General features: G+C 41.5%; 2 protein-coding genes and 1 long non-coding RNA gene across 6 annotated transcripts; 1 reads left to right on the top strand and 2 right to left on the bottom strand.

Moving 5' to 3' along the window:
- The first annotated feature begins 52637 nt into the window (after positions 1-52637).
- On the top strand, positions 52638-57873 carry LOC125255955. 3 transcript variants are annotated; one of them, XM_048171562.1, is made up of 5 exons: positions 52639-52818; positions 52898-53126; positions 53210-53356; positions 53764-54665; positions 57819-57873. In XM_048171562.1, the coding sequence occupies exons 2-4, from the start codon at positions 53000-53002 to the stop codon at positions 54660-54662; spliced, it is 1173 nt and encodes a 390-aa protein (XP_048027519.1). In that variant the 5' UTR covers positions 52639-52818; positions 52898-52999; the 3' UTR covers positions 54663-54665; positions 57819-57873. The 3 variants fall into 3 exon arrangements, with proteins under 3 accessions (XP_048027520.1, XP_048027519.1, XP_048027518.1); XM_048171563.1 differs by lacking the exon at positions 57819-57873 and having other exon boundaries at positions 52638-52809; positions 53764-55201; XM_048171561.1 differs by lacking the exon at positions 57819-57873 and having other exon boundaries at positions 53764-55201.
- A 4621-nt stretch (positions 57874-62494) lies between these two features.
- plxdc1 (plexin domain containing 1) lies at positions 62495-511136 on the bottom strand. 2 transcript variants are annotated; one of them, XM_048171697.1, is made up of 14 exons: positions 510985-511136; positions 396965-397131; positions 357333-357476; positions 357108-357177; positions 323163-323285; positions 224392-224510; positions 224142-224241; positions 169215-169310; positions 168478-168559; positions 168316-168376; positions 135773-135896; positions 135475-135510; positions 63077-63216; positions 62495-62965 (listed from the first exon to the last, which is right to left on the bottom strand). In XM_048171697.1, exons 1-14 carry the CDS (start codon positions 511058-511060, stop codon positions 62843-62845), a joined length of 1461 nt encoding a protein of 486 aa, XP_048027654.1. In that variant the 5' UTR covers positions 511061-511136; the 3' UTR covers positions 62495-62842. The 2 variants fall into 2 exon arrangements, with proteins under 2 accessions (XP_048027654.1, XP_048027655.1); XM_048171698.1 differs by lacking the exon at positions 323163-323285.
- On the bottom strand, positions 164257-164878 carry LOC125256048. The gene is made up of 2 exons (XR_007182041.1): positions 164520-164878; positions 164257-164378 (listed from the first exon to the last, which is right to left on the bottom strand). It is a non-coding gene; the product is annotated as an uncharacterized LOC125256048 (long non-coding RNA).
- Positions 511137-532621: the final 21485 nt, after the last annotated feature.

Genomic DNA, 532621 nt, shown 5'->3' with positions numbered 1-532621 from the left:
TCTTATTCTTCTGCATACTTATTATTAATGGTGCTTGCCAAAGGCAAAGCTCCATTCTTATTCTTCCGCATACTTATTATTCTTCTTCTTCTTCCACTTTTTTTCTGCGCGTAACTCGTCCCGCAGTTTTTGTCGTAGACCCACGAATGAGGTGTCAAATCGACCGGCCTATTGAGGAGTGGTGTGCTATGACTTTTATAAGCGATCGGGTGTACGATGTTCGTCCGGCGGGCGAAAAATCGGGGGAAAAATCCCATAGACTTAACATTGCGACGAACTTTGACGAGTCATAGCTCCTAACGAGAATTTCGTAGAAACATGTGAGTTACCACGTTTGAAGAGGCTGACAGGCTCTGTCAGACCATACCTCAAAATGGGGTGTAAGTTGTACCCCTGGGGCGTAAGAGCTGCCCAAATTTGCCCCATAGACATACTATGGTGAAGCCGTGCCCATGAACCAGGAAGTACTGTGTTTTTCCTACTATGGGAAATTACATAGGGATTTTGTATTGAACATAACTCTGGATCACAATGACATAGAGACAAGGGGGTGGGCTCATTTTACTCAAACAACCAATCAGTCTCTCAGGAACATTGTGAAACTATCAAGCCACGCCCTAGCAACCATATAGAGCACCTTAGTAACAAACTCCATAGACTTCCATTGAAAAAGATCAAAGGAATATCTTTGGATAGAAGTGTCATAGAAACATGAGGGTGGGCTCATTTGACTCGGGGCAGCAAACGGCCAATCACGAATCACCTTCAAGACCTCCTAGCCACGCCCTAGCAACCATTAAGAGCACCCTAGCAACACAAAGCAAAGAGGGATATCTTCAAATCTAAATATCATGCAAGCATGGGGGTTGGTTTAAATCGTTCATACTGGCAAGCAGCCTTTGGTGTATCATCATTGGCAGCTGCCAAGCCACTCCCTAGCAACCAAACAGAGTACCCTAGCAACCGTTTTTCAAGATGTATATCTCTGCATCAGAACATCGTAGAGAAATGAGGGTTGGCTTATATTGTCAAGCAGCCTTTGGAGTATCATCATTGGCAGCTGACAGCCACTCCATAGCAACCAAACAGAGTACCCTAGCAACCGTTTAGCAAGACCTATATCTCTGCATCATAGCATCGTAGAGACATGGGGGTTGGCTTTTTTGACTCATGCTAGCAAACTGTACTTGCAACATGCTACGCATGCTAGCAGTGAATAGCTACATGCTAATAGTGATTAGCTAAGAGCTAAAGTGGGCTGAGAACATGCTAAGAACTCTATAGAAACTCCATAGTAACTATCTGTGACAACTACCAACCACCTAGTAACACCATAGCAACCACCCAAGTTACCATAGCAACCGCCTAGCAACCATCCAGAACACCCTAGCAGCCACCTAGCAACACCGTAGTGACCACCCCAAGTACCTTAGCAACTGCCTAGCAACACCCTAGCAACCACCCAGGTTACCATAGCAACCGCCTAGCAACCACCCTAAACACCCTAGCAACCGCCTAGCAACACCATAGTGACCACCCCAGGTACCTTAGCAACTGCCTAGCAACACCCTAGCAACCACCCAGGTTACCATAGCAACCGCCTAGCAACCACCCAGAACACCCTAGCAACCGCCTAGCAACACCGTAGTGACCACCCCAAGTACCTTAACAGTTGCCTAGCAACACCCTAGCAACCACCCAGAACACCCTAGCAACCGCCTAGCAACACCATAGTGACCACCCCAGGTACCTTACCAACTGCCTAGCAACACCCTAGCAACCACCCAGGTTACCATAGCAACTGCCTAGCAACCACCCCAAGTACCTTAGCAACTGCCTAGCAACACCCTAGCAACCACCCAGGTTACCCTAGCAACCGCCTAGCAACCACCCATAACACCCTAGCAACCGCCTAGCAACACCTTAGCAACCACCCAAGTACCTTAGCAACCGCCTAGCAACCGAGTGCCGATTTTGCCACTACAAGCACCATTCACATTTTCTTCAGGAAATGTACATTCTAGTTAATGGTGCTTGCCAAAGGCAAAGCTCCATTCTTAATCTTCTGCATACTTATTATTATTCTTCTTCTTCTGGACACTTTCGTCTGCGCGTAACTCGTCCCGCAGTTTTTGTCATAGACCCACGAATGAGGTGTCAAATCGACCGGCCTATTGAGGAGTGGTGTGCTATGACTTTTATAAGCGATCGGGTGTACGATGTTCGTCCGGCGGGCGAAAAATCGGGCGAAAAATCCCATAGACTTAACATTGCGACGAACTTTGACGAGTCATAGCTCCTAACGAGAATTTCGTAGAATCATGTGAGTTACCACGTTTGAAGAGGCTGACAGGCTCTCTCAGACCATACCTCAAAATGGGGTGTAAGTTGTACCCCTGGGGCGCAAGAGCTGCCCAAATTTGCCCCATAGACATACTATGGTGAAGCCGTGCCCATGAACCAGGAAGTACTGTGTTTTTCCTACTATGGGAAATTACATAGGGATTTTGTATTTAACATAACTCTGGATCACAATGACATAGAGACAAGGGGGTGGGCTCATTTCACTCAGGTGACCAATCAGTCTCCCAGGATCATTGTGAAGCTATCAAGCCACGCCCTAGCAACCATATAGAGCACCATAGCAACAAGTTCCATAGACTTCCATTGAAAAAGATCAAAGGAATATCTTTGGATAGAAGTGTCATAGAAACATGAGGGTGGGCTCATTTGTCTCGGGGCAGCAAACGGCCAATCACGAATCACCTTCAAGACCTCCTAGCCACGCCCTAGCAACCATTAAGAGCACCCTAGCAACCCAAAGAATAGAGGGATATCTTCAAATCTGAATATCATAGAGGCATGGGGGTTGGTTTATATCATTCATACTGGCAAGCAGCCTTTGGTTTATCATTACTGGCAGCTGCCAAGCCACTCCCTAGCAACCAAACAGAGTACCCTAGCAACCGTTTAGCAAGATCTATATCTCTGCATCAGAACATCGTAAAGACATGGGGGTTGGTTTATATTGTCAAGCAGCCTTTGGAGTATCATCATTGGTAGCTGCCAGGCCACTCCCTAGCAACCAACCAGATTACCCTAGCAACCGTTTTTCAAGATCCATATCTCTGCATCAGAACATCATAAAGACATGGGGGTTGGTTTATATTGTCAAGCAGCCTTTGGAGTATCATCATTGGCAACTGTCAAGCCACTCCCTAGCAACCAAACAGAGTACCCTAGCAACCATTTAGCGATGCCTATATCTCTGCATCAGAACATCGTAGACACATGGGGGTTGGCTTTTTTGACTCATGCTAGCAAACTGTACTTGCAACATGCTACACATGCTAGCAGTTAATAGCTACATGCTAATAGTGATTAGCTAAGTGCTAAAGTGGGCTGAGAACATGCTAAGAACTCTATAGAAACTCCATAGTAACTATCTGTGCCAACTACCAACCACCTAGTAACACCATAGCAACCACCCAGGTTACCATAGCAACTGCCCAGAACACCCTAGCAACCGCCTAGCAACACCATAGTGACCACTCCAGGTACCTTAACAACTGCCTAGCAACACCTTAGCAACCACCCAGGTTACCATAGCAACCGCCTAGCAACCACCTAGAACACCCTAGCAACCAAACAGAGTACCCTAGCAACCGTTTTACAAGATCTATATCTCTGCATCAGAACATAGTACAGACATGGGGTTGGTTTATATTGTCAAGCAGCCTTTGGAGTATCATCATTGGTAGCTGCCAAGCTACTCCTAGCAACCAAAGAGAGTACCCTAGCAACCGTTTTGCAAGATCAATATCTCTGCATCAGAACATCGTAAGACATGGGGTTGGTTTATATTCTCAAGCAGCCTTTGGAGTATCATCACTGGTAGCTGCCAAGCCACTCCCTAGCAACCAAACAGAGTACCCTAGCAACTGTTTTGTAAAATCTATATCTCTACATCAGAACATCGTAGAGACATGGCGGTTGGCTCTTTTGACTCATGCTAGGAATCTGGACTTCCAACAGGCTAGCAGTGAATAGCTACATGCTAATAGTGATTAGCTAAGTGCTAAAGTGGGCTAAGAACATGCTAATAACTCTATAAAAACTCTATAAACTCTAATAACTCTATAAACTCTCTATAGTATCCATCTGTGACAACTACCAATCTATCTATCTATCTACAATCTATCAATCTATCTATCTATCTATCTATCTAACTACTTTACTAAAACTTAAACTTTCAAACTGAAAACTTTTAAATCTACTTCAAACTTTCTGGACCGGCTTTTTCAAGCCAACTTAAAGTTTGTCCTCAAACTTTTTTATCTAGTTATTATTATTATTATTATTCTTCTGAGACTAAAATTTCTGACTCTAACTCCTCCTAGAGCTTTAACTCTACAAACTCCAAACTCGGGTCAGACCTTCAAACTGTTCTGACTTAGTGTGCTGTATCTTTTCTAACTGATCCGACATACGGTTTTCCTAAAAACGACTGTTAAAGCTCGGAAAAATCCCATTGACTTTCATTGACGGAATGTTCAAATGAGCCAAGACTTTCAAACTCCAACTGTCAAAATTCAAATTTAAACTACGGAAGCCCATTAGACTCAAAAACTCAATTAGACTCAAGTACCATTTTATGTACTGTTTCTAATCCAATAAACTCATCTATCTATCTATCTATCTATCTATCTATCTATCTAAACTAATCTATCTATCTATCTATCTATCAGTCAAACTAAATCTATCTATCTATCTATCTATCTATAAACTCATCTATCATCTATCTATCTATCTATCTATCTATCAAACTAAATCTATTTCTCTATCTATCTATCTATCTAAATATCTATCTATCTATCACTTCTCATCTATCTATCTCTCGCTCTATCTAATTATCTATTTATCTATCTATCTATCTATCCTCATAAACTCATCTATCTATCTATCTATCTATCAAACTAAATCTATTTCTCTATCTATCTACCTATCTTAATATCTATCTATCTATCTATCTATCTATCACTTCTCATCTATCTATCTATCTATCTATCTATATAGAATATCCTAGCAACCTCATAGCAATACCCTAGCAACCCAAAGCATAGAGGGATAGCTTCAAATCTGAATATCATACAGACATGGGGTTGGTTTATATTGTCAAGCAGCCTTTGGAGTATCATCATTGGTAGCTCCCAAGCCACTCCCTAGCAACCAAACAGAGTACCCTAGCAACCGTTTTGCAAAATCTATATCTCTGCATCAGAACATTGTACAGACATGGGGGTTGGTTTATATTGTCAAGCAGCCGTTGGAGTATCATCACTGGTAGCTGCCAAGCCACTCCCTAGCAACCAAACAGAGTACCCTAGCAACCGTTTTGCAAAATCTACATCTCTGCATCAGAACATCGTACAGACATGGGGGTTGGTTTATATTGTCAAGCAGCCTTTGGAGTATCATCACTGGTATCTGCCTAGCCACTCCCTAGCAACCAAACAGAGTACCCTAGCAACCGTTTTGCAAAATCTATATCTCTGCATCAGAACATCGTACAGACATGGGGGTTGGTTTATATTGTCAAGCAGCCTTTGGAGTATCATCACTGGTAGGTGCCAAGCCACTCCCTAGCAACCAAACAGAGTACCCTAGCAACCGTTTTGCAAAATCTATATCTCTGCATAAGAACATCGTAGAGACATGGGGGTTGGTTTATATGGTCAAGCAGCCTTTGGAGTATCATCACTGGTAGCTGCCAAGCCACTCCCTAGCAACCAAACAGAGTACCCTAGCAACCGTTTTGCAAGATCTATATCTCTGCATAAGAACATCGTAGAGACATGGCGGTTGGCTCTTTTGACTCATGCTAGCAATCTGGACTTCCAACATGCTACACATGCTAACAGTGAATAGCTACATGCTAATAGTGATTAGTCTAATGTTAAATCTAACTACTAAACTAAAACTTAAACTGAAAACTGAAAACTTTTAAACTGTAAACTTTTAAAACTACTATAAACTTTCTGGACCGGCTTTTTCAAGCCAACTTAAAGTTTGTCTCGACGAACTTTTTTATCTAGTTATTCTTCTTCTAGTTATTCTTCTTCTTCAGTATAAATCGCTGCTGCCTGCCTGCTGTCTGACCTACGCTCGGAGCTTCGTGGAGTTTATCCTAAATCCTTCTCTTTATTCCTATTCACATAATATAACTTTCTTATTTTTCACTAGATTACTTAACCTATTGCATAGTATTACTAAACGGAATGATTTATTACTAGCAATCCACCAGCGTAATCACCTAGTGTTAGCCATAGCCTGCTAGCTACCGTCTATTTTCTTTTTTCCTCTAAACCAACCTTCCTTGTCGATTTAATGGCGGATTTATCAGATGTATGTTATTCTGATCTGTCCTCGCCAGATCGGGAAGCTGTGGAGACGATGCTGCCCGGCATTCATCGATCCACCGCAAGGTACAGCGTCCCGCACATCACCCTTGCCCCAGGCACCGGCAAGCGACCGAGACATCCAGCCAGCGAGTCCCGTGTGCGTTGCAGTTTTTCGGACGGCGTTCATCAAACACACGGTCAGTCATGTCCGACGATTATCATGTGTATTAAATGCAACATGTACAGCTTAGCTCTTTCTGTCAGCAGTGAGCCTTACACATGTGATAAATGCAGGGATATTGTCAGGCTGACAGAGAGAATCTCAGAATTAGAGACACGCATCCAAACTTTAATTGAGGATAGTGAGAATGAAAGGGCCTTAGATACTGCTTTGGATGCGACTAGCCTAGTAAACACTGCACATTCGGTTCTGGTTGTAGAAGCCACGCAGCAGGCTAACTGGGTGACTGTGAGGCGGCATAATGGCAAGAACAAACACCACTCTTCCGTTCCGATTAGAACATCAAACAGGTTCCCCACTCAGTGACGCACCCACTGAGAATCCTGTTGAAAGTGCCCTAGTTATTGGCGATTCTATTACACGGAACGTGAAAATAGAGACACCAGCCACCATAGTCACATGTTTGCCGGGGGCCAGAGCACCTGACATCAAAGCAAATTTAAAAGTGCTGGCTAATGCTAAACGTAAATATTCTAAAATCATTATCCACGTCGGCACAAATGATGTTCGACTTCGCCAGTCGGAGATCACTAAAATTAACATTAAAGAGGTGTGTGAACTCGCAAATTCAATGTCAGCAGAAGTAATTTGTTCTGGCCCTCTTCCTGTTCGTCGGAGTGATGAGATAGTTAGCAGGTTATCATCACTCAATGGCTGGCTGTCTAAGTGGTGTCCGCAGAATAATATAGGTTTCATAGACAATTGGAAAAGCTTTTGGGGCAGACCTGACCTGTTGAAAAGAGATGGTATTCATCCCTCCCGGGATGGTGCTGCTCTTCTATCTAGAAATTTGGCAAATAGTCTTAGAGCTGAAACATGACAAACCAGGGCCCAGATCAGGACGCAGACAAACTGGCTAAACCGACCGTCTGCTAGCCGCCTCACGTCACAGAACTCAAATAATTCACAGCACATAGAAACTCTTTCACCTAGATATTATCACATAGAGACTGTGTCTGTACCTCGAACTAGTAAATACAAAAAACTTCCGAAACCTTTTAAGGGTAAAAATTTAATTGATGTTCAAAAAATGAAAATCACAGATAAATCAGATAAACAAATGATAAAGCTTGGGTTACTGAATATTAGATCTATTTCTTCAAAAGCACTTATTGTAAATGAAATTATCACAGACAATAAACTAGACTTGCTGTGTTTGACAGAAACCTGGCTAAAACCAGACGATTACATTACTTTAAATGAATCTAGTCCTCAAGGTTATGATTATCGACACAATCCTCGACAGAAAGGCAAAGGGGGAGGTGTTGCTGTAATTTATAGTAATATATTCAGAATCATTCAAAAGAATTTCAAATATAATTCCTTTGAAGTGATGGTGCTTTATGTAACATTATGTAAGTTGACATTTGTGCTGGCTACTGTATACAGGCCACCAGGGCACCATAATGACTTTATCAAAGAATTTGCTGATTTTATATCAGAGTTAGTACTGGCTGCGGATAAAGTCCTTGTTGTTGGTGATTTTAATATCCATGTAGATAATAATAAAGACGCATTTGGATTGGCATTTGCAGACATTTTAAACTCTATTGGAGTTAGACAACACGTGTCAGGACCCACTCATTGTCGTAATCATACCCTAGATCTAATACTGTCGCATGGAATTGATATTGATGCTGTTGAAATTCTACAGCAGAGTGATGATATATCAGATCATTATTTAGTCTCGTGTATAATACAATTAGCCAAGGCTACAAAACCACCACCCAGCCATAAATATTGTAGAACCATCACGTCTACCACTAAAGATTGCTTTATAAATAATCTCCCGAGCAGTTTCATCGCCTTAGTATACCTGACAACTTAGAAGAACTCGATGCTGCAACAGAAACTATTGGCTCTCTCTTTTCCAGCACATTAGATGCAGTCGCTCCTTTACGTCTAAAGAAGATTAAGGAAACTAATCCAACGCCGTGGTATGATGAGCACACTCGGGCTCTAAAACGAGCTGTGAGAAAAGCTGAACGTAGTTGGAAGAAAACAAAACTAGAAGTTTTTCGCCTTTCGTGGAAAGAAAAAATGATTGAGTACAGAACGGCTATAAGAAATGCTAGATCTACTTATTTTTCAAATCTCTTAATAGAAAACAAACATAATCCTAGGTATTATTTGACACAGTGGCTAAATTAACTAGAAACAGAGATTCAACTGCTGACGTTTCCATAGAGCACAGCAGTAATGACTTTATGAACTTCTTTACTTGCAAGATTGATAATATTAGAGAGAAAATTAAAAACATGCAACCGTCTACAGTTTCGCTTCAGACAGTGCACTGTAGTGTCCCTGAGGTAAAAGTAGAATCATTCGCCGCTATAGGAGAGAAGAATTATCTAAACTTATCAAATCATCAAAATCAACGACATGTATGTTAGACCCAATGCCGACTAAACTACTGAAAGAAATGCTTCCAGAGTCATAGGTCCACTTCTTGATATATTAATTCATCCTTAACACTAGGATACGTGCCAAAAACCTTTAAGCAGGCTATTATTAAACCTCTTATTAAAAAACCTCAACTAGATCAGAGAGATTTAGTAAATTACAGGCCAATCTCGAATCTACCTTTTTCTGTCAAAGATACTAGAAAAGGCAGTTTCAACACAATTGTGCTCCTTTTTAGAAAGAAATGGAATCTGTGAGGATTTCCAGTCAGGATTTAGACCATACCATAGTACTGAGACTGCTCTCGTTAGAGTTACAAACGATCTACTCCTATCATCCGATCGTGGCTGTATTTCTCTATTAGTGTTATTAGATCTCAGTGCTGCTTTTGACACTATCGATCACAACATTCTTTTAAAAAGACTTGAAAACTATATTGGCATTAGTGGAATTGCTTTGGCATGGTTCAAATCGTATTTATCTGACCGTTATCAGTCTGTAGTAGTTAATGAAGAGATGTCATATCGATCACAGGTTCAATATGGAGTACCACAAGGCTCAGTACTAGGACCGTTGCTTTTCACTCTGTACATGCTGCCCTTAGGAGAGATAATTAGGAAGCATGGTGTTAGTTTTCACTGCTACGCTGACGATACTCAGCTCTATATTTCCTCGCGCCCTGACGAAACCTACAAATTCACAAAACTAACAGAATGCATAGCTGACATTAAAAACTGGATGACAAGAAATTTCTTATTATTAAATTCAGAAAAAAACTTATATCCTAATCTTTGGACAAAAAACTTCCTCACGAAAAAACCTTGAATACTCTCTAACACTTGACGGGTGCTCCATTAAACCTTCGTCCTCAGTTAAGAACTTGGGTGTGCTCTTCGATACCAATCTTTCATTTGAAAGTCATGTTTCTAGTATCTGTAAAACCGCCTTCTTCCATCTAAAAAATATATCTAAATTACGACATATGCTCTCAATGACAAATGCGGAACAGTTGGTTCATGCATTCATGACCTCAAGACTAGATTATTGTAACGCTCTACTCGGTGGTTGTTCTGCTCGGCTTTTAAACAGACTACAGTTGGTCCAAAATGCGGCAGCTAGAGTTCTTACTAGAACCAGAAAGTATGACCATATTAGCCCAGTTCTGTCAACATTACATTGGCTCCCTATTAAACATCGTATAGATTTTAAAATCTTGCTACTTACTTATAAAGCTCTAAATGGTTTAGCTCCCCAGTACCTAAGTGAGCTCTTAATGCATTATAGTCCTTCACGTTTATTGCGATCTCAGAATTCAGGCCAGTTGATAATACCCAGAATATCAAAATCAACTGAAGGCGGCAGATCCTTTTCCTATTTAGCACCTAAACTCTGGAACAATCTTCCTAGCATTGTTCGGGAAGCAGACACACTCTGTCAGTTTAAATCTAGACTAAAAACACATCTCTTTGCTCTTGCATACACATAACACATTATCAATACATTGACATTTTTCAAATCCGTTAAAGGATTGTTACGCTGCAATAATTAGGTCGGCCGGAACCGAGAACATTTCCTATAACACTAGATATACCTGTACATCAGAATAAGAATGGCATCTACGCTAATATCTGTCTCTCTGCTTATCCTGAGGTTTTCCGGGTGCTGGATCCAGGCCGTATCCAGATCAGATGGAGAACCTGTGTCTGGACCTGACTACAACGTAGCCCAGGAGACAATGGGCCTACAGATCCAGTTCTGGCTGCATCTATAATTTAGATTTTTAATCCCCGTATCCGCTTACATATATTTATATATAATCTATTTTTAATCTCTATAATAAAATGTATAATTCAGATTTTGATCTCCATATCCATTTACATATATTATATATATCTTCCAAGGGGTTTTTTCCCTCCTAGGACTTTTTTCCCAGTGTTAGCATGCTGGGTTTTTTCTCCTAGGGGGTTTTTCCACCCCTGGGAGTCAGCCGACATTGGCTTAATGTAGCACCATCTTGTATATGTTACATATTACCACGCTTGTTTGTACAGCTTATTTTTAACCACTTCCCTTTTTTCTGTGCTTCTAATATGTAAAGCTGCTTTGAAACAATTACCAATTGTAAAAGCGCTATATAAATAAATTTGACTTGACTTGACTTGACTTTTTTATCTAGTTATTCTTCTTCTTCTGAGCCAAATTTTAGACTGCATCTCCTCCTAGAGCTTTAAAGCTACAACCACCAAACTCGGCCCAGACCTTCAGACTGTTCTGACTCGAGTTGCTATATCTTTTCAGACTGATCCGACTTACGGTTTTCCTAAAAATGCTGATTAAAACTGGAAAAAACTCCCATTGACTTACATTGAAAATCTGAACATTCCATCAACCTCCAACAGTCACAAATTCAAATCAAAACAAACTGAAGCCCATTAAACTCAATGAAGCTTTCATTCTATGTACTATTACTAAGCCATTCAAACTCATTCAAACTCATAAACTAACTAACTAACTTTCTAACTAACTATATAACTATCTATCTAACTCAAATTCAAATCAAAACAAACTGAAGCCCATTAAACTCAATGAAGCTTCCATTCTATGTACTATTACTGAGCCATTCAAACTCATTCAAACTCATAAACTAACTAACTTTCTAACTAACTATATAACTATCTATCTAACTCAAATTCAAATCTAAACAAACTGAAGCCCATTAAACTCAATGAAGCTTCCATTCTATGTACTATTACTGAGCCATTCAAACTCATTCAAACTCATAAACTAACTAACTAACTAACATTCTAACTAACTATATAACTATCTATCTAACTCAAATTCAAATCTAAACAAACTGAAGCCCATTAAACTCAATGAAGCTTCCATTCTATGTACTATTACTGAGCCATTCAAACTCATTCAAACTCATAAACTAACTAACTAACTTTCTAACTAACTATATAACTATCTAACTCAAATTCAAATCTAAACAAACTGAAGCCCATTAAACTCAATGAAGCTTCCATTCTATGTACTGTTACTGAGCCATTCAAACTCATTCAAACTCATTCAAACTCATAAACTAACTAACTAACTTTCTAACTAACTATATAACTATCTATCTAACTCAAATTCAAATCAAAACAAACTGAAGCCCATTAAAGGTGCTAAAGAGGATGTTTTGTTTTATACATTTTTGCAATATTACTTGAAACTGTCTTTACTAACTGATAAAAGACTATTTATTAGGTGCACTGAAAGGAATAATATTAATATACATCATCTGTGCACGAGGTAGGGCCTTAAAAACATCAGCCATTCGTTTACGCGATCATCGCGTAAACAATTGGCCCTCTGGCTTGTCAATCACTGCCGTGACGTTCCTTGTGAGAGATGTGCGCGGATTGGCCCTCTGGCTTGTCAATCACTGCCATGACGTTCCTTGTGAGAGACGAGCGCGGCTGCGCGCTCCAGTAACTTTCCACACTCCACAGGCGCCGCATGAAATGTTTTTGTCAGGAGTAACAAATGCAGATTATGAGTTACCTGCGGTGAGTCCGACATAATGAATCCACTAACACAACACAGCGAATGCCGGTGATAAACACTCGTGTTCCAATACGAGTGTTTACGAGTTTTGGGAGGCGTTCCTTCAAAGGAGGGGGGGTTGTTCTTACGCATGCGTTCATTTCAAAAACTCAGTAACAGTCTTTGGTTTCTCAGTTGACGAAAAGATCCTCTTTAGCACCTTTAAACTCAATGAAGTTTCCATTCTATGTACTATTACTGAGTCATTCAAACTCATTCAAACTCATAAACTAACTAACTAACTTTCTAACTAACTATATAACTATCTATCTAACTATCTATCTAACTAACTATCTAACTAACTATATCTACACACACTCACTCACACTTACTTACTCACACATTATCTAGCTTTTAAACTACTAAACTAAAACTTAAACTATTTAAAACTAAAAAGCTTCAAACTTCAAGCTTTTAAAACTACTCCAAACCTTCTGGCTAGGCTTTTTCAAGCCAACTTAAAGTTTGTCTACGAACTTTACTCATCTAGTTTAAACTGCTGTATGATATCACTTACAGGAAGTCAGAAAATCAAATGAAATGAAATGAAATGATCTTTCATGGTAAACAAATTACCTTGATTACATTTAATGTTTAATAATTTAATACCAATCACATTGAAGAAAAAATGTTCTGTGATTTCAGGAGTGAACAAATAATTCTACAACACCGGAGGGGGAAGAGCTGCTGACAGGAGTAACTAGGAAACTCAGGTGAACTGAGAAAGCTCATTAAATAACTTCATACACATTTTTTCCACAAAGGGTAACACTTTAGTATGGGAACAATTCTCACTTTAAACTAGTTACTTATTAGCTTGCATATTGGCTGTTTATTATTACTTATAAAGCAGATATGCCTTATTCTGCATGACCATATTCTACAACATCCCTAAATCCTACCTGATATCCACCCTTAAACGCTATAACTACCTTACTGTCTATTAATAAGCAGTATATTAAGAGTTGGAGGCAAAAGTTAATAGTAAATATGTTTTCCATACCAAAGTGTTACCCCACAAAATATTTTACCTATATCACCATGCATGTTATTTTCTTTTGCAAAATTATTTTTTAATATTACAGTTTGTAAGGTTCTGACATCCAAACATAAGTAACACAGAGCAATATAAAATGAAGTAAGCTTAACACAAATGTATTCTATATATTCTACTTTCTCTTACCTGCATTTCACCTCTGCTGTAGCTGGTTTGATTCTAATAAACCTGACATTACATAGGCTTTGTGATAAACTGTTTGTTATGTTCCTAGATTCTTCCATGCTGATGGCCTGCACTCCTGTCGAAGAAAATCTCAGGCTAAAAACCATATAACCAGTAAGCAAATCCTTAACCCTTTAACACGTACGATCACACCGGTGTGATCAGTCTTGGCTGGCCCCAGGAGCGTACGATCACACCGGTGTGATTAGAACGTTCAGTGCATTACGTGATCAACTGCCAAATTCAAATGTGCGTGCGCGCTTTAACTGGCGCTAAACCAGAGACGGACACGCGCAGCGCTTTTCATATATCACATATATGCAGTGTTTTCAACCAAATAATGTTCATTTCAGGTTTCAGACATTTAAATACACATGAGTACTAACAAAACAATATATTTAGAGTTTGTAAAATACACAATGATGTCTATAGAAGCGGAAATAACAACCCTTTCCATTATAACTTGACAACACGTTTAATTCATATCAGATACACATTGTGAAAGTAACTTAAAAGCTTACTCCATTCTTCCCCAGTTCACCGGCACACTTACTTTCATGTATTTCGGGAGAAGTGGATAAATTCACGGGTTGTAAATCCAACAGATCCGATTCTCTGCGCGGTGCAAACTAACATGGCGGCGCCCATCGCTCATATTGCTCAACTAACGCGATCGTTATAAAGGTGTTTAAACAGCAAAACACATTCACTTGCACATATTTGGCAATCGGAATATTAGATATTTAATGCTATAGTTAACAAATTTGTGAATATTTTGAATAAAAAAGGAAAAATTAAATGAAAGCAGATCATCAGTCATACAGCGCTGCGGTGTGTCACATAACAAGCAATGACGCGTCACCATGGAAACCATAAAGTGCTACGTTCTAAATAACGGTCGCCTTAAAAAACTCACGCTGGGGGGTCAGCCAGAATATTTGAAACTTACGTGCGAAAGGGTTAAATATACACTACTGTTCAAAAGTTTGGGGTCTAAGATTTTTTATGTTTTTGAGAAAAAAAAAAAGAAAAGAAAATCACATTTTAAAATGAAAATGAAAATTCTGTCATTTATTACTCACCCTCATGTTGTTCCACACCCATAAGACCTTCGTTCATCTTCAGAACGCAAGTTAAGATATTTTAGTTGAAATCCGATGGCGCAGTGAGGCCTCCATAGGGAGCAATGACTTTTCCTCTCTCAAGATCCATTAATGTACTAAACATATTTAAATCAGTTCATGTGAGTACAGCGGTTCAATATTAATATTATAAAGTGATGAGAATATTTTTGGTGCGCCAAAAAAACAAAGTAACGACTTATATGGTCATAGTCGATTTTAAAACACTGCTTCAGGAAGCTTCGGAGCATTATGAATCAGTGTATCGAATCATGATTCGGATCACCAAACAGCTGAAATCATGTGACTTTGGCTCTCTGAACCGCTGATTCATAATGCTCCGAGGCTTCTTGAAGCAGTGTTTTGAAATCGGCCATCACTTTATAAGTCGTTATTTATTTATTTTTATTTTTTTTGGCACACCAAAAATATTCTCGTCACTTTATAATATTAATATTGAACCACTGTACTCACATGAACTGATTTAAATATGTTTATAGTATATTAATGGATCTTGAGAGAGGAAATGTCATTGCTCCCTATGGAGGCCTCACTAAGCCATTGGATTTCAACAAAAATATCTTAATTTGTGTTCCGAAGATTAAAGAAGGTCTTACGGGTGTGGAACGGCATGAGGGTAAGTAATAAATGGCAGAATTTTCATTTTTGGGTGAACTAACATTTTAACCCCTGGTTGTTTCAGTGAGAGTGTCTGTGAAGAGCCTTTAGGGTAAAATAATCAGCAAAATGAGATGAGGTGACAAATAATGTTATATTGTTTGTATTTATGATAAACTATTATGATAACAGGATGTTATGGTCATTAATATATTTTCTCTAGGTCTTTTTTGAGTTATTTATGTGTATGTATTTTTTTTACTGATACATTCTTAAATACCTTTTACTAAATATTTGGTAACACTTTACAATAAGGTTCATTAGTTAAACATTAGTTAATGTATTAACTAACATGAACTAACCATGAGCAATACATTTGTTGCTGTATTTACTAATCTTCGTTAACATTAGTTAATGAAAATAGAGTTGTTCATTATTTGTTCATGTTAGTTCACAGTGCATTAAGTCAAGTCAAGTCAAGTCACCTTTATTTATATAGCGCTTTTTACAATGCAGATTGTGTCAAAGCAGCTTTACATTGATAGCTGGTACATAATTTGGCTGCACAGCAGCTCTTAAATAATAGTGTCAATGCAGGCAGATCAGAAGCACTGTTGAATAAATGTCAAGAATACTATTGAATATCAAATGTCAAGTGTCCCCAACTAAGCAAGCCAAAGGCGACAGCGGCAAGGAACCCAAACTCCATCAGGTGACATCAGGTGGCAAACAAGTGGCAAATGTTAAAATGGAGAAAAAAAAAAAAAACCTTGGGAGAAACCAGGCTTAGTCGGGGGGCCAGTTCTCCTCTGGCGAACAGTGCTTTGTTACAATCAGGTTGCTATCATAAATCTGATAGGATCGCAACAATCAAAGTATTTATTTCAGTTCCATCCAGTTGAGGATCGTATTCATCACGCCGGTATGGACGGTCTGTTGAGGAACTGTGCTACTGGCTGTCGTGTCGATGAGGCCTTCACAATGGATGATCCAGTTGACTCGATCTCTGCTGATACTTCAGGGCTGCGTTGTGGTCGAGTCCAGTTGAGGATCGTATTCATCACGCCGGTATGGACGGTCTGTTGAGGAACTGTGGCACTGGCTGTCGTGTTGATGATGTCTTCACAATGGATGATCTAGTTGACTCGATCTCTGCTGATACTTCAGGGCTGCGTTGTGGTCGTGTCAAGGCGGAGATCCTTGGTCTCAGCTGGATACGGCCCAGATCCGGTTGACTACGGTAAACCTCGGGATAAACAGAAAGACTAATATTAGCGTAGATGCCATTCTTTTTCTGATGTAACGAGTACATCTGGTGTTATAGGAAGTGTTCCCATTAACTAATGTTAACAATATTTTAATAATGTATTAGTATCTAATGTTAACTAATGGACCTTATTGCAAAGTGTTACCAAATACTTAAATACTTTAAATGCTGACTGGTTCAGGGGGTCGACAACTTTAGGCATTAAAGTTATTTTTCACATAAATCTGGTCAGCTTACACACTGCTCATACTCAGCCTCTAAAATGTTTGAATTGAATCACCAATACAATATCAGGGGGTAAAGATGTCATTAGAGTTCTTACAATTATGACTGTGCTCTTGTTACCAGATGAGATGTGATCCCCAACATTTGGCGCTGAGATTCTTCAGAACAAGGACTAGATGCCATGAAGATGGTGAGTTTCCCCAATAGCTGCCACTACCCAGATCAAGAGATTGAACACAACTTTACTCTGTATTCGTCTATTTTGATAGGTATATATGTAATGCTGGGTGGTATACCGGTTCATACGGAATACTGGTATTTATTTTTGTTATGATATGAATTTTGATGATACCGCAATACTGGTATGTGTCGCTTAAGCCGCGCACACACTTAACGACTGTAAGGCCGATTATGAATGTAAATTGATACTTATGACTGATCGTGCTCAAACGTGTCCAGTCGCGTTCCGTCTGCGATTACAGTCGTTGTTCAAATTCCATGGGTAAGTATATAAATCTGCTTCAGTCGCAGGAAACAATCGGTATGTGTGTTCAGTTCAGTCTTAGAATGTTTCAGCTAATCGTTAGGTGTGTCCCCGGCTTTAACCAACGTTTGGAACGCGGCGCAGCCCGTCACTGTTTGAGAGCGTCCCGTTGCACTGTAGTGAGAGCACAGCTGAGATCGCATCACAGCCTATGGTAAGTCCGAAATCACCCCCTAAAGCCTCATTCACTATTCCCTACGTTATCCACTTATATTGTTCACTTGAAAGAGTGAATGAAAACGAGTGAGTGAATTTGGACAGCCGTTGTGTGTGCATCGGCTGTACACTCGTTATTGCGGTGCAATGTGGGATTGAATGAGTGCACTCAATAACGTCCACTGTGGTTTCAGACACCACTACAAATGACTGTCACCTCAAATAATGCCCTATTCGAGGTTATAGGGGGCGATTTTGGATTCAGCCCTTGATTACAGTGGAGAAATCATACTACATGCGACGCGTGAGCGCTGCGATGAGATTAACTACGTTCTCCACATGGATCATATATATCAGATATAGACCGGAGCAAGCGTGTTTAAGTTTTTTATGGACCTATTTTATATACTCTAGTGCTCTAAACATGAACCAGCAGCGTGTATGCGCTCATATTTCATCACGTCTTCTTCAAATGAAATGTAATGTTATGCAAAGGACACTGAACTGTACGTCTGATCATGACCGCGATGACACGATGGGTTATTCTGCTACACAGAAGACGATGTAAGTTAATAAATAGACTGAAAATTCAAAGAAGAATGGGCAAAAAATTAACTGCTTTATTCTTTCTGTGTTAAACTTACGTGTGTCATTTGTTCAGAGACTGTAGTGCTCTTAAATGTACTGAAAATATCCTTAGACAGTTTAAATGTTCTTCCACGTTTCTCCCTCGTTTTGGCAGTTTGTTGTTATATAGGGTTAGATTTTTAAATTGCTTAAGGTGCCCTCAACTCTTTTTTTTATTCTATCTCCATTGTCATATTTTAATATATGTGTCTGTAATGAGTTTCACGAGTTCACATATACATATGATTAGATAGAGAGAGTAATGCGTATTTGGCGTGCTGTCCAGGGGGAGGGCTCCGAGCTCGGAATTTTGGCCCGAACCCAGAGTACTCCCCCCGGATGTGGTTATGAGAGATGGAATTTAGAAGTGAGGAGATGGGGTGGTGGAGCGATGCTGATAAACTGTCAAACGAACGGAGGTAAGTGTGCCGTATATATACCTCCATTGGTTGATTAGCTGAATGCTTTCCACCTGTGATAATTAGTCTAATAATCCGCACCTGCTCCTCCCGAATTTTGTTAATAAAACATCATTTCACGAGTTCACATATACATATGATTAGATAGAGAGAGTAATGCGTATTTGGCGTGCTGTCCAGGGGGAGGGCTCCGAGCTCGGAATTTTGGCCCGAACCCAGAGTACTCCCCCCAAAAGCAAGAGAGCAAAAGGACAGCCGCCAGACTAAAGACCCCAAAAGACGCCGAGAATTGGCGGACTGGCATTTCAAGAAGCCTGGTCGTTTGACCAGGAGGGCCCGTGTTGCCACTGACGGGAGCGTATCACTGTACCGGGCGGACGGGCCCTACTAGCCTGACAAACGATGAGTAGCTGAAATTTGGAACGACCGATCGGGAGGGCTCTCGCAACATCTGATAGGAGACCAAGGCTCCAGAAGACCGATGCTTGTTGTATCAGATGTGTAAAGCCCTACCGGCCGGTAAATGAGGAGCAGTATGATTTAAACCGTCCAACCGGGGGGGGTCCGTGTAGCCTCTGACGGGATCGTGCATCGCCAGGTGGACGGGCCCTACCGGCCGATTGACAGGGAGCGCGTGATTTGGAGCGCCCGATCAGGAGGGCTCTGGTTACGTCCGACGGGAGACCGAGGCTCACGGCGTTGAACGGGTGAGCCCTACCGACCGAAGTTTCGGACTGACCGACCAATCGAAAAATGTTGGTCGATAGTGTGGTGGACGGAAAGAATGCCCAGCCAGGAGAGCTCTCGCAGCGTCTGATGGGAGACCAAGGCTCCAGGAGACCAATGCTCATGGCATCAGACGGGTAAGCTTCGCTAGCAGACAGGCGGAAAATAAAGTGCAGAGGTTCAATCGGGAGGCTCTCGCGGCGTCCGACGGGAGACCAATGCTCCAGGAGACCAATGCTCAGGGCCTCGGACGGGTAAGCCTCGCCGGACGAGGAGAGAATGAGCACTGACCGGGAGGCTCTCGCGGCGTCCGATGGGAGACCAAGGCTCCAGGAGACCAATGCTCATAACATCGGACGGGTAAGCCTCGCTAACAGACAGGCAGAAGTTAAGCATTGAAGATCGACCGGGAGGCTCTCGCTGCGTCCGAAGGGAGACCAAGGCTCCAGGAGACCAATGCTCGTGGCGACAGACGGGTAAGCCTCGCCGGACGAAGAAGGATATCGACAAGGAAGCTGATCGGGAGGGCTCTCGCTGCGTCGGACGGGAGATCAAGACTCACTGTGTCAGACGGGTAAGCCTTGCCCGTCAGAGAAAGGATAAAAGGATAAAAGCTGACTGGGAGGGCTCTTGCTGCGACCGATGGGAAATCAATACTCATAGCATCAGACGGGTAAGCCTCGCCAGACAGAGGAAGGGAAGAGTTGGAAACTTAGCAGGAGGGCTCTTGCAGCATCCGATGGGAGATCAAGACTCGCAGCATCTGCGTTTTTTTTTTTTTTTTTTTTAAATCAACCGATAAGGGTTTGGTGGGCTTTTCTGATATGGAAACGGTTGGTCCTGATGTAGCTATGGAAAGCATCTGAGGACCATCTTCCTAGAGCTTGGATTTGCTGCTGGGAGAGGCCTTTTTGGGCTGCTGATGTTGCTGCCCCAATGCGGAATGAATGACTGGAAAAATTGTGTGCTGAGATGCCGGATTGCTGGAGAACTGATTTGAGGTGTTTTTGAAACCAGAAGTGTGTAGCAGGTTTGTTGGAAGCATCGATGAAAAGAGGTTCGAGAGGAGATTTAGCCTGGGCGTTTCTGATCTTCAGATATGCTAAGACGGTTTGGTATGGTTGGATTGGAGATGAGAGGTTGAAAATGTATATATAATGGCCTTTTTTAGCTTGGTCCGTTTTGCTTTGCTTAATCAAGTAGGAGATTGTTTCGCTGTCGATTGCTGAAAGGTCTGAAATGGTGGGGTGGACTTTCGGATCGAACTTTGAGGTGATTGCAATTTCGGAGCATCTGAGAAAGCCAAAAAAGGCGAGAATGAACATGGCGTCGAGGGTGCGGGCGGTATTAAGGGGCTGATAACTTGTGCGAAGGGTATGGATACATTTGGTGAGGATGTCCAGCGTTATAGGTTGTCTGGAATCAGGGCGGGAGGGCTGGGATCGTTGGATCCCTTTGATTAAGAGAGAGGTTTGAGAGTTATTTATTTCTGCGGAGGGGGCGCCATAAATCAGTTTATGGAAAAATTGGACGCCGCTCAGATAGCCTTTGATGGACCCGACTTGGAGGCCCTTAACGCTTTTGAGATAGGAGATGAATGAGGTTATTGAAAGGAGAGAAAAATCAGGGAACTGCAAGTTATATGCACAGTGGAAAGCTTTGAAACATCTCCATGCTGTCACATAGGATTGGATGGTTCTGGGGGAAACAGCCTGCAGGATGGCGTCGAGTGATGCATCGAGAAGGGGTTTTAATGGGTGGTTTACGGGAATATCAGATATGAATAAGGAGGTACGGGAGTTGGGAATTGGTCTGCTTCTGGAGCCAGCGTCCTGAATTTCTGAAAAAGAAAACGAGACAGAGAGTCAGCGATCTGGTTTTGAGACCCGGGAACGTGTTTAGCACGTATGATAAATTGGTCACATGCTGAAATCCAGGTCAGACGTCTCAGCATGGGCATCAGAGCGGGTGAATGGGAACGGCCTTTATTAATGCACTGTTAAAAAACAGTTTGAACTGTATGGATATGCGCGGCTGGAATGGCGTTGGGTGGCGAAATGACTAGAAAATCATCTAGCAAGTGAATGAGGTGAGGAATCGCGTAATTGTTGGACAAAATCCAGCAAACGGCTTCTGAAAGCATATCAAAAATCTTGGGGCTGCTTTTGCAACCGAATGTTAAACGAACGGCAAAGTAGAATTTCCCGTGCCAGCGTACCCCGAACAGGTGCCAAAAATCAGGGTGAATAGGCATCACTTTGAAAGCAGAGGTGATGTCGATTTTTGCAAGCCAAGAGCCTCGACCTGCGATTTTAATCATCTCGATTGCTTGATCTATGTCATGGTATTTTAGAGAGAATTCGTCGAGAGGGATCAAGCTATTGATGCTTGGTAACGAGGAATTGTGCGGGGCTGATAGATCGATTATAAGACGCTTTTTTCCGGAGAATTTCCTCGTAGCCACTCCAATGGGGCTGATTCGAAATATTTCGAAAGGGGGGTTGTCGAACGGGCCGATCATGAAACCTGACTCGACTTCTTTTTTGATCAGATCATTTACTACTTCTGGTTCTGCGAGTGCGGATTGAAGATTATTACAAATGATAGACTGAGTGAGCGGGCATTCCACGCCGGGTTTAAAGCCGTGTTCGAGACCAGACAGCAGATAATTAGTAAATTCGGCATCCGGGTGGTGAGCCAATTCGATAGAAAGACGAGAAATGTTCACAGGAGTCGATAAATAATTTTTCTGTTTTTTATTAAGTGATTTAGACACCGGACATACGTGACGGGCATGAGCACCGCCGCAAAAGTTGCAGATATGTAAATATCTGCAGCGTTGTCTGAAGCAGCCTGCAGTGTTGAAACTGTTACAGGGCTGCCTGTTGTCTGTGAGAGGTGGCGGGGCTCTTCTCACATTTTCAGTTGCGAAGGTTGCTGGTCTTGGCACATAGCTGGTGGATTTGACTTGGGTGTCCGGGCAGGGGGGAATGGAAGGGTTAATCTGTGGGCACGTCATGGTAGAATGTGCCACTGACCTGCATATGGCACACGAAATGTTTCTGCAGCCTAGAAACACCCTGCTGTGGAGATCGGCATCGAGTGCACCCCAGTAAGGGCACTGATTCCACTGGGCGACTCGCACGGCACATTTTGCAGAAAACAGTTTGTGGTAGGTGTAGAAGTGCCCGCCCCCATAGGACAGCGCCAGCTCAGCTATGATTGCCAGATAATCATTTAGTTCGCGCCGCCTATGGGGGAAAGCTGAACAGATTATTTCAGTAAAACGGGAAAAAGCAATAGAAAACTCAGAAAAAGAAAGCAGACGAGATGAATGTGGATTTGAGTTTTTTAGGGTGACTGAGAAATTGCCGCAGTCTATTTGACGGTTAGAATCTGGAGCCGGTATTAGAGAGAGAAGAGATGATAAATCTACGTCCGCACCTGCCAGGATCTGCGCTCGGATGTTTTGAGCCACTGGGGGGGGCTCCGAGGCGACCGCATTCGGTGGGACGGGCATCGCTGATGCTGTGAAGAGAGAGTAAGGTGATTTGTTTTGCAGGAGTGGATTGCAAGAAGCAGTGGCTGCAGCTGTGTTTGTCAGCAGCGGTGGCCTCATGCTTAGATCAGCCTCTGGGGCTTGAAAAGGAAGATTGAAAGGAGCATGGAGGTGAGCTCTAAAATCTTGAGCTGAAGGCGTAGGCGCCCTCGCTTGCGCTGCCTGCCACTGAGAAGGGGCGGGGTTAGAGATGTTCGGAGGGAACTGGTGAAAGCCCTGAGCCTGAGTTGCCAGCATCCTCGCGCTAGTGTCTGCGAAGGGAGCTGGAGGCCACTGATAATAGGTAGGGTTGTGGACAGCGAGAAAAGGCTGAGAAGCTGAGGGAAGGCCTGTTGGCCCGGCCGCATGAGGTGTTGCGGCAAGAGGAGCCGAGTAGAAATGCTGGGCTTCAGCGAGAGGCGGACTAGGTCTTACGGCGGAGGCATCTGGGGCACGGCCCAGGCTCGCCGAAGGCCTTTTGTTGCAGCCCGACAGTTGAGTCGAGCTAGATCTTGTGCGGGAGGAAGGAGGAGTTGAGCGAGGCGAATGTTGACCTTTGCGGGCTTTGCTCTGCCTGTTGGCCGTCTTGGGAGCTGGAGTGGACTTCGGAGTGAGGTAGGTTGGCTGTAAACTCACGTATAGATCGTACAGTTCCGCTTTGTTCATTTTCCGCGAGAACTGTACATCCGAATTTGCCAGCGCTTGCCTCAATCCTACTACTGTCCACTTGCCAATAGGTGGAATCGTTGGGACGGCTGAACGATAGGAAGACGCCGGGGAGGTATTTTGAGGTCTCGCCGGTGGAGGCGAGGGCTGAGCTCGGCGTCTAGGCGAGCTTGTAGCTGCACGGGCAGGTGGTCGGCCGCGCCTGGGAGCCTGGGGCTCAGGTGCAGTGTCGGGCAGAGGAGAAGTTGTCGAGGGGTCGGCAGGTGGAGACGCAGGATCCTCGGAAAAGTTAGCTTCGTCGTTAGACGGGGAGACGTTAACTTGAGACATAGTAGCAGAAGGGCGAACCGAAATGCTGATAAACTGTCAAATGAACGGAGGTAAGTGTGCCGTATATATACCTCCATTGGTTGATTAGCTGAATGCTTTCCACCTGTGATAATTAGTCTAATAATCCGCACCTGCTCCTCCCGAATTTTGTTAATAAAACATCATGTGTTGCAGGTCTGTGTTTTATTGGTTGTTGTCTCCCCACAGCATCATTTTGTGGGGCTATGTAAACCTGTATTAACTCTAGTGTGGAATTTTTCTACAATATTCACTCATCGTGACAGTAAAACAGGGCATTCTAGTCAATCTCCTGCAGTATTTCCTCCTCTCAATCAGTAGAAAACGTGTTTAACGCCCCGGTCATGCATAGGGGAAAAAATACTGTCATATACTGTGAAACCGATACAATTTTGAAAAATACCGTGATATAAATTTTTGGTCATACCGCCCAGCACTAGTTAAGAGTTTATGTAATGTAATGTTAAGAGTTTACCTCCAAATAGAATGTATGTAGGACCCTAACAAACTTAAAACATTACAAAACCACACTGATTTATCCAATTACAATATGTGCTCTGATCAAGGAACCATTTAATACCACTGACATTGTTTGAACATTTTGGATGTCTATTTTTAAACATCCGATAGCAAAAGGCGCAGCACACCTTACCCTGATCATGAATTTTCTGTTTTAATTTAATCTCCTTAATGCCTATCTCATATATTGTATTGCGTCAGCATACTTGGCTTTGGATGCTACATACCATAAACATAAAAATATCTGTCTGTTTGATTACAGGTGCTGTGAGGAAAAACACGGTGACACAATCAGCCACGGACGCGGAGGTCGCCAAGCACGCAATCAGGTGATTCAACCTGGCGGCAGGGCAGCAAGGAGACGTCTCCATCCACACAAACGGAAAAATAACAACCTTTTTATTGAACTTCTTGTCGTTCGCCAGTTATTCATTTTCTGATATTTTAGCTGTGCATAGTGCAGCATTTCATTGAAGTTGTAACCTAATGGATAAAATATTTTATGTTTGCACTGACCTAGGCCTATAAAGCACTAAACGTAGGCTAGTTAACAAAAACAGAATAGGCTATAACCTTTAACTTAACATAAATATCAATTTTATATTTCCATTGAGTAGTGATTACTTTTGTACAGTAAATTGATGTCTTGACTTGAACCTTTTCTGTTAGGCCTATTTACAGTATTGTTAGGTTAAAAATACAAGGCAATGCAGATTTAAGCTTAGGCCTATTGCTGTAGTAGCCTAGGCCTAGTGATAATTTTAGTTTTATCCTATTTTATCCTACAGCAAGAACAGAAGGGATTTTGAAAATGAGATAAACGGGTCCAAAATGGACCCGGGCCAGATGAGCCAGGATTTTTATGAGTCCGTTGTGGGTCCGCGGCGGATGTATGTATCAAGGTAAGGTTTTACGCCTGTTTCACACATAATCCGTCTGCAGTGCGTATGTGTTGCGTATTTTTTTACGCACCCATGTTAACAGATTAGAGCGTTCACACTGCACGCGGTTGCGGTCCGTCATTGCGTTCCAGGAGCGGTGCGTCTGCAGCAGTGCAGCGATCGTTTACATACCGAGTCTATTTTTGATGTGCTGCAAGTGCACATTTAAACTACTTTGTACATTTAGTACATTACATAAAGATTTTTTTTTAATGATTTAACGCCATGCCAGCAACAAGCTACATTCATGCCAAAAGGAAACATTTCAATTTCACAGTTCAGTTGTATCATTTTAAAACAAAAACAAAAAAATGAACAGTGTTTACTTGCATAATGCGATCAGATATGTTTTTCCCCATCGTTGGAGGGAAACTCGCATCCCAGCAGGCAATGACGTGACAAGCGGACCTAAACCAACCTATTCAAAAACAAGGTGACATGGATGACACTCGTCTCATCGTTGAGGTGGAAAAACATAAAATTCTGTATGACCCGCAGAATGTATTGTACAAAGATTTGAATACGAAGGAAAAGGCATGGGAAGCAGTTTCGTCGGCTGTTGGTGTCGACAGTAAGTTTTCAAATCTTGTCATGTTTACGTGTACTAAACTACTCCAGCAACTGTCAATATATAAGCGTAATGAATATAACATTACGTTATTTATGTTTATGGTTTTTCAAAATGATTACAAACATATTATTGCTGTAAAGCCTATATGTTGTTCGTGAATACAGTAGTGTTGCTATCTTTTTTGGGTGGGGGGGTCCGTATGCAGTGCGTATGTGTTGCTGAAGCAAGAAGCGGCCATTGTGCTTTCACACAGCACACGTTTGCAGTGCGCTACGAGACTGTTCGAGTTTAATATTTACTAAAATGAAAATTCATCAAAATTGTAACGTGTACTCCAGATTTATATTTATACATTATGTACACTTTCAACATACTTATTTAGATATACATTGATACATTAAGACGTTTTATAACTACTTCATGGTCTGCCCTATATAAATGACATGTAGCATACTAATTAGACATACAAATGTATGCACAACGAGCTATTTAATGCGTAAACTTAAATGTATACACCTACATGCTAATGACATTTAGCTGCAAAGTGACGACCCCCCCCCCCCCCCCCCCAAAAAAAGATAGCAACACTACTGTATTCACGAACAACATATAGGCTTTACAGCAATAATATGTTTGTAATCATTTTGAAAAACCATAAACATAAATAATGTAATGTTATATTCATTACGCTTATATATTGACAGTTGCTGGAGTAGTTTAGTACACGTAAACATGACACAAAGATTTGAAAACTTATTGTCGACACCAACAGCCAACGAAACTGCTTCCCATGCCTTTTCCTTCGCATTCAAATCTTTGTACAATACATTCTGCGGGTCATACAGAATTTTATGTTTTTCCACCTCAACGATGAGACAAGTATCATCCATGTCACCTTGTTTTTGAATAGGTTGGTTTAGGTCCGCCTGTCACGTCATTACCTGCTGGGATGCGAGTTTCCCTCCAACGATGGGGAAAAACATATCTGATCGCATTATGCAAGTAAACACTGTTCATTTTTTTAAAATAAAATAATTGTTTTGAAATGATACAACTGAACTGTGAAATTGAAATGTTTCCTTTTGGCATGAATATAGCTTGTTGCTGGCATGGCGTTAAATCATTATAAAAAAAAAAAAAAAAAAATCTTTATGTAATGTACTAAATGTACAAAGTAGTTTAAATGTGCATAATTTCGTTTTTTTTTTTTTTTTTTACAATTTCAGGTCAATCCATGTTCATTTTGCCCACACACAATCTGCTGTGCTGCACTTGCAGCACATCAAAAATAGACTCGGTATGTAAACGATCGCTGCACTGCTGCAGACGCACCGCTCCTGGAACGCAATGACGGACCGCAACCGCGTGCAGTGTGAACGCTCTAATCCGTTAACATGGGTGCGTAAAAAAATACGCAACGCATACGCACTGCAGACGGATTATGTGTGAAACAGGCGATAGGCTTAAGTCATCTCATCAAATTGCTGGGGAATATTTGTGTCCAGGCAGCTGGTAGGTTAGTTAACAGTTTGACCAGAGTACACTAGCCTAGCTAGTAGGGATGGGCATTTTTCCAAAATATTGTATTCGAATATTTGGGCTAATAAAAAAACGAATATTCGTGTATTTAAATTACGTTATTTTGAGAAAATGAGAGAGACGTTTTTTTTTATTTTCTTTTATTCAAATTGTCGTCACCATTTCTGAAAAAACTTATGATTAGGTAATATACACAACAAGCTTACGTTTTATAGTAAGGTTTTCATTCAGTTTAAAACATTAAACAATATGTGTAAACAAAAAATATAGGCCTAAAGAACAAAAGCATTATAAGCTCAAGCAGCGAGCGGGAAAAAACACGAGTAAAGCAGAGCGAGCCAGTTATTGTGCAGAACGTAACGTACGTACACTAGAGTCGGAATATGGTTACAATGTTTATATTGTTTCACATTATAATGTTGAGGAAAAACAACAATATAATGTGTATGATTATATTACCATTATCTCTCTCTCTCTCACTCACTCACTCACTCACTCACCCACTCACTCACTCACATACACACTAAAATGCTGAATTAAATAAATATTTTTTTATTTGTACGAATTTGTCATTTTTCATATCAGACCCCCGTCCCCACCCAAACCCCCGTCGCTGCCGTCGCCGCCGAAATCTCACTCTGAACTCAGTTCAAAACTTGAGAGCCCTGTGGAGGTAAGTTGTAGTCTATCAGTTAACAAACTTTATTTATTTATTTTTAACAAACGGAGGGCGATATTTCGGCTTGATATCTCCTTTTTGAGTTTGTGTGTGGTGGTTTATGGCACATGTTTCTATGATTGGTCAAATCGGCCCGTATTCTGTACGATATTAATTCATAAAGTGTTGTATGCTTGACTATGTACCGAAAACAATATCGACATGCCATACTGATACAGTTCCCTGCTGCTAATCCTCATTTACTGTTCAAAAACAGTATTGGTTCAATGTAGGATTTAGACTATTGTAAAAGTTGAACATGTTGTCTGACCTTCCATCTATTTTTGGTGTATTCTGTTAACAGATGCTGTTCTTCATGAGTTTCTGCGGTCACTGTGTAAGCGGCCATCAGACACAATAATGAGAAGCTCATCAGAAAATTGAATGTAATTTGTATTTGTGTGTAGAGGGTCATCACTGGTCCAATATTTTTTTTTCTTTAATAAAAAACATGGTAAGTTTTGCTGAATCTATGTTAAGTTTAAATAAAAACTATTGGATTTGTCAATGAAATATGTCTCTTCATTAGTGATGTTGTTAAATTTATTTATTTTAATGGCCTTGAAAACAAATACATTCAACTTTGGGAAAATGTGTTAAACTGTATTTAAATAGTAGCACAATTATAATACTGTATTGTGTGAGATTATAATTCAAAGTACAGTAGTCAACATTTGAAGTGGATCAAAAAAGTTCAGCAAAGTTGTCCTAAGAAGAAGGTTTTAGGATAACTTTGATTAAAGGTTTTGATCCGCTTCAAATGTTGACTATATTATACAAAGTATAACAAAGTATATTGTTATTGGCTGCAAAGTGTGTAATTTTTAGTATTTGGAATAAGCCAAAGGTACTGAGCATACAGTATATACTATTACCTGTAAAATAATATATTCATTGTATATTGCTTGTGAGTTCTGAAGACACTCGTAATTATTTTGTAATGTACTTAAATCACAAATAAAGTGTACTTATAACACAAAGTATACTTATAACACAAATAAAGTATTCTTATAACACAAATAAAGTGTACTTATAACACAAATTAAGTACACTTTAATATCACTAATCAAGCATGTAATTAGTCCCTACACAGGCATATACTTAAAGTGTACTAAGTATACTTGAAGTTGTTCCAATTTAGCACACAAAAGTACACTAAATATACTTAAAGTTGTATTTTAATACAACTTAATTACAACTAAAATATACTTAGTACAAAATTAGTTGTTTCAAAATAGCACACTTTAAGTTAACTAATCATTAACACACTTAAAATATACTAATAATTAGTCTTGCTGCAAGTATACTTAGCATACTTTTTTTCACTAGGGTGGGGTTCCCTTCAAGAGGTCTGTGATGCTGCTGGCTGGGCCTCACCTTCATAAGATATTACAGCTTGGTTCTGCCTTCCATGCCAGGTTCTCAAGTCCTTAAGTCCTGAGTTGTGCCTGACAAGCTTCACACCAGGGCAGGCTCTAGTCGGTGTGGTGCAGTGGGTATTTCGTTCAAAATGTTCTGACGCAGCGCGAGTTCCCTCGTAAGGGCACGTCTCGGGTTACAAATGTAACCCTTGTTCCCCGAGAAGGGAACGAGACGCAACAATCAAGTAACCCAAGATGATCTATTGACATACAAGAGGTTATTATACTATAAAAGTATTGTGTAAGTTTCAGAACAAAAAATTTCCTTAATCCAAAAACAGCTTTTATTGAAACCAAACACAGAAAACGAATTGTTTCGGATTTTGTCATAGTTACATCATAGTGCAACAAAAAACTGCCTCTGCAGAAGATCAGCGCCTACTTCTACATCGTTGCCTCTTCAGCTCACCGATTTGTGCATGTCATGTAGTAGTAAATACAAAAGAGATTCAAACACAGGATTACTTCAGCAAGAAAATGATAGAGATGCCTTTGAAGATTACAAGATGTTTTGCAGTGTCAACTTGTGGAAAAACAGTCTTTGTATTGCTTTCCTTGTGATCCTAACATTAAGAATATGTGTGGATGAACTTTATTTTTAACAAAGTTCCAGTCAGATTGCATCAGTAAGACACTGTTCCTTTTTTTTCCCCACTTCATTTTACTGTGAATTTGTTTTTAAAAATAAGACGCAGGTTTTTTAGAGAGACTGAAAATAAAAGATGGGTGGCATGTGCCAGGGAGGCTCAGGCAGATCTAGAGTCTGGCCAATCAGGAACCCCAGCAGAAAACCAGGGCAGAATCAGAGGAACAGACCAGGGGGCCTCCAGTAGATCTGAAGTCCTGGCCACAGGCCAGGGTGGTGTCAACAGGTCAGAGAGCTTGACTGGGGCCAACTGAGCAGGAAGCTTGAGTGGAACTGGCAGCACAGGAAACTTGAGCGAGGCCAGCAGAGTAGGAAACTTGAGTGGGGTTGGCAGGGAAAGGAGCTTGGGCAGAACAGGCAGATCAGACTCTGACAGGACTGGAATCAGTGTGTGGAATGGAAATCCCACAAATATGACTGCTCCAAGAGAGACTCATCTGACGTAGTGGGCACAGGACAGTACAGAGAGCTTGGATGAACCCAGCTTGGCAGATGGCTTGGGCTGAGCAGACAGGGTCAAGTGCTTAGGAAGAGCTAGCAGGGCAAGCAGTATGGGTGGAACCGGGAGGGCAACCCGCTTGAGCGAAGCCAGCAGGACAGGGAGGTTGGGGAGCGCTGGCAGGACAGAGCACATGGAGATGGCCTCCATGGCCATATTAGGGAGAGCAGTTTCTTTAGGTAAACTAATAAGAGATCAAACAAGGCAGGTAATGAGGGAGCTTGTTTATGCTGGTCCTTAGCTGGTCATGAGCTGATTTAAGCTGGTCCAAAGCAACTAGCTCCAGCTCAGGACCAGCTTAGGACCAGCTTAGGACCATCTTAGGACCAGCTTAGGACCAGCTTAGGACCAGCACTTGACCAGCTCAATCCAGCTAAGGACCAGCATTAACCAGCTCAAACCAGCTTCCATGCTTCAAAACATCATATGCTGTTTTTTTCAACAGGGACAGGTGGGGCAAATGAACCAATAATCAGGTAACAAGATGGGTGGGGTCAAGACAATTGACAGGAGAGCACATGGCACAAAGAAACACATGACAAGCCATGCACTCACACAAAATGAGACATGAACACACAACTATGAGAAACTCATAAGCTGCATGTTATGTGTTGTTTTGTGTGAACATGCAGCTTATAAGCACACTCACAGGCTGCGTGTTCACAAAAATCACGGCATGAAAGCACACAGCAGGTGTAACCGTGTGCTACACAGGACACGAAAACATGAGCGCCTGGCCAATAAGAACAAACCAGTTGCTCACAAAATACACAAGAGTCCGTACTATGAAAGTAAATTAATGCCAAATGTTTTTGAAATAAAAAGCTTGTTTAATTGCACTAATTGGAAAAGAAAAAAAATATCCATTACATTAACTGTTCTTGCATTTTGATGCATTGTATTTTTAAGGCTTGAATTTTTATGGGCTGAAATTCAAGCTATGAATGGTCGTATATTTAAGCTATGAATATTTCAATTCAAAACATTTCACATTTTCATTATTAAAAATTCAATAATTTATATTCACCTTTCAGATTTCACTTCCAAAATATCCATTCTGTTTAAAAACACAACCTATAATATTTGACTGGCAATTTTATTTCCATTTTATTTCGCTTTACAAATTCGCTTCCACAAATACAGTGGTTAAAATTCTGCAGAAAATTCAACATTTCACATCCGGGAACTGCAGGAAAAGCAGTAGAGTACCGATGCATGATCTCCATCTGCTGTTAGTCATCCTCACCAACAGGTGCCGCCCAGATAGCAAGCACGTTTGAGCCAATTCTGGCAGAAAAGCGGCACTGTCGGCTCACTGTCAACATCGATGAAAAGATAATGGGCCATAACTCTGCCAACTGTACACAACGCATCTGGCTGACAGACAGCGTTTTCTTTATGGTCTCGTCTCAGCTGAAATAGTTGTACTCGTGGTAGGTCCATATAACTCAGTATAGATCTATCGGTCCAAGTTCGTTTCGTAATAGGCGGGCCCCCAAATAGCAAGCACTTTTGGGCCGATTCAGGTTTAAATGCGCCAACATCGACTCATTATCAGAATCAGTGAAAAGATAATGGGCCAGAGCTGTGTCTACTGTATGGCTGACAGATGGATTTTTCTGTATGGGCCAGTCACGACTGAAAGCTTGTTATCTGTTTTCGGCCCGAGTTTGTTTGTCACTGGCGGGCCAGAGTTTTGGCGGTTAAATCCTGAGGAGAATCCTACAGTCAACATTTCATGTTCAAGAGAAAGGATCTCTCTGCAAAACGGTAAGTAATTTAATTTATTTAATGTTCAGTTTAGTGTTTTTAAATAAATTAATTAAAGGGATAGTTCATTCAAAAATGAAAATTTGATTAAATGCTTACTCCCAGGGCATCCAAGATGTAGGTGACTTTGTTTCTTCAGTAGAACACAAATGACGATTTTTAACTCCAACCGTTGCGGTATTTCGCCATCTTAAGTGAGATTCATTCCGAAGGGAGCGAACATGTTCAGTTCGAAGGGCACTGCGAACGGCATAGAGAATAAAAGAACATCGATACATCACTTCACAGGAAGTAGAGAGGTAAAATCATTGCGCACCGAGTCACCAGTCAGAACTACGATGGAGCAGAGCCATTGAAAGAGTTTTTTAACGGCTCTCCGATGGAGGAATTTACATTTGAATTTTGAGTATTCATAAGTTTTGTTATTATTATATGAACGAAAGTATGAATAGTTATGGCAATGAGTGTATTTGCATATTTTATTGTATGAATAGGCATGACAAAGTAAAAGTGTTGAAAAGCAGCTGAGGCTCTGTCATTTTTTTATTTTACTTTATTTACCTCAGAAGTGTTTACTATGTGGCTCCTGCGAAAAGAAAGCGCACAAGATGAGACCCAGACGGTGAATTAAGAATACATTTATAAAGTTAACCAAAATGAGAATTTATTTTCATATGGCATGCGAGGCTACAGCTTCAAATCTGTTAAGAGTCCATTTTAAATTTGAAAGTAAATTATAATATCTATTTATTTGTTATATCATAATCTGTGCGACACCGTTGTTGACTTTCTTTGATGACGTTTGTAGTGTGTTCCAAATGAGTGATTATTGTCAGTGAAGTCCACTTCAATGGATATAACGTGCTCAGGGAGTAGGGACCAGTGAACACTGCATAGGGACCCTGTAGAATGGAACGCAGCTTAAACCTGTCTGGAGTTTTTGCGTCGCTTTGCAAAGTACGTCACCCGGATCGTTGATCTGATTGGTTGAAGGACTATCCAATTGCGTGAATAATGCTCGTTGATCACGCCTCTTGTGCAGTAGAAAATACATACAGACTCTCCAGACCAATGTTCAATTTTAAATTGAGCTTGGTCTGGTGATATCCAGACAACCTTTGCAGTGTAAAGATGGCTTTTCTTTATGTAAAAAAAACAAAAATGCCTCTCAAATAATGCCTCTTACAAGAACCGTTAATTTCTGACCCTGGTATATATCCCATACAATATGTTTAAAATCATAGTACTTAATATATTTCACTGCAATGGGGATTTCTATGATTTTGAGCGATCATAAATTAAAGTTTAACCTGAACACACTGCTTGGAGTCTGATACCAAATCGTTTTTTACAGATATTTTAAACTCATGCATTTAACTCTGGATGCATATCATATGTATAGGTGTTAAAGAAACTGTAATGCTTAAGATTTAGTAATGACCTAACAGTATGTATTCCTTTATTTCAAAGCTGCAGTTCAGAGAAACCCTGCTGAAATGGAGGATGAGGGGGCCATGGTAAGTAAGAGGAAGATGCACAGTAAGTCTTCTTAGTGTTGTTCGGGGGCCTCATGTGAAAACTTTCTGTAGATTTCATCCTAAAAGTGTACGCACAAACGTTTTCAGGTTTATAATTCAATGTGTACGGCAGAACCTGCGCAAAATTATCTTTATAAAACCCAGTCAGCAGAAGATTGTGCATACATGAATCTCCACCCTGTCTCCTCCCAGAAATCACCATATATGGAGGTTATAACACCTAGTTTTATTATGCATTACGTTATCTGCATATCATTTCCATGCATATTCCCATCCACGTGACACCGTGTTTAACTGTACAAGACATTAGGAAATATGACAATAAATGCTGTCACATTACATTGGTAAAAATAATTCACTCTCCTTGTCTTGTTTTGAAAAAAATAAATCATATAAAATACTCAGAAAATGTTCAGAATGTTTTCAATGAAGAGTTATTTTATTTCTTTTCCACTGGACAAATTTTATTTTTTTAAACAAATCAAATTTATGCAATTTTGCCTATAAAGTAAACATAGCCTATATTTTAGGATGTTTATATATTTTTAATTGAAACAGATATGTAGCCTTATTTTTGCATTGTAAATTATTGTACGATTCAGCGTGTCACTGACAAACATTTTAAAAATAAAATGTGCGTATCTTACCGTTTCCTTCTAAATCTAGCCTTCAAATACAATGGCGTTTTTCATAATATTGGGAAGACCATGAAATTGGTTCTTTAGGCTACTGTCTGTCTGTGCAGGACACCAGCAGCACACCTGCATTCAGCAGCAGTTGTACAGTACTGTTATCTACTCGTCGGACGATCACTGAGCGACTCCTTCAGTGTCTGTCATTATGCCATTATGTTGCTAAGCTATCTGCTTAGATGAAGTGCACATCATTGATCATTATTCGTGCAAAAATATTTTCTCAGAACACGAGTTCTGCTATTTAGAACACAATTTAAAGCGTAAATATTATGCACCAAGCAATCCTCGCTGTAGTTAAAACATTAAAACACAGCATGCCATAGGAAAAGTGTTCAAAAGCAGCACATCCACTACAGATATTTCGGTTTCAATTAATATAAAATGTTGTAACTTTTGGATAATGATTTCATGTAATTTTGGTGCTTAACTCCATTAAGGAGAGTGAGATATTTAATCTAAATGTGGAAATTGAAATGTTTAAATGGTAAACAGAGTTTCAGATCATTCTGTTTACTTCATTACTTCTCTCACTTCAGTAAAAGAGTGCATACACATGGTCTAGAGCTCCTGGCTCGTGCTGGCTGCCAGCTTTCCACCAATTTTTTTGCAGAAATTGCTATAATTTTTAACAGTTTATGTTAAGATTTGGTGTTTGTTTTAGTAGCCCAAGCTAAATAGTTTACCAATTTACATAATGTTCTTGAAAACTGTTATACCGACAGCATACCCCTATATTTATAATTAACAATCAAATGATTAATTAGTTAGAAACTTGTTGCTATGAATACAGGCACCATCAGTTCTCTTCTTATAAATTACTTGTTTGTCATTGAGCCAGTGTTTCTGATGCAAAGTAGGCCCTTTTTTACCAAACACCAAGTAAATAAATTAGGATACGATTATATGAGTCATTCGCAACTGTTAAACATTAAAATGTTGGTTACTTTAAAACTAACCTTCATTTGGGAGATCACAGGGATATGTGAATATTTGATCTGTTAAAGCCACAATGTCAAGTCAAGTCATCTTCATTTATATAGCGCTTTTCACAATACACATTGTCTCAAAGCAGTGACAATAGGAAAATTATTATCGAGCTAAAGTTGGTTTTTGATTGAATCACATATGTACATTTTGTGTGTACATTTTTGCCACTAGAAGTTGCTTATTCAGTCGCTTATCCTTGATTTTGTGGAATCATAGGATGTGTTGTCTTCACGTCTACAGCCAGTGGAAAAGAATCAGGATGGGACTCGGTCAGAAATCATGTTCATGGATCAGATTAATGTTACTGTAATATAAAGCAGGGATAGATCAAATAGACCAACTGATGGAAGGTTTGCAAACAAATTTCATGCTTCCTTGTAAAAGTTTTTTTTAGTACTTTTAAAATACAAAAATACAGTAGTTTATTTTGATACATGGTGTGACTGCTGTATTTTGTAGTTTATTTTGATACACCTAAAATTAGAATATTTAATAATTTATATATTATATTTCAATATTTTGATGTATTTTTGCCCAACCCTGATGTGCGCACATATTTACGCTAAGTTTATTTTTTATAAATCCCAATATGTGCGTGAAAAATTGAATACGCACATTTCAGTGCCTTTTTTGTGCATATGCAATGTTTATACATCAGGCCCCAGGTGACAGACACAATTTGTCTGTTTAAATCTGTATTAAAGACCCATCTCTTGTTGGTTGTTAGGATTGTCAGGCTGCATAAATAAGGTAAACTACAACCAGAAACACTACCTACAACGTCCGATATACTTGTTTCATCGTAAGAAGAATGACATTTATGCTAAAATTAGGCTGTCAGTCTCATTCCATATCCAGAACAGATGGTAGAGATGACCACAATAGACCTGAATGTCAGCAGAGAACAAGAAATTCCATTTTTAGCCTTTACAGTCTAAGTACACTTGAACTAATGCCAAGCGGTAGTCGGAGCTCTAAAATCACAGTTAGTGTGCCCTATGCTCCACTCAACTGGACTTTAGTCCGTTACTAACCTGACACAGATTTGCGGTAACAATGGATACATCGTAATCTACTAAAGTCAATCATTTCAGAGTAAGTCAGAATAAATAAAATGTGACAATTTATTAGTCAGGTAAATGTATCATGCCAATTACATAATCAATTCAAAGATGATCAATACAAAACATCAAATGCTCAGAAATAGAGTAAGATGAATACCTGACATTAGGAAAATACACATTGTCCTAGACACTCAGCAATGAGGGCACGTCTGAATACAGAAGCGCCCTGAGCCTTTTGCAACATTTCTTTAAATACTCAGACCAAGACAAAACATACTCCAATGTGAGGCATGAACTTACAATCAGAATTTGCATTGACTAGGGTCACAGACCTCAGGGGTTCACACCTTGCTGTGGAACAGGAGGTAATTTAGATGAAAGACCCTGGGAAAGAGGCACACCCATGGTTGCAACCAAAGTATCCCTAAACTCTTAAAACCTTTAATACCTTTGGTTTACTTTCATGTAGACAAGACCATTGTACCAGTTGCACTGAGACATTTCAAATGATACCAAACATTGTATAGCATTCTTTGATGATTGTTCACATTAAACCAGATAGATTTGGGTGAACTTTAGGTCATCTCTGCATGTAGAGAGAAGAGATGGGGGAAGAGGGTGAAGGAAGTGAAATGTAGATTAAGGCAAATGCTGAGGTGTGATTGATTCAGTGTGATTGCGTTTCGGGTGGGGATGCTATTTTCCAAGAGAGAGTTCAAATGTTAATTTCCTTTGTTTTCTCAAAGAGTAGCCCTTTCTTGGTCCAGGCACTCTGGCATCAGTCTTACAATGCCATTGTGCTGTGTTCGATCTTCAAGAGAAGAAATTGGATGAAAAATTTCTGAATGATATCAGTCCACAATCTAACTTCTGATGCAGCTGAATCATCATAATCACACAGTATTTGTTTGGCCAGAGGAAAACTGGCCCTTGACTGAGCCTGGTTTCTCCCAGGGGTTTTTTCTTCATTCTGTCATCTGATTGAGTTTGGGTTCTTGTCACTGTCGCCTCTGGCTTGCTTAGTTGGACACCTACTATTCAATAATATTGATCTGACTGCATTGACACCATTGGATGAGAACTCAACAGAGCTGGATTATGACGTTACTGTTTTCTGCATTTAGCAGTTTCTGGACCACATCTGACCTGAGGACCCGGAGACCCAGCCAGAACTGGGCCAGACAAATTTTGCTATCTGGGTGCTAGCGGCTGTTTACGAAGTCCAGAGCAATGGCTAGTAAGTCATCATTCATTCATAAAAATGGATTTGCAGAAATAGAGCAAGCAGTAAGTGAATGTGTGATGACAGGGAAAGTATAAATGCAGAAAAGCTGATAAAGACACAAAAGCTGCATTTATGTTTAATTCAGTGTCTTTACGGTTACTTTCCTTATGTCAGCTACATGTAAGCAGCTTTCTCTCCAGTGAACGAGATTATAATGTAACGATCAGCGGAATAGGTTGAGTCACATGATTTAAAATGGGGTCAGATTTTACTGTGTGAGTTTGTCCAAAGTACCATACCCTAAAACAGTCCAAGAATCCTAGTGTGCTGATAAAGTCCCAATGTGAGTGTCCACCGGTGTATATACATATGTAGTGATAGTCCAAAATTTATATGTCCAGATTACCAGCCTGGGTAATCCTGGATAGGTTGCGCGGTTCCTCCCTGGTGCTTCCTATACCCAGCTTTGCCGGCACGCCACTCCCCTCGAGTATTCCTCCTTCCTGGCTTGATGGTTGGGGTTGGTGATGATGCAGGGTGACGAGATGGTTTTTTGTTTTTTCTGATGATGTTACACAATTTGCAGTGTCCCACATACCGCCAGACATCCTTACGGACCGTTGGCCACCAGGCGACCTCCTGGACGCTGAGAAGAGTTTTCAGATGTCTCTCCGTTGTCCTTTCGTAGAGGCTCTGTAGCGTTCGTTTGATCAAGGCCTTTGGGACGACAAGCTGCAGTCGGTACTGGCCGCCCTTGCGCTGGATCTGTCGGTACAGCAAGCCCTGGTGGTTGATCACTGTGATCCCGTGGGTCTGGGGTGTGGAAGAGATGATGGGAAGTGTGTGTCGCCATACGGTTGTGTGCTGTTGACTTCCTCACTGGAGAAGGGTAGAACAGAGAAGATGTAGCTGACATCTGGCCCTGATGATGTCTTGGTACAGCTAACTCCTTGCTCTGTTGTGCTGTCCGTCTGTGAAGGTGTTGAGATGTTGGAACAGTCAGTGGGAGGAGAAGAGTTGTAGATGGTGGAAGGCACAGGGTTGGATGTCTCTGCAGGATTTGGGACAGTGGCTTCCGGAAGTTTCTTTTCCTTAAGTTGTTTAGCCCATTGTAGCCCAACCTCATGCGTGCCAGGAAGGCTGGATGCTACAGGACCTTGGGAGGAATGGCGTCACCGACCCAAGGACATCCAGGCTGGTATCTGAACACACCTCTCTCTAGTGTTCCCATAGATTCCTCTGGCAGACTAGTGCCTCTGTGGGAGGGCCTAGTTTTATCTAATTTATTACAAAGACATTTTAAGACACACATTTTAGAGGAGTGGGGGGGGACTATGTGACACTGTCACATAAGACACGTGTTTTATCCGCTCAATATAATCTCTGCTGATACTTCAGGGCTGCGTTGTGGTCATGTCCAATTGAGGATCGTATTCATCACGCCGGTAAGGTCGGTTTGTTGAGGAACTGTGGCACTGGCTGTCGTGTTGATGATGTTTTCACAATGGATGATCTAGTCGACTCGATCTCTGCTGATACTTCAGGACTGCGTTGTGGTCGTGTCAAGGCGCAGGTCCTTGGTCTCAGCTGGAGCAACTGAGTCTAATGTGCTGGAAAATACAGAGTCAATAGTTTCTGTTGCAACATTGAGGTCTTCTAAGCTGTCTGGTATGCTAAGGTGATGAAACTGATTAGGAAGATTATTTATAAAGCGATCTTTAGTGGTAGAAGTGATGGTTCTACCAAATTTATGGCAGAGAGGCAGTTTAGCCTCTTTGACTAAATGTAGTATACACAAGACTAGATGATGATCTGAGATGTTGTCACTCTGCTGCAGAATTTCAATGGCATCAATATCGATTCCATGTGACAATATTAGATCTAAAGTATGATTACGACAATGAGTGGGTCCTGACACGTGTTGTCTAACACCAATAGAGTTTAGAATGTCTGTAAATGCCAATCCTAATGAGTCTTTTTTATTATCTACATGGATATTAAAATCACCAACAACAAGGACTTTATCTGCAGCTAGTACTAATTCTGATAGAAAATCGGCAAATTCTTTGATAAAGTCTGTATGGTGTCCTGGTGGCCTGTATACAGTAGCCAGCACAAATGTCAACTTACATAATGTTACGTAAAGCACCATCACTTCGAAGGAATTATAGACTTGAAAGACTTCTGGCTGATACTGTAAATATTACTATAAATTACAGCAACACCTCCCCCTTTGCCTTTCTGACGAGGATTGTGTCGATAATCATAACCTTGAGGACTAGACTAATTTAAAGTAATGTAATCGTCCGGTTTTAGCCAGGTTTCTATCAAACACAGCACATCTAGATTATTGTCTGTGATAATATCGTTTACAATAAGTGCTTTTGAAGAAAGTGATCTAATATTTAACAATCCAAGCTTTATCATTTGTTTAACATTATTATCTCTATTTTTTATTTGTTGAACATCAAATAAATTTTTACCATTGAATGGGTTTGGAAGTTTTTTGTTTTTACTAATTCGGGGTACAGACACAGTCTCTATGTGATAATATCTAGGTGTAAGAGTTTCTATGTGTTGGGATTTATCTGACTTCTGTAACGTGAGGCAGCTAGCAGACGGTCGGTTTAGCCAGTCTGTCTGCTTCCTGTCCTGGGCCCCAGTTTGTCATGTTTCAGCTCTAAGACTATGTGCCATATTACTAGAGAGAAGAGCAGCAACATCCCGGGACGGATGAATACCATCTCTTTTCAACAGGTCAGGTCTGCCCCAAAAACTTTTCCAATTGTCTATGAAACCTATATTATTCTGCGGACTCCACTTAGACAGCCAGCCATTGAGTGATGATAATCTGCTAACTATCTCATCATATAAGCAACAATGAATAAAAGTAAGAGATTCAATAAAAGAGAAAACAAAGCTATACGGAGACGCAAACCACCAGCAGCAAGGCAGCGAGGCAGACAGGAGCAATCAAGCAGCAATGATCCAAATCGAGCAGCAATGACCAACTTTATGCCTGTATCTGCTTTCTATGTAGTATAACTTACATCACAAAAGGTGCGAGTTTGATTCTTTATATCACTGTACTTGTCCATTAAGCTGTGTTGCAGGGGAATCCTATGACGTATGAGGAAAACCCTAGTATTACAACACAGCGCTGCAATATAAAGTTCAGGAAACTAAACAACAGAGAGAAATAAATGTCTACCTCAGATTTAACTTTGATCTGTACATCAGCATCGGGCAATAACATTATAATCTTGTTCACTGGAGAGAAAACTGCTTACGTGTAGCCTACACAGGGATAGTAACCGTAAAGACACTGAATTAAACATAAATGCAGCTTTTGTGTCTTTATCAGCTTTTCGGCATTTATACCGGCCCTGATAATCATCACACATTCACTTACCGCTTGCTCTATTTCTGCAAATCCACTTTTATCAATGAATGATGACTTACTAGCCTTTGCTCTGGTCTTCTTAAACAGCTGCTAGTGGCACCAGCTGGTGAGGATGACTAACAGCAGATGGAGATCATGCATCTGTACTCTACTGATTTTCCTGCAGTTCCCAGATGTGAAATGTTGAATTTTCTGCCGAATTTGAACCACTGAATTTGTGGAAGCAAATATGTAAAGCGAAATAAAATGGACCGAAAATTGCCAGTCGAATATTATAGGTTGTGTTTTTAAACAGAATGAATATTTTGGAAATGAAATCTGAAAGGTGAATAAAACTTATTGAATTTTTAATAGTGAAAATGTGTGTGAAATGTTTTGAATTGAAATATTCATTCATTCATAGCTTAAATAAACAACCATGTTGAATTTCAGCCCATAAAAATTCAAGCCTTAAAAATACAATGCATCTAAATGCAAGCACACCCACATAGCAAATGTTTTCTGGCCCAGCTCCGGGCCACACGATCACGTTTCCCTCGGCCCAAGTACCGCAAAGAATGACGGCCCTGAAGTGGCCCAGAACTGGATTAAAGACAGGGGTCACACATGGGCCATAACCGGCCCGAATCTCAGCCAGTTAATAACCCTTAACTGGCCCTGAAGTGGGCCAATACAGGTTTTATTATTGGTACCAATTCTCAGCCATATGTTAACCATATCACCACCACCCTTTAACCAGAAACCCCAAAAATGAGCCATAACCCAGCCTAATCTTACCCAAACCATGTGAACAAATGAGTCACAAGAAAATTCAATTCTCAAAATTAGTTTATTTAACAATATTGCACAAGCCAATAATAATAATAATAATAACCACATTCAGAATTGTGTAACTGTGTGAAGGCTATTTTATTTAGTACAATCAAAGCATATCTTATTACCATCTCATGAATATATGAATGAATCTAGCACTGAAATGTAAAGATATTATAATGTAATTTTACTCTCAACAAATATAGAGCAAATTAAAAAAAAAAAAAAACTTAAAACAAATTTACACATCAGAATGTTTGTATGTGTGAGGGAGAACGTGATCCTATTTAGGACTGTCCTCAGGAAGTGAAGTACAGCTCTGCAGCCCCTCATTTCTCCACAAGTGCTCTCTCCTTATTCCAGCAGACTATTAGTCTTGTCCCTGACAGCAACATAGTGTCGGGCCAGATCCGGCCCACATCTGGTCCGCGTGTAAACCACATGGATCTGGGCCACACTATGTTGCTGTCTGGGTGTCAGACAATTTTTTCCTCACAGCAGCTAAAAGACAAAATAATAATACAAAATTAATAAATACATATACAAACATTCATCCATCTACTGTAAATAAATGTAGGTAACAAATGAAAAATAAGGTTGCTTTGGTGTTTTTTACAGGAAATGATTGCCAATAATATGGCACTATTGAATGACTAACTGGCTTGTCAGAGTTTGACAACAGTATTTTGACAAATAAGACCATTTTAGCAAACAAAAACCTTAAAAATGTTGAGATATGGAAACTGTGGTGTAAACAGAGTAACCAATGCACTGTTGAAGTACTGATAATGTAACGCATTCAAAGCATAACATCTTATTTCCACCTCAAAAAAAGTGCATTTAATTTCAAAATGTACTGGTCTGTCTTAAACAGTTACTTATTGCATAGGTTAATGTAAACTAACAATGACCTCCTACAAATACCAAAAACATGTCTTTGTTTATGTGACACAATGATTATTCCAGATTTGATTCTACATGACTGATGCAAAATGCTTACGAAATAACAAATTGCTTTCTTATTGTTTTAAGAATGTCTACTAGCTAAAACAAAAATATCAGACATAGACCTATCCTGATTATCAAAGTCAGAGATTAGATTTAGATATAATTAAATCTGATTGTACAACCTTTGAATCACTTTCAGTTAAAAAAGTCAATTACTGTTGCTGATTTTGCTGTGATTTTTTTAACAACAGTGGGCTACATTGTTCCGCACACTGGACAGGAAGCACCGCGCCTCGGACATCCCGCAGGCCGGTCTATCTCACCCCGGTCGCGTCAATCCTCATATCTGGATTCTCAAGTTCAAGGGGCAGTGAATCAGCTACCTTATAGGCAAAATTCACTTCAATAAAGAACTAAGTGGCATCCGAGTTTCATGTATTTCAAAAAGCGCCAAAAATGGGTTGTTATTCTATTTTTAAAGATAGCTGTTACGAGTGATGGAATTCATTAATCATAATAACCAAAATAATCTGCGAGTTTTAACCGCATTTGGCGGCATTTTTGTAAAAATTTTAAGTTCAATTCTTTCCAAAAGGCCAAATATTGATTCAAAACATCTAACATAACATAACATCTAATGTTAGGTCGTACACAACATAACTTCACTTACTTAGAACAGCGGTTGTCCGACAGACGTCTTCACCCTTCAGTGGGAGAAATTTCAACCGACGCATCACGTGAACCTCATCCACCAACCAGAAAAGCTGCTGTTACCGTGGAGATCGCGCCAAAATAAACAATAGTTGACCGCCCAGTTGTAACTATAACTTTACATATATTTTTAAATAAACTGTTATGTAGGGGAAATATATATATATATATATGTGTGTGTGTGTGTGTGTATATATATATATATATATATATATATATATAATAACTATCTTGTTAGGAAAATATATTTTTTTGTTATCATATTTTGTTTGTATCATTTTTAAATCTGGACATTTTTTTTCAAATGACTCATATATATAAGTCAATTAATATTATTAATTATTAAAATCATTACATCTGTTTCAGAGAGAGGAGAGAGAGGAGAGGGGGGGGTAAATCTTGCCTTGAATATAGCAGGCCTAAATACTTACAATTGTCCAGTACACAGAGTATGGCACATAATCGCTACACTGATCTGGGCCACACACCTCACATCCACAATCGGCCCAAATGTTGTCTGCCGTCATGCATGCAGTGCCATCATTGCCACACATGGCCCACGGTTGGCTGACATGATGCATGCCAGTGCCGGCAACACGCCAGCAGTGCCATTATATTTGGGCCAAGTCTGTTTGCTATGTGGGCAGTTAATGTAATGCATATATTTTTTCAAAAACATTTGGCATTAATCTGCTTCCATATCGTGCGCTCACACAAAGATAGGACAAAACGGGAGTGTCAGAGCTCTGTCACAAAACTGTGATACAGTGTGAGTAAAATTTGAGCTCATTGTGAGTTCAAAATGTTGAGCAGTGATATCACACCATTCTCATACTGTAATACAGTGTGAATAATATGTGAGCTCATTTTGAGTTCAAAATATCGAGCAGGTTGAGAGGAGGCAGTTCAAATGTCGGTCACTGGGGGTACATTATACTTACTGTTTCTCAACACTGGAAAAACATGGATATGGCAGGATTTGTTATCAAACTGTTTGTGCTGTACAGTTGTGTTCCGGACTCAGCTTGGAATTGTTACACTGGAGAAATGGTAAGTGGTCTCTTTAATTGCTATTCACATACACTGCGTTTCAAATTATTATGCAAGTGACATATCAGTAAGATTTCAGTAGAATAAACATTCAGATTTTACTTTTTCTAAGAAAATGTTTGTTTGTTTATTTATCCATGTCTTTTTAGATAACTGGTATCAATCTCAGACAAAATAATTTGCCAGGTCTATGGAAACCCTACTTAGAGGTTGTTCCACATTATTAAGCAAATCACAGTTCTAATGCAATATGGGGAGGAAGAAAGATCTTTCTGAAGAAGAAAAGCATGAAATGGTGCAATGTTGTGCAAAAGGCATGAAAACAATTAATATTGTGTGAAAACTGAATGGAGATTATCAAATTATCATGAGATTTGTGAGTGATTTAGAGCACAGCAGAACTCGGTCAGATAAAGGCTTATTAATGAAAGTTCCTGTCAAAAAAATTAATTGTATTAAAAGGGCAGCTATAAAAAAAGCCAGTGTTGAGCAGCAAACAGGTATTTGAAGCTGCTGGTGTCTCTGGAGTCTCAAGAAGCTCTCCATGCAGGCTGGCAGTTGTGCGTAAAGATGCATTTTAGCCACCACTAACCAAGCCTCACTGATATGTCACTTGCATAATAATTTGGAACGTGGTGTATGCTCATACTATTTTATAGTAATCTTGCTAGCTCAGGTGTAGAATCACCTGGCTTCAGTAATCAAACTGATTGCATTGACATATTGCTCTCTATGTTTCAGGATGTGTTAAGTCTTTTCAAGGGGAAAAAGAAATAGAGGTTAAGAAGTGAAAAGGAGTCACCAAAACAACACCATAATCTGAATGCATCAATCAAATAGAAATATTTGTGTCAAATGCCAACACCAGGCTGAAAATAATGCAGCCTATGACGTCATATGGCACGGCCCTGAAGTATAAAAGGAGCGCCTGGAGAAACAGTCAGAATCTATCGTCTTGAGGGACTGTTCAGCAAGCAGCCCAAAGCATAGCAAGGCAATGCAGAGTCTTGTTCCCTGGTTCTCAGGGAACCATGGTTACATATGTAACCTGAGACGTTCCCTTTCGAAAGGGAACTCGCTCTGCGTTGAACATGCTATGGGGAACGATATACCCACGCCGCCATGCTTAAGGAGAGTGCATGCCAAATAATATGGCTGAGACAAATGAAGAGCAGTTTCGAAGGAAACGCTTAGCAACTCACACTTGGGTCACACCAGGCTGTCAGTGACAGCATTCCCTATGGCCAACAAAGAGGCCTTCCGTAGAAAGCCTACTAAGGCCGCTCAAGGCATCTGGGACCAACTTTTCAGAGGAAAAAGTGGTCCCTTAAAGGGAATGTGGCCAGGGAACCGGAAGGAGCGCCGGCCAGTAACTAGAGGGGAATGAAGTCACCCCCAATGCCACCAGGGAGGTTTGATAAAGGACAAACTTAGTCTTGGCCAACGCTGTCTGAATACAGAATCTCTATAACGCATTCTTCAGAGAAGAGAGCAGGTAAGAGCGACTGCAAGAAGGGCAGTAAGCAACTCAAACCCACGCATAGAGACGGGCATCCTGGAGAGCAGAACTCAGCTGAGTGCTATAAACCCTCATATTCAGGGGAGTATAATCCGCTCATCCTAGGATCTACTCAGCGCTCGATTATTTGCACTGAGGATGCTGTGCGCTAGGGAACCCTGATACAGGGGAGCACAAACCAGCCTAGGGCATACAACCCATGATCAGCTTAGGGAGCTAAGCACTATTACACAGACAACCATTGCAGGGAAGTACAAAGCTCAACCTAACAGGTAGACCATACTGTGGGCACACAATCATGGAGGCCAGAAAGGGGCCTACAGCATGATAGTAGCTTTATATGGAGCATGACTCACATACAAAAAGCATTTCATCATATTAGAAGGACATTCAATGGTGGCCTGGGAAGGGACATACAGTAGGAGCAGGACATACAGTATAACTTAGTAACAGTAGTTAACCCCCAGGGGTCTGAGGATTTTTGGGGCCCTGGAGAAGTTTTGACATGCCCTGACATTTGTGCTTTTTTCAGTTGTTCATAAACATATTAATGACAAAAGTGTCATTACACTGTATTCAGCACAAACTAGGCTACAATAATATGTGAGGAACATGTATGTATTTTTGAAGGAATAATGTTTATGCGTGGTTATTGAAAAAACAAAAAACTTAAGTCACTGAAATAAGGCCAAAAAAATATATTAAATCTGTGTTCAAAAGACTTCTGGGTATTGGAGGTTGTAGACTAGAGTTATCCTACCTGAATTATCCTTCCTACTCCTTCATAAAAACAATAGAGAGATTTAAATTTTCTAAGACACTTTTTGTCAAGAAACACAGTATGCGTGGAGGCGTGAATCATCATGAATAATGGGTGATTCTCACCTGAGAAGACAAAAGAATCTCATAATAATGACCTGAAATTACTTGCATATTAATGAGCTCTTTCAGTCAGGTAGGCTGTGAAAAAACCCTCTGTGATCATGCTGATAACAGGATTAAAGTCCACTCAGGACAAAAAAAAACAACATGATTTTTGTGATCTCATGCATGCATGTATTATTGCACATGATATGAAGAAAAATGCGTCTGAAAAAAGAAAAATGCGTGATGCAAAGCGTCTGAACATTCCTACCTCTAGGGCATTTCATATAGGCTACTATATTTGTTATATTACAGAGCCTAAACGTTAATGTGCAGTTGACAAACTATACATCATTAAAAAGATCTAAGACTCAAGCTTCACATTTTGACTCTTAAAATCTTATATTGACCATCATTTCTTAATATGCTTAAAAGCATGCACATTTGGAGAAATATTGATGGATTCTCATATGTTTATATCAATTTTCTATACAGAGGAGTAATATTTATTCTATATTTATTGTCATCATTATGAGCGCTGGATACTGTGTTTTCAATTCATACAGCCGGAGGGCGCTCTGCCCCTTTTGTCCACAAATGCCTCAGTAAAAGAAGAGGCATATCATGTGACAATCAAGGAACTAACAGAGGCAAGAGATAGCTAACTATGGCTATTCAAAACACTTTTCAATACAATAAATACACGATTGAGACGATGAATGCATGTATTGCCTCAGAATTTGCGTATGAATAGCGCTGGCTCCGTGGGCATGGCTGCATTAGCGGATAATGAGCTGAATCACAGACTTCTGACATGGCTCTCTTTTCATACAGATTACATAAACACAAAAGGTTTGTTTTTGATTTGACTTACATGATTTAAAACCTGACATCTTAACGTTTATTTATACAAAAGTGTAATTTTTTTGTGATTAGTATTCACTAAGTTACAGTTCATTTTCTGAGAACTATCAGATTGGAGTTCGTTCAGAGGGAGACGAGAGATCACGCATCATGTTTGTTTTCTTTATTTTACAAAAAGCACAACATTTTGTTTTTACTCTGAGTGTACACAAATAAAAGAAGATATTCCACAGATTAAAATGGTGTATAACTCTTAATTGTATGTGCAACATTGTCGGAGTATTTTGAGTCTCTTTCACACTGATAAGAAAAAAACCACGGTGGTATCGCCGGCGATACCTCAGACTTCAGAGTGTTAAACTGTAAAGTGCTTACATGTCAATCCACCTAAAATAACCAAATGAGCAATGTACTCAGTAAAAGAACCTTTTTTCTCTTTAAAGCAAGAGGAGTACAACATACGCCAACACGCACTAAGGAAGGCCTTTGACAGGCCTATTACCCCAGCAGACACGTGGCATCAGCTCGTGGCAGTGTTTAAAGCACCAGGAAGGATAAATAACCGAACCATAAAGGAGGTTAAATTATCACCTGGAGCCCTGGCCAACCAGAAGTATATTCAGTAGGATACTGATAGCTCTTTAGTAAAGGGATTACACTACAACATACGCTAGTATGTTCAAAAAAGGCGGCCCAGAGGACCTAAAACCTTTAAGACATACAGCGTTAGTCTAGTGGCCATTAAGGTTCTAGAAGCAAAAATAGAACCAACCTAGATACTAGGTAGTTATTTAGCTCAACTAGAGTAGAAACCAAGACTCAAGGAGGCTGATGTAGTTGTACCAAACCTCAGTAAGGTTTTACCACAAAAACTCACCCCTGAGAGATCAGCCACTCAGAAGAGCACTTGGTAAAAGCACCTTTTTACTCTCAAAGTGAGAGGAGTACATAACTGAACTCCAACATGCATCAGCTAGTGGCTACCATAACCATACCAACCATCAGGCCATGCATTCAGCGATTTAGTTTCTAAAAAGGAATGCATATTACGCCACCATACTCCACGAGAGGCCTGCTTAAGGCCTACTCAACAGAGGTGGGGTGTGGCCAATGATGGTATTGGATTCACAAGCATCCTGCCAGCATGTCAGCTAAAAAGGAGGCCTTACTGGGCATTCAAGTTCAGCAACAAGTGGCCTTCAGCCCGTTTGAAACATATAAACACAAACTGTGCCAACATGAAAACTAAAAAGGAGGCCTATTAGGGCCTACCATTTCAGTGACACGTGGCGCCAGCTCGTGAATATAAGGGAACCAAGCTTACAGGGAACCAGCTCTAACCCAGCAACAGCTGTGGGAAGCTACATACAACCTGAGCTATGGCTACACATTCCAACAGGCAATGTACCCTACACCAGTGACTAAAGGGAACCAATAAATGCCTACATGGTCTAAGGGAGGCCTACCAAGGCCTACTACCCTAAAAAGACACGTAGCAAAAGCCTGTGGCAGTGTAAAATCTATGTGAGCAAACTATGATCACCTAACAACAGCACTTGAAAAACACAAGCTGCTAACTAGAAAGAGGCTAAAGACATAAGAGCCTACATTCCAAGTTATATGCAATATAGCTGTTATCAAGATCACCAAAGGGAGCTAATAGAAACCAGACTGCAAAGGTGGTTCTAACACTACCCTGAGTATGCAATTCAACAGGTGATGCACTCAGTGACACAAATAAACCCTAACTGGGGAATATGAGAATAGTCACCATACTCTCTAAAAAGAGGCTAATATCAAAAGGGCCTGCTATTATGAGAACAGGTGCTAACCTGTGGCAGCATAAGTAAGCTCACATACTCAAAAGCAAACAAACAACTCAAAGCAAACAAAATGCTTTGAAATACATGCTCTCTCAATAGGATAAATGTTCTCTCCAAACAGATTCACAAATCTGTACTAAGCCCTAGAGCAGGGGTAGGCAAGTTCGGTCCTAGAGAGCCTCTGTCCTGCTGATTTTAGCTCCAACCTTAATCAAACACACCTGAACAAGCTAATCAAGATCTTCAGGATTACTAAGGCTATAGGCAGCTGAAGGTTTTTTTTCAGGGTTGGAGCTAAACTCTGCAGGACAGCGGCTCTCTAGGACCGATCTTGCCTACCCCTGCCCTAGAGGATGGAGGCTAAAAAGCTAGCACCGTCAACTCAAACTTGAATGGAAAATCAAGTGGCTCAGGGGAAAACATTTTTCATAGCATGAAAAAGTTCTAGAAAGTGGGGCCTAGCATACACTGCACAACTTATCTACACAAAGATAAGGGCCTACCACCTGAGAAAACCAGCACCAGGGAGTCTAAAAACAGTCTAGAACCTTAGCTGTTAATCTCACCAATTGCACCTACATTAACAAAGGGGACAATGGGCATACGGCCTAACAACTCCCTCGGGAGGAGGCCAGAACTACGAACTATACAACCTGACAAGGGATAGTATATAGGGTTAATTTTATATAACACACCCAACCTAGCTCTAGCCTGGCCGCTAAGCTACGGGCCTACACAACAGGGCCACAAGACTAATGAAGCCTGGTCTTCACCTCCAAATCTCATAGAAAGAGAAAGAAAGTGAAGTTCACAAGCAACAATGTCAGGCGGCCGGTTAGGGCCATCCTAGACATATAAACTGAAGTAATGAGTGCTAACTCAAACTATACTGAAATGCTAGCTGAGAAGCTACTCCATAGAAAAAAAAAGAGACTAATATCTAATATTAGAGACTAATATCTTCCTATTACTATAGACGTGTTTAAATGTTTTTTTTTTCTTTTGTTTTTTTCTCCTAAGTATCCGTCTCGTGGAAATCTAGAATCCCTAGCAAAAGACAATAGCGCTGAACTGGAGGTCCAGGAAGCAGGAGTGTTTTTGGCTAATGTTCCACAGTCAACACCAGTAAGGCAACAGGACTCTGATCCAGGAACTACCACGAGACAGTTTGCAGATGCTCAGTCTAAACTTTGTTTAGTGCTTACAAGTCCTGAAAGTGTGGGAAACTGTAACGAAGGGGGACTCAGGCAGGGGATCCAAATGCAGCGTTTTATTAAAAGTGAGCGTGGTCGTACAGGTAGGGTCAAACAGGGGCAGACAGGTACAGCAAGGGACAGGCAGAATTGTGGTCAGGGTACAGGCAGTAGATCGAGGCAGGCAGATATCTTACACAGTCCAGGAAACAATACACAGTCCAAAGGTATGCAGCAGAGAATCGTAAACGGGTAAACGGACAGGGTCGGTAACAAACAAACAGACAGGATATAAATGCTCTGAATTGCAACAATAGTTAAACAAGACTTCGTCGTGAGGTGGTGTGAGTGAAAGTCCTTTATAGTCCAGATGAAGTGCTAAGCTGTATGTGGTGACAGGTGATTGGTGTGGAGTGTGTGCATGTGACTGACAGAGAGGATAATGGGAAATGTAGTCCGGGAACTGACAGGAACTGATGGTGATCGTGACAGAAACAGGAAAACACCCTCATCATCTGGGATATATTTTGTCCTCCCTACACTCCCACCAGTCTGTAAGTAAAACAAACAAAGTGAAATTATGGTCAATTATGCTTTTGTGTTAGACATTGGGAAAAAATGAATTTCTAAAAATGTAGTATTTAATAATTTGGTGATGTATCATTAAAAATGCACAGATATACTGTAATAAATGTATTAAATATACTATTTATATTACTAATTTATATTCAGTTATATTATAAACCAACTTTAATCCATGTAATTTCACAGCCCCCTGTGTATAATCAAGCAGAACATATGGAAGAGCAATTAGAAGAAAGTTTGGAGCTTGATGTTAGCCTGCTTTCCATAGATCCTCCATCGGACAAGAAAGATGTTAGTTTTCAGCCACTGAGTTCAACATCAACGTCTACCCCAAGCACAGAAGAAGAGGAATGTGAAATGCATTGGAAACAGAAAAAATGGATTGTCAACGAGCCCAATGTCATGGAGCTGTTCAAAAGATGTCAAGAATGTGGATCAGTAATAACAAAGACCACAAAAGCAACTGTGGGAAGTGTTCTCCGTGTTCACTTGGAATGTGAAAAAAACACAAGTGAAAGTAGAGTTCATGCAGTGATGTTAGGGGAATGCCAGCTAATAATCTTCTTGTTTCTGCATGCACACTATTCACTATAGCAACATATACAGACATTGCTGATTGGGCCACTTTGCTCAACCTTCAAATACCCCATAAAAGCATTTACTTTGACATTCAGTCTTCCTACCTTATTCCAGTCATTGATGAAGAATATCAAGAACAACAGAAAGCAGCAATTAATGACATACATTTGCAAACTGAACTCTGTAATCCAGTTCATTTGTCTGGAGATGGGAGGTCAGACAGGCAAGTAAATGTAGTAATTATTTTTATTTTTTATTTTTATTTCTAAATTACTTTTTTGTATATTCATGTATTTATACAGGAACTGATCGAGAATTGGAAGTCCATACTTTATCACATTACAGGTGTGCACAGTTGGTTTGAAGAAGGAAAGCCGAAAAAATATGGACACGATGATCTCAGTATGGAACAGCAATGCAGAAAAAAATGGCTTGGAAAAGACTCACGTGCCTTCCACACACTGCAGAGTCTTGTTCTGGACAAAGGACTTCAAAAGGATTTGAGGCAAATGGCTCTTTTCAAACACACTGGTAAGTTATTTATATACATATAGTAATGTACATACACATGTACATGTATGTACACCGGATACAAATTTTTCTTTTATCTTTAGGACAACTGACGGTGTTACATTCTGTCCTGCTGAAATACTGCTCAAAGAACCTACATTTTCATTATGCGTCCATGGTTGCAAGAACACAACTAGCTATCCTTGACCACAATGAAAATGTAGGTCGTCAGCAAGCATCAACCACTACTGGTAAGTGGAAAACAACATATTGTGAGTAACTACTAAAGATTTTTCAATATGTAGGGTGATGTAGAAGATATTTATTGTTCCATGGTTTGTTGCTGCCGCACTGTTTGAGCTAGAGCTCCGTCGAGCTGATTCCTAATTGCTTGTTTTTGTCTCTTAAAATCAAACTTATAACATATCACTCTTTCTTTTTCGGCGGGGGAACACATCCCCAACAATATTTTACATAAAAACACTCGGATTACCTTGATATCGCTAGTTTTATCCGACTTTCCGAACATTCGCTATTAGCTTTAGCCCGTTAGCAATAGCGGCGTGGCACACTAGCGTTTGTACTCTTCTCTCACTATATTATTGTTCATCTATTCTAATGGCGAGTGTATCGGATGCTTCTCTACCTTTGTGTGCAGGTGAGGACACGTTTGAGCTGCATGCGGTGCAATTGGAACTGGAGGACGTGGAGCGACAGATCCGGACCCTTCTCGAGAAGCAGGCCGAGCTACGTGAGCGGCAGACAGCGCTGGAAACTTCCCGTGCTGACGCTCACCGCTCCTCGGTAAGTTTACAGCGCGATATTAACACTCCTGCTTCCTCTACGCCGTGTGTTTCTCTGCACAGGGCCCGAGCTCCCAGAACGCGTTCATCCCAGCCCTCGTTCACTCCGGCGCCGTCTCACCAGGGACCTTGGGTGCTTCAGCAGCGGAAGACGCGAGCCAGGCCTCGGACCAGGACCTCTCCTCCTCCGCCGCCCCCGATCTTCGAGGTCTCGACACGGAACCGCTTCTCCCCTCTTCGCGAGGCGGAACGCGACGCCGTGGTCATCGGAGACTCCATCGTCCGCCACGTCCACGCCACCACAGCCAAAGGTAAGGTGCGCAGTCACTGTTTTCCTGGTGCTCGTGTTCTCGATGTCGCTGCGCAGGTTCCCGCGATCCTCAACGGTGCTGAGACCATCGGAGCTGTAGTGCTGCACGCGGGGGTGAACGACACCAGGCTGCGGCAGACGGAGGTGCTGAAGCAGGACTTCAGGAGCCTGATCGAGACGGTACGAGCCACATCACCCGCGACGAGGATCATCGTGTCCGGACCGCTTCCGATGTACCGACGAGGACATGAAAGGTTCAGTAGATTATTTGCTTTAAATGAATGGTTGATGTCTTGGTGTAATGAACAGAAGCTGCTCTTTATAAATAATTGGAATCTTTTCTGGGAGCGTCCTAGGCTCTTCCGTGCTGATGGCCTGCACCCCAGCAGAATCGGAGCTGATCTTCTGTCGGAGAACATCTCCAAGATGCTTCGCACCGTATGACTAGTAAGTCAAACCTCAAATCACAGTCTGTGTTCTGCCCACTTAATTGATAGAAATGTGAGTGTAGTACAGTCTATAGAAACTGTGTCTATTCCCCGAATAGTGAGGTCTAACAATAAAAATAAAGGATCTAGAAAAAATGTGATCGTGATCAAACCAGAAATTCGCAAAATTACTGAACAAAAACAATTTCTAAAGCTAGGGCTACTAAACATTACATCACTGACAACTAAGGCGGTTATTATAAATGAAATGATCACAGATAATAGTCTTGATTTAATTTGCCTTACTGAAACATGGCTTAAACCAAATGATTATTTCGGTCTTAATGAGTCTTGTCCACCTGGCTACTGTTATAAAAATAAATGCCGTCTGATTGGCCGTGGCGGTGGTGTTGCAACAATCTATAGAGGTAATCTTAATGTTACTCAGAGAACAAACTATAGGTTTAATTCATTTGAAATTCTTATGCTAAATATTACACTCTCAGATATAAGTAAAAAGTCGCTACTATCTCTTGCTTTAGCTACCGTTTATAGACCTCCCTTATACTGATTTCCTAAAAGAGTTTTCAGACTTTCTCTCAGACCTATTGGTCAACGTCGATAAAGCGCTGATTGTTGGAGATTTTAACATTCATGTTGACAATACAAATGATACGTTAGGGGCTGCGTTTACTGATTTACTAAACTCATTTGGGGTCAAACAAAACGTCACTGGACCCACTCACCGTTTTAATCATACACTAGATTTAATTATATCACATGGAATCAATCCAACCGATATAGAAATTCTACCGCAAAGTGATGACGTCTCTGATCACTACCTTGTAACATGCGTACTGCATACTGATGATATTTGTCAAATTGCTCCGCAATATCGACTAGGCAGAACAATTCTCCCGACAACTATAGATAAATTCACAAATAACCTGCCTGATCTGTCTCAGCTGCTCATCGTACCTAAACACACAAATGATCTCAAGAAAATGACTAGCAGCATGTGCACCATTTTCACTAGTACATTAGATACTGTTGCACCGATGAGATTAAAAAAGGTTAGAGAGAAAAATACTGTACCTTGGTACAACAGTATTACTCGCGCTATCAAAAAAGAAACTCGCAATCTAGAACGCAAATGGAGACAAACTCGTTTAGAGGTCTTCAGAATCGTGTGGAAAGACAGCTCGTCCCGTTATAGAAAGACTCTAAAAGCAGCCAGAGCTGAGCATCTCCGCAAACTCATAGAAAATAACCAAAACAATCCACGGTTCTTGTTTAGTACAGTGGCTAGATTAACAAATAAACAGACATCACCAGAACAAAACATTTCATTACAATTTAGTAGTGATGACTTTATGAATTTCTTTACTGAGAAAATCGAAAGTATCAGAAATACAATTGTAAATGTACAACCTTTAACAGATTTTTATGATTCAGCCTCAATTATCGCCCCTCAAGAACAGTTGCAGTGCTTTACAACTATAGGACAGGGAGAGCTAAATAAACTTATCACTGCGTCTAAACCTACAACATGTTTACTAGATCCAATGCCCACTAAACTACTGAAAGAATTGTTACCTGTAGCAGAAGAGCCTCTTCTCAATATTATCAACTCGTCTTTATCTCTAGGTCATGTCCCACGACCGTTCAAGCTAGCAGTTATTAAGCCTCTCATTAAGAAACCACAATTAGATCCAAACGTATTAGCAAATTACAGACCCATCTCAAATCTTCCATTTATGTCTAAAATACTAGAAAAAGTAGTGTCGGTCCAATTATGCTCCTTCTTGCAAAAAAACGCTATCTAAGAAAAATTTCAGTCAGGATTCAGATCTCATCATAGCACAGAAACTGCGCTCGTTAAAATTACAAACGACTTACTTCTAGCTTCTGACCAGGGCTGTGTCTCAATACTAGTGTTACTTGATCTCAGTGCTGCGTTCGACACTATAGATCATAAAATACTCCTAGATCGACTACAAAATTACACTGGTATTCAGGGCCAGGCATTACGGTGGTTTAGGTCGTACCTATCAGACCGTCACAATTTTGTTTATATAAACGGGGAAAAATCTAAGATCACGATAGTAAACTATGGAGTGCCGCAAGGATCAGTGTTAGGCCCTCTGCTATTTTCAATCTACATGCTGCCACTCGGCAATATTATAAGAAAACATGGAATTAGTTTCCACTGCTATGCCGATGATACTCAGTTATATATTTCAACACAACCAGATGAAATCTCTAAATTATCCAATCTGACAGAATGTATTAAAGAAGTAAAACATTGGATGACTAGTAATTTTCTTCTATTAAATTCAGATAAGACTGAAGTATTACTTATTGGGCCAAAAACCTGTACACAGAATCTCTCAGACTACAATCTGCATTTAGAAGGATGTACTGTTACTCCATCCTCGACAGTTAAAGACCTGGGTGTTATATTAGACAGCAACTTGTCCTTTGAAAATCATATTTCTTATGTTACAAAAACAGCCTTCTTCCACCTCAGAAACATTGCTAAGATTCGGAATATGTTATCTATTTCTGATGCAGAAAAGTTAGTTCATGCTTTCATGACGTCTCGACTAGATTACTGTAATGCATTATTAGCTGGTTGTCCTGCTTCCTCAATAAATAAGCTACAATTAGTACAAAATGCAGCTGCTAGAGTTCTTACCAGGTCAAGATAATATGATCATATAACACCAATTTTATCATCTCTACACTGGTTACCTATTAAGTTCCGTATTGATTATAAAGTATTGCTAATGACCTATAAGGCTCTAAATGGTTTAGCTCCTGTGTACTTAACCGATCTTCTATCACCCTACAATCCTTCACGCTCTTTAAGATCACAAAACTCCGGACTTCTGGTTGTACCTAGGATAGCTAAGTCCACTAAAGGAGGGAGAGCATTTTCACATTTGGCTCCGAAACTCTGGAATAGCCTTCCTGATAATGTTCGGGGCTCAGACTCGCTCACCCAGTTTAAATCTAGATTAAAGACACATCTCTTTAGCCAATCATTCACATAATGCATCTCATATCAGATCAATTGCACATGACTATCTTTGCTTAATGTTATGAACAGCAGCTACGCTAATTATTCTCCATTTGCTTTTCTGTTTTGCCTCGGGACACCCGTCCCGAGGTGACTAGAGAGGACTTCAGCTTCAGTTTGGATCCAGCCTCTTAAGAAGACCTCAGATGACCAACACCTATGAAGAGACGGCGCCAACTCCTGCGAGGACTTCAGAAGACGCAATCATCTGGATCAACATGCACATTCCCAAATTTCTATATCCTAATTATTGTTAATGTAATTCATTTTTCAGGAGCTCATTGCTTCTATGTTCAGTTAAACTGCTAACAGTGATTGTAAATTAATTGCCTAAATTATTACATTATTTGCTATCTGCATTCTTTAAATTGTAATGTTGACATGCATTCTCTGTAAAGCTGCTTTGAAATGATATGTATCGTGAAAAGCGCTATACAAATAAATGTGAATTGAATTGAATTGAAATTGATGACAATAGATTTAAGTTCATCAGGTTGAGAATCAAATGTGAATATTCTATTATAGTAATGTAATCAATAAAAATGGTATAATTTATTGTTATGTTTAATCTTTTTTCTTTTATTATAGGTGTACCTCAGTACAACATGGTTTTCCCCAAACATACCAAAGAATGGGTAGCCAAAGCGATTTTTGAACAAACCACTCAAAAATTCAGGGAGACTCTGGTTGAGAAAGTTGTACAGTGGCAGCTGGACACCAACGTTGTTTACAAGGACAGTTCTTCTCATTTGACTCATTGCCCATTGCTGCAGAACATAGCCCTAACACCAAGGCCTGACAAGCAAGAAATAATTGCAAAGCACTTATCACGATTTGGACACTAATTTACTTTAAAATTGTTACAGTCTAATGTACAATTATTATTATTACTCAAGTTATTTTATAGTTTTTCTAATTTTTTCTTAATGAGGTAAAAACAGAATACAGTGTTGGTGGAAAAAAAAATATTTCTTGTGTTAGTGTGAATATATGGTCCTTACTGATGGTACCCTACATCAGTTGTAATTAAACATCAACGACTGTAGTTCTCAAATTTGTTTCATTCTTCCAAAATAAACATTTGTGTGAGACATCAATAAGTATGTAGTGTTGATGTATATACAATAACAAATAACATTGACTATGAAAATAACAAAACTACAGCAATTACAGTAAGTAACAAATACTACCAAAGCCACAACAAATTATAATGTTCATCAAAAATGTAACATTGTAATTCAAATTCAAACTATTATTCCTACAAAAGACCAAAAGCCTCTTCTGCTTCTCTGAAGCCTACATACTGTCCTGATGGAGAAGGGTATGACAGTCTGATGGCACTGACAACACAGGATGGAAGAACCCTCCTGGAAGAACGTCTTCCCAATCTCTCCCCTTTCAGCATCCATTCCAGAACTATCCTGTATGCCACCAGCCTGTATTGACTGTAAAATAAAAGAGATGTGTGCAGTCAATCACTTTTAAATATATAACGTTATATAAAATATGTATAATATGTAATCATACTACACAATACTTACTCTACTGTTAGGGTGCCACCAGGTCCTTGGGGCCTCGGACAGCATTTCCAGTTAATTTTGGGCAAACTAAAAAAACACCTCTAAAACGCTGTTGCTCAGTAACTGTCATGAATATGGCTCCCGTGGCTCTTCCTCCCGGCCACTGGAGGGAGCCGTCACCCAAATATTGACATGCTCCCATCTGGACTACACTACCCATAGGCCCTCATTCCTGGGACTGATTGCGCACACACCTGCACTGCATCACACACACACACACACCATAAAACACTCACACACACATCCATACACCGCGAAGTCTTGATTTGCCTAGGTGATCATTTCTGAGCGTTTTCCTGTGGACTGTTATTCTGTTACCGATTGGACTGCCTTATCTCTGTGAACCTTTGCCGCCGACCCTGATCCTTGCCTGCTTTCTGGACTGTGTTTGTTTGCCGCCAGCCATGACCTCTGCCTGTTGTAAGACCTTGATTCTAGCCGCCTGTCTCGACCCAAGCCTGTCCCTGTTTATGATACTGCCTTGTCCCTGTTTATACTGTACTGTGTTGTCTTAATAAAGACGCTGCAAATGGATCCTCACGCCGTTGACCCATCATTACAGTAACGGTGGAAATCCATTTTGTTCGGTAATGCAGCGAGATGGAAACAGGGTCTCACCAGCTGACTCACTGACTGATTCTAATGGTGGGATTGAAATAGTCCAGTCGTGGCAGCATTGAGATTCTTCCTCTGTTGGCAATGGTTGGCATTTGCCACATGTGCACCACCACGTCTCGTTAGATCTTCGTCTGCCCGATGCTTGAGAGGTGTGTGTCGCCGCAGCAGTCTCTTCCATCTGCCTAATTTCTTATGAGATGGAGTACACAGGAATACTTCTGTGTATTCCTGTGTACTCCATCTCCTCTTCTCGAAGTTCAAAATCGTCCAACATCGTTGTTTTACCTTTTAACTCCCTTTTTTTGTATACGGTGTTTGACTTAGTATTTGTATGTTCAACTTGTAAACACTGACTCGGTACTTCCACCTACGTCAAGCGTGACCTTTTCAACATAACTGCATATTACGTGATGTCACGATCGCGCATCGCAGAACAGAGCAAGGCAAGCATTTGTGCTTATAAAACTTAAACTTTTTTTTTTTTTTTAAATGACCGATCGTTTCGCTAGATAAGACCCTTATTCATCGTCTGGTATCGTCTGGTATCGTTTAAAACCCTTTGAAGCTGCAATGAAACTGTCATTTGGACCTTGAACGTTTGGTGAATGTTTTCATCAAAAACCTTAATTTCTTTTTGACTGAAGAAAGAAAGACATGGACATCTTGGATGACATGGGGGTGAGTAAATTATCAGCAAAAGTTTATTTAAAAGTAGACTAATCCTTTAAGTCTTGCTTCTTCTTCCTCGTATCCTGCCACTTTTGCGTCTTACTCCGTGGAGGAGGAGGCCACCATGGCCACCATAGCCGCCATCGATCTGCCAATCGAGATCTGTGGTGCGGCGCAGCTCAGCCACCGCCTCAGGGGACAAACCCAGCCCCTGATCCAGATCCTTCAGCATGTCTGCCTGGTAGTCTTGCAACACTGCCATTGTGTGCAAATCCGTGCCAGCCTGACCCGCTGCAGCGTACTCCCTGCCGTTTAGACATGATGTCACTTTAAGGGGTCTGGACGGCAGGACCGGAGCTTTCAGTGTTGGCGCACTGCCCGTGAAGAGATAGTTCGCGAACATCTCATCAATGGCCGGCATCGACACATACCCATGCTGGCTCAATCCCTCAACATCAGCGAAATTCCCTCACTGATGTAAATGAATTCTAGCCGAGTACGGGTTCTTCCATGCCTTCTCAACCTCTACTTGGAGATCTGGAAGGAATGGAAGGCTCACTGGAGTTACCGGGTTATGGCTGGAAAGAAACCGTTCGTCAAGCCTTTCACGTACGGTATCTTTCCTCATGCGCTCCCAAGGCAGCTGTAGCCTGCCCAAGGCACGTTCCATAACCTCCAATAACTCAGCGTATGCGGGGCAATGAGAATGTTACTTCTCGGCAATTCGATACGAGAGACCTGGATAAGCGCGGGAAATCCATCGACTGCGAACACCGTTTCAACAGACGTGCTGAAAAGTTCAGAGGGCGAGACCAGGGCTCTCTGACCTGGGCTCTCTGATGTCCACCATATTCAGCCACAGGCGCCTCTCAGTTACTACCATCGGTGCCATCAAGCAATCAAAGGCAGCAGCTGTTTGCTTGGTAGCTCAGAGGGCTTAATCTGTGGTGCAGTGCAGTTCAGGGACCGCATCAGGAGACTAACCAGGAAACAGTTTTCAGCTCCTCCACTGTCTCCAAGCGGCACATCTTGCAGATCAGATAAATCCAGCGGCAGCTGAAGTCAAACACATAAAAGGGGTTCACATTCAGGTACAGTCAGAAAAAAAACAAAAAAACAACAACAAAAAACACTTTTTTATGTACTGTATCTTATTAAAAGAATATATAGAACCAGGATCATAATGTAGTAACTTGTATTTGGGTTACATATATGCATATATATTTATAATACTATTGGCCCTATAAACTTCATTGGCCACCCATCAACCGTCACTAACTTCAGAATTTAACAATGGCTGCTGGTGTCACTGTTTACCATCTTAGTGATGCAGATCCAATTACATTTTTGAACAGATGAGCTAATTATCCTGTGCTAATCAAAGAAAACATCAAATTTATTTTTTCAAAACATAATTTTTTATTGTTTTATAATAAGCATACTGTATGTTTAAAATGCAACAATGCAATGGTATTTAACACACTGAAAATCAACTAACCTTTGCTTTGTGTTTGGTCACAAGGATTTCTAATGTCTGACCATTTGTTCAGCAGGAAACATGTTTTACTTTACATCTCCACCAATAGCTTTGGCAAACAGCATAATGAAACATTTAAACTTTTTAAAATTTGCTTTTAAAATGTAGTAATTGCATTTTCTGTTAATTTGCGTGTTCCATCAATATTTTATGTGCAAATTGATTTCATGTTTTATGATTGAATGACAGGGCAAAACCCCAAAAAAGTGTGTGGTATGACATATCACTAATAATAGAATAAGTTATTTCAATTAAAGTGTTGTCAAGTCCATGTGGCTTACTGAGTATTATGCATATTTTATTTTTACACTCAACAATTGTAAATCACAAAATATCTTTTCAAATAATAATAATAATAATAATAATAATAATAAAAATCTTTAAAGATATGCTGCACATTAACTTTCAATAATTTTAGCTAACACACCTTCCAACCTCACAGAGTGAAGTTAGCAGATTTGCTGGTCACAATCACATTTTCTTTACAATTACTACTTCTTAGAACAAATTAAACTTCTTTTACCATAAACAAACAGCATAAAAGATGCTGCAGTGTGGCTGACAACTGTAGGGAGACAGAATAGCTCACAAAACTTTAATTACAGTCTCAAGTGATCCATTAACAATGATAGCCTTTCATTGCACCTTTGTCTTGTTCCTAAAATCACTCAAGAAAAAAAAAAATCTCTTTTTTTTTAGCCCATGCCTCCTCAGCACTGTTCTGCCTCAATGAAGCCCTCTTTCTCATAACCCCCAAGATCAACCTCAGCATAGCTGGAATGGCATCCTTGATTCCGAAACTTCATGGAAGGCCAATAGTTATTGGTGCGACGCTGTGAAAAGACACCACAACAGAATAACAATAATCAATTTTATTTCATTTTTAAAGGATGAGTTGATCAAGATAGTAAAGGAAAATGATGGATGGATGGATATGTGCTTACCTGCATGAGGTAAAAAGGAGGAGCAACAGTTGGATGTGTGTTAATGTAGTAAACAGCCAAGAGGGTCAAGAACACCAGTAGAACCAGAGCTGTGATTACACCTGCAATGATGGCTGTGTGTTCTGGTGCCTCTTCCTCACCTGAAAGTGTGAATGAAAGTGAAGCAATGATAAACAGGAACACAGTGTGGTTATTTTCCATTCGAAAAATATAAAAATCTTCCAGTTCATAGATGTGGATGTGCAAAAGGACAAGGTAAAATGAACACAAAGAGCACATAAGACAGACGGATGATTCAGCTCAGCATAGATATGGTGAATCACAAGCAAAACTATGAAGTCTATATCAGTGTAACACTAAGCAGCCTTTTAATCTGACGCAGATGCTATTTTCAAATTGAACTCATGAAAACAGCTGCAAATCAAGTCAAGTCACCTTTATTTATATAGCGCTTTTTACAAAGCAGCTTTACAGTGATAACAGTTTCACAGAAGACAGATAAATCCCAACACATAGAAACTCTTTCACCTAGATATTATCACATATAGACTGTCTGTACCCCAAATTAGTATTCTGCAAAATACAAAAAACTTCCAAACCCATTTAAGGGTAAAATTAAATTGATGTTCAACAAATAAAAAACAGAGATAATACTGATAAACAAATGATAAAGCTTGGGTTACTGAATATTAGACCCCTTTCTTCAAAAGCACTTATTGTAAATGATATTATCACAAACAATAATCTAGATTTGCTGTGTTTGACAGAAACCTGGCTAAAACCAGATGATTACATTACTTTAAATGAGTCTAGCCCTCAAGGTTACTATTGTAAGGAAAGGAACAAAATTAGCTCAAATTAAATAATTAATTCATAGGGAATTATAAAGAGTCATTTAGTTTACGACCGAGCAACTGAATCGTCCAGCGTTCATCTGCTCGAGCCGTAATAAGCTCTTGTAGCGGATGTGAATATCCACTATCGTGAAAACACTGATTAGAGCCCGGTAACTTTAAGATCGACAGTTTAAGACATTACATTTTACAAGCACATAATACAAGACACTTTCTTTTAAAATCTACAAGAGAGCATTTTAACACAAACTAATCTAACACACACACACACACACACACACACACACACACAAACACGTACGCATTGCAGAAAGGAAATGAGAGAGAAAGAGTTTTAAGAGAGAGAATGATATGATGAGCATTTCTAGCCAAATATGCACTTCAAAAGACCTGACCTGAACGAACCATGAATCATTAATTTAAATGCACCAGTTCAGCTTTAGAATCTGGAGGTACTTGCTTGAGTCGACTTTAAATGTGAATCTTTTCTCCACCCCAATCATACATAAAATTTATGCAGATAAAAGATGTTTGATAAGTCCATTTCAAATTGTTTGGAGTGATTTGATGCAGTTTTAGTTGTAGGAATAGTCTCTGTGAGTTTTCCTGTAAAGTTAGGTCACAGGCCTGCATTGTCTCTGTCTCTTTTGATCTGGAGATCAAAGACTCTTTATCTTCTTGGTGACCATTTGGTTTGTGACAAATAGCTTAAGTTTGTCACCTCTCCTTCTGTCAGGAAACATGGGTGTCATAAAAGTACCTAGCAGGGTTTTTTCTGTAGATGGACTGGAGCCGAAAATTAGATTCTCTGAGTTTGGGTTTCTGGAATTATGTTTTGAAAGAATCATCTGAATGATTTATTTGTCTGGTTCGTCCACGGTTCCTACACTATTATCGACACAATCCTTGTCAGAAAGGCAAAGGGGGAGGTGTTGCTGTAATTTATAGTAATATCTTCAGTATTAATCAAAAGTCTTTCAGATATTATTCCTTCGAAGTGATGGTGCTTTATGTAACATTATGTAAGACATTTGTGCTGGCTAATGTATACAGACCACCAGGGCACCATACAGACTTTATCAAAGAATTTACTATAAAGACCTTGTTGTTGGTGATTTTAATATCCATGTAGAAAATGATAAAGACGCATTGGGATTGGCATTTACAGACATTCTAAACTCTATTGGAGTTAGACAACACATGTCAGGACCTACTTATTGTCGTAATCATACTTTATATCTAATATTGTCACATGGAATCGATATTGATGCTGTTGAAATTCTGCAGCAGAGCGATGACATCTCAGATCATTATTTAGTCTTGTGTATACTACGTTTTTCCAAGGCTGCAAAACCGCCACCCTGCCATAAATATGATAGAACCGTCACTTCTACCACTAAAGATCGCTTTATAAATAATCTTCCTGATCAGTTTCATCGCCTTAGCATACCAGACAGCTTAGAAGACCTCGATGTTGCAACAGAAACTATTGCCTCTGTCTTTTCCAGCACATTAGACTCAGTTGCTCCTTTGCGCTTAAAGAAGATTAAGGAAACTAATCCAACGCCGTGGTACAATGAGCACACTCGGGCCCTTAAGAAAACAGCCAGAAAAAATGGAGCGCAGCTGGAAGAAAACAAAACTAGTTTTCGCATTTGAATTTTTTTCGCATTTTGTGGAGAGAGTGATTGATTACAGAAAGGCCTTAAAAAATGCTAGATCTATTTATTTTTCAAATCTCTTAGAAAAAAAAAACACAACCCTAGGTATTTATTTGATACAGTGGCTAAATTAACGAGAAAAAGAGCTTCAACTTCTGATGTTTCCAAACAGCAAAGCAGTAATGACTTTATGAACTCATTTACTTGCAAGATTGACAATATTAGAGTAAATTATAACCATGCAACCGTCTACTACAGTATCGCGTCAGACAGTGCACTGTAGTGTCCCTGAGGAAAAATTCCATTCATTCGTTGCTATTGGAGAGGAAGAATTGTCTAAACTTGTTAAATAATCAAAATCAACAACATGTATGTTAGACCCTATATCGACTAAGCTACTGAAATAAATGCTTCCAGAGGTCATAGATCCTCTTCTTAATATTGTCAATTCATCTTTATCACTAGGATATGTTCTGAAAAGCTTTAAGGTGGCTATTATTTAACCTCTTATTAAAAGTCAATTACAGGCCGATCTCGAATCTACCTTTTCTGTCCAAAATACTAGAACAGGCAGTATCATCACAACTACGTTCCTTCTTGGAAAGAAATGGTATCTCTGAAGATTTCCAGTCAGGATTTAGACCGTACCATAGTACTGAGACTGCTCTCATTACAGTTACAAATGATTTGCTCTTATCATCCGATTGTGGTTGTATCTCTCCATTAGTGTTACTAGATCTCAGTGCTGCTTTTGACACTATCAACCACAATATTCTTTTGAATAGACTTGAAAATTATGTTGGCATTAGTGGAATTGCATTGGCATGGTTCAAATCATACCTATCTGACCGTTACCAGTTTGTAGTAGTAAACAAAGAGATGTCATATCGATCACAAGTTCAATATGAGTTCCTTGAGTACCCCAAGGCTCAGTACTAGGATCATTGCTTTTCACTCTGTACATGCTACCCTTGTGAGATATCATTAGGAAGCAAGGCATTAGTTTTCACTGTTACGCTGATGATACTCAGCTCTATATTTCTTCGAGCCCTGACAAAACTTACCAATTCACAAAATTATCGGAATGCATAGCTGACATAAAAAACTGGATGACCAGTAATTTCTTAATTTCATAATTTGTGATGGACATTTGCATATATAAACATTATATTTTCGTGATTGTTTAATATTCTTTATAAGTTTTGTTTTATCTGCCACTATTATGCATGTTCCTATGTGAGTACTTTTATTTTGACATGTTTCCATAAGCACTGCACGTTGGGTAACAGGAAATAGCAAGCTCATGGGCAGCAAACGCTTAACATATGTTTTTGTCGCATCTGATTCGATCCTCCTTCTAAACCAGGGGTCTCAAACTCAAATTGGCTGGGGGCCGTTGCTCTGATTGACACCTCATAGGAGGGCCATTTTAATATTCAAGCACAAGAACGTACAAAATTTCTGAAAATTTACTTTCCTTTGCATTATTTTTCATTTACTTTCATTACTAAAATATTTTTTGTCATACTTAAAAAAAATGTAAACAGCAGTGTCTCTATCATTGTTACATACAGTATTAGTTTTTAACAGTTAGTGCAAATATTTTCTCTTAATTTATTTTAGCTTAAATAACATCAAAATCTTGCACTGAACAACACTGTACTGAACAAATGCAATCCCTGAATACATTTGTACACTATTCTATTTCTTGCCAGACACCCGGCTGCGCTTCTGCTCACATTTGTCCAAGATGCCGTTTGAGCATCCGTAACGTTTATTGGTAACATCGGACGTATTTTGGTGGTTTAAATCGACGCTCGCGACTTGCATGAGTACTTTTACTGTAATTTAGGCACGCGTGCTCATAATAGAAGCGTCGCTATCGCGATGCACATGCGGTGCGGCGTGCTCTTTTTCCAGGCGCGCATATGCCGCGGAGAGATGAAAACATCTCAACTTTTCAGAATGCCGCAAGCACACCGCAGGTCATGTGACAAGGACCAACCGATGAGCTTCGGCCTTTCCTTAACAACACTGAAATCTCAGCCGAACAGCAGATCATAGCTGTACAGGGTGGGTTTTTATTTCTCATCTCCATAAATATATCTAGTAGTAGAGCTAATGCAAGGACTAGAAATCAAGTTTTCTTTTGTTGAAATTTCCTCATTATCATCGAAAGCGCAGCTCATGGTTGCATAGCAACGACAGATGCCACGGAGTGAAAGTGATTTGGAGAGAAGGAGAAAGCAGCGCACCCGCTTATGTGACGCGATCGGACGTGATATGTGAATGGCCCCTTAGAACGGCAACTTTTTCTTTGCATATGGAATATGGTATGAGACAATTAGAGAACAATAATAATAATAATAATTTAGCGGGCTAGATTATGTTTTATTTTTGAGATCAGTTGCAGGCCGGGTGGAGGGGGAAGGGGTCCGTAAATGGCCCGCGGGCCGGCAGTTTGACACCACTGTGCTAAACCCTGTCGAATGCGATGGCTGTAAGTTTATTTGAATCATCCATCTGTTTAATATATGTTGCAAGAGTTTAATGTAATATAATCAAAGATGTTTTGTTTTGACAATCGGCGCTAACGTGGTGTATTGAAAATGCGTCTAACCTGCGTTAGCAATCGTATCTATATACATTTCACTCGTTGCACTGTTAATAAGCATGATGTCATTTAATTTATTTAATTGACAGTTTTACTCGGTTCAATGGCCACTGAGTTTGCCTGTGTAAACCACACATTGGTCTATTAAAGGAGCAAGGCGCTCATATCCTGGCTCTTGAACAGAGTTTGGCTTGCTGTTTATTTATATTACACGCTTGGAAAGCAAAACATATGAAGAGAACAGTACACTGGGTGTGCTTTTTACCAATCTTTCATTTGAAAGCCATGTTCATGACCTCAAGGCTAGATTACTGTAACGCTCTTCTGGGTGGTTGTTCCGCTCACCTGTTAAACAAACTACAGCTGGTCCAAAATGCAGCAACTAGTTGTAACACCTGCTCGTTAGGAGTATGCATGAACAGTGTTAGCTGAATGTTTGACTCAGTGCCAACAAGTAGTAGCTAAATTTTTTCAATGCACTGAGCTGGATCAATGGGCCGATCAGAAGATACGAAGCTCGAAGGAGGCAAAGCATACACAACACAAATTTGGAGTTTCAGATTTTTGTTCTATTTGCTATTATGTATTTTCTTTTTTTTTTCTTTCTGATTGAAATGTTGATGCGATGAACAGTAAATGATAATTGACAAAGGCAAACCCGATGAAATGTCAACTTTTAACAAAAAGGGGAAACAAAAAAATACAATATGATCAACTATAATCAAGTTCTTACTTGAAAGAAATTAATAAACCAAAAAAAAAAAAAAAAAAACACAAATAAAATGAATTCAACAAAACCTTTCCTTTGTTGACTCTTTGATTGATAATTTCCCTCTTTTCTTTCTCCTGGCTTAGGTTTGAAAATTATTGGTTTTCTAATTTAAATCTTTTTTTTATAGATTAATATGTTTAGTTTCAATTTTAAGATTTCTAATTCTCCTGCCTTTACTGTAGTTTGACTCTCTTGCTTCAAATGCAAACTCAAATCAATACTGTAACCAAGATGATTCAATTAGAGTAACCATTCACATGAATGGTTACCGCAAAATTTACAATGTGTATATAACCAAATAACACTTTTCAGAAATATATACATAAACAAAACAAATTGTAAATAGTGTTCACCTCAGTTCAGAAAGATATATACCTCAGTACATTCAATATTAGAAAAATATACGTGAGTCCATTCGATAAATTCAGTTCAGAAAATATACCTGAGTCCATCAGAGTTCAGAAGGGGAAAAAAACGATACCACGAAGTGGATAATCTTTTTTTCCAGATTGCACCACGAACTACGGTGACGACGGTGACCAACTTTGGCTCGAGGCTCCGGATCAACAAGGCCACAACAAGCTCTTTTTCACAAAACTACTCAATTTGGTAAGCAATTTAACTCTAAATAACTTTTATATACTTTGTTTAGTAGTTGTTCACTAATTATTTCTCAAAATTAGATCGTTTCAACACAGAATTCTTAAGCTTTGTTTTCATGCGTTTCTGTTCCTTCTCTGTCTCGTCTGCGTCTCTCAGTGGGCGGAGTCAGCATCACTGCTGATCATACTCAATTTGACAATCTACACCTGCAGTGCAGATTCTAACTCTGATTGGATAAATGTTACTGCAGTAATTTGCATGTTACTGATTTAATTAATAAAGCATTTTATTATTTTATCAATTTTCTTTTATCACTGTTTTTTTTTTTCACACAAACAGTTTTACTGGAAGGGTAAATATGCCAAAAATAGATTTAGTTTTTGTTTTTTTGGACTGCAAATGGAATAATTTCAGTCAGGGTTACACCCTCCCCTCCTAGAAGTATGCAAGTCCCTTTGCATATCACCAACAGGTGTATAACCCCGAGTTACAGGGGATCCTACTTGAGAGAAATCCTGCAGGGACTCAGAGAGAGCAACATTTAGACCTTGAAGAAGGGATTGAACTATGGTCACCAGAGGATTCCCCAGTTCAGGGTAAGTCAAGATTTTAGGTTTCTCTCTATGTCGGACAGACCTTCTCAATTCAGTTTCATCCTTTTCTACATTGTTTGCTTCTTTGGCTTCAATTATCTCCTTTTCAGCTGAACTGGGTTCTGGAATGAATAATTTTCCATGATGATTCGGATCCTGCACCTCCAGGGTAGGTGAACGACTCATTTCAGCATCTTTTTCTCTTTCAGGATGGACCTCAGGATTCACAGGTAAGTTGGTTCCAGGATTCACAGGTAAGTTGCTTATGGGGTTTACAGGTTCAATCACAGATAATTCATCAATGTCCTGAAATTCCCTTTCAGGTATGTCATGTTGAACTCCATGGTCGATCTCCAAGCTTGCTTCAGGTGAAGGAACAGTACTTTTCCTGTTTGGGTGAGCTACTTCAGAAGTGTGAACTGTAAAAGACTCCTTCACAATATCAAATTGAGGTGTTACACAATAACTTTCCTCTTCATCAGAGTCAGGGATTTCCTCAGTTTCCTCAGAATGTTTACAGGCTGTCTCACTGCGAGTTTTGCGCTTGGGAACTGGACTCTGGGTCTCACATTCATGCATTTCAGATGGAAGAGTTCCACATGGGAGTAACAAATCCCGATGTAACGTCCGAATGGGTCCTGTTTCAGTTTCAGGGCATACTTTGTACACTGGCAAATCACCATGTTGGTCAATGACTACATAAACTACTCCTTCCCATTTGTCAGCGAGTTTGTTCTTTCCCCTGAGTCGAACACTTCTGACTAAAACACGATCTCCCTTGTGCAATGTTGATGCTTTCACACATCTGTCATAACGGGTTTTATTCCGTTCCGCCATCTTCTTTGAATTTTCGCTCGCAATACGGAAACTTTCTTCAAGATGTGACTTGAGATTCTTCACATACTGTGAATGTGTCATGTCTCCCTCATTTTTTAAAGGTAATCCAAAAGCCAGATCTACAGGAAGCCTAGGCTGACGCCCGAACATCAACTCATAAGGGCTGAACCCCGTGGTCTCATTGCGAGTACAATTGTAAGCATGTACAAGAGGTTTTACATACTCTTTCCAGCAGCTTTTCTTTTTATTCTCTAGAGTCCCAAGCATGCTTAACAACATCCTATTGAATCTTTCAACAGGATTTCCCCTTGGATGGTATGGGGTTGTCCTGACCTTTCGCACTCCAGCTACTTCACACAACTCCTTTATTAAATGGGATTCAAAATCAGGGCCTTGGTCACTGTGAAGGCGCTCTGGGTAACCATAATGGCAAATGAAATGCTCCCACAGGCACTTCGCAACAGTTTTGGCCTTCTGGTTAGGGGTTGGGATCGCAAGTGCATATTTAGTAAAGTGGTCAGTAATTACTAACACATCTTTGGTGTTACTACAGTCAGGCTCTAGAGATAGAAAATCCATGCACACAAGTTGCAAGGGACGAGTAGTTGAAACATTCACAAGAGGTGCAGCCTTTTCAGGTGAGGTCTTCCTTCATATGCACCGTCCACAAGTCTTGACTTTGTGCTCAACATCTGATGCCATCTTGGGCCAATAGAATCTGTTTCGAACTAGATCTAGTGTACGATCAACACCCATATGTCCGAGGTCATCATGCAGGGACCTAAGAACATCTAGATGGAACTTTTCAGGTAAGACCAGTTGGTAGGTAGTTTTCTCAGCAAAATTCCTTCTTCTGTATAGGATTCCATCGCGAAACACCAGGCGGTCTTTCTCTCTGAGGAGGTAAGGTAATCTGGGAAGAGCAGCCCGTAAGGTACTAGAAGGAGTTTCCCCGGTTCGAAGTTGTTCAATAACCTCTCGGATACAAGGATCGGCTAACTGTGCACTTTGAATTTCAGAAAGGGAGAGGTGAGAAATGGTCGGTAGTCCTCCGCATTGATCTTCCTGTGCATAAGCATCAGGTACAGCAGTTTCGTGCATCGCCAAGGAACTGACGAAGGAAGCAGGTAAGTCGTTTGGACACTCCGGCCATTGAATGAGACGACTGTCACAGATGGCTTTTACCACATCATCACTAATTTCACCAGAATTCATAGTAAGCTGTTCAGTGAAATCAAGAATGCGGGTTTGTTCTTTCAGAGAGACATCATCAGCTGGGAGCTTTGCGTGAGGTCGACGAGACAGCCCATCTGCATCAACATTCTGCTTCCCCGACCTGTACTGTAATTTGAAATTGTAGGTCGAGAGTGCAGCTAACCACCTATACCCAGTTGCGTCAAGTTTAGCGGTGGAAAGAACATAGGTAAGGGGGTTACTGTCTGTCACCACTGTAAATATGCCTCCATAGAGGTAATCATGGAACTTTTCGACCACTGCCTACTTAAGTGCCAGAAATTCTAATTTATGGGCAGGGTACTTGGACTCGCTACTCGAAAGCCCCCCGGCTTGCATAGGCGATAACTCTAACTTGTCCATCCTGCTCCTGATACAAAGCAGCGCCCAGACCTGATGTGCTTGCATCAGTATGCAGAATGTATGGTAACCTGGGGTTAGCGAAGGCCAATACTGGCGCAGTTGTGAGCTCCTTAATGATCAATTCAAATGCGTCTGCACAGGAGGTCGTCCATCTGCCATTGAAAAGCTCTTTGGGGTTCCTGTACTGGGCATTGCTCTTTAACTTAAGGCACCGACGGGTAGGGGGATACCCTGAAGTTAACTCATTTAAAGGCTTCACCTTCTTGGAGAAATCTTTGATGAAACGTCGGTAATATCCAACAAACCCAAGAAAGGAGCGGAGTTCTTTCAGATTTTTAGGAATCGGCCAGGTTTTGACAGCGGCTACTTTATCGGGATCAGTTTTCACTCCCTGGTCTGACACTATATGGCCGAGGTACTTGACTGAGGTTTGTGCAAAAACGCATTTCTCTGGCGCAAGTTTAAGACCATATTCTTTAAGCCTGTTTAGGACTCTGACCAGCCTTTCCTCGTGTTCCTCCAAATCATTGGAAAAGACAATTATGTCATCTATAAAGACAAGGACCTCGCGAAGATTGATGTCTGCCATACACTTTTCCATTATTCTTTGAAATGTGCTTGGGGCGTTAGTAACCCCTTGTGGCATACGGTTGAATTCATAAAATCCTAACGGACATACAAAAGCCGTTTTTGCTTTGTCAGTTTCTTCAACCTCAATTTGGTAATAACCAGATTTTAGGTCAAGTACCGAAAACCACTTGGACCCCGTTAAGGCCATGAACGTGTCTTCAAGTTTGGGGAGTGCATACGCATCCTTGATGGTCTTTTGATTTAATTTCCGATAGTCAATGCATAATCGAATGTCACCACTCTTTTTTCTGACCACAACAATGGGAGAGGAGAAGGGAGACTGAGATTCTCGTATAACTCCCGCATCAAGTAACTCCTGAAGGTGCTGCTTCACAGCTTCCAGATCTTCTGGATGTATGGGTCTTGCCCAATGTTTAAAGGGTGTTTCATCCACAAGATTTATCCGATGTTTGACCTTATCAGTGCACCCAAAGTCCTGGGAATGTAAGGAAAATACTTCTGGCATTCCTTGAAGCCGTTTGGCAAGCCTACTCTTCCATTCTGGTGAGATGGGGGAATCACCAAAATTAAACTCAAGAGTGGACTTTGGAATGAAGCTTGGTTTGCTATCATGGTCATTACGCTCCTCTGAACATATGGACTGAACTGCCTTTAATTCAGCTAAAACACATCTAGGAGGGATTTTGATGTCATGTGTGGTAGGGTTGGCGACTACAACAGGTAAGTGGCAATGTCTCTTGTCTTCAAGCGTGACCATGCATGTCTTAACTATCAAGCCACAGGCAGAGGGGAAAAAGATGGATGTTCGACAACTACCCATTTATCTAAATGGGATACAGCAACAGAAGCCTTTCCACAAAGAACTGCACTTTGTCCAGCAGGTATCACCTGAGAATGGTTTTCAGATAGTCGCACTAGTCCAACATTTCCTTCTACATTCTGCCTCTGGCGCAATTCCAGAATCTTTAGCACTTGCTTATATCCATAAATAGGAGAAAAGTATCTAATTTCTTGCCGTGAAAAGTCTTTGTACAGGTTATCCAAGGTGTTTGTGCCAATCAACACTGAAGGCTGAGAAGTAGAAGAAAGATCAGGGACAATCAAAGCTAAAGTAAGTACCTCTGTGTCAACTCCCACAAAGTCCTTGGGAAAAGTGATGGTCAGCTTGACATAGCCAAGGTAGGGGACATTTTGACCATTTTCCCCCTCAACTTCCAAAAGATCATTTAAAGAATGAATTGGCTGATCGAACAGGTTCTCATTGTAAAAGGATTTTGTGATGGTTGTGACCTGTGAACCAGTGTCAAGCAAGCAGTCACAAATTACTCCTGCAACATCCACTTGCGCAGTGCATTTTGCTCCAATTAACCCCTTAGGTAAAACAGATTGTCGTGACCTCGCTTGTGCGCGGGCTGACAGTGCCCTAAAAGACTTGGGACACCTTGATTCAATCCCAGTTCCCATTCGTCCCGCAACAGGAACTGCTGTCAGTTTAAATGTGGCTTAGTACTGCCATTCCGCAAGTCCCATTCACGTTGTCTCTTTGCAAGCTCATCCCGCTTCTCTGACACCAAGGCTGGATTTGGGTCATTGGAACAAGAACTGGCAATGTGCCCATCCTCCCCACACCGAAAGCAATAGCCTGGTTTTGGTCTAACTGGTTGGGACTTGTCTTGGACTTTGGGTTTTCCTTTAGGACTGATGGCACTCTGCTTACTTGAGGACTTGCAAGTGTTCAACTTGGGGTTTGGTTTGTCTTTAGACTGCTTCGAAGTTAACAATGCAAGCTGATTTTGGAGTTCTGCTATCTGACTGGCCAACTGAGCAGTGACAGAATTAAATTGAGTCATATCATCTCTAGCGGCTGTTTGAGACTGCATTATGGCACGCTGCTTAACACCTCCCAGGTGTTGCTTCATTCGTGCACTTTTGGAAGCATGCTTGCTCTCCTCGGTTCGTAATAAAGTCATTAGCTCTGCAAAGGATGGGGGAGCATGCCTTTTCTGCTCTAACTGCAACTCTAGAATCAGAGAATTTTCCCAACATCCTCTGCAAAACTGCTTCAGCAGATGCTTGTCAACTTCTGAGCCAAGGACTCCACCACGGCGCATGGTGGTCTGTAACGCAACATGCAATCGTTGCAAGCAGATGGGGTTTCTCCCGGGTTCTGGAATATGTTCAGGAACTTGGTGAATAACTCATCGCCATCCTCAATGGGTGCGAAAGCAGAATCAAGAAGCTGAATATAAGTTGAAGGAGATGCCGCCGGGCCAACAGATTTTACTATGTCTGCTGCCGGGGAAAGAAGGCTCTGACAGATCCTGCGCACTCTGTGGAAATCAGAGACTGTTGGGTCTTGGAAAAGTAGTTCAGCGCTAGTGCGCCAAGTCTCATAATCAACCTCGTTGGGTGGATGGGGAGTTCGCCCAGAGAAAACACGGAGCCGTAATGGTGAATTTCCAGGTATGGCTAAGTCACTGGTGCGTACAAGATGTTCCACCACAACTTTCTGCACTCCAGGTGGATTTAAATCACTGACGGTGATTGACGGGGAGCCTGGGCTTGTGGCTGACACTAGTGGAACAGAGTGATGTTGTGCAGCATTTGCTGTTACCTGGGACTGCTTAAGGGGGGACTCAGTCAAGGATGGGTCTGCTGAATGAGCAGGTGAGGTTCATTCATTCATTCTTTATTTAAAGAGACAGGGACAGCGTACAATAAACATTAACCTCAAAAGGAGAGATGCATTGTGCAGGGTTTTAGCTCAAGAGCTAATTTTCACCCGTAGTCCCTGTCATCAACTTCAGCAAGGACAGGTAAAGGACATGGCTTTGGCACCACTGTCTCATGAATATGAGCTAACATGCCCTTCAAGACATCCTCAAAATTCTCTCCACTGCGACTGGCCAATTCTTTCAGCTCGTTAAGGTAAGTTTGGGTTGTGTTTCGTCCAAACCTCTTGACGTAGACACTTGATAAAGCTGTCACATGGAAAGAGACATCAGGATTATTCTTTGCATGCTGGACATATGGAAACACTGTCTGAAGGGTTTGGACTGCTAGTCCAGAGCTGAACTCAACTACCAAGGACTTCTGTGATTCTAGGCAAGGATCACTGATTGGGATGATTCTGTTAATTGACCCATACTGCTTTACAAAGTCCAATATTTCCTCATCCACTTCAGTTTCAGTTATGCCGCTAATTATGATTGCATTAGGGACTTTTACACCCTTTTCCTCTATAACTTCCATTTTGTTTTACTTATACACTTATTTTTCTTGAGAGGGAATTTATAAAATCAAAAATAAAAGTTAATGTGTGCGTTTCTCTTTGCCTCCTGGCTGCTGGCTCGCCACTATTTATGTAACACCTGCTCGTTAGGAGTATGCACGAACAGTGTTAGCTGAATGTTTGACTCAATGCCAACAAGTAGTAGCTAAATTTTTTCAATGCACTGAGCTGGATCAATGGGCCGATCAGAAGATACGAAGCTCAAAGGAGGCAAAGCATACACAACACAAGTTTGGAGTTTCAGATTTTTGTTCTATTTGCTATTATGTATTTTCTTTTTTTTTTTTTTTTTTTCTGATTGAAATGTTGATGCGATGAACAGTAAATAATAATTGACAAAGGCAAACCCGATGAAATGTCAACTTTTAACAAAAAGTGGAAACAAAAAAATACAATATGATCAACTATAATCAAGTTCTTACTTGAAAGAAATTAAACAAAAAAAAAAAAAAACACAAATAAAATGAATTCAACAAAACCTTTCCTTTGTTGACTCTTTGATTGATAATTTCCCTCTTTTCTTTCTCCTGGCTTAGGTTTGAAAATTATTGGTTCCCTTTCGTGGGAACTATCGACGCTACGTCAGTGACGTGATGGGAATCCTCTGCATTTTTGTGTTCGTGAAGCACTATTGTATCCAACCAATGAGAGAACGTGACGTCAGAGGCGGGCGACGTCGCGGACCGGAACCTATAAAGCATGCCCGGAAACAAAGAACGCTAGCTTCTGTTGTCTTCAGTAAGCGCTATTTGTATCTTGTCTGTCTTATTTACTGTTGTTTGTCTACCATCTCGCCAGAAAGTGATCTCTTCGTCTGAGGACAAGAGTTTCTAAACAAGTGAAATAAGACACATACATACATATATAAAGAAAATGACGGAAAAAAGCCAGCGTTTCACTAAGTGTGCACCTCCTTGCCCGCGATTCATCGTGGAGGGAGATACACACGAGATGTGTGTGAAGTGCCTGGGAGTTGAGCACGCACAGGCAGCTCTTGAGGGGGCTGTCTGTGTGCACTGTGAGCGGCTCACTCTCAGGGCGCTGCGCTCACGCCGGGCGCTCTTTGAGGAGGGCGCCGCGGCGAGTGTTCCCCGCGGGTCTGGTCCCGCTGCTGCCGAGGCACAGCGAAGGCTGCACTCGTGGGGTTCACAAATGGATCTAGCAGAGGGGGGAGAGACGGGCTTTGCCTTATCGCTCCCCTTACCTACTAGATCTAGTGTCTCTCCTTTGGTGGTGGAAGCACGCGCTGCGGTTTCTTCCCCTCAAAGGGAGGCACCGGCACTGAATATATCTTCCTCCGAGGAGGTTGATGTTGAAGGTGTCGAGGGTGGTGATGAGGGACCGTCATCCTCATCTCCAGCCCATGAGGAGCTTATGGAGGTAGTGACCCGGGCAGTAGAAAAACTAAATATAAGCTGGCCCGCGGAGGAGAGCGTTCCTAAAGTTAAAAGCAAGTTGGATGAACGCTTCCTCCCAGCTAGGTCACTACCCCAGCGTCGGGGACTGCCGTTCTTTCCTGACCTCCACACCGAGGTGTCGAGGTCGTGGAATAGACCTGTGCAGTACCGTGTCTTCAGCCCACAGACATCAATGTACAGCAATATTACTGGGCTGAAGCAACACGGTTATGGGGCGATGCCTCGGGTTGAAGAGACGCTTGCGAGCTATCTCTTGCCCGAGTCTGCATCGTCCCTGAAATCCCCGACGTTGCCCACCAGACCTCTAAAGCAAACATCAAATCTGGTGGGCAAGGCTTATTCGGCAGCGGGTCAGGCTGCGGCATGTCTGCACACAATGTCAATACTGCAGGCATACCAAGCTGATCTGCTGGGGGAGATTGACGAAAGTGGGGAGGTAACTTTTGACACTATTCAGGAGTTGAGGAAGGCCACAGATTTAGCTCTCCGTGCCACCAAGGAGACGGCCAAGTCAGTAGGCCGCTCTATGGCAGCCCTGGTGGCCACGGAGAGACATCTGTGGCTCAATCTCGCTGATATCAAGGATAAAGACAAACATATCCTTATGGATGCGCCGCTTTCCTCCGAGGGCCTGTTCGGTGACGCAGTTAACACTGTCGTCGACAGGTTCGAGGAGGCAAAAAAGCAGAAAGCGGCGTTCCAGAGATTCCTCCCCCGAAAATCACATCCCCCTGAGGCTGCTGGGCGGGGGCAGCCTCAGCCGACAGCCGGCTCCTCGGGACACAGGTCCCAGCAAAAGGCTAGTGTGGCCGCCCGTGCCCCCCGCGGAAAGCTTGGGGACCGGAGCGTGCTGCACAGCCGAAGCCTTCCGGGGGTAGGGCGGATCTGAGGACCGTCATCATTTCCCGGAAGGCTTCCCAAAAGAAGTCCTGACGCTTATGGGTCAGGGCTTCTGAGGGCAGTCCCCTCCGAAGGGGTTCGACGATTAATTTCTATCGTTCCCCATCGGTGCCCTCAGGGGGCTGTTCTGCCAACCCTGCCACCCAGTGTGCGACAGGGCGCAGCAGTTCCCGTCGATCCTTCGAGGAGGATCGGCCAGCACGTGATTCGTTTATCTGCCGGTGCGCCGCATCAGATAAACGAGCCAAGTGCTCAAAAAACACCAGAGACCAGTCTCGAGAGGCTGGTTCCCTTAGTAGAATTTTTGGGGGAATGGAAACTTCTTCCGAATATTTCGAAATGGGTGCTGCTCATGGTGGAACAGGGCTACAGAATTCAGTTCGGTTCTCGTCCGCCCAGGTTCAGTGGAGTGATTCACACTGTGGTAGCTCCAGAGCAGTCTCTGGTAATGGAACAAGAGGTTACGACGCTTTTGCAAAAAGGGGCTATAGAACGGGTTCCCTCTCCCAGCAAAATGTCGGGCTTTTACAGCCGCTACTTCATTGTTCCAAAGAAGGATGGGGGGTTGCGTCCGATCTTAGATCTACGTATACTAAATCGTTCTGTAAAGAGATTAAAGTTCAAGATGCTTACACTCAGACAGATTATTCCACAGATCAGATCCGAGGACTGGTTTGTGGCGATAGATCTGAAGGACGCATATTTTCACATATCCATCCATCCTTCTCACAGGAAGTTCCTCAGGTTTGCTTTCGGGGGCGAAGCATACCAATACAAGGTTCTTCCCTTCGGCCTATCATTATCACCCCGCACGTTCGCGAAGTGCGTGGATGCAGCCTTGGCTCCTCTGAGACTCCGGGGCATCCGCATGCTGAACTATATCGACGATTGGTTGATTTTAGCTCAAACAGAACGTCTGGCAGCTCAACATCGAGATGTTGTGCTGTCGCACATGAAGAAGCTTGGGCTGAGGCTCAATGCCAAGAAAAGTGTGCTGGTTCCGAGTCAGGTTGCCAACTATCTTGGGGTAATCTGGGATTCGATCACGATGCGGGCACAATTGTCTCCCGCTCGTGTGACGTCCATTCTCGGGGCAGTGAACGGGGTGAAGTTAGGCCGGTCACTCACTGTAAAACAGTTTCAGAGACTGTTGGGTCTGATGGCAGCTGCGTCCAACGTTGTTACTTTTGGCCTTCTGCACATGAGACCCTTACAGTGGTGGCTCAGGACCAAGGGGTTTTCCCCGAGGGGAAATCCTTTTCGCATGATCAAAGTCACGCGGCGATGCCTTCGTGCTCTGGTCATGTGGAAAAAGCCTTGGTTCCTGTCCCAGGGACCCGTGTTGGGAACTTCATGTCGTCGCGTAATGCTTACGACAGATGCGTCCCTCACGGGCTGGGGAGCGATCATGAGTGGTCGCTCAGCTCAAGGTCGTTGGGAGGTACACCAGCTCTCTTGGCACATAAATCGGCTAGAGATGCTGGCAGTGTTTCAGGCTCTGAAGCACTTCCTCCCCGACCTCAGGGGCCATCATGTGTTGATTCAGACAGACAACACTACGGTGGTCTCCTACATAAATCACCAAGGGGGATTGCGGTCTCGTCCACTATGCAAATTAGTCAGTCGCATCCTCCTGTGGACCCAAGGGAAATTACTCTCACTGAGGGCAGCTTATATTCCGGGGTATCTGAATATGGGGGCGGACGCTCTGTCGAGGCAGAGCGCGAGTCCAGGGGAATGGAAGCTTCACTCCGAGGTAGTGGAGCTTATATGGAAAACATTCGGTCGAGCGGAAGTCGATCTCTTTGCCACAGAGGAGTCAACTCAATGCCCTCTGTGGTACTCTCTGAGGCACCCAGCTCCTTTGGGGTTGGATGCCATGATACAGACGTGGCCGAGGCGACGTCTGTATGCTTTTCCCCCAGTCTCTCTGCTCCCGGGAGTTCTGGACAAAGTCCGTCAGGAAGGGGTAGACCTGATATTGGTGGCTCCTTTCTGGCCAACAAGAATATGGTTTGCGGACCTAGTATCGCTTCTTCACGGCTCTCCTCTGGAGCTTCCAGTCAGACAGGATCTCCTGTCCCAAGCGGGTGGCATGATTTTACATCCCCGTCCAGAAATGTGGAAACTGTGGGCCTGGCCCCTGAGGGGGCAAGGCTCATAGAATCTGGTCTCCCAACCGAAGTTGTGGAGACCATCCTTCAGTCCAGAGCTCCGTCTACAAGGAAGCTTTATATGTATAAGTGGAAGGTGTTCTCTACATGGTGTAGTCTTCTTAAGGTGGACCCGGTCCATTCTTCTATCAGCTGTGTGCTTCAATTCCTTTCAAGAAAAGCTTTCAGAAGGCTTAACTCATTCCACACTAAAAGTGTATGTGGCTGCTATTTCAGCCTATCACATTCCTATGGGTGGTGTCTCGGTAGGTCGAGACCCCTTAGTTGTTCGCTTCCTTCGTAATGCACTGAGGTTGAGGCCTTCAGTACGCCCGAAATCTCCGACCTGGGACTTAGCCATTGTGTTACAAGGGCTGGCTAAGGCGCCCTTTGAACCTTTGAAAGATGTGTCAGATAAAATGCTCACATTGAAGACTACGTTTTTATTGGCCATCTCATCCTTGAAAAGGATAGGTGACCTTCAAGCTCTTTCGGTTCTACCATCATGTTTAGAGTTTGCACCAGGCATGGTTAAGGCCTTTCTTCATACAAGGCCTGGTTACATACCTAAGGTCCCCACTAGGGTCCCAGGTCCTATTGTTCTGGAGGCTTTTTATCCCCCTCCGTTCACTAATCCGGAACAGGAAAAACTTAATTTGTTGTGCCCTGTGAGGGCGTTGGATGCATATGTCCACAGAGCTGCCCTGTGGAGGAAATCAGATCAACTGTTCGTATGTTATGGGTCCCCGAGTCGAGGGGGCCCAGCGTCCAAGCAAAGGATGAGTAAGTGGGTGGTTGAGGCCATCACTTTGTCTTATAATGCCCTAGGGCACCCGTGTCCTTTGGATGTCAGGGCACACTCAACTCGAGGTATGGCTGCTTCAAGAGCTCACATGTCAGGAGTTTCCTTGGCGGATATTTGTGGTGCTGCTGGATGGTCATCCCAGCACACCTTCATCAGATTTTATAATCTTAATGTGAGTAGTACCCCGGGTGCTTTGGTGTTACAAGATAGCAGCCAGGCACTCGGAGGCACGGCGTAGTGGGGACAGCGTTCCCATCATGTCACTGACGTAGCGTCGATAGTTCCCACGAAAGGGAACGTCTTGGGTTACGAGTGTAACCCTTGTTCCCTGAGTAAGGGAACGAGACGCTACGTCACGTTGCCGTACCTCCAGCATGCCTGGAGCGCTTACTTCAGACATATCACAGAAGCTAGCGTTCTTTGTTTCCGGGCATGCTTTACAGGTTCCGGTCCGCGACGTCGCCCGCCTCTGACGTCACGTTCTCTCATTGGTTGGATACAATAGTGCTTCACGAACACAAAAATGCAGAGGATTCCCATCACGTCACTGACGTAGCGTCTCGTTCCCTTACTCAGGGAACAAGGGTTACACTCGTAACCCAAGACGTTTTCTAATTTAAATCTTTTTTTTATAGATTAATATGTTTAGTTTCAATTTTAAGATTTCTAATTCTCCTGCCTTTACTGTAGTTTGACTCTCTTGCTTCAAATGCAAACTCAAATCAATACTGTAACCAAGATGATTCAATTAGAGTAACCATTCACATGAATGGTTACCGCAAAATTTACAATGTGTATATAACCAAATAACACTTTTCAGAAATATATACATAAACAAAACAAATTGTAAATAGTGTTCACCTCAGTTCAGAAAGATATATACCTCAGTCCATTCAATATTAGAAAAATATACGTCCATTTGATAAATTCAGTTCAGAAAATATACCTGAGTCCATCAGAGTTCAGAAGGGAAAAAAAAACGATACCACGAAGTGGATAAGATGATAGGAAATCAGAGATCCAAATTCAGTCTGGGGGGGCTCGTCATCTTTCTTTTCTCTCAATGCGGCTTGATGAATCCTCACCATGCGCGTGAATCACAGCGGAAAATCCAAACTTCTACACATACAACAAAAACTGGCCGATTCCTTTGAATTAAGTGTTTTGTTAATCTTTTTTTCCAGATTGCACCACGAACTACGGTGACGACGGTGACCAACTTTGGCTCGAGGCTCCGGATCAACAAGGCCACAACAAGCTCTTTTTCACAAAACTACTCAATTTGGTAAGCAATTTAACTCTAAATAACTTTTATATACTTTGTTTAGTAGTTGTTCACTAATTATTTCTCAAAATTAGATCGTTTCAACACAGAATTCTTAAGCTTTGTTTTCATGCGTTTCTGTTCCTTCTCTGTCTCGTCTGCGTCTCTCAGTGGGCGGAGTCAGCATCACTGCTGATCATACTCAATTTGACAATCTACACCTGCAGTGCAGATTCTAACTCTGATTGGATAAATGTTACTGCAGTAATTTGCATGTTACTGATTTAATTAATAAAGCATTTTATTATTTTATCAATTTTCTTTTATCACTGTTTTTTTTTTTTCACACAGTTTTACTGGAAGGGTAAATATGCCAAAAATAGATTTTGTTTTTGTTTTTTTGGACTGCAAATGGAATAATTTCAGTCAGGGTTACATAGTGTTCTTACTAGAACCAGGAAGTATAACCATATTAGCGCGGTTCTGTCAACACTGCATTGGCTGCCTATTAAACATCATATAGATTTTAAAATCTTGCTACTTACTTACAAAGCACTAAATGGTTTAGCTCCCCAGTACCTGAGCGGGCTCTTAATGTATTATAGTCCTTCACATCTATTGCGATCTCAGAATTCTGGACAGTTGATAATACCAAGAAAACTGCAATCAACCAACTATCAATCAACTGCAGGCGGTAGATCCTTTTCCTATTTAGCACCTAAACTTTGGAACAGTCTTCCTATCACTGTCCGGGAAGCAGACACACTCTGTTGTTTAAATCAGTTTAAATCTAGACTAAAAACACATCTGTTTAAACTTGCATACACATAACTCATTATCTACTTCTATAATTCAAATCATGTAAATTGTTAGGCTGCATTGATTAGGTCAGCCGGAACCGGGAACACTTCCCATAACACCTGATGTACTCGTTACATCATAAAAAGAATGGCGTCTTGCTAAAATGAGTCTCTCTCTCTTTATCCCGAGGTTTGCCGCAGCCTTCCAGATCCAGGTCGTATCCAGATGAGATGAAGGACCTGCATCTAGATATAATACTAACGCAGTCCTGACATTTCAACTAAACTATCCCCTGCGAAGGCCTCCTTCCCTTTCCTTTCCCTATGTATACTGTAGATAAAACGTTATCAAAATTATTCTAATTCACATAGACTAATTTTTCTGTATTATGCGGACCAGACAAGTAATTTGGCAATATCACTTTTTAAAAAAGACCAAGCTTCTGTGCACATACACACTCAAACACGCAAACCTATAGACTAAGCACGTAAATAAACGGCAAAAATGCATTAAAGGTATTCGGTTTTCAGTAGGAAAGGTGTCATTTAAGCGGCCCCTAAAGTAAGAATTAACAATTTTTACAAAGGAAGTGATTCAATCAAAAACCAACTTTAAGCTTAATAATATTTTTTTTCTTAGCACTTGTCACTGTGAAGCTGCTTTGAAACAATATGTATTGTGAAAAGCGCTATATAAATAAAGATGTCTTGAGTTGAGTTGAGTTGACTTGATAACTGGTAAATAATTTTGGCTACACAGCAGCTTTTAAAGAAAATGGTGTCATTGACCATCTTAAATTCAGTATTGATTCATTCCGTTGTAAAAATCATTAGTTATTATTTATTTATATCAGCTCCAAACAGTATACCTTAATCATGAACTAAGATTTTTTTTTTTTTTTTTTTTTTTTTTTGGTCTTGGGTTTTATACAGACACCTATCAGCAAGATACTGACACCTATCAGATTTTACATTTTTTTCTTCATCTCATACTGCATATTTAGTTTTCAGGTTGTCACTGTTGCTGACTTCTGCTGGTGAAATGTAGCATTGAAATGCATTGTGTACTTTGTTACTTCAATATATATATATATATATATATATATATATATATATATATATATATATATATAAAATATATATATATATAGAGAGAGAGAGAGAATTTGTTAAAATTTTGAGTTTTAGCAATTTTGGTTACAATTTATTTTAAAGGGTCCTTAAGTTTGATCTGTGTTTGCTTGAGTTGGACTTTTAGTTTTTAGTGTCTGTTTGGACTTTAGTGTTTAGTGCCTTTAGTGCCTAGTGCCTGTTTGTCATGTTTTATCTGTGTTTTGGTTTCAGTTTCAAGGACTCACAAGCTCCACCTCAGCCCGTCCACCAGTCAGCTCCAACTTGGCTTCTCTCTCCCTCTGCTCCACCTGGAACCATCATCCTTCCAGCTCCACCAGGCTCCCTCGTCCCTCCATCCACCTTGGTCAGTCATTGCTCTACCTCCTCCATGGACTTCTGGGCCTTTGGATGCGCCTCGTTCCTCAACCCCTATGGCTCTATTGGGCTCCTCCTTTCCTCCACCTCAGTCCGCAGTCACACCAGCTTCACCTCGGTTCTCCAGCACCCTGGCTCCACCTTGGCCATTTGTCACCAAGGCTCTGCCTTGGTCTCCTAATCTATCTGTGTCACCTGGTCTCTCGGTCCATCGGACTCTGCCCAGATCTTCAACAATCATGCCATCACCTTGGTCAATCGGGCTCAGGACTCTACTATGGTTCCTCCCTCCAATCGTCATAGGTTACCATCATCCTGTCTGGCTTCTGGGAGTCTCTCCATCTGTTCTGCCCTGGTAAGCTCCTGCACCATCTGCTCCACCCTGGTGGTCTTCTGCTCCATATGCTCTGCCCTGGTGGGCTCGTGCTCTGCTTTGTGGTCTTCTGCTCCATCTGCTCTACCCTAGTTGTCTCTTCTACTGCCAGTCCTGACACTCCCTCAAATGGATTTTCACTGCTTCCTCATATGTTGGACTGGTTTTTGGTATCAGGAGCCGCTTAGTTGCTTAGTTGGGGGACAATTGATATTCAACAATGTTTTTGATCTGCCTGCACTGACACCATTGTATGCGAACAGAGCTGAGCTGGATGATGACATCACTTTTCTCAATACTGAATTTATTTAAGCTGAACAATGACACCATTTTCTTTAAGAGCTGCTGTGCAGCCAAAATTATTTGCCAGTTATTACTGCAAAGCTTTGACCCAGTCTGCATTGTAAAAAGTGCTATATAAATAAAGGTGACTTGACTTGACAAACACACATTCATATACAATTAATCAACATAATGTAAAACGATATATACACATATTTACACCCACAAATACACACACACATAAAAAACAACATTAAATAAATAAAATAGAATTAAGGCCTCCTATTACAATACACATACAACAATAATTTTCTTACATATCTTCTAACATCTCATCAGATATATGACTGTTTTCATTTCCTAAGAAAATCATAAAGCGGTTCCAAGCATCTTCAAATCCTTATATCTGTCTTTAATAATATATGTTATTTTCTACAGCGACATATTCATTGCCATTTCTTTGCCCCCAATTTTTTCCAGTTAAGTGCTATAAGACGTCTAGCTTGTCGAGTACACATATAGACAAATATTCTCTTCTTCTCAATTTAAGATTACTAGGATATATTTTTTTGGTTCAAGGGAAATAGTGACATTGATTATTTTGTCATAATCTATACTAATCATAATCATAATCTGCACTCCCTTCCAGAATTTCAAAATCTTTTCACACTTCCATACACAATGAAAGAAAGTGCCTTTACATGAATTGCATTTAGGACAGATGTCTGTAATATTTTCAGTTTATTTAATAATACGGTGGTTACATAGACTCACATTAGCTAATTATACTGTAACATTTTCAATCTTGTATTAACAGTTTGCATCTGAGCATCTCTACAGTCTCTACCTCTCTCCAGTTAGTCATTGATATTTCCTCATTGAGGTCCTTCCTCTAATCGAGAGTTTGCAGACTCATTAGATCCTTCTACAAACATATTATATAAAAGTGAAATCAGACCTGTACTATAACAATTTTTGGTGACTTCCTTTTCCAAGATGGATAAAGGTAGTACATTTTTAAAACACGTCTGAAATGGCAAAATAAAACTCCTTATTTGCAAATGATTTTTAGATATACCAAATGTAGTAATCACTTCTTGAAAGGATATTAGTCTATCTTCTATATGTAATTTTTTTATATATGTTTAACCCCTTACTAGTCACCCCCACATTTTGAAAAATGACATACCCAAAATAAAATGGTTGCTGCTAACAAGTCCTCCGGACTACACACAAAACCAAGGTATCATTTGAAAGCTGACACTTGACAGTTTACTATGAAAGACTCAGAATTACTCTAGCAATTACTAATAGAGAGATAAACAGAGATAAAGCTCAAACACAATGGATATATATATATATATATATATATATATATATATATATATATATATTATATATTTTTTTTCATAATAATTGTTTATGAAAATGAAAAATGCAAAAGGCAGATACATAGGGGCCTGGAAACATAAGCAAACTAAAGCAATATGTCTAATCAATATATGTTTAAAATTTGAAGGTGATACAAGCAAAAATGAAATTTTTACAACCATTTATTTCAGTGCATGTCTAGGCACCTTTCCAAAAAGGCCACTTGGAGATGCCAAAGGGACACTTGGTAACCACCTTTTACTGTGAAGTATAAGAAGTCTATTTGATCATTTCCATACATTTTATCATTCCAATATGACAAAGCACAATTTATATACTATATCTGGTATATTTTTTTTTTCCTCTTAAAAGTTTAGAAAAATGCAATCCAAGGATCATTTACATACAGCATATACAGCCATAGCCACCCTGTTGTTGCCCTGATGGCACATTTACACAATCGTAAATTTTATATTCAAATTCCAAGGATCATTTACATACAGCAACATACAGCCATAGCCACCCTGTTGTTGCCCTGATGGCAGATTTACATCAGTTTACAATTTTTCTATTCAAACTCAAAGGATCATTTACACAAAGCAATTTACCATCATACCAACTCTATTGTTACCCTTATTGAACATTTACACCAGCAGCTAATGATCAAGACTGCAATCAAGATGCTAGATACAGCACTCTCCTCCGAATAATCCACATTTTCTTCATCACTGTGTCACGATCACCGTCAGTTCCTGTCACTTCCCGGACTCCAATTCCCATCATTCCCCTCAGCCAATCACATGCACACACTCCACTCCAATCATCATCTGCCACATACACCTGAAGCTTGTTATCTGGACTATAAAGGACTCACACCCACACCACCTTATCGCGAAGTCTTGATTCACCCTGTGACAATTCTAAGCGTTATTTCCCTGTCTGCCTGTTTGTTACTGTTTCTGCCTGATTCCTGTTTTACGACCCATTGCTGCCTGCCTCGATCCTTTGCCTGTACCCTGACTACGATTCTGCCTGTTCTTTATTGCTCCTGTTTGTTCCTGTTTGACCCTGCTTGTACGACCACGCTAACTTTTAATAAAACGCTGCATTTGGAACCCCTGCCTGAGTCTCGATCCGTTACACACTGCTTCGCAAAAGTTCTTCCAATGCAGCAGCAGGAGAAAACAACTTCTGTGCACGACGCTGATTCATGGCTGGCGAATGCTAGCAGTGCGAGTGCTAGTGGCCAGCAGGCGTGTCCCTTATATTTGCGTCACGCCAGCGGGTGCGCGCTATTTTTCCTGGAAGCAAATTGTTACGCACACTAAACAACAACGTATTACACGCGAGATGATGCAAATCAACACATTGGCGTAATCGTTATTGCATAGGCTAACGTTACATGACAACACAATAGTTTGCCATTGCTGTCTTTTTACTTTTTTTCCCACTTATGTTTGCCTGTGCGTAATCACACGTCACTAAAAGCGCCTGTCCACTTTTTTTTATATGTGTCCAGTTTTCATCGGACATCTTCTGGGCTGTTCTCATTCATTTACAGACACTCTACTAAATACAGTGATAAGTTATATTTCACTGAATAAAGCGCTAGATGTGGACAGTTCGTCGAATAAACATGACAGCGCACCCGTGAATAGCGCATTTCAGGATGTAAACAATAGAAGTTATACCGATTTTTATACCAGTTTGCATGCTTTTGGACAAATATTTACTATGGAAATCGTGTACTGGACTCTTCCCATGGAAAAACCGTCGATGTCACCATTATACTGCCAAACATTACAGTTCCACGACACAAAAAGGTAAGGACGCCCCCTCCCTTTTGTTGTCTTAGGAAATTGTTTACGGTCATACAGAATAACAAAAAACTACTATAAAGTTATCTTGATTGTATAATGCTTGTACAGGTTGAATCAGAATTCTTGTATCTTTCACACAACTTGATAAATTTCACTCAACTTGATCATTTTACTTGATAAAATGTATTGTAAACAAGCGATCAATGTAACAATGTCACACGTGGGGCCGTCGCCAATCTTTGAACGCAAAGGGGTTAATACCTTAATACGAGATATTCATGTCATGAACCGGGTTTGATTTTCTCCTTATTTCCTTTTCTTCCTCTGTCTTTTTTTTTTCTTCACTTTATTTATAGGATTTTCCACAGATTACAAAATATTAACCCCCCCCCTAAAAAAAGGGACTTGCGCCAACCAAAACAATTGCTTAAACAACAAACAAAACTCTTATTACATAAGCAGTCACACAGTACAGAAAAATGCAACAATTAGCTATCTACCAGTATGCAGGGAGTATACGTTTCCATATATTTGAGAAGAAAACCCCAAATTTTAAAAAAGTTCTGGATAGAATCCCTCAGTGAATATCTAATTCTTTCCAGTTTAACAAAGTGAAAAACATCATTAATCCACAAGGAATGAGTAGGTGGAGCAGATGACTTCCCATGCAATAAAATACGGCGTCTGGCCAGGAGAGACACAAAAGACACAAAGGGCCCTATTTTAATGATCTAAACGCAAAGTGTAAAGCGCACGGCGCAGGTGCACTCAGGGCGTGTCCAAATCCACTTTTGCTATTTTAACGACGGAAAAATGGTCCGTGCGCGGGGGCGCATTTTTAAAATGGGGTGTCCCTATTCTCTTAATGAGTAATGGGCGTAACGTTCAATAAACCAATCAGAGTGTCATCTCCCATTCCCTTTAAGAGTGAGATGCGCTCGCGCCATGGCGGATTGCTATTTACATGGCGTACATGCGATGAGTCAGTTAATATATATGTGTGTGTATTGGCACGATTGTTCAATTAATTAGCCAATTTCGTTCATCATTATAAGTAGTAATAGGTTGAATTGAAATTAGGTAGCCTAATTCTAATACATGCAATGACTATTCATCATTACATTTTTATATTTATGTAGTCACACAATAATATTCTTTTACACTGTAATCCTTTTGTTTTTAATATTTGGCATGTTTGTGTGATGCGCATCCCTGTGTGTAATAAACAAAGTCAACGCGCACTGTGGACGCGCCCAGAGGCGCAGTTTCTACCAACGCGCTCTAACAAAAAAATATTGCGCCATTGACTTTAGACTTTAGACCAGGTTTGAGTTGGTCTATGGCGCAGTCTATTTTCAGCTCCTTAAAATAGCAATGCGCCGGCAATGCGCCTGAACACACCTCTTTTTTAGACCAGCACGCCCATGGGCGCACTAACTGGCGCAAATGCATTTACTAATTTAAGGACGTGGCGCTGAACGGGAAAACGCGAACGGTGCCGGACGCAAACTAGCAAACACACTTGCGCTGCGCCTTGCGTCGCATTGCGCCGGGTGTATTATAGGGCCCCAAATCTGCCTTGTACCTTGAACAGTGTACCGACAAGGGAAGTGTACCAAACAATGCTGTTACAGACACAGGTTTAATTGCTGTACCAACTACTTGAGACTTTGTCGCAAATATTTCAGACCAATATCCATATAGATTATATTAGTCCAATGAATACGATGAAGTATTTTACATTGGATCCAACCGTGTTTAGCACACACAGATGAGGAATGCACCCTGTATAAGATGCTTTCCCACAGTTCGTCTGAGATGTCCTCTAATAAGTCTTCCTCCCACTGAGTTTTTATGGATGTCAGTGAACTTCTATGCAGAGAACATATTTTGTCATAGAAAATAGAAAATCGATATCATCCCTTTACCAATATACACTGGTTCGAGTATTGAATCTATAGGAGTAGTAGAGGGGAGACTAGGGAACTGAGGATACAAATGATGGACAAAACTGCGAACCTGCAAATATTGGAAGAAATTATTTTTGGGCAGTGAAAACTTATCTGAGAGCTGTTGAAAAGATGCAAAAACATCATCTATATATAACTCTTTAAACGCTGAAAAACCATATATTGCCCACTGAGAAAATGTCATGTCCATCATTGATGGTGGAAAAGCAAAGTTTGATGCTATGGGGGCAGATATAGAAAATGTCTGTAATCCATAGTACAGCCTAAATTGTTTCCAGATTCGTACAGATGTTTTTACAATTAATTTTTTTGTATAGGGAGAGTGTGAACTATTAACCCTCTGGGGTCTGAGGATTTTTGGGGCCCTGGAGAAGTTTTGACATGCCCTGACATTTGTGCTTTTTTCAGTTGTTCATAAACATATTAATGGAAAAGGTGTCATTACACTGTATTCGGCACAAACTAGGCTACAATAATATGTGAGGAACATGTATGTACATGTTTGTGTTTTTGAAGGAATAACGGTTATGCATGGTTATTGAAAAAACAAAAAACTTAAGTCACTGAAATACAGCCAAAAAATATATATATTAAATCTGTGTTCACAAGACTTCTGGGTATTGGAGGTTGTAGACTAGAGTTTTTGCTTCAGAATGATGTAAAAATTATGCTACCTACTCGTTCATGTAAAACAATATAGAGATTTAAATTTTGTAAGACACTTTTTGCCAAGAAACACAGTATGCGTGGAGGCATGAATCATCATGAATAATGGGTCATTTACACCTGAGAAGACAAAAGAATCGCATAATGAGTTGTAATGACCTGAATAAATAATGAGCTCTTTCAGTCAGGTAGGCTGTGAAAAAACCCTCTGTGATCATGTCTAAAGCTCATCATGGTGTATATCAAACATACAGAAAAAAACAGCAATACTGTGAAATATTGCAATATAAAATAATGGTATTCTATTATATATGTTAAAATATATTGTATTTCTGTGATGCAAAGTGTCGGAACAATTATGCTACCTCTATGGCATTTCATATAGCCTTTTAGCTTAAAAGCATGCACATTTTGAGAAATATTGATGGATTCTCATATGTTTATGTCAATTTTCTATACAGAGGAGTAATATTTATTCAATATTTATTGTCATCATTATGAGCGCTGGATACTGTGTTTTCAATTCATACTTGCAGCCGGAGGGCGCTCTGTGCACCTTTAGTCCACAAATAAATCTAAAGAAGAACAGACACCATGTGACATTCCAGGAACTAAAAGAGGCCAGAGATCACTATAACATCCAGATAAACACTTTTAAAGACAATAAATACACGATTGAGACGATGTATGCATGTATTGCCTCAGAATTTATGTCTGAATAGCGCTCGTTCCTTGGGCCGCATTAGCGGATAATGAGCTGAATCACGAGCGTCTGACATGGCTCTTTTTTATACAGATTACATAAACAGAGAATTTTTGTTTTCGATTTGACTTACAGGATTTAAAACCTGACATTTAAACGTTTCTTTAGACACAAGTCTAATTTTTTTGTGATTAGTATTCACTAAGTTACACTTCATTTTCTGAGAACTATCAGATTGGACTTCGTTCAGAGGGAGACGAGAGATCACGCATCATGTTAGTTTTCTTTATTTTGCAAAAAGCACAAGATTTTGTTATTACTCTGAGTGTACACAAATAAAATAAGATATTCCACAGATTAAAATGGTGTATATTCCACAGATTAAAATGGTGTATAACATTGACAGAGTATTTTGAGTCTCTTTCACACTGGTAAGAAAAAAACCGAGGTGGTATCGCCGGTGTGACCGCCGACCCGAGGGAGTTAATAGGGGAGTATAAAAGGGTAGTCAATGTGGTAGGGATACATGAGGTTTCTTCTATAGCAAGCCACATAGGTATGCATTGCAACTGGGACTGGTTTAACCAGTACAGAAAAACCCTGAAATTGACAGCCCAGTAGTAGTGTCTAAAGTTGGGTAAGCCCATACCCCCCAAAGATTTTGGCCGCTGAAGAAGCGTTTTACTAATCCTAGCAGTCTTTTTATTCCAAATAAACTCTGAAACTAACCTATCCAGTTTTTGTAAAAAGGATTGGGAAAGAAAAATTTTTACAGAATTAATTCTGCCAGCTAGGGACATGGGGAGCACAGACCATCGTTCAAAATCCTTCTGAACCGGAAACAGTAAATTATCAAAATTGAATTTTAAAAGGTCTTGAAATCTATTGGTTATACAAACCCCAAGATATTTAAAACTATTCTGTGCAATTTTAAATGGTAAAATATGCAAAGGGTATTTTTTGGCCACTGCATTCAGTGGAAAGAATTCACTTTTACTTAAATTAAGCTTATAACCAGAAATAAAACCAAATAATTTTACAACATTAAGGACTGCAGGAACTGAAACAGAAAAATCTGAAATATAAAGAAGAATATCATCTGCATATAATGATACCTTGGTAACACTTTAGAATACTGATCCTTCATTAATGAATAACTACACAGGAACAAATGAATAATGCATTGTTAACACTCTAGTAACTACTATTAACCCTCTGGAGTCTGAGGCTGATTTGGGGCCTGGAGAAGTTTTGACATGCTCTGACATTTGTGCTTTTTTCAGTTGTTCATAAACATATAAATGACAAAAGTGTCATTACACTGTATTCAGCACAAACTAGGCTACAATAATATGTGAGGAACATGTATGTACATGTTTGTGTTTTTGAAGGAATAATGTTTATGTGTGGTTACTGAAAAAACAAAAAACTTAAGTCACTGAAATAAGGCCAAAATAAGTATATTAAATCTGTGTTCACAAGACTTTTGGGTATTGGAGGTTGTAGACTAGAGTTTTTGGGTAACACTTTACAATAAGGTTGTATTAGTTAACATTAGTTAATGCATTAGTTAACGTTAACTAACCATGAACAACACCTCTGTTCAGCATTAGTTAATGTTTGTTAACGTTAACTCATGCATGTATTAATGCATCTATTCATGTTAACAGTGCAATTAGTTAACATTAGTTAATGCATTAGTTAACATTAACTAACCATGAACAACACCTCTGTTCAGCATTAGTTAAACTTTGTTAACGTTAACTCATGCATATATTAACGCATGTATTCACGTTGACAGTGCAAGTCGTTAACATTAGTTAATGCATTAATTAACATTAACAACACCTCTGTTCAGCATTAGTTAATGTTTATTAACGTTAACTCACGGATATATTAATGCATGTATTCATGTTAACTGCACAATTAGTTAACATTAGTTAATTCAATTAGTTAACATTACCTAACCAACAACACCTAGCTGTTCAACATTAGTTAATCATTGTTAACGTTAACTCACACATATATTAATGCATCTATTCATGTTAACAGTGTTAAGTAGTTAACATTAGGTAATGCATTAGATAATATGAAATAATGGGCAATGCCTGTAAATAGCCTTAATGTTTTAAGGTTAACTTACTGTGCATATTTACATTAGTTTATGTAGCGGTTGACACACTAAGAGTGATCATTTTTAACTCATCTACGCTAAAGGTAAAAATGCCATTGTGTCTATTCATATTAACAGCACAAGTAGTTAACATTAGTTAATGCATTAGATAACATGAACTAATCATGAACAATGCCTCTTATTTAGCCTTAATGTTTTAAGGTTAACTTACTGTACTTACATTAGTTTATGTAGCAGTTGACACATTTCTAACTCTCCACTCACTCACACTAAATTAAGGTAAAAAAATACCATTGTGTACCTTATCAGCATTATTTATTAACAAGGCATTGATTTGGGCTGTAAATATAATTCTGAAGTGCAAACCATCTGAACATTAACAGATATGTTGTTCATGTTTATATGCATTTTACTATCATTACTTACATTCAACAAAGCATTTATTAATGGAATATGTGAACCTTATTGTAAAGTGTACACTATTTCAACATTAACTGATGTGTTACTAACATTTGTTGACCCTTTATTAACATGACTTACCATTAACAAAGCATTTATTAATGGAATTTGTGAACCTTATTGTAAAGTGTACACTATTTCAACATTAACTGATGTGTTACTAACATTTGTTGACCCTTTATTAACATGAATTACCATTAACAAAGCATTCATTAATGGAATTTGTGAACCTTATTGTAAAGTGTACACTATTTCATCATTAACTGATGAGTTACTAACATTTGTTGACTCTTTATTAACATGACTTACCATTAACAAAGCATTTATTAATGGAATTTGTGAACCTTATTGTAAAGTGTACACTATTTCATCATTAACTGATGAGTTACTAACATTTGTTGACTCTTTATTAAAATGACTTACCATTAACAAAGCATTTATTAATGGAATTTGTGAACCTTATTGTAAAGTGTACACTATTTCATCATTAACTGATGTGTTACTAACATTTGTAGATCCTTTATTAACATGACTTACCATTAACAAAGCATTTAAATGAAAAATAAAATGTCTGTAATTGTTTACCCATTTTGTAATATTTAGTTTGTTTGCTGTGAGGTGTTTTCTCCTATGCAGTGACTGACAATGCATAAGACACACCAAAGCACAACATAAATTCACAAATCACATCAACTTTATTTGTTCGCTGTACTCCAAATCTTTATAATCCATATGTTTGTAAGGAACATATCCAAATTCTGCGTTTTTTCCGTCGTTCTTCATCTTCATTCTCAGCAGCGACCGTCATAGTCAAAGCCCGCGCTCGCTATGATTCAAATTTTAAAAAGTCGCGCGCGCCCACGAGATCCGTTAAGGCATGGTTTACGGCACTGATATCAAACGCTCATTGGTTCTCACCTGCTTCGTCACAGATTGCGACATGCCGTGTTTCAGTGGATTGACATTTGAGTGCGCGCCTTCACGGAGAGAAGCCGGATTCATCATATTTTCATGGATTATTATCTTAAATTCTGCTCTGTACCCTATTAAAATTACCGCCAGAGAGGACTGCGACTGCAACTCATCATCATTTGAACTAACGTAGCCTACTTTCGGTACAACTTTTGACATTTTTGCAAAAAAATAAATTATTGTGATTACGCTTGTCTCTTATTCTTTTATTTATAACTGTACGGAGATTTAAGAAATGGTTATGGGTAGGTTTATGGGTAGGTGTGGATTATTGGCTCAAAATATCGTTTAATTTCATTAATGAATGCTTTGTTAAGGGTAAGTCATGTTAATAAAGGATCTACAAATGTTAGTAACACATCAGTTAATGATGAAATAGTGTACACTTTACAATAAGGTTCACAAATTCCATTAATAAATGCTTTGTTAATGGTAAGTCATGTTAATAAAGGGTCTACAAATGTTGGTAACTCATCAGTTAATGATGAAATAGTGTACACTTTACAATAAGGTTCACAAATTCCATTAATAAATGCTTTGTTGAATGTAAGTAATGATAGTAAAATGCATATAAACATGAACAACATATCTGTTAATGTTCAGATGGTTTGCACTTCGTAATTATATTTACAGCCCAAATCAATGCCTTGTTAATAAATAATGCTGATAAGGTACACAATGGTATTTTTTACCTTATTTTAGTGTAAGTGAGTGGAGAGTTAGAAATGTGTCAACTGCTACATAAACTAATGTAAGTACAGTAAGTTAACCTTAAAACATTAAGGCTAAATAAGAGGCATTGTTCATGATTAGTTCATGTTATCTAATGCATTAACTAATGTTAACTACTTGCGCTGTTAATATGAATAGATTCATTAATATATGCATGATTTAATGTTAACAATGATTAACTAATGCATTAACTAATGTTAACTACTTGCGCTGTTAATATGAATAGATTCATTAATATATGCATGATTTAATGTTAACAATGATTAACTAATGCATTAACTAATGTTAACTACTTGTGCTGTTAACATGAATAGATGCATTAATACATGCGTGAGTTAACGTTAACAAACATTAACTAATGCTGAACTGTTGTTCATGGTTAGTTAACGTTAACTAATGCATTAACTAATGTTAACTAATACAACCTTATTGTAAAGTGTTACCCACAAATCTATATTAAACAACACACCAGCAGCACAAGTAATGCGAAAAAATATGTCGAGTGGTTAAACTTATCGGAATTCAAATGTCTCTTCAACTTGGTCTGTGACCAATCAGATTTTGTTGCTCACTGCCTTCAGCCAATCAGAGCTGCTGACGTCACGGTCGTCGTCTGAATCCCCTCGTTCAGTCACTCAGGTGAAGTATAATGTCGCAATGTATAATTTATTTAATAAAACACTGAAAGCGCAATACATCGCTCAATCTTGGGGATTCTGACCAGTTCAATCAAGTGACATCGCAGCCTGACCGTGATGGCGACGACAACCGGCTAATCTAATGGCCTACGCGATCCTGAAAGAACCGGAGAAAAGTGCTGCTATTGGGAGGTGAGTTGTAGTCTACCAGTTAACAAACTTTATTTTCTTTTCTTTAACAAACGGAGAGCGACATTTCGGCTTGATATCTCCTTTTTGAGTTTGTGTGTGGTGGTTTATGGCACATGTTTGTATGCAGCACCAAAACATTCATATGATTGGTCAAATCGGCCCGTATTCTGTACGATATTAATTCATAAAGTGTTGTATGCTTGACTATGTACCGAAAACAATATCGACATGCCATTCTGATACAGTTCCCTGCTGCTAATCCTCATTTACTGTTCAAAAATAGTATTGGTTCAATGTAGGATTTAGACAGACGATTGTAAACGTGAATAAAGAGTTGAACATGCTGTCTTATATCTTTGGTATATTCTGTCAACAGATGCTGTTCTTCACGAGTCTCTGCGGTCATCATTGTGCCATCAGACACAATGAGAAGCTCATCAGAAAATGGAATATAATGTGTAATTTTTATTTGTGTATAGAGGGTTAGGGTTAGGGTTCTTTAATGAAAAACATGGTAAGTTTTGCTGAATCTAAGTTTAAATAAAAACTATTGGATTTGTCAATGAAATATGTCTCTTCATTAGTGATGTTGTTACATTTTATTTATTTTAATGGCCTTGAAAACAAATGCATTCAACTTTGGGAAAATGTGTTAAACTGTATTTAAATAGTAGCACAACTGTATTGTGTGAGATTATGTAATTCAAAGTATAGTAGTCAACATTTGAAGTGGATCAAAAAAGTTAGGACAACTTTGATTAAAGGTTTTGATCCGCTTCAAATGTTGACTATATTATACAAAGTATAAGTAATAACAAAGTGTATTGTTATTGACTGCAAAGTGTGTAATGTTTAATATTTGGAATAAGCCAAAGGTACTGCGCATACAGTATATACTATTACCTGTAAAATAATATATTCATTGTATATTGCTTGTGTTTTCTGAAGACACTCGTAATTATTTTGTAATGTACTTAAATCACAAATAAAGTGTACTTATAACACAAAGTGTACTCATAACAGAAATAAAGTATACTTATAACACAAATAAAAGTATACTTATAACACAAATAAAGTATACTTATAATACAATGTATATTATAACAAAAAATTATACTTTTAACACAAATAAAGTATACTTATAACACAAATTAAGTACACTTTAATATCACTAATCAAGCATGTAATTAGTCCCTACACAGACATATACTTAAAGTGTACTAAGTATACTTGAAGTTGTTCCAATTTAGTACACATAAGTATACTAAATATACTTAAAGTTGTATTTTAATACTACTTAATTTCAACTTAAATATACTTAGTACAAAATTAGTTGTTTCAAAATAGCACACTTTAAATGAACTAATCATTAACACACTTGAAATATACTAATAATTAGTCTTGCTGCAAGTATACTTAGTATACTTTTTTTTCACTAGGGAAGGATTAAACAGCTTGAATCTACTATAGTATTCCTTCAGGAGACTCATTTGCTTAAAGAGGAGCTCCAAAAGATACAAAGAAGATGGCCAGGCCAGGTCTTGGCTTCTTGTTTTTCTTCTCATTCTAGGGGAGTTATGGTGTTGATTTATAAGTCCGTACCCTTCCAAGTAAATAAGAAAACTGCGGACAGGGCTGGTAGATATCTGATAATACAAGGAACTTATATGAGTAAAATTATAAATTTGGTTAATATTTATGCCCCAAATGAGGATAATCCTGCATTTTTTGGAGATCTTTTTTTATTGATTGCCTCACTACCTGGTACAGTTATAATAGCAGGTGATTTTAACTGCACGCTTGACCCTGAGCTTGACCGCTCTTCAGGACTAGATAGCTCTCACTCGCAAGATAGGAAGAAAATCCGACAAGCTATGAAAGATTTGAATCTATGTGACCCTTGGAGAAAAATAATCTTTTAAAAAGGGAATACTCATGTTTCTCTTCTTTATCTAAAACCTCATCTCGTATAGATTATTTCTTAATTTCGGTTTCTTTACTATCTAATATTGAAAGTTGTATATATGATAGTGCGGTTCTGTCTGATCATTCTCCCGTCTCATTACTTTATATAGAATCTCAAACAAATAAAAGTCCCCCTAGATGGCGCTTACAGCCTAGATGAAGAAACCCAGTAAATTACTGGCCTGGCAACTTAAGAAATGAACTTCAGAAAGAGCTATTAATGAAATTAGGAATGGATGTTGTGAATTAATTTAGAGTAATAATAGCAATTACAGAATGTTTAATTAATTGTCATTGATTATAACAGATAAAGTTTAAATTGTCATATATTGGGTTGTTCAGCTTTAAGAAAAGTCTACCCATAATGCATAATGAGCAAGTGAGAGCACGCAGAAAAAGAACATGTGACTGATTCAATGTGTGTTCGCTGCATATGTTATCCAGTTCAAAGAAACTTCAGTAAAACCGTTCATTTATTTTATTTCAAGTCGTCAGTGGTCATTATTGCTTACTAAGAAGAAAAGACACGACAATTTTTGGTGCCGAAACTCGGGATAATTAGCAAGCAATGTCCGAAATGGCGGAGCGACTTGAAAGACTACTTAGAAAACGGAGAGCTGTGCATGGTTCTACCACGAGATTGGAAGATCCGATCATCGACAGATTAAGTGAACTGTTAGCCCTGTTATCTGCAAAAGAGGGAACGCTGCTGGAGTTAGACCACGAAATAGAGGAAAGGATAGACACTGATGATCTGGAGAATGAAGTCGCGGATGTCGAGGAATATGGAGAGCGAATCATCAGCTCGAAGGCTCGCGTGAAGCTCTCCAGTACAGTCGTCAAAGCGGAACCAGTGATAAATGGAAGGTCTCGGAAGTTATGGAATTTCTGCAGAAAGAGATTCTGAGCAGAGAAAGAGCCATGCATTCCAAAGACAGTCAGAGCTATCACAAACCATTTAAAAGGCCAGACACATCAATTGAAATGAAGCAGAAAAAGCATCACATGCCGTCAGCTGCAGTACTGCAAACAACCAGTCAAAGAATACCGAACTGCCTTTTCTGTAACAGTGCAGCACACAAAACAGAACTGTGTCCAGAAACTGACATTGCTGCACGGAAAGAAAAATTAATGAAAATGGGACGATGCTTTGTTTGTCTTGGGCCAAAGCACATTGCAAGATTCTGTAAGGCCAAAGTGTGCTGTAATGCTTGTGGAGGCAGACATCATAGTGCTGTGCGTGAGAAAAGAGAAACGCACACTTCAGATGCTGACGACAAAGATGATGTAGTTTCTTCTTTTGCTTCACATTCTGTTAAGATACAGCCCACTAAACAGAACAACACCGTGCTGCTTCAGACTGTAAGAACATGGGCAGATGGACCTGGTGGACGTAAAAGCATTCGTTGCTTACTGGATGGTGGCAGTCAGAGAAGCTTCATCAGTGAAAACACAGTAAGAGCTTTGAAATTACCTGTGATTAAACAAGAAATGTTCACTCTGCATACTTTTGGCTCAGCAGCACCAATAACATCAAGGCACAACACAGTGAAAGTAATTCTGCAGAGCATCTGGGACAAAGAGCAGAAAGTTGAAGTAGAAGCGCTCGAGACCCCCCAAGTATGCACCGCTGTGATGAAAATTCCAGGTGAGAACATCCAAGCAGAGTTGAAACGAAAGGGCTTGCAGTTGACAGACTACCCAGACCCCAGCACTTGTGATACAGAGTTGTCAATGCTGATTGGTGCATACTATTATTGGAGTATCTACTGGACCTGAAATCTGCGCATTCCTGTTAAAGATAGGTGAAATAGTTCTCATCGGAGATGCCAACATGCCAAGACAAAGCTGGAAGTTAGGAAGAATTGAAGAGCTGTTTCAAGGCAGAGATGGAAAAGTTAGATCCTGTGCTGTTCGCACATCCACAAGGACTGTGTTAAAGAGACCCATTCAACTGCTTTATGCATTAGGGATTTAAGTTGATGAACAGTTGTTCATGGGGGGGAGGATGTTGTGAATTAATTTAGAGTAATAATAGCAATTACAGAATGTTTAATTAATTGTCATTGATTATAACAGATAAAGTTTAAATTGTTATATATTGGGTTGTTCAGCTTTAAGAAAAGTCTACCCATAATGCATAATGAGCAAGTGAGTGCATGCAGAAAAAGAACATTTGACTGATTCAATGTGTGTTCGCTACATATGTGTTATCCAGTTCAAAGAAACTTCAGTAAAACAGTTCGTTTATTTTATTTCAAGTCGTCAGTGGTCATTATTGCTTACTAAGAAGAAAAGACACGACAATGGAAGGGGAGAAATCACAACAGATCCGGCTGAGATTAATGCTACATTTGTATCATTTTATAAATCTCTTTATCAAACTGAATTTCCAACGAACACCTCCACTCAAAATGAATTTTTGGATGGACTGGATATTCCTTCTATTTCTGTAGAGGACAGACTTGAGCTAGATCGGATGTTGGAGTTAGAAGAGGTTTCTAATGCTATTCTTAAAATGAGGGGCGGTAAAGCGGCAGGTCCAGATGGACTCCCAATTGATATTTATAAAGAATTTAAAGATAAGTTAATAGGTCCCTTACTAGATGTGTATGTAGAAGCTTTTCAGCGAGGATGTCTCCCTCCGTCACTGAAAAGTGCTCTGATCACTCTTATTTTGAAACCGGGAAAGTCACCGTTAGAATCTGGCTCATATAGGCCAATATCACTTTTAAATACGGATGCAAAAATTATTGCTAAAGCTTTGGGAACAAGACTTGAAAAGGTCCTGCCTTTGTTGGTACATTCAGATCAGAACGGCTTTGTTAAGAACCGTCAAGGGTTCCACAATGTTAGGAGGGTTCTCAATCTGGTACATGCTGGGGATGACACCCCTGATATGGCCATCTTGTCGCTCGATGCCAAAAAGGCATTCGACAGACTTGAATGGCCGTATTTTAAATATTACTTCTCAGTATAGAAAATTGACATAAATATATAAGAATCCATCAATATTTCTCCAAATGTGCATGCTTTTAAGCTAAAAGCCTATATGAAATGCCATAGAGGTAACATAATTGTTCAGACACTTTGCATCACAGAAATACATTATATTTTAAAGAATATAATAGAATACCATTATTTTAAATTGTAATAATATTTCACAGTATTGCTGTTTATGATGAGCTGAGACATTATTACAGAGGGTTTTTTTCACAGCCTACCTGACTGAAAGGCCTCATTAATATGCAAGTCATTTCAGGTCATTATTATGTGATTCTTTTGTCTTCTCAGGTGTAAATGGCCCATTATTCATGCAGATTCACGCCTCCACGCATACTGTGTTTCTTGACAAAAAGTGTCTTACAAAAACTAAATCAATATATTGTTTTATATGAAGGAGTAGGCAGCATAATTTTTACATAATTCTGAAGCAAAAACTCTAGTCTACAACCTCCAATACCCAGACGTCTTGTGAACACAGATTTAATATACTTTTTTTGGCCTTATTTCAGTGACTTAAGTTTTTTGTTTTTTCAATAACCACGCATAAACATTATTCCTTCAAAAATACAAACATGTACATACATGTTCCTTACATATTATTGTAGCCTAGTTTGTGCTGAATACAGTGTAATGACACTTTTGTTATTTATATGTTTATGAACAACTGAAAAAAGCACAAATGTCAGGGCAAAACTTCTCTAAGCCCCAAATCAGCCTCAGACTCCAGAGGGTTAAGGTAAATAAGGATAAGTCATCAATTATGTTTCTAAATGAGCAAGAGAGAATAAATCCAAGAGTAGTACACCCATTTGTTAACGCTGTTAATGGCTTTGATTACTTAGGAATTAAAATAACAACCAAAATAAGTTCCCTCAGTTCAGCTAACTTTGAACCTTTATTGTTGAAGGTGTCTGAGGAGACGACTAGATGGATGACACTGCCCCTGTCTTTAATGGGAAGAATAAATGTAATTAAGATGAACATATTACAGAGATTTTTAAATATCTTTCAGTTGTTACCACTTGCTCCTCCTCCCGCTTTTTTCCAAAAAGTGAGTAAGCTGCTTTCTAATTTTATTTGGAGTAATAGGAAGCCTAGACTTTGACTTTCTCTTCTGTACCTGCCTTATGATAGCGGAGGGTTACAATTACCAAACTTATTATGGTTTTATTGGGCTGCTCAAATGAGGGCTGCAATGTTCTGGTTCACAAAAGATACGAATATACCTTGGTTACAGGTTGAAAAGTTGGCCGCAAAAGTCTTGACACTTGACATCTTTTTGTATTCAGCACCCATTAAGGAACTAAGAAGGAAAACAGACAATCCATTTGTGAAAAATACCATTGTGGTATGGTACGAAGTTCATAAATTTCTTGGAGAGGCCCCATTTGTCACAGACACGTCAGGCTCCACCTCCCTGCAATACCCGCGCACTCAATCACCGGAGTTCTAATCACCGCCACCTGCACGTCATTATCCCCGCAATCACCAGCACTATATCTGCCACACTCACACACACAGTCTTTGTCCGGTCTCGTACGTTATACAGACTCATGTATACTTACCTCAAGGACTCCAACCTGCTACTTACTTGCTATCAGCGTTTCCAGTTTCTCCAGTGTCTCCAGTCTTCCTCCTGTGTGCCTCTCTCTGTGTGTGTGAGTGTTCCCCGTCTGCCGTCTTCAATATCGTCTACCACGAACTCCATCTACAAGCAACAAAGGACAGTATCATTTCCCTATCATCACATCGAACTCTCTATCTACCAGTTACTCACCTGCTCATTGCTGTTATCAAATAAACAACCTTACTTGCTTTTACTTCTGCCTCCGTGCCGTCTGTACTGTAACAGAAGACCGGACCCGCAAAAGAACGACAGGATATCAGCATGAGCCAACCAGACCCTTTCCAGGAGCTCGTGAGCGCGCTGCGCCGAGCACTCACTCCACCACAACCACCGTCACCGTCACCAACACCTGTCGCCTCTTCCTCGTTCACTTCTTCGCTTCACACTCCAACCATGCATGCCAGTCCCATGGCCAGGCCGGCGCCCTACGCAGGATCGGCGGAGGATTGCAGCGGATTCCTCCTGCAATGTGAGCTGGTCCTGGAGATGCAATCGCAACTTTACCCCACTGACACCGCTAAGATCGCCTTCATAATCTCACAGCTACAAGGAAAAGCTCTCCGTTGGGCAGACGCACTCTGGATTCAGAAAAGCTCCGTGGTGAAATCATATCCTGCCTTCGTCTCTCATTTCCGCGAAGTCTTTGGAAAGCCCCTCTCGGATTCATCAGTCAGTGAGAAACTCTATAATTTGAGACAAGGATCTAACTCTGTGAGTGATTATGCATTGCAGTTCCGTACTTTGGCTTCCAGCAGCGGATGGAATGAACAAGCCCTCATCACTTCTTTCCGCCAGGGGTTGGAACCGAAGTTGCGATTGCATCTCGCTGCATACGAGGACAACATCGGCCTCGAACGCTTCATTCAACTCGCCATCCGTGTAGGCACTCGTATGCAGTCGTCTCTCGAAGAGCACCAGGGCCAGCCACTTCCTCACCATCTCCTCCGTCGGTCCGAACCAGTCAGCTCCCCAGAACCAGCCAGCGAACCCATGCAAATAGAGAATTCTCGGCTCTCCCCCACTGAACGACAACGACGGCTGACCCTGAATTTGTGCCTCTACTGTGCTTCTCCTGGGCATGTGCTCTCTGCATGCCCAACTCGCCCTCCAAGACCTCTGGTGAGTGCCATCCTTCCCTCCTTACTCAAGATGAAACCACTCACCACTGTTGTAAACCTTACTGCTGCAAATGTGTCTGTTCCAGTTGTCGCGCTCCTCGATTCAGGGTCAGCCGGGAACTTCATCTCCGGGGCCTTCTGTCGTCAACTCAAGCTCAAAACCTCGCCTTTGCCTAGTATCTATCAAGCCCACTCCATCACCAGAAAGCCCCTAGGCCGCAAGAAGATCAGCCGTTGTGCTGGACCACTGCAGCTCTGCGTTGGAATTCTCCATGTCGAGGACATCCACCTGCTGGTTCTGGAGGAATCCACCGCTGACGTGGTTCTAGGGCGCCCGTGGCTCGAACAACACAGCCCAACCATCTCCTGGCACACGGGCGAGATCCTGAAGTGGGGCAAACACTGTTTCTCAAACTGCTTCTCCGGGTTTCCTGTTCCTCCATCTCCACGTCCAAAAGAAATCACTATCTGCGCTACCTCCATCGAGAGCCCCATCGAGAAACGATCCATCGACATTCCATCCTGTTATGCCCCCTTCAACGACGTCTTCTGCCCGCAACGAGCCTCCAAATTACCTCCACACCGGCCATGGGACTGTGCCATCGATCTGCTACCGGGTGAGCCAGTGCCACGGGGAAGGATCTACCCCCTTTCTGTGCCGGAGGAGAAGGCCATGGAGGACTATATTGAAGAGGCCCTCAAGCAAGGATACATCCGTCCGTCTACTTCCCCTGCTGCTTCCAGCTTCTTCTTCGTGGCCAAAAAGGACGGAGGCTTGCGGCCCTGTATTGATTACCGCTCACTCAACAAGATAACCATCAAATTCCGTTACCCACTTCCCCTCGTCCCAGCGGCCCTGGAACATCTCCGTGGTGCCACTGTGTTCACCAAGCTGGACCTCCGCAGCGCGTACAACCTCATCCGGATACGCGAGGGGGACGAGTGGAAGACCGCCTTTGTCACGCCCACCAGCCATTACGAATATTTGGTCATGCCCTATGGACTAGTCAACACCCCCTCCGTATTCCAGGATTTTATTCATGAGGTGCTCCGGGAGTTTCTCCATAAGTTCGTGTTGGTGTATATCGACGACATCCTCATCTACTCCCGGAGCATGGCCGAACATCGCCACCACGTTGCGGAGGTCCTCAAACGCTTACGGCAATTCCAACTGTTTCTCAAGGCGGAAAAATGCTCCTTCCACCAGTCATCCGTCCACTTCTTGGGATACTTCATTGATCACAGTGGCATCCGGATGGACGAGGGGAAGGTGGATGCCATCCAGTCCTGGCCCACTCCTACAACCATAAAAGAACTCCAACGCTTCCTAGGCTTCGCCAATTTCTACCGTCGTTTCATCAAAGGCTACAGTTCCATCGTCTATCCACTAACCAACCTCCTTCGCCATCAGCCCAAGTCTCTGTCCTGGTCCGAAGATGCCACAAGAGCCTTTGAAGCCCTCAAGAACGCCTTCACCACCGCTCCCCTCCTCGTCCACCCTGACCCTAACCTGCCTTTCGTCGTGGAGGTAGACGCATCCACCACAGGAGTGGGAGCGGTTCTCTCACAGCAGCAGGGGCAACCAAGTAGACTCCATCCATGCGCCTTCTTCTCCCGCAAGCTCAACCCGGCGGAGGTCAACTATGACATCGGTGACCGTGAGCTCCTGGCCGTCAAGCTCGTATTGGAGGAATGGAGGCATTGGCTGGAGGGAGCCAAACACCCCTTTCAAGTGCTGACCGACCATAAAAACTTGGAGTATCTCAAAACTGCAAAAAGATTAAACCCTCGTCAAGCTCGCTGGGCTATGTTCTTTTCAAGATTTGACATCACTATCTCCTATCGTCCTGGCTCCAAGAATCTCAAGGCTGACGCCTTATCCCGTCTCCATGCTCCCGATGAGAAAATTGAAACTCCAGAAACCGTCCTTCCAGAATCCATCTTCGTGAATCCCATCCAGTGGTCTGAAGAAACTCTGCCCTCCTCCAATGCCTCCACCCACACTCCACCGGGTTGCCCGCAGGGTCTTCAGTACATCACCAGAGCACGACGCACTCAACTTATCCACGCAGCTCACTCATCACTTGGCACTGGTCACCCGGGGGTCAATGAGACCCTCTCGCTGCTGAAAGCACGCTTCTGGTGGCCCAACTTGGCCATGGGATGTCAGAAGGTACGTGCAGGGCTGCAGGGAGTGCGCCATCTCTAAGAGCCCTCGTCATCTGCCGGCCGGCAAGCTCAATCCTCTGCCCGTTCCTGAGCAACCATGGTCACACCTGGGAGTGGACTTCATAACGGATCTCCCACCTTCTGACGGTCACACCTGCATCCTCGTGGTAGTGGATCGATTCTCCAAGGCCTGCCGACTGATTCCTCTCCAAGGTCTACCTACCGCTCTTACCACTGCAGAACTAATGTTCAACCACATCTTCCGCTACTATGGAATCCCCGAGGACATTGTATCTGACAGGGGCCTCCAGTTCATCTCCCGGGTCTGGAAGGCCTTCTTGTTCCTCCTGGGTGTGACCGTAAGTCTGTCGTCCGGATACCACCCTCAGACGAACGGGCAGACGGAACGGAAGATCCAAGAGATCGGCCGCTTCCTGCGTACCTTCTGCCACGGCCACCAGGACTCCTGGAACCAGTACCTGGGTTGGGCCGAGTATGCCCAGAACTCCCTCCGCCAACCTTCCACCGGATTAACACCTTTTCAATGCGTACTCGGTTACCAACCCCCACTGTTCCCCTGGGACGGGGAACCCTCCAACGTTCCTGCTGTCGACTACTGGTTCCGGGAGAGCGAGAGGGTGTGGGACTCAGCCCACCATCAGCTGCAGAGGGCCCTGCGCAGACGCAGGATGACAGTCGACCTTCGTCGCTCCAACGCTCCAAACTACAAACCAGGGCAGAAGGTCTGGCTGTCGACCAGGGACATCAGACTGCGTCTGCCATGCAAGAAGCTGAGTCCCCGCTTCATTGGCCCGTTCACCAACATTCAGCAGATCAACCCCATCACGTATCGTCTTCAGCTCCCTCCACAATACAAGATTCATCCCACTTTCCATGTGTCTTTGTTGAAACCTCACCACCCTTCTCTCTGGATGGAGCTGCATACGAGGTTCGTGAAATTCTGGACTCCCGGCGCCGTGGTGGTCTCCTGGAATACCTCGTAGACTGGGAGGGCTACGGGCCAGAGGAGCGGTCGTGGGTCCCGCGGAACGACATCCTTGATCCCAACCTGCTACAAGCCTTCCACACCAGTCACCCGGACAGACCTGCCCCACGCCCTCAAGGTCGGCCACCACAACGTCGGGGTCCTCGGCCCTCAGGAGCGGGCCGTGGGAGGGGGGGTACTGTCACAGACACGTCAGGTTCCACTGTCCACCAATACCAGCGCATTCAATCCCCTGAGTACTAATCACCGCCACCTGCACATCATCAGCACTGCAATCGCTCGCACTATAAGAGACTCACATTCACACACACTCACTGTCCGGTCTCGTTTGCACTTCAGTCACTTGAATGCTTACCTCAAGGACTCCAACCTGCTACTTACCTGCTATCAGCGTTTCCAGTTTCTCCAGTGTCTCCAGTCTTCCTCCTGTGTGCCTCTCTCCGTGTGTGTGAGTGTTCCCCGTCTGCCGTCTTCAATATCGTCTACCACGAACTCCATCTACAAGCAACAAAGGACAGTATCATTTCCCTATCATCACATCGAACTCTCTATGTACCAGTTACTCACCTGCTCATTGCTGTTATCAAATAAACAACCTTACTTGCTTTTACTTCTGCCTCCGTGCTGTCTGTACTGTAACACCATTGTTGTCTTGTTTTTCTCCGATTTGGGGTAATGAATATTTCAGCCCAGCTAAAAATGATATGGGTTTTAAATTATGGTTAAATAAGGGTATTGTTAGATTGATGGATTTATATGAAGACAATATTTTAATGTCATTTGACAATCTGGTGTCGAAGTTCCATATACCCCGGAAACATTTTTTTTAAATACTTGCAGCTCAGAAGTTTTATTTTTTCGAAATTAAAAAATTCTGTACAACTTCCTTCATTATCCACATTGGAAACCTTTTCCACACATGACTGTTTAAGTAAATGGCGAATTACCCAGTTATACAATATACTGGTACAGAATCATAAAGAAAGTTCTGAAAATAAAAGACAAGCATGGATGCAAGATTTAAATAAAGACATTTAATTGGATGAATGGGGCACAATATGTTTGAAAGCACAAACCCAAACTATAAACACTCGTTTGAGACTCTTACAATACAACTGGATAATGAGATCCTATATCACTCCCGTGCGACTAAATAAATTTAACCCTAGTATTCCGGATTTATGTTTTAAGTGTAATAAGTTCCAGGGTACATTCTTTCATTGTGTGTGGGAATGTGAGGAGATGCAAATGTTTTGGAGTAAGGTGACTCAGTATTTATCTCAATTTACTTCGTCTCCTATTCCTCTAAGCCCTATAATATGTGTGTTGGGTGTGTATGTGGACAATTGCTCTCTGCCCATCAAAGAAAAAAAACTGGTAAACTTGTGCTTACTACAGGCAAGACATTCAATTGCTCTTTGCTGGAAGAATGTCGGCTGTCCTTCCCTTGGGCTTTGGCTGAAAAATTTGATATCTAGTTTGGCCCTTGAAAAGCTTACATATGTAATAAAGGGGAAGTCTTCTGAATTTTATGATATTTGGGCGATATTTTTGGAATTTGTTAAAAGAGGTGATATTGAAGAGGCTATCGATGTGTGAAGTTATTATATATATATATATATATATATATATATATATATATATACTGTTTAATAGGAGTGTGTGATGTTTTTTTTTTAATAATTCTTTTAATTAAAAGACTGCCAGGGTTATTGTGGATGGGGGGGGGGGGGGGGTATTGAAGTGTATGTTATGTTTGTTTGTTAAATGTGCTGTAAAATTCAATAAAAATATGTAAAAAAAAAATTGTTTTTGAACAAATAAAGCAGTAATTGATTTCATTAAAAAAAATATTCTAAGACACAGTATGCGTGGAGGCATGAATCATCATGAATAATGGGTGATTTACACCTGAGAAGACAGAAGAATCGCATAATGAGATGTAATGACCTGCATAAATAATGAGCTCTTTCAGTCAGGTAGGCTGTGAAAAAACCCTCTGTGATCATGCTGATAACAGGATTAATGTCCACTCTGGACAAAAAAAAACATGATTTTTGTGATCTCATGCATGCACATATCATTGCACATGTTTTGAAGAAAATTTTGTATAGGCTTATGTTAAATTACAGTACCAGTCAAAAGATTGGACACATTTTTTTTTTTTTTTTTTTTTTTTTTTAATTCTTAAGTTTCTAGCCAAATAATGGTTTTCTATTTTAATATACTTTAAAATATAATGTATTTATGTTAGGCAAAGCGTCTGAACATTCCTATCTCTATGGCATTTCATATAGGCTACTATATTTGTTATATTATATAGCCTAAATGTTAATGTGCAGTTGACAAACTATACATCATTAAAAAGATCTAAGACTCAAGCTTCACATTTTGACTCTTAATATCTTATATTGACCGTAATTTCTTAATATGCATAAAAGCATGCACATTTGGAGAAATATTGATGGATTCTCATATGTTTATATCAATTTTCTATACAGAGGAGTAATATTTATTCAATATTTATTGTCATCACTGTGAGCACTGGATACTTGTGTTTTCAATTCATACTTGCAGCCAGAGGGCGCTCGGTGCACATTTAGTCCACAAATTAATCTAAAGAAGAACAACCATGTGACTCTCCAGGAACTAACAGAGGCCAGAGATTGCTAACTATGGCTATTCAAAACACTTTTAAAGACAATAAATACACGATTGAGACAATGTATGCATGCATTGGCTCAGAATTTGCGTCTAAATAGCGCTCGCTCCGTGGGCGTGGCCTCATTAGTGGATAATGAGCTGAATCACGGACTTCTGACATGGCTCTATTTTCATACAGATTACATAAACAGAGAATTTTTGTCTTCGATTTGACTTACACGATTTAAACCTGACATTTCAATGTTTCTTTAGACATAAGTCTAATTTTTTTGTGATTAGTATTCACTAAGTTACAGTTCATTTTCTGAGAACTATCAGATTGGACTTCGTTCAGAGCGAGACGAGAGATCACGCATCATGTTAGTTCCCTTTCAGTCGGTCACGTTCGACGTACGTCAGTAGTGACCGACGAATTGGGATATCGCTAGAGAGCCCTATCAACTTCGAGTGAACTAAAACAAGCCAATGGAATTGGCGTGTGATATTTGCATAATGCGCACCGCCTCCGACAGGTGTATATAAATAGGAAGCAGATGCATCGCACACTTGTCTTTCACTTCGGAGCCAACCAGTGTGTTCCTGCTATTAGACTGAGAGTGACTTCTCAAGCCTTTGAAGAGCTTTCGTTTTACAGTGCTGGCATTAGGGCACCGTACAGCGAGGCTGCGAGCTTTCCCAGAGTGAGCCTTCCGAGCTGTTATATAGCTCTCAACTGCTGTTTTCACAGCATTATTTGCCCCGTTTGGTTTGCGATTTGGGCTGGTTCCTCTGTGTATGTGACTCAGGGAGTGAAGAGTGTACCTGCAGTCACATCGCGGCTGTTCCCTGTGTCGGCACAAAGAACAGAAAGCTTCTAAAAGAGCACAAAGAACTGCGTCTTTTTCAGAATGTCTGTGCGTTTCTGGAGGCGGTCGCTTCTGACGGCCACAAACTTTCTCTCAGAGCTTCTGTGTTTGTGGGTGGTTTATACAGAATATACACGTCGGCGCGCTGTTTGTCTCGCCTCTTTCGACACTCAGCGCGCGTCTCGAGCTTGACAGCGCGCGTTCATGGCAACCCAGCGCGTTGTCTGGCGCTCCAGATGCACGGTCGAGACTCGAGTGCCTTTTAATGAGGTGGAGTCCCCTCACTTATTCCCCGATCTAGTTATTTTTCTGATAAAGAAAAATACTACTTTGGTTAATAAGCCTGGGTGACCAGAGGATCACAGTGGGGCAATACCCGCCGAGCCATTCTCCGTGGGCCCCCCACTCCTCTAGTGCATCACAAACATGTTGTGACTATGTTCGTGGGTGGTACAACATGGCCACGTGGAGTGCGTCGTGTGTCGTCCAGTTGGATGGCCACGTTCACTGTCCAACATGGCTGGTAAGCTTCTGCATGGATTGCTGGTCCTTCTCATGGGGACCTAGCGTCTTAGTCAGGGCTCCAGCAGAGGATCAGATGTCGACTGCTACATTGGAGAGAGTATTGTTGGGCTTTGAACATGAAGATGAGGCTGAGCGTCCCACGGTTGTGAGGTGCTCATGCTGAATCAGATTCATACTTGACAACCATGCTTTCCCAGGCCCCTGGGGGCGTCGTGCGACGCGTACTCGCCTTGCCCGCCCCCTGTCTTAGCCTGGATGTTCATGGAAAAACTTGGCAGTTTGTAGCCTTTTTTGGTGTCAAATATGGAACGCCAAAAGGGCCATAATCTGCACTACAAGTTTTTTCTCTCTCACTACCCTCTAGGGTGGGGTGGCAGTGCTACGGGCACACCACCTCTGCCCTGCATAAGTCTTGGCCCCCGGCAAGTCTGTGGTAGGCCAAAGCACTCATTGCATGTGGGTAGTTCTGAGTCGGGGTTGAGCTACGCATGATGCAAGTCATAGCGCAGGCCCCTGGCCAGACAATGTCCACCATGGTGGTCCGGAAACACCCCTGGCTAGTCTTGCTGGGATGTGTCGTCATCAAAGTATGCTTTCTCGATGCGCTCATCCCACAAGCTGGCCTAAAAACCCAGCCCGCCCAGCCTGCAGTCAACCAAGTTGGTTAGCGGGAAGCGGTCCTGGAGATATGGTGACCTGGAGCTGAGGTAAACAGTTCCCCCGGAGGAGGGCCGGGTGGAGAATGTTGGTCTGTTCCGCCGCTGGCTCTCCGGAGTCCAGCGGTACCCACGAGTAGAACTGTTATCTGATCCTCCAGGTCCCAAGAAGGTGTGGCTGGCAGTGTGTAGGCCCTGCCTCACCACTCTCAGCCTCCTCTCACTTCCAGCAGGTTCCAGTGTGAGGGTTCAGGCCGCACCCCATGTGCTGTCTCCCATTCACACTGCTACCTCGCAGAGTCTGACCACACTCTGGGCCGCAACCATGCCGTCCAAGTCGGGTCCCTGTACTCTGCTTGTGGCTGTTAGCGTACTAGGCCCCGCCTTGCCACGCACAGCCCCCTCTCATATCGCCAGCAGGTGGCAGTGTGATGGTGCAGGCCGCGTCCCGTGCGCCGTCTCCCATACGCACTGCTGCCTCGCAGAGTACGAGGACCTCACTCCGGGCCGCCTCCGTGCCTTCCGGGTCGGGTTCCCGCACTCTGCTTCGCTGCCCCACCCCCGGTACGTCTGTGGTGCCTTTGGTCCCGCTGGCTCGGTGTCTGGAAGCGTGAACCGCGCTTTCCAGCCCGTCCCGCTGGCTCATTCGTACTATCAGACTCGGCTATGCGATTCAGTTCGCCCGGCGTCCCCCGGTCTACAGGGGTGTCTACTACACTCAGGTGTCACTGGACAAACCTGTTCTCCGGGTGGAGATTGCTGTCCTCCTGGCGAAGGATGCAATCGAGCCGGTCCCTCCAGCCGATATGAAGTCAGGGTCTTACAGCCCTTACTTCATTGTACCGAACAAGGGCGGTGGGCTACGGCCGATCCTGGCCCGTCCCCAGGATTGGTTTGCAGCGATCCACCTGAAGGACGCGTACTTTCATGTCTCGATTCTGCCTCGACACAGACCCTTCCTGTGGTTTGCGTTCGAGGGTCGGGCATGTCAGTGCAAAGTCCTACCCTTCGGGCTGGCCCTGTCGCCCCGCGTCTTTACGAAGGTTGCGGAGGCGGCCATTGTTCCCCTCAAGGAACAGGGCGTTCGCACCCTCAACTACCTCGACGACTGGTTGATCCTGGCCAGCTTGCGAGAGCAGTTGTGCGAACACAGGGACATGGTTTTAGCTCACCTCAGCCGGTTGGGGCTTCGGGTCAACTGGGACAAGAGCAAACTCTCCTCCGGGCAGATGATCTCTTGTCTCGGTCTCGAGCTAGACTCGGTCGCACGGACTGCGCTTCTCTCCGAGGAGCACGTCCAGTCGGTGTTGAACTGCCTGAGCACGCTCAAGCGCAGCACAGCGGTCCCACTGAAACTTTTTCAGAGGCTCCTGGGGCATATGGCATCTGCAGCCGCGTTGACGCCGCTCGGATTGCTTCATATGAGACCGCTTCAACACTGGCTGCGCGGCCGGGTCCCGAGATGGCCGTGGCAGCGCGGTACGCTCCGTGTTCCTGTGACACCGAGCTGCCGTCGCACCCTCATCCGGTGGTCGGATCCTTCGTTCCTGCGGGCCGGAGTACCCCTCGAACAAGTGTCCAGGCACGCTGTGGTCTCCACAGATGCCTCTGCCACCGGATGGGGGGCCATGTACAACGGGCATGCAGTGTCGGGTCTTTGGACGGGGCCTCAACTGCATTGGCATATCAATTGCCTCGAGTTGCTAGCAGTACGTCTTGCACTGGGCCGCCTCAAGAAGCCGCTGTCAGACAAGCACGTACTGACGCAACTCGCCCGCCATCTCTTGTTATGGAGTCAGAAGCATCTGAGGTTGCTTCGTGCCATTCACGTCCCAGGTGTGCTCAACCGTGCAGCCGACGAGCTCTCACGGCAGCCTCCACTTGCGGGCGAGTGGCGGCTCCATCCCCGGACGGTCCAGCTGATATGGCAGTATTTCGGCGACGCCCAGATAGATCTGTTTGCCTCCCCAGAAGCTGCCCACTGCCAGGGGTTCTATTCCCTGACCGGTGGCACGCTCGGCACGGATGCCCTGGCACACAGCTGGCCCCGGGGCCTACGCAAGTATGCGTTCCCCCCAGTGAGCCTTCTCGCACAGCTACTGTGCAAGGTCAGGAAGGACGAGGAGCAGGTCTTGTTAGTGGCGCCGTACTGGCCCACTCGGACCTGGTTTTCGGACCTAGTGCTCCTCGCGACAGCCCCTCCCTGGCCGATTCCTCTGAGGAAGGACCTCCTGACTCAGAGACGGGGCACCCTATGGCACCCGCGTCCCGATCTATGGAACCTCCACGTGTGGTCCCTGGACGGGATGCGGAGGTTCTGAGTGATCTCCCGCAGGCGGTCGTAGACACCATCACTTCCGCTAGAGCTCCTTCCACGAGGAGCCTCTATGCGCTGAAGTGGAACCTGTTCGTCGAATGGTGCTCTTCTCACGGAGAGGACCCCCGATCATGCTCGGTCAGATCCGTGCTCTCCTTTCTGCAAGAGGGCCTGGAGAGAAGGCTGTCTCCCTCCACCCTCAAGGTGTATGTTGCTGCTATCGCCGCGCATCACCATGCAGTTGAAGCCAAGTCCTTGGGGAGACACGATCTGATCGTCAGGTTCTTGAGGGGGGCGAGGAGACTGAATCCTCCCCGCCCTCTCTCTATACCCTCTTGGGATCTCTCCCTGGTCCTTACGGGTCTCAGGGGTCATCCCTTCGAGCCTTTGCAATCAGCTGAGTTAAAAGCACTGTCCCTTTAGGCCGTCCTCCTGGTTGCATTGGCTTCGCTCAAGAGGGTAGGGGATCTGCTCGCATTTTCGGTCGACGAATCGTGCCTAGAATTCGGGCCCGGTGACTCTCACATCATCCTGAGACCCCGGCCTGGATATGTGCCCAAGGTTCCTACCACTCCCTTCAGAGACCAGGTAGTGAACCTGCAAGCGCTGCCTTCGGAGGAGGCAGACCCAGCCCTAGCTTTGCTCTGTCCCGTCCGCGCTCTGCGTGTGTACGTGGATAGAACGCGAAGCTTCAGGACCTCAGATCAGCTCTTTGTCTGTTACGGAGGCCAGCAGAAGGGAAAGGCTGTCTCCAAGCAGAGGATGGCCCACTGGATAGTGGATGCCATCGCCTTGGTGTATGTTTCCCAGGGCGTGCCTTACCCGCTTGGGTTGAGAGCCCACTCCACCAGAGTGGCCTCTTCCTGGGTGCTGGCTCAGGGCACCTCGCTGACAGATATATGTAGAGCTGTGGGCTGGGCGACACCTAACACGTTCGCTAGGTTTTATAGCCTACGTGTAGAACCGGTTTCTTCCCGTGTACTCGCCACGAGCCGGTAGACGCGTTGAGCCCGTTCTAAGTGTCGGCTTGCAATGCCATTCCCGCCCCCTGGGCCGGATACGTGCATTTTTTGACTCCAGTCGTGTTCCCCGCATGGCGAACCCTGTCGAGTTCCTCCGCCTCCCCCTTCGGCTCGGACATTGCGGAGTGTCTGATGCCAGGCCTACATCCGTCGCTGACGCTGTCTGTTGGCTGGGGTCCATATGCCGTGACTCCTCTACGTGAGCGGTCCCATATGTGTATTATCCACGGTTTAAAACTCCCTACGGTGAGTCCGTGTCTTTCCCTTAGCAGAGCCAGCTCTGCTGTCACCTGTCAGATGAGTCTCTCCCTACCCAGGCGGAGCCATCCCAGGGACTCCATATGCATACTGCCCCCCGGGCAAGTCCATATGTGTACTCTCCACGTAAACTCCTCCCCCATAGGGTAGGTAGTGGCCTCCGCAGCGTCCCCTACGGGCTCGCTTTCCCAGTGTAGTCTTGTTTACTTAGTGGGTATGTTGGAACAGCAGTAAACTCTCTCGGCGTAAAGCTCGCCCCCTTCACCGTCCCAGTGGTGCGACGGGTGGCTAGAGCTTGCGCTGGGCACTGGAAGGGGTTTCGTAACTGTGGCGCTTTATTTGGGATCCCAATTCGTCGGTCACTACTGACGTACGTCGAACGTGACCGACTGAAAGGGAACGTCTCGGTTACGTATGTAACCCTCGTTCCCTGAAGGAGGGAACGGAGACGTACGTCCCGTCGCCACAGTTTCTGTACCCTCGCTGCTGCGCGGACACCAGTTTGTCTCCTCAGCGAAAAACAAGTGTGCGATGCATCTGCTTCCTATTTATATACACCTGTCGGAGGCGGTGCGCATTATGCAAATATCGCACGCCAATTCCATTGGCTTGTTTTAGTTCACTCGAAGTTGATAGGGCTCTCTAGCGATATCCCAATTCGTCGGTCACTACTGACGTACGTCTCCGTTCCCTCCTTCAGGGAACGAGGGTTACATACGTAACCGAGACGTTTTCTTTATTTTACAAAAAGCTACAGTCTCAAACACATTCCAATTGAAAAAAAAACCCCTTACATTTAGAAACAGACAAGCCCCCATTTTTGTTACAGTTCGGCTCATAACTGCAACAAAGAAATGGGCGATCACAAAGGAATACGTTATAAAAGTATATTTTATTATAAATCTCTAGGGGAAGACATAACAGGGGAAAAAATAGAAGAAACATTCATCCATGGCCACTAAGCGAAAGGAATAGCGAGGACCTGCTGGTGTAGAATTCTTAAGCCCAGGACACCTGCCACCTGTGCCCAATCCTGCAAGAGCAAAAACAAAAACAGAACTCCACACACAACCCTCCCGTTAGCAAACAGACAGCCATTTTTATCCCCGCAGCCAGGTGTTCTTAATTACAAGTGACGAATAAAACAATAACAAAACCGTTAGCATCGCCTGAGGGGAGCGGGGCTTTACTGCGGCCTCCTTTACCGTCAGTTTTGGACCAAGACGACGCCATGTTTACAGCTTATGATAAGTACAAAAGTAGTCCCCGTGTTTATGAGGTTAGTTTTAAGTCATGGAACAACTAAAAAGTGGTTGTGCTGTTCAATATATGAGTAAATCTGCTACTGTTACAACAGAGACGGCTCGGAGGCAGATGTAAAAGGAAGTATAGTATATTTATTGATAACAGCAGAGAAATGGGTGAGTATATGGCAATTACTGAAGCAGAGGTGATGGTAGGATAATAATACTGTCCTTTTCGTTGATCGTAGAATGAAGTTGGATGAACACGCTGGAGACTGGAGACAGGGAACACTCACACACAGTTGGAGAAGCACACGAGGAATACTGGAGACACTGGAGACGTTGGAGACGTTGGAGACGTTGGAGACGTTGGAGACGTTGGAGACGTTGGAGACAGGTAAGTAGCAAGTAGGAGTCCTTGAGGTAAGTACACATGTAGTTGCAGTACAAACGAGACCGGACAGTGACTGTGTGTGAGTGTGGGGTTTTTGAGGTGGTGGTGATTGCAGTGCTGATGATGTGCAGGTGGCGGTGATTAGTAGTCCGGTGATTGAGTGCGTGGGTATTGGAGGGAGGTGGAACCTGACGTGTCTGTGACAGCTACCTTCTCCAGGAGTGGTCGAAAACACATCTTACATTCTCAATGTGCGACAGCTCCCCCCCTCTGTCTTTTTTTTGCCACTTAGACTCAGCTGTTTGTTATTGCCTTCACACCTGTTTCTCTTCTGCTCTGATTTTCTTTGCTATTTCTCCCTGATTCTTTGTCAGATGATTATTTACCGCATAGTGGCGTTTAACTCTACTCTGCTCGCATCCAGATATCTTTCTATGCTTGATTGTGTGTTCATCTCAATCTTAGTCTTGGTAGCCATCCAGACACCTGACTAGTGTTGCTTTCGTCAACGAAAATTATGACTAAATATAGTCGTCAACGAACCTTTATCACGTGACGAAAACGAGACGAGATGCACCGTAAATGCTGGTCATGTGACGATGACTATAATTAAACGTATAGTGCAATATTTTTGACGAATAAAAATGAGACTAAATGTGGTTTACAAAATAAAAACTATGCTAAAATTTCTCTTAATTTTCGTTGACCAAAACGAGATGAGATGAAATGTTATAACGTTATTTCGTCTCGTTTGGTTGCGTTATTATTGTTATTTTGCAGTATTTCTGTTTCCTGTGTCTCACTTCAGGAGCTGCATCAGGTCACACTGCACAGACGCAGGCGACGTCACTTTCTCAAGCCCCACTCGCGGCATTATTTAGAAGATGCAGCTGCGGTGAGTTAGCAGAAACAACAACAAACAAAGTTATGTCTGACATAGAGAAAGGGACCGATATGTAGGGAAATATGTAGATTTCATGTGCTCATAACTTCATGAAAAACGCACAGATCATAGAAAATGCATTTAAAGCAGATTCTTACGATTTTTACGAAATTAATCCAAAATCAAAATAATATATTGCGTTGTTCACAAGATATTACACAGGAAATGATTAACATACTTGGCTAAAAACGTGTCTCTTTCCGGGATGCAGTGTGTATCCAATGATCCCGAACCCATCCATGTTCGTTTTCCAACGTGGAATAACACAAAATAGATATTATATTAAAGCTTAGAAACTCAGCTTTTTAATGCATGCGCCATCTAGCGGCAAAAAAATTAATAACACTTTATTTAACTATACTTTATGCCACAACATTTGAACCAGATGCAGCTCACATGTAGGAGAGCATCACCAAAAAATAAATTTTCTCTGATCTTATTGCCTTCCTGAGTTGTCAAACAAAAAAAAAATTAAAAATTATAAAAATATATATATAATATTTTTTGTCTTTTATCAGCAGTTTTTCAGCATGAAAATGTCCAAATGTAATGTAATTTATATTTTCTAAAAAATTAAAAAGTGTTTTATCAAATGATACCTACCTTTTGACTCTCCTTGCTAGAGTTTTGGAGTTATGAGACTTTAATTTTTTGTGTGTCGCTCAGAAAAAAAAAAAAAAACTCTAAAAAAGCCTTCAGGTTTTAAAGGGTTAAGAGACATCTCAAGGCATCATAAGGTATTATCTATAAGGTAACAATAATATAATAAGATAACCTTGTTTGAAATGGGTTTGGCTAAAAGAAAATTTTGGTTTCGTCTATACTAGTACTAGGTACTTGACTGGGTTAAATAGAATTGCACTACTAAAAAGAGACTAAAATACAATTTTCATTGACTAAAATTAGACTAAATGTCATCAGTTTTCATTGACTAAAACTAGACGAAAATAGTCATGGATAATTCTGACTAAAATAAGACTAAAATGCTCAGAGTTTTAGTCGACTGAAACTTGACTAGACTAAAAAAAATATGAACGTGACTAAAACTAATAAAAACTAAAATTACCGCTTGACACAAAGACTAGACTAAAACTAAAATTAAAACCAAAAACAAAAACCTGGTTTCTGCCAACTGCCAGGCATAGAGCAAGCCATCGTCACCCTGCGGTGCTTCCAGGTCCAGGACAGAGCTACTGAGTTCAGCGAGCCTTTGCCAGATCCGTATTCCTTTTGTTTCTGTGTGAGAACCAGCTGCAAGCGCCCAAGAGGACGCCGCTTGGCAGTCTGCCTATGGTGGACTTTATCTGAACTGTTAATAAATTCTGTTTAAATCGCTCCTTCGCTTCTGGATCATCTGCTTCACACAACAGAATCATCTGACCAACATGGACCCAGCGATGGAAGGACCCATATGTTCTGCTGTCGAGATGCAGGGAGCCATGCTGGGCAGACACGAGGAGGAGCTTACAGTGGCCAGACACGCAGTAGAGAATCTCGCGGTTCAGGTGATGGACTTCAATCATTGTTTCCAGTTTCTCCGCCACGAGCAGCCTGACCCTCCGACTCCCAGCACTTCTTCCAAACCAAGAGTCAACAATCCACCATGATATTCGGGTGAGCCTACCGAATGCAGAGCATTTCTAACCCAGTGTGAGGTTGTCTTTTCCCTTCAGCCTTCAATGTATGCTGCTGACCATGCCAGGGTCACTTTTGTCATCTCTCTATTGTCTGGAAGTGCGCATGACTGGGCCACGGCCATCTGGGAGTCGGAGGCTGCCTGTTGTCAGAATTTCATCACTTTTAAGGAGGAGATGACCAAGGTTTTCGAACGATCCGTCTTTGGACGCGAGGCCTCACGTCTACTTGCTGTGCTGCGCCAGGGGAACGTTCTGTTCCTGACTACGCCATCAAATTTCGAACTCTATCTGCGACTTGTGAGTGGAATGAACTGGCCCTGACAGCTCGTTTCCTGGAAGGATTGATCCCCGATCTCAAGGATCAGATTTATGCGCGTAAAGTCCCCGCTGCAATTTGATCAGCTGGTGGAATTAGATATCAGACTGGACAAGGGATCTGACCTACGGCGCCATGCCTGCGGTGTGCCATCTAAACCACCCACTCCTCCTCCTGCCGCTGAGATTCCATTCGAAGCTGCTCAGTTCCCAGAACCCATGCAGGAGGCGGAAATTCGGATTTCTCCTGCTGAACGCCTGTGGCAAGACTTGCACAGGCTCTGTATGTATTGCGGCTGTTCAGGCCATCTTGTCGCTGTCTGCCTGTTAAAAGGAAGCACTCGTCAGTAGAACGGGGAGTACTGTCGAGCGCAACATCGCTTCCCCCGCCTGAAAAGGCTCGCACCACTTTCCCTGTCACCCTCCGCTGGCCTGGTTCTGCTGCTTCTTGTTTGGCCTTCATCGATTCTGGAGGGGAGGGTAACTTCATGGACGAAGCATGGGCCCTAGAGAGAGACATTCCCTTATGCGAGGTAGAAGATCCTACTCCTGTGTTCGCGCTAGATGGCAGTGAGCTGTCAAAGATCTGTCAAGCCACCGTTCTGGTGAGTTTCACCATCTCTGGCAATCATCAAGAGACTATTTGTTTTTTAATTTTTCATTCCTCTGTTTCGCCTGTAGTCATCCTTGGCTCGTTCAGCATAATCCACAGATAAACTGGGCTGAGGGGACCATTTTGTCTTGGAAATTATCTTGTCATGTTCAGTGCTTAGTGTTTGCTGTTCCTGCTGTCTCTTCTGTTTCTTTGTTTCAGGAGGAGCCCGGTGATTTGTCAGGAGTGCCGGAGGAATACCAAGATCTGCGGGCTGTGTTCAGTCATTCCCGGGCTGCTTATCTTCGTCCCCATCGTCCATACGACTGTAGCATTGAGCTGCTTTCTGGTACAACCCCTCCTCGCGGACGGCTGTACTCATTATCCGCAACTGAGTGCAAGGCTCTTGAGAAGTATCTTACCGAGAGTCTCGCTGCTGGAACTATTGTTCCGTCTTCCTCGCCCGCCGGTGCTGGGTTCTTCTTCATGAAAAACAAAGGACAGGTCCTTGTGTCCCTGCATAGATTATCGGGGGCTGAACGACATAACAGTTAAGAACTGGTATCCCTTGCCTCTTATGTCGTCGGCTTTTGAGGTCTTGCAGGGAGCTAAGGTTTTCACGAAACTTGACCTCCGTAACGCTTACCATTTAGTATGAATAAAGGAGAGCGACGAATGGAAGACCGCATTTAATACTCCTTTAGGGCACTTTGAATATCGGGTTCTTCCGTTCTGCCTGGTCAATGCACCGGCTGTTTTTCAGGCGCTTGTAAATGACGTTCTGAGACACATGCTCTTACAGCGTCTCTTATAGAACCGCCTCTTTTCACGTCCAGTCAGTAACGTTTCTTGGCTCGGTTGTTGAATTCAAATATTTAATTGAATTTTTTTTTCCAATTCTAGCCATGTAGGTGGATCATGAGAAGGAGAGAAAAAAAAAACAAAAACATAATAGATCTTAATTGAGCTGCCAAATAATACCATTGGAAATTAGCCCACCCCAATCATAAGGCAGATATAAAAGAGATAGATAGTCTAGAACGTCTATTATTCCATATGAATTTAGTAACAATCCTCTTCAGTCTAGAAAATAAGGTGCTTGGAGGTCCTTTTTATATCTATTTCTGATATTCAGAAATAGATATAAAAAATTTGGCAATATATTCATTTGTAATATATGTATCCTTCCTATTAAAGAGATGGGTAATGAGGTCCATCGTTCAGTTGACTTTGCTGCATTATCAAAAACAGAGTCATAATTTATTACAACAACATTTTCCACCTTTGGGGTTATTTTAATACCCAAATATGTGAAGACTCTGGAAGTTTTAATCATGTTAACATTACTGTTAGGATTTCCCCTTCTTCCTCACTCCACATCATAATAGAGGACTTTGAATTATTAATCCAATACAAAAATCTCAATAAGGTGAAGTAGAGCAAGAATAGATTTATCTAACTTCTTTAAAAACAATATAACATTGTCTGCAAAAAGAGAAATTTTATCTCTATTTGTTCTAATTGCGATTGTAAATGGTTCAATGGCTAAAAGAAAAAAGTAGAGGGGAAAGAGGAGAGCCCTGTCTACATCCTCTAGAACAGTGTTTCCCAACCACATTCCTGGAGGCCCACTAACACTGCACATTTTGCATGTCTCCTTTGTCTGACACACCCATTTTAGATCTTTGTGTCACTACTAATGAGCTGATAACCCTAATCGGGTGTGTTTAATTGAGGAGACACGCAAAATGTGCAGTGTTGGTGGGCCTGCAGGAATGTGGTTGGGAAACACTGCTCTAGAAATATTAAATGGCTTTGATACCAAATTATTAGTCAGGACCTCATCTATGGGATTCTTGTATAACAATCCGACCCATTTACAATAATTATCTCTGATTCCATAATGTTTCAACATGTCAAACAGAAAATCCCATTCGACCTTGTTGAATGCTTTCTCTGCGTCTAGTGACAGAAGAGCAGTATCTTTTCTTCCCCTCTGGTCATGCAAAATTTTCAGTACTCTTCTTACGTTATGGCATCCTTGTCTATGCAACACAAATCCATTTTGATCATTCTCTAGTAAGTATGGTAATATATTTTCTAATCTTCTTGCCAAAATTTTACAAAGAGTTTTTGTATCTGAATTTAGTAGACATATAGGGTGCATATTTTCACATTAATTATAAGGCTTTCCTGGTTTAGGCAGCAAAGTAATGAAAGCCTTGCTCATAGAGACTGTCACAGTCTCACCTTCCATTTCCCATCATCCCTCCTGTCACTCATCTGCTCACACTCAGTAATCACCCGCACATGTAAGCCATCCACTCTTCACCACAGCAGTACTTACTTGTCCGGTCTCGTTTATACTAAGAGGACTGTTCCCTGTTGTTTCCATGGACTATTATTCCACTCCAGCGTGTTTCCCCTATCTCTGTGTGTTATCTTCTGTGTGTGAGTTCACCTACCATCTCCGTGTGTCCCTCCAGCCTACCAACCTTCAACCATCCACAACCCACGTACCTGTATTCCTGTGTTTACCCTGCTGCTAGTCAATAAACTTCCATCTGCCTGTTGCCTCCTACCCTTCTGTCCGTAACAGAAGACCGGACCAACACCGAAAGACTACAGCAGCACTATGGACCTCTTCCTCCTCCCTACCCATCCAGCCGACCCCAATATCACCATCTCGGCGGTGGACCACTTGTGGAGTCTTCTGCAGAATGGTCGTCCGCTGGAGAGGTATGTGGAGGAGTTTTCTGAGCTCTTTTGTTTGGTGGGCTGGCCAGATGCCATGTTTTCTGATGGGTCTGGATAAGGATGTGATTCGCTATAGCGAATCTGCCTCTTATTTCTCCCTAGTCGAGTCTATTAACCTTATTCTCTATTTAAATGGTTCTAATTTTGAAGTAGAAGAAGTTAAAGAGAAGGAGTATCCTCCTTGTCCAGCCCTATCAGAAACACACATGGCCTGGTCAGCTCACCTTCCGCCATTTCCCTTCACATACCCCTTCAACAAATCTGTCCATTCCTGCCTGCCTGTATATCCCCGAAGTCACAAGATGGCCGCCGTCCCAGATCCTCGATGCAAGATGGCCGCCCCCCACTTCAGAGCCTTGACGAAAAATGGCCGCCGCCACTACAGAGCCTCGTCGCAAGATGGCCACCGCCACGCCTGAGCCCTCGTTCAAGTTGGCCACCGCCACGCCTGAGCCCTCAGACAAGATGGCTGCTGCCGAAAATGAGCCCTCAGCCAAAACAGCTGCCATGCCTAAGTCCTCACCAGATCTGATGGAGGAATTATGGCTAATTGACTTCTGGTCAGAACCAGTGTCTGCTCCAGTCCCAGAGTCAGTTCCAGACTCCGGTCCAGTCCCCGAGTCAGCTCCAGACTCAGCACCAGAGCCTGCTCCAGCCCACGAGTCAGCTCCAGACTCAGCACCAGAGCCCGCTCCAGCCCACAAGTCAGCTCCAGACTCAGCACCAGAGCACACTCCAGCCCCGAGTCAGCTCCAGACTCAGCACCAGCTCCAGACTTAGCAAATAGTGAACTACTACCTTCAACTGAACACTATTACTTACTAATTCATTAATCATAGTTTATTGTTAGTTAATAGTCCAATGTCTCCCTTTCAGTACATGCTCTCCTCAACTCTGGGTCAGCTGGAAACTTCATCTCCGAATCCCTCTGCCGCCAGCTCAACCTCTAGAAAGAGGCCCATTGAGACTCATTACCAGGTCCAGTCGATCATCAGCAAACCCTTGAACAAGAGGAATGTACGCCATGCTGTAGGACCCATCCAGTTGAAAATTGGACAGTTGCACACGGAATCCATCATCTTCCTGGTTCTGGAGAATTCCACCGCTGGTATTATTCTAGGGCGCCCATGGCTAGTGCAACACAGCCCCATTCTCTCCTGGAACACTGGCGAAGTCCTGAAGTGGGGCAATAGCCGTTTTCCCGGATGCTTTCCAAGTCTTCCTCATCCAGTGAAACCTCTCTCAGTCAACACCACCTCTATCGAGAGCTCATTTGAACAGCAATCCACGGAGATTCCAGCATGCTACGCCCCCTTCAGTGACGTATTCTGCCCCAAACGGGTGTCGTCGTTGCCTCCACACTGGCCATGGGACTGTGCCATCAACCTCCTTCCGGATGAGCCAGTGCCCCACGGAAAGATTTATCCTCTCTCTCTCCCTGAACAGAAGGCCATGGCGGTGTATGTAGAAGAGGCTCTTCATCAGGGTTACATCCGCCCTTGCATTTCCCCTGCTGCTTCAAGCTTTTTCTTCATGGCAAAGAAGGATGGAGGTTTGCGGCCCTGTATTGACTACAGAGCACTCAACAAAATCACTGTGAAATTCCAGTACCCTCATCCCACCAGCCCTGGAACAACTTTGTGGAGCAGCCGTGTTCACTAAGTTGGAACTCCGCAGCGCGTACAACCTCGTCCGGATACATGAGGGGGACGAGTGGAAGACCGCTTTCGTGACCCCTACTGGACACTATGAATACTTCGTTATGCCGTATGGACTGGTCAACGAGGGGAAGGTAGATGCGGTACGCAACTGGCCAATACCTTCCACCATCAAAGAGCTTCAACGTTTCTTGGGATTCTCAAACTTCTACCGTCGCTTCATACAGAACTACAGCTCCATCACAGCTCCACTCACAAACCTTCTCTGAAATAACCCAAGTCTCTGTTCTGGACTCCAGCCGCCACCCAGGCTTTCCAATGCCTCAAAGACTCCTTCACTAAAGCACCGCTCCTCATCCATCCTGACCCCAACAAGCCCTTCATCGTCGAGGTTGATGCATCCACCACTGAGGTAGTAGTGGTGCTTTCTCAGCAGCAGGGGAATCCAGCATGACTCCATCCATGCGCCTTCTTTTCGAAGAAGCTCTCCTTGGCAGAGATGAATTATGGCATCGGAAACAGAGAGTTACTGGCAGAGATTGGCTAGGCTCCATCACCACCCAATCACAGAGGTCACAATCACCAGAGTACTAATCACCTGCACCAGATCGTCATCACCTCATCATCACTGCAGTATTTAAGCACACACTTCACCACAGCACTTTATCTGGTCTCAACTTCGAGTAGGACTCACTTACCTGATCTACTTCCCTCCATGCTCCATCGTTCTGCATCTCTCCCAATCCCCTGTCTCCAGCCTCTTCCCGGCTGTCTGTCTCTCCAGCGTCTCCCATTCCCGGACTCCTTCCAGACACCAATATACTCACCGAAGTGTGTGCTTGACTGCTCAGGTCCACGATCTCCTCCAACCTTCTACAAAACAAAGAACTGTCAGTATTCTCATTCAATATTACCATCCTGCTTTGACTATATTACTCACCTGCCTGTTTGCATTCCCTGCTACGATCAATAAAGCCTCATATTCATTTATACGTCATTGTGAGTCTGTGTTCCATAACACATGACTGGTTTCACTTTCATTTCGAGGATCAACTAGATCAAGCTGATGATTGTGAATGGTAATTTTTTTTTATTCTTAAGTTCTTTATTCTAATCATGATACAGTGTTTGTGAATATTAAACCACAAAAAGACTGTTTAAATATGAATCCTGCAAGTTTTGTGTGTCTCAGTGTGAATTAATGGTACATGTCAATGTGCAGTTTAGTTTACTACACACAACTTACATTAGTAAATTGCCATATTGGCTATTCACAAACTATATTTCTATACTGAGATGAGTGAAATCAAATCAAATAAGTAATAAATACTGAAATAAACTGTGTTAGCAATATGTTAAACTGCACATTAACATTTAGGCTCTATAAATAATATATAAAATACCATAGAGGTAATATGAATGTTTAGACACGTTGTATCACAGAAATATATTATTTTTTAAAGTATATTAAAATAGAAAAACATTATTTTAAATTGTAATGCATGTTGCTATGCAACTATGAACTGCACTCTCCACGACGTTGAGGAAGTTTCAACAAAGGATAACCCCACAATGATGACAATTGTTATTGTTCTTTCAAACATTTAATAAAAAAATAAAAATAAAAAAAGCAAAGGATAATCCCAATTTCTAGCCCTTGCATTATAGCTCTACTACTAGATATATTTATGGAGATGAAAAATTAAAACCTGCCTTTACAGCTATGATAAGCTGTACAATGTTTTGATACATAAATAATGTATAGATTACAGATTAAAACGTGTGATTAAATTGTGTTTAATCATGAGCTAACTCATGACAATCAAGCGATTAATCGCGATTAAATATTTTAATCGATTGACAGCACTAAAAAAAATCCTTGCACTTTGCTGGAATAACTGGGACTTGACACAGCACTTGCATACTGTTCAACTCATGTTGATTTGATTGCTTCTTTCGTTCTCATTTGTAAGTCGCTTTGAAGAATGACTTAATGTAAATATATATAAATAATAAGAAATTTATATCTAATTCAAAATTGGATTGGATTGGTTTGCGGTCCAGAGTAGATTCATTTGATCTGTGAGTGTAGGAAAGTAGGAAATTTCTGATAGCAACTTGAAAGCAGTATCAGTCTATTTATATTAACTTTTACGTCATCTATTCTCCATGTATACTTTAAAGTCACAGTAAAAATTAAGAAAGACAGAAAGATTGATAAATTGACTGAATACGATAGAGTGTGTGATACTATTATTAAATAAACCAGAGAATGAACATTACAGTGTTTCCACCATGTTTTAGAATGCTGATCGCATGATTAACCCTCAGGGGTCTGAGGATTTTTGGGACCCTGGAGAAGTTTTGACATGCCCTGACATTTGTGCTTTTTTCAGTTGTTCATAAACATATTAATGGAAAAAGTGTCATTACACTGTATTCAGCACAAACTAGGCTACAATAATATGTGAGGAACATGTATGTACATGTACATGTACATGCATTTTTGAAGGAATAACTTTTATGCGTGGTTATTGAAAAAACAAAAAACTTAAGTCACTGAAATAAAGCCAAAAATATATATTAAATCTTTGTTCACAAGACTTCTGGGTATTTGAGGTTGTAGACTAGAGTTTTTGCTTCAAAATGAGGTAAAAATTATGCTGCCTGCTTGTTCATATAAAACAATAGAGAGATTTAAATTTTCTAAAACATCTTTGGTCAAGAAACACAGTATGCGTGAAGGCGTGAATCCTCATGTATAATGGGTGATTCTCACCTGAGACAAAAGAATCACATAATAATGACCTGAAATGACTTGCATATTAATGAGGCCTTTCAGTCAGGTAGGCTGTGAAAAAACCCTTTGTGATCATGATTCAAATCGCATCATAGTGTAAATCAAACATACAGAAAAAACAGCAATACTGTGAAATATTATTACAATTTAAAATAATGGTATTCTATTATATTCTTTAAAATATAATGTATTTCTGTGATGCAAAGTGTCTGAACAATTATGTTACCTCTATGGCATTTCATATAGGCTTTTAGCTTAAAAGCATGCACATTTGTAGAAATATTGATGGATTCTCATATGTTTGTCAATTTTCTATACAGAAGAGTAATATTTATCAGGATTTATTGTCATTACTATGACCGCTGGATACTGTTTTTTCAGTATCCAGTATCTGCTACTACCGGTTCAACGCTGCTCAACGCTGCTGCCTGCCTGCTGTCTGACCTACGCTCGGAGCTTCGTGGAGTTTATCCTAAATCCATCTCTTTATTACTATTCACATAATATAACTTTCTTATTTTTCACTAGATTACTTAACCTATTGCATAGTATTAATAAACGGAACGATTTATTACTAGCAATCCACCAGCGTAATCACCTAGTGTTAGCCATAGCCTGCTAGCTACCGTCTACTTTCTTTTTTCCTCTAAACCAACCTTCCTTGTCGATTTAATGGCGGATTTATCAGATGTATGTTATTCTGATCTGTCCTCGCCAGATCGGGAAGCTGTGGAGACGTTGCTGCCCGGCATTCATCGATCCACCGTGAGGTACAGCGTCCCGCACATCACCCTTGCCCCAGGCACCGGCAAGCGACCGAGACATCCAGCCAGCGAGTCCCGTGTGCGATGCAGTTTTTCGGACGGCGTTCATCAAACACACGGTCAGTCATGTCCGACAATTATCATGTGTATTAAATGCAACATGTACAGCTTAGCTCTTTCTGTCAGCAGTGAGCCTTACACATGTGATAAATGCAGGGATATTGTCAGGCTGACAGAGAGAATCTCAGAATTAGAGACACGCATCCAAACTTTAATTGAGGATAGTGAGAATGAAAGGGCCTTAGATACTGCTTTGGATGCGACTAGCCTAGTAAACACTGCACATTCGGTTCCGGTTGTAGAAGCCACGCAGCAGGCTAACTGGGTGACTGTGAGGCGGCATAATGGCAAGAACAAACACCACTCTTCTGTTCCGATTAGAACATCAAACAGGTTCTCCCCACTCAGTGACGCACCCACTGAGAATCCTGTTGAAAGTGCCCTAGTTATTGGCGATTCTATTACACGGAACGTGAAAATAGAGACACCAGCCACCATAGTCACATGTTTGCCGGGGGCCAGAGCACCTGACATCAAAGCAAATTTAAAAGTGCTGGCTAATGCTAAACGTAAATATTCTAAAATCATTATCCACGTCGGCACAAATGATGTTCGACTTCGCCAGTCGGAGATCACTAAAATTAACATTAAAGAGGTGTGTGAACTCGCAAATTCAATGTCAGCAGAAGTAATTTGTTCTGGCCCTCTTCCTGTTCGTCGGAGTGATAAGATAGTTAGCAGGTTATCATCACTCAATGGCTGGCTGTCTAAGTGGTGTCCGCAGAATAATATAGGTTTCATAGACAATTGGAAAAGCTTTTGGGGCAGACCTGATCTGTTGAAAAGAGATGGTATTCATCCCCCCGGGATGGTGCTGCTCTTCTATCTAGAAATTTGGCAAATAGTCTTAGAGCTGAAACATGACAAACCAGGGCCCAGATCAGGATGCAGACAAACTGGCTAAACCGACCGTCTGCTAGCCGCCTCACGTCACAGAACTCAAATAATTCACAGCACATAGAAACTCTTTCACCTAGATATTATCACATAGAGACTGTGTCTGTACCTCGAACTAGTAAATACAAAAAACTTCCGAAACCTTTTAAGGGTAAAAATTTAATTGATGTTCAAAAAATGAAAATCACAGATAAATCAGATAAACAAATGATAAAGCTTGGGTTACTGAATATTAGATCTATTTCTTCAAAAACACTTATTGTAAATGAAATTATCACAGACAATAAACTAGACTTGCTGTGTTTGACAGAAACTCATTTTAAACTCTATTGGAGTTAGACAACACGTGTCAGGACCCACTCATTGTCGTAATCATACCCTAGATCTAATACTGTCGCATGGAATTGATATTGATGCTGTTGAAATTCTACAGCAGAGCGATGATATATCAGATCATTATTTAGTCTCGTGTATAATACAATTAGCCAAGGCTACAAAACCACCACCCAGCCATAAATATTGTAGAACCATCACGTCTACCACTAAAGATTGCTTTATAAATAATCTCCCCGAGCAGTTTCATCGCCTCAGTATACCTGACAACTTAGAAGAACTCGATGCTGCAACAGAAACTATTGGCTCTCTCTTTTCCAGCACATTAGATGCAGTCGCTCCTTTACGTCTAAAGAAGATTAAGGAAACTAATCCAACGCCGTGGTATGATGAGCACACTCGGGCTCTAAAACGAGCTGTTAGAAAAGCTGAACGTAGTTGGAAGAAAACAAAACTAGAAGTTTTTCGCCTTTCGTGGAGAGAAAAAATGATTGAGTACAGAACGGCTATAAGAAATGCTAGATCTACTTATTTTTCAAATCACTTAATAGAAAACAAACATAATCCTAGGTATTTATTTGACACAGTGGCTAAATTAACTAGAAACAGAGATTCAACTGCTGACGTTTCCATAGAGCACAGCAGTAATTACTTTATGAACTTCTTTACTTGCAAGATTGACAATATTAGAGAGAAAATTATAAACATGCAACCGTCTACAGTTTCGCTTCAGACAGTGCACTGTAGTGTCCCTGAGGTAAAACTAGAATCATTCGCCGCTATAGGAGAGGAAGAATTATCTAAACTTATCAAATCATCAAAATCAACAACATGTATGTTAGACCCAATGCCGACTAAACTACTGAAAGAAATGCTTCCAGAGGTCGTAGGTCCACTTCTTGATATAATTAATTCATCGTTAACACTAGGATACGTGCCAAAAACTTTTAAGCAGGCTATTATTAAACCTCTTATTAAAAAACCTCAACTAGATCCGAGAGATTTAGTAAATTACAGGCCAATCTCGAATCTACCTTTTCTGTCAAAGATACTAGAAAAGGCAGTTTCAACACAACTGTGCTCCTTTTTAGAAAGAAATGGAATCTGTGAGGATTTCCAGTCAGGATTTAGACCATACCATAGTACTGAGACTGCTCTCGTTAGAGTTACAAACGATCTACTCTTATCATCCGATCGTGGCTGTATTTCTCTATTAGTGTTATTAGATCTCAGTGCTGCTTTTGACACTATCGATCACAACATTCTTTTAAAAAGACTTGAAAACTATATTGGCATTAGTGGAATTGCTTTGGCATGGTTCAAATCGTACTTATCTGACCGTTATCAGTCTGTAGTAGTTAATGAAGAGATGTCGTATCGATCACAGGTTGAATATGGAGTACCACAAGGCTCAGTACTAGGACCATTGCTTTTCACTCTGTACATGCTGCCCTTAGGAGAGATAATTAGGAAGCATGGTGTTAGTTTTCATTGCTACGCTGACGATACTCAGCTCTATATTTCCTCGCGCCCTGACGAAACCTACAAATTCACAAAACTAACAGAATGCATAGCTGACATTAAAAACTGGATGACAAGAAATTTCTTATTATTAAATTCAGAAAAAACTGATATCCTAATCTTTGGACCAAAAACTTCCTCACGAAAAAACCTTGAATACTCTCTAACACTTGACGGGTGCTCCATTAAACCTTCGTCCTCAGTTAAGAACTTGGGTGTGCTCTTCGATACCAATCTTTCATTTGAAAGTCATGTTTCTAGTATCTGTAAAACAACCTTCTTCCATCTAAAAAATATATCTAAATTACGACATATGCTCTCAATGACAAATGCGGAACAGTTGGTTCATGCATTCATGACCTCAAGACTAGATTATTGTAACGCTCTACTGGGTGGTTGTTCTGCTCGGCTTTTAAACAGACTACAGTTGGTCCAAAATGCGGCAGCTAGAGTTCTTACTAGAACCAGAAAGTATGACCATATTAGCCCGGTTCTGTCAACATTACATTGGCTCCCTATTAAACATCGTATAGATTTTAAAATCTTGCTACTTACTTATAAAGCTCTAAATGGTTTAGCTCCCCAGTACCTAAGTGAGCTCTTAATGCATTATAGTCCTTCACGTTTATTGCGATCTCAGAATTCAGGCCAGTTGATAATACCCAGAATATCAAAATCAACTGAAGGCGGCAGATCCTTTTCCTATTTAGCACCTAAACTCTGGAACAATCTTCCTAGCATTGTTCGGGAAGCAGACACACTCTGTCAGTTTAAATCTAGACTAAAAACACATCTCTTTGCTCTTGCATACACATAACACATTATCAATACATTAACATTTTTCAAATCCGTTAAAGGATTGTTACGCTGCAATAATTAGGTCGGCCGGAACCGAGAACATTTCCTATAACACTAGATATACCTGTACATCAGAATAAGAATGGCATCTACGCTAATATCTGTCTCTCTGCTTATCCTGAGGTTTTCCGGGTGCTGGATCCAGGCCGTATCCAGATCAGATGGAGAACCTGTGTCTGGACCTGACTACAACGTAGCCCAGGAGACAATGGGCCTACAGATCCAGTTCTGGCTGCATCTATAATTCAGATTTTTAATCCCCGTATCCGCTTACATATATTTATATATAATCTATTTTTAATCTCTATAATAAATATGTATAATTCAGATTTTGATCTCCATATCCATTTACATATATTATATATATCTTCCAAGGGGTTTTTTCCCTCCTAGGACTTTTTTCCCCAGTGTTAGCACACTGGGTTTTTCTCCTAGGGATTTTTTCCACCCCTGGGAGTCAGCTGACATTGGCTTAATGTAGCACCATCTTGTATATGTTACATATTACCACGCTTGTTTGTACAGCTTATTTTTAACCACTTCTCTTTTTTCTGTGCTTCTAATATGTAAAGCTGCTTTGAAACAATTACCAATTGTAAAAGCGCTATATAAATAAATTTGACTTGACTTGACTTGACTTTCAATTCATACTTGCAGCCGGAGGGCGCTCTGTACACCTTTAGTCCACAAATGCCTGAGCACTAAAGAAGAATAGGCAATCCAGGAACTAACCGAACTAACAGAGGACAGAGATCGCTAACTATGGCTATTCAAAACACTTTTCAAGACAATAAATACACGATTGAGACGATGAATGCATGTATTGACTCAGAATTTGCGTCTGAATAGCGCTCCCTCTGTGGGCTTGGCCGCATTAGCGGATAATGAGCTGAATCACGGATTTCTGACATGGCTCTCTTTTCATACAGATTATATAAACACAGAATGTTTGTTTTCGATTTGACTTACATGATTTAAAACCTGACATTTCAACGTTTTTTTAGACACAAGTCTAATTTTTTTGTGATTAGTATTCACTAAGTTACAGTTCATTTTCTGAGAACTATCAGATTGGACTTCCTTCAGAGGGAGACGAGAGATCATGCATCATGTTAGTTTTCTTTATTTTACAAAAAGCACAACATTTTGTTTTTACTCTGAGTGTAAACAAATAAAAGAAGATATTCCACAGATTAAAATGGTGTATAACTCTTAATTGTATGTGCAACATTAACAGAGTATTTTGAGTCTCTTTCACACTGGTAAGAAAAAAACCGCGGTGGTATCGCCGGCGATACCCTCAGACCTCAGAGTGTTAAACATGTTGTTTTCATGTCTTAGTGAATGGCTAGCCCATTTTTAGCAACCCTCTAGGGGGTCATTCCTATGTTCCCAGGGTCCTACGCTTCCATGGCAACTTTACATGGCAACTTTACATAACAAATAAGGAACACATGAAATAGGGACCTATATTCCTAGGGTCCTATTTTTTCTTTTATCCTATGTTCATATAACAAATAATACACTGTAAAAGAAATTTTGTAATTTTATTGGCCAGTGGGGTAAGAAAAGTATATCTAATTCAAAATTGGATTGAATTGAACTGAACTGAATTGGATTGGATTGCGGTCCACAGTAGAGTCAGTTGAGCTGTGAATTATCTGTCACTATTATAATATGTAATTTAAAAGAACTAAAGGTGTTGGACTGCAAACTCAATGCAAAATATGAAAATGCCAAACTCTTTACAATTGATTCCAGACTTAAAAAAGTGCTGAAATTTTCTCATCTTGAACGACTAACAGCCAAGAAACACAAAGCCACACTGACTCACCATTGCCATGATGGTGAAAGAGAAGTTTGGTGTCATCTGTGGAGGAAAAAGACTGTCGTTGTACAGAGCAATGCAAGCACAAGACGATGAAGAACAACAAAAGAGTATTTTAGCTTAAGCTCCGCATGCAAAATGCACACAAAACAATGACATACATTACTATTCTAGCTGTAAGACATTAAAGATCATGCAAATTAATCATTGGTCATCAGAAAATTGCTGCAGTTATGAGTGTGATGAGTTTAAAGGGTCATTTCTTATGTAGCCTATCATGGGGGCTTGTCTTGGATATACTCGCCTTCAGTCACAGGACTGGCGGGTTGAGCTGCAGGGGAAGGAGTCGTCGATGGCAGTGGAGAACTAAAAGGGCTGATTGAACTCTCTGGGCCTCCCTGAGAATAATCGTCACATGTGCCTTTTGCCTTAGACAAGAACATACAAACTCAAATTATTCTTTAAATACAAGCACATGTAAGTAAACAAAACAAAACAAAACAAAACAAAAAACAAACAAACAAAAAAACAGCATTCACTTTGTTAATGGCATATTCACTCTTATGATTCTAACATTGCCCATGTTGCCACCATAATTGCCACATGAAGTAAATCAATAAGTATCATTATTAAATAGAAATCTTTGTGACTATTATGCTGCCTTCATGTATGCATTGGAATTATCATAAATACAAGTTTCCTAGTTACAAATTGGACATAAAATAAGGTATTTACCACTGGGAAGTTCAGGGATAATTTTGATACCCAAGTTCCCAGATGGCCAGGCCACAAACTTTAAACATGGCGGAGGGGAGAACGATTGCTGCTGTGACTGGTATTCTTTATTCGTTTTTCCACAACCGCTGCATTGCCTTCTCTTGTCATTAAAGTAGTGTATATTTACATATATGAATAATCATTTGAAGCGTATTGTATATTATACACAGTGAAAATACTCAAAATAGCCTGTATTTCACAGAAATTCCAGAATTGCCAGCAAGCTGACTATAGATAGCATAGGGAAGGTTTATATGGTTGTCAATGAATGGGACACTTGTTTTTGGCTTTAATAAGATTTTCCCAATTAATAGGCAAGAATAAACCTGGTGTCCTCCATGGTTACTGTTATTTCTGACAACAAAGCACTTGAATGTGACAAGATCATAATCACGACTTCAGAAGTGGGAAGGAGGAAATTCATAATAGCATGTGAAAGCAGTATTAGTCTATTTATATTAACTTTTATGTCATCTATTGTCCATGTATACTTTATCCCTCTGGGGTCTGAGGATTTTCGGCGCCCTGGAGAAGTTTTGACATGCCCTGACATTTGTACTTTTTTCAGTTGTTCATAAACATATTAATGGAAAAAGTGTCATTACACTGTATTCAGCACAAACTAGGCTATAATAATATGTGAGGAACATGAATGTACATGTTTGTGTTTTTGAAGGAATAACGTTTATGCATGGTTATTGAAAAAACAAAAAACTTAAGTCACTGAAATAAAGCCAAAAAATATATATATTAAATCTGTGTTCACAAGACTTCTGGGTATTGGAGGATGTAGACTAGAGTTTTTGCTTCAAAATGATGTAAAAATTATCCTACCTACTCGTTCATTTATAACAATATATTGATTTAGTTTTTGTAAGACACTTTTTGTCAAGAAACACAGTATGCGTGGAGGCGTGAATCATCATGAATAATGGGTGATTTACACCTGAGAAGACAAAAGAATCGCATAAAAAAAACTCTAATGACCTGCATATTAATGAGGCCTTTCAGTCAGGTAGGCTGTGAAAAAACCCTCTGTGATCATGTCTCAAGCTCATCATGGTGTATATCAAACATACAGAAAAATATTATTACAATTTAAAATAATGGTATTCTATTATATACTTTAAAATATAATGTATTTCTGTGATGCAAAATGTCTGAACAATTATGTTACCTCTATGGCATTTCATATAGGCTTTTAGCTTAAAAGCATGCACATTTGGAGAAATATTGATGGATTCTCATATGTTTATGTCAATTTTCTATACAGAGGATTAATATTTATTTAATATTTATTGTCATCACTATGAGCGCTGGATACTATATTTTCAATTCATACTTGCAGCCAGAGGACGCTCTGTGCACATTTAGTCCACAAATTAATCTAAAGAAGAACAGGATATTCCAGGAACTAAGGCTTCCAGAGGTCGCTAACCATGTCTTTAACATCCAGATAAACACTTTTTAAGACAATAATACACAGTTGAGACGATGTATACATGCATTGCCTCAACATTGACGGAGTATTTTAAGTCTCTTTCACACTGGTAAGAAAAAAAACGAAGTGGTATCACTGGCGTGACCGCCGACCCGAGGGAGTTAAACAGTAAAAGCTAAGAAGAAAGAAAGACAGGTAAATTGACTAAATATGATAGAGTGTGTGGTAATTATGTAAGGGGGTGATTTCAAATCACTTTTTGAAATCACCCCCTTACACAATTACCATACATTTTTACCCTTATTTTTTACCCAATTTGCTTTAAATTTCATCAGTATAATGTCAAAACATTGCAGATGTAGCCCTGCAAAAAACTTTGCTGACCCTTTGCTGTGACACTCATATATTTAAATCAGGTGCTGTCCATTTCTTCTGATCATCCTTGAGATGGTTCTACACCTTCATTTGAGTCCAGCTGTGTTTGATTATACTGATTGGACTTGATTAGGAAAGCCACATACCTGTCTATATAAGACCTTACAGCTCACAGTGCATGTCAGAGCAAATGAGAATCATGAGGTCAAAGGAACTGCCTGAAGAGCTCAGAGACAGAATTGTGGCAAGGCACAGATCTGGCCAAGGTTACAAAAAAAAATCTGCTGCACTTAAGGTTCCTAAGAGCACAGTGGCCTCCATAATCCTTAAATGGAAGACGTTTGGGACGACCAGAACCCTTCCTAGAGCTGGCCGTCCGGCCAAACTGAGCTATCGGAGGAGAAGAGCCTTGGTGAGAGAGGTAAAGAAGAACCCAAAGATCACTGTGGCTGAGCTCCAGAGATGCAGTCGGGAGATGGGAGAAAGTTGTAGAAAGTCAACCATCACTGCAGCCCTCCACCAGTCGGGGCTTTATGGCAGAGTGGCCCGACGGAAGCCTCTCCTCAGTGCAAGACACATAAAAGCCTGCATGGAGTTTGCTAAAAAAAACACCTGAAGGACTCCAAGATGGTGAGAAATAAGATTCTCTGGTCTGATGAGACCAAGATAGAACTTTTTGGCCTTAATTCTAAGCAGTATGTGTGGAGAAAACCAGGCACTGCTCATCACCTGTCCAATACAGTACCAACAATGAAGCATGGTGGTGGCAGCATCATGCTGTGGGGGTGTTTTTCAGCTGCAGGGACAGGACGACATGTTGCAATCGAGGGAAAGATGAATGCGGCCAAGTACAGGGATATCCTGGACGAAAACCTTCTCCAGAGTGCTCAGGACCTCAGACTGGGCCGAAGGTTTACCTTCCAACAAGACAATGACCAACCCGAAGTGAAGGTCAAAAAACTGCTCAACCTGAGCCACAATGGTGAAGGGCAGACAAAAACCAGAGCTATAAGAGAAGAACTCATATAAACCCTTGTATTAAACAGGGGAGTACAGTTTGCATGACCCCGAGAATGCTGTAGGGTAAAGGCATACCATAACAACTCCAAACGCAACAGAAACATTATCGGTGCTCAGCCCTAGGGGAATGGGGGCCTGTTTCCTAGAAACAGCCACCCTTGAAAGTTAGTTCAGCAGGCTTAGGGGAGTCAAGCTAGGGCCTAAACAGTACCTCTGAAATGCGGGGCCACAGCAAAAAGCATTTTTACTATTCGCAAAGAAATGGGGCCTGACCGCTTAATCTGCCTCTACACCAGCCTGCATTAAAATCCCAATGCAGGAGGGGGCGGACCTTGGCCGAACAACTTTATAATTAGAGGAGGCCAGCACTAGGGATACAAAAAGGGGATCTACACTTACTGAAGAGGGACCAAAGGCAGAAATGTGTAGCAGATTGCTTCAATCCCTAGCTCAAGACTAGGCCAGGTATCAAAGCGGCCCTGATGAGGGCCAGCCCAAAGCATAGATCTACCTGGCACTCTACAGAGCAGCAACCTCACAGAACAACTCTCACAAGTGAGAGGAGTCACAATCACTAACTGAAACTGCTAAGGTGGCAGAAATCTCCATTAAAGCATTAGCTACCCAAAATAATATGGAAAGTGATGATAACCAAGTAACAATGTCAGGCGGCCCAGAGGGCCGACACTAGACATTTAATCTATCTGAAGTCAAAGCGCCTTGTCTCTGTATTTTTTTTTTTTTTTTTTTTGCAATCAACAAAGACCAGCAAACTCATTTCTTAAAAAGACACAATAGTACTTCCTTTTCTCTCTAAAAATATTGTTCTAGCCAACCTACAGGGACTTAAGGGCCCTAAATATTTTATTTTTAGAAATTGAGATAGCAATTTTTATTAGATAAAACAGCAAAGCCCAATCACAGCCTACAAAGGAAACAGAGATCTAAACAACAGTATTTCTTAAAATAAACAACCTGAATAACAGTTCAACCTGCGGCCACAGGGTGGCGACCTAACACCATGACATGTGTGGTTACCATCCTTTAACCCTGAAAGGATCAAAGCACCCTGCAGACCATCAGAATCATAATACTCATCATCGGCCCAGCCACAGGCCTGATGTAAGAAGCTCCAGACTGAAGAAGAAGGAGAGGGTAGATTTTATAACCCTCAGAGAGAGGAGATTCATCAGCGATGCTGACCGTATTTCTGATGAATCACCTCCCTCAAATCCTTCTTCTTTCTCGAGGCAACACTCACCTTCTGGCACTGTCTATGGCCCTCAGGCAGGGACAGGCCAGTGAACTGTTTGGGTGAGGACTCAGACCTTTGTGGGATACACGTTTTAAAAGCAGCAGAGTGCACCCTCGCCTCTCTAAACTTTCTGACCACCGCCTCGACGGAGGTCCCGAAAAGTTCAGAAGGCGAGACTGGTGCATCAAGGAGAAAAGTTATTTCTTTCTCCCCGATGTCAGCCAAGTTCACCCACAGATAACACTCCGTGGCCACCAATGCTGCCATCGATCGGCCAATTGCGGCAGCAGTCTGTTTGGTGGCACGGAGCGTGAGATCAGTGGTGTGGCACAGCTCTACAACCACCTCAGGAGAGAGACCCTGTACCTGGTCCATGTCCTTCAGCAGGTCAGCCTGGTACGCCTGCAGCACAGCCATCATGTGCAGAGCAGCACCAGCCTGACCTGCCGCCACATATGACCTGCCATTTTAACGCGACGTAAGTTTAAGAGGTTTAGATGGCAGGGTTGAAGTCTTCAGTGTCGATGTCCTACCAGATACGAGATAGTTCGCAAATGTCTCGCCAATCGGAGGCATCGACACATACCCGTGTTCTGCCAATCCCTCGACATCAGTGAAATTAGCACGCTGATTCGATAGATTCACCCTGAATACAGGCTTTTCCATGCCTTCTCAACCTCAGTATGCAGGTCAAGAAGGAATGAAAGGTTCACCAGAACTTGAGGTTTATGGCCAGAGGGAAACTGATAGTCAAGCCTGCCGCACGCGGTCTCTCTCCTAACACGCTGCCATGGCTGTAATCTGCCGCCGGTGCATTCCATAACCTCCAAAAGCTCTGCATACGTGGGGCAGGGTGATTGAGAAGATTCAGCTATGTCACTTTCTCTACCCTCCTCAGCCATCTCCTTCTCTGCAGGAAGAGCACCAGCTGATGGACCCGAGGATGCAGATGAAAGCACATCCTCTTCCAGCAGTACTGTCTCGCAAGCTGCTGAACCACCCGAGAGGTCCACGCCCCTCTCAAATTGTTCGGCAAGCTCCATCTGAGAACCCCATGATCTGAGTCTCCACTCTGCCTCAGCACAAGCGGGACCAGAACCACCAGGCACAGATGCTGCACTCTCTTCCCTCGAGAAGAGAGCTAGACGAGACCTGAGCATTCTCATGCTCACAATTTGCATAGGAATCTCCCTCAAGAACCTCCCGTGCATGCTCTTTGTCCAGACAAAAAAAACGCACCGCTCGTATGTGTCATCTGGTGTTAGATGCGGACACGGATCCACACACTTAAAAAAATCTCCTATATTTTAGAGAAAATGTAAGTTTAATTTTAATTGCCAGATAGTGCTTCAAACATGACAGTCCCTGAAGACGAAAAGAGGATGACACGTTATCTGGGCACCCCTTTTATACTATCGGGCCGCATCACTATGACGTCAAGTCAAGTCAAGTCAAATTTATTTATATAGCGCTTTTTACAATTGGTAATTGTTTCAAAGCAGCTTTACATATTAGAAGCACAGAAAAAAGAGAAGTGGTTAAAAATAAGCTGTACAAGCAAGCATGGTAATATGTAACATATACAAGATGGTGCTACATTAAGCAATGTCGGCTGACTCCCGGGGTGGAAAAAACCCCCTAGGAGAAAAACCCAGCATGCTAACACTGGGAAAAAAGTCCTAGGAGGGAAAAAACCCCTTGGAAGATATATATAATATATGTAAATGGATATGGAGATCAAAATCTGAATTATACATTTTTATTATAGAGATTAAAAATAGATTATATATAAATATATGTAAGCGGATACGGAGATTAAAAATCTGAATTATAGATGCAGCCAGAACTGGATCTGTAGGCCCATTGTCTCCTGGGCTACGTTGTAGTCAGGTCCAGACACAGGTTCTCCATCTGATCTGGATACGGCCTGGATCCAGCACCCGGCAAACCTCAGGATAAGCAGAGAGACTGATATTAGCGTAGATGCCATTCTTATTCTGATGTACAGGTATATCTAGTGTTATAGGAAATGTTCTCGGTTCCGGCCGACCTAATTATGGCAGCGTAACAATCCTTTAACGGATTTGAAAAATGTTAATGTATTGATAATGTGTTATGTGTATGCAAGAGCAAAGAGATGTGTTTTTAGTCTAGATTTAAACTGACAGAGTGTGTCTGCTTCCCGAACAATGCTAGGAAGATTGTTCCAGAGTTTAGGTGCTAAATAGGAAAAGGATCTGCCGCCTTCAGTTGATTTTGATATTCTGGGTATTATCAACTGGCCTGAATTCTGAGATCGCAATAGACGTGAAGGACTATAATGCACCAAGAGCTCGCTTAGATACTGGCTGTCGCCAGTCATTTGGATATGACCGGCGACATTTTGGTCATTTGATTTGGTCATTTGGATATGTGATTTAGACATTCCCGCAGAGGCGGTTCCCCTAGCACTTGACAGTGCAAGTTCCCTTTCGAAAGGAAATTTAAATGCTTTTGTGTTGGCCTAGACCCTAACACCATAGATGGCATAAAGGTCTTAATACGCTTGAACACTGATAAATGTTGCTTGCAGTGTGAATTATTATTATTTTTATTTTTTCCCTAATTCTCAGACACTTTGAGGTGCTTACCATGCTAGAATATTCTTGAAACTTTGCACAACCGTCAGAATCATCGGCCATCAGGGCCAGGCCGAAGCTGGTATCCAGGCGTAGCAGCGGGGCTCAACAGCACGCCCTTGAACAGGATCCGAAAACTTGGTCCATTTATCAAACACACTTGAAACTCGGTACACATATAGACCTCATCAGGCCTAACAACTTTCATGCCAAGTTATATGACAGCCCAACAGGAAGTCAGCTATTATGAGTAGTTTGGTAAACGCATGCTCTGGAATTCGATATACTTCTTAGGCAATACATCCGATCACCACCAAACTCACATTTACATTTACATTTAGTCATTTAGCAGACGCTTTTATCCAAAGCGACTTACAAATGAGAACAGTAGAATCAATCAAATCAACATGAGAACAACAGTATGTAAGTGCTGTGTGAAGTCACAGTTATGACAGTAATGTGCTCGTAGCAAGGATTTTTTTTTTTTTTTAATTAATACACAAATAGATGGAATGAAAATAGAAATCAAGGTAAGTGCTACTATTACTGGGTCAAGTGCTGCCGAAAAAGATACGTCTTTAGCATTTTTTTGAAAGTGGCTAAAGATTCAGCTGCTTGGATAGAGCGTGGCAGGTCATTCCACCAGCCAGGAACAGACCCGGAGAAGGTTCGTGAGAGTGATTTTGTGCCCCTTTGTGATGGCACCACAAGCCGCCGTTCACTTGCAGAACGCAAGTTTCTGGAGGGCGCATAAGTCTGAAGTAGTGAGTTAAGGTATGGCGGTGCAGAGCCAGCAGTCGTTCTGTAGGCAAACATCAGAGCCTTGAATTGGATGCGAGCAGCTACTGGCAGCCAATGCAGACTGATGAAGAGAGGAGTGACGTGCGCTCTCTTCGGCTCGTTGAAGACCAGTCTTGCTGCAGCATTCTGGATCAGTTGAAGAGGCTTGACAGTGCATGCTGGAAGTCCAGCCAAAAGAGCATTACAATAGTCCAGTCTGGATAGAACAAGAGCTTGGACAAGAATTTGTGTGGAATGCTTCGATAGGAAGGGTCTAATCTTCCTGATGTTGTACAAGGCAAATCTGCAGGACCGGGTCGTTGTAGCAACATGATCTGTGAAGCTTAAACAATCATCCATCACCACTCCAAGGTTCCTGGCTGTCCTGGAAGGAGAGGTAGAGTTGTGTGTCATCAGCATAACACTGATAGGAGAAACCATGATCCTGAATGACAGATCCTAGTGATGACATGTAGATGGAGAAGAGAAGTGGTCCAAGCACTGAGCCCTGAGGTACCCCAGTAGCAAGATGATGTGACTTGGACACCTCACCTCTCCAAGATACCCTGAAGGACCTACCTGAGAGGTAAGACTTGAATCACTGGAGTGCAGTTCCCGAGATGCCCTTCGACTTGAGTGTTGACAGGAGGATCTGGTGGTTAACGGTGTCAAAAGCAGCAGACAGATCCAGCAAGATGAGTACTGATGATTTTGAAGTCGCTCGTGCCAGTCTCAGGGCTTCAGTGACGGAGAGCAAGGCAGTCTCAGTTGAGTGGCCACTCTTGAAACCAGACTGGTGGTCATCAAGGAGGTTGTTAATTTTAGTGTGATAGTATGTGGTTTTAGCATTGGAGACATCAGTAGAGAAAGAAGAAAGGAGTGACTGATATAAGCTAAGGTCAGTAGGATCTTTAGATTTGCACCACTTCCTCTCTGCAGCCCTGAGTCTCGACCGATGCTCACGGAGAGCATCAGAGAGCCAGGGGGCAGAGGGGGTGGCACGGGCTGGTCTGGTTAAAAGGGGGCAGAAGTCATCTAAGCAAGATGTTAGAGTGGTGCAAAGAGTGTCAGTAGCATTGTTAGTGTCCAGTGATGAGAACTGGTTAGGGGGAGGAAGTGTGGATGAGACTAAAGAGGATAGTTGAGATGGTGAGAGAGAGCGTAGGTTTCGCCGAAAAGTAACGTGATGGAGTGTGTGTTGAGTTAGGGGTCAGGTTGAGATTAAAAGTGATGAGAAAGTGGTCTGAGGTGTGTAGTGGAGTAACCAGTGCATTGTCGGTGGAGCCACAGCGTGTGTAGATGAGGTCCAATTGGTTACCTGATTTGTGGGTAGCTGAAGTGGCCACTCGCTTGAGATCGAATGAGGCAAGTAGAGTGTGGAAGTCAGCAGCCTGAGGTTTGTCTAGATGGATGTTGAAATCTCCAAGTACTAGCAGAGGAGTTCCATCCTCAGGGAAGAATGAGAGTAACACATCTAACTCCTCCAAGAAGTTACCTAGCTGACCTGGGGGACGATAAACAACTACAACATGGATTTTAGCAGGGTAGGTGATGGTAATTGCATGCGATTCAAATGAGCCATTGTCACAGAGAGATGGTAAAGGATTGAACTTCCATTCACTGGACATAAGCAAAGCAGTATCACCACCCCTCCCAATGTGGCGTGAGGTGTGAGAGAAAGTGAAATTGGAGGAGTGGGCTGCTGGTGTAGCAGTGTCCTCTGTTTTGATCCATGTCTCAGTCAGAGCCATGAGATGGAGATCTGAATAAGTAGCAATAGCATTAATGAAGTCTGCTTTGTTTACAGCAGATTGACAATTCCAGAGCCCAATAGAAATAGAAAATAATGTACCAGATGACATGGGTAAACTACGCAAGTTGTTATGGTTACACTGCCTCCAACGTGTAGCACGCGATTTACGAGTGTTAGTAATAGTGGGAATTTGAAAGCACATATCGAAGACAGGACAAAAGACAGACAGACAAGAACACACTGTATAAAGAGGAAAGGAAAAAGAAGTGCAATACTCAAGTGCCTTGCCGGTGTCATTGCTCGGTGGAGTTGCACAGGTAGAGTCAATCGTCTTTACACACTTCGGTCTTCACACGAGGAGGGCTTCACAAGAGGGCTGCCGCGTTCGCTGCCACGGTAGACTTACAGTTATACCAACTGTTACAATGCTAATTAGTTCAGCAGGCCACGCCTTGCTGACTCAAAGTGAAACGAGAACAAACGCGATTTGCAACGCGACCACACTGTAAACACACTTCCTAGCAACTACACAGAACTAAAATCAAACTAGAAACAGCACAAAACACTTACAGTACGCAGATCTCCTTGTAGCTTGAATGATTCTCTCTAATGAATGCTAAATTACAATGGTTTAAATACTAAACTGGCTTTGGCCATGCCTTGCTGACTCAGAGTGAAACGAGAACAAACGCGATTTGCAACGCGACCACACTGTAAACACACTTCCTAGCAACTACACAGAACTAAAAATCAAACTAGAAACAACACAAAACACTTACAGTACGCAGATCTCCTTGTAGCTTGAATGATTCAAACTCAGTAAGCATGAAGTCAAGACATTGAGGATGCTAAATTGCAAGCAGATTTTTGATATCTCAAACGGTTTGGCCGTGGTGATGCAATGAATTTATGGTGAAAAAGGGAAACAGGAAGTGTGCTATAACTTTTGCATACATTAAAGGGATAGTTCACCAAAAATGAAAATTTGATCTTTATCTGCTAACCCCCAGGGCATCTAAGATGTAGGTGACTTTGTTTCTTCAGTAGAACACAAATGATGATTTTTAACTCCAACTGTTGCAGTCTAATCAATGTTATTTACTTGCACTTATCCGGATTGTTCAAACCGACTTAAAACTAAAAGATTACGTTCTCTCGTGCGAACTCATTCGGGAGTGGTGACTTTCCACGTATTTCCCACTTCTGAGCCTGCTTTCCTGAAGTTATGGTTGATTGCTCTTCAGCTGGATATCAACACACCCATTAATGTATTAAAGTTATTGAGGGTATGCAGCGATCATTTTTCCCGATTATTTTACATACCCAAGAGAGGATCAGGTACGACTTAACCATCAGCTGTGCCTATGGTTTTTCCACATCCAACTGAGGTATGTGAACAAGATCTTTGTATGTGTCCTTTTTATTTATAAAGCTGCCTTCACGAAAAGTAACTAAATAAAATTAAGTTTTGATGTAATAAAACCATTTTTTTTACTGGTTTACTTCCATTTGTTTAACAACTGTTATACTACAGGCACCATGTTTAAACTACACCAGAGCGCGTACACACCTCACGCACTGGATGCCGTGCGCGCACTTAAGGCAGTTGGACATAGTGGCGTATTAGAGGTAAAAATTATGTAAATACTGTTGAGTTTCTTGCACAAACTGATTGTTTTGTGTCCAGTTTTTTACTAAGCTACCTGCTATAGCTCAATAAACTCCCCACTGGAAGGGTTTCAGGACAAGCATGACGGATACAACTCGAGCCACTTTTTGAGCTTTTTTTGTGTAGACATGCACAATAATCATACACAAGCTAGTTATATGTGACATTTTAGCTTGTCAGTTAACTAATCAGTTAGATTGCTAGGTTGTAAACCTGCAATGAAAACACACAAAAAAACATCAGAATTAACTAATGAAATTACACAAACATGAGATATTAATTCTTAATCTGAATTACTAGCAATGCCAGTTTACAGACACTCACCGGCAAGCGTACCAGTCCTGATCAACAACAGAATGAAAAATGAACCTAGGTGGCGCTTGTGCACTGACTAACTACGCATATACAGATACACAATCTAGTGACTATGAACAATAATAAAACATATCTGTAACCTAGTAAGATTATAACATATATGAAATATAACATAAATATGCCCGCATTTAGAATAAGATGGTAAATATACACACTTATTTCTTCAAATAACCCTGAACATAATAATAACATTTATCACTCGTAATATACATACGCAAAATAATAGTGACACCTGCTGGAAAGTTCTACACCTCCCACTTGGTCTTCTGGTTTTAGAATCCAATTAGGCCACCATAACCAAAAAATTTACTTCTAGATATGAAATTCTCTCCATGACCATGCAAATAACATTGCATACTTGGATATGAACGTATTATGTTACAACATGAATAATTATATCTTCAAGGTAGTTTTAATGTCCAAAACAACACACATTGTCCTTGATGATATTACGATGATTATTACCGAAACACACTACCAGCCTCGGGGAGGATGGTAGTGGGGAAAGTTTTGATCCTTCACTGGAACACACCATGGTGGGGATCCTCTATTAACCAAAATGCACCATGGTGGGTATTCTTTACTGCTCCTCCAATGGAAGCAGAACCACCAACCTCCTAACATTCCTGTGGAGGATGGTGGAGGGATAGTTCTCCTCACTTCGGTTTCTCTTGGACTGTTCGTCAGAAACTGGACAACTTCGACATGTTGCCACTCTCACATCTCGTACTGCACCCCTCGCATCAGGACACACCTCCACGACTCGACCCAGCCTGAACTGGTCCCTCAGTGCGTTCTGATCAGCTAACCATAACAGATCACCCACTGCAACATTTCTAGCAGGCGCGTGCCACTTCTGGCGGATGTAGAGGTTTGGACCTGCCAGCTGGCTCCACCGCTTCCAGAACTTATCAACCTCAATCTGGATTGTTCTCAGATGCACGACGGGGTAACTTGGATACTCAAACCCTCGTGAGTCCCCATTGGGTCCTGCGCGACCGAGCAGAAGTGAGTTGGGAGTGATTACTTCCACGGTCTCATCTTGCACCTGAGCTCTGGCACCGATAGGTCTCTCATTTGACAGATTAACAGCCAGGTACAGAAGGGTCTGGAACTCCAGCGCTGTCAGATTACATTCCTTGCCAACACTACTTAAAGCTGTCTTGAGTACACAAACTGCTGTCTCAGCTGCTCCATTCCGATGGGGAGAGTCTGCCGGGTGAAACACACATGTCCAGTCGGTTCCCCTAACTACCGCTGTCTTCTGGACCTGATCCTTGTTGATGTTACTTAGGAACTCATAAAGCTCCTGTAATACTGGTCTGGCGCCCACAAAGTTGGTCCCTTGGTCCGACCAGAGCCTTCTTGGGAGCTGGGAGCTGTGAAGCACTGGTATGCTTTCAGGAATCCTTCCATCGACAGATCTTCCACAATGTCAGCATGTACTGCTCTTGAAGCCATACAGCTGAACACCACACCCCAGATTTTCATCTTCGTTCTTTGTTTTACAGTATCTTTAACAACATAGGGACCGAAAAGGTCTAACGTCGTAAACTCAAATGGTGCAGCTGGTTTAGTTCGTTCAAGGGGAAGTTCACTCATCACCTGTTTGCACATTCTTGCTTTGATCTTCCGACAATGCATACAAGAATCAACAACATTTCTGGCAATCTTTGAACCCATCACCACCCATGCTTTAGATCTCACACGGAGGTGTGTGCCAGCAACCCCTTCATGGTTAGCTTCATTGGCCTCTCTCGTGAGAAGAGTGCTGATCCACGCCTTGTAGGGAACCAAGTGTACACCAATCTCTCCCTGGGTCAAAGCCTGGACTCTACCATGACATCTCAGGAGCCCTGAAGCCTCATCCCTGCTGACAACAAGTCTGTTTAGCGTCATCACAGGAAACCTAACTCCATTCTGGGCAGCTAAGCACAGGTCTTGGAATGCAGCTTTGCATTCCTTTATGGTCAATACTGCCTCCCACTTTGTTGGCTTGGAGGCCCTGCCTACACGGGCCAACCACTTCTTTAAAGCTCTGCGGACATGACCAACTACTCCACAAAGTCTAGTAAGAGAACTGCACCTTGTTGGATCCACTTGGTCTATGAGCGCGGCTCCCCACAGAGTCTCCTTCTCCTTAGTCTCAGTTAAGGTCAATTTCATCCCATTTTCTGAGGACACTGAAGCCCCGCTAACTCCATCTGTGACTATTGTACCTTCACCACCAGGACTGCCAGGATTTAACAATTTCTTGGCTTGAACTATGGTAAGGACTGCTGAAAAGGCCTTTTTCTGGAGTCTACTCACTACCTCTCTAGCATCAGCTGCCACTTCTGAGGCGGACTTTATGGGCCAATCCTCGACTGGACTAGACAGAAACTCGGGATCTTTCTGCCACACAGAATTCTCACCCAGCAGTTCAGAAGAGCACCCTCTCGTGACTAGATCAGTGACATTGACCTAGCCTGGTATCCACCACCAGTCAGTTACAGCTCCAGCCTTCTGAATCTCCCCGATTTGGTTCACAAAGAATGTATGGAATCCGTAGCTCTCTCTCTGGATGGCTCCAAGCACCGTCTGACTTTCAATGAACTGATACCACTTCTCCACTTCCAGTCGTCCATGCTTCAACACGTATCCCTTCAGACAGCTCCACATACATCAGCCTTGACTGCGTCACCTTTCTGGTTGAGAGGAGTTAACTTGGCCTAGCCGAGTGACCACACCATCTGACGTCTCCCATCGCAAGTACAGCACTGCACCATAAGACTCACAGCTCCCGTCAGAAAATGTGATTCCCCAGGGTCTACCCTTCCAGCCAGAAGGCATGAGGCTTCTGTAGAACTTGATGCTACTCAGACGAGCGTACTCCTTGAACAGCTCAATTGCCTTTCTTCTGAGCTCGTCAGACAGAGGTTCATTCCAGGTATCTTTAGTAAGCTTGCCAGCTTCCTGGAAGGCTCTTCTCACAAGAATTACTCCTTTCTGTTTCACACGAGTTACCAAACCGATCGGGTCATACATTCCAGCGATTTGGCTCAGTAGAACACGACGAGTAAGTGGGTTTGGTGTTTTTACTTCCACTTCTTCTTCAGTGAGGTCAATCTCAGTTCTCATCTTCTTCTTCCTACTGGAGAAGTTGATAGAGACCATCACAAAGAGTTTGTCCTCTTGCACGAGGTAACCAACCCTCAGGGCTTTGTTATCTTCCTCCCTTAACTGGTTGAGCAATGTCAGAGTCTCTGGCTTGGACTCTGTCCCTTCTCTCCTCCCACTTTGACTAGACCGGATCCAAGGCTTGAGGTAGAAGCCTCCTGATCTCAGTATCTTCTCCACTCCCTCTTGAATCTTGTTTAGATGGTTTGGGTCATTGTGGGACGTGAGGAGATAATCGACGTAGGAGTCTTCCTCGATGACCCTTCTTTCCTCCTTCATATCAGAGAACTGGGGTAACTTTGCGGTCTCTCGCATGGCAACTTGCACAATACACCCCGCAGGTTTTTCCCCCATGTTCACCCTCACAACAGCGTAATCCTCAATCTCATCCTCTGGTGAGTCTCTCCATAGGAAACGATGCACATGGACTTCTTGTTCCTCCAGCCAGATTGAATTATACATCTTGGTGATGTCTCCAATGGCTGCATGTTCTCCTTCCCGGAAACTGAGGAGTACTGCTCTGATTGGATTTAAGACGTCTGGGCCTTTGAGCAGAATGCTATTCATGCTAACCCCTCCGAACTCCTGGCTGCTATTCCAGACAAGTCATACTGGCTTAGTTACTGAAGGAGGGTTTGGGGCGGTTAGGTGACTCACTCACCACACAGCACCTTTCCAGCTGTCCATAACATCCTTAGTGAGCTTAACAGCAGCTCCCCTCTCTACCATCTCATGGACTTGCCTCATGTAAGCTTCTTTCCACAGAGGGTCTCTCGTGAGCCGCTTCTCAGTCCTCAGGAACGTTGCTTCCACAGCCTTTCGGTTGTTAGGAAGAGAGACTGGGTTTTCCTTGCAGGGGTACTTAGCATCCCAGTGGGGCTGGTCGCTGTGAGCGTCTCTCTCTCTGAAGGTTAGACCTGCCTTTATTATCTCCAGCTTTTTCTCATCAGCCAGGGACATCTCCTTTCGTCCGGGCGAGCACTTTCTACAGCGACATCCTCCACAGATAGGGTCACAGGCAGCACCAATGCTGTCCCACTTTAGCCACTCAAGGACCTCTTTATTGCACGCTGCCATTGTTCGAACTTCTACTCTGTTTCCTTGCTCCAAACGGCCTCCTGGCCTTCCCACAAAGTGTTCTTCAACTTTGATGGCTACCGTTCTCATTGAATGAGCAAAATGCGTCTTCGACCGCCATGCAGCCACCTCCACTTCTTCGAAAAGGTCTGGATGCACACCACTCACGATCTTGCCCAGAGGACCATCCCACAACACCAGATCGCTGACCCTTTGCAGTCTTTGTGGAGCTAATTGGCGTTCACGAGTGCTGATTAATAGATCAATCTTCTTTGGGCAGGCCAGTTCTCCCGGCTCCACTTCAGGGATAAACTGCTCTAGCCGCTCCGATTTCACCACTCGATCCACTTTGGCGATGTCTTCCATCCCATAGCAAATCATCTCGTGAAGTTTCAGGGTTCCTCAGGAGGTCCAAACTTTTATTTTCATGAGATACCTTTTTGTATCAACTTTCACCTTCATCGTACCAACACCATACACGACAAGGCAGATCGGTTCACCGGTCAGTCCGAGCCTTTCCGCAGCTTGGTGTGTAATGTAATTCGTGTCAGAAGCGAGATCGACCAAAGCTCCAAGGCTGTCTCCTCTCTTTGTCGTGACAGGTACGAGCATCATGAGGACTGGATGTTCTTTCAAGCCACTCTGTTCTATCAGACTCTTGCCAGAACATACTGTCGATGTTGCCTTGTTTGTACAGGCTCTGCGGACAGCCTCTAACTGGTGGGGAGTCAGTCCTAACTCGGTGAACACAGCTTCTTGCTCCTCTGTCGGACCTCGAGTTCCCCTCTTTTCCTCTGCTTTGTTTTCCCTCTTAGCAGCGTCCTTCTTTATTGATGCTTTAGGGCAAAGGAAATAGTGGTGGTCCACTGGAATGTCGCCTTTCTTACACTCTTCTTTACGACAGAGAAACTTTGGAGTGCAGTCACTCTCGACTCTGTGAACATCCAAGCACTTTGTATGTGCTTTTACCTTTTCACTTGAGCTTTCTTATCTGACAGATTGGCTTTTCTAAAAGTTTTACAACTAAACAGTTTACCACCATGATCTCCATCACCACACACAGCACATGGTAACTGCTTGGAGTCCCTTTTGACTTCACTTGCTGAAGTCTTAGTGAATGACTTCTTCTCTCTCTATCTGTCACCTGGTTTCTCCCGGTGGCTTGATCTCTCAGGAGCATTAGCAGGCCATGGTTTGCTGGGTAGCAACTGCTCCAACCTCACAAGCAACGACTTTTGGTCTTCCAGGAACATCAAGAGCCTGTCGAAACGGTTTCCAGGATGGACGTCATTCACAGGGTTTCTCACACACATGAGCCACTCTCTTTTCATAACATCAGGGAGTTTACTCTCCAAAGACCGAATCACCAGCTGATTCCGTACAGCGTCTTCACATCCCAGGTCTGTGAGGTCCAATACTGCCCTCTCCACTGCTAGAATCAACTCTAACGTCTCTCGTGGCTGATGGTTCTTTACAGCAGGTCATGATTGAAGCTCCAACACGATCTCTTCGGCCGTTTGTGCTTTGTCACCATAACGGTTCTCCAATTCCCTGAAGATATCGTTTGCATCTCTGCAGCGCAACAGCCTGAGTTCACTTTTCACAGACTCACTTATACTGTCTAGGTTCCGCTTGTGCCTGGATACTTTCCTATTCAGCCTTCCAATGCCGATAATCTCTCCTGTCCCCGGAGAATTTAGGTAAGCGGGTGTGTATGGGTGTGAGCCTTATTTTTGGTCGGGCCCACTGAGAGCTGTTATCCCCACCGGCGTACGAACCAGGGCTACTATATGGCATGCTACTACTTTGTCCCATGCTGAGATCGACAGGCGGAGTAGCACGATCACTTAACAGTTGTGGCATGCTGGCAAGAGTTGGAGGTAGGGCGAAACTGACACCAAGCCCACTATCAGACCTTCTTGACTGCAGAATGGGCTGTAACTTTTGTTGGGGGGTATTGTGTGCGGTAGCTGCGACATACCTGCTCTGAGGTTGACTAGTGACTGAAGAACCTCGAGCAGCAGAGGTAGAGATGCCTGTAGACATGTAGACTGTAGACATGCCTGTCTGTAGACATGAATGAAGGAGAGCTCATAACATATACAGTTCCCTGCCCCTCAATGGGCGGATTGACAACAGCAGGCTGACTGTTAACAGGTGGAGTAGCAATAGCAAGGGTTACTGGTTGGGTAAAGGTGATGCTATTTGCAGCTGTAAGGCTGTCTGTATCTGTTATGACATGCCCACCGACCGCGTCATCGCCTCTCTCATCTTCATCCTCTGCCTCCTCAACTCTGCCACCGTCGCCTTTTAGTTCTGTACTGTACCTCTTCATAACTTCATTCTCATGTCTGTATGCCCACCCATCCATCAGTTGCTCTTTATCCTCTCTCAATGATAAAAAGAGCATCCATTTGTCTCTTCCATGTGGCCGATAATCTCTCCAAGTGTACACAGCCTCCCTGAGTTCATGGAGTTTCCTATCCAGTTTACCACTTTCGACCCTTTGCTGCATCCATGGCACTTTACTTGTGCCGAGTGCCTCAGCTTGATCAAAGGCTGACTTGAACTGTGTTACAAGAGCATCTATGTCTGGCTCTGCATACTTAGACCACAGCATTTCCATGATCTTGCTGTCAGTTTCAAGGAATTTTTGCTTACTGGCATCTCTCCTTGCCAGAGCATCCTGCGACTGTCATCACCTGTAGGGTCTATCTGGCTCAGTGCATCAACATACTCTTTACTGACATCAAGGAGTTTGTCATAATTATCCTTCAATCTCGCAAACTCTTCTGACAACTCAACTTCACGTAAAAGGCCAGCACTAACTTCAAGGCGGTTTATTCTTGTTGTAAAGACTCGTTGCGCATTTGAGCATTTCAGCTTTAAACTCTCTAGATCTGGTTTGTCATCTGCCATTTCTGTCTCTTTTTCCTCTTCCCGGTGATCAGAATCACTAAAATCACTTTTTAGCGAAAAGAATTGTTCAGAAGAATCGATTCAAAAGACTTGTTCAAAAAGATTCGGTTCAAAAGATTTGACTCAGCCGTTACGTCTGGTAGCTGCGTTGTTAGCCCTGCAGCTATTATTATCCACACAGTCTTACTCACGGTTGTAGAAGTTATTCAGCACTTTAATGGCCCTGTTAGCTCTTGGCTTCGGCTCCTCCGTTGCAGTGGTGTTGTTAACGGCCGCTTCCTTCTCAGAATACGGGTCTCCGATCCCGACGTCGGTCATCAATGATGGCTACTCCTCCACTCGGTGTGCGTGAATTCTCTAGCACGGCTCCGACGCCAGTTTACAACTGTCCAGTTTTTTACTAAGCTACATTCTATAGCTCAATAAACTCCCCACTGGAAGGGTTTCAGGACAAGCACAGCGGATACAACTCGAGCCACTTTTTGAGCTTTTATTGTATACACATGCACAATAATCATACACAAGCTAGTTATATGTGACATTTTAGCTCGTCAGTTAATCAGTTAGATTGCTAGGTTGTAAACCTGCAATGAAAACACAAAAACAAACATCAGAATTAACTAATAAAATTACATAATCATGAGATATTAATTCTTAATCTGAATTACTAGCAATGCCAGTTTACAGACACTCACCGGCAAGCGTACCAGTCCTGATCAACAACAGAATGAAAAATGAACCTAGGTGGCGCTTGCTCACTGACTAACTACGCATATACAGATACACAATCTGGTGACTAGGAACGATAATAAAACATATCTGTAACCTAGTAAGATTATAACATATATGAAATATAACATAAATGTGCCCGCATTTAGAATAAGATAGTAAATATACACACTTATTTCTTCAAATACCCCAGAACATAATAACATCTATCACTCGTAATATACATACGAAAAATAATAGTGACACCTGCTGGAAAGTTATACATTTTGTTTCTTAGGACATCAATGTGTTGTCACGAGCCACAAGGTTTAATTTGGATTTGTCTGTGCATGTTTTGTTTTTTTTACTCTCATAGATTTTGTTACCATTGACATGCATTATAAGACTGACAGACTGCAACGGTTGGAGTTAAAAATCATCATTTGTGTTCTACTGAAAAAACAAAGTCACCTACATCTTGGATGCCCTGGGGGAAAGCAGATAAACATCAAATTTTCATTTTTGGGTGAACTATCCCTTTAACTGATTTGGATTGAATTGATTTGATTTTCACCTGTGTGTTGTAGGAGGCCGCCATCAACTGGCAGCAGGAAGTGTGTCTTATTATTCATTTTTTAACTTTCTTTTGAATATTTTGCCCTTTTTCTAACTCAATCAGATTTTTCTCTTATTCAAGCATGCAAGAATCACTCATATAAACTTGAATGAAGAGTTTGGCTCTCTGTTAGGGAGGCATCCCTCACCTGACAGAACACTTAAGATGGGTTTGGTGCACACAGGGGTAAAAAGTACCCCATGTGTACAATGAAATATACTGCAGTATCTTTAATGTTGTGGGCTTATTTTTCTGCTGGAGGTCCTGGACATCTTGTTCAGATACATGGCATCATGGATTCTATCAAATACCAACAGATAAAAAATCAAAACCTGACTGTCCCTGTTAGAAGTCATATAATGGGCCGTGGTTGGATCTTCCATCAGGACAATGATCCAAAACAAACATCAAAACCAACACAGAAATGTGTCACTGAGTACAAAATGAAGCTTCTGCCATGGCCATCCCAGTCCTCTGACCTGAACCCTAAAGAAAATGAGTGGAGTGAACTGAAGAGAAGAAGCACCAACATGGAGCTGGGAATCTGAAGGATCTGGAGAGATTCTGCATGAAGTAATGGTCTCTGATCTCTTGTCAGGTGATCTCCAAACTCATCAGGCATTATAGGTGAAGACTCAGAGCTGTTATCTTGGGAAAAGGAGGTTGCAAAAAGTATTGAATAAAAGGGTATGATTAATTGTGAGCTATGTGTATTAGAGAAAAACATTTATCTTATAATGAGATCCAATAAAAGGTTGGATTATTGTAGATTTTTTAAATAAAAGATAAAAAGTATTAACGATGCAGATTTATTTTCACAGCCTTCTTTGGTCATATTTACCAAGGGTATGAATAATTTTGAGCAAAACTGTATACATATAAATTATCATTTAAAAAAAAATGTTATAACTGAGAACTGGACTTTGCATTGCTGCAGCACACACAACTATATACATTCTTCTGGTTACTATTATTTCTGTACCTCATACACTATATTCTTTGTCTGCTACATGTCATTTTGCCTTGTTTTTACACTGTGCTATTTATTAACAATGTATAATATTAATGTATATTTTGTATAATAATAATCTATACAGCTACATTTGAAAGAAAAAAGAGAGAAAACTCTTTATGTGCTCGCACTCATAACCGCTAAACATCTGAACACAAACAATGCTCAAATGCATGTTGACGGATCTTCTTCTGTCTGTTCTCCAAAATGTAATCAAATGTATGTTCCTGCAGGCGCGTGTAAACTGGTTAACTGTGTTTACGCGAAGGCGTTAATTTTCAAGACAAACAGGTCGCTGGCGCCACCACTGCGCATTAAGTAATTACCTTGGGACGGCAGGTGTTCATTGCATACTCTCTGAACGATGGTAGCTTATTTAATGTATAAATTAAGATATATGTGCAAAAAAAACGGTAAAGAAATCCTACATACTTTGTAGTGTTGTTATTGTGGTATAGTAGCTTAATCTGTTTGGTTGTAAAATGTAGGCTATTGGCTGTATGAATTGAAATCAAATGAAATCAATAGCCAAATTGTTCATAGACAGCATATGCAGTTCAACTAATACAATATTCTTTGCTGGCAAACAAGCAGATTTGTTTTTAATTGACAGTAGATCCTCTGCCACTTCATCCAACGCTCCAAGTGAGAACCGCTTCAGACGAGTGTGTGCAGGGAACTGAACAAATCATTCAAACTGATTCATGAACCAATTAAGACAGTTTTGCCAACTTGTTTGATCAAGTCTTTGAACAAAATCGACTCAAAAGAGTGATTAATTTGTGAATGGGGCATTGTTCATGAAAAAAAAGTGCGCTTTGCATAAAATACGCATTTCTTAACGTACAGTATTGCATTAAAATAAAGTAAAGAGAGGAACGTCGCCCAGCGTAGCGAAGTAAAAGTAGGCTAAATCTACTCTAAAAAGTACAATTTTTTCAAAAAAATACTCAAGTAAATGTAAAAGTAAATATATTTTGTTACTACCCACCTCTGCTCCAGGGTCACATATCTTATTTAATGGCCACATATCTGATTAAATGATTTATTTTATTTGACAATAACCAAATAAAATAAATCAATACATGGTTCTATTTTATGCATTTAGGAATTTCTTCAAACCCATTCACTTTTTTTTTTTTTTTTTACATTTCTATTAAAAGACAAAATTTTGTTACTGGCCTTGTTATGACACTCAATTTTGTTTGGATTTTTGCAGACCTAACTAAACCTTTCTGATCTGGGAAAGTTTCTAGAACATCCAAGCATCCAAGAATTGCGAGGGGCTGCAGTGTCTGCAACAAGAACAATATCACCTGGTTGTAAATTTCATCTTTCTCTGATCCATTTTTGTCTCTCTTGTAGCAGAGGCAAGTACTCTTTTATCCACCTCTTCCAAAAGAGGTCTGAGAGTACTGCACCTGCCTCCACCTTCTTCTTACATACTGGTCCTTTTCATCAAACAGTCCAGGAGGCAGGATTGATTTTTTCCTTCTGCATCCCTTAATCCAAACCAACACCTAAACTTAACAACTAACTAAATATTAAGAAGAGTAATTAAGAGTTTATTGAGGCAAAAGTCATATTTAGTAGTGAGAATTGGACCCTATTCTAAAGTGTACCATATGTAACACTCTGTGGGCACACCTGTTGGCAGATTTTCCCCAGTGTACTGAGTGATGGTGACAATAAATGGGTTATTCCCAACTCTAACCGGATGGGAAGGGTCTGTTATCAAATTCACATCAAGGGAGAAGAGCTACAAGTAGCCACTCATTTTTACATGGTCCTTCGAGTCGCAGTATCCGGGTTTACTATGGAAAGATGTTACAGCAGTTGTAACAGCCAAAACTGTGTGTTTACATGCATCACATTATGGTGTGCTGTGCCCTTTAAGAGACTGATCACTTCACTTAACGCGCGCTATGCGGTGATGACGTAGAAGAACTACGTGACTGTGTAATGAGAACCACGATAGATGTATGTGCTCTCCAATTTTTGTTATAGTATTGCTTTATTTTTATTTGTAACGCTAAGAAAGAGTCAATCTCTCATGCATGTGAGGAGCGCGTTCCTGTGTACCTGCCATTAAACGAGTAGAATACTGACTTTTTCGCCTGCAAGCTCTTTCATTCTTTTGACTTAACTGGCGTTATCTGGGCCAAAAGCGTTACAATTGGCGCCCGAACAACTTGAAGCTGGATCCGTCATCTACGTGGAGTCTGCACTTATCAAAACTCTAAAATCACGGAGCTGAGGAGAATTGTGAGTGTGTTCAACCTGCATTGCTGAGACTGGTGAGATTAACTTGCTAACGCTGGGTCGCACATGAGCGAAAACCGCATGTATTGCTGTGTGAGAAGTTATCACAGTGTGCTGCTGTGAGTCTGGAGACCCAGGTTGAAATTCTACAAGCTGAAGTATCAGTGCTGCAACAGTGCCTTAGTGATTCTCTGAAGTTGCAGCAGAGCATCCTAAAACGCTTTGGACCCCCTGGTGACGACATTCCTTCAGCACCACATACACAGCTACCTCCTATGGCCAGCTCAACGCCATACAGCCGTGTTTCACCAGGCCAGGTGCCATTACAAGGTATGACCACTGATAATGTTTCCCTTAGAAATGTGACTTGCTCACCACAGGCCAATTCTGCTGATGTGAGTAATACTAGCAGAATCCTTGCATCTGTACTGTACCAGTCGAGGCTTGAGCCACCTGTGTTTGCGGGAGATGGACGTGTAAGCCCTGAGGATTGGCTCCAATCAGTCAATGTTTACAGAACATCCCTTGACTTGACCGATGCCCAAATTCTTCTTGAGCTGCCACGTTTTTTGGCAAAGGAACCAAAGAAATGGTTCACCGTTCTTGATACACACGTTGTTACATGGGCCCAATTCTGTGATTTCTTCAGGAAAGTCTTTCTTCCTTCCGACAGCCAAGAACAAATAATGAGAGGTATCTTGGACCGTATACAAAGCCCTGAAGAGCCCCTCCCTACTTTTGTGGCCCACATGTTAAGTGAGTTCAGGAAGCTGAAAACTCCCCCACCAGAGCAAGAACAAATTGACCTTATTTCTAAACATGCTCTCGAAAAGTACAGAGTTGCACTCTATGGAACCTCTGTTTCCTCAGTCATGGATCTTCTTCTGAGAGCTCACGAGCTCCATGTGGTTCTTGGACCAAGTAACCGTTTCCCATCGTCAGTGCAGAGTAAGGCTAAACTTAGCAAAGAAACCTACTTTTACAAGTGCTCACGGCCTGGCTTTACTTCTCGTTCATGTCCAGATTGCAACTCACTTTCTAGCTCACAACAAACTGAGTCCTCTGATGCACATTCGGGACCTACTGTTGATATCAGGGATACAAACAAACCTGAGAGCGGTATTGGAGTGGAAAGAAATCCATTTACCAGGCAGAAGGGAAACTTCAAGGGGGGAGGATGATTCACAGAGGCAATCCTCCCTCCAGAAGATGAATTCGCCTCAACCGACTAATGCTGCTGTTCTAGAATCACCTGTTCTTTGTCATGTGGAAGATCCCACTTCACCCTCCTTTTGGAACACTCCATTTAGAGTGAAGATTAACTTGCATGGCCAGGTGTTGGATGCTACACTTGACACTGGCGCATCACTTTCTGCAGTGCAAGCAGACATCATTCAAAATCAAGCCAAAATGAAGGCTAAATTTAAACCATGGACTGCTCCTCCAATCCAACTAGCAGACGGTGGGTCATGTCAACCCTTAGGGCTTACATGGCTGGCTTTTGGCTTTATGGGACAGCGTTTTTATCACCGTTTTGCTGTTGTCCCACGCCTACCCTCCACATTGGTCTTGGGAATGGACTTTATGTTGCGTGCTTCCATTACCATTCACATCCCATCCAGAACGGTTGTTATAGGCAATGATCCTTTAGTCATGGAGGAGATGGAAGGAGGAGAAGTGCAAGAGTCGGAAGGCAGTTTGTTGTTTATGGAAGTCCCATCTTCAGCACTTCAGGAAAAAGTTGAGGAAGCATGTCTGAGTAATGCTGAAAAGGAACAGCTAACTGAGCTACTTGACAGTTTTTCTGACCTTTTCGACGGTCACCTGGGCCGCACATCACTAATAGAACACTCCATAGACACGGGGGATGCCAAGCCAGTCCATCTGCCCCCTTATCGAACCTCCCCAACTAAAAAGCAATTGATCGAGGACCAAATAGGAAAAATGTTAAACGAAGGCATCATTGAACCAGCGACGGGTCCTTGGGCTGCCCCCGTTGTGATAGTTCAGAAACCATGTGGTGAACCACGATTTTGCGTGGACTATCGCGGGCTAAACCAGCTCACCGTAAAGGACTCTTATCCATTACCAAGAGTCGATGAGTCCCTTGACTTCCTTTCCCGGGGAAAGTTCCTGACCACAATTGACCTTGCTCAGGGATACTGGCAAGTCTCCATGGCAGAGGACTCGAGACCAAAGACTGCTTTTGTCTCACACTGTGGGCTGTTTCAGTTTCGTGTGCTTCCATTTGGTCTGTGTAATGCACCAGCGACCTTTCAAAGACTTATGAACAGTGTCTTGGCTGGTCTTATCTATAGGTCCTGTGCAGTCTATCTGGATGACATCGTTGTGGCTTCGCCCACTTTCAAGCAACATCTTGATGACCTCAGGGAAGTACTTTCAAGGCTCAAGTCCGCCGGTTTGACCATCAAACTCGCCAAATGCCAGTTTTGTCGCAGTGAGCTTACCTTCTTGGGGTACCGCGTTTGTCCAAGTGGCATTCTGCCGGAACATGACAAAATAAAAGCTGTCATGGACTTTAAAACCCCTGTCAATGTGAAGCAAGTGAGGCAGTTCCTGGGCCTTACAGGCTATTATCGCCGATTTATACAGGACTACGCCCGCCATGCCGAACCACTCTTCGCGCTCACAAAAAATGATGTTCCTTTTGTCTGGGACAGTGCCTGTCAGGATGCCATGGACCTTTTGAAAGGAAAATTAACTTCGGCACCTGTACTAAGCTTTCCTGACTTCACTCTCCCTTTCTTTATTCATTGCGATGCCTGTGACATGGGGCTTGGAGCTGCATTGATGCAGAGAGATCAGCATGGAAGAGATGTAGCTGTGGCGTATGCTAGTTGGGCCCTGCATAAATCGGAAAAGCCTTACTCCACACCCGAGAAAGAGTGTCTGGCCATCATCTGGGCCCTTGAGCACTTTCGGCCGTACGTGGAGGGTCTCCATGTCATAATTTTCACTGACCACAGTGGGCTTAAGTGGTTGATGTCCCGTCCCAACCCTACAGGCCGCCTTGCTCGGTGGTCTCTCCGCCTTCAGGACTTCGATTTTCACATTGTCCATAAGCCTGGATCTCGAAACAAAGATCCTGATGCTTTGTCAAGAAATCCTCTAACAGGTAATGAGTCACCAATGGACCTCCTTCCTGACTATGCTGTGATTGGTGGTCTTGATCTCCGCACACTATCTTCAGTGGCTCTTACGGATCGCTCTCATGTCAGACAATTACAGCTTAATGACCCGATCACAGGTGATCTACTCCGTAAAATGGAGGCCGCATTCCAACAGGACAGCGAGATTGATGATTGCTCTCAGTATTGCATTCAGGATGGCCTGTTGTACTTCCATGATCCCAAGACTGCTTGCGGCATCCACCCCTTAAAATCTTTAAAGCTGTATGCTCCCACATCTCTCAGAAGTACCTTGCTGAGATACTACCACGATCACCCAATTGCAGGACACCTGGGGATAACCAAGACCTTGGCCCGACTGAAACTTAGGTTTTTTTGGCCTAAAATGGCATCTGAGGTGAAAAAGTATGTTGTCTCTTGCACAGTTTGCCAACTGACAAAACCAAGTCAAAGAAAGCCTGCCGGCCTAATGGTCCCAATACGGCCCCAGAAACCTTGGGAGTATGTTGGTGTTGATTTTGTCGGCCCTCTACCACGTACCTCAAGTGGAAATGCTTACATCTTAGTATTTGTCGATTATTTTTCAAAGTGGGTTGAGATCGTGGCAGTGAGAGAAGCTACAGCTCAAGTGGCTGCCAGCAAACTGCTAAGCGAAGTGTTTTTCCGTCACGGAGCCCCCACTTACCTCATTTCAGACAGAGGTTCCCCTTTTGTGAGTGACCTATTTGAACGGGTGCTCGCTGCCCTGGGTAGTGAACATCGCCTCACAACAGCATATCACCCACAGACTAATGCCACAGAGAGGGTGAACCGGACTCTGAAGACGGCAATTCGAGCATATGTGGATGATAAACACACCACCTGGGACCGATATATCCCACAAATCTGCTTTGCGCTGAGAACAGCGCCACATGAGAGCACAGGTCAAACCCCGTCCATGATGTTGTATGGGAGAGAGTTGGACACTACATTGGACCTGGTCACTCAGCCTGTCTGGGATGGGATGGAGGAGCCTGAAGTCCCCTACTCAGAGCACTTAAGGTTGTCATTGCGAGAAGCGCATGATCATGCAAGGGCAGCCCTGGACACTAGTCATGAGAGACGAAAACTGCACTATGACAAAAGGCGCCGCTCTGTTTCTTATGCCATTGGTGACCTTGTCAGAGTGAAAACCCACCCTAAATCAGATGCTCTGGCCAATTTTACAGCTAAACTGGCTCCTCTGTACTCTGGCCCATACCGTGTCACTCGAGTTTTGTCTGATGTAAACTATAGACTTGCAAAGTTAGACACTGGAGAGGATGCTGGAGTCTTTCATGTGGTGAATATGCAGCCTTTCCACACTTGGGACTCATGCAGCAGCCATGTGCAAGGTGTGCAGGATGAGACTGAAACACCCTATGAGGTGTTGGAGGACTGTCAGCTAGGGCCACAGATGAGTGGGGATCAATCTCAAGACCCATGCGTTTCTCCGCCTAGTGAGGCTGTTTATTCTGAAGACTTCACTGACAATGCTCATGACGTGACCAGAGATAACACAAGTTGTTCTCACATCACTGACACTGACGTTAACAGATCTACACAACATACACAACTTCCTGACTTTGACATTGACCTACAGGGCCATCGCTTCAATCTCAGACCTAGATTGGTCCCTAGAATCACCTCAGGGTGGTCAGATATGAAATGGACTAACAAGTATCATACTGACAGATTGGACCTAAAGTAGTAACATGTTTAAAGGTCTGACTGTCTTTTGTGTTTAAATGTTACAACTGAGATGTTCTTTTCTGGCAAAGGAATAGGACCTGTAAAGTATGGTCTAAGTTCATGTGTTTTCATGTTATCTTGTTGAAAAAAAAACGAAAAGGAAACTGTTATTTTACACGTATGGTTTGGTTACACAAGCTTTTGTTTTCTATGTGATGTGTCTTTGCAGAGTGTGCTGTAATGTGTAGCTCATACTGACATGTATGCCAGTTATTGCCTTCTGTGTGTAAAGCATAATATGGGTTGATGGATTTCCGAGTTTCCATGTATGGGGCTGGATTTCAATGTTGTCCTTATGTTGTGTACGGCTGGGGACAGCCTTTTTCTTTCCAGTGGGGAATCTGTAACAGCCAAAACTGTGTGTTTACATGCATCACATTATGGTGTGCTGTGCCCTTTAAGAGACTGATCACTTCACTTAACGTGCGCTATGCGGTGATGACGTAGAAGAACTACGTGACTGTGTAATGAGAACCACGATAGATGTATGTGCTCTCCAATTTTTGTTATAGTATTGCTTTATTTTTATTTGTAACGCTAAGAAAGAGTCAATCTCTCATGCATGTGAGGAGCGCGTTCCTGTGTACCTGCCATTAAACGAGTGGAATACAGACTTTTTCGCCTGCAAGCTCTTTCATTCTTTTGACTTAACTGGCGTTATCTGGGCCAAAAGCGTTACACAGTATGAGCCAATCATGTGTGTCAGGAGGAAGATGTGAAGAGTTTGATCTTAGTGGAGTGATCTCAAACTCAGCTTCTGGAGGGCCACTGTCCTGCAGAGTTTAGCTCCAACCAGCTCCAGCTTACCTGCCTGGAAAGATTCTAGAAATCCTGAAGACCTTGATTAGTTGGATCAGGTACAGTATGTTTAATTAGGGTTGGAGCTGAGTTTGAGACCATTGCATTAGTGGCTTCCCCAAACTGATTCCCATGTCACAACACTCTAAGTTAGCTTCTTCACTGGCTCCTGGCACAGACCAAGAGGAGGACACAGCTGGCATCACTCAACTATTGCTACTTCACAAAGGGCTGACAGTCCTCTGGTCTGACAATGAAGACTGCATCCTCAAGAACTGGGATCTAAACCACGGCCATAACGATCTGTTACAGATAATGCAGGACACATTTCAACAAACTATGGATCAGTATTCTCAAGAACTCTCTCAGCTCAAATGACAAATGCAGCACCTAAAGAACCAGCTAGTCTCCTCCTCCTACACCCCCTATGGAACTGATACCCACACAGTTTCTTCAGAACACGGCAGATTGATAAGAGTTTTGATTAGAGTTTTATGCCGGTATGAGCCCCATGATTCAGGTCTAATGAATCAGATCAGTACGATCGCAATTCTGAGGTCTCTCCAGCTTCAATAGCTATCCCCAGTGCAAAGTAGCACTCATAGTAACAAATTTCACATTCAGAAACCAGCCAGGTGGGCTGCTTTAAGGAAAGAAAAGCCTACTCCAGAACTGACGTACATCACAATGATATTTATGCTTTATGCACATTTTATGAGTGAACTATTAGTTTAGATAACCCTTGGTATACCGTGTCTCCTATCAAATTAATGCTAATTTCATGCTAAAATGTTAACTTATATTTTTATGTATGTGACTTCCTCATCAGGTGCAGTGTGTGTTTGTTGCATTAATTGGAGTATAAATGGACACAAATCCACATGGCCCAGTAATCATGCTCAGTCGTAAAAGCTCTCACAGGAAGAATTTTGCCTCTCGGAAATCCTACCCATCTCATTGGTTAGGTCAACCCTCAGGGGTGTGACTTCTCCCGGATATTAAAAGCCAGCGTGTAGCTGGTTCAAATATTACAATATATATATATAAAAAGAATAATGTTAATGAACTTCATCAAAACTTATCTTATTTTCTTATATTCTCATGATTGTGTTCAGAGTTATAATGAGACATAACATGAATAATTAATTCTAGTAGGAACCGTTAATGCAGAATATTTTATGGGGCACATATTGGTGATGCACACAATACCTCATGCAAGGTGTGAACAGCGCCATCTTTAGAAGCACATTTGCTATTGACGAGGTCGGTTGTGCTTTCTCTCGCTCTTCAAACAAGAGTGCTGGTAAGGAGATTTCTCTAAGTGTAAACAATATCATCGATTAATTTCATGAGATAAATAATGTTTAAGTGTAATGTAAGACGGTGATGTCATGAAATGTAACGCAGTGAATTGTATTTTGAATATTTTACCGAGATTGGTTTTGCTTACTAGCTTTCCCCATGCTGTATGGACCACTGAAGGGGAGAGATGTGTATCCCAAAAAACATAAATTGTGCTCTGTGTATTTCTGCAGGTATGTTCGTTGTTTATTGTGTTATATATTGAGAAATTTTTGAATTGTTAGAAATGTGTTTACTATCGAGTTTATACGAGGTTGATAGATACAAAAAAGAGTGAGGTCTGTATGCAAACATGATTTTTTTTTTTTCAATTTTAATTGTGCAAAATCTGTAACTTTTTACATTTTTCCCCATTTAATTCATTCACTGATGCGAGTAAGCGGTGAGGAAACTATATTTTCTTTTTTCTTTTCTGCCATATAATGGTGACGTATTTTGTGACTTACTTTATTTATTTGTTTTATCTTAATTCAATTTATTTGATTTATCCTATTTGTTTTATGTTTTGTAACTGTTAAGTAAGTAAATTGTGATCTTGAGAAGCACATTTGCTATTGACGAGGTCGGTTGTGCTTTCTCTCGCTCTTCAAACAAGAGTGCTGCTTTCTCCATGCTGTATGGACCACTGAAGGGGAGAGACGTGTATCCCAAAAAACATTAATTGTGCTCTGTGTATTTCTGCAGACCTGCTTCTTCAGAATAAATCATCCTGAGACCTGCTCCACCCGTATTGTCTTCTTTGAGAGCAACAAAACACAACCAGAGTAAAACTGCTACAAGCGCACAATGCTCCTCCCTCTCTCTCTGGCTGATCCGACTGAAACTGCATCTGTGGGGGTGCTGCCTGTGGGCCGCAAGGCCTGTAGGCCTGCCCTGCACCCCAGCCATGTGCTTAACTAGGAGAGAAAAGGACTCTTTCCCACTAAGATTCAAATGCAAGTTTGTTATCGGTTCTTCATTCAATGCAGAAGACATCTATTGCAACTTCAGCACCATCGGACTGAATTCTCAGGAGTTCCGGCAACAGTGTATCCAGACGCTCTTCAAAAAGGCATACGATATACTAAATTGCTGCTAGTTAGTTAAAGTTGTGAACCGCCTTTTTTAACAAAGGGGCTTTGTAATGAATACTTATGATTCTTTACGGGTTTTTGACTCTTCCCCATAGCTCCTCATGTTTCCCACTTCTGGTTTCACTCTATCATTTATCATTTTACCCATGTATGTGTGAATTATGTGTTCGTGATTTATTTAATAAAACTTGTGCACAATATTTGGTTCTGACTCATTGTCTGCAATAAATTGCCTCTTAAATGATTTAGATTTTGCTACCAGCTCTAAGTGCTGTAAATGCTAATAAATAATTATTTTTCTATGGCCATGAAAAATACACTTTTTTTAGAATTAATTAATAATCAGTACTGAGTGTTCACAGAAAGAAACTGATTAATTGATTGTAATTGTAATGTAGCTACATCAAGTTAATCTGATTCAAATATCCATAATATCCAAATATTCATAATTTATCATAATTAATAAATAATAATACGTTATGAATAATTAATATTTCCCATTTGAGCTAATTTGCTACAGTCATTGTTATTTTGTATAATGTATTTTGTATTATATTTTTATCTTACAGAAAACCACACACACAAAGAAGAATTAAAGTGTACTGAGTTGTGGTGACAATGTTATTCCCATCTATAACCGGATGCTCTGTAGTGAGTATATTAACAACCGATTCACATCAAGTGAGAAGATCTTCAAGTAACCACTTTTTTTATTTTTTTTTTTTTACAGTAAATAATGACAGAAAATCCATTTAAATAAAATTTTCACTATCCTGAACTAGCACAACATCCAAATTATGTTTCTACCTCTGTGGAAAGACTAAAATGACTAAATCTTTGTTTTATGGCAATACATATTTGGTAACTTTTTGTCCATACCTCCTGCGAGCACCTGTAGTCCAGCCATTCTTGCCTGTATCGGTCTATTCCATCTGAACATCTGAGAGATTATAAACACATACATTCAGCTGTCAGAAGAAAACACATGCCTTGCTTGAATTAATGAAGTAAAACACATCAGACACTATCTAATGCTAATACCTTTTTAGAATATTGCACCACCCACAGCCTGATGTTAGGTTGGACTGGAGACATTGTTCGCAGGTAGTGTGCTGGAGGCAGGCTAGAGACAGATATGCCAACATAAAACAGGATATAACGTCTAATGTAAGAGCACAAATTTTCATCTATATGTAATCAAATTCATTATGTTTGAAAGGGGACCTATTATGCCCCTTTTTACAAGGTGTAATTTAAGTCTCAGGTGTCCCCAGAATGTGTCTGTGAAGTTTCAGCTTAAAATACCTCACAGATCATTTATTTTACCATGTTGTAAATACCCATTTTTGAGTGCTAGCAAAAAAGTGCTAGTGTGTCTTTAAATGCAAATGAGATGCTGCTTCTGCCTCCTATCCAGAATAGCGCTTCCTTCATTCACAGCTCCTGCATGCATCGCAATCACACTCAGGGACATTGCAGTTCTTCTTCATCATAAAAGTTTATTATCTGCATGCGTTTTAAAGCTATATCAGTTTAAATTTCTAATTTATCTTTTTCTTAGTGTGCTCATTTGAAGCACGCACAGAAAGCTGGCTGTCAGATGGCATGTCTCAATATTATTATACCAACTTCTCTTTCACATTTTATTGTACGTAAACTGTGAAATACTCACAAGGTTGTCAAAACCACACAAAGTTCACATAAACACAGTCGGTTGTGTCTGTGCAATTGTGATTGTTGCAGAGGACAAATGGGCAAGCAGTGATTGATTTACTCACTTGGTAAAGGACTGAACTCAAATGCAGAGTTATTGACAATCTTTGTTGTGTCAACCTCAACCCGGTGATATTCATAAATAGTCTGTCGTTTAGCATCTGTTGATGATACACCAATAAAGTATTGGTCAACATGATAACAGTGTAAATGTACCATAAGTAGTCATTATGATGTACCATATGACAAAATGATTGATGGTGACCTTTGACCTGCCACGGCCACACACATCGAGCCCCCCTGTGTCACGTTGACCTTTGACATTGTGTTATCCTCCGTGGATTCGTTATGGCTATGACTTTATATTTGGAATAATGATGTTGGCCTTTGGCCCTTGGGTATTTTCTGGGTGATCAAATTGAAGATGGATTTTGAACTTTGACACTGCATATTTGAAGAGTTGAGGGTCATTTTTGAAATCTGATTTTCGGTTGCATCTGCAGAGCCATATGTGCAGGCATCTGCATTCCATCTGCATTCCATCCATAAGTGACAAAAATAAGTTTCTAATGAAGAAACGGTCACATCAAAATAACAAAAGAATAAACATAGTTTATTTTGTGAACCACAATATGAGCTCTCTCACTGTCATACACACACCATTTCAAAAGTGTGGGGAAAAAAAATCATTAGTTGCGTCCCAAATGACGCACTATACACTATGCACTTACGCACTATGCACTTGTACACTATGCACTCAACCGTCTAGTGTATGAATTTAGTATAGTCCCAAATGGAACACTTAACGTTTTTTTACTAACCGGAAATTCAAACCTCTCAGTCGATGGCAAATGACGTTTAACCGATGTAATAACAAAGCCAATAATACAAAACAAAATCAACAAAAAAATGAACTTATTTTAATTTTTTATAATAGTAGTAGTACCTGTCATAAACAATAGAACACCAGTCATCTTTATATGGAAGTAAATCAGTAGCAAAACATGAGAGGTTGCTGATTTGAATGTGAGAACTTGTCGTATTAATATTTGTATTTGTAAACTGAAATTTACACTCACAGCCCTGATGTAAAACGCTGAATGTTTCGATTTGCACACACAGACAACAATCAAAACACCCGTGTTACGAAGTTGTAGTTGCAGATTAATAGTTACAAATATGTGTAAAATGGCATTCACATAAACAAAATGACAGACACAAATGTGTGAGACATATTTACTTTTACACTTTACTTCAGTTTCGCTGTACAGCTTCAAGTCGCCGCTTACAACCTCTCAGATCTGGCAGTACAAGTTCAATTCCTGGCGCTTTGACTTTTGCTACTCTTTTTGCGATATTCCTGTAGCAAAACTGACTTGAGCACTTGAAAGCAGAAGTGAGAGAGCAGAACGGGGGTGGGGGGTGAAGGCGTTTTATTGGTCGATGCCTGACCAATGGACAACGCCATCCAGTGCGACTTAGCATGCGGAAAGAAATAATTGCATATGTATGAGACAATATTTTCATTAAAATATCATTAGTTTTAGCAGGTTTTTAATGTTACAGTAAAAGAGTAGTAAAGTTTTGCACCACCAAAACAGCGTGATCTGCTCTATGTAGTGACGTCATTGCATACAAAAATGTCCCATTTCATTGGCTGATGATATTTGTGATTAATGATATTTTAATTATATTTTAATTTGAATGAAAACAGGGATTTTATCCCCCCCCCCCCCCAAAGAAACATGTGATTAATGAAAAACGAAGCCTCACATTGTTTCCAGTCATGTGAATACTTCACTTTGCCTGTTTGAACCCAGACCACTACTATATGAAAGTTCAAGTCCATTTACTAAACATTTTAAATATATAAGCCTGTAGCCTATATTACATCATATGTTCTGTCATATAGGCTACAATAAACACACAACAGCACAATTTACTTGCATCAAACTACTCAGTAGGCTATGTATTATTAGTAATTATTATAATAATTTCATTTATTGCCATTTCATTTATTGCCAAACTTTAAGATGTGAATTATATTATTGAAATAAACACATTTACTGTCGTCAGGCTTTCATTTGTGTTTAATGGATAAAAAAACGGAGCTGCGATCTCATGTTTATGGCTGCTGTAAATTTTACCTGCCACAAGATGGCACTGTTTTCGACACTTTTGATGCTTTGAAACCTTTCCCGAAACATTAAGAGAAAAGCTTCAAATATTTAACAATCTTCATTTTTCCATCCCTACTCAATGGTTTTAGGCCTTTTTCAGTCGAATTTAGCTGTTTTATTGAGCGTTTACTCATTTTGAGCCTGTTTTTTTTAAACATTAACCATCTGTAACGTCATATCCAATCAGATTTCTTTTCACCCATATCCCCCACGCCCACCATGCACGCACATACACACATTTGACTTTACAACACACAAACGCACACCTTTATTTATCCTCATTCTCTCTTGCTCTCTTAATATGTAGTGAGTTTACGCAGATAGATTTTAATAATCAATCTAAAAATTTTGTAAAAAAATAAATTAAATTAAAATAGCGCCCTCTCAGTAAAGTCGTTTATTGGTTGGACGTTTTTGTGCGCAATGACGTCACTATATAGAGCAGATCGTGCTGTTTTGTTGGTCCAAAACTTTACTACTCTTTTACTGTAACATTAAAAACCTGCTAAAACTAATGATATTTTAATGAAAATATTGTCTCATACATATGCAATTATTTCTTTCCGCATGCCAAGTCGCACTGGATGGCGTTGTTCATTGGTCAGGCACCGACCAATAAAACGCCTTCACCCCCCACCCCGTTCTGCTCTCTCACTTCTGCTTTCAAGTGCTCAAGTCAGTTTTGCTACAGGAATATCGCAAAAAGAGTAGCAAAAGTCAAAGCGCCAGGAATTGAACTTGTACTGCCAGATCTGAGAGGTTGTAAGCGGCGACTTGAAGCTGTACAGCGAAACTGAAGTAAAGTGTAAAAGTAAATATGTCTCACACATTTGTGTCTGTCATTTTGTTTATGTGAATGCCATTTTACACATTTGTAACTATTAATCTGCAACTACAACTTCGTAACACGGGTGTTTTGATTGTTGTCTGCGTGTGCAAATCGAAACATTCAGCGTTTCACATCAGGGCTGTGAGTGTAAATTTCAGTTTACAAATACAAATATTAATATGACAAGTTCTCACATTCAAATCAGCAACCTCTCGTGTTTTGCTACTGATTTACTTCCATATCTTTAGGAGGCGACGTAATCGTCTCCGCAGGAGATTGATATTTGCTCAAATCAATCTCAATACGGTAAGTTAAGATTGCGGCTGTGGTTGCTGGAAATGTAAACATGAGCATAGTGCCCCACAGAGGCAAAATGTAGTATTAGCCTTAATTTAATGTTATTGAATGTACTTGTTTTCCCACTTCCTTTTTGATGTTGAGCAAATATGAGATGGCAATTTACATTTGCAAGGCAGCATATTAATTTAAATGTTTAAAATAATGCAAGAAAAACATTGTAAAGACCATTTTTATTCCTTATGTAAAAATATGTATTCTTGCAAACAAACCAAATAACTAAATAACTTAAACATTAGTAATAAATAACATTATTAATTAAAATATATTTTAAATATATTCTTTGTCATTCAATTTTAGAATGAGAGACCAAACCACTACTGCCAGCTGAACAACACTGTGCCCATTCTGGCAGTATATTTTGATGGCATTAGTGATCTTCGCCCTAACTTTTGCCTGTCTAGACGGTCATTCAATTGTTTAATAACAGCCCTCGGGGATGAGTGTGACCATGGCTGGGGTCCTGTGGTGGAGACACTTATGTTCCTGTTTTGGTTGGCTTTTTAGATGTCTTTATAGGGTTCCCTGGATCTGTACACGATGCCAGGGTGCTAAAACACAGCCCCATCTTCCACCAGAGGCTCTATCCACCCCCTGGCTGGTGCATAGTGGGTAATGGTGGATACCCCTGTCTCTCCCAGCCAATTAGACTGATGACCCCCTACAGACACCCTCTACACACACCAGTTCAGCAGACGTTTATCCACCACCTGTCAAAAGCACACAGTGTTGTTGAGCAGGCTTTTGAGGTTCTGAAAACCAGTTGGCGCTTCATCTTCCTGAAAGCCCTTAAGGTTCACCCCCTTTATGCACCAGAGGTTGTGGCCTGCTGTACAGTTCTGCAGAACATCTGTTTGACAAATGGAGACATCATGGATGTAGACGAGACAAATTACAACATTGATGAGGATGAACTAGTAGTAGAGGCAGTGGATGCTGTATGGGGGGGCAGAAGAAAGAGACAGAATGGCAGCTATGTGTTATGCACCAGCACTGGCAGACCATCTGTATTTCAGAATACAGTAAATTGGAACAATGTCAAACATTATCTGTATATAAAAATTGCTGATATACGTCACATAAATTAATTTGATAATACTTGATAATTACCTTAGTCGCACCTTCAGTACCATCAAAATGGCAACATTAATGGTTCAATTATTTTTTTTTCATTTATTTCTTCATTACTTCATATTTGTTTGCAAACTTCTTATATTTTCTTCTTTTTATTTATTTTTACAATCTTTTTATTTTTATTAAAACTTTTTTTTTTATCTGATTATTTAACCCTTTAAGACCTGAAGGCTTTTTTAGAGTTTTTTTTTTCCTGAGCGACACACACAAAAGTAAAGACTCATAACTTCAAAACTCTAGCAAGGAGAGTCAAAAGGTAGGTATCATTTGATAGAAAACATTTTAGATTTTAAGAAAATATAAATTACATTACATTTAGACATTTTTTTGCTGAGAAACAGCTGATAAAAGACAAAAAAAATATATAATTTTTTAAAAATAATTTTTCTTTTTTTTTATTTGACATGGAATAACTCAGGAACCCAATAAGATTGCTAAAAAATTCTTTTTTGGTGATGCTGTCCTATATGTGAGCTGCATCTGGTTCAAATTTCGTGGTGATAGCATAAAGAATAGTTTGAAAAATTGTTGTTAATTTTTTCCGCAGCCAGGTGGCGCCAACGGGCGGTAAACTCCGGTTTAGAGGTGCTTCTCAGCACTCGTTAGGAGTTTTTCAAAATGGTTAGATGCATTAAAAAGATGAGATTCTAAGCTTTAAAATGATATCTATTTTATTTTATTCCACGTTGGAAAACGAACATGGATGGGTCCGGGAACATTGGATACACACTGCATCCCGGAGAGATGAGAGACATGTTTTTAGCCAAGTATGTTAAATCATTCAGTGAGTAATATCTTGTGATCACCGCACTGATTTTGGATTCATTTTAATCCTGAGAATCTGCTTTAAATATTGATGTGCCATTTTTTATGATCTGTGCATTTTTCTTGAAGTTATGAGCATGTGAAATATACATACTTGTATTCAGTTAGCGACTGTGCTATTTTTGTTGTAAACGCATATTACTCAGACTCATTAGAGGGTGAAAACAATGCAACAGAAGCATGTTGGAGGCTTCATATGAAAGTTTAAAGTCTCTGGTTTTGTATGCAAAAAGAATTTTTGTGCTACCTATATGGATTCAATTTTTATTGGCTTTTAAAGAGAGACGCTCGCTCCATCCGGTCTTAAGGGGTTAATGACAATGACAAGTAATTCACTCCTCACTCCTTTCAGGAATCACCACGGAGGGAGGTGAACACACTGCTGCATCCTGGGAGGATGAGGCAGTGAGGACAGGTGGAGTCACAGACGGCCTGCCCCTAATTGCCTCATCCATCAAACTGTACCACTTCCAGGATGCAGCAGTGTGTTCACCGTCCTCAGTGCTGACACCTGTTCTGGGGCACTTTAGGGCCTGCATAAACAAATGGACAGTTCACAACATAACTACACAAATATTTTATTTTTAATAATCCCTGCCTTTAGTGCTTGTTTTTATAATTAACTGTAGTTTAATAATAACATGTCTGTAATTTCATCTAAACCACTAGTCTCAAACTCAGTTATTGGTACACAGTTCTGCACAGTTTTGCTCCAAACCTAATTAAACACCTTATGTTTGGTTCAGTAATTTCACATTTATGGCAATGAATATGTCCTTTTCATTAACATTAAAGTGAAATAACTGGACAAACAAGTCTGATAAAAATGCTCATTTTATAAGAAAAATAGACAGGATTTAGAGGCTTTTGCATCTGAAGTGCTGTACTGCTAAAAAATATCTAATAATAATTTTTGGTTTGACTGTATATATATATATATTATGGGCCTTTCCGTAGACATTATTATATTTGCAGTGTAACTGTATATTCTAGCCCGTACACAAAAACCCAATACTCACAGAAAACTTTCTGAATTTTACATTTTAAAAAATAAATAAGTAAATAAATAATTTCATATAATTTATAAGCTGCTTTGATCATGGGACAAATTTTGCTCAGGGGCAAACATTTGTGGTATTACTACACTTTTGTCCACACAACGTTAGGGAATACCTGAGCCACACACACACACGGTTCTATAAAATCTTTATCTGTTTTAAATTAAATGATTATAAATAAAATAATATAAGACAACGAATAATAAATATGTTACTAACATTTATTTAAACGTTATAGCTAAATTAATATATAAAATAAATAAATGAAAACACCTTACATTTTCAGAAAGCTGAATAAGTAGTTCTTTTTGCAAAGATAAAACAAAATAAAAAGCAAATAGTTTAAGTTGCATCATAAACAAAACACTCCCAGTGTCAGACACAGACGGGAACAAGAGGGTGAGTCAACAACAGGTAGTTTATTAGAACAGAGGCATGAACACAGGATCAGCACTGGCAGGTAAGTAGCAGTTATGGGCACGCTGATAAAGTCACTTAGCTGAGGAGTTAACACAGTTCTCTTTTGCAGGTGTGGATTGGATGAAGGAGCACAGGACACAGACGAAGGAGTGGAAACATGGGAACATCAGGTAAGCAAACGGGTAAGGAGTCCAGGTAAGTGAAAACAAGACCAGACACTGAAGTGCAGGGAGTGTGAGTCTATATAGTGCTGGTGTGATGAGGTGCAGGTGCAGATGATCAGTATTCCGGTGATTGTGAACGAGTGGGCGGAGCGTGGAGATCCGGTTGACAATGTGATGTTGTTAGTCGTTGGAACTGACTCTGTGACAGTACCCCCTCCTCCACGGGCAGCTCCTGACGACCGGATAGGGCGACGACGACGGGGTCTACCTCGACCCCGAGGAGCAGGACGGTCGGTATGGAACTGGGTTAGGAACGTTCCTTGATCCAGGAACGTTCCCCTGGGCCGTAGTCCTCCCAGTCGACGAGGTATTCCAGCATTGGACCCCGTCGTCGAGAGTCGAGAATCGCCCGCACCCGGTAGATGTTTTCCTCCTCATCGATGTCGGGAAGAGGAGGTACCGCATCGTCACCGGGATCTGTGGAGGGAGGAGACAAGGGTTCAGCGTGAAGCTTTAAGAGTGAGACATGAAATAAAGGTGAGATGCCATTGGTCTGTGGATGGTATCCAGAGGACAGGCTGAAGGACACTCCTAGGAGTTTGAAGAAGACTTGCCAGACTTGGGATATAAACTGAGGACCACGATCCGAGACAATGTCTTCTGGAATGCCAAAATGGCGAAACACATTATGGAACAAAGCTTCTGCTGCTTCTAGAGATGTGGGTAGACCCTTGAGGGGAATTAGCTTACATGACTTGGAGAGCTGATCTACAATCATGAAGACACAAGTGTAGTTGTTTGAAGGTGGGAGGACGGTAATAAAGTCGATCCCGAGGTGAGTCCATGGTCTCTGTGGTATGGGCAGTGGAAGGAGTTTACCCTCTGGGAGCCTCCTAGGAGTGTCAGCATCGGCACAGACTGAGCATCCTTTGATGTGACAGGAGACATCCTGGGTCATGGATGGCCACCAGTATTGTTGCCGCAGAAGCTAGAGGGTACGTGTACTGCCTGGGTGTCCAGAGCCCGGAGAGCAGTGAGCTAAGTCCATGAGGTGCTGACGATGGGCCGGTGGAACATAGAGGAGCCCCGCAGGACCTCCTGGCGGAGCAGGCTCAGAGGAATTAGCCTTGGAGATTTGTTGGTTGATGGTCCATTGAATGGGACTCACGATCATGGCTGGAGGGAGGATGGTCTTGGGGTCTGAGTTCTCAGGTTCAGGCTGGAACAGACGAGAGAGAGCATCAGCTTTGCAGTTCTTACTTCCCAGATGGTAGGTGACTGAGCAATTAAACCTTCTGAAGAATAAGGCCCAGCGAGCTTGGAGAGGATTGAGTCTCCTTGCTTCTCTGAGGTATTCTAGGTTACAATGGTCGGTGATGACTTCAAAAGGATGATGTGCTTCCTCCAGCCAGTGTCTCCATTCCTACTTCCCGGATGGCAGGTGACTGAGAAATTAAACCTTCTGAAGAATAAGGCCCAGCGAGCTTGGAGAGGATTGAGTCTCCTTGCTTCTCTGAGGTATTCTAGGTTACAATGGTCGGTGATGACTTCAAAAGGATGATGAGCTTCCTCCAGCCAATGTCTCCATTCCTCCAAGGCTAACTTAATGGCAAGCAGCTCTCTGTTCCAGATGTCATAATTTTGCTCCGCCGGGGATATCTTCTTAGAGTAAAAGGCACATGGATGGAGTCGTGGTGGATCACCCTGCCGCTGGGACAACATCGCTCCGACCCCGGAGGAGGAAGCGTCCACCTCGACAATGAAAGGGAGTTCAGGATTGGGGTGGACCAGAATCGGAGCGGTGAGGAAAGCTTCCTGGAGCTGGTGGAAGGCTTCTCGGGCAGATGGAGTCCAGGACGGAGACTTGGGCCAGCCTTTGAGAAGTGAAGTGAGGGGTGCACTGAGGAGGCTGAAGTTGTGGATGAAACGTCCATAGAATTTGGCAAATCCTAGGAAGCTTTGTAACTCCTTGACTGTAGATGGAAGGGGCCAGTTGGGGTCCTCTGGTCCATTTGGATGCCATGTTGATCTATGATGTAACCAAGGAAGTGAATGGAGGTGGTATGGAACTCGCACTACTCCAGCTTGAGGTACAGGTGTTGACGTAGAAAAAAGCACAAATGTCAGGGCATGTCAAAACTTCTCCAGGCCCCAAATCAGCCTCAGACTCCAGAGGGTTAACTCCCTCGAGTCAGAGGTATCGCCGGCGATACCACCTCAGTTTTTTTCGTACCAGTGTGAAGGAGACTCAAAATACTCTGTCAATGTTGCACATAAAATTAAGAGTTATACACCATTTTAATCTGTGGAATATCTTCTTTTATTTGTGTACACTCAGAGTAAAAACAAAATGTTATGCTTTTTGCAAAATAAAGAAAACTAACATGATGCGTGATCTCTCATCTCCCTCTGAAGGAAGTCCAATCTGATAGTTCTCAGAAAATGAAGTGTAACTTAGTGAATACTAATCACAAAAAAATTAGACTTATGTCTAAAGAAACGTTGAAATGTCAGGTTTTAAATCGTGTAAGTCAAATCGAAAACAAAAAATCTCTGTTTATGTAATCTGTATGAAAAGAGACACATGTCAGACGCCCTTGATTCAGCTCATTATCCGCTAATGCGGCCACGCCCACGAGCACTATTCAGACGCAAATTCTGAGGCAATACATGTATACATCGTCTCAATCATGTATTTATTGTCTTGAAAAGTGCTTATCTGTATGTTAAAGCCATGGTTAGCGATCTCTGGAAGCCTTTGTTAGTTCCTGGAATGTCACATGGTATATGCCTGTTCTTTTACTGAGATATTTGTGGACTAAAGGTGCATAGAGCGCCCTCCAGCTGCAAGTATGAATTGAAAACACAGTATCCAGCATTCATAATGATGACAATAAATATAGAATAAATATTACTCTGTATAGAACATTGAAATAAACATATGATAATCCATTAATATTTCTCCAAATGTGCATGCTTTTAAGCATATTAAGAAATTACAGTCAATATAAGATTTTAAGAGTAAAACAAAGGTCAAAATGTGAAGCTTGAGTCTTAGATCTTTTTAATGATGTATAGTTTGTCAACTGCACATTAACATTTAGGCTATATATAACAAATATAGTAGCCTATATGAAATCCCATAGAGGTAGGAATGTTCAGACACTTTGCATCACAGAAATACATTATATTTTAATGTATATTAAAATAGAAAACCATTATTTGGTTAGAGACTTGAGACTTCTTTTAAAAACTTTAGTAATGCGTCCAATCTTTTGACTGGTAATGTAATTTAAAATAGGCCTATACAAAATTTTCTTCACATGATGTGCAATAATACGTGCCTCCACACATACTGTGTTTCTTGACAAAAAGTGAATCAATATATTACAAAATGTAAATCAATATATTGTTTTATATGAACGAGTAGGCAGGATAATTTTTACATACTTTTGAAGCAAAAACTCTAGTCTACAACCTCCAATACCCAGAAAGCTTGTAAACACAGATTTAATATATATTTTTTGTCCTTATTTCAGTGACTTAAGTTTTTTGTTTTTTCAATAACCACGCATAAACGTTATTCCTTCAAAAAAAAAAAACAATTACATACATGTTCCTCACATATTATTGTAGCCTAGTTTATGCTGAATACAGTGTAATGACACTTTTGTCATTAATATGTTTATGAACAACTGAAAAACACACAAATGTAAGGGCATGTCAAAACTTCCCAGGGCCCCAAAAATCCTAAAAACCCCAGAGGGTTAATTGTTTTTACACGAGGATTGAGTCCCTGGTGGAATGCCGTGATAAGCACTTGCAGCCGCAAAAGTGTGGAATCGGAGAGCATACATACTCACGGTCTCTTCGCACTGGGCAGATTGAACAGTTGGTTGTGCACGGAAAGGTTAGTGGTATTCCACTCCTTCGTTAGTGGTACACAGGACACAGACGAAGGAGTGGAAACACGGGAACATCAGGTAAGCAAACGGGTAAGGATTCCAGTGTGACACTGTCAAATAAAATACATGTTTTACCGCTCTATTTATTACAATGATTTTATATATAATAGAGTTTTAATTGGTTTACATGTTGTCTTAGCCATTTTATTCCTCTTACGTATTTTAATGTGTGTATGGGTCTGCCTGTCATGTGACTGATCACATGACAGGAACCAGGAAGTAAACCACTATAAAGGAGGCAGCATGACAAACAATCACCCCCTCATTGCAAACACAATAGCTGGACTGTGGAGTTACTTTTATGGACTTGCCTTTCCAGCCAATCACATCACTTTCCGTGGACTTTGTATATACCAGTGATGGCAAAATGAAGCTTTGTGAAGCACCGATGCTTTCCTCTCAAGTGTATCGTAAAAAGGTTCATTACTCGAAGCTTTTCAACATGGTGCACACTAATGACATCTTGTGGTAAAAAGGTTGAAAAAACTGCGTCCCAGTTGCGTCCCAGTTGACACAGCTATTATTGGAGTTTCATGTAATAAATCAGTTTGTGCTATGAAAAGCGCATAAAACAATGTGAATTATTATTTTACGTTAGAAAAAAAGTCTTTCACGTTTCATTTCACTTACACGATTTGAATAAATAAGTCTGAATAAAATTTGGGGGAGAAATAGGCAAGCTTTGGCATATATTATCAAAATAAATGATTGTCATAGAATTAAGTATGAACTGGGAATAAATACAAACTGAACACATGTAAATATTTATTCGTATTATGGCATATAGTTTTGCTAAAAAGCAAATGACACTTCACATCTGGGCAAGGGTTCACGTTATGTGAATCAGAATACGAAGCAGTCACGTGGTTAAGTGCCAAAACGAAGCTTCGGACGTCACCGATCACATGGTTATGGCAAAACGAATCAAGCTCCGATACAGTGCTTCACTGTGAGATGTTTCGTTTTTTTGATACAAGCTTCGAAGCCTCGGTGTCAAACATCACATCACTAGTATATACACCGGTGGACATTTCTCACTTGCACATTGGGACTTATCAGCACACTAGGATTCTTATGGACTGTTTTATGGTATGGTGCAAATGGACTCCCTGCTTTTAAACAGCCTAAGTTATTCTATTTTTATTGTGTTAAGTTCTTTGTGAATATTGTAAATACACTTTATTTATTCATTTCTGTTGTCTGTCTCATCTTTTAAAATGCTCATAACCTCTCACACAGTTTAATCTGACCCCATTTTAATCCATGTAAAATCGACCTATTGGGCCGATCGTTACACCAGGTAAGTGAAAACAAGACCAGACACTGAAGTGCAGGGAGTGTGAGTCTATATAGCGCTGGTGTGATGAGGTGCAGGTGCAGATGATCAGTATTCCAGTGATTGTGAACGTGTGGGCGGAGCGTGGAGCTCTGGTGACGATGTGTTGTTGTTAGTCGTTGGAACCAGAGGTCGTGTTAACCGAAAATTGTCCGTCATTGACAGAATTTTTTTTATCAATGACGGAAAAATCTGAAGGCCGTCCATCACATTGACAGATTACACTGAGGGTGATCTATTGTAAATTGTAACTGTAATGCCCACCCCTGTCCAGTTGGTGGCGAGTGCGCTCCAATGTAGCAGCAGAGCACTGGATCCAGAACAAAAATTAAACTGGCACAAATCTTTTGCTATGCGTTTGATAATGCACAGGCGAGTACCTAGAAGCTAAAGAGCGCCAAAACGGTATGTATTGCTTGAATTTCTTAATGAAATGGACAGAATTTGAAATATGAGACTTTGTTCCATATCAAAAGCAACACAAAGCTTTAATCCTATTGTGATTTATTGGATGGGAGGCGCACTATGTACTGTTTATTCATCAACTGAAAACAGCATATACCAAAAGATCGACTGGGATTTACGAATCGATATTGGTCTCATGAATGTGACCAAAACAGCAAGGAGAAACTTTAATTGTTTATTGATAACGTAATGTTTTCTGAATCAGTGTCGGCTGCAAAGAAGAAGTTGACATACTGACTCTCGTCATCTCCTCATAGTGGACGCGCCTAGAGAGAGAATGCACATTTCATTCGGTTTAGGCTACATAATCAGAGTAGCCTATTTCTTTTCGTTTTGAATGATTTAGTTTTCATTAAAGTAGATATTTAAAGCTTTCTATAGATATATTTCTCATGTCTGTGAGTCAAGCAGCCGCAGTCGCACCCGCGCCTCCATGTCATGCTTATATTTTCTACTATATTTGTTTCTTATTTATTACATCCAGGTAACTGGTAGATGAAACATTGATTAAAATTGAGATACAATTTTTACAAAATGAAATTCACTTTAAAGAAAGGCTTTCTACAAAACAAAACCTAATGAAGTGGTCAAAATCATGTCTGACCCACTCCATGTCTCCCGATATATTGACCATCTTATGATGTATCCTATCTTACTCATGCTGTTCACTTTTCATAATCAAATAGATGAATTCAAAACATAACATAGGACTATTTAAACATAAATATGAAACTACGGTTTCTTTAATTGCTACCAACACGTACAGTACAGAGAAATTTCATGTCGTGAGCAAGAGCGGATCATGAGTCACAAGTCGGATCAAGAATAATTTATTTTTAGACTTATATTTAATATTAGGGTCATCCAAGTTATTTTACATATTTTAAATGTTTTTTTTTTTTTTTTATGTAATGCAATAGTTACTTTCTCTGGTAATTAGTTACTTTTATAATGATGTAACTCAGTTACTGTGCTACTATTTGTGAGAAGTAGTAACTAATTACTTTTTTAAAGTAAAGTGCCCAACACTGGTGCAGGGTGTGGTATTGAACATGAAAAGTTACGCAGTCTAATCTGTTAATCTTTTCTTCAGAATAAATGGATAAGCCTATATCAGGGGTAGGCAAGTTCAGTCCTAGAGAGCCGCTGTCCTGCTGAGTTTAGCTCCAACCTTAAATCAAACACACCTGAACAAGCTAATCAAGCTCTTCAGGATTACTAAGGCTACAGGCAGCTGAAGGTTTTTTTCAGGGTTGGAGCTAAACTCTGCAGGACAGCGGCTCTCTAGGACCGAACTTGCCTACCCCTGGCCTATATCATCCTGTAGGTTCATAATTAAAAATGAAAATGTGAACAAAAATAAAAGCAATTAAATGTGTATTATAATTAAAATATGAAAATTAAAATGACGGGTAATAATAGATTATGACAGAATTTTTACGACCCTGTCCGTAAAAACGACGGACAATGTTAAAGTCTAATGCAACCTCTTGTTGGAACTGACTCTGTGACACCCAGATCCTCCCAGGGATAAACTCCAGTGTGAAAGGAATGCTTCAGAACCTCACAGAGATGGTATAATGGTAGCTGTTTCTAGTGATGTGACATTTGAACCGAGGCTTCGGAGCTTGTGCAGAGCATAAATGAGCGTGCCAGATGAAGCCCCGATTCGAGGCTTTTGTTGGTAATGTAGAAATCATGTGACCAATGACAAACGAAGCCTCACTTTCTGTCCAATCACATGCGTGATTCCCTTTGAGTGTCAGAAAGTTCGAACCCCAAGATCTTACTTTATGAGGTTTTCATAGGGGCCCCATTTAGACTCATTCAATTACATTTTTAAATACCCAGCCATACAAATAATATGAAGAATATAAATTATTTCAGGAAAATAATATATTTGCTATATACGTCTACATTTATTCTTCTGTTACATCATATTGATATTCATACTGGCATTAAATGCCACAGTTTAATGGGTAAATTAAATTTAAATTAATTTATCACGTAGATAAATTCAGCACACACACATAATATTTGAGCACGTAACATGAAACTGTGTGGTGGCTGCTTCGTCCAATGAAGCTTCTTTCACAGGGTTTTGGCTGCTTTATTTTTTAATAAACACCAGATGGCACTGTTTTCGACACTCTCAAAGCTTTGAATCTTTTTCTTTGAAAGTCCACAAGACAGGGGAACACAGGCTGGGATCATGATAGATGGGAGGAATTACAGACCAGATGAGCCTTTGTGCACAATGTCACAGCATATGTAAAGTTAGTCTGCTTTCCAGAGCGAATGATTTTTTTTTTTTTTCATACTAAATTTATTTCAAAGCATAATCTTAAAAGTTTAAATTAGATCTTTTAAAATTAAAAAGTTGATTAAATCCAATCTTTAAAGTTTTATTAAAATCAAATATTCTTCCAAGAAGTCTACTCTATCAAGATAACATCTGATGCCCAGAGTTAGAAATGATTTTACTTAAATTTAACCTGAAGTATTATTTTTTTATTAAACAGCATATGTTCAAAAACTTTAAAATGTTAAATCAAAAACTGTGCTTAGTCATCTTAGATCTCATTTATACAGAAAGAATCAAGCGGCATTTTTGTCCATGCAACACACATTTTAAAGTCCCCCAATAGTCAATTTTATCCCTTAAAACTCCTCTTTGATCACAAAGATGACACATTTAAACATTTTTCCTGTGAAAAAAAAAAAAAAAAAAAAAAAAAAAATCTTCATGCCTTAAAATAGCTTGAATGTAACTCTACACCCTTGCTTCATTTTTTTTTTTTATTATGCAAACAGACAATTACAATATTTACAGATGAGAAATTAAATGCAAAATACAAATACAAAGACCATCAAAACATACATAACAGCCAATAATATTTGTGTATGTGTGTGTGTAACTGTAAGTGTAACTGGGTGTGGAAGTGGAAATATATGAATAAAGGAGCATGTAGGGAAGTAGAACAGACATAACCAGAGTAAAAAAAAAAATGAATAAAAAAAATAAATACATGAAATAAAGAAAAAAATTTAATGGCAATAATAATGTTACAGACAGAAGGGTAGGAGACAACAGGATGTATGGAGAAGGTGATTTATTAACAAACAGCAGTGAAGCACAGAAAAACAGTTACGTGGATGATATAATGGCTAGAAGCTGAGTGGTGAAGCAGACTCACAGGGACGGTAGGATGACACACACACAGAAACAAAGCACGAAGACTGGGAAGTACGCTGGAGTGGAATAGGTAGGTATCAACGAGGAACAGTCCAATACTTATCAACGAGAACGGACAACTAAGTGAAGTGAGTGGTGTGCTCATGTAGGGCTGTGGTGATGAGTGGATGATGCTATGTGACAGGTGTGTGTGATCTCAGAGTGGAGGAGTGAGTGCAGGTGTGGGCCAGGGAGGATTATGGGAAACTGTGACATAATAATAATAATAGTATCACACAAAAAAAATGGAGAATGGATGATGAGGAGGGTGACAAAAGCAATAGTAATAGCAATAATAATAATAATAGTAATAATAATAACAATAATAATAATGATTAATTCAATTAATAAGAAATGACAAATAGTAATAATAGTATTTATAATAGTAAAGGATCAGGTTAAAGGTTAGTTAAAGGATCAGGAAGAGGACAAATAAAAAATAATAGTAGTAATAGCAATGATGATGATGATAATAATAATAATAATAATAATGGTAATATTGATACAGCTATTATTAATAATATAATAGTAGTAGTTGTAATAGCAATAATAATAATAATAATAATATTGATACAGCTATTAATGATAAGGCATTATAAAGCTGCCTCTGATCCCCCCATGACCACAGCATAGGTTAGACCCCCGCCAGCGTCATGTTGCAATGGGCCATCAAGGTGAGGTGCTGCGGGGCCTAGGGTCCTAAAATCCACACCCATCTCCGGCCACCCCACACACGCTTACCCTGTCTTTGCATTTTTTTTTTGTTTGTTTGTTTGTTTGTTTGTTTGTTTGTTTTTTGTTTTTTAATATGGCTGCATTCATTGTTATACTCATGATAGGCATATGTGTATGTCAACTAGTGTATAATGCATTAAAAAAGCATGGCGTGCAGCGTGGAACCAGCCCAGTGCAAAGCCCAGGCCGCCATGCCCACGTCACACTTACCCAATGTTTTTTTTTTTTTTTTTTTTGCTTTAAACTTGTTTAAGCTCTAAATCAATGTGTATGCACCTCATCTAATATGTGAAGCATTAAAACAGCAAGACATGTTGTGCTGAACCAGCCAAAGACAAGAAATCCCAGGCGAAGGTACAAGCTGGAGGGCGAAAGTCCAAGGCCCCGGCCCCACATCACACCCACCCACCCACCCACCCAATTGGAACCGCACATGGCAGGGACTGGTATGCCATGGCCAACCAGGGTCCAGAAGCAGCGAAAAAGAGAGAGAGAGAGAGAGAGAGAGAGAGTGAGGGAGAGGGAAAGAGAGAGAAAGAAAGAGAGAGAGAAAGAAAGAGAGAGATTTAAATATAATCTTATAAATATTTTATTTAAATTTGATATTAGTCTGTGTTGCTACCTCTTCCTGACCCCCTCCCCCCAATCATGTGTGAATATTGATAGTGTATCATTGAAGATGGCTTCAGACAAAGAAGGTCAGAGGATTCATGACTGCTGGAAGTTAATGAGAGATGACCAAGAAGGATGTAATTCTGATGTATTATTTTGAGTGGAAGTAGACAATTTTTCCATGGAGATGTACTCTATTAGTAAATTTTTCCAAGTTGTAAAGTGTATGGTGTTCCTTGATTTCCAGTTCATGAGGATAGTTATCTTGGCGATAGTTAGAGCCACTAGGAGTAATTGACTGTTTGTACTGTTTAAATTGATTATGGATATGTCATCTAATATACAGAGGGAGGGAGACAGCGGGATGTGACATCCCATAAGGTTGGATAGTGATTCAGTAACGTTTTCACAGAATTTTTTAACTGTGGTGCAATTCCAAATAGCGTGTAAATAGGTGTCTGCAGTGTTTTGTGTGCAATGTGAGCATGTTTCTGAAGTAAAACCCATTTTAAATCATTTCCGTCCAGTTAAGTGAAATATATGAAGTACTTTATACTGTATAAGTTGTTAGTTGCCGTTTTTTGTCATGAAGTAGATATTTTTGCAGATTTGTGTCCAGAAAGTGGCATTGGGAGCAATGGATAAGTCTGACTCCCATTTAGCATTGGGTAGGCTTAATGTGTTGTCTGATTTGGATGTTATTTTATATATTTTGGAGAGTAATTTTTGTTTGGGGAGGTTATATTTAATAGCTCTGAGATTGGAGGGGAAAGGTCTAGATTAATTGTCTGAGTGTCGATTTTTGATTGAATAGATGAATTGATTTGTAAGTATTCCAAAAAACAATTACTCCCAATGCTGTATTTCTGGACCAAGTGGGAAAATGGTGCCAGGTTGTTATTAAGGAGGATGTGTTGAAGTTGTGTGATGCCCTTATCTGCCCATGTGCGTAAGTTGAGTGGCTACTTGTTAACTATAAAATCTGTGTTATTCCAGATCGGGTTGTATTTAGATGGTGCAAGAGGAGTGTTTGTGATTTGATGAAATTTCCACCAGGCTGTCAGAGCTGCGGCTATTGTCTGTGTTTTAAAACAGTGATGCTTTTTGATTGTCTGATTAGAGAAAAGTAATTCTGAAATGTTAATGTCCTTACAGATTGACTGTTCAACATCTAGTCATGTGCTTTCTGATGGGTTAGGATGAATCCATTTGTATATATTTTGGAGCTGATTGGACAAAAAGTAGTGGTAGAGTGTGGTGCTCCCAGTCCTCCTTGTGTTTTTGGTTTCTGTAGTGTAGTCAATTTAATTCTTGGGGTCTTATTTTTTCCAGGAGAATTTAGTGATGATTGAATCTAGTGATTTAAACCAGGTGAGGATGGGTAGTGCTGGAGTCATTGTAAATAAAAAGTTTAATTTAGGGAGTATAGTCATTTTAATTACAGATATCCTGCCCATAATGGATAGTGGTAAGTTCATCCAGCGATGAAGGTCATCATTTATTGTTTTAAGTAATGGAGTAAAGTTGATTCCAAACAGCTCTGACAGCCTGGGGGAACCTTAATGCCTAAGTATGTGATATAATTGGAGCACAAAGGAATAGGTGGTGTCTGGGATGTCACATCCAAGCTGTTGGAATGTAATGAAAGTATGGCAGATTTACTCCAGTTTATTGAGTACTCAGAGATATTTGAGAATGAATCGATGAGCTTAATCGTTTCTTGTAATGATGATGGGGGGTCTTGTAAATATAGTAATATATCATCAGCGTAAAGACTAATTTTGTGGTGCATGTTTAGTGATTGAATTCCTTTAATGTAGCTGTTTTGACGGATGGCTGCTGCTAATGGCTCAATGAAAATGGTGAATAATGAAGGGGAGAGTGGGCATCCTTGTCTAGTCCCCCGTTGCAGTGTGAAGATATGCGATGTTTGTCCATTGGTGATGACAGTGGCTGAAGGTGATGTATACAGAATTTTGATCCAATTAATGAATGACTCCCCAAAACCAAACCTCTCTAATGTGGAAACAGGAATTTCCAGTTGACCCTATCAAAAGCTTTTTCTGCAGAGTAACTATATGTTACATACAGAAGGGGACAGAGACACAGGTAAAGTGCAAGTAATGTTTATTGAACAACCAGAGATGGCAAGCTGAGTGCAGGTGAGTGAAGACAGGTATAATTCGTGGCAGATGATGATCGTGGAACTGATACTTGTCTTGTATTTACAGGGATCGTGGATGGCTGGCAGACGTGGAGCAGACAAGACACAGAGACACTCACAGGAGACACGGAGAACACTAGGAGTCATGGAGAATGCTGGAGACAGGTAAGTAGTCATTAGAGGAGTCCTTAAGGTAAGCATAGCAGGTAGGTATGCGTTAACGAGACCGGACAGTGACTGTGTGTGTGAGAGTGCCTCTTGTAGTGCTTGTGATGATGATACTGATGCGTGACAGGTGCGGATGATTAGTATTCTGGTGAGGGAGTGCGCTGTGATTGGGTGACTGTGGAGCCTGGCGTGTCTGTGACACTATGATGGTTTTGGTTTTTTGAGTTGATGAGTAATGCATTAAGTTAAAAAGTCTGTGTTGTTGGATGAAAGTCTACCTTTGTCTACATTGATTAGGGAAATCGGACGATAACTTGATGGTATTGTTGGGTCTTTATTTGGTTTAAGAAGGAGTGGAATTATGGCTGTGTTCATATTATCTGGGAGTTTTGATTTTTGTTTTGATTCATTAATCATACGGATGAAGAGTGGTGATAAAATGGACCAAAAGTGTTTGTAGAACTCAGCAGGGAATCCATCAGGGCCTGGTGCTTTATTGTTTGGCATGAGTTTGAGGGCATTAAAAAGTTCATGTTCTGTTAAGGGAGATTCAAGAGTATTTATTTGATGTTTACTGAGTTGAGGAAGGTTGATATTGTTGAGAAATGAGTCAATGTCTTTCTGATTTTCTTTCTTTCTTTTACTTTCTGAACCCTTTTAATTTTCATTGTTACGCTGATGATACTCAGCTATATATTTCTTCACGCCCTGACGAAACTTACCAATTTGCTAAATTGCTAAATGTATAGCTGATATAAAAAACTGGATGACCAGTAATTTCCTACTACTAAATTCAGAAAAAACAGAGATTCTAATTTTTGGACCGAAAACTACTTCACGCAATAACCTAGAATACTGTCTAACACTTGATGGCTGCTCTGTTAAGTCTTCTTCGCCAGTTAGGAACCTGGGTGTGCTCTTTGATACCAATCTTTCATTTGAAAGCCATGTTACTAGCATCTGTAAAACCGCATTCTTCCATCTTAAAAATATATCTAAACTACAACATATGCTCTCAATGAAAAATGCAGAACAGTTAGTTCATGCGTTCTTGATCTCAAGGCTAGATTACTGTAATGCTCTACTGGGTGGTTGTTCCTCCCGCTTGATAAATAAACTACAGCTCATACAAAATGCAGCAGCTAGAGTTCTTACTAGAACTAGGAAGTATGACCACATTAGCCCAGTTCTGTCATCACTGCATTGGCTTCCTGTTAAACATCGTATAGATTTTAAAATCTTGCTAATTACTTACAAAGCACTAAATGGTTTAGCTCCCCAGTACCTAAGCGAGCTCTTAAATCATTATAATCCTTCACGTTTATTGCGATCTCAGAATTCAGGCCAGCTGATAATACCTAGAATATCAAAATCAACCGCAGGCGGTAGATCCTTCTCCTATTTGGCACCCAAACTCTGGAACAATCTTCCTAGCATTGTTCGGGATGCAGACACACTATGTCAGTTTAAATCTAGACTAAAAACACATCTATTTAACCTGGCATACACATAACACATTATCAACTTATATTTTCAAATCCGTTAAAGGATTATTAACCCTCTGGAGTCTGAGGCTGATTTGGGGCCTGGAGAAGTTTTGACATGCCCTGACATTTGTGCTTTTTTCAGTTGTTCATAACATATTAATGGAAAAGTGTCATTACACTGTATTGACTAGGCTACAATAATATAACATATGTACATGTGTTTTTGAAGGTTTTATGCGTGGTTATTGAAAAAGAAAACAAAGTAAATCTGTGTTTACTACTTTAAGGTAAACTGTTCTAAATTATGTAAATTACTAAAACGTACTCGGTTACTAACGTAACCTCGGTTCCCTGAGATACGGAACGAGTACTGCGTATGGGGAAAGGTCTCCCTTTTTCCCCGCTGCTGAAGCCTTTTTCAATAACGCAGTGTAACTGCACCGTCATTGGTTCACTCATAGACAAGTTGTTGAACCAATGACGGCGCGGCATAGCTGCGCGGCCTATGGCGACAAAGCGCGCGAATATTCCCGCCGAAATGGGCGGGGTTAAGGGCTATATAAGCCGGCGTTTCGCCATAGGATTTCAGTGTCATTCGACTGAAGCGACGACCCTGAAGCCGCAGCCTCGTGGCACGGCAAGTATCGCAGTACTCGTTCCGTATCTCAGGGAACCGAGGTTACGTTAGTAACCGAGTACGTTCCCTTTCGATACTTCACTCGTACTGCGTATGGGGAACGAATTCAACCACGCCGTGCCACGGCTGGGAACGATATAGCTTGAAGTTTGGACACCTGAGAGGGGGCCAAAAAGACAAGCGAGAGGGCAAGCCCTTACCGAACCCTTGCGTTACACTTAGAGGAAATTTATTTCCATGATAGCGTGAAGCGGAGCTCATCTGAGGCCGCTAATCACACTGAAAGGACTCGAGCCTGTAAGGTCGGGACATCGAGATGATAAAACCTGACAAAGGTGGACGGCGAAGACCAGCCGGCCGCCTTACAGATGTCTTGGATGGAAACTCCGTTGGACCAAGCCCATGAGGAGGCCATCCCTCTAGTGGAGTGGGCTCTGACTCCTATGGGGCATTTGGCTCCCAGTGAGGAGTAGCACAGCGTAATAGCGTCCACTATCCAACGAGAAATGCGCTGTTTTGAGACCGGAGATCCCTTGGTGCGGCCTCCAAAACAGACAAAGAGCTGATCTGACTGTCTGAAAGACTGCGATCGCTCTATGTAGGTCCTCAATGCCCTGACAGGGCAGAGTAACTCCAGCCCTTGCTCTTCCGTCGAAGGGGGCAGAGCAGAGAGCGAGATGACCTGAGCTCTAAACGGAGTTGAGAGCACTTTAGGGACGTAGCCATGCCTGGGTTTCAGAACGACCTTAGAGTCTCCAGGCCCGAATTCGAGGCATGCAGGGCTCACAGAGAGGGCCTGCAAATCGCCAACACGCTTAACCGAGGCCAGTGCTAACAGCAAGGCAGTTTTTAGCGTCAATGGCCTGAGGTCGGCTGAGCCCATTGGTTCAAATGGGGCTCCTTTTAAGGCCCTGAGGACCAAAGACAGGTCCCAGGAGGGAACGGTGAGGGGGCGAGGAGGATTCAATCGCCTAGCGCCCCTCAGGAAACGGATGACAAGTCCGTTTCGTCCCACTGATTGGCCAGCAATAGGAGCATGGAACGCTGCAATGGCTGCTACGTAAACCTTGAGCGTGGAAGGGGTGCGCCCCATTTCCAAGCGTTCTTGGAGGAAAGACAGTATAGAAGATACGTCACTCTCCATTGGGTCTATGTTGCGTGACGAACACCAGTCAGCAAAGACCGACCATTTCTGGTCGTAGAGGCGTCTCGTGGACGGCGCTCTAGCCTGAGAAATGGTATTTAGGACGTCCCTGGGGAGGTTAGTAGGCTCCCATCGAGGGACCAGAGGTGCAGAGCCCAGAGCTCCGGCTGTGGGTGCCAGATTGTCCTGTTCGCCTGAGAGAGGAGGTCCCGTCTCAGGGGGATCGGCCACGGGGCTCTCAGAGAGAGCTTGAACAGCTCCGAGGACCAAATCTGGTTCCTCCAGAGCGGGGCCACTAGAAGGACTCTGTGCTGGTCTTCTCTGATGCGCCTGATGACCTGAGGGATCAGGGCGATCGGAGGAAAAGCGTAAAGGAGCGTGCTGGGCCATGAATGGGCCAGAGCGTCGACCTCCTTCGAGAAAAATGTTGGGCAATGAGAGTTGTCTTCTGAGGCGAAGAGGTCTATCTTTGCCTTCCCGAAGAGCTCCCAAATCCTGAGGACAACCTGGGGATGGAGCGTCCACTCGTCGGAGGGGACGTTGCTCCGTGACAGCATGTCTGCACCCAGATTGTTCCTGCCAGGGACATGAGTCGCTCTGAGCGACTGAAGCCTTGGAAGAGCCCATTCCAGTAGACGTTTCGCCAGAGCGCATAAGCGGCTGGACGAGAGACCGCCCTGGCGGTTTAAATATGACACCACTGTCATACTGTCCGATTGGACTAGAACGTGACGCCCTGTCAAATGAGCCTGAAAGAACTGAAGGGCCTTCATCACTGCTAGCATCTCTAGACAGTTGATGTGCAGATGGCTTTCCTCTTGGCTCCATGAGCCGAAGGCCGGTCTGCCGTCGCACACAGCGCCCCAACCCGAGTTGGAGGCGTCTGTTGCTAGCACCGTCCTTCGTGAGACCGCCTGTAAGGGCACTCCGCGCTTGAACCATACAGGGTTCGTCCAAGGTTTCAGGGCTAGAAGACAGGCCTGATTGACCTTGAGGCGAAGGCGGCCGTGCCGCCAAGCGCTGGGAGGAACCCGGAACTTCAACCAGTACTGAAGAGGCCGCATCCGAAGAAGGCCGAGCTGTAGTACCGGAGAGGCGGAAGCCATTAGCCCTAGCAGCCTCTGAAAAAACTTCAGAGGGAGGCAGGCTCTGTTCTTGACTGAGGCTGTGAGCTGCTGAATCGTCAGAGCGCGCTCTGGCGAGACTACTGCCGTCATATGGACTGAGTCGAAAACTGCTCCCAGAAACGAGATTCGTTGAGTGGGGCACAGCAAGCTCTTGGTTGCGTTGACCCTGAGACCCAGGCATTGTAAATGGCTGAGGAGCACGGATCTGTGGTGTTCCAACTCGACTCGCGAACGGGCTAGAATGAGCCAGTCGTCGAGATAATTCAGGACTCGGATTCCCGCCTGTCTGAGAGGGGAAAGTGCCGCGTCCATGCACTTGGTGAAAGTGCGAGGAGCCAGAGACAGCCCGAAGGGCAGGACCGTATATTGGTATGCCACTCCCTCGTATGCGAATCTCAAGAATCGTCTGTGACGAGGGGCTATCTGGATGTGAAAATACGCATCCTTCAGGTCCAGCGAGCAGAACCAGTCCTCGGGGCAGATGTGCGCGAGGATCTGTTTCAGCGTCAGCATTTTGAACTTCCGTCTCATGAGGGAATGATTCAAAAGTCTGAGATCCAGGATGGGTCTGAGACCACCATCTTTCTTGGGGACCAGAAAATAGCGGCTGTAGAAGCCTGACTCGCTTTCCGCGGGGGGAACTATTTCCACAGCCCCTTTTCTTAGCAACGTCATGACTTCGGCTCGGAGGACATGGGCGTCGTCCGGATTGACCAAAGTTTGAAGCACCCCGCCGAAGCGAGGGGGCCGGCGTGCAAACTGGAGCGAGTAACCCTGAGTTACGATCCCCATGACCCAATTTGACACATCGGGGATGGCCTGCCAAGCCTCGGCCCGAGTGGCAAGGGGTTGAATGATATCGTGTGACAGACCGCCGCTGAGGGGGTTGTACACCGAGAGTAGCGGAAGAGGAAATTTGCTCTCTTTTTGATGATATAAAAATTTGTTCGCCGTGAAAACGGCGTTTGGAGTGGGCGCAACAGTTGTGGGCCCAGCTGTCACTTGAAACATGTTTCCCACGCCCGGATTTAAACGAGGCGGAGGGGAAAATGTTCGTGGGAGCTTTTGGGGTGGTCCGGTCGCGACGGGACGATTCCCCATCCTCTTCCTTCCTGGCAGATCAGGATGACTTCGGAGGCACCGGGTCCAGCACAATCCTGGGCCGGGGTCCCTGGCGTCTCGGGAAGGGATAGCGCTTGGCAGAGCGCGAGCGCTGGCGTTGCTCCTTGGGTGGCGCTGACTGTTTCGGTGCTGCGGGTGGAGCGGGCTTGTGCTGCTGAGCCGGCGCAGTCCTGGGGCGGCTGGAAGCAGAGCTGGAGCGCTTTGGCAGGAAATGTCTCATGGCCTGAGACGATTTCTGTGCCGCTGTGAAGCGCTCAGTGAAGCCATCCACTGCAGGGCCGAAGAGACCAGAGGGAGAGACCGGGGCGTCTAAGAAGGCCGTCTTGTCATTGTCCTTGATCTCCGTCAAGTTAAGCCACAGGTGGCGCTCCAACACTACCAGGCTGGCCATGGAACGGCCGATGGCCTGAGCCGTAGCCTTCGTGGCTCGCAGGGCAAGGTCAGTGGCGCTGCGAAGGTCCTTGAAAGCCGGCGCGTCAATCCCAGACTCGTCCAGAGAGCGGAGGAGTTTGGCCTGGAAGACTTGGAATATGGCCATGGAGTGTAGCGCAGAGGCGGCCTGTCCTGCCGAAGTGTAAGCTCGACCAGCTAAGGTGGAAGTAGTCCGGCAGGGCTTGGAAGGGAGTGACCTCTTAGTTTTCCATCCCACAGCCGCGGGAGGGCAGAGGTGAGCGGCCACTGCTTCATCAAGGGGTGGCAGGTGCTCATATCCCTTTTCCTCGGCGCCGTCGACGGCAGTGAGGGCGGAGCGGTGCGTGGTATGAAGGCGGGCGGAGTACGGGGCGCGCCACGACTTCGTCAGCTCCTCGTGGACCTCGGGAAAAAAGGGCGCTGCTCGCTGGCGAGGGGCTTGGCGGCGGCCAGGCAGGAACCACTCGTCGAGGCGACTGCGCGACGGCTCCTCTGGTGGGGCCCAGTCGAGGTCCAGCTCTTCTACGGCTCTGGATAGGATGCGGAAGAGCTCGGCATCCATGCCCTGGCCATGTTCAATGGGCTCCAAGGGAGGCGGGGGGGCGGGATCGTCCGATTCGCCAGCCCACACTTCTGCTTCGGAAGCCGCAAGAGACATGGAGTCGTCCTGCTCGTCGTCTGTTCCACCGAATGAGACGAGGTCACTCGCTTCCGCAGAGGGACGCTGCTCAGGCCGAGAGAACAGGACAGGAGAGGGTTCCCTCGGAGGAGAGGGCGAGGCACGCGGGAGCTGGGCCGGCGTGAGCTCGCCTATCTCCTGGCGCTGAGTCGCTCTGCCCCGCTGTCTCTTCCTAGCCGGCTCGCGGGAGGAAGTAGACGGGAGGGCGCGAGCGGCGAGATCACCCTCCGTGAAGAAGGCGACCCGCGAGCGCAGGGAACTGAGACTCATGCACTCGCAGTGCGGGCATGAGTCCCCAGCGAGCGCGCCGTCTGCATGGGGCTTGCCCAGGCAAGCGACGCACTCGCTGTGACCATCACCGTCGTGCAGGGGGGCCCTGCACGTGCCACACGAGTGGCGGGGCATCTGAGAAGACGCCGTTGCCGTGAAAACGGCACTTGGGTGGCTCTTTTAGAGCGGCGAGGGCCGCGGAAGCTCTAGAAGCGGTGAAAACCGCTGAAATACGCTCTTTTAGAGCGGCGTTAAGCCGCGGTGAAGCTCTCAAGACGGCGCGCCGGATGGCGGCAGGGGACACACAGGAAGCGGCCGGGAGCGGGAAGCGGGAGGCGGCGACTCGGCGACGGCGCTGACGCTGCAGTCGGAGAGGGCGCCGGCGCTGTCCTCAGTCCGGCGAGTCCAGGCGAGTCCGCTGCGGGAGCCTCTTCAGACGGCGGCGAGAGCAGTCAGGAAGGCGGCGAGCTTCTCGGCTTCAGGCGGAGATCAGCGAGGAGATGATGAGGTCGTCGCTGAAGGAGAAAAACACTGAAATCCTATGGCGAAACGCCGGCTTATATAGCCCTTAACCCCGCCCATTTCGGCGGGAATATTCGCGCGCTTTGTCGCCATAGGCCGCGCAGCTATGCCGCGCCGTCATTGGTTCAACAACTTGTCTATGAGTGAACCAATGACGGTGCAGTTACACTGCGTTATTGAAAAAGGCTTCAGCAGCGGGGAAAAAGGGAGACCTTTCCCCATACGCAGTACGAGTGAAGTATCGAAAGGGAACAATATATTGATTTAGTTTTTGTAAGACACTTTTTGCCAAGAAACGCAGTATGCGTGAATCACCACCGAATAATGGGCCATTCTCACCTGAGAAGACAAAAGAATTGGATAGTAATGAGCTGAAATGACTTGCATATTAATGAGGCATTTCAGTCAGGTAGGCTGTGAAAAAAACCTTCTGTGATGTCTCAAGCTCATCATGATATATGAAACATACAGAAAAATATTATTACAATATAAAGTAATGGTTTTATATTATACTTTAAAATATAATGTATTTCTGTGATGCAAAGAGTCTGAATATAGGCTTTTAGTTTAAAAGCATGCACATTTGGAGAAATATTGGATTCTCATATGCTTATGTCAATTTTCTATACAGAGGAGTTATATTTATTTAATATTCATTGTCATTACTATGAGCGCTGGTGTTTTCAATTCATCCTTGAAGTCGGAGGGCGCTCTCTGTGCATTTTTAGTCCACAAATTCATCTAAAAGAAGAAGAGGCTATTCCATGAATGGAGTTTCCAATTCATACTGCAGCCGGAGGGCGCTAAAGAAACAAAAACTCATCTAAACTTCATCTATAGAAGAAAATAAAACAGGAACTAACTGCATGTCTTCTAGAGCTCCCTAACCATGACTTTTACATCCAGATAAACACTTTTCAAGACAATAAATACACGATTGAGACAATGAATGCATGTATTGCCTCTGAATTTGCGTCTGAATAGCGCTGGCTCCGTGGGCGTGGCCGCATTAGCGGATAATGAGCTGAATCACGGACTTCTGACATGGCTCTCTTTTCATAAAGATTACATAAACACAGAAGGTTTGTTTTCGATTTGACTTACATGATTTAAAACCTGACATCTTAACGTTTTTTTAGACATAAGTTTAATTTTTCTGTGATTAGTATTCACTAAGTTACAGTTCATTTTCTGAGAACTATCAGATTGGACTTCGTTCAGAGGGAGAGGAGAAATCACGCATCATGTTAGTTTTCTTTATTTTACAAAAAGCACAACATTGTGTTTTTACTCTGAGTGTATACAAATAAAAGAAGATATTCTATAGTTTCAATTGATATATTACTTATGTCTCTATGACAAAAAATGACGGAGTATTTTAAGTCTGTTTTGCTGCAATGTGAAAAAAAACCTGCAAAACGCGCCGGCGCGTTTTCAGACCTCAGAGTGTTAAGCTGCATAAATTAGGTCAGCCGGAACCGGGAACACTTCCTATAACACTAGATGTACTCGCTACATCAGAAAAAGAAAGGCATCTACGCTAATATTAGTCTTTCTGTTTATCCCGAGGTTTACCGTAGTCAACCGGATCCGGGCCGTATCCAGCTGAGACCAAGGACCTGTGCCTTGACATGACCACAACGCAGCCCTGAAGTATCAGCAGAGATCGAGTCGACTAGATCATCCATTGTGAAGACATCATCAACACGACAGCCAGTGCCACAGTTCCTCAACAGACTGACCATACCGGCGTGATGAATACGATCCTCAACTGGACACGACCACAACGCAGCCCTGAAGTATCAGCAGAGATCGAGTCAACTAGATCATCCATTGTTAAGGCCTCATTGACACGACAGCCAGTGCCACAGTTCCTCAACAAACTGTCCATACCGGCGTGATGAATACGATCAGTATCAGTATCAGTATTACCCTTATTTATATGGCGCTTTTTACAATGCAGATTGTGTCAAAGCAGCTTTACATTGATAATTGGTATATAATTTTCCTTTTAAAGAATAGTGTCAATGCAGGCAGATCAAAAGCACTGTTGAATAAATGTCAAGAATACTGTTGAATATCAAATGTCAAGTCAAATTAAATTAAATTAGGGCTGCACGATTAATCGTATTTTAATCACGATAACGATATCTCCTTCTCCCGGTTGATTTTAAATAATCGTCACGATATTGGCCCACTCTATGAAAATGAACATAATTTGGAAATATTGGAAGTAATATTAGGAGTTTCGCTGTTTTATCTTTTGAAGTTCCTAAAGGTTTCACCAGTTTTCATAATGTTGATCAGCTAGAAATAATTGTTCTTTGCTTTACAAATTTGCCGGGCAATTTGAATCTGGTTTGTCTTATTGCAAACGAATTTTGTTGCTTTAAAATCTAATGTGAATACATATTACAAAGCGCTCACCAAAACCATGTTTTGTATTGATTTACCATATAACGAAGTTATCATGGTTGGTTAAATTAAGTCGTTGTGCCACCTACAGGCCTTTTGGGTGAATTGTAGGTTGGTAAAGAACTTGCAAAATAGCCATAATTACATTACTCTTTTTGATAGAATAAATGTAATTAATAATCGTGATTATAATTTTGAGGAAACTGTGGCACTGGCTGTCGTGTCGATGAGGCCTTCACAATGGATGATCTAGTCGACTCGATCTCTGCTGATACTTCAGGGCTGCGTTGTGGTCGTATCAAGGCGCCGGTCCTCGGTCTCATCTGGATACGGCCCGAATCCGGTTGACTACGGTAAACCTCGGGATAAACAGAAAGACTAATATTAGCGTAGATACCATTCTTTTTCTGATGTAACGAGTACATCTGGTGTTATAGGAAGTGTTCCCGGTTCCGGCTGAACTAATTTATGCAGCCTAATAATCCTTTAACGGATTTGAAAATATAAATTTATAATGTGTTATGTGTATGCCAGGTTAAAGAGATGCGTTTTTAGTCTAGATTTAAACTGACAGAGTGTGTCTGCATCCCGAACAATGCTAGGAAGATTGTTCCAGAGTTTAGGTGCCAAATAGGAGAAGGATCTACCACCTGCGGTTGATTTTGATATTCTAGGTATTATCAGCTGGCCTGAATTCTGAGATCGCAATAAACGTGAAGGACTATAATGCATTAAGAGCTCGCTTAGGTACTGGGGGGCTAAACCATTTAGTGCTTTGTAAGTAATTAACAAGATTTTAAAATCTATACGATGTTTAACAGGAAGCCAATGCAGTGATGACAGAACTGGGCTAATATGGTCATACTTCCTAGTTCTAGTAAGAACTCTAGCTGCTGCATTTTGTACAAGCTGTAGTTTATTTATCAAGCGAGCGGAACAACCACCCAGTAGAGCGTTACGGTAATCTAACCTCGAGGTCATTCTTCATTGAGAGCATATGTTGTAGTTTAGATATATTTTTAAGATGGAAGAATGCGTTTTTACAGATGCTACTAACATGGCCTTCAAATGAAAGATTGGTATCAAAGAGCACACCCAGGTTTCTAGCTGACGACGAAGACTTAACAGAGCAGCCATCAAGTGTTCTAGGTTATTACGTGAAGAAGTTTTCGGTCCAAAAATTAGAATCTCTGTTTTTTCTGAATTTAGTAGTAGGAAATTACTGGTCATCCAGTTTTTTATATCAGCTATACATTCTGTTAATTTTGTGAATTGGTAAGTTTCGTCAGGGCGCGAAGAAATATAGAGCTGAGTATCATCAGCGTAACAGTGAAAACTAACGCCATGCTTCCTAATGATATCTCCCAAGGGTAGCATGTACAGAGTGAAAAGCAACGGTCCTAGTACTGAGCCTTGCGGTACTCCATATTTAACTTGTGATCGATATGACATCTCATCATTTACTACTACAAACTGATAACGGTCAGATAAGTATGATTTGAACCATGCCAATGCAATTCCACTAATGCCAACATAGTTTTCAAGTCTATTTAAGAGAATATTGTGATCAATAGTGTCAAATGCAGCACTAAGATCCAGTAACACTAATAGAGAGATACAACCACGATCTGATGATAAGAGCAAATCATTAGTAACTCTGACGAGAGCAGTCTCAGTACTATGGTACGGTCTAAATCCTGACTGGAAATCCTCACAGATATTATTTCTTTCTAAAAAGAAACATAGTTGCGATGAAACTGCCTTTTCTAGTATTTTTGACAGAAAAGTAAGATTTGAGATTGGCCTATAATTGACTAATTCTTTAGGATCTAGTTGTGGTTTTTTAATAATAGGTTTAATAATAGCCAGCTTAAAAGTTTTTGGTACGTATCCTAATGACAAAGATGAATTAACAATATTAAGAAGGGGATCTATGACTTCTGGAAGCATCTCTTTCAATAGCTTAGTTGGTATAGGGTCTAACATACATGTTGTTGATTTTGATGATTTAACAAGTTTAGACAATTCTTCCTCTCCTAAAGCAGTAAATGAAATGAATTTTTCCTCAGGGACACTACAATGCAAGGTCTGACACGATACTGTAGTAGACGGTTGCATGGTTATAATTTTCTCTCTAATATTATCAATCTTGCAAGTAAAGAAGTTCATAAAGTCATTACTGCTGTGCTCTTTGGAAACATCAGAACTTGAAGCTTTATTTCTTGTTAATTTAGCCACTGTATCAAACAAATACCTAGGGTTGTGTTTATTTTCTTCTAAGAGTTTTGAAAAATCTAGCAAAAATCAGATCTAGCAGTTTTTAAGGCCTTTCTGTACTCAATCATTTTCTCTCTCCACGAAATGCGAAATACTTCTAGTTTTGTTTTCTTCCAGCTACGCTCCATTTTCTGGCTGCAGTTTTTAGGGCCCGAGTGTGCTCATTGTACCATGGCGTTGGATTAAATTCCTTAATCTTTTTTAAACGCAAAGGAGCAACTGAATCTAATGTGCCGGAAAAGACAGAGGCAATAGTTTCTGTTGCAACATCGAGGTCTTCTAAGCTGTCTGGTATGCTAAGGCGATGAAACTGATCAGGAAGATTATTTATAAAGCGATCTTTAGTGGTAGAAGTGATGGTTCTACCATATTTATGGCGGGGAGGCAGTTTAGCCGCTTTCACCAAATGTAATATACACGAGACTAGATAATGATCTGAGATGTCGTCACTCTGCTGCAGAATTTCAACGGCATCAATATCGATTCCATGTGACAATATTAGATCTAAAGTATGATTACAACAATGAGTGGGTCCCGACACGTGTTGTCTAACACCAATAGAGTTTAGAATGTCTGTAAATGCCAATCCCATTGAGTCTTTTTTATTATCTACATGGATATTAAAATCACCAACAACAAGGACTTTATCTGCAGCTAGTACTAACTCTGATAGAAAATCAGCAAATTCTTTAATAAAGTCTGTATGGTGTCCTGGTGGCCTGTATACAGTAGCCAGCACAAATGTCAGCTTACATAATGTTACGTAAAGCACCATCACTTCGAAGGAATTATATTTGAAAGACTTTTGACTAATACTGTAAATATTACTATAAATTACAGCAACACCTCCCCCTTTGCCTTTCTGTCGAGGATTGTGTCGATAATCATAACCTTGAGGGCTGGACTCATTTAAAGTAGTGTAATCATCCGGTTTTAGCCAGGTTTCTGTCAAACACAGCACATCTAGATTATTGTCTGTGATGATATCATTTACAATAAGTGCTTTTGAAGAAAGTGATCTAATATTTAACAATCCAAGCTTTATCATTTGTTTATCATTATTATCTCGATTTTTTATTTGTTGAACATCAATTAAATTTTTTCCATTAAATGGGTTTGGAAGTTTTTTGTTTTTATTAATTCGGGGTACAGACACAGTCTCTATGTGATAATATCTAGGTGTAAGAGTTTCTATGTGTTGGGATTTATCTGACTTCTGTAACGTGAGGCAGCTAGCAGACGGTCGGTTTAGCCAGTCTGTCTGCTTCCTGACCTGGGCCGTAGTTTGTCATGTTTCAGCTCTAAGACTATGTGCCATATTACTAGAGAGAAGAGCAGCACCATCCCGGGAAGGATGAATACCATCTCTTTTCAACAGGTCAGGTCTGCCCCAAAAACTTTTCCAATTATCTATGAAACCTATATTATTCTGCGGACACCACTTAGACAGCCAGCCATTGAGTGATGATAATCTACTAACTATCTCATCACTGCGACGAACAGGAAGGGGACCAGAGCAAATTACTTCTCCTGACATTGTACTTGCGAGTTCACACACCTCTTTAATGTTAATTTTAGTGATCTCCGACTGGCGAAGTCGAACATCATTTGTGCCGACGTGAATAATAATTTTAGAGTATTTACGATTAGCATTAGCCAGCACTTTTAAATTTACTTTGATGTCAGGTGCTCTGGCTCCCAGCAAACATGTGACTATGGTGGCTGGTGTCTCTATTTTCACGTTCCGTGTAATAGAATCGCCAATTACTAGGGCACTTTCAACAGGATTCTCAGTGGGTGCGTCACTGAGTGGGGAGAACCTGTTTGATGTTCTTAATGGAACGGAAGAGTGGTGTTTTCCGCGACTAGGCCGCCTCACCGTTACCCAAGTGCCCTGCTGCGCGGGCTCTACAGCTGGAACCGAACAATGTACAGAGTTCACTAAGCTAGTCGCATCCAAAACAGTATCTGAAGCCCCTTATTGGAGGACACGACCACAACGCAGCCCTGAAGTATCAGCAGAGATCGAGTCAACTAGATCATGCATTGTGAAGGCCTCATCGACACGACAGCCAGTAGCACAGTTCCTCAACAAACCGTCCATATCGGTGTGATGAATATGAGCCTCAACTGGATGGAACTGAAATAAATACTTTGAATGTTGCGATCCTATCAGACTTATGATAGCAACCTGATTCGTAACAAAGCACTGTTCGCCAGAGGAGAACTGGCCCCCCGACTAAGCCTGGTTTCTCCCAAGGTTTTTTTCTCCATTTTAACACCTATTTGCCACTTGTTTGCCACCTGATGTCACCTGTTGGAGTTTGGGTTCCTTGCCGCTGTCGCCTTTGGCTTGCTTAGTTGGGGACACTTGACATTTGACTTGACATTTGATATTCAACAGTATTCTTGAAATTTATTCAACAGTGCTTTGATCTGCCTGCATTGACACTATTCTTTAAGAGCTGCTGTGCAGCAAAAATTATGTACCAGTTATCAATGTAAAGTTGCTTTGACACAATCTGCATTGTAAAAAGCGCTATATAAATAAAGGTGACTTGACTTGACTATGCACTACTTTAACCCTCAGGGGTCTGAGGCTGATTTGGGGCCTGGAGAAGTTTTGACATGCCCTGACATTTGTGCTTTTTTCAGTTGTTCATAAACATATTAATGAAAAAAGTGTCATTACACTGTATTCAGCACAAACTAGGCTACAATAATATGTAAGGAATGTGTATGTACATGTTTGTATTTTTGAAGGAATAACGTTTATGCGTGGTTATTGAAAAAATAAAAAACTTAAGTCACTGAAATAAAGCCAAAAATTATATATTAAATCTGTGTTCACAAGCCCTCTGGGTATTGGAGGTTGTAGACTAGAGTTTTTGCTTCAAAATTATGTAAAAATTATCATTCCTACTCCTTCATATAAAACAATAGAGAGATTTAAATTTTCTGAAACATCTTTGGTCAAGAAACACAGTATGCGTGGAGGCGTGAATAATCATGAATAATGGGTGATTCTCACCTGAGAAGACAAAAGATCTGCATAAAAGAGCTCTAATGACCTGCATAAATAATGAGCTCTTTCAGACAGGTAAGCTGTGAAAAAACCCTCTGTTGATCATGTCTTAAGCTCATCATAATGTAAATCAAACATACAGAAAAAACAGCAATACTGTGAAATATTATTACAATTTAAAATAATGGTATTCTATTATTAAAATATAATGCATTTCTATGATACAAAGTGTCTGAACAGTTATGTTACCTCTATGGAATTTCATATAGGCTTTTAGCTTAAAAGCATGCACATTTGGAGAAATATTGATGGATTCTCATGTTTATGTCAATTTTCTATACAGAGGAGTATTTATTCATTATTTATTGTCATCACTGCTGGATACTGTTTACAATTCATACTTGCAGCCGGAGGGCGCTCTGTGCACTTTTAGTCCACAAATGCCAATGCTAAAGAAGAATAGGCAATCCAGGAAATAACTGAACTAACAGAGGCCAGAGATCGCTAAGCTAACTATGGCTATTCAAAACACTTTTCAAGACAATAAATACACGATTGAGACAATGAATGCATGTATTGACTGAATTTGCGTCTGAATAGCGCTCCCTCCGTGGGCGTGGCCGCATTACCGGATAATGAGCTGAATCAAGGACTTCTGACATGGCTCTCTTTTCATACAGATTACATAAACACAGAAGGTTTGTTTTCGATTTGACTTACACGATTTAAAACCTGACATTTCAACGTTTTTTTTTAGACACAAGTCTATTTTTTTTGCGATGAGTATTCACTAAGTTACAGTTCATTTTCTGAGAACTATCAGATTGCACTTCGTTCAGAGGGAGACGATAGATCATGCATCATGTTAGTTTTCTTTATTTTACAAAAAGCACAACATTTTGTTTTTACTCTGAGTGTACACAAATAAAAGAAGATATTCCACAGATTAAAATGGTGTATAGCTCTTAATTGTATGTGCAACATTGACGGAGTATTTTGAGTCTCTTTCACACTGGTTAGAAAAAAACGCGGTGATCACGCCGGCGTGACTGCCGACCCGAGGGAGTTAAACGGAATGAGCCCCAAGCGTGCACAGGATGAGGATGAGTTAATCCTTTGTAGTGCATCCTCCCAGTGTCTGTCTGACAACTCAACCATCAACTCGCCTTCCCAACCGTTCTTAATTTTTGAAAGGTCATGATTTTCAAGAGACATTAATGGAATATAACCGTGATATCAGACCTTTTTTCGGACAGAGGAGGGTCATTTCCTCCCATGCTGCCTCAATAGGGAGGACCGGGAAAGAAGGGAACAGTACTTTAACACAGTGGCGTATTTGGAGATATCTAAAAAAGTTACTGCGTGAAAGATCATATTTCTGGCATATATTATCAAAACTATCAAACCCTTCTTTACAGTACAAGCTTTTAAAACAGAAAAGCTGCTTCCTGTCCCACTGAATGAATGTTAAGTCAAGAGAGGAGGCTGGAAATAAATGATTCTTACAAATAGGGCCTAGGGGGGAGAGAGAGGTGAATTTGTAATGGTTTCGGAACTGGGCCCAGATTTTAAGGGTGGACAGTACTATGGGATTAGAGGTAAACCTGGACCACTTTGTGGGCAGGGAGGAATACACCAGTGCAGGGAGGGATGATGAGTGGCAGGAGTGTGCCTCAATCGTACACCAGTCGGTGTCTGGCACATGAAGCCAGAATAAAATTTTCTGTAGGTTAGCTGCCCAATAGTAGTGAATAAAACTGGGGAGGGCTAGTCCCCCCACATCGCGTCCCCTCTGAAGTAAGCCTTTCTTAACTCGTGAAATTTTATTCTTCCGGGTGAAGGAGGTAATGGATGTATTAACTGATTGGAAAAAGGATTTTGTCAGGAATAACGGTAGACATTGAAACAAATACAGATACTTTGGGAGTACCTTCATCTTCACCGATTGTACCCTCCCTGCAATAGTCAGAGGCAGACTGCTCCACCTTTGAAAGTCAGCTTTCATTTGGTTAACTAGAGGTGTAAAATAAGCCCCCAGAAGAGAGGTGAAGGAACACGTAATGTTTATTCCAAGATATTTCAAACCAGAGTGTGTTAAGTGGAAGTGGACTGCTTCTTGTTTAATTTGCATTGCCGAGTCATTAATGGGGAAGCATTCACTTTTCTGATAATTAAGTTTGTAGCCAGAAAAAGACCCAAAATTGTTCAATAGTGATACAATTACTGGGACGCTGGTTTCTGGATTGCTTATATAGATCAAGAGATCGTCTGCATACAGAGAGACGCGATGTTCCTTAGTCCCACGCCTAACCCCCCGTAACACCAACGACGATTTCAATGCAAGTGAAAGAGGCTCAATTGCCACTGCAAATAGGAGCGGGGATAATGGACATCCTTGACGTGTCCCACGTGATAAGGGAAAAAATTTGGAATGGGATTGATTAGTTTGAATACAAGCTTGTGGGGACGAATAGAGCAGACGAATCCATGCTAGAAACGTGTCACTGAATCCAAACCCTTCCAATACGGAAAACAAGTATTTCCACTCCACCCAGTCAAAAGTCTTCTCCGCGTCCAGAGAAATTACAGCTTCTGCAGTCAAAGAGGGACCGGGGGAGTAGATCACGTTACCAAACCGGCGAATATTTGAAAAAGAGTGACGACCCTTTATAAAACCAGTCTGGTCCTCTGAAATTACTTTAGGGAGAATGGATTTTAAATGTTGTGCCATCACCTTGGCCAAATTTTTTTATATCAACATTTAGGAGGGAAATAGGACAGTAAGAGCCACAGTTGGTAGAGTCCTTATTCTTTTTGAGAAGTAGTGTAATCTTAGCTTGTGTGAGGGTTGGGGGCAAGTAACCGTTTCTCAATGATTCATTAAATACTTCTAGCATAATAGGTGCAAGTTTATCTTTAAATTTCTTTAAAAATTCGGGGGGATAACCGTCAGGTCCTGGAGATTTCCCAGTTCGCATGTCTCTGATGACCGCAGTGATCTCTAATTGTGTAAGAGGTCGGTCTAACTCTTCCCTGTTTCCAGGCTCAGTAGTAGGTAATTCTAAATTATCTAAGAAACTGTTCATATTCGTAACATCTGATGGGAATTCAGACGTGTAAAGTGTAGAATAGAATGTAGCAAAAATATTATTGATTTCCTTTGGGTTGGTGACTATATTTTGATCCTGATCTCTCACTTGGGGTATAAGCCATGACACAGCCTGACGCTTCAGCTGATGAGCTAGCAATCGACTAGCTTTTTCACCGTACTCATAGTAAGTACTCCGGGTCCGCAATAATAAGTATTCAGCCTGGTTGGTAGATAGAAGATTAAGCTTAGACTGTAAAGCTATCCATTCTTTATATAATTCTGGGAGGGGCTTTCAGAATATTTGCGGTCTAGCTTAAAAACTGAATCCGTCAGGTCTTCTATTTGTTTGCAGTGCTCCTTATTGACATGTGCTACATAAGAGATAATTTGTCCTCTTAAGTACGCTTTTAAGGTTTCCCAAAATAGGGAATATGATATACCTTCCTTCTTGTTTACTTCCAGAAAAGTATCTATATTAGTAGACACATGTTCGCAAAATTTCTCATTTGAGAGCAGCAGGGAATTAAGTCTCCAGAAGGATTGTTCTCTAACGTTCAAAGTGAAAGACATGTCTAAGATGAGTGGTGCATGATCTGAAATGATGATGGCGAAATATTCAACCGATTCACTGCAGGGATGAAAGAGCTGTCTATAAAAAAGTAGTCTATACTAGAGAAAGAATGGTGGACATGAGAAAAGAAAGAGAATTGTTTGGAGGTCAGATTTTGAAACCTCCATGGGTCTAGGCAGCCATTTCGTCTCATGAAGTCTGAGAAGACTCTTGACATTACAGATGGTGAGGTAGATTTAGGGCTAGATTTATCAAGCAATGGGTCAATTGTACAATTAAGATCCCCTGCAAGGATCAGTCTATGTGTATCTAAATTAGGGAGAGATGACAGAAGCTTATTGGCAAATTCAGTATCGTCCCAGTTAGGGGCATACACATTTACCAAAAGAACAGGTGTTTGAAATAGGAGGCCCGAGACAATGATATATCGACCATTGGGGTCTGCAATTATTGCATTTAGTGAGAATTGAATTCGTTTATTAATCAAAATTCTAACCGTAAATGTGTCTCCTGCAAAAACAAAACATCAGTTTTCAATTGTTTAAGATGGGAAAAAATCCTAGTACGTTTCACGGGACCATTTAACCCCTTAACATTCCAGGACAGAAACCTAACTGCATCTCCCCCTACTGGGCTTGTACCGCCTGTATTATTTATCATAAAAGACATCTAAAATGTATATGATTAGCCTAAACCACATTATGGATTTGTGGTCATAAGTGATGTCAGCACACACTGTGTGAAGTTGTGTAGGGGAAAAATAAAACAGTAATAATAACAAACTAAAAATACAATTTAACATAGCTATGTGCATCCTTAAAAGATAAAGTGTTGTCATGTAAATAAAATGTTCCCCAGTTCTCATTAAACTTAAGTTGGAATGGGAAAAAACAAAAAAAAACAAAAAAAAACACCCCAAACCTAGATTTTCTTCCCCAAACGAAGAAAACCGCAGGAATTCCCAATTGAAAAACTTCCAAGACATCCGACGTTGTCTATAACTCCTATTCTAGCCTGAGGATGACTCCTCTCTCAGTAAGTGATTTGTGTTCTACCTATATACGATTATCTGTTTGGCTCGCAAACAGGGACCAAACTAAGTCAACAAATAAACTTGAAAGTATAAAATATCCCTGATTTGCATCTGAAAACTACATTAACGCAAGTATTACTGTGTAGGTTTGAAGTTTACTTGAAAAAGAAAAAAAAATGTTCTTGTTATTTTCCTCTATATATTAGTCAAGCAAACAAATAGTCCTAAAATCAAAGTGTCTAAGCCAAAAGCTAGGCTTACATTCTCTTTCTCATAGATGGTCTGTGATCCAGCATACCGGTAATTTATTCTCCCCAATGAAGATCGTAAAACTCTCTGGCCTTCTCCGGAGTCTCGAAAAACAGCGTCTGTCCGTCGTGAAGGATGTGGAGCGGGGCGGGATAGATAAGAGCGAACCTGATGTTCTTCTTGTACAGGAGGGATTTCACTTCTTTAAAGGCGGCTTGTTTCTTGCCAAGTTCTGTGCTGACATCCTCATGGACAAAATACCTTATGGCCCCTGAAGAACAGCTGCTCTCGTTTCCTCGTTATTATGCTGTGTTTGTTTTGGAAGTCATGGAAGAGAACGAGGAATATCCTCGGCCGTTTGGAGCTAGCGCCGGAGTCAGCAGTCGGCTTGGGTCCCACTCGGTGCACGCGAGAGATAATGAGGGGGTGCGGAAAGAAATCTTTACCCAGGACTTCCTCGAAAAATTCAGTCATGAACTTGACTGTGTCCGGCCCTTCCATATGTTCCGGGATACCGACGACTCGCAGATTGGACCTACGGGAGCGATTTTCCAAATCCTCCACTTTGTTTTTCAGCCTCTCGTTCTCAGCTAGAAGTGCAGTGCATGTTGTTTCGATAGTCTCGATCCTGTCGCTGTGGTCATTTAGCCCTTCCTCCATGTCATGGATACGTTCTTTGTGGGAGTCAAGAGACGATTTTACCAGCTCTAGGGATGCCGAAATTGGTGCCAGTGCCTCGCCGAGTGCTTTTTTCAGGAGGGAGTCCGTTTGCTGTGCGAGGTCGGACAGAAGCACCATGTGTAGCTTAGCAAGATCAGCAGGTAACTCCGAGCTTGGGCTAGCTTGAGTAAAGTTAACGTTAGCCATGTTGTCTTCACTTGTGGTATCTTCATCCATTTCAGTCGTTTTTTGCCCTTGGTCACGTCTCTTTGGTCTCATTTAGTTGTGCAAAGTTAAGACTTAATGTATATGTAATAAACTCACGGGATGACAAACTTTATGCCGAAAGAAATGAGGTAGAAAATAAAAAGTAATTTGGGAGCCACTTCTCACACGTCTACTCGCTACATGCTCAAACTGGAAGTCCATTTCAATAACATTTTAATAGGTCTTAATTTCAAAGTTTTGGAAATGATGCAAACATGTGATACAAGTATCTGGCTAAAGCCTCATACTAAACAAAGAAAGGCATATGCATCAACATGTATTATACAATATTTTTTACGCAAATATCATGGTTATACACCATTTTTAAAAGGTTTTTTGTAATGTTTTAGAACAGAATCCAGATTTTAGCATCCAACGTGACATTAAAGAATTGTATCAGCTAAGTTTGTTTCAAATTTGTGGGAATAATGTGAGCAGAAATCTTGCATGCAAATTCAAGGCCCTGTCTGCCTCAAACGACCTTGGTGAGTTGGATCAGTCAACAAACACTATAATTCATGTCATGTTATTGTCATTTGCACTGCCTGCCACATGTATATTATAGCATTCTCTGTCAGCTGTGAAATTTACACATGTGATAAATGCAGGGACATAGGCTGACTGTTACAGTACAGAAGGGACAGAGACCGACTTTCACAGATAATGGAGTTTTATTGAGTACCAGTAAGAGCAAGTGCTGATGTGCAGGTGAGTGAACGGTGAAGTTGTGCAGGTTCTTGAGGTGGAGAGTGATGACTGAGTTCTTTTGTTGTTTCAGATGCAGATGACCTTGGAACTGGAGACGATGGAGACGCTGGAGACACTGGAGACAAGGAGCACTCACACAGAGAGCAGAGAACACACAAGGAGATTCCTGGAGACAGGTAAGTAGATCACGGGGAGTCCTTAAGGTAAGCATACAGGTAAGTTAATGCAAACGAGACCGGACATGGAATGGTGTGAGTGCTCTTTATGCTGGAGGTGATGAAGTGCTTGATGAGGTGCAGGTGCCGGTAATCAGTGCTCTGGTGATTGGGTGCGCTGTGATTGGTGAGCGGTGGAGCCTGACGTGTCTGTGACACTGACGGAGAAGATTTCAGAATTAGAGACACGCATCCAAACTTTAATTGAGGATAGTAAGAATGCAAGGGCTTTAGATACTGCTTTGGATGTGACTAGCTTAGTGAACTCTGTACATTGTTCAGTTCCGGCTGTAGAGCCCATGCAGCAGGGCAACTGGGTGACTGTGGGACGGCATAGTCGCGGGAAAAAACAGTCGCTCTTTCATTCCAATTAGAACTTCAAACAGGTTCTTCCCACTTTGTAACGCACCCACTGAGAATCCTGTTGAAAGTGCCCTAGTTATTGGCGATTCTATGGAACGTGAAAATAGACACACCAGCCACCATAGTCACATGTTTGCATGGAGCCAGAGTGCCTGACATCAAAGAAAATTTAAAAGTGCTGGCTAATGCTAATCGTAAATTCTCTAAGATTATTATTAACGTCAGCACTAATGATGTTCGACTTCGCCAGTCGGATATCACTAAAATTAACATTAAAGACGTGTGTGAACTCGCAAGTACAATGTCAGACACTGTAATTTGCTCTGGCCCCCTTCCTTTTCATCAGAGTGATGAGATATTAGCAGATTATCATCACTCAATGGCTGGCAATGGTGTCCACAGAATAATATAGGGTTCATAGACAATTGGACGTTTTTGGGGCAGACCTGACCTGTTGAAAAGAGATGGTATTCATCCCTCCTGGTGTGATGCTGCTCTTATTAGATTAGATTAGATTAGATTAGATTAGATTAGATTAACTTTATTAATCCCCGAAGGGAAATTCACATGCCACAGCAAGCTCAACACACAGAATAATAAATAGAATAGAAATACAAAAAAATAAAATTACAAACAATTACAACAGATTGTGCACAATAACCTGAGCAACTACATTATACACTGCACCACATTGGTTTAGTTTTGAGCATATAAAGTACACATTCCACATCAATACACAATCAGATTTCTAACAATTATCTTGTATAGCACTGGTTGTAAAATCTAATGGCTGTTGGTAAAAAGGACCTTCTGTAACGTTCCTTATAACACCTAGGTTGAATTAATCTTGAACTAAAAGAACTCTCGCAAGCATGAACTAAATCATAAAGAGGATGGCATTCATGATTCATCATGTTAATCAGTTTGTCAGTCATTCTAACCTGAGCTATGTCATCTATAGTGGGAAACACACACCCCACAACCGAACCTGCTTTCTTAATTAGCTTATTAAGTTTGTTTTTCTCCCTCTCCACAAGTCCTCCTCCCCAGCAGGTAACGCCATACAAAATCACAGATGACACAACAGAGGCATAGAAAGTCTTCAACAATGCTTGACATACACCAAAGGATCTAAGTCTCCTTAATAAATGAATACGACTCTGACCTTTTTTATAGATTTGTGTTGTGTTGTCAGTCAAGCTTATTGTTCAGATATACACCCAAGTACTTATATGATGTGACAATCTCAATATCTGACTCATATAAATTCACTGGCATAGCGTGATACGGATGTCTGCCAAAGTCAACCACAATTTCCTTGGTCTTGCTAACATTTAGCCTAAGAGAATTTATCTCACACCAATCTGCAAAGTTCTTTAGGAGTTCCCTGTATTCACTCTCATCATTATCTTTTATACAACCCACAATTACAGAATCATCAGAAAATTTTTGAAGACGGCAATTATCTCTAGTAATATGGCACATAGTCTTAGAGATGAACCTTGACTAACTGGGGACCAGGTCAGGATGCAGACAGATTGGCTAAACAGACCATCTGCTAGCTGCCTCATGTCACAGAAGTCAGATAAATCCCAACACATAGAGACTCTTTCTCCTAGATATCATCACAGAGACTGTGTCTGTTCCCCAAATAAATACAAAAAACTCCCAAACCCATTAAAGGGTAAAAATTTACTTGATGTTCAACAAATAAAAAACAGATATAATACAGATAAACAAATGACAAAGCTCAGTTTGCTTAATATTAGATCCCTTTCTACAAAATCACTGTTTGTAAATGATATGATTACAGATCAAAACCTAGATGTGCTGTGTTTGACTGAAACCTCGCTAAAACCAGACAATTACGATTATCACTTTAAATGAGTCCACCCCTCAAGGTTATTGTAATTAACATGAGTCTTATCTGAAAGGCAAAGGGGGAGGTGTTGCTGTAATTTATAGCAATATCTTCAGTATTACTCAGAGGTCTAGTTTCAAATATAATTCTTTTAAAGTGATGGTGCTTTATGTAACATTATCTAGGGTACATGATGAATCCCAATTGACATTTGTGCTAGCTACTGTATACAGGCCACCAGAGCACCATACATACTTTATAAGATAATAAGATAATAAGAATTTGCTTATTTTCTCTGTGCTGATCCCATGATGCATACTTTCATGTCTCGATTCTGACTCGACACACACCCTTTCTATGGTTTGCGTTCGAGGGTCAGGCATATCAGTACAAAGTCCTACCCTTCGGGCTGGCCCTGTCACCCCGCATTTTTGCAAAGGTTGCGGAGGCGACCATTGTTCCGCTCAAGGAACAGGGCGTTCGCATTCTCAACTACCTCAACGACTGGCTCATTCTGGCCAGCTCGTGGGAGCAGTTGTGCGAACACAGGGACATGGTGTTAGCTCACCTCAGCCGGTTAGGTCTTCTGGTCAACTGGGACAAGAGCAAACTCGCCCCTGGACAGAGGATCTCTTTTCTCGGTATGGAACTGGACTCAGTCCAGTCAGTGTTGAACTGTCTGAGTACGCTCAAGCGCAGGACATCAGCCCCTGTGCTGTTAGTTATGTGTGGTGTATGTTTCTTTTCTGCCTCCTACTGGAGTTTTAAGGTACTGCACTATATTTTGCTGTTTGCTTTCGGTTTCTCTCAGTGAACGCAGTCGAGAAGAACGTGCACGCAGTTCCTATCAGCTATTGATTCTATCGTTTAGACTTTGGAGATATATGTCTGTAAGTGCAAAAAATTATACTAAATAGTGCATTTAAGTGTTAAGTAAAGTAAATTGTAGATTAAGATTATTGCTATATTTTTGTTAGAAACAGACATGATTCACGTTATTGGTAGCATGCCTTGTTTTAGCATACTAGCCTGCTAATTTCTCTTCATAAGTGTATGTACATAATCTCATTAGAATATAATTTTGAATGTAATGTACATTACTTAAAATAATGTTAAAAAGGAACTATGTACAGAATCAAACTGTAATGTTAAGCTGAATGTGTACATAATGTTCATACATATTTTTTCTTCTTGTTTGTAGTTTTACATAAAAGAATTGAGAAGAACAATCACCAGTAAAGTCACTAAAGTTATGAAGACTGCTTTCTGGAGTTCTTTTCTGAAAGTGTACACTATCTGTTAAGCCTTTGCTCAAGCTACGCAACTGGTCAGAACAGAATAGCCCCACTGAAACTTTTTCAGAGACTCCTGGGGCATATGGCATCCGCAGCCACAGTCATGCCGCTCGGATTGCTTCATATGAGGCCGCTACAACACTGGCTTCACAGCCGGGTCCATAGATGGGCGTAGCAGCGCGGTACATTCCGTATCCCTGTGACACTGAACTGCCATCACACCCTGACCCAGTGGTCGGACCCTTCGTTCCTGCAGGCAGGAGTTCCCCTCGAACAAGCGTCCAGGCATGCTGTGGTCTGGCATGCTGTGGTCTACACAGATGCTTCTGCCACGGGGTGGGGAGCCACGTCCAACGGGCATGCCGTATCAGGTATGTGGACGAGGCCTCAACTGCATTGGTATATCAATTGCCTTAAGTTGCTAGCAGTACGTCTTGCACTGGGCCGTTTCAAGGAGCTGTTGACAGACAAGCACGTACTGGTCCCCTCGGACAGCACTGCGACTTGTAGTGATTTCGTACAGTTATTAATTAATTTATGAGTTAGATATATGAATATAATAAAGCTTTATGATTTATTATTATGCATATATCGACCCAAGGGGGAATTAAACATATATTGTGAATTAATTACAACGAATTATAATCAATTACATATATGATTAGTTCTGGTTTAATAATTATTTGGAGAAACTGTCGGTTTGTCCAGCAAACCTTTAGCTCCTCACAGAATTATCGAAAGGAAGATTTTTCTCTGGCCACGTGAAAGACTTCCTATTCTAGCATCCAAACGTAAAGCAAGGATGTAGGATCGAAACATTTCAGTGACCTGGTTTTTGTTGAAAGAGCAAAAGAACAATCGAGCATGAATAATGTGTTTAATATATGAAAACTACTAGTACAGAGATTATGCGTCTAAATATATATACAAGAATATACACATATATACAAGGATGGAAGGAAAGACAGGAAAAGAGAGATGGTCAAAGAATGGTAAATTACAACAGTTAACCCTTTGAAGAGCCAGCACAGAAATCAGTTTAAACAAATTTCAGAGAAATTAATACTTGCATATGGTTCAAGTCGGTGTGCAGCAGAGTTTCAGTATGCTTGGCTTGGTTGGTCCTTTCCGAGAGGGTTTCTCCGGCGGGGTTTTCAAACGAGGTTTAACTGACGCGTAAGATGACAGAGAAGAAAGAAGAGAGAGAGAGTCCAAGGAAATGGTCATCCCGAGGGGAGCTGAGCGCGTGATGGCAGCGCTGTCGCCTGAGGCAGTTCAGGGGCAATCGAGAGACGATCGGGAGACAAAGGAAAAGCTGCGTGTCATTGCTTTTATGGAAAACCAAGCTAACACACCTCCTGAGTTGGAACGGCCAATAGATGCGTAGCATTATTTGGCGGGCAAAGTTTCTTTGTCTTGTCTCCTGGCTGAATTTGCATAATATGAGTATCAGATCGGATTTCGAGATGGAGTACTTTCTTCACAGTATCATTAAACAAATAGAACAATGCATTTGACAGCCATGTGATATACATAGGTGAATGAGGCGTGGAAATCGCTTTAAAACGAATCCAAACTTGACAGATAAAAAAAAGCATATAAAAGAAGTTATGGTTTACAGACAAATTTATCATTAAAACTAAAACTAACTCAACTATAGTTATTTAAACTAAGTCTAAACACTAGGAAACATGCATGCCCTTGACATACATGACGGGTACATTTTGGCATGGTTATATTTTACACATACAGTCTTCAATGCATGTTTGTGTGTGTGTGTGTGTGTGTGTGTGTGTGTGTCTGTGTGTCTGTGTGTGCATGGTGTGTGTGGTGTGTGTTGGAATGTGATCTGGCACTTAGTCCACATGAGGGGCCCTTTGATGTCCCAAGAGCTAGGAAATGGGGCCCTCTGTTTTACCTCGGAGGGTAACAAAAGGTGTCAGAGTGTCTGTTTTTTCTGGACCGGTCAGAGCCGAAGTCAGATTACAACACAGTCCAGCATGCAGTCAGATTACAACACAGTCCAGCATACAGTCCAGAGAAGCATTCTGAAGATTCCATATTTTATTGACGGTCCTAATAAGTGTGCATATGCTACAGACTGTTGCGTACATCAACCATCAGGGTGGTCTACGCTCCTGTCGCATGTCGCAACTCGCCCTGCTATCTCTTGTTATGGAGTCAGAAGCATCTGAGGTCGCTTCATGCCATTCATGTCCCAGGTGTGTTCAACCGTGCAGCCGACGAGCTCTCACGGCAGCCTCCGCTTCCGGGCAAATGGAGACTCCATCCCCAGGTGGTCCAGCTGATTTGGCAGCGCTTCGGGGCCGCACAGATAGATCTGTTTGCCTCCCCGGACACTGCCCACTGCCAGTTGTTCTATTCCCTGACTGAGGGCACGCTCGGCACGGATGCTCTGGCACACAGCTGGCCCCAGGGCCTACGCAAATATGTGTTTACCCAGTGAGCCTTCTCGCACAGCTTCTGTGCAAAATCAGGGAGGACGAGGAGCAGGTCTTGCTATTGGCTCTGTATTGGCCCACTCGGACCTGGTTTTCAGATCTGATGCTCCTCGCGACAGCACCTCCTTGGCCCATTCCTCTGAGGAAGGACCTTCTGACTCAGGGGCACCCTCTGGCACCCGCGTCCTGTGGAAACTCCATGTGTGGTCCCTGGATGGGACGCAGAGGTTCTAAGTGATCTCCCCCAGTCGGTTGTAGACGCTATCACTTCTGCTAGAGCTCCTTCCACAACGAACCTCTATGCGTTCAGGTGGAACCTGTTCATTGAATGGTGTTCCTCTCACCGAGAGGACCCCTGATCATGTTCGATCAGATCTGTGCTCTTCTTCTTGCAAGAGGGCTTGGAGCGAAGGTTGTCTCCCTCCACCCTCAAGGTGTATGTTGCTGCTATTGCAGCACATCACGATGCAGTTGATGGTAAATCTTTAGGGAAGTTCTATTCTGGCGTAGATGTGCCAGAGGGGGTTAGTGCTCCCCTCAAACACACCACTACAAGTCAATTAACCATCGTAAGGACTTAGAAAACTATTTATGAAGGTAAAAAAAAGTTACTTAGTTCTGCTTTAAGCACATTATTGTTGATTTTACTACAGCTCATTGACAGCAAACTGATTAATTCTTCCATTCTTCTTACCTTCGCTGCCGATGCTACGACTCTTCTTGTTTGCAATGTGTTCCTTCATTGGTATGTTCCTCATTTAGTTTTTCTCCTATACTAACAAATGTGTCCATTTTGATCTCTAAATTTACAAAAATAATGGCAACTATTGGAATTCTGCTAAAGCGCGCGCTTGTAAGTTTTCGTGAACTGAGTGCTCAGTATATAGTAGGTCTGCGCATGTCTGAAAATAATACATATTCACCAAAATGATTTTATATGACAAAAAAAAACATTATAGTTCAAACTTATTATCAGTTAATTTACACTGTAAAAAGAATGACCGTGATTTTAAACGGTAAACACTGTAAAAACTTTATGTTGAAAAAGTTAATTGGTTTACAGAAAGTTTCTGTAATATATACGGTGAAGAACTGTAATAGATTTAACGGTACATTTAATGTAATTTTACGGTAAATAAGTCATTGTATAATTTACAGTGAAAAAATGTAAATTAACATTCCAACAATTCCCTGTGTGACACTTCATTTGATGTATTTCCTTGGAAATAACTCTGTTTCTTCTTAGATTTTCTTAGTTTTTTTTCAAATCAGTTCTGTACATTAGGGTTTTATATTACATCTAATGTTGTTAAATTTAATGTTTATTGCATTTAAAAATTTCATGTGTTAACCGTGATGGTGTTTAATGTTTGTTTGAATGATACTGTCTGCACCTTCTACATATTAGTATTGTTCTTCTCAGCTTGTGGAAAAGCTGCTTGTGATGAACTTTGTTTTATCATGTGACTCTCATCACCACAATGTTTTGTGGTTGTTAGTCTATTACAAAGGTACAAAACAGATATTAGTACTTCAGTAGGTTGGTAAATTAGCATTATATCAGTTAATGAAATATGTTTGTTTTTTTACCGTAAATTTAACAGACTTTTTTTCTTTTACATTCCTACTGTATTTTTTACGGTAAAGTTCTGGCAACCACAGCTGCTGTTTTTTTACTTTTAATTTTACGGGAATGTTTTTACAGTGTATTTCAATTTAATTTAAAAACAAAATAAATTGTAAAACTGGAATTTATTTTTTAAAAATACTTAATCTGAACGGTACAAGACTTGGCTACTTTTCCTAAGTTTACCACCTGAACACACACACAAAAATTGGACTCGATTCAACAATGTTAAGTGGTTGGGGGAAAAAAAATATCCTTAATCTTGCCTTCATGGAGAAAAATGGGCACCCATAGGAATGAATGGGAAAAACTGTAATTTAGAGTTTTTTTGTTTTTTTTTTGTCCAATAAAAACCAATAAATCCAACACAATGCAATGCACATACGTAACCTGAGACGTTCCTTTTCATGGGAACTCGAGCTGCGTCGAGATGCGGTGGGAACACCATACCCACTATGCCATAATACCAAATGCCTGTATGTATCAAGTCAAAAGAACAGAAGACCCTGGAGTGGATTCAAGATCCAGGTTATAGAACCTGACAAAAGTGTGAGGAGAAGACCACCCTGTTGCATTACACACATCATGCAGGGAGACTCCCAAGATCAAAGCTTTTGTTTTTGCTTTTGTTTTTCCTGACCCGGTGTAGAGAAGGGAGGAGGACAGAATGCCCACAGCACAATAGGGCCTATAATATTAGTAGGTACCTTAGGCACATAGTCTTGGCTGGAGAAAAGTTTTAACCATGCTTGGAGCAAATTCCAGGCATGATGGAGCAGCCGACAGGGCCTGCAAGTTTCCAATTCTTTTAAGAGATGAAATGGCCAGAAGAAAGATGGTTTTTAGGGTGAGGAACTTTTCTGGAACCTCTTCCAATGGTTCAAAGGGAGCCAGAGTAAGACCCTCCAAAACAATGGCTAAGTCCCAAGCCGGTGTTCTAGTGTGCTGAACAGGGCCTCAGTCTCAGAGTGCCACAAAGAAACCCTATCCCAGTGAACCTTCTCCAGAACTCCTGGGAGCAGAGTGATCAGGGGAAATTCTTACAGATGCCGCCTCGGCCACGTCTGTACCATAGCATCCAGCCCCAGCGGAGCTGGATGAGTGAGGGAGAACCATAACTGACAATGAGTCGTTTCCCGAGATGCAAACAGGTCTACTTCTGCACGACCAAAATTTTTGTCCGTATGGACCAACACGTGATGGCCCCTCAGGTCTGGGAGGAAGTCTCCCTTGGGACAGGAACCAAGGCTTCTTCCACATGACTAAGGCACGAAGGCATCGCCGCGTGACCTTGAGCATGCTAAAAGGACTCACTGTTTTACAGTGAGTGACTGGCCTAGTTTTACCACATTCACAGCTGAGAGAACTTAAGCAATACAGGCAGGCAAGAGCTGAGCCCGCATGACCTTTGAGTCCCACACCACACCTAGAAAAGTGGTCGTCTGAGATGGAACGAGTACACTCTTTTTGCCGTTGAGCCTGAACCCCAACCTTCTCATATGGGTGAGAATGACATCTGATGTTGAACCGCCATGCTCTCGGATTGAGCTAGAATCAACCATTCGTCTATATAATTTAGTACGCAAATGCCCTGGAGTCTCAGAGGAGGCAGAGCTGCATCCATGAACTTCGTGAAGGTGCGGGGTGATAAACCTAGGCCGAACGGAAGAACCCGATATTGCTATGCTTCGCCCCTGAAAGCAAACCTCTTGGAACTTCCTGTGTTGAGAATGGATGGATACATGTAAGTACGTGTCCTTGAGATCGATCATCACAAACCAATCCTCGGACTTTATTTGTGACACAATCTGTTTGAGTGTAAGCATCTTGAACTTCAATTTCTGCACTGTGCAATACAGAACACCCAGATCTAAAATGTGACGCAACCCTCCATCCTTCTTCGGAACGACGAAGTATCGGCTGTAAAACCCTGACAGCTTTAGCCCCTTTTTTCAAGAGAGTCAGAACTTCTTGTTTCATAACCAGAGACTGCTCTGGGTTTATTACAGTAGACAGAACCCAGTTGAATCTGGGTGGGCGGAGCCCAAACTGTATTCTGTAACCCTTCTCTATAATTTGCAGCACCCACTGAGATGTATTGGGCAGACATTTCCATTCTGCCAGAAAATATACTAAGGAAACCAGTCTCTCGAGACTGGCCTCTAGTGTTGGTTGTGCGATCAGACCAGTGCCCTGAAACGATGAACTGGCAGGAAGCGACTGAACTGACTGCTCCATGACCCTCCTCAGAGGATTGCTGGAGGCCTCTGCGCCCTGAAGCACACGAGGTGGCAGGGTTGGCAGAACGGCCCCCTGTGGGTGCCGAAGAGAAGCGGGCACCGTATAATGAGGTGAACTCTGTTTCTCCCCAGAGGGGACCACCCTCAGAAGCCTGACACCACTGGCGTCAGGACTTCTTCACGGAAGACTTCCTAGAGATAATGACAATCCTCAGATCTGCCTTTTTCTCAGGAGCCTTCGGCTGCGACCACCACCCAGAACCCCAACCACCTTCTGTGGAGGAGCCCTAGTGGCGATGCTGACCTTCTGTTGTGCTCAGCTGAGGCTGCTGGGTGACGAGAGACTGGAGGGGAAGTATTGTCTGAAACGTCGTCGCCTGCTTCTTCACTTTTTGAAACCTATCGACAATAGATGTAACTGCGTCACTGAATAGGCCAGCAGGCGATAGCGGGGTGTTCAGAAGAAAGCTTTTGTCTTTCTCTTTAACACCAGACAAATTGAGCCATAAGTGCCTCTCAGTGGCCACCAGGGCTGCCATAGAACGGCCAACTGATATGGCCGTCGCCCTAAGAGACAGATCTGTAGCCCGAAGCAGTTCTCGAATCGTGTCTGCTGATACTTCCCCACCCTCATCAATCTCTTTTAACAAGTCAGCTTGGTATGCCTGCATGATGGCCATAGTGTGCAGACATGCCACGGCTTGACCTGAAGCCGAGTACGCTTTGCCCACCAGCCTGAGGTGGTCTTTAATGGCTTGGTGGGCAACGTCGGGGATTTAAGTAAAGACGCCGCCTCAGGGGAGAGATAGCTCGCAAGCGTCTCTTCAACCCTGGGCATTGCCGCATAGTCGTAGTGTTTCATCCTTATTAGAATAATTCGACATGTGGGGGCTGAAAACATGATATGATGCCAGCTTATTATGGAGGTCGGGAAAAAATGGCAATCCCCGACGTGGAGGCTGTGATCTGGACAGGAGAAATCTTTTGTCCAGCAAACTTTTTGTCTTTTCTTCCTGTTTCTCGGCTGGCCATTCGATATTCAGTTTAGCAACAGCAAGAGTCACAACCTCCATAAGCTCCTCATAAGCAGGTGTGTGAGGTGGCGAGTCCTCAGGATCAATACTCACAATATCCACCTTCTCAGAGCTGGACATGTGAAGTACCGATGCCTCAACCCGGGGGGAAGAAACCGCAGAGCGTGCTTCCACCTGGAAAAGGCACTGGACCTGGCAGGTGAGGGCAGAAAAAGGGCGATGCCCGTCTCTAACCCCTCTGCCAGATCCATCTGCGAGCCCCATGATCTGAGCCACCATTCTGCTTCGACAGAAGTGGGACCCGAACCAGTTAATGCGAGCCGCAGCGCCCTCCTCAAAGAGCACCCGGCGGTAGCGGAGAGTTTTCATGTTAAACTTATCACAATGCTCACAAGCAAGCCCCTCGAGGGCTGCCTGAGCATGGTCTGCTCCCAAACAAACAACACAGAGCTCATGTGTGTCCCCACCTGTGATGTAACGAGGGCAGGGAGAAGCACACAGTCTAAACTGCTGTTTGCTCGCCATTTCTGCTATTTAAATAATATATATTGTGTTTGGACAGACAACAATGAATATGACAGAGACAGATACACAGAGTGCTTGCTGAAGACACAGAAGCTAGTGTTCTTTGTTTTTGGTATGTTTTATCGTTTCCTGGTCTGTGACATCACCCGCCTATGACATTCCGTCACACTATTGGACAGTTTACACATGTGCTTCACGACGCAATCATGCAGAGGCGTTCCCACCGCGTCTTGATGCAGTTCGAGTTCCCATTAAAGGGAAGCAGACTAACTTTGCACATGCTGTGACATTGTGCACAGAGGCTCATCTGGTCTGTAACTCCTGTGAGGGTCTGAAGCATTCATTTCACACTGGAGGTCATCCCTGGGAGGATCTGGGAGTGTTTTGTTTATGATACAACTTAAACTATTTGCTTTTTATTTTTTTTTTTTTTTTTCTCATTGCATAAAAAACTATTCAGCTCTCTGAAAATGAAGGTGTTTTCATATTTATATTTATTTAATTATTTTTATTTATATATAAATTTTGCTAAAACTATAACTAGTTTATAGTAACATATTTGTTATTATTCATTGTCATACACATCTTTTATTTATGATCATTTCATTTAAAATAGAGATAAATTCCTTATATAGAACCTTTTTGTGTGTGTGTGTGTGTGTGTGTGTGTGTGTGTGTGTGTGGTTCAGGTATTCCCTAACGCTGTGTGAACAAAATGTATTTATTTATTTATTATGTAAAAAATGCAGAAAGTTTTCTGTGAGGGTTGTGTTTTTTGTGTACGGGCTAGAATATACAGTTACACTACAAAAATAATAATGTCTACGGAAAGCCCACATAAAAACCCACACGTGGAAGTGTCCACTGATTGTTCCCTGCCCCAGACCTTGGTGTGAGAAGCTCTCTTGGAGAGACAGAGAGCCAGAGATTATATATTTCAGCATAATAGCATTTGTAAACTAATTCATGTTATGGACATCAATAAGTAAGACACTCTTTCCTGCTCTCTGAAAATGTGAGTTGTTTTGATTGATAGCTAAACTTTAATAAACACTTAACAGTGCTTTAGTAGCACACTTAATTTTATACCACATGTTATATACAATTATACATTTTATTTATAAATTTCATTTATAATCTTTTAAAAGAAGAGAATGATTTTTTCACATATTTGAAATGTGTGTGTGTGTGTGTGTGTGTGTGTTTTGTGATTTATGAGGACACAAATTTGTGGGTATTACACTGCATTATGACGTAAACATGAAATATAAAGACATTTCATGAGTCCTCATATTTAAAATTTCTTTAAAAACATACTATACAATGTTTTATTAAAAATGTAAATGCAGAATGTTTTCTGTGATGGGTAGGTTTAGGGGTAGGGGTAGTATAGGGAGATAGAATGTACAGTTTGTACAGTATAAAAACCATTACGCCTATGGAATGTCCTCACTAATATAGCAAAACAAACCTGTGTGTGTGTGTGTGTGTGTGTGTGTGTGTGTGTGTGTGTGTGTGTGTGAGAGAGTGAGTGAGTGAGTGAGTGAGAGAAAGAGAGAGAGAGAGATCATTTTGTGGTTCACAAATTAAACCGTGCTTATTTTTTGTTATTTTGATGTGACTGTTTCTTCATTAGAAACTTATTTTTGTCACTTCCTCTTAGAGATGGAATGCAGATTCTTGCAAATGTAGCTCTGCAGACGCGACCCGAAATGAGACTTCAAAAATGACCCTCAACCCTTCAAATATGCGGTGTCAAAGTTAAAAAACAATCCATCTTCAATTTGATCACCCAGAAAACACCCAAAGGCCAACATCGCTATTCTAAATATGATAAGGTCATAGGCCATATTGAATCCCTGGAGGATAACCCAATGTCAAAGGTCAACGCGACATAGGTGGATGCGATGTAGGGGGTTCGACGTGTGTGGGCATGGCAGGTCAAAGGTTACCATCAATCATTTTGTCATATGGTGCATCATAATGACTACTACCATAAATTAAATTAATTAACAGTTTTAAACTGACCTGGAGACTGTAAAGAAGACAGAAGAGCCATGAAGGCATCAGACAGTCCCACTTTTACTGGATGCTCAGTGGAGTTGATTTTCTCCACAGGCAAAGGAACCTATTATGAAAAGCCAAAAGAAGGAAACTGGACACTATCAAAACCATGTTTGTTCTTTTTCTGTAAATTTGATATGCAGTAGTGTTGTTTGTGTGTGTTTAATTTATCTTGGTTGAACTGAGTCAAATGAAACAGCTGAGGGTGACTCACGTCTTTGTAGCTGAAGACAATGGTCCCGTTACCATAGAGAACCGTCTGGAAGGTGAAAGCTCCTTCAGTCTCTCGATCCTTCAGCCTCACTTTGTCCCACTGTACCACAAATATGTCACCTGGGGCACCAAAGTCAGATTAAATCTCCACTGAACACTGCCTGCAATTTTCTAATACATTTTCTAATATGCATTTTCATTAATGGTAAGAAAGCATATACTTGTTTTTTTAGGATTTAATCAGACAGTGTTGAGATATACACTACCGTTCAAAAGTATGCAGTCAGTATTTTTATTTTTTTTATTTTTTTTATTTTTTTTTTTTTTAAAGAAGTCTCTTATGCTCACCAAGTCTACATTTTTTTTATACAAAATGTAGTAAAAACAGTAATATTGAGAAATATTATTACAATGACTGATAATAAAAATAAAAATAACTGTTTTCTATTTGGATATATTTTAAAATGTTATTTAGTTCAGTGATGTATAGCTTTTTAAAGGGTTAGTTCATCTAAAAATGGAAATTATCCCATAATTTACTCACCCTCAAGCCATCCTAGGTGTATATGACTTTCTTCTTTTTCTTTTTTCTTTTTTTTTTTTCTATGAGTTATATTAAAAATATTCTGGCTCTTCCAAGCTTTATAATGGGAGTGAACAGTAACCAAGATTTAGAAGCCCCAAAAAGCACATCCATCCATCATAAAAGTAATCCATACGGTTCCAGGAAGGTTAATAAAGGCCTTCTAAAGCAAAACAATGTGTTTTGTAAGAAAATATCCATATTTATAACCTTATAAACTAGAATCACATGATGTATTGATGAACGTGGAAGCGCAGAGGGTAGAGACAAATTAGTCTAAAATGAGAATTTTTAAAGAGAAATGTTAGAGAAGCTTGAGTTTGTTGTCCAGCCCTATTTGCTTGAACCGTGAGAGGCGTCTACTCTCACCTAAGCTTACGCTACTCTTACATTCTACACCAGAATTTGACGCTCTCATGGAAGTTACCGGAAGTTAGTGATTATAGTCTATAAAGTTATAAATATGGATATTTCTTCTTACCAACATGCATCTCATCACTTCAGAAGGCCTTTATTAACCCTATGGAGCCATATGGATTACTTTTATGATTGATTGATGTGCTTTGCTGGGCTTCAAAGTCTCAGTTACTATTCACTCCCATTATAAAGTTTGGAAGAGCCCGAATATTTTTAATATAGCTTCGATTGTGTTTGACTGAAATAAAAAAGTCATATACACCCAGAGGTGGGTAGTAATGAAGTACATTTACTTTGTTACATTTACTTGAGTATTTTTTTGAAAATTTTGTACTTTTAAGAGTAGATTTAAATGTGGGTACTTTTACTTTAACTACATTACTTTATTTTAATGAAATACTGTACATGTTAAGAAATACGTAGTTTATTCCAAGCGCGCTGTCTCTTTTTTCATTAATGATTCCCCATTCACAAATTAATCACTCTTTTGAGTAGATTCTGTTCATAGACTTGATCAAACAAGTTGGAAAACTGTCCAAACTGGTTTACGAATCAGTTTGAATGATTTGTTCAGTTCCCTGCACGCACTGAATCGTCTGAAGCGGTTTCTCACTTCGGTTGGATGAAGTGGCAGTGGACCTACAGTCAATTAAAAGCAAATCTGCAAATGCATCCTATTGTTTGCCAGCGATGAAGATCTTTATTAGTTGAACTGTGTATGCTGTCTGTGAACGATTCCACAGGTATTGATATCATTTGATTTCAATTCATACAGCCAGCCTACGTTTTACAACCAAACAGATTATTATGCCACAATAACACCACTACAATGTATGTAGCATTTCTTTACCCTTTTTTTGGACATATATCTTAATTTATACATAAACAAATAAGCTACCATTGTTCAGAGAGTATGAAATTAATACCTGCCATCCTGCGGTAATTTGTGGGTAGCCTACCTATTTGCAGTGGCAGCGCCCATGACTTGTTCGTCTTGAAAATTAACGCCTTTGCGTAAACACAGTTAACCAGTTTACACACGCCTGCATAAATATACACTATATTGTCAAAACTATTGGGACACCCCTCCAAATCAATGAATTCAGGTGTTCCAATCACTTCCATGGCCAGAGGTGTATAAAATCAAGCACCTAGGCATGCATTTCTACAAACATTTGTGAAAGAACGGGTTGCTCTCAGAAGCTCAGTGAATTCAAGCATGGTACTGTGATAGGCTGCCACCTGTGCAATAAGTGCATTCATGAAATTTCCTCACTACTAAATATTCCACGGTCAACTGTTAGTGGTATCATAACAAAGTAGAAGCAATTGGGAACAACAGCAACTGTAAAATGGCCATGTAAAATCACAGAATGGGGTCAGCGCATGCTGAGGCGCAGAGTGCGCAGAAGTCACCAACTTTCTGAAGAGTCAGTAGCTACAGACATCCAAACTTCTTGTGGCCTTCAGATTAGCTCAAGAACAGTGCATAGAGAGCTTCATGAAATGGGTTTCCATGGCCTAGCAGCTGCATCCAAGCCTTACATCACCAATGCATGCGTCGGATGCAATGGTGTAATGCATGCCGTCACTGGACTCTATAGCAGTGGAGATGTGTTCTCTGGAGTGATGAATCATGCTTCTCTGTATGGCAATCCGATGGACGAGTCTGGGTTTGGCGGTTGCCAGGAGAATGGTACTTGCCTGACTGAATTGTGCCAAGTGTAAAGTTTGGTGGAGGGGGGATTATGGTGTGGGGCTGTTTTTCAGGGGTTGGGCTTGGCCCCTTAGTTTTTAGTTTCAGCATACCAAGACATTTTGGACAATTTAATGCTCCCAAATTTGTGGGAACAGTTTGGGGATGGCTCCTTCCTGTTCCAACATGACTGCGCACCAGAGCACAAAGCAAGGTCCACAAAAGCAAAGTCCATAAAGACATGGAAGAGCAAGTTTGGTGTGGAGGACTGATATGCACAGAACTTTACTGACCTGCACAGAGTCCTGACCTCAACCCGATATAACACCTTTGGGATGAATTAGAGTGGAGACTGCAAGCCAGGCCTTCTCGCCAACATCACTGCCTGACCTCATAAATGCGCTTCTAGAAGAATGCTCAAAAATTCCCATAAACACACTCCGAAACCTTGTGGAAAGCCTTCCCAGAAGAGTTGAGGCTGTTATAGCTGCAAAGGGTGGGCCAACTCCATATTAGACCCTACAGACTAAGAAATGGATGTCATTAAAGTTTATGTGGACGTAAAGGCAGACGTCCCAAAACTTTTGGAAATATAGTGTACATTTGATTACGTTTTGGAGAACAGACGGAAAAATATCCGTCAATGTGAATTTGAACATTGTTTGTGTTCAGATGTTCAGCGGTTATGAGCGCGAGCACATGTAAAGACTTTTCTCTCTTTCTTCTTTCAAATGTAGCTGTATACATTATTATTAAACAAAGCAAAGTACATGCAACAATATTTGGGTTACAGATGGCAGAAAAAAATATGCTCATCTCTCCTGTGTTTGTTTCAAAGATATCTAATTATTGTTGTGTATGTGTGTGTGTGTGTATGTATATATATATATATATATATATATATATATATACACACAAAGCTGTGGTTGAAATCTTGTTGAATTAGACATTTGTAGTCTAAAATGTAACTTTGCTCCAGAGACTTTCAGTGGGGTGTACTTATTTTTGCATCACCCTAATTTGAGTAAAACTGAAAAAATGTGTAATCTAAGTTATATTATTAACCTTTCTTTTTTCTTTCATGTAATAAGTTAAACAGATGTTATATTAAACAGTCTTGTCAACATCTTGGTTTTTGTGTTCATGGAGATATTGTTTAAAATGTTACTTTTCAAAGTGGCTATACTCATTTACGCTGAGCACTGTACTTGTACTTTTAACTTGAGTACAGTTTTTGGATACTCTACCCACCTCTGTATACACCTAAGATTGCTTGAGGGTGAGTAAATTATGGAATAATTCAAATTTTTGCAAGAACTAACCCTTTAAGAGATTGAATCATGCCAAAGAGTCAAAAAGAATCAGAACCCCCTAAAGGCACAAAGATGTCTCTAGTCAACTTTGCTTTCCTTTGCTGATGCTAACAAGGTGAGTTTTGACACTCTCCCCAAGCATTAAAGGAATTCTATGAGGAAGGGTTGTCAAGATGACCCCTGTTCACACGGATCCGCGATCAGTAGTTGGCAATGCCACTTTGTATAGAATGGCTATGTGCCTGCACACATTCTTTTACAGAGCACTCGTGCCAAACACGCCTAGAGACTAAACACATAATATGCATGTGCATGCTGTCACTGTTTTTACAGATCCGTGTTTTTGTTGTTTAAAAGAAGATGATGATAATGGTATCATTTTCAACTTGCACTTTGAAACCCCTTTTTTAAAAGTTTGCATTTTCAGGCCCCCAAAATGCTATTGTTGTATATATGAACAACCAAAACGACTAAAAAGTTTTCCATTTTTAGTTTGGTTATCCCTGTGCCGGTTTGCCTGAGTTTTAGTTCCTTGTTTGTTTGCATGGCTGTTAATTAGTTCTACACCTGTTCTGTTTTCCATCAATTGCTCACTTGTGTATTTAAGACTTTATTTCAGTCTGTTCCATTTTCTGTATTGCTTCCCTTTGCTCCCGTCTCAATTTTGAGAGACACAGGACCGACCCTGTCATTTATATTGGAGGAGGTTTTACCTTTTTAAAGCAATAGTTATACTGGTGCCAGTGTTTTGGTGCGTGGAATAAAAATAGGATGTGCTCATGTTCCACTGCATAAAGTTAATTTACAATATGACTTAGAATCAGGGTTGGTGGAATTGGTGGTATGTGCCCAGCTGCTAGTGATGGGTGTACAGGTTATTTTAGGGAACAATAGTGCAGGTGGCAAAGTTTTTCCCTGTCCAGTGGTGTCTTGTAATCCTGTTGAGGATTACAAGTTTATTTCTCTTGTATAATTTGTTACAGAACCACACATGTATACTCAAACAACTCTTCAGTAAACAGAGTGAGAACTTAGACCCTGCTTGGTGTATCTCTTCAACTAAGAGTCAACTCACACAGTTCTAACCGACTGCCTGCTGCATTTCGCACAGATCTAAATTAGCCAAACTTTGAACCTCTTCAGTACACCACGAGTGGTACAGACTGATCAAGGCACTAATTTTACCTTGAAAACCTTTGCTCAGGTTTTATAGGTGATCTAGGGATAAAACATAAACTTCCAGTGCGTTTCATCCAGAGTCACAGGGTTGCCTTGAAAGTATCCATCAAACCTTGAAGTCAATGATTAGGGCTTATTGTGTACAAACAGGAAAAGACTAGGTCGAAGGATTACATTTTCTTGTATTTGCTGCCCGTGATTCTGTTCAGGAATCGTTAGGGTTCAGTCCCGCCAAGTTGGTGTTTTGCCACACAGTGAGGTGTCCATTGAAATTGCTACAAGAGCAACTGTTAGCAAAAGAAACGCTGAATACGCCTCTTTTGGATTATGTAAGTTTGTTTTGGGACCGATTACATACTGCGTGTGAAGTTGCTCGTGCTCACTTGTCGGCCACCAATCGAAAATGAAACATCATTTTGACAAACAAAGTGTTAAGTGAGATTTTTAGGTTGGGGAATCTGTTTTGGTATTGTTGCCTGTGCCCAGTTCCATTTTTGCTGCTAAATTTTCAGGATCCTATATTGTAGAAAGAAAAATCAATGACACTGATTATGTTATTAAAACTCCTGATCGCCACAGAAAAATAAGGGTTTGCCATGTAAATATGCTCAAACGATACGAGATGCTCAGCCTAGAAAACAGCACCCTTACTGTGTGAAACCATATAAACGCGAAGTTATGAAGGCTGAGCTGGAGTATTTGCTACAAAATGGTTTAGCGGTGCCAAGTCAAAGCCTGTGGAGTTCTCTGTGTTTGTTAGTGCCTAAACCTGATTACACCTCTCGTTTTGTACCGATTACCGACGTGTTAATAGCGTAACAAAGGCTGATTCTTTTCCCCTTCCTCGTATAGAGGATTGTGTGGATAGGGTGGGGTCTGCTGCTTTTGTTTTTTGCTTTTGTTAGATCTTCTAAAAGGTTATTGGCAGGTGCCATTATTGAGAAGATAATGGCACCAATTCCATTATTGGAATTGAGAAGATTCTTAGGAATGTGTGGATACTATCAAGGGTTTTGTGGAAATGTTTCTACTATTGTTACTCCCTTAACGAACCTTCTAAGCAATAAGAGACTTTTTGAATGGAGTTCAATTCATTTTAAATGGAGCAAGGGATTTTCATAAAAGGGAGATGCTCTTTCATTTGATTAAAAAAAAAAAATTGTTATGAAGATACAGGAAACTCATAGTGACTGTGCCAATGAAGTTGAATGGAAAAAGAAATGGGAAGGTGAAATTATATTGAGCCATAAAAGTGCAATTAGTGGTGGGTGGTTGTTCTTTTTCAGAAGAATTGTATGCCAATATCCTTTGAAGTCCAAAATGTGGTGGATGGGCATCTAATGATTGTAAACGCAAAGTTTGATCATTTAAATTGGTCTTTATTAATGTTTATGCTCCTACTTTAGGGGTAAATAGAGTGGCTCTTTTAAATGAATTTGATACTATACTGTCAAATTGTCATACTGAAGATTATATGTTTATTGGTGGGGATTTTAATTGTACCGAAAATTACAATTTAAACAGGAATCATTCAGAGCCACATATGGCATCACCAGTAATGGTTAGGATTAGTACTGCTCATGACTTGTGATATTTGGAGAGTTTTTAATGGGAATGAGAGAAAATATACTTGTTCCCTTTTGAAAGGGAACTCTACTCTACGTTTGAAATGCTATGGGGAACGTCACATGTGAACCAATATCTGAAAGCCAAGAATCAAACCACTCCAATACCATTGGCCGGCGACAGCCTATGACGTCATCATAGCGTGACCCGGAAGTATATACGAAGCGCCTAGAGAACCAGTCAGTATCTTTTCATCTTTTGGGACTGTTTTGTCTGATCATGATTGCATCAAATCCGGTAAGGGAATCTATATTATGCCTTACAAACGTTTCAGGAGAGTGTTTTCATCCATGTCCCAGGTTTTGACACTTGATATACACATTTCTGGGCGTTTTTTGTCTGGGAGAGGAGCACGCATAGACAGTGCTTAAGGGCGCTGTCTGTGTTTTTCTGTTATTTACTGTAAGCGTATCCCTATCAGGACGCTCTGTTCTCATTATGCACTCTTCTCGAGGGAAGAGGTGTCCGTATCTGCGCCTAGTGATTCTGGCCCCGTTTATGCTGAGGCAAAACGGCTGCTGCAAACATGGGATATGCGGGTGAGCTCATTGGGAAGTTTGAGAGAGGTGTATTGTCTTTCAGCCCCCCGGGGCTGACGAGGATGAGTTGTTGGATGACGGTGACATCCGTGTTTGACGACATCCTCTTCTGGCTGCCCGTATATGCGGAGCTGCTGGTGTTTGTGGGATGTGCAGCTCCCGTAAGCTTTCCATTCCTTCCTGCTATCTTTGTTTGAGATTGGGAGGGCATGGAAAAACCCTAGAAAACCCTAGCCATTCAGATTTGTATCTGGGCCCAGACAGACGGGAGGGGGAAGAAGTGAGATTGAGATGGATGATTGATTGCAAACACAGAGCCATTTGTAATCGATCCCCCAGCTGCAAGGGCGATTCACATCTACCCTGTCCTCTTCTTCTTCCACCTCCTATATATATATATATATATATATATATATATATATATATATATATATCTATATATATATATAGATATAGATATAGATAGATAGCTGAGGCTCAGAGACAGGGCCAGAGATCCAGTATGGCCCCTCGGGTGCCTCCTCCTTTTCGGAACAAGTCACAGAGATGGCTGGACTCGGGGAGTAAGGGAGGTGATCGATCACATATGCCAGTAGCGTCGGTAATCGATTCCCTCTCGTTGTGAGGGCAACTTTACATCTGCCCTCACCACTTCTTCCTCCGCCTCCTGGGTTTTGGATTCATTTAACATACTCAGGCACTTCTTTAACAGTCAGGCTGACGGCTGGGCCTTTGATGAATATTTTTCTAAAGGCCCGCCTTCTGGCTTGATAGTGGAAGAGGCTCTTTTAGGCTTTAAAGAACCATAGATTCCATCCTTCCTTGTTAAAGAAAATGGAAAGAGGAGTCTTTGGTATTCGAGCAGCAGGAAGGTGAGCTGGGTCTATATTTATGTTTATAAATATGTTGACCTTGTGTTCCTGTATATTTTTTCCTGAGTATGTAATCGGAAAAAGTAAGAGGGGTTTTTGGGCAAACTGAAGTTGATAGGTTGGCTAGAACGATATATTGTGCAGGCCACAAAATGGCCGCCTCTTAGCCATGTGTTGTCTAGAGTAGCTTCTCATCTGCTGTTTGCTAGAGTAAGTTTGAGTTAAATACTAACTGAAGTGACGAGTGCTATGTTTAGGTCAGCCTTTATCGGCCGCCTGACATTGTTTGCTTGTTGTGCTTCGCTTTATTTCCTCTTATCTATGGAGATTCAGAGGTGAAGCCCAGACGTTGCTATGAGTGTGGCCCCGCAGGCCCGCAGCTTAGCGGCCCAGGCAAGGACTAGGTTTAGGTGTTTATTGTTATAAACCACCGTTTGTGTTACTATCTCTTGTTAGGTTGTATAGTTCCTAGTTCTGGCCTCCTCCTGAGGGAGTTGTTAGGCCGTATGCCCATTTCCCCTTGTTTATGTAGGTGCAATGGCTGAGGTTAACAGCTAAGGTAGCAAGCTGTTATTAGCCTTTCTGGTGCTGTTTTCTCAGGTGGTAGGCCCTTATCTTTGTGTAGATAAGTGTATGCTAGGCCCCACTATCTAGAACTTTATTCATGCTATGAATTGGTCTTTCCCCTGATCCCCTTGAATTTACATTCAAGTTTGAGTTATGGTGCTAGCTTTTTAGCTTCCGTCCTCTAGGGTTCAGTACAGATCTATAATTCTGTTTGGTGAGAGCATTTATCCTCTTTATGATTACATGTATTTACAAAGCATTCTTTTTGCTTTGAGTTCTAGCTGTTGCCTTACATGTATGTGAGCTTTACTCTAGTGCTGCCACAAGTTAGCACCTGTTCTCATAATAGTAGGCTTGTGTTAGCCTCTATTTAAGAGCATGGTGACTACTGTACTCCCCGGTTAGGGTTTGTGTGTTTCACTGAGTGTATCACCTGTTGGATTGCATACTCAGGTTGAGTGTAGAGATTCTTACTTTCAGTTTGATCTCTGTTAGCTCCCGCTAATTGATTGTTGCCACTATATTGCATATAACTGTAGGAGTTGTAGGCTCTATTGGATTTAGCCTCCTTCTAGTTTGCAGCTTGTGTTTACAAGCGTTGCTGGTACATGATAATGAGTTTTGCTCACATAGTTTAGCACTGCCATAGGTTTATGCTTGTGTCTGTTTGAGGTTGTAGGCCTCCCTTAGACCATGTTAGCATTTCATTGTACCCTGTGATTATGTGACTTATGGTACATTGCCTTTTGGAATGTGTAGACTTAGCTCAGGTTGTGTTAAGCTAGTTACCCACAACTGTTTGTTGGGTTTAGAGCTGGTGCCTTTTGAGCATGGTCCCCTTTAAAAGACCACTAGCTGGCGCTACGTGTTGCTGAAGTTGTAGGCCCCGCTAGGCCTCCTTTCAGATTACATGTTGGCACAGTTTTGTGTTGGTCTTGTATGATGCATTACCGCCATCGGCCACGCCCATCTCTGTTTTTTTTTCTGTGTTTATTTTTCAAGAACAAAGACAAAGAAAAAAAAGAGATACATAAATAACAGTTGTCTTCAGAGGGGTCATAGTATAACAATCATTCTGTCACATATGAGTAAGCAGTTCGAAGCACCCAGTAATATGTGTTCAACTCCCTATATGCATCCCTATAATACCACACAGGCCGTCCTTCAGCGTCTGACACAAACTGTCTCCCAAGTGGAAGAGAAAAGGATCCCAGATTTTGTGAAACTGAAATGGCTTGTTTTTGAGGAAAGAACTCAGAGCTTCCAATGGCATAATGTCCAATATACTGTTTGTGTCTCAGAAATCCACTGCAGCAGTATGCAGCATCTGGCAGTAAACAATAAGATTTTAAGCAGTTGAATCTTGGAAGAGTTCCAGGTGTTATGTGGAAGAATCCCTAAAATACAGACCAGTGGGTCCATGTCCAGAGAAATTCTTAATATATTATTAATTTCTTGAACAACATCTGACCAGAATACCTTAATATAAGAACACTCATAAATACAAAGAAAATATGTTCCATCCTCCATTTTACATTTAACACAGGTCTTTGAAAATGCATTATTCATCTTATGACGTTTAACTGGGGAGATCTGAAGCCTGTGTATCACTTTAAATTGCATTTCAAGTGCCTTATTAGTAACTAAATACCCAGACAACCCCAACCACATATTATCCCAGTCACACTCTTCAATCGGGGAGCCCAGGTCCCTTTCCCACAGCTCCTTGGACCCACGTGTGCTTTCTCTTGAAGATTCTAACAGTGCTTTGTAAAATCTTGTTATCATTTTAGTACTACCCTGCTTATCGTGTAAGGATTCCTCCAGAGGAGATATACATATTCCAAGCGAATTTGCTCTTAGTATATTTGAAATTAAGCTTTTTGCCTGGAGGTACCTAAAAAGATGGGAATTTGGCAAGTTACATTTTTCTTTAAATTTGTCAAAAGTCATAATCTGACCATTTATTAGTAGGTCTCCAATAACAGAGATTCCTTTTTTCACCCAAGTCAAAAAAGGTCCCGGTTCAAAGCCTGGAGGGAAATCAGGATTCAAAAACAAAAGAGTGAGAGGAGAGTGCTTATTACTGTGGCCTTCCCATCTCCTTGTCCATTTCCACACTCTCAGCGTGGACTGCAGCAAAAAATTCCCTCTGACAGCTGCTTTAACCTTATTTTTTGACATGTACAACAAATGACTTAAAGGGATGGGAGATATAGAATTCCTTTCAATATCCAGCCACAAACTGTCAGGGTCTTCTCTAATCCATTCCCAAATATAGCGGCATAAACAAGCTACTTGGTATAATTTAATATTTGGCACACCCAGATCCCCTTGCTCAATGGGTAACTGAAGGCGTAATAACTCCATTCTCGATCCTCTGTTTCTCCGAAGAAATGAAATAAGAGAGCTATTTAATTCAGATACAGATGACTTTTTAAGAAGTATAGGGATCATTTGAAAAGGATACAACAAATGAGGAAGAATATTCATTTTTATTAAGTGCACTCTGCCTAGCAGGGATAACAGAAGGCTAGTCCAATGTGCTAGATCCTAATGAGCTTTATCAATGGGACAAAGTTTAACTGATATAGGCCTGTTAGAGAAGGTGAGATACGAATACCAAGATATATGAATCCTTTTGGAGACCATCGAAAAGGTTGAAAGCTAGTGGGTGTCCAGTTACTCTGACTGTTGAGAGCCATTACCTCAGACTTTGTGTAGTTTATTCTGTAACCTGAGAAGCTGCCAAATTTATTAATTATTTGAATAATTCTATCAATAGAAAACTCAGGATTACTTAAATATAGTAGTATATCATCAGCATATAATGATATCTTGTGATTCTTTGAACCCACATGTGGCGAGGGGGGCGTGGTTCAGCGAGGTCTGCAGCGGGAGAGAGCATCGGGAGATCTTTGGTGAGTGAGCGGGTTAAATGTAAATCATGAACACCTGTTTCTCATTTCAGTAATTGGCGCGGAGACAGGTTAAAACGCTGTGAGAAGCAGGAGTCGGTGAGAGAGAGGGGAACTGCTGACTGAGCCGCTGGTGCACGACAACACTGCTGGAGTGAAGCCCATTGTGGATTGTATATGCCGAGACTGGAGTGAAGCCCTTTGTGGATTATTTTGTTTTACTGTTGTGCGTTGCACAGTTTTTGTTGGACGTTTGAATTTATTGAAATAAAAGCTCAGTCAGCAACTGAACGCCGACCCTGTCCCCTTCCTTCCTACACCTAAGAACACTGTCAATACTACACTGGTGCCGAAACCCGGGAAGGAAGCTGGGTGGCCGCTGCCATGCAATCTTCGTCCTCCACCCCATTTGCGGAACTCATTGCGTCCCTCGCGGTCCTGCATCAGGAACAACACCAGGCCCTGCTGGACCTGCGGACCGACAAAGAACGGCAGTTCCAAGCCATCGTGCAGGCCCAGCAGGAGGACCGTGAGAGGTTCCGGAGCTGGATTGACCGGGAGGTTCAGCAGGAGACCATCGCGCAGCCGGCTGCGCCTACCCACCTGCCGTTGAATAAAATGGGGCCATGTGACGACCCCGAGGCCTTCCTCGATTTGTTTGAGCGGTCAGCCGAGGCAAGTGGCTGGCCGCAGGACCAGTGGTCCATGAGGTTGGTCCCGCTCCTCTCGGGGGAGTCGCAGGTGGCGGCACAGCAGCTGCCAGCAGAGAACCTCCTGGTCTTCGACGACCTTCGGCGGGCCATCGTCCAGCGGGTCGGCCGGACCCCAGAGCAGCATCGTCAACGCTTCCGCTCCCTGGACCTGGGCGAGTCCGGCCGGCCCTTCGTGTTGGCCCAACAGCTCCGGGACTCGTGCCGCAAATGGCTACTGGCTGAGGGAAGCGACGTGGACCTGGTTGTCGATCGCGTGGTACTGGAACAGTTCATCACTCGGCTCCCAAAGAAAACCGCCGAGTGGGTCCAGTGCCACCGCCCCACGTCGCTGGACTCAGCCATCCAACTGGCGGAGGACCACATGGTGGCGTGCCAAGGGGTCGGCGAACCCTTACCATCTGCAGGGGGGCGGGACTCCCTGCTGCCGGGCCGGACTCCGCTCCTGCTTCTCCCCTCTCTCCGCGTCAACCATTTAACCCGCTCTCTGCCACAAGAGCGGCGGGCAGGTCTGGGCCGGCCTGTTGGCGTTGCGGGGACCCGGAGCACTTTTTGGACAGGTGTCCAGTGATGGAGGTTGGGACGTTGATCCGGGTCCCGGACGACCCGCAGGTTGCCCCCGGTCAAGCTGGCGAGTACCAAATACCTGTGAGTGTCAAGGGGGGTACCTATCAGGCTTTGGTGGACTCAGGATGTAACCAAACCTCTGTGCATCAAAGCCTGATTTCGTCCGGGGCATTGGATGCAGGCCGCTTGGTTAAGGTGAGGTGTGTGCACGGGGATGTGGTGAGATATCCGTTAGTGCCCGTCATTATTCAATTTAGGGGTCAAAAGCATAGTGTGGAGGTGGCAGTTAATCCGCACCTCCGGCATCCGATAATTTTGGGTACGAATTGGCCTGCATTTAATAAATTATTGGTGTGCTTATGCTCGGATGCCTCTTGGGGGGAAAAATCGCGGGATAAGGAGGTGCGAGTGCAGGTGGGAGAGACTGATCAGAGACCAGTGAGTTCAGCTTCAGGGGAACAGAGCGAGATTGGAAGACTTATTCTTTCGGATCGCGATGACTTTCCCCTGGAGCAGTCTCACGATGAGACGCTAAAACACACGTTTGAAAAGGTCAGTACCATCGATGGTCAGCCTCTCCAGCCTGGATGTCCACTTTCTTATCCGTATTTTGCAATCATAAAAGATAGGTTGTATCGAGTGACCCAAGACACTCAGACAAAAGAAGATACGACCCAATTATTAGTTCCAAAGAGCCGCAGGGAAATGCTTTTCCACGCGTCTCATTCTAATCCGATGGCTGGGCATCTAGGACAAACGGCAACACTAAATCGCCTCATGACCCGATTCTTTTGGCCGGGCATTCACGAGAATGTGCGCAGGTGGTGCGCGTCTTGTCGGGAATGTCAGTTGGTTAACCCACCGGCCACCCCAAAAGCACCGTTGCGCCCCCTCCCATTAATGCAGGTCCCCTTGTCCCCTATGCTTGAAATGGGAGTAATAGAAGAGTCCAGCAGTAACTGGGCGAGCCCGATAGTTTTGGTCCCTAAAACGGACGGCTCAGTTCGGTTCTGTGTGGACTATCGCAAGGTGAACGCAGTGTCGAAATTCGACGCATATCCAATGCCGTGGGTGGATGAATTGCTTGACCGGCTCGGTACGGCTCGATTTTATTCGACACTGGACTTAACAAAGGGATATTGGCAGATCCCCTTGTCGCCATTATCCAAAGAAAAGACAGCTTTCACGACGCCGTTTGGATTACACCAATTTGTTACACTTCCGTTCGGGCTGTTCGGGGCACCGGCTACCTTTCAGCGTCTCATGGATAAAATTTTGCGGCCCCATGGTGCATATGCTGCTGCCTATCTGGATGATATTATTATCTTCAGTAATGATTGGCAGCGGCATATGCAGCATTTGAGGGCCGTCCTGAGATCGCTGAGAGGGGCCGGGCTCACGGCCAACCCGAAGAAGTGTGCGATTGGGCGCGTGGAAGTAAGGTATCTGGGCTTCCACTTGGCTTCCACTCAGCAGCGATTGCGACCTGTCCACGCCCCAAGACCAAAAAGGAGGTTAGACAGTTCCTCGGGCTGGCGGGATATTATAGAAGGTTTGTTCCTAATTATTCGGACCTCACCAGCTCGTTGACTGATCTAACTAAAAAGGATGCACCAGATACGGTCCAGTGGACGGAGCTGTGTCAGCAGGCCTTTACCCAGGTGAAGGCTGCTCTATGTGGCGGGCCATTGCTTCACTCTCCTGATTTTTCTCTCCCCTTTGTGTTGCAGACTGACGTGTCGGACAGGGGGCTGGGTGCTGTGCTGTCCCAGGAGATAGAGGGGGAGGAACGGCCGGTGCTGTGCATTAGCCGTAAGCTCTCTAAGTGAGAAGCTAAGTACAGCACCGTGGAAAAGGAGTGTTTGGCCATCAGGTGGGCCATCCTCACCCTCCGCTATTATCTCCTGGGACGGGAATTCACTCTCTGTTCGGACCACGCTCCCCTGCAGTGGCTCCACTGCATGAAAGATACTGTCTTTCTGTTGAACAGTTTTGAGTTGTTGAATAAAGCTCAGTCAGCAGACAATCACCGACTCCGTCCTCTTCCTTCCAGACGAACTTTGATCTTACTACAACAGCATTTTAAGTAAAGGGGGAACTAGAAGATCTTCAAATTCTTTATAAAACTCTGACATGAACCCATCAGGCCCAGGTGCCTTATTGTTACGCAAAGCTTTAATAGCAGATTTAATTTCTTCCTCAGTTAAAGGCTTATTTAGCATCTCTTTCTGTTCATCTGAGACTCTAGATATGTTCAGGCCATTCAAAAAACTCTCCATATCAGATTCAAATAAAGAGTCTACCTCCGAACTGTACAGCTTCTCATAGAACAACTGGAAAGTTTTATTAATCTCATTATTACTGTATACTATTTTTCTGTAAGAGTTTTTCACATGTGGAATGCCCTGAGAATTTGCTTTATGCCTCATCAGGTTAGCTAAGTATCTGCTTGGCTTATTGCCGAATTCATAAAGACGATGTTTAGCATACATGAGGGATTTCTCTGCATTGCCCAAAAGAATTGACTCAAGGGCTCCTTTGACAGTGGCAATTCTAAACTGTAAAGCCTCAGATGGTTGGGCATCATGCTCTTGTTTTAGTTTATTCAGTTCCTTTTCTAAATTTAATTGGACTTTCCTTTCCTTTGTTTTTTTGTTTGTTTTTTTGCAGCTACATATGAAATGATAATACCATGGGTATAAGCCTTAGCTGTATCCCAGAGGAGACCTGGAGACACATCTGTTTTATCATTATTTAGAAACAGTCTGAACTGTTCTTTAAAATAATTTTTGAAATGAGGGTCCTTAATCAAATAGTTATTAAATCGCCAATATCTTGGCTGTTGACTCTCACTACTAAGAAATTCAAGATATACAGGAGCATGGTCTGAGATTACTATGCTGCCAATAGAGCAGGTCAAAACATTTTGTAGGGAGAAAGTTGGAATAAAAAAATAATCTATCCTGGAAGAACTTTTATGGACTTTTGAGAAAAATGTGTATTCCCTGTCATTGGGATGAAGAGCTCTCCATACATCACTAAGACCAATCTCATTACAGTATTTCAAAAGCGAGTTACCTAGATTTGAGTTAGAGTGGGCCACTACATGTGATTTGTCTAATTGAGGTACAGTGCAGCAGTTAAAGTCACCTGCGATTACAGAGGAAGTATAGAGCCAATTGGAAAATAAAGAAAAAAATGTGTGTGAAAAGAGAGGTTCCACTACCAGGAGGGGCATAGACATTCAAATAGGAAACTTGTTCTCCATATAGAACACCCTTAATCATTACATACCTCCCTGCATTATCACTTTTAATTTCGACCTGCGATAAAGGTAACTGCTTATGAACTAAAATTGCCACTACTCTGCTTCTTCTACTAAAGGACGCATGAAAAACTTGACCTACCCAGTCCCGTTGTAGCTTCAGATGTTCTAATTCTGTTAAGTGTGTCTCTTGGAGGAAAGCTAAATGAACTTTTTCTTTTGTTAAAAATGATAAAAAATTGTTTTCACTTTATGGGACTATGGATCCCATGCACATTCCATGAACACATTTTTATAGATGCTTTACCTGACATTAATCAAAAAAAAAAAAATCGTTCTCATCAAGATGGTGACAGAATGAAAATGTATTTATATATCGAAAATAAACATAATACGACCCCCACATTAGTGAGTAACCACAGAACAAAATAAGAAGAACTAACAACTCCCAAATAAACAGTGCGCCTACCAACACAACCCCACCCAACCCACCTACCACTTTGTATGCAACATGTCCATTAACCCTGTACTATTCACATAGTCAGACCACCTTGCTCCATATGTAGATACATTATTAACTAAAATAGATAAATGAAATAATAATAATATAGCCAGAAATATATACTCCTAGCATACATGTAGGCTACATACATAATATACATGTTAACTCTGCACATACAAACAAATAGTGCAAAGACAGAACCATAAAGGGGAAGGAAAAAATAATTTAATTAATTAATTAATTAATTAATTAAAATAAATAAATAAATAAATAAATAAATATAATTATGCAAAGTTATGCAATACAAACCTTGAACACACAAACCATCTCATGGCTAACCTTAGGTATAATTACATGGAAGAGAGTTACTGCCCAGTAATCTACTAAACCGCAATTATCAGCCTACACAGGTTACATAACTAACATCTTACAAAGTAACCTTGCCATCTCCCAACCTTCAGACTTCATCGCGAGTCAGAGTTGGTGAGATATTTTCATGGTAGAACCCCATCGCTTCTCCCAGAGAGTCAAAAGTAAAGCGCTGGTCTTGAAACGTCACCTGCAGTCGTTCCGGAAACAGCAGCCCGTACTTGATAGCTGCATTACGAAGCAGCTTCTTCACATCAGCAAAAGCCATCCTTCTTTTGACAACCTCTTGAGTGAAGTCCGGGAAAATGTAAACTTTGTTTCCACAAAAGAGAAGGGATTTATCTCTGGCGAGCTGAAGAATCTGTTGTTTAATCTGGAAATGGTGTACTCAAACTATCATTGGCCTCGGACGTGACGAAGCCGGGGGCTTCAGCTCGGGTATGCGATGAGCTCTATCCAGCAGAGGTGAGTTCTCCGATGCTGTAATACCGACCGTTTCGCGGCAGAAATCCTCCATGAATTTTGTGATTTGTGCCCCCTCTAGCCCCTCTGGAATTCCGATGACTCGTAAAATCTGACGGCAACTTCGGACTTCGAGATCATCCAACTTCGTCATTAGGGACTTGTTCTCTTTTGACAGTCGAGTGCAAATACTCTCCAGCGTCTGCACTCTGTTATCCACATCTTGCAGCGAAGTTTTTATTCGAGAGGTAAATGAGTAAATTCAAATAAATTTGACAAACTATTCAGGTAAATTCAAGAGTAGTGCTCAGCCTGTCAATTGAAGTCCGCGTCTCCTCTCTGAATTTCTCGATCAAGTCAACTACAGATGACAGTGAAGGGCCGTTGCCATGTTGCATAGTGTTCGCAGAGCGTTCGAGATCTGTCTCTACCAATTTGTGCATGTGAGTGCGCCGATTGGCTTGCCTTGCCTTGACATGCTAGAAAGCACTATAAACTTATATTTACAACAAAAATATGCGCATAAAGCAGATTGTGCAGTAATTTATGAATTAACTGCAGGAGCAGGTGAGGAACGCGTCTATTCACTATCCATGCTCCACAGCGCCCCCCGCCCATCTCTGTTAAGAGTAGGCCCTAGGTCAGGCCTCTTGTAGAGTACTGTGGTGGAGTGTGTACTCCTCTTGTTTTAAGAGTAAAGGGTGTTTTTACTGAGTACATGGCTTTCTGGCTGGTTGGGTCAGGATGTCCACTCACTGATGCCACGTGTTGTTGAAGTTGAATGCCCGCTAGGCCTCCTTTCATATTACATGGCACAGTTCTATGTGGTTACTGTTCACTGCCATTGGCCACGCCCATCTCTAACTAGAAGTAGGCCCTTGGTCAGGCCTCTTGTAGAGTATGATGGCGGAATATGCACTCCTCTTGCTTTAACCTGTTAGCCAGCATTTGGAAACCGCTTTTGGAAAATCCAAAGAAATTACATACCCAAACTAAAACAGATACTGTTCATGAACCCTTTGCACTAAAAGCATAAGTAAGGTCTCATTTGAAAGCAGACACTTTGCAATTTATTGTAAAGTCATAATTAATTATTGTCACAATGAAGAAAACGTTTTCAAAGTTTTGAAAATTTATTAGAAATGTATTTTTATGAAATATCTTTATGGAAATAAAAGTGAAGTTGGCCTTGTGGCAATCTAGAAATGCACTGCAGCTAAAGCCACATTTCTGACCATGTTATATTTCAAATCTAAAGATTATAAGTTTAAAACTCTGAGTTTTATTAAATGTTTTTCAAGACCATGTCATGTGATTTTATTTTGAGAAGACTCTAAAATGTTAACTGATGTTTATTGTCATCTTCTAAGCATCTATTCAAGTGTATTCTCTATATCATTTTGTGGTGCTAACTGCCCCATTCAGTTTCAGTCTCCCCTGAACACATTCACACCTCTCCAGCCTGCTTATGGCTCTAATTATTCTTTTCTTTTGTCTCTATTATAATTACTGACAATGTTCTATTCGAGAAGATTTAATCCCTCATTTCTTTCACCAAACTTCTCACTTCACCTTCTTTGAAACTCTATCTAATGCCTTTCTTGGAAAAAAAAGAAAAGAAAAAAATCATTCAAAATTATTTATTTGCATTACATTTGCTCAGAACAGGTGCATCTCTGGGCTTGTTAGCATGTTAGCTTAGCACACCAACAAAACACGACAATTTATAAGATTAAAACCACGTTTTTGCTCCAAAATTACAAGTCAAGTGTTTTAAATTACCTTCTGTGATGTGATGTGGCTTTGGGTCAAAAATCTGACAGAAAATATATAATTTTATGCTATTCTGCACAATGAGAAAAGCTATCTCGATTAGCATTGCATTATAAATATAATCTATCATTATGAATACCCGACATGGCGTAAAGAACACAGATAAACCACATATCGTCACAATCGTTGTAGTGAACAACAGATGTGATGGCACCAGAGCTTCACAACAGACATTCTTTTGTCCCACTTTGATTAATCAAAAGAATGTGAAAGGACCCTCAACGACAAGTAAACGACTATTGTAATCAGGACTGCCAAAGGTGGAAGACAGGAAAGATGACATCAACGGCCCATTGATGATAGGCTAATCTCATCACGAGTTGCCTTTGTTCACCTCAGGCTTCCATGCCTAAGTTCAAGGTGTGAATGACCATGGACTCCTAGGGCTGCCAAACCGGTTCTGGCTAGAGCACAGCAAGAACAAAGAAATGCTCAGAAAGGAAGACATTTTCTAAACATATTGGCTTGAAATCACCAAAAATGGACAGGAATACTGTAAGGAACATGTCCTATGTGTCCTTGTACTCATCCTGGAAACTGTGCACACACAGTAGAAACCACACCTGGAATAAAAGCCAATGCAACTACACCCACTGAGACAGAAGTGTGATACCTCAACCAATACACATCAAGTTTGGACTCTACGAGTTCAGAACACTGCCACAAGGACTTTGAGAAAGGTTTGAAAAAGAAATAAAGCATTTCCAAGGTCCTAAAGACATTGTCTTATTTAACTGTGTATTTTAGAACAATACAACAAGTTTCACAGGATGAAAGATGGGCATGTTAAGGGACGGACACCTGGAATGCTGTGACCCAATCACATCACCACATCAGGAAAGGGGGTTGGATTAGTAATCCCCACCCCAACGAGAAGGAATAAATTTTTCCCAAGTGAAGAGACCCTTGTTCTCTAGGCACTCCTTATATTCTTCCGGGTTGTGCTAAGATTACGTCATAGACTGTCACCAGCCAATGGTATCGGAGTGGTTTGATTCTTGGCTTTCAGACATTGGTTCACGTGTGACGTTCCCCATAGCGTTTCAAACACAGAGTCTCGTTCCCTGTTCTCAGGGAACCATGGTTACATACGTAACCTGAGACGGTCACAGACAAGAGAAATTTTATTTCAATGGCCAGGCTTGACCGATTTTATTGTTTTAAACATCAACTGAATATTGTTAAAAGTTGTGAAATAAAACTAGTTGGTTCATTGCTAATATAAAGTCTAGAAGTGCGTATTGACTTTTTAAGGTTTCTCTTCTGAAAGACAATGTTTTTTTTTGTTTTTTTTACAGTTAGGAAAAAATGTTATTCCTCACTTTAACAATGGTGGGACTGTGGGAAAAATCAAATACAGCAACTTTGCCAACAAAACACATTCAGTGTGTCCCAGGATATTGCAAAATCATTGGAAGAATTAAAGATTGAAATTGGAAAACTGCAGAATTGAGTAGAATCTACAAGAAATCAAAGATGGGTTGATGTTCTTAAATACAAAAGTAGAGCAATGAATCTGTTAGGTATTCAAGTGCAAGGAGCGTTGATTCGTTCACGCTTTTAAAGTGTAGTACAAATGGATTCTCCTAAGTATTTTTTTAGTTTCGAGAAAAAAAGTGGCCAAAGCCGGTATGTTCATACTCTTCTTGGACAAGAACTCACAGATTTGAGTGAGATTAAAAAAAGGGCTAGGTTGTTTATACTGGTCTGTATCAAAGAGAAACCAAGGAAGTGGATGATTTGAACAAAGTCTTCCTTGAAGATTTGCCTAAAGTTTCAAAAGGTGCTAACACTAAATTAAAGTGGCCTTTATCTAAAGGAGAACTTCATGCAGCTTTAATAGAAGATAAAAGACTATGGCTAATAGAGTTAGAGAAGTGATTGGGGATGTTGTCCATATTGATCAGACATGCGGTATACCTAACGGATCTATATTTGATCATGTTTATTTGATTAAGAATATGTTTCTAGTTTCTTAAATGTAGATACTCTCTTTAGATCAGGAAAAAGCATTTGACATCTTTACCTTTGGAATATGTTGGAAGGATTTGGTTTTGATAAAAGTTATATTGACATGATTAACCCTCAGGGGTCTGAGGCTGATTTGGGGCTTGGAGAAGTTTTGACATGCCCTGACATTTGTGCTTTTTTCAGTTGTTCATAAACATATTAATGGAAAAAGTGTCATTACACTGTATTCAGCACAAACTAGGCTACAATAATATGTAAGGAACATGTATGTACGTGTTTGTATTTTTGAAGGAATAACGTTTATGCGTGGTTATTGAAAAAATAAAAAAACTTAAGTCACTGAAATAAAGCCAAAAAATATATATTAAATCTGTGTTCACAAGACTTCTGGGTATTGGAGGTTGTAGACTAGAGTTTTTGCTTCAAAATTATGTAAAAATTATCATTCCTACTCCTTCATATAAAACAATAGAGAGATTTAAATTTTCTAAAACATCTTTGGTCAAGAAACACAGTATGCGTGGAGGCGTGAATAATCATGAATAATGGGTGATTCTCACCTGAGAAGACAAAAGAATCACATAATAATGACCTGAAATGACTTGCATATTAATGAGGCCTTTCAGTCAGATAGGCTGTGAAAAAACCCTCTGTTGATCATGTCTCAAGCTCATCATAATGTAAATCAAACATACAGAAAAAAAACAGCAATATTTAAAATAATGGTATTCTATTATTAAAATATAATGCATTTCTATGATACAAAGTGTCTGAACAGTTATGTTACCTCTATGGCATTTCATATAGGCTTTTAGCTTAAAAGCTTGCACATTTGGAGAAATATTGATGGATTCTCATGTTTATGTCAATTTTCTATACAGAGGAGTATTTATTCATTATTTATTGTCGTCACTGTGAACGCTGGATACTGTGTTTATAATTCATACTTGCAGCCGGAGGGCGCTCTGTGCACTTTTAGTCCACAAATGCCAATGCTAAAGAAGAATAGGCAATCCAGGAAATAACTGAACTAACAGAGGCCAGAGATCGCTAACTATGGCTATTCAAAACACTTTTCAAGACAATAAATACACGATTGAGACAATGAATGCATGTATTGACTGAATTTGCCTCTGAATAGCGCTGGCTCCGTGGGCGTGGCCGCATTAGCGGATAATGAGCTGAATCAAGGACTTCTGACATGGCTCTCTTTTCATACAGATTACATAAACACAGAAGGTTTGTTTTCGATTTGACTTACACGATTTAAAACCTGACATTTCAACGTTTCTTTAGACACAAGTCTAATTTTTTTGTGATTAGTATTCACTAAGTTACAGTTCATTTTCTGAGAACTATCAGATTGGACTTCGTTCAGAGGGAGACGAGAGATCACGCATCATGTTAGTTTTCTTTATTTTACAAAAAGCACAACATTTTGTTTTTACTCTGAGTGTACACAAATAAAAGAAGATATTCCACAGATTAAAATGGTGTATAGCTTTTAATTGTATGTGCAACATTGACGGAGTATTTTGAGTCTCTTTCACACTGGTTAGAAAAAAAATGCGGTGATCACGCCGGCGTGACCGCCAACCCGAGGGAGTTAAAGTTTGGTAATGGGACGTTGAGTGCACCTTTTAAAATTTCACGTGGAATTAGATGTTGTGCTTTGTCAGGCATGTTATATGCTCTGTCTATTGAACCTCTATTAGTCAGAATCAGAAATGTAATTGAGAGGTGGGAATTGCCTTTTTCTGGAATGTCTTTTAAATTGTCTGCTTATGCAGATGATATTGTTATTTTAATAAGGGGTCAAAAGGATTTGTTACAGGTTGCTTGCACAGGAAACACACAAAGGAGATAGGAGATAAGATAAGTCTTTTCTTGATAAATCCAACAGGTACAGGAATGAACGCAACACAACTCATGGAAAACGAGACTGGACAATGAACATAGGTAAAATAGGAACTACACAGAGCAATAAACCAAGATGACAAACAGCTGTGACAATCGAGTTAGTGTCCATGGTGACTAATGGTGGTGGGAAAACAGAACAAAGGAGATCATGTGACATAACAACAAACAGAACGTGACTGAGTCCGTAACACTACGCGTCCGCGCGCCGTAACAAAAACAAAAACACCCAAAGAGGGAGGGAGGGTGTTGGGAGACGAGGAGGTGCCGGGATGGCAACAGCCGGCAGATTGGATCGTGGCGAAGAACCACGGTTAAGGAGGGGGATGGCCAACCCGGAGGGGGCAGAACCTAAGAGTCCAGGGTGGTGCAGGATGTGTAAACCAAAGGGTGGCCTTGAACAGGGACGGGCAGATGGTACCCCAGTGCACAACCAGGGCTGCGCTCCACGGCGGCATCGCTGGATGGAGGAGACATGGTGGAAGACAGCTGGATGACATCATAGCGATGGCAGGAGGCAATGTCGACGTGGGATGTGGAGCCCACCGCATAGCCAGAGAGCCAATGCTGCGACAGGACACTGAAGACCTCGACGACTGTGACGGAGCCGCACTGACGACCTCCCGAGGTGGAAGCAGGGATCCGGAGGGCTGAGGTTGAGCTGGGGCGACAGAGGGCGGAGGTGGAGCCTGAGGGAGGGCGGAGCTAGCCGTAGCCGAAGGGGTGGAGGGCCGGAGGGCAGCGAACGGCCCGTAAGTCCGTGGCGTAGGTATAGCGGAGTCTGACTGAAGCGGAGCCGACGTACTGAGGGAGTCCAGCGAAGCCGAAAGTCCGATGGTCACTGCCGACACAGAGGGTGGAAGTAGCGCAGGCGTGGGAGTCAGGGCGTTGGGTCGAAGTGGAGTGGAGTATGCAGAGGTTGGAGGCGGAGCCACGGACTCCCAAAGCCCTGGAGGAGATGACTCCCAGCAGTCCAGCGGTGTAACCGCGCCCCAGTTCGGCTCGGTCGCTCCAACAGGCGCTGGCTCAAACATCGCGGCGGAGTCACTCACATGGCCTGCGGTGGGCTCAAGCTGTAGATCCTCGCAGTCTGGGTGGTCTTGGTTGTGCACTGGGTTGTGAGTGGGGCTGGCGTCATTGTCAACAGGTCCGACGGTGAGCGGCGATCCACAGGACACCAGCACCAACTCCACGAATTCCTGGAAGCTCCCCCGAGGACCCCTCCCGGATAACTGTGCTTTAGTAGAGCTGTTGAGTCCGGCGAGCACAGAATGTCATCCGGGAAGGTGGTGAGAGGGACTAGGAGCAAATAATCCATTAAATGTTCCTTGAGGGAGCGAGTTCCCTGTTCAAGGCACATCAGTCGAACTGGTGCAACTGCCATGGTGCCAACAGGGTGAAAACAAAACGGAAAACAAAACACTGAACACGAAACAGAAAAAAAAAAAAAAACTTTTATAAGCGCGATGCTTACAATCACTTTTGTTTGGTCCGGTCTTCTGTTACAAGTTGCTTGCGCAGGAAACACACGACAAAGGAGATAGGAGATAAGATAAGTCTTTACTTGATAAATCCAACAGGTACAGGAATGAATGCAGCACAACTAATGGAAAACGAGACTGGACAATGAACATAGGTAAAACAGGAACTCAAATACACAGAGCAATAAACCAAGATGACAAACAGCTGTGACAATCGAGTTAGTGTCCATGGTGACTAATGATGGCAGGAAAACAGAACAAAGGAGATCATGTGACATAACAACAAACAGAACGTGACTGAGTCCGTAACAGGATTTAGAAGTTTTACAGTCAATCATTAAAGATTTTAGTTTGATTTCATCTGCTAAAGTAAATTGAACAAAAAGTGAGGCAGTTGTATTTGGAAATTGGGAAAAAGTACTCCCTATATTACCTTCTGAGTTATCATGGAATAAGAAAGGTTTTAAATATCTTGGGGTTTATTTGGGTAACAATGAAATGTTACAGAAAAATTGGGAAGGTTTTTTGGAAAAAGTGCAAGGACGACTTGAAAACTGGAGGTGGCTCCTTCCAAAATTATCTTACAGAGGAAGAACTTTAATAATAAATAACCTAGTAGCTTCTGCTTTGTGGCATCGCCCGCCTTGTGTAGATCCCCCTGCTGTTTTTTTTTTTTTTTTTTTGGAAAATTGCTGTCCATTCTGTTTAATTTCTTTTGGGATAAACTGCACTGGATTCCTCAAGGTGTGCTATATCAACAAAAGGAAGAAGGAGGACAAGGACTAGTACACCTGGCAAGTAGAGGTGCAACGTTTCGTCTTCAGTATATTCAAAGACCAATGGAAAATTTCAAAATTCAAATTTCTGGACCAAAAAACTGTAGGGAAAACACCCTACGAAGTAAAATTAGCTCAAATGAAATGATTAATTTATAGGGAATTATAAAGAGTTGTTTAGTTTACGACCGAGCAACTGAGTCGTCCAGCGTTCATTTGCTCGAGCCGTAAAAAGCTCTTGTAGCAGATATGAATATCCAACAATCGTGAAATCACTGATTAGAGCACGGTAACTTTAAGATCGACAGTTTAAGACATTAAATTTTACAAGCACATAATACAAGACACTTTCTTTTAAAGATCTACAAGAGACTTTATTTATTCTAACACAAACTAATCTAAAACAAACACACATATACGCACACACATTCATTCATACGTGTTGCAGTAAGAAAGGAAATGAGAGAGAAAGAGTTTTAAGAGAGAGAGTGATATGATGAACAGAATTCCTAGCAAAATATGCACTTCAAAGTTCTGACCTGAACAAACCATGAATCACTAATTGCGCCAGTTCAGTTTTTTAGAACCTGGAGGCACTTGCTTGAGTCAACTTAAATGTGCATCTTCTCGTCGGAGTGCAGGGAAGGGTTTTCCAAGTCGATGATTTGTCTTTTCAGGTCCAGATGGTAGTTAGATAAAACCCAATCACGTTTGAGCTTGCTAGAAAGATGAATGGAAGTCTCTTTGTTGCTGGTGTTAAAGTTGATGCGGCAAAAGTCATTGGTTGAACTTTGCAGAAAAACTTAGAACACAAGACTTTCAGCGGAGAAGAAAATTAAGTAAAAAAAAGCAAAGTGAGTGAAAGTTGGATGGCTTGAATGAGCTGTTTGTTTGTTCTCCTTGTTACTCCATGGTTCTTGGTACTTGTCTGCTTACTCTGGTCTTTGCTGACCGTTTCTTTCTTCAAGTTTTCTTGACTTTGTCTTGGTTCTCTTGTCTAGTTCACTATCTTGCGATATGACTATTTGAACTTAGGTGTTTGTCACACCTCTGAAAGGAGTTTTGGCCAATCAGATATCATCCTGTTTCAAAAGGGCTTTTCTCTGCCCCCAATCATAAATACAGCAGGTGGCCATCCAAAACGGTGGTTCTACCGACGCGTGTGCCGCCGCCGCCACTGCTTCGCAAAGTGCATTTGCAGCTTTTGACCGCTGAGTGGCGCCTTAACCAAATGTTATCCAAAAATGCATCAAAGCACATTTATCTTTATGCAAAATGTCATTTTTCTAACATATTAGGCCTATATTTATCACAAACACATTTTTTTATTTATATTTTAAACTCCTTTAATAAAACAGCATGGATTTTTGACTCGCACATACTTTGTTATTCGTTACCTGTCCTTAAATATATCTGTTTGGACACTGATTAAGAAATTGTTGCGTGTTTCATGAATTATATCCTTTATTTCAGTAAAACGTGAGTCACTGAATAATTTCGCTCCCATTATTAAGGCACGATTGAGCTAAATCATTGAAACTAAAAAGAATGGACGGATTAATAAAACGTCATAAAAAAACTGCAACTCCTGCAACTAAATGCAGGAGTGTATTATATTCCTTAAAATATCAAATATTAAATTCAGAAAAAACACATTCCAGTGGATAGATCGCCTCTTATTTAACACAGACCTACGAATTTATTATCGAATTGAGATATTTCTTTCTTTTTAGGTACAATTATTCGCTGAGTTTAAGTTCATTTTGAGACGTTTCAGTTTCTCACAGAGAGACAGCTAAAAGCTCACCCTGTCTTTTATTTATTTTATTTTACTAAACCAAAAGGTTTTGTTGTTATTGTGAGCATACACAAATAAAAGTAGACCATTTGTAGTCTTGCATCAATCTGTAGGCTATCGCCAAAAATGACGAAAGGCCTGTTTTAAGTTGTTTCAGCTGTCATGAGGAGAAAATCCATCAGAACACGCCGGCGCTTTCGTCGGCCAGAGGGATAAAAATGTAACCAATTTAGTTTCATATTTATATTTAAATATTGGGCTATAGCCTAATATATATTTTTTTAAGATGTCACCAATGTTGATTATGAAAAGTGAATAGCATGACGGATGCGCAATGTCGGGAGACATGCAGTGGGTCAGACATGAGTTCGACCACTTCATTAAGTTTTGTTTTATAGTAAGTCTTTCTTTAAAGTGAATTTCATTTTGTAGAAATTGTATCTTAATTTCAATCAGTGTTTCATCAACCAATTTCCTATATTTAATAATTAGGAAGAAAACCATGCACGTCGGATGTGGAATGGATTGCGTAACAAACAAACTCATGTTTCCGCGGCCTTTGAATAAAGCTGAAGCAATAGACGTCTTTCTGTTTTTATTAAATTTCTTAAATATATGTCTTTATTATTTAATTAATTCATAAGATGTTTTGGTCTAATAATATATTTTAGCTGGTCTAAATTCTAAGTTAGACACAAATTTGCGTATAGGCTAGGCTATATAAGGTTCCCTTCTAGACAAGTGCGTAAATTGCTGTTTCGGCCGCAAATTTTCAGTAATTTCGATCGGTGCATCAAATGATATAGGCCTAAACTAAATTCATGTATTTACAGTAAAAGAATAAAGAAATAGCCTAACTCTAGACTTATTGGCTAGGATATTTATGTTTGGGCAATATATAATAATAATAATATTTCAGCAAAGACCGAACATATTTATTTGTCTCGGCACACGACCGCTAACAGTAACACAGTAACATAGCACATCAAAGCTTGCTGTTGTCTTGGCTACCTTACAAACGGCGATGGAAACAACAGTGAATTTTTCCCCCTTTTGTGGTAATTTCTATGGTACTCTGCTTGCATTTTTGGGCTTCAGTTGGATGCTTTATTTTTATCTTTAGTAAATTGAGTTTAGTTCTAAAAAAAAGCAAAGGCTAAATAGTAGACGGGGCCCATCATAGGGTGGGGACTGTGGGGGTGTCCCGTAGGCCAATGATGTAATGGTAATACATCGCTTACAAAGGGTTCATGTTAACTACTATATGATTATCAGACGATTTTAATGTGTTAATGTTTCAACTATATCGTGCAATTATAGCTATGTAACAATCTGATAAACTGCAATTGTGCAGTTTGTATCCATTAACATGCTCATAAACATTACAAAAAGAAATGTCATGCCATAAGCTACACAATTACGAACAAAAAAAAACGTTGATATCCCAATAATCAACATTTTGTTATTCAACAAGTGCTAGGCTATTAAGATAAAATTTTCTGCTATAGATAGTTTGCGCCTAATCTGACTCTCCACAATGGGCTACACAATGCATATGAATATTTTATAGGCCTATTTGTAATTTGAATGCAGTTAAGAGCAAAATGACGAGAACATGTTTAACATTGGAAGTTTAAGATTCTTTATTAAATATTCTTACTTTATGCAAAACATATAGGCATATGTACATTGTACCGCTACAACATAATAACATAAATCATTAAATTACAGTTCAAATGAACCGTACAAACCCAATCTTGTTTTTTGCTATTTATTTAGGCCTATTTATTTATATCAGCAGATCTGTGTTGATTCATTTCATTTCAATAACTGCTGATGTTGCAAACTGTGGTTAAGCTGTAAAGCAGCTTGAAAGAATTGACCAAGATATGTAACATTATGGCTCCTTATTATTAGAACAATAACTGTACAGAATCTTTACTGCCATCAATGTTCCTTAAAGACAAAGAAATAAAATGAAAATGTTAAAGAAAAACAAACAAAAACAACAAACCGATTGTGTTCCATTTATATATCAATGTATAATGTTTACATTATCTTGTGTGTATAAAAAGCACTCACCCAACCTAACAGTGCTTGCTCTGCAACACTTGACAAGTTTGAGATAGGGGGAAGGGCGCTTTGTTTAAAATGTTTGTCACCAAAGCCATTAATCCAGAGGGCGGGAGACTCAAAATATTAGCTTAAGCTATGCGTGACAGACCTTTTTGCAATCTTAGTGCTTTTTGTTAATTTTAACATCCTGATCTGATCATATGATCAGATGATTTTTTTTGCATATTATTAACAAAAATATGCTGACGAAATACACAATTGTTAGACTCTGTTATGAGTATTTGCAGTAAGTTTCTTTATTTGTTTGTGTTATGGGGATTTGCAGTGTTTTGCAGTGTTTTGCAGTGTTTCACACTCCACTCTAGAAGTTCCGAATGGGATCAACCCTCCCCCCCGCGCTTTTGCCAGCGTCTGCTGCTGCCGAGCAGAGTATGTGCGATGTTTTGACTGGAGCGAGGAGGGATTTTTTAAAAGTCGGAGCATCGTGTTTTTTTTTTTTTTTTTTTTATAAATCTGCAAGAAATGTTATCAGTTTGGTAGGGAAAAACGTTTGCACAATAAGCCACTACGCAAATTTGTGTCTAACTAGACCAGCAAAATATATTGTTCGACCAAAAACATCTTATCGATTATTTAAGTAATAAAGACATGTAATAAAGTAATAAATAAATTTAATAAAAACAGAAATACGTATATTGCTTCAGCCTTATTTAACACTCTGAGGTCTGAAGGTATCGCCGGCGATACCACCGTGGTTTTTTTCTTATCAGTGTGAAAGAGACTCAAAATACTCCGTCAATGTTGCACATACAATTAAGAGTTATACACCATTTTAATCTGTGGAATATCTTCTTTCATTTGTGTACACTCAGAGTAAAAACAAAATGTTGTGCTTTTTGTAAAATAAAGAAAACTAACATGATGCGTGATCTCTCGTCTCCCTCTGAACGAAGTCCAATCTGATAGTTCTTAGAAAATGAACTGTAACTTAGTGAATACTAATGACAAAAAAATTACACTTATGTCTAAAAAAACGTTAAGATGTCAGGTTTTAAATCATGTAAGTCAAACTGAAAACAAACCTTCTGTGTTTATGTAATCTGTATGAAAAGAGAGCCATGTCAGAATTCCTTGATTCAGCTCATTATCCGCTAATGCGTCCACGCCCACGGAGCCAGCGCTATTCAGACGCAAATTCAGAGGCAATACATGCATACATCGTCTCAATCGTGTATTTATTGTCTTCAAAAGTGTTTTGAATAGCCATATTTAGCGATCTCTTGCCTCTGTTAGTTCCTTGATTGTCACATGATTTGCCTCTTCTTTTACTGAGGCATTTGTGGACAAAAGGGGCAGAGCGCCCTCTGGCTCAAGTATGAATTAAAAACACAGCATCCAGCGCTCATAATAATGACAATAAATATAGAATAATAAATATTACTCCTCTGTATAGAAAATTGATATAAACATATGAGAATCCATCAATATTTCTCCAAATGTGTATGCTTTTAAGCATATTAAGAAATTATGGTCAATATAAGATTTTAAGAGTCAAAATGTGAAGCTTGAGTCTTAGATCTTTTTAATGATGTATAGTTTGTCAACTGCACATCAACATTTAGGCTCTATAATATAACAAATATAGTAGCCTATATGAAATTCCCTAGAGGTAGGAATGTTCAGACGCTTTGCATCACAGAAATACATTATATTTTAAAGTATATTAAAATAGAAAACCATTATTTGGTTAGAGACTTGAGACTTCTTTTAAAAACATTATAATGGCAATGTGTTCAATCTTTTGACTGGTAGTGTAATTTCACATAGGCCTATAAAAAATTTTCTTCATATCATGTGCAATAATACGTGCATGCATGAGATCACAAAAATCATGTTTTTTTTGTCCTGAGTGGACTTTAATCCTGTTATCAGCATGATCACAGAGGGTTTTTTCACAGCCTACCTGACTGAAAGGCCTCATTAATATGCAAGTCATTTCAGGTCATTATTATTCAATTCTTTTGTCTTCTCAGGTGAGAATCACCCATTATACATGAGGATTCACGCCTCCATGCATACTGTGTTTCTTGACCAAAAGTGTCTTAGAAAATTTAAATCTCTCTATTGTTTTATATGAAGGAGTAGGAAGGATAATTTTTACTTCATTCTGAAGCAAAAACTCTAGTCTACAACCTCCAATACCCAGAAGTCTTATGAACACAGATTTAATATACTTTTTTTGGCCTTATTTCAGTGACTTAAGTTTTTTGTTTTTTCAATAACCACGCATAAACGTTATTCCTTCAAAAACACAAACATGTATATACATGTTCCTCACATATTATTGTAGCCTAGTTTGTGCTGAATACAGTGTAATGACACTTTTGTCATTAATATGTTTATGAACAACTGAAAAAAGCACAAATGTCAGGGCATGTCAAAACTTCTCCAGGGTCCCAAAAATCCTCAGACCCCTGAGGGTTAAAGGCTGCGGAAACATGGTTTAGTTTGTTACGCACTTCAATCCATACCCCACCCGACGTTCTTGGTTTTCTTCCTATTTATTAAATATAGGCAATTGGTTGATGAAACATTGATTGAAATTAAGATACAATTTCTACAAAATGAAATTCACTTTAAAGAAAGACTTACTATAAAACAAAACTTAATGAAGTGGTCAAACTTATGTCTCTCCCGACATTGCGCATCCGTCATGCTATTCACTTTTCATAATCAACATGACATTTGTGTTGGCTACTGTATACAGGCCACCAGGGCACAATACAGACTTTATCAAAGAGATTGCCGATTTTCTATCAGAATTAGTACTAGCTGCAGATAAAGTCCTTGTTGTTGGTGATTTTAATATCCATGTAGATAATAAAAAAGACTTATTAGGATTGGCATTTACAGACATTCTAAACTCTATTGGTGTTAGACAACACATGTCGGGACCCACTCATTGGCGTAATCATACTTTAGATCTAATATTGTCACATGGAATCGATATTGATACCGTTGAAATTCTGCAGCAGAGTGACGACATCTCAGATCATTATCTAGTCTCGTGTATATTACATTTAGTGAAAGCGGCTAAACTGCCTCCCTGCCATAAATATGGTAGAACCATCACTTCTACCACTAAAGATTGCTTTATAAATAATCTTCCTGATCAGTTTCATCGCCTTAGCATACCAGACAGCTTAGAAGACCTCGATATTGCAACAGAAACTATTGACTCCAGCGCAGCTGGAAGAAAACAAAACTAGAAGTATTTCGCATTTCGTGGAGAGAGAAAATGACTGAGTACAGAAAGGCCTTAAAAACTGCTAGATCTGCCTATTTTTCAAAACTTTTAGAAGAAAATAAACACAACCCTAGGTATTTATTTGATACAGTGGCTAAATTAACAAGAAATAAAGCTTCAACTTCTGATGTTTCCAAAGAGCACAGCAGTAATGACTTTATGAACTTCTTTACTTGCAAGATTGATAATATTAGAGAAAAAATTATAACCATGCAACCGTCTACTACAGTCTTGTGTCAGACAGTGCATTGCAGTGTCCCTAAAGAAAAATTCAATTCATTTACTGCTTTAGGAGAGGAAGAATTGTCTAAACTTGTTAAATCATCAAAATCATCCACATGTATGTTAGACCCTATACCGACTAAGCTATTGAAAGAGATGCTTCCAGAGGTCATAGATCCTCTTCTTAATATTGTTAATTCATCTTTATCACTAGGATACGTACCAAAAATGTTTAAGCTGGCTGTTATTAAACCTCTTATTAAAAAACCACAACTTGATCCTAGAGAATTAGTCAATTACAGGCCGATCTCAAATCTCACTTTTCTGTCAAAAATACTAGAAAAGGCAGTTTCATCACAACTATGTTCCTTTTTAGAAAGAAATAGTATCTGTGAAGATTTCCAGTCAGGATTTAGACCATACCATAGTACTGAGACTGCTCTCATTAGAGTTATTAATGATTTGCTCTTATCATCAGATCGTGGTTGTATCTCTCTATTAGTGTTACTGGATCTTAGTGCTGCATTTGACACTATTGATCACAATATTCTTCTAAACAGACTCGAAAATTATGTTGGCATTAGTGGAATTGCATTGGCATGGTTCAAATCATACTTATCTGACCGTTATCAGTTTGTAGTAGTAAACGATGAGATGTCATATCAATCACAAGTTAAATATGGAGTACCGCAAGGCTCAGTACTAGGACCGTTGCTTTTTACTCTGTACATGCTACCCTTGGGAGATATCATTAGGAAGCATGGCATTAGTTTTCATTGTTACGCTGATTATACTCAGCTCTATATTTCTGCGCGCCCTGACGAAAATCACCAATTCGCTAAATTAACAGAATGTATAGCTGATATAAAAAACTGGATGACCAGTAATTTCCTACTACTAAATTCAGGAAAAAACAGAGATTCTAATTTTTGGACCAAAAACTTCTTCACGCAATAATCTAGAATACTGTCTAACACTTGATGGCTGCTCTGTTAAGTCTTCGTCGTCAGCTAGGAACCTGGGTGTGCTCTTTGATACCAATCTTTCATTTGAAAGCCATGTTACTAGCATCTGTAAAACTGCATTCTTCCATCTGAAAAATATATCTAAACTACGACATATGCTCTCAATGAAAAATGCAGAACAGTTAGTTCATGCGTTTATGACCTCAAGGCTAGACTACTGTAACGCTCTACTGGGTGGTTGTTCTGCTCGCTTGATAAATAAACTACAGCTCGTACAAAATGCAGCAGCTAGAGTTCTTACTAGAACTAGGAAGTATGACCATATTAGCCCAGTTCCCATTCAGTCGGTCACGTTCGACGTACGTCGGACAGAGCGACGAATAGGAATCTCGCCAGAGAGGCCAATCTACTTCGAGTGTAACTAAAACGAGCCAATGCACATTGGCATGCAATCATATGCATCAGCTGCTCGCCTCGCAGCGCGGGTATATAATGAGCAGCAGGTGCGTTGCATCTTCAGCTTTTTGCTTCGGAGCCGAACTACTGACTTCGTCCGTGTTTTGAAGACGGACTTCAACGAGCCAGCTCTCTCTCTGACTGCTCTTCTCGTCCGGTGCAGGAGGAACAGCACAGCAGCGGGGCCGATTTCGTTTTTCTCTTCTTTGCTTTTTTCATTTTTGCCTTTTATTTGAGCAAAAGCTGTGTTTCAGCTGTGAAAGCCGTTTTGACAGCTGGTAACGGTGCGCTTTAGAGCGCTAAAAGGCTGTTCTGACAGCTGGTAAGAGCAGCGCCTGCAAAGAGAGTGCACACGACAGGCTGCACATTCCCTGTCTGTGTTGCAGCGGCTTTCCCCTGCGTGCTTCGGCACTGAGAGAGTTAGTCCCTGAAAGAGCTTACACGAGTAGTTCGCGTCTTTTTAAAGATGTCGTTCTACTTGTGTGCTGCTGGATGCGGTCGTTGCCTGGCACCTCAGGATGGTCACCAACGCTGTATCGCGTGCTTGGGCTTAAGGCACGCTGAGGCGGCGTTTGTGGACGAGTCATGTACCCATTGTGGGAAGATGACCGTCGCGGAGTTGCGGTCTAGACTCCAGTTCCTGCAAAGGGGCGGAGTCCCGGTGCCGCTGCCTCGTTCCAATCCTCCCCAGAGGGTTGCATCGGGTGGCGGCACTGGTGACCTGAGGATTACGGTGAGCGCGTTTCCTTCGGGGAACCAACCCCCTAGGAACCCTCACCCCTCCTGCACTCCGCAGCCAGTAGAGCTGCCGGGGGAGCGCGGTGGACCGCCCCAGAGGTGTGTACCATCCGTATCCTTCGGAGCTCCCCAAGACAACCGGATGTCGATCGCTGCATCGGAGGGTGAGCCTGACGCTTCTGGGGATGACGATTCGGCGCAGCTGCCTCCTTCGGGAGTGACAACTGTGCCCGATTCAGACCCAGAAATGATGGCTATGCTTTCCCGGGCCGCCAACAGGGTCGGGCTCGTGTGGAATCCTCCACCGTGTCCCGAACCCTCGAGGTTGGACGATTGGTATCTCGGGGTGGCAAGGGCTGGTTCTCAGCCCCCCACCCCAGTGCCTTTCTTCCCGGAGGTGCATGAAGAGCTCACTGGCACGTGAACGGCACCTTTTACTGCCCGAAACCATGTCGGTGGGTCCTCCTCCCTCACCACCCTTGACGGCGGGGCGGCTAAGGGTTATACGCGCATACCCCCTGTGGAGCGGGCCGTTGCTATGCAACTGTGCCCTAACTCCACCTGGCGGAGGGAGCAGTCTCTCCCTTCCCGGGCCAGTAAGTACTCGTCGGATCTTACCGGCAAGGCTTACCAGGCCTGTGGGGAAGCCGCCTCTGCCCTACACGCTATGGCGTTGTTGCAGGTCCATCAGGCCAAGGCACTGAAGGATCTGCACGAGGGTGGCCATGACCCACAGGTTCTTCAGGAACTTCGTGCCGCGACGGACCTCGCGCTTCGTGCGACGAAAGTCACGGCGCGGTCAGTGGGTCGTGCGATGTCCACACTTGTGGTCCAGGAGCGCCATCTCTGGCTGTGTCTTGCAGACATGAGGGATACCGACAAAGTCAGGTTCCTTAATTCCCCCGTGTCCCAGACCGGCCTCTTCGGCGACGCGGTCGAGAACTTCGCCCAACAGTTCTCGGCTGTACAGAAGCAGTCTGAGGCCATCAGCCACATCCTGCCGAGGCGGTCAGCTGCTGCTCCACCACCACCCGCAGAACCTCAGACTGCCCGTCGCCGAGGGCGCCCCCCTGCGGCCGCCCCCGCTCCCACGCCCCAGCAGCAGCAGCCTCCAGCTAAGCGGCGCCGTGGAGGGTGGCAAGGCCAAGTCCAAGCGGCCCTAGGACGGGCGACCCGGAGATGGATGGGACTGCTCTACAGGAGGTGGTGACCGCACCGCTCCTTCCCCCGGAGGAGGACTGGGTGGAGAATCTTATGTTTCCTTCTGTACCCAAATTCTCAATAAAAGAGCAGTTTCCTCTATCTCCGGGTCCGAAGAGGGCTCGGAGAGCAGTGGGAGGGCAAGAACCTCACCACTCTCATCCCCCTCTTCTGTCGACAGCAGACAGCAGCGAGCAGCAGGCAGTCAAAGCCTCGACTGCTCCCTCTGTCCACCAGTGGAAGCAGGTAAGTGTTGCACAGCACACTGTGACGCCGCTTCGGGCTGCCTCGCAGAGAGAGCCTCCCGGGCCGCGTCCCTGCGTTCTACCTCGCTGCCCCGCTGCGGGTGCGCCTGTGGTCCCTCTGGTCCCGCTGGTACGGTCTCTGGGAGCCTGGTTAGCGCTCACCAGTCCATCTCGCTGGCTCGTTCGGACCATCAGGCTCGGCTACGCGATTCAGTTCGCCCAGCGTCCCCCCCAGGTTCAGGGGTGTCCACTTCACTGTAGCGAAAGATGTCGATGCCCCTGTCTTGCGTGCGGAGATCGCAGTCCTACTGGCGAAGGATGCGATAGAGCAGGTCCCTCCAGCCGATATGAGGTCAGGGTTCTACAGTCCCTACTTCATTGTACCCAAGAAAAGCGGCGGGTTATGACCGATCCTGGATCTGCGAGTCTTGAATCGGAGCCTTCACAAGCTAACGTTCAAGATGCTCACACAAAAACGCATCTTCGAATGCGTCCGTCCCTGGGATTGGTTTGCAGCGATCGACCTGAAGGACGCGTACTTTCATGTCTCGATCCTTCCGCGACACAGGCCATTCCTGCGGTTCGCGTTCGAAGGTCAAGCATATCAGTACAGAGTCCTACCCTTCGGGCTGGCCCTGTCTCCCCACGTCTTTACGAAGGTCGTGGAGGGAGCCCTTGTTCTCATGAGAGAACAGGGTGTTCGCATTCTCAACTATCTCGACGACTGGCTCATTCTAGCACAGTCTCGGGGTCAGTTGTGCGAACACAGGGATTTGGTGCTCAGACACCTCAGCCAGTTGGGGCTTCAGGTCAACTGGGAAAAGAGCAAACTCGCCCCGGTGCAGAGGATCTCTTTTCTCGGTATGGAGTTGAATTCGGTCGAACAGATAGCACGCCTCACAGAGGAACGTGCTTGGTCGGTGTTGAACTGCCTGAATACGTTCAACGGCAGGACAGCGGTCCCACTGAAATTCTTTCAGAGGCTCCTGGGGCATATGGCGGCTGCTGCGGCTGTAACACTGCTCGGTCTGCTTCATATGAGACCGCTTCAACACGCTTCACGGCCGAGTCCCGAGATGGGCGTGGCAACGTGGCACGTTCCGGGTGCCAATCACTCAGGAGTGCCGCCAAACCTTCAGTCCGTGGTCGGACCCTTTGTGTCCCGGCATGCTGTGGTATTCACAGATGCTTCTGTCACCGGCTGGGGTGCCACGTACAACGGGCATGCAGTGTCAGGGGTTTGGACGGGACCCCATCTGCATTGGCACATCAATTGCCTCAAGTTGCTGGCAGTACGTCTTGCTCTGAGCCGCCTCAAAGGCCCTCTACGGGGCAAGCATGTACTGGTCCGTACGGACAACACTGCGACCGTTGCGTACATCAACCGTCAAGGTGGTCTACGCTCCCGTCGCATGTCGCAACTCGCCCGCCATCTCTTCCTGTGGAGTCGGAAGCATCTGAGGTCGCTTCGCGCCATTCATGTTCCCGGTGTGCTCAACCGTGTGGCCGACAAGCTATCACGAGCTGCGCTGCCAGGAGAGTGGCGACTCCACCCCCAGGTGGTTCAGCTGATCTGGAGAGAGTTCGGAGAGGCTCAGGTAGACCTGTTTGCCTCACCAGAAACCTCCCACTGCCAGTTGTTTTACTCTCTGACCGGGGGAACACTCGGGACAGACGCACTGGCACACAGCTGGCCCCGGGGCCTGCGCAAATATGCGTTTCCCCCAGTGAGCCTACTTGCACAGACTCTGTGCAAAGTCAGGGAGGACGAGGAGCAAGTCTTGCTAATTGCGCCTTACTGGCCCAACCGGACCTGGTTCCCAGAACTCTCACTCCTCGCGACAGCCCCTCCCTGGCCCATTCCTCTGAGGAAAGACCTTCTTTCTCAGAGACGGGGCACTCTTTGGCACCCGCGTCCAGACCTCTGGAAACTCCATGTCTGGTCCCTGGACGGGACGCGGAGGTTCTAGGTGACTTACCCTCCGAGGTACTTAACACCATCACTTCGGCTCGTGCACTGTCTACGAGACGTGCTTACGCCTCAAAGTGGAACCTGTTCGTCGAGTGGTGCTCTTCTCGCCGAGAAGACCCCCGAAGATGCTCGATCGGAGTCGTGCTTTCCTTCTTGCAGCAAGGGTTGGAGCGTAGGCTGTCCCCCTCCACCCTCAAAGTCCATTCTGCTGCTATCTCCGCTTACCACGACCACATAGATGGCAAATCTGTTGGTCAGCACGACCTGGTTGTCAGGTTCCTTAGGGGGGCGAGACAGTTAAATCCTCCTCGTCCCCCCTCCATACCCTCTTGGGACCTCGCTCTGGTGCTAAGAGCACTTCAGATTGCTCCCTTTGAGCCTTTGCAATCGGCAGACCTAAATATTCTGTCTATGAAGACTTTGCTGCTGGTTGCATTGGCCTCCATCAAGAGGGTAGGGGACCTGCAGTCATTTTCGGTCGATGAATCGTGCCTGGAGTTCGGGCCAGGTGACAGCCACGTGGTACCCGGCCTGGCTATGTGCCCAAGGTTCCTACCACTCCCTTCAGGGACCAGGTGGTGAGCCTGCAAGCGCTGCCCTCAGAGGAGGCAGACCCAGCCCTGGCTTTGCTCTGTCCAGTCCGCACCTTGCGACTGTACATAGACAGAACTCGAAGCTTCAGGACCTCAGACCAGCTCTTTGTCTGTCTCCAAGAAGAGGATGGCCCACTGGATAGTGGATGCCATCGCCCTGGCTTACCAAGCTCAGGGCGTGCCCTGCCCGCTCAGGTTGCATGCTCACTCCACGAGAGGTGTTGCATCCTCCTGGGCGCTGGCTCGTGGCGCCTCACTGACAGACATTTGTAGAGCTGTGGGCTGGGCGACACCTAACACGTTCGCTAGATACTATAGCCTTCGTGTCGAGCCGGTCTCCTCCCGTGTTCTCGCCACAGGTCAGAGGCACGGAGAGGCCCCGGCTTAGTGTCGGCTTGCTGCGCTGCATGCGCTTCCTTGCTCCAGAGAGTCCCTACGGGCAGACCCTGTTGAGTCCTCCGGTTACCCTTCGGCAGCCAACGTGGCGGAGCATCCGGCGCCAGGCCTATACTCCGTTGCATCCCTGAGAACCGGATTTAGGCTGGGTTCCATATGTGTGACCCTACGGGGATCCCATATGGCTTTCTCCACGGCTGCTCCTAAACGAAGCCCGTGTCTTTCCCTCTGGGAGAACCCATCTCTAACCGAGTTGGAGTCACCCCAGTTCTTCCATATGTAGCACAGCCCTACAGGGTTAGTCCATATGTACTTCTCCACATAACTCCGTCGGGGAAGGATGTGGCTTCCCCAGCGTTCCTTTCAAACGAAAGGTTATGCTTTCCCAGCGTTATCCAATAGTCTCACTGAATGGGTTTGGGAACAACAGTGATCGACCCTCTCTGTGTGTCAGCCCTGTCCCACCGTCCACAGGCTAGGGGGTTCAGGTGGCTTACAACAGAGCGCTGGAGGAGGGCAGCTCCTGTGGCGCTTTGGTAGGGATTCCTATTCGTCGGTCTGTCCGACGTACATCGAACGTGACCGACTGAATGGGAATGTCTCGGTTACAAAGGTAACCCTCGTTCCCTGAAGGAGGGAACGGAGACGTACGTCGGACAGACCGACGAATAGGAATCTCGCCAGAGAGGCCAATCTACTTCGAGTGTAACTAAAACGAGCCAATGCACATTGGCATGCAATCATATGCATCAGCTGCTCGCCTCGCAGCGCGGGTATATAATGAGCAGCAGGTGCGTTGCATCTTCAGGTTTTCGCTGAGGAGCCGAACTAAGCAGGCAGCAGCACAGCAGGACAACGACTGTGGCGACGGGATGTACGTCTCCGTTCCCTCCTTCAGGGAACGAGGGTTACCTTTGTAACCGAGACGTTCTGTCATCACTGCATTGGCTGATAATACCTAGAATATCAAAATCAACTGCAGGCGGTAGATCCTTCTCCTATTTGGCACCTAAACTCTGGAACAATCTTCCTAGCATTGTTCGGGATGCAGACACACTCTGTCAGTTTAAATCTAGACTAAAAACACATCTCTTTAACCTGGCATACACATAACACATTATCAATTTATATTTTCAAATCCGTTGAAGGATTATTAGGCTGCATAAATTAGGTCAGCCGGAACCGGGAACACTTCCTATAACACCAGATGTACTCGTTACATCAGAAAAAGAATGGCATCTACGCTAATATTAGTCTTTCTGTTTATCCCGAGGTTTACCGTAGTCAACCGGATCTGGGCCGTATCCAGCTGAGACCAAGGATCTGCGCCTTGACACGACCACAACGCAGCCCTGAAGTATCAGCAGAGATCGAGTCAACTGGATCATCCATTGTGAAGACATCATCAACACGACAGCCAGTGCCACAGTTCCTCAACAGACCGTCCATACCGGCGTGATGAATACGATCCTCAACTGGACACGACCACAACGCAGCCCTGAAGAATCAGCAGAGATTGAGTCAACTAGATCATCCATTGTGAAGGCCTCATCGACACGACAGCCAGTAGCACAGTTCCTCAACAGACCGTCCATACCGGTGTGATGAATACGATCCTCTACTGGATGGAACTGAAATAAATACTTTGATTGTTGCGATCCTATCAGATTTATGATAGCAACCTGATTGTAACAAAGCACTGTTCACCAGAGGAGAACTGCCCCCCCGACTAAGCCTGGTTTCTCACAAGGTTTTTTTTTTTTTCTCCATTTTAACACCTATTTGCCACTTGTTTGCCACCTGATGTCACCTGATGGAGTTTGGGTTCCTTGCCGCTGTCGCCTTTGGCTTGCTTAGTTGGGGACACTTGACATTTGATATTCAATAGTATTCTTGACATTTATTCAACAGTGCTTCTGATCTGCCTGCATTGACCCTATTATTTAAGAGCTGCTGTGCAGCCAAATTATGTACCAGCTATCAATGTAAAGCTGCTTTGACACAATCTGCATTGTAAAAAGCGCTATATAAATAAAGGTGACTTGACTTGACTTCTGAGAGACACTGCCACACTGAGAGGCTCTTTTTATACCCAATCATTTTGCCAACTGACCTAATAAGTTGCAAATTAGTCCTCCAGCTGTTCCTTATATGTACATTTAACTTTTCTGGCCTCTTATTGCTACCTGTCCCAACTTTTTTTGAATGTGTAGCTCTCAAAAAATCCAAAATGAGCCAATATTTGGCATGATATTTCAAAATGTCTCACTTTCAACATTTGATATGTTATCTATATTCTATTGTGAATAAAATATAAGTTTATGAGATTTGTAAATTATTGCATTCCTTTTTTTATTCACAATTTGTACAGTGTCCCAACTTTTTTGGAATCGGGTTTGTATGTGTACATGTGAAATTATCGACATTAATTATATCTGCATATATTGGTTCTGTTCTGTTTACCCTAGGGGGTTATTGCTGCTCTCCCTGCTCTTATCCATGCTAGGCTGCATAGATGCGCAGGGAGTTCTTGCCTAGAACGGAACCATACCACCAATACAAACTCTATGCAATTATCAATCATATTTGTCAGTGGTCCTGACAGAACTGAAAGTAAAACAGGACAAGAAGTACTTTTATTGTTTAAAGAGTTTGTAAAGGCCAGCATTTTGGTTGATTATAAATTTTATAAAGCTATGAATAATTTTTTTTTTTTTTTTATTGGTGTTTTAATGAAGCTCTTTGCACATTATTTGAGGATAATTTAATCTTTACACCAATATTGGAGTAAAGTTTTTGGAAATGTTTTCTTGGAAAACATTTTTTTTTTTTCTTGGATAATGATTGTGTGAACAAATAAAGTCCTTTTGAAATCTCAATCTATCTCAATCTATCTCTCTCTCTTATGGACTTGCCACCCATCCAACTGCTCTGCCTAGAGCAAAAAGAACAAAATCTAGAGGACCACATCAAGGACTTCTTAGTTCTGGCATGCCTCACATACTATCCAGATCACTCGCTTTGTGCGTTCTACTTTACCAGCCTCAGCCCTGCCCTGTCTCAATCCTCGGGGAGACTTTGCCGACTATTTGGAGTGGGTTCAGGTGAATAACAGATCTCTGTTTACCATCTACCCTGCTGAGGAGCACATCACCAGTCCCACTCCGGGCCCAGAACCCAACCAGCCACCTCCCACAAACTGCACGGAGCATATGCCAGAGCCCACTGCAGACACGGGCCAGAGCTTGCCACGATGTCAGCTCCAGATGGAACAAAGACTGAGCCAATCATCACCCTGGATTGTCTAACCAGGTGCATGAGCCGGCTACACCATCTGTTACTGTGGGTGTCCTCATAGAGTTTGAGGGCATGGAGTAGAGCCAAGTCCCACACTCCCATTGTTGAGTGTGACCTACAGCTGGCATCGGTTATCTATTATGAGAGAATAGAACAGGAAATTTTCCTGTGTCTCCTATCCCCGATCGTCCCACTCACCTCCAAGTCTCCTTAGTCTTCACTGCTGCTGCCCAGCTTCAAGTCTCCTGTATCTCTGCTGGTCCCGTCCAGCTCCAAGTTTCCTGTTTTTCCAAGGACCACGCCCAACCTCCCTCTCCCACCTCCTCTGCCTATAACAGCCAGTTCCTCAGCCCCACCTTCGCTGGTTCCCTTTAGTCCCAAGGCTCCTCTTCTGACTCGACTCTCCAGTCTGCCTTGGGACTTCCGGCCTTGGGTTTCCACCTCCAGCCACCAAGCCTGTCCATTCCACTTTGGTTTGTTGACCTGTCAGCTCAAACTTGGGACCATCATCCTATGGCTCCACTGGGCTTCCCCATCCCAGTGGCTCCACTTTAGTCAGTTGCAGCTCTGCCTGCACCACGGTTTTTCTGGGCCTTCAGTTGCACTTCTTCCCTCCACCCCTTCAGCTTTCGTCAGGCTCTGCCTTCTCTCCACTTTCACCTTGGTCCTCAGTCCCACTGACACTGGGGGTTAATGTTACAGATATGTTTAGTTCTTTCAGTTCATTGCAGTGGCTGCACTAGGCCGGGGCTTGCAGGGGCTATAGCCGCATCAGAAATGTGCTTTGTGTTTTTTTACTCTGTGTCACTTTCATTAAAAAAGTCATTAAAGGATTAGTTCACTTTTAAATAAACTTTTCCTGATAATTTACTCACCCCCATGTCATCCAAGATGTCCATGTCTTTCTTTCTTCAGTCGAAAAGAAATTAAAGTTTTTGATGAAAACATTCCAGGATTTTTCTCCTTATAGTAGACTTGAATGGGCACCAAACAGTTGAGGGTCAAAATTAGTTTCACTGCAGCTTCAAATTGTTCAACACGATCCCAGATGAGAAATAAGGGTCTTATATAGTGAAACCATCGCTCATTTTCTGAAAAAAATTGAAAATTATATAAGTTTTAACCAGAAATGCTCATCTTGAACTAGCTCTCTTCTTCTTCTTCTTCTCTATTTGAATTCCAGCAGTGTAGACACTGCTAAGCGTATTACTGCCCTCCACAGGCCAAAGTTTGAACTAATTTTTATATGCAATATGCTAGTTCAATAGTATATAACAATTAGTTCAAACTTTTGGCGGGGCCCCAAAATCCATGTGATCAGGCTCCTACAACAAACACACAGCTGAAGTTTCATAAAAATCAATGTGTGCAGAAATTATAACACACTTCCTGTTTCCCTTTTCTCGCCATAAATGTGTTGCCTCGCCACAGCCAAATCATTTGAAATATCAAAAATCTGCTCACAATTTAGCATCTTCAATGTCTTGACTTCATGTTGACTGAGTTTGGTGGTGATCGGATTAATCGCCTAGGAGGAGTATATCAAATTCCAGAGCATGCATTTTTTAATCAACCCATAATAGTTGACTTCCTGTTGGGATGGCGCATAACTTAGAGCACGAAAGTTGTTAGGCCCGATGAGGTCTATATGTGTACCGAGTTTCATATTAATACATGCAAGCGTGTTTGATATACAGACCAAGTTTTCAGACCCCATTCACGGGGGTGCTGTAGAGCCCCTGTGCCATGCCTGGGTCTCAGCTTCTGCAGCATCCTAATGGCCCCCCCCCCCCAAAAAGCCCTATATTATGGGAAAAACATGGGCCCTAATAATCCTAAGGAAAAACATATAGCTGCAAGCAGTGATGGTGGGCCCAAGCACGGTGCCGTCATTTCGGTGGTTTTAGGGCAACTGTGCATGGTGGGCAATATGAATTTAAACTGGGATAAATGGAAAAGATCTATGTCAAAGTCATTTGAATATGCCACATTTACTACAGCCAGCTGGTGCCACTATGACCGTGAAACAGCTACATCATGAGAACATTTAAAATTAGATTAATTTTATGTCATAGGATGTCATAGGTCACTTTGAAATGAGTGCAAAGTTAACTTTTGCACCACAAAATTTTCTAAGTATATGTCCAGTGTAAATCTAAGTACAGTATTTGTCTTGAGGATTTTTATATATTTTTCTAAACCATTAAAAGTGTCACTGACACCCACCCACCCACCCACTCACCCACACACACACACAGAGGCAGAGTGAGATTTAAGAACCAGTTGGAGACTGACCAGCATGGGCGAGGCTAGCCCCTTTTTAGGCACGACCGTCATCCAGCGCGAAACACATGCAGAGTGAGAACCCATTATGTAGTGTTGTGAATCAACTAAGTTGCTCCAAAGCTGTGTCTCACACTTCTTTCCTTTTACCTAGAGTTGTTCCGATTCTGAAACCATATCGGTGAGTACTGGAGTCAGTATCCTGAATCACCATGGTACACCTATAATAAGTGTTTATTTTCTGACTATTTTAGTCCAGCGGGTCGCCGCCGCTGTGGAGTAGCACAGGACCTGGGTGACTCGTCCATAGTCATAAACAGAGAGAAGTAGCGCCGGTTACAATGTTCTTCCGCAAGACGCATTCAGTTCTGTTTATTAACTGCTAGAGCGTGAAACAAAAATAGCAGCACGACAAATAAACTGCGTACCTGTGTAGTGCGTACGTGTGTCTCTGTTGTTAAAGTTTATCGTTAATTTGATACTCATTTTAACAATCGGGAGCCATGTAAACATGACGTCACATGGGTCTTTTCTGGTCAGTCGTCATGGAAACATGAAGCCCTGGAGTTTGGACCAGATTGAAAACAAACGACATATCACTGTATACCACCAGTATGTGTGAAAACACTCACTGTGGCTTTTTAAATGAATTGTTATTCATTCCTAGATTTATATCTGTTATTTTTCAGTTGTGGCTGACTATCAAACTAGACAATAAAGGAAAGTTTAATGTTTTTCTTTTGCTGTATTTATTCATTCCTCACATACAGAGGATTTAACCTGAACCAGGCTTAACTCCTGAACTCCTAGCATTACTCTCTCTGTGTGTGTGTGTGTGTGTGTGTGTGTGGCCTGCCAGTGAGCAATGGACATACGATAGTTCTTTAAAAGAAAAAAGACAGATTCAGGCGAGAGACTAGGGACAGTCCATAATGACCGCTGTCTTGTTGTTGTTTTTTTTTTTTTTTTGTTCTTCTGAAAAGTGTTAAGCTAAAGTAACAGATAATGCAAACCAGCTGTTGTTGTATCAAATTACTTATCTAGGCAATGGTCCCCTGCTTTTATTTATTTTTTCATTTCAAACCCACAATGGAGAATACAGCTTCTCTTGTGAAAGGAATTTGTCATTTAAAAAAGTTTCTAAGCCCAATAATAATAATAATAAAGACATTTAAAATGACACGCCTCTGTGTCCCTTTTGATCATATCCTTAGAATCTGTAAATGGTCTCCATAAAATTTCTGTGACATGACAAACTGACCTCAACTCTCCTGCCTCAATATATTTGTGCATGATTGTCAGTGCCAAGGGAAAGAGAGGGAGATGGAGAAGGAGAAAGGGAAAGCGAAAGGGAGAGCATGCAGGAAGAACCAGGTGAGGAAACAACAACAATAAATTGACATATAGTGAATAGTGGCAAGCAAAACAGTAACTACTCATACTCCTAAACTAACTTATTGGCATTAAGTAGCATATATTACATTTACTTTTTGTAACATTATTTTACACCACATTTTTTCATAATAAAGGAGGAGGAAAACAACAGGGAGAGTCCATAAGGGATGAGAGGGAATTGACTAGTGAAAGAAATGAAGAGACAGAGGGAGTGCAACATAGAGACCACCAAGCCAAAGCAGCAGAGACAAAAGAGAACTGTTCAGACTTAGGGGATAAGGACACTGGTCCTAAACAGTTAAAAGCTGTCTCAATACCCTCATACTCAGTTTGGCACACAAAAAAAGAGCCTTTCAAGAACAGTGGTTCAGAAGTTTCAGATGTCTGAATACTCAGCTAGACAAAATGCTGCTTTCTGCTTTCCTTGTAGGGTATTTGGCAAAAATGTCAGAAAGAATGCACTTGTTAACTCTCTGAGGTCTGAAAACGCGCCGGCGCGTTTTGCAGGATTTTTTTCACATTGCAGCAAAACAGACTTAAAATACTCCGTCATTTCTTGTCATAGAGACATAAGTAATATATCAATTGAAACTATAGAATGTCTTCTTTTGTTTGTGTACACTCAGAGTAAAAACACAATGTTGTGCTTTTTGTAAAATAAAGAAAACTAACATGATGCGTGATCTCTCCTATCCCTCTGAACGAACGCCAATCTGATAGTTCTCAGAAAATGAACTGTAACTTATGAATACTAATGACAAAAAAAATGACACTTACGTCTAAAGAAACGTTGAAATGTCAGGTTTTAAATCGTGTAAGTCAAATCAAAAACAAACATTCTGTGTTTATGTAATCTGTATGAAAAGAGAGCCATGTCAGAAGTCTGTGATTCAGCTCATTACCCGCTAATGCGGCCACGCCCACGGAGCCAGCGCTATTCAGAGGCAAATTCAGAGGCAATACATGCATACATCGTCTCAATTGTGTATTTATTGTCTTGAAAAGTGTTTATTTGGATGGTAAAGCCATGGTTAGCGATCTCTAGAAGACATGCCGTTAGTTCCTGGTTCCTTTTCTTCTTTATATGAATTTGTGGCCTAAAGGTGTACAGAGAGCACCCTCCGGCTGCAAGTATGAATTAAAAACACCATTCCTGAAATGTTCTCTTCTTCTTTAGAATAATTTGTGGACTAAATGTGCAAGTATGAATTAAAAACACAGTATCCAGCACTCATAGTGATGACAATAAATATTACTTCTCAGTATAGAAAACTGACATAAATATATAAGAATCCATCAATATTTCTCCAAATGTGCATGCTTTTAAGCTAAAAGCCTATATGAAATACCATAGAGGTAACATAATTGTTCAGACACTTTGCATCACAGAAATAAATTATATTTTAAAGAATATAATAGAATACCATTATTTTAAATTGTAATAATATTTCACAGTATTGCTGTTTATGATGAGCTGAGACATGATTACAGAGGGTTTTTTTCACAGCCTACCTGACTGAAAGGCCTCATTAATATGCAAGTCATTTCAGGTCATTATTATGCAATTCTTTTGTGTTCTCAGGTGTAAATGGCCCATTATGCATGCAGATTCACACCTCCACGCATACTGTGTTTCTTGACAAAAAGTGTCTTACAAAAACTAAATCAATATATTGTTTTATATGAAGGAGTAGGCAGCATAATTTTTACATAATTCTGAAGCAAAAACTCTAGTCTACAACCTCCAATAACCAGAAGTCTTGTGAACACAGATTTAATATACTTATTTTGGCCTTATTTCAGTGACTTAAGTTTTTTGTTTTTTCAATAACCACGCATAAACATTATTCCTTCAAAAATACAAACATGTACATATATGTTCCTCACATATTATTGTAGCCTAGTTTGTGCTGAATACAGTGTAATGACACTTTTGTCATTTATATGTTTATGAACAACTGAAAAAAGCACAAATGTCAGGGCATGTCAAAACTTCTCCAATCCCCAAATCAGTCTCAGACTCCAGAGGGTTAATGATGGAGTTAATAACTGGCAAAAGGCACTTAGCAAGTTTCAAAAACATGAAACAACACAGTCACATAAGGACATTGTGGTTTGTTGGAACAGCTACAAAGCAAGTCTGTAAAAAGGGAATGTTGTAGAGCAGATAGAGGAAGCAAGGCATAGCATTCAGAGGTCATGATGAAACGGATGAGAGTCACAACAAAGGCAATTTCCTAGAGTGCAAGTGACTTTTGACCAAATTTGATCCCTTCTTGCAGAGATACACAGCCCCTTCAAACACCACGTACCTCTCATCTGATAGCCAAAATGAGATAGAGTGCTGTTCACAAGAACTAACAGAAAATATCATCAGTGAGATAAAGGGAGCAAATATGTATGCCATTGTGGCTGATGAGGCCAGGGATGGAAAGACAGAACAGTTGGCACTTGTGTTAGATACATGTCTGTTGAGGGTGCTGTCAAAGAAAGGTTCCTAGCCCTTACAGAGGTGTCACAGTTTGATGCTACTTCGATAACAGCTGCAATTGAAAATCAGTTGGTAAAGAAGGGAATTGATCAGTTGAAATGTGTGGCACAGACCTACGATGGGGCAGCTGTCATGACTGGGGATGTTGGGGGTGTACAAGCCCATTTAAAAAAAAAAGCACCCTGAGGCAATTTATGTGCATTGCTATGCACATGAGTTAAATCTTGTTTTATGTCACACATGCAAAGCTGTCTCTGAAGCCACAGAGTTCTTCAACATGCTGGAAAGTCTCTATTCTTTCTTTAGTGTCTCCCTTGTAAATCACCATAAGTTTGTGGACACTCATAAAAGGTAGGGTTGCAGCCAAGAGAACTTGTGCAGTTGTCAACTACACGCTGGGCATGCCAGATTCATTCAGTGACTGCAGTGATTGATAATTTCCCTGTTATCATTGAGTGGCTCTCCACAATCAAGACACCTACAGCAGTTGGATTGAGGGCAAAACTCAGTAAATTCTCCTCAGTGTATTTGCTGATGGTTTTCCACACTCTCCTGTCTGCAACAGCAGGTTTATACAGATACCTACAGAAGGAGACCATTGACATTGCCCAAGCAGTGACATACAAAAATGCAATGACTGACACCATGAAGCAGAAACGCAGTGATACCACTGCTGCAGATCTGTACTCCAGAACAATGGCTATGTGTGAGGCAAACCAGATAGCAGTAGAATCATCCTCAGGACAGAGGCAGAAGACAAAGAGAATGGATGAATATGTTGTTGAATAAGTCAACTTGTGGGGCAGGCAGTGAAACCTGTGGCTCTTCAGAGTCTGAAGATCTCAAGAGGAAACTTTTGTTTCCTTGTCTGGACTGAATGATCTGTGAACTTGAGAGGCGTTTTTCTGGTGTGAATGAGGATGTGCTCAATGGAATTCAGGCATGCAGTCCAACCTCAGGCCATTTCTTGTCTGAGCCTCATCTGACAGCACTGGCTCTGCATTACCATATTGAACTTAAGTCAGAGGAAGTGATAGTTGCAAAAAACTTCCTGAAGTGCAAGAGTCAAGCTTATTTGTTAATGTGCACAATTTCCCCGCTTGAAGGGGAGGGAAACATCATCAACGGAGCCTTAACTGGATTCCACTCTTCTTTTTATTGAAAGCATCAAATATGCCAGCAAGAAAGGTGAAAAACCTTTAACAGAAACAAAAATACAGAAAATATAAATGAATAGTAAGTAAAACTTATTAAACATCTGTATCTGCAATATTCACATTCCAAAAAAATGAACCCAAACACTCACAATTACAATATGCGCATGTAAAACTAGAACCATCACATCATTTTAATGATCTATTCCAATCACATTGGGACTGAAGAAACAATCGTCAATCCCTCCCGTGATCAAAGCGAAACACAAACGCGGACATTCAAATCAATGCACCAGCACCTCAATACCATCAAAATCCACAACAAAGAACTACAATCAGCTTAAAACAAAATTAGGTCATGAAACCTTCAGCGACGAGCGCAGACATAGTTGCTGCATCATGAACCGGGTCGACATCTGTCGCCACACCAACATCATCCCGCTTCACCCACAGACGCAAAAGTGAATTATTAAGGGTGCTCACCGGCTTCCATTCCAGGATTCGATGATGTTGGATGTCTGTGCACTTTTCTTTATTGCGTTCAGCCCGGGAATTTCCGCAGAGCTCGCCAGCCGAAAATCCGACTGACAGGACTCTGAGAACTGCAACACAAACTAAGATGGCGGCACCCATCTCGCATTATAGATCAAGATAAAGATCATTAATAAAGGTTTTTAAATGACAAAACACACTCACTTATACATATTTGAGAATCTGAATATCATATAGTTGATAACATGGTAAGCAAGTTTGTGAATATTTTAAATTAAAAAAAGTAAAACAAAGTAATAGCAATCCATCTGTCATACAGTGTTATTGTGGCTGCATTCAGCGCACGTGACACACATGACGCGTCACCGTGGAAACAATAAGGGCAAACGTTCTAAAATAATGGTCGCCTTAAAAAAACTCACTCTGGGGGGTCAGTTAGAATATTTTAAACTCACACTTAAAAGGGTTAATATATACATTCAAATGTAATACTAACTAAAAGCATTTATAGCAAAGTTATCATTAGCAGTTAAAAATGTTATACGTTCAGATGAATTTATCTTTAGGACTTTTATTAACCAAATTATTAAACTAATTATATAAAACTATAAAGTCAGTGAACTACAAATTAATTGGTTCTATGCCTTTATTTTGGTATACAAATTTAAAGTATAAAAGTAACTAATTTAAAGTATAAACGTAACTAATTACTAGGGAAAGTAACTATTGCATTAAAAAAATAAAATAAAATATGCCAAATAACTTGAATGCCCCCATTATTAAATGTAAGTCTAAGAATAAATAATTCTTGATCCGACTCGTGACTCATGATGCGCTCTTGCTTATGAAAATTCTCTGTACTGTACAATACGTGTTGGTAGCCATTAAAGAAAATGTAGTTTCATATATATGTTTAAATAGTCCTATGTTATGTTTTAAATTCATTTACTTGATTATGAAAAGTGAACACCATGAGTAAGATGCATCATAAGATGCGCAATATATGGGGAGTCATGGAGTGGGTTAGACATGATTTTGACCACTTCATTAAGTTTTGTTTTATAGAAAGCCTCTCTTTAAAGTGAATTTCGTTTTGTAAAAATTGTATCTTAATTTTAATCAATGTTTCATCAACCAATTGCCTGGATTTAATAAATACGAAGCAAATATAGCTGACAATATAATCATGGCAGGGGCGGGTGCGATCACTGGCGTGTGAACTGGAGCGCGACTTATAGGCTAAAAGAACCGAAACTCTCAGCATATAGGTTGCTTGCCTAGCAGACATGAGAAATATATCTATAGAAAGCTTGAAATAGCTAAAAACGAAAAAGAAATAGGCTACTCTGATTATGTAGCCTAATCCGAATGAAATGTACATTCTCTCTCTAGGCGTGTCCAGTATATGCGGAGATGATGAGAGTCAGCAATGTCAACTTCATCTTTGCAGCTGACACTGATTCAGAAAACATTACTTTATTAATAAACAATTAAAATGTCTCCTTGCTGTGTTTTTGTCATATTCATAATCATTACTTTTGCCGGTTCTTTATGGCAAGCGTTATGCATGCGCTTGAGTGCATAGCCTATATTACATAAACGCTCATTATTAGTTTATTCTCTCTAGTATTTAAGAAATTAAATTTATATAAATGTGATTATTCAATTAATGGCTGAAATGAACAACTACTAGTCGACTAGAAAAACTTATTTCACATATTTTCGGCAGCATGTCACAAAGCGTATTCTGTAAAGCGAAATTGCAAACGAGCAAAAATGTCAATGATTGGAGCTATCACTGCATTTGATAATAATTCTGAGGATTGGGGAACTTATGTGGAAAGAGTGGAGCTATACTGTGTAGCTAATGCCATTGAAAATGATAAGAAAGTGGCTGTTTTGCTGAGCGTGATGGGAGCGAAGACGTATGGACTGCTTTGTAGTCTATTAACCCCTGAAAAGCCAGCTGATAAATCGTTCCAGCAAATTGTGGACATTTTAAATGAACATTTGAACCCCAAACCCTTAGTAATTGCAGAAAGATTCAGATTCCACAAGCGGAACCAAGCTAAAGGAGAAAGCATTTCCGAATACATAGCAGAGTTACGCCGATTGTCAGAGCATTGTCAATTCGGAGCTGGACTGGCAGATGCATTAAGAGACAGGCTTGTGTGCGGAATGCATAATGAAAGTACACAAAAAAGACTGCTGACAGAAAAAGATTTGACACTCGATTGTGCACTGAACATAGCAATATCCATGGAGACCGCAGCAAAAGATGCATTAGAATTGCAACAAAAATCAATGAAATGTGCGACAAATAAACTGTCACTGAAATCGGAAAGAAAACAGAAATGTTATCGTTGTGGAAAAATGTCTCATGATGTGAATGACTGCTGGTTCAAGGATAAAGAGTGTAGAAGGTAAAAAGTCATAAAAAGGGGCACATCGAGAGAGTATGCAAAACGTCTCGGGTTACGGATGTAACCCTGGTTCCCTGAGTAAGGGAACGAGATGCTGCGTGAAACGCATTGGGAACCTTCTGCGTGATATCGTCATTGAAGCACTCCTGTATCCAACCAATCGTGTAACGAGACGTCAGAGGCGGGTGACGTCACGGACCAGGAAACTATAAAGCATGCCCGGATGCAGAGAACGCTAGCTTCTGTGGAAAATCTGAAGCAAGCACTCGCAAGCATGCAGGGGTACGGCGAGAGACGCAGCGTCTCGTTCCCTTACTCAGGGAACCAGGGTTACATCCGTAACCCGAGACGTTCCCTTTCGTGGGAACTATCGACGCTGCGTGAAACGCATTGGGAACGCAATCCCAACTGTGCCGTACTTCAAATGCTTGCTATGTTAGCTCGACAGTACGGAGGACCCCGGAGTGGAGCCCACATCAAGGTTATAATATTTGATAAATGTGTGCTAGTTTGACCATCCAGCTGCATCACAAACGTCACTCATAGAGACGCCAGACATCAAAGCTTTCGATGCTGCCATACCCCTTGTGGAATGAGCGCGGACGTTAAAAGGAGAGGACTGTCCGACTGCTTTATATGCAAGTGAGATGGCCTCAACCACCCACTTGCTCATCCTCTGCTTGGACGCCGGTCCACCTTTATTAGGAGAACCGTAACAGACGAACAATTGCTCTGTTTTACGCCACAGGGCAGCTCTGTGGACATAAGCGTCCAAAGCCCTCACTGGGCAAAGCAGATTTAGTTTTTCCTGATCCGAAGATATAAATGGAGGATGCTCTCACCATTCCAGGAGCGAACTCCAGATATGAGGGGGCCACTGAAAGGGCCTGAAGATCTCCAATTTTTTTTAGAGAAGTAATAGCAAGTAAAAATATCGTCTTTAAAGTCAGAAACTTTACAGACACCTCCTCCAGTGGTTCAAAGGGTGCCTCAGCTAACCCACGTAGAACCACTGATAAGTCCCAGACCGGGGTCCTTGTGCGCACTGGAGGCCTCAGCCTCAGTGTACCACGGAGGAAGCGTGACACGAGGGGGTCTCGACCAACCGAGGAATCCCCCCAACATGATAGGCTGATATAGCCGCAACATAAACCTTCAAGGTTGAATAAGATAAGCCCTCCGAGAATTTTTCTTGGAGAAAAGATAGCACAAAGCTGATAGGAGCACGGACAGGGTCCATTTCATGTTGTCTACACCAGGTAGAGAATAAATTCCACTTATAAGAGTAAAGCTTCCTCGTGGAGGGAGCCCTGGAGCTAAGTATGGTCTCAACAACCTCAGATGAGAGACCAGCCTCTATGAACCTGTCCCCCTCAGAGGCCAGGCCCATAGTTTCCATAGTTCTGGGCGGGGATGTATTATCGCGCCGCCCGCCTGAGATAGAAGATCCCGTCTCAAGGGGAGCTCCATCGGAGTGCCGTCTATCATGGACACCAAGTCCGAGAACCATATTCGGGTCGGCCAGTATGGGGCCACCAGTATCAGGCTGACTACTTCCTGGCGTACTTTCTCCAGGACTCGTGGGAGCAGAGTAAATGCGTACAGATGTAGCCTCGGCCACGTCTATACCATGGCATCCAGACCCAGGGGTGCTGGATGCGTGAGGGAGTACCAGAGCGGACACTGGGTTGACTCTCCCGAAGCAAACAGGTCTACTTGTGCCTGACCAAAGTTTTTCCAAATGAGATCCACCACTTCTGGATGGAGTCTCCACTCCCCGGGCCTCGGCCCCTGCCTCGACAGGGCGTCTGCCCCCACATTCTGACTCCCGGGGATATAGGCTGCCTTCAACGAAAGCAGCTTCCCCTGAGACCACAGGAGGATCCGACGGGCCAAGTAATTTAGTTGGCGAGACCGTAGACCCCCCTGATGGTTTATATAAGAGACCACTGACATATTGTCTGTGCGGACCAGCACATGATGGTCTCTCAGGTCTGGGAGAAAGTGTTTTAGTGCTAGAAACACCGCCATCATCTCCAGCCGATTTATATGCCAGGAGAGTTGATGGTCCTCCCAAAGACCCTGAGCTGAGCGACCGCTCATGATCGCTCCCCAGCCCGTGAGGGAAGCGTCTGTCGTAAGCATTGCGCGACGACCAGAGGCTCCCAACGCGGGACCCTGGGACAGGAACCAGGGGTCTTTCCACACGGCTAGAGCACGAAGGCATCGCCGTGTGACTTTGATCATTCGAAAAGGGTTCCCCCTCTGGGAAAACCCCCTGGTCCTGAGCCACCACTGTAGGGGTCTCATATGCAGGAGGCCAAAAGGAATTATGTTGGACGCAGCTGCCATTAGACCCAACAGTTTCTGAAACTGTTTCACAGTGAGAGACTGGCCTAACTTCACCCCTTTTACGGCTGACAGAACAGAGCTCACACGGGCAGGAGTCAGACGTGCCCGCATTGTTGTGGATTCCCATATAACACCTAGATAATTGGTGGTCTGAGCCGGTATCAGCACACTCTTCTTGGCATTGAGCCTCAGCCCAAGCCTTTTCATGTGAGACAGAACAACATCTCGATGTTGAACTGCTTGTTGCTCTGAGCGAGCTAGAATCAACCAATCGTCGATATAATTCAGTATGCGAATGCCCTGGAGTCTCAAAGGAGCCAGGGCTGCATCCACACACTTCGTGAATGTGCGGGGTGATAATGATAGGCCAAACGGAAGAACCTTGTACTGGTAAGCTTCGCCCCCGAAAGCAAACCTGAGGAACTTCCAATGAGAAGGATGGATGGACACATGAAAGTATGCATCTTTCAAGTCTATCGTCACAAACCAGTCCTCGGACCTGATTTGGGGAATGATCTATTTGAGTGTAAGCATCTTGAATTTCAGTTTTTGTACAGACCGATTTAACACCCGTAAATCTATGATAGGACGAAGTCTCCCATCCTTCTTTGGAACTATGAAGTAGCGGCTGTAAAAACCTGACAGCTTGCTGGGAGGAGGAACCCTTTCTATAGCTCCTTTTTGCAAAAGTGTCATAACTTCCTGTTCCATAACCAGAGACTGCTCGGGGGTCACCACTGTGGGAAGGACCCCATTGAATCTGGGCGGGCGAGACCCGAACTGAATTCTGTACCCCTTTTCTATCATGAGCAGCACCCAATTTGATATATTCGGTAGAGTTTTCCATTCTTCCAGAAAATCTACTAAGGGAACCAGTCTCTCGAGACTGGCCTCTGGTGTTTTTTGAGCACTTGGCTCGGCGCTCTGAAACGGCGTGCCGGCAGAAGTCAGCCGAATCAAGTGCAGGCCAACCCTCCTCGGAGGATTGGTGGGGACCCGACGCACACTGGATAGTAAAGATAGCATGGTCCCCGGAGGGCGCTGGATGGAAGCGGGGGCCAGGTGTTTCAACACCACGCTTCCTCCAGACGGGGGCCGCCCTCCTGGGTCCTGATCCACAGACATCAGGATCGCTTTTTAGAAGCCTTCCGCGCCACAATAACAGCCCGCAGGTCTGTCTTGGGCTGAGAAGGCTTCTGTGCAGCTTCGCCCCTGTCCCCAGAATCTACGTGGGGGAGCACGGGCGGCCACACTGATTTTTTGTTGCGCTCTGTGGTGCGCTGAGGAGCTCGTTGCGGGCCGAGACTGCTCCCGCTCAACAGTCTCGGCGGGGATTTTAGACCGGCGGGGGAGGAACCTCTGAAACGCCGCAGATTGTTTCTTGGTCTCCTGGAACCTCTCGACAACAGTTGTGACTGCGTCACCGAAGAGGCCCGCAGGAGACAGCGGCACGTCCATAAGGGCAGACTTATCTCTGTCCCTTATGTCGGAGAGGTTCAGCCACAAGTGCCTCTCCGTGGCCACCAGGGCTGCCATAGAACGGCCCACTTCTTTAACCGTCTCCTTGGTGGCACGGAGAGCCAGGTCTGTCGCCATGCGCAGTTCCTGGATGCACTCAAAAGTGGCCTCCCCGCTGGTATCAATTTCCCCCAGCACTTCAGCTTGATAAGCTTGCAGCAGCGCCATGGTGTGAAGACACGCTGCTGCCTGCCCTGCTGCCGCATAAGCTTTGCCCACCAAGGAAGATGTAGTCTTAAGGGGCTTGGTGGGCAACGTCGGTGCTTTTAAGGACGATGCCGACTCGGGTGAGAGATAGCCCGCGAGCGTCTCTTCAACCCGGGGCATCGCCGCATAACCACACTGTTTCAGCCCCACGATATTGCTATAGACCGAGGTCTGGGGGCTGAACACTCTGTGTTGGACCGGTCTATTCCAAGATCTAGACACCTCAGTGTGTAGATCCGGAAAGAACGGTAAGCACCGACGTGGAGGTAATGACCGCGCGGGGAGAAAGCGCTCATCGAGTTTGCTTTTGGGTTTTACATCTCCCCGCTCTGCTTCTGGCCAGCTAATATTTAATTTGGCAACAGCTCTGGCCACTACCTCCATGAGCTCCTCATCTGCAGAGGAAGAGGATGGCGGTTCCTCATCCGCTGCTTCGACACTCATCACATCAACATCCTCAGATGAAGACAGATGAAGTGCCGATGTCTCTCCCCGAGGGGAAGAAACCGCTGGGCGTGCTTCCACCACGGCAGGAGAGACAGTGGGTCTGGCAGCTAAAGGGAGAGATAGGGCGGGGCCCGTCTCAACCCCCGCTGCCAGATCCATTTGTGAACCACACAAATGGAGCCTTCGCTCTGCCTCGGCAGCAGCGGGACCCGATCCGCGGGGAACACCAACCGAGGCACCCTCCGCTCTGTCAAAGAGTGCCCGGCGAGATCGCAGCACTCTGAGGGTGAGCCTTTCGCAATGCACGCAGACAGCTCCCTCGAGAGCTGCCTGCGCGTGCTCAACCCCCAGGCAAATAACACACATATCGTGTGTATCCCCGTCAGGGATAAAGCGAGTGCAGGGATGGACACACTTCCTGAATCGCTTGCTGCTTTCATCCGTCATTTCTTTATATATATTCGTGTCTTATGAGGTGTATGTATGTATGTATGTTGAAACTCTTGTCCTCAGACAAAGAGAGATAAATCACAAACAATAAGACGCACAACATCTTAGACACACACACACTTGTTGCTGCAGCTCTTGTCCTCAGACGAAGAGTGAGACCAATAATATATATATGGACAGACAACAATAAATAAGACACACGGGATAACATAGAGTGCTTGCTGAAGATAACAGAAGCTAGCGTTCTCTGCATCCGGGCATGCTTTATAGTTTCCTGGTCCGTGACGTCACCCGCCTCTGACGTCTCGTTACACGATGGTTGGATACTGGAGTGCTTCAATGACGATATCACGCAGAAGGTTCCCAATGCGTTTCACGCAGCGTCGATAGTTCCCACGAAAGGGAACGGAAAAACAGAAGATACACAAAGACAGAACGCACAAAGTGAAACGTAAATCCACCACTGTACATCAAGTAACTGAAAATGAAGCGATACTGATGATTCAGATACTGATGATCTCTCATGTCTGGAACTGTACAATATTAAGGAGACAGATCGAAGAGTTATTTGGCTCACACCAGAAGTGTCAGGAGTTAAACTCAAAATGGAGTTAGACACAGGATCTGCCTTATCGGTCATCTCAGCTGCTGATTACAAACGACTGTTTTCAAAAATACCACTGCAAAAGACATCAGTGATATTAACCCTCAGGGGTCTGAGGATTTTTGGGGCCCTGGAGAAGTTTTGACATGCCCTGACATTTGTGCTTTTTTCAGTTGTTCATAAACATATTAATGGAAAAAGTGTCATTACACTGTATTCAGCACAAACTAGGCTACCATAATATATGTCACAGACACGTCAGGTTCCACCTCACTCCCTTACCCACGCACTCAATCACCGGAATACTGATCACCGCCACCTGAAGCTCATCATCACAATCATCAGCCACGCTACTTAAACCCCACACTCACACACACACATTGTCCGGTCTCGTTCGTTGTACAACCTGTTGTATGCTTACCTCAAGGACTCCCAAAGTGATACTTACCAGTCTTCATCATCTCCTTCGTCTCCATCGTCTCCTGCTCTCCTCGTGTTCCTACCTGCCTGTGTGTGTGAGTGTTCCGGTCTGCCAGCTCCAGCATCTCCTCCTGCAGCACAAAGAAAAGGACAGTATTACCTCTCATTCATCTCCAAGATCATCATTACCACCATTCTACTTACCTGTTGCTCTGCTGATTGTATCAATAAACATCCAAACTGCTTTTATCTCTGCTTCCGGTGTCTCTGTTGTAACAGAAGACCGGACCATAACAGCTATCCATCAGCATGAGCCATAATGACCCATTTCAAGAGCTCGTGGACGCATTGCGCCGAGCACTCACTCCTCAACCACCGTCACCGTCACCAGCACCCACTGCCGCTGCTGCCTCTGCACCCACCATCACCGCTGCTTCACCTGTGTTCACCGCCAGTCCCATGGCCAAACCAGCACCCTACTCAGGATCGGCGGAGGACTGCAGCGGATTTCTCCTGCAGTGTGAGTTGGTCCTGGAGATGCAGCCGCACCTCTACCCCACCGACACGGCGAAAATACCGTTCATAATTTCCAAACTGCAAGGTAAGGCCCTTCAATGGGCGGATTCCCTCTGGACTCAAAAAGGCTCAGTCGTGAAATCCTATGCTGCTTTTGTTTCCCACTTCAGAGAAGTCTTCGGAAAACCCTTGGCTGATTCTTCAACTGGTGAGAAATTGTATAATTTAAAACAAGGAAATAAGACTGTTAACGATTATGCCTTGCAGTTCAGAACGCTCGCCGCAACCAGCGGATGGAATGAACAAGCCCTCATCACCACCTTTCGACAAGGTTTGGAGCCTAATGTGCGGTTGCATCTCGCTGCATACGAGGACTCCCTAGGACTCGAATGATTCATCCAGCTCGCCATCCGTGTGGGTTCTCGTATGCAGTCGTGTCTCTTAGAGCACCAGGGCCAGCCACTGACCACCACTCTCCTCCGTCGGTCCGAACCCGTCAGCTCCCCAGAACCAGCCACCGAGCCCATGCAAGTGGATAACTCCCGTTTGTCTCCAGCAGAAAGACAGAGAAGGCTGACCCTGAATCTTTGCTTATATTGTGGATCTCCTGGGCATGTCATCTCCACATGCCCAACCCGTCCTCCTCGGCCCGTGGTGAGTGCTATCATTCCCTCTATCCAAAAAATGAAACCACTCACTACTATAGTAAACCTTACTGCTGCTAATGCTTCCGTTCCAGTGGTGGCGCTCCTCGATTCAGGGTCATTAGGAAACTTCATCTCCGGCTCCCTCTGTCGACACCTCGGGCTCAAGACTTCGCCTTCTCCGACTAACTACCAGGTCCACTCCATTACGGGCAAACCCCTGAGCCGTAAACTTATTCGGCGTGTTACTGGACCCCTTCAACTGCAAGTGGGGATCTTCCATACCGAGTACATCCATCTGCTGGTTCTGGAGGAGTCCACCGCTGACGTGGTTCTAGGGCGCCCGTGGTTGAAACTCCACAATCCTACCATCTCCTGGCGCACGGGCGAAGTCCTGAAGTGGGGCGACCACTGCTTCTCCGGCTGTTTCCCTGAACTTCCTGTTCCAAGATCTCCTCTCTCCAAGAACCTCTCCATCAATGCTACCTCCATCAAAAGTCCTGTGGAAAAGCGCTCCGTTGATGTTCCACCCGACTACGTCCCCTTCAGTGACGTCTTCTGCCCGCAACGCGCCTCCAAGCTTCCTCCACACCGGCCATGGGACTGTGCCATCAATCTGTTACCGGGTGAGCCAGTGCCTAGGGGACGCATCTACCCCCTATCAGTACCGGAGGAGAAGGCCATGGAGGAATACATCAAAGAGGCCCTTAACCAAGGATACATCCGCCCGTCTACTTCCCCTGCTGCTTCAAGCTTCTTCTTCGTGGCCAAGAAGGACGGAGGCTTGCGGCCTTGCATCGATTACCGCTCATTAAACAAGATAACTGTGAAATTCCGGTACCCACTTCCCCTCGTCCCAGCGGCCCTGGAACATCTCCGCGGTGCCACTGTGTTCACCAAGCTGGACCTCCGCAGCGCGTATAACCTCATCCGGATACGCGAGGGGGACGAGTGGAAGACCGCCTTCGTCACGCCCACCGGCCACTATGAATATCTGGTTATGCCGTATGGCCTGGTCAACGCCCCGCTCAACCCGGCGGAGGTGAACTATGATATCGGGGACCGTGAACTCCTGGCTGTCAAACTCGCCCTTGAGGAGTGGAGGCATTGGTTGGAGGGAGCAAACCACCCATTCCAAGTTCTAACTGACCATAAAAACCTTGAGTATCTGAAAGCTGCCAAACGACTCAACCCTCGCCAAGCCCGGTGGGCAATGTTCTTTTCAAGATTTAACTTCTCCATTTCATACCGCCCTGGTTCCAAGAATCTCAAAGCCGATGCTCTCTCACGTCTCCACGCTCCCGAGGAAAAGAATGATGATCCCGAAACTATCCTGCCTGAGTCAATCTTCATGAGCCCCATCGAATGGTCAGAAGAGACCTTACCCTCCTCCAATGCCTCCTCACGCACTCCGCCGGGTTGTCCCCAGGGCTTGCGTTACATCACCAGGACACGACGCACTCCACTTCTGCACTCCGTTCACTCATCACTTGGCACTGGTCACCCGGGGGTCAATGAGACCCTCTCGCTGCTCAAACAGCGCTTCTGGTGGCCAAACATGGCCAGCGACGTCAGAAGGTACGTGCAGGGCTGCAGGGAGTGCGCCATCTCCAAGAGCCCACGCCATCTTCCAGCCGGCAAGCTCAATCCTCTGCCCATTCCTGAGAGACCCTGGTCACACCTGGGAGTGGACTTCGTCACTGATCTCCCCGAGTCTGATGGTCACACCTGTATTCTGGTCGTCGTAGACCGTTTCTCCAAAGCCTGCCGTCTGATCCCCCTGGAAGGTCTACCTACTGCCATGGCCACAGCTGAATTAATGTTCAACCATGTCTTCCGTCATTATGGAATCCCCGAGGACATAGTCTCTGACAGAGGACCTCAATTTGTCTCTCGAGTCTGGAAGGCATTCTTCTCCCTCCTGGGTGTGACCGTCAGCCTATCGTCTGGATACCATCCTCAGTCGAACGGGCAGATGGAACGGAAGATCCAGGAGATCGGCCGCTTCCTGCGTACCTTCTGTCACGGCCACCAGACTCCTGGAACCAGTACCTGGGTTGGGCCGAGTACGCCCAGAACTCCCTCCATCAAGCCACAACTGGATTAACACCCTTCCAATGCGTACTCAGCTTCCAACCCCCACTGTTCCCCTGGGACGGGGAACCCTCCAACGTTCCAGCAGTCGACTACTGGTTCCGGGAGAGCGAGAGGGTATGGGACTCAGCTCACCACCAGCTGCAGAGAGCCCTGCGCAGGCGCAAGATGACAGCTGACCTTCGGCGCTCCCACGCTCCAACCTACCAACCGGGGCAGAAGGTCTGGCTGTCCACCAGAGACATCAGGATGCACCTGCCCTGCAAGAAGCTGAGTCCCCGCTTCATTGGCCCGTTCACCATCCTTCGACAGATCAACCCCGTCACCTACCGGTTACAACTTCCTGCACAGTACAAAAGAATTCATCCCACCTTCCATGTGTCACTATTAAAACCTCACCACCCTTCTGTTCTTCCTTCCACAGAACCTGACGTGGCAGCCGCCGAGCCCCCCCTTCCACTCATCCTGGACGATGGAACTGCCTACATGGTGCGAGAGATCCTGGACTCCCGGCGCCGTGGTGGTCTCTTAGAATATCTGGTGGATTGGGAAGGCCATGGCCCCGAAGAACGCTCATGGGTCCCCAAGAATGATATCCTTGATCCTACTCTGTTACAGACTTTCCACACCAACCACCCAGACAGACCTGCCCCACGACCTCGAGGACGACCACCACGACGTCGGGGTCCTCGGCCCTCAGGAGCGGGCCGTGGGAGGGGGGGTACTGTCACAGACACGTCAGGTTCCACCTCACTCCCTTACCCACGCACTCAATCACCGGAATACTGATCACCGCCACCTGAAGCTCATCATCACAATCATCAGCCACGTTACTTAAACCCCACACTCACACACACACATTGTCCGGTCTCGTTCGTTGTACCATGTATGCTTACCTCAAGGACTCCCAAAGTGATACTTACCAGTCTTCATCATCTCCTTCGTCTCCATCGTCTCCTGCTCTCCTCGTGTTCCTACCTGCCTGTGTGTGTGAGTGTTCCGGTCTGCCAGCTCCAGCATCTCCTCCTGCAGCACAAAGAAAAGGACAGTATTACCTCTCATTCATCTCCAAGATCATCATTACCACCATTCTACTTACCTGTTGCTCTGCTGATTGTATCAATAAACATCCAAACTGCTTTTATCTCTGCTTCTGGTGTCTCTGTTGTAACAATATATGAGGAACATGTATGTACATGTTTGTATTTTTGAAGGAATAATGTTTATGCGTGGTTATTGAAAAAACAAAAAACTTAAGTCACTGAAATAAGGCCAAAAAATATATATTAAATCTGTGTTCATAAGACTTCTGGGTATTGGAGGTTGTAGACTAGAGTTTTTGCTTCAGAATGAAGTCAAAATTATCCTTCCTACTCCTTCATATAAAACAATAGAGAGATTTAAATTTTCTAAGACACTTTTGGTCAAGAAACACAGTATGCATGGAGGCGTGAATCCTCATGTATAATGGATGATTCTCACCTGAGAAGACAAAAGAATTGAATAATAATGACCTGAAATGACTTGCATATTAATGAGGCCTTTCAGTCAGGTAGGCTGTGAAAAAACCCTCTGTGATCATGCTGATAACAGGATTAAAGTCCACTCAGGACAAAAAAAACATGATTTTTGTGATCTCATGCATGCACGTATTATTGCACATGATATGAAGAAAATTTTGTATAGGCCTATGTTAAATTACACTACCAGTCAAAAGATTGAACACATTGCCATTATAATGTTTTTAAAAGAAGTCTCAAGTCTCTAACCAAATAATGGTTTTCTATTTTAATATACTTTAAAATATAATGTATTTCTGTGATGCAAAGCGTCTGAACATTCCTACCTCTAGGGCATTTCATATAGGCTACTATATTTGTTATATTATAGAGCCTAAATGTTGATGTGCAGTTGACAAACTATAAATCATTAAAAAGATCTAAGACTCAAGCTCCACATTTTGACTCTTAAAATCTTATATTGACCATAATTTTTTAATATGCTTAAAAGCATACACATTTGGAGAAATATTGATGGATTCTCATATGTTTATATCAATTTTCTATACAGAGGAGTAATATTTATTATTCTATATTTATTGTCATCATTATGAGCGCTGGATGCTGTGTTTTTAATTCATACTTCAGCCGGAGGGCGCTCTGCCCCTTTTGTCCACAAATGCCTCAGTAAAAGAAGAGGCATATCATGTGACAATCAAGGAACTAACAGAGGCAAGAGATCGCTAAATATGGCTATTCAAAACACTTTTAAAGACAATAAATACACGATTGAGACGATGAATGCATGTATTGACTGAATTTCCGTCTGAATAGCGCTCGCTCCGTGGGCGTGGCCGCATTAGCGGATAATGAGCTGAATCACAGACTTCTGACATGGCTCTCTTTTCATACAGATTACATAAACACAGAAGGTTTGTTTTCGATTTGACTTATATGTTTTAAAACCTGACATCTTAACGTTTTTTTAGACATAAGTGTAATTTTTTTGTGATTAGTATTCACTAAGTTACAGTTCATTTTCTGAGAACTATCAGATTGGACTTCATTCAGAGAGAGACGAGAGATCACGCATCATGTTAGTTTTCTTTATTTTACAAAAAGCACAACATTTTGTTTTTACTCTGAGTGTACACAAATGAAAGAAGATATTCCACAGATTAAAATGGTGTATAACTCTTAATTGTATGTGCAACATTGACAGAGTATTTTGAGTCTCTTTCACACTGATAAGAAAAAAACCACGGTGGTATCGCCGGCGATACCCTCAGACCTCAGAGTGTTAAAGACTTAAACTGGTGAAAAAGTGTCTCCGAAAGGAAAATTACCAGTAACTGTGAAGTACAAAGAAAATCAGCAACAGCTCAACCTGTACGTTTTGGAAAATGGAGGGCCTGCATTGTTTGGACGTGAGTGGCTGAGGAAAATACCTCTGGACTGGCACACAATAAAAAACTTGAGTGTGTCCCAGCAAATTACAAACAAAGAGACACAAATGACTTTAACGCAAATTGTACAAAATGCAGAACCTGTGTTTCAGAAAGGAATAGGAACACTTAAAGGGATAAAAGGGAATCTGGAGCTGAAAGAAGACACTTCTCCAAAATTCTTTAAAGCCCGCCCAGTCCCCTATGCAATTTGTCCTAAGGTGGAGGTGGAGCTGGATCATTTGGAAAAAACAGGAATCCTGACTAAAATCGAACGGAGTGAATGGGCAACGCCCATAGTACCAGTGATCAAAAAGGGGAAAACAGGGGATGTGCGTATTTGTGGGGACTTTAAAGTGACTATTAATCCAGCTCTTCATGCAGTACAGTATCCCCTGCCACGCATTGAAGATATTTTCGCATCCTTGTCTGGTGGTGAACACTTTTCAAAAATTGACTTGGCCCAAGCTTACCTCCAAATGGAGATGGACGAGCAATCCAAGAAATTCTTGACCATCAACACACATTAAGGGCTCTATCAGTACAACCGTCTTGTCTGTGGAATCGCATCAGCCCCTGCCTTGTGGCAAAGAGCAATGGACCAGGTGCTACAGGGCATCCCGAGAACGCAGTGTTACCTGGACGATATCATTGTGACAGGGAAGGATGATGCAGATCACCTCCAGAACTTACAATGGGTGCTGACTCAACTGCTTGAGTATGGACTAAGAGCTAACCAAGAAAAATGTGAGTTTTTCAAGTCTCGGATTTCTTATTGTGGTCATGTGATAGACAAAGATGGTCTACACAAGTCACAGGACAAAATTGAAGCTGTGTTAAATGCACCACACCCACAGAATGTCTCTACTTCGATCATATCTCGGACTTGTGAACTACTACCACAAATTTCTTCCAAACCTCTCGACTGTGCTACATCCATTGAATGCACTATTGCAAACAAGAACACAGTGGAAATGGTCAGACAGTTGCAAACAAGCTTTCCAAAAGACCAAGATGCTCATAACTTCTGATGTAGTGCTGACACATTTTAACCCATCCATACCTATCAGGCTGGCATGCGATGCGTCGCCGTATGGAATTGGTGCTGTGCTGTCACACAAGTTTCCAGAAGGCACAGAAAAACCGATAGCCTTCGCATCGAGATCACTAACGGCAACAGAACGTAACTATGCATAAATAGACCGAGAAGCACTTAGTCTGGTGTGGGGTGTAAAAAAGTTTCACCATTATCTATATGGTCAAAGGTTTACCCTGATCACAGACCATCAGCCTTTGGTCTCGATCTTCAACGTGCAGAAGGGTGTCTCAGTTATGGCCTCGGCTAGGCTGCAGCATTGGTCACTCTTCTTGGGTGCTCACCAATATGATATTGAGTACAAAGGCACCAAACTACACGGTAACGCGGATGGCTTGTCACGTCTTCCACTAAAGTCGACAGAAGAGTCACATAGTAAAGATCCAGCTGATGTGTTTCACACCACAATTGTGAGTCAGTTACCTGTAACAAATGCCACTATTCAGAGAGAAACCCGTAACGACCCGACATTGTCCAAAGTCTATGACATTAAAGTACTTGGATGGCCAGCACATGGTAATTCACTGTATGCAGCATTCTCAGCGAGGAGAGAACAGCTTTCCGTGTGTCAAGGAACACTGATGTGTGGATTAAGAGTTGTCATTCCCTCCAAATTGCGCAGTAAGATGTTGGACACCTTGCACAAAGGACATTTGGACACTGTAAAAATGAAGAATCTTGCACGTAGTTATATGTGGTGGCCAGGAATCGATAAGCAGATTGAGGATCTGGCAAAGGCTTGTCCTGGATGTCAAAGGACCCAGAACTCTCCACCATTAGCTCCTTTGCATCCCTGGGAATGGCTGTCAACACCATAGCAACGAGTGCATGTTGACTTTGCTGGACAATTCAAGGACTCCATGTTCTTGATCGCCGTGGACGCGCATTCTAAATGGCCTGAAGTTGTCCCGATGAAGACAACCACATCTGAAAAGACTGTTTCAGTGTTGAGAACAATATTCTCCAGGAACGGGTTGCCAGAGCAGATATGCACGGATAATGGACGACAGTTCATCTCAAATGAGTTTCAGAAATTCATGAAGCTGAACGGAGTCAAACACATCACTTCCACACCATACCATCCTGCCACTAATGGCTTGGTGGAAAGGTTTGTACAGACTTTCAAGAAAGCAATAAAAGCAATGGACAACGACAACATTTCATTACAACACAAAATAGACAACTTCCTTTTCATGTACAGAAATGCAACACACGCCACGACTGGTCAAACACCAGCGATGATGTTTCTTAAGAGAAACTTAAGATCTCGCTTGGATCTCATCAAACCCAATGTTCGAAGTCACGTGGAAAACAAACAATTTGTGCATATGAAGGACAGACCCGCAAGAAAGTTCCAAATTGGACAAGAGGTCTTAGCACGTGACTACAGACTGGAAAAGTGGCAACCAGGTACCATCGCCACCAGAACTGGACCCTTGACGTACACAGTGAAGGTTGGAGAAAACACATGGAGACGCCATGTAGATCAGTTGGTGGATCGCCAGACAAAATCCTCACCTTTACCTGTAACTGATTCAAATGACAAGGACAATGATGCTGTCGAAACTGCCCCTCCTACATCAGTTAATGTGAATGAATCTGAGCCACACAAAGATGAACCAGTTGTGACAATTCCAGTTGCACCTGTACCTGAAACTTAGGCTTACAGAGACGTTATCCTGAGAGATGTAGAAAACCGCCCCAAAGGCTTGATTTGTAGATATGTTGTAATTAGCAACATTGTGTTAGATTAACTGTAAATGTTATACAGTAAGTTATAGTTTGTATTTCATTTTCTCAGTATGATTAATCTAGTGGGGGAGGAAAGTGTAATGTATGTACTATCGGGTATCATAGTTTTGTGAAAATCCTGCCCTCTAGTGGTGACCTATATAGTGATGTATTGAGAATTGAGTTCCAGTTCAGTAAAAAGAATAGTTAAACCGAAGACGATGGTGTCGCGTTATTATTAATCTGCCAGCAGACACCACAATTACCTTCAGATTACCATCTCACAACGTCGTCAGTACGACCCCCTAACGTTATAAGATTACCAAGAACGTTCCAGATACGTACTGTATTCGTAATTTATTGGTAATTCCATTACTAGTAACGTAACTACAACGTTGTATGCCCGTAATAATATTACCATCAAATTACCCTATCACAACGTCGTCAGTACGTTCTCCTAACGTTATAAGAAAACCAAGGACGTTCCAGATACGTACTCTATTCATAATATAATGGTCATTCCATGACTTACTGGCAACGTTACAGCAACGTCACATGCTCGTAATTTCATTATCATCATTTACACATTCTTTATATGTTATTATTACCAGAATTTGCAATTTAAAATGTGTAATTAAACGTCAGACACAAGACTGAAATGTCCCTTAAAAAAAAAAAGTCAGAGTATGGATGACTGCTTTTTATATATAGTGACGTGACATACAGCGCGCGCCTCCACAAATGGAGTGCGCGCGCGCCCACAGTATGTTGATAAGAGTGTAAAGTTAATTTTTCTGAGAGAAGAATTTATTTTTCTGAGGTGACAACGAATAAATGGCTTTTATAAAAATGTATAAAGTTAACTTCGGAAAGACGCAAAACCTTTTTTTATTGTTATGTTTACGTTAGTGCTGGTGGCCGTTAGAGTTGCCATGGAAACCAGAAACATTCAAGCTGCTGGAGAGGACAGCGACGGTTTTATAGCAATAAAGTTCAACAACTGCGTCAGATTGAAGTAACATTACTCACAGTCTACTTTAAGTAATTTTGTTCATATTTTTACCTCTGTGATTATATGGTATCTTTCCTTGATCGTCTGAAATATATGTTAGCAAAATGTTACGCTAGCATTGCATATGTTTTTAATGATACTGAGTGCAAAACGTCTTGAATGCTTTTATTTTATGTTTCGCTGTAGGCTATATGTTTTTATTTATAGTTTGAGTGTATTTTATTATTTTTATTTGGAGTTTTGTTCATGTTCTGTGTGTTTATCAAAATAAATGAATTGAATTTATTTTGAGTCTGCATTCATCGTTCACAGCTGTTGGAATAGCCTTTAAATTAGTTTGGGCAAATGAGGACTTAAAATTAGGTTAAATTACTGCATGTCTGCCCATAGAAAAATAAAATAAATATAAAAATTACCAACGGATTACCGACACACAACTATAATACAAAACGTTGCCACGACGTCTCAGTTACTAACTGGCAACGTCACAAAGTTACGTTGTGGCGACGTATAGGCACCTTTCACTTTTCCGGTTGCCACGACATAACTAGTTATGTCGCCACGACGAAAGTTTGGTCACCATATTACGTTGCAGTTACGTAACAGTCACGTATTTTGGTTAGCTGGGTTATTATCAATTTTAAATTATATTTGTGTATGACTAACCGCAGCACACACCAGAGAAAAATCTTTTCAGGTCCTATGAGAGAGAGCTTACTCCGATGAAAACCGCTTCAATGAGCTCAATTATAGTAACGCGGCTTTTCTTTTGCCAGTAATGGTAACGGCATTGTAACGGGAGAAAAAGTAATTAGTTTGATTACTTGTTACTGAAAAAAGTAACGGCATTAGTAACGCCTTTTATTTATAACGCCATTAATCCCGTCACTGATAATTCATCAGCTGGTAAATATGAGACTTTTCCTGTTTCCCTTTTTGTTTTTAGTTTAAGCCCTTGCCATGGCAACACCATTCAAGATATCCAATAATCATTGGCAATTTAGCATCTTCAGTGTAAGTGAAAGTTCCCTTTCGATAAGGAACTCAACTCTGCATTTGATCACGCAATGGGGAACCGTCACTCGTGACAGGTGTTCGAAATGCCAAGAATCACAAAACTCCAATCCTATTGGCCGGCGACAGCCTATGACGTCATATGGCCATGACGTATAAAGGGAGAGCCTGAGGAAGCAGTCAACACCTTCTCGTCTTTTCGGGACTGTTTTGTTCGTGCCATTGTTTCACAAACTCCGGTAGGAAATTACTCCATTTATGTCTGCAAACGTTCAGGGGAATGTGTTCATCCGTGTCCCAGGGGTTTGACACTTGATTTACATGTTTCTGGCATTTTTCTGTCTGGAGAGGAGCGAACACATGCTTGAGGGCACCGTCTATGTGTGTTTGTCTATGGTTCACTGTGAGCGTCTCTCCTATCGGGACGCTCCGTTCTCGTTTGACACTCTTCCCGAGGGAGGAGGTGTCTGCATCTGTGCCTGGTGATTGTAGCCCCGTGTGTGCTGAGGCAATATGGCGGCTGCAGTCATAGGGCTCGCAGGTGAGCTCGCTGGAAGTTTGAGAGAATTATATTTTCTCTCGGCTTCCCTGAGGGCTGGTGAGGATTAGTGGCTTGATGATGGTGACGTCCGTGTTTGATGTCGCTGCGTCCGATAGCAAGCGCTCCTCTGGCGGCTGGGTATGTGGAGTTGCTGTGTTTTTGGGATGCGCTTTTCGGCAGGCTGTAGCTGCTGTGAGAACGCGTTAAGAAAGGGGCCGCACGCGGACGGTTCAGCGAACGGTTCCTTTCTGTCCATGAATGTTGCGGTTCCCATAGACTTTCCATTCTCTCCTGATCTCCGCGTTTGAGATCGGGAGGGCATGGAAAAACCCCCGGCCATTCAGATTTGGATCTGAGCCAGACAGACGGGAGGAGGAAGAAACGAGAGTAATGGGTGATCAATTGTAAACACCGTTGCATTTGTAATCAATCCCACAGCTATTTTAAGGGCGATTTATATCTACCCTCTCCTCTTTTTCTTTCACCTCCCATTATATATATATATATATATATATATATATATATATACATACATACATATATATTCTTTCTACTTGCTCAGGTGTTTTTTACAGTTAGGCTGTCTGCTGGCCTTTTTCTAAGGCCGCCTTCTGGCTTGATAGTGAAAGTACTTTTAGGCTTAAAAGAACTTTTGATTTCTTCCTTCTTCATGCTTTAAATAAGGAGGGAAAATCTTCATTTTACGAGCTGCAGGAAGGTAAGCTGGGACCATATTTTTATGCTTATAAAAAGTGTAGACCTTGTTTTTCCTGTATAGCTTTCCTGAGCATGTAGTCAGTAAAGTTAGAAGGGGTTCTTTTGGGCAAAATAACTGTAGCATTAGGTTGGCTAATTTTCAAAACATGCAGGCCGCCTTATGGCCGTTATTTTGTAGCCTCCTATGTTAGATTAGCTTCTCAGCTAATACTTTGGTTTGAGTTAGCACTCTTCGCTTCAGTTATTTGTGTGCAGGACGGCTTATTGGCCGTCTGACACTATTTGCTTGCAGTGCTTCATTTTCTCCTCATATTTGAAGGTTTCAAAATGAAGGCCAAGCTTTGCTTGGCTCAGTAGGCCTTAGCTAGCGGCTAGGCTAGAGCTAGGTTTAGGTGTTTGTTACATCCCCCTTATTATTACTATCCCTGTGGGGTTGTATAGTTCCTAGTTCTGGCCTCCTCCTGAGGGAGTTGGGGGCCGTATGTCATTTCCCCTTCGATGTGAAAATGTAGGTGCTATGGCTGAGGTTAACAGCTAAGTTTATAAGCTGTTATTAGCCTTCCTGGTGCTGTTTTTCCCAGGTGGTAGGCCCTTATCTTCGAGAAGATGAGTTATGCAGTGCTGCTAGGCCCCACTTTTTAGATCTTTGTCATGCTTATAATGTCTTCACATGAGCCTCTTGAATTATATTCAAGTTTGAGATTATGATGCTAAATATTTTAGCTTTCTTTCTCTAGGGTTCATTACCGATCTCAGATCTGTTCTGTGAAACATTTATCCTGTTTGGATGGCATGTATTACAAAGTATTTGCATTTGTTTTGGGGTTCTAAGCTTTAGCCCTACATACATATGTGAGCTTACTCTAGTGCTGCCACAGGTTAACGCCTGTTTCTGTGATAGCAGGCTGTGATTAGCCTCTATCTATATAGTATATTTATGTGTACTGGGTACATTGCCTGTTGGAATGTGTAGGCTTAAGCTCAGGTTGTGTAGCTAGTTACCCACAGTTATCATGTAGGGTCTAGAACTGGTCCCCTTTGAGCTTGGGCCCTGTTATGACCACGGGCTGGCGCCACATGGTGCTAAAAGTTGTAGGCCTTGCCAGGCCTCCTTTGTAGCCTCTGTGTTGGCCCAGCTGGGTTGGTTATATCTAGACTCATTCCATGGTTGAGTCGTGTCTTATGACTCACGCTGCCATCGGCCACACCCACCTCTGTATGAATAGGCCCTAGGTCAGGCCTCTCGTTGAGTTCTGTGGCATAGTGTGTACTTCTCCTACCTAAGGGTTTCTCGAGTACTTGGCCAGCTGGCTGGCCTAAGTCATGAAGCTACCACTGGTTGATGCCATGTGTTCATGGAGGTTGTAGGCCCCTATCAGGGCCTCCTTTCAGTCTGCATGTTGGCACAGCTTTGTGTGGGTTTCTGTGTGACTCATCACCATGGATGAGTCGTGATTGCCATTAGCTGACGCCGCGTGTTTTACGAGTTGTAGGCTTTCGCAGGCCTCCTAGGTATCGCGCTGGAGTTTGGCTTTGTGCTCCTCTCGCTTAGAGAGTAAAAGGTGTTTTTACTGAGTACATTTCTGAGTGGCTTGCCTCTTGAGGTGAGCTCCTGTTTTAAAACCAACTGTCTGGTTTTATGCATTTGCTTCCTTGAGCTTGGTTTCCTTTAGCTCTAGTTGAGCTAAGTAGCTAACTTGTTTGTTACTTGGTTCTATTTTGCTCCTAGAACTTTAGTGGCCGCTAGCTGATGCCGTGTGCGACGGGTAGGCCTTAAGGGCCTCCTTTGGGAGCATGCTGGCATTTACCTTTCTCAAGGTTTTTCTCTCTGACTATTTTACTGAAGCAGTAAAGGGATTTGTGTCGCTGGCTGGCCGGGGCTCGGGCTGACTGATGACCTCCCTTGTAGTCGGTCTGTTATCCTTGATAACACTGCCACGAGTTGATGCCACGTGTCTGCTGAGGTTATAGGCCAATGGGGCCTTCTTTAGCGCGTGATGGCATACGCTCTACTCCTCTTGCTTAAAGAGTAGAAAGATGCTTTTACTGAGTACACTGCTCGTTGGATTGTGTTGGACGGGCTGTTTCGTGGGCACTCACAGCTACTTACTTGGTGGACATGCTTCTAGCATGCTATGTTTCAGGTGCTTGGCCTTATGGGCCATCCCGGAATATCGCCTCATGTGTTGAGTTTCTGTGGAATGCTTAGTTCACTATAAAAGAACTCTAGTTATGTTGTCAGCCCTTTTTTCTGGCCTCCATGACTATGTGCCCACAGTACGGTCTGTCTGTTAGGTTGAGCTTCGTACTTCCCTCTGGGTTGACTGTGTAATTGTGCTTAGCTCCCTAAGCTGGTCATTGGTTGTAGACTTCAATGAAGTTTCCCACTGAGACCGGCCCTTAGGCTGGTTTGTGCTCCCTTTACCGGGGGTTTTTCTAGCACACAGCCTCCTCAGTGCTTTATCAGCCACTGAGTAGATCCTATGATGAGCGGATTATACTCCCCTCAATACGAGGGTTTATAGTGCTTAGCTGAGTTCTGCTCTCCAGGATGCCCATCTCTTAATGGCCGCTAGCTGATGCCGTGTGTAACAGGTAGGCCCTTGGCGCCTCCTTTGGGAACATGTTGGCATGTACCTTTTGCGTTTCTTTGACATTCTTTACTGAAGACAGTAAAAGGAATTTTATGTCGCTGGCTGGCCAGGGCTCCGGCTGACTCATTAACCTCCTCTGTAGTCAGTTTGTTCTGCCTGGAGCTTGATAACACCGTCATGAGCTGATGCCACGTGTCTGCTGAGGTTATAGGCCCATGGGGCCTTCTTTAGCGCATAATGGCGTACACTGTACTCCTCTTGCTTAAAGAGTAGAAAGGTGCTTTTACCGAGTACACTGCTCATTGGATTGTGTTGGACGGGCTGTTTCGTGGGCACTCACAGCTACCTAATTACTTGGTGGGTCATGCGCTCAGCGTGCTATGTTTTCAGTCGAATGGCCTTATGGGCCATCCTGAATACCACCTTATGGATTGGGTCCTTGTGATATTAGTTCATTTATAAGAACTTTAGTTATGATGTAGGCCCCTTCTGGTCGGCCTCCATGACTTTGTGCCTACGGTATGGTCTGTCTGTTAGGTTCAGACTAGCCCCAGGCTGGTTTGTGCTCCCCTGTACCAGGGTTTTTCTAGCGCACAGCCTCCTCAGCACTTTAATCAGAAGCTGAGTAGATCCTAGGACGAGTGGTTTATACTCCCATCAATATGAGGGTTTATAGCACTTAGCTGAGTTCCGCTCTCCAGGATGCCCATCTCTGCGCATGGGTTTGAGTTGCTTACTGCCCTTTCGCAGTCGAAATACTGCCCTTATCTGCTCTCCTCTTTGGAGTTTGCACCTTGGAGATTCTGTATATCAGACAGGACTGGCCCAGACTATGTTTGGCTTTCGCTAGATTAGTACGGCCTCCTTGGTGGCGTTGGGGGTGACTTCGTTTCCCTCTAGTGATTGGCCATGGTTCCGTTTGGTTTCCCGGCCACATTCCCTTTAAGGGACCACTTTTGACAGATTGCTGGTCCCAGACGTCTTGAGCAGCCTTGGTAGGCTTTCTTCGGAAGGCCTCTTTTAGGCTCAGCTTCGGCTGTTGGCCATAGGGAATGCTGTCACTGACAGCCTTGGGGGAGAGTTGCTCCCGGCTTTTCTCTGGAACTGCCGGACATTTGTCCAGACATTTGGCATGCACTCTCCTTTAGCATGGCGGCATAGGTATATCGTTCCCCATTGCGTGATCAAATGCAGAGTCGAGTTCCCTTTCAAAAGGGAACCTCTCAGGTTACGTATGTAACCATGGTTCCCTGAGAACAGGGAACGAGACTCTGCGTTGCCCTGCCATGCTTCGGGCTGCCTGCTGAACAGTCCCTCAAAGATGAGTAGGTGTTGACTGCTTCCTCAGGCGCTCCCTTTATACTTCACGGTTTGCAGCCTATGACCGTATGACGTCATAGGCTGTCGCTGGCCAATAGGATTGGAGTTTTGTAATTCTTGGCATTTCGAACACCTGTCACGAGTGACGGTTCCCCATTGCGTGATCAAACGCAGAGTCTTGTTCCCTGTTTTCAGGGAACCACGGTTACATACGTAACCTGAGACGTTTTGAAGTGATTGTATTAATCCCCTGAGTGGAGTACATAAAAACTGAGAGCATGATTATTCAAAATATCCACATTCAAACCAAAATAGATGACTTTCTGTTGGTCGGAGCTAATGACTATAAACAAAGTCCCTTTAAGACAAGTAATTTCACTCCGCAGCCATCTTTGAAACGCCTCCTAAATGTGCGTCTCTTGTGCCTCATTTCGGAGGCGCACATCTGACTGTTTCTATAGAAACCGGTGCAGTGACGCGATGACTTTACCAGTCGGCAATAGGCTCTTATTTAGAAGGCTGGACTTATTCCGCCATTTTGCATCTCATGCATGCACGTATTATTGCACATCATGTGAAGAAAATTTTTTATAGGTCTGTTAGAGTTTAAATTACAGTACCAGTGTCTGAACATAAAAAAAATTTCTATCTCTACCTCTATGGCATTTCATATAGGTTTTTAGCTTAAAAGCATGCATATTTGGAGAAATATTGATGGATTCTCATATGTTTATGTCAGTTTTCTATACAGAATAATATTTATTCAGTATTTATTGTCATCACTATGAGTACTGGAAACTGGAGGGCACTCTGTGCACCTTCAGTCCACAAATGTCTCAGTGAAGAACAGACATACCATGTGACATTCCAGGAACTAACAGATGTTTCCAGAGATCGCTAACCATGGCTATAACATACAGATAGACACTTATGAAGATAATAAATACATGATTGCAACAATGTATACATGTATTGCTTCAGAATTTGCATCTGAATAGTACTCGCTCCGTGGGCGTGGCCGCATTAGCGGATAATGAGCTGAATCACAGACATCTGACATGGCTCTGTTTTCATACAGATTACATAAACAGAGAATTTTTGTTTTCAATTTGTCTTACACAATTTAAAACCTGACATTTCAACGTTTCTTTAGACATGTCATTTTTTTATGATTAGTATTCACTAAGTTACACTTCATTTTCTGAGAACTATCAGATTGGACTTCATTCAGAGGGAGATGAGAGATCACGCATCATGTTAGTTTTCTTTATTTTGCAAAAAGTACAACATTTTGTTTTTACTGAGTGTACACAAATAAAAGTACTATAGTTTCAATTGATATATTACTTATGTCTCTATGACAAAAAATGACGGAGTATTTCTATTTTGCTGCAAAGTGAAAAATATCCTGCAAAACGTGCCGACGCGTTACCCAACTCCAGAGAGTTAAGATAAACTATAATCGTTCGCAATTTAGCATCATCAGTGTATTTCTTTCTTGTTGACCGAGTTTGGTGGCAATTGCATGAAGCCTCTAAGAGGAGTACATAACTCAGAGCCTGTGTATTAAAAAAACACATTCAATGTGACTAATGACTGTAAATTAAGTTGTCCGACTTAATGAGAACAATGTATGTAGTGAGTTTGGTGACTGTAGGTAAAACGTCTCAGGTTACGCATGTAGGCATGGTTCCTTGAGAACAGGGAACGAGACGCTGCATCTGAAAGCTAGGGGAACCACCTCCTCGGGAACCAGTGTCTGAAACACAATATCATATTGACTGGCGACAAAAGTATATAAGGAGCGCCCAGATAACATGTTATCCGCTTATCATCTGAAGGGACTGTAAGCAGACGGGCCCCGAGGCACGGCTGCGAGACGCAGCGTCTTGTTCCCTGTTCTCAGGGAACCATGGTTACATGGTTACACAAATGTAACCTGAGACATTTTACTTCGAAAGGGAACTCGAGCTGCATCTGAACGCTAGGGGAACGATATACCCACGCCGCCATGCTGAGTAGAGTGCATGCCAGTGTATGGCAGTGACAACTGTCAGAATCAAGCAGAATCATCTCAAATGAAACACCAGAGCCACTCACACTATGGGTCACAAATGAGCTGTCAGTGACAGCGCTCCCAGTGGTCAAAGCCTCAGCTATAAGCCTCAAAGCAGCCTCCATATTATACATTTGAAGGCCTACCACGGCCGCACAAAGGTCTGGAACCAACAACTTCAACAGAAGGGGTCCCTTTTAACTCCCTGAGGTCTGAAAACGTGCCGGCGCGTTTTGCAGGATTTTTTTCACATTGCAGCAAAACAGACTTAAAATACTCCGCCATTTCTTGTCATAGAGACATAAGTAATATATCAATTGAAACTATAGAATGTTTTCTTTTATTTGTGTACACTCAGAGTAAAAACACAATGTTGTGCTTTTTGTAAAATAAAGAAAACTAACATGATGCGTGATCTCTCCTCTCCCTCTGAACGAAGTCCAATCTGATAGTTCTCAGAAAATGAACTGTAACTTATGAATACTAATGACAAAAAAAATGACACTTACGTCTAAAGAAACGTTGAAATGTCAGGTTTTAAATCGTGCAAATCAAATCGAAAACAAACATTCTGTGTTTATGTAATCTGTATGAAAAGAGAGCCATGTCAGAAGTCTGTGATTCAGCTCATTATCCGCTAATGCGGCCACGCCCACGGAGCCAGCGCTATTCAGACGCAAATTCAGAGGCAATACATGCATTCATCGTCTCAATCGTGTATATATTGTCTTGAAAAGTGTTTATTTGGATGTTAAAGCAATGGTTAGCGATCTCTAGAAGACATGCCGTTAGTTCCTAGTTCCTTTTCTTCTTTATATGAATTTGTGGCCTAAAGGTGTACAGAGAGCGCCCTCCGGCTGCAGTATGAAATCTAGTAAAAGTAGTATCTGTAAAACCGCCTTCTTCCATCTAAAAAATATATCTAAATTACGACATATGCTCTCAATGACAAATGCGGAACAGTTGGTTCATGCATTCATGACCTCAAGACTAGATTACTGTAACGCTCTACTGGGTGGTTGTTCTGCTCGGCTTTTAAACAGACTACAGTTGGTCCAAAATGCGGCAGCTAGAGTTCTTACTAGAACCAGAAAGTATGACCATATTAGCCCAGTTCTGTCAACATTACATTGGCTCCCTATTAAACATCGTATAGATTTTAAAATCTTGCTACTTACTTATAAAGCTCTAAATGGTTTAGCTCCCCAATATCTAAGCGAGCTCTTGGTGCATTATAGTCCTTCACGTCTATTGTGATCTCAGAATTCAGGCCAGTTGATAATACCCAGAATATCAAAATCAACTGAAGGCGGCAGATCCTTTTCCTATTTAGCACCTAAACTCTGGAACAATCTTCCTAGCATTGTTCGGGAAGCAGACACACTCTGTCAGTTTAAATCTAGACTAAAAACACATCTCTTTGCTCTTGCATACACATAACACATTATCAACACATTAACATTTTTCAAATCCGTTAAAGGATTGTTACGCTGCAATAATTATGTCGGCCGGAACCGAGAACATTTCCTATAACACTAGATATACCTGTACATCAGAATAAGAATGGCATCTACGCTAATATCAGTCTCTCTGCTTATCCTGAGGTTTGTCGGGTGCTGGATCCAGGCCGTATCCAGATCAGATGGAGAACCTGTGTCTGGACTTGACTACAACGTAGCCCAGGAGACAATGGGCCTACAGATCCAGTTCTGGCTGCATCTATAATTCAGATTTTTAAATCTCCGTATCCGCTTACATACATTTATATATAATCTATTTTTAATCTCTATAATAAAAATGTATAATTCAGATTTTGATCTCCATATCCATTTACATATATTATATATATCTTCCAAGGGGTTTTTTCCCTCCTAGGACTTTTTTCCCAGTGTTAGCACGCTGGGTTTTTCTCCTAGGGTTTTTTTTCCACCCCTGGGAGTCAGTCGACATTGGCTTAATGTAGCACCATCTTGTATATGTTACATATTACCACGCTTGCTTGTACAGCTTATTTTTAACCACTTCTCTTTTTTCTGTGCTCCTAATATGTAAAGCTGCTTTGAAACAATTACCAATTGTAAAAAGCGCTATATAAATAAATTTGACTTGACTTGACTATGAAATGAAAATACCATTCCTGAAATGTCCTCTTCTTCTTTAGAATAATTTGTGGACTAAAGGTGTACAGAGAGCGCCCTCCGGCTGTAAGTATGAATTGAAAAAACAGTATCCAGCACTCATAGTGATGACAATAAATATTACTTCTCAGTGTAGAAAATTGACATAAATATATAAGAATCCATCAATATTTCTCCAAATGTGCATGCTTTTAAGCTAAAAGCCTATATGAAATGCTATAGAGGTAACATAATTGTTCAGACACTTTGCATCACAGAAATACATTATATTTTAAAGAATATAATAGAATACCATTATTTTAAATTGTAATAATATTTCACAGTATTGCTGTTTATGATGAGCTGAGACATTATTACAGAGGTTTTTTTTTCACAGCCTACCTGACTGAAAGGCCTCATTAATATGCAAGTCATTTCAGGTCATTATTATGTGATTCTTTTGTCTTCTCAGGTGTAAATGGCCCATTATTCATGCAGATTCACGCCTCCACGCATACTGTGTTTCTTGACAAAAAGTGTCTTACAAAAACTAAATCAATATATTGTTTTATATGAAGGAGTAGGCAGCATAATTTTTACATAATTCTGAAGCAAAAACTCTAGTCTACAACCTCCAATACCCAAAAGTCTTGTGAACACAGATTTAATATACTTTTTTTGGCCTTATTTCAGTGACTTAAGTTTTTTGTTTTTTCAATAACCACGCATAAACATTATTCCTTCAAAAATACAAACATGTACATACATGTTCCTCACATATTATTGTAGCCTAGTTTGTGCTGAATACAGTGTAATGACACTTTTGTTATTTATATGTTTATGAACAACTGAAAAAAGCACAAATGTCAGGGCATGTCAAAACTTCTCCAAGCCCCAAATCAGCCTCAGACTCCAGAGGGTTAAAGGGTCATGAAACCTCAGAACACATTTTTTGAGCTGTGAACAGATATGTATAGGCTGCACATCATTGAAAACACTAAAGGTACTCATTAATTTATTTATAATTTGAAATTAGTTATTTTTGACGTCAACAGTTTCTACATTTATTCATGACTTAAAGCTCATTCAATCCAATCACTGTGCTGTAGTATGCATAAGATTATAATTGCGGTATTATGCATGAGGAAGTATCACTTCTCTCGCCTCTGTCTCTGTTGTCATTCAGAGACATGGGTCGTATAGTTGTGTTTGTTTCCTCAGTGCTACAAAAAAATTTTGAAACCAGTTTTGCTGTAATCTACCAGGACAAATGGAAAATATGTTTGCATAAGATCGCATTACAGCGGATAATTCAAATGTCACAAAAATGCTGTTCATTCACCTCTGTGTTTGGACACACGAGCCGTGTGTATGTATCCCTCAGCACAGGAAGCACATGAGTGTTGTTTGTATTTTGCCCGCGATGTGGTCAGAACTGAAGTTTGAATACGAACATATGAAAAATATGATTGTTATGATACGCATGCACGTGGAGCATGCATATGATCGGTTTCAGTGTGGAGCTCCGCGATGAGTTTAACAACACTAGCCACGCGGATTATAAAGCATAAAGTATCCGTGTTTCAAGTTTTTATAGACATATTTAACACATTCTCCTGCACCAAACATGAACCAGCATGGTGTATGCACACATATTTCATCAAATCTTCTTCAAATGAAATATATGTCCAAACTGGACAGTGATACATGTATCTGAACGCAATGACACGATTATTCTGATGAACAAAAGACTTGAAGAATTGACAAAATTAAACTATGTCTTTATTCTTTGTCTGTTAAACTATGTGTCTTTCATGAGACTTTAGTGCTCGTAAACGTAATGAAAGTATTATTAGCCCTTTTAAATGTTCTTTCACATTTCTCCCTTGTGCTTGGGAGTTTGTTGTCATTTTTCTCCATGCTCATATTTATTATTCTGTATAATGAGTGTGTTGTATGTCTCTGTTTCATTGGTTGTTCTCTCCCCTCTTCCCCTCCTCTACACTACTACTTTTCCAGAGCTTTACACACCCATTTTTACAGAGATTTTCCAGCTCAGAGGGATGAACGACCAGGCTAAAACAGGGGGGTTTCATGACCCTTTAAGGGAGCATGGTTAGGGGGCCCAAAGGCACCCCAGCCAGTCACTTCTCAGGGGAACAAAGTCAACCCCGAATGCCACCAGGGAGGCTGACCTGGCTTCTAGATGAACTAGTAATGCTCTCCCTGGAGAGCGGGACTCAGAGAAGTGCTGTTGACCCTTGCAAGCGAGGGGAGTTACTCTGCTCGATCCTAGGATCTACAAAGCACCTATGTTTCAAGGCGCTGAGGCCGTGCACTGTAAAAAGGAACCTTCATGAAGGGAATGCTCACAGCCTTGGGCTGATCTAACCGGGAGGCCTTGAGAGAAGCCTTCAACCTCTGACCAGACTTAGGGAGCTAAGTACTCAAACCCACCCTCAGAATGAGAAGAGTACAAGCTCAACATATTAGGTCAACCAGGCTATAGGCTAGAATACAAAGGTGAGCTAGGTTAGCCAAGCCAGCAACACATAGTAGTGTGTGGTCTCAGGAAGGCCAGAAAGGCCAACCACCTGACAACAAGACCTTGCTGACCGATACTCAACTGCTGGGGATTCCCATCAGGGAGGCCAACAGTGGCCAACTACCTGAGTCTTGACTGGCAGAGAAGTAACCATACTATGGGGAATTCACCTTCAGAGGGGCCTACTAAGGCCAAACATCTCAATGACAAACGTTCACTGGCTGAATGTAGTCATTGCTAGCTGCCATGTGCTTATTAGGGGCTGGCTCTCAGGGAGGCCTGCTAAGGCCAACTACCTGATAGCAAGTCTAGCTAGCTGTCCAAAGCCTGCAACCTTGGGCTTCCCTACAGGGAGGCCTGATAATTCTCAGAGCTTCCTGCTAAGGCCAACAAACTGAAAACAAACAATAGCTGGTTGCCAGATACCCACACTGCTGGGGACTTGACCTCAGAGAGGCCGGTGTAACCCAGTTCACTAAATAGTTAAAAAAAAAAAAAAAACAATTCTCTCTCTTCTTTCTCCCCCTTTAAGATTTTATTTTATTTTTAATATGTAGGAAATGAATATCATAAACTTTACCCAAAATATTATATCAAATATAAGAGAATTTGATACAAAAATGATTTTATGTTTTTTTACGCAAATTTAAACTAGTCAGAGTAATCTAAGATTGCTGATTGGGCGAGGTTAGAGGTGAGTCCCGCCCCTTGTAATCGTTAGAGAGATGAAGATGTGAGAAAAGTCGAGGGAGTGCGTTTGCTCTACAGAGCTCATAATAAGAGATACAAACCTATAAATTGAGTGTGAAACTTTTGAAATTGGATTGTATTGATCACAAGATTCGATTGTGGATCATTTCGAGTAGAAGAACAGGAGGATTAGTGTGAAGAAAAGCGACGTAAATCAGCGTGTTTAATAGAACTTCATTATTTTTTCTCTCCATTTCTTTATATGGATTATTTTCTCCTTGGCCGGGTTTTTTCCCCCCTCTTTTCTTTCTCTACGTGTGAACATTTCTTCTGCTGTCGACCCCGAGCTCCAGTGGTTGAGATTGTCGTCGAAGAATTGTCCTCGCCTGTTGCTGTGTACACGTTGCTTGGACTGGCGAGCCATTTCCCATCTGATTCGTACCTGGTAACATGGTTTCAAGTGTGTGAAATAACGATTGGTAGGACAAACCTTTTTTTTTTTTTCCCTAATCATTTTTTTCTTTTTCTTCTTCTTATTGGACCCAACTATTTTTTTTCCCCTCTTTTTTCATTATGGACCCGCTGGATTGAGAGACTGATTTTTCATGGACTAAGGGCACTATTCACATTTTTTTTCCGTGAATTTGAACTGAGACAGTGAATTTGAACCGAGACATTGTCTTTGTTTATTTTTATTTATTCTTTTCATTTGATATTTCAATTGAACAAGACATACTGTTGTTTATAAGGTGTTATTTTCTTTTTCCATTTCAAGAGTTAAGAAAAATAATCTAAATATTATCTAATACTTACCCTTGAGTGTTTTTTCCCTTTTTTTCCTCCAGAGTCGTACTTAGTCTTCTGTAACTGGTCCAAAATTAATTTAAATTGTCTTAAATCTAACATTTTATAAGTGTGCGTATTAGGAAGTAGAACCAGTGACATTGGATACACAAAAGTGGCGAGCCTGCAGCCAGGAGGAAAACACATAGAAATACACATTTTGAAACGACAAATAAAATATTTAAGTGCAAAAGGAAAAAGGGTCAGTTTTAATTTACCTGAGAGAAATAGCCAAAATGAATATAGTGAGACAAGAAAATGTGAACGTTGCAAATGGTGTCCTGATTAGCGGTCTTACATTAGACGAAGCAGACCAGCATGTCGAAGCATATTTGCTTCGATACAGTTCCATAAAACGAAACTTACTGATAGATGACCCTACCTCAAATTTCCACCATAATGCCATAGTAGAATTTGCTCATAGTACTGCCATGCGCAATTTAGGGCTCTTACTTCCCTTGACATTTGTTTGCCCTACTGACCTGAGTGTTACTTTTCATATACACCCCTTAGACAGCATATGCCCCCAGGCTGACAGCAGTGACGTTACCAAGGGGTACCTTCGAAGAACTGCAAGCAATTTGCAGTGCAACTGGGCAGTCATTTCAAGACGTGCTTCAGGATGAATTGGCAAAGATTCACCAGGTTAGTGTCTCTGCTAAAGAACCAGTTAAGCCACAGGGAGTGAGTTATTGTAATCTTGCTGACAACCACCTGATTCCGGGAAGCAGCAGTCCCCCTCAATCGAGTGATGACAGCCCAGAGATAAAAAGCCCAGTTAAGGAGAACACATCTAGTGCTACACACTGGCAGTCGCAAGCCAGTGGGACCATACCTGCTACTATGGTGTCTCCAACCATCTCAGCAAGCATTCTAGACACACCCACGGTACAACAAGTTGTGGTAGAGCACATTGTTCAAATAATTGAGCACATAATTCGTCTTCAGCCCTTTTCTGGTAAAATTCCTCGCCCTGGAAATGAGTCAGACTTTGATACATGGCGTGCAAGTGTCAACCTTCTTATGACAGATCCTTCTATTTCTGATCTACATCGAACAAGAAAAATTCTTAACAGTCTGCTTTCCCCAGCTGCGGATATTGTCAAACATGTCTCTCCCAAAAGCTTGCCTACTGTGTATCTGGAGCTGCTGGAGTCTGTATATGGCTCTGTTGAAGATGGAGATGAGTTGCTGGCCAAGTTTATGAGCACACTTCAAAACCATGGCGAGAAGCCTTCAACTTATTTGCATAGATTGCAAGTTCTCTTGAGCACAACAATTCGACAAGGTGGCATATCTGAAAGTGAAAGGGATTGTTGTCTTCTGAAGCAGTTTTTTCGCGGCTGTTGGGACAACGGCCTCATCGCTGACCTTCAGCTGGAAAAGAGGAAATCCAATCCACCTTCATTCGCAGAATTGGTAGTGCTCATTCACACAGAAGAAGACAGAAATGCCTCCAAAGAAGAACGAATGAGGAAGCACTTGGGGTTAAACAAGCATTGTCCTGTTCCTTCAAAATTCAGAACGTCAACCCACCAAATATCTGCACATCCATGCGATGCACTTGATGTTGACCACACCGAAGCAACTCTTTTAAAACAAGTCTGTGATCTCCAAGCTCAAGTTAATTCCCTACAAAAGCATTCTGGCCAGAAGGACAAAGCCATCCATGCGAAATCAGATGAAGTGAGTGCACTGAAGAAGGCTGTCACTGAGTTACAGGCCCAGGTCACAGCTATGAAAACTGCAGCTACTTTAAAGAAGAAGAATGATGTGGAAGTAACTGAAATCATTGACTTGAAGAGGCAGATTGCTGACTTGAGAGTCCAAATTTCTTCTCCCGAGATGTGCAGAAACCGTCCTGAGAAGCTTCCTCAGTTCAGAGATTGCCCCAAGCACAAACTATCTGAATCAAGTACAACAGAGTGGTCCAGAAATGGCCAAATGCCTGACAGCAGACCTCGTCCGGGGTATTGCTTCAGATGTGGGGAAGATGGTCACCTTGCCAACAGTTGTGGTAATGCCCCTGATCCCACTAAAGTTGCAGAAAAATGACACAAGTTAAGAGACCGACAAGCCCAGTGGGATTCGTAACACGCTGCAGCTAGGAAACCTTTAAACTGAGAATGGTCTCTGTAGAGGGGCATACAGAGACCGGACAAGGAAAGAACTGCCCAAAGAAGTCTAGACACTCATTTAACCAACATGCTTGTAGCAAGTCACCTTCATATAACTTACCAAGAGGGTTAGTAGGAATAAAGTGTACTGCCCAAATTGATGTTGGTGAAAAAGAAGTTTCCTGTCTTTTGGACACGGGATCCCAAGTCACCACAATTCCTTTTTCGTTCTATGAATGCCATTTGTCAGATTGTCCTCTAAAGTCACTGAACACCTTACTTGAAGTGGAAGGGGCGAATAGACAAGCAGTTCCTTACCTTGGATATGTGGAACTTATCTTAAAGTTTCCCAGAGAGTTTCTGGGAATAGAAGCAGAGGTACCTACCCTAGCTTTAGTTGTTCCAGATTTGACGAACACACCTCAAGTTCTGATTGGCACTAACTCATTAGATGCCCTTTACCGTGACTACGTCCAGAAGCCTACAGCACACCCTCAATCCAGCTCTCACGGTTACCGTGCAGTGCTAAAAGTTCTGGAAGCAAGACACAAACAAACATGTGCTGATATGGTGGGCTTGGTGAAATTCAAGGGGCGCGTTCCAGAGATAGTACCTGCCGGGAGTACAGTGGTCCTGGATGGACATGTTCTGCTAAACAGCCCTCATGTAGAGAAATGGGTAGCTTTAGAGTCACCAACCTCACCCTCCTTACCTGGTGGTTTCCTGGTTGCAAGCTGTTTGCATACTTTACCTTCCAGGACGCACTATCAGTTATCAGTTGTGCTTAGAAATGAAACCCAGACTGATATCACCATCCAGCACAGAACTATAATTGCTGAGCTGCAAGCTGTCCAGAGTGTAATGAAGAGTGAACAAACAAATTCAAATTTTTAGCTGCTGGAATCATTTGAGAATCAGAATCTCCCTTTGCTTCCCCTATAGTAGTTGTAAGGAAGAAGGACAACTCTGTTCATCTATGTATTGATTTCAGAAAGCTCAACTCACAAACCATCAAGGATGCATATGCCTTGCCAAATCTCAAGGAAGTCTTTTCAGTGTTGACTGGTTCGAGGTGGTTCTCTGTCCTTGACTTAAAATCGGGGTATTATCAGATCGAGATGGAGGAAGCTGACAAGAGTAAGACTGCCTTTGTGTGTCCCCTGGGGTTCTGGGAGTTCAATAGGATGCCCCAGGGGATCACCAACGCCCCAAGTACGTTTCAAAGACTGATGGAACGATGTATGGGTGATTTGAACAGGAAAGAAGTTTTAGTCTTCATCGATGACCTGATAGTTTTCTCTGAAAGTCTCGAAGAGCATGAGTCACGGCTGTTACAAGTCTTGAAACGACTCAAGGAATATGGATTAAAATTGTCATCTGAGAAGTGCAAGTTTTTCCAGAGCTCGGTTCGATACCTGGGTCATATTGTATCTGAGAAAGGAGTGGAGACAGATCCGGTGAAAACCGAGGTCCTTAAAACCTGGCCAAGACCCAGGAACCTCAAGGAATTAAGATCATTCCTAGGTTTTTCTGGATATTATAGGAGGCTTGTCCAGGATTACTCCAAGATCATCAAGCCTCTTAATGATCTCACAACAGGTTATCTGCCACTTCGAAAAAGTCACAGTCAAGACAAGAGCAAACAGTACCTTGACCCCAAAGCACAGTTTGGGGATAGATGGAATCACTCATGTCAACAAGCCTTTGATGAGATCATTGAAAAACTCACTTCTGCTCCTGTCCTAGGATTTGCAAATCCAAAGCTCCCATACATCTTGCATACCGACGCCAGTACCACTGGGCTCGGAGCAGCCTTGTATCAGAAACAAGAAGGATAGATGTGGGTGATTGCATTTGCAAGTCGAGGATTGACAAAAAGTGCAACCAAGTACCCAGTTCACAAGCTGGAATTTTTAGCTCTTAAATGGGCAGTTACATCTAAGTTTAGTGATTACCTGTACAAAGCGGAATTTGTGGTTGTAACCGATAGCAACCCCTTAACCTACATTCTGACATCTGCAAAGCTGGATGCCACCAGTTATCACTGGTTGTCAAGTCTGTCCACCTTCAATTTCAAGCTACAGTACATGGCTGGAAGCCAGAATCAGGACACTGATGGGCTTTCCCAACGTCCACATGGAGAGCCTTTGGACGATCTGGTGTCCCAGAAAGAGAGGGAGAATATAAAACAGTTTACCCTTCATCATCTAGATGAAGCCACAGCTGAAGAGTCTATTATCCTGCCAGAAGCCATAAAAGCCATCTGTGAAAGACATCAGATTAGCGAGTTCCCTAATCATTGTGGATTGTTGAACCATTCCCTTGCCCTTGTCAAGTCTTTGGCTCTACATGCAGATGTGCTACCCGATGAGTTTGAACAGGAAGATGAGCATGGTCTCCCTGTTATTCCTTACCTGTCCACAGAAGAGTTGATGAAGCAGCAGAGGTTGGATCCAGACGTCATAATTGACTGTATGGAGTTAAATGTGAAGCCTCCTTTTCCAAAGAGCCAGTCCCTGGATATTGCCCTGTGGATAAGAGAGTGGAATTGGCTGGAATTGAGAGATGGAGTACTTTACAGGAAGAGGCAAGATCAAGGAACCACCCTTTATCAATTAGCCTTACCTGCTGCTCTGAGAGGAACTGTATTGAGGAGTTTACATGATGACATGGGGCATATGGGCATGGAAAGGACTCTTGACCTTGTCAGGACCAGATTCTTTTGGCCAAAAATGTCATTATCTGTGGAAGAGAAAATTAAGACATGTGAGAGATGTGTGCGTAGGAAGAAGCCTCCAGAGAGAGCTGCCACTATGGTGAACATAAAAACTACCAGATCGTTGGAGTTGGTCTGTATGGACTTCTTGTCCTTAGAGCCGGATAAGAGTAATACCAAAGACATTTATATATATGGAAATATATATGGTATATATATGGTCATTACAGACCACTTCACCAAGTATGCAGTGGCTGTGCCTACCCAAAACCAGAGGGCACTATTCACATTTTTTTTCCGTGAATTTGAACTGAGACAGTGAATTTGAACTGAGACAGTGAATTTGAACCGAGACATTGTCTTTGTTTATTTTTATTTATTCTTTTCATTTGATATTTCAATTGTTATGTTATTTAAGGTGTTACTTTTTCCATTTCAAGAGTTAAGAAAAAAAATCTAAATATTATCTAATACTTACCCTTGAGTGGTTTTTCCCTTCTTTTTTTCCTCCAGAGTCGTACTTAGTCTTCTGTAACTGGTCCAAAATTAATTTAAATTGTCTTAAATCTGACATTTTATAAGTGTGCGTATTAGGAAGTAGAACCAGTGACATTGGTTACACCTGCTAAGGCTTCTGAAGCAAGCCCATGCACCTCTACCAGAAACCCCAATACTGCTGGGGGACTAGCCTCCAGGGTGGCCCGTTAAGGCTAGCTGCCTGGTGGCCAGTTCTATGTGGCTAAATACACTAAAAAGTACCTGCATAATAGGGAGCTCGCTCACAGAGAGGCATCCTAAGGCCTACTTATCCAAAAGCAAGTCATTGCTAGCTGCTAAGTACCCCAAACCATATGGGTTTTGCCCACAGGGAGGGCCACCAAGGCCTGCTACCTGACAGCAAATTCCTGCTAGCTTTCACATACCCAAAGTGCTGGGGACTCACTCACAGGTAGACCTGCTAAGGCCAGCCACCTGGAGCGTGTCTTGTTGCTACAACATCCACAATGATGAGGGCTCGCCACAGAGAAGCCTGCTAAGGCCTACTATCTGACGGCATATCAAAATAGCTACCAGAAAACCCATTTACTGGGGCTATTAACAGGGAGGCCTGTTAAGGCCAGCTACCTGACAGCACATGTGCTGGCTGCTAGGGGCCCAACATGGTTGGGGACTCATTCTGAAGGGAGGCCTGTTAACCCATTTTAGCCCACCAGCAACTGTAGTTGTAGTTGTAGAGTATAGTTGTCATTTTCCTTTTGTAAATATTTTTCTAGATGTTTTCCATGTTTTATGTCTCAATGACATGCAAGAAAACAACCAAATAAAGGATTTCAAGAACAAAAAAAAGGTATTGACTTCCTTCCTGTGACATGAGGCTGTCAACTTCCTACCCCTACTTCTAGGAAGCATATTCAAGGCAAATCCTCCCAAAGAAAAGTAATTTTCATGTTAATATGAAGTATTTTTTGTTGACATATACATACATACATACATATATACATAATCATGAGGGTCTCTAGAATCATCCAAACAAAACAAATCTTACAAGAGATCTATAGTTTTTTGTATACTTAGTCAAAAGTCAAAGCGGCAACTATAGTTGCAGGTGGGCAAATGACTTGTATGTACATATATTATGGGGAAATGGGGTATACTGTGTTTAATGGGTTAATAAATCAAAGTTATTGGTCTTGTTTAGTGCCTTTTGCTTTCATAATATTTGATATTGATATATATATTGCTATTTGTTTATTTATTTTTTTTATTTTTTGTTTGTTTGTTATATGTGACCCTGGACTACAAAACCAGTCATTAGATATTTATACATCATCTGAAAGCTGAATATATATAAGCTTTCCATTGATGTATGGTTTGGTTGGATTGGACATTTGGCCAAGATAGAACTATTTGAAAATTTGGAAACTTAAGATGAAAAAATCAAAATATTGAGAAAATTAGCCTTTAAAGGTGTCCAAATGAAGTCCTTAACAATGTATATCCATTTACGAAAACATTTTTTTATACATTTACGGTAGAAAATGTACAAAATATCTTCATGGAACATGATCTTTACTTAATATCCTAATGATTTTTGCCATAAAAGAAAACAAATCTATAATTTTGACTCATACAATGCATTGTTGGTTATTGGTACCAATATACCCGTGCGACTTATGACTGGGTTTGTGGTCCAGGGTCACATATAGGAGTAATTTTTTCTAATGAACAATGTAATTTAACTTTTTTGATTCACAATGCTCTGTTGGAGCAACTTAATGGCTGCACTTTGTTCTGCACTATGTTCTACCACTTTAAAACAAACAGATTTGTTGTTTGATGTGTTTTCATATTCAAGAGATTATAAGCTAAATGCAGCTTTTTGGGTTCATATAGAATGTTCTTCGATTTTGATTGATCTGTTGATCTGTTGATAGCAGTTGTTACGACCGCTAGGGGTCAGCCGTAACAGAAAGGAAGCAAGTCTCAATACCAGAGAGATTAAAATCAATACAAAGTTTATGTACAATGAAAATAAGGGTTTCAACGTCAGGGGCAGACACGGCCAAAATAATAAACAAAACAATCTTCTTTTAGAAACTAAATTACTTCACCAAAAATAAAGAAAACAAAATACAATTTAACTTACCTATCTCGCTTAACCATAAACAAAGTGAAATTAAGATACAAATAAATTGGCGTCAAACCCCCTACCTCCCTTAAAGTGAAAATATTATTTACCAGAGTTTTTACAGCAGTATATACAGGGTTTTGGGCAAACAAACCAGATTCAGAATTCAACAAGCGTAGTCAAACAGGCAGAGATCAAATAAACCGGGTAATCAAAAATATTAACAATAATCAAACACTCACAACCTCCTTATACACTCACAATCTCTCTGGCACGACACTCTAACAAACGATGACAAAACGAACAGCAATATCAAAAGTTAATGGAAGCAAAGAACGATGGCGATAGCACAAAGTCAACGAGGCACGAGGCAAAGGCTGAGTGTTTGGGGCGGTCCTTAAGTACAGGTCAGGTGCTTAGCTGGACCAATCCGTGTTTCCCGAAAACAGACAAAATACCTTAGGGTCTTAACACAGTTACTTTGAGTTAGATACATAAATGTTATCCTCCTATTCAAATTTTACATTGAAGGGGTGCATACAACATATTTGCCCACCGGCAACTATAGTTGCCGCACATTCAAATATGTTTTTTAAGAAAAAAACAAAAACCTGGGGAAAACAAATGCAGAACATGTTCACATATGATACTATTAATAGGACTATATGCATGAAATCATTCAGAAAAATTTGGGCACAAATGGGTTAAGGCCTACTACCATAACAAGTCAAGTAGCAGAGATAGTTTTACTATTACATCGCCAACAAGCGGTGTACTCAGTAAAAAGACTTTTTACCCTTTAAGCAAGAAGAGTACAAACATACACCAACATGCCCTGGAGGAGGCCCACCTGGGCCTACTACTCACAATGAACATGGGGGTCAACTCGTGGCAATGCTGAGCTGCAAGGGAGCGAACTAAATGACCAGCCCATAGTAAAGTTCAAATACTGCTTGACCTGAGCCACAATGGTGCAGGGCAGATAAAACAGACCTATAAACGAAGAACTCAGAAAAAAATTGTTTTACAAGGGAGTACTATCTGCCTGACCCTGAGAAGTACCAGGGTGGAGGCCAACCACCAAGACTCTACTCATGACAGAAAAGATATCTGTACTCAGCCCCAGGGGAATGGGGGCCTTTCATAGAAAAGCCACCCACAATCAACCCAATGCTTGAATGTCTAGTACAGCAGACTTAAGAGGAGCCTAGCAAAGGCCTACCTGAGCTCAACTTCTGAAATGCGGGCTACAGCAAAAGCATTACTAATCACAAATAGAAAAAGGAAACCCATCTATTCTGTCTCTGCACCAATCTGCACTATGCAGAAGGGGGGCGGGCCTTGGCCAGATGACTCAAATGAGAGAAGGTCAGCACTAGGGATACAAAAGGGAACTTACACTCACCTGATGTGACTATCAAGACGGCCTGAAAAGGGCCAGCCTGCAACAGAGCAGCAGCCTCAAAACCACTCTCCAGTGGGAGGAGGCCAGCTTACTCGCTAATAAAGAGAAATACAAAAGAGTATGGTCTCACCAGAGAACATACAATAAGCGAAAATCAGCACACTCACCTAAGAAGACCCAAATGGTACTTCTTTCTCTCTAAAAATTGTTCTAGCCAACCTACATGGAACTTCAGAGCCCTAATTATTATATTTTTACAATAGATAAAAAATAAAAATTCCTTCCTAATTTAGATGAATGCCCATGCACATCCTACACAGGGAACAGCGGTCTAAAAGAAATACATTAGTATTTTAAATAGATACAAGACCTGGTAACAGTTCTACCACAGGGTGGTGACCTCCACCATGGAAACAAGGTGTCTTCCACCCTTACAAGCCTGAAAGGGTCTTCTCACTATCAAAGCCAAAGGCAGACCAAAAGAATCATAATATTCATTATCGGCCCAGCCACAGGCCTGATGTAAGAAGCGCAGGGGGTAAAAAAGAACGGAGTCTTCTGTGGCCTGTTGCACAAAGCTGGTTTCAGTTTCTACCCAGGTAAGTTCAAGATCATTTTGAGCAAACTCTGGTTTTTCGGGCTTATGAAGGTGGATTGGTTTTTAGCGGGTTTCATTGCTATGGTAACTTATGCTACACAGCTAACCTGCTCCGGTTAGCAAAATTTCTCAACTTTTGCTGCTACTTATTTATTATATTTATATTATATTAATTAATTATGTATAATTCATAAAATAGTATATTCATATAATTATTATATTACTTGACAATTAATATTTAACTTTGCTTTTAAATTGATATAGATATAATACATGCATCGATATATAAAGCTTTTAAACAAATTAAGCTTATGTGTATTCATTTGAGCTCTTTGTGAATCTAATATAAATTATTATATTATAAATTATTAGGTATATTTCATTGATTCACATGCATTGATATAGTCAGATATTTTCTTTCAGCTGCCTTCTCAAACTTTCACTGCAGCAGTGTTTATTCCTGCCTTGTAAATGCATTTAATTTCATGATATTTTTCATAACAATCTCTTAATCTTCAGAAGAGAAGTGAGTTGCGCGGCTCTCTCTCAAGAAGTGAATCAAACAGACGCTCTGCATGTTCCGTGTGACTGGCTGTTTGCCGCACATGTCACACTTTCAGGTGCATGCGCTTTAGAGTTAATCGCAAACTCTGGATTAAACCTGAGTTGACAGAGGAAGTTTATACCGAACATTGTGCAACATCTGATACTGATCTGAACCAGTTTGGATTTATCTGGATTTGTCAACTCTAAACCTACTCTGAAACTCAGAGTTTGTTCAACTAGCTTCATGCAACAGGCCCATCCTGGTGTGCGTTTCCCGAAAGCATCGTTGGTGAACTATGGTCGTAAGTCCCATTGAACTCTATTGGTAACGACGGAACTTACGACCATAGTTCGCTTTGGGAAACGCACCCCTGTCTGGTTGAGGACATGCACGTCTTAAATGCCACTGGTCTAAGTCACTCAGCAGGTCAGTCTGGTGTGCCTGCCACACAGCCATCGTGTGCAGAGCAGCACCAACCTGACCCGCTGTTGCGTATGCCCTGCCATTCAAGCAAGATGTCACTTTAAAGGGCTTAGATGGCAAAGTCTCAGCTTTCAGTGTTGATGTCCGCTTTTCTTTTTTTTCTTTTTTTATTATAATTATTATTACCAGTCGGTGGCATCGACACATACCCATATTCCTTCCACAAACCCTACACAGGGAACAGTGGTCTACAAAGAAAAATACTTTGGTATTTAAATAGCAACCAGACCTCAAACAGTTCAACCTGCGGCCACAGGGTGGCAACCTAACACCATGGAAAACGTGAAGGTCTACCACTCTTTAAGCCTAAAAGGGCATTATATATTTTTTTCAAAATATGTCTTGGCATTCTTCCATGCCCCATCAACCTCAGTATGCAGGTCAGGAAGGAATGGAAAGCTCACTTGAGATGTAAGATTATGGCTAGAGAGAAACCTCTCATCATGCCTTTTCGAATGCGTGCGGTGTCTCTCCTAAAGCCGAGGACACACCTAACGATTAGCTGAAACATTCTAAGACTGAACTGAACACACATACCGATTGTTTCCTTCGACTGGAGCCGATTTATATACTCACACATAGAATTTGAACACCGACTGTAATCGCGGACTGAACGCAACTGGCTCTGACTGGACGCGTTTGAGTGCGATCAGTCATAAGTATCAATTTACATTCATAATCGGCCTTACAATCGTTAAGTGTGTGCGCGGCTTAACACGCTGCCATGGCAACTGCAATCTGCCGGCAGCGCATTCCATAATCTACAACAGCTCAGCATATGTGGAACAGGGTGTCTGAGAGGATTCAGTAAACTCACCATCTCTATCCTCCTTGGCTGGAAGTGCACTCGCCGCTGGACCTGAGGATGCAGATGACAACGCATCCTCTCCCAGCAGCTCACTCTTGCGAGCCGCCGAATCGTGTGAGCGGTCACACCCCTCTCAAAGTCTTCGGCGAGCTCCATCTCAGTGCCCTGTGATCTGAGTCTCCACCCTGCCTCAGTGCAAATGGGACCTGAACCACCAGGACCAGATGCTGGACTCTCTTCCCTCGAAGACGAGAACGGAGCGTTCTTAACTTATGAGAATGCTACAGTTTGCACAGGCAACTCCCTCGAGAATTCTTTTAAGTGCTCTCCCCCCAGAAAGAGAACGCACAGCTCGTGTGTGTCATCTGGCCTCAGATAACAAGGACACGGATCCACACATTTAGTAAGCTTACTAGTTACTCTGTGCATTTCATAACTGCCACGATAGTGTTTCACACAAAACAGTCGCTGAAGACGAAAAGAGGGTGATGTTATCTGGGCGGCCCTTATATACTTCTGGGCCGGTCAATACGATATTGCTAAGTTTGGATATGTGTTTCAGACAGCAGAGGCAGTTCCCCTAGCATTCAGACGTTCAGACGCAGCTCGAGTTCACACACACACACACACACACACACACACTTTTGTCAAAAGGTGGCGCTATAGAGGCCCTCCTCCCTGCCCGTTTAGGGTATATTATTTGTTTAATGATACATAAGCATTTATTTATCACCATTTTGCCATATTCATTAGGTGGTTTCCCATAAATGAATCATTCCTGTACAATTCTCTTCTGTTGCTACATTCAGCTGTAAAAGCATTGCATTTATCCATTCTGTGTTCACATCATTTGTTTTATTGTTTAATTCAGTACTTTCCTTTTTGGTAATTAGTTTATTATCCTTCAGCAGTACATATTCATTATTAGCATTAATAATTGTTGTGGAATTTACTCTTGGATATCTATTGTTAATTCATTTAATTAATTTTATTACAACTGTGTCTTCATTGTGTTAATGAATAAACGACTCTACTAGTTGTCCAGACTCTCACAAATCCTTCAGATAAATCACCTGTCCAACTCACTCCAGGTGCCTGTATTGACACCATTGTATATGAACTGAATTGAGCTGGGCTGCATTTCCCAAAAGCACTGCAAGCCTAAGTTGATCATAGAGACCACTGGTGGCAATTGTTCTAAGATCAACTTAGGCTTAAGATGCTTTTGGGAAACAGCCCTGGATGATGACATCACTGTTTTGTCACCATGTTTTATTTCATGTTCTTGTTTCATGTTTATTTTATTTTTATTTTATTTTTTTTTTTATTTTATTTAGTTTGATTCATGTTGCTTGTTTGTGTCATGCTTCCCTTGCTCCTCATGTGCTCCCTTAGTCAGTGTGGTTGTTTATGGTCATGTGTTTCTGAGTTATGTTTGTTCATTGGTTCCCTTGTTCCTTGTGTCACTTGCCCATTGGTTGTCTTAGTCATGCGTTCCCTAAATTCATGTATTTAAGCCTCTTGTTTTCCATGTTACTTTTTTGTGTATTGGATTAATGTAACCCTGCTGTTGGTGAGTGTTTTGGTCAAGTCTGCTCATTGACAATTCTGCTTTTGTTCAAGTTGGTTGCTTTGTTTGTTTACTCACTTTTTTGATTATTAATAAACTGCACGTGGCCATCACCTCGCCTTCAGTTGGACTGATTGTTACAGAATACACAACCTACAAAAATGAACCCAGCAGTTTCTCTACTTTTGTGTCACCGTCAAGGTGACCAGGCTATCAAGAATTATGTAGAGGAGTTTTGTGGACTTTGTGATTTGGTGGGCTTTAGTGATGTAGCCTTCAAGGAAATTTTTGTCACTTTCGTCATGAACCTGTTCTTTCGCGGCTTCCTGGGGGAAAAATACACTGGTGCACCAGTGTATTGACCATGCCCTTCTGCTAAGTGGATCCTCATTTACTGTAGGAATTGTGGATGGGGAGCCCCGCAATCCTACAGCATTCTCCATCCCAGAGTGTTTACATGCCCCTACTGTCATGTCTGGAGTTGTTCACATCATGTCTATCAGTACCTGTTCACGCCAAGACTGCCACCCCAGGGCCTGTTCACGCCATGCCTGCCACATCAGAGACAGTTCACAACATGGCTGCCATACCAGAGTCCCCAATCAAAATGGCCATGCCAGAATCATCAGACAAGATGGCTGCCATTCCAGAATCTCATCCCGTCATAGCCGCCAAGCCAGTGTCTTCAGATAAGATGGCTTCTCCGCCTGTGTCTTCAGACAAGATGGCTTCTCCGCCTGTGTCTTCTGACAAGATGGCTGTTCCGCCTGTGTCTTCTGACAAGATGGCTGCTCCGCCTGTGTCTTCTGACAAGATGGCTGCTCCGCCTGTGTCTTCTGACAAGATGGCTGCTCCACCTGTGTCTTCAGACAAGATGGCCGCTCTGCCGGTGTCTTCTGACAAGATGGCTGCTATGCCAGAGTTTCTTCACATCATGTCTGCCAGTCTAGAGACTGTTTACATCATGCTTGCCCAGCCAGAGATTGTTCACGTCATGCCTGTCCAGCCAGAGACTGGATACGGATTGGATCTGTAATGTATAGTTTTGTTTCATGTTCTTGTTTCATGTATTTTATTTTGTAGTTTGATTCATGTTGCTTGTTTGTGTCATGCTTCCCTTTCTTCTCATGTGCTCCCTTAGTCAATGTGTCATATGCTGATTGGTTGTTTATGGTCATTTGAGTTATGTATGTTCATTGGTTTCCTTTCCTTGTTCCTTGTGTCACTTGCCCATTGGTTGTCTTAATCATGTGTTCCCTAAATTCATGTATTTAAGCCTCTTGTTTTCCATTTTACTTTATCATGTATTGGATTAATGTAACCCTGCCGTTGGTGAGTGTTTTGGTCAAGTCTGCTTATTGCCAAGTCTGCTCATGTTCAAGTTGGTTGCTTTGTTTGTTTACTCACTTTTTGGATTATTAATAAACTACACATGGGTTCATCAACTCTCCTTCAGTTGGACTGATTGTTACACATATTATGGTTAGCTGGGTAGACATGACAACCACATACCCCTTTGTTAGCATCAGGTTAAATTCCTTGCCTTAAAATTCATTTTACTCATTTGTATAATTTTTTCAACATCTATAAAGTTATAAAAAGTGCCCCAAACTCTTATTTTCTTTTAGTTTAAGGGATTATGGGTAACATATGAAACCATTTGTCAATACGATCTTCAACTAGATGGAACTGGATTAAATATTTTGACTGTTGCAATCGCAATCGGACTTATGACCTGTAAAGCTGCCTGAATCATAATCAAGCACTGTTCGCTGGCCCCCGACTGAGTCTAGTTTCTCTAAAGTTTTTTTTTTTTTCCATTTTTATCACCTTTTTGTCACCTGATGTCACCTTTTGGAGTTTGGGATTCTTGCCGCTGTCGCCTTTTGGCTTGCTTAGTTGGGGACACTTGATATTCAACAATGTTTTTGATCTGTCTGCATTGACACCATTGTATGCAAACTGAACTGAGCTGGACAATGACATCACTGTTTTCTCCAGTGCTGATATATGAATTAACTTTAAAAATGAATAACTCTTGATTTTTACAATGGAATGAATCAATACTGAATTTAAGTTGGTCAGTGACACAATTTTCTTTAAGAGCTGCTGTGTAGCCAATATTATTTACCAGTTATTACTGTAAAGGTGCTTTGACACAATCTGCGTTGTAAAAAGCATTATATAAATAAAGGTGACTTGACTTGACATATGACTGTCTCTTTTTGCAACTTTTGCAACAAAAAAAAGCATAATGGATGCACAGTGAAAATAGGCTATCTGCACATGTGCTGTACTATTTTCATCATACTTTGTGATGCATTTATCCTAATCTTACATAGTCCATTAAATTGAACTCACCATTGTCCAGATACCGTACAGTGGAGTTTTTAGAAAAACTCGGGTCGAAGTTTGCCATGAGTGGAGCAATATACTGCGTCGCTGTCAGCATGCGGTGTGTTATCTCTCCAGTGAAAATAAACCCTATAAAAATATTAAGAATTCAAGCATAAGATACAAAATTTCTATAAATAAATAAATGAATAAATAAATAAAATATATTTTGTTTTAGTTGTGGACTGAAAATATGTATAGGGCTATGTATAAGGGATATGTATAAATATTTTGTACATTAAAAGGTCCCTTTATTGCATTCAAGGATGGAACCCTTTCCGTTTAATAATAATATGACAAAAATTCTAAAAATTAATTCAAGCAGAATGGTGGTAGTGAGTCTGGGGTTATTGTGAAAACAGCCATATTAACACTGCAAATGATTCCATCAGAAATCTGATTTTTTTAGAGGATAATTAAAGGGGTAATTCACCACTGGCAAAATGGGCTTTCAATAAAACTAGGCTGCCTGTGTTATAGAAAGGCAAAATAAATTTTGAAAACTATGCTGCCTGACCAGGGAAAGCAGAGTGGCTGTTGTCTTTCCTTTTGCCAAATAAGTAGGGAAACTTCAACACCCATGATGCAATGGGTATTTTGCCATCCAAGGCTTCTCCCAGTTTCCTCCTATTGGAATTTGACCAGAGTCAAATTTCGCCTTGCTTGAGTAGGAAATACTCATTAGCAAAACTAAGCAAAGGCTGCATCACAGTACTCATAGAAGAGAGGGTGACTGAAAGAAACTGCAATTCCATCAGTTACTTGTGAAGAAAAGGAATGGGGAGCATCTTCTGCTTAACCCCCAAAGCAAAATGCTTTCACATACAGCTAAGAAGGCTGTTGTAGTGTTACTTCCCTTTCAAGGGAACTCGCACTGCATTGGAAGATACGACACTATGGGAATGCCTCTGAGTGATTGCATCATGAAGCACGTGTGAAATCATAGGTGGGTGATGACATGACCAGGAAGCTATAAAGCACACCCAAACCTAAGAATGTTAGCTTCTGTGACTTCAGCAAGCACTCTATGTGAAATTGTCTCTGTCTATTATTGTTTGTTTTTCACAAGCATATATATATATAAGACAGGAGTAAATGGCAAGCAAACAGCAGTTCAGATCGTGTGTCCCTCCCTGCCTTCGTTACATTATGGGTGGAGATACACATGATTTGGACAGCTCATGGACATGCATGGACAGCTCATGGGCAGCTGGCTGTTTTCATTCATAAAAGACCGTCATCCTCTAGTGGAAGGCTTCAGTCCTGATACTGGAAGTGGTTCACACCTCATCATATAGTGCCAGTTTCTTCTCTGTGCTCTCAGAGGATCATTCTGCCAACCCCGGCACCTCAGGTGCTTTGGGACACAGCGGCTTCCATTGAGTTTCGCCCAGTCTCTGCCCAGGAATGTTGTGGAACTGGGAGGCTCACTCCCTCTGAGCAGGGTAATGCAAAAGTATGTTTGGTCTTCCCCTGCCGCTGAGCCATTTCAGGGCACTTGGCATATTACTCCACCTACACTAGAGGTTAGTCTCAAGAGGCTGGTTCCCTTAGTGGATCTTGTAGCAGCGTGGGAACTTCTGCCAAAAGTGTCTCAGTGGGTCCTGCAGACTATAGAGAGAGGCTGCAGAATTCAGTTAAGGTTATTATCTGCCTTGGATCAACAGCATCCTGCCCACAGTGCTAGGTCACAAGCAAGCTCTGGTAATGAAACAAGAACTCAAAGCTCTTTTGTGGAAGTAGGCCATAGAGTGAGTTCCTTCTCCCAAGAGGGAGTCCGGGTTCTACAGTCTGTATTTTATTGTTCTGATATAACAGTGGTTCTCAAACTTTTTTGGTCATCCGCATTAAAAAAAACAACCCCCAACCCCCCACTTCCGACTACCAAATGATTTCACTAATATATATATAAATGGTTGTTAAAGCAAATCAAGATAATGCCCGTACAAGACCCCCACATTCATCTTTGAAAAAAAAAAAAAAAGGTGATAAAAGATAATTTGAGAAAGGGTATCATATCTGAATTTTATGGGTTGCTGACATCTTATTCATCCAAAAATTCACAATATAATTTGAATACATGGAAGGAAAAAAGATTCACACTATGTCTAAAAAACATGCCTTAAACTTATAGTGTATAAATGGTTAATGCGGACATATGTAGCACCGGTGGAATTAAATAGATGTAATAAAAACATACCAGACATATGTACAAAATGTATGAAAGCTAGAGGAACTTTGTTTTACTGTATTTGGCAATGCAGAAATATTAAATTATTCTGGGAAGAGGTAAGAGTCATAATTAAGAAGATAATTTCAAAAAAATTTTACTCGACCATAAGTTCTTTTCTGTTGGGCTTATACGCAGAGAAATAAAATTATAGTACAAATGAGTGAGCATTTATAGACCTCAGCTTGCTTTATGCCAAAAAAAAAAAGAAAAAAAAGTCACTCTGTTGTGGACAAAGATTGAGAGACTAAGTACTACTCAATGGATAAGACTGATGTTATCAAGCCTTCCATTAGAAAGGATAACTTACATATTAAAGGCTAAACAGCATGTATTTGAAAACATATGTGTCACAGATCTGCCAGGCTCTCTTACCAGCCAATCCCAGTGCTCATTATCACCAGAATACTAATCACGCACACCTGCACCTCATCTGCACCCTCATCATGCTGGCTTTATAAGTACACAACTCACCTCACTCCAGTGTTCGTTCTCTTTTCTCTGAAGTGGACTCATCTTCTCCAGTTTTCCACTCCAGCGTCTGTCTTCCCTAATTCTCAGTGTGAATTATACTTATCTGTGTTACTGAGGTGTGTGCTGTCTTGAGTACTCCATCCATCTCATCCATGATTTTCTGTAAAAAAAAAAGACATTCCATTACATTCATCATCAGTACTGTCAACTTATCATTCGAACTGCCTATTTACCTGGCATTTATCCCATTGCCTCTGTTGCTGTTAATAAAAGTCATCTGTATCATTATATTCCTCTGTGTGAGTCTCCTTCCATAACAGAAGACTGGACCATACACAGGATCTTCACAGACAGTGTTTGCCAATCCCATGGCCAAACCAGCGAACTTCTCTGATGCGGCGGAGGAGTGCAACGGATTCTTTCTACAGTGCTTGTTGGCCCTGGAGATGCAGATGCATCTCTACACATCAGACAGAGCGAAGATTGCATTCATCGTATCCCTACTGACGGGACGAGCACTCCAATGGGGAAAAACCATCTGGTCACAAGCTGGTACAGTAACCCAATCACCCCATCATTCATTTCATCGAACACTTCTGTGAAGTTTTTGGCAGACCAGCCGGTGACTCTTCTGTGGTTGAGCAACTATACCATCTCCGTCAAGGTTCAATGGCTGTTAATGATTATGCTCTCAAGTTCAGGAATCTTGCTGCTGCCAGCGGATGGAATGAGCACTTGCTCCTCAACATCTATCGGCAGGGATCGGCAGAGTGCGGCTGCATCCCGTTGCATACGATGATACCATAAGCCTAGAATGTTTCATGCAGCCTCTCCATCAACTCAATTTCCATTGAAAGTCCAGTAGAGAAACAGTCAGTCGAGATTCCAGCCTGTTACGCCCCCTCTAGTGACGTATTCTGCCTGAAGAAAGCCTCACAGCTGCCTCCACATCAGCCATGGGACATCTCCTCATCTCATTGTAGAAGTGGATGCCTCGACCACCAGGGTAGGAGCAGTGTTATCTCAGCAGCAGCAGGGGACTCCAGCCAAACTTCATCCATGCGCCTTTTTTCCCGCAAACTCAGCCCGGAGGAGAGAAATTACGATATCCACAACAGAACTCCTCGCTATCAAGCTGGCCCTTGAGAAATAGAGACATTGGTTGGAGGGTGCACAACATCCTTTTATCATCCTCACTGATCACAATAACTTAAAATACCTACGAAATGCCAAGAGACTCAACCCCCCCAAAGCATGTTGGGCATTATTTTTCACATGCTTCAACTTTACCATCTCCTATCACCCAGGCCCCAAGAATGCAAAAGCTGATGCTCTCTCATCTCCACACTCCAGAAGAGGTCAACGAAGAACCTGAACCCATCATCCCTAATGAACTCATCGTAAGTCCTCCAATCCAGCTACCTCTTCCAATGTCTCTACTGCCACTCCACCGGGCTGCCCACCTGGATTACAGTACATCACCAGAGAACAACGCATTCCCCTGATTCACTCCACTTACTCTTCTCTAGGCACTGGCAACCCAGGGGCCAATAACACCCTCTCACTGCTAAAAGTCCGCTTTTGGTGGCCCAACATGGCCAGGGATGTGAGAAGGTTCGTCCAAGGTTGTTCCGACTGTGCCATCTCGAGGAGCCCTTGTCATCTACCATCTGGCAAACTCTTTCCATTGCCCATTCCAAACCAAACCACCGATGGTCACACCTAGGAATGGATTTCATCATGGATCTGCCTGCATCTGATAGTAAAACACATGCATTCTGGTAGTTATTGACCGATTTTCGAAATCCTGTTGTCTGTTGTCTTCTTCCCCTCAAAGGACTGTCCACTGCAATGGAGACTGCTGAACTCATGTTTAACCACCTCTTCAGATACTATGGACATCGTCTCTGACTGTGGACCACAGTTCATATCACAGGTATGGAAAGCCTTTTTCAATCTCCTAGGTGTGATCATAAGCCTCTTTTCTGGATACCATCCCCAGTTGAATGGGCAGACGGAAAGGAAAATCCAGGAGATTGGGCGTTTCCTGCAAACCTTCTGCCATGGCCACCAGAACTATTGGAACCAGTTCCTAGGCTGGGCCGAGTACACGCAGAACTCCACTGGACTCGCTCCCTTCCAGTGCATACTCTGTTACCAGCCACCTCTATTCCCCTGTTCAGGAGAACCATCCAATGTTCCATCTGTCAACTACTGGTTCCAAGAGAGTGAGAGGGTCTGGGATGCAGCTTACCATCAGCTTCAGCGGGCAGTGTGCAGGCGCAAGATGACAGCAGACCTTCGAAGGTCTGAAACACCATCCTACCAACCCAGTCAGAAGGTCTGGCTGTCAACACAGGACTTCAGGATGCGCCCGCAAAAAGCTCAGTCCCAGATATATTGGCCCCTTCACCATCACCAAACAGATCAACTCTGTCACATAACAGCTTCAACTCCCCTCTCACTACAGAATTCACTCTTCTTTCATATGTCACTATAAAAACCTTACCATTCTCCCACTTCTGTTCCCACAGAGCCTGCCACAGATCTGCCAGGCTCTCTCACCAACCAATCCCAGCGCACATCATCACCAGAATACTAATCACACACACCTGCACCTCATCTGCACCCTCATCACGCTTCCTTTATTAGCACACACCTCACCTCACTCCAGTGTCCGGTCTCGTTTTTACGAAGTGGACTCTCTCCATGTTACACCAGATTATTCCCTGTGACTATTCTCCAGCGTCCTCTGTGTGCTTACCTCCTGTGCCTTCTCTAGTGTGTTCTCCAGTTCTCCACTTCAGAGCCTTCTCCAGTTCTCCACTCCAGCATCTGTCTTCTCCTAATTCTCAGTGTAGATCATACTTACCTGATTTACTGAGGTATGTGCTGTCTTCAGTCTCCCATCAGTCTCATCCACGATCTCCTGTAAGAAAAAGACATTCCATTGCATTCATCATCAGTACCGTCAACTTATCTTATGAACTGCCTTTCCCCTACTTACCTGCCATTTATCCCATTGCCTCTGTTGCTGTTAATAAAAGTCATCTTTATCATTATATTCCTCTGTTTGAGTCTCCATTTTTAACAATATGGAGTGATTTCATTAATTATAGGATTTGGACTTAACAGATGAAGAAATGGATGACTAATCTTTGCGCCCAATGTGGTTCTGACCTTGTAGAAATGATAGTCAATTTTGAATAGATTACCACTGGCTAAAACAGTTAATCATAGTTTTAATCTGCTAGAGTAGGCTAAATGCAGTGATCTTAATGAAAATGAATGTAAAAGGTATTTCAAAGCATTAAAAAGTGCAGCGAAGACGGGCCCAAGCCTTGTCTGTGGCTTCAGGGCACTTGTGCAAGGCGGGCAATAGGCATTTTTAAATGGGTAAACATAAAATGACTATGTCAAAGTCATTACACCACATTTACTGCAGCAGTTGGTGTCCATATGAGCACAAACCACAACAGCCACATCCATGAGATCATTTAAATTTAGATGAATTTCATGTCATAGGTCAATCTGCCATGTCTTTGTTTTTCTCAACCTCTATAAAAATTCCAGAGCAAATTACATACTGTTATTTGTGCAAACTCCACAGTACTCTGAGAAATGTAATCCAGTCTTAATACGAATGTCTGTGATTGCAGATGTTGTATTATCCCAACACTTCTCTTCATGTGTTTTTGACCTGCCTGAGCTATCGTTTGTGCACTAATCTTATGCACCAAAAGCATGCTTTCATTTAATTTTAATATGTGTGATGTACAAAAAAAAATAAAAATAAAATTATTAAATTATTAAAAAAACAGATGTTAGTCTTGCATGAATGAGTACATGAAATCACAGGTGTCGGGTAATAATAATTGTAACTCCTGTCCGAATAGTGATATAGTGTCATGGTTTAATTTCAAATGAGTGTGTAGTTATCATTTGCAGTTCAAAACTTTTATAAGTTTATCAATAAATGGGTAATCAGTAAAAGGGTTAAAGACCACTAATCAAGATTGTAAAACACACACAAACACACACACTCATGTCTGGTTCGCTATCTTTGTGGGGACTCTCAATAGACGTAATAGTTTTTATACTGTAAAAACCGTATATTCTATCCCCTTACACAAACCCTACCCATCACAGAAAACTTCCTGCATTTTTACATTTTCAAAATACTCATTCTGTTTAATTTACATGCTTGATTCCTTATGTTGACACAAGTCCCCATGAGTCTGTATGCACTCAGGTTGAAGTGTATTCATGCACACACTTTGAACATAGTGGTTCCCTTTCGAGGGAACTCGCACTGCATCAATGACACATTGGGAATGCCTCTGCATCTGAAGCACTTGTGCCAACTAGTCCAATGTCAAAATGGAACGTCACAAGCAGGTGATGTCACGACCAGAAAAGCATAAAAGCACATTTGGAATGACCGGCATTAGCTTCTGCGCCTCAGCAAGCGCTCTGTGTGAAACTGTCTTATTTATTGTTGTCTGCCACTATATCAGTCACAAGCATAAATATATTATGATGAACAAACAAAAGTTTAGGTCATATACTCCTCCCTGCCTTCGTTTCATTACAGATGGGGATACACAAGTTCCCTTTCAAGGGAACTCCACGCTGCGTCTGATAGGATCACTTTGGCAATGCCCAGATCGTGAATGTGTCTGATGCACGTATGTCAACTAGTCCAATGGCAAGAGTGAACGTCATGACCAGGAAAGGATAAATACACATCCGGCAAGACCAAGAGCAAAGCGCTCTGTGTAAAACTGTGTGTCTTATTTATTGTTGTCTGTCAGTTAAAAACCACATCAGGGCTAGTAGGGAAAGCGTAGACGGCAGCAGGTCAGGCTGGTGCATGTTTACACACAATGTCAATATTACAAGCGTACCAAGCCAACCTGATGAGGGATCTGGATGGCAGTGAAGGGATTGGCCCTGACGCAGTTTGTGAACAGATTTATCTCTTAGAGCCACTTTCTGTGGCAACAGAAAGACATCTGTGGCTCAATCTTTCAGAAATCAGAGAAAAAGACAGGGCCTTTCTCCTTGATGCCCCGCTTGCGCCCCCTGGCCTTTTCGGTGATGCTGTCAATACTGTTGTCAAAAGGTTTCAGGAGACAAAGAAGCAGGTGGAGGCTTTTAAGAAATATTTGCCACGCCGCTGCCACCAACCCTCTGGGGCTGCTGGGCGTGAGCAGCCCCAGCCGTCAAGCTCCTCATATAGAGCGAAACAAGAGGAGAGTGTTGCATCTCTTGCTCCACCTCAGAGATACGGGGGGCAGGGACGACACTCTCAACCCAAGCCTTCGAAACTGAAGACCGATCTGAGGGTCGTGCTTCAGGCCAAGAAGGCTTCGGGTCAAAAGAGGCCCTGACACCAGTGGTGTCAGGCCTCTGAGGGCGCCCCCCTGCGGGGTGGAGTGATGTTCACCTTATCATCAATGCCCGCACCACTTCGTTGCCCTCAGGGGACCGTTCTGCCAACCACACCACCCTCTGTGCCTCGGGGCGCAGTGGTTTCCAGTGAGTTTGTGACCCAGTGTTCACAAGATGCTGCGTCACACTCATGCCCTCTTAGGAGGTTAAAAACACAGTCAGATAGGTTAGTTCCAGCCAGTGTGCTTCAGGTCACTGAGATGTCTGTGTTAAATACATCAGAAGCCAGCCTCGAGAGGCTGGTTCCCTTAGTACCCTTAGTAGATGTTCTGGCAGAGTGGAAACGTCTACCAAATATATCGCTATGGGTCCTGCAAACTATAAAGAGAGGGTACAAAATCCAGTTTGGGTTCCGTCCACCTCATTTCAACGGGGTGCTATTAATGTTAGTGCATCCCAATGAACAAGAAGTGAAGACCCTGTTAGCAAAGGAAGCTATAGAACAGGTCCCTGTAAATGACAGAGAGCCAGGTTTTTACAGCCACTACTTCATAGCTCCAAAAAAGGATGGAGGGTTGCATCCCATATTAGTTCTTCATCATCTGAATCGTACAGTCAAGAGACTAAAATTCAAGATGTTGACGTTACATCAGATCGTGACCCAAATCAGATCTGAGGACTGGTTTGTCACAATAGATCTAAATGACACATACTTCCATGTCTCTATCCTTCCACAACACAGGAAGTTCCTGAGATTCACTTTTGGGGGCAAAGTGTACCGATATCGGGTTCTTCCATTCAGCCTAGCTCTTTCACCCCGCATGTTCACGAAATGCGTAGATGCAGCACTGGCCCCGCTCAAGCTGCAGGGCATACGTATTCTGAACTACATATATGACTGGTTAATATTAGCACAGATGGCGGTTCAACATTGAGATGTCGTTTTCGCTCATATTCAAAAATTGGGGTTGAGACAGAACACCAAGAAGAGTGTGCTTTCTCCAGTAAAGAGGACCACTTTTCTTGGCATGGTTTGGGATTCAGTGACGATGCGTGCATGTCTTTCGTCTGCTTGCATCACTGCTATTCTCTCAGTCGTGAAAGAAATAAAGCTAGGCCAGTCACTCACTGTGAAACAGTTTCAGAAACTGTTGGGTCTGATGGCAGCACCGTCCAACATGATACCTTTTGGCCTGCTGTACATGAGACCCTTACAATGGTGGCTCAGGACCAAAGGGTTTTTCCCGAGGGGGAACCCATTTCGTATGATCAAGATCATATGGCGGTGTCTCTGCACCTTGGTTATATGGAAGGAAAATTGGTTCCTGTCCCAGGGCCCTGTGTTAGGAGCTCAATGTTGTCAAGTCACCCTAACGTCTCTCTCACAGGCTGGGGAGCAGTAATAGAAGGCACCTCAGCTCAGGGTCTGTAGAGGAGTCATCATCTTTCGTGGCACATAGACTGCCTGGAGATGAAGGCGGTGTAGGGAACAACACATTCCAGGGCCCAGTTTATGGCCGGACTCCTCTCTGTCCGTAACAGTGGACAAAGGTTTGCTACATTTTGATTGGATCTTGGTGGACTAACACAAACAAACTGTCCAATGCCATCAGATAAAGATGTAAGGACAACATACTGTCACCTCTTTGAGGGCAAGAAGAAGACCTCTTGTACAAAGCCTGGGAAGGACAGGACTTCTCATTGGTCCACATGCAGTTTCTGCCCTTCACCCATCTAGAGACTACTTCCTAAGAGACTGCCATAAAAATTCCTCAGGACCTCAGCAGCAGTGGGTGAAACAAAGAGAGATCACAATGATCCATCCAAATCCATTCAAAACTATGTTTGAAAAACTTAGAACTGATGCAAACTACACACATCCATTTCAAACTTATTCACAGAAATAAGTATTCTCAGTGATAGCTCAGTGATACCTCTGCAGTCTGAGGCTGATTTGGGGCCTGGAGAAGTTTTGACATGCCCTGACATTTGTGAAAGAAAAAAAAAAAAAAAAAAACTTAAGGCCAAAAAATAATATTATATATGTGTTCACAAGACTTCTGGGTATTGGAGGTTGTAGACCTGGAGGAGTTTTTGCTTCAAAATTATACAAAAATTATCCTGCCTACTCTTTCATTTATAACAATATATTGATTTCATTTTTGTAAGACACTTTTTGTCAAGAAACAAAGTATGCATGGAGACGTGAATCATCATGAATAATCCTGTGATTCACACCCGAGAAGACAAAAGATTCACATAATGAGCTGTAATGACTCGCATAATAATGAGGCCTTTCAGTCAGGTAGGCTGTGAAAAAACCCTCTGTGATCATGTATCAAGCTCATCATGATGTATATCAAACATACAGAAAAAACAGCAATACTGTGAAATATTATTACAATTTAAAATAATGGTATTCTATTATATACTTTAAAATATAATGTATTTCTGTGATGCAAAGTGTCTGAACAATTATGTTACCTCTATGGCATTTCATATTCATTTTTAGCTTAAAAGCATGCACATTTGGAGAAATATTGATGGATTCTCATGTTTGTCAATTTTCTATACAGAGGAGTAATATTCATTTAATATTTATTGTCATTACTATGAGCGCTGGATAATGTGTTTTCAATTCATACTTGCAGCCGGAGGGCGCTCTGTGCACCTTTAGTCCACAAATGCATCCTAAAGAAGAACAGGCCATGTGACAATCCAGGAACTAACAAAGGCTTCCAGAGATCGCTAACTATGGCTATGCAAAACACTTTCAAGACAATAAATACATGATTGAGATGATGTATACATGTATTGCCTCAGAATTTGCATCTGAATAGCGCTCGCTCTGTGGGCATGGCCGAAGAAAAAAAGAAGAAGAAGAAGAAGAAGAAGAAAAAAAAAAAAAAACGTTACTGCTTCCAGTCAGTGATCTCATTATCATATGCATGCAGTCTAATGTGGGCCAATATCTGGTTACTATGATTCTCAAATCTGTGAGACAAAAGAAAAAAAAAAACAACCTCTGTGAGCATGCTGATATCAGGATCATACATCAGCTATTGTTTGAAGCTGCGTTGGCCTGCTGTACGTGAGACCCATGCAGTGGTGTCTCAAGACCAAGGGGGTTGTCCCCGAGTGGGAACACAAGGCTGTCACTTAAAGAGACAGCCCTTCCCATAAAGCTATGCATAATAATCCATACTGGTGGCATTTCGATCAGTGTGCCAGACTGGTACTGCTCTGCACACTATGTCGGTGTTGCAGGTGGACCAGGCTGACCTGCTGAAGAAACGCCACAGTCTGCTTTTGAGCCTGTTGCACTTCCCCTCGTAAAACTGGAGATCGGCTCGTCATGCTCAGCAGCCTCACAATATCTAACACCTGCCCCTTCTCAATATCTCCACATAAACCCTCCTTCCCTGCCACCTCTGGTGGTATCAAAATTAGTGCCCATTTCAGAGAACTTGGCAGCATGGAAACTACTGAAAAGGATAAAGAATCCCATTTATTCGTTGTCTTCCGTGCTTCAACAGCACGGTCTCCACTACCGTGAAGCCGGGGGAAGTGACTTTACTGTCACAAGAGCTGCAATCTCTTCTGGAGAAAGGGGCCATAGAGCATGTTTCCCCTCTAGAGAGAAAGTCAGGTTACTACAGCAGATACTTCCTAGTTCACAAAAAGGACGGGGGGTTGCGTCCAATCTTAGATCTTCGAGGCTTAAGCCCTCAGTCGAAGCTCTCAAGTTCAAGATGTTAACCGTAAGGATGATTATATCACTAATCCAACATCACGATTGGTTCATCACGATCGATCTCAAAGACGCATATTTTCATAGAGATGTTGCCACAACACAGGAAGTTCCTGAGGTTCGCTTTCAGGGGTGAAGCTTTACCAATATCAGGTTCTTCCATTCGGCCTAGCCCTATCAACATACACAAAATGTAACAAAACAGGCAGCGCAATGTCCACTCTACTTCTTTCTGAGTCACTCAGCTCTCCCTGGGTCTGGATGTGATGAGCATACATGGCCCAGAATGCGCCATATGCATTTCCTCCAGTTTCTATGCTCCCAGGAGTTCTAGCCTAAGTTTGCCAACAAGGGACTTGCCTCTTATTGATAGCGCTGCATTGGCCGAACAGAATATGGTTCTCAAAGATAATATCTCTCCTTGACGGCTCGCCATGGGCGATACCGAAGAGGAGGGACCTTCTGTCTCAGGTGCAGGGGACAATATTTCATCCCCGGCCGGGGATGTGAAACCTTCATGTTTGGCCCCTGAGGGGAACCAACTGAGGGACACAGGGCTTTCACCTCATGTTATTGAGACCATTTTAAATGCTAGGGCTCCCTCCACTAGATCAAGTTATGCTAACAAATGGGGTGTCTTTGAAAGATGGTGTATTGCACACAATGCAGATCCAGTTAACTGCCAGATTGCTACAGTTCTGGATTTTCTGCAGGGAAAATTATCAACAGTCACATGCCCCGCCACTCTCAGGGTTTATGTGGCCGCTCTTTTGGCTTGCCACGCTCTGATTGATGGGGTGCCTTTGGGCAAGCATGTCCTGCTCTCTCGCTTTGTTCGAGGAGCTAGGCGGTTGAGGCCCCTTCTAGAACGAGGATCCCTATGTGGTACCTAGCAATAGTCCTGGAGGGCCTGGTTGAGACTTTGAACCCTTAGAGTCAGTTTCTGACAAGCTGTTAACTCTGAAAATGTTTTTTCTTATGGCTATAACTCTAAAAAGAATTGGGGACTTGCAGGCTCTGTCTATTGTGCCATCCTGCTTAGACTTTGCCCCAGGAATGGTGAAAGCTATTTTGCATCCTCATCCTGACTATCTGCCTAAGGTTCCTTTCTCAAACTTGCATCCGGTCACTCTCAAAGCCTTCTGCTCTCCGCCGTTCACTATGCCGGATCAGGAGAGACTTCACAGACTGTGTCCAGTCCGTGCTATTCAGACCTACGTCCACCGCACTAGCCAGTGGCGTAAGTCAGAGCAACACTTTGTTTGTTATGGCGGCCATAACAGGGGTGCGGCTGCCACAAAACAGACCATGTCACATTGGGTGAGAGATGCTATTGTCCTTGCCTATGAGGCACGTGGTCACACTTTGCCAGCAGGCATCAGGACTAATTCCACCTCAAATATTTGTGATGTGGCAGGTTAGTCCTCTCCGCACACATTCATAAGTTTGAATGTTCATGTTACTCTGGCTCTTGCATCCTTGAGTCAACATTGCAAGCTAGTGTCTGAGACTCTCTGTGCTTTGTGACACACTTCACAGCCTGGGGGTCCAGACATAGTGCGGCAACATGGGTCTTCTTGTTCCCATAGCACTGTATTAAGCGCAGCTTGAGTGTAGCTTTTGAAAGGGATTGCCCCGGGATACTTCACTGTAACCCTGTTCCCTGAAAAAGTGGGAACGAGAAGCTGTGCTTCATTTCCACACTGGGATGTCCCGGGACTGCTCTTCAGACAAAATATCTGCAGATGCACCAGTGGCATATCTAATTATAGCCTTGCATACGACGCATTCCAATGACTTCACGTAGGCTATAAATATAGGTCAATTTCATTGACATTGTTTTACACATATTCACACCTGGTCACAGCTAAAGACATTCCCATAGCGCTGTATTAAGTGCAGCTTCTCGTTCCCGCTTTTTCAGGGAACAGGGTTACAGTGAAGTAACCCAGGGCGTTACTGTAAATGAGACATTTATATAGATGAAACACTAATTTTGTGTAGTGGAATGGATACTTTGTGATTTTATGTACTGAACTAACACAATTGAAAATATGCGGAAATGTTTGAAAAATAGTACACTTTTGATAATTGCTTATAATTGCACCAAAGCAATTAAAAAAAATCTGTAATTGCAATTTTGGACTGAAAGCCAACCCAGGTGTCCTATTTTTATTCTTTCTTTTTTTTTCGGTTATTTTTTGGTAAATCGGGATGGCTTTGTAATGACTTTGGAAAAATGGATCAAGGAAGACACATTGGTGGGGGAAGAAGAGTGGCAGAGAGAGGGAGGACTAGAACTCTCACAGTACTGTCCATCCATCCATTCATCTATTCCATACATGTTCCAAAGTGGTTGTCCTATGTAGGGTCATGAGGAGGCTTTCCCAGTGACTCAGGTTGTAGACAGGAAAACACCCTGGACAGATGACCAGGCATCACAGTCACACCTATTGGCAAAACTTACAGTCACCTGTCTTGTATGTCTTTGGGTTGTGGGGGAAACCCAGAATGTCAACACTGAGAGAACATACAAACTTCACATAGAAAGGCCTCCTGCTGTGTAACAATCAGTCCACTGGAGGCAAGCGTTGAGAACCCAAGTGCAGTTTATTGAACAGAAACATGAACTAAATACAAAACATAGACATGGCTTGACTTGAAACAAAAACAAACTCAACCAACAGCAGATTACAATGAAACAAAGCTAGACAAGAGAACAATGAAACATAAGGGCTATATATATATATATATATATATATATATATATATATATATATATATATACAACAGTTCTGTCTGGTTCTCGAATCTGTTTGGCTGATAGCCGTGCAATATTTCAGTGATAACAGCACTCCTACCTTTTCACTGTTTGTATCACTCCACTTGAAGTGACCGTCATGGCGGCCGATCAAATCCACTGTATATTTTGAATAATACTATTTGTTGTACCACGAACTGTTGTTTTAATAGTTTTTTAGACAAGAATGTAGTTCTTTAGACCTGAAATATATAAGTCATATTTAATAATAGCGCCTATTTTACAATTTGTTTTGACGTTTTCGGAGATGCGAGCTCCAGGCCGTCTGCAGCCGTTCAGGGGTCGTGCACACGCCGAGAACAGGTTAATCTCGGCTAGTGCTTTGGGGATTTGCTGCTGGCACTTATAGTGGTTAAACATGAGACATAATTCAATTTGAGTACATTAAACGGGCAACGCACTAGAGAGTGCGCAGGGACTTTGAAAGGTTTGCGCGCTGAACTGTGCACGAGATGGAGCGGGACACGGAAAATGAAGTAAGGCCTGGCTATAGTCTACCCGCGGCTTAAGACAACTTTTATTTTCTTTCACACACAGCACAGAGAAACATCTTTCTATAAACCGACTGCCTGTCAAGTGATAGACGAAACTGACAATGATTTTATATTTTTTAAACAAATGAAAGGCAATGTGGATAAACATTCAGCCACAATGTACAGAACACTCTCAAAGATATAGAAGAAAATGAATAAAAACATTTTGGATCAATAAACTTTATAATATATATATTAATAACTGCAGAAAGGTCACACTGCAGATAGATATACATTTCATATGTCGGCAAATCAAGTTACATCGGCTAAATTGTCTGTGCAAGCTTTAACTAATCTACAGCGCAACACTGATGCACCAAAAACCAAAAAAATAATAATAATAATTTAATATATATATATATTTTTTTTATCAAACATTAATTTACAGAATTGATTTAGAACAGAATATACCGTTCTAATAAATGAAAATAGCCTAATTAAAAAAATGCAAAATGCCTGAAGTGCAGGGGAACATATATTCAAAACACAAGCCAGAAATAGTTAAATTAAATAACCCAGAGTGATCAATAAATAAATTAAAATTAAATAAATTATTAAAATAATGAAAGTATAGCTAGAATTGTCAACTTGTCTTTTTAACTGCAGAGACAATAAACGTTAAACTGGAGTGGCAGTCTTTTTAGCTAAACATTAACAGCATCCAAAAATCAAATTACATCCGGCTGAAATAGTTTGAAATCACTTGTAGCTACCCTACCTGATTGAGAGATACAAATCCAGTCTTTCATGCGATCTGCCTGTGTCCATTTGAGTCTTTTCAAATAGCGCGCTATAGTCAGCTTATTGGCCGGCAGAAGCGTGCCGCAGTGTTTGTCATTGTTGAGTTCTAGGACATGAGCTGTTGGCACAACTTGCATTATACGTTTTTTTGATCATCTTTTACCATTTCAAAGTGCATCCAATTGTACACTTTATCCCAGACATTGTTGAAGATTTAATCCCTGCTATAAAGATGCTCATCTGCCGGTCACGGATCATGGAAGTGAAACTTAAATCGGTCACAGGATGGATTTATTCACGCACATTAAAAATATTTATTAAAAGCTTCTTTCTTTTCACATTTTTATTTATAGTATTAACATAATAGGCTGTATATTAACCTATTGGGAAAGAACCGGTATGTCTATGTAAAATCAGATATTGAGCGCCCCCATATCTCTTCTCATAACACCTCTGCGACGATTCGACTGTGAGATTGGTAGTCGAATCAGGCTCCTCCTATCAAAGATTCGAATCGTCGACTATTCAGTGTCACCCCTACTCTTCTCTGCTCTTAAAATACGTAAAACATTAAACTTTATAGACAGTGTTTTTTGAGTAAAGAAAATGCTTTACAATTTTTTTCAAACATCAGATCTTTATTTACCTTTGCATTGCATAGACGAGATGTCCAAACTGTGTGTGCACTTGAGGTGAGGCGGATTTATGAGGTTCGATTCACATTCTGAGGATCCAACGGAGTTACGAGGTTTTGGCACAAGCTCTTTAAAATCTTTTTCATTCGTTAAATATTTGTAAAACCCACATACAGGCGTAAAGGGTGACCTATATCATTGTTTTTGTTTTGTTTTTTTAAATAAGAAAACAAAAATTAGGAAATATAGAGATATGAGGTGTAGCATTTATTTATTGTTTTTTTTTTTTTTTTTTGGCATTTGGTAATTATCCACAGCACACTTGACAACCGTCACGGGCACACTAGTGCTTTAAGTTTGACTGAACTGTACAATTGTGTTTATTTGTTCAATAAATATTATTTTATATAAATATGTCCATAAGTGCGTAATATGGATTGAGTGAAAGTTACATTAATACGCCATTAGATGGCGGCAACACTTTACAGGAGAATGAGTCAGTGAGTCACAAGAGACTTTTAAATTGAAAGGAACATTTGCAAAGGAAGTTGTTTTTGTGCTGTGGTGTTATGGATGTTATGGAAAATTCACATAGCTGTAAAAAGGACAAATACAAGATTGCTTTCCTCAGCGGACATTCAAACAGACTTTTATAATGGATATAATATTATGAACATCGACTTGAAGAATGAATGTAATGCAGTATATATCAGACAAGGTAATAGCCTACTCTCTCAGGCGATCTATTCTCTCTCTCTCTCTCTCTGTACAAAATTCAATGAGTTTCAATGAAGCGACTCAACGTTCCTTCGTTACTAGTTCTAAAGTGACGTTTTAGAGTTAGTAACGAAGGCTTGGTCCAACTGTCAACTTGAGATTTGAAATGTTTCTTCGTTACTAGTTCTGAAGTGATGTTTTATAATTAGTAACGGATGCTTGGCCCAACTGTCAACTTGAGATTTGAATCCGTGGCGGAAGGAAGTAGTGCTGCACAAAAGAGGGTTTTAAAGATGCTCCGTTGTTATTTCTTATTTATTTACACACTCGTGCCGTTGAACTGTTGTATAAACGCAATATCACACTCGTAGCCGTGCGATATCACACTGTGATTACCTATAGCACTTGGCCTGCGGCCTCATGCCTACGGACGAATCACAGCCATGCTGATATACAACCATATCGCACTGCTACGAGTGTGATATTGCTCATATATGACAAACTACGAACACCTGTGAACAATCAAGACAATGAACCAATCACAAAACAGAACTGATAAAACACATGATCAACCAATGACAATATAACACATGAGAACATGGCAAACAAACAAACAAATCAATGAAACAAAGCATGAACTTGAAAAATGAAACATAACATCAAGACAAGACATTACATGCTTTAGATAACTGGGAAATTTTATTAAACTATACGGAGGCAAAAACCCACACACACCACTCGGTTTCTCTTTGAACCAGAACCTCTTTATTTGTCACATGTTTTTAATGTTTTGGTGGTTGTTGTTGTTTTGTTTGTTTTTGTTGCTTTAAGAATTTGTTTCTTTTCAATTTTTTTGTTTTTCACAAGTAAGTTACTATATGTAAAGATATAGAAAAAAATTGCTGAATTTCCCATTCAGTCTTTGTGCAGTAATGCAGTCAGTAAAATGAAAAGATAATACTTATCCTATAATGAAATACTGATTATGAGAAAAAATCATTCATACTTTAAACACAAAAGTTCATAATTTATGTAATGCTCCCTGTTGTTAGTGATTTTAGGTCATTGTGTTTGTGTGCAATGTATGTTTTCAGGACTGAAATCCCCTATAAAATACAGAGACTGCCTTTACATATCAAAATGCATCAGATCATTCCAAAACAATGCTAGATAGACTTACAATCAAACATCGTTTAACTGCATGATTCTATATCATGTCTACAACCTATATAAGTGACTATTATGCTTAGATCACACATAATTCATGCAATTGTTATAACTATTGAATAGTTTATTGGAGGTTTGTCTTGTTGAAATCATACTCTGCTAAAGCATGAAAATTAAGTGAAAAAATCAGATAACGTCATTTATGTGAAAGGAGGAGAAATAGTCACACCCTGAACCAAAGATGATACCTAATTGGTCAGATCTCCTCTCAGGACACGAACAAATCATTAAATTAAGGTTGGTTTTAAGGAGGCATAAGATCATAGTTAAGATGGGCTAAGACTAAGGTCGACCCTGAAACACCATTATGAACAAACAATCCAACTTATCTAGCCTCACTTATTTTTCTTATCTTTCTTTAATTAGTTCCTTTTCCTTTCCATTGAAAGTCTCGCTTTCTAAGCTAAGCTTTTGCTGCAAAGCTTCAGTAAATGACTCTATAGTCTTTATTTGCCTCAAACTTCACACTTCAGCCATGAGACTCCGTATCCATTCATCCACCAACACACCAGAACATGATTGGCTTCCCAAGACGTCACTCCAGATGCGAAAAGACCTCCGGTGAGTCAACGAACCTGGGAAACCGCTTTCAGCAAGGACAATTAGCACAACATTCGTCTGCTGTGACCATACCATTAACAAAATACATGTTGTTTTCACACAATATACAGTCAGTTACAGTTTTTTTTTCAACTGCTTACACACAATTTCTGAAACCTGACATTCAAACACCAGAACCAGACACCAAATCTGCAAAACCACACACTAATTCTCGGCCTGCGACTTAGTTTTAAATTTCATAAAACATTTTTTGCAAAACACAACACACAATTCTCTATCCCAGATAACATGTAGTAATCGGCCTGAGCTCGGCTGCCCCGTGGCGCCTGCGGCTCAGACTCGGCATCACCGTGTGTTAACCGAGCCGATTGTGGCCCGCAGCTCGCTCTGGCACATGTTATGGCTGTAAAGCACTGGGCCGATTCTTGTTCACTATAACTGGCCCAACTCTGGCTATAGAGATCTGTGTCGCTTCTGGCAATGACTCGGCTTATGTTCACTCACAGATGGTTACATAAGCAATAATTAAAATTGTCTTAAAATTGACTTTGTTTCCTGGTAGTATCTGATATGAATTAACTAACGTTTCACGTTTAATGTAGCGAATTTGTCAAAAACAACACATCTTCGGAAAAACCTATTATAATATAAGTCCAACATAACAGTCTCAAACCTGTCCTGGGGACCCCTCACCACTGCACATTTTGCATGTTTCCCTCATCTAACACACCTGATTCAACTCATCAACTAATTAGTAGAAACTGCAAGAGTTGAATTGGGTGTCTGATGGGGAGACATACAAAATGTGCAGTGGTAAGGGGTCCCCAGGACAGGTTTAAGAACCACTGCAATATAAGACAGAACATTCTCTAATATGTATAATATCAAATCTTTTTATAAGTAATGTAGCAATTCATTATTTTATACGCTTTTATGTATTTTAAAGCATCGACGCACATTTACATTTGTAGTATTTTTACTTAGACGCTTATAAAAGAACTTGCTAAACGCAGAACTTGCTAAACTGCCGCTTTGATCTAAGCATGTGGATCTCGATTGTATACGCTGCACTAAACTTTGACGAGCAACACTCTGATCTGCAAACAAAGAGCTGAGGAAGAGGATGATGACGGTCCTGCATTCATGAGGAGAAAGTGCAGGTTTGTTGTTTGTTTTTAGTTTCCACGCTCATATATTTATATAAATGCAATTGTAATAAGCAAAAGTTGTTTTATTCCATGTTTCTTCAAGAAGGTGAGTGAAGAGGATTTGTTATACTGTCATAGAAGATCATTGTTTTCAAATAACCTCAATTAACTAAATAAAAAAAACTAGTTACATAAGCTGATTTTATTTATATGATGAAAATGTACTGCAATCCTATGCATTAGTATGTCTGAGATCATCTTCAGTTGCTAAATGCAAGCAGATTTTACATTTACAGATGCTCATGACTGCTAAAACATGGACAACACAAACAATCACAGCTTTTGTTGCTACCAGCTGCTTCTTCACTCAGCATGTTAAGACACACAGGAATAAGTGATTATTTCTCATAACTTAAATTGCTTTTAATATTTCTCTGTTTTGTAGTAATGAAGTGTTATCATCACTGAAGAAATGGCAGATTTTAATCCCCAGACACAGAGCAGTGCAAGCCCTGAAGAAATAAGACCATGGACATCATATTATACTTCTCTGACTGAACTAGCAAGGAGCTGTTGGAGTCAATGAGAAAGTTGGTAAGTTTAAGTAAAGTTTGGCACATTCAGTTAGACCATGTTACCTTTATTGATAAATACTTGTATACCATTTGCTCTTTACAGGTGAAATGTAAACCTGAGTAAACGCTGCTACTTTAATGATTATTTAAGTTTACTGAGCGATGTAAACTGCTGTCCTCCACATTACATCATTGCTTTAAACGACATTACCAGAAGAATTCTTTCAGCGTGGCAGATATTCGCAAGCGTCTGGAGGGAACTTGTAAGTAAAGCAAAACATTTTTTTTTTCTTTTTTTTTCTTATTTGCTTTTGTAAGGATATCTTATATAAGAAATTGCAGGGCAACAATGTTAATGTTACCTACCTTTTTCCCCCCCTTCATCACAGTCCTGCATTATATAAGTGTGTTGCTGCTTTTTGTTAAACGCACTGATCTGAGAAATGTGATTTTATTCCTACGTTCATGTGAATAAACTAGCTGTAGCTTTATCTACGATTATTAAACCTTTACAATCTTTCTTTATTTGCAGGCTGAACTGGATGCTTACTGAAGAGTGTGCTTCAACACTTAAGATAACTTCAACTGAGTTGAAATGCAAGTTGCGTGATGTCTCCTCAGATAACTGGACACAGTCTTGACTTTCTCTTTTCTGCATCCACTGGTTATACACTTGTGTGTTTTTGGTTTTCTAGGTTTGTACAAAGTTACACCATATCACTGAAAACAGCACGCATCAACAAGATTTCAGAGACTCTGCGTGACATTTTAAATGTTTTAAATGATTTAAAATTTTAAATGATCTTCAGGTGAGTTGAAATTTGTCAACATTTACTACCTCCATAACTGTTTTCACTGTTTATAAAATTAAGCTGGCTTGCTTGTTTAACATGTAAATGTTAGCTTGACTTTGAAGAGTGTGCATGATGTCAACATGCAACACACTGTAGCCCTCCATGCTCCTCAGTGTACCTGTGAGGAGGACCCACAATTCTTCAAGACTAGAAATGTAAGTATTCAGTGCATTAACAGAATTGCTAGTATCTGTGAATGTAACTGTCTACTTTTAGTCTACTAAGTGAAACTTACAGTTGGCCCCTCTATGCTTATTTCAGGAGGCAATGGGAGAGCCAGACATCACTGATTTTGTCATTGTGGTCAAAGAAACGAAAGCACAGGTCCTTCAAGCACTGCAGTTGTTATAGAAGATGATCTTCAGTTTTATAATAAAAGACTAATCTTCAAAAATCTTCAATTGTACAGCTGAAGGTTTATTTTATGTATTTTTTTAGGTGTTGTTTTTTGTCTTTTGAGTTAGTATTGTTATGTAATGAAGTACTGCAGAGGTGCCTGTGTCATGAGCCAGGTTTGATTCACTCCTCGTTTTCTTCTTTCTCCCTCTCTCTTCTTTGCATATAGGTTTCAGCTGTTTGTCATTTCTCTCGGCGTTCACGTTGATTGCTCACACACCTGTCGCACTTCTTCTCTGATTTTCTTGACTATTTCTCGCTGCTGTTTGCCACGCTTCTTTGTCGGATGATTGTAACCTGTTACTGCCATTCTCTCTCTGCTTAATGCTAGAAATCCTTGACCTCTGTTTGTGTATCCACCGCAGTCATAGTCCCAGTCACAGTAGCCATCTGGAGATCAGCCTTTCTGAGCTCTCGGTCTCTCCAGCCTGGTTTCCTCCAGCTGCCAGCTGTGGTGTACTTCATCTTCAGCCCAAGGCGCTCCAGTTCTGAGATTGTGCTACAAAGCCCTACTCACTCTTGCCAGAAGACTGTGACTTGTTTTATCGTTTCTGTTTTCCAGCTGTGAGTGTTCCCGTGTGATGGTGCTCGGCAGTCTGCCTAAGTTGAACTGTCTGATTTCTGAATAAATTGTGTTAAGCTGCACTTTTCACCTCTGGGTCTTCAGCCTCACAACAGTAATGTGTTTAAAACATTTTTTTAAGTTTGTCTATACTTATACACTCATACACAGAGTGTAAAATTGAATAATTTTTCAAAATGTGGTAAATATTTTATTCACAATAATTGTATAACTGCTGTTATTTGATGTAATATAGTTTTGTAATTGTTTTGTAAATTAACGGGGCTGGGCCGTTTCTGGCGCGCTGTGCGCATTTGCGACGGCCCGATACCGGCTTGATTGCGGCAGTGTCGGCATGGTAACGGCTGCCGCGTCTGGCCCAATTGATTCGGGCCAGAACCGGGCAGTGAGTACACAAGTATCCGGCTCGATCGCTGCAGACAGAAGCGGGCCGAGTGGTAAGTCTCCAGCAGGTGAGAATCTAACAGGAACTGGCCCGAGTGTATTTTGCTATCTGGGATGTAACACACAAAAATCTAACAAGTATCTTGATTTTCTTTTTCAAACACAACCATTATTTATTTCCAACTACACATGGTTGATGTATTTCTTTTTCTTTTATACTGTGTTCACAACCACAAATGCTTAAAGTAAATAAATAAATAAATAAATAGTTTGGCTTCAATCTTGGTTTTGTGTTTACCGTGAACTTTTCAACATCTCTCTGCCAATTACTTTCAATCTTGTACAGAAATGTACATATGAGCTCATGAAAGAAGAGATTTAGGTTTTGAATAACTGTGTGTATATGATATATCCAAAAATAGAATATTATGGCAATGGTGTTTGCAACATAAGATGAACAAAACGTTTGCTTTTAAGATGTGTTTGTTATATTTTGAATGCAGTGCTTCATTTTGCAAGAGATGTGAGGCAGTTTGCATTTTGTGTGTGCAGTTCTTGAATTGCAAAGTTTTGCAAATGTAAGCAGTTGAACAAAAATTTGTAACACCTTTCTAAAATGCTTAAATGTTCTTTTCACACAAGATACCAAATACCAAAATCATTTTTTTTTTTTTTTTTTTTTACTAATGCTTAAAACAGCATGACAGAAATAAAGCCTCTACTTCTGCACCAACAGCAGCTCCAAAGTAGTGAAAAATATATTAAAAATATTGAAACAACTGTTAAGCAATTTTAGGTAACAGATCACTGAAATACTGAGAAATAGCTGGATCCAGTCTCAGTTGGAGGCACAGTCAGGTGTTGAAGTTCTTTCCATTACTTGGACATACACAGTAAAAAAAGAAAGAAAGAAAGAAAGAAACAAAGAAACAAAGAAAGAAGAAAAAGTTTTGTGTCAGTGTGAATGTGGAACAACTGCAGACAGAGAGATGCAGACAGAAAAAAAATTTGTCTGGGCGAGGGAGAGGAATAGTTGTAGGACGAGATGAGTAGTTGGATCAGGACAAAGGAGAAGAAGAGGTAGGGGAGAGGAGGATGAATGTATGTTGGATTAGCATCTCTATGATTCCCCCTTACACATGTGGAACCTATGAAAGCTTATTTCTGCCATGGAATTAAAAAAAAAAAAAAAGTGATTGTGAAGACTTTTGTTCTCTCAATTCCTTGTTTATATCTCAATTCTAAGGGGGGGAAATCAGAATTGTGAAATAAAACAACTACCTTTTATACTTTTTATTCTGTGGTGGAAAAAAGCTTCCATATAGTAACCAACGGCCATGTACTGTATGTTGGATTTGTTGTTGATCAATGGAAGCAATTTCATGTTTAGATTTCAGTAAAAGCTTCATGTAAAGATTTCTCTACAACAATTTCGGTAACACTTTACAATAACAGTACATGATTAACCATGAACTAATACCTGAGTTAATAGTTACTTCAACATAAACTCAAGATTAGTTAAGATATGAACTAATGAAGAGTGATCCTTAACTACGACAGGAGTCATAGGGATTCATGCATGAAAACAGAAGCCTTAACTACGCGTTAATACATGTTTGATAATTAATGCATTAATTAACATTTAGGGTAAACTAAATCAAACAGTCTCTATAAGAAGGAATAATACATATTTGGACTTTGAAATAAATTTAAACAATTTATTATTGTCAGAATTTAAACTACTGACATCAGCAGCTTCATTATAAACATTACTGAAAGGCACATGATTAGTTTGCCATTATTTTCACTTATCCTCCTTATCAAACATATAAAATACTAAATACACTATTTATCTTAAAATGTCTTAATCTGTTTTGTGATATTCTTTCCTATCAAACTAAACTACTGTGACTTACATCAGTTCCTGAGGAATCGGTTCCCAAAAAAATAACCAAACAGGAAACATGAACTAAGGTCAGGGAGCGTTTGCTGGGATCAGATTCAGAAGTTCTCTCTCCATCCAGACGCAGGCCGTGATCATATACTGTACCTCCATTCTCTGACTTTATGAAAAGTCACACAACATCACTTAACTGGGCTGAATACTTATATAGTTGTGTTAGTACATGTGTATTTGATAGTAAGTTAATGATAATCATGAGCTGAATTTGGTAAGTAGTTAACAGTGAATAAATTATGATGTGCCCCCTCAAGTAAAGTCATGACATAAGTATACATTAACAAACCATTATTTGATGTTAGTATATGCTTAGTTAATAATGAGTTAATTACGATGTGCCCCCTCAAGTAAAGTCATGACATGATGCACATATCACACATCATTAACTAATATATGAATAAACACTATAGAGTGCCATCCTTATTCCTTTACACCCGGTACAAAAAAAACTAAAATAAAAAGTATTTGTATTTTATTTTTATTTATATAATTAAACATATATGGACTTGAAAGCAAGCCATAAACATACCTGTAAAGACACACATAAGGCACATTTACATGTAAAATAGCGCGCGACCACAAGCTAATGCTAATCAAAGCATACACATTTAAATGACAAAAATACAAATACAGTTAATAACTGCACATAACCTCCTGAAAATCCCAATAAAACATACATGTAAATATGTCTTTAATTATTAATTCGGCTTACCAAAGCAGTCAACATTTATTAGTTTAAAATGCCAGCAACACAACAAACGCACCAAGAGAACACCTAGCGTGCGCCACTAATGAGTGTCCCACCAGAAACAAACCCTACATACTTTAGTTCCGGGAATAAACTATGACTATTTAGCTATGACTAAATATAAATGAACTGTAAAAATCAGAAAACAGTTTAGATCAAATTAAATTTATTAGTGGTAGTTAGTCTATTTTCCACATTTGATTAGATGGATCTATGTAATTAATGGCTAAATAATCATGTGCCATTGCAATTATTTGTCACAAAGCTGCAGATGGCAGATTATGATATTACAGTGTAAATTATGACAGCATTAAATCACGTTTAATTCAAATTCAGAGTACTTCTTGTTTACTCTTATGGAGGCTGATTTATTTAGTTTACCCCTAAATGTTAATTAATGCATTAATTATCAAACATGTATTAACGCGTAGTTAAGGCTGCTGTTTTCATGCATGAATCCTTATGACTCCTGTCGTAGTTAAGGATCACTCTTCATTAGTTCATGATTAGTTCATATCTTAACTAGTCATGAGTTCATGTGGAAGTAACTATTAATTTAGGTATTAGTTCATGGTTATTCATGTACTGTTATTGTAAAGTGTTACCACAATTTCAGTAACACTGTATGCGGTCTGCATAGGACACTAACTAAGGGGGCACCATTAACACCCCACACCACATTCAACACGTGCTGCTATTGAGGTGGATATGGGTAAGGTTAGGGACAGGTTTGGTGGTATGGGCAGGTTTAAAGGTGGATTAAGTGGTAAGGGAAGGCTCAATGGTGTAATTACAGCTGTATTTTTTTTAAATGTACAATGCAAGAACATGTATGTACACAATAAGTGCATTGTATCTAATGATTTATTTACAGTAAATGTTAGAACAAAGTATAACTGACACTTAATATAAAGTTATTTTTGCAGAAATGTGTTACATGTAAACTGAAAATTCACAGTTGCTAGTTCATTTTTACACACTCTGTTATGTCATCCCCAAACATCACCAACACCACCACATATTCTTACATATCTTTCTATTGCTTTTCCACGACAAGCAACTGTGACATTTTTTTGATGTTTAGGGATTTAGATGTTCCTTCATGTTCAGAAAATGGTAGTGATTGTGCTGGGCAAACCCCATATAGCCTACTGTATGCTTCCAAACTTGATTGATTGATTGGTAAGATTGTGATTCCTATTTCATTAAAATGGCAGGACACTTGCCAATTTAGCAGACATTACAAATATTCCATGTCAGATATTTATGGAATATACGTGCATTTTTGGCAGATTTTGATAACTGAATGGATCATTTTGTATGTAAAGGCTCAAACGATGAAATATTTAGAAGTTGTAAAGAGCGACAATTTCACTGAGAAAACTCATTAGTTTTGATCAACAACCCATATGTATTTAGTTATTATTCAAATTGTAGAGTATTGTACCTAAGTCTTTTGCACACATGTGCCAAAACACATGCAATTTGCTTAAATCAATAAGAAATTCAAATCTTATGTAAACAAGAAATTAACTGTTCTGAGATCTGAACTTATTGTTTTGAGAAATATAAGTCTCAACTGAGAACTGAGCCAAAGCGAATGAGAAAACCTGTAATATCCGCTGCAGAGCTGGATGATTAATTTGTTCAGCTGTAAAATAAGTGACTCTTAAAATCCCCTTTTAAATTAATTAATAATTCCCTTTGATCTGAATTGACCTGTTTCCCTTATGATATTTACAATGAAATGAAATAGTGATTATTATTCCAAACATAACTAATTGCAGTTTAAAGGTGATCTAAGTGATGTCATGCGTTTTTAGGCCAAAATATTTTTGTCACATACAGAAAACATCTCCTCACTATCTGCTAGCTGCCTGTCCCCTGAACACACTGTAAAAAAAACGTGGTCTCTGTAGTCGCCACAAGCTCCGAAAATGGCAATAAAAACAAACTGGTGCAGCCTGGACCACAAAACATAATAAACATGCTCCAGCCAATAACCGACAAGAATGATTTTAAATGCGCGTTCATGACTGTTTCAGGAAGCACGGAGGGGGAGGGGGGGGGGGTCTAGCTAGCCTCTGTTTTGTTTGACAACACTTTGAACGTCAACAGGAAGTTACATCCACCCAGGATCACTTAGAGCACCTTTAAGCTGAAAACCTACCCAGGAATGAAATGCAATGAAATAATAATAATTATTCCAAACACAACTAATTGCAATTTAAGCTGAAACCCTACCCAGGTGTCTTATTGTTAGTCACTCTTAGTAATAATAGTAATAATAATAATAATAATAATAATAAAATCTGTAATTTTTAAAATCGGGTAAATCGGGATGGCTTCAGAATTATCTCTAGGAAGCATCACAAGAAAACACCCTGGACATATGGCCAGTCCATCACAGGGATAACACACATGCATACATTCATATTCACACTCACACATACAGGCAAACTTATAGTCTTCAATTCACCTGTCCTCTATGTCTTTGAAACAATCTTCATACAGAAAGGCCTCTTGGCATCATGAGAGCTGGGACTCCAATCCTGCATATACGTGATTATACTATACATGTTTTTGATGTTTTGCTTGTGTTTATATTTCTTTATTTTTTGTAATTATTGCTTCCAGATTTTTTTTTTTCAACTTTTATTTTTTCACAAGTAAATTACTACAGCGGGGAAAGTAATTATTTGATCCCCTGCTGATTTTGTTAGTTTGTCTACTTATAAAGAAATGAGGGGTCTATAATTTTTATGGTAGGTTTATTTTAATGGATAGAGACAGAATATCAAACAAAAAATCCAAAAAAAAAACAAAAAACACATTATATAAAGGTTATACATTGATTCGCATTTCAGTGAGTGAAATAAGTATTTGATCCCCAAGTAAAACATGACTTGGTACTTGGTGGAGAAACCCTTGTTGGCAAGCACAGAGGTAAGACGTTTCTTGTAGTTGGTCACCAGATTTGCACACATCTCAGGAGTGACTTTGGTCCGCTCCTCTTTACAGGTCCTCTCTAAAACCTTAAGGTTTCTTGGCTGTCACTTGGCAACTCAAAGTTTCACAAAGTTTCCCTCCACAGATTTTCTATAGGATTAAGGTCTGGAGACTGGCTAGGCCACTCCATGACCTTAATGTGCTTCTTCATGAGCCACTCCTTTGTTTCCTTGGTGGAATATTTTGGGTCATTATCATGCTGGAAGACCCATCCACGACCCATCTTCAGAGTCCTGAAGGTGAGAGGATCTGAAGGAAAGAGGTTCTCGTCCAAGATTTTATGGTACATGGCCCCGTTCATCAATCTCTCAATGCAGTGAAGTCATCCTGTACCCTTAGCAGAGAAACAGCCCCAAAGCTTATGTTTCCACCTCCATGCTTGTCTGTAGGAATGGTGTTCTTGGGGTCATAGTCAGCATTTCTCTCCCTCCAAACACAGCGAGTTGAGTTGATGCCAAAGAGCTCAATTTTGGTCTCATCTGACCATGACAATTTGTCCCAAGCCTTCTCTGAATCATTTAGATGTTAATTGGCAAACTTCAGACGGGCCTGTACATGTGCCTTTTTGAGCAGGGGGACCTTGCGGGCACTGCAGGATTTCAATCCATTGTGGCGTAGTGTGTTACCAATGGTTTTCTTGGTGAATGTGGTCTCAACTACCTTGAGATCATTTACAAGCTCCTCCCGTGTAGTTCTGGGCTGATCCCTCACCTTTCTCATCATCATCTTTACCCCATGAGGTGAGATCTTGCATGGAGCTCCAGACAGAGGGCAACTGATGGTTATTTTGTATTTCTTCCATTTCCGAATAATCGCACCAACAGTTGTCTCTGTGGGATTACAACTTTAATAATCTGTTTAAGATCTGTTGATCCTACATACTGACATCACCTCACATGAATTACTAAGGTGAGGTATATTGTGTTTTCCATTTTGAGGTAAAGATAATGACATTCTAAAGGAGATCAAGGCAGGCAGCCCAGATGTCTGAGACATTAACCTTTTGTCTTCCTGACCATTTGGCATGACAAGCTCAAGATACAGCGGTGCTTTTGTCTCTATGATAATGTAAAGGTATGGGTGATACTGTCAGACTGATTGGATTAGCACCTATGCATTTGAATGATACATTTATGCTGATTAGATCATGGCTGGGAAATGTAGGGAATGATCTGATTCCTGTACTGCATTTGCATGCTTTGTTTAGATTGTCCACACCTCTACTCTATGTATCCCTCCCCCCTTGAATGTATATGAACTACCACTATCCTCTGCTTTATAAGGGAAGGTTGTTTATCCTCTGTTTAATCAGGGGAAGGTGGTGTATTAACAGAATAGCCATCCTCTACTTTGCTAGAGAAGAAAGTTCACCCTCTGTTAATTCAGGGAAGGTTACAACTGTTACAGCGTGTTAGCAAGTTGGTTCTACTCTGCTCGTCAAAGATGGTTGAATACATTATGATGTGCATTAACTAGGTTAACCTCTGCTCTGTCAGGGAAGTGTTGAAGTGTATTGTTGTGTCAGAAAGACATTACAAAATGCTGAGAAAGAACGCTAGACTAATTCCAACAACGGATAAAGGTGGACTAGCTACCCCTTTATGGACAGATAGTGAGTTCAAATCATTGTTAGGAAAGCACATGGACTCAATAGTGACTGAGTCAATCAGATTGGATTTGACAAAGAAATTTGGGATTCATCCAGAAAAAGTTTGGTCCATTGAAGAATGCAAAAAGGTACTTGGTGCTTGTATTCGGAAGAAAAATATGAAGGGCATTATCTGCTGCCACAGAGAATTTACTCTATCCATTGCAAAAGAACAAATCCAACGTATTGCTAAGTTAGAAGACCAGAACAAACAGTTGCACACTCGAGTGTCTCGTCTCACTCAGAAGTTGGGCCTTAACAAAGCCTCAACCAAATGTGACTCAAAAGACCAGCAGTCAGATGAAAGCTATCCTGACTTACAGTCTTTCTGTAGACTAGATGACAATAGCAATACTGGATTGATGGATAAAGATGTAAATGCAGTTGAAGTGTGTGGAACGAGACAAAAGGCTCAGAGTAGGGTAAAAGGGGTTGACACAGTTACATCTGTAACCCCCATACTGCAGATACAAGCAGTCAGTACCGCTATAGGTCCTGAAGACATAGAAAGAATTGCCATCAGTGCATAGAAATTGTCCAGAAACAGATAACTGAAGTTGTCCAGAAAAATGAAGCTCTATGATATGTCCCTAGCTGAAATCACCCAGCTAATTTCACAAATCCTGAAAGAGTCAGAATTCAATGATTTTGAAAGTGCTGTAAATAATTCTGAGTTTCAGCATTCCAGCAAAGGCGAATTGAAAGAAGGGGTTCTGAACCCTTCTCCCCAAAATTGTGTTTTCCATTTTGAGGTAAAGATAATGACATTCTAAAGGAGATCAAGGCAGGCAGCCCAGATGTCTGAGACATTAACCTTTTGTATTCCTGACCATTTGGCATGACTAGCTCAAGATACAGCGGTGCTTTTGTCTCTGTGATAATGTAAAGGTATGGGTGATACTGTCAGACTGATTGGATTAGCACCTATGCATTTGAATGACACATTTATGCTGATTAGATCATGGCTGGGAAATGTAGGGAATGATCTGATTCCTGTACTGCATTTGCATGCTTTGTTTAGATTGTCCACACCTCTACTCTATGTATCCCTCCCCCCCTTGAATGTATATGAACTACCAAGTACACTGCCTTAGTCAGACTTGATGACTACAGCTTCCGACAGCATGTGTTCTTAATAAAGAATCCTGCTGAAGATACATCCAACTCTCCTGGTCTTTGCTTCTGAGATTTCCAACATCTCCTTCTCACCAAGCTTCTTGCTGATGGTCTTAGCCCATTCCAGCCTTGTGCAGGTCTATAATCTTGTCCCTGACATCCTTTGACAGCTCTTTGGTGCTCTTGCCCATGGTGGTGAGAGGTTTGAATAGAAGATGCAGATTCTTTGGACAGGTGTCTTTTATGCACACAACGAGCTGACATTAGAAGTATTTTCTTAAAGTGATGGGACTAATCTCTGTTCGACAGCACAGTTTATGAGCACATAAACAATTTGTAGGAGACAGAATTCTTGCTGGTTGGTAGGGGATCAAATACTTATTTCACTTGATCAAATGCTAATCAATTTATAACCTTTATATAATGTGTTCTTTCTGGACTTTTGGGTTGATATTCTGTCTCTATCCATTAAAATAAATTTACCATAAAAAATTATAGACTCCTTGTTTCTTTGTAAGTGGGCAAACTTACAAAATCAGCAGGGGATCAAATAATTATTTTCCCCACTGTATATGTAAAGATATATAAAAAAAATGCTGCATTTCTCATTCATTCTTTGTGTTGTAATACAGTCAGCAAAATGAAAAGATTTCATTCTTATCATATGATGAAATGCTGATTTATGTGAAAAATCATTCATATTTTAAAGATAAAAGTTGATCATTCATGTAATGCTCCCTGAACACCTACACAGGTGTTAGTCTTTCAATTTTATTGCAATCTATCCAAAGGGGACAACTCATATTAATTTTGTTGTGTAGTGTAAACATGTAACATGTAGCAAATTCTTAACAGTAGAGAACTGTCATTCTTGTTTTGTAAATACATTTTTACAAAAGAAAACATTGTGTAATGTCCACCTGTTCTGTAAACCATTTTATTAGTTGATTATTTAAGCTCTGTGCTATTCCTAGTTCTTTGTCCATTCTCGTCTATGTAACGTGGGTGTGTTTTCCCCTGAGCTTCTCCGGTGGATTATTAAAGATTACAAAAGTTTCCTTTTCAGCCATTTGTCTTTGTGTGTTATTTCATTACAGCCACATGTGACAGAAGAATGGAACTAACAGTTATTCATTTTTTGCAGCTTTTTTTTTACTGCCTGTCTTCCTGCTGGTTCCGTCCAGCCCTGAACTGCCTGTTTCCCCGCTGGTTCTGTCTAGCCCTGTATCTCTTGTGATCCCTCCAAGCCTCCTTCTCACACCTCCTTTAAATGTCAGTTCCTCAACCCCACCTTTTCTGGTACCCTTCAGCCCCCCTTAATCTCCTGCACCTAACTGTGTGGATCTGCTTCAGTGCTTCAGGCCACCTGCTCATCCTGACTCCGCCTCCAGCCTCTGAACCCAACACTCCTGTCGACGCATCGCCTCCGCCTCAGCTCCTCCCTCCCTTGGCTCCACCGGAAACGTTCAGTCTTAAAAGTCCACCAGGCTCCCTCGTCCCACAGGCTCCGCTTTGGTCAGATGTTGTCCTGCCTGCACCTTCAGTTCTGTCTGGCTCCGCCTTCGTCCTCAGTTCCACCGGTTCCTCCTCAGTCTTCAGGTTCCCGTGTTCCACCTCAGTTGCTCATTGCCGCGGCTTCATCTCAGTCTCCAGTGCCAGCGATGTTGCATGTTCTCATTGGTGTGTCAGCTCCACCTGGGTCTCCATCTCAAGTGGCGTTTCCATCTGCCGTCCCCAGAGTGGCGCCTGTCAAGTCTCCACCATGGCCCCTCCCGCCTTCGATTCCACCCTGGGGCCTCATCATGGCTGCTCTCTGGACCAACCTGGCCCATCCTGCTCCTGGCTCCCCCTTGGCTCCTCCCACTCTCCACTCCCCCACTGTACTGTTTTTGTCAATCAAAAACTCTTCCATGCCTATGTCTTCCTCCAGAGCCCCTGCCTTCCTTCCTCATTTGGACCTTGCATGGCATGAGGGGGGCATGCTGTCAGGGTTCCTATGTGTTCTCCTTAGTTCTTGGTCCGTTCTCGTCTATGTAACATAGTTGTGTTTTCCCCTGAGCTTCTCTTGTGAATTATTATATTAAAGACTACACCCATTTGAGCCATTCGTCTTTACTTCACTACGTTACTTCACTACAGTCACACGTGACAGTATGAAGTGTTTTGGTAGTTTTAGAGCATTCTGAATGTGAAATTAACTGTTGATAAAAATTGGTTAGGAAAACTGTGTAAAGAGTTTCGAAAAGTGACCTAAGTATTAAGAAATAGCAATTGTAAAATAAAACATATAACTGAAGTTTCTTCCTGATTAGCGGTGGATGCTAAAGCTAAGGCAAACACAAACCAGTCTGATGTGCTCTAAATGGCCTTATAGAGGAGATAGATGAATAGAGTCTATATACAATACCTCCAGTTGCTATGGTGATTTGTCTCACTTGGTGTCCATAGAAAGGGAAGTTAAAGGTTAGTGCCACCCGCTAGTGAGGAGTATGATAAAGAAAAATATATAAGAGGAAGAGAGAGAGAGAGAGAGAGAAACAAGAAATGTAGGCAGGGAGTTAAAATGCCATGTAACAACATGATAATAAGCTAAAATAAGATGTTTAGAATAAGATGTGTGTAGTTGTCTCACCGATGCCTGTCGGTGTGTGTTAGACAGGATAGTGTGCACTCTTACAGGTCCTTGATGCACTGAATCAAGATTCACCCAGAGTTCCTGTGTACGTTTGTCACCAGGACCAAAACTGTGCCAGGAGTAGTACCTCTGAGAGTCCTCCTGAAAGACAAATTGAGAAAATATGTGAATGATATGCCCATAAAACATTCGAAATTGGACAATCATTGAATTTTTTTTAAGAAATTGAACGGATTAGGAAGAAGAGGTCAAAAGAATCAAATAAGGACAATGCACTTCAAATAATTTTTTTTAATCAATATTTTTCTCTTGCTTGCCAGTAAAAACATCACAATATCCTAAAAGATTTATGATTTGCTACTTACAGTTTTTCTCAATCAATTTGACAAATTTCTCCAAACTCAGGTCACTGTTCCTAAAACAGTTACCACAGTAATCTGAACACTTAAATTCTGAACACTTAAATTTTCCTTCATTTCATGCAAATTTTAAATCACATGCATCATTTTCTCAAAACACCTGCAAAAAATTCCCAAATGTTTTCACAGTAGTTCATATGTCCAGCCAAAACTTTAATATATCAGGCGAAAACAATTGCAGCTCTTTTTATTGGTTTTACAAAAATCACAATCATTGGACCCACTTTATATTAAGTGGCCTTAACTACTATGTACTTACATTTAAATTAATCATTTGATACAATGCACTTATTGTGTACATACATGTTTTTACATTGTACTTATATCTTAAAAACACCTGCATGTAATTACATCTGTAATTAATTTCTGTAATTACATTTATAATTACACTGTTGACCCATCCCTTAACCCTTACCCCTACCCTTAAACCTACCCATACCACCAAAGCTTTTCCTAACCTTACCCGTATTCCACCTCAATAGCAGCAAAAGTGTTTTGCAATTCAATATGAACCCAATAAGTACATTGTACTTATTTTTTGATGTAAGTACTTAGTAGTTAAGGCCACTTAATATAAAGTGGGACCCAATCATTTGTGCACCATTTTTACAAACATGATGTTTTATTAACGTAGTTCGGGAGGAACAAAGTCAAATAAGCTATCCAATTATCACATCATCTCAATCAGCTGTCAGCAATCAGTAATCAACATATCTACCCAATCAGAATGAGTACAGGCATATATATAACCACAGTCAACTCAACCCATGAATCCTCGACAGTTTTCAGCATCCCTCCACCACCCTGTCTCCTCACACTCACTTGGTTACTCCCTAACCTAAATAGGGGGGTGGGGGTACTCTGTGTTCGGGCCAAATACCGAGCTCGGAGCCCTCTCCCCGGACAGCAGCCAAATACATATACCATTTATTTTATCTGACCTATTTGTAAGTGTGAACTCCTGAAACAACAATCAAAACATAGGTTATATGTTAAAATCTCTGTTGTACTTGGAATGTTCTCAATTAACCCCAAATAAATATCTGCTAAGTTAGTAATACACACAACACAGGAAATTCAAAGGGAGAGAGGAAAAGAGAAGAGGAAGGAGGAGAGGTAGAAGAATAGGGTACAGACGAGTTTCAAATGAAATTAAAGCTGCAAGCAGCGATGAAAGGGCCCTCGCACCCGGGCTCACCGCCACCCTTTGGCATCAGGAAAACAGTGAACAGTGGGTGACATGGATGCAAGTGAGTAAATACAGGAGAAATATAGCCAAGACATTTCAAAGTGCCACACTTCCTGCTGCCAACAGGTGGCGCTTTGACCGTAACCAAATATTGCCATGTAGATGTCCTCAGGCCAGGACTATTATCAAACATGCGAAGTTTGGAGCAGATCGGACATTGTATGCCTGAGTTACTAGAACTTCCTGTTTCTTGGCTTTAATCGCATACATTAGCACTTAGCCAAGTGTTTCATAATTTAACACATTTCTAGTATGTTTGGTACATCATGGCATATTAAAATGTTTTTCTGAGAGTGAACTAAAGTGTAAAGCATACCATTTCCTGTTGCCAGCAGGTGGCACTATGACTAACTGAATATTGGCATATAGCTGTCTTTAGGCCAGGACTCTTATCACACGTGAAGTTTGGAGCAGATCGGACATTGTATGCTTGAGTTACAACAGCTTCATCATTCATGGCGAAACATCAGAATTTGTCAGGCTGCCACGGACACGCCCTTCAACGAAAACACAAGATCTTTGCAATTAAATGTCGCTAAGGCCTTAAGATTAGACTGACCATATATGATGTTGTTATTATTAAATGTCTTTGAGGAGTTAATCACAATGTAAAACATGTCATTTCCTGTTGCTGGCAGGTGGCGCTATGACTGCAACTGAACATTGGCATATAGATATCTTCAGGTCAGGACTCTAATAAAACTTGTGAAGTTTGGGGCAGATCAGACATTGTATGCTTGAGTTACAACAACTTCCTGTTTCATGGCAAAACATCGAAATTTGGCAGGCCGCTACGGCCACACCCTTCAGCGAAAACTCTAGATCTTCACAATTTAACGTCATAAAGGCCTTTAGATTAGACTGACCAAATATGATGTTGATCTGATTAAAGCTCTAGGAGGAGTTTGTTAAAGTACAACGTCTGGAAATGGCAAAAACTGCACAAATTTTGCTGAGAAAATTCAAAATATCTGACTTCCTGTTGGTTTTCAGATTTCACTCCAAGAACAGATTTCACTCCAGACTTTTTTGTAGGTATTGGGCTGTTAGATGTGTGTACCAAATTTCATACCTGTACGTGAAACGTAGTGTCAGGGGCACTTTGTTGAAATTTTTTAGGTGGCGCTATCGAGCCATTTTGCCACACTTAATTCTGAAACCCATATCAGATGTAAATGTTCACCACTTCTGATGCATCTGCAAAGTTTTATGAGTTTTCGAGTATGTTTCGGCCCTCAAAAAAGTGATTCACCTTACATGGCGAAACATCAGACTTTGTCGGTCACCACGGACACGCCCTTCAGCGAAAACTCAAGATCTTTGCAATTTAACATCTCAAAGGCCTTAAGATTAGACTGGCCATATATGATGTGCTTCTGGTTTAATCTCTATGAGGAGTTAATCACAGTGTAAAACATGTCATTTCCTGTTGCCCCCAGGTGGCGCTATGACTGTAACTGAATATTGTTATGAAGATGTCTTCAGGCCAGGACTCTAATAAAACATGTGAAGTTTGGGGCAGATCAGACATCGTATACCTGAGTTACAACAACTTCCTGTTTCATGGCGAAACATCGAACTTTGCCAGGCCGCCACGGACACGCCCTTCAGTGAAAACTCTAGATCTTCGCAATTTAATGTCTCAAAGGCCTTTAGATTAGACAGACCAAATATGATGTTGATCTGATTAAAGCTCTAGGAGGAGTTTGTTAAAGTACAACATGTGGAAATGGCAAAAACTGCCAAAATTTTGTAGAGAAAATTCAAAATATCTCACTTCCTGTTGGGTTTACAAACTTTGCACCCGGGGCTTTTTTGTAGGTATTGGGCTGTTACATCTGTCTACCGAATTTCATAACTGTACGTGAAACGTAGCACGAAGGGCGCTTAATTGAAATTTTGTAGGTGGCGCTATCGAGCCATTTTGCCACACCTAATTCTGAAACCCATATCAGATGTAAATTTTCACCACTTCTGACACGTGTGCAAAGTTTCATGAGTTTTTGAGAACGTTTAGGCCCTCAAAAATGCGATTCATTTTGGAGAAGAATAATAATTGGCTGAGCAATTCCAATAGGGTCCTCACACCATCGGTGCTCGGGCCCTAATAAGAGTTAACCTATTTGCCCATGTCATAAATTATGTTTTTTCCTTGAGAGAAGCTGGACAGATAGTTCGCCCAATATAAGCATTGTGCCACAGTCAATGTCCCTGGACAACAAGTGCTCCAATCCACTGGTGTTGTGGCACACAATGCTGTCTTGGGACCGCGCAACACAGAAAGGCTTCTAAATTGTTTAAACTCCCTCAATGAAATCAACTTTCCATAGGGTGATCAGGAGCAAACTGAGCAAAATTGTGTTGTCCACTTTCACCATTCAGCACCGGTACAAGAGTGGTCTGAGCATCACCCACATTTCGGGATGGTGTTCCTTATAGCATATTCTTCTCTTGGAGATGGAAAGCATATGATCACAGCCCTACCAACCAAGTAAGTCTTCTTCAAGTGATGGAAGAGGCTTGTGGAGAAGTTGAGGCACAAGGATGGATCCAACATTCACTGCTTTTCTTCCCACGATGCATGACTCATGAAAATATATGCTGAGATGTTGATTTGCCAAATTCTTTGGCCAGTTGTAAATGAGAGGCAAGATCTATAAAGTTTGTTGATTCAATGATTACACTACATTTACTTATTTATTTACTTACTCATTTATTTTTTGCTAAAACTCATTGTTATACAACTAACTTGTCATTAAAGAACTTTGAAGAACATGATTAAAGAAGAACATGATTAACGAAGAACATGATTAAAGAACAAGAAAAACATGTATTTTCATTCATGTATTTGTGTATCTACAGCTGAATTTGTTATCAAATCAACAGAGAACACACTTGTAGTTTTGTTGTTAATATTTATTTTTGATAAATTCATTAATAGAGAAAACTGCAGAGCTTCATTATGCAGTGACTACTGAACGTCTCGGTTACAAAGGTAACCCTCGTTCCCTGAAGGAGGGAACGGAGACGTATGTCGGACAGACCGACGAATAGGAATCTCGCTAGAGAGGCCAATCTACTTCGAGTGTAACTACAATGAGCCAATGCACATTGGCATGCAATCATATGTATTAGCTGCTCGCCTCGCAGCGCGGGTATATAATGAGCAGCAGGTGCGTTGCATCTTCAGGTTTTCTCTGAGGAGCCGAACCAAGCAGGCGGCAGCATCAGCAGGACAACGACTGTGGCGATAGGACGTACGTCTCTGTTCCCTCCTTCAGGGAACGAGGGTTACCTTTGTAACCATGACGTTCCCATTCAGTCGGTCACGTTCGACGTACGTCGGACAGACCGACGAATAGGAATCCCTACCAAAGCGCCACAGTAGCTGCCCTTTTCCAGCGCTGTGTTGTAAGCCACCTGAGCCCCCTTGCCTAAGGATGGTGGGACAGGGCTAACACACAGAGAGGGTCGATCACTGCTGTTCCCAAACCCATTCAGTGAGACTATTGGATAACGCTGGGAAAGTGTAACCATTCGTTAGGAAAGGAACGCTGCGGAAGCCACATCCTTCCCTGAAGGAGTTATGTGGAGGAGTACATATGGACTATAACATATGGTTGTACAACTCGATGAGAGATGGGTTCTCCCAGAGGGAAAGACACGGGCTTCGTTTAGGAGCAACCGTGGAAAAACCATATGGGATCCCCGTAGGGTCACACATATGGAACCCAGCCTAAATCCGGTTCTCAAGGATGCAACGGAGTATAGGCCTGGCGCCACGTCGGCTGCCGAAGGGTAACCGGAGGACTCAACAGGGTCTGCCCGTAGGGACTCTCTGGAGAAAAAGAGCGCATGTAGCGCAGCAAGCCGACACTAAGCCGGGGCCTCTCCGTGCCTCTGACCTGAGGCGAGAACACGGGAGGAGACCGGCTCAACACGAATGCTATAGTATATAGCGAACGTGTTAGGTGTCGCCCAGCCCGCAGCTCTACAAATGTCTGTTAGCGAGGCGCCACGAGCCAGCGCCCAGGAGGATGCTACACCTCTCATGGAGTGAGCATGCAACCTGAGCGGGCAGGGCACGCCCTGAGCTTGGTAAGCCAGGGCGATGGCATCCACTATCCAGTGGGCCATCCTCTGCTTGGAGACAGCCTTTCCCTACTGCTGGCCTCCGTAACAGACAAAGAGCTGGTCTGAGGTCCTGAAGCTTTGAGTTCTGTCTATGTACAGTCGCAAAGCGCAGACTGGACAGAGCAAAGCCAGGGCTGGGTCTGCCTCCTCCGAGGGCAGCGCTTGCAGGCTCACTACCTGGTCCCTGAAGGGAGTGGTAGGAACCTTGGGCACATAGCCAGGCCGGGGTCTCAGTACCACGTGGCTGTCACCCGGCCCGAACTCCAGGCACGATTCGTCAACCGAAAATGACTGCAGGTCCCCTACCCTCTTGATGGAGGCCAATGCAACCAGCAGCAAAGTCTTCAGAGACAGAATCTTTAAGTCTGCTGATTGCAAGGGCTCAAAGGGAGCAATCTGAAGTGCTCGAAGCACCAAAGCGAGGTCCCAAGAGGGTATGGAGGGAGGTCGAGGAGGATTTAACCGTCTCGCCCCCCTAAGGAACCTGATGACCAGGCTGTGCTGACCAACAGTTTTGCCATCTATGTGGTCGTGGTAAGCGGAGATAGCAGCAGTGTGGACTTTGAGGGTGGAGGGGGACAGCCTACGCTCCAACCCTTGCTGCAAGAAGGACAGCACGACTCTGATCGAGCATCTTCGGGGGTCTTCTCGGCAAGAAGAACACCACTCGACGAACAGGTTCCAATTCGAGGCGTAAGCACGTCTTGTAGACGGTGCACGTGCCGAAGTGATGGTGTTAAGTACCTCAGGGGGTAAGTCACCTAGAACCTCCGCGTCCCGTCCAGGGACCAGACATGGAGTTTCCAGAGGTCTGGACGCGGGTGCCAAAGAGTGCCCCGTCTCTAAGAAAGAAGGTCCTTCCTCAGAGGAATGGGCCAGGGAGGGGCTGTCGCGAGGAGTGAGAGTTCTGGGAACCAGGTCCGGTTGGGCCAATAGGGCGCAACTAACAGGACCCGCTCCTCGTCCTCCCTGACTTTGCACAGTGTCTGTGCAAGTAGGCTCACTGGGGGAAACGCATATTTGCGCAGGCCCCGGGGCCAGCTGTGTGCCAGTGCATCTGTCCCAAGTGTCCGCCCGGTCAGAGAGTAAAACAACTGGCAGTGAGAGGTTTCTGGTGAGGCAAACAGGTCTACCTGATCCTCTCCGAACTCTCTCCAGCTCGTGAGAGCTCGTCGGATACTGTGTTTTCAATTCATACTTGCAGCCGGAGGGCGCTCTGTGCACATTTAGTCCACAAATTACTCTAATGAAGAACAGGCATACCATGTGACATTCCAGGAACTAACAGAGGCTTCCAGAGATCGCTATAATCATGGCTATAACATGCAGACAAACACTTTTTAAGATAATGAATACACGATTGTGATGATGTATACATGTATTGCCTCAGAATTTGCATCTGAGGGCGTGTTATTTGAATTAGTGAATAATGAGCTGACTCACAAATGTCTGACATGTCTCTATTTTCATACAGATTACATAAACAGAGAATTTTTGTTTTCAATTTGACTTACACGATTTAAAACCTGAAATTTCAACATTTCTTTAGACATAAGTCTCATTTTTGTGTCATTAGTATTGACTAAATTACAGTTCATTTTCTGAGAACTATCAGATTGGACTTCGCATCATGTTAGTTTTCTGTATTTTAAAAAAGCACAACATTTTGTTTTTACTATGAGTGTACCCAAATAAAAGAAGACATTCTATAGTTTCAATTGATATACTACTTATGTCTCTATGACAAAAAATTAGTATTTTAAATCTGTTTTGCTGTAATGTGAAAAAAATCCTGCAAAACGGCGTGTTTCCAGACTCCAGAGTGTTAAAATAAGAAAACATGTCAGAATCCTGCATTATAATGCATTACAATTGTCCCAAATCCTTGTTAATGTACATGAATGCATTTTTAAAGTTTTAAAGTTATTTTAAGTTAAAATTTTTTTTTGTTTGTTTGTTTTTTTGTGTTTTTTTGGGGGGGGTGACATGCACAAGTGTAAAGACTCATAACTCCAAAACTATAGCAAGGAGAGTCAAAAGGTAGGTATCGTTTGTTAGGAATCTTAAATTTTTTAGAAGAAAAAAAATTGATTGCATTAGGACATTCTCTTGTATATATATATATATATGTCACAGTCACCGTCTGTTTCACCTTCCCCGGACTCCACTTCCCATAATCCCTTCTGTTCCACACCTGCACCCAGTCAGCTCGTCATCTCATTCATCATGGATTCCCTACACCTGCACATCCTCATCAGCACTCCCTTTAAAGACTCACTTCTCCTGCACTCATTTATCTGTCATCGTCTATGTTAAGTTGGTTGTTCTGTTCCTGCTCCTGTGTTTCATGTGATAGTATTGTGAATAAACCTTCGTTGCTGCAATTAGACTCCACAACAGAGCCCGCTCCAGCTCACGAGTCAGCTCCAGACTCAGTCCTCCACGAGCCCACTTCAGTCCTCCACGAACTTGCTCCAGCCCTCCACGAGCCCGCTCCAGTCTTCCACGAACCCGCTCCAGGCTCCGTTCCAGCCCACGGCCCTTTTCAAGAATCCCTGTGAGCCAAAACACCCAGAGTCTCACCCAAGTATTTTTTTTTGGTGGCCGAGCCTGGGGTCTGGGCCAAGGCTACAGGACCAAAGGAGCCTGACCCGCCATGGCGTCCTGAGTGGCCAGCACTGCCTTGGCATCCCGAGTGGCCAGCACTGCCTTGGCATCCCGAGTGGCCGGCACTGCCTTGGCATCCCCAGTGGCCAGCACTGCCATGGCGTCCCGACTGGTCAGCACCTCCAGGGCCTCCCGACTGGTCAGCACCTCCAGGGTCTCTCGACTGGTCAGCACCTCCATGGCCTCTCGACTGGTCAGCACCCCCATGGCCTCCCAACTGGTCCGCACCCCCATGGCTTCCCAAGCTGCCAGATCCACCATGGCACCCCGGTCAGCCCGGAGTAATCTCACAGTCACCGTCTGTTTCACCTTCCCCGGACTCCACTTCCCATAATCCCTTCTGTTCCACACCTGCACCCAGTCAGCTCGTCATCTCATTCATCATGGATTCCCTACACCTGCACATCCTCATCAGCACTCCCTTTAAAAACTCACTCCTCCTGCACTCATTTGTCTGTCCTTGTCTATGTTAAGTTGGTTGTTCTGTTCCTGCTCCTGTGTGATAGTACTGTGAATAAACCTTTGTTGTTGTTCAGGTATATCCAGCATCCTCTCCTTGTTTGCAACCGACCCTGACACACATATATATACACTTTTACATATCTTTCTTATTTGAAATGCAATAACTCAGGAAGGAAATCATTTAGGAGGATAATTCTTTTGGTGAAGTTCCCCTACAAGTGAGCTACATCTAGATCAAATTTTGTGGTGATAGCATAAAGTAATCAAAAGTTACAGCATTAAAATGAGTCCAAAACCAACATAATCCAAAGCGTTAATCATGTTGATTTTAGACTCATTTTAATTGGGAGCATCCAATGTAAGTAATTATGTCCCATTTTCTACGATCTGTGCATGTTTCAAAAAATTATAAGCAAAACATGTCATGTGAAAGCTACATTTGATTTTAGTTAGTGCCTGTTTGCTTATGGGGTGTTATGTGTTGTACCTCTGTGAAGAATATCTCGTGATTGACGCATTGGATTATGATTTTGGACTCATTTTAATCATGAGAACCTGGTAGAGTGGAAGGCAATGGTATTAGTGGAAAGAGCAAGAGAAGGAGGAGAGGTAGAATAATAGGGTACAGACAGATTCAAATGAAATAAGAACTAGCCTAATTGCCCATGTCATAAATTATGTTTTTTCCTTGAGAGAAGCTGGACAGATAATTCTGCCCAATATAAGCATTGTGCCACAGTCAATGTCCCTGGACAACAAGTGCTCCAATCCACTGGTGTTGTGGCACACAAAGCTGTCTTGGGACCGCACAACACAGAAAGGCTTCTAAATTGTTTAAACTCCCTCAATGAAATCAACTTTCCATATGTGGGTGGGTTCTCATACCAACTAACATGTAAATAGTATAATATAAATGGTTTTCTATAATTACAGGTTTTTCCAAACAAATGTAAGGAACAAGCAGAGTGGCGTACAAACAATGACTGTGGCAATGACTCACAGACCTCCTCCACTATTTTTAAATCAATCTTTCAGACCTTATATTGGCCAATTTCCCCAATTCAACTAGGGTTGAGTGCATGGCTTTAAAGAGATGGCTTATCTTTGTACATCCTGCCTCTCTCAGTGCTGAACGTAAACTGCCAGACTTTAATGACCTCACACAAATAAAGTCATTATTAAAAAGTGGCTCTTCAAAAAGAGAAACATGCTAGGTAAGGCATTTAAATCTCCTGATACCTTCAAAATCTGCCGTGCATGTATGACTGAATCATAAAAAGATGTTTTTAACAAAAAAAGTTGCAGTAACACTTTAGTATAGGAAACTATTAACTATGACTTTTCCCTCAATAAACTCCTAATTTGCTGCTTAATAATAGTTAGTAAGGTAGTTGTTAAGATTAGGTATTAGGTAGGATTAAGAATGTAGAATAAGGTCATGCAGAATAAGGCGTTAATATGTGCTTAATAAGTACTAATAAATAGCCAATATTCTAGTAATATGCATGCTAATAAGCAACTAGTTAAAAGACCCTAAAATAAAGTGTTACCAAATCTGCTTGCTGTAACCCAGCCTTCCTGCCTTCTGTAGAAGCAATTCTGTAGTTTCATGCCATCTCAACCCATTTCCATATAAAAAATTGTGCAGTTTTCACTCTAAAAGTCACAATATGTGAAGATAAATCAACAAGTTCCTGGCCCCCCTCATAAAGAGGAAGATAAAGGACTGCAGCTCTCACCCAATGACACCCTGACCAAAAAAAATCTAACATTTTCTTCTGTAAACTTTGAATCAAAGCCTTTGGTGGATTTAAAACCATAAATTTGTGCCAAAGCATGGAAGCAACCACATTATTGATGACTAAAACACGTTCTCTATATGACATCTGGGGCAGCAACCATTTCCATTTAGACATTTTTACACACACCTTCTCCATTATTCCTTCCCAGTTCTTTTCTTGATATTGTTGTGTAAAAAAAAAAAAAAACACTAATATTTTTAATGCATTATTTCCCCATTTCAAACCTCCAGGTAAACAAGACACTTTCCAACTTGCAAAGCCTCACTTTTATCCCAATTAACTTTTGATGAGGAAGCCTTCTCATAACACTTAAAAGCCTTTACAATTGTACATACATCATCATCATTTTTAATAAATTAATTAATATCATCAGCATATGCTGATAAAACTAAAGGAGAGTCAAATTTACTGCCTGGTAAATTTAAACCAGTCAAGTGATGTCTTAGGAAACATAAAAGTGGTTCAATAGCTAATGAATACAGCTGTCTAGAAACAGGACAACCTTGCCTTATTCCTCTTTCTACTTGTATTGGTCGACTAAGCCCCTTCCCCACTTTAACCAAACATGAAGCTCTGTTATAAAGGAGACTTACCCAGGCTATAAACCTCTCTCCAAAACCAAAGGCTTTTAAGACAGAAAACAAAAAAGTTTGATCGACTCTGTCAAAGGCTTTCTCTTGATCCAGGGATAAAATTCCAACATTCTGATCACAGACTTTACACACATCTAAAATATTTCTTATTAAAAATAAATTACCCATTATGGTCCAATCTGGGATACAATAGGTCAGATCCATTTGCACAAGTAAACCAATATAAGGCTTCAGCCTATTAGACAGAGCTCTAGAAAGCACTTTATATTCAGTACATAAAAGCGATTTGAAAGCGGTACATACAAATCTCCTTTTTAAGGAATTAATGTTAAAACAGCTCTTGAACGGGAGGTTGGAAGTAAATTGTCTTTAAAAGAGCTCACCAGGACCTCATGTACATCAGGTCCTATAATGCCCCAAAAATGTTTATAAAAGTCTATACTAAGTCCATCTATTCCAGGTGAGCGCACTGAGGTCAGCTGATTAACAGCTATAGTGAGTTCCTCCAAGCTTATTTCTTTGTCTAGCTTCATTTTGTTCAGTTCCACTAAGCTTAGGAAGATCCTCTAAAAGTTATTGAGCACATTCCTGATCACATTGTTCCTTTCCATACAATTTTGTATAAAAAGCATTGACACATCTCCTCATTTCCCCTCCATCTGTTGTTACATGCCCATCTGGACATCTCAGACATGTCATGCGCTGATCTTTCACATGAGTTTTTTCCAAATTGAAAAAAAAGTACTTGAGGCATCCATGTCTTTTACCTGAATGTATTGTGACCTCACCAGGGCTCCTTTTACTTTTTCTTGCAGTAAGGAACTCAACTCCACTATTTTTGTTTTCAATGCGTCATTATTCTCAGCATTCCCATCATTTAAAAATCCATTTTCAATTTTTCTTATGGCCTCCTCAACCTCCTGTATGGCCTATTTTAACATATCAGAAGAAAAAGAAGTATATTGTTGACAAAAAAAATCTGATTTGAGCCTTTCCAACTTCCCACCACTTATTTAACTCCCTCGGGTTGGCGGTCACGCCGGCGATACCACCTCAGTTTTTTTCTTACCAGTGTGAAAGAGACTCAAAATACTCTGTCAATGTTGCACATACAATTAAGAGTTATACACCATTTTAATCTGTGGAATATCTTCTTTTATTTGTGTACACTCAGAGAAAAACAAAATGATGTTCTTTTTGCAAAATAAAGAAAACTAACATGATGTGTGATCTCTCGTCTCCCTCTGAACGAAGTCCAATCTGAGAGTACTCAGAAAATGAACTGTAACTTAGTGAATACTAATCACAAAAAAATTAGACTTATGTCTAAAGAAACGTTGAAATGTCAGGTTTTAAATCGTGTAAGTCAAATCGAAAACAAAAATTCTCTGTTTATGTAATCTGTATGAAAAGAGACACATGTCAGACGCCCGTGATTCAGCTCATTATCCGCTAATGTGGCCTCGCCCACGGAGGGAGCGATATTCAGACGCAAATTCTGAGGCAATACATGTATACAGTGGGTACAGAAAGTATTCAGACCCCCTTAAATTTTTCACTCTTTGTTATATTGCAGCCATTTGCTAAAATCATTTAAGTTCATTTTTATTCCTCATTAATGTACACACAGCACCCCATATTGACAGAAAAACACAGAATTGTTGACATTTTTGCAGATTTATTAAAAAGAAAAACTGAAATATCACATGGTCCTAAGTATTCAGACCCTTTGCTCAGTATTTAGTAGAAGCACCCTTTTGATCTAATACAGCCATGAGTCTTTTTGGGAAAGATGCAACAAGTTTTTCACACCTGGATTTGGGGATCCTCTGCCATTCCTCCTTGCAGATCCTCTCCAGTTCTGTCAGGTTGGATGGTAAACGTTGGTGGACAGCCATTTTTAGGTCTCTCCAGAGATGCTCAATTGGGTTTAAGTCAGGGCTCTGGCTGGGCCATTCAAGAACAGTCACGGAGTTGTTGTTAAGCCACTCCTTTGTTATTTTAGCTGTGTGCTTAGGGTCATTGTCTTGTTGGAAGGTAAACCTTCGGCCCAGTCTGAGGTCCTGAGCACTCTGGAGAAGGTTTTCGTCCAGGATATCCCTGTACTTGGCCACATTCATCTTTCCCTCGATTGCAACCAGTCGTCCTGTCCCTGCAGCTGAAAAACACCCCCACAGCAGGATGCTGTCACCACCATGCTTCACTGTTGGGACTGTATTGGACAGGTGATGTGCAGTGCCTGGTTTTCTCCACACATACCGCTTGGAATTAAGGCCAAAAAGTTTTATCTTGGTCTCATCAGACCAGAGAATCTTATTTCTCACCATCTTGGCAAACTCCATGCAGGCTTTTATGTGTCTTGCACTGTGGAGAGGCTTTCGTCAGGCCACTCTGCCATAAAGCCCCGACTGGTGGAGGGCTGCAGTGATGGTTGACTTTCTACAACTTTCTCCCATCTCCCGACTGCATCTCTGGAGCACAGCCACAGTGATCTTTGGGTTCTTCTTTACCTCTCTCACCAAGGCTCTTCTCCCCCGATAGCTCAGTTTGGCCGGATGGCCAGCTCTAGGAAGGGTTCTGGTCGTCCCAAACGTCTTCCATGTAAGGATTATGGAGGCCACTGTGCTCTTTGGAACCTTAAGTGCAGCAGGAATTTTTTTGTAACCTTGGCCAGATCTGTGCCTTGCCACAATTCTGTCTCTGAGCTCTTCAGGCAGTTCCTTTGACCTCATGATTCTCATTTGCTCTGACATGCACTGTGAGCTGTAAGGTCTTATATAGACAGGTGTGTGGCTTTCCTAATCAAGTCCAATCAGTATAATCAAACACAGCTGGACTCAAATGAAGGTGTAGAACCATCTCAAGGATGATCAGAAGAAATGGACAGCACCTGAGTTAAATATATGAGTGTCACAGCAAAGGGTCTGAATACTTAGGACCATGTGATATTTCAGTTTTTCTTTTTTAATAAATCTGCAAAAATGTCAACAATTCTGTGTTTTTCTGTCAATGCTGTGTGTACATTAATGAGGGGAAAAAAATGAACTTAAATGATTTTAGCAAATGGCTGCAATATAACAAAGAGTGAAAAATTTAAGGGGGTCTGAATACTTTCTGTACCCACTGTACATCGTCTCAATCGTGTATTTATTGTCTTGAAAAGTGTTTATCTGGATGTTATAGTGATCTCTGGCCTCTGTTAGTTCCTGGAATATCGCATGGTGTCTGTTCTTCTTTAGGAGGCATTTGTGGACTAAAGGTGCACAGAGCGCCGTCCGGCTGCAAGTATGAATTGAAAACACAGTATCCAGCGCTCACAGTGATGACAATAAATATTGAATAAATATTACTCCTCTGTATAGAAAATTGATATAAAAATATGAGAATCCATTAATATTTCTCCAAATGTGCATGCTTTTAAGCTAAAAGGCTATATGAAATGCCATAGAGGTAACATAATTGTTCAGACATTTTGCATCACAGAAATACATTATATTTTAAAGTATATAATAGAATACCATTATTTTAAATTGTAATAATATTTCACAGTATTGTTGTTTTTTCTGTATGTTTGATATACACCATGATGAGCTTGAGATATGATCACAGAGGGTTTTTTTCACAGCCTACCTGACTGAAAGGCCTCATTAATATGCAAGTCATTACAGCTCATTATGCGATTCTTTTGTCTTCTCAGGTGCAAATGACCCATTATTCATGATGATTCATGCCTCCACGCATACTGTGTTTCTTGACAAAAAGTGTCTTACAAAAACTAAATCAATATATTGTTATATATGAGGCAGGATCATTTTTACATCAGTCTGAAGCAAAAACTCTAGTCTACAATCTCCAGTACCCAGAAGTCTTGTGAACACAGATTTAATATATTTTTTTGGCTTTATTTCAGTGACTTAAGTTTTTTGTTTTTTCAATAACCACGCATAAACGTTATTCCTTCAAAAACACAAACATGTACATACATGTTCCTCACATATTATGGTAGCCTAGTTTGTGCTGAATACAGTGTAATGACACTTGTCATTAACCCTTTAAGATCTGAAGGCTTTTTTAGACACACAAAAGTAAAGACTCATAACTCCAAAACTCTAGCAAGGAGAGTCAAAAGGTAGGTATCATTTGATAGAAAATATTTTAAGAAAATATAAATTACATTACATTTGGACATTTTCTTGCTGAGAAACAGCTGATAAAAGACAAAAAAAAAAATATATTTTTTAAAAATAATTTTTCTTTTTTTTATTTGACATGGAATAACTCAGGAACACAATAAGATCGCTAAAAAAATATTTTTTGGTCATGCTCTCCTATATGTGAGCTGCATCTGGTTCAAATTTCGTGGTGATAGCATAAAGAATAGTTTGAAAAATTGTTGTTCATTTTTTCCGCAGCCAGGTGACACCAATGGGCGGTAAACTCCGGATTAGAGGTGCTTCTCAGCACTCGTTAGGAGTTTTTCAAAATGGTTGGATGCATTAAAAAGATGAGATTCTAAGCTTTAAAATGATTATGTGTTATTATGTGTTATTCCACGTTGGAAAACGAACATGGATGGGTCCGGGAACATTGGATACACACTGCATCCCGGAGAGATGAGAGACATGTTTTTAGCCAAGTATGTTAAATCATTCCGTGAGTAATATCTTGTGATGAACGGAATATATTATTTTAATCTTAAGAATCTGCTTTAAATATTGATGTGCAATTTTCTATGATTTGTGCATTTTTCATGAAGTTATGAGCATGTGAAATATACATACTTGTATTCAGTTAGCGGCTGTGCTATTTTTGTTGTAAACGCATATTACTCAGACTCATTAGAGGGTGAAAACAACGCAACAGAAGCATGTTGGAGGCTTGATATGAAAGTTTAAAGTCTCTGGTTTTGTATGCAAAAAGAATTTTTGTGCTACCTATATGGATTCAATTTTTATTGGCTTTTAAAGAGAGACACGCAAATGGGAGCGCCGACGCTCCATCCAGTCTTAAGGGGTTAACCCCTTACCAGTCACCCCCACTTTTGGCCAGGTAGTGAAAAATGACATACCCAAAATAAAATGGTTGCTGCTAACAAGTCCTCCAGACTACACACAAAACCAAGGTATCATTTGAAAGCTGACACTTGACAGTTTACTATGAAAGACTCAGAATTACTCTAGCAATTACTAATAGAGAGATAAAAAAGCTCAAACACAAGGGATATATATTTTTTTTCATTATAATTGTTTATGGAAATGAAAAATGCAAAAGGCAGATACATAGGGGCCTGGAATAGGTGCATCAGTGCATGTCTAGGCACCTTTCCAAAAAGGCCACTTGGAGATGTCAAAGGGACACTTGGTAACCACCTTTTACTGTGAAGTATAAGAAGTCTATTTGATCATTTCCATACATTTTATCATTCCAATATGACAAAGCACAATTTATATACTATATCTGGTATATTTTTTTTTCCTCTTAAAAGTTTAGAAAAATGCAATCCAAGGATCATTTACATACAGCAATATATAGCCATACTACCCTGTTGTTGCCCTGATGGCACATTTACACAATCGTAAATTTCATATTCAAATTCCAAGGATCATTTACATACAGCAACATATAGCCATACCCAACCTGTTGTTGCCCTGATGGCAGATTAACATCAGTTTACAATTTTTCTATTCAAACGCAAAGGATCATTTACATACAGCAATATACAGCCATACCTCCCTGCTGTTGCCCTGATGGCAGATTTACATCAGTTTACAATTTTTCTATTCAAACGCAAAGGATCATTTACACAAAGCAATTTACCATCATACCCACTCTATTGTTACCCTTATTGAACATTTACACCAGCAGCTAATGACCAAGACTGCAATCAAGACACTAGATACAGCACTCTCCTCCGAATAATCCACATTTTCTTCATCACTGCTTCGCATAAGTTCTTCCAACGCAGCAGCAGGAGAAAACAACTTCTGTGCACGACGCTGATCCATGGCTGACAAACGTATTACACGCGAGATTATGCTAGCAGTGCATTATATTTGCGTCACGCCAGCGGGCGTGCGCTATTTTTCCTGGAAGCAAATTGTTACGCACTAGGGGTGTGACGAGACAGGTATCTCAGATTGAGTTCACGAGACGAGACAAGATTTTTACACACTATTTTTAAGAAATCCTCAATGGCGAAATACATGACTAGAAAAAATATTCTGCAGGTGTATTTGAAATGTTTTAACTAATCATCTTGTAATGAATGTCATTTCAGTTCTACTTTCTGAGTATGAATTATCATATGCAGTAAAAGACAACAATACTCAAGTACTGTAAAAGGTTTTGCCTCTAACTCAACTGACTGACTTCTCTTCTGTATGATTTCAGTCTCTTCAGACCTTACTGTACAAGATTTATGAGCTTCTACAACTTTTGACCTCCTAAAGCCGAGTTCAGACTGCACGATTTTAGCCCTGATTTTGGCTCGCCGACAGGTTTTGAGAAATCGCCGACAAATGCCCGAAATCACAGGCAAATCGGTGCTCGTTCACGCGAGTGACAGTCACGCAGTGTGAATGAGCAAAGACGCGATCTGAGAGAATCGCCGACAAGTCGGCGACACCCGTGAGATATTTGGCATGCTAAATATCTGGACCTGTCGGCGATTCAAAATCCTGCTGTGTGAAAAATGTTCTGACTGAAAACTACATCGGCGATGACCGACAGCCAATGAGAGAGCAGGATACAGAGCAGCGTGGAGTTCGGGGAGGAGTTATAGACCACAGTATCAGCAAGCATGGCTTCGTACACATAAACATTACAATTCTATCAAACAGAACCAAAGCACAAACATTTGCTTGACCATCCGCAACAGCAGCACATTGAAAAGTTATGTATTTAGCTCCAACTGCAGGACACACAATCCTTGTTCCTTGCGTCTCCCCAAACATTTCTTCCTCCATATTTTTCTTTTCTTTATGTTGTTTTCACTGCAAATCAGCGCACAGGCAATTCATATTTCAAGCTTCATGCGGGCTACTATTTTTAATAATAATCCCAGCGTGTGTCTCAATCAGCTCCCTAGTTCACTAGTCAGGGCACTGATCAGGGTATCAGCCACATTCACTTTCATTTTATACTGATTCACGACCTAGGGAGCTAGGGAGCTGATTGAGACGCAGGGCCAGTCTCACATGAGAACTCTGGTCTTGCGCGCGTTGTTTCCTTGTCATGTCTCGCGTGTGTTTGGTTGTGAAACGTAGTTTGTGTGCCAGACAGAGTTGTCGGCGATTCTTCCTATTGTAAAGTCATGCAGTGTGAAACCTTCTGTCGCCGATCCATCGTGCAGTATGAACATAGCAGCGACTGAATGCTGGCCAAGATAGTCATGCAGTGTGAAAAGAACAGTATAAATAAAAATGGTAACACTTTACAATAAGGTCTCATTTATTAACATTAATGTATTAACCAACATCAACTAACAATGAGCAATATCTTTGCCACAGTATTTATTAATCTTTGTTTATGTTAGTTAATAAAAATAGTCATTCATTGTTAGTTCATGATAGTTCACAGTGCATTAACTAATGTTAACAAATGAAACCTTAATGTTTGGGCTTAATAAGATTAAGAAAAAACTGTTATTCATTTTTTATGGTAACACTTTACAGTGCAACCAAAGTGCAAATAAGACCAAATTTTTCTCTGATACAGAGCTAAGAGATGGTTACAACTACACTGCCCAGCCTAAAATAGCTTTCATATTGAGAGATATCTGTATTCATCAGGGAGCCGCTTTCAAAATGCGGGGTATTGAAATCGCGTTTGAATGCGCGCTCGCGTTTACTTTCACTTTTAGCGATCGCGCGTAACTCTGTAAATATGGAGCGGTAGCAACCGTTATCCAACTGAATTAAACGTTTTTTATTTAAATACAAAGCAAAACGACAGTGGAGGCATAATGTAAACGAAGCGGTGGCATATTCTTTCCTAATCATCCTAACACTCTGTCATGGCAACAACATCACGAGACTACTTTTCGCCTCGACGAGAAATCTCGTCACATTAGTCTCGCGAGATCTCGTGCCACGAGATCTCGTCACACCCCTATTACGCACACTAAACAACAATGTATTACACGCGAGATTATGCAAATCAGCACATTGGCGTAATCGTTATTGCATAGGCTAACGTTACATGACAACACAATAGTTTGCCATTGCTGTCTTTTTACTTTTTTCCCACTTATGTTTGCCTGTGCGTAATCACACGTCACTGAAAGCGCCTGTCAACTTTTTTTTTATACATGTATATGTGTCCAGTTTTCATCGGACATGTTCTGGGCTGTTCTCATTCATTTACAGACACTCTACTAACCCATTTGTGCCCGAATTTTTCTGAATGGTTTCATGCATATAGTCCTGTTAATAGTGTCCTATGTGAACATGTTCTGCATTTATTTTTCCCAGGTTTTTGTTTTTTTTCTTAAAAAATGTGTTTGAATGTGCGGCAACTATAGTTGCCGGTGGGCAAATATGTTGTATGCACCCCTCAATGTAAAATTTGAATAGGAGGAGAACATTTATGCATATAACTCAAAATAACTGCTTTCAACAGATCAACAGATGAATCAAAGTTGAAGAACATTTGATGTGAACACAAAAAAGCTGCATCTAGCTTATAATCTCTTGAATATGAAAACACAACAAACAACAAATCTGTTTGTTTTAAAGTGGTGGAACATAATGCAGAACAAAGTTCAGACATTAAGTTGCTCCAACAGAGCATTGTGAATTAAAATGTTAAATTACATTGTTCATTAGAAAAAAATACATCTATATGTGACCCTGGATCACAAACCCAGTCATAAACTGCACAGTTATATTTGTAGCAATAGCAAACAATACATTGTATGGGTCAAAATTATTGATTTTTTTTTTCTTTAATGCCAAAAATCATTAGGATAATAAGTAAAGATCATGTTCAATTAAGATATTTTGTAAATTTTCTACTGTAAATATATAAAAAATTCTTTTTGTAAATGGATATACATTGTTAAGGACTTAATTTGGTCAACTTTAAGGCAATTATCTCAATATTTCATTTTTTTTGCACCTTCAGATTCCAGATTTTCAAATAGTTGAGTCTCGGCCAAATGTCATATCATAACAAACTATACATCAATGGAAAGCTTATATATATTCACCTTTCAGATGATGTATAAATCTTGATTTCAAAAAATTGACCCTTATGAATGGTTTTGTAGTCCAGGGTCACATATAACAAACAAACAAAACAAACAAAACAAACAAAAAAATAAATTAATTAAAAAATAAATTAATTAACAAATAACAATATATAATATATAACAATATAAAATATTATGAAAGCAAAAAGCACTAAACAAGACCAATAACCTTGATTTATTGACCCATTAAACACAGTATACCCCATTTCCCCATGATGTATGTACTTACAAGTCATTTGCCCACCGGCAACTATAGTTGCTGCTCGTACTTTTGACTAAGTATACAAAAAACTATAGATCTCTTGTAAGATTTGTTTTGTTTGGATGATTCTAGAGACCCTCATGATTATGTAGATATATATATGTCAACAAAAAAATTCTAATATTAACATTAAAATTACTTTTCTTTGGGAGGGTTTGCCTTCACTATGCTTCCTGGAAGTAGGGGTAGGAAGTTGACAGCCTCATGTCACAGGAAGGAAGTGAATACCTTTTTTTTGTTCTTGAAATCCTTTATTTGGATGTTTTCTTGCATGTCATTGAGAAATAAAACATGGAAAACATCTAGAAAAAAACTTACAAAAGGAAAATGACAACCATACACTGCGGCAACTATAGTTGCCGGTGGGCTAAAATGGGCTAAATACAGTGATAAGTTATATTTCATTTAATAAAGCGCTAGATGTGGACAGTTCGTCGAATAAACATGACAGCACACCCGTGAATAGCGCTTACAGGATGTAAACAATAGAAGTTATATCGATTTTTATACCAGTTTGCATGCTTTTGGACAAATATTTACTATGGAAATCGTGTACTGGACTCTTCCCATGGAAAAAAACGTCGATGTCACCATTATACTGCCAAACATTACAGTTCCACGACACAAAAAGGTAAGGACGCCCTCTCCCTTTTGTTTTCTTAGGAAATTGTTCACGGTCATACAGAATAACAAAAAACTACTATAAAGTTATCTTGATTGTATAATGCTTGCACAGGTTGAATCAGCATTCTTGTATCTTTCACACAACTTGATAAATTTCACTCAACTTGATCATTTTACTTGATAAAATGTATTGTAAACAAGCGATCAATGTAAACAATGTCACACGTGAGGCCGTCGCCGATCCTTGAACGTAAAGGGGTTAACTGAATACTTTGGCTCAAAAATGAACAAACTGAAAAGAAAATTCTTCACCCAGGGACAAGAACCAATTACTAAGAAACCAAAAAGATTACCCAATCTTGAACACTGCACAAAAAGATGAAAAACTGACTCTGCCTCAGAGCAAAAGGGACAACCCACTCCAGCACTAGGATTGAGGTGTACCACATGTCTGTTTGTAGCTATTATCCCGTGTACAATCCTCCACTGGAGGTCACCTGTCCTCTTGTCAATCGGACGTTTGTACAGGGTACACCAGCAGCCTTTAGGGGAAGAGTCAGTTCCAAAAAACTGTGTCCATCTTGTTGAAGAAACTCCATTCAAAAATTGCATGTTGGAAACTTTAACACATATCAAGTAAAGAGATTTCTTTCCAGCAGATTTAAAACTTTCCAGAACTGGCATCCTCAGAGACAATAAACAGCTTTCATCTTCCACCCAGTCTTCCACAGCTGCACTTACAATGATTGAGGGAAAGATATAACAATGCCTCTCTACCCATTCATTTAGGACAGCTTGGTTTTTCAAAATAACTTGATAATCTGCTCTCAAGTCCTTGAATATCTCTGCCATGCACTGTTGTAAAAAACGGATCAATTTCACACCGCTTCTTTGGCTCTAATCTTGCACATTGCTTCTCAGGATATGTTCCAGCTTATTACACCCAGCCACTGACAGTCGTGCTTGCACATTTTCAGAAGACAACAGTCTTGAAGGTAAAAGGTGTTCAAAAATAATGGCTCCTCTAATAACCAAAAGCCAGCAGGTGTATTAGATGGTCTTGATACAACAAAAACCTTCCAGGCCTCCAGCACAGATCTATAAAAGGGGGAAGCTCCACCATTTCAGTTTTTTTCAGCTGCATTAAAAACAAATGTTTATCAAAATTCATTCCACCTGCCATCCTTAAAAGAGCTGTTGCAGTATCCATCCAGGCAGAGTTTTTGTTGTACAATAGTCTTTGAGCTGTTTGTAGTCGAAAAGTCATTATCCTAGACTTGATATCTACCAAGCCCTGCCCCCCTTCTTGTACTGGAAGATACAAAGCAGCTGATATAATCCAGTGTTGTCCTGACCAGAAACAAGTAACTAGCCTCCTTTGAATACTTTACCTTTTAATCCTTTGGGTGGCTGCAGTACACTCAGTTTATGTCAAAGAGTAGAAGCCACTAAATTATTAGCAACCATTATTAGCAACCAAAAATTATTAGCTTCCCCTGTAGGACAGCTGGGATAGCAACCATTTCCAGTGAAACAATCAAGTACACACTCTTTCCTCTAAACCCTCCCAATTTAACTTTTGAAATTCATTTGAGCCAAAATAAATACCTAAAATTTTCAATCCCTCTTTTTTTCCATACAAGATCTCCTGGCAACCGTGGAAGATTTTCAAAAGAAAACTGTTCTGCCCAAAAAGCCTCACTTTTGTCCCAGTTAACTTTAGCTGATGAAGCTTTTTCATACACATTAAGTGCACTAACCAGAGCCTTAACCCTCTGGAGTCTGAGGCTGATTTGGGGCTTGGAGAAGTTTTGACATGCCCTGACATTTGTGCTTTTTTCAGTTGTTCATAAACATATAAATGACAAAAGTGTCATTACACTGTATTCAGCACAAACTAGGCTACAATAATATGTGAGGAACATGTATGTACATGTTTGTATTTTTGAAGGAATAATGTTTATGCGTGGTTATTGAAAAAACAAAAAACTTAAGTCACTGAAATAAGGCCAAAAAAAGTATATTAAATCTGTGTTCACAAGACTTTTGGGTATTGGAGGTTGTAGACTAGAGTTTTTGCTTCAGAATTATGTAAAAATTATGCTGCCTACTCCTTCATATAAAACAATATATTGATTTAGTTTTTGTAAGACACTTTTTGTCAAGAAACACAGTATGCGTGGAGGCGTGAATCTGCATGAATAATGGGCCATTTACACCTGAGAAGACAAAAGAATCACATAATAATGACCTGAAATGACTTGCATATTAATGAGGCCTTTCAGTCAGGTAGGCTGTGAAAAAAACCCTCTGTAATAATGTCTCAGCTCATCATAAACAGCAATACTGTGAAATATTATTACAATTTAAAATAATGGTATTCTATTATATTCTTTAAAATAAAATGTTTTTCTGTGATGCAAGTGTCTGAACAATTATGTTACCTCTATGGCATTTCATATAGGCTTTTAGCTTAAAAGCATGCACATTTGGAGAAATATTGATGGATTCTTATATATTTATGTCAATTTTCTATACTGAGAAGTAATATTTATTGTCATCACTATGAGTGCTGGATACTGTGTTTTACACGAATGGATACAATTCATACTCGCAGCCGGAGGGTGCTCTCTGTACACCTTTAGTCCACAAATTATTCTAAAGAAGAGGAGGACATTTCAGGAATGGTGTTTTTAATTCATACTTGCAGCCGGAGGGCGCTCTCTGTACACCTTTAGGCCACAAATTTATATAAAGAAGAAAAGGAACTAGGAACTAACGGCATGTCTTCTAGAGATCGCTAACCATTGCTTTAACATCCAAATAAACACTTTTCAAGACAATAAATACACGATTGAGACGATGAATGCATGTATTGCCTCTGAATTTGCGTCTGAATAGCACTGGCTCCGTGGGCGTGGTCTCATTAGCGGATAATGAGCTGAATCACAGACTTCTGACATGGCTCTCTTTTCATACAGATTACATAAACACAGAATGTTTGTTTTCGATTTGACTTACACAATTTAAAACCTGACATTTCAACGTTTCCTTAGACGTAAGTGTCATTTTTTTTGTGATTAGTATTCATAAGTTACAGTTCATTTTCTGAGAACTATCAGATTGGACTTCGTTCAGAGGGAGAGGAGAGATCACACATCATGTTAGTTTTCTTTATTTTACAAAAAGCACAACATTGTGTTTTTACTCTGAGTGTACACAAATAAAAGAAGACAATCTATAGTTTCAATTGATATATTACTTATGTCTCTATGACAAGAAATGACAGAGTATTTTAAGTCTGTTTTACTGCAATGTGAAAAAAATCCTGCAAAACGCGCCGGCGCGTTTTCAGACCTCAGGGAGTTAAAGTCTTTCTCATGATTAACAAAAACAGTCACATCATCAGCATAAGCACTTACAGTGACAATAAAACAATACAGGAACAATAAAACCAGACAAAGTTTTACGTAAATTAAAAAGAAGAGGCTCAATAGCAATGCTATATAATTGCCCTGATAAAGGACAACCTTGTCTAATGCCTCTTGAAACTGGGATTGGCTGGCTTAACCCACCTCCTAACTTCACAATACAAGCAGCACCTGTATACAGTAATTTGACCAAGTTTAAAAAAAAATTCACCAATACCAAAAGCTTTTAAAACATTAAAAAGATAACTATGATCAACACGATCAAATGCTTTTTCTTGGTCTAAAGAAATTATACCAACTTTCATTTCAAAACCTTTACAAATGTCTAAAGTGTCCCGAATTAAAAACAAGTTATCCATGATCGTTCTTTGTGGAATACAATAAGTTTGATCTTTTTGTACAATTAAGTTCAGATATTTTTTAAGTCTGTTAGCAAGACACTTAGACAAATTTTTATAATCAGTGGTCAATAATGCAACAGGTCTACAATTTTTTAAAAGAGATAAATCCCCCTTTTTTGGTAATAAAGATAAAACGGCACGTTGACAGGATATAGGCAAAAATCCATCTTTGCTGCATTCACAGAAAACCTCATATAAATATTCACCAATACAGCTCCAGAAACGCTTGTAAAATTCAGATGGCAACCCGTCAATACCAGGAGATCGTCCAATACCAAGCTGACCAATTGCAGCAGTGAGTTCTTGAAAAGACAGCTCAGTGTCCAAGGCAGTCTTAGAGTCTGAGTCTATTTGAGGCAAGTCTTGAATTAGCTGTTCAGCACAATCAGTATCACAATGATCAGCAGTATACAAGCTGGAATAAAAAGTCACTGCATGAAGCCTCATCTCAGTGATATTACTGGTTACCCTCCCATCAGGAAGGCGAAGACAAGCCATTTGTTTCTGTTGTGCCACTTTGTGCTCTAAATTAAAAAAAAATAAGCACCAGGGGCATCCATGTCACTAACAGAGACAAACCGAGACCTTACAAGAGCTCCCTTCACCCTCTCATTCAAAAACAAACCCAATTCTCTTTTTTTTTCTTGCAGGTTATTGAGAAAATTAGGATCATATCTATTTATTAGATCCACCTCCATATTTGATATATCCTTCTCAATCAACTGAATAGTTTCTCTTAATTTGTTAGTGGAATTAGCAGTATGTTGCAGACAAAACAATTTAATATTAATCTTCCCTATTTCCCACCACTGTTTTAAATTTTCAAAAGTGTCTTTACACAATCTCCACTGCTGCCAAAATGTTTCAAAATGTTTACAAAAATTAATATCCTGAAGCAGTTTAGTGTTAAAATGCCAATAAGAAGACTTTTTTTATACACTTGGACATACTCGCGTCATATGTGGAGTGGGTGCTGGCATCCTGCGGATCACCACTCACCGTTAAAGTTGCCGCCAGCCCCACTCCCCAGCCAGTGCCCAGCCAGAACCACCCAGACGGCGAGGATTTGCGACCTGAGCCCACCGCAGGTTTGCCTGGAAAATCCAGCCTCACCACTGTACCAGCAGATGAGTCTGGTCGGCCATTGAATCAATTCGATTTCTAGGGTGGATCAAATCTGAGCAAACAGGAAGCGGAGTAAACCAATCAGAGAAGGGCGGATATGACGTTAGCAAAGCGACAAGAGAGTCAACAGAGAAAAGTAAATAATTAATGTGTTTTTGGTCATTTAAAACTGAATTCACGGCTGAATAGAACAAACTCTTGGGTCTCCCGTGTGCAATCTTTGTTGATATTGAAGGCACTTTCGCCGCACTAGAGTGATGCTGTTTGCGTCACTGAAATAAACGAATCTGATTGCACGGTACGGTTTGGAGTTGACTCGAATCGCAACGGAGGGCGGACTGACCAGACTGATATATCTTGTAGAAGATACAAGTCTGGGCTTGCCAGGCAAACCGCAGGTAGCACGACGGAGACTGCCGCGATTGAGCCGCCCACGCATACAAGAGCAGTCGGGGGTAACATCACCACGGAGCCCGAGCAGCATGAACCTGACCAGGTGTGTGAGCCGGCCGAGCCGTCAATCGCCGAGGGAGTGTTGGTGGAAAGGGCAGTATGTACTTAGTCATAAAACAAATGTGAGTGCAGGGGTGGCAATCTTGTTCTCTCCAGATATAAGAGATGTGATGAATAGGAACCTGTGACAAGACAACAAACAAACTGAAAGTCTGTGTGACTGTGACATTACGCCCCCTCCCGGAAAGGCGTCTCCTCGCGCCGTAGAGAGGGAGGAAGATGACGATGGGATGCAGATGACGATGTTGGAGGTGGTTCAGGAGGCGGACGGCTCACCGGGCGGAGGCGGAGTACGGAAGTACAGGGTGGTGCAGGAGGTGGTGAAGTCCGGGAGATGGCCTTGAACAGGGGATGTAAGATGTTATGTCAGGCACCAGCCAGGGTTGTGCCCCACTGCGGCATTGATGGAGGGACGAGCTATAGAAGGATGTTAATGACGACCGCCATGGGGAAGACCGCAGTCAACGATAGCGAGGATGGAGCCCACCGTATAGTCGACGAGCTGAGGGGGTAAAGAGATGGTGATGATCCTATCGACCTCCAGCAATCGAGGAGGGGATCCGGAGGTCTGTAGACGCGTTGGAGCGACCGAGGGTGGGGACGGAGCCTGAGGTAGGGCGGAGCAAGCCGTAGTGGAAGGGGTGGAGGACCAGAGAGCAGCGGATGGTCCGTAGGTCCGCAGCGGAGGCACAGTGATGTCTGACCCAGGTGGAGCCGACGTGCCGAGGGAGTCTGGCGTGGTCATAAGGCTGGTGGTCAACTCCGAGGTCGAGGGTAGAAGGAGCGCAGGAGTCAGGGCGATGGATGGAGGCAGATCGAATCCATCCGAAGCTGGAGGCAGAGCTTCGGGCTCCTCGTGTCCAGGAGGAGACAGATCCCGGCAGACCAGAAATGGTACCACGCTACTGAGAGGAGGTGGTATTGTGGGACACGCTACAGAGAGGAGGTGGTATTGTGGGAAATTTAAAAATGCTGGCTAATGCTAATCGTAAATACTCTAAAATTATTATTCACGTCGGCACAAATGATGTTCGACTTCGCCAGTCGGAGATCACTAAAATTAACATTAAAGAGGTGTGTGAACTCACAAATACAATGTCAGGAGAAGTAATTTGCTCTGGTCCCCTTCCTGTTCGTCGGAGTGATGAGATAGTTAGCAGATTATCATCACTCAATGGCTGGCTGTCTAAGTGGTGTCCACAGAATAATATAGGTTTCATAGACAATTGGAAAAGTTTTTGGGGCAGACCTGACCTGTTGAAAAGAGATGGTATTCATCCGTCCCGGGATGGTGCTGCTCTTCTCTCTAGTAATATGGCACATAGTCTTAGAGCTGAAACATGACAAACTGGGGCCCAGGACAGGAAGCAGACAGACTGGCTAAACCGACCGTCTGCTAGCTGCCTCACGTTACAGAAGTCAGATAAATCCCAACACATAGAAACTCTTACACCTAGATATTATCACATAGAGACTGTGTCTGTACCCCGAATTAGTAAAAACAAAAAACATCCAAACCCATTCAATGGTAAAAATTTAATTGATGTTCAACAAATAAAAAATAGAGATAATAATGATAAACAAATGATAAAGCTTGGATTGTTAAATATTAGATCACTTTCTTCAAAAGCACTTATTGTAAATGATATTATCACAGACAATAATCTAGATGTGCTGTGTTTGACAGAAACCTGGCTAAAACCGGACGATTACATTACTTTAAATGAGTCTAGTCCTCAAGGTTATGATTATCGACACAATCCTCATCAGAAAGGCAAAGGGGGAGGTGTTGCTGTAATTTATAGTAATATTTACAGTATCAGCCAGAAGTCTTTCAAATATAATTCCTTCGAAGTGATGGTGCTTTACGTAACATTATGTAAATTGACATTTGTGCTGGCTACTGTATACAGGCCACCAGGACACCATACAGACTTTATCAAAGAATTTGCCGATTTTCTGAATTAGTACTAGCTGCAGATAAAGTCCTTGTTGTTGGTGATTTTAATATCCATGTAGATAATAAAAAAGACTCATTGGGAATGGCATTTACAGACATTCTAAACTCTATTGGTGTTAGACAACACGTGTCAGGACCCACTCATTGTCGTAATCATACTTTAGATCTAATATTGTCACATGGAATCGATATTGATGCCGTTGAAATTCTGCAGCAGAGTGACGACATCTCAGATCATTATCTAGTCTCGTGTATACTACATTTAGTCAAAGAGGCTAAACTGCCTCCCTGCCATAAATATGGTAGAACCATCACTTCTACCACTAAAGATCGCTTTATAAATAATCTTCCTAATCAGTTTCATCACCTTAGCATACCAGACAGCTTAGAAGACCTCGATGTTGCAACAGAAACTATTGCCTCTGTCTTTTCCAGCACATTAGACTCAGTTGCTCCTTTGCGTTTAAAAAAGATTAAGGAAATTAATCCAACGCCATGGTACAATGAGCACACTCGGGCCCTAAAAACAGCAGCTAGAAAAATGGAGCGCAGCTGGAAGAAAACAAAACTAGAAGTATTTCGCATTTCATGGAGGGAGAAAATTATTGAGTACAGAAAGGCCTTAAAAACTGCTAGATCTGCCTATTTTTCAAAACTTTTAGAAGAAAATAAACACAACCCTAGGTATTTATTTGATACAGTGGCTAAATTAACAAGAAATAAAGCTTCAACTTCTGATGTTTCCAAAGAGCATAGCAGTAATGACTTTATGAACTTCTTTACTTGCAAGATTGATAATATTAGAGAGAAAATTATAACCATGCAACCGTCTACTACAGTATTGTGTCAGACAGTGCATTGTAGTGTCCCTGAAGAAAAATTCAATTAATTTTCTACTTTAGGAGAGGAAGAATTGTCTAAACTTGTTAAATCATCAAAATCAACAACATGTATGTTAGACCCTATACCGACTAAGCTATTGAAAGAGATGCTTCCGGAGGTCATAGCTCCTCTTCTTAATATTGTTAATTCATCTTTATCACTAGGATACGTACCAAAAACTTTTAAGCTGGCTGTTATTAAACCTCTTATTAAAAAAACACAACTTGATCCTAGAGAATTAGTCAATTACAGGCCAATTTCAAATCTCACTTTTCTATCAAAAATACTAGAAAAGGCAGTTTCATCACAGCTATGTTCCTTTTTAGAAAGAAATAGTATCTGTGAGGATTTCCAGTCAGGATTTAGACCGTACCATAGTACTGAGACTGCTCTCATTAGAGTTACTAATGATTTGCTCTTATCATCAGATCGTGGTTCTATTTCTCTATTAGTGTTACTGGATCTTAGTGCTGCATTTGACACTATTGATCACAATATTCTTCTAAATAGACTCGAAAACTATGTTGGCATTAGTGGAATTGCATTGGCATGGTTCAAATCATATTTATCTGACCGTTATCAGTTTGTAGTAGTAAACGATGAGATGTCATATCAATCACAAGTTAAATATGGAGTACCGCAAGGCTCAGTACTAGGACTGTTGCTTTTCACTCTGTACATGCTACCCTTGGGAGATATCATTAGGAAGCATGGCGTTAGTTTTCATTGTTACGCTGATGATACTCAGCTCTATATTTCTTCATGCCCTGACAAAACTTACCAATTCGCTAAATTAACAGAATGTATAGCTGATATAAAAAACTGGATGATCAGTAATTTCCTACTACTAAATTCAGAAAAAACAGAGATTCTAATTTTTGGACCAAAAACTACTTCACGCAGTAACCTAGAATACTGTCTAACACTTGATGGCTGCTCTGTTAAGTCTTTGTTGTCTTATAGGAACCTGGGTGTGCTCTTTGATACCAATCTTTCATTTGAAGGCCATGTTACTAGCATCTGCAAAACCCCATTCTTCCATCTTAAAAATATATCTAAACTACGACATATGCTCTCAATGAAAAATGCAGAACAGTTAGTTCATGCGTTTATGACCTCAAGGCTAGACTACTGTAACGCTCTACTGGGTGGTTGTTCCTCCCGCTTGATAAATAAACTACAGCTCGTACAAAATGCAGCAGCTAGAGTTCTTACTAGAACTAGGAAGTATGACCATATTAGCCCAGTTCTGTCAACACTGCATTGGCTTCCTGTTAAACATCGTATAGATTTTAAAATCTTGCTCATTACTTACAAAGCACTAAATGGTTTAGCTCCCCAGTACCTGAGCGAGCTCTTAATGCATTATAGTCCTTCATGTTTATTGCGATCTCAGAATTCAGGCCAGCTGATAATACCTAGAATATCAAAATCAACCGCAGGCGGTAGATCCTTCTCCTATTTGGCACCCAAACTCTGGAACAATCTTCCTAGCATTGTTCGGGATGCAGACACACACAGTTTAAATCTAGACTAAAAACACATCTCTTTAACCTGGCATACACATAACACATTATCAATTTATATTTTCAAATCCGTTAAAGGATTATTAGGCTGCATAAATTAGGTCAGCCGTAACCGGGAACACTTCCTATAACACCAGATGTACTCGTTACATCAGAAAAAGAATGGCATCTACGCTAATATTAGTCTTTCTGTTTATCCCGAGGTTTACCGTAGTCAACCGTATCCGGGTCGTATCCAGCTGAGACCAAGGACCTGCGCCTTGACACGACCACAACGCAGCCCTGAAGTATCAGCAGAGATCGAGTCGACTAGATCATCCATTGTGAAGACATCATCAACACGACAGCCAGTGACACAGTTCCTCAACAAACCGACCATACCGGCGTGATGAATACAGTCCTCAATTGGACACAACCACAACGCAGCCCTGAAGTATCAGCAGAGATCGAGTCAACTAGATCATCCACTGTGAAGGCCTCATCGACACGACAGCCAGTGCCACAGTTCCTCAACAAACCGTCCATACCGGCGTGATGAATACGATCCTCAACTGGATGGAACTGAAATAAATACTTTGAATGTTGCGATCCTATCAGATTTATGATAGCAACCTGATTCGTAACAAAGCACTGTTCGTCAGAGGAGAACTGGCCCCCCGACTAAGCCTGGTTTCTCCCAAGGTTTTTTTTTCTCCATTTTATCACCTATTTGCCACTTGTTTGCCACCTGATGTCACCTGTTGGAGTTTGGGTTCCTTGCCGCTGTCGCCTTTGGCTTGCTTAGTTGGGGACCCTTGACAATTGACTTGACATTTGATATTCAACAGTATTCTTGACATTTATTCAACAGTGCTTTGATCTGCCTGCATTGACACTATTCTTGAAGACACTATTCTTGAAGAGCTGCTGTGCAGCAAAAATTATGTACCAGTTATCAATATAAAGCTGCTTTGATACAATCTGCATTGTAAAAAGCGCTATATAAATAAAGGTGACTTGACTTGACTTGACTGAAGGGAGACGTAGATGACTGGATGGCACAGATGGTAGTAGGCAGGGAAACAGGTTTTTGCTGAAACACTGCTGGACTTAAGGTGTGGAGAGGACATTTTCCTTGCCCCTGTACTGTCTCCTGTCCAGCTGGTCCTTTCCAGCGTGCCTCTCCCACCTTATCTACAACCTGTGTCTTTATTTTATACCCATAAAAATAATTAGTAACTGCCAGATAACGATCACCTGCTTTTTCCCGTCATGGCTAATGTTAGGCGTGTTATCTTGGCTAATAACATTTATTAATTAGCTTATAAAGCCCACATTTAACGTGACCGAAAAAAGCTCAGTGATCCATCAGATCGTGTAGGTCGGTTAGGACAGTTTACTGCTGAACAACTCATTTTGTCAGTGAGAAATAACACAGAAATCGAAAAATAATAGTTATTTATGTAGCGGTTGTACAGTTATTAATTAATTTATGGGTTGGATATATGAATATAATAAACCATAAAGCTTTATGGTCAATTATGATGCAAATACAGACCCAATGAGGAATTAAACATATATGGTGAATTAATTACAACGAATTATAATCAATTACATATATGATTATATTATAACAGAGACACGGAGGCAGGAGTAAAAGCAATGCTGGTAAGTTTATTTGTGAAACAGTTGAGCAGATGGTGAAATAATGAGTGACTAGCAGTTCTTGAATGGATGAGAGAATGTGATACTGTCCTTGATGCTTTGCAGATGCAGACGGAGAGATGAGTAGAGGGATGACGGCGGAGACACTCACACACACACAAGCAGGTAGGCACACGAAGGGACCAGGAGACGAAGGAGCTGAAGGAGACGACTGGAGCAGGTAAGTATGGCGTTTAGGAGTCCTTGAGGTAAGCATACAGATGCTGTAGTGCAAACGAGACTGGACAAATGCTGTGTGTGAGTGTGGGTGCTTTATAGTGCTGATGATTGCAGTGATAATGAGGTGCAGGTGACGGTGATCAGAACTCGGGTGATTGAGTGCGTGGGTAAGGCAGTGAGGTGGAACCTGACGTGTATGTGACAGATTAGTTCTGGTTTAATAATTATGTAGAGAAACTATCAGTTTGTCCAGCAAACCGGTAAGTTTTCCACAGACTATTATAACGGAAATGTTATCCTCTGGCCACGAGGATTAATTCCTATGATAGCATCAAACGTAAAGCTAGTGTATTAGAATCGAAACGTTAAAGTGACTTGGTTTTTGTTGAAGGAACAAAAAGAACAATCGAGCATGAATAATGTGTTTAATATACAGTACAGTCCAAAAGTTTGGAACCACTAAGATTTTTAATGTTTTTAAAAGAAGTTTCGTCTGCTCACCAAGGCTACATTTATTTAATTAAAATACAGTAAAAAACAGTAATATTGTGAAATATTATTACAATTTAAAATAACTGTGTACTATTTAAATATATTTGACAAAGTAATTTATTCCTGTGATGCAAAGCTGAATTTTCAGCATCGTTACTCCAGTCTCCAGTGTCACATGATCCTTCAGAAATCATTCTAATATGCTGATTTGCTGCTCAATAAAGATTTATGATTATTTTCAATGTTGAAAACAGTTGTGTACTTTTTTTTTCAGGATTCCTTGATGAATAGAAAGTTCAAAAGAACAGCATTTATCTGAAATACAAAGCTTCTGTAGCATTATACACTACCGTTCAAAAGTTTGGGGTCAGTAAGAATTTTTATTTTTATTTTTTTGAAAAGAAATGAAAGAAATGAATACTTTTATTCAGCAAGGATGCATTAAATCAATCAAAAGTGGCAGTAAAGACATTTATAATGTTACAAAAGATTAGATTTCAGATAAACACTGTTCTTTTGAACTTTCTATTCATCAAATAATCCTGAAAAAAAATATTGTACACAAATATTTTGTACAATTGTACACATTACATGTTTCTTGAGCAGCAGATCAGCATATTAGAATGATTTCTGAAGGATCATGTGACACTGAAGACTGGAGTAATGATGCTGAAAATTCAGCTTTGCCATCACAGAAATAAATTACTTTGTGAAATATATTCAAATAGAAAACAGTTATTTTAAATTGTAATAATATTTCACAGTATTACTGTATTAATTTTTACTGTATTTTTAATTAAATAAATGTAGCCTTGGTGAGCAGATGAAACTTCTTTTAAAAACATTAAAAATCTTAGTGGTTCCAAACTTTTGGACTGTACTGTATGCAAACTACGACTACAGAGGTTATACGGCTATACATAGGATATACACATTGTAACGATGTAGCGGTTCGTACAGTTATTAATCAATTTATGGATGAAATATGAATATAATAATTCATAAGGTTATGAATAAATTATGATTCATATATCGACCCAACGGGGAATTAAACATATATTGTGAATCAATTACAACGAATTATAATCAATTACATATATGATTAGTTCAGGTTTAATAATTATTTAGAGAAACTGTTCGTTTGTCCAGCAAACTAAGTCCCTCACAGAATATTATAAACGGAGTTATTCTCTGGCCATGAAAATAACTTGCTATTAGCATAAAGCGATCGAAAAACGTTAAAGTGACTTGGTCTTCAGTTGAAAGAACGAACAGAATAATCGAGCATGAATTAAGTGTTTAATATATGCAGCTATGTCTACAGAGATTATACGTCTAAAATATATACAGAAGTATACACATATATATACAAGAGTGGAAGTAGAGAAGGAAAGAGAGAAGGCAAGTAGCAAACTCACAACCAGTCCTAAGCCAGCACGGAAATCAGTTTCATCATCTAAGATTGAGAAACGGCAGTATACTTGCATTGGTTGTGTGTGTCGAATTTCAGGTTAGCGCTGGTGCAGTTCGGTGGCTTCCTCCGTTCCGCGGGAAGGTTTGAACTGAGGACTTGAGAGAGTTTCGCTGGAAGATGGCGGTCCCGAAGCTGAGCGCGATGGCAGCGCGTGGTCACCGGAGATGTCCGGGAAAAACGTGCACGAGATGCTCGTGAGACAATCGGGAGAGAAAGGAGAAGAAGAGGAGCCAGGAGAAGGTGTGTGTCATTGTTTTTAAGGAAACCCAAGCTAACACACCTCCTGAATTGTAGCGACCAATAGATGCGCAGCACTATTTGGCGGGCAAAGTTCCTTTGTTTGGTCTCCTAGCTGAATTTGCATACTTAATGGCTAGCAGATCAGATTTCGAGATGTAGTACGTTCTTCACAGGATCATTAAACACATAAAAAAATGCATTTGTCCGTTTTGTGACATGTCTCAATGAATAGCTCAAGTCCGGAGCTTTAAAACGAGATCAAACTCGATAGGGCAGACAGGCATAGGAAAGAAGTTATGGTTTACAGACAGAATTCCACTATTAAAATGCACACTAGCACAAATATACTCATTTAAACACTAGGAAACATGCATAGGCTCTAAAATATATCATATATATATTCCAGCATAGTGGTAGTTCACATATACAGTTAAAAATGTATGATTGTGTGTTTCTGCATGTGTCTGTGTGTGTGTTTTTGTGTGTCCCTGTGTGTGTGGGGTGTTGGAATGTGGATCTGGTCAGTCTCTGGGGGGGGGTGCTCCTTTTGAAGTCACCAAAGTGAGGAAGTTGCACTTTCTGTTTACCCTCGCAGGTCCACAAAAGTGTCAAGTGGGCTCATCTTTGGCAGATCTGTTCAGAGCCGGGATGGTTTTACAACCCAGTCCAGCATGCTAAAAGCGTTCTGAACATTCCAAAGTTTATTGATTATCCTGATACGTGTGCATACGCTACAACATATATACAAGAGTGAAAGTAGGAAAGGAAAGAGAGAAGGCAAGTAGCAAAACTTACAAAGCAGTCCTTGAAGCCAGCATGGAAATCAGTTTCACTATCTGAGATTGAGAAACGGCAGTACTTGCATTGGTTTTGCGTGTCGAGTTTCGGTTTAGCGCTGGTGCAGTTTGTTGGCTTCTTCCATTCCGCAGGAAGGTTTGAACTGAGGACTTGAAAGTTAGTTTCGCTGGAAGATGGTGGTCCCGTGATGAGCGCGATGGCAGCGCGGTCGCCGTGACGTCCAGGAGAGACGTGCGTGAGTGGGCGATGGATGATTGAGGGCAATCAGGAGAACACACAGAAAAATCCTGGTGCTCCTCTTTTATGACAGATAAGCCGACACACCTCCTTGAGGTGGAATAGCCAATGACATAGGTGCAAAGTTGGCAGGCAAGCTTTTCCTTTGTCTGGTCTCCTAGCTGAATTTGCATAACTGATGACTATCAGATCGGATTTCGAGATGGAGTACTTTCTTCACAGTATCATTAAACAAATATAACAATGCATTTGTCAGCTATGTGACATATCTCAGTGAATGAGCGGTAGCCAGAGCTTTAAAACAAGATCAAACTCGACAGGTCAGAAAGGCATATAAAAGAAGTTATGGTTTACAGACAATTCCCTCATTAAAACTAACACACCTACAATTATTTAACCTAAACCTAAACACTAGGAAACATACATGCACTTGTATACATGATGGGTACATTTTGGCATAGTTGTATATTACATATACAGTCAACCAGGCATGTTTGTGTGTTTTTGTGTGTGTCTGTGGGTGTGTGGTGTGTGTTGGAATTTGATCTGGCACTCAGTCCCCATGAGGGCCCTTTGATGTCCCAAGAGCTAGGAAATTGGATGCTCTGTTTAAGCTCAGCGGGTCCCTAAAGATGCCAAAGTCATAATCACTTTGAGACCGGCCGGAGCCGATTCGTGAGTTACAGGCAGAGTTCAGGAGGCTAAAAGCTTTCTGAAAATTCCAAAGTTGATTGACTATGCCGGATCTTGTCCAGACGCTACATTTATTTATCTTCAGTCTCCCCTCGAAGCTCCGACAGTCCTCAGAGAAGCTGTCAATCAACTGTAAATTATGACGACATGCCCCATTTCTATAGCATCAAATTGCTAGCTAAATTCAAACTGATCACAAAAACGAACTATTGAATATAAATCAGCGTGATAACTACCTTAAATGACCAAAACCATCTTTCGGAAAATTTTATTGTAAGTGTAATTCATTTTTTTTTATTTTGACAAGTGCCGTTCGTTTGCATTGAGAGGGCGGGGTTTATGACTTGTACTTCATCCAGCCACCAGGGGGCGATCAAAGAGCCTATTGCTTCACTTTTCAGGACGTATGAGGCACACCTGCTTTCAACACACTCAAATGCAGTTTAGTATGATAGTGTAACGTGAGACCAAGTGAAACAGTGCTGCCTCACAATTAAAATTTTTCAAATAAACTGACCTGTATGAGAAGTATTTCAGCTTTGCGAGTAGTTTAGAATGAAATGTCCTCATTCCTTTATATCCCCTGAGACTTGTGTGTGGCACTGATATCTGTTTCTCATTAGCAATCACGCCCGCGATTCTTGGCCACGCCCTGCTTTATACCACAGTCGTGGTAAAAACATGAATGCATTCACTCATCCATAAACATTATTAGATCCATCGGAATGACGACAAGTTCCATGATTCCACTCTCTTCACTGCGTCATCAATTTACGACTTTGTTATTGTGTTGAAGAGTTTAGCGACCCCTAGCGGCGAAAAAAACATACTGTGCCTTTAAAGGCAGGGTAGGTAAAAAATGTATAAAAAACTTTTTTTTTCAAAATTTGTTTAAACTTTATATATATATCAATACATAATTAAAATGTAAGTACTCTGAAAAAGAAAGTATAAAAATCGAGTGTCTGTAGACCTCTCACGACTGTTTTAAAGACAGCTCATTATTTCCATTCACTCCACCCCCTCCCTTCTGGGCTCCTTCCAAAGCCACGCCCCCAAAACGCATGAACGCGCGACTCCGACCACTGAGCTGGAAGACGCATTATTTACCTGAGACGAGCGGAGAGGAAGGAGCACAGTGCATGTAGTGACATCATGTCAGAATGTAATAAAAATAACTTTATAATTATGAAGATAAACAAACAAGATGTATTTTAGTACTCACTATCAAGCTAGCATATTGATATTGGTAAAGTTTAAAATATATATTTTTTGATTCGCTAACAAGCTAGTTATCTATAAGGCAAAGCTAAAAACAGGTTGCATGATACACGTTTTTCCATTACCATCATTTACACTGTGATGAAGATGAATTTCGTGTAAGATTCATAACATATACGTTGTTCTACAGATAAACAGAGTAACATACGCTCAAATATCAACTCACAACTGTATTGCAGACACAAAATAATAACACACACATACAACAAAGTGCGTACGACACACACAGATACAAGATAAAGACATCAGTAAACATAGGTAGAGAATATAAAAACAAAACAAAGGCGAAAAAAACGTGCAGGTAAACTTACAGGTGAACATGGTAAAAGAGTTAGACAGAGGGTAAATATAGTTCTAAGAAAAGTTCCTAGATGCGGAGTAACGTTAGGCCTACTATCTGTTAAACATGTATTTAGTTATCTAAAGCAAAATTATGCACAATTCAACACTATAGCTATCATCTTGAGCTAGGCCTATAGATTATTTATAGTCTCTACAACGGCTCGCTGAGTAATGTTATGTTAGCTATATTACGCAGCTACATGTGCTAATGACACATGCTTCATGAAAAAATAAACAAAAAAATATGTATGATCAAAATACAAAAGAAAGATTTACCTGTCCAGCAGAAATAAAGCCATCAAGGAGTCACTTTTCAGCCCCTTGAGTTCCCTCAGTTCTTGCCATCGCTGGAAAGCCACGCCGATATTAACCTTTACTGTCTATGATATTAACTCGCGTTTTATTTCTTTGTTTATCCAAAGACTTTTTGTTCATTGCCTTTTCTTGTACTGTTACTGTATTCCTTTTTTTGCCTGGTTTGCCTTCACTAACTGCATAGGCCGGTACTGTGAATTTTGCTTGCTGTTTCTCTGCCCTTGTTTTGGTATTCCTAGGATCGCGTGCCTCTTGAATTCCCCAAATCAAACATGCGCGCGCAAGTGGGCAGGTCATGTGTGGCAAAAGGGTGGTTGCCATGGTTGCGAGAGAGTGACAGTCGCCTAAGCCAATCCTATGTTTCGTCCCGAATCGAAATAATGAGCTGTGTTTAATACAGATTAAACGGTCTAGAGTCACTCGATTTTTATACTCTTTTTATCAGAGTACTTACATTTTAATTATGCATTGATATATATAGAAAGTTTAAACAAATTTGGAACAAAATTTCTTACCTACCCTGCCTTTAAGACCATTCAAAACCGAAAAAGGCAAGGATCCAAAGTTACAAAAGTAATACAGTAGTTTACTCACAACCACTTGTGTCATGTTGTCAGGGAGCATATCAATGGACAGCCCATTGATCGGCTCTTGTCCATTTCTGTTCTGAATGCGTCTGCTGTTATCTTGCTGGTCTCTTCTTGTTCTCTGGATGTCTGATGGGCCTCCATCAGTCTTTGCAGAATGCCCATGAATTATACCTGACATAAAAACAAAATCAAATTGAATGTTACCTTTTAGACAGAATTAAAGTTGTCATGAAATGAAAATTCACTTTAATGCATGTTATTGATCTTATTGTGAACAACTGATACATGCGTAAGTTTCATTTTTTTTTTTTTAAATGTTTCTTAATTCTTAATCCAAATCCCACCCCTTTCCTACAATTGACTGCAAGTTAACATTCAGATCTGCCTCCATCCAATAGCAACAGGTGGAATAAACGAACAAGACCAGTACTAACTGCATTTAGAATTAATGTAAAGTGGTCATCTGATGTACTCATAACCACACCTTAAGTGACGTGTGATCCAAAAGTTATAACGTCAGCGGTGACTTGAGTACCAATCCCTATTTTACTTAACGTCATTGGATGGGCAAACGTAAATTCACTACATCAAATTGGAAATAGATGGGCAGGTCGAACCAGTAAAATTATCCAAAAGAAGAGTTCCCACAGCAGAGAGCTGATGAACCCATCAAAAAAAAAAAAAAAAAAAAAAAAAAGCTAGCAGCCGTACAGAGGTGAGGTATCATAGCATCTGTTGAAAGAAGCACAGACTGGATTAGCAGCATGGTCACAGTACAAAAACCCTCTGGACAGCTGTGTGTATGTATCGATCCAAATGTATCAATTCAACAAAGTGCTTAAGAGAAACCATTATCCATTACCCACAATTGAGGATGTACAGCCAAACTTGAATGGAGCACAGGTTTTTTCAGTCTGGGATGTGAAAAATAGATATTGGCACTTGGAATGGGAGGAAGAATCGACAATACTTTAGATTACAGCCCAGAAAGTACTGCGTAATTAAAACAAATTTACAGTGTACCTTTTGGTAATTATAATGTACCTATAAAGTACATATGTGTAGGAATAAAGGAACAATATGTAAAGTTTGGGGAATAAAGGGGTAACAACCAGGAAAATTAACAAATTATTTATACTGTATTTCAAAACTAACTAACTACTTATTCTACTATTACTATTAAGGCAACAATCTTACATTTGGGAGCAATTTAGTGAGAACGTACACTGCATAGCTTTTTGTTATAATAGTGTACCAATACATATAGGCTTTTTTTTTAATTACGGGGTACATGTCAATGCATGTATACAGGTTTTTTTTTCTTTTCTTTTTTTCTTGGAAATAGTGCACTGATTATGTTTAGGCTGCCTTGTTTCAAGCCAAGTAAAACTAAAACCATTGCAAGTTTATTTATTTTTAACTACTGGGGAAATATACTCATTCCATGAAGTTACAGGGTAAGTTGTAGTTGTTACCCTCTTGTTTCATGTAGTTACAGGGTAAGTAAAAATACATACACAATCTGATGTGATCCTGACAGAAAGTAACATGTGTAAGGATGGATTTCATTTGAATTCAAGATTGATGAGTTTCCCCCATGATGAGTTTCTGACTCCTCACACCCTTTCCTTCCCCTCAGGCCATGCAAACTTCACAAATCTACTATCTTAGTTGTTTTAAGTGACATCAATGTAAATACTTCTGGTGCGACTGGTAAGATGGTTTCACTCCCACATCAATAAACAGACAACAATAAAGAAAACAAAACCTGTTCTCCTGGTGTGGGAGATGCCCCAATAAAGATCTTTATTAACCATTTGTTTGATCCCCAAAACCAGGCGTGTGACCCTTTGGGGCACGAGAAAGGGTCCAACAAATGCTGCATAAATATTCAGGTGCTAAATGTTTACTGTCCTTTTGTTAAGACTTGGGTATTTAAAGGGATTTGGCAAACCACTCAAGGAAGCATCTGTATTCAGAACTTCCCACACCATTGCTGTGTGTCTCTCTACTTGCCAGGTATGCTGACTCTTTGAAATTGTTTTTTACTGTTTTAAAATTGTGTTTTGTATTTTCTGCTGATCAAGTTGTGTTATGTATTCTTTTTAATTCTTTTAATTGATGTTTAATCCTGCCTGGCAAAATAAATGTTAAATTTTGATTTATTTTGTACTTTCCTAAAATCATTGTTAAATTATGGGAGGCTAATGCTACCTTAAATCTGTGTCCAGGGTAAAACAAACTGAAGGCGCATGAATGAAGGAGCAGTAGGCACTTCATCTGAAGACCTTTTGATTTCTGTTTTCCACCTGATTTAGCAAGGTGTACAGAAGTGACTAAATTAAAATACACTTTGGTTTTGAGTGAGCAGTTAGGCAACCAACTAAAGGTATTAGTTAACTCATTACACCCTCTGACGAAGATCAGACTGGCAAGTTTATGATCGTGAGTTACCGCAATCCCAGGGCGAGTATCTCTGTGCGGCACTGGGTCCCTAATGAACGAAGTGAAAGTATGGGATATTCAAAAAATCAAAGACCTAAATTAAGTCACAACTAATCTAATGATCAGCTGTTAAATCAAAAATCCTGCAAACTCAAAGAGTCAATCCAAATTTGGAGTCAGATTAAATTATTCATGGAGTCAGAATTAAATTAGAAACCAAAAATTTGAATAAATAAAGCTGATTTTTACAAGTGCCAGAAAAGAAATACACGCAGAATAACCTTCAACCAGGCCATTGGATTTCCTTCATTGGGCTGACGGGTGGAGCTTACAAAGTGGTGACTAACCCACCGTGATCCTCCAGTCTCAGGCGAGTGACGTCATCTGTCAGTACAATTCAGATCAAGATGAGGAATGAGGTTTGAGGTTATCGTTCTCTGTCTGCAGCTACTGTGGTAAGTCCATTTTTTGTTTACCTTTTTAGAAAAGTTTAAGGGAAAACCTAGACACACCTCATATAGACACATTTGTAGAACGGGTCGGTATACCCAGGATAGACCGGAACCGAAAAACCCAGTGGTGTTTGAGATTATTAGAAGAACAACATGGCTTATCAGGGAAATGGTAGTTCGAGTGTAGACAGAGATATAATGGAATCCTTTGCCTTGCAAATAAAAGATCTAGATTTTGATTGGAACAATGACCAAATGCCTGGTATGTTACTGAAGGCCAAAAATTGGAAACTAAAAATTCCTATCAAAATCTACTGAGTGTGATTGTTTATATGCTGCGTCGAAATGATTTAGCAACAATTGCAGAAAATGAACGCGGGATAGCTGGGGATGGGCAGTATTTATGATACATGTATTTCAAATACGTATTTCAAATACAAAATAGTATTTTGTAATTTGTATTTGATAGGGTTGATGAAAATGGCTTTGTATTTTGTATCAAAATACTTTAGTGTTTTGTATTTTTGTAGTTTTAAAATACCGTAAAATACTTTGTAAGAAGTCTACATGATGACATCATAAAAATGCAGTCTCCGACTGGTGCCTACTCAGTGGTTTGTCCAGGCTTGTTGAGTTCAGAACGGATGTTAAGTTTGGTGTTCATTTTAGTAGCCTATAGGCTAAATAGTTTACATAATGTTCTTGAAAACTATTATACCGAGCAGCAGCCCCCTATCTTTATGATTAATAATCAAATGATTAATTAGTTAGATACTAGTTGTTATGAATACAGGTGCCATCAGTTTTCTTCTTATGAATGACTTTATCATTGAGTCAGTGTTGCTGATGCAAAGTAGGCCCTTCGTTACCAAACATCAAGTAACTAAATTAGGATACAACTATAAGTAATTTGCAAACTTTAAAAGTTTACTACTTTAAAACTAACCTTCATCTGGGAGATCACATGTGAATATTTGATCTGTTAAAGACACAATATGTAAATTTTTGCCGCTAGAGGTCGCTTATTCAGTCATTTATTAATTTTTGTATTTTGAAAATACTACAAAATACTTTTACAAGGGAGCATGAAATTTCTTCGCAAACCTTCCATCAGTTGGCCCATTTGATCTATCCCTTCACCATTACATTGATTTGATTAAGTAAACAATGTTCGATAGCAATGTCATGTAATGTCATGTCTTGTTTTGGTTTTGTTTCATGTTCACGGTTTTTGGTTTATTTTCATAGTTATGCTTTGTTTTCCTTGTTTGCCATGTGTTTTGTCATGTGATTCCATTGCCCTCATGTGTTCATGTCATGTGCTTCCCCTGTCTCATGTGTCATGTATAAATAGCCCTCATGTTCCATTGTTACCTTGTCTAGCTTTGTTTTATGTAACCCGCTTATGGTGAGTGTCAGGTTCTCAAGTCAAGTCTGTTTTGTTGCTCATGTTATGGATTAATATCATTAAACTGCACTTGGGTTCTACTATACTCGCCTCCAGTGGACTCTCCGTTACAGAAAGCTAGACCAACCGTGAACCCAGCAGTTACCCTCCTGAGCCTACGTCAAGGTAATCATCCCATTGAAGACTATGTTCAGGACTTTTGTAATGTGTGTCATCATGTGGACTTTAATGGCATAGCTCTTAAAGACATTTTTCGCCATGGACTGAATGAACCTTTGCGTTCTTGCTTGCCTGGGGGAAAAAATATTTTTTCCCTGGAACAATACATCGACCATGCCCTGTTGTTAGTTGGATCATCTTTTACTGTGGGGTTTGTGGATGATGAGCCCCACAACCCCACATTACCATCCACACCTGACTGTCTCCATGCCCCCACGTTCATGTCTGGAATTGTTTATGCCACGCCAGTGCCTGCTCCCGCCATGCCTGCCACGCCAGTGTCTTGTCTCGAGCCGGCCGCTTCGCATTCAAGCCCTCGCATCATGTGTTTTGTCATGTGATTCCATTGCCCTCATGTGTTCATGACACATGAGACAGGGGAAGCACATGACATGTTCTGATTGGTTGTCATTGTCATGTGATTTCAGTTCTGTCTTGCCATTGGTCCTTTGTCTTCATTGTTCACAGGTGTTCCTTGTTTGTCATTAGTCTCTTTGTATAAATAGCCCTCATGTTCCATTGTTACCTTGTCTAGCTTTGTTTTATGTAACCGCTTATGGTAAGTGTCAGGTTCTGAAGTCAAGTCAAGTCAAGTCAAGTCAAGTCAAGTCTGTTTTGTTCATGTTATGGATTAATATTATTAAACTGCACTTGGGTTCTACTACACTCGCCTCCAGTGGACTCTCTGTTACAAGCAACAGTTTTTCTTTGCCTGAGTCATGCAATAAATCTGACATATGCATTCAGTTAAAGGGACAAATATGTAGGATTTTTAGATTAAAATATTCAAAAACCACTAAAACAATGTTATATTTTTTGTTGACTTGTGTACTTACATTATCCCAAATGTTTCCAAGAAATTCTAAATCTAGAGAAATAAGCAAATTTAACCAGGACACACACTGTGTCTGTGTGTCGCCTATCAACATCATTACCCTCGATTTCCCGTTTTATTTTGTCGAAAAACCATGGAAACATCAAAGACACTTTAGTACTGTATATTATGAGTTTTATCAGACAGGGAAGCAACTGTTTGGATACATTTATCGACAAAAAACTAATCATGTTATATCGCTTAACACATTAAGGATCTAAAACCAACAACATATAGGTGTAGGCACACTACAAAACATAATGATACACATTTGAAGTTTACTGTACTTCTTTTTGATTTAGCAAGGTGTACAGAAGTGACTAAATTAAAAAACACTTTGGTTTTGAGTGAGCAGTAGGCAACCAACTAAAGGTATTAGTTAACTCATTTGTTACAATAGCTGGTGTATTAAGCACACGACAAAGAGATCAAGTCAAAACAAGTCTTTTACTAGATAATCCACAGGAGAGTACAGGAACATACACAAACACAAACGATACCAGACAACACTGGACTGAAAACACAGGGTATATATACATGGGATAACAAGGTGGGTGATTAGACACAGCTGGATGTGATGATGAGGTGATCAGTTACCATGCTGAATGACTAGTGGCGGGAAATAGAATAACAACAAGTCCAAAATGAGTCCAAAACAGAGTGCACATGTAACACCCTCTGACGAAGATCAGACTAGCGAGTTTATGATCACGAGTTACTGTAATCCCGGGATGAGTATCTCTGTGTGGCACTGGGTCCCTAATGAATGAATAATTGAAAGTATGGGATATTCAAAAAATCAAAGACCTAAATTAAGTCAGAACTAATCTAATGATCAGCTGTTAAATCAAAAATCCTGTAAACTCAAAGAGTCAATCCAAATTTGGAGTCAGATTAAATTATTCACGAAGTCAGAATTAAATTATAAACCAAACATTTTAATAAATAAAGTTGATTTTTACAGAAGCACCAGAAAAGACGTACACGCAGATAAACTTCAACCAGGCCGTTGGATTTCTTTCATTGGGCTGACGGGTGGAGCTTACACATGTTTTGTACCTTTCTTCTTTTTTCTGAGGCATGTTTATAAAAGCTACTTAAATGTCCTAATTGAACTAAGGCCTAATCCTGGCTTAATCTAAGCCCTGTCTGTAAAATTGGGCCCATTATGTATTAAAAGAAAATACAGTGCACCCAGAAATGTTCTTATAATTTACTCATCATCTTTTCGCTTCCGACCAACCAGCGCGTGCATGAGTTGAGTTCATGTTTGACATAAACCTGTTGTTCAGCGCAGTATGAAGTGTAATGTAAGCACACTATGAAACTCGCACGAGAACTAGCATCTCTGTTCTCCTGTCTTGTTTGTTTCTCATTATTATTATCTGTTATTGATTGTATTTTGATCTGTGCATTATTTTTTTTAAAATAAAACAAAACAAAACAGACGGCATCCGGCATCCACGTGACTTTTCGCAAGAGTTTCTCTGGGCGCTTATATCACGCTTCAAGTCAGCATGAACTTAACCTTCTCATGCAGGTGACAGTTGTCCGGAAGCAATAGTCTACAGTTTAAAAAGTTTAAAATATTAGTTTAATTTTACTTCAGAAGACATTGATTCATCCATTGGGATCGTATGGATTGCTGTCATTATTGCTGTATGTGCTGTTTGATGGTTCAACTTATGAGCTTGCATTAGCAGAGATAATTTATTTTTCTAAAAACCTTCATTCGTGTTCATCTGAAGAAAGTCGTATACATCTCAGATGACAGGGTAAAGTTGAATAAATACTGAGGACTTTAGCATTTGAAATTAAATGTTGATTATAAAAAAATAGTTTTAAACAAATAAGAAGTGTTGTAAATCTGTTTTGAAATAAGTTGTTTTTCAAATAAAGGTTTTAGAGTAAGTGATATCAGATAGTGTATGTATTTTTATTGTACTTACCCTGTAACTTCATGGGACAAGAGGGTGACAAGCACCACTTTACTCTACAGCCCACAATGTCACACTTACCTTGTAACTTCATAGAACAAGAGGGTATCAAGCACCACTTACCCATTAACATTTTGCATTAACAGTGCTTGCATTTTAATGCATTGTATTTTTAGGGCTTGCATTTTTATGGGCTGAAATTAAACATGGTTGTATATTTAAGCTGTGAATATTTCAATTCAAAACATTTCACACACATTTTCATAATTAAAAATTCAATAATTTATATTTACCTTTCAGATTTCACTTCCAAAATATTCATTCTGTTTAAGAATACAGCCTATAATATTCGACTGGCAATTTTTGGTGCATTTTATTTCGCTTTACAAATTCACTTCCATAAATTCAGTGGTTCAAATTCGGCAGATAATTCAACATTGGACATCCGGGAACTGCAGGAAAAGCAGTAGAGTGCCGATGCATGTGGTGCAAGCCCGACCAGCAGGTGGTGCAAGCGCATGTTGACCATGGTGTTGACGAAGACCAAAGCAACAGTTAGAATCAGTCATTCATTCATTAAAACAGATTTGCAAAAATGGAAGTGGTAAGTGTATGTGTGATGATTATCAGGGCCAGTATATATGTGGAAAAGCTGATAAAGACACAAAATCTGCATTTATGTTTAATTCAGTGTCTTCACGGTTACTTTCCCTGTGTTGGCTACATATAAGAAGCTTTCTCTACCGTGATCGAGACATTATAACGTTATTCCCAGATGCTAATGTACAGACCAACGTTAAATCTGAGGTAGATATTTCTCTCTGTTGTTTAGTTTCCTGAACTTTATATTGTGGTGCTGTGTTGTAATACTAGGGTTTCCTTCATACGTCATAGTGTAAGGCTTGATTTTCCTGCTAAACAAAAACAGAGATCGAGCATCCTGCAATAAAGCAATAAAACTCATTTGGAGAGAAGATTTCAAAGAAATAGCAAAGGACAACGCCTTTCCCTAACCCCCCTCTGCACACACACACACACACACACACACACACACCTTCTGAAACTTCTTCAAGATGTATAATGTAACTTGTATATATATTGTTTTTCCCTTTCATGTTTGGTATCATTTTAAATGTCTCAGTGCGATTGGTAAAATGGTCTCAATTTCATAGCAGTCACTGGTATTATGAAGATTGAAAACTAAGTAAAATTTTGTCCTATCTTTGGGTGGTGCCTTTTGGGTGGTGCCCACTCCTATTCCCCCAAAACAGGTGTTGGTGTAATAAATATATATAACTCTTTTGTTCTGGTCCTGGTATAAAAGGTAAAATGCAAAGCAGTCATGTGGGATCTTCTATAGCCAGAAACGCCCATGCAGAGATGGGTGAATGTCTGAAGACATTCACACATCACTGTGTGTATATGCATTTCTTCAAGTAATTGATGTTATGCATTTATCATTTCTGAATTGGCTTCTAATTGTCTAACTGTAATGTAATTGGCATTATACATTTTTACTTGACAAATAAAATGGTTTATTCTGTATTATTTTAATTCATTATTTCTTGTAGATCAAAGTAAAGGTATTACCTCAAATCTGTGTTCAGGATTGTTCATACGAAAGGTTTAATAGATGGAGCATGGGGCACATCGATTAAGTCCATTTCGATTTCTGACTATCGCTGCCTTAAATAAGTTGCAGTTTTCATAAATATATAAAAACTATGCTTTTTGTTACGAGTAAGCAGAGCGCGACCGACTTAAAGGTAGATATTTACCCTGCATCCAATGTTTAAGATCAGAACTGACAAGTTTGTGTCCAGGAAGAGCATTTAATTCGGCCGAAATGACTCTTCTAAAGCGATACCGGGACTGCAGTGAACAAAATAATTGAAGATATAAGGTAATCAGAATAATCAAAAATCTAAATTAATACATAACAAATAATTAATTTCTAATTGGAAACACAACCTAAGAGTAATAATCATTTGAAATTGGAGTCAGATTAAATGAGTGAAATTAAGTGAACATTCAGAGGCGCTGAAAAGGCATACACGCGTTAACCTTCGCCCAGGCCATCGGATTCCGTTTTTGGGCCGATGCGGGGTTCCTTACAATAGGATTCCCCTGCCGTCGGGACATGTAAAGCACTTAACATAGCTTAATGGACTAGTACAGTGATATAAAAGACCAAATTCGCACCTTATTGGTGATGTAGGTAATACTAGGCTCCAGGCAAGCAGATACTGGCAATAAGTTGAACATTTGACATTGAACGTTTGATATTTGCAAATTTAGGGGCAGTCCCTAAAGTTACATACAACATTGATATAAATGATTCTAACTTCAATAGCATTTGACAAGAATGACTTACAGTCACAAAACCAACTGTATAGTCTTCATCTAGGTGTCAGGTGTGATACCTTTTAGATTTTTGATATTTATTAAAATAAACGTTAACACTTTACAATAAGGTTTATCATTAGTTAACTGCATTAGTTAACATGAACTAATAATGAACTGCACTTCTAAAACATTTATTAATATTTGTTAATGTTAATTTCAACATTTACTAATACATTATTGAAATCAAGTGTTGTATTTGTTAACATTAGTTAATGCACTGTTAACTAGCATGAACAATGAACTGCTCAATTTTTATTAATGTTAACAAAGATTAACAAATACAGTAACAAATGTATTGCTCATGGTTAGTTCATGGTAGTTAATACATGAACTAATGTTAACAAATTAACATTATTGTAAAGTGTTTCCAAATAAACTGCCAAGTAATATGTAAATATTGCTATGTATTTCACTACTGTATGGGTTCATACAAAAATATGCCATAATTTAAAGCAATAACATTTGACGAGAATGATTTACAGTCACAAAACCAACTGTAAAGTGTTCATCTAGATGTCAGGTCAAACAGTGATGCACCCATTTACTTTCTCTCTCTCTCTCTCTCTCTCTCTCTCACACACACACACACACACACACACACACACACACACACACACACACACCAATATTTATACCACATTTATACCAATGTTGTATAAACAACTTCATGTCAGTATCTGCTTGCCTGGAGCCTAGTATTACTTACATCACCAATAAGGTGCAAGTTTGGTTTTTTATATCACTGTACTAGTCCATTAAGCAATGTTTTATATGTTCCGACGGCAGGGGAATCCTATGATGTATGAGGGAAACCCTAGTATTACAACACAGCGTCGCGATATAAAGTTAAGGAAACTAAACAACACAGAGAAATATATGTCCATCTCAGATTTAACGTTGGTCTGTACATCAGCATCGTGGAATAACGTTATAATCTCGTTCATGGTAGAGAAAGTTTCTTACATTCTCACATTTTCCTGCAGTTCCCAAATGTGAAATGTTGAATTATCTGCTGAATTTGAACCACTGAATTTGTGGAAGCAAATGTGTAAAGCGAAATAAAATGGACTGAAAATTGTCAGTCGAATATTATAGTTTGTATTTTTAAACAGAATGAATATTTTGGAAGTGAAATTAGAAAGGTGAATATAATTTTTTTATTATTATTATTATTATTATTATTTTAAGTAATGAAAATGTGTGTAAAAATGTTTTGAATTAAAATATTCACAGCTTAAATATACGACCATGTTTCAGCCCAAAAAAATGCAAGCCCTAAAAATACAATGCATTAAATGCAAGCACTGTTAATGCAATGCGTATTTTTTATTCGTGCAATTCAACAAGCTTTTTATTTCAAAAACATTTTGCATTAATTTACATATTATTTGTTCGCTGTACTCCAAATCTTTAGAATCCATATGTTTGCAAGGAACTGGGCCAAATTCAGTCCTTTATCCGGCGATCTTCATCTTCATTCTCAGCAGCGACCATCATGGTCAAAGCCCATGCTCGTTATGATTCAAATTTGAAAGTTGTGCCCTCGAGAAGCTTTACAACATGGTTTACAGCCCTGATATTGAACGCTTATTGGCTCTCACCTGCTTCGTCACAGATTGCGACATGCAGTGTTTGAGTATATTGAGATTTTAAATGAATGTGCACTTTCACAGAGAGAAGCTCAATTCATATTTTCATGGATTAATAACTTAAATTCTGCTCTGTACCCCATAAAAAAATATATATATATATATTACCGCCAGAGAGGACTGCAACTCATTATCATTTGAACTACTTTTGGTACCACTTTTGACATTTTCACAATAAATAAATTATTGTGATTACACTTGTTTGTCTATTATTCTCTTATTTAAACAGTAGTTTTAAGAAATGGTTAGGTTTAGGGGTAGGTGTAGGATTAGCGGCGCAAAATATTGTTTAAGTCAAGTCATCTTCATTTATATAGTGCTTTTTACAATACAGATTGTTTCTGTCACAGACACGTCAGGTTCCAACATCACCCAATCACAAGCGCACGCTATCTCCAGAGTACTGATCACCGCCACCTGCACCTCATCACCCCACTCATCAACAGCACTATAAAGCACACACACACACACAGCACTCCATGTCTGCATCCAGTTTACTCACCTGTCTGATATCTCCTGCTCTACTGTGGTCAATAAACTACCTATACCTGTTTACATCTGTGTCTGCCTCCTGTGTACCGTAACAGAAGACCGGACCAACACCGCAGACCCAGTATGAGCCAGCCGGATCCCTTTCAAGACCTGGTGGATGCGCTTCGGCGAACTCTTACCATCAATCCACCACCGCCATCTCCAGTTACTGTCCCTTCACCTGCACCAATGAACACCACCACCAATGCCAGTAGTTCTCCTTCACTACCGCCGTACGCCAGTCCCATGGCCAAACCGGCGCCCTACTCAGGATCGGCGGAGGATTGCAGCAGATTCCTGCTGCAATGCACACTGGTCCTGGAGATGCAGCCGCACCTGTACCCGAGTGAGACATCCAAAATTGCATTCATCATTTCTCAGCTCAGCGGCAAAGCATTGAAGTGGGCCGATTCCATCCGGTCCCAGCGGGGCGCTGTAACCCAATCCTACTCGGCGTTTATTTCCCACTTCCGGGAGGTGTTCGGGAAACCGATCACAGATTCGTCTGCAGGTGAGAAACTCTATAATTTGAAACAAGGATCAATGTCTATTTACGATTATGCTTTGCACTTCAGAACGCTTGCAGCACTCAGCGGATGGAATGAACAAGCCCTGATAACAACATATCGTCAAGGATTAGAACCTCGGGTACAGCTGCATCTCGCTGCATGCGAGGACTCCATCTGCCTCGAAAAGTTCATCCAGTTCTCCATTCGCTGCGCCACTCGCATGCAAGCGTGCATCCAAGAGCACCAGGACCAGTCACTTCCCAACATGCTCCTCTGCCGATCCGAACCCGTCAGCACTCCAGAACCAGCCCAAGAGCCCATGGATGTTGAAAACTCACGTCTATCTTCAGAAGAGCGCCGCCGTCGGCTGACCCTGCATCTCTGTCTGTACTGTGGAGGTCCTGGGCATGTGATTGCAGCATGCCCCACACAACCACCTCGACCCATGGTGAGTGCCATCATTCCTGCTTCTCATAAAATGAAACCACTCACCACTGTCGTCAACCTTACTGCCGCTACTGTCTCCCTTTCAGTGGTCGCGCTCCTCGACTCAGGGTCAGCCGGCAACTTCGTCTCCGGCGCCATCTGCCGGCTGCTACGTCTCAAGACCTCTCCGTCTCCGACGATCTACAAGATCAACTCAATAACTGGCAAACCCCTGAGTCGTAAGCGCGTCCGCACCGTGGCAGGACCAGTAACACTCCAAGTTGGTTTACTACATCAAGAGGAAATCCATCTGCTGGTTCTGGAGGATTCCACCGCTGACGTGGTTCTAGGGCGCCCCTGGTTGGAGCAGCACAACCCAACCATCTCCTGGAAAACGGGCGAAATCCTGAAGTGGGGCGACACCTGTTTCTCTCGCTGTCTGGCTGAACTTCCTGTTCCATCATCTCCTTCGCCTGATCTCTCTCTCTGCGCCACTTCCATCGAGAGTCCAGTCGAACAACGCTCCATCGACATCCGCAAGTGTTACGCCCCCTTCAGCGATGTCTTCTGCCCGCAACGGGCTTCCAAGCTGCCTCCACACCGGCCATGGGACTGTGCCATCGACCTGCTTCCGGGTGAACCAGTAGATAAGATATACCCACTTTCCAGGAGAAGGCCATGGAGGATTACATCAAGGAAGCCCTCGCCCAAGGTTACATCAGGCCGTCTACTTCCCCTGCTGCTTCCAGCTTCTTCTTCGTGGCTAAAAAGGACGGAGGCTTGCGGCCATGTATCGACTATCGCTCACTCAACAAGATCACCGTAAAGTTCAGATATCCCCTTCCTCTCGTCCCAGCGGCCCTGGAACATCTCCGTGGTGCCACTGTGTTTACGAAGCTGGACCTCCGCAGCGCGTATAACCTCATCCGGATACGTGAGGGGGACGAGTGGAAGACCGCCTTCATCACCCCTACTGGCCACTACGAATACCTGGTGATGCCGTATGGCCTGGTCAACGTATTCTCCGTATTCCAGGACTTCATACATGAGGTGCTCCGGGAGTTTCTCCATCGCTTCGTCCTAGTGTACATCGATGACATACTCATATACTCCCGGAGCCAGGCCGAACATCGCCAACACGTTGCGGAGGTCCTCACCCGTCTTCGGCAATACCACCTTTTCCTCAAGGCAGAGAAGTGCTCCTTCCATCAACCCTCCGTCTCCTTCCTTGGGTACAACATAGACCACAGTGGCATCCGGATGGACGAGAGGAAGGTGGAATCCATCACCAACTGGCCAGAACCCACTACCATCAAAGAATTACAACGCTTCCTCGGATTCTCCAACTTCTACAGACGGTTCATCAAAGGTTACAGTTCCATCACCCATCCACTTACCAGCCTGCTCCGTGATAAGCCCAAGTCTCTGTCATGGAACTCGGCAGCCACCAACGCCTTCAACCACCTTAAAGAAGCCTTCACCACCGCTCCCTTGCTCGTCCATCCTGATCCAGAGAAGCAGTTCATCGTTGAAGTGGACGCCTCGACCACTGGAGTGGGAGCGGTGTTGTCGCAGCAGCAGGGGACGCCAAGTAGACTCCATCCATGCGCCTTCTTCTCCCGCAAGCTCAGCCCGGCGGAAGTCAACTACTCCATCGGTGACAGGGAACTTCTTGCTGTTAAGCTTGCCTTGGAAGAGTGGAGGCATTGGCTGGAGGGAGCCAAACATGCGTTCCTGGTGCTAACAGACCACAAGAACCTCGAATATCTTCGGTCAGCGAAAAGACTAAACCCAAGACAAGCTCGCTGGGCCATGTTCTTCTCCCGATTCAATTATACCATCTCCTACCGTCCAGGTACCAAAAATGTCAAAGCTGACGCTCTCTCTCGTCTCCATGCTCCTGAGGAAAAGACCGAAGAACCTGAACCTATCATTCCGAGCTCTCTCATCGTGAGTCCTATTACCTGGTCAGAGGAGACCATCCCCTCCTCCAATGCCTCCACGAACCCTCCGCCGGGCTGTCCACCCGGCTTGCTGTACATCACTCGGACACGACGCACTCCAACCATTCACTCAGCTCACACGTCACTTGACACTGGTCACCCGGGGGTCAATGAAACCCTCTCGTTGCTTAAAGAACGCTTCTGGTGGCCAGGGATGGCTTCAGATGTCAGAAGGTACGTGCAGGGCTGTCGGGAGTGCGCCATCTCCAAAAGTCCTCGTCATCTGCCAGCTGGGAAACTCCTTCCGCTGCCCGTTACAGATCGACCATGGTCACACCTAGGAGTGGACTTCATCACTGATCTCCCTGTCTCAGAAGGAAATACCACCATCCTAGTTGTTGTGGACCGTTTCTCAAAGTCTTGCCGTCTAATTCCACTCCCAGGATTACCCACTGCCATGGAGACTGCCGAAATACTCTTCAACCAAGTGTTCAGATATTTCGGAATACCAGAAGACATAGTCTCTGACAGAGGACCTCAGTTCATATCCAGAATGTGGAGATCGTTTCACTCCCTCCTAGGTGTGGCCATCAGCCTGACTTCCGGATACCATCCACAGTCCAACGGGCAGACGGAAAGGAAGGTGCAGGAGATTGGCCGCTTCCTCCGTACCTTCTGTCATGACCACCAGGACTCTTGGAACCAGTTCCTGGGTTGGGCCGAGTACGCCCAAAACTCTCTCCGGCAGTCGACTACAGGACTCACACCATTCCAGTGCGTACTCGGCTACCAACCCCCACTGTTCCCCTGGACCAGGGAACCCTCCAACGTTCCGGCAGTGGATTACTGGTTCCGAGAGAGCGAGAGGGTCTGGGACTCAGCACACCATCAGCTGCAACGAGCCCTGCGCAGGATGACAGCCGACCTTCGACGCTCCAACACTCCGGTCTTCCAGCCTGGTCAGATGGTTTGGCTGTCCACCCGGGATGTCAGACTGCGTCTGCCCTGCAGAAAGCTGAGTCCCAGGTTCATTGGCCCATTCCCCATCGTCAAGCAGGTCAACCCAGTCACCTACCAACTCCAACTCCCACAAGGGTATCGTATTCACCCCACTTTTCACGTGTCACTGCTGAAAGCTCACCATCCTTCTGTTCTTCCCACAGGACCTGACGTGGCTCCCGCTGAACCCCCCCTTCCACTCATCCTGGAGGACGGAGCTGCTTATGAGGTTCATGAGATCTTGGACTCCCGGCGTTGTGGTGGTCAGTTGGAATATTTAGTGGACTGGGAAGGATACGGCCCCGAGGAACGCTCCTGGGTCCCAAGAAGCGACATCCTGGATCCCAGCTTGCTCCAGACTTTCCACGACAGTCACCCTGATAAACCAGCACCGCGGGGAAGAGGACGACCACCACGGCGTCGGGGTCCTCGGCCCTCTGGAGCGGGCCGTGGAGGGGGGGGTACTGTCACAGACACGTCAGGTTCCAACATCACCCAATCACAACGCACGCTATCTCCAGAGTACTGATCACCGCCACCTGCACCTCATCACCCCACTCATCAACAGCACTATAAAGCACACACACACACAGCACTCCATGTCCGGTCTCGTTCGCATATACTTCCTGTTATGCTTACCTCAAGGACTCCTCTTCGTATACTCACCTGTCTCCAGCGTGTCTCCTTTCCTCTGTGTGCCTCGTCTGCTGTGTGGGTGTGTTCCAGCCAGCTCCAAGTAACTCCAGCGATCTCCAAGCTCAAACGTATCTCTACCTGCAACGGAAAGGACAGTACCTATTCCTCATACAACCAGTCTAGCATCATCTGCATCCAGTTTACTCACCTGTCTGATATCTCCTGCTCTACTGTGGTCAATAAACTACCTATACCTGTTTACATCTGTGTCTGCCTCCTGTGTACCGTGTAAAGTACCTTCACAGTGATAATAGGAAAATTATTGGACAGAGATAATCTATACATAGGGAAAGGAATAGGATAGTTTAGTTGACACTTCAGGGCTGTGTTGTCGTCTTATCTAGGCGCAGGTCCATCTCATCTGGATACGGCCTGGATCTGGCAGACTACTGTAAACCTCGGGATAAACAGAGAGAGACTAATATTAGCGTAGACGCCATTCTTCTTATGATGTAGCAAGCAGGGGCGCAGGAGACATTTTCAAAGTGAGGGGGACCAAACCGCTCCGGGGGGGGGGTTTGGTTGTTATGACAACATGTTATGTTCACATCGGGAACACGGGAGCACCGCGATGCGACCGCAAAAGGCATTACAATAAGCATTGTAAATTAAGTATTACAGAATACACATACCAATTAAATGCACAGATCTCCTCTCGTGTGTCCACCACTGGATGAGGCAATATCACTTTCGTTTCTATTTCAGATATCTCTTTTATAGATGCCATCAATGCTTTTGCCTTTCAAGATGTAATTATCGAAATTAAAACAGTCCATAAACAATAAATCCTCACGAAAACCTCAGTCAAGCCAGTTTGCACGTCAACCTGAGAGATCAGCCTCCTTACCTTAAAGTGTCAAATTTCTCGGTTTCTGAATGGACGGTTTGGCTTGACTGACAAACGCTAACGTTCGGGCATGACGTTAGCACGTTAGCACGCTTTGAACGATGGTTTGGAGATCGCGTGTTTCTCCGTTCGAGAACGCATTTCCTGTTCACATCCGCGACAAAACAGCTGATTATTTACGAACGAAAGCTCACAGAAACGTGAAAATGGTCTCATTTGAAAGAAAATATTCTAAGCTAAAAGATGATATAGTGTGACTAATTGAAGCAGCCCTTATCAAAAGTGCGGGGGTCGATTTCTGTCTTTTCAAAACTGCGGGGGTCCTGACCCCCCTGTTCCCCATGCCAATGGCGCCCCTGGTAGCAAGTACATCAGGTGCTATGGGAAGTGATCCCGGTTCCAGCTAACCTAATTTATGCAGCCTAACAATTTACATGATTTGAATTATAGAAGTAGATAATGTGTTATGTGTATGCCAAGTTAAAGAGATGTGTTTTTAGTTTAGATTTAAACTGACAGTGTGTGTCCGCTTCCCGAACAATGCTAGGAAGACTGTTTAAAAGTTTAGGTGCTAAAAAGGAAAAGGATCTACCACCAGCAGTCAATTTTGATATTCTGGGTATTATCAACTGGTCAGAATTTTGAGATCGCAATAGATGTGAAGGACTATTACTGTGTTAAGAGCTCGCTCAAGTAATGGGGAGCTAAATCATTTAGTACTTTGTAAGTAATTAGCAAGAATTTTAAATTTATACAACATTTAATAGTGAACCAATGCAGTGTTGACAGAACCTGGCTAATATGGTCATACCTCCTGGTTCTAGTAAGAATTCTAGCTGCTGCATTTTGGACCAGCTGGAGTTTGTTTATTAAGCGTGCAGGGCAACCACCGAGTAGAGTATTACAATAATCTAGCCTTGAGGTCATGAACGCATAAACTAACTGTTCCGCATTTGTTATTGAGAGCATATGTGTAACAACTCATCACTCTGGCATCCATTTGCATGCTTTTATTAGATAAGAACGTGGTCATACAGGCAGGGTCAAACAGGAGCAGACGGGTACAATAGAGACAGGCAGAATCGTGGTCAGATAACAGGCAGGGGTTCAAGACAGGCAGATATCACTCACAGATCGATGTAACAGGCAAAAGGTCAAAGGCAGGCAGCAAAGGTTCAGCAACAGGAAACAACAGGATCAGCAACAGGTAGTCAGACAGGATAAATAACGCTCAGAAATGTTAGCCACGGCAGAACAAGACTTTTATAGTCCAGGTAATGCGGTTCAGCTGCAGGTGCAATCAGCCCAAGGCACGGGTTTATGGGAAATGTAGTGCGAGTGTGTGAGTGTGTCAGTATTCAGGTGATGGCTCCCTCCGATGGCCAGAGGAAGGAACCACGGAGTTTGTCTCCATGACAATATGTCATAATTTAAATATATTTTGAGATGGAAGAATGCGGTTTTACAGATGTTAGAAATGTGGCTTTCAAATAAAAGACTAATATCAAAGAGCATCTAGGTATCTAGGTTCCTAACTGACAACGAAGACTTGACAGAACATCAATCAAGTGTTAGACAGTGTAAGACTGATACCTTTGAGAAAACAAAGGAACATTAACAAAGAAAACAAACGAATTAACATTTGAACTCTCCTGCAAAATTAGTGTCCCCATCCAACACGCAATCACACTCAGCATAGCCTTAATCTACATTCCTTTTCCTTCACCCCCTCTTCCCCCATCTCTTCTCTCTACATGCAGAGATGACCTGAAATTCACCCAAAATCTATATGGTTTAATGTGAACAATTATCACACAATGCTATACATGTTTGGTATTATTTGAAATGTCTCAGTGTAACTGGTACAAAGGTCTCATTCCCACAAAAGTAAACCAGAAGGTAATAAAGGTTTTAAGAGTTTAGAGATATTTTGCTATTTTGTTAGCATTTATTTGCAATCTAATCAAATATCTGAGTTGATCATATCGATTTGTTGTAAAATCTATGTGATCGACTGGGCTTTATTTGACCATTTATTGTGTGGTTTATAGAAATGTGTACTAAAGTTATGTAGCTCACAGTTACTCATCTGGCTGTTTCTGTTTTCAAGTAATTTATTATTCTGTCAGAGAGTACCTTCAATATTGTGTTGAACTAGTAAGATTGTTTTGCTGTTAAAGGATTAGTCCACTTTTAAATAAACTTTTCCTGATAATTCCCAAAGCGGCCGGCGGGCTTGAGTGCGAAGCGGTTGGCGGAGGCTTCGGAATGCCAGCTGCTCATGCTGAAGTCAGCGGTGGATCGTCCATACTGGACAACAACACTCTCCACTTTCGGACGGGTCCAGAGACGTGACTCTGGGCGATCAGCGGAGACGTGACGTGACTCTGGGCGATCAGCGGAGACGTGGCGAGGCTCTGGGCAATCAGCAGAGATGTGGCGAGGCTCTGGGAGATCAACTGTGACTTGACTTGATTCAGGAAGATCAACTGTGACTTGACTTGGCTCAGGAAGATCAACTGTGACTTGACTTGGCTCAGGAAGATCAACTGTGGCCTGACTTGACTCAGGGAGATCAACTGTGACTTGACTTGGCTCAGGAAGACACTATATCCTTTAAATATTCCACAACAGCATCCTGCATTTTTTTTAACCCCTTCTCCTGTTGTTCCCAAAACACCTTCAGGGTTCCATTTCCTTCCAATCTGAATCGCAATGAGTGTGAGGATGTGAATGGCTTAAATAGTCCAGGTAATGTGCTGCAGCTGGGTGTGGGTGATTAGTGAAAAATCTGATTGTGATTAAAGGTACAATATGTAATATTTTTGCAGTAAAATATCCAAAAAAACACTAGGCCAGTGTTATATATTTTGTTCACTTGAGTACTTACAATATCCCAAATGTTTCTAACTATTTGTAAATCATGAGAAAATTGCAATTTTAACCAAGGCTCCGGGACGTGAGGAGTCGCCTGTCAATTGCGCCATACCCGTCATGAAGCACGTGTGAAATGCGTCCAATGGAGAGACGAGACGTCAGAGGCGGGTGACGTCACGACCAGGAAACTATAAAGCACACTCAAACCAAGCAGCGCTAGCTTCAAGTGTCTGAAGTAGTCGCTTGACAAGCATGCAGGAAGTATGGCAGGACGACGCAACTTTCAAGGGAACTTGCGTTGCGTCGAGAAATTGACGCTGTGGGAACATTAATACCCACGCCGCCATAATGACCGATGCCTGTCTAGTGTGACTCGTCAGCACCAGACAGAACTCTGGCCCCAGGAGTGGAGCTCAGATCAAGATCATAAAACCTCATGAATGTATGCGGTGAGGACCAGCCTGCCGCATCACAAACATCTTGCAAAGATGCTCCGAGGAGCAGAGCTTTAGAGGCCGCCATACTCCTAGTGGAGTGGGCTCGGACTGACAAAGGGGATGGCAGCCCGGCCGACCCATAAGCAAGCGAGATAGCCTCGACTATCCACTTAATCATCCTCTGCTTAGACGCTGGGGCCCCTTTGCTAGGGGACCCGAAAAGGACAAACAACTGTTCTGACTTACGCCACAGGGCAGCTCTGTGGACGTAAGCATCCAGTGCCCGAACTGGGCAAAGCAGATTAAGGCATTCCTGGTCAGAATCCCTGAAGGGAGGAGGACAGAAGGCTTGCAGTACTAAGGGCCTCACTATATTGGTCGGGACCTTAGGAACGTACCCAGGTCTAGGATGAAGAAAAGCTTTCACCATACCGGGCGCAAATTCCAAGCACGACGGGGCAACCAAAAGAGCTTGCAAATCTCCTACTCTTTTAAGAGATGAAATAGCGAGAAGGAACAAAGTTTTTAAAGTTAAAAACTTGATAGGAACCTCCTCAATAGGCTCAAAGGGAGCTAAGGAAAGGCCCTAGAGCACCACAGCCAAATCCCAAGCTGGTACCCTCGTGCATACCGCAGGCCTCAACCTCAGTGTGCCACGGAGGAAGCGAGTAACAAGGGGGTCTCTCCCCAGAGAGCCACCTGCCAAAGGAATGTGGTAAGCTGCAATAGCTGCCACATAAACCTTTAAAGTGGAAGGAGACAAACCTGCAGAAAACTTCTCCTGCAGAAATTCCAACACTGCCCCAACTGGACAATAAACTGGATCTAACTGCCGACCACCGCACCAGGTGACAAACAGCTTCCATTTAAAAGCATACAGCTTCCTCGTGGAGGGAGCTCTAGAGGAAAGGATGGTACCCACAACCTCGGCTGAGAGACCAGAGTCTACGAGCTGGGCCCCCTCAGAGGCCAAGCCCACAGGTTCCAGAGTTCCGGGCGAGGGTGAAATATCGTGCCCCCCGCCTGGGACAAGAGGTCCCTCCTGACCGGAATCTCCCAAGGAGAGCCGTCTAGGATAGATACTAGGTCCGAAAACCAAACCCTGCCCGGCCAACGCGGGGCTATCAAGATGAGCCGGACCTGGTCCCGGCGAACTCTCTCTAAAACTCCCGGGAGCAGAGCAATCGGAGGAAAGGCGTACAGACGCAGCCTTGGCCACGTCTGTACCATGGCATCCAGTCCGAGAGGAGCTGGATGAGTGAGGGAGAACCAGAGTGGACAGTGAGACGTCTCTCGAGATGCAAACAGATCCACCTGAGCCCGACCGAACACTCCCCAAATTTGTAACACCACCTCGGGATGGAGCCTCCATTCCCCGGGCCTCAACCCCTGTCTTGACAGGATGTCTGCTCCTATGTTCTGGACCCCGGGAATGTATGCTGCACGAAGCGACAGCAACTTCCCCTGGGACCACAGGAGGATCTGGTGTGTCAGTCTGTAGAGTGGACGCGAACGCAGACCCCCCTGGTGATTTATATAGGCAACCACCGATGTGTTGTCTGACCGGACAAGAACATGGTGGCCCCTGAGGTCTGGGAGAAAAACTCTGAGAGCCAGAAAAACCGCCATCATCTCCAGACAGTTGATGTGCCAGGAGAGGTGGTGTTCGTTCCACAGACCTTGAGTCGAGTGTCCGTCTAGGACCGCCCCCCAACCGGTGAGGGAAGCATCCGTCGTTAGCGTCTTGCGACGACAAAGAGCTCCCAACACCGGACCTAGGGATAGAAACCAGGGTTTCTTCCACATGTCTAGGGCACGTAAGCATTGCCGCGTGACCTTGATCATGCGAAACGGGTTCTCCCTCGGAGAAAACCCCCTGGTTCTGAGCCACCACTGCAAGGGTCTCATGTACAGCAGATCAAAGGGAATCACGTTGGACGCCGCTGCCATCAGACCCAATATTCTCTGAAACTGTTTCACAGTGAGTGACTGGCCTAACTTTATCCGTTTTACGGTAGAAAGGATAGATTCTATGCGAGCAGGCGAAAGACGCGCCTGCATCACAACAGAGTCCCAAACTACGCCCAGAAAAGTGGTTCTCTGAGCTGGAGAAAGAACACTCTTCTTGGCGTTTAACCTTAACCCCAACTTTCTCATGTGGGCGAGAACGACATCTCGATGCCGAACCGCTAGCTGTTGTGATTGGGCTAATATCAGCCAATCGTCGATGTAATTGAGAATGCGAATGCCCTGCAAACGAAGTGGCGCCAAGGCTGCATCCACACATTTGGTGAAAGTGCGGGGTGATAACGCTAGGCCGAACGGAAGAACCCGATATTGGTAAGCTTTGCCCCCAAAAGCGAACCTCAGGAACTTCCTGTGATGTGGAAGGATGGACACATGGAAGTACGCGTCCTTGAGATCGATCGTGACAAACCAGTCCTCGGATCTGATTTGCGACACGATTTGCCTCAAAGTTAACATTTTGAACTTGAGCTTCATAACTGACTGGTTCAGCAGACGCAGATCCAAAATGGGACGCAACCCCCCATCCTTCTTCGGAACGATAAAATAGCGGCTGTAGAAACCGCTCTCTCTGTCGGGAGGAAGTACATGCTCTATGGCTCCCTTCTCCAACAGAGTTTTTACCTCCTGTTCCATAACCAGAGCCTGCTCGGGGCCCACCACGGTGGGCAGGACCCCCGCGAACCTGGGTGGGCGAGACCCGAACTGAATGGCATAGCCTTTTTCGACTGTACGCAGGACCCATTGAGAAATATTTGGCAGTAGCTTCCATGCTGTCAGATATTCTACTAAGGGAACCAGTCTCTCGAAACTGGCCTCTGGTGTAATTTGAACAGCCAAAACGGTGCCCTGAGGCGGCACACCAGCAGGGGGCGACCGAACTGACTGTTCCGAGACCCTCCTTAGAGGGGGCGAGCACCCCAGGGCCGCTACGTTTCCGGGCGGATACCTGGGTGTTTGCTCGCTGGGGACCACTGCGCCCTGAAGCACACGAGGTGGCAGGGTTGGCAGAATGGCCCCCTGAGGGCACTGAAGATAACTGGGCACCGTATACTGAGGTGTACGCCACTTCTCTCCAGTGGGGGCTGCCCTCAGGGTCCTGACACTTGCGGCGTCAGGACTTCTTTGCCGCAGCCTTCTTGGCGATAATGACGTTCCTCAGATCCGTCTTACCCCTAGAAGGCTGCGGCTGCGAGCGCCCCCCCGACCCCCCGAATCTCTGAGGAGGGGCACGGGTAGAAACGCTCTGCTTTTGATTAGCACGGTGCTGTTGTGAGGAGCTGGCTTTAGATGACTGGGGCTGCTGGTGTTGTGGAACAGCCCCAGGGGTGAAAGAGCGACGGGGAAGGAGCTTCTGGAACGCCGCCGCCTGCTTATTGGCTTCCTGAAACCTCTCGACGACCGAGTTGACAGCGTCGCCAAAGAGGCCAGGGGGCGCAAGCAGGGCGTCCATAAGGAAGTTTTTATCTTTGTCCTTGATAGAGCTTAAATGTAACCATAAGTGCCTCTCCGTGGCCACCAGCGCTGCCATAGCGCGACCCACAGATCTGGCTGTTTCCTTGGTGGAACGGAGAGCAAGGTCTGAAGCCCGACGTAGCTCATCGACTACGTCGGGTGTGATTCCCCCGCCCTCATCAATATCACCTAGCAGTTCCGCCTGGTAGGCCTGCAGCAACCCCATAGTATGAAGGCATGCTGCAGCCTGACCAGACGCTGAATAGGCTTTGCCCACCAAACCAGAGGTGACTCTTACTTGCTTAGTGGGCAGCGTCGGGGCCTTTAGGGACGATGTCGACTGTGGAGAGAGATAGCTCGCGAGCGTCTCCTCCACTTTTGGCATCGCCCCATAACCGTGCTCTTTGAGCCCCACTATCGATGCATAGTGCGTGGTCTGAGCACTATGCACCCGTTATGAGGCTGGTTTCTTCCAGGATCTCGACACCTCGGTGTGGAGATCTGGAAAAAACGGGAGACCCCGACACGGAGGTTGCGCTCTAGAGGGCAAAAAACGTTCATCCAACTTGCTTTTAGGACGAACATCCTGCCTCTCTGCTGGCCAGTTGATGTTTAATCTGGCAACAGCGCGAGTCACAACCTCCACCAACTCCTCATATGCAGGCGAGTGGGATGGCAAGTCCTCACTCTCAACAGTATCGATGCTCTCCACATCCAGCTCCTCAGAACTGGACACATTGAGCATCGGTGCTTGACCCAGTGTGGAAGGAACCGCAGTGCGTGCTTCCAAACACTGAGAAAAAGCACTGGATCTATCAGGTGAGGGCTGAGATAAGGCTGGGCCCGTCTCAAACCCCTCTGAAAGATCCATTTGCGAGCCCCAGGATATAGAACGCCGCTGTGCCTCGGCAGCAGCGGGACCCGAACCCTGGGGAACGCGAGCCTGAGCGCCCTCCTCAAAGAGCGCCAGGCGGGAACGGTGCGTCCCTAAAGGAAGCATCTCACAATGCTCACAGCCAGCACCCTCGAGCGCTGACTGTGCATGCTCCGCTCCCAAACAAGCAACACACATACCGTGTGAGTCCCCACTCGTAATATAGCGAGGGCAGGGATGCACACACGGTCTGAACTGCTTTTCTGCCATAATAATATATATATATATATCACAAACAACACCAAATAAGACAGACAAGTCACACAAAGCGCTACTGATGACACAGAAGCTAGCGCTGCTTGGTTTGAGTGTGCTTTATAGTTTCCTGGTCGTGACGTCACCCGCCTCTGACGTCTTGTCTCTCCATTGGACGGATTTCACACGTGCTTCATGACGACATAACGCGTTGCGTTCCCACAGCGTCAATTTCTCGACGCAACGCGAGTTCCCTTGAAAGGGAACTGATTGTTATATAGCTCAACACGTTTAGTCTTATTGTTTAAATCTAATTTTCTTGATTTTTTTTGTGAGTACCATGCTTTACCATGCCTCAGAGAAAAACACTATTTTGTCAAATAGCTAACATAGCATAATCAGATGCAGCTTTATTTTTATTAACAGTAATACATAATTTTCTCCATCATACAATACGTTTTATAATTAATTGCATGCCATTTATCAACACAAGACATCCAATATTTAATATGATATCCTAAAATAGATCTATCTTACTGCAGTGTGCAACAAGTGTCTCACAGCCGCCGAGCGAACACACAGAGTAACGTTATAACATAATTTTCAACACACTCAAATGTATCTAATAATAAGAAGAGCTGTGTTGCCTCATACTCATGACCGGAAAAGCGGAAGCGGCGCCAGCGACTGTCGCTGTCGTAATAAAAGTTCCGCTGCTTGTGAGGCGTGTGTTGCGCAATCGCTCCAGTGGCCTCATTTAGCTCCCACAACACTCGGTCCTGCTCTGCTTCATACTACAGTAACATTAATAATCTAATTCATGAACATGAGTTCTTCCCGACTCCAATCCCTATTCTTTTGCACCGTCCATTGAGATGGAGACCACATGTCCCAAGATTCCGCTCTAAAACTTGGCCTTCAAACTACGCCTTCGTTTTGAATAGGCTTCTAGCGACCTCTAGCTGACAAAATTATTACATATTGTACCCTTAAACCAGAAAATCTAAAAATTACTGAACAAAAACAATTCCTAAAGCTAGGGCTCCTAAACATTCTGATGCTGACACCTAAGTCTTGATGTAATTTGCCTTACTGAAACCTGGCAAAATGATTATTTCGGGCTTAATGAATCTAGTCCACCTGGCTACTGTTATTAACCCTCTGGAGTCTGAGGCTGATTTGGGGCCTGGAGAAGTTTTGACATGCCCTGACATTTGTGCTTTTTTCAGTTGTTCATAAACATATTAATGACACAAGTGTCATTACACTGTATTCAGCACAAACTAGGCTACCATAATATGTGAGGAACATGTGTGTACATGTTTGTGTTTTTGAAGGAATAACGTTTATGCGTGGTTACTGAAAAAACAAAAAACTTAAGTCACTGATATAAGGCCAATAAAAGTATATTAAATCTGTGTTCACAAGACTTTTGGGTATTGAAGGTTGTAGACTAGAGTTTTTGCTTCAAAATTATGTAAAAATTATGCTGACTACTCTTTCATTTATAACAATATACTGATTTAGTTTTTGTAAGACACTTTTTGCCAAGAAACACGGTATGCGAGGAGGCGTGAATCTCCATGAATAATGGCTCATTCTCACCTGTGAAGACAAAAGAATTGAATAGTAATGACCTGAAAAGACTTGCATATTAATGAGGCATTTCAGTCAGGTAGGCTGTGAAAAAAAACTTCTGTGATGTCTCAAGCTCATCATGGTATATGAAACACACAGAAAAATTTTATTACAATATAAAATAATGGTTTTATATTATACTTTAAAATATAATGTATTTCTGTGATGCAAAGAGTCTGAATATAGGCTTTTAGTTTAAAAGCATGCACATTTGGAGAAATATAGGATTCTCATATGTTTATGTCAATTTTCTATACAGAGGAGTTATTTTTTATTTAATATTCATTGTTATCTCTATGAGCGCTGGTGTTTGCAATTCATACTGCAGCCGGAGGGCGCTCTGTGCATTTTAGTCCACAAATTCACCTAAGAAGAAGACGATATTCCATGAATGGTGTTTACCAATTCATACTACAGCCGGAGGGCGCTAAAGAAACAAAAACTCACTTAAAACTTATCAATAGAAGAAAACAAACAGGAATTTACTGAATGTCTTCCAGAGATCGCTAACCATGGCTTTTTCATCCAGATAAACAATTTTCAAGGCAATAAATACACGATTGAGATGATGAATGCATGTGTTGTCTCTGAATTTGCCTGTGAATAGCGCTGGCTCCGTGGGTGTGGCCGCATTAGTGGGTAATGAGCTGAATCACGGACTTCTGACATGGCTCTCTTTTCATACAGATTACATAAACACAGAATGTTTGTTTTCGATTTGACTTGCACGATTTAAAACCTGACATTTCAACGTTTTGTTAGACATAAGTATGAATTTTTTGTGATTAGTATTCACTAAGTTACACTTCATTTTCTGAGAACTATCAGATTGGACTTCGTTCAGAGGGAGATGAGAGATCACGCATCATGTTAGTTTTCTTTATTTTACAAAAAGCACAACATTTTGTTTTTACTCTGAGTGTATACAAATAAAAGGAGATATTCTATAGTTTCAATTGATGTATTACTTATGTCTCTATGACAAAAAATGACAGAGTATTTTAAGTCTGTTTTGCTGCAATGTGAAAAAAAACCTGCAAAACGCGCCGGCGCGTTTTTAGACCTCAGAGTGTTAACACAAGCCCCGTCTGATTGGTTGCAACTATCTATAGAGATATTCTTAATGTTACTCAGAAAACAGAACACAGGTTTAATTCATTTGAAGTGCTTGTACTAATTGTTACACTCTCATATATAAGAAAAAGTCGCTAATATCTCTTGCTTTGGCTACCATTTATAGATGTTGATTTCCTAAAAGAGTTTGCAGATTTTCTCTCTAATCTATGGGTCAACGTCGATAAAGCACTGATTGTTGGAGATTTTAACATTCATGTAGACAAAAAAATGATGCATTAGGGGCTGCGTTTACAGATTTACTAAAGTCCTTTGAGGTCAAGCAAAACGTCATTAGACACTCTCATTTAATCATACACTAGATTTAATTATATCACATGGAACCAATCCTGCCGATATAGAAATTCTACTGCAGAGTGATGATGTCACTGATCACTACCTTGTAACGTGCGTACTGCTGATATTTGCCATATTGCGCCGCGTTATCGACTCGGTACAACAAATCTCCCGACAACTATAGATTCACAAATAACCTGCCTAATCTGTCTCAGCAGCTCAGTGTACCCAAACACACAAATGAACTTGAGGATATGACTAGCAGTATGAGCACCATTTTCTCTAGTACATCAGATACTGTTGCACCCATCAGATTAAAGAAGGTTAGAGAGAAAAACACAGCACCTTGGTACAACAGTATTACTCATGCTATCAAGAGAGAAACTCATAATCTAGAGTGCAAATGGAGACAAAATTGTTTAGCGGTCTTTAGAATCACGTGGAAAGAAAACACTTCCCATTATAAAAAGACTCAAAGCAGCCAAGGCCGAGCATCTCTGCAAACTCAGAAAATAACCAAAACAGACATCACCAGAACAAAACATTCCATTACAGTTTAGTAGTAATGATTTTATTATTTTTTTCACTGAGAAAATCGAAAACATCAGAAATACAATTGTATTACAGATCCATTTCAAATCTTCCATTTATGTCTAAAATACTAGAAAAAGTTGTGCTCCTTCTTGCAAAAAAATGTTATCTATGAAAAATTTTAGTTAGGATTCAGGCCTCATCATAGCACAGAAACTGGGCTTGTTAAAATTACGAATCACTTACTTCTAGCTTCTGACCAAGGCTATATCTCAATACTAGTGTTACTTGATCTCAGTGCTGCGTTCAACACTACAGATCATAAAATACTCTTAGATGGACGACAACTGATATTCAGGGACAGGCATTAAGGTGGTTTAGATAGTACGGGAAAAAATCTAAGATAACATCAGTAAATTATGGAGTGCCACTAGTATCTGTTTTAGGCCCTCTGCTATTTTCAGTATATATGCTGCCACTGCTATGCTTATGATACTCAGTTATATATTTCATCACGACCAGATGAAATCTCTAAATTATCCAAATAGTGTTTTTAAGTTATAAAACTTTGGATGACCAGTAATTTTCTTCTATTAAATTCAGATAAGACTTTGAGGGAGCTTCCCTGAATACGTGGAGTGGGTACTAGCGTCTTGTGGATTGTCGTTGACCGTGGATTTCTGCGACAACAACGCCAGTCCCAGTCCCACTCCCACTCCAGTGCCCAGCCAGGAACCTTCTTATGGCATGGAAAGTCAGCGCAACGCCACCGAAGACAGAGAGCCCGCCTCCATCATGATGCAAGAGCCAGCGATGAGTGGAACGACTGAGCGTAAGCCGCAGAGACGGAGCCCAGCGTGTCTGACCAGGTGTGCGAGTTTGCTGCTGCCATCGCTGAGGGAGTCAGTGAGGAAGACGAGGGGTTGGAAGGGAGCCCGCCCACACTCCCGCCACTGAGAGTGAGTTCCAGGCAAGCACCATGGACTATTTTGAATTTGGAGAGGAGTCCCATATTCCTGGTAAATCCTGAGACTGTCTACCCCATTCTTGATGAACTGGCCCCACCCAGCCTCCCTCTCCCACCTCCTCTCCAAATCCCTGGTAATGACTTTGTTTACTTCTCTTCCTCTGCTGTTCAACCTGTTCTCCAGCCCTCAGCCTTGCCTGCTACTCAGCCATTGCTGTCTCACATCACTCCCTCAGCTCTACACCAGCCTCCTCTGAGTGGCGTGGCTACACCTGGGGCCTGCTGTGAGCCAGCCTCAGGCAATGAGGATCCTGTGGCTCCACCTCTAGCCTCAGGTCACATCGTTACACCTCGACTCATCATCCTGACTCCTCCGCTGCTGCTCCTTCCACCCTCGTGCAGTGACCATCGTGCGTTCGGATGCACTCGACTCCACTGGACTCCCTCAGTCCTGCGACTCCGCCTGGGTCAGACATCGCCATCACATCGCCACAGACCTACGGGTCATTAGAGTTTCTCTGACCCTCCACCCCTACAGCTCCAATGGGCTCCGCCTTCCCTCAGACTCCGCCTCAGCCCACAGTCGTTCCAGCTCCACCTCAGCCCTCCGGTACCCTGCTGCTGCCTCAGGGGGCCGTCGCTACGACTTCGTCGCGGACTCTGAGGTCATCGGCATCACTCCGCTCCTTCGGCTCTCTGTCTTCACTCAAGGATCCCTCTACATTGGCTGCGCTGCTTCCACGCCTACCCAAGGTTGTTTGGAGCGTTTCACCACCTCGGCTCCTCCCTCCAGCAACACCACCGTGGGTCGCCGTCCTGGCTGTGGCCTGGAGCAACACCTAGACTCATCTGCTCAAGGCTACCACTTGGACTTCACCACCACCTGCACCTCCCTGGACTTCACCACCATCTGTACCTCCCTGGATTTCTGCACCTCCCTGGACTTCACCATACTCCAGCCCTCTCCTGGAATTTCACCCTCCTTCCATCTCATGGTGCGAGGACGCGACTTTCCGGGAGGGGGCGATATGTTACATGTACACTCTGTTTTGGACTTGTTGTTGTTCCATTTCCTGCCACTAGTCATTCACCATGGTAACTGATCACCTCATCATCACATTCAGCTGTGTCTAATCACCCACCTTGTTATCCCTTGTATATAAGCCCTGTGTTTCCTGTCATGTGTTGTCCGGTATCATGTGTATGCTTTGGTGTATGTTCCTGATCTCTCCATTTGGATTTCCTAGTAAAAGACTTGTTTTGATTATATCTCCTCGTCGTGTGCTTTATACACCAGCAATTGTAATACTCTTAGACTACAATTTGCTTTTAAAAGGATGTTCTGTTACTTCATCCTCTACAGTTAAAGATCTGGGTGTTTAATTAGACAGCAACTTGTCCTTTGAAAATCATATTTCAAATGTTACAAAAGCAACCTTCTTGTTATCTGTTTCTGATGCAGAAAAGTTAGTTCATTCATTCATGATGTCTAGACTAGATTACTGTAATGCATTACTAGCTGGTTGTCCTGCATCCTCAATAAACAAGCTACAATTAGTCCAAAATGCAGCTGCTAGAGTCATCATATCTATAACACTAATTTTATCATCTCTGGTTACCCATTAAGTTCCATATCAATTATTTAAAGACAAATCTCTTTAGCCAAACGCTCACATAATGCATCTTATATCCTTGTACTCCAGTTATATCAGATCAATTGCACATGACTATCTTAGCTTAATCTTATGAACAGCAGCTACGCTAATTATTCTCCATTTGCTTTTCTGTTTTATCTCAGGATGCCCGTCCCAAGGTCACTAGAGTACATCAGCTTCGGCTTGGATCCAGCCTCTTATGAAGACTTCAGATGACCAACACCTGTGAAGAGACGACGCCAACCCCTGTGCGGAAATCAGATGACTCTGGATCAACATGCACCATTCCAAATTTTAAAATATATAATATATTAAAATATATAGATTACTCTAAATTGTAATATTGATATGCAATCTATGCAAAGCTGCTTTGAAACAATATGTATTGTGAAAAGCGCAGTACAAATAAATGTGAATTGTACAGTGGCCGAGAGAGCTCAATGCACTGCAAATGAAGAAAACACATGCAAAGAGAAAAAAACACCAGCAAATAAAGAAAACATCTTCATCATTTTGACAGCACATGCGCTGAAAAAGTTCACAACACAACCAAATACAGAAACGTGCTGCAAAAGTTCACAACACAACCAAATACAAAAACGCGTTGCAAAAGTTAAAAAAACAACCAAACAGAAACGTGCTGCAAATAGCACAGACCAGGCCCGGCAATCTCAAGCCCCCTCATGCGATGATCTGAATGATGATGATGATGATGATAATTATATGCTACTTTTATTTCATAGTGCAAGACCACATAACCAACGCGCTGCAATAAGATGTTAGCTAACTCCTCATTAAAAAAACAACTTGTTTAACACGAAATAGTCTATACGCTCATTTTTTTTATGGGCCACAAGAGAAATATTAAAAAAAATAAGGTTATACCATTATCATAACATGTTGAAGTAGAGTTCTCATCTCCTAATGCCTTCATGTTTTAAAACGCAATCAATTCCAATTTTGTGACGTGACATTTGTCTTTATGAACAATTCCTTGCAAAATGATAGGTACACGCAATAAAAAATCAAGTAAATTATTAAATACAGTATTATTTATTAATAATAATTTATTATTAATAATACATTTTCACACAAGCCCACCTGAGAATTGTAAAAGCCTGGTCGTTTGTCCTGGCGCCAGGACTGGCACAGACCACAACGAAATGGGGACACCAACAAGTGATGAACCTGGCTGGGACCGCTTATTTTTCAGTGTTTACTCTTCAGTGGTGTAGCAATGGCCTGAAAGGTGAGTTTTTTTTTGTTGTTGTTGTTTATTTGAACACTCTGTTCTTATGTGCATTGTGAGTATTTGCAGCGCTTTTTTGTATTTGGTTATGTTGTGTACTTTTGCAGTGTGTTTTTGTATTTGGTTGTGTTGTGAGTATTTGCAGCGCGTTTCTGTATTTGGTTGTGTTGTGAACTTGTGTTGTGTTTTCTTTATTTGCTGGTGGGTTTTTTTTTCTGTTTGCATGCATTTTCCTCAGTTGCAGCACGTTGAGCTCTCTCGGCCACCGTAGAATTGAATTGAATTGAACTTTTTAGAAGTCTTAGTTCTGCATGGGTGGCTTGCTTTGGAAGATTCCTGAACAAACAGTGATTATTATATATAAATATACCTCCATAATTGTGATTGAATTTTATTATTATTATTGTTATTATTATAAGGTTTATTGATGCATACCATCTATTTAAATATGTAATTTATACTGGTTTATTGATGCATACCATTTATTTAAAAATGTAATTTATACTGACTTTTGCTGCATTTCCTTTGAGAAATTCAGACCAAGAATACTTTAATTCCACTACCATTAAACTCCATCACAGTGGTAGTGAAGAATTGGATGCTTACATGAGACCACCCTACAATACATGACCTTGAAAAACACTTGAGACCAGATGTACCAATCGCACTTGCTGACATGAACCGACTTTATGTTTCTGTTTTGTTGCATTATGTTTTATTATGCATTTCTTTACGGTTTTAAGTTCATCAGTGTTCAGTCATTAAGTGGTCATTAAGATGCTTTTCAGGTGTCTCACTCAAAGCAGTGTGTAACTAAGGAGAACCCATTCACCTATTGGAGTCTGCCCAGATAACCGCACCCTTGGAGTTGACAGGTCAAGGAGGGTCAGATTATCGGTAAGGTGCCATGGAAGCAGAAGTTTCTCCATGAAGGTATGACACGTTAACTGAACAAGTCGAGAAGGCCCTAACTGACTCTATGAACTGTGCTCATATGATGTCCTCAAACACACGTAGAAAACCTGGACCCATCCATCGTTCCACTGAACTCAAGCTACATACATCTGGTGAGACTGGGTGTTGCAGGTGAACACAGAGCACTCTGAAGTTTTCTACAGCTGCTAACCTTGCAAAGACAATTTTGAGCTACATATCAAGGACTACAACAAATGTCTAACAGTGACCTCATGGGACCAACCAGAATTTGACCCACGGTGTCAAGGAGGGAAAACTGTAAGACTGATGCCGGACTGTCTGGACCAAAAGAGGGCTACTCTTTGAGAAAACAAAGGAAATTAACATTTGAACTATCTCTTGCAAAATTAGCATCCCCATCCAACACACAATCACACTGAGTCAATCACACCTCAGCATTGCCTTAATTTTGAATGAATTTATTGAAAGGATAAAAACACATACACATACACATTTGGTATGTGTTTTGTCCTAAAACACATACCAAACACAATACAAAAATAGCTGCAAGCAGCAATTAAGGGGCCAAGCACAAAAGAGGCACAAGAAGCCAGCCAACATGGCTGTGAGTATCAGACCAACTGCAACAGTGAGCAATTAAAGACCTATTAAGATAATTTTAGGCAAAAGAGCCGAAAAATGATATATACTGTCAGTAGTAAAGATTTACTGGTTTATCACTTTCGACCAATAGGTGACGCTGTGACCAAATTAATGTGGTATGGTCAGAGTGAGGTGACAATGACACTCACAAAGTTTGGTGTCAATATGTCAAAGTATTGCAGAGATATAGACTCAACAGTCATTTTGGCATCATGCCTCTAATTTGTTGCTGCGGTATAGAAAAATGGTTTTGTCTATCAACATGAAATCTGTAATTTTTGCCGACATGGTCTGAAGATGATGCTATTCAATTTTGGTGAAAATTGGACCAATGGTCTAGGAGGAGCTTGAAAAAGTGTGATTTTAAAGAAAATCAAAGTGGTGGAAACTAAGTTATACTGACTATGGCAAAATTGGCATCAATGTTCTCAGCATGATTATCTAATAAGATAGTCATGCTGAGAATCTAATAAGACCAGTCTCATTACAATAGGCCACATTTATATAAAGCTATTAACATTTTTTTTTTTTTTTAAATTTATAAAATTTGACTACAAGGAGGCGCTGTCTCAAAACCTATTGTGTACCTTCAGAGCATGGTGCCGATGGCAAATCCTGAGTTTCATAATGGTAAATCAATGCATTCATATAATATAACATTTTATATCATAATACTGTATTGTAGTTAATGGAAATTTCATGTTTTGTTAAATTATAGCGCCACCAAGTGGCACAATCCCACCATTTTTTATGTGTCCTCAGGGTTACCCCATACATGTGTCAAATTTGGTGCAAATATCTCATTTCGTTTAGGGGTTATAGACATTTATAAGTATGAGATCACAAAAAATGACCCATGGATGACTTTGTTTTGATTTTTTTTTTTTTTTTTTGCCACTTCCTATCAAAATTTTGACATTTGGCTTAAGTCATTTAGTTAAACAGCTTAGGTTTCGTGTTTCCTATGCTGGTTTCGTCTCAATCGGACTAACGGTTTTGAAGATATTCGCAATCGTTTTGTAAGCGCTAAATCACCACCCTGCACAAACCGTAAGTTGAAACCTAGCATGTTTGGTATAGTTGGACTCGGTAAGGATTCAGGAGTCTAAGGATATGACTCCTGTGAAAATAAGTCAACCAGATCAAAAGTTCCCTTTCGAAAGGGAACTCGCTCTGCGTTTGATTACGCAATGGGGAACGTCCACGTGACTTGGTGTTCGAAAGCCAATTATCCAATAAATGCAATCCTTATTGGCCAGCGACAGCCTATGACATCATATGACGCGACCCGGATGTATAAAAGGAGCGCATATGGAAGCAGTCAATATTTCATCGTCTTTTCGGGGACTGTTTGTGTCTGCCACTATCGTGTCACTATCGGTCTGAGGACAAGACTAAACGTTTTAGGAAGTGTGCTTATCCGTGTCCAAGATTCTTGATGCCGGAAGACACACACAACCTTTGCGTTCACTGTCTGGGGGAAGAACACGCACGGACAGTGCTTGAGGGTGCTGCCTGTGCAAATTGTGAGCGTTTTCCCATGAGAACGCTCCGTTCCCACCTGGCCCTCTTCTCGAGTGAAGAGGCGTCAACATCTGTGCCTGGTGGGTCTGGCCCCGCTCGTGCTGAGGCAGAGCGCCAGCTGCATTCATGGGGCTCGCAGATAGAGCTCGCCTCAGAGTTTGAGAGAGGTGTTACAGTCTCTCAGCCTCCGGCGGCGGCTGGCGGGGATGAGTTCCTGGATGACAATGACGTCCTGTCTTTGACGTCATCGGATCCAGGAGCGAGTGTTCTTCTGGCAGCTAGCTCCCGAGAGCAGGAGATGGCGGTGGAGGAAGAGGCGAGTGAGACCGCCTCTTTCTCCAGGCTTCCTTGCCCAACATATGCTGAGTTTTTGGAGGTTATGGAGCACACTGCAGGCAGACTGCAGCTGCCGTGGGTGCGCAAGAGGAAAGAAACCATCCGCGGATGGCTTGACGAACAGTTTCTTTCTGACCATAACCCTGTAACTCCGGTGAGCCTTCCATTCCTTACGGATCTTTACGTAGAGATTGAGAAGGCATGGAAGAGCCCGTACTCGGCGAGAATACATTTGCATCAGTGGGGAAAGTTCGCTGATGTGGAGGGATTACGGCAGCACGGGTATGTGTCGATGCCGCCAGTTGACGAGACGTTCGCAGACTATCTCGTCACCGGCAGTGCGCCAACGCGAAAAGCTTCGGTCCTGCCGTCTAGACCCCTTAAGATGACATCTCGTCTGAACGGCAGGGCATACGCTGCTGCAGGTCAGGCTGGCTGGCAGGTCACTATGGCGGTGTTGCAAGCCTACCAGGCTGATCTGCTGAAGGATCTGGATCAGGGGCAGGGTTTGTCCCCTGATGCGGTAGCTGAGCTGCACCGCATCACAGATCTCGCTTTCGGGGCCACCAAGTAGACGGCCGCCTCGATTGGTCGATCGATGGTGGCCACGGAGAGGCATCTGTGGCTGAACATGGCGGACATTGGGGAGAAAGAGAAGAGCTTTCTCCTCGATGCCCCCATCTCACCTTCTGAACTTTTCGGCGGTTCCGTTGAGACGGTAGTTGGGAAGTTCAGAGAGGCGAGGGCATGCTCAGCAGCTTATAAGAACTGTATACCGCTCAGATCTGATTCTGGGCCCAGACAGCCGGGAGGCCCTGGCCCGTCTCGAGCTGAGGCTCAGAGGCAGGGCCAGTGATCCAGTGTCGTTGCTCGAGCGCCTCCTCCACCTCGGAGTAAGTCGCAAAAGCGGTGAGATACGAGGAAGAGGAAGCAAGACTTGAGGGAGGTGATCGAGCACAGGCGCCAGCAACACCGGTAATCGATCTCCTCTCTGGCAGGGGTATGTTACATCTACCCCCATCCCTCTTCCTCAGCCTCCCGGGGATTTTTAATCATCTGTGCATGTTCAGGAGACACCTTTGAACAGTCAGGCTGATGGCTGGGCCCATGATGAGTTTTTCTCTGACAGCCCGCCTTCTGGCTTGATAGTGAAAGGGTTCTGTTGGCTTAGAACCTGGATCCTATCCTTCCATTAAATTCAGAAGGAGGAGTCCTTGGTCTTCGAGCTGCAGGAAGGTAAGACAAGGTCTGATTTATTATTTTAAATGTTGACCTTGTTTTGTTCCTGTGTATTGATATTTTTCTGAACATGTAACAGTAAAATATGTTATGAAAAGGGGTTTTGGGCAAAACTGAAGACTAAGCAGGCCACAAAATAGCTGCCGTTTAGTCTTTTTTGAGCTTCTCAGCTATTTTCAGTGCAGTCTGAGTTGGCACTCAATACTTCAGTCTATATGTGTCGGCGGCCTTAATCGGCCGCCTGTCATTACTGCTTGTGAACTTCACTTTCCTTCTCTTTCCATGAGATTTGGAAGTGAATAAAAGTTTTTATAGGCTTTTGGTGCCTGTTGTTGTTTTCTAGGCCCGTAGCTTAGCAGCTAGGCTAGAGCTACGTTATTGTGTTATTGTTTAATAACCATTTAAATATATTTATCCCTGTCTGGATTTATATTCCTAGTTCTGGCTCCCTCCTGAGGGAGCGGTTAGGTCGTATGCCCATTATTCCTTTTGCGTTGTAGGTGCAATGGTTGAGTTAACAGCTAGGTTGTAGACTGTTTTAAACTTCCTGATGCTGTTATCTCAGGTGGTAGGCCCTTATCTTTACATAGATAAGTCATGCAGTTGTGCCAGGCCCCACTTTCTAGAACTTTTATGCTGTTGTAACGCCTGTACAATATCCGTCTTAGTCAACCAACTTTGGAATTTTCAGAATGCTTTTAGCCTGCTGAACTGTGCATGTAAATCACGTATTGGCTCCGGCCTGGTGGACACTAACAGCTCACGGGAAACGTTTTATGGCTATTTCGATAGATTCCTGAACATCTTCCTCGCGACTTCAAACGACCGCGGCCACCTCGGATCGAATTACTGCAAACCATGTGCCCACATACCAGACAGCCCTAAAATCGAATACACATACACGCACCCACAGAGACACACACACACAAACACGTATTGAAGATTGTATGTGCAAAATATGACTATGCCTAAGTGTACCCACCGTTGTATTTCAAATTGCATATAGATATCCCTACTGTATAAGTTTAGCTAGGACTGTAGTCGTGCTAGTGTCATTTCTAACGATAAAATTTGACTGTAAACTATAACTTCTCTTGTATGCATTTCCCACCTGACAAGTTTGGTTTCTTTGTAAAACTCTCTTTATGCCTTATTCGACAATGTATGTCACATCACTGTAAAAAGCATTGTTCTATTTTTAATGGTACTTCGAAAAAAAATGTACTCTGATCTAACACTTCATAAATTATGCAAATCAAGCCGCAAGACAAGACAAAGAAAGTTTTGCCCGCCAAACAGTGCACCCTAACCATTGGTTGTTTCAACCAAGGAGGCATGTTGGCTTTTCCATAAAAGACAAGCACAAACATTTTTGCTTTGTCTCTCAATTGTCCCTGAATTGTCCATCGTCCTCTCATACATGTCTCTCCCAGACGTCTCAGGTGACCATGCTTCCATCACGCGCTCATCTTCTTTTGGGACCACCATCTCCGGCGAAACAAAAGTCCTCAGTTCAAATCTTCCTGCGGAAATGGAAGAAGCCAACGAACTGCAGCAGCACTGAACCATCACCTGTATCTTTTGAAACTCAGCACAAACTAATGCAAGTACCGTTTCTCTATCTTAGATACATCTAATACGACCTAATAAAACTGATTTCTTTGCTGGCTGTCAAGGACTGTTAGTAAGTTTTGCTACTTGTCTTCTCTCTTTTCCTGCCTTTACTTTCGCTTCTGTATATATGTATTTCCTCTGTGTATATTTAGCCGTATAACCTTTGTAGCCTATTATCGATTAAATATATTAAATACATTATATTCATGCTCGATTGTTCTGCTGCTCATTCAGAAAACCCAAGTCACTTTTTCGTTGTCGATCCGGCACCACTGCTTTACGCTTTGATGCTATAATAGGAATTTATTATCGTGGCCAGAGAATAACATTCCTTTTTATAATAGTCTGTGAGGAAACTAACGGTTTGCTGGACAAACTAGGATAGTTTCTCTAAACAACTATTAAACTAGAACTAATCATATATGTAATTGATTATAATTCATTGTAATTAATTCACAATATATGTGCATAATAGCCTCTTGGGTCGATATATGTATCATAATTAATCATAAGGCTTTATGATTTATTATATTCATATATTTCACCCATGAATTGATTAAATACTTAAATACTTGAGTAATATCACTAGAGGTTCGTTACATATTATTTTTGGTGGAGAATGCGGGCAACGTTTTAAACCTGGTTTTTATGTGTGAGCAACCCAGAATAAATCTGTGTGATTTAATGTATGCGCGCCCTATTGAGTGAGCTGACAACGCGTCCCTCACTGAAAAAAAAAAGTTAACAAACTGCTATGTGTGTAAACACTGTAGTCAATTGTTGACCGTAAAATAAACTGCAGTCCAATTAATATTTCAAACTTGTATCTGCAAAAGGACGACAATCTTTTTGCAATACAGTTTAATATTAATTTCCACTTTGGAATCATTGTTCAGCGTGTTTGAAAAAGAGAGCTGTGATAAGATTCTCACTGACTCTTTCTGAAGGCCTCATAATTTGAGGCACTATTAAATTTGAATTATTGTGCTAACCAATAATCCAAAATAGCATCTCGCTCCCTTGTTAAATAATTGGCATAGCTAACCAGCGTCTCGCTCCCTTGTTAAATAATTGGCATAGCTAACCAATAACATTACCTAATGCAAATCTAATCTAAAAACAGTTTATCTGATTTATCCGATTGATGTGTAAAATTGGGAGTTTATTATCAACATCCTGATCCAATGTTGATTCGTAACAGCAGCAAAGAAATCCTGCAAAGTTACATATTTGTGTGCACTAAGTTTGCACAAAAAGGGACCCACTGATCCCCAAAATTGTGTACTCGTGATAAGGAGTGCATATTAGTGTCCAGTGAACTGGCAGCAAAAGAATCCGCAGAGATTCCAAAATTGTGTACCTGTGATTAAAAGTTGCATATTAGTGTCCAGTAAACTGGCACCAAATAATTCTAAAGTTTGTAACCGTGATAGTGCAGTTAATTTGGCCGTAAGGGAATCAGAACTCCACAGACGCGTCAATTCAAATATCACAAGTTAAAGTAGGTGGATGCAGTACCTCTGACCAGATGCCAGAGGGCAATCTGTTCAGGTGTGTGGCACCCCTCCCTACTTCATTGTTGTGTGGACTCATTAACGCCATCGTGTGGACATCTGAGTTAACTCTGCTCCCCATACTTCGATCTGAATTGTTTCCAAATTCTCTTTTGCTGCTTCAATCTGCTTGCTGTTGTAAAAGTAATTTTTTTATTTTTTTGATGGTTATCCTTTTCAGTCGTTTTTGGAATGTGGTTTACTGATTTAAATTTAGTTTAAACACGTTTAAATTTTTTATTTGAATTAGGTTTCCCTTCCAACAAGAGAATTCATTTTCTGGAAGTGCTCCCCCTTGTGGACACTCCTCAGATACGTCAATTCCCTACCTTCTGCGTTCTTCTTTTCTCTCCTTTTTCCTGTTTTAACAGGTTTATTTTATATTACTTTATTCCACTTTATTTTATTTCATTTATTCCCTTTTTGTTCTCTCCCTCTCTTTCTCTCTTGAATTATTTTTATTTTGGAAATTCTTCCCTTTCTATTACTTACTGTTTTATTTTACCCACTCGTATTTCTGTGTCCTGTTTGTTATTTGCTGGTAATAACATTCACACACCCAAGCCTCCCTTATTTTATATACTAATTTTAAATTTAATTAAACAACGTTTAATTGAAATTTAAAATTAAGTGGTGTCACCAGTTGACATTTGCTAATCGAGAAGCACTCCCCCTTTAGGGAACTCGCAAATAGGGAAGGCTTTCTCCTTTCTTTTTCCAATTCTGTTATTCTATGCACTTATTTAAATTCAGTTGAACAGAGTTTAATTCAAATTTGAATCGAGTGACTCTGAATAGTTTTTTTTTTTTTTCCTTTTTTTTTCCCTTTACCTTATTGTTTATTTCTGTTCTGCTTTTAGCTAGTTCATTTTAGACCCCTATTCTTTTGTCCTACACAATTAATTATTTAAATTTGGTTTAAACAAGATTTAAATTGAGATTTAAATTTACAATTAACCCTCTACCGCACGCATTATGATAAATCTATAAAAAAAAAAATAATAATATTTGACTCTTTTTCTTTTCTTAGAATGGCTTAACTTAAAGTGCTGTAAAAAAAAATTGGAAAAAAATATTATTTTAAGGTACTTTATGATATGTTGCCATATGGCAACAACGTACAATAGTGGAAATAACTTAGAATAAGTGTAAGTGAGAACATTGTGCTCACTCAGGTTCGTGTTTTTGGCTCGATTACTCCTGTCTGCCTCGCTGCCTCTGCCTCGCTGCTGGTGTTTGTGTCTCCGTATAGCTTTGTTTTCTCTTACTTTTATTGAATCTCTTACTTTTATTCATTGTTGATTATATTATTATTATTGCCTACCACATTAATATGACATCGCTAGCCTGTAATCTTTGAATCTAAATCGCTGTTACAATGCGTTTGCATCTCGCTTGTTAACTTGTTATCAGTCTCGCGCGCTCCTTTTCAACGCGTTCATCAAACAGCTGTGGTAACTCGGATCAGTCTACAGTGGTAACTCGGATCAGTCTACAAACACGGTGAGTCATGTCATCCTTTCCCACTGTTATCTCGTGTTCAGTTTGTCACATGTTCAGTGTAGCTCTCTCTGTCAGCGACGAGGGATTTACATGTCATAAATGTAGGGAAATAGTCAGGCTGACAGAGAGAATCTCAGAATTAGAGACACGCATCCAAACTTTAATCGAGGATAGTAAGAATGCAGGGGCTTCAGATACTGTTTTGGATGCGACTAGCTTAGTGAACTCTGTACATTGTTCGGTTCCGGCTGTAGAGCCCGCGCAGCAGGGCACTTGGGTAACAGTGAGGCGGCCTTGCCGCGGAAAACACCACTCTTCCGTTCCATTAAGAACATCAAACAGGTTCTCCCCACTCAGTGACGCACCCACTGAGAATCCTGTTGAAAGTGCCCTAGTTATTGGCGATTCTATTACACGGAACGTGAAAATAGAGACACCAGCCACCATAGTCACATGTTTGCCGGGAGCCAGAGCACGTGACATCAAAGCAAATTTAAAAGTGCTGGCTAATGCTAATCGTAAATACTCTAAAATTATTATTCACGTCGGCACAAATGATGTTTGACTTCACCAATCGGAGATCACTAAAATTAACATTAAAGAGGTGTGTGAACTCGCAAGTACAATGTCAGGAGAAGTTTGTTCTGGCCCTCTTCCTGTTCGTAGGAGTGATGAGATAGTTAACAGATTATCATCACTCAATGGCTGTCTGTCTAAGTGGTGTCCGCAGAATAATATAGGTTTCATAGACAATTGGAAAAGCTTTTGGGGCAGACCTGACCTGTTGAAAAGAGATGGTATTCATCCGTCCCGGGATGGTGCTGCTCTTCTCTCTAGTAATATGGCACATAGTCTCAGAACTAAAATATGACAAACTGGGGCCAGGACAGGAAGCAGACAGACTGGCTAAACCGACCATTCGCTAGCTGCCTCACTTTACAGAAGTCAGATAATTCCCAACACATAGAAACTCTTGCAGCTAGATATTATCAAATAGAGACTGTGTCTGTACCCCGAATTAATAAAAACAAAAAACTTCCAAACCCATTTAATGGTAAAAATTTAATTGATGTTCAACAAATAAAAAATAGAGATAATAATGATAAACAAATGATAAAGCTTGGGTTGTTAAATATTAGATCACTTTCTTCAAAAGCACTTATTGTAAACGATATTATCACAGACAATAATCTAGATGTGCTGTGTTTGACAGAAACCTGGCTAAAACCGGACGATTACACTACTTTAAATGAGTCTAGTCCTCAAGGTTATGATTATCGACACAATCCTCGACAGAAAGGAAAAGGGGGAGGTGTTGCTGTAATTTATAGTAATATTTACAGTATCAGCCAGAAGTCTTTTAAATATAATTCCTTCGAAGAGATGGTGCTTTACGTAACATTATGTAAGTTGACATTTGTGTTGGCTACTGTATACAGGCCACCAGGGCACAATACAGACTTTATAAAAGAGATTGGTGATTTTCTATCAGAATTAGTACTAGCTGCAGATAAAGTCCTTGTTGTTGGTGATTTTAATATCCATGTAGATAATAAAAAAGACTCATTAGGATTGGCATTTACAGACATTCTAAACTCTATTGGTGTTAGACAACACATGTCGGGACCCACTCATTGTCGTAATCATACTTTAGATCTAATATTGTCACATGGAATCGATATTGATGCTGTTGAAATTCTGCAGCAGAGTGACGACATCTCAGATCATTATCTAGTCTCGTGTATATTACATTTAGTGAAAGCGGCTAAACTGCCTCCCTGCCATAAATATGGTAGAACCATCACTTCTACCACTAAAGATTGCTTTATAAATAATCTTCCTGATCAGTTTCAGACCTCGATATTGCAACAGAAACTATTGACTCTCTCTTTTCCAGCACATTATACTCAGTTGCTCCTTTGCGTTTAAAAAAGATTAAGGAAATTAATCCAACACCATGGTACAATGAGCACACTCGGGCCCTAAAAACAGCGGTTAGAAAAATGGAGCGCAGCTGGAAGAAAACAAAACTAGAAGTATTTCGCATTTCGTGGAGAGAGAAAATGACTGATTACCGAAAGGCCTTAAAAACTGCTAGATCTGCCTATTTTTCAAAACTTTTAGAAGAAAATAAACACAACCCTAGGTATTTATTTGATACAGTGGCTAAATTAACAAGAAATAAAGCTTCAACTTCTGATGTTTCCAAAGAGCACAGTAGTAATGACTTTATGAACTTCTTTACTTGCAAGATTGATAATATTAGAGAAAAAATTATAACCATGCAACCGTCTACTACAGTCCTGTGTCAGACAGTGCATTGTAGTGTCCCTAAAGAAAAATTCAATTCATTTACTGCTTTAGGAGAGGAAGAATTGTCTAAACTTGTTAAATCATCAAAATCATCCACATGTATGTTAGACCCTATTCCAACTAAGCTATTGAAAGAGATGCTTCCAGAGGTCATAGATCCTCTTCTAAATATTGTTAATTCATCTTTATCACTAGGATACGTACCAAAAACCTTTAAGCTGGCTGTTATTAAACCTCTTATTAAAAAACCACAACTTGATCCTAGAGAATTAGTCAATTACAGGCCGATCTCAAATCTCACTTTTCTGTCAAAAATACTAGAAAAGGCAGTTTCATCACAACTATGTTCCTTTTTAGAAAGAAATAGTATCTGTGAATATTTCCAGTCAGGATTTAGACCATACCATAGTACTGAGACTGCTCTCATTAGAGTTACTAATGATTTGCTCTTATCATCAGATCGTGGTTGTATCTCTCTATTAGTGTTACTGGATCTTAGTGCTGCATTTGACACTATTGATCACAATATTCTTCTAAACAGACTCGAAAATTATGTTGGCATTAGTGGAATAGCATTGGCATGGTTCAAATCATACTTATCTGACCGTTATCAGTTTGTAGTAGTAAACGATGAGATGTCATATCAATCACAAGTTAAATATGGAGTACCGCAAGGCTCAGTACTAGGACCGTTGCTTTTTACTCTGTACATGCTACCCTTGGGAGATTAGGAAGCATGGCATTAGTTTTCATTGTTACGCTGTTGATACTCAGCTCTATATTTCTTCGCGCCCTGACGAAAATCACCAATTCGCTAAATTAACAGAATGTATAGCTGATATAAAAAACTGGATTTCCAGTAATTTCCTACTACTAAATTCAGGAAAAACAGAGATTCTAATTTTTGGACACGCAATAATCTAGAATGGTGTCTAACACTTGATGGCTGCTCTGTTAAGTCTTCATCGTCAGCTAGGAACCTGGGTGTGCTCTTTGATACCAATCTTTCATTTGAAGGCCATGTTACTAGCATCTGTAAAACTGTATTCTTCCATCTGAAAAATATATCTAAACTACGACATATGCTCTCAATGAAAAATGCAGAACAGTTAGTTCATGCGTTTATGACCTCAAGGCTAGACTACTGTAACGCTCTACTGGGTGGTTGTTCTGCTCACTTGATAAATAAACTACAGCTCGTACAAAATGCAGCAGCTAGAGTTCTTACTAGAACTAGGAAGTATGACCATATTAGCCCAGTTCTGTCATCACTGCATTGGCTTCCTGTTAAACATCGTATAGATTTTAAAAACTTGCTAATTACTTACAAAGCACTAAATGGTTTAGCTCCCCAGTACCTAAGTGAGCTCTTAATACATTATAGTCCTTCACGTTTATTGCGATCTCAGAATTCAGGCCAGCTGATAATACCTAGAATATCAAAATCAACTGCAGGCGATCGATCCTTCTCCTATTTGGCACCTAAACTCTGGAACAATCTTCCTAGCATTGTTCGGGAAGCAGACACACTCTGTCAGTTTAAATCTAGACTAAAAACACATCTCTTTAACCCTCAGGGGTCTGAGGATTTTTGGGGCCCTGGAGAAGTTTTGACATGCCCTGACATTTGTGCTTTTTTCAGTTGTTCATAAACATATTAATGGTAAATGTGTCATTACACTGTATTCAGCACAAACTAGGCTACAATAATATGTGAGGAACATGTATGTACATGTTTGTGTTTTTGAAGGAATAACGTTTATGCGTGGTTATTGAAAAAACAAAAAACTTAAGTCACTGAAATAAGGCCAAAAAAAATATATTAAAACTGTGTTCACAAGGATTCTGGGTATTGGAGGTTGTAGACTAGAGTTTTTGCTTCAGAATGAAGTAAAAATTATCCTTCCTACTCCTTCATATAAAACAATAGAGAGATTTAAATTTTCTAAGACACTTTTGGTCAAGAAACACAGTATGCATGGAGGCGTGAATCCTCATGTATAATGGGTGATTCTCACCTGAGAAGACAAAAGAATTGAATAATAATGACCTGAAATGACTTGCATATTAATGAGGCCTTTCAGTCAGGTAGGCTGTGAAAAAACCCTCTGTGATCATGCTGATAACAGGATTAAAGTCCACTCAGGACAAAAAAAAAAAAAACATGATTTTTGTGATCTCATGCATGCACGTATTATTGCACATGATATTAAGAAAATTTTGTATAGGCCTATGTTAAATTACACTACCAGTCAAAAGATTGAACACACTGCCATTATAATGTTTTTAAAAGAAGTCTCAAGTCTCTAACCAAATAATGGTTTTCTATTTTAATATACTTTAAAATATAATGTATTTCTGTGATGCAAAGCGTCTGAACATTCCTACCTCTAAGGCATTTCATATAGGCTACTATATTTGTTATATTATATAGCCTAAATGTTGATGTGCAGTTGACAAACTATACATCATTAAAAAGATCTAAGACTCAAGCTTCACATTTTGACACTAAAAATCTTATATTGACCATAATTTCTTAATATGCTTAAAAGCATACACATTTGGAGAAATATTGATGGATTCTCATATGTTTATATCAATTTCTATACAGAGGATTAATATTTATTATTCTATATTTATTGTCATCATTATGAGCGCTGGATGCTGTGTTTTTAATTCATACTTGAGCCAGAGGGCGCTCTGCCCCTTTTGTCCACAAATGCCTCAGTAAAAGAAGAGGCAAATCATGTGACAATCAAGGAACTAACAGAGGCAAGAGATCGCTAAATATGGCTATTCAAAACACTTTTGAAGACAATAAATACACGATTGAGATGATGAATGCATGTATTGACTGAATTTGCGTCTGAATAGCGCTCGCTCCGTGGGCGTGGCCGCATTAGCGGATAATGAGCTGAATCACGGACTTCTGACATGGCTCTCTTTTCATACAGATTACATAAACACAGAAGGTTTGTTTTCGATTTGACTTATATGTTTTAAAACCTGACATCTTAACGTTTTTTTAGACATAACTGTAATTTTTTTGTCATTAGTATTCACTAATCCGTTAAAGGATTATTAGGCTGCATAAATTAGGTCAGCCGGAACCGGGAACACTTCCTATAACGCCAGATGTACTCGTTACATCAGAAAAAGAATGGCATCTACGCTAATATTAGTCTTTCTGTTTATCCCGAGGTTTACCGTAGTCAACCGGATCTGGGCCGTATCCAGCTGAGACCAAGGACCGGTGCCATGACACGACCACAACGCAGCCCTGAAGTATCAGCAGAGATCGAGTCAACTAGATCATCCATTGTGAAGGCCTCATCGACACGACAGCCAGTAGCACAGTTCCTCAACAGACCGTCCATACCGGCGTGATGAATACGATCCTCAACTGGATGGAACTGAAATAAATACTTTGATTGTTGCGATCCTATCAGACTTATGATAGCAACCTGATTGTAACAAAGCACTGTTCGCCAGAGGAGAACTGGCCCCCCGACTAAGCCTGGTTTCTCCCAAGGTTTTTTTTTTCTCCATTTTAACACCTATTTGCCACTTGTTTGCCACCTGATGTCACCTGATGGAGTTTGGGTTCCTTGCCGCTGTCGCCTTTTGCTTGCTTAGTTGGGGACACTTGACATTTGATATTCAATAGTATTCTTGACATTTATTCAACAGTGCTTCTGATCTGCCTGCATTGACACTATTATTTAAGAGCTGCTGTGCAGCCAAATTATGTACCAGTTATCAATGTAAAGCTGCTTTGACACAATCTGCATTGTAAAAAGCGCTATATAAATAAAGGTGACTTGACTTGACAAGTGTATATAGTTAATATTTTTCCTCAGAAATGTTGTTTGTATTGAATCAATTGGTGCTATTATAAGCTTTAGCAGTAATTATAAATAATACCTTATAGTTATTTTCCAACATCTTGTGCTTTTCCATTCTCTTTTGCTGAATAATGCTTTATATTCTTTAAATTTCATTACATTTTTCATGAATATTATTTAAATTGCAAATGTAGACAGTTAAAAACAAATCTAATACTGTTCATCATGTATCATAAAACATTGACATAAAACCAAAAACATTGCAGTTCATGAAAATCCAACATTACGCAATCTTATGAGAGGAAGGTTATGAACATGAACCCCCATAATCCTCGAAACGTCACCTTTTTTCTGTACGAAACGTCAAAAAGCATTTTTTTTTTCAGAGGTGAGACACATGTAGACATCACATTTTGTGCTCTTCACCCTAGCAATACACTTACATCCACTTACACCTGCCTTTTTGAGACACCATGGTAGGCCAGTGGTAGGTCTGGGCCAGTATACTGGCTGTGATGGCAGATCTCTGATGTTGATTTAATCCATAATACAAATGCTATGGCAGTCCTTAACATACGACTAATCAACATTATTTCACTAGCATTAATGTTTTTATTGTTACAGCTTAACAGACTGCAGCTAACTTTTGCTAGCTATCTAACCTATTATAATAATGTCATTCCATTATTGTGCAGTGTTGCCACATGGCAATACAGACATTTTCTCGATTTACCAAAGACTAATTTCATAAAAACTTTTTTGAGTGGTGAATATGTCAAGGCGTAAAGGCAGAGCCTGTGAGAGCCATCACGGAAGCTGAATAATAGATAGATGACCAGCCAGAGTTCTTAGACTCGTAGAGCCACTGCCTGTCAAAATCTTTATTTAAATCCGGCACTCACCCACACAAATTGACCCACATGGTCATTCTCGGCTATCGACCAGAAGTGTCTAGCCTACATTCCACTAACTGTCTGCACCAGTTAACTGGAATCACACAAAAGAATTATATAATCATGCATTATCATAATTCGTTAGTCCTGTGCGTGCTTGCATTGGTTCTGTTTGAGCTGTCTTTCTCTCGCCAACAGCAAGCCAACGTGTTCAGATCATCCAGCCCCGGCACCCACTGGGACCGACTCGAGACCTGGTTGGGCGCCCTGAACAGCACGTTCCTGTCCAACGCCGCTGTGGACCCCCAGCACCTGAGCAACGAGCAGCTGGACAACAACCTGAATCAACTGATGGCCCACGATCCAACGCAGAGCTACAGCCACAATGAATGGGTGAAAATCATCCGAGTCCTCGCCCACAACCTCATTGCCAGGCGAAAATCAACAAAAGGAGCAATGCCCTTCTGGAGCAGGAAGTAGCAGCGGTCAAGCTCCAGGCCGAGGATGCCCGGAGGAATCAGGCCCAGACTCGACATCGCCTCGATCAACGACTCATCGAGACCCAGGACCAGCGTGGAACAGCGGATGATTCCAAACCTGAGCTACAGGAGGAGCTGCAAAGACTTCAAAAAGCCCTTGCAGAGAACTGTTGGAAAAGGAATTCAGAGAAGAACTAACTGGAAAGCTCCAACAAAGCTAAAGCCAGGGCCTGTGAAAATCAACTTAAACAGGTCCGGAAAGGAGTCATGGCTCCGAAACAACAAAGAGACTATTTAAAAGATGAACTTGATACTCGTTACAGAGAACTGCAAAGCGGCATGGGAAACACACATCACAAAGTTTCCCCCGGCCAGTCAAGAATCCCTAGTTCAAAAGGGGGTTAAAAGTCCACTGCCCAAGACATCCAGCGTCCTAGAATCTTCGCCAGCAGCTGTCAAATCCAACTGACAGCAACTACGACAGGCTTCAATCCAAAAGCTTTCCGACCCTGAATCAGACCAAGGGCTCCCTGCTGCCATGGACCTTAACTCCCTCGGGTCGGCGGTCACGCCGGCATGACCACCGCGGTTTTTTTCTAACCAGTGTGAAAGAGACTCAAAATACTCCGTCAGTGTTGCACATACAATTAAGAGCTATACACCATTTTAATCTGTGGAATATCTTCTTTTATTTGTGTACACTCAGAGTAAAAACAAAATGTTGTGCTTTTTGCAAAATAAAGCAAACTAACATGATGCGTGATCTCTCGTCTCCCTCTGAACGAAGTCCAATCTGATAGTTCTCAGAAAATGAACTGTAACTGAGTGAATACTAATCACAAAAAAATGAGACGAAAACAAACATTCTGTGTTTATGTAATATGTATTAAAAGAGAGCCATGTCAGAAGTCCGTGATTCAGCTCATTATCTGCTAATGCGGCCACGCCCATGGAGCCAGCGCTATTGAGACGCAAATTCTGATTCGATACATGTATACATCGTCTCAATCGTGTATTTATTGTCTTCAAAAGTGTTTATCTGGATGTTAAAGCCATGGTTAGCGACCTCTAGAAGACTTGCTGTTAGTTCCTGGTTCCTGTTCTTCTTTAGATGAATTTGTGGACTAAAGGTGCACAGAGCGCCCTCCGGCTGCAAGTATGAATTGAAAACAGTATCCAGCGTTCATAGTGATGACAATAAATATTTAATAAATATTACTCCTCTGTATAGAAAATTGACATAAACATATGAGAATCCATCAATATTTCTCCAAATGTGCATGCTTTTAAGCTAAAAGCCTATATGAAATGCCATAGAGGTAACATAATTGTTCAGACACTTTGCATCACAGAAATGCATTATATTTTAAAGTATATAATAGAATACCATTATTTTAAATTGTAATAATATTTCACAGTATTGCTGTTTTTTCTGTATGTTTGATATACATCATGATGAGCTTGATACATGATCACAGAGGGTTTTTTCCACAGCCTACCTGTCTGAAAGAGCTCATTATTTATGCAGGTCATTAGAGCTCTTTATGCAATTCTTTTGTCTTCTCAGGTGAGAATCACCCATTATTCATGATGATTCATGCCTCCACACATACTGTGTTTCTTGACCAAAGATGTTTTAGAAAATTTAAATCTCTCTATTTTTTATATGAACAAGCAGGCAGCATAATTTTTACCTCATTTTGAAGCAAAAACTCTAGTCTACAACCTCCAATACCCAGAAGTCTTGTGAACACAGATTTAATATATATTTTTAGGCCTTATTTCAGTGACTTAAGTTTTTTGTTTTTTCAATAACCACGCATAAACGTTATTCCTTCAAAAACACAAACATGTACATACATGTTCCTCACATATTATTGTAGCCTAGTTAGTGCTGAATACAGTGTAATGACACTTTTTCCATTAATATGTTTATGAACAACTGAAAAAAGCACAAATGTCAGGGTATGTCAAAACTTTTCCAGGGCCCCAAAAATCCTCAGACCCCTGAGGGTTAAACAGGGCCAGCTGGAAAACCCACAAGCTTACTACTAAAACCCGACTGCGAAGGGCCTACTTCGGAGCACCCAGCTAGCAATGGAGGAAGATTTCATCTTCAAAACTCTGAGTAGTGTTAACATATACCTAGTGTCACTTTTGAATGATTTATGACTTTTGCACATGATTTATTGCACCCTCATAATTCTCAGACTGACAGCTGTCAGATGTCAGGACATATGTCAGGTAATATATGACCCATGGTGTTACATTGTGACGTGGCTATGTGACTTCCTATACCAGTGGTTGTATGACTTCCCAAGCTGTTGTCTGTATGTGTTAAAAACAGATCAAACAGGACAGACTTTCGACTTTTGATAGGGTATCACATCTCTCACCCAGCAATGATGTTTTATGGTTTATTCCTTCCTTGTCTGCTGGCTCCTTCCAGTCTGATGGTGCAAAAGGTGTCATGTCTGTGACCGTGCTTTCTTTGATTGAGGGGTTCATAAAAGACACACAGGTGTGGTTTGTGCTATGTTGACACCTCACCAGGATCAGTAATGGCTGTTCAATACAGTATGTTAATTGATTCAAAAATATTTGGGTCAAGACAGTCAGATAGACAATCACCCCCCAACACAACAATGGGTATATCCATTTAAATAACGTGTATGTGTGTGTGTGTGTGTGTGTGTGTGTGTATTGCCATCATAGTACGATCAGTAGTACCTATACTATACTATAACTATAGGTTAACATTAATGCCTAAGACAAAGAATCAGAAATATTCATCAAGCCAAAGAGTCCTCATTACCCATACACCACAGAATAGGTGTTGTTTGGGAAGATTTTCTTTTTTTTAGAACATCTGTATCTGTTTCCAAACACATTGATATGATCATTGTTAAAAAGACAAAAGAATGTAAAGCATTTATTTATTTATTTAACTCACAGTGAAGATGTTTGTGAGTCAACCTGGTGGGGGAAGTGCATACTATATGTTTCTGTGTTAATGGTTTTACGACAGTTGCTAGATATTTTAAGAATGACACTTCATCAAAACCTTTCTGGTGATTCTCTGGGCTCGCACACAAAAACATCTTATACTGATTCAGTGTACATAAATTTGTTCAGTTCAATTCCCATTTATTTGTATAGTGATTTTCACAATACGCATAGTTTTCAAGCAGCTTTACAGAAAATGCATGTCAACATTACAATTTAAAGTGATCTGTTATCAGAGGTGACTGTGTGCAAGTTATGTAATTTCATAAATGTATATACAATTCACGCAGTTAGCTAACAATCTATTAATTTAAATGTATTAATTTAAGGCTGAAAACAACAAGCTCACTGAAGTAATGATTACATGTTAACAAATGATTAAAATATATAGAAAAATGTAGCATTGGTGCGTATTGATCCAAAAATTGTGTCATCTGAAGACCTCACAGCGGGTTGGGGTCATATCTTCACAAGTGTCGAGACATCTGAAGTCTTCATAAGATCTGAATGTGTCTTTACTTTTGATACATTTTAAGAAACGTTTTAGTTTTAATTAACTTATAGTGTGTGTGTGTATGTGTGTGTGTGTTTAAACGTTTATACATTTGTTTGGTTTGCCGCAAAAAACAATGCATGTTGTCTATTGTTTTTAAATAAAACTTTTATTTTTTCTTTAATTTCTTTTAAAACAGCCTGATGACCATTTTTATTTTATTTTTTTATTTTTGTAAATTATTATTATTAGTAGTAGTAGTAATGTAGCCGAGTGGTTTCACACGATGGGTAAACACATGAGTAAAACTTTTTGGATGTGTTTGTAGCAAACACATCATTTTCACATAGAAAACTTTTAAATGTATGAATGAACCTTTTTTTTTTCTTTTGACAAAACTACATTTCAAATTATTAACAAACACAAAAGGAAGTATGTTGATCACTAAGTTTAAGCATATAGTACAAACACGCAATGCTCTAGAAAGCTAATCTAGGTGTTATCTTTGTGAGGTCAGAACACAAAACTTTTGTGTTGGGTGATCCAGACAAAATTCATACTAAAAGAACATATGGATGTCATTTTCAAACTGAGAGTATGCTTCAATGTGTAATTATACACAATATTTTCAATTATACAATATTTTCAATATGAATATTACGTTTCAATGTTTTTTACTAACACTTTTTTTTTTTTTTAACTAGCACATCAACATCTAGCAAATAAATTAAAGAGATGGAATTTAACTATTACCATCTTCTATGACCCCACATGTACAAGTAACTGAACAAGTAACGGAATGTTCTATCACAGCGACATAACATACACTTAGATCTTTTTCTCTGCATGTGTGTGTGTAAATAGTTATGCTAAGATCTTGTGCGTATTTTTACACACTGACATATTTTGTCAGGGCTATGTCACATCGCTGTGATGCAAAGTTCCACAGTCTATAGATAACTTTCAGACATAATCTTTATACAGAATTATGTGTATCTAAAACACCTAACATTCAAAAGTCCAAATCACTAAGAAAAATGAGTACAGCATGCATTTAAAAGTATAGTTATTATAAAACACATACACACACGCACAAAAAAACAAACAAAAAAAACATTTGTGAGCAGTTGTGAAAGTTTGTAAATGTGGTTTTGTACGTGGTGTTTTTTTTATTTTTTATTACTCCACTAGTTTTATTTCAGATAGCAGATGACGCAGTTCACATGTTGTTTGTTGGAAACGTGATTAGTTTGTTTTGAGGTTGTTTTTTTTTGGTGAAAACTGTTCTTTGAGAGTTCTCAATGTTCACTATAGGAATAAATGAAAATGAGGAACTTAAGTGATAGCCTTTCTGTTCGAGTGTTTGAATACTATATTGATGTTTCTTTTAGTGCAACTTTCCAGCTATCTATGATATGGGATCACATGAAGCATCAACACGAAAAGTAAGTAACACTGTTTTACACTTAAAACTATAATGATGAATCACAACTAAGTAACGCCCTGAAAGCTGCACATTTATTTTTTAAGTTTGAGGTTATTAAACAGCATACCACGCTCTGGTAAACCCGAAGATAAAATTAAAAAATGTTGTGTACACAAAACACCATGAAACTTCAGGAGTTCAAATCACCAAGAAAACACGGTATACTATACAAGAAAAGCACTATTTATAATAAATACAGACTACAGAAAAGTAATTCATGAGCAATTTCTAAGTTTGTTACAAGTTTGTAAATGTGGTTTTGCAAATGCCGTTTTACTACTCCACTAGATTTAGTCATCTTGTTCAGATAGCAAATTACACTATTCACATTTTTGTTTGGTTGGGATGTGTTTTGTTTTAGGTGAAAACAAAACAGTGTAAGTTTATGCTTTTCCTCACATGGGAAAGCATGTGTGATGAAATTTTTCAAAAGTATGACTGAATGTTCTCTTTTGATAAACCAGCATTTCAAATGATTTTCCTAAGGTGTTTAACGTCTGCAGAATAATTTCTTTCAACATCCCGCTTGAGGTGAAAGATTATAGTATGTTTTCAACTATTATCACCATCTTCTCTGACTCAAACAAAGCTACTTTATGTGCTAAAAATCTTTGTACATTTGTGCTCTTCTGTCAGATTTGTTAGAGGGACTGATGCACTGCAAACACATTAAGAACCGTGAAGTCACATACCCTTGTAAAGGCTATAGATAAAATCAAACACAATCTTTATACATGTTTGCACAAAAGTCAATTAAAGACATCGATTTACTACGAAAGTGTTGTAAGGCATATAGGAAAAAACAATTAGCTATAAGGAAAGCTATAAATAGGATGTTGTTTCTTGGAACCCAGGAGCGTTCCTCGGGGCCGTATCCTTCCCAGTCGACCAAGTACTCCAGCTGACCACCACGACGCCGGGAGTCCAAGATCTCATGAACCTCGTATGCCGTGCCGTCTTCCAGGATGAGTGGAAGGGGGGGTTCGGCGGGAGTCACGTCAGGTCCTGTGGAGAGAGCAGAAGGGTGGTAAGGTTTAAGGAGTGACACGTGGAAAGTGGTTTGAATACGGTACCCTTGTGGCAGCTGAAGTTGGTAAGTGACCGGGTTGACCTGCTTGATGATGGGAAATGGGCCAATGAACCTGGGACTCAGCTTTTTGCAGGGCAGACGCAGTCTGATGTCCCGAGTAGACAGCCATACCTTCTGTCCGGGCTGGAAGACAGGGGTGTTGGAACGCCGAAGGTCCGCCGTCATTCTGCGTATGCGCAGGGCTCGTTGCAGTTGGTGGTGAGCTGAGTCCCAGACCCTCTCGCTCTCTCGGAACCAGTAATCCACTGCCGGAACGTTAGAGGGTTCCCCAGTCCAGGGGAACAGTGGGGGTTGGTAGCCGAGTACGCACTGGAATGGTGTGAGTCCTGTAGTCGACTGCCGGAGAGAGTTCTGGGCGTACTCGGCCCAACCCAGGAACTGGTTCCAAGAGTCCTGGTGGTCATGACAGAAGGTACGGAGGAAGCGGCCAATCTCCTGGACCTTCCTTTCCGTCTGCCCGTTCGACTGCGGATGGTATCCCGAAGTTAGGCTGATGGCCACACCTAGGAGGGAGTGAAATGTCTTCCATACCCTGGAGATGAACTGAGGTCCTCTGTCTGATACAATGTCCTCTGGTATTCCGAAATACCTGAACACGTGGTTGAAGAGCATTTCTGCGGTTTCCATGGCAGTGGGCAATCCTCGTAGTGGAATGAGATGACAAGATTTGGAGAAACGGTCTATGATGACTAGGATGCAGGTATTTCCATCAGAGATGGAGAGGTCAGTTATGAAATCCACTCCTAGGTGTGACCATGGTCGGTTGGGAACGGGCAGAAGAAGGTGTTTCCCAGCTGGCAGATGACGAGGACTTTTGGAGATGGCGCACTCCCGACAGCCCTGCACGTACCTTCTGACATCAGCTGCCATCCCTGGCCACCAGAAGCGTTCTTTCAGCAACGAGAGGGTTTCATTGACCCCCGGGTGACCAGTGCCTAGTGACGTGTGAGCGGAGTGGATGGTTGGAGTGCGTCGTGTCCGGGTGATGTAGAGCAAGCCAGGTGGACAGCCCGGCGGAGGGTTTGTGGAGGCATTGGAGGATGGAATGGTCTCCTCTGACCAAGTGATGAGGCTTACTATGAGTGAGCTCGGGATGATAGGCTCGGGTTCTTCTGTCTTTTCTTCGGGAGCATGGAGACGGGAGAGAGCGTCGGCTTTGGTGTTCTTCGAGCCTGGTCGGTAGGAGATGGTGTAGTTGAATCGGGAGAAGAACATGGCCCAACGGGCTTGTCTTGGGTTTAACCTTTTGGCAGAACGAAGATACTCCAGATTTTTGTGGTCTGTTAGAACCAGGAACGCATGTTTGGCTCCCTCCAACCAATGCCTCCACTCTTCCAAGGCAAGCTTCACAGCTAGGAGTTCCCTGTCACCGATGGAGTAGTTGACTTCCGCCGGGCTGAGCGGCGCATGGATGGAGTCTACTTGGCATCCCCTGCTGCTGCGACAACACCGCTCCCACTCCGGTGGTAGAGGCGTCCACCTCTACGATGAAGGGCTGTTCTGGATCGGGGTGAACGAGTAAGGGAGCGGTGGTGAAGGCTTCCTTGAGGTGATTAAAGGCGTTGGTGGCTGCTGGGTTCCAGGACAGAGACTTGGGCTTATTTCGGAGAAGGCTGGTGAGTGGATGGGTGATGGAGCTGTAATCTTTGATAAACCGACGGTAGAAGTTTGAGAATCCAAGGAAGCGTTGCAACTCTTTAATGGTAGTGGGTTCTGGCCAGTTGGTGATGGATTCCACCTTCCTCTCGTCCATCCGGATGCCACTGTGGTCAATGATGTATCCAAGGAAGGAGACGGTGGGTTGATGGAATGAACACTTTTCTGCTTTGAGGAATAGATGGAACTGGTGAAGTCAGGTGAGGACCTCCGCAACGTGTCGGCGATGTTCGGCCTGGCTCCGGGAGTAGATGAGTATGTCGTCGATGTAGACTAGGACGAAGCGATGGAGAAACTCCTGGAGCACCTCGTGTATGAAGTCCTGGAATACGGAGGGGGCGTTGACCAGGCCATACGGCATCACAAGGTACTCATAGTGACCAGTAGGAGTAATGAAGGCGGTCTTCCACTCGTCCCCCTCATGTATCCGGATGAGGTTGTACGCGCTGCGGAGGTCCAGCTTCGTAAACACAGTGGCACCACGGAGATGTTCCAGGGCCGCTGGGACGAGAGGAAGGGGATATCTGAACTTAACGGTGATCTTATTGAGAGAGCGATAGTCTATACATGGCCGCAAGCCTCCGTTCTTTTTTGCCACAAAGAAGAAACTGGAAGCAGCAGGGGAAGTAGACGGCCGGATATATCCTTGAGCTAGGGCCTCCTTGATGTAATCCTCCATGGCCTTCTCCTCCGGGATGGATAATGGGTAGATCTTACCCTTCGGCACTGGTTCACCCAGAAGCAGGTCGATGGCACAGTCCCATGGCCGGTGTGGAGGCAGCTTGGAAGCCCTCTGTGGGCAGAAGACATCACTGAAGGGGGCATAACACTTAGGGATGTCGATGGAGCATTGTTCAACTGGACTCTCGATGGATGTTGCACAGAGGGAGAGATCAGAAGATGGAGAAGATGGCACAGGGAGTTCAGTCAGACAGCGAGAGAAACAGGTGTCGCCCCACTTCAGGATTTCGCCCATCTTCCAGGAGATGTTTGGATTGTGCTGCTCCAACCAGGGGCGCCCCAGAACCATGTCAGCAGTGGAGTCCTCCAGAACCAGCAGATGTAATTCCTCTTGATGTAACAAACCGACTTGAAGCTTGAGGGGTCCTGCCACTGTACGGACGTGCTTACGGCTGAGAGGCTTGCCTGTTATTGAGCTGATCTGGTAGACCGTCGGAGACGGAGAGGTCTTGAGACGTAGCTGCCGGCAGAGGGCGCCGGAGACGAAGTTGCCGGCTGACCCTGAGTCGAGGAGCGCGACCACTGTAAGGGAAACATCAGCGGCAGTAAGATTGACGACAGTGGTGAGTGGTTTCATTTTCTGAATAGAAGGGATGATGGCACTCACCATGGGTCGAGGAGGTCATGTGGGGCACGCCGCAATCGCATGCCCAGGAGCGCCACAATATAAACATAGGTTCAGGGTCAGCCGACGATGGCGCTCCGCAGGAGATAAACGTGAATTTTCAACATCCATGGGCTCGTTGGCTGGTTCTGGGGAGCTGACGGGTTCGGACCGGCAGAGGAGCATGTTGGGAAGTGACTGGTCCTGGTGCTCTTGGAGGCACACCTGCATACGAGTGGCACAGCGGATTGAAAGCTGGATGGCCGATGGAGTCCTCGTATGCAACGAGATGCAGCCGTACCCGAGGTTCCAATCCTTGACGATATGTGGTAATTAGAGCTTGTTCGTTCCATCCGCTAACTGCAGCAAGCGTCCTGAATTGCAAAGCATAGTCGTAAATAGACATTGATCCTTGTTTTAAATTGTAGAGTTTCTCACCAGCTGACGAATCTGTAATCGGTTTCCCGAACACCTCCCGGAAGTGGGAAATAAACGCTGGATAGGATTGCATCACTGCACCACGTTGTGACCAGATGGAATCGGCCCACTTCAATGCTTTGCCGCTTAACTGAGAGATGAGAAAGGCGATCTTTGATGTATCATTCGGGTACAGGTGCGGCTGCATCTCCAGGACCGGTTCGCATTGCAGCAGAAATCCGCTGCAATCCTCCGCCGATCCTGAGTAGGGCGCCAGTTTGGCCATGGGACTGGTGTACGGCGGCAGTGAAGGAGATCCAGTGGTGCTGGCTGCGGTGTTCGCTGGTGCAGGTGAGGGAGAAGTGACTGGAGATGGTGGCGGTGGATTGGCGGTGAGGGTTCGCCGAAGCGCATCCACCAGGGCCTGAAACGGATCCGGTTGGCTCATACTGGGTCTGCGGTGTTGGTCCAGTCTTCTGTTACGGTACACAGGAGGCAGACACAGATGTAAACAGGTAACTTGTAGTTTATTGACACCAGTAGAGCAAGGAGCATGAAACAGGTAAGTAGAGATGAATCAATGGATGGTTCGATGATAGTAATGGAGATAGTTACTGTCCTTTTCCTTTCAGATGCGGAGACCTGTGAACTTGGAGCTTGGAGATCGCTGGAGATGACTGGAGCTGACTGGAGCACTCACAGACAGTAGACGAGGCACACAGAGGGAAGGAGACAGGTAAGTATGGAGCGAGGAGTCCTTGAGGTTAGCATTAACGTGAGTATATGCGAACGAGACCGGACATGGAGTGCTGTGTGTGTGTGCTCTTTATGGTGCTGCTGATGAGTGCGGTGATGAGGTGCAGGTGGCGGTGATCAGTACTCAGGGGATGGTGTGCGCTGTGATTGGTTGATATTGGAACCTGACGTGTCTGTGACATAAAGAAGAAGTTTGTTGATTTGTAAGTGTCATTTTTACCACTAGTCGATGATGCTGTTTTCATTTTCTTTCTTTGTTTTAGTACATTTGTACAGTTTGTAAAGTCTATACTCTGAGCGTGGTCAAATGTGTTCATAGGAGTTAATGAAAAAGGAGTTAATGAAAATGACACTGCTTAAGACTAAACAAATGATATTTCTTTTAGGTCATCTTTCTGGTCTGTCTACAATGCAGGATCACAAGACACAAAGCCCCAACATGAAAAGTGAGTCTTGCTGTTTTTCTGTTATACAGCTATTACACTTCAAACTTTTCTAACTATTACACTTAAAGCTGTGCATTTCACGGCACAATCATAGATACACAGCTCTTTTGTGTTTGTCTTTAAACAACAGTTAAGTAAATTAATTACAGTTGATAAGTAGTAGTTTTAAGTGAAAGGTGTGATGATTCATGCCTTTTTTTTTTTTATTCTGTCAACACCAATACTTTGGCACCAGTGTTTTTTGGTGTCTGTTCTTTAGATCTGATCCAGAAAACAGATGTTGTGTTCTATGTCTATATAATTTCTTATTCTTTTTATGAAAAAAAAAAAAAAAAATGTGATAAGCAGTCATGTGATAATGTCTTTGTGTTTTAGTTACTTTATCCTAATCCTTATTTAAGATAGACAGACAGGAGATAGAGCCTGTAGGTGTGAAACATCCAAGGATGTGATGTCTGAATATACCGAAGAGTTAGGAGTTACTGTGGTTCTCTGTATGTGTACAATTGTTACAGATGTTTGGGTCTCACTGCGTTCAAACAATGCTGATGATACCACCATCGGCAAAAATTGTTGAAACACTGGTCAATTACACCCTAGACCGAAACATGATAGCCTGCAGAGATTTTCTTTTATGGTTAGACCACCTGTAATGTCATTATTACTGTTTTACTTATGTGTGTAATGTCATTTCTTCACAACTTCAGTGTATAATCAACAGTGTTGAAATAAAAGTTTGATTTCTTGTTATTTTATGACCATGTCTGAGCTCATTAAAAAACAGTATTACAAAACTTGCAATCCTGATTCTATAGGAGGTACAAATAAAATAATCATAAAAAACCTTAAATTATCTTAATAAAATAATTATCTTAAATTATTTAAAACGCTACATAGATGTTTTACAAGATAAAATATTTCAGAGTTCCTTGTGCTGAATTCAATATCCACATACCGTCCCAAAATAGCACTATTTTAAAAATAGGATAGTATAATAAAATAATGTAAAGATCGCAAGTGAAGAAGATGATTTAAACCATTATTTTATTAAGTCAAGCAAATTCATGGGGAACGTATACGGACAAACAAGCCAAGAACACCTAGAGTTCACTAACATTACAACAGATTCAAGGAAACAGTTTGTTTTTCAAAGTTGTTTTGCCATGTGTAAGGAAAGCACACACACACACACACACATTACAATCACACAGCAATACACTGAAAATGTATTAAAAATAGGTAGACAATTTCGAAAACAGTGTGCTTCAGGAAAAGTGCAAACATATCAAAGAAAACACAAATGTCTCCAAACTGTTACATCCTTATATTTGGTCTGCTTTCAGAGTCAGACGAGCACTGGGAAAGACCTTGTGACTTGTGTGCAGTTTGATGAGGCCGAGAACACCAGCATTGTTAAACGTGGTACAATAACAATGTTCAGTAGAAACTAGAATCCAACTGACTGATACTGAGTTTGTTTCACATATACCTGTAAATTATCTCAGTAAAAAACAGTTCACTAGCATTTTCTAATTATAACTATTGACATTTACAATATGTTAAACCATTTTAGTATTCTGCTGATGAAGACAAAAACTGCTTATCACATTTTTTTTTTTTTTTTCATAAAAAGAATAAGAAATTATATAGACATAGAACACATCTGTTTCTGGATCAGATCTAAAGAACAGACACCAAAAAACACTGGTGCCAAAGTATTGGTGTTGACAGAATAAAAAAAAAAAAAAGGCATGAATCATCACACCTTTCACTTAAAACTACTACTTATCAACTGTAATTAATTTACTTAACTGTTGTTTAAAGACAAACACAAAAGAGCTGTGTATCTATGATTGTGCCGTGAAATGCACAGCTTTAAGTGTAATAGTTAGAAAAGTTTGAAGCGTAATAGCTGTATAACAGAAAAACAGCAAGACTCACTTTTCATGTTGGGGCTTTGTGTCTTGTGATCCTGCATTGTAGACAGACCAGAAAGATGACCTAAAAGAAATATCATTTGTTTAGTCTTAAGCAGTGTCATTTTCATTAACTCCTTTTTCATTAACTCCTATGAACACATTTGACCACGCTCAGAGTATAGACTTTACAAACTGTACAAAAAACAGTGAAAACAGCATCATCGACTAGTGGTAAAAATGACACTTACAAATCAACAAACTTCTTCTTTATAGCTTTCCTTATAGCTAATTGTTTTTTCCTATATGCCTTACAACACTTTCGTAGTAAATCGATGTCTTTAATTGACTTTTGTGCAAACATGTATAAAGATTGTGTTTGATTTTATCTATAGCCTTTACAAGGGTATGTGACTTTACGGTTCTTAATGTGTTTGCATTACATCAGTGTGGCATAGTCCCTCTAACAAATCTGACAGAAGAGCACAAATGTACAAATATTTTTAGCACATAAAGTAGCTTTGTTTGAGTCAGAGAAGATGGTGATAATAGTTGAAAACATACTATAATCTTTCACCTCAAGCGGGATGTTGAAAGAAATTATTCTGCAGACGTTAAACACCTTAGGAAAATCATTTGAAATGCTGGTTTATCAAAAGAGAACATTCAGTCATACTTTTGAAAAGTTTCATCACACATGCTTTCCCATGTGAGGAAAAGCATAAACTTACACTGTTTTGTTTTCACCTAAAACAAAACACATCCCAACCAACAAAAATGTGAATAGTGTAATTTGCTATCTGAACAAGATGACTAAATCTAGTGGAGTAGTAAAAACGGCATTTGCAAAATCACATTTACAAACTTGTAACAAACTTAGAAATTGCTCATGAATGACTTTTCTGTAGTCTGTATTTATTATAAACAGTGCTTTTCTTGTATAGTATACTGTGTTTTCTTGGTGATTTGAACTCCTGAAGTTTCATGGTGTTTTGTGTACACAACATTTTTTAATTTTATCTTCGGGTTTACCAGAGTGTGGTATGCTGTTTAATAACCTCAAACTTATTAAATAAATGTGTAGCTTTCAGGGCGTTACTTAGTTGTGATTCATCATAATAGTTTTAAGTGTAAAACAGTGTTACTTACTTTTCGTGTTGATGCTTCATGTGATCCCATATCATAGATAGCTGGAAAGTTGCACTAAAAGAAACATCAATATAGTATTCAAACACTCGAACAGAAAGGCTATCACTTAAGTTCCTCATTTTCATTTATTCCTATAGTGAACGTTGAGAACTCTCAAAGAACAGTCTTCACCAATAAAAAAACCTCAAAACAAACTAATCACGTTTCCAACAAACAACATGTGAACAGCGTCATCTGCTATCTGAACTAAAAGTAGTGGAGTAATAAAAAATTAAAAAAACACCACTTACAAAACCACATTTACAAACTTTCACAACTGCTCACAAATGTTTTTTTTTGTTTGTTTTTTTGTGCATGTGTGTATGTGTTTTATAATAACTATACTTTTAAATGCATGCTGTACTCATTTTTCTTAGTGATTTGGACTTTTGAATGTTAGGTGTTTTAGATACACATAATTCTGTATAAAGATTATGTCTGAAAGTTATCTATAGACTGTGGAACTTTGCATCACAGCGATGTGACATAGCCCTGACAAAATATGTCAGCGTGTAAAAATACGCACAAGATTTCAGCATAACTATTTACACACACACATGCAGAGAAAAAGATCTAAGTGTATGTTATGTCGCTGTGATAGAACATTCCGTTACTTGTTCAGTTACTTGTACATGTGGGGTCATAGAAAATGGTAATAGTTAAATTCCATCTCTTTAATTTATTTGCTAGATGTTGATGTGCTAGTTAAAAAAAAAAAAAGTGTTAGTAAAAAACATTGAAACGTAATATTCATATTGAAAATATTGTATAATTGAAAATATTGTGTATAATTACACATTGAAGCATACTCTCAGTTTGAAAATGACATCCATATGTTCTTTTAGTATGAATTTTGTCTGGATCACCCAACACAAAAGTTTTGTGTTCTGACCTCACAAAGATAACACCTAGATTAGCTTTCTAGAGCATTGTGTGTTTGTACTATATGCTTAAACTTAGTGATCAACATACTTCCTTTTGTGTTTGTTAAACACCTCAGGTAAATAATTTGAAATGTAGTTTTGTCAAAAGAAAAAAAAAAGGTTCATTCATACATTTAAAAGTTTTCTATGTGAAAATGATGTGTTTGCTACAAACACATCCAAAAAGTTTTACTCATGTGTTTACCCATCGTGTGAAACCACTCAGCTACATTACTACTACTACTAATAATAATAATTTACAAAAATAAAAAAATAAAATAAAAATGGTCATCAGGCTGTTTTAAAAGAAATTAAAGAAAAAATAAAAGTTTTATTTAAAAACAATAGACAACATGCATTGTTTTTTGCGGCAAACCAAACAAATGTATAAACGTTTAAACACACACACACACATACACACACACACTATAAGTTAATTAAAACTAAAACGTTTCTTAAAATGTATCAAAAGTAAAGACACATTCAGATCTTATGAAGACTTCAGATGTCTCGACACTTGTGAAGATATGACCCCAACCTGCTGTGAGGTCTTCAGATGACACAATTTTTGGATCAACACGCACCAATGCTACATTTTTCTATATATTTTAATCATTTGTTAACATGTAATCATTACTTCAGTGAGCTTGTTGTTTTCAGCCTTAAATTAATACATTTAAATTAATAGATTGTTAGCTAACTGCGTGAATTGTATATACATTTATGAAATTACATAACTTGCACACAGTCACCTCTGATAACAGATCACTTTAAATTGTAATGTTGACATGCATTTTCTGTAAAGCTGCTTGAAAACTATGCGTATTGTGAAAATCACTATACAAATAAATGGGAATTGAACTGAACAAATTTATGTACACTGAATCAGTATAAGATGTTTCTGTGTGCGAGCCCAGAGAATCACCAGAAAGGTTTTGATGAAGTGTCATTCTTAAAATATCTAGCAACTGTCGTAAAACCATTAACACAGAAACATATAGTATGCACTTCCCCCACCAGGTTGACTCACAAACATCTTCACTGTGAGTTAAATAAATAAATAAATGCTTTACATTCTTTTGTCTTTTTAACAATGATCATATCAATGTGTTTGGAAACAGATACAGATGTTCTAAAAAAAAGAAAATCTTCCCAAACAACACCTATTCTGTGGTGTATGGGTAATGAGGACTCTTTGGCTTGATGAATATTTCTGATTCTTTGTCTTAGGCATTAATGTTAACCTATAGTTATAGTATAGTATAGGTACTACTGATCGTACTATGATGGCAATACACACACACACACACACACACACATACACGTTATTTAAATGGATATACCCATTGTTGTGTTGGGGGGGTGATTGTCTATCTGACTGTCTTGACCCAAATATTTTTGAATCAATTAACATACTGTATTGAACAGCCATTACTGATCCTGGTGAGGTGTCAACATAGCACAAACCACACCTGTGTGTCTTTTATGAACCCCTCAATCAAAGAAAGCACGGTCACAGACATGACACCTTTTGCACCATCAGACTGGAAGGAGCCAGCAGACAAGGAAGGAATAAACCATAAAACATCATTGCTGGGTGAGAGATGTGATACCCTATCAAAAGTCGAAAGTCTGTCCTGTTTGATCTGTTTTTAACACATACAGACAACAGCTTGGGAAGTCATACAACCACTGGTATAGGAAGTCACATAGCCACGTCACAATGTAACACCATGGGTCATATATTACCTGACATATGTCCTGACATCTGACAGCTGTCAGTCTGAGAATTATGAGGGTGCAATAAATCATGTGCAAAAGTCATAAATCATTCAAAAGTGACACTAGGTATATGTTAACACTACTACTCTGTTTTGTCAAAATCTGCATCCCGCAGTTAGTCATCATCTGGGAGCCTTGGCCTGCTCATGCAGTATGTCTACTCAGCAGCTGCGAGACTTGGTCCACAAAGCTTACGCCAAGCAGAGGACTGCGTCTGAAAAGACTGTAGAAAATCAAACCAGTTATCCAGTCTCTGATCACAGCCCAGAATCCTGCCCTAACCTTTTTGAAAGACTGAGAGATGAAGCTAAGAGACAAAATCAGACTCTCAAATCACAAAGATGTGAGCTAAATGTGCAGTTGTACAGCCAAAATGAGGTTCACCTTGAACAAATAGCTCCCATCCACTACACGATTGGTCCAATGAGCTTGGTACTTCCTGTGTGCAGATCACAAGTGGACATGTTTCCCTCTTTCATCTGCAAAGACCTGCAAGACTGCTTTGAGCCCTTATTGAACTCCAGACAGCTGAAAATCTGGGCTCAAGTGCGAGTACCTCTGCCTTTTCAGTCACCCAGACCACCTGAGCCAGACTGTCAGGTCACAGAGGTCATGGGAAATCTGACAGCTAGCCGCGGGAACCCCGTCTCAGAGCAAAGTTCAAGTTTGCTACCCTGCACACTTCAACTCACCATAGACTCTGACTCCTTCTGCCCCGAGATCATGACAGACTCACAGCTGAATGATGTAACTACAACAGACATTAGTCTCGCACTGTGGGCAGACAACTTAGCCTTCAGCCACACGCTGTTAATTGCTCTCATTGAAAGAACACGGGATCTCCTATTTGCCAACAAGCACACATGCTTCCCATTGGACTTTCGTCTGTCAACCATGACATCTGCGTTTTGAACTTGAAATGGAACGATCAGCGTCTAACCCATCACTTCCTGGTCCTTCCAGACCTCCTGATGCACCCTAAAGCTCATGTGGACATTATTAATGTGTTGGTGCAGGCCCCAATGACTTTACAGCCCCCTGTTGTTCCTGTCAACACTGCCAACTTCCTGTCAGGCCAGACCATCCCAGAGGTCTGCATCCTGGTCAACATACAGGAAGCCGTAGTACCAGCTTACAGCAAAGGGGTTGCTGTTTGGCTCAACCTGCAATGTGGTCAAACCCTAAACCACACGCTGGGCTCCTTCCAACTTTCACCTGAAGGTGTGGAACTGGGACTCACTCTGGAAGCCACACCCTTCACGGAAGTGTCATCCTGTATAGTCCAAAATTTGCTCAACGACTGCATGGCCACAGACCTCAGCATTCCCAAAGCCTACCATTTGGGATGGATATGGAACCACGACTTCCATGACTTTGAACTCAGGTTAACAGTCATTGGCTCAATACCAGCTGCAATGATCACGGAAGGGAGCTCAGACAACACAAGGTTTACAGCATCCTTCAAGATCATCTCCATCACTTCCATCAGGCCGGTACCCACAGAACAGGTGCACAGAACGGAGCTGATGGAAAATCAACACCTTGCAGTAACCCCAGTCGCTAACCAGCCTGCCTGTGAAACTCAGGAAAGTGCTGCACCTCTGATAGCCAACCTGACAGCTGACACCACAACAGAGGAGCCATTCCCAGGGTTTGAGTCTAAAGGCCAACAAATTCAGAAAGATGCAGATGCCCTAAAGAACGCTCCAGACTGACGAAAACTCCGACAGGTCCTGAACAAATTCAAAGTGTCATTTGCCAAAGACTTTTTAAACTGCGGCCTCACTAACTTTCACACGGTGTACATTCCAACACACCCGAATGCTCCTCCCACTTTCATCAGGCAGTACAAAATTCCCATTGCCTCACACGAACCAGTGCAGGAGATTATTCGTTCCATGGAAGGAAAAGGTGTTATCCGCCCATGCAACAGCACCTATTCAGCCCCCATCCGGCCCATTGTCAAATCAGATGGCAAGTGGCGACCCACCATCGACTTCAGGAAGTTGAACCAGCCAGTGCCACTGTCACGACATGCCAGAAACCACAGGTCTGCATGGGGCGACGATTTGGCTGCCTGCCAGAACTGCTCTGATAACACACCAGCTTCGAAGCTTGAGATAGAGGTACCCCAACAACAACAACCAACCTGTCACAGGTACTTCAAAGAGAATGCATGCCAAGGTATGCCCACGGCCTACGTCGATGGAAGATGAAAAGACATTCAAAACAACCAGGGCGTGGCAAAGGCGTGAATGACCAAACGGATGCCCTGGCCAAGACTGGCGCACTGCATGGCAATCTATGGTCACCCCCACCCCAGTCACCCATCCTTGGTGTGGTAGCAACAACCCGCAGCCAGCGTACTGTTCCTGCAACAGTTCCCGCCTTACTGCCACTGCCACTGCCACTGACAACCAACATTTCCAACACTTCCATACAAACTGTTTTAAACCACCACTCAAACCCCTCCCGATCACGGCATCTGGTCCCACGGCGGCCCTTAGCCACAAACGGCTGCATGTGTAGTGAACCGCACATTCCAGGGCCCAGTTTACGGCCGGGCCCCTCTCTGTCCGTAACAGTGGACAAAGGTTTGCTACATTTTGATTGGATCTTGGTGAACTAACACAAACAAACTGTCCAACGCCATCAGATAAAGATGTAAGGACAACATCCAGACACCTCTTAGAGGGCAAGAAGAAGACCTCTTGTACCAAGCCTGGGAAGGACAGGACTTCTCATTGGTCCACAGGCAGTTTCTGCCCTTCACCCATCTAGAGACTACTTCCTAAGGTTGGCCACAGACCCACCATAAAAATTCCTCTGGACCTTAGCAGCAATGGGTGAAACAAAGAGAGATCACAAAGATCCATCCAAATCCATTCAAAACTATGTTTGAAAACCTTAGAACTGATGCAAACTACACATCCATTTGATACTTATTCAAAGAAATAAGTATTCTCAGTGACAGCCATTTGTAGTGCAACATCTGATACAAATTCAGCTGTTAATGTACAATTGAATGACAGTTCAATCTTTTTCTATCATGTTTAGTCTCTATTTGTTTAGAATATTGCCAAAGGTATTCTGGTGGTGGTTTGGAAAGTGAGAAATGCATTGGTAAACTTTAAAGACACTGTAAAGATTTCCAACTTTGTGCTTTATGCAAATGAGTTCCACAGGGGAAAGACGGATGAGCCACACTTTGTGTGTCCCCTCTGATGCCAGCAGCCAATCACAGCACTCGAATGGAGAAGCGCCAAATTGTAATCTCCTCCTCATCAAGGGATAAAGGTACCCTTTCAACAGACACTCCTTGTTCTGAGTCTCCCATCAGGTGAGACACAACAGATACACGGTTCTGGGTCTCAACTTTGTATGGAGTGAGACATTAACAGATATTGTTCTGAGTCTGTCCTGCACGTGGATAGACATTAACAGATACACCGTTCTGAGTCTGCCCTTCAAACAGGGAAAGACATAACAGATATTGTTCTGGGTCTCAACTCTGTAAGGAGTAAGACATTAACATATATTGTTCTGAGTCTGCCCGTCAAAGGGGAAAGACACAACAGATACGCCGTTCTGAGTCTGTCCTGCACAGGGATAGACATTAACAAATACAACACCGTTCTGAGCCTCTGGTCCATCCAGAGAGACAACAACAGATCCCATGATCTGAGTTTACAACTTGTGATGCAGCAACAGAGACGACCACGTTCTAAGCCTCCAGCTTGTGAGGAAAGAGACATTAACAAACACTACGTTCAGAGTTTCCGTCCAGCGAGACAGTAACGACATCTGCAACAAGGTTAAGCTCAGGAGAGCAAACCTTCAATCCAAGGTACCTTCGTCTGCATGTTACAGATTGTTAAGGACCTTCTGCACCTACACCAGGGCCTCATCTGCGTGTTCCAGATTTTAGGACCCTTTGGTGCTCCAGGAGATCAGCATCCCACAGAGCTTCGTGTTCAAGACTGTTGAAACAGATTCTGGCTCCTCTCCCCACTGCATTGTCACCCCGCACAACCAGTGGAAGACGTCACTGACATCGGACTCAATCACGTGGAACGTAAATATCACTTAACCAAACCTGTTTCCAGAGATCTTGGCATTGTTGTATATTATCAGTATATAATTCCCTAATTCCCATTAGTTGTAATATAGCTGATGTTAGTTAATAACAAATGATCTCTCGTTTATTTGTTTGGTGCATAATAAGGTTCTCCACCTTATTATTTTCAGAGAAACAGTTTATCTTTCCATAAGATAACGTAACTCTTCCATAGCCACACCCAACTTAATCACATGTATTCTATGTATCTTATGCACTTTATTCCTTTATCATTCCTGGTATTCATTTAGTAGTTGTGTTAGTTATTCTTGTTTATCTTTTTGTTAATAAAATGTATTTTATTACACTTGTGTCTTCCTTGTGCTGATAATACAGAAGAGGTTCTACAAGTTAGCAATATCACCAATCTTTCAAATAAATCAGCTGACCACTTTACGTTAACTCTAAATGAATGAAAAGCCCCTGTTGAGAGTGTTCTCATACCACCAAGGTAAGAGACCTTGACTGGTGCCCAGAACTAGGGGGGGAAATGGTCATCTGATGTACTCATAACCACACCTTAAGAGACGTGTGATCCAAAAATCACAACGTCAGCGGTGACTTGAGTACCAATCCCTATTTTACTTCACGTCCTTGGATGGACAAAGTAAAAATCACTACACATGAGATCAACCACATGCTGCGTGTGGGACTGAACATTCTAAAATATGTCCCTGATGACCTCACAGCACCAAAGCTTGTAATGCCACAGGGCCAGAAGGGGGGTGAACTGATATATGCCCACGACACACCATGTGCCAGACACCATGGTACCAGAGCCACTTCTGAGACATTGAAACAAGTGGCGTACTGGCCCAGCATGCAGCAAGATGTGGCAGAGTATGTCAGAGGATGTCAGGTTTGCTGTCAATTCCAACCTGCAAACCCAAATCACAGAGCTCCACTGCAATGTAGAGGAGTCACGTTCCCATGGTCAGTCAACCAGAAAGATTGGAATGTAAAACTTCCTCTGAGGCTCATGGCCATCACAGACACCAAGCAGGAGTCAACTCCGGTGTCCCCTGCTGACACTGCCGTTGCACCTGTACCAACCAGGAGACTCCAGCCTCATCACAGCCTACTACACTCACCAGCACCTCGACAAGCTCCGCCCACAGCTGAGAGGACAACTCTCAACACAGAGTCAAACCCTGCAAACCAGCAGCAAACCCTTGAAAGGCATTGTGGTGATTCTCCATACTCACAGCTTCCTGCTGATTCTCCATACTCACAGCTTCCTGCTGAACCCAACAGTAAACTCAATGAAGCAACTGTTTACAGTCTTCCAAAATGACTTTGCCCAACATCAGCTGGTCACAGCTCTGATTACAGACATGCTGCGGGAGGTTAGCTCCTCCACACAGGAACTTCGTTGGCCGAAGGGGGGACTGTAACGCCTGTACAATATCCGTCTTAGTCAACCAACTTTGTAATTATCAGAATGCTTTTAGCCTGCTGAACTGTGCATGTAAATCACGTATTGGCTCCGGCCTGGCGGACACTAACAGCTCACGGGACACGTTTTATGGCTATTACGATAGATTCCTGAACATCTCCCTCGTGACTTCAAATGACCGCGGCCACCTCGGATCGAATTACTCCAAGCCATGTGCCCACATACCAGACAGCCCTAAAATTCTGAAGATGATCTGGTTCATAGGAGGAGTTAGAAAAAGTAGTTTTTTTGGAAAAATGAAAATGGCGGGAAAATTTTCATGATGGAAAATGACATCATAGGGTCCATTCGATTCGTCTTGAATTAGAGGAAAAAAGAATTTTGTTTCTAACCCTTACGGATCAAAAGTTATTAACATAAACATGAGTGCAACTTTGGACAGCTGGTGGCACTAGAGAGATTGAGAAAATTGTTATGGACACATCTCAGACTGTCCTTTAATAGTGTGCCAAATTTCACAACTTTCCCACAAGTGGTTCTATGGGCTGCCATAGACTTCCAGAGTGGAAGAAGAAGAATAATAAAGAAGAAAAAGAACACCAATGGATACAATAGGTTTCTTCGCACCTTCGGTGCTTGGCCCCTAAATACAACACATTTGAAACCAATAACAGCAACAAAAAAAGTCACTCAAACAGACAAGCAGCTCACTCCTCTAATCTTCCACATACAGTCTACAACTGAATTAAACAAACAGGAGCATGTACACACAAAACATACATTTTACTGCAAAGATGAAAAACAAAAATGTACTTGTACCCTGAAAGACAACAGCAAAATATATAAATGAATAATTAAATAAACAAAGTCAAAAAAATAAATGATAAGTATTGGTATAGAAGCCTTGATTAAAAACATCATGCATTCTGAATTAGTTCAGGCAGGCCTAGTAGTCAAGCTCCGCTATCAGCTGATTCGCAAATTCCAACCCCACCCATATCAGCTGATCCGATTTCTATGGACTCCATTGGCAACTCTAAAATAAGGGCATTACTTAAACACAGCTTCTGTCTCTCTGCTTGCTTGGCTGCTTCCACTGCACGCTGCTTGCAATCAAGATAAGTGAAACGGCCTTTTTATGCTATGTCATTATCGTTTTCGTGTGGTCTGCTTTATCAATTTATTATGAAGTAACACTACATGAGGTTTAATTCACGTGTCAGTGAACAGTCTGTTTTAATACTCAGAGTGATTTACTAAGCATATAAGAAGCTAGCCAATATGAAATTTGCTTTTATTCAGAGACGAGTTTTGCTGAACTCTATTAAAGGAAGAGGCTTTTCGCTTTGTATTCGCATATCAAACGAAGCTACAGCAATCATAGATTTTGTACAGCAGAATGTAAAACAGATTCAGACTGCATGTTAGCGAATATCACCAGCAATGGATCGCTAGCAGATTTTGCGGTTAAGTAGACGCTGTGTTTGCTTACTATTTGCACCTTATGATTAAATGCAAACAATGTATTCACCTATTTACATAGGAAGTATGCGAGCACTGCATTTCAGCGATTATGTCTGGGCATATACAAATTAATAAATATGGGACAAACAGCAATTTATGATAATGACGTATTCGTCAGCGTATTGGATCCATAACTTTAAAATGCTACAGTAAAAATGTTGAAAATGTGCATGGTCACATTCAAGTGCATTGGGAATAAGTCCCCAGTGCAACTGTTAACGCACCCTCAAAGGCAGCTGAAATATAGTGTCTCCAATTGGGCCAATAATGCAATTTCTCCTCTAACTGTATTGTCACATTTGTCAAATTCATGTGTCCATAACTTTAAAATGCTACAGTAAAAATGTCTGAAAATGTGCATGGTGACAGCCAAGTACATTGGGAATAAGACCCCAGTAAAACTTTTAACACACCCTCAAAGGCAGCTGAGATATAACGTCTCCAATTGGGCCAATAATGCAATTTCTCCTGTAACTGTATTGTCACATTTGTCAGATTCATGGGTCCATAACTTTAAAATGCTACAGTAAAAATGTCTGAAAATGTGCATGGCGACAGTCGAGTACATTGGGAATAAGGCTCTAGTGCAACTTTTAAAGCACCCTCAAAGGAAGCTGAGATATAGCGTCTCCAATTGGGCCAATAATGCAATTTCTCCTCTAACTGTATTGTCACATTTGTCAAATTCATGTGTCCATAACTTTAAAATGCTACAGTAAAAATGTCTGAAAATGTGCATGGTGACAGCCAAGTACATTGGGAATAAGACCCCAGTAAAACTTTTAACACACCCTCAAAGGCAGCTGAGATATAGCGCCTCCAATTGGGCCAATAATGCAATTTCTCCTGTGACTGTATTGTCACATTTGTCAGATTCATGGGTCCATAACTTTAAAATGCTACAGTAAAAATGTCTGAAAATGTGCATGGCGACAGTCGAGTACATTGGGAATAAGGCTCTAGTGCAACTTTTAAAGCACCCTCAAAGGAAGCTGAGATATAGCGCCTCCAATTGGGCCAATAGTGCAATTTCTCTGGTAACTGTTTTGTCACATTTGTCAAATTCATGGGTCCATAACTTTAAAATGCTACAGTAAAAATGTCTGAAAATGTGCATGGTGACAGCCGAGTACATTGGGAATAAGGCCCCAGTAAAACTTTTAACGCACCCTCAAAGGCAGCTGAGATATAACACCTCCAATTGGGCCAATAGTGCATTTTTTCCTGTAACTATATTGTCACATTTGTCAAATTTATGGGTCCATAACTTTAAAATGCTACAGTAAAAATGTCTGAAAATGTGCATGGTGACAGTCACGTACTTTGGGAATAAAGCCCCAGTGCAACTTTTAATGCACCCTCAAAGGCAGCTGAGATATAGCGCCTCCAATTGGGCCAATAATGCAATTTCTCCTGTGACTGTATTGTCACATTTGTCAAATTCATGGGTCCATAACTTTAAAATGCTACAGTAAAAATGTCTGAAAATGTGCATGGTGACAGTCAAGTACATTGGGAATAAGGCCCCAGTGCAACTTTTAACGCACCCTCAAAAGTAATTTAATTCACATTCACTTGTATAGCACTTTTCACTATACATATTTCAAAAGAAGCTTTACAGCAAATTCATGTTTCTATGTGACAAAAACACAACAGTCTTCTTTTATGAGATGATATCAGAACATACAGTTGTAAGATATACACATTGTAGTATTTACTTCTTTTAAGCAAAAGTAGTGTGCATGCAAAGCAATGATAACATGGTCATTTTGTATAATCATCCATGTTTGATGTTCTGGAGTCCTTCATCTGAAGTCTTCATAACAGGCTGGATCCAAGCTGGAGCTGGAGCTGGTATAGTCTCTACCTTGTGATATTGAAATCTGTAAAATTTGCTTGAATTATTTTTTATTCAATTGATTCATTCATGCTTTTAAATGATGACGTGCAAAAAGAATGATGTAATTGTTTTTTATATACCTTTGTAATTATACAGTATTTTTCACAGATATCTCGGTGTTATTTACATTTCAGAATAGTTTTTTTTTTTTTTTTCTGAAAATAGACAATAATAGCATAAAATGCGTGAATAAGAGAAAAACTACACGGTCCTTCAAGTTGAGCTGATGACACGTTCAATAAACAAAGAATACTAATTATATTTTATGTGCCTTTATATTTTTGCAGCCTATTTTCGCTGATATATCAGTGTTGCATTTCAAAATAGTTTCTGAAAATAGACAATAATAGCATAAAATGCGTGAATAAGAGAAAAACTACACGGTCCGTCAAGTTGAGCTGATGATACGTTCAATAAACAAAGAATAGCCTACTAATTATATTTTATGTGCCTTTATATTTTTGCAGCCTATTTTCGCTGATATATCAGTGTTGCATTTCAAAATAATTTCTGAAAATAGACACAAAAAGCAACACAATACCTCAAAAAAGCGCGAAAAAGAGAAAAACCGCACTGTCCCTAAATTGAGCGTGAATAAGAAGCTAAAAACGCGGAAGCGTCGCGTCTTTTAAGGTGGACCGGATAGCGTCAATAAGAAGCTGCGAATAAGAAGCTGGATTCAGCCTCGTTATTTTTTACCATTGTGTCAAAAACGTGTTAACATGAAACATTGGCTACACAGCAGTAGTGATTACCCTGCACCATATGACCATATGATCTTTGACCTTTGACATATGAACTTGACCTCTCCCCTCCCCCACAGGACCACCCAAATATTATCCCATCCCCCCATAGTTGACCTCTGTATGAACTCCATGACCTTGGGGTTATGGAATTTAAATGGCGATTGACCTTTGACATGGGTTTTGAATATGTCCATTGATTCTCAGCATTTTGAAATATCTATGGTGTTGACTTGCGGGTCATTTGTAGGGTGGATGATGGATGATTTTTGAACTTTGATGCCATGTGGGATTTCCTGGTGGTGATTTTTGAACTTTGACACCATATTTGAAGTCCTGATGGTGATTTTAAAGGCTGAAGGGTCACATGTGTTGAGCAGACATCCGCATTCCAACACATACTCTGCGTAAGCAACAAAAATAAGATTGTAATGAAGAAACGTGGTATTTTTTAAAATGGATAAAACACAGATAAAATAGAATACACACACACACACACACACACACACACACGCGCGCGCGTTTCAAAAAGTGAAAAACCTTCACATCTACAAAATATTATAATGTACTGAATAATAAAAACAGTTACTAAATTTACTGAGACTGATTATTATTTATATAAAAACTTCAAAGATGTCTGAATGGGTTAACAATTGCTTTTAGTTTGAAATATAAAACACACAAAGCAATGTCAATGCAAAAAGGGAAATTTGGACATGCATAACATGCATAAGACTTATAAGACATGGTTGCATTTATACTGAATATTCTCGCCCCTAAACTCATGTATGGTAGTAAACGTTTTTCATTGGTATATTTTCAAAAAATAACATTTAGTTTAATTTAAAATGGTGTTTTGCAAATGGGTGGGTACATTTTGGTAGTTAAATAAAAAATATATAAAAACATTCTGCTTTTAGTTTATACTGAAATCTGTCTCTGTCTCTCTCTCTCTCTCTCTCACACACACACACACACACACACACACACACACACACACACACACACACACAGGCACAGACATTTCAAAACATGAAAACATTCACATCTCCAAAAGATTATAACATGCTGAATAAATACAAAATTTAATTTTACTAAATTTAATGAGCCTGTTTATTATAGTGAAATAAAAATATAAAAACAGAGAAAAAATGTTTTCCTCCAGAAATGATGTTGGGTTAACAATTGCTTTTAGTTTGAAATATAAAACACATAAATGTGACCAAATAAGTAAGGAATATTTATTTTAACAATGTCGATGCAAAAAGGAAATTTGGATATGTTTAGACATGCATAACATGCATAAGACATATAAGACAAAAGTGAAAAACATTCTGGTCTTTGAATGAAGATGGTAATAAATAAAAAGTATAACAATGTTATTAATAACAAACAGTCACTGAAGCCAATTATTATAGTTTTATAATAAAATTAAATGAAAATTCAATTAAATGAAAATATCTTACAGTTTTCAGTGAGCAGGTAAAAGTCTCCCTTCTTTATATCCTTAAAACGAAATGGTTATTTCAAAGGACATCTGGAGAACAATCCACTCAACGAAACATTGCTCTATTTTACTTCTTTGCAATATGCTGGAGGGGGTTAACATATTCCCACATGTCTCAACAATAGTATTCTTTAACATGCAGCATTCTGCAGGTCCACATGTGTTCTTTAAGTCGTTCCCGTGAACATCCGATTGGGGTACCGCTGTGACACCGGCTAGCCTATTGACTCCAATCCCTGCTGATCCAGCAGAGAGACTGCCTCGCGGATGTAATATCGTCCGGTGTAAATGCACAATAGTAGTATTCTGCAGATGTGTTTGACTTCAAACAAGAAGTGCATTCATGATTTTCTTCACGGGTCGCCATTCATTCATTAGGCCTCAGGCGCAAACCAAAGCCTCGCACAATTCCTGTGTTAATAATTATTTAGCTGGATATGTGGTATCAGCGGCTTAAAACATAATAGACCTTTCATCGCACACTTTTCAATCTAACATTGCATATTAAGGTTAAAACAGAAAACATGTTCATGATTTTTATGTAAACGGTATTTTATTAATAGCGCCAATGACGGGGAGTTCAGAATAAGTAAAAATAGAACATTGGCTCCACCTGTCAGTAACATTGCGAGCACATTTGATATATTTTTATTTATAAGAGAATAAATCTCATAAACCGGCTCGTATAACGTGCGTAGTGTATTCGGTATATTTCGCAAGTGTTAAACAGAATTTTTTTATGAACAAAGCAAAAAGTCATAATACAGGCTCGGATATATATATATATATATATATATATATATATATATATATATATATAGACAGCTCGAAAGCGAGTAGCGGGATATTGATGAGACGTAGGCCTATTATTCATAATGTTGAACTTGCAAGTCGATTGTAAATGGTGGTATGCTTATTTTAAATTTGTGGCGTTTCAACTGGTTCTTTGATTTTCTGTACACGACAGTGTCTCTTAAAGTTTGTTAAGTCAGCTCAGTATTTGTTTTGATAGCGTGATGACGTGTATCCTTGTTTACACTCTGTATTTCCGCTCTCGGTATCAGCTGTTGTTTTTACTTCATTTTAAAGAAACGCATTAATGGTGTATGTCTGTGCAATGTATTTTGTATAATTAATTGTTTATGTATATCAGTTGTTTTATTGTTTATGTATATCAACTGTTTTATTTGATGGTAGTGTGGTTTGTTGAAACGTAATATTCATAATGGTGATACATGTGTGGTGGTTTGCTTATTTAAATTTGTGGCGTTTCAACTGGTTCTTTGATTTTCTATACACGGTAGTGTCTCTTAAAGTTTGTTAAATCTCAGCTCAGTATTTGTTTTGATAGCGTGAGCAAGCATGACTGCGTGATGACGTCGTATCCGCTTACGTAAATCCTTGTTTACACTCTGTATTTCCGCTCTCGGTTTCTGCTGTTGTTTTTACTTTCGTTTTAAAGGAGCGCCTTAATGGTGTATGTGTATTTTGAATTCGGCTAAACACTTTGGATTAATTTGTTGCATTGCTATGTTATATATATAATTGTTTTATTTTATTTGTATGTTTCATATTAATTGTTTTATTTTTTAATCGTGGTGTTATCGATTTGGAGACAGTATAAATGGGATAATATTACAATGTTATGGTCAAACTGGGGAAAAACAGATATTCAGTATTTGATTATTAAATGGGTATGTTTTGATGTATATGCAATTTGAACCAATTCGACAATCGCATTTTATATTAATCTTTTGGATAATATATTTGTTTATTTGTTACAAACAGCCATGTTAAGCCTATTGTCTTACTGTAATCATATTTAGTTGCAGTTGGTGATACGTCATTAAATACACATCAATTGGAAAATATACCCCTCCCACCACTTCTGGGTGTGTCATAGCCGAGGTAATGATACTATACTGTGGCATGCGTATTTGTCGTCACTATAACGCTTTTACTACCACCGATGTCAGATGGTGTGTTCATGCTATGCCGATGTGATTACTCAATATATTCTGTATGCTGATTTGCTTTTGTTATAGCCTCAAATGCTGAACAAAGAGCTTTCGATGCCATCGACCGTTGTAAGTACATATTTATTCTATTTATAAATGTATACAAATACACAATATTTATAAACGTATAAAAATTTACAAAATTATATGTTTTATTATTTGTAGTAGCAGACAGCCCAAGCATTATAGAGGACTCAGACGACAGTAAAAATATTATTATTTTCTACATGTAGAAACATTTTATTCCTGTGTATGCTAAAATCGAACTTTTCCATTTTATTTATTTATTTTTAATAGAATTACCCGCCTTGGTCACTCTTCCTGGCTTCATTGACCTCACCACAACCGATTTTGAAGACGAGGCCACCACAAGCGAGTCGTCAAGGGTTAGGAGATGCGACTCTACCGGTAATTTTTGTCAAACGCCGCCATCGCAGGAACAAATAATCTCCACCAGTGACCTGACAGATCTAACGTCGGAGGCTAGGGAACAGTCAGGATCACGCTCAGCACCCCCTCCAAATAAGAGACCTCACAACGGGGAATCCACCCCGTTGCCTGGTCCAAGCTCACCCACCTATCCGAATAAGAGACGGTACGAGGACAGATCCAGGTCGTTGCTACGACCTATCTCGGTAGTCCCTCCAAAGAAGAGGTATCACGACAGTGGATCGAGTCCTGTACCCCGTGTAGTAATAAATTCTGGTAAGTTTTGATTCATCCTTATTATTCTTTAAATTTAATTTAAAGCGAAGTGTTTATATAGAATACCGTCAGCATTAGTCAAAACGTTGTATCTGCAATTAACGGTTAAGCTTTAATTTGAGTTGTGGTTATTATATTTCTATACAGATCAACGCATTGGTACCAGCGACGACGTAACAACGTGGACGGACTCGCAAGTGAATGCGTGGGACTCTTCATCTTTTACCAGTGATCGGGACGATCCGTGGACAGTGAGAGGTAGACAAACTCCTTATTCATTTCGCGAAGCGTCTGAAGGAGAAGAGGGAGATGACGAAGGAGAAGAGGGAGGTGAAGGAGAAGAAGAGGGTGACGAAGAAGAGGAGGAAGAGCGCGGGGATACACCTAGGAATCACGAGCGTGCTGACAAAATAGACGTGCTCACCGCTGCTTTTAACAATTTTGTTACCGTCTTCAACGAAGAACGTACCAGAGCAGCGGAGGAACGTGCCAGAGCAGCGGAGGAACGTGCCGGAGCAGCAGAGGAACGTGCTAGGGCAGCGGAGGAACGTGCCAGAGCAGCAGAGGAACGTGCCAGGGCGGCAGAGGCGCGTGCCAGAGCAGCAGAGGAACGTGCCAGGGCGGCAGAGGCGCGTGACAGATCGGCACGGGAGATAGGATTTCTTCACCACAGACTGGACTTGTTGGAAGCTCGTCGTGAACAGGAAAACGAGAGATCAGCAGGCGAATTTGCAGCGCTGTACAATAGGTTTGATGGACACGGTGCCGTACTGCATGAAATAATAGACATTATCCAAAGAATAAAGAGAAATGCTGACGAGCATTATGCCCGAGTTGAAAGATCAGAAATTGAACAGATGCGAGAGAGGCAATTAATTGTGAGTCTGCTTAGCTCCGTAGTCGCTACACCCCACCGAAGATCTATATACGTACGTGATTCGTAATACATTACAGTTCAGCAGTATATCTCATTTGATTATACATGTAAATGTAATGTCATTATTCTCAACTGCTGTAATGATGTATGTCTTACCGCTTTTGAATGCTTGTTTTTGATTTTTTTTTTTGTTTTATCGTCATAATTTCACGATATTACATATTCTGTTTGTTACTTTTGATCTAAAAAAATAAAAAATTAAAATGGATACAGAGAGCTGTTTTTCCGCAGCTGCGACACATAGCAGTCATCCAGACCAAACTCTCTCAGACGTGTTACAAAGTCTGCTTGAAACCTATGCTGCGAGTACCCAAAACATGTGCGACAGATTGCAGCAATTGCTAGACATGTATTCTGACCATGTAGAATTGTCTTTTGTCAATGATGCACCGATGCATCAGACTTCATTTGGAACGTTTAAAAGCTGCGATCGAACGGTATCCGAATATTAATTTGTCAGAACGGTTACAGGAATTATTAAACATAATACAAGATGGCGGGGGAATAAATAATAGACATGGCACGATATTTAATGCTGAGCCTAATGTTGACAATCAGCCAACGTCTAGCATTGTGGCTCTCCCTACAGATACTGTCGGATCGGTAAACAATACAATATCATCCGATCAACCTGCGGGTACGTCAGCGCTACCGCGTTCAGACATTGATACGCTGATTCGGGAGGGCGGTCTGATTAACGGCTATCATGTTTTACCGCGACCACGTTTCAATAGCGTGCAATTGCAACGGGTCAAGAATCTGAGGGAGATTAACTCTACAGATTTGGCGGCGTACCACATTTTTTTGCACGATGCTTTTGACGAAATAGTCTCCCATGCTTGAGATATTGGTGGTGAGGCATGTGTAATCAATTTAACCCTTTCAGCCCCTATGCTAAAATCACCAGTTTCTGCAGTTTTAACAGATGGAAATAATTACTCCGTCAACATATTTACCGACCAAATTGAAAAGGTTTTACAGAGCTGCGACAGATTGATGTCAGATGATTCCGTCGAAATCGAAGCTAATGTTGCCATGAATCGACAAGGAGGAGGGCGTCGTCGTAAACTTACAGATTTAGCTCTGGATCAGGTCATCAAACGAAAAAAATGTCGCTGTTTTGCCCGACAAACATTTCTAACAACTTATGTTTCTCTATCTGTCTAGCTCGTTTTCTCAATCCGCAATTACCCGAGAATGAGTTAGAAAGAACAGCTGCGACCATCCATAACGACGCCGGCTTCTCAATTCAAAAACAAATTGGATTCGACAACATACGAGCTTTTGAATCCCTTCTAGACATTAAAATAGTGTTTTTTTACAGGACGAGCGCGGGGGGATTAGAAACATACAGAAATCACGACGACCCTCACCCTAAAACGGTATGTCTCTATTTGCAAAATGCGCATTACTATATGATTCTGAATTTGACTGCCTTCATCGGAGCCACCTACGTGTGTGAATTCTGCTACAGAGGTTACTCGAATCTTAGAGACCATCATTGCAAACGCGTCTGCAACGTGTGTTTTGATGGAGATTGTTATAATCATCCTAAAAAACCACTGCACTGCTCCGATTGTTTACGGTTTTGTAAGTCAGGCTACTATTATGAAATGCATAAAAAAAACCACCCCCCAGGGGCTGAAAATCCAGTATGCGACGTTATAAAATATTGCAAACTATGCAATAGGCGATATGCCGTCACGGGTCAAACCAAAAAGCATGAATGTGCAACCCCCGATGTGTACATTGTAACGAAGATTTGCCTGAACAGGGGTCGCACAATTGCTTCATACAACCCATTCCACTCAAGGACCCTTGCAATAAATACATTTTTTACGACTTTGAAACGCAATATGTAAATGATCGGCATCAAGCGAATTTTGTCTGTGCCATCACTTTTAAAGGTGAGAAATTTGTGGCCAAAGGACCCGGCTGTATAGCGAAACTAATCGCCCGGTTTAGACAGCCTCGATACGAGGGATACTGCTTCATAGCTCATTATGCGTCCAGATTTGACTCCTTTCTAATTCTGGAGTATTTTTGCAAGGCTGGGCTTACTCTCGATGTTATAATGCAAGGATGTAAATTAATCTTCATGTACGATGAAGAATATAGCCAGCGATACATCGACAGCTACGCGTTCATACCGATGGCCCTGTCTAAGATGCCCGCGGCACTCAATTTGACTACGCGAGAAAAAGGGTATTTTCCGCATCTTTTCAATAGACCGTAAAATGCTAATTACCGGGGGAAGTACCCCGATAAAAACTTCTACAACTATGGAAACATGTCTGATAAAGATCAGGTAAAGTTTGATGCATGGTACAATAGCGTCAAGGGTGAAATCTTCGATTTCAGGAAGGAGATGTATGACTACGGTGTAAATTATGTCGTCTTACTGCGTGAGGCATGCATGAAATACAGAGAGGCGTTCATTGATTGCACAGGGCTCGACCCGTTCAATTCAACGCCGCTTGCCGGCTGTTGCATGGCTGTCTTCAAAACCCATTATCTCGAGAAAGATAACTCTGACGCATAATAACGCTTACGTCCGCCAGAGTAAGACTTACTCGAACGCATCGATCGAATGGCTCGAGTATGTAAAAAAGACTCGAAACGTTGACATTCACCATGCTGTTAACCACGGCGAGGTGTCGATTGGTCATTACTTTTTAGATGGATTCTACGAGGAGGGAGAGTCGAGATACGGGTTCGAATTTAACGGTTGCGTTCACCATGGACATTCGTGCCGCTTTGAACCTCATCAGCGACATCCTATGTCAGGGGTGACTTATGCAGAACTCAGGAGACAGTTTGACGAAAAGGTTGAAATTCTACAGAATACCTACGGTTTGCAAATCGAGGTTCTTTGGGAATGTGAATGGGCGGAAATGAAGCAGTCTGATCCTTCTGTGAAGGAATTTATGAGTACTTATTTGGCGCCCGAGAGACTGAAGCCGAGAGAGGCGTTGTTTGGCGGACGAACTAACGCTTATAAACTGTATCACAAAATGGTTGAGGGCGAGAGAATAAGTTACGTAGATTTTACAAGCTTATATCCTTTCTGTCAGGCTAGGAAAAGCTACCCGATCGGACACCCTCAAATTATTTTCAAAGATTTTGAACCGATTGAAAATTATTACGGTATCATCAAAGCTAAAGTTTATCCGCCTCGTAAATTGTTACACCCGGTTCTCCCGTACAGATGCGGCGGTAAACTGATGTTTCCATTATGCGGTAAATGTGCTCACGCTCAAAACCAGACAACAGACTGTACCCACACCGATGAAGAGAGAGCGCTCACAGGGTGTTGGGTCAGTATCGAGCTTTTGAAAGCGATTGAGAAGGGTTACGTTATTGCAGCGATTGAGGAGGTTTGGCATTTCCCACAAAGGTCAGACACATTATTTCGTGATTACGTAAAGACGTTTTTATGCCTGAAGCAACAAGCGTCTGGTTACCCGTCAAATGTTGTCACTGATGCCGACAAAGAGTCTTATATACGCGAATATTATGAAAAAGAGGGTATTCACCCCGCGCAGAGGGCTATCAATAAATTATTGCTGAACAGTTTATGGGGGAGGTTCTCCATGCGCGAAAATTTGGCTTATACCGAGCTTTTGAACGATCCTGAAGATTTCACCAGAATTGTTTTGGCGAAACCGACACGCTGATTTATTTTACTTTTGTCTCGGATGACGTTGCTCTAGTCCAACATCGACCCTCAAAAGAGGATGTTCGTCAGACTCGTGACATTAACGTGTTTGTAGGTGCCTTTACAACGGCTCATGCGCGGCTTGAGTTGTACGAGCTCATGGATAAACTCGGTGACCGATTGTTATATTCCGACACCGACAGTGTTATTTTTGTCACTAGGGAGGGGGACTGGGACCCTAGGAGCTCTAGGAGATCATCTGGGGGAGCTGACGAATGAAATAGACGACGGAGATTATATTACAGAATTTTGCTCTAGCGGTCCAAAGTCTTACGGATATCGCACGGCCAAAGGTAAAGTGTGCATGAAAACTAAGGGTATAACGCTAAACGCAAAAAATTCCCAAGCTATTCGTTTGGAGAGTCTCATTGGTCTGGTTAACAACTATGTAACATCGCGTGACAGTTCGCAATGCATCCTGGCCCATACTGAAAACATTGTGAGAAATAAAAAGACTCTCACTCTGCACAACAAATCAGTCGTTAAAAGGTTTAAGGTGGTGTATAATAAACGGAGACTTTTACCCGATTTCACCACTCTTCCTTATGGCTACTGATTCGATGCTACACAGGGGCCTTCGGGATGCGTCTGATTTTGATTTCAGACTTCAGCATCCATTCTCAGCGGTAATCAGTGGACCTTCTAATTCAGGGAAAAGTTATTTTGTAAAAAGTCTGTTGGAAAATGGCATGAAACTGATTTCTAAAAAAATTTAAAACATAGTGTATATTTATAGTTGCTGGCAACCACTGTATGATGAATTGCTTAAACTGTATGACATTAAATTTGTGGAAGGAATACCCCAGAGTCTCAGTGATGATGATTTATTACCCGTCAACAAGACAAATCTTTTGATTTTGGACGACCTTATGAACGAAGCGGGTGGAAACAAACAGGTCGAAAAGGTTTTCACTCAATTTGTGCATCATCGTAATCTTAGCGCTATTTATATTGTGCAGAATTTATTTGCCCAAGGTAAATCCAGTAGAACCATCAGCTTGAACACAAATTATATGATTTTGTTTAAAAAACCCCGGGATGCCAATCAAGTAGCGGTACTAGGACGGCAAATGTATCCTGGAAACACGAAATAAAGCAAAAACTCCGGAGCAATTCCGTCTCAGAACAGGATTGCTGTCCGACCATCAAGTGGTTTATCTCCAGAAAAAACTAAGAACGTGATCAGTCATCATGTCCGTAAGACTTTGTAAACATCTACCGTTGTTGAAATTGATACATAAAGCTATGCCTAAACAACGTCGGCTTATTTTACAATCGGCATCCGACTAACTCATTTTAACATTGTGCGAAGTAGCTCTTAACATTCTCTATGGGACGATTCCTGTCAACCGACACCTGTACCAAAAACTGAGAAGGAGAAAAAAGGAAATTAAATTCGTAGTCGATAAAAAAATCGGTATATCCGCCAAGAAGAAAGTCTTTAATCAAACTGGCGGATTTCTTTTACCGCTCCTTAGCGTGGCAGTACCCTTTATTTCCAGCTTGATATCATCTAGACGCGGTTGAGGATGGAGTATGCTGAGAAAATGTATTTAGTGCCGCAACATCAGCTGGAAAAGCTGAAAAATGACAATGTTCGTGAAAATATTCAGCATGTTGTAGAGCAGTGGTTCTCAAACCTGTCCTGGGGACCCCCCACCACTGCACATTTTGCATGTCACCCTCATCTAACACACCTGATTCAAGTCATCAGCTAATTAGTAAAGACTGCAAGAGTTGAAATGGGTGTGTTAGATGAGGGAGACATGCAAAATGAGAACCACTGTTGTAGAGAACGACCTGGATACGGCTATAAGAAAAATCTTGCTCATGTCTGATTTGAATCAGTATGAAAAGGCCAAACTCTACACGAACATCCTGACCAGGTTTTTGACGATCGTTAAACAAGGCGATCGGGAGAGTAATGTTTTAACGTTGTCGCTACCCAATTCTGAACCCGAGCGTAAAGACGAACGGCCACCAACTATACCTGAAGATGACGGAAACACGGATGACGTTGTGAGTGAAGTTCTGAAGAATGTACCAGCAAGAAGTGTGAAAAACAGCCGGTACATATTAGACAAGATGTCTAAAGCTAAAGGACTCAGTGCATGGAACGAGTCAGGGGAGCTTGTGTTCAGGGGAAAAGCCATACCGGGGTCACACATGCTCGATTTGATAAAAAATGTCACGGCGCCACAAAAGGTACGGGATGACCGAAGACCCCCCGGATGGTCGGAGTTTATAAAAGCCTTTGCCGAGTTAAACATACCGTTTTCTACAGTGCCAAATTATATAGTTAGACAGACAATTAAATCTTTAAAGGGAGACGGTACTGCTACCCCAGAATATGGGACTCCTTCAGATGTTGTTACAGCAAAACGTGAAACGTCTTCTATAAAACCAAAAAGAAAAAGAGCACGTAGGTCGGGCGCTTCGGAAGATTCTGCGTTCAAATCGTCGTCTATCGATCGGAGTCAGTGGCTAGATTTTTGAATTGTCATGTTTGTTAATATTTGTTTTGTGAAATGGTGTGTATATGCTCAGTCTGCTTAAAATTTGAAATAAAAACACGATAAAAAGATATCAGTTTTAAGTCTTTATTTATAATCAATGCAAATTGAAAACTCAAACATGATTCATACGAGTATTACACGTTTGGGCACACTGAATACATGAGAGAATACATGAGAGTTTTTCATTACACTCATTCGGTTTTAATCTTTTCACAAAGTAGGCTACCATTTTATCATTTTTAATATAATCGTCGCTATACAACTTCAGCACGTCGCTATAGCAGCGCCTGTTGATCAGATGGTACAGGAAAAACACACAGTGCTGTCTGCAAGTATCCGATGTGAAATCCTGCTCGCGTCTGGATGAATATACTACTTCAGATGCGTTGGTTAACAGAAAGTTTTTGATGGCTCCTGGAAAGCAGACGCTGTCAGGGGGATTTCCAAAACTGTCGAAAAAATAGCCAGTACCGTTGCTATGTAAATAAACAGCCAGCCAATGCTCCCCTGGTAGCAGGGCGGGGTGTGTGTTAATTATAGCTGCAGATGGTGACTTCCTTAACGGTGTTTCAGGTAGTTGATCGCTCGGGAGTACCCCAAGAAAATGAACATTGCATGAAATTTTGTCCATGATACCGGTGAGCTGTACAGTGTTAATTTCAGTAGTAATCAACCAGGACCTGTCTGCGGTTAGACACTTCAATGATGCTATCAAACACTGCGTAGACTAATAAATTAATAGTCTGTGGCAACGGTTGTCGGAAGCGTGCCTCGAGTCTGATGTTACCAGACTTGATGAGCGATATGTGCTGACCACACTCTTCGTCAGGTGTAAGGTTGAAGGCGTAAAGGGTGTATCCATTCAGAAAGTCATCCCTGTCGATAGAGAGCGCCTGGTTTTTAAGATGTCTTCCAGAGGCCATAGCCAGCTGATAAAATTCTCGTACCGCCGCCCTAGATTCAAAATTAGGTTGTAGCGGTTTGGTGGGGAATTGCTGTCCGTCAACGTAGACTGCTAGGAACTCCAAATCATAATGTTTGAACGCGAAAGGGTTTTTATTGTAGGATCCTGTGAATGCGTCGTTATCAACCATAGCCAGGACGATAGATTTTGGTAGCGTTCCTAAAAACAAATTTTCTTGATTCGAAACACAAGACCCTGCTGGTATGGAGAAATTTTTTAAACAAACTCGATCTATGGGGTACTTTGCGGTAGTCGATAGCAAAGCCTGGGCATGACCCAGTCTCACAGGTGGTGATACAGAGACTTTCTTGACAAATAGGCTCGCTGACATGATATTTAATTTGTACGCCACATCACCGTCCCTCATCAGGCAGAATTCATCTTTGGCTCTGATCATCCTCAGTTTAATGTCGATTCCATTTAGCATCAATTTTTCTTGAAAGAAAATATCACTGTGAATAGGAGCCAACAGTTCCACCACTCTGCTGTTCGCAGTGTAGGCAGACCTCTTTGTCAGCCCCTGGTTATGACCACCGGGGTCAGTCGCATCCATATGGCCGGCAGTGTCTTTGTAAAACAAGCCAGCGGAGAAAAGTGATTCCAACGCATCTTTACTGTAGTTGATCAGACTCTCGATGATACATCGGTAAAGATATGTGCTCGAACTCTGAGATATCAAACGATCGCCCAGGCTCACGTTGACTTGTGAAAATATAGTCGCCCCTGGGTAATTTATCAGACCGACCTTGGCATCGTCTGGTAAATCAGCCCCATTAGGTCTCATGATTTTAAGACGCAGATACAGCAGTGTGTTATTTAGGTCAACATAATCGTCGCCATTCCCTGCTATAAAAAACTCCAAAGGCGAAGAGTCCGATATAGCCGATAAAGGAGGCACTTCTAAATAACTGCTTTTCTCAATAACCGTCTGCGTCAGAGGAAGGGTGAACAAGTCCAACTCGGACTTGATGCACTCTCCTGACATGCGGTGGAGTAATGCCATGTTAGAATATGGTGGATCTCTTAACTGATACGCTTCGCTTTACACTCTTCTTACGCTTTCTGCGTACGACTGAATGTCTCTTGGGTCCCCGCTTTGTTTTCTTCTTTATCGAATGACCACGCCTCCTTATACCCGGCGGTTTAGACATTCTCTTGCGAGCCATGACCATCAGACCTGACCCGTCTTGAGATTTAGTGTTATCGTTATATGTTCTCGACAACGCGTTGGACACTACGTCGGATACTATATTTTTAGCAGCCGATTTTAGGTGGGGTTTAGCAATACTGAACCCCTTTTTCAACAGCAGTATGGCCATCCTAAACAAACCTCTAAACAACCCCCCTAACCCCGCCCCGTACATGACTCCAGCCCCTGAATACCCCGGTAGACCACCGCCGGCCTGATTTTGGTAATAGTTAACATAATCCGTAGCATCCATCCCGCGGGGGTTGTAATATGCCATTTTTTTTAAAATGGATTGTTTCGACGGTTTAAAGTGTAGTTTTACGATGACTTTGCCGTAAGAAAATGGTATTTCGCGGTTTTGGTCGTCCTTCAGTTCGATGGTAATATCTGTGATGAGCTCCTTGTTGACCGATGCGTAATGTGGTTTGTCGTATCTAACACTGACGATATCATTGTTCTCCCCCATTATATGTACGCATCTCAAAAGGGGGACATACGAATCGCCGACCGTTTGATATTGGATAATGTCGGTGTAAACGTACATAGTATAGAAACCGCCGTTGATATCAGCTTGATGAGGAGCGTAAGTAGTTTGGCTCTTTGTAAAATCAGCATCTTTATGGTAGACCGAACGGCCGATAGCATCATCCGGATTCACTCCTAAAATAGCGGCGAGTCTCCCAAAGAAGGATACTGAAACGTTAGGTTTCGCGACCATATACATTTTGTTTTTTAAAGAATCATGGCCGAATACAGCCGTTGGTGCGAGAGCGTCACCTATGGCCCGGATCACTTCACGAACGTTCGCGTAGTACCCGCTGTCTATTTGAACCTTCCTTGATACAAAAAACTTTGATGAATCTTTAACCGGGAATGGGCCTGGGGTAGGATGTGACTGTTTCGCGCCCGGTGCGGGGGCGGTGTGTAGGGTGAAAATTTCTTCTTCATCATTAAAGGAGTACCAACTTCTAGGATATTCAATTTCAACGAGTGCAACCTCCCATTTACCTTTCAAGTTTATAGGACTCGCTAACCTTGTTCTGTAACTAGAGATACGATTTTCCGGATAAACCGCCAAAGAAGCGTTGCACGGCAGCGTAACGTAGAATCCGTCATCGCCCATGGTACCCCGTTTACTCAAATGATCTAATCCTGTATGCGGTCAGGTGTTTTAAGGTGATTGCAGGTCCACCAGAGTTTTTTTGTCTACATAACTATTAAATTTTGACGGCCATCCTAACCATTTCACTAAGACAAGCGTAGATCCCCCCTGTTTTTACGACCCTAAAATCTTTTCCACCTTAAACGCTTTGTTTTTGCTCACGATTATTTTTTGTAACTCTTTTTCATAAAAAACTCCGTCGATGACCTCCCCGTCATAATCAGACAGTCTGTAAACAGGAGGCTGGCATGGAATGCAAGAGGATATTGTGAAAAATTCTTCTGTGTAGTTCTGTTCATATCCTTTGGTGAACGGTCCTCTCACTTTAGAAATTCGAACAACGTCTCCGACTTTATATTTAAATACTGCTTTTTCATTATTCTTTATATCTCCGTACAGATTTTGAAACACCGTCCCCTCATTTTCTTTGTTGACGTCCACCGGTCTCATCCTAATACTACGATGATAACTAGTGTTGTACCCCTGCATGATGTCTTGTAAAACGTCTACGTAACGGCGGGAATTTGTAGCCGTTAAAAATCGCCACATTCTACTTTTTAGCATTCTATTAAATCGTTCCACAACACTGGCTTTCAAATCAGTAGCTGTCGCGAAATGATTAATGCGGTGCTTTTTCATTAAATCTTGAAAACGTTTGTTAAAAAACTCTGTCCCCTGGTCCGTCTGCAATTTCTCCGGGACACGACCATCTCCGAGTATAGACTCGAACGCTTTAGTCACCTCGGCACCGCTCTTCTTCTTTAGCACTTGAGCGTCATCCTGCTTCTTATTAGTGTGATCGCCAACCGCGCGATAGCGAACATCCGGAGTTATCCCGTCCCACTCGGCGATGTACAGAGGCTCCTCTCCACAGTCATTCAGATCTTTCCAGATGCGGGTGTAAAATAAAGTCCAGTCTTTAACAGGAAACATTAGACAGGGGTCTTCTCCAGGTATAAATTCCCCAGTGCTGTCGGTGGTGTAGAGCGTAATGACTCGGGAGTCCTTATTGAATATGTAACCAAATACACGGTTACTATTCATTACAAATTCTCCTCTCACGCAGTCCTTACTATCGTGGAGAAACTTTGTCAAATAGACATATCCGCATGGTTTTCTCGGAGCCAAAGTCAGGCTTTCTTCCATCTCTTCATTGTTCCATTCTGTCTCAGGCGTTTTAGGTGAGTTTAAACTACCCATGTTTCTCATACTCCTTTTCTGCAGAAAACACTGTGCTCTTTTTATATTATACCCTCCTATGTGCTGGAATGCGGATGTCTGCTCAACACATGTGACCCTTCAGCCTTTAAAGCAGAACTAAGTAACTTTTTTTACCTTCATAAATAGTTTTCTAAGTCCTTACGATGGTTAATTGACTTGTAGTGGTGTATTTGAGGCGAGCACTAACCCCCTCTGGCACGTCTATGCCAGAATACAGCACTTGCAACTTGAGCTGCACCGACCCGAAACAATCTCGCCTCATGTTCACGTTCACGCGAGAGTGACAAAATGCTTTACGGTAATTCAAAAACAATGTATATATTATGTCTTTATAAGACAATTTCGAAAATTGCCCACCTCCATCGAGTGTACTGTATTTGCAAATTACCCACCTCCTCTTTCTTGTACTGTATTTGCAAAACTACTGCGCTGGCGAGTGTTGTAGTCGTTGTAGTCCAGAGCTGCGCTTGGAGTATTTATGACAGTGTCATTCACTGAAGGAAACTGTAGGGGGAGCTTCGCGAATCTTGCTTAGTTCTGCTTTAAAATCACCATCAGGACTTCAAATATGGTGTCAAAGTTCAAAAATCACCACCAGGAAATCCCACATGGCATCAAAGTTCAAAAATCATCCATCATCCACCCTACAAATGACCCGCAAGTCAACACCATAGATATTTCAAAATGCTGAGAATCAATGGACATATTCAAAACCCATGTCAAAGGTCAATCGCCATTTAAATTCCATAACCCCAAGGTCATGGAGTTCATACAGAGGTCAACTATGGGGGGATGGGATAATATTTGGGTGGTCCTGTGGGGGAGGGGAGAGGTCAAGTTCATATGTCAAAGGTCAAAGGTCAAAGTAATCAATCATTTTTTGTCATATGGTGCAGGGTAATCACTACTCACAGCAGCTCTAGAATAAATTCATGCCATTTAAGTAAGTTTATTGTGACAAAAGCTTCGAGTTTAGAAGCATTTTTCGGAAAAATTTGATTAAAGCCTCAAACGCCTCAGAAAGCCTTGGTTTCCTATCACTAATTTTAACAGCTTATTGATGCAGTTGCACTTCCTTAGACCGCTCGGGCTAAGATTGAGTTAGGGGTCTTTGCACACATTCACGGCCATATGTAATTCATGAAATAAAGTTTTCATACTGCTGTGAAGACCGACAGTCAGTTGCACGCTGCAGGGTTTTGGAAGTGACATCTACATATACGTGAGATTTAATATCAAAATGCATGGATTGACATAACATTTGCAAGGGACAGAGATATGCCAAGTAGTAATGCATTATTTTAACTTGGACTAATAGTAGGCCTATAATAGAATATTAGTTTGCTAAGCTGTTGCTTGCTCATAGTATCTGCATTAGAGCACTCTCAAATTTGGGAAAAATTCTGGATTCCAGAATGGGGCTTGGCATTCACGTCTAAACCTTTTCTTTTAATCTACGAATTATTAAAAACAGCCTTGTTTGTTTTAAGAAGGGTGTTTACAGTTTTGCATAGAAGAGTAAAATACAAGCATATAACAGTAGTGTTATATATTAAGTTTATGCAGCAGCATCAAGCCATCTACGTAAAAAATTACTGCAACTAAGCATAGTGGACATGAGATGTTTGGTGATGGGCTTTTTCATGTATAGACATTTACCGGAGCTCAACTAATTTTCAACGCCTTTCCAATGGGCTGATATTTTCATTTAACCATATGTTTCGGGCTGGTTTCAGCTGAATAAGTGTTGGACTCATGCTATCAGATGTCCAAATGAACTCCACATTTACAATAGGGATATAGAGGGGTTTTTTTGTGATTTTTGTTTTAATAGTCAGTGGTTTGCTAGTGTATTGCAATGAGCTGCTATCAACTGCTCTGTTGTAATTGAATCGTAAATGTAATTGAATTGTGATAGCTGTATTCTGTGGGGTAAACACTAGTCTAGAAACATTGTTCTTTGCAACAATGAGGAAACAGTTCATATTAATAAGGGACTTTCTTCAGTCCAGATTACAAACAGATTTGAAGTTGCCTTATTGGTTCAGTCATGGTTAAATTCATATTTCAGGCTGCACACATTCCATGCTAAACAACCAATTGCTGATTCTCTGTTTGAATTTCAGAAATTCCACTACCTGTGTCTAGAGGCAGTGCCATCAGCCTGGTCTTCCCCCCTTTCAGCCAAACTGTACTAGACTAGATATGACCCTTCAATTTATTTGCACTCTGCAGCTCACTACATGTGTAGTCATCTAGCCAAATCTACACAAAAAAACACACAAAAAAAAAGTCTGCTTGGTTTCACTTCAGTTCTTCTGTGCCACTTTCCCCATAGCTGTACTGCCTTCAACCAAAAGTATGGTCACCTGCGCTGCCTGGATCCATCCACCATCAGCATACTAGAAATCCATCTATTTGTTTCCTGCTAATGGGCTTTAAAGAGAAACCTCAAGTCAATGATCAGCTTTTCCCTTTTGCTCACGGTTTCTCAGAGGTGGCAAGTTTTCCACAGATTAATCTGTCACATGACCTCACAATTTCTGATTATCAGATTATTTGCACCACCGCATATTTCTAAAGCACTCTAAAACTGATAGGAACAAGAAAGGAATAGTCGTTTTTATCTCTGAATCTAACTCTGCTTTATCCTGTCATCTATGTTGGGCTACCTGAGGAGCCGTCTACAAGCTGGTCAGCAGGACACATTATTTGCCATGGAGGAGGGAAAGCCCATGTCCAGGGCCTGGTTTGCCTCCCATCTACGCCCTCTCTGCAATGCTACGAGCTTCCCCAGAGCTTCCTTCATTTACTGTGCTATGTGCTATGTGCTGCTACAACTGCAGCTTCCTCCACTCCTATCTCTAGATTGAAGGCCATGGGGCGAGGGTCTTCAGCTGCTTATGAACATTACCTTCGGCCGATGCTCGAGCCAGAAAAGCAATGAGTACTGCTCCCTGATCCATGGCTTGAAAATAAATATTACGGCTTCAATAGCTGTTGGGCCTATTTACATTTAAAGGATTACTCCACTTTTAAATAAACTTTTGCTGATAATTTACTCACCCCTATGTCATCCAAGATGTCCATGTCTTTCTTTCTTCAGTCGAAAAGAAATTAAGGTTTTTGATGTAAACATTCTAGGATTTTTCTCCATATCATTCATTTCAATGGGCACCAAATGGTTGAAGGTCCAAATGGCAGTTTCAGTGCCGCTTCAAAGGGCTTTAAAAGACACCAGATGATACCAGACGATGAATAAGGGTCTTATCTAGCGAAACGATTGGTCATTTAAAAAAAAAAATGAAAAAGTTCAAGTTTTATAAGCACAAATGCTGGCCTTGCTCTTTTCTCCGATGCGCGTTCGTGACGTCGCGTAATACGCAATTACGTTGAAAAGGTCACGGTTGACGTAGGCGGAAGTATCGAGTCAGTGTTTACATTACAAATGTGCGGAAGGAGGATCGTATACACATATTTAAATGTCTTTGTGTCAGTTTATTGTCTAACCCTTTGAGCGGTACGTTCCCACATATGGGATGTTTATTTCTGTGCCCCTGGGCGTACGGTTCCACATATGGGATTTAGAATGTTCAGCGACTTCACAGAACTGCTAGATTCAAACTGTGCTTTCGCGCTCTGGCTGCGAGACGGACGTGCGCTCTCTTGTCATCACAGCTATGCAGTGTTTTCAGCCACATAATGTTTCTTTTAAGGTTTCAGACATTTAAATACGCATAAGCACCATTAAACAATACATTTGGAGTTTATAAAATACACACTGATGTCAGACGTCAGTGGAAGCATCAATAAACAGTGAATTCAAATATAATTTGCCGACATTTATTCATATCAGACACACATAATGGGTCTAAGTAACTATAAAGTTTACTCTCTTATTCTTCCAGTTCACCAGCCACTTACTTGCATATATTTCAGGAGAAACTGATGTATTCACCTGCACTGTAAATCAGACTGACAGAACTCTGTGAACTGCAGTGCAAACTAAGATCTCGCATTATAGATCAAGATAAAGATCATTTATAAAGGTTTTTAAACGCCAAAACATACTCACTCACACATATTTGAGAATCGGAATATCATATAGTTGAAGACATGTAAGCAAGTTTGCGAATATTTTAAATAAAAAAGGAAAAACAAAATAATAGTGATCCATCTCTCATACAGTGTTATTGTGGCTACGTTCAGCGCTCGTGACACGCACGTGTCGCAATGGAAACAATAAGGGCAAACGTTCTAAAATAAGTGTCGCCTTAAAAACAAAACTCACTCTGGCGGTCAGTTAGAATATTTTAAACTCACGCTTGAAAGGTGTGCGTATCCTGGGTGTTTTAATATTAGAAAGCCTAAAATAATATTTTTGTCAGGACAGAAATTTGTGACTTTTCATAGATTTCCTATACACAATCCTGAGCGAATGAAACTGTGGTTGCTACGCCTACGTCAACCGTGACCTTTTCAACGTAATTGCGTATTACGTGACGTCACGAACGTGCATCGGAGAAAAGAGCAAAGCCAGCATTTGTGCTTATAAAACTTTAACTTTTTAATTTTTTTTTTTTTTTAAATGACCGATCGTTTCGCTAGATAAGACCCTTATTCATCGTCTGGTATCGTCTGGTGTCGTTTAAAGCCCTCTGAAGCTGCTCTGAAGCTGCCATTTGGACCTTCAACCGTTTGGTGCCCATTGAAATGAATGATATGGAGAAAAATCCTAGAATATTTACATCAAAAACCTTAATTTCTTTTCGACTGAAGAAAGAAAGACATGGACATCTTGGATGACATGGGGGTGAGTAAATTATCAGCAAAAGTTTATTTAAAAGTGAACTAATCCTTTAAATACTGTAAATTTGACCGCAGATGTGTGATGACGCTGCATATGCTTGGTGCGTGTCCACTAGCAAGGAGCAGAGTGAGAGTTTTCAATTAACTTCTTTAAAGTTGAGTGTAAAGTTCGTAAAAGCGGAAGCAAATTACATTCACAGGATTCATTGCACAGGGTATAAGAGAGCTGTGAGAAACGCATGCTTTACTTCATGTTTACACTTGCAGTTGCAGTCTCGTCCACTGATAGGCCTATTTTTCTGTACAAATGCTCTACGAAGGCATCATTTATGATGTTTGGGATTCCGTGGGCTTATATAAAATATGAAATTCACTGATGGAATGCTGCTTTCGATTTCAAATTCTCACATGCAGTTTTGGGAAGAACGTTCACGTATGCGACTAGTGCTTAAATGAACTTGCTTCGTAAAATGCAACTGACGCAAAATTAAAAAAAAAAAAAGTAACACTTTATTTTAAGGGTCCAGAATATTGCATTAGTTAAGCATTAATTAATGATGAACTGTCAGGGTTCTGTGACTTCTGTCTAGTTTATTTCTTGGTTTTGTGACAGAGCTCTGACACTCCCGTTCTTGTCGTGTTTTTGTGTGAGCGTACGGTCTCAAGTGTTCTCGGGGCCGTACGCTCTCTTGTCTGCGTGCCTTGTTTCATGTTGGTTTGGTTTCGGTTTCGTGTCGGGATTCAGACACTCGCGCTCTCAGTCCTGTCTTTTATTGTGAGCGCACTGTCGAATGTTCTTTCACTTGCCGTGTTTGTGCTCTTGTCTTGTGTTTGTGCTCTTGTATTGTCATGTTTTGTGTAGCACGCGGTTGTTTCCACCTGCCGCGTGCTTTCATGTTGTGTTTTTGTCTTGTGTTGTGTAGCACGCAGTCTGTGTTTCATGGGCTGCGTGCTCTCATGTTGTCTTGTTTTGTGTGAACGTGGCTTATGAGTTTTCATAGTCACGTGTTCGTGTCGCGTCTTGTGTAAGCACATGGCTTGTGATTTGTCTTCATTGGCCATGTGCTTTGTTTTGTTTTGTTTGGTGTGAGCACATGGCTTGTCGTGTTTCTTTGTGCCATGTGCTCTCATGTCTATTGTCTTGACCCCGCCCACCTTGTTATCTGATTATTGGTTGATTTGCCCCACCTCTCCTCCCTCATTCCCTGCCTTGTTTGCTCTCCTATTTATTCTCCTTGTGTTTGCAGTCCTGTGCTGGTTCGTCATCGTATGTTTCCCTCGTGTCAAGCCGAGTCCTGTTTTTCTCCAGTCTGTTTTCCCCCCACGGGGTAGTTTTTGTTGTGTTTTTGTTTTATTTTTGATTATTTAATAAAAACCCTTTCCTGCATTTGAGTCCTCGCTCCTTCCACCCAGCAAAACCTGACATGAACTTGTTCACAATTAAGCATTAGTTAAGAATAAACGCACTAGTAACTAATGATTAACTTTACATTGTAAGGGTCAGAATTATGCATTAGTTAAGCATAAATAGACTAGTAATTAATGATTTACTTGTTCACAATTATTCATTAGTTAAGCATGGACACAATAGTAATTAATGATTAACTTAACATATAGTAAGGCATATTAGCTATTATTTACAAACTATTAAGCATTTGAAAGATACACATTTATGCTACAAATAAAAATAACCTAGTAATTAATGATTAACTGAATGTAAAGTAAATGCCTTTTCATCATTATCTACTATCTACATTATCTATTTAATAAGCCATATATTATTTTTGTGTAGTGATGTAATTATATTTCTGTGTCATTCTATTAAGTTAACTGAACAATAAGCTAGTAGTTATGCTTAATTACTGATGGGTTTCAGTTATAAATTGCTAAAATAGTATAATAAAGACAATTTGACCCCCAAAGTGAAAGGTATTTATTATGGCACTTATTGAGTAATATTCAAGTTTGAGCAGAATAAGCCAATAATTAAGGCTAAACTGACACTAATACAGTACTAATAAAGGCAATTTGACCCCCTATTCTAAAGTGAAAGCTAAATCCTCATTAATTATGGCACTTATTGAGTGATATTCAAGTTTATTGAGCAGAATAAGCCAATAATTAAGGCCAAACTAAACACGTCATCCATCTCGATGTAAAAGCGCAAGCTCTTGAGACTGAGTCAGTGCAGGGTGACAAGGCTAGGTCGAATGGAAGAACCCGATATTGGTAAGCTTTGCCCCCAAAAGCGAACCTCAGGAATTTCCTGTGTTTGGCAATATTTCTATGAAATATGCCCTTTTAATATCAATCGTGACGAATCAGTTGTGATGTTGAATTCGCAACACAATCGTCTTGATAGTTAGCATCATGAACTTGAGCATTCTGATAGGACCCAAGGAGAGATACCCGGCAATAGCTTTCATGCTGCCAAAGTCTCTTTAAAGGGGTACCCATTTTAATACTTCGTGTTTGGGGGATGTTAAATGTTCTGTGTCCTGGGCAAGAACAGGAAGTGACAGAACTGGAACATTTCACTGGAAACCACTGCGCCAGAGGTGGTGGGGATTTTACAGTGGTTTTGTGTGGGTGTCGGGTAGGAGCTAATTGATGTATTTTACATGCCCTGTCCCAAAGGGGCACATCCCACAGACCTGACCCACAGACCCCACAAAACACCCTCACCTTTGTTTTAGGTTTATTATGATGCTGCTGAGTGCGACAAGATGGTCCCCAGTCTTTAGAAGTGGGAGCACGACTCGCCACACTCTGCTTTTGAGCCTTTCTTTCAACAGGTCAGCCAAGTACACGTGCAACACTGCCATAGTTTGCAGAGTAGCACCAGTCTGACACACTGACCAAAACGCCTTCCCAACCAGCGTGGATGTTATTATGCATGGCTTGGTGGGGAGTGCTGTTTCTTTAAGTGACGATAAGCTTGAGAGAAGAGATGGCTTGAAAGCATCTCTTCGAACTGGGGCATCATCGTATAATCAGACACCCTTGCATCCACGATAGTCGAATAAGCTGACGTTGAGGGCACAAAGGCACACAAAGAATGAGGTTTTCCCCATAAATGAGTTAACATTATGGAGATCCTCAAGAAGGGCAGTCTAGCTGTAATCTGGCCACTGCACGATTCACCACCTTGAGTAGCTCTTCACATGCTTCACACAGGAGGAGTTTTGGAGGCGGCACTCTCAAAGTCCCATCTTTTTAGATGGCTATTTCACTATTTAATTCCTCAGAATTAAATGTAGCCAAAAAACAGCCAGAAATATATTAATACAAGCATCTAACTTCTCAATTAGATCAGTATTAACATTTAATTCTTCAGCATTTAATACAGCTAAATACCAATCAGACAAAAATGGTCTGGATCAAAGGCTGTGCTTAATCTTTCATAAGATTGTAGCGATTCGTACAGTTATTAATCAATTTATGGGTGGAATATGAATATAATAACTCATAAAGTTTTATGAATAATTATTATGCACATACCAACCCAAGGGGGAATTAACCATATATGGTGAATTAATTACAACGAATTATAATCAATCACATATATGATTAGTTATGGTTTAATAATCATATAGAGAAACTATCAGTTCGTCCACCAAACCGGTAAGTTCTCCACAGACTATTACAACGGAAATGTTATCCTCTGGCCACGAGGATAAATTCCTATGATAGCATCCAAACGTAAAGCAAGGGTATTAGAATCGGAACGTTAAAGTGACTCAGTTGTTGTTGAATGAGCAAGAGAACAAAAGCCTGGATATGATGTGTTTAATATACGAAAACGGGTAATACAAAGGTTGGGTAATACAAAGGTTATACGGATAAATGCACACAAGTAGATACAAATACATAGAAAATGAAAGTAAAGGCAGAAAAAGAGAGATGATCAAAGAATGGCCAATTACACAGTTAACCTTCAAGAGCCAGCAAGGAAATCCAGTATTTAAAATCTTAACAGTTTATACTTGCATATAGGTTCGTTGTGGTGCGTAGAGTTTCAGAGCGCTCAGTGTGGTGGTTGGTCCTTCTTCAGGAGGTGGTTTTTGGCGAAGTTTCAAACGAAGGCTTAACTGGAAGTAATATGACCGGAAGATAAAGAAAAGGATCTGCATTTGACAGAAATGCAACGTACATGAGTGAATAGCTCGGACTCACAGCTTTACGGAGAGCTCACAGCTTTTCAAACTCGACAGGTGTCGCCCATCATATAAAGAAGATACACTTTATACTCTACTACTATTGTTTAACATGAAAACTAACCTACTACAGTCAATTCTACGATTCTACACTAGTAACACATACATGCAACAAGCACTACAATGGCAGATACATTCATATTTGCAGGTACAATATTTGTGCATACAGTCTTTACATAGGTCTTTGTGTGTGTGTGTGTGTGTGTGTGTGTGTGTGTGTGTGTGTGTGTGTGTGTGTGTGTGGGTGTGTGCGTGTATTTTCCTTTTTATGACCGTTTGGAATGCAGGCCTGTCTCCTAGAAACCCGATTTACAAACCAAAGTTCCTCTTTGAGACTGTGCAGACCCTACAAGATATATGTGTATATTCATAAGGTACACATGTAACACAGCCATTGTGTGCAGTGCAGTACTAGCCTGACAACACTGCTGAAATGCCTGATGATGTGCTCCCTGTTACAACAGAGACGGCACGGAGGCAGATGTAAAAGCAAGTATATTTATTGATATCAGCAGAGATAAGGGTGAGTATATGGCAATTACTGAAGTTGAAGAGATGGTAGAATAGTGATACTGTCCTTTTGTTGATTGTAGGAGGAATCAGGATGAACACGCTGGAGACTGAAGACTGGGAACACTCACACACAGTTGGAGAAGCACACGAGGAACACAGGAGACACTGGAGACGGTGGAGACAGGTAAGTAGCAAGTTGGAGACCTTGAGGTAAGTACACATGTAGCTGTAGTACAAACGAGACCGGACAGTGACTGTGTGTGAGTGTGGGGTTTTTGAGGAGGTGCCGATGATGTGCAGGTGGCGGTGATTAGTACTCTGGTGATTGAGTGCGTGGGTATTGGAGGGAGGTGGAACCTGACGTGTCTGTGACAGTACCCCCCTCCCACGGCCCGCTCCTGAGGGCCGAGGACCCCGACGTCATGGTGGTCGACCTCTTGGGCGTGGGGCAGGTCTGTCCGGGTGGCTGACGTGGAATGCTTGAAGAAGATTGGGATCGAGGATATCGTTTCTAGGGACCCATGAGCGTTCCTCGGGGCCGTAGCCTTCCCAGTCGACTAGATATTCCAGAAGACCACCACGGCGCTGGGAGTCCAGTATCTCGCGAACCTCATATGCCGCTCCGTCGTCCAGGATGAGTGGAAGGGGGGGCTCGGCGGCTGCCACGTCAGGTTCTGTGGAGGGAGAAACAGAAGGGTGGTGAGGTTTTAGAAGCGAGACATGAAAGGTTGGATGAATCTTGTACTGAGGTGGGAGTTGCAAACGATACGTGACGGGGTTGATCTGTCTGGTGATGGTGAATGGGCCAATGAAGCGAGGACTCAGCTTCTTGCAGGGCAGACGCAGCCGGATGTCCTTGGTTGACAGCCAGACCTTCTGCCCCAGTTGGTAGGATGGAGCGTTGGAGCGCCGAAGGTCTGCTGTCATCCTGCGTCTGCGCAGGGCTCTCTGCAGTTGGTGGTGAGCTGAGTCCCATACCCTCTCGCTCTCCCGGAACCATTAGTCGACTGAAGGAACGTTGGAGGGTTCCCCGTCCCAGGGGAACAGTGGGGGTTGGTAACCGAGTACGCACTGAAAGGGTGTTAGTCCAGTGGAAGGCTGTCGGAGGGAGTTTTGTGCGTACTCGGCCCAACCCAGATACTGGTTCCAGGAGTCCTGGTGGCCATGACAGAAGGTACGCAGGAAGCGGCCGATCTCCTGGATCTTCCGTTCCGTCTGCCTGTTCGTCTGAGGATGGTATCCGGATGACAGACTGACGGTCACACCCAGGAGGGACAAGAAGGCCTTCCAGACACGGGAAATAAATTGGGGCCCGATGTCTTCGGGGATTCCATAATATTGAAAGATGTGGTTAAACATGAGTTCTGCTGTGGTTAGGGCAGTAGGTAGACCTTTCAGGGGGATTAGACGGCAGGCCTTGGAGAAGCGGTCTACTACTATGAGGACACAGGTGTGACCGTCTGATGCTGGGAGATCCGTAATGAAATCCACTCCCAGGTGTGACCATGGTCGCTCAGGAACGGGCAGAGGATTGAACTTGCCGGCTGGTAGATGACGAGGGCTCATGGAGATGGTGCACTCCCTGCAGCCCTGCACGTACCTTCTGACATCCCTGGCCATGTTGGGCCACCAGAAGCTCTCTTTAAGCAGCGAGAGGGTCTCACTGACCCCCGGGTGGCCAGTGCCAAGTGATGAGTGAGCTGCGTGAACAAGTGGAGTGCGTTGTGTCCGGGTGATGTACTGGAGACATTGGGGACAACCCGGCGGAGCGTAGGAGAAGGCATTGGAGGAGGGCAAAGTTTCTTCTGACCACTGGATAGGACTCACGAAGATAGACTTTGGGAGGATGGTCTCAGGAGTTTCATTCTTCTCATCTGGAGTGTGGAGACGGGATAAGGCGTCCGCCTTAATATTCTTGGAGCCTGGACAATAGGAGATAGTAAAGTCGAATCTGGAGAAAAACATGGCCCAGCGAGCTTGACGGGGATTAAGTCTCTTGGCAGCTTTGAGGTATTCCAAGTTCTTGTGGTCGGTTAGCACTTGAAAAGGGTGATTGGCTCCCTCCAACCAATGCCTCCATTCCTCCAGAGCAAGCTTGACGGCCAGGAGCTCGCGGTCACCGATGTCGTAGTTGACCTCCGCCGGGTTGAGCTTGCGGGAGAAGAAGGCGCATGGATGGTTGCCCCTGCTGCTGTGAAAGTACCGCTCCCACTCCTGTGGTGGAGGCGTCCACCTCCACAACGAATGGCAGGTCAGGGTCAGGGTGGACGAGGAGGGGAGCAGTGGTGAAGGCACTCTTGAGGGTTTCGAAGGCGTTGGTGGCATCTTCGGACCAGGACAGAGACTTGGGCTGATGACGGAGGAGGTTGGTGTGGTTGACGATGGAGCTATAGTTCTTGATAAAACGGCGGTAGAAATTGGCGAAACCTAGGAAACGTTGGAGTTCTTTGATGGTTGTGGGAATGGGCCAGGACATGATGGCTTCTACCTTCCCCTCGTCCATCCGGATGCCACTGCGATCTATGAAGTATCCCAGGAAGTGGACTGAGGGCTGGTGAAATGAGCACTTTTCTGCCTTGAGGAATAGATGGAATTGCCGTAAGCGTTAGAGGACCTCCGCAACGTGGTGCCGATGTTCGGCCAGGCTCTGGGAGTAGATGAGGATGTCGTCTATGTACACCAGTACAAACTTGTGGAGGAACTCCCGGAGCACCTCATGAATGAAATCCTGGGAGGGGGCGTTGACTAGACCATAGGGCATGACCAGATATTCGTAATGGCCGGTGGGCGTGACGAAGGCGGTCTTCCACTCGTCCCCCTCGCGTATCCGGATGAGGTTGTATGCGCTGCGGAGGTCCAGCTTCGTGAACACAGTGGCACCACGGAGATGTTCCAGGGCCGCTGGGACGAGGGGAAGTGGATACCGGAACTTGACAGTAATTTTATTTAGAGAGTGATAATCGATGCAGGGCCGCAAGCCTCCGTCCTTTTTTGCCACGAAGAAGAAGCTTGAAGCAGCAGGGGAAGTAGACGGGCGGATGTATCCTTGGTTAAGGGCCTCTTCGATATATTCCTCCATGGCCTTCTCCTCCGGCACTGACGGGGTAGATCCTTCCCCTAGGCACTGGCTCACCCGGTAACAGATCGATGGCACAGTCCCATGGCCGGTGTGGAGGTAGCTTGGAGGCTCGTTGCGGGCAGAAGACGTCACTGAAGGGGGCGTAACAGGATGGGATGTCCACGGAGCATCTCTCTATGGGGCTTTCAATGGAGGTAGTGCAGATGGAGATCTTCTTGGAACGTGGAGATTTGAGAACTGGAGATTCGGAGAAACAATTGGAGAAGCATTGTTCGCCCCACTTCAGGATCTCGCCCGTGCGCCAGGAGATGGTAGGGCTGTGCTGTTCGAGCCACAGGCGCCCTAGAACCACGTCAGCGGTGGAATCCTCCAGAACCAGCAGATGGATGTCCTCAACGTGTAGAATACTCACATGGAGCTGAAGGGGTCCCACACAGCGGCTGATCCTTTTACGGCTCAGGGGTTTGCCCGTGATGGAGTGGACTTGATAGATAGTTGGAGAGGGCGAGGTTTTGAGTTTGAGTTGTCGACAGAGGGAGCCTGAGATGAAGTTTCCTGCTGACCCTGAATCGAGGAGCGCCACCACTGGAACAGATACATTAACAGCAGTAAGGTTTACAACAGTAGTGAGTGGTTTCATCTTCCTAATGGAGGGAATGATGGCACTCACCATTGGTCGAGGAGGACGGATTGGGCATGCAGAGATTACATGCCCAGGAGCACCACAATATAGACATAGATTCAGGGTCAGCCTTCTTTGACGTTCGGAGGGTGAGAGACGTGAATTATCCACTTGCATGGGTTCGCTGGCTGGTTCTGGAGAGCTGACAGGTTCGGACCGACGGAGGAGGATGTTGGGAAGTGGCTGGCCCTGGTGCTCTTCGAGACACGACTGCATACGAGTACCTACGCGGATGGCGAGTTGGATGAAGCGTTCGAGGCCGATGGAATCCTCGTATGCAGCGAGATGCAACCGCACTCTGGGTTCCAACCCTTGACGAAACGAGGTGATGAGGGCTTGTTCATTCCATCCACTGCAAGCTGCTAGCGTTCTGAACTGCAAGGCATAATCAGTCACAGATTTGGATCCTTGTTTTAAATTATAGAGTTTCTCACTGATAGATGAATTAGCTAGGGGTTTTCCAAAGACCTCACGGAAATGGGTGACGAAGGAGGAATAGGACTTGACCACGGAACCTTTCTGAGTCCAGAGAGAATCTGCCCAGTGAAGAGCCTTTCCTTGCAGTTGAGAGATGATAAACGCTATTTTTGCGGTATCAGTGGGGTAGAGATGCGGTTGCATCTCCAGGTCCAACTCACATTGCAGGAGGAATCCGCTGCAATCCTCCGCCGATCCTGAGTAGGGCGCTGGCTTGGCCATGGGACTGGCGTGAAAGGCAGGTGGTGGAGTGGAAAAAGTGGATGCGGAAGCGGCAGCAGGTGATGGTGACGGTGTTTGTGGGGTGAGTGCTCGGCGCAAAGCGTCTACGAGCTCTTGAAACGGGTCCGTTTGACTCATGCTGATATCCTGTTGTTATGGTCCGGTCTTCTGTTACAACAGAGACGGTGCGGAGGCAGATGTAAAAGCAAGTAAAGTATATTTATTGATATCAGCAGAGATAAGGGTGAGTATATGGCAATTATTGAAGTTGAAGAGATGGTAGAATAGTGATACTGTCCTTTTGTTGATTGTAGGAGGAATCAGGATGAACACGCTGAAGACTGAAGACTGGGAACACTCACACACAGTTGGAGAAGCACACGAGGAACACAGGAGACACTGGAGATGGTGGAGACAGGTAAGTAGCAAGTTGGAGTCCTTGAGGTAAGTACACATGTAGCTGTGGTACAAACGAGACCGGACAGTGACTGTGTGTGAGTGTGGGGTTTTTGAGGAGGTGGTGATTGCAGTGCCGATGATGTGCAGGTGGCGGTGATTAGTACTCTGGTGATTGAGTGCGTGGGTATTGGAGGGAGGTGGAACCTGACGTGTCTGTGACACTCCCAGGGGAGAGATAGCCCGCGAGTGTCTCTCCGATCTGAGGTAGCATCATATAACCGCGTACCTTCACATCCCCCGATAGCTGAATGAGTCGACGTCAAGGGCATGCAATGTGTTTAAAAAAATAAATAAATAAATAAACACATTTATTTATTTATTTATTTATTTATTTATCTATGAACAAGTTTCGAAGTGTTTCGAGGGTCTCTTGTTTCTGTGACCAGTGTAATCTGGCCACTGCACGAGCGACTGCCATTTCCCCCTTTATCATCACGGGAGGAACGCTCGGAGGCAGCAAGCTCACATACAACAGAAAACACTAGATTCAGTGTCCTCTGCCCGAGCTGAATAAGCACCAAAGCACAATTCAGTAGTCAGGCAAAAGGACATAGTGATCTGGAGAGAGAGCGAGCGATAGGGACTAGGGGTGTCGTAATATACCGGTATTGACGATAATCGTGATATTCAAAGTATGAAATATTGATATTGTGTTAATTTAGGGTGTGACAATATAGCGGTATTGGCGATAACCACAATATTTAAAATTAATAGGATGCTTATGATATCACGACATGTAAATACTCCAGCGCCAGTACCTGGTTGACCTCTCAGGTGGCAGCATTGCACCTTAACGCTGACACCTGTCAAACAAGAAGAAGACACAGTGCGCAGCTATTCCGAGAGTCGTCCGACTCCGAACGGGAGAGCAAGGCTCTGTCCACACCCGAAAAAAGTAAGCTCAACAGTATGGGAGTTTTTCGGCTTCCAAGAAAACGGCCCAATCTGCAGGATTTGCCTAGCTACAGTAAGTGCGTGGGGTGGCAACACCACCAACCTTCCATCACCCTGCGGATTACGTCATTTTACAGAGAGTAAGTTGCGATTATTCTACTAGTCATGGAATGGGAAATGTTATATTAACCTGTTAACAGCGATTTTCTGTGTTCATATATTTAAATGGGTGAATTATTTTAACATATACTGCGTTTTCTTTACTCGTCTTACTCAGCGTGATGTAGATGCGTGCAGTTATATGCCCACATGAGCAAGAGTGCCGTTTTCCCCAAATCAGCACAAATGCAATGTTCACAGACATCCCAACCTGCAAAAAGTCATTTCAGGGAGGTACCCCCCCCCCCCCCCAAAAAAAAAAAAAAAAAAAAAAAGAGGAAGGAGCTATAAGCTATAGGCATATGCAATTATTCGTTAATTATGTTTAAATATGTAGATTACTTTTACTATTTATATAAGCTGCTTATACTATTTATGTAAACTGCTTTTATTTATTTTCCATTGCAACTTTAAACAGGTCTAAGGAGTTTGTTGTTTTCACGTAGCCTTGGCAACTTGCCTGAATAATATGCACATGAAATGAAACTTGTCAACTCACCTCACTGATAATTGATTGGTTGATTTGCCGAAAAAGGACATTCGGGATGCTCTCTGTCATACATGCGCTTCGCACACACACGCAAGGTCTCTCTCTCGCTCCCTATCCCTCTCTGCCGTGCGCGCGCTGGTTTGAAACACAGTCTCTATGCGCGTTCTTGCTCGCTCGCTCTAGATTCCGGGAGATTTTAACTAATTTGCGGGCATCAGGGAGCCGCTATCAATATGCAGGAGACTCCCGGAACTTCCGGGAGACTTGGGATGTCTGTGTTCATTCAATTTATAAATGAATAAAATGAACAATGTGAGTTACATTTTAGACACAGTATTGTTAATATTGTTTTTTTTTTCTTCATTTCACCAACGGAAAAAAATTCAAAATTATAAACAGCAGAACAGAGCCCCCATGCAACTGACAGAAATGTTTTGTTATACTGACTGAATCCGTGTTTTGAACTGATTAAATGACCTATTCAATAAAGATGGTCACTTGCTTAATCTGAATGAATCAGTCATTTGAACAAATCGGTTGAATAAATGACTCACTCACTCATTAAGACAGTGACTTGCTGACACCTACTGGCAGTTTAGTTTCATATTTAAAGTACATTTTAATTAAAAAGTTAAAATTAGAAAAAAAATATTAACATATTTAAATATTGAATTGCATTTATGCAAGACAAATTGTAAAGGCTGTGTAAATATATTAATGTAAATATATTAATGCCACTTCTCATTCTGTGTCACCTCTGTATTGCAAAGATGGATTTTGTTGATAATGGTTTCATTTGATTAACAGCCATAATGTATAGGCTACTAGGCTAGTATTAATTTTTTTTATTTCTTCAGGTCTTAAAAAGCCTTGAATTTGACTTTAAAAAATGTGCAGCAACCCTGAAAGAGAAAAACTAAATAAACAAAGTAAAAATTATTTAAACTGATAATTTAGAAGCACTTTAACTGTGAACATTCCACAATGCTCGCAATCACCATGCTCTGCCTCTTCCCCGTCCAGAAATCATGTTTATGAATGAGATTAACAGTACTGTAGTATGAAGCAGAGCAGGACCGAGGCCGCTGGCGCGTTTGATAATGAGAGATGAGCGCAACACACATCTCAAGAGCGGTGTAACATTTATTATGTTGCAGTCGGTGCTTCCGCTTCTTCTGGTCATTCCTATGTGGGGAAAATCAGCACTTTTTTATCATATTAGATATAGTTGTGTGTTGAAAGTAGTTAAAGTGCTCTCTGTTCACTCAGCAGCTGCAATGAGACACTTCGATCGATATTAGGCATGGTAAAACATGGTACTAGATGTAAATCAAGAAAACAAGATTTAAACAATAAGACTTACTGTGTTGAGCTATATAAAATAATTTGTTTTCTGTCAATGACTGTATCCATCCAAACAGTTGCTCACCTGTGTAATAAAACAATAATATATTAAAGGGTATTTGGTGTTTCCATGGTTTCTACAAAATAAAACAGGAAACCGAGGGTAACGCTCAGTGGTTCAGATGCTGGGAATCTATGGAGACTCTTATGTTCATTGGTACATCCAAAAACAGAACATTTGTAATGTTTTTGGCGCAAACATTGTACATCTCCAGCTGCTACAGTGAGGAAACAGAAATGGCAGACTGTTTTGACTCTCTCAGGGCGGTATGATACCATTGTCATAGATACTATTGTCATAGTCACCAATCATGGGCTAGGCTTCCCCCTACTCTTATGTAAGAGAATTGAAAATCTGGAACCACTCTATTGGAGAGACTGTTTATGATTTATGGGGATTAATAAAAAATAAATGGGTGAATTTTTCCATTATATACTGTTTGTTTACCCACACTGTGGACATACATCTGTGTTCAAACACCTTATAAAAGTGAGTTTTGCATAATAAATCCCCTTTAATAACTGCTCAGAACCAGGATGATAACATACACACACACATGGTTGCATTCTCTCTCCTCTTCTCTCCTTTTACTTTACAAATAACTACAACCAGGAAGTATGAGTGTCATAGTGGTGCATTGATTTAAGAACATCACATACAGTACATTATGGAGTTTTTAAGTGGTGTTTTATGAAAATAAATTAAAGAAATCTTGTGTACTTTACATTTATTATTATTATTGCATTTGCTTTTCAAATATTCCTTTCTCAAATTCAACATTTGGCTCAAATTCAGAAGCCCTATCATCAAAGTCCATAAACAATACTACACAAGTTAAAGGAAATACCAATCTGGACTACATTATACAGGTTCACTTGAAGTGAAAATAGACGTGGTTTGTGCCAACCACAGTGTGGTTAAGAATTATTGGCTGCTAAAAGCATGAAACCATCAATTTTCAAATTTGTAAAGTGTAATTATGCATATTGCTGGCCTTATGCAATTCATAGCAATTTTCATAAATGTTATTATTTTGGCACTTTTTTTAATGTTTTTGTCAATTTTGTATGATACTGTGCTCTGTACTTGGTCACCACTTCATATCCAATTGTAAAAAAAAACTGGTGAAGGAAAACCAGTTGAAAACCACAGATGTGCACTAACACAAAAGGATTTTCGAGAGAAACAGTTTGGCTGTTTTCAGACTTGGCCAAGAAAAGACCATGGGAGCCAATACAGTGGTGTGAAAAAGTGTTTGCCCCCTTCCTGATTTTTTTTTTTTTGCATGTTTGTCACACTTTAATGTTTCAGATCATCAAACAAACTTAAATATTAATCAAAAATATAACACAAGTAAACACAACATGTAGTTTTTAAATGAAGGTTTTTATTATGAAGGGAAAACAAAATCCAAACCCACATGGCCCCCATATGGAAGACTTGCTGTGATAAATGGAACCATGAATTCTGCTGTCTACCAGAAAATCCTGAGTGACAATGTCCGGCCATCTGTTCGTGATCTCAAGCTGAAGCGAACTTGGGTTCTGCAGCAGGACAATGATCCAAAACACACCAGCAAGTCCACCTCTGAATGGCTGAAGAAAAACAAAATGAAGACTTTGGAGTGGCCTAGTCAATGTCCTGACCTCAATCCTACTGAGATTCGGTGGCATGACCTTAAAAGGCGGTTCATGCTCGAAAACCCTCCAATGTGGCTGAATTACAACAATTCTGCAAAGATGAGTGGGCCAAAATTCCTCCACAGCTCATTGCAAGTTATCGCAAACGCTTGATTGCAGTTGTTGCTGCTAAGGGTGGCCCAAAAATGTATTAGGTTTAGGGGACAAGCACTTTTTCACACAGGGCCATGTGGGTTTGGATTTTGTTTTCCCTTCATAATAAAAACCTTCATTTAAAAACTGCATGTTGTGTTTACTTGTGTTATCGTTGATTAATATTTACATTTGTTTGAGGATCTGAAACATTAAAGTGTGACAAACATGCAAAAAAATTAAAAAAAAAAAAAAAAAAAAAATCAGGAAGGGGGCAAACAGTTTTTCACACCACTGTATATTTGATCTACTATTGTAAATGATAGCTGCGCAACAGCCAAGTTTCATATGAATTACAGCATTATTCTTCATGTTTCCATCACACATAAGTCAAATCTGACATTAAAGAGATAGTTCACCCAAAAATGAAAGTTTGCTGTCAATTTACTCACCCTCAGGCCATCCAAGATGTAGGTGACTTTTTTTTCTTCAGTAGAACAGTAAAGATTATTTTTAGCTGAAACCATGGTCCTTAGTGATTTATATAATGGAAGTAAATAGGTGCCATTACTTTGAGATTCAAAAAAACATATGCAGACAAAAAATTAATACCCGCAGCACCTGACAATACATTGAGGTCTTAAGAATCTAAACAATCGGTCTATGCAAGAAACTGAACATTATTTACAAAAGTTTTTTTTTACCTCTAATTCACAGCCTTGGCAAACAGTCCTGAGCGCATTCATGACAGTCTGGAGCGCAAGCTTTTTGTCGCATGATGACGTATGCACAGACCGATCATTTCGCTTCTTAAGACCTCAGTGTATCTTTAGGAGCCGCAGGTATTAATTTTGTTTTGTTAGCATAGTTTTTTTTTTTTTTTTTATCTCACAGTGATGACACCCATTACCTAAAAATCTTCTTTGCTGTTCTAATGAAGAAAAAGTCACCTACATCTTGGATGGCCTGAGAGTGAGTGAATTAACAGCAAAGCATTTTGGGGTGAACAATCCCATTAAGCCACAGATTGAATTTCATTAACTAGCTCACAGTTGCTCTTCTATTAACAGGACAGTGTGCCCGCAATAACTAGTAGAACCACATTTTAAACCAGTCTGAAGTTTGTCATAATGTCTGTGAGTGAGTAGCCTTAGCATGATGCAAGGTTTGTTGCTGACTTCAAACATAAAAGGTGAAAAGTTTTAGCAGTGTGCACTTGATCTAAGCCCTGTGTATAGCATATAGTGATGGCCAGGTGTAGTGATAGGTCACGGTGTACTTTTTTTCTGTATGGTCATGCTCAAACACAGCCTTTATCCTCATCTGTTCATTAGCTGTCACAAATCTGTTCAAAGCTGTTACAAATTTCGTTGGATCTCACGCTCAGTATATCATGTACACCTATGCGTAGGGCCCAGTGAACAGTGAAGTGTGGGAGGGACAGGGAGGCCAGTGAAAGTAGAGCAGAGCTGCCTGGCAGAGAGAAGAAGAACCAGGCCTACTAAAAATACAGTATCTCTAAGGAGGACAGAAATACACACACACGTTGGGTGTGTGCTGTCAAAAAAAAGAGAAAGAATATAAGGGTAACGTATAAAACAGGCCAAGTTGATATGTAGGACTGTTCTTTACAGAGCATGTATGCATATGATTTACATGACTTTGATCTTTTTCTGTGGATGCCTGAATGAAAAATGAAAACTTCCAACCTTGGTCAACAGTGGACGCACTGTTGTTAAAACCCCATGTCGCATGACCCAGAAACATTGTGCTGCTCTTTCCCAGTTGTCTGATTGACATCTGTTAAATATAAAGTTGATGTGTGCTCAGAAGGGGGATGCTCTGTCTGTATTCTCCAGTATCAGACACAAACCCCAGCATTCTAAGCAGGGGCTTATTTTCACTGACTCATAAAGCTTCTTAGAGAGAAAAAACATTGAGATATACACAATAAAGCATAACACTGACCTTCAGCTTACACACACCATCTGACCAGGTATGCATTAACACACATGCACCAAGGTTCTAAATTCTGATCATGGTGCCCCACCTATCTGCATATTTTGTATGCTAAAACACATTTCTTTCTCAAAACCTTAAACACAAAACCAAATCTTCAAACTACATTCAGAGAACTCTTGACTCTTTTGGCAAAATCAAACAATTTGGCTCAGAACCATTTTATCTATGCTCAGAATCAAATAATGATTTCAAATCATACACAGCAAGTCAATATTATAAACCTTACAGATCATTCATTAGACACTACATCAAAAAATGGAGAACAGCATCCAAAGCATGTAGTTACAGAAAAAAAAGAATATTGTAACAAAGTAAACAAAATTTGCAATTACGTAAAAAGTATAGTAATTACAACATATTGTAGTAAGGTGAATAAATTGTATACTGTATGCACTGCAAGTATAGTATTGTTCTGAATAATGTATAGTAGGCCTATCAAATGTATATTCAGCACTTGCATACTGTGAAAATACAGTAACCTGACTGCAAAAAGCCAAAAATGTAAAAAAAAAAATTAAATAATTAAATAAATAAAAAACAAACAAAAAAAATGTCTGTGTGTGTTTGCTCTGGTTAGAGTCAATGTAACTTTAAACAGAAGCAACATTACTTTACTGGATAACAGATAATAAAAGATAACTATGTATGTATGTATGTATTTAAAATGCATGCCTACTTTGATACAACCGATGGTTGGTTGATTTATCAATCAATCAATCAATCAACAAATAGTCTACTGGAATTGTATTAGATCTATTATTAAATAAATTTTATGTGCAAACAAGAGATTAATTTCAAAATTACAGCTATTATTCTTATACATGCATCATTGGGATCTCTGGGACCCCAAACATAACAGTCAATCACAACAGAACAACAGGGATAAGTATACATAAACAAAAAAAGATCAGTTAAAATATTCGCCCATCAATATCTATAACATATTTACTTGTCATTTAATGGTTTGGAGTGTTGGTTTGGAATTACACAAAAAAATTAACTGCTCAAATGCTTTTGCGTTTCACGGTCATGATGTTTATATTAGTAAATATGAGCATGTCTTACATGTTTTTAAGCCAGTATATCTCTTTGTGCGTTTCATAATGTCTTACCTGTCTGCTCCTGAGCCCACACTCTGGTCAGCTCTGTCTGCGAGAGACAAATCAACAGCAGAGTACACAGACCCATGTCCACCTTGCAATCCTTCTCTCACTCTCCTTTCTCACGTTCCTCTCCTATCCTGTCTTTTCACTCCTCCTCTCACTCCTCCTCTCTCTCCTCCTGTTACCTCTCTCTTCTCTGAGTTGGGTTTTACATACTCTCCTTTTCCTCCTCCCTCCCTCCCTCCCTCCCTCCCGCTGTTCTTCCATCCCTTCTGGCTTTTTCATTCTTTCTGTGAATTGTGGGATATTAAAGACAGTAATGCTGGAGCTCAGAGAATTATGGCAGAGAGATCAGCTAAAACAGTTCCACTACTATTCTAGGTATAGGCTATTCTTTATTTCTCTTCTCTCTCTTTCTGTAGAAGTCTGTCAAGACTGTGGTTTGTTGCTTGCTGAATACTGTGCAGTATTTGCCACATACTATTTTACAGTTTTTTAACAATCAAATAAGACAAATTTCTTGAAACCTTTACCCATTTTCTCACAACATTAAACACAAAGCCAAATCTTCAAACTACATTCACAAAACTACTGACTTGTAGCAGCCCGGTTGAAATAATAAAGGATTTAGCTCCTCCACTGATGTTGTACTTTTCCTCTCTTTGTTTATTGTTCTTATTAATTCCACAACACTGCCACAACACCGTAAGAGCTAGAACAGATGAATAAACAATATTGGAATTTGTAAATAATTCACATTCATGTAAATGAAACAAAACAATTGACCATATAGCAAAAATTACTAAATGAATACTAACATTTATCCCAAACAACATAAAATGACTCATAAATCAAGCAAATACATATAAAACAATCACAAAGACAAAGTACACTACATTTATGCAAGTATAAATATACATGGATACCTTGTTCTCCTTTCCAACCAGGTGCTAAACAATAAAGACAAAAAATACAAAAATACTACAAAAATAAAACAACAAACAGTGACTAGATGCCTAAATTCACTTGAAAGTATCCTTAATACTATTGTTAAACTCCGTGAATCCGTAACTGCATGGTTTCGTGTCTCTGTCCATAGATATACATAATAAAGGCTAGATGTCTTACGGTGGAGTCTCAAACGATGCCAGACTTTTGTGCAGCCTAGTAAATGGCCCAACCCTGAAGAAGTTAAAATAAACATGTAATAATTCAAGGTATTTTATTATAATAGTAATATTTATATTATAAAAGTGTATATATATATATATATATACATATATATATATATATATCATGTTGCCATTCTGTACACTGAGTCTTAGTAGCCTATATATTGATATAACATAAATACCTTGTGCGTGTGTGTATATTCATTGCACCTATCTGTTCTGTTCAATGTAAGTCCATGGTTATAATTATTCATAAGTATGCAGTGTCATAAGTACATCTCTGACGTTTATAACAAATTGAGCAAGTTATGGTTATTTAAAAAGAAAATGCACCATTAAAACACAATGTTACGAGTGAGCGAGCTGACTATAACAAGATGGCCACCAGGTGCGGACGTTGACCTCCATTGGCCAGCAGCACGGACGAGACATCTAGCCTTTATTATGTATATCTATAGCTGTGTCCCAATTCATGGGCCGCGCACTTCGGAGTGCATGAAAGGGGTGGGGTTTTGGAGTGGAGGGTTGCCAGGTCTGTGCAACAAAACCATCCCAAAAGTAGTGTAACCACAGCACAAGTGTAAAAGAATCCCAATCCCAGACATGGCAACAATGAGCCGAGCGTCGTTACATGGCTAGCAGCTATGTGACAGACAGCTGACAGTTGACGTTTGTGTGTGCATTTTAAAGTTTTATGACTTTCTATTGTTAGAGTTAGAGTTACAAACGATCTACTCTTATCATCCGATCGTGGCTGTATTTCTCTATTAGTGTTATTGGATCTCAGTGCTGCTTTTGACACTATCGATCACAACATTCTTTTAAAAAGACTTGAAAACTATATTGGCATTTAAATAATATGTGACCAGTCACGGAAAGTAGTCGACACAAGTCGGTTCTGGGGCATCTGTTATTCGCAGATTCTGAAAGTGCAGTCTCCAAGCTTTCCAGCGATGTGTAACACATGGAAATCTGATAATATTTGGAGAAATTGTGGCCATTTGAAGGTAGGCACTCAAAAAAGCTCTAATGAGAGAAAAACCCCTTTAAAGTTTCTGCAGTTCTCACCTATTCTCACCTGCTGGGAGTGACAATAGGGCTCATTTACATCTCATTTAGATAAGCCATACCCCCTGTAAAGCTGCATGGACCGCATACTATTAATAATAAAGGATAATGTGCATTGTAAATGTCAGTAATTTATCTTTTTTGACTTTTATAAAAATGATTTAGAGGCTGAAAATGATTTAGAGATAACATGTTGCAAGACACCCCTTTAAAATCTGGCCATCATTTTTAATGTTATTATTTTAATGTTTATGTAAAGTTTATGTTATTTGCTGATTTTCTACATATCTTGGTGAATTGATTTCATTGTGTAGCATTAGGAATTTTTGAACAGGATTCTGTGATAACCATGATCATTTGGGTCACTATAATCATGAAATGAAATTTTCTCACCTGAGAAGACAAAAGAATCACATAATAATGACCTGAAATGACTTGCATAATAATGAGGCCTTTCAGGCAGGTAGGCTGTGAAAAAACCCTCTGTGGTGGTGTATATCAAACATACAGAAAAAACAGCAATACTGTGAAATATTATTACAATTTCAAATAATGGTATTATATACCTATAAAATATGTATTTCTGTGATGCAAAGTGTCTGAACAATTATGTTACCTCTGTGGCATTTCATATAGGCTTTTAGCTTAAAAGCATGCACATTTCGAGAAATATTGATGGATCCTCATATGTTTATGTCAGTTTTCTATACAGAGGAGTAATATTCAATATTTATTGTCATCACTATGAGTGCTGGATACTCTGTTTTTTTAATTCATACTTGCAGCCGGAGGGCGCTCTGTGCACATTTAGTCCACAAATTCATCCAAAGAAGAATAGGAACCAGGAACTAACGGCATGTCTTCTAACCTAGAGGTCGCTAACCATGGCTTTAACATACAGATCAACACATTTCAAGACAATAAATACACGAATGAGACAATGAATGCATGTATTGCCTCAGTATTTGTGTCTGAATAGCGCTGGCTCCGTGGGCGTGGCCGCATTAGCGGATAATGAGCTGAATCACAGACTTCTGACATGGCTCTCTTTTCATACAGATTACATAAACACAGAATGTTTGTTTTCGATTTGACTTACACAAATTAATACCTGACATTTCAACGTGTCTTTAGACATAAGTGTATTTTTTTTTTGTGATTAGTATTCATAAGTTACAGTTCATTTTCTGAGAACTATCAGATTGGACTTTGTTCAGAGGGAGACGAGAGATCACGCATCATGTTAGTTTTCTTTATTTTACAAAAAGCACAACTTTTTGTTTTTACTCTGAGTGTACACAAATAAAAGACATTCTATAGTTTCAATTGATATATTAATTATGTCTCTATGACAAAAAAATGACGGAGTATTTTAAGTCTGTTTTGCTGCAATGTGCACAATAAGTAGCCAAGAAACAAAAGCCGGCTATCCAGTATGGAAATACACACAGACAATGACACGCCCCTACTGCGTGCTAGAATCTCCGAAAAACAAGCAGATTTCAACCTCAAAATGTACGCTTTTAAATATACTAAAACTGCTATCTCAAACATGGAGAGGCTTCTTCGTGATCTCAACTAACAGATTCTGCAAAAAAAAGAAAATCACCAATTTTGAAAAAAAAAAAAAAACGCTTCTTTCTCATTTTGCTCGATAGTTTTGCTGCCGACTTGTGTCCCTGGTCTCCGTGATGGGTCACATATTTATATTGACACATTTTAATGCACTGTATTCTTCTTGAGAAAAGTGGGGAAAAGCGGCCTTTGAAGTGCGATTCACCGCGGCGCAGTGGTCGGAGGAAGAAATGAGATGAGTTATGGGGTCAGAAATGTGAGCGGCAATGGTTTGCAGCATGGGATCCAACGCTTGGAGGGTGAGGAGATCATCAGCAGTGAACTGAGGTGAGAGTGCAACATGGGAGGAGGCGGGGGTTTGCGCGCCAACGGCATGCTGGCGGCGGGTTATGGCTGCAACTGAAGGGTATGTTGGGGTGGGATGGAAGGACATTTCCAAGACTCTCCATGTAATGCACCTGCTTTGGCGAGGGCATCGGTTTGGTCACTGAGATCTTTGTCTTGCCCTGGTTGGCGTGAATGACCACGGACCCTTTTCCAATAGATGATCATGTCATGTGTTCCTGATGTTTCACAGGCTTGTTGTTAGTTGTCTTGAATCCGTTCCGTTTCCATCCAGCTAGATGGTATGTGAAACTTAGACAGGCGTAGTTCGAGTCAGTACATATCAGGAGTTTTTGATGTTGTGGGAGGCGGCCAGTTGTAGGGTGATGAGGATGGCTGCTATCTCTGCATATTGCGATGAGTGAGGGCCTAACTTGAACTGTTGTGGTGGGCATTGTTGAGCCAGACCACGCCTGCTCCCGCTTTCAAGTTGCCCTGTTGATTGTAGGAGCAACCATCGACATATGCTGTGGTCATGCCTTCACACACATTCTCCTCGAAGTACCTATAGTTTGTCAGTTGCGGTGGTGCCGGTTCTTTGGCTTCTGCTGAGGTATTCAGCATGTCTGTTGAACAGGTCTGACAGGCTGCTAGCCCGTTTTCCAGTGAGGATTTGTTGTTTTGGGCATATCTTGCCACGACGTCTCGTCCTAGGAGCGTCATTAACCATGTAGCTATGCGGGCGTTGGTTACCACGCCATCCCTGATTCTTTGGCTGTTGAGGAAGGTCACTGGTTGGTGACGTTTCAATGATAACCTTCTGAGCTCCAATGCAGTTGGAGAAATGCTGAATGGCCCATACAGTGCAAAGCAAGACTTTTCCGCAGTCTGAGTATTTGCATTCTTGGGGAAGCAAGGTTTTGCTGGCATAAGCGACAACACGTTTGTCTTTGTCATGGAGCTGGTACAGGCCTGCGCTGAGGCAATGATTGGAGAATCCAGCTTCCAGATAGAATTCTTTTCCTGGGTCGGGGTAGGCCAGGCATGGGGCGGAGCACAGGCGTTGTTTGAGCTCGCTCATGGCTGTGTCCTGGGCTTCCGACCAAACGAAGTGTTTGTCCTTCTTCAGGAGGGAAGTCAGTAGTCGTGCGATGTCAGCATAGTTCTCGATGAATTGTTGTGAGTAGTTGCACACTCCCAGAAAGCTTTGTAGCTCAGAGATGTTAGTGGGCGTCTTTATGTATTGTATTGCTTGTGTACGGCTGGACTGCAGTTCGATGCCGCCTTGTCCGACGAGCAAGCCAACATAATTTACCTTGGTTTTACACCATTGTCCTTTGTGGAGGGCAATTTTCACTCCTGCTGTTGTCAGCTGGTTCAGGACGTGGTCGATTTCTTTGAGGTGGTCTGCCACATTGTTGCTTTTTACAAGGATATCATCAACATAAATGAGGTTGCTTCTGGCTCTGGCATCGGGGCACGCCTTGTTCAGAAAGATGTTGAATTCGGCTGGATAGTTGGCATAGCCGAAGGGGCACCTTGTGAAGGTGAATTGTTGATTGCCAAAGGTGAACGCCAACTTGTGTTGGTCATCAGGGTGGACAGGGATTGTCCAAAATCCTGAGGCGACATCCAGTGTGGATAGGATCGTTGAGCCTTTGATTTTGGGAATCTCTTGGTCCAATTGAGTCATAGGCCATCGCGATAAGGGAACTTGCTGGTTCAATTTACGATAGTCAATGGTGGGCCGCCATTTGCCGTTGGGTCTCAGGACTGGCCATACTGGGGCAGTGTAGGTGCTGTTGCAGGGTTGGATGACTCCCTTTTGTAGCATGGAGTCAATGATATCTTGCACTGATTCGTATGATGCTATCGGAATCTTGTACTGCCGCACAAATGTCGGTGGCGCATTTGGGTGTGTTGGGATGCGCACCATGTGGATATCAGTCAGACCACAGTCCAGGGAATCCTTTGCGAAGGAGTCCTTGTATTTGCACAGAACTTCTTGGTCCAAGTCCTTGGTGATCCATTTCACTGTGGAGGGCATCCGTCTCGCTCAGGATTTGTTGGACTTGTGCATTGAACCCTGCGTAGGGTTCCTCTGAGTCATTTGAGGGACTGTGGGCCTTGACGATCAGTTCTACAGGTGACTCTGTTGCAGTCTGTGTTGACACAGTGTAGACGGCGAGGTGAGTGTCATCTGTAAAGCCTCCTTTACACTGCATGCGTGTGCAGCGCGTTACGGCTGCAACGCGGCTACCGGAACTGATACGCGGCCACTCTAGTCAATGCTCGTGTTTACACCAGCCGCGCCGCGGTGCGTTTGAGAAGCGTCCCAGAAGCGGCTTGCCGCGCCGCTTCGCTAAAGATAGGCGCCTCGCCTATTTTTGATGGATGCCGCTGTAGTGATTTTTACTTTGTCCATCCTAGGACACAAAGTAAAATAGGGATTGGTACTCAAGTCACCACTGACGTTGTGATTTTTGGACACACGTCTCTTAAAGGCAGGGTAGGTAAAAAATGTATAAAAAACTTTTTTTCAAAATTTGTTTAAACTTTATTTATATATCAATACATAATTAAAATGTAAGTACTCTGAAAAAGAAAGTATAAAAATCGAGTGTCTGTAGACCTCTCACGACTGTTTTAAAGACAGCTCATTATTTCCATTCACTCCACCCCCTCCCTTCTGGGCTCCTTCCAAAGCCACGCCCCCAAAACACATGAACGCGCGACTCCGACCACTTAGCTGGAAGACGCATTATTTACCTGAGACGAGCGGAGAGGAAGGAGCACAGTGCATGTAGTGACATCATGTCAGAATCACATGTAATAAAAATAACTTTACAATTATGAAGATAAACAAACAAGATGTATTTTAGTACTCACTATCAAGCTAGCATATTGATATTGGTAAAGTTTAAAATATATATTTTTTGATTCGCTAACGAGCTAGTTATCTATAAGGCAAAGCTAAAAACAGGTTGCATGATACACGTTTTTCCATTACCATCATTTACACTGTGATGAAGATGAATCAACACAACAATTACATCACATTTATAAAATGTCTTGATTACAGATAAACAGAGTAACATACACTCAAATATCAACTCACAACTGCATTGCAGACACAAAATAATAACACACACATACAACAAAGTGTGTACGACACACACAGATACAAGATAAAGACATCAGTAAACATAGGTAGAGAATATAAAAACAAAACAAAGGTGAAAAAAAACGTGCAGGTAAACTTACAGGTGAACATGGTAAAAGAGTTAGACAGAGGGTAAATATAGTTCTAAGAAAAGTTCCTAGATGCGGAGTAACGTTAGACCTACTATCTGTTAAACATGTATTTAGTTATCTAAAGCAAAATTATGCACAATTCAACACTATAGCTATCATCTTGAGCTAGGCCTATAGATTATTTATCGTCTCTACTACGGCTCGCTAAGTAATGTTATGTTAGCTATATTACGCAGCTACGTGTGCTAATGACACATGCTTCATGAAAAAAATAAACAAAAAAATATGTATGATCAAAATACAAAAAGAAAGATTTACCTGTCCAGCAGAAATAAAGCCATCAAGGAGTCACTTTTCAGCCCCTTGAGTTCCCTCAGTTCTCGCCATCGCTGGAAAGCCACGCCAATATTAACTCGCGTTTTATTTCTTTGTTTATCCAAAGACTTTTTGTTCATTGCCTTTTCTTGTACTGTTACTGTCTTCCTTTTTTTGCCTGGTTTGCCTTCACTAACTGCATAGGCCGGTACTGTGAATTTTGCTTGCTGTTTCTCTGCCATTGTTTTGGTATTCCTAGGATCCGTGCCTCTTGAATTCCTCAAATCAAACGTGCGCGCGCAAGTGGGCAGGTCATGTGTGGCAAAAGGGTGGTTGCCATGGTTGCGAGAGAGTGACAGTCGCCTAAGCCAATCCTATGTTTCGTCCCGAATGGAAATAATGAGCTGTGTTTAATACAGATTAAACGGTCTAGAGTCACTCGATTTTTATACTCTTTTTATCAGAGTACTTACATTTTAATTATGCATTGATATATATAGAAAGTTTAAACAAATTTGGAAGAAAGTTGTTTATAAATTTTTTACCTACAATGCCTTTAAGGTGTGGTTATGAGTACATTAGATGACCACTTCCCCCTTTTTCCCTAGTTCAGGGCACCAGTCTAGGTCTGTTACCTTGGCAGTATGAGAACACTCCCAACAGGGGCTTTCATTCATTTAGAATTAATGTAAAGTGGTCAGCTGATTTATCTGAAAGATTGGTGATATTGCTAACTTGTAGAACCTCTTCTGTATTATCAGCACAAGGAAGACACAAGTGTAATAAAATAAATTTTATTAACAAAAAGATAAACAAGAATAACTAACACAACTACTAAATGAATACTATGAGTGATAAAGGAATAAAGTGCATAAGGTACATAGAATACAAGTGATTAAGTTGGGTGTGGCTATGGAAGAGTTACATTATCTTATTGAAAGATAAACTGTTTCTCTGAAAATAATAAGGTGAAGGACCTTATTATGCACCAAACAGAGATTATAGAGATAGAAATAGAGATTATTTGTTATTAACTAACATCAGCTATATTACATCTAATGAGAATTAGGAAATTATATACTGATAATATACAACAATGCCAAGGTCTCTGGAAAGAGGTTTGGTTATGTGATATTTACGTTCCACATGGTTGAGTCCGATGACAGTGACGTCTTCCACTGGTTGTGCGGGGTGACAACGCAGTGGGGAGAGGAGCCAGAATCTGTTTCAACAGTCTTGAACACGAAGCTCTGTGGGATGCTGATCTCCTGGAGCACCAAAGGGTCCTAAAATCTGGAACACGCAGATGAGGCCCTGGTGTAGGTGCAGAAGGTCCTTAACAATCTGGAACATGCAGACGAAGGTACCTTGGATTGAAGGTTTGCTCTCCTGAGCTTAACCTTGTTGCAGATGTCGTCACTGTCTCACTGGATGGAAACTCTGAACGTAGTGTTTGTTGATGTCTCTTTCCTCACAAGCTGGAGGCTTAGAACGTGGTCGTCTCTGTTGCTGCCTCACAAGCTGTAGACTCAGATCATGGGATCTGTTGTTGTCTCTCCGGATGGACCAGAGGCTCAGAACGGTGTTGTGTCTGTTAATGTCTGTCCCCGTGCAGGACAGACTCAGAACGGCGTATCTGTTGTGTCTCAGCTTCGCAAGCCGGGACTCAGAACAATATCTGTTAATGTCTCACTCCTTACAGAGTTAAGACCCAGAACAATATCTTTTAATGTCTATCCCCTTTGACGGACAGACTCAGAACAAGGAGTGTCTGTTGAAAGGGTACCTTTATCCCTTTCCGATGAGGAGGAGATTGCATTTTGGCGCTTCTCCATTCGAGTGCTGTGATTGGCTGCTGGCATCAGAGGGGACACACAGAGTGTGACCCACCCTTCTTTCTCCTGTGGAACTCATTTGCATAAAGCACAGAGTTGGAAGTCTTTACAGTGTCTTTAAAGTTTACCAACGCATTTCTCACTTTCCAAACCACCACCAGAATACCTTTGGCAATATTCTAAACAAATAGAGACTAAACATGATGGAAAAAGATTGAACTGTCATTCAATTGTACATTAACAGCTGAATTTGTATCAGATGTTGCACTACAAATAGCTGTCACTGAGAATACTTATTTCTGTGAATAAGTATCAAATGGATGTGTAGTTTGCATCAGTTCTAAGGTTTGCAAACATAGTTTTGAATGGATTCGGATGGATCTTTGTGATCTCTCTTTGTTTCACCCATTGCTGCTAAGGTCCCGAGGAATTTTTATGGCAGTCTCTGGCCAACCTTAGGAAGTCTAAGAGAGGTCTGGATGTTGTCCTTACATCTTTATCTGATGGCGTTGGACAGTTTGTTTGTGTTAGTCCACCAAGATCCAATCAAAATGTAGCAAACCTTTGTCCACTGTTCTGGACAGAGAGGGGCCCGGCCATAAACTGGTCCCAGGAATGTGCTGTTCACTACACCGCGTCCAAGACGCGCAGCTCAAATACAAAATAAAGTCAAAATAATCACCCTGTGTAGACTCCCGCTCATATTTCACATCACTAGGATGCCAGAAACTGACGACAAGAGATTCGAAGTTGAAAAACTTGAAGTTTCTTTGTTTTTGTTGTCCATAACTGGAATTTTAAGTGTATTAACTTTATCTGTATGGCTACAGCAAAATAAAGTATGGCATAGGAATAAATACAATAAAACAGGACAAAATATAACAATTTAGCCATTAAATACATGAAAAAAGCAACGAAAACAATGTTGGACAGGCAAATTTAGTGGTCTCGCGAATCCAGCCGCTTCGCTTCTGAAATGCTTCTGGTGTGAGTTGACACCACTCAGAGGACGGAACAAAACCTTGCCAGGGCCGTAACGAGCCGCACACACGTTCAGTGTAAACAAAGCTTTAGTTCTGATCGGCAGACGCTTTCTTTCGGCACTGGCAGAATAGAAGTGATGGCGATGATCTCATGGGGCTTTGTGAAAGTTACAGTGTTGTGGCATTCGTCTGAAATTAGTTCGGCTGGTATGTGGCCGATGACAGGAACTGTCAGTTCAAAGTCATGGAATGCCTGGTTGATGAGCCATCCCAGGTGACTGGCTTCTGGCACATTGATGTCTCTGGCCGTACAGTTGTTGAACAACACATACACAGCACGAGATGACACTTCTATGAGAGGTGTGGCTTCCAAGGTCAGTCCTAGTTTTAGGCAGGTCCTGGAAGGTTAGAAGAAGCCTAGCTTACTGTTAAGGGTCTGGCCAGGTCGCATGTTGAGGCGGACACTGACACTCTTGCTGTAAGCGGGGATTGTGGCTTCTTGCTCCTTGATCATGGCACATACATCTGGCATTGTTTGACCAGATCGCAGGTTCTTGAGGTTGACTGAAGATGTCAATTGGTGTGACAGGGGAGCCCATATGATGTCATTCACGGTGTCAACGCAGGCGTTGAGACGGACCATGATGTCTGCTCCTATGTAGATGTCGTGAGGCAGGTTGGGGACAACGAGGAAGTAGTGACTCTAGAGTCTGTCGTTCCATTGTATGTCTGCAGCACAGACGATCTTGGAGGTAGCCATGGTTGTTGACCATGGATTGAGAGGGAAGCGGCTATGCTTCGAGACATGTGGTATGCTCTGATTTGTCTGCTTCAATGTTCTGAAGAGCTTTAGGCTGATAGCGGAGTTTTCAGCCCACAGGGCTAATGCTGCATCAGGCACTGATGTGTCTTGGACATTTATGGCAGTCATGATTTGGAGGGAACCTGAGTCTGATGCTTGCAATGAGCAGAGGAATGGGTCTTGGTTCTTGTTGCTTGAAGTGGAACTTGCTCTTGACTTTGACCTTGCATCGTCAGTCAGTGGATGGGGGGCGGTATCTGTGGCTTGACACTGCGACTCGTTAGAGTTTACTGACTGGAGGGGCAGAGGCTCACGGACTTGTGTCCATATCTTCAGGTGCTTGAAGTCTATTAAAGGTTCAAAGCGGTTAAGCAGGTCCTTCCCAATGAGGAGAGGATATGTGTTGAGTGGTGAGACGTATACTGGGTGAAAAAGATTCATCGGTCCCACAGTTAGGTGAATTGGGGCCACATGTTTTAGTTGTAGGCCTGTGTGGGAATATGCTTGGAGGTTCAGTTCACACTCAAGTTTGAAGGTTCCGTTAAACCTCTTTGTTCTGTTTTGGACTTCTTCAAGGAGTTCTGTTGACATTAGGGTGATGTCTGCTCCAGTGTCGATGATGTGTTGTTCGATGATGACGGAGAGGTAAAACTTTCTTGCTATACCTTTCTCGATGAGATCACCCAGGAGTTGGGGGACTGGAGTTTGGGATGATAGAGGTAGGATGTCAGAAATGATCTCGTTTTCTTCGGAGGAGTGGCAGACGACCAAGACAGCACTTTCAGGAACTGGAGTGGTTTCAACAGCAGGTGTTTGTTGGCTGCTGCTGTGATCTGACCCATCAGGTGTTGGATCAGTTTCTGATTGTTTTGCAGGATGTTCAGGTGGGATTTCATGTCCTGGGAGAGAGGTGATGTGCTGTTCTCTGGGGTATGTTGAGTCAGGTGGTCGCTGCCATCTCGTCTGGCCACTAGTCAGGATGAATCTGGTTTCTCTTTCTCTTCCCACTTCTGGTCGTCCTCCTTTCATTGGAATAACTCTTTCATCATCATTTTCATCAGCTCTTTAGAGTCGAAACAAGGTGAAGTCTTTTGTTCTGATATGGATTCATTTTGAGCTCTGTCAGCTTGGAAACTTTGTGAGTTTTTTCGTCGATTCCTTGGGCTGGTTGCTCCAGGGTGTGTTTGTCATTTTCCCTTGGATTCCCATGAGCTTTTCCCTCTGGGGTTTCCAAATGAGCGTGGCTGATTCCAGGTTTTCTCCCAATAACCCTCATGAGGTCTTGATTGGTTCCATGAATTTTCCCAGCGACGTCCAGGTGAGCGTTGTCGTCCCCGTGGTCCATCCCAGCGGTTGTCTCTCTGTTTAGGTCAAGTACCAGCGTGGGAGTCCCACTCTCTGTTGGACGAGGATGCATTCCACTTTTTGGGTGTCGGCTTGGCAAGGTTTTGACGCTGGGTGCCCTCTAGGACCAGCCCCTGACTCTGAGTGTTGAAGTCAAGAACTGCTGTGGTTTTGGTGCTCTTTTCTAAGGCCATCTTCTGTTTGCAGTAGGCTTTGTGCGCCAAGTCTCTTAACTGTTGAGCACTCATTGTGCGTGGACAGGCAAGGACACCAAGATGGTGGCTCACCCCAGGATGGAGGTTTCTCAGGAAGAGAGTTTTGAAGTTCAATTCCTCCTCCATGTTCTGTTCGTTGCGAGACCCAAAGTACGCTAGCCTGAGTCAGCTATAGAAGACTATATAGAGATTCATGACGACCTTGTTTTGTTTCCAGGGCAGCCACTAGTCATTGTTCTGACTCAGGGTCGGCGAACTCTTTAATGAGGGCTTCTCGGAGCTGGTGGTAATCAGTCTTTGTGTGGGCAGGCTGCCGGTCCAGGAAGCTGCGCACTTCAGAGCTGGCTGTGGCTCTGAGCAAATAAAGTCTATTTTTGTCAGTAACATTGGGTCTCATTTCCAGATGGAAGTCAATATCTTGCAGATAACTCTGAACATTTGGACTACCTGGCACATTTGGAGTGATTTTGCCAATGTTTCTGGCGAGCTTGTCAAGGTCTCTGAGGTCCAAGCCATGAGATGATCTGTGGTTGACTGGAGCCCCCTTCTGATCACGTGCCAGTCCGGGAACAGGGGACCCAGTCCTGCTTGGCAAGGGTGAAGTCAGTGTCTGACGTGTTCTTGACGGCTCACAGCGCAATTTATATACGTGCTTGAGTTCCTCTTTAATACTGTCGGACTCTTCCTTGATGTAGTCGAGCTGTCGTTTTAGGTGGCTGACCTCATTTCTTGACTCAGTCACGTGAGTTTCGAGAGCTTTAATTCGACAGTTCTTGTCTCTGAAGTCAGCCTTTCCTTTTTCAGCATAGTCTCAGCATAGTCTGCTGTCGCTTAGTTTGAGGGTGGCGATGAGTGTGTGACTTAAGGAGCCGGTGATCTTGGCTAGTTCTTTGTGACTGTAGCGCTGGCTTGGGTCTTGTTTCATGAGGCTTGTTATATTGTCATCCAGCTGGTCCTGTGTCTGATGCTTTAGTGTTTCAGCAGCCTTGGGTAGGAGGCTGTCTGTTACAACACTTAGCCAGGTCTCCAGATCCTCCCAGTGTCCAGCAGGGTCTGTTGTGCGAGACATGTTTTGACACCGCGAGGGAGATCTAAACCCGAAACTGACACCGACCTTGAAGAAAGGAACGGAACAAAACAAAACAAACAAGCAAGGCAAATCAAAGGTGTAAGGGTGCAATGTCAAGTGTGGGCTAATGAGAATGAGTAATGAGTGTGTAAATGTGCAGGTAAGACTGGTTCTCGACTGTGGTTCTCTTGTGGATGTGCTCGGAGTCTCTGCGGAAAGAATCACTAAGCACACACAGGTAGCACAGCTAGAGAAGAGTAGAAGAAAAGAAGAGCACGAAACAACAGAATAGCATTTAGCAAAGAGCAGAATAATAATGGGGTGCTTCCAGTTTCCCTATAAAATGAAGTTTTGAAAATTAAAGTAAAATTTAATTTCGAAGGATGGTTCTAGACAGGGGTTTGGAAAAAGATTTCAGAGCACCAGGACTGTGATTGTTATTAAAATTCCCTTCAGGGTGAAAGAAAAACAATAACAATGACAGTATTGGTTTCTCAGCTAGTAGGATTGACAACCATGCACCACTTAAAGCATTTCTAGATGTGTGCTTGGGGTTTATGGACGCCTACCAGTCTCCTTGTCGACCTGCTTGAGCCTAGGCTGGGACAGCTGAGAGAGAGAGAGAGAGAGAGAGAGAGAGAGAGAGAGTGAAGTTTTGCTCCCAAAGTTTGGAAAAATTACAGGGTTGCCAGAGTGGTGGCACTGGGGAGTCGCTACAACTAGGGGGTTAGCTTGCTGCGCTAGCAGGAGAAGTTAACTGACCCAAGTATTGAGGAAGACCCCCAAATTTTCCTTTAAATAAATTAATTAAATCAAAGACTAAGGGAGTGAAAGTCTGAGACTAAACTTTATTTTAAATAAAATTTGAATTAAAATTTGGAAATTAGAGTTGTGAATTAAAATTGTAATGGGTTCAGCATTAAACATTGAGAGCAATTATAATCAAATTAATCAATCAAGTATTAAGTCTGAATTAGGGAAGCCCAAACCTAATTACTGAGTAATGAAATTAAAATTTCAAAGCAATAATGATTAGTTAATGATTAAAATTGACAAATGTTTGTAAGCAACTACCATTACTACCATAATCCACAAATATCCATACCATATGAAAGCTAAACTGCAATTGATTATGAAATTGATTTACAATTAAAATTGAAATCGAATTAAAATTCCCAATCAACAATTCACATTCCCAGATGTCATTACAATCAATAAGAGCAGTTACAAATAACAGGAAATGGCATTAAAAGTAATAAGGACGATTGATAATTACTAAAACAAAACAGTGTTTAACCCACAAAAGTAAATTTAGGAGAGAGAACTCTCAAACAAATGAGATTAAAAACCAGGTTTATTAATTTAACATTTGTTACGTTCTTTCAAAGGGGAGATTTTTCTGCAATTAATAATAATAATAATGTTACTAAGATCTCGGCCATCTGAATTATTCGTGTCAGTTTTTGGACACGCAACAACATGCAGGATTTACTGCAACAAATTATTTGATCAAGAATTTTCAAAATAATCCCATTCAAATCAACCTCGGACACGCGCAGTGTTTACAAGTATTAATATCTCATCTCACGAATGAGCGTATATAGGCGGCACATTAGGTAGCTACTCTCTAATGTAACCATGCAGGGATTTTAGCTTAGTTGAAATAATATTGGAACACGCAATATTATCACTATAGCTACAAGGCCTTAAAGGAACAAAAGCAAGGAACACGCTTACTCTGTCCTGGTGCGCTCTCAGGCAACTTTTTATCTTGACAGACAATCTTAGATTCACTTACTGCAGTTTTAACAACAACAACAAAACGTATGAACAAACAACTCGAGTTCAGATTTCATTCATCCACTGCGCCTTATGTGCAATCATTGTTATGACAATCAAAAGCCTCGTTTCTGTCTCTAATCTATCTTCCGGATCAATAGAAAAGATACAATCACACAAGTTACTTGTTTTGTGTTGTAACACCTCCTTTGATTTTTTTAGATGTTACTCTGAGGGGTTCAGCAGATTTGACATGTACTGACATGTAAATCTCTTCACAAAACAAATGATCTTGAAACCTATTTTATTACTCCCACAAGTGCTTATTTACATGTGCCACAAAGTCAATGTATGAAAGTCTTTTAAATGAGTTGAAAGATGTGAAGATGAAGATGAAATGAGCTTTAAATCCACCAGGTTATTTGAGTGTGACGCAATGTTTGAAGTCCTATTATCCACAATGAGAGATAATCCTTCTACGTCGTTTTTGGAGTCCCCCATTATGTGGGTAAAGGCCTTGATCTGTAGCCTCACTACCAGCTTGACTTAAACTGGAAGTGCTCCCACAATGAACACCATGATATGACACATGACACAAATAAAGTCCTTTAGTAGAGCAGAAACTCAGTTCTCAACAAAGGATATTAGAAGAGCAATTAGAAGAGCAAGCAGGTAGCTTGAGTTAAAACCATGAGGCTTATATGCTGGCTACCTCCAGGCACTAGCGCCCTCAAGCTGCTCCTAGTGGTACTACCATTGCTTTACCCACTACACACTAGGAAAACAATAATAATAATGGAGCTAAAATACAATAATAAAACCAGGTAACATCTTGTCTGTTACAGTGTACAAACTAGATTAAACTGCCCAAATTTTTCTCCACCAAATAATATATGTAAGGCTTCACCTATTTATTAGCTCAATTAATTATAAAGAGGGGTAATTAAGTTACAGGGAATAAGAATTGAATCAACTGTAAATGATTCACTGTAAATGATTCAGAATTAATATTTAACACTTCATCAATTATTCGTCCAGCGAAAAATTGAGCTTAAAGTATTTTACCAATTCTGGATAAAATATTATCCTGTGGCCAATAGTAACAATACTTTATTATGATTATTATAAGCAAAGGTAGCTTAGCAGATCTTTAAGTTTAAGACATTAATTTGACACACAGCACAAGAAACTTATTGTGAAATGTATATGTGAAAATCAAAACAAGGTATTGACTACTTCTACTGATTACAAGAAACTAAGGCTAAACGCACACACACACACACACACATTCGTGGAGTTGATATGAGCTATGAAAAGTCCCAAGTTCAGTGCTAACTGAAATCGTAACCTGAGAAAAATCACAAAAGCAGAGCTTTGGCTTGATTCTTTCCGTTTAAAGGAGTTTCACCAGTTTCCAGCAAGAGAGAGAGAAGTTTTGCTTGTACCTGCATTCACTCTGACAGCTGAGGTAGTTGGGTGTTCCGCGGAATCCCGGCCTGGATTGTTCACGGATTGTTCACTGGATAGTTCACGGAGTGTTTGTGAGTTCTGGATGTGACGGCTGTTGGGTGAGAAGTATCAGCTGCGCGGCTCGTGGATGAAGATAGTCAGCGACTGTTAGATGGAAAATCAGCCACGGCCATTAGATGGGACAAAGCAGTTGTGGTGCTTAGATATAAAGTTCAGCGATGGTGAAAGTATCGGTTCTTCAACTTCTTTTCAGCATAACCCAAGCAACTTTTCAGCCGTGGTCAAAGTATTGGTTCTTCAACAACTAGCTGTTTGGACAGCATAGTTTTAAAGGAGAAAGTTAGCTCAATCCTCAGATGTGGTCCTCCAATGAGACGTTGCTACGGAGCTTAGACACGCCCCGTCTATTGTCCATTGATTATATCACGTGATATCTGTGGAACATTTTCCTGTTTTATTAGCAACTTTATAACATTTCTTAATATCTTCCTGATACCGAATTTCAATGTTTCATGCACACAGAATTAAAGACAATAATAAATCCTATAATTTGAACTCAAACATGACACACCTCTCACACACATTACTAACCTTAACCTGATAAAACGATGATTACAATAATGCATTTTAAGAAAACCCACATATATAATGTTTGTGTGTGTATGTGTCTTAAATAGCTGGCTGACGTGAATCAGGTGCGTCATAATCAGGCTAGGTATGTGGGGATTTGTAGTCCAGTTAGTACTCGGGAGAGTGAGACCTCCGGTGGCCGATCGAGGGAACTTCGCTGGCGTTCGTGACAGAGCCACCCCGGTTTCAACAGTGATACATGGAAGGTGGGAGAAATACGATAATTAGAAGGCAGTTGGAGTCAATATGACACTGGATTAATTTGGCAGCCGAAGGTCCCGGGTTGAAAGCCACACCCACTATCCAGGCAAGTAGTTGGGGCTGGATCGACGATGACAATCAGCTTGCACCTTACTCCTGTTTATGGCCCGTTGTAAGAGGACATGGGCCTGATTGAAATATCTATTTTATGAATTAAGATAAAAATAATTTTTTTTAAAGCTTTAAGAGATTTTTAACTTTAAGAAAAGTATGATGATAAATGAAACATATAAAAAGGGTTTATATGAAACAGTATTAAAGCATATGAAATAGTGTTTATATGAAATAAGATGAAATAAACTGAAATTATTATTATTAAACCTTTATTTAACCAGGATATAGAACTCTTGAGATTTAAAATCTCTTTTACAAGAGGGCCAAGAGGCAGTACATTTAGTTGAACATATAGCAAATACAATAATTTACAGAAATACATAAAATGCACTCAAAAACAATTACAATCAAATGACTCAGAAACTAGATCCTTTAAAATACCATTAAAATCATTTAGTGATACCAACTCTTTTAAATGTAAAATAAATAGAAATTATTTGAAAAAATATATGTATTTTGAAAGCTTTAAGAAGTTTGTTTTCCACCTTAAAAAGTACTGATGTTAAATAACGCAGTTGAAATTTTATGAATTAAGATAAAATAATATTTTTGAAGTTTTAAGATATTTTTAACTTTAAGAAAAGTATGATGATAAATGAAACATATGAAAGGGTTTATATGAAACCGTATTAAATAGTACTGATGTTAAGTAACGCAGTTGAAATAGTAATTTTATGTAATAAGCTGAAATAGTATTTTTAAGGCAACTTACTAGTTGAGTTGAGATGCATGCAGTCCATTTGCTAAACTGAAAATGAGTTTGTTTCCCGTATTGCTGTGGGCTGGTCCAACTCTGTCTGCGGATGTGATTGGTTTGCAATGTGTCAAACTATTAAAAGTGAGTTAGGGTGGATATAACACCTCCTATGGTTTATTATCGAGGGATGAAAGCTAAATCTTTCTTCCTTCCTTCCTTCCTGGCTCCCCTGACACTGACAACCTGGGAGACACCCCAAAAAATGACACCTCATTTCTGACGCCTACTGAAGATATTCCATTTGTTTTATTTTGTTTTTATTAAGACTTTTACTCTCTTTTTCTATTGCATTACATATTTGTAGTTTACATGACAGAAATCTTACCAAACATTTTAATCTTACAGTTTTTAAATTGTTTACACACTAAAAGTGTTACTCTATGCCTGCTCAATGAATCTTGTCAATACCTTCTCTCTATGTTGCAAGTAACAAAAATAAGATTCTAATGAAGAAACAGTCAGATCAAACCATAAGAGATATTGTGGTCATGTCCAGACATGTAGGGATTTCCATGTTTCCACATTTGAAGTAATAAATAGTTCAAATAAATAAAATAAATAAATATATTTTATAAGCTGTTTTGCTCATGGGACAAATTTCGCTCAGTTAGCACAAACACACACAATTGGTTCTATATAAAGGAATTTCTCTCTAGTTTAAATTAAATGAATATAAATAAAATATATAAGACAATGAATAATAACAAATATGTTACTAACATTTATTTAAACCTTTATAGTTATAGTTTTGTCTAAATGAAAATATAAATACAAATAAATAAATACCATAACTTTAAAATGTTAGATCAAAAAGTTCATTCAAAAAACATACACTTCTTTTAAACGATTATAAATAGTATTTATGATTGTATATAACACTCCCTACAATAAATGTGCTACTAAAACAATGTTAAACATTTATTATAGTTTTTAGTTAAATAAAAGTATAAAAGATCTTATATTTGAAGATGTAACTCCTTAGGCTATATGATGTATATTTATTGAATGCAATAAGTTGAAACAAACTCTCTCTCACCCTATCTCTCTAACCACTTCTCACACCAAGGTGTGGAATGTGAGACAGTCACAGCAGTGGGGCAGGGAACAATCTGTGGATACTTCCACATGTGGGGATTCCATGTTTTATGGGGGGTTTTCCATAGACATGATTTTTGTAGTGATTTGTAGTATATTTTAGCCCATACACAAACACACGACCCTCACAGAAAACTTTCTGCATTTTTACATTTAAGTAATAAATAAATAAATATATTTTAAAAGCTGTTTTTCTTATGGGACAAATTTTGCTCAGGGGGAAAAATGTGTGGTATTACTATACTTTTGGCCGCATTTTGTCCACACAATTAAAAGCAATTCATCTCTATTTTAAATGAAATGATTATAAAAAAATATATAAGACAATGAATAAGAACAAATATGGTACTAACATTTATTTAAGCCATGCTTCAGACCCTCACATGGACGGGTGAAGTCAGACTACATGAGCCTCTGTGTCACGGCATATGTTAAGACTGCCAACTCCTTTCCAGTGAATGTTTTTGTACTAAATTTATTACAAAGCACAATCTTAAAAGTTCAAAAATGATCTTTTAATTTTAAAAGGTTGTTTAAATCCAGTCTTTAAAGATTTAATAATCTTTTTATCTTTCTGGAAGTCTGCTGTATAAAGATAACATCTGACAAACGATGGTAGAAATGATTTGCTTAAATTTTACCTAAAGTATTATTTTTATTTTTATTAATCAAGAACTGTAAAATGTTGAAATCAAAAACCTGTACTTAGTTGTCTTAGATCTTATTTCTCAAAGATTGAAACAGTATTTTCGTCCATGCAACACACAAAGTTTTTGAAAAATCTGTACGTTTTTAAGATAAACTGCGAATGTTTAATTTGATTTTTAAAAATCGAAATGTGAAGGTGTCTGTGTGTTTGATGCCTCACAACTCTCACGTAACCTCGAACGAGGGCTTAACATTGCTCTTGTTTAGCTTAAGTTGCATCTTTAAGAAATTCACACATATTCAAACAGAGACCAGGTGTTCCTCTGTGCTGTTCCCATGAAAAAATTTGTCTTGAGTGAATATTTAATTTTACTCGTCTTAATTCGAAGCAATATATTATTTTAAACTTCAAATAAAAAAAGTGGTCATATGTTGTCATACTCTTATGGTGTGCCTGAACTCAGCATCTGACATAAGTGCAATATAGATCATGGCTACTGCAAAATAAGTTACATTCAAAAATTAACTTTCACTGTTGTTAATTTCACTCAATCCATCCCTGTTCACATTACTAAAAAAAAAATAAAAAAAAAACAACAACATGAACTTAATTTAACTGAGTTGTTTTTACTAAAAATGAATATTGTCAGGTTTACTTAATAAGTGTTTGTTCAGTCAACTTAACATTGCTGAGTGAAACACAAATTAATGTAGACATAACTAACTGGGCAGTGGATCCGTAGTTTCCGGCATGCTTTGCACGGGTCTGCATTAGGAGAGAAAATTTTCCGTTTTTCAGTAAAGGGAAATATGTTGGTTGTTTATGATAGTGTTTAATGCTCAGTTATATTGGACATTTAGAGAAGTTTCTGTAATGTTTTTGAATTTTGTGGTTACCATTATGCAGAAGAGTGTCGCCTGTGTTTAGGCTGTGT

Source organism: Megalobrama amblycephala, linkage group LG20 (genome assembly GCF_018812025.1).
Source record: "Megalobrama amblycephala isolate DHTTF-2021 linkage group LG20, ASM1881202v1, whole genome shotgun sequence".
Lineage (NCBI taxonomy): Eukaryota > Metazoa > Chordata > Actinopteri > Cypriniformes > Xenocyprididae > Megalobrama > Megalobrama amblycephala.
The sequence above is the reverse complement of the archived record's forward strand: the minus strand, read 5'-3'. Positions and strand labels throughout refer to the sequence as shown.

Excerpts from the sequence above, each read along its gene's own strand:
- plxdc1 (XM_048171697.1), bottom strand. The coding sequence starts at position 511,060 with ATGGGTCTGTGTACTCTGCTGTTGATTTGTCTCTCGCAGACAGAGCTG. Across the intron at positions 323,286-357,107 it reads AATCACCATAGCAACTGGAG|GGTTTATTTTCACTGGAGAG; the intron begins GTATTGTATATA and ends ATATTTTTATAG. Across the intron at positions 224,511-323,162 it reads TGTACGGTATCTGGACAATG|GTGACATATTTGTGGTACAG; the intron begins GTGAGTTCAATT and ends TTGGTGCCCCAG.
- LOC125255955 (XM_048171562.1), top strand. The coding sequence starts at position 53,000 with ATGGAACAGCAATGCAGAAAAAAATGGCTTGGAAAAGACTCACGTGCC. Across the intron at positions 53,127-53,209 it reads GGCTCTTTTCAAACACACTG|GACAACTGACGGTGTTACAT; the intron begins GTAAGTTATTTA and ends TTTTATCTTTAG. Across the intron at positions 53,357-53,763 it reads GCAAGCATCAACCACTACTG|GTGAGGACACGTTTGAGCTG; the intron begins GTAAGTGGAAAA and ends CTTTGTGTGCAG.